Source organism: Strix uralensis, chromosome 28 (genome assembly GCF_047716275.1).
Source record: "Strix uralensis isolate ZFMK-TIS-50842 chromosome 28, bStrUra1, whole genome shotgun sequence".
Lineage (NCBI taxonomy): Eukaryota > Metazoa > Chordata > Aves > Strigiformes > Strigidae > Strix > Strix uralensis.
Window position 1 is genome coordinate 5,814,401 of NC_133999.1, and position 526,919 is coordinate 6,341,319.

At 55.5% G+C, this 526,919-nt stretch overlaps 39 protein-coding genes and 4 long non-coding RNA genes across 94 annotated transcripts in view; 19 read left to right on the forward strand and 24 right to left on the reverse strand.

Annotated features, from left to right (window-relative positions):
• Positions 1 to 7,785: 7,785 nt before the first annotated feature.
• Positions 7,786 to 52,480, reverse strand: GFPT1 (glutamine--fructose-6-phosphate transaminase 1). Of its 4 annotated transcripts, none has more exons than XM_074852365.1 (20): positions 43,313 to 43,394; positions 42,114 to 42,221; positions 41,591 to 41,698; positions 40,076 to 40,201; positions 39,395 to 39,453; positions 35,489 to 35,623; positions 34,391 to 34,452; positions 33,558 to 33,637; positions 32,601 to 32,654; positions 29,818 to 29,923; positions 28,396 to 28,559; positions 27,720 to 27,815; positions 27,308 to 27,405; positions 26,081 to 26,201; positions 24,370 to 24,527; positions 21,621 to 21,735; positions 21,189 to 21,316; positions 20,266 to 20,433; positions 19,774 to 19,935; positions 7,786 to 8,192 (listed from the first exon to the last, which is right to left on the reverse strand). In XM_074852365.1, the coding sequence occupies exons 1-20, from the start codon at positions 43,389 to 43,391 to the stop codon at positions 8,163 to 8,165; spliced, it is 2,157 nt and encodes a 718-aa protein (XP_074708466.1). In that variant the 5' UTR covers positions 43,392 to 43,394; the 3' UTR covers positions 7,786 to 8,162. The 4 variants fall into 4 exon arrangements, with proteins under 4 accessions (XP_074708466.1, XP_074708468.1, XP_074708465.1 ...); XM_074852367.1 differs by lacking the exons at positions 7,786 to 8,192; positions 43,313 to 43,394 and adding exons at positions 14,961 to 19,173; positions 52,405 to 52,480; XM_074852364.1 differs by lacking the exon at positions 7,786 to 8,192 and adding an exon at positions 14,961 to 19,173.
• A 3,348-nt stretch (positions 52,481 to 55,828) lies between these two features.
• Positions 55,829 to 158,247, reverse strand: LOC141935671 (NFU1 iron-sulfur cluster scaffold homolog, mitochondrial). 17 transcript variants are annotated; one of them, XM_074852117.1, is made up of 21 exons: positions 157,406 to 158,081; positions 131,685 to 131,803; positions 129,516 to 129,624; positions 127,173 to 127,315; positions 121,743 to 121,864; positions 120,181 to 120,262; positions 118,076 to 118,208; positions 116,718 to 116,821; positions 115,634 to 115,713; positions 114,004 to 114,158; positions 113,610 to 113,893; positions 112,608 to 112,823; positions 109,473 to 109,702; positions 108,682 to 108,839; positions 108,171 to 108,287; positions 65,610 to 65,745; positions 62,963 to 63,029; positions 61,983 to 62,097; positions 60,765 to 60,828; positions 58,350 to 58,524; positions 55,829 to 57,599 (listed from the first exon to the last, which is right to left on the reverse strand). In XM_074852117.1, exons 1-21 carry the CDS (start codon positions 157,566 to 157,568, stop codon positions 57,552 to 57,554), a joined length of 2,820 nt encoding a protein of 939 aa, XP_074708218.1. In that variant the 5' UTR covers positions 157,569 to 158,081; the 3' UTR covers positions 55,829 to 57,551. The 17 variants fall into 17 exon arrangements, with proteins under 17 accessions (XP_074708218.1, XP_074708221.1, XP_074708225.1 ...); XM_074852128.1 differs by lacking the exons at positions 55,829 to 57,599; positions 58,350 to 58,524; positions 60,765 to 60,828; ... (1 more) ...; positions 62,963 to 63,029; positions 65,610 to 65,745 and adding exons at positions 85,690 to 87,874; positions 89,109 to 89,213; positions 92,605 to 92,715; ... (1 more) ...; positions 95,273 to 95,374; positions 106,278 to 106,373 and having other exon boundaries at positions 113,610 to 113,887; positions 157,406 to 158,241; XM_074852116.1 differs by lacking the exons at positions 55,829 to 57,599; positions 58,350 to 58,524; positions 60,765 to 60,828; ... (1 more) ...; positions 62,963 to 63,029; positions 65,610 to 65,745 and adding exons at positions 85,690 to 87,874; positions 89,109 to 89,213; positions 92,605 to 92,715; ... (1 more) ...; positions 95,273 to 95,374; positions 106,278 to 106,373 and having other exon boundaries at positions 157,406 to 158,238.
• An 8,372-nt stretch (positions 158,248 to 166,619) lies between these two features.
• Positions 166,620 to 177,983, forward strand: ANXA4 (annexin A4). 2 transcript variants are annotated; one of them, XM_074852219.1, is made up of 14 exons: positions 166,620 to 166,830; positions 166,916 to 167,011; positions 170,877 to 170,933; positions 171,871 to 171,946; positions 172,357 to 172,451; positions 172,723 to 172,836; positions 173,007 to 173,097; positions 173,763 to 173,842; positions 174,245 to 174,301; positions 174,732 to 174,825; positions 175,328 to 175,423; positions 175,876 to 175,934; positions 176,227 to 176,349; positions 176,617 to 177,983. In XM_074852219.1, exons 3-14 carry the CDS (start codon positions 170,931 to 170,933, stop codon positions 176,674 to 176,676), a joined length of 948 nt encoding a protein of 315 aa, XP_074708320.1. In that variant the 5' UTR covers positions 166,620 to 166,830; positions 166,916 to 167,011; positions 170,877 to 170,930; the 3' UTR covers positions 176,677 to 177,983. The 2 variants fall into 2 exon arrangements, with proteins under 2 accessions (XP_074708320.1, XP_074708319.1); XM_074852218.1 differs by lacking the exons at positions 166,620 to 166,830; positions 166,916 to 167,011 and adding an exon at positions 167,198 to 167,531.
• Positions 177,984 to 179,201: 1,218 nt separating this feature from the next.
• Positions 179,202 to 199,439, forward strand: GMCL1 (germ cell-less 1, spermatogenesis associated). Its single transcript, XM_074852284.1, has 14 exons — positions 179,202 to 179,492; positions 179,972 to 180,095; positions 182,892 to 182,988; positions 183,754 to 183,851; positions 184,330 to 184,442; positions 185,143 to 185,208; positions 185,383 to 185,467; positions 185,699 to 185,789; positions 186,313 to 186,453; positions 190,820 to 190,889; positions 195,542 to 195,617; positions 196,481 to 196,626; positions 196,826 to 196,913; positions 198,053 to 199,439. Exons 1-14 carry the CDS (start codon positions 179,317 to 179,319, stop codon positions 198,179 to 198,181), a joined length of 1,500 nt encoding a protein of 499 aa, XP_074708385.1. The 5' UTR covers positions 179,202 to 179,316; the 3' UTR covers positions 198,182 to 199,439.
• Positions 199,440 to 200,241: 802 nt separating this feature from the next.
• On the reverse strand, positions 200,242 to 238,404 carry LOC141935765 (hexokinase-2). Of its 3 annotated transcripts, none has more exons than XM_074852281.1 (18): positions 238,275 to 238,404; positions 222,999 to 223,161; positions 215,829 to 215,977; positions 215,313 to 215,432; positions 213,315 to 213,410; positions 213,048 to 213,147; positions 212,619 to 212,802; positions 211,861 to 212,016; positions 211,467 to 211,700; positions 210,950 to 211,254; positions 209,775 to 209,923; positions 208,399 to 208,518; positions 207,963 to 208,058; positions 207,354 to 207,453; positions 207,022 to 207,205; positions 206,588 to 206,743; positions 205,601 to 205,834; positions 200,242 to 204,738 (listed from the first exon to the last, which is right to left on the reverse strand). In XM_074852281.1, the coding sequence occupies exons 1-18, from the start codon at positions 238,323 to 238,325 to the stop codon at positions 204,594 to 204,596; spliced, it is 2,742 nt and encodes a 913-aa protein (XP_074708382.1). In that variant the 5' UTR covers positions 238,326 to 238,404; the 3' UTR covers positions 200,242 to 204,593. The 3 variants fall into 3 exon arrangements, with proteins under 3 accessions (XP_074708382.1, XP_074708383.1, XP_074708381.1); XM_074852282.1 differs by lacking the exon at positions 238,275 to 238,404 and adding an exon at positions 233,647 to 233,840; XM_074852280.1 differs by lacking the exon at positions 238,275 to 238,404 and adding an exon at positions 232,086 to 232,265.
• On the forward strand, positions 232,177 to 234,283 carry LOC141935778 (uncharacterized). The gene is made up of 2 exons (XR_012626621.1): positions 232,177 to 232,315; positions 233,668 to 234,283. It is a non-coding gene; the product is annotated as an uncharacterized LOC141935778 (long non-coding RNA).
• A 6,195-nt stretch (positions 238,405 to 244,599) lies between the features above and the next one.
• FIGLA (folliculogenesis specific bHLH transcription factor) lies at positions 244,600 to 246,919 on the forward strand. 2 transcript variants are annotated; one of them, XM_074852015.1, is made up of 4 exons: positions 244,600 to 244,839; positions 245,740 to 245,892; positions 246,158 to 246,310; positions 246,573 to 246,919. In XM_074852015.1, exons 1-4 carry the CDS (start codon positions 244,615 to 244,617, stop codon positions 246,591 to 246,593), a joined length of 552 nt encoding a protein of 183 aa, XP_074708116.1. In that variant the 5' UTR covers positions 244,600 to 244,614; the 3' UTR covers positions 246,594 to 246,919. The 2 variants fall into 2 exon arrangements, with proteins under 2 accessions (XP_074708116.1, XP_074708117.1); XM_074852016.1 differs by having other exon boundaries at positions 246,161 to 246,310.
• Positions 246,920 to 247,701: 782 nt separating this feature from the next.
• ADD2 (adducin 2) lies at positions 247,702 to 258,038 on the forward strand. 2 transcript variants are annotated; one of them, XM_074852013.1, is made up of 15 exons: positions 247,702 to 247,818; positions 248,507 to 248,690; positions 249,425 to 249,563; positions 250,007 to 250,158; positions 250,734 to 250,814; positions 250,910 to 251,059; positions 251,143 to 251,286; positions 251,390 to 251,488; positions 252,055 to 252,231; positions 252,349 to 252,606; positions 252,838 to 252,957; positions 253,077 to 253,166; positions 253,291 to 253,447; positions 253,540 to 253,671; positions 254,623 to 258,038. In XM_074852013.1, exons 2-15 carry the CDS (start codon positions 248,508 to 248,510, stop codon positions 254,922 to 254,924), a joined length of 2,184 nt encoding a protein of 727 aa, XP_074708114.1. In that variant the 5' UTR covers positions 247,702 to 247,818; position 248,507; the 3' UTR covers positions 254,925 to 258,038. The 2 variants fall into 2 exon arrangements, with proteins under 2 accessions (XP_074708114.1, XP_074708113.1); XM_074852012.1 differs by lacking the exon at positions 247,702 to 247,818 and having other exon boundaries at positions 248,556 to 249,563.
• Positions 258,039 to 258,297: 259 nt separating this feature from the next.
• Positions 258,298 to 260,943, forward strand: SNRNP27 (small nuclear ribonucleoprotein U4/U6.U5 subunit 27). Its single transcript, XM_074852262.1, has 6 exons — positions 258,298 to 258,381; positions 258,961 to 259,081; positions 259,237 to 259,349; positions 259,498 to 259,577; positions 259,698 to 259,762; positions 260,390 to 260,943. The coding sequence occupies exons 1-6, from the start codon at positions 258,345 to 258,347 to the stop codon at positions 260,442 to 260,444; spliced, it is 471 nt and encodes a 156-aa protein (XP_074708363.1). The 5' UTR covers positions 258,298 to 258,344; the 3' UTR covers positions 260,445 to 260,943.
• A 902-nt stretch (positions 260,944 to 261,845) lies between these two features.
• MXD1 (MAX dimerization protein 1) lies at positions 261,846 to 274,999 on the forward strand. Of its 2 annotated transcripts, XR_012626623.1 has the most exons (7): positions 261,886 to 262,008; positions 262,097 to 262,193; positions 266,950 to 266,979; positions 269,481 to 269,595; positions 271,099 to 271,258; positions 271,345 to 272,807; positions 272,891 to 274,999. XR_012626623.1 is itself a non-coding variant. In XM_074852318.1 (6 exons), the coding sequence occupies exons 1-6, from the start codon at positions 261,936 to 261,938 to the stop codon at positions 271,512 to 271,514; spliced, it is 645 nt and encodes a 214-aa protein (XP_074708419.1). In that variant the 5' UTR covers positions 261,846 to 261,935; the 3' UTR covers positions 271,515 to 274,999. The 2 variants fall into 2 exon arrangements, 1 of the variants encoding a protein (XP_074708419.1); XM_074852318.1 differs by having other exon boundaries at positions 261,846 to 262,008; positions 271,345 to 274,999.
• Positions 275,000 to 279,464: 4,465 nt separating this feature from the next.
• MRPS24 (mitochondrial ribosomal protein S24) lies at positions 279,465 to 282,329 on the reverse strand. Its single transcript, XM_074852087.1, has 4 exons — positions 282,273 to 282,329; positions 280,913 to 280,981; positions 280,725 to 280,836; positions 279,465 to 279,817 (listed from the first exon to the last, which is right to left on the reverse strand). The coding sequence occupies exons 1-4, from the start codon at positions 282,303 to 282,305 to the stop codon at positions 279,534 to 279,536; spliced, it is 498 nt and encodes a 165-aa protein (XP_074708188.1). The 5' UTR covers positions 282,306 to 282,329; the 3' UTR covers positions 279,465 to 279,533.
• Positions 282,330 to 290,344: 8,015 nt separating this feature from the next.
• Positions 290,345 to 295,024, forward strand: SFTPB (surfactant protein B). Its single transcript, XM_074852384.1, has 8 exons — positions 290,345 to 290,411; positions 290,934 to 291,058; positions 291,833 to 291,901; positions 291,991 to 292,116; positions 293,072 to 293,170; positions 293,370 to 293,690; positions 294,755 to 294,862; positions 294,947 to 295,024. Exons 1-8 carry the CDS (start codon positions 290,345 to 290,347, stop codon positions 294,980 to 294,982), a joined length of 951 nt encoding a protein of 316 aa, XP_074708485.1. The 3' UTR covers positions 294,983 to 295,024.
• Positions 295,025 to 295,230: 206 nt separating this feature from the next.
• USP39 (ubiquitin specific peptidase 39) lies at positions 295,231 to 301,361 on the reverse strand. Its single transcript, XM_074852227.1, has 12 exons — positions 301,019 to 301,361; positions 300,639 to 300,708; positions 300,429 to 300,523; positions 299,952 to 300,088; positions 299,712 to 299,864; positions 299,395 to 299,620; positions 299,229 to 299,306; positions 299,072 to 299,139; positions 298,657 to 298,988; positions 297,269 to 297,404; positions 295,548 to 295,634; positions 295,231 to 295,431 (listed from the first exon to the last, which is right to left on the reverse strand). The coding sequence occupies exons 1-12, from the start codon at positions 301,359 to 301,361 to the stop codon at positions 295,384 to 295,386; spliced, it is 1,773 nt and encodes a 590-aa protein (XP_074708328.1). The 3' UTR covers positions 295,231 to 295,383.
• A 116-nt stretch (positions 301,362 to 301,477) lies between these two features.
• Positions 301,478 to 303,142, forward strand: C28H2orf68 (chromosome 28 C2orf68 homolog). The gene is made up of 4 exons (XM_074852228.1): positions 301,478 to 301,669; positions 301,784 to 301,899; positions 302,521 to 302,639; positions 302,897 to 303,142. The coding sequence occupies exons 1-4, from the start codon at positions 301,575 to 301,577 to the stop codon at positions 303,017 to 303,019; spliced, it is 453 nt and encodes a 150-aa protein (XP_074708329.1). The 5' UTR covers positions 301,478 to 301,574; the 3' UTR covers positions 303,020 to 303,142.
• Positions 303,143 to 303,501: 359 nt separating this feature from the next.
• VAMP5 (vesicle associated membrane protein 5) lies at positions 303,502 to 307,904 on the reverse strand. Its single transcript, XM_074852270.1, has 3 exons — positions 307,816 to 307,904; positions 306,006 to 306,137; positions 303,502 to 304,364 (listed from the first exon to the last, which is right to left on the reverse strand). Exons 1-3 carry the CDS (start codon positions 307,816 to 307,818, stop codon positions 304,119 to 304,121), a joined length of 381 nt encoding a protein of 126 aa, XP_074708371.1. The 5' UTR covers positions 307,819 to 307,904; the 3' UTR covers positions 303,502 to 304,118.
• Positions 307,905 to 308,616: 712 nt separating this feature from the next.
• On the reverse strand, positions 308,617 to 313,072 carry VAMP8 (vesicle associated membrane protein 8). 3 transcript variants are annotated; one of them, XM_074852029.1, is made up of 3 exons: positions 313,004 to 313,072; positions 310,593 to 310,856; positions 308,617 to 308,834 (listed from the first exon to the last, which is right to left on the reverse strand). In XM_074852029.1, exons 2-3 carry the CDS (start codon positions 310,794 to 310,796, stop codon positions 308,691 to 308,693), a joined length of 348 nt encoding a protein of 115 aa, XP_074708130.1. In that variant the 5' UTR covers positions 310,797 to 310,856; positions 313,004 to 313,072; the 3' UTR covers positions 308,617 to 308,690. The 3 variants fall into 3 exon arrangements, with proteins under 3 accessions (XP_074708130.1, XP_074708129.1, XP_074708128.1); XM_074852028.1 differs by lacking the exon at positions 313,004 to 313,072 and adding an exon at positions 311,955 to 311,997 and having other exon boundaries at positions 310,593 to 310,853; XM_074852027.1 differs by lacking the exon at positions 313,004 to 313,072 and adding an exon at positions 311,955 to 311,988.
• On the forward strand, positions 312,234 to 319,339 carry GGCX (gamma-glutamyl carboxylase). Of its 3 annotated transcripts, none has more exons than XM_074852025.1 (15): positions 312,234 to 312,261; positions 312,336 to 312,552; positions 313,189 to 313,347; positions 314,134 to 314,299; positions 315,038 to 315,116; positions 315,224 to 315,330; positions 315,415 to 315,578; positions 316,262 to 316,521; positions 317,585 to 317,716; positions 317,803 to 317,954; positions 318,040 to 318,209; positions 318,319 to 318,449; positions 318,522 to 318,669; positions 318,759 to 318,954; positions 319,030 to 319,339. In XM_074852025.1, exons 1-15 carry the CDS (start codon positions 312,244 to 312,246, stop codon positions 319,184 to 319,186), a joined length of 2,256 nt encoding a protein of 751 aa, XP_074708126.1. In that variant the 5' UTR covers positions 312,234 to 312,243; the 3' UTR covers positions 319,187 to 319,339. The 3 variants fall into 3 exon arrangements, 2 of the variants coding, with proteins under 2 accessions (XP_074708126.1, XP_074708125.1); XR_012626596.1 differs by having other exon boundaries at positions 312,241 to 312,265; positions 312,337 to 312,552; positions 318,319 to 318,445; positions 319,030 to 319,048; XM_074852024.1 differs by having other exon boundaries at positions 312,241 to 312,265; positions 312,337 to 312,552.
• A 311-nt stretch (positions 319,340 to 319,650) lies between these two features.
• MAT2A (methionine adenosyltransferase 2A) lies at positions 319,651 to 324,598 on the reverse strand. Its single transcript, XM_074852026.1, has 9 exons — positions 324,420 to 324,598; positions 322,488 to 322,565; positions 322,283 to 322,405; positions 322,085 to 322,197; positions 321,863 to 322,006; positions 321,531 to 321,749; positions 321,263 to 321,445; positions 321,043 to 321,176; positions 319,651 to 320,637 (listed from the first exon to the last, which is right to left on the reverse strand). The coding sequence occupies exons 1-9, from the start codon at positions 324,508 to 324,510 to the stop codon at positions 320,535 to 320,537; spliced, it is 1,188 nt and encodes a 395-aa protein (XP_074708127.1). The 5' UTR covers positions 324,511 to 324,598; the 3' UTR covers positions 319,651 to 320,534.
• A 1,953-nt stretch (positions 324,599 to 326,551) lies between these two features.
• On the reverse strand, positions 326,552 to 331,627 carry LOC141935826 (histone H2A.V). Of its 2 annotated transcripts, none has more exons than XM_074852421.1 (5): positions 331,514 to 331,627; positions 327,970 to 328,047; positions 327,421 to 327,534; positions 327,194 to 327,323; positions 326,552 to 326,938 (listed from the first exon to the last, which is right to left on the reverse strand). In XM_074852421.1, the coding sequence occupies exons 1-5, from the start codon at positions 331,583 to 331,585 to the stop codon at positions 326,877 to 326,879; spliced, it is 456 nt and encodes a 151-aa protein (XP_074708522.1). In that variant the 5' UTR covers positions 331,586 to 331,627; the 3' UTR covers positions 326,552 to 326,876. The 2 variants fall into 2 exon arrangements, with proteins under 2 accessions (XP_074708522.1, XP_074708521.1); XM_074852420.1 differs by having other exon boundaries at positions 331,433 to 331,600.
• Positions 331,628 to 333,992: 2,365 nt separating this feature from the next.
• Positions 333,993 to 339,361, reverse strand: PURB (purine rich element binding protein B). Its single transcript, XM_074852419.1, has one exon. It carries the CDS (start codon positions 339,355 to 339,357, stop codon positions 338,326 to 338,328), a length of 1,032 nt encoding a protein of 343 aa, XP_074708520.1. The 5' UTR covers positions 339,358 to 339,361; the 3' UTR covers positions 333,993 to 338,325.
• Positions 339,362 to 341,090: 1,729 nt separating this feature from the next.
• On the reverse strand, positions 341,091 to 342,847 carry COX5B (cytochrome c oxidase subunit 5B). Its single transcript, XM_074852319.1, has 4 exons — positions 342,699 to 342,847; positions 342,514 to 342,587; positions 341,477 to 341,576; positions 341,091 to 341,391 (listed from the first exon to the last, which is right to left on the reverse strand). Exons 1-4 carry the CDS (start codon positions 342,790 to 342,792, stop codon positions 341,279 to 341,281), a joined length of 381 nt encoding a protein of 126 aa, XP_074708420.1. The 5' UTR covers positions 342,793 to 342,847; the 3' UTR covers positions 341,091 to 341,278.
• A 791-nt stretch (positions 342,848 to 343,638) lies between these two features.
• Positions 343,639 to 347,549, forward strand: KCNIP3 (potassium voltage-gated channel interacting protein 3). 5 transcript variants are annotated; one of them, XM_074852316.1, is made up of 8 exons: positions 343,639 to 344,304; positions 345,649 to 345,773; positions 345,882 to 345,951; positions 346,080 to 346,150; positions 346,623 to 346,730; positions 346,896 to 347,000; positions 347,125 to 347,187; positions 347,380 to 347,549. In XM_074852316.1, exons 1-8 carry the CDS (start codon positions 344,202 to 344,204, stop codon positions 347,425 to 347,427), a joined length of 693 nt encoding a protein of 230 aa, XP_074708417.1. In that variant the 5' UTR covers positions 343,639 to 344,201; the 3' UTR covers positions 347,428 to 347,549. The 5 variants fall into 5 exon arrangements, with proteins under 5 accessions (XP_074708417.1, XP_074708413.1, XP_074708416.1 ...); XM_074852312.1 differs by having other exon boundaries at positions 345,649 to 345,951; XM_074852315.1 differs by having other exon boundaries at positions 347,125 to 347,512.
• Positions 345,342 to 348,329, reverse strand: LOC141935785 (uncharacterized). The gene is made up of 2 exons (XR_012626624.1): positions 347,538 to 348,329; positions 345,342 to 346,693 (listed from the first exon to the last, which is right to left on the reverse strand). It is a non-coding gene; the product is annotated as an uncharacterized LOC141935785 (long non-coding RNA).
• Positions 348,330 to 348,517: 188 nt separating this feature from the next.
• LOC141935781 (oxaloacetate tautomerase Fahd2a, mitochondrial-like) lies at positions 348,518 to 351,824 on the forward strand. 2 transcript variants are annotated; one of them, XM_074852310.1, is made up of 8 exons: positions 348,518 to 348,616; positions 350,193 to 350,381; positions 350,461 to 350,677; positions 350,786 to 350,845; positions 350,928 to 351,087; positions 351,282 to 351,390; positions 351,473 to 351,560; positions 351,679 to 351,824. In XM_074852310.1, the coding sequence occupies exons 2-8, from the start codon at positions 350,200 to 350,202 to the stop codon at positions 351,739 to 351,741; spliced, it is 879 nt and encodes a 292-aa protein (XP_074708411.1). In that variant the 5' UTR covers positions 348,518 to 348,616; positions 350,193 to 350,199; the 3' UTR covers positions 351,742 to 351,824. The 2 variants fall into 2 exon arrangements, with proteins under 2 accessions (XP_074708411.1, XP_074708412.1); XM_074852311.1 differs by lacking the exon at positions 348,518 to 348,616 and adding an exon at positions 348,888 to 349,791.
• On the reverse strand, positions 351,677 to 361,946 carry LOC141935780 (glycerol-3-phosphate acyltransferase 2, mitochondrial-like). The gene is made up of 20 exons (XM_074852309.1): positions 361,940 to 361,946; positions 360,582 to 360,695; positions 360,323 to 360,396; positions 359,036 to 359,146; positions 358,429 to 358,557; positions 356,047 to 356,146; positions 355,828 to 355,964; positions 355,604 to 355,703; positions 355,268 to 355,474; positions 355,045 to 355,155; positions 354,266 to 354,351; positions 354,056 to 354,174; positions 353,780 to 353,850; positions 353,416 to 353,680; positions 353,187 to 353,335; positions 352,691 to 353,068; positions 352,491 to 352,611; positions 352,245 to 352,295; positions 352,063 to 352,118; positions 351,677 to 351,975 (listed from the first exon to the last, which is right to left on the reverse strand). The coding sequence occupies exons 2-20, from the start codon at positions 360,693 to 360,695 to the stop codon at positions 351,859 to 351,861; spliced, it is 2,496 nt and encodes an 831-aa protein (XP_074708410.1). The 5' UTR covers positions 361,940 to 361,946; the 3' UTR covers positions 351,677 to 351,858.
• Positions 361,947 to 368,037: 6,091 nt separating this feature from the next.
• Positions 368,038 to 369,443, reverse strand: ADRA2B (adrenoceptor alpha 2B). The gene has a single exon (XM_074852094.1). It carries the CDS (start codon positions 369,308 to 369,310, stop codon positions 368,171 to 368,173), a length of 1,140 nt encoding a protein of 379 aa, XP_074708195.1. The 5' UTR covers positions 369,311 to 369,443; the 3' UTR covers positions 368,038 to 368,170.
• Positions 369,444 to 371,056: 1,613 nt separating this feature from the next.
• ELMOD3 (ELMO domain containing 3) lies at positions 371,057 to 379,351 on the reverse strand. Of its 3 annotated transcripts, none has more exons than XM_074852291.1 (11): positions 379,161 to 379,351; positions 378,502 to 378,605; positions 378,130 to 378,199; positions 376,846 to 376,908; positions 376,401 to 376,492; positions 376,046 to 376,169; positions 375,138 to 375,260; positions 373,561 to 373,691; positions 372,861 to 372,937; positions 372,635 to 372,762; positions 371,057 to 371,913 (listed from the first exon to the last, which is right to left on the reverse strand). In XM_074852291.1, exons 1-11 carry the CDS (start codon positions 379,231 to 379,233, stop codon positions 371,723 to 371,725), a joined length of 1,176 nt encoding a protein of 391 aa, XP_074708392.1. In that variant the 5' UTR covers positions 379,234 to 379,351; the 3' UTR covers positions 371,057 to 371,722. The 3 variants fall into 3 exon arrangements, with proteins under 3 accessions (XP_074708392.1, XP_074708393.1, XP_074708394.1); XM_074852292.1 differs by lacking the exon at positions 379,161 to 379,351 and adding an exon at positions 378,850 to 379,115 and having other exon boundaries at positions 378,502 to 378,579; XM_074852293.1 differs by lacking the exon at positions 379,161 to 379,351 and adding an exon at positions 378,850 to 378,889.
• A 373-nt stretch (positions 379,352 to 379,724) lies between these two features.
• On the forward strand, positions 379,725 to 387,565 carry RETSAT (retinol saturase). Its single transcript, XM_074852283.1, has 11 exons — positions 379,725 to 379,934; positions 380,306 to 380,488; positions 381,113 to 381,354; positions 381,949 to 382,147; positions 382,779 to 382,976; positions 383,069 to 383,188; positions 384,250 to 384,388; positions 384,564 to 384,673; positions 385,319 to 385,485; positions 385,813 to 385,972; positions 386,415 to 387,565. The coding sequence occupies exons 1-11, from the start codon at positions 379,772 to 379,774 to the stop codon at positions 386,558 to 386,560; spliced, it is 1,827 nt and encodes a 608-aa protein (XP_074708384.1). The 5' UTR covers positions 379,725 to 379,771; the 3' UTR covers positions 386,561 to 387,565.
• A 68-nt stretch (positions 387,566 to 387,633) lies between these two features.
• LOC141935777 (caspase-7-like) lies at positions 387,634 to 391,992 on the forward strand. Its single transcript, XM_074852307.1, has 4 exons — positions 387,634 to 388,857; positions 389,004 to 389,176; positions 391,500 to 391,629; positions 391,745 to 391,992. The coding sequence occupies exons 1-4, from the start codon at positions 388,656 to 388,658 to the stop codon at positions 391,990 to 391,992; spliced, it is 753 nt and encodes a 250-aa protein (XP_074708408.1). The 5' UTR covers positions 387,634 to 388,655.
• On the reverse strand, positions 389,850 to 392,056 carry LOC141935779 (uncharacterized). The gene is made up of 2 exons (XR_012626622.1): positions 391,933 to 392,056; positions 389,850 to 390,445 (listed from the first exon to the last, which is right to left on the reverse strand). It is a non-coding gene; the product is annotated as an uncharacterized LOC141935779 (long non-coding RNA).
• A 6,353-nt stretch (positions 392,057 to 398,409) lies between these two features.
• Positions 398,410 to 402,341, reverse strand: TGOLN2 (trans-golgi network protein 2). Its single transcript, XM_074852290.1, has 4 exons — positions 402,221 to 402,341; positions 400,496 to 401,724; positions 399,700 to 399,783; positions 398,410 to 398,786 (listed from the first exon to the last, which is right to left on the reverse strand). Exons 1-4 carry the CDS (start codon positions 402,276 to 402,278, stop codon positions 398,781 to 398,783), a joined length of 1,377 nt encoding a protein of 458 aa, XP_074708391.1. The 5' UTR covers positions 402,279 to 402,341; the 3' UTR covers positions 398,410 to 398,780.
• A 1,367-nt stretch (positions 402,342 to 403,708) lies between these two features.
• Positions 403,709 to 405,519, forward strand: LOC141935716 (uncharacterized). The gene is made up of 2 exons (XR_012626614.1): positions 403,709 to 403,802; positions 404,510 to 405,519. It is a non-coding gene; the product is annotated as an uncharacterized LOC141935716 (long non-coding RNA).
• Positions 405,520 to 410,820: 5,301 nt separating this feature from the next.
• TCF7L1 (transcription factor 7 like 1) lies at positions 410,821 to 431,533 on the reverse strand. Its single transcript, XM_074852047.1, has 12 exons — positions 431,261 to 431,533; positions 431,120 to 431,180; positions 430,111 to 430,241; positions 416,288 to 416,371; positions 415,364 to 415,496; positions 414,749 to 414,851; positions 414,386 to 414,469; positions 413,799 to 413,942; positions 413,552 to 413,711; positions 412,908 to 413,015; positions 412,050 to 412,110; positions 410,821 to 411,976 (listed from the first exon to the last, which is right to left on the reverse strand). The coding sequence occupies exons 1-12, from the start codon at positions 431,462 to 431,464 to the stop codon at positions 411,516 to 411,518; spliced, it is 1,734 nt and encodes a 577-aa protein (XP_074708148.1). The 5' UTR covers positions 431,465 to 431,533; the 3' UTR covers positions 410,821 to 411,515.
• Positions 431,534 to 437,401: 5,868 nt separating this feature from the next.
• On the forward strand, positions 437,402 to 453,855 carry DBNL (drebrin like). 4 transcript variants are annotated; one of them, XM_074852285.1, is made up of 14 exons: positions 437,402 to 437,522; positions 438,426 to 438,481; positions 441,121 to 441,233; positions 441,757 to 441,831; positions 442,306 to 442,452; positions 444,285 to 444,362; positions 444,934 to 445,085; positions 446,196 to 446,250; positions 447,067 to 447,141; positions 447,250 to 447,352; positions 448,484 to 448,633; positions 450,078 to 450,181; positions 451,564 to 451,666; positions 452,650 to 453,855. In XM_074852285.1, the coding sequence occupies exons 1-14, from the start codon at positions 437,440 to 437,442 to the stop codon at positions 452,787 to 452,789; spliced, it is 1,434 nt and encodes a 477-aa protein (XP_074708386.1). In that variant the 5' UTR covers positions 437,402 to 437,439; the 3' UTR covers positions 452,790 to 453,855. The 4 variants fall into 4 exon arrangements, with proteins under 4 accessions (XP_074708386.1, XP_074708389.1, XP_074708390.1 ...); XM_074852288.1 differs by lacking the exons at positions 437,402 to 437,522; positions 438,426 to 438,481 and adding an exon at positions 438,503 to 440,412; XM_074852289.1 differs by lacking the exons at positions 437,402 to 437,522; positions 438,426 to 438,481 and adding an exon at positions 438,503 to 439,249.
• Positions 453,856 to 454,830: 975 nt separating this feature from the next.
• Positions 454,831 to 459,799, reverse strand: CAPG (capping actin protein, gelsolin like). Of its 2 annotated transcripts, none has more exons than XM_074852294.1 (10): positions 459,734 to 459,799; positions 458,762 to 458,814; positions 458,517 to 458,689; positions 458,283 to 458,437; positions 457,466 to 457,633; positions 456,705 to 456,854; positions 456,516 to 456,608; positions 456,035 to 456,167; positions 455,870 to 455,958; positions 454,831 to 455,777 (listed from the first exon to the last, which is right to left on the reverse strand). In XM_074852294.1, the coding sequence occupies exons 2-10, from the start codon at positions 458,782 to 458,784 to the stop codon at positions 455,712 to 455,714; spliced, it is 1,050 nt and encodes a 349-aa protein (XP_074708395.1). In that variant the 5' UTR covers positions 458,785 to 458,814; positions 459,734 to 459,799; the 3' UTR covers positions 454,831 to 455,711. The 2 variants fall into 2 exon arrangements, with proteins under 2 accessions (XP_074708395.1, XP_074708396.1); XM_074852295.1 differs by having other exon boundaries at positions 459,704 to 459,769.
• A 3,317-nt stretch (positions 459,800 to 463,116) lies between these two features.
• Positions 463,117 to 471,168, forward strand: AEBP1 (AE binding protein 1). Its single transcript, XM_074852165.1, has 21 exons — positions 463,117 to 463,361; positions 463,480 to 463,884; positions 464,134 to 464,205; positions 464,835 to 464,906; positions 465,043 to 465,129; positions 465,348 to 465,446; positions 465,618 to 465,707; positions 466,250 to 466,327; positions 466,409 to 466,483; positions 466,572 to 466,681; positions 466,776 to 466,915; positions 467,019 to 467,103; positions 467,198 to 467,342; positions 467,449 to 467,537; positions 467,654 to 467,777; positions 468,749 to 468,945; positions 469,033 to 469,212; positions 469,284 to 469,626; positions 469,734 to 469,873; positions 469,958 to 470,057; positions 470,135 to 471,168. The coding sequence occupies exons 1-21, from the start codon at positions 463,127 to 463,129 to the stop codon at positions 470,689 to 470,691; spliced, it is 3,423 nt and encodes a 1,140-aa protein (XP_074708266.1). The 5' UTR covers positions 463,117 to 463,126; the 3' UTR covers positions 470,692 to 471,168.
• Positions 471,158 to 479,161, reverse strand: POLD2 (DNA polymerase delta 2, accessory subunit). 2 transcript variants are annotated; one of them, XM_074852167.1, is made up of 11 exons: positions 479,062 to 479,161; positions 478,039 to 478,302; positions 475,338 to 475,459; positions 473,770 to 473,893; positions 473,578 to 473,692; positions 473,142 to 473,340; positions 472,564 to 472,644; positions 472,020 to 472,177; positions 471,776 to 471,903; positions 471,577 to 471,678; positions 471,158 to 471,470 (listed from the first exon to the last, which is right to left on the reverse strand). In XM_074852167.1, exons 2-11 carry the CDS (start codon positions 478,256 to 478,258, stop codon positions 471,313 to 471,315), a joined length of 1,407 nt encoding a protein of 468 aa, XP_074708268.1. In that variant the 5' UTR covers positions 478,259 to 478,302; positions 479,062 to 479,161; the 3' UTR covers positions 471,158 to 471,312. The 2 variants fall into 2 exon arrangements, with proteins under 2 accessions (XP_074708268.1, XP_074708269.1); XM_074852168.1 differs by lacking the exon at positions 479,062 to 479,161 and adding an exon at positions 478,920 to 479,018.
• A 597-nt stretch (positions 479,162 to 479,758) lies between these two features.
• GNLY (granulysin) lies at positions 479,759 to 482,121 on the forward strand. 2 transcript variants are annotated; one of them, XM_074852304.1, is made up of 5 exons: positions 479,759 to 479,912; positions 480,625 to 480,749; positions 480,849 to 480,989; positions 481,083 to 481,255; positions 482,022 to 482,121. In XM_074852304.1, exons 1-4 carry the CDS (start codon positions 479,873 to 479,875, stop codon positions 481,248 to 481,250), a joined length of 474 nt encoding a protein of 157 aa, XP_074708405.1. In that variant the 5' UTR covers positions 479,759 to 479,872; the 3' UTR covers positions 481,251 to 481,255; positions 482,022 to 482,121. The 2 variants fall into 2 exon arrangements, with proteins under 2 accessions (XP_074708405.1, XP_074708404.1); XM_074852303.1 differs by having other exon boundaries at positions 481,083 to 481,244.
• Positions 482,122 to 482,366: 245 nt separating this feature from the next.
• MYL7 (myosin light chain 7) lies at positions 482,367 to 491,832 on the reverse strand. The gene is given in 7 exon segments (XM_074852305.1): positions 482,367 to 482,468; positions 482,847 to 482,914; positions 483,006 to 483,062; positions 483,133 to 483,236; positions 483,691 to 483,762; positions 484,508 to 484,575; positions 491,794 to 491,832. Coding segments are annotated over 7 exon segments (510 nt in total).
• GCK (glucokinase) lies at positions 487,086 to 491,698 on the reverse strand. The gene is made up of 9 exons (XM_074852306.1): positions 490,950 to 491,698; positions 490,663 to 490,817; positions 490,303 to 490,422; positions 490,117 to 490,212; positions 489,778 to 489,877; positions 488,481 to 488,664; positions 488,040 to 488,195; positions 487,339 to 487,572; positions 487,086 to 487,230 (listed from the first exon to the last, which is right to left on the reverse strand). Exons 1-9 carry the CDS (start codon positions 491,131 to 491,133, stop codon positions 487,086 to 487,088), a joined length of 1,374 nt encoding a protein of 457 aa, XP_074708407.1. The 5' UTR covers positions 491,134 to 491,698.
• On the forward strand, positions 488,666 to 504,235 carry YKT6 (YKT6 v-SNARE homolog). 5 transcript variants are annotated; one of them, XM_074852301.1, is made up of 8 exons: positions 488,666 to 488,685; positions 497,019 to 497,133; positions 500,514 to 500,596; positions 501,440 to 501,540; positions 502,066 to 502,170; positions 502,339 to 502,404; positions 503,333 to 503,434; positions 503,831 to 504,235. In XM_074852301.1, exons 2-8 carry the CDS (start codon positions 497,030 to 497,032, stop codon positions 503,864 to 503,866), a joined length of 597 nt encoding a protein of 198 aa, XP_074708402.1. In that variant the 5' UTR covers positions 488,666 to 488,685; positions 497,019 to 497,029; the 3' UTR covers positions 503,867 to 504,235. The 5 variants fall into 5 exon arrangements, with proteins under 5 accessions (XP_074708402.1, XP_074708400.1, XP_074708401.1 ...); XM_074852299.1 differs by lacking the exon at positions 488,666 to 488,685 and adding an exon at positions 495,978 to 496,191; XM_074852300.1 differs by lacking the exon at positions 488,666 to 488,685 and adding an exon at positions 496,045 to 496,177 and having other exon boundaries at positions 497,016 to 497,133.
• Positions 504,236 to 506,438: 2,203 nt separating this feature from the next.
• Positions 506,439 to 523,756, reverse strand: LOC141935811 (calcium/calmodulin-dependent protein kinase type II subunit beta). 5 transcript variants are annotated; one of them, XM_074852380.1, is made up of 19 exons: positions 523,693 to 523,756; positions 523,281 to 523,335; positions 523,131 to 523,196; positions 521,061 to 521,133; positions 520,512 to 520,614; positions 520,352 to 520,435; positions 519,224 to 519,318; positions 518,882 to 519,004; positions 518,704 to 518,787; positions 518,226 to 518,268; positions 517,601 to 517,675; positions 515,747 to 515,784; positions 515,575 to 515,646; positions 514,402 to 514,446; positions 514,033 to 514,081; positions 509,710 to 509,785; positions 508,904 to 508,998; positions 507,632 to 507,866; positions 506,439 to 506,697 (listed from the first exon to the last, which is right to left on the reverse strand). In XM_074852380.1, the coding sequence occupies exons 4-18, from the start codon at positions 521,085 to 521,087 to the stop codon at positions 507,634 to 507,636; spliced, it is 1,242 nt and encodes a 413-aa protein (XP_074708481.1). In that variant the 5' UTR covers positions 521,088 to 521,133; positions 523,131 to 523,196; positions 523,281 to 523,335; positions 523,693 to 523,756; the 3' UTR covers positions 506,439 to 506,697; positions 507,632 to 507,633. The 5 variants fall into 5 exon arrangements, with proteins under 5 accessions (XP_074708481.1, XP_074708483.1, XP_074708482.1 ...); XM_074852382.1 differs by lacking the exon at positions 517,601 to 517,675 and having other exon boundaries at positions 515,747 to 515,787; XM_074852381.1 differs by lacking the exon at positions 514,402 to 514,446.
• A 2,642-nt stretch (positions 523,757 to 526,398) lies between these two features.
• Positions 526,399 to 526,919, reverse strand: part of LOC141935732 (calcium/calmodulin-dependent protein kinase type II subunit beta-like) — a 14,129-nt gene continuing 13,608 nt past the window's right edge. Inside the window, exon 13 of the mRNA XM_074852226.1 lies at positions 526,399 to 526,471. Coding sequence (XP_074708327.1) covers positions 526,399 to 526,471 — 73 coding nt within the window. The remainder of the gene's footprint in view (positions 526,472 to 526,919) is intronic.

Sequence of the window (526,919 nt, forward strand, 5' to 3'; positions counted from 1 at the left end):
CCCTATCTTGCCGTTGCTATGACCTGTGTAGGCAAACCTTGAACTGTTTTAAAGAAAAGCTGGGAAAAATCCTCCGGGGAAGTGAGATTTTTTTTGACTCATCTTGGCTCTGCAGTGCCAGAGTTCAGATAACATTAAAATTTCTGTACATTGCAAATGCTCCAGACTGGCTGAGGAGAATGCTGGGTTTGTTTTCCAGGTTTTATTTAAGAGAGGGCTCACAAGCATCCTGATGGGCTGCGATATTATCGTTTTCAAATGAAAATCTGAAATCAGTGTTCCTTTTCTTGCACTCAGCTGCTTGCATCCTGGTTTGGCCCCGATGTTCAAATGTTTACCCAGGCCGTTGGCATGGGGTGGGGACCAGAGCTGTGGGGCAGACCTGGGGTTGCCTAGAGCAGGGTCAGGGATCAAGCTGTGCGTTGGCAAAGGGGTATTTCTTGGGGACAGCCAAGGGGCAGCGGCTGCTGGTTTGGGAAGAGCCTCTGCTGCTAATGGAGCCTCATTCCAGGTTTGCCTCTGCTCCTGGGAACCCACAGCAAATCCTGCCTGCGCTCAGAGGAGCTGCTGGGTGTGTTCCACAAGGTGCATTTAATAAAGAGATTGTATTTCTGGACGGTTCCTTCACCATCCGTGGCTGTGCATAGTGCCTCACCCTCCCCATTCAGAATGGCATAGCAGGCTCTCTGGTAACTACAGCAACAGCAGATGTGGAAAAAATACTAGGAAGGGATCGAAGGTATTTTTAGCTGTCTCTAATGCAGTTCAGCAGCAGGGAGCCAAGGGAGCCAGCATGAGGTATATGGGCAGCATTTCCATTGACTCCCAGAAAGAGCCCACAGGGCAGAACTTGGGAATTTCTATTTTGATGTGATACAGTGTGAATTTGATGGTAGTTACTTTTTTTTAGGGTAAGACCAGTGTCTTTCTGTGTGTGTGTATGTGATACGCTCTTGGCTTAAAGTAATAGCGATTACAGATGCCTATTTCACAGGCTGTCATGGAAACTGGAGAGATTTGCAGTTGCTAAAAATGTATTGAAATGACTGTAGTAGCATCAGACAGTTTTTTGTTTGTTTTTTTAACAGTCCAGCTCAGAAGGTCAAATTCTGAAGTCATTCTCACTTGTCTGCCTCTGACTCTGTTCCTGTCTGGGTAGGGATGTGGATGGCTTGGTCCAGACTCCTCCCCCAACCTGCTTGAGATAATCTGGTGAAAATAATTGGCTCAGAGTGGCTTGCAAAATAAAATAAGTATTGGGTTTTTATGTTAGAGAATAATGTGGAGGTAAATAACCTGTCAAGGATGAAAGAGGTAGCTGTTGGCAGAGCTGTTACTTTCATCTAAGGTGCTTAGACTCCTATGACAATAGTCTGTCCTCAAAATATGACAGCAAACTATTGTTTTCTCCTTTTCAGTTGCAGGAGATCTAATAAGCTGCTTTTTTAGGAGACTGAGTCATTTGCATCGACCCAAATAATGCAGTGAGTTAGAAATACAGTTTTAATTCTTGACCATGACACTGGGTGAACTGAGAGTACACATGGCTTTGTCAGTCTTCAGAGGCAACAAAACCAGACTAAGACCTCGGTAATTTTGTTCCCAGTCCCTCCGGCTTTTCAGAGCAATAGGGCTCCCCTGGCCGAGGTCTGTGACGTTATGAAATCGGGTTCCTGTGCGGTTTCTTGCTGTGTGTACAAACCAGTCTGGAGGCATGGCCACAGCAAGAGGAACCATTTCTATCCAGCGAGTGGTGATGCCACCCCGTTCCCGGCAGCAGCGACAGGTGTGAGCCCAAGGGACAGCCCTGCTTGGGTAGGAGCATCCCCTGGGCTTGGGAAAAGCCAGATTTGGGGCATATAGGGAGGAAGCTCCTGAAGCAGAACTGTTGGTGGCACTTGTTGCTTCAGAAATAAAATTGGAGCTCAGGTGACTGGAATAACAGGTTACAACGAAAGCCTTCTTTTTTTTTTTTAATAGTTAAAACCTGGCCATTTGCTACCGCACAAGCTGTTTCCAGCTGGTGCACACATTCCTTCGGCCTTTACGGTTAATGACTTGAATCAGGCGCTGCACGTGTACACTCAAGAGGTTTGTGCTTCTGCCCCCAGGGCTGGTGCTGGCTTTGTGCAAGAGCCTGGGCATCCCTCGTGGTGCCCGTGTCCTTCAGCCTTGCAGTAGGACCTGGAGCCAGCCCCTATAGCTCCATCTCGGTTAAGACTGGCATGACTGGGTAGTTTTGGGGGCTTTTTGAAAAAGAAACCCATGATTAGTTCCTGTTAACGGATTGCTGGTTCTTTAAATATCCAAACATTCTCTATAGCAGGCAGGGGAAAGTTTAGGTAATGCTGCAAATACGGAGGTAACTCTATCTACTTATCTGAGGCCAAACTGGCAAGGTTTTAAAGAGTGCCCATTATAAATGGAAGACATCAGAGATAGTGACTAAGAAAGCCCTGCTCTGGCTGCTAATCGTGACTGGATGCTATCAGTACCTCATCCCGTCTTGTTTCCATACAAAGGCCAAGCAGACAAAGGAGTTCCCTGTGTGGGGCTGTTCTGTCTGACATGTGGGAACAAATGAAAGGCAAATGTTAAAGGGGAGTGAGGGCTTGGGTTTTCTTCCCAAAGCCAAAAGCTTTTCAGACATTCCTGAGAAGAATCTTGGAAATGGGAGGACCAGCATCAGTAATTGTATCCTATGATCTGAAGGATCAAACCATGAAAACTCCCCAAACTTCTTATTAGTCTGGGACACAGTGTGAAGTGATGGTACAGACTTATCTTCATGCACTAATGGATCTCATGGAGTCTCATTTCACTGGGCACCATTGCAGCCACGGGTGTGATGTTTCCACCACAGCAGCATGCGGAGCTTTGCAGAGGGGCTGGTTGTCTTCCAGGTAGCACTGATGTATATTTGTGAGGTTGGTACAGTAGGACTTGGGCCAAGACTAGCACTCCAGGATTTAGGCCTTGATCTATAGGATGCCTTAGAAGGGAATTTGGCTCCTCTTGCAAAACAACTTTTGATTTTTCTCTTGGCAAGACCTTCCCTTTGTCTCCAGATATATTGATCTCATGCCTGTTCCAGCTGTGACTCCATAGCCATGCTTAGAGCCTTCCAAGCCTGGCCTTCAGTAACAAACTTCCTCATAAACCAGAAGGGCCTCATGTGTCACGTATACCAGACAGCTGAGAGAAGCATGTGCGTGAATGCCAGAGAAATGCCACGTTTGTGCTGTCCATCTTCTACAAAGGAGCTGCTGCGAGCCGGCTGTAAGTAGCAACAGAGCAGTTTTGTGTCCAGTGTTTCTCTCCTGTTCTTGCAGCAATGGGTGGCTCTTCACCTCCAGAGTGAGAGGGGGGTTTTTTTGTGCTGTTTAGACAGTCAAAAAGCGCCAGGGAAATGCAGAGGGGCTCTACCCAGCCTGCGCTGTCACCCCGCTGGGAGATGTATTTGCAGATCCCCCCCACCCGCCGTGGTGCAGCGGAACACGACCTCCTCACACACGGTCCTGTAGCCTGTGGTCTTAGGGCTAAGTCCCCGCAGGGGCTGGGTGGCATCAATCAGAGGGGTCCTGCAGCATCGGCTGTGCCTTTTTCTAGCACGGATTTTCCTGTTTGCTGAGTTTGTTCATGCCCATGGCTAGAGTGGGCAGAGTTACGTGACTCCTGACTGGAGGGAGTTTGTCCCATGCCAGCACAGGTGCATGCATTGCAGTGAGCTGGAGAAGAGAAGGGACTTGGTGTCTGGAGAAGGCTGCTGATGCTGTAAGTGCTGGGGCATCCTGCCCCTCGCTGGTCTGTAGGGATTTTTGCCTGAATAAGGGTTGTAGGATTTGGCCTTTGCTTTATACCTCTTCAAAATGATTTCTTACTGAAACAATTTGGCCGAAACAGACACCAGCTGAGGCCAAGTGCTGGACCACCCAGGCCACCGGCCTAATCCACTGTGGCACATTTTTACATTCCCACAACATAAAATTAAATAAATAAGAAACAGACCAGAATGTGAGAAACAAAAAAGAAGGCACAAACTGCTGGAAACCCGTCAGAGAATCCATTGATTCAGTAGGATAAACACAGCTCTTGATCAGGACGGTAGGTAGGGATCCCATTAGCTTAGGGGATTTTTTAATACTTCGGTGTTAGCAGGCGAAGGTCATGAGGACACAATAATCTAGATTCAAAGAAAAAACTGTACCGTTGCAAACACTGACAGCTCTGAGCGCCAGCAGCAGCAGAACTCTTGAGAGTGGTGGTGGGGGCAAATCAGTTTAAACAAATGACCGTGTAGGATTGCCAAGGAGGAAGCAAAACTTCCCGGTGGCTCCAAAGGTCGGTGGTGAGCTGGGGCCACGCTCCCGGAGCAGAGCCCGCGTGGGAGACAGGGCACGAGGGCACGACGCGGAGCTGCAAAACCCACCGGTGATGACCGCTGATATTTTGTAGGGTAGAGTTGTCTGCACAGGGGCAGGAGTTTTTTCATGGAAATCTTTACTTGTCTGCGTTTACTGCAGTATTTAGGGGGGAGGGGAATGCTGATGAAAAGCCCAAGGGAAATGTTTTCATTTCCCTAAAAAGTAATTCAGATCCGGGCTTTAACAAGCAAGCTTTATTTATTTTATTTGTTTAAAAACAACAGCAACAAATTATTTATCTGAAAAATAATATTTACTGAAAACTGTGGTGTGGCTAAAAATGAAAAATCTTTTTTCCCCCCTTTTTTTTCTCTTTTTACTAGAGGCCTTTTTAAGATTGAATGTATTTTTTAAACTGACAAATGTTACCGTAGGCTCTAATGCACATGTCTAAAACATGTTGGACTAGGCAGAGCCAAGTAATTTTCATACAGCCTTATGGATCCCTTCTCTAGAATACTCATCTGATGGGTGCTCGTGGCTAGAGGCTGTGGGATAGTTTCTCTGAGTGGTTCCCCCCCACCAGTTAGGCCAGTGTCAACTGGGGACAGCTGGGTGTCGTGTCATGGCGTGCTCCTCCTGCAAGGGAGACAGAACATTGCTGCCACCGCGAGTGGTCCTGGCCCTTGGACAGAAACTGCACCAGAGAGCACTAAACAGGTCGTGTCTTTCACACTTGATATGCTGCTGCTGTTTAATCCTTTCCCCTCCTCTTCCCATGCATTTCCTGTCCAAAAATTCCTGACTTCTTTCTTCCTCCCTTTCTACTGTTGCTAAAATATGATTTATTCACAGCTAACTCCACTGGGGAGACACTTAGGCAGGACTCGTTTGCAATGGTGATGTGTGTCTGCCTGTGTGCAGCCAGCCTGGTGATAAATCACTTCACTGCAAGCTCAGGATGGTGGTTTGGTTTTTTTGGTTTTTATCCCCTCTGCCTCCCTTTCTGTAGAAGAGAAGACATGAAAGAGATGAGCTGTGCTGAAAGCCATTTCCACACTCCCCCCCTTCCTCTGAAGGGTTTGCAGCTGGGGGGTGGGACACTCTGTGTGCTGGCGAGGTACAAATGCTGCAGTTTGCTAATGCATAAATACTGCAGGATTTCACAGTCGCTTCCCATGCTCCAGGGAAGACAGGAACATATTCAGGCTGCTGGAGGAATCTAGAGGATGTTTAGGCCATGAAAGAGGGGGGGATGTTGTCTCAAGTAGCAATTTCTTGCTCAGCTGCAGAGGTTTGCAGCAGGAGTGGATCTGCTGGTTACGCTGTTCGGCCGCACACAAACCCGAGCGGGAGGGACTCCGGCAGCCTTGGGACATGCTTCTGCACCGCTGCTGCTTCAGGTTCATGGGGAAGCATCAAGGATTTTTCCACCTTTGCTTTGTCAGTCTAATTCAGGCTGGTACAGTCTGGAAACATTTTTGCTCTATATTAATTTTTTTAAATGCATTTCAATCAAAGGAGCAGATTTGTGCTGGATTTGAGCGCCTTGTGCAACGGTGACCGATGCAAGTGTGCAGAGTGCAGTTTATTTAGGCCTGTGTGCGAGGCATTTGAAAACAGTGCAAGGAGGAAAGGACAAATTTACTTTCACACGCACGCAACTGTCCTTTATTATCCTAAAATGTGGTTCTGGCAAACAGCAGCCACGTTCTTTTTCAGATGGCAGGAAAAGTGAGGATTTTCCAGGGCTGACGTGGAACACTGCCCACGCAGGAGCACACTGTCCTGGTCTAGGAGTAAGCGTGTGATTTGAGGGTGGGATTAGGTGGCATGGTGACCCCAGATTTAAAGGCACAAGATCTCTTCCAGTCCTGCATCCCCCCCGGCATAGCCTGATCCAAAGCTTGTGGAAGCAACTGGAAATATTTCCCCCTGACTGCAGTGTCTTACATCAGACCCTCAGCATCTGCTGCTGTTGGGTGCCTGTACAAATTGGTGTTATGACTCAGGCAGAAAACTCATCTACTGTCTTCAGCAGATTTACCTCTGCAATGCCGCTGTAATTAATATTTCCTCCTGTTTGCAATAGGCTGCTCTCTGCCAGAAGAATGAGCTTTTGTCTGCATGTCTTTTAATTTAATCATGTGCCCTTGTTCTGGAGGCACAACTGCCTGTGCAGCTTCCTAGCCTTAGAGCGGCCTCCCAGGACTGAAAGGGGCTACAGGAAAGGGGGGAGGGACTCTTGATCAGGGGGGTAGGGATAGGACGAGGGGTAACGGGTTTAAACTGGAAGAGGGGAGACTTAGATCAGATCTAAAGAAGAAATTCTTCCCTGTGAGGGTGGGGAGGCCCTGGCACAGGTTGCCCAGAGAAGCTGTGGCTGCCCCCTCCCTGGAAGGGTTCAGGGCCAGGCTGGACGGGGCTTTGGGCAACCTGGGCTAGTGGAAGGTGTCCCTGCCCGTGGCAGGGGGGTTGGGACTAGATGGTTTTCAAGGTCCCTTCCAACCCAAACCAGTCTGTGATTCGATGATCTCACCAACACCTCCTTCACTTCCTCGCCGAGATCTGTGTTATCAAAGCACTTTGCGTAAGAGTATCGGTGCTGTACGGCACCCGTGTGGACACTGCACGTGCAAAGTGCTGGTAACTGTCACAGCCAAATAGTTTGGGTGAATCCTGGTTGTTTCTGGGGTAATAACTGCCAAATAATGATGATCTCTGATCTGTCACCAGGGACCAAGTGGGATCTGGGGTTATTCTGGCTGGCTTGGTGCTTGATACCTTTGGGAGTTTGTAACCTGCTGGGTTTACAGCAATGGAGCTTCATGCTGCTGCAATTCAGACCCATCGCCTCTTCCTTGCTGTGTCCTCAGCCTGTCTGGGACATGGTCACTGTAAGCAATGGTCCCCCCCGGGCCAAGAGGCGTTTCTCAACATCCCAGCCCCACGGTGTTAACACCAAGCCACCGCTCCTCTGCATCTTGTACCATTTTTGTAGTTTTCTAATCTAATCATATGGAAGGTGATGGGTTTTCTCCCCTCCCAGCAGCCTGCCATAGACATTTCAGCAGATTTTTGGATTGGGTGGTTTTTTTTGGCTAGCTGTTCTTGTCTGCATGGGACTGGTGTGTTAAACATTTGAAGCAACGTGCAGGACTGTCCAGCCAGGTTCTTGTGACACAAGCATCACAAGGACCAAAGGTCCAGGCTTCAGGAGCTGTCTGTATGACACATCCTCACCACGCTAGCACGCAGGCTAGAAACTCAAGTCAAAGCAACGCAGGCTTGAGCCATCCAACTGTCATTGAGCAGGGAAAGAAGGGGGTGCAGGGGGATGTCATAAACTTGGCTTTGTCTCTTGGGCTGCAGAAGCAAAGACAAAGTGGCATCTGTAAAGCAGAATGCTCTGCTTTTGACATTTGCTTTAAAAATCAAGACATCTTTGGTGACTTTTATTGTTTAAAACCTAAAAACAAGGCAAGAACTTCAGTGCAAAATGCAACCAGCAAGTAATCTGTGACTGTCACTTATCTAGGGGGGGGTTTTCTAGGCCTTCCTCAGTGCAAAACACTCCAATCTGGGGCTGCCAGCCTGCGCCGCGCAGAGCAGCCAGGACCTGGCCGATGCTCGTTGCTGCCTCAGAGGGCCCTCGGGTGTGGGCAGAGAAGGTGACAGCCCAGGGATGTGGTTTTGGCTGCCTGCAGCTCACCCCTCTCACTCCTCCTCCTCCTCGAGGCTCTTGGACCGCTGCACGGGAGGCGAGTTGCTCACGCAGCGGCGAAGCGGCGCTGGTGTTCAGTCTCTGGCGGCGGCAATGCGGTCCACCTGCAAAAAGGACAGGCAGCCATAAAAAGAACAGCCCTTTGAGCAGGGAGGTGCGGTAACGGCACCCAGAAACGGGGGCACCGCCGCCGTTCAGCCCTGTCAGCTGCAGGAAAAGTAGAGTGGGGTTTGAAAAACCCCAGAGATAAGGATATCTGCTTGCTGCGGTGTTAATTCTGGGCTTAAACAAAGAAGGACTTTGTGCGTGCAGGATAACAATCCAGCCTAGATGGGATTACTCACTGTAACTGAGATACTACAGGAAAAACTGGGCACGTTGGGGGGGTTAATCCTTGCTCTCGAGGGACCTGTGATGTAGTGTAGCTCTGCTTCTCTTTCTTGCCTATCTGTGGAGGCCAACGCCACCGCCGCTGGCACCGCACTGGGAGTCTGCATTAAATAGCTGTGCAGCCCTAGGGGGGAGTCGGGTGTTTGGGAACCAGAGATTATAGTTGGGACACTGAGGTACAGTTACTGTTGAAACATGCTGGGCAAACTGGAAACTGGGTCATTCGCTGCAAATCCAGCACTGAAACTGGTCTGGTCTTGGCTGCTGTTTGTGAAACAGCCTCACGCTTGGGCCTCTGGTAAAGCTGTGGCTCTGCAGGGACCAAGACTCTGGGGCAAGAACTCCCCAACTCATTTGGGGGAAGGCAGGTACCCGCAGTGTAATTAGCAGTGGCTAATTACTACAGGCTCTGTGCCAGGTCGGGCGCTGCTTTGAAACTGCCCGTGGGTCACGCAGGACCCCTCGCTGTGGGCTTTTCTACCTGTTTCCATTCTGGGAAGCAGCATCCACATAGGCTACGTGGTCTTAGGAGCAGCTGTAGTTCTTCCTTTATTTTTTCCAGCCATAGAATAATGGCAGATATTTCCCTTTGGAACAGGACTTTATATAGTGCTTTCCATAGTCACTGAAGCAAGCAGAAAATGTCAAATACTGCAGTGTTCCCAGGCTGGTGAGCTGTTGTCCCAGCTGAACATTTCCCTGCTTGTTCCTACTGATGAGAAAAGTGTTTCTTAGCTGATGTTTCCACAGTGTCAAAGCCCAGGTCTTGCTGCAGTTCTTCTTTTTTTTTTTTTTGTGGTTGTGGGTTTGTTTTTTTTTTTTTTCCTATGCTAACAGCAACCACCCACATTACTCAAGAACAGTTTTTCTCAGAGCTGTGACCAGTGTACCTCCAGTTATCCACAGCCCCCTGGCTGCCGGCCTGCTACAAACCAGCTGGTGCTTTAAATTGAAGACAGCTACAAATAAGTGACTTGTTTTATTGCTTTTCCATGTAGGCATTGGCCACCATACCACTTAGACACGTTGTAACCCAAGTGGGAGGGGTAAAGTGTTGAGGTACAGAAAGCTTCTTAGAGAGAGGTGACAGATTTTAAGCTGCAACAGGTTTAGGAGCAGGTTTGAGCTCTTGCTTTGTCTCGCCAGCTCACCAGGAGCCGTGCTGTCCTTTCAGTGGCACCTTACACTGCACAAAGTGGCATCTAGTGACTGAACAATAACCTTCAAATCTAGATTAGGAAGGGACAGATGTCCTTTTTGGGATCCAGCCGTGCCTGGAGGAGAGACAATTTCCCCCAGGCCTCTGTCTCCTTCCCCTTTCAGGGAGGGTAACTGTCCTGAAGCTTTATCCATTCCTGCCCCCTCCCAGCTAGGCTAGCAAAGCCTGGGACGGAGCTTGGGACTATCAGAAGCCCTTGTTCCTGGCTGGCAGCACCTGGAGGGTCATGAGGGGCAGATGGCTTCAGTCCCTGCTGCTCCCTACCCCAACTCCTGCATCAATACAGACCTGCAGCAAAAATTCCTCCCTAACCTCAGCCACTCCGCTCGCCAGCAGGTGCCTTTCTGGGTTAGCTCACGTTGGTCTCTAGACCACTTGCCCCCTGCCTTACTTGGATGTGGTCCTGCAGGGTCAGTCCTCGGCAATTAATTCACCCTACGTTTTAAGCCCTGTCGGGAGCCCTTCCTGAAGGCCGTCTGCCAGTTATGCCAAGGGAGATGACGTGACTGTTCTGTGGGCTCAGGTCTGACCTATGGAGAGGAGGGGGATGAGGACTGCTGATCTCCTTTAGCAACATGATCAGCATTCACTGGGACACAGAAACCTGTGACTCCTCGTGGTGTGGTTCTGTGGGAGTTTTTCCTGTCTGTGTAATTCCCAGCTTTGTGCAACTGTGAAATCCTCCCTAAATTCCACCTGGCGATGACTGGCAGCACAGGCTTGATGTTACGTTACCACGGAGGTCGTCCTCTGAACACAAACATTCTGTCGTGGCATGGGGCACGTGTGTCTTGAGTTTTCTCAAGGTGGCCCAGTTGGGGCTGTTTGGATAGAAGAGAATTCCAATTTTCAGCAGTGTTTCTGGCTGGGCTTGGAAAAGCACATCTTGCTGACGATGGGAGATGCTGCAGAAAATGCGAGAAGGAATGTGAGTCTCTACCACAGTTTACAGCAGAGTGGTCCGGCCAGTGACCACAGGGGCCATTCTGTCTGTCCTGGGAGTGCTCTTGCACTGGTCTCCCACTGGAGGTTTTGTAGCTCACGCGGGGTTTTCCCAGTGTGGGCGTGCCAGTGGCCATACGCTGATGGCCCTGAAGGGTTCCTTTGGTTATGAAACCAACCTCAGGCACATCCTTAGGGTTTGCCAACGCGACACGAGTCATCCTGTGCAGGCCGGCAGCATCTCGCCCAGTATTGGGTGCTAGAAAGCACCTGCTTGTGGAAGGCTTGTTCAGGTGGCAGCTGGCATCAGAAGGGAGGAGAGGCAGCGTCGCCTTCCTGGCAGTGACCCACTGGTGCCTGTGGTGCCACCAAAGTGAAGAGGCTGCTGGAGCATCCCACCCCCGCAGCGCTCGCGGGTCCCGCACCGTTGGGGATGCAGAGAGCTGGCGGGGCAGAGCTGGTGTGTCCCCCCGCAGCCTGCTCCAGCCGGGGGGCTCCCGCGCATCCCCTGCCCCCAGGCACACGCTTGTCCAGCACAGGTTAATTCTGGGCAGAGGTGGAACTGAGAGGAACAGAGAGGTTTTAGCTGCATCCCATGCAGGTTTGCTGATTGTTCCTCTTAGCAGGAGCCGCAGCGTCACTTCGGTACAGCCGAGGTGCGGGGTTTGCCTGGGCAGGGTCATTTTCTCCTTAATAAGGTCTTTGGGCGCCCTCCTACCTCTCGGAAGGAGCTGGCCAGGCCCCCTGTGCTGCCACTCGGCCTGCGCATGGTCCCAACGCATCTCCCGATGCTGGGGAGCCCTTGGGAGCCTAATTGGCTCTTTGCTCGGGGCTGCGGTGGGATTGTGAGCGTCTCCAGCGTGTCTGGGCTCACCGCCGCTCGCAGGATCCTGCGTTAAAGAACTGCTGCTGCTCGCTGTCCAGACACAGGCGAGCAGCTTGTTTGTTTAAACTTGTTTCCATAGGAATTTGTAAGGACCATGGGAACATATTTTATTTGACCTAAACAATAAAGAATGAGACTGAGGAGAGGGGAATGAGTCCCGTCACATCTGATTTGTGGGTCTGATTTTTCTCTTAGCTGGGTAACCTCTTCAGCACTGAATGGACCATCTTGGCAAGTCAGCTTGCTTGGTTCTTCTCCTTTGTTTTTTCAAATGCCTGCAACGTATTCCAATCAGCTGATAAATGCATAGAAATAGGTCAGAAATAGCCTCTTTTTGAGCACACAGGCCAGCTCTTGGGTCAGGCTTGCAGTAGTTCAGAAACTCTGTTTTCGTGTCTGAGCTGGCACTGAAGAAGTTCAAGTGCAGGATGTGCCTTGGATGGCAGGGAGTGAGCTCGGCTGTCTCTGCACTCCCTCCCTCTGCGTTTGTGCCCCTAAAGCAGGACCTAAGGATTTGCCTTATCACTGTTTGGGAAAGGACAGTGACAGTCTCCTGTCTGATAACTGAAATGCGTAAGGCAGCGCAGAGCAATCTGGGGTGCTGTTAGTCCTCTGACGGGAAGGTTGGGGTGGCCTCGGGGACAGCGTGGGCAGAGATTGCACATGGGCTTGTAGCAGAGATGGGAGATGAAGCCGCGCTGCTGCAGCGTGTTGCTTGTTGGACCTTCCAAGCTGTAGGAGCTGGAGATGTGGCGACCCACAGAGATGTAATAGCAGCAAAGAGATGCTGGAAGAGCAGCCCAGCAAAGAGGGTGTGTGGGCAATGGGGAAGGAGCTACTCAGCAGTGGAACTGGCCACCGAGATGAATGGCCATCCCCTTACAGCGTTTTTTACTGTCTCCCAAGAAATCCTGCCAGCTGTCACTAAGCAAAGGCCCTTAAATCCTGCTCGTTAGTGCTCTGAACACCCCGGCGGTGCTGCTCTGGCACCGCACAGTGCAAAACCACCAGGAGATACAAGCTCAATGGGCCGGGCTGTCCTCTCAGTAACACTGTGCTGCCCTGAAGGCTTTGCGTGTGCAAAGGAGGAGTAGTTCATTCGCTTCGTTTATCTTCACACCTCCACCATGAGTGTGGCTGGCTGCTTTCTGAGGGGCAAAAAAACAGAAAATTGCTGTTACCCCTTTCTGAGGTCGCTCTTCTCAAAGCGAGAAGGGCCGCCTATGAACACCAGCCGGCCCTGGGCAGCAGATTGAGCCAGTGTGCAAGAACGGCTCCACCACTACTCAGTGTCGTGGTGAAACAGCACCCTGGGAACAGGGAGGCAATTTTCCAGGTAAAACATCCCCTCCTTGTTCTGCCTGTGTCCAGCTGCCTACCGCTTTCTTTCCAAACTTGTTCATGTCCAAAATGGGTCTGGGGCAAGAATTGCCCATAGCACATCCTATGGACTGCTGCTTCCTCATCGAGCATCTTACAGCGACCTGAGAACTGGCTTTTGTTGCAGGGGCGGGTGGCATTTCCCTGATCCCAGGCATTCCATGGGTGTTTTCTGTGCAAGCAGTTATTGTACAGGGCTACAGGTGAGCTCCGCAGCAGTGCAAAACAGTTTGCCAGAGAGCACGAGGAGAATAAGGTGATGAATGAACACCGTTTCCAGGCTCTTGGCTATGCACGGGACTCCTGCAAGCAAGGGTGAGCGCTGCTTTATAGCAGAAAAGGTAAATATAGGTAAAGAAACTTGCATGAATGCGTCCAGCCAGCAGCTTGACGCTCAGCCCTGCAGCTGTGCTGAAGGTCCAGGCCCTGTGGAAGCGTGCGCAGGGTAAATGGCAGGAAGCAGGTTGCTCTAGAGGGGCCTAGGAGCAGTTTGGAGCAGGCAATCTATTCTAATTTATTCAGACCAAATGCTTACCCCCTTCTGTAAATCTCACTTAGCTTCTGGGAGCTTATTTCCCTTCAAATGCCATATTGTAGGAGATGAACTCTACGTGGGACTGAGGAGTTCTGTGCAAAGAGCTGCAGGTCCTTTGCGCCTTGTCTTGCTGCTTTTAGCCCCATCAGGAGTTAAGGAAACGGCTTTCTCGCAGCCAGAGCTCAGGACTGACTTGCTCAGGACCCTGGATGTGTCCCTTTGCATTTGTCTTCTCACTGCCATTTTTATTAGCTTAAATTAAATGTGCTGTATAATGTGTGTGCTCAGATGGCCCAGATGGAGAAACGAGGAGTTTCTCCTGGCAGTGTCTTGTAGTTACCCATTACGATACAACTCCCTTGCTCTTTGGAGTACAGTACTTGGAACGCATTAGAGAAGGGGGGTGCAGAGTCCCCTGCGCGGTGACTGGAAGCGCAGGAGCCCTGTGACAGCAGCTGCCCAGAACCTCAGCTCTGCTGGGCGGGTCAGGCCGAGAAATGAGGCTGAGGGTGGTGCAGCCCTGGGGTCACTTTGGGAAGATCCTCCCCGGCTCCTTTAGGGTCCTGCACAGATGTGACCTACCGCTACGACAATGAAAGCCTCGAGCTCTGAGCTGTTGGACCCGGTTTTGTGTACGACTGTCACACACACTAGACCTGCCGTTGATTTTTGCAGCTCAGAGCAAGCAAAAGCGGACAGCCTCGCTCCCAACGTCTGCGTAGGCACCGACTTTTATTGTGATACTAAGGACGTACGTGCGCTGTTTCAAGACAATAAGCCCTAAAAAGCAGCCTTGTGACCTTTTATACTGGTACTTGTATAAGAAAGGTATTTGTGAGAAGAGCAAGTCCAAGCTGCTCATGTTATCCAGGAAATTAAATGATCGCATTTGATGTTCTTCCCCTGGAGAGGTGAAGGTCCCTGAGGAAATTAATCCATGAATGGCTCTGACTGGAGGAGCGGTGGAATTTCAGACAGTTTTTTTGTCATTGTGGACTTCGCCTACAAAGGCATTTTTTAGGTATGAACAATCTCTAAGCCCCCAGCTATTGTCTTACAAGAATGTGCACTTAATTGTACTCTCTCAGCATCTGTGTCATAGTCCTGCACTGCTGGGTTTGCAAAGAGCCTGTCTGCACGTTACCCAAATACGTTTCTTTCTTGAAAAAGAAACCCCAAGTAATATTTGCTAAGCGTGGGTCACGTATGGGCTGTGCTGACCACGATTTGTCTCACCCGGTGCTAGAAAAGTGGCAGTTAAATGAGAATTAAGGTACAGAAGGTGATACCGACTGTTCTGCCTTAGGGGGATTTTATGGGATTTCTTCTTGGTTAGTGGCAAAATCCTGGTTAGGAAGGGGCAGCTGAAATACATTCTGTACTCAGACATGAAAAAAAGCCTGGCCGGTTAGGAGAGAGGGGAGTTAAGCCCTGTGGTTTTCTGCTTTGTACATACTGCCCTTAACTTTCACAGGGGTTACCTATTCTTAAAGGGATTTAACTAAAGACCAGTAATTCCATTTGTTTAATGTAGGGCACTTGATTTTATTCAAAGGGTGAGATACAAAAAAGTAAGCAAAAAGACAAAACCCAAATTGTAAAACACTACAGACAAAAGAAAGACATCTTCTGCGTACAGCACACAACAGGAAACAAGATACAGACTGGTCCCCACAAACCAAGCCAGCTGGATATGTACAGGCAGAGGCAAACAGATCTAGAAGGGAAGAAGTGGTGGCGTTTGCCACTTCCGATGTCTATTTACATAAACTGAATTGAAGGCAAATAGTTTTCTTTCCTTTTATTCAAACCAAATACTTCTTTGTTTCTTCTTCTTCCTGTTTCTGATGCAGAGGAGGGTCTCCACGCTTTGAGACAAGTTTGGTACATTCAGGTAGGATCTAAAATTAGCCACAGCTAAACACCGACGTGCTACTTCAAGCGCTGAATTTCAATCCCTCCCTCCACCCGACACGCTGCTGCCAGGCACCTGCTTGTGGTGCCAAGGACTGTCAGTGAGGGCTGGAGAGGAGAAAAGCCTCATTTTGCACTGAAGTGTTGGTCTTCCTTATGCCTTTAGATATTTCAATCTGCAGTTTAACCAAACCTGGTGTGTCTAGGCTAGTCTTAAGGCTCCTAACCGAGCATGATTATGCGTTGTGTCATGTCCACGAGCTCCCTCCCACTCGACTGGGAAATGGGCTGCGTGAAGCTTTCAGCTCTTCCAGGACGGAGGGGTTGAACCCTCACAAATAGGGGTGTGGGACATCGTTACCCCCAAGTCAGTACGACCACGCCGAAGAGGAGATGGCGTTTGCCATGTCATGGGGGCACCCTACGGGGCCAGGGCCACCCTGATACGGGCTTGGGCTCTTTATAAGGATATGCACGCAGATGGTACTTACTCCTCTGACAAATTCAGGGAAGAACTGGAGCCTTTCCTCAGTAGAGCCAGGGGGGGAAACCTTTCTGACAGAAGCATATTCCATGTACAACTTAATCTGCTATTGTGTGTGTAGTGGTGTGGAATTTGTCTGAGATCTGTTGGGCAGAAACAACATGTGCTGAGCCTGAAGTTCTCTGGTAGTTAAAAAATCCTAAGACCTATGGGCATGTGCTTCCCTTTAAGCCTCTTTAGACAGGTAAATCAAAATAAATTCTGACAAAACTACGCAGTAATAGGCAGCTGCTATTCCAAATGACAAAGGCCTTTATCTGTATTTACCTGTGGCTCAATTTTAGTGACAGGGCTACTGAATTTTTAAACACCTCAATTAGGAAGGAGGGAATTTTACTGGCTCAGTAAGCAAAACATTCATTCTGGAGAGCAGAAGACTGACTGGCTGTTAATAAATATCACAAGACATTCTAAAAGTTTTCTAAGGAAAAGAGAAACGTCATCTGTTCATCAAAATGCAACACATCTAGACAAAATGAGGTAAGGAAAGCTAAGGAGAGTCCTTTATACATTCTCACTTCACACAGGCATGGCAATTAACAACAACGAGATGCTTAACAGATTCCCTACCATGCTCATCAGAGAAATTCTTCATAGCAAGTGTGCTCCACAGCATTCTTTGATATTGAGCATTACAACATCCGACAGCCTAAGCTGCAAGCAGCAACTACACCTCTGTTTTGGCAGGCAGAGTTTTATACACTTCAGGCAGTTTGCTGGCAACTGGCAGAATGCAGGGGGTGAAAACTACCTTTGCTTCTGACAATGAAGAATCTGTCGTTTTAATGCCTTAAATTACACACAAGGATTTGTCTATCACAGCAGAAAACCAAATAGCTCAGCGATATCTGTACAGTTACACCCGACATCAGAGCGTCAGACTTACATTTCTAACTTAGACTCCTGTTCTTTGGTCCTCTTTGTATACAACTTACTTTCATAAATATTTAACAGCCTGCATTATCGGACTTTGACTGAATAGCAACTTGTACTTTAACAGGGATGTCTACCATCCAGTTTGGTAGGAGACTTGGTAAGCTAGCGGACAATCACCTGTAGGAGGGTAGATAAAAGCAATGCTTGCTGCTTTTCTTCTGGGCAGACTAGGAGAAAAAGGTCTCAAAATAATTCTCTTGCAGGGTTCTTTCCCATGAGACCCCGCGCTAACGAGAACACAGGGTGTGATACTGCAAGTCCTTGGGTCATTGTGCTTGGGGGGGGGGGATCCAGGGGGGAAACCTGCCCTGGTTCCACCCCTCCACGGGAGAGGTTTGCACAGTTTCTCTTCTCTTAGGGAAGCTGAGTGGGAGGAGGAGGAAGAGGAACTGTCCTCAAGCTGTCAGCACTGAACACGTGGTGTTTTTCCTTAAGGACGAGTATCACCAGCAAATGAAGCAGGGAAGTCTACTGGTCATGTTTAGGCAGAGGCACAGAACTGGCAGGAGTCAGTGCCTCCTAAGAAATGCTGTCTAAATAAAATGCAGTATTTACTACTTTGTTCTTAAACAGACACTGGCAGCACAGTGAGTTCATGTATTAATAAACACACATACATTGGTTTTGAGAAGCTGTTTCCAGGCACGCAGCATTTCATTCTCATAATAAAACTAAGCCTTGAGCTGATACTGAACTGAAGTTAAATAGTTGCTGCGGTTTTATCTAAAGGAGAATTGCTACAGAGTCTCTGGAAACGCCTCGGTCTGAGCTTGTACGAGAGCCTGGATTCCTGCTACTTCGCAACAGCCATCCCGTGCGAGGAGAACTCGCTTTTAAAGGGTGGTGGCCAGTCCCCAAGTGCTGCACTTGTTAGAGCAGCTCCTGGGGGGCAGTGAGCGGGCTGGGACAGCCCCCAGCACTCGGCAAGCATTGCTCTACGCCTTGCAGCGCGTTTTTCTTTTTACGGTGCGTGTGTAAAGCTACTTCAAAACCCACCGAGCTGGTAGGAAACCGACCTTCTTGCATTAGGAACTATGTGGCTATCTGCCCTTTAATGACTGAAAAAGTCAGTGTTAAGTCTTGAAGGCGTGTTTTCTGAGTCGTTTCTGATTCTCTGCATGCTTGTTATAAAACCATTTACCAAGGTATATATTTCTGTCTTGTCCATCGAGCCTCTTTTATCCCCTCCAATTTTAAACCAGCTGAATTTGACACAAGTCACATACGAACTGCTCCTAAATAAACCCAAACCCATGCTTTCATTAAGGGACTCCGGCTAACGTCGTAAGCCTCAGAAAGGGACCTTTTGTGCCGTTTCTCTGCCAGAGAGACACAAGGTAGAAACTTCTACGCATTCAGACTAGTAAGTGACCTGCAGCAGCATAAAGCTGGTTCCCTGGGATGTGTTTATAGTGCCACAGTGCTCAGTTCAAAGGGAAAAATCCTCAACACAGGAAGACTTCTACTTGTGTAAAGAACCAAAGAGCAGCAGTAACAAAGCCCCAGCATGAACTGAGCACTGCTCCTATCCCTCTCTTCCCCGCCTTTGGTAAGCACCCCTCCCACGTCAGCCACTGCTTCCCTTCACGCTCGAAGGCGTGAATTCCCCTCTCTTGGTGGGCACGACAGGCCTGTGCTGGTGTGTCAGCACGTTGTGGCCCACCGAATCTACCAGATTGTCACTTGCTAGGTATTTGGTATAGAAAAAAACCCTTCTGAAGCAACATTATTTTCTTAGCACGTTTACCACGTGCCTAAAATTTAGGAGGTTGTGACAGGTCAGTTTAATTCCCTTTTGTACACGAGGCAGAAATTTACCCCAAACGCTTGTTTACAGTTTCATTCACTGTTAAAGTATCTGCACAAGCATGACCAGTAACAGCTCTTGTTCCAGTTGTATATCCTGGTATCCTGCTTCACTGCCTGAGAGCACGCCAGGTAATTCATTCAATGGTTTCTCATTAGCAATTGGAATGAGCCACACTGGGTAAGAAACAATGACATTATCTGAAAGTAAAGTGGAGGGCCCCTTACCTAGAAGACTCAGTAATCTTTAAAGAAAACCATTTAACATCTTTCATGGAAGGCTACTGTTCAAAAAACCCCAAAGCTATCGACATAGCATGTGGAATCAGTTTGACAATCACTAATGTAATGGAATTACGGTGATCTTATACACAAACAATGATTTACCAAAATAAGATTTACCTAGGGGACTTTAAAATCAAGTTATTTTGGTACCAAAAAAAGTCTTTCATTTAATTCCCCTTTGCCCCTATGATTCAGATGATCTTTCACTCTACAGTTACGGACTTGGCCAGATTTCTTGGAAAATCAACCTGCAGAGAGGGAGGAGAAAGAACACGCTTGTGAGTATTTACACACTTTGTTTGTGTATAACTTTGTAACGTGTGGAACGTTTGTTCTGTGTTTAAACTGAAAACGACTGAACATATTTTTTGTGTTAATCGGCGCAGAAAACGTCCATAAACCTCAATAGTTATGACTCCTCTGTCAAGAACTAAGGAGTCAGACCCTTTAGTCTGTGTTGTTACAGTGCTCAAACGATAAAAGGTCGAGGCCAGTGTCTGTATTAAGATCAAACACCTAGCACAAACAGACTCTGTCAGACACCCTTCTGTGGATTGTTACCTCCTTTTAGCTCCTACCAGCCCTCCACAAACTGAACGCTCGTACTAGAAAACAGACACGTGTCCAAACCCAAACTGCACAAGACCGGGCCAGGTGTGCTAGCCTGCCTTCCAGTTTTGTTCACGACAAGCTTCTGTAATTGCCAGGTCTACCATTTAACGGGGTCGTTCTAGTAGCTCAAGCAATTAGACAGACAAACCCCACAGACTGCCACCAGCACCCCACGCATCTGTTCCAGGTCCGCAGACAGCAAAGGCGAGCGCAAAGGGAAGGAATGTTCTACTTACATCGTATCCTCGGAGAACCGCAAGGTGGAAAGCCAGAAGCTGAAGGGGAATAACGCTCAGGATCCCCTGCAGACAGTCCACGGAATGGGGAACCTTGATTGTTCTTTTATTGTTCTTAATTGTCTCGATGTCTTCCTTATCACAAATCACAACAGGTCGCCCCTGCAAGAAAGGGAAATGTTGAAGACAAACGGGTCTGGAAGGTTCTTCTCTCACTTCTGTTCAGAGCACCAGTGGCAAGACCTTTTTACTTAGTTCAGAACAAAACAGTTTAGCATCCCACGAGCATCCCTGTAGCACAGTTTAAGGGGTAAACAAACCACACCAGGCTTCTGCAGCCTGCTGCAAAAACTGCACTCGAAGCGCCCAGAATATCTACTGAATTCACATTTTAGGCAGTGACACGAAAGCAAATAGTTTGGGTGCCCTGTAAACTGCTTGTACATTAAAAGCAACATTTCCGACGCACTGTAAACTTCTACAGGTACTTACCTGCCGTGCAATGACCTGCTGGAGAGCGTTCTGGCACTTGGCATACGTGTGGTCTCTCATGATGATCATGATAACGGGCATGAGTTTGTCCACCAGCGCGAGAGGGCCGTGCTTCAGCTCACCTGCCAGTATCCCCTCAGAGTGCATGTAGGTAATTTCTTTAATTTTCTAGATAGGGGGGGAAAAAAAAAAAATCATTCATAAAGCTTTGGGCAAACTTGTAATTTTTTTTTTTAACCACCTCTCTGGCTTCTTCCACTGTCTTTGTAACTTTGTAAAAGCGCGTTCTGGCTCTCCTCAGATCCAGTATGTAGAAAGCCAGCCTGAAAACCGAGACCAAAGCAGTGCACGAGGGCTGAGCTGCCCGCAGACCATCCCCGCTTTAGAGTTGTCACGCCAAGCCCAGCGCAGGCCTCGTGGCCTGGCAGCAGCCAACACATCTGTCATCGTGGTCTTGAACTGGGCAGGCAAACGCCAAGAGGATGCGTTTGTATGGCAGCGGGTGACAGCACTCAGAACGACAGGGATTTCCTCGAATGTAAGAACTGCAACATATGGTTTTTAGAACGTACACACTCAGTTTTGGATGCTGAGCACTCCTGGAAAGGCCACCCCAACAGTTCAAAGAACTGATTTGACTGGGGTGCCCAGTCTGTCACAGTAAAGCATTCCCAGTGAGAATGCAGAAAATACACCCACCCTTTCAACCCCTGTGGCCTGTGGCTGTGACTCGGGTACCTGCAAGCAGCAGCCTGAGCAGCGTTACCGTGACTTTTCACTATCGGACCCAGTACATCAGCCAACACGCCACAGCTGGTACCTGCGTCTAAACCAACTTGTAGCCACGTGTCACTTCCTGTGTGGAAATCTGAAATCCACGGTGAAGTGTGTTTGAACCATCTTTAAATAAAGAAATCTCTTACCAAAGCTCCCTCAAGGCATGTGGCATAATGGTAGCCACGTCCCATGATGAGAACAGACTTCTGATGGTAGAGCTCGGTGGCTAGCTTCTGGATCTCATCATCCATACTCAGCACTTCTTTAATTAAGTCTAGAAGGAAAGAGAAGAATTCAAGTTGTCTGTGCTCCTATGCCTGTGCCCCTCAAACAACAAATACCCTTCACACTTCATACACACAGATAACAGTGACGTGTAAAAAGTGGACTCAGTGTTTTAACAGTCCAATTTAGTAGTCTGAAGACATTAGAACACGGTTGTGAAAGTTAATGCTGACAGCCACGTTGCATCTATCTGATCCCCTCAGTATTTCAAAGCAAAGTTCAGGCGTTGCTGAAGTTCATCTGTGCTACTGAGTTTCACTGGGTGAGGTGCAGTAAATGCAGCAGTTTCCTACCTGGCAGTCCCTTTAGCCCACGCATGATTTCCTTGCGCCTTTCCTGCATGGAAATTCTGTCATCACACATCATCAGAGCAAACATCACCAAAGAGACAAACTGGCTGGTGTAGGCCTAATAAGGAGGGGGAGAGAGAGGGAAAACACATCATTACAAAAGTAACCAAACAGTTGTCACCTACTGTGTAAAATCCTTAGACTAGCTGTTGACTTTATTTTTAACATGGTACCAAACAGCAGCTTTCATTCCAACTAACTAGCAAAAATGAACGTGGAATTGAGATTGAGACTGAGATTGAGAGCAGCCCCAAGGAGAAGGGCTTAGGGGTGTTAGTGGATGCAAAACTGACTGTGAGCCAGCAACGTGTGCTCGCAGCCCAGAAAGCCACCCGAGTGCTGGGCTGCACCCAGAGCAGTGTGGGCAGCAGGTCGAGGGAGGGGATTCTCCCCCTCTGCTCCGCTCTCATCAGACCCCCCTGCAGTGCTGGGTCCAGCTCTGGGGGCACCAACAGCAGAAGGACACGGACCTGCTCGAGCGGGGCCAGAGGAGACCACGGAGATGCTCGGGGGGCTGGAGCATCCCCCTGTGAGGACAGGCTGAGAGAGTTGGGGGGGTTCAGCTGGAGAAGAGAAGGCTCCGGGGAGACCTTAGAGCGGCCTCCCAGGGCTTAAAGGGGCTACAGAAAAGGGGGGAGGGACTCTTGATCAGGGGGGTAGGGATAGGATGAGGGGTAACGGGTTTAAACTGGAAGAGGGGGGATTTAGATCAGACCTAAAGAAGAGATTCTCTGTGAGGGTGGGGAGGCCCTGGCACAGGTTGCCCAGAGAAGCTGTGGCTGCCCCCTCCCTGGAAGGGTTCAAGGCCAGGTTGGACGGGGCTTTGGGCAACCTGGGCTAGTGGAAGGTGTCCCTGCCTGTGGCAGGGGGGTGGGACTGGATGGTGTTTAAGATCCCTTCCAACCCAAACCAGTCTGTGATTTGATGAAATTCACAGGGCAAATCTCATTTGACCAAACCTCAAATGGAGGTGTGCATTGACACAATCTCCTTATACTGCAAGAGATTAAGATACAACGAGCAAAACAGAGTATTGTCTGGTGATTATTAAATCGTATTTTGTGAGCATACCTGTGTCCTTCTTTACTACAAGTAAATGCTGAAAACACTGAAGACAGGCAGCCCCACTGACTGGAGATGTCCAGTGGAAGCCCACCACTGACATCTGGCCATCACAACAGGACAGCTAGCTGAAATTTTTTTGGACCGCATTCAAGGAACACAAAGGCAGCTGCAAAGGTAAGTGATTTGCCACCCCGCTTCTTTAAGAACAGATTCTGAACTCTTCACCTTGGTAAGGTTCCATATTTGTCTAAAAGACCATAGTGGCTGGTGTCACTGACTTTGGGGAAAAATCATCTGCACAGACAAGTGAAATTAGTGCTCAAGCTGAGGCAATTCTTTTCACAAAAACATTTGAGGCACAGTATCAAACAGCTATTGCAAAGCCTAGCCTCTGAATTCCTTATAAGACAAATGTTATGAAATGTTCTGTGGTGCCAACCTGGGATTGAAAGTGCTTAGAAATAAGATTAAGGTTCGTAGTATTTCTGTCCCTTCCTAAACAGTGATCAAACAACCTTTCATGTTGCTGTACTGGAGAAGATTTAAATAGCTCTGAAGGAATCTAGAAAAGCTTCAGTTACGCTGACTAACAGAGTTTGATATGGAATGTGATCTACTTTGTTTTGGTGCAGTTGAAGGTTAGAGAAGTAAACAGCACCAGTCACGCTAACAATGCCTGGGGTTGTTTATAGTGTGTTCCCAAAATTAAGTTCTGGACAACCTTAGGGCAGAACTTTTTCAAGTTTGTATTTCATATACGCACAACTTTGGTAACTCCCCACATCACCAGAGAGAAAATGCCATTTTCAGTTATCTCCAACATAATAATGTTGGCTATGTGAAAACAACCCAGGGACAAACAACTCGTTCAAGAGTTTCTTGTAAGAGACTCACGAATTTTCCATGATCAAATTCCCCAATGAACTATTAAACTCGAATGTGGTTTTTGGCTGAATTTATGTAACAGATTGACATCATCTCGCCTCTAAATATAACTAAATCAAAGCAGATTTCACCATGCAGAAGCACTTCATCAAAATGAAATGCAGCGAAGCAAGTTGTTTTATACTGTATCATGCATGGCCAGATGCATCAACCACAGAATAATTCTGTTAGGTGGACATTAATACAGGTTTTCTCTAAAAGCCCATTCCCTCATTTGCCAAAAGTATAGTTCTAATATCACACTTTCTTTAGCAAAGCAGCACCATTAAGGGCAGTTACATGTGGTCAAAGTTTTCATAATCTTGTCTTTTAATTTCCTTTTTCATCTTTAGACCTTAAACTGAGTCTGCACCTCAAGACAAATGATGGCAGAGAGGAGGGAATTCTTGCCTTTTAGGGAATTCTTTCCTCTGAGACCCTTTTGTTTTCAATGTTTAATATTGCTTCCTTATAATATTTCAGTTACAAGAAAAAAAAAGAAGCCCTTTGCAAGATAGAAGAAAAAGAAAATAAAGAGTCTTGCTGGGCACATGGTCGTTAACGACACAATCATCAACAGCAACCTTTAAAAATGGAACCAGAAGCATTTGGAAGAGGACCAATGCTACAGCCAGCACCTTCAGGAGGAGTTTCAGTAACAATAATAATAATGATCAGTGAGGTCTGAAAGCTTGTGACTCACCTTGGTACTGGCAACGCCGATCTCTGGTCCGGCATTGATGTGGACTCCACAGTCCGTCTCTCGCGATATGGAGCTGCCGACCGTGTTAGTTATGCCGACGGTTAAGGCTCCTCTCTCCTTGCAGTACCGGAGACCCATCAGCGTATCTGCTGTCTCACCTGAAAAGACAAGTATTGACAGTGCCATGGTCAGTGTCGGTCACTGCTGGCACTGCAGACAGAAAATTGCAGCGACTTCCCAAACAGAATCTGAAAGGTTTGCATTTGCCTGCGAGTCAAAGGAGTTCGAGGTTATTTCAGACCCAGCACACTGTGTTTTAAGCCTAAAAAGAGAACAGTGAAATCTAGAAAAACACAAAACCTCACAACAGTAGTTGGGGTAAGAAAAAGTTGGTATTCTCCTATGGTTAAAAAAAAGAGGCAGTTCAAGTATATCTTCTTTAACAAAACCAATTTTCTTCTTTTTCCTGGTTAATAAAAATTCACCTGGGGCAGGGTGGGGTGGGGGGAAGACAAGTATTAGGGATCACTGGACATAACCCCGCTGGGGCTGCAGTGGCACTAAGTTACAGCCTTCTGAGCCCCCCCCACCTTCCTGCCACTGAAACTCGGGGCACTGTTGGGCTGCTGGCACTTACCAACAACACAAGAGCTTGCAAAATCTGTCACCAAAGAGGTTACGTCTAAGACTAATTATCCCCGTTCAAAATTGTAAACACAAGCTGGCTTAGGTGGGACTTCATGTGTTGATTCAAAAACTTGAGATATAAAGGAAGCAGAAAAAGCTGGTTTAAATGAACATGATGGGTGGGGGCAACTGGGGTTATCTGAGTTCAGTATTTGGTTTTCTATTGCCCAGTGACCAAGCTCAGGTTCCAGGCAAATCTTTGTTCGTTGCCACATCCAACACTTCAGGGGAAAGGTGCATCCCCTGGTGTGCCCTCAATCGTGTGCCCTGGTAGGGGGGACAGTGCAGCATCTGCACATGTATTCAAAAAACCCAGGGAAAACCTGAATGTCAGCCCCCTGCAAAGAGCGGATATTCTGAGTTACTTGATCCTGAGAAGAAAAAATTGCTACCAGAAGGATATTTTAACCTATGGAGAAAAAGTAACAACTAGTTTTAGTATCAAAGCCAAAGATCAGTTATGGAAATCTGCAATAGTAAATACAACTAAGAGGAAAAAAAAAAATGTAGTTTTGTATTGCAGCTGTCCTTGAAAATATTTTGAATGCGACACACATCCCTATTTTGTTTTTTAATGCTTAAGTGTGTCTTTTCTCTCATATTCCACTCCCAGGTTGTTGTATTTTTTGATACTTGTGTGTAGTCATTTCTTTTATGGATCCAAGCCACCGTATAGCTCAGTATCTGGTAGTGCTTTCACTAGAGAACTAAAACTATTCAGAAGAAACTATCAAGTTGCCATTACCCAGAGCTCAGTAGCACTTCCTTAGACAGATGGAATATTTCCTCACAGAGAAAGGAAACAAAACTACTGTTACCGTATGCAAGACTCAGCCAAACCAAATCCTGCCCCAGCAGGCAGATGGACAGAAACCACTCTATTTCTCCCCCATCTCTAGTACATGTGTGCCAATTCCTTCTCTCACACGTACCACGTGCAAGAATCAGGCCCTGCTGCCTTTTCCCTCCCAAGCTAACATTTACAGGAAAGAGGGGAGTGGGAGGTGGCAAAACGAGACCATACCTGACTGGCTGAGGAAAAAGCAAACATCATCTCTGAAGACAGGGGTGTTTCTGTCCAAGAAGTCACTGGCAAGTTCAACCATAACGGGTAATTCGGTCAGTTCTTCCAGAACCTGACGGGTCTGGTAAAAGGAGATGTCAGAAAGTTACATATTACATCGTGTTTAAAAAAAACAAGTGTTTGGAGTACAAAAAAGCCTTCTAGTTGCCACACACTGGAAAATATTACTATCAAAATACTGTGTGAAAATTAGTCCTGGGTTGTATTTTAATTACTCAGTATACCCACACTCGAGTCGCACAACGCCCCTGCGAAAAGCGACCCTGCTTTTGGCACCACGAAAAGCCTGAGGCCAACTCCTCCCTCACACGTGGATTATTCTTAAGTCAGTCTCGCTTATTATATAATACTACGTATATATTATATAATACAGGGTGTCCTTCTGTCAGACTGTAACTTGGACTACTGAAGAACTCAAAAACCACCACCTGTATCCAGGCCAAGCCAGTGACTCGTTTTGGCTAGTCGAAGGATTACTGTTAACATTATCTTAAAGAGCTAGCCAAGATGAACAAAAATTTTCTTTACTGGTCCTTGTAAATCAGCGAACATAGCTGCGTTCTGCAGCACTTCTGAGAGAAGCTAGAGGATTCCTCTGCGAAGCTGCAGAGTGCTTTTAGTTGCAACATTACGGGCTGCCAAGCTACAATCTAAAAAGGCTTCATCTACAGCCATCGTGTTTTAACCAGTGATTAGGCCAGGCCTTGACAAAACAAACCCACACGCTGGCTGTAGGCACAGCCAGTACCTCTGTAAGGTACGAAGTGGAGCCTCTTCGCTCCGAGCAGGCACCGCTGTCTGCGTAAAGAGCAGAGGAGGAAATCCTGTCTGGCTCACGGCAGCCCCTACCTTGCTGCAGCACTTGCATTCTGCTCTCGCATTGTCTCTTCTCCCGCCAAATGTCTTTTATGGCAGAGCAGGTTTTGTTTTTTAAAGCCTTCCATAGCAATGAAAGTCACAGGCAACGTTTTCAGAAATTTTCGAGTTCTCAGCTTTTATTTCCTACTGCTGTTGGCGGTGAAAGTGTGGTTGTACGCAGCTTTCAAAAGCTTCATTCATCAGCGGGCACTTGCTCAGTCTTAACCTGCATCAATCCTTAACCTGCTCGACACAGGCGATCCTGTGCCCGCTGTTCAGTTCTACAGCTCACAGAGACTGAGCACTTACCGCAACGCCAGCGTGGTAACTTGTCCCACAGGCAATAAGGATCAACCGACGACACCTCTGAATCTCCTTAATGTGATCCTTCAACCCACCGAGATTGACTGTGAACGAGATTCCGAGAGAAAAATTAGGGTGGCCACGTAGCAGAAATTCTCAGGATTAGTGGTGCTAACACACAGCACGTTACAATCTCCATCAACCGCTTTACTTTTTGAGATTTTTTTTTTTTTTTTTTTTTGGCAATCTCACCACCAGCGCATGTAATTCTGGAAGCGCTCCCTGCGAGACACACACATCGTCTTACACCAGCGTGGTTTAATCTCCCATGTCATCACCTACTTCCTCCTCTATAACTGCTGTGAATAACTGCTAGATACTGAGCTGTCAAAAATAAAGGAGGCTTAATCTCAATTACCAGTGTAGTCATCAAAGTTGACCCTTCCTCTCATCGTATTAACGACAGATTCTGGCTGTTCAAAAATTTCCTTCTGCATAAACGAGCTGAAGTTACCTATAAAAGAAAGAAACAAACAAACCAAATGAGAACATTTTAAATTACCTCCTGGTAATTTACATTTTTCCTGTGTATACAGGGAAGAGCTTGGACCAGAGTCACTAACAGACAAAAGTTATTAAGCTGATGATACTTTTTTTTCTGCCAAAGCATCAGCTCATCATGAAAGCTAGATTCAAATTACTAAAATGTGTCAAAGGAGGGTCAGATCTGGAACAGCAAACCTGCTAGGGATCAATCTTGGAACAAAAGGATGCCTCCCAGCAGGAGGCAGAATCCTCAGCCCCAGAGTTCTCCTCATGATGGTGTTAGCAGCCAGAGGGCAAGTCCCAGCAGATGTAAGGACAACTTTTTTCACCATGAGGGTAGTAGAGCACTGGAACAGGTGCTCAGACAGGCTGTGGGATTTCTGTCCTTGGAGACACTCCAGGCTCGACTGATCAAGGCCCTTTAACACTCTTGGCCCTGCTTTTAACACAGGGATTCGACCAGTGACCTCCAGAGGTCTTTTTCAACCTTATTCTATGACTCCAGGAGGACCCGTACACCTACACAGGTGACATCCAGAAGATTTTACCCTTCATGATTTGCTGAAGTTCCATCTGCAGGGTCTGGACGGCGCGTCCGGGGTGATCGCCTGCTGTGCGTTTAATCCGGTGGATGGAAAGACGACCGTCGACCACAGCTGCTACATCATCATCTTCAAGGAAAATCACTCTGTTGGTATGCTCAATGACAGCACTATAAAAGCATACACCATTTGCCATAAGACATTATTCTTCAGAGAAAGATGAGGGCTACAGCCCTATTTATAATCCAACATACAGCTTTTGATTCAAGAAAGTTACTCATTTCAATGGAATTTCTTTTAAAATAAGAGGAGTACTGTAAAGTACATTTCCACACTGCCAATATAACTGGATTTTTTCCACCTACCTCATTATTAATTTCAGTGCCTGCTTTAAGAAGAAACTATGAATTCCTCAGACAAAGCAGGGAGTGCAGCAGTGTGATCTAACCGTTCGAAGCTAGAGAGTGGAAGTCAGGAAGACAGTGATCTGCCCCAGCACACCGCGTGCTCAACTACAGGTGCAGATTCCCTTCTTGGTTCTCCCAGTGATGGGCCATTGTCCCTCCCTGCATCTCATTTTCCCCATCTGGGAACTGGGGACAGCTTGGCCACCTGTTAAAGTACTTTGAGATCTGCTTAGGAGCACTCCAAGAATTAAGCACTATTGAATATTGAATACCTTCCCTGCCCACCATTTACTTGGGGAATGTCAATATTGGAATTACCAGTAGGGTTTAAAATTTCTGGCCAGGTTTTAGTCTGTACTCTCTCTTAGTTGAACAGTAACCTGTACTGAAATCAGGTCCCTACTTTAGTAGCTTTTGTTCTGAAAAACTCTCTAAAATCAAAACACATCAGGGTATCCTTAGACTCCCCAAAATGCTCTGATTAGAAGAGCTGCAGAAGTCAACCACAGCAGTATTTTTACATTTCTGGAACAAGCATTCAGCTCCCTAATACAGAGAAAACCAAAAGCTCTGGTAAATATGCTGCTGTTAAGTTAGTGTTTCCTCCCTCCACTGGGATTCAAATAAGCCACCTTTGATGATAAAGGAATTGCAGAAGTGCTGAGATCCCTGGAGAATCAACACAATTCTCCTGATAATTAGCATCTATCCTGTTAATTTAGGTCAGTACTCTCTCAGGTTTCCTATCACTCACCTCAGAAATCTTATCAGCAGATGTGCTTCAAGAAGGGTAACACCACTATTCCAAAGCGAGCGTTCATTTAACAGAAACTCTCTTCTAATCCACCTCCATCTCTCTCAGGGCCACGTATGGTAACTCGTTAATGTTGGTAAGGTAATGGCCACGTACACATACCTCACTTTATTCAGAAAGAAACCCCAGCCCCCCCATCTCTCATTCAAGGCCTCAGCTTTAAACAGCGTGTTTTTATACATGCTAAATGATACTGGAAAACATTACCTAGCATCAGAAGCAAAGTAGTACTCCACAGCTTTCTCCTCCACAGGGAAAAGGCAGGTGGTACTGTCAACACGGGACAGGTTGCAACTTCCCTTCTTGTCTTTACCTAGAAGACACGAGGATCAGGTACGGCACCCGCTGGCGAACGCGGAGCGCGGCGGCAGTGTCAGACTCACCCCGAGGTCCCCAGGCACCGTACCAACATGAAGCACTATTTTCATCACTGTGAGTGGTCACAGTAAATTTAACAGCCACAATGGAAGAGGGCAGTGTACCAGCACTCGTATTATTGTGCCCTTTCTCAGTTTGCTTGCAAGGTTTTTATGGGCTTTCGAATTAAGTCTGCAAGTGTAATGTTAGTCCAGAGTTTTCAGTTTAGGGGAAAATGCCAGTAAAAATTCAAGTTAAAGTTTATGTGTGGCTCCACTAGGAGAAGAGAATTCAAGCTGCTTTATAAGCAGTCACTTCTACCAACATCTGCCTGGTTGAATCTGACCTTTTTATCATTTTAAGTTTCTCCTGTGCTCCCATTTCACTAACTTTCCCGAGGCTTTCGGAAATCAAGCAGGACTGCTCTTTCTTTGTCAGTTATTCTCAGCACTGGGGAAATTCTTTCAGAGCTGCCACCTGTGCAACCACACTGCTCCACTGAGCACTGGCAGATGCAACCCAAACCTGTTTTTGTCTGGCTGAGCTAGTTCAGGCACAGATCAGGAAATCCATGATTAAGTACTCGGCCTTGTTCCTGAGCTACCACGTACAACCACCTCACTCTGATCCAAAAACTGTACAGCTGGGAAGCTGCTGCGAGTCGTATGCTATTGCCAGGGAAGTCTCTAGGTGTACCGAAGGGTGTAGGGCTAAGAGTCAGCTTCTGAAAAACCTGTGCTAAGCCTTTGAAAAGGTTCAGTGTTTCACCAGGGACCCTTTCTGAAGTGTTCTGGCAATTCCCAATACTCTCCAATCCTCCGCCTCCTCTTTCACTGCAGAAAATACTTCTCAGTCGCGAGGCTCATCAGGAATGCAGATGAGGACCAAAACACCTACTGCTCAGCACTGACCTCAAACAAAATTATTTGCCAGTCATTGTGCACGGTATGGTAAGGGGGTGGATTAATCAGCTTATCTAGCAAAATGTGACTACTGCTGAAGAACAACAATGCTGAAGTTACTCTATTATAATATTTATTCCATAAGCTCTGATGTTGTGTTTCGCCTACTCAGTGATGTAAGTAGAGCTCATGATGTTTAGATTTATACTTCTGTAAATGAAAATGTAAAGAAAAAATACTGCTTTCATGTTGATACTCAATAAGAAGGTTCCACTCAGCCAACAATTTAGAGCCCTCCAGTTATTAAGTCAGTAAATGAGGAAAACAACTGCTTTGTTGTCGCGTTGAGACAGGACAGACTGATTTGTTGTTGAGAAAGGACAGAGCAAAGGTGTTAGCGGCCGTTCTCCAACAGAACCACCCACACTTGATCAAAACATGCAAATTTTGTTTCTCAAAATAGAACATTTCCCTGCATTGACTTTATTATGTTGCATTGCTTTCCTGGATGTGGTTAAAAAGTTACAGTGAGTATTACCAGCCAATTGTGGTTGTTATGTTATCTATGGATTTGTCCATAGATGGTCCATTTATCTACAAATAACCTGGACTGTTGCTCTACAGCACCTACCTGCTGTTTACTAGAATTTAGAAGCAACACAGAAGTAATCTTTTAATCTTTTCCCTTCTAAATCAAAGAATGGAAAGAGACATCACAAAGAATTAACACAAGTATAGTAAAAAAATGGGCAGGGGGGTCAATTTTTCAGAAAAGCCTTAGTGCCTCTGAAAGCTGAGGGCTTTTGGTTCTTAAAGCCCCTGGGAATTAAGGTTAACCTGACTTCAGAATTTTACTCTAAACACTTTACACTGACTTAGGAGAGATATGTTTGGTAATAAGAAACAAAACCTCGCCTCATGTTTGGATTCAGGTAAACCAGCTCCTGAGAGAGAACAAACGTAGTTCACCTTTCAACAGACTGAGGTTTGTTTCTCCTCCAGCAAAAGAGCAGCGAGTTCACCCACAGAGTGTCAGTGCCTGAGGCCATTGTCTGCTGAGGGTGGAATCTCATTTATTTACAGAGCCAAGAATCAGATCCTTTCCTCTTACAGAAAAGCACTCTCCTGCTTCAGATTGGAACTTAGTTCATCACATCACATACGATGGGTTAGCCTTTAAAAGAATTACTTGACATGAATTAAAAACGGTTCACCCTGATAAAGGCACCAAGGGCAGCAAGTTCCAGCCTCAAGTCAACCTCGCTGCTGCAAGGCAGGTTCACACTACGATCAGGAAGGACGTAGCTCTTTGTCAGTCTGAGCTCTTGAAGGAGTTCTGGAGAACGCTTGCACGAGGTTTATTAGCAGCCTCCTAACAGGGTCTCAGTCTATTGTTTTGTGGTGGTTTTTTAAGGTAATTTACTATTTCCTTCTGTAATAGGAGCTGCAGGGAGCACGCAGCGCAACCTGCACTAAGTCATCAATCTTGCACATCTGCTGAGCATTGTCAGAATATTTGAAATGGGATGGGTGGATTCTCCTCTGTGTCGCTCATGGTGTTTCTGATCAAGAAGGAATTCTCATTATCCCACTTGTTTCACTACACTACACAGAAAGCAATAACCACATATTAAAGAGACAATGCATATTTGTCTCATTTATTGATTCCTTTCCTAAGGAACTGGAGGATTTGTCTGAAATTTCAAGTATTAGATTTTCTCCGGTAGGCACCTTCCTCCATTTTTATGGATATTCCATCAAAAGAATGATCCATAGATTGTACAGCTGAAAGGGTAATTGGGAAAAAAAAAACAACAAACAAACAGCAAACTTCAGATGATCAGTGAAAAAAATTATTACATACATACATTAAGGATTACTGCTAATTATCCAACATCAACCAAGGGTAAGCACAGACAAAGCTTACTGGGACTGGTTCTTCACGTTACGTGGCAGAAGCTCTGGTTAGCAACACCGTTAGGAAGTAGCAAGACCCAGGGTGACAGGGAGTCCCTTTGATCACTGCAGGGCTTAGAGACCTAGGCCAGTGCCCAGGGACCACAGGGGTTCACACCCCTCTGACAACAGTTAATTATGGGATAATTCTTAGGCACTTTTCATTTTCAAGGGCACAACTATGTGTCTACACATAGTGGTAAAACACACGTGTGAGAGAAAGATGGACAGACAACATAGATTGCCACATGCACGGTAACAGAATTGTACTTTTTAAAAATTGGGGGGAGGGGGGGGGAGGTGATAGTGAAAAGCCTTCAATAGAGTCATTTTTCTTCTTGAAAGCAACAAAGTCCACAAATGTCAACATGCCACGGATCAGATATAAACTTCAGTAAAATATAAACTTAAGTATCTAAGTTTCACTATATTATTAACTTTACTATACTGAACTATTCTATTTTATTCTATTCTACCACATTAAGATGTGTTTTCCTTGCAACCACTGGACATTTAAAGCTTTGATTATAAAACTACAGACTAACTGGAGGTATACGGTGGTTAAAAACTTACTTTAAAAAAAAAAAAATCTCTTTTTTTAATGGTTTATAAATGAAAGTTTAAAAGTGCAATATGCATCCCAAAGCAGGCAACCGTGAAACTCTACGCTTGTACGTTGGTCCGAGCGTGACCGGAACGCGGCTCCTCTGGGGAGGGGGGTCTCGCACTCACCCGTCCGGTAGAGTATCGGGATGTGGTCGGTGGAGAGCTTGTGCTCGCTGCGCACTCCGATGAGCAGGGGGCTGCCTCGCCTGCAAGGAGACAGAGTCACAGCCCTCAGCGCCCCAAGATTCATCACCCTGACATCCGACCCTGTGTTATTCTTCAGCACAGCAACTGAATTGAACTGAAAAACAGCGAGCTGCTGCCAGATCAGTTGTTGGTGCTGCAAACACCGGAGGCCACAAGACAGAGAGAAAGAATCTCTGAATAAACACAACACAAGGACACGAAGAATCTATCTCAAGTTTAGCCAAAACTCTGAGAGAGTAACTGTGATCCCACGGACACTTGAACCAGAAACACACTGGCTGTTGCTGTGTATATCAAACAGCTACAGCACTGGAATTCAACACCTGTGTGAGGCACGTGAATGGTTAAACCAGCCCGACTGATGTTTAAAAGTGGAGCAGAAAACCTGAACACCGGGCTGGCCCAGCAGCAAGTCAAACGGAGGACTTGGCCGAATGCTGCCACAGTGGTAAACACAAAGGAAAAGATAAAACTGCCTCCTTTCACATCTCGCAACCAGAGTCTACAAAAAAAAAAAAGCCATTCCAGACCAGTTGTGATACAGGTGGTCGCTAGCAAATTTTCCAAACATTTTTAGGAATTTTCTGTTACAATAAATGGAAAACAAGAGAAAGGAAATGAAAAAACAGCCACCACCCTCACCCCAGCAGATACAGCATGATGAGAACAACCTTTACTCCACTGCGTTCTAACCTGGGGGGACAGAAAAAATAAGGTACGACAAGAAGATTCCTTCCCACAGCAATACTTACCTGGTACCGACAGCCTGACCAGGATAATGAACACTTTTGAACACAAGGGCGAAAGCACCTTCCTGGAACAAGAGAAATAAAAAACTGCTTAACCCTTCACTCGAGGCCTGGGCCACCACCGCAGGGGTCCCAGCACAGAAGCTGCACCCGTGTTTCTGCGAACGAGAGATCCCGCACAAGCGGCTTCGCAGCCGTCTCCAGCACCACCAGAAGCTGCAGGCACCTCATTCTGGAAGGACGTCCCTCCCCTGAGCCCAGGTGGCTCCTCCTCAACCATTTAATGAGTCTTCTGGACTCCCAGACAGACTCTGCCCTCGGACAGCGCTGGCTCCCCGTGCAAGCGCTCCTGTGTTAGCCCAGAGTGCCGCGAGGGAGCTGACAAAGGCCAAGATCTGGTAAAAGAAGCGCCAGAACTTTGGGGCGTTTGCTCAGGTGTGGCGTCACCGAACGTACAGGTGAGCCACTGCCATCTGCCAGCAAAAGGTGCTCTAGGTCTGTTGCTATCACAGCTCCTGCTGGGCAAATCACTGAAAAAAACGTGTCCTGAGCAAGGGGCTCTGGGGCGGGAGGGAATTGTGGATGGATCCTGCTCCTGGGCACAGCTGGGCGCCGCGGAGCTGTGGGCTGTGTGCTGAGTTCCCGCAAGGGGTCAGCAGCTCTTCCACACGGTTGCAGGCAACGTCTGAAGCACAGACTTATTTTCTCCCTGCCCCAGGCCAGCTCCCACTCCCTGCCTGCTCACCAGCATCGGGGACTGGCTGCCTCCAGATGCTGTTGTGCCCCCAAACGTAGACATTTTTCACATGAGTATTGAGTAATGTTAAAGAAAAATGATTGTACAGAATCACAGAATCATCTCGGTTGGAAAAGACCTTGAAGATCACCCAGTCCAACCATCAACCTCACACTGATTGTTCCCAAATGTACTTCTGAGATGAACTGTTAGAAGTAGGAAAGACAAAACCCCTCCTAACACGTGTCACAGAACGTCCTGTGGCACAGCCTGGGCAATGCAGGAGCACAGTTGTTATTTTTTTGTGTGTCTGTGTGTCTGTCCTGGTGTGTGTCCCCCCGTCCCCGCCCCGCTCCCGGCATTACCAGCTGCTGGATGACTCTCTCCACCAGCGTGGTGAAGCTGATGTCGTCGCTGTCCCGGTTGTCGTACATGTACTTGACCAGTTTGGCGATGCTCTCCGTGTCCGTCTCCGACTCGAAGTCGTAGCCCTTGCTCTCCTGCAGCGACAGCGTCCCATGGGGAACCGGCCCCTGCCTGCCCTTCCCACCTTGCTTTTCCTTTCTTCCTTCCTTCTCTCTTTTCTTCTCTCTCTGCTTTTCCTTCCCTTTCCCTCCTCCCTTTCCCATTCTTTTGTTCCTGCATTTCCTTTTCCTTCCTTTCTCCAGCCTTTTTTCTTCTCTCCTACCTCTCCTTTTTCCCTTTTCTTTCATTCCTCCCCTTCCTTTTTTCTCCTTTTCCTTCCCTCTTTTTCTTTTCTTTGCTCCTGCCTTCCTCCCCACCTTTCCTTTTCCTTCCCTTTTTCCTTCCTGCCTTTTCTTATTTTCATCCTTCCATGCTGCATTTCTTCCTTTTTCTTCCTCTCCTTTCTTCCATCCTTCCTGTTCTATCCTTCTTGCCTTCCTTTTTCCTTCTTTCCCCTCCTCTTCCTTCCCTCATTTTCCTTTCATCCTTCTTTCCTGCCTTCCCTCTTCCTTTTTATTCTCTTCCCTCCTTCCTTTCCTTTTCTCTCCCTACATTTCCTCTTCCTTCCTTCTTCCCTCCTGCCTTTCCCCCTTATTTCCTGCCTTTCCCCTCTTCTGCTTTTCTTCTTCCCTGCCTTTCCCTGCCTTTTCTTTTCCTTCTCTCCTGCACTTCTTCCTTTCCTTTTTCCCTTTTCTCCTGCCATTTCCTCTTTCCTGCTTTTACTTTTTTACTGTCTTCTTTCCTGCCTTTCCTGTTTCTATCCTTCCTTTCCTCTTCCTTCATTCATACTTTCCCTTTCATCCTCCTTTCCTGCCTTTTCCTCTTCTTTTCTTCCTTTCCTTTTTTCCTGCCTTCCCTTTTTTGCTTTCCCCTTTCCTCCTTCCCTCCTGCATGTTGTCTTCCTTCCTTTTTTCCTTCCCTTTTTTGCTCTTCCTTTCTTTCCTGCCTTAGTCCTTCCTTCTTCTCTTTTCTTCTCTCCTGACTTTCCCTTTTCGCCTTCTTTCCTTTTCTCCTGCTTTCCTTTTTCTTTCCCTCCTCCCTGCCTTCTTTCCTGGCCTCCCTTTTCCCTCACCCATCCTTCTTCCTTTCCTCCTTAATTTTCTCCTTCTCTTCCTGCATTTCCTCCCTTTTCCTTTCTCTTTTTTTCCCCTTCTTTTTTTCTTCCTTCCTTCCTCCTTCCCTCCCTTCCTTCCTTCCCTTGGACTCCTTTTCCTTCCTCCCACTTCCTTTCCATTCTTTTCCTTTTCTTGCCCCCCATTTCCTCCCTACCTTTCCTTTCCCATTTTCCTTCCCCTTTCCTTCATTTCCTTCCCCTCCTTTTCATTTCCTTTCCTTTCATCCCTCCTTCCCTTTTCCTTCCATCTCTCTCCTCCATCTGGATGTGCTTCCTTCCTTTTCCCTCTTCTCCTTCTCCTTCCCTCCTGCCTCCCCACTCCCTTAGTGCGCGAGGGGAAGTACCAGAGTGAGTGTGAGCGTCCAGGAGAGCGAGGATCAGAGTGGGGGTGTGAGTGCGAGTGGAAGGGTGAGCACGAAGCGGGGGAGTGAGCGTGCATGGGAGCGTGCACACGATAGTGCACAAGGGAGGGGGTGAGCGTGTGAGGGCGACAGTGATGTGAGTGGGGACTGAGTGTGCACAGAGAGGGTGAGAGTGAGTGCGAGTGGAGTGGGGAGCGTGTGTAAGATGGAGAGTGTGAGAATGTGCAAGTGGCAAATTGAGGGTTCAGTGCAAGAACGTGAGTGTGAGTGAGGAAGTCAGTTTAAGCGTGAGTGAGGGTGGGTGTTTGAGTGCAAATGTGGAGTGAGTGTGTGTGCGAGTGCTCCCCTGAGTGTGAGCTGGGGTGTGCACCTGACTACAAAATGGGGGAACGAGTGTGAGTGCAGGAGTGAGTGGGGAACGGCGGTGCAAGGGGTGGGGTGAGTGGGGGTGAGTGCAGGAGTGAAACACGTGGGGGAGCGTGAGTGGGAGAATGAGTGAGAATACAAGGAGCAGAGTGTGAGTGGGGAAATGAGCTGGGGGAAGGAGGTGGGAGTGTGGAGGTGAATGTGAGTGGGGAAGTGTGGGAGTGAGAGTAAAGGAGTGTGAGAATGAGCAGGGCACTGAGGAGGGGTGTGTGTGAGGGAGAATATGAGAGGGGTGAGTGTGAGACAGTGTGAGTAGGGGCGTGTGAGGAATAAGGGGCGGTATGTGAGTGAGAGTGGGGGGAGTGTGTGAGTGGGAGAGTGTGAATAGGATGAGAGAGTAGGAATGGGGGAGTGAGGAGTGGAGGGTGAGTGTGAGTGGGGGAATGAGAAGTGAGTGTGAAGTGAGAGAGGCATGAGTCTGGGGGTGTGTGTAAGTGGGAGAGTGAACATGAGAATGAGTAGTGGAATGAGGGCAAGTCTAAGTGGGGGAGGAGTGGGAGTGAGTGTGCGAATGAGTGGGGGAATGAGGAAGTTGAGTGTGAGTGGTGGAGTGAGTGGAGGAGCGTGGGTAGAAGGGTAAGTGGGGGAGTGAGTACAAGAATATGAATGGGGTGAGAGTGAGTGGGGAGTGTAAGAGGAGTGTGAGATGAGTGGGGGGAGAGAGTGTGAGTGGATTAAGTGGAGTGTGGGGAAATGGGGTAGTGAGTGAGAGCATGAGGAGTGTTAGTGGGGTGGTGGGAGGGTGAGTGTGAGTGGAGGAGGGTGAGTGTGAGGGAGAAGGTTTGCGGGGGTGTGAGTAGTGAATCGAGTGTGAGAATGAGTGGGGGAATAGGGTAGTGAGTAGGGGAGTAGGAGTGGAATGGTGAATTAGAGTGGGAGAGAGTGTGAGGGAGAAGTATGGGGGATTGAGGAGGAGTGTAAGTGGGAGGGTGAGTGTGAGTGGGGGAATGAGCAGAGGTGTGCAGCGAGGAGAGTCAGGGGAGTGTGTGCGAGTGGGAGAGTTTGTTACAGAGTGAGTGTGAACATGAGTCAGGGAGTGGGTGAGTGGGAGTGGAGGAGAGTGCTGAATGTGAGTGTGAGAATGTGAGTGGGGGAATGGGGCAGTGAGTGGGGGTGTGAGTGAAGGAGGGTGAGCGGAGTGTGTGTGAAATGGGAGAGTGAGTGTGAGTGGGGGGTGAGAGTAAAGGAGTGAGTGCGAATATGAGTGGGGGAATGGGAGAGTGAGGAGGAGGGAGAGTGGGAGAGCGAGGAAGAGTGTGAATGGATGAGTGTGAGGGGGAGGGAGTGGAAAGAGAAGGGTGTGAGTGGGGGAATGTGAACAGAGTGAGTGTGACATGACAGGAATCAGGAGTGGGAGTGAGAGTGGGGGTGGGAGGAAGGGAGGGAGTTTAAGTGTGCGAGTGCAAGGGGGAAGCATGAGCGGGAGAATTAAGAGTGGAGGAGTGTGAATGGAGGAGAGTGAGTGTGAGGGATTGGGGAGAGCGTAAGCTGAGGTGTGTGAGTAGGGTAGTGAGTGTGAATGCGAGAATACAAGTGGGGGAATGTGGGGAGTGTGAGTGAGGGAGTGAGGAGGAATGTGAGTGGGAGGGGGAGTGTGAGTGACTGGGGGAGTTTGACTGAGGTAGGGGGAGAATGGGGGGGATGTAAGTGTGAGAATGTACTCACAGAGTAGGGGAGTCAGTGTGAGAGTGTATGTGGAGGAGTGTGAGTGTAAATATGAGTGGGAGAGTGTAAAAATATGAGTGGGGGAACATGAATGGGGAAGAGTGAAGGGGAGTGGGGGAGTGTAGGAGGGGGAATGTGAGTGTGAGAATACAAGTGGGGAGCAAGCGGGGAAGTGTGTGAGAGCACAAGTGAGTGGGCGAGTGAGTGAGTGTCACACACACGGGGTGGGGGTCACTCACCAGGAACTTGCGCAGGTCTTTGTAGTTGGTGATGATGCCGTTGTGGATGACGATGAACTCTGGAGGCAGAGGAAAGGCCCCGCTCAGCCCCAGCCCCTGGCCAGGCAGCGGCGCCCGCTGGGTGGGAAAGCCCACGCTGGGTGGGACGGAGGGAAGAGCTTCACCTCCCGGTGTGACCCCGCCTTGCTCTGCCCCGGCCAGCAGCACTGGTGGTGGCAGGAGATGACAAGGGTCTGGTGGGCTCGGGGCTCCCGGGATCCTGCCCCTCCCCGGTACCCACCACGGACCGAGCCGCACGCTGCTGCAGCACAGAGCACAGCAACCCCCTTCCGTACGGCGGGGATGATATAAAAACAGGAATATATAGGAAAAAAGAATACAAAATTCCATTCCAAAGTATAGCCACGAAAATTCTTATCACCCGATTGCATTCTGTGTCACCTCCTCCCTGCACCGTGCCCAGGCACCCACCGAACCCCTGGGCACCAACCCCAATTCCTCCCGAGATCATTCACTGCTGCGAACAGACCCCGCGGCCAGAAATCGAATCTAAACCCCTCTGGCTTCGCAGGAACTGGGCTCAGCATCACGGCCTGCAACAACCCCACTGTCCCGGGCCCATCGCCTCCCCGGGGGCCAGCAAGCGTTTCCAGAGGCGGCTCCTCGAGCGCACACACTTACCGTTGTTTTTGTCCGAGCGCTGCGGGTGGCTGTTGATGGGACTGGGCTCGCCGTGGGTAGCCCAGCGCGTGTGGGCGATTCCAAGGTGCACATCAAACTCGATGTCGAGGTCCATGTCCTGTTGCTCTGCAGCAGAAGTAGAAGAAGTTTTTAGTTCTGAGGGGCTGTCCCTACCCCAAAGGCAACGTGGGAGTCTCAACCAGGCCTCCGGGGTCCACAGGACAGCAACGCTGACAGGGAAACAATCGGCAAATCCAACACAACGTCGAGAGTGTTTTCAGGGGATTCAGCGTGCAGATGCACTCAGGCAACCCCCCTGCACTCCTCACCCCACCAACAGGAAAATCAACTTTTAAGAAAGAATCCACCTCAATTTTATCTCTCAGGGATGCACCTTGTCATCCTGTCGCCTGCCATACTCTGTCAGCTGTGACCGAACCAGCCCCTTTCCTGGTTACATACCACTATGTATGGTTATAGATGGGTAATCATCACTAAACTTGTCTCCAGAAAGCATTCCATTAGCATTAATATTTCTTTGGAAAAAAAATACTCCTTTTGTTCCACACATGTCTCCACAATCTCTTTAAAACTGTATATCCTGCAATTGTCTTGATCAGGCAAACATTTCTTTGGAAATATTTTGTATATCTTCTACTTCAGTGATACACATACCACCTCGCCTGGCCTTTCTGGTTCCTGGTTTTCTCTACCCTAAGATTAGATCTACTTCTCTTCCTTTTGGATAAACAGCACTCCGCTCCGTGAGGTTCACTCTAGCATGGGTTAGAAAAGGGTAAGTTACAACAACCCAGCAGCTCTTGAACGCAAACTCGAGATCTTGACTCCTCTGAAAAGCACCTTCCCGCTCTCACACAGCTCACCTGTATTCACATCCCAAAACTGTGAGAGTCTTTGCGCTGTGCAGAGATTTAATGAACTTAATGCTTAAATCAAGGGAACATAAAGAGGCAGAAACAGATGCAGAAGACCCCACTCATCAATTTGACAGTTGCACACATCCATGAGTGCTTTCTGGAAGCCCACTGCTCAGATGCCTACTGGGATGGACACTTTAGCTGGGACAAGTATTACGTATCAAAATATACATTCAACTGGTGAAGTTATCAGAGAATTTCTCTTTTTGACTCAAGCTCTAGGTCTCTGATAATTATCTCCCAGTAATTCTCCTTTCCCCAGTTTAAGGAGTTTTCCATTTGGGGGTTTTTTTTGGTCTGTTTTCTAAAATGTATTTCAGGTTCTATTTTCCTTTAACAGGATGTGATTCATTTGCCTTGAGAAATCAGGACTTCTCTGTAACTTCATGACAACGTCCACAGGATCACTGGGTTCTTCACAGCACACCTGTGACTGTTTACATTTCTGGCACTTTATATACAAGTTATTGGGAAATACAGCGTTTCTGGGGAAAGCAGGTGATATTCAAAACAGAGATGAGACGAGAGGACATTTCAAGGAAAGAGAGCAGGCAAAGAACGAAAGGGCAATACACACTGTGAACCTCTTCGTCCAGAGCCTTCACTTTCCCCTTCTGTTTGATAAGCTGGATTTTGCAGGCGTTAGCTTCCCAGTCTTTGTCGTTTCCGCCATCAAATCCCACACCTAAGCACCACCATGGAATATAAAAAAAAGAGTGTGAAGTGCAGAAAGTATATTACAGTATTTTATGTAAGCAAATACTGCCAATTTTTTTTTTTTTTTTACAGTGCCCTTTCTTCCCACAGCTGACCCTCCAAATAAAGGCAAAAAACCCCTTAGAAGTGAGTTTTCCCTTTGTCACCTTGCAGGTATTTTTAAAGCCTTAGATAACAGGCCTCGAGAATGTTTATAGAAATCTGTATATTGAAAATTAATCCAAACCTCTGACCACATGCTCACAGGCACATCACATCCAATTTGTGCTCCAGCTTTCTTCTAAAGCAGAAGACAGTAGAAACCATTCACAAACATACCACAAAAAATCATCATTTACAAGCCAAAATTCAAAAAAGAACCACACTTGCTCGGAGATGGCTACCTGCAGAATCATAGCCCCTGTACTCCAGCCGCTGGAGCCCTTTGATAAGGGTCTCCAGGATCTCCCGTCTTGTCCGGGGAACATGGTAGTTCAGGTAAGCAAAGATGCCTGTATGGGGGAAAAGAGCATAATCTTACCACAAAATCACAGCTGAGGAAACTCTGTACGTGCCATCTGCTTAGTGTGCACTAAGTTAAACTCAAACAAGAACTCCTGCAGGAAGGTACCGCCGCGTTCGCAGCTCTTCCTTCCCCCACCGTTGCCAACACGTGTAAGAGATCAAAACTAACCACCGAACGCCAGCATCCTTCTCAAGACACTGAGAGAGACTAAACAGGACAAGCCTGGGCACGATGGGAGGAAGAATTTCCATGTGAGCTGTCAGGAGACAATGCAGGGGACAGGAAACTAATCACTCCAGATGAAAAATTCGGGGTTCACTAACACTGAGCTTTGCATGCTGAAGAACCATCTTCAAAAGGAATTCTTCCTTGAATAGCTCTAAGTTCCTCCCACAGACCAAGAGAAAAAATATTTAACTCATGCAAACTAACACCCTCAAACTAATGGAGCTATTTTTCCTGTAGGTTTCAAAGAAAGATAAATTGTTGCTTCTATTTTTAAGCAGTGATGGGGACACACAAATTCCTAGATCTCTAATGCCAACTATGGCTCCATTTCAGAAAGATTTCCTTTGGTGCCATCATAAAGCAGTAGCACGAGAAGACATCTATTGGATGCTAGAAATATCTGTACTTGAAATCTACCATTTCACCCTAACATTTTAAAGGAGAAAAATATCTGCATGGAATAGAAGCAAGCCAGGATTCACACAAATATCTGTATTTTAAGGTTTGTAATTTGAGAAACTTTGTTGAAACCTCTTGAGAAGAGCAGAGTTCAGTCGTGCAAAAACAAAGTCCTTTTAAAGGCATCCCAAATCTTTGATTTCTTCCTGACAGAACTGCCATACAGCCCGCCTCACAGTTCCCAAACTTTTATTCATGTGGAAAATTTTACTCCCAAGATGATTTTTGGAACATATATCTTTATGTTTACCCACAGATTATTTTAAAGGACATTTGAAAACCTGCATTTTTAAACTGTTTGTGTTTTAGAATTAAATAATTCAAAGCCTTTTGATGTGTTAATTTATTTTATAAGTAGAAATATGGGCTACTCAGAGTTGATGAACGCACCGAACACCACACAGCAAAGCGCCGAAACATTTCCAAGGGACTTTTTAGCCTGAGCAGGGCCAAGGGCATACGCAGCCATGTACCATTCTGATGCTCTCCCATTCCTTCTCCCTTTTCCATGGACTTCAGCTACAAGGTCTCAGTTTGTCATAAGCTTCACCCTCCCATTCCCAGAGCACGAGCATTAGAAATTACAGCTCCCTGCAGTTCTGCTGCAAAAAGAATGTCTCCATGTCTCGCTTATTTTCTTCCATATTGTTAGAAAAAATTAGATGCACATTCTGTCGTTCCTTTCTTAAACCACCTAGTCAGATGAAAAAAAAAAAAAAAAAGCAGCTTTACACTTGGTTTCTTTAGCTTCTACCTTCATCTTCCCAAAACCCAAAGCCTTTTCTGATAACCACTTGCAAGACTATCAGGACCAAGTTTACACAAATTTGCAGTTTCACTTCCATTGCTCCTGACACCCCAAAGCAATCACACACACAGGCCTGCTGCTGCCATCTCCTGATGGCATTTGTTCAACTTGAATGTTGGTTCCATTAACTACACGGACAGGGTGAGGTCCTCCTCCACAACCCTCGGAGTTCACAGCGAAAAGCCCAACAGATAAAACACAGCAGCAGTTAACAAGCTCTGCTGGATTTCAAAAGCTGCCTCTGAAGGATACTTCCCGCATGCTCTCAATCTCCAAACCTTCCTCCCCACCCTTCTGGCAAAAAAAGTGTTTTCCAATTTGAGATACTTAGTTCACTCTGGTTCTAAAAATTGCATTCTCCAGGCAAACAGCAACCTCCCTGTTTACAAGCGAACTGACTCCAAATAGCTGTCATCCAGGCTGAAGGACGGCAGGTTTCAGGTATATCCTGGAAGCATAAATTTCTTTAAATGACTTCCAGGTCTTACAACAGGAGTACAAAGCAGACTGCTTTACTAGCAGACAGCTGGAAAAGCCCCTCTCTCCATATTCACCAGAAACCTCCCAGACGCCCCGTGCAGCGGTAGCATTCCACATAAAAATAACAAGTGTGTGCCATAAAGCAGAGAAAACAAGCACACGAGATGTCTTTAAAAAGGCAGGCTGGGTTCCAGCAGTTCCTGACATTCCCCTTTACCCCAAAGCCACCTACCATGGCATCCAAAGCTACTTCAGAAGGCATAATTATAACCAGCACGAGTAATTACGGAAACATGAACGCTGCTTAGATTCTTCCAAATGAGCTAACTCATTTCAGAGTTGAAACCTCTCTCCGTGTTTATGCAGCTTGGAAGCACACGCTAAGGGGCCCACTCCCACCCAAAGCCTTATACCTCTTTTTGGTGGAGCCGGGCAGCTCTGCCGTTAGCCAGGCCCATCAAAGAGCTCTCCCAGAAGCATCTCTGCGTCCCCCTCGGTGCATCTCGGCTATCTTGCTCCAGCATAACTAGTCCCACTCGGGCACACAGCTACCCAGTAAATTATTCCACCACACCAAAGGCCACTCGAGTGGGAGATGCTCTTTTGAGCGAACAGGGACTGATGAGAAGCGTTAAGGTGCTCTGGAGGCTGGCCACAGCGAGACAGCTCCTGGAAGCCCTTTCCAGTGATCAGCAGCAGCGCGAGAGGCACAAGAGCCTCATTGACGGGAGCACAGAGGAGGCCTTCTCCTCTGGCAGGGCATCGCGCGGAGCGACGGCGGTGAAAACGGAGCAGGGGGTGAAGCTGGCACGCAGAGGGTGAAACAGAGCACTGTAAGGTCTGGGGAAGGGCCTGCGTGCAAAAGGTACGATACGTACGGGCCAAGGGGGGAGAAGAAAAGAGGACTGTAGGAAAGGCAGAGGGGAAGCAGCGTGGAGCAGGGCAGCAAGCTTACAGCGCTCCCCCGTGCCCCAGGGGCAGCGTAACGCTGTCAGGCACGCAGCTACAAAACCCCCAACTTGTTCCCAGGCCGTGACGTTGCATTTTAAGAGGGTATTTTCCATCGAAGCAGACTGGGAGGCCCAAGGCAGGCAGTCACCTCATGGTCCTGCAGAAAGCCCAGAGCGCGCATCCCCTCCCGAACACCTCCCCAACACATCGGTAACGACACAACGGGCACAGCCGGAGGGTGGGGGGGACACCAAGGAAACACCACAGCCTCCTCCTGCTCAAGGCCCGGTGAAGATCACTTTGCACAGCACTTTCCTCACAGACGCCTGGTGCCCCAGCAAGGCCACTAAAATGAAGTCCTCCACGTGACAAAAAGTCTAACTCAATAGATGGGCACAATTATCTAGGCAGAAACTTGGTTTCCTTTCATAAAACGTAAATGTGAATTGATCATTTTAGTCTCCATCCTGCTTCTGGACAAGGATTGCAACTTATTCTGAACCAAAAAAATGGCTTAAAATCAGAACTATGTCCATCTAGGCAGGGCTGACTCTGGACATCTTTGTTAAATCTGAACCCAAATCAGACAGTGGCTTGGAAAGTTATTTTCCCTGCACATTTTAACAACTTCAGTCACACCTGAACTGAACAAAAACAAAAAAAACAACCACCCAAAACCTGTTTCCTTGTCACAGATCACGACTGCTAGCAGTGTACAACAAAATGCCATGTACTGAATGGGCACAAAGGGGAAATCAACTCCCTCCAGGAAGGGATGGCTCATCTGGAATGAGACTGAAAAACAGCAGTGCTTATTTCTACTTGTACTGTAAACAAACAGAAAACATCTATCTAGAAAGGAGCCAACTTGGCATTTGTCTCAGGCATTGAAAAAAAAAACCCTACTAATTACAGAACAATTATATTAAGATTATTCATGAGGACTGCAAAAAAAGACCTGAACCTAAGACTAAGCACAAAAAAACCCCCAACACCCAACAGACCAACCCAAGGAATTCAGTGCTTCTTATCAGAAAACACAGAGACTGAAAACCAGCCAACTAAAAGAAATGCAAATACAGTATTGATGCTGCAAAATATGCGGACATACTCTTCAAAAAAGACGACCATGTAAACATTAGGAGATTCAGTTTTGATTCAGTTCAGCTTCTAGATCTTGACAGGAAAAAGAGCTGGAGTGATAACGGAGATGTCACTATGAAAATAAAATTCTAAGAACTCACCTGTAATCAACACATTTTACAGATGAGAAGGCAAGTTTTAAAATTCACCTTAAACAGGAAAAAGTGAAATAAAAATAAATAGAATAATATGTAAAAATGATGCATAATTAAAGTAAAAAATGGGACAATAAGGCTGCTGAAAATGAACATTTGTCTTCCTAAATGCATGACTTACTAACCTGCAAGCTAAAATCAAATATTTGAAGGCTTATCACCCATTTATGACACTTGATCACAATGAATTATGTGTAAATAACAGTTTCATTTACTAGAAGTATTTTCAAATGCATTTCATTTTCCCCTTTTCGAACATCCCATAATGAAGTGATTCTTCATAGCTGAAGAAAGTTTCAATCCACATTTAGAAAACAACATTTTCTCTACCCTAACTATTGGATTATTCAGGGATATATGAGCAATCACATCTTGTAATCACTTCCATTTTTAAGTACCATTCCACTGCCCTCGACAGAAATGCCAAAATGAGGAAAAAAAAAAAAGACCCAAAGCATTAAATGCTTGTCATGCTTCACTATCTAAGTGTATTTTTGAAAAATGTTTATTTCTCCTAGCAGCCACCAAAAGGGGCTCTGCAGATAAAATTCTGCTCTGGAGTTAGTTAGACCTCAATCCTTCAGTCCTGTCTGTGTAAATGTACAGCGGAACGCGGTGGTGCTGAGTCAAAGGACACTCAGGTGATACTTAGGTCCCAGCATGACGCAAAGCCCTGGCCGCTCAAGAAAAGAGCCTCTTTTTACTCAAAAGCTAAACAAAGCATCACTTCATCCAGCTACAAAACACAGCCTTCTCTGAGGTGGAACGCGGCAGATGTGGGATGGCGCACAGCAACTCCACCTTGCAGTTGAGACTATAAAAGACCTTTCTTCCACTCACCCGTCACAGACATGTTTTTCTCCAAATCACAATGCCTTGTTAGAGCCTTGTTCTCTCCCTCCCTGTGCTTATATTCAAATCAATCTACACGATTCAAAAGATGAAAAGATATCAACTGCGCAGATCTTTACAGCGGCTGGAAGGCTTCCGTGAGCAGCGCTCTGTCACAAAGCGCCAATTTTTCTGTCAAAGTGACAATTCATTTAAATCACAACAGTCAATGGAAACATGTTGGTTTTGATGAAATTCCAACGCAAATCTAGCAAGTTTCCATCAGGGTCCCATCTGGCGCACCACCAGCTTATCCCCCTTGCCAGCCTAGATGCCAGGTGCTGAAAATGTAGAAATCCAAGCAGAACGTTCCTGAAACCAACGCACCGTGAATTTCGGGTCCCTAGCAGACCTGAAAAGAGGAGTTTCAGTTTCAGCTCAACCTACGTATTTAGACCCCATCCAACACAAGCGTTTTTCAGTAATAATGCCACATCTGCCCTCCGTAAGTCACGCTCCAGAACAACCCAGAAAGAGGAAGTATTACAGAAAACCAGGATATCTGAATGACATTTAATTATGCTACCTTGACAAGCCTGGAGTTGGCATTATTTGAGGTGAAATACACGCTAGTGAAAGCAAAAAAAAAAAACCCTGTGAACTTCATTCTAGTCCAGCACTGTTTATAATTGTGAATTCCAGCTAAAATAAGACAGCAGCAAGCATACTATAGGAATTTATATTTGACAGGCTCTGAAAACACAACACCCCTGTCTGGAATACACTAATATACTTCAGGACTTGACACTAATATACTTCAGGATTAGAACAGTAGTCACACTTTACAACAGAATAAAACATTTCAACTAGTAACTTGACACAGAACTTTGCACATACGGACTGAAAAGACTTGTTCAAAGCACGTCAGCTTATCATACAATTCTGGAATCACACCGAGACCCGCTGTAGTGAGAAGTCCTGTATGTATTTCTCTTAAGAGAAATATCTCGAACAATATATTTTAGAACATAAAGCATTTCCTTTCTTGTAGGTTTGTCTTAAAAACCTTACCTGGTGAACCACCAGTCAGCTGCTGTGAAACAACTCTCTCTTAGAACCAATTTTTAATATTCAAGCACAAAACCTAGGCTTTCTTAATGACAGCTACGTAAAGAATTCCTGATAAACAGCTGACAGATTTCAACAGAATAGCATTTTCACCAAATGGACCCTTATTACTTCTACTGCTGATAGTCACTGAAATACTTTTCCCCAGAACTTCATTTTCCTGTGACCTTTTCGGTGCTCATGTTCCTTTATTTCATGGGAAGTTCACAGGCAAATGAAATGAATCACCACTCCCAGGTAAGAATAAATGATCTTCTGCAGTGTCTTGAATACGTGAAGTTACTCAGGAATAGCTTCTCCTAATCCTTTCCTATGGAAGTACAAAAGCCTTCAGGCTAGGTTTACTGTCGGATTTACAAAGTCCTTTACACCATACCGTCTGCTGTTAAAACCATTTCAACAGATGATGTTATCAGAACATCCACTTGGCAATTCCAAAGAATCCTTTATCCCGGTGACGATTATTAGGCCTCAAGTCTTCAACAAATGAGATGCAGGCTACTAAATATCACATACATAATCTACATTACAGACTCAGAAAAGCGATAAAAATATTTTTCTTCAAACTACAGCAGGGGAGACACTAGGCAGTAACAGCAAGTTGTAACACAGATACTCATCATAGCATGGAGCAAAGTTGCAGGACTGATGCTCAAAACCTGCTGGAGTGAGCTCCTATTATTTGCTTTGGGGTCCTATTATTCGCTGCCTGGCGGTTTGGTAAAACGCTGTGCCAACCCCTGTGTACCGAAACAACGCTAATTCTGCACAGTTTGAATGAGTGTAAGGTCAGAAACAAGCAGACTATCGTTATTACGTCTGCTAGCTGTGTATGGGAGAGTTTACATTCAACTCATCAAGTCCACGCTGGGAAAAAAGCAAAGCAGAAAAACATCCACTCAGTTTGTCCACTGGATGCTTCTTTTACCACCGCCCATGGAGCAAACAACCAGCGCACAGTTCGAAGGACTCGTTCTGGGCAAGAGCCACTACTCTGCACGTCACAGAAGGCCTACACCTAGGTGTACAAATGGCATTTCGGCAGGTGGGAGGGCAGTCCCCACTGATGTATGTGCAGCCCTGACACTTGAAACTTGAGTTTCTCTTAAGCCTGTTTTTATCTTCAATAATCACTAGTAATATAAGACCTAAATTCTACAATCCCTTTTGTTGTTAAAAACAGTCATGGCATAGGACAGGTTTACTTATTTACAGAACAGTCTATCAAGCCTGGCTACCTTGAAAAACCTGTTTTCCAAACTATTTCATAGATGCCATTGAACTGGTTTGGTGCATTCACACCAAAGCACACCAAGTTATACCTGGCTAGGTCTTCAAACTGCGAGTTTGTAATACACACCAACAACAAAACCTATTTTTCACTAACGCTATTAAGAACAAAAACCCAGCACATCTACACCGTAGGCCTGTCATTTAGGCTAGGCATCAAGGACCTGAATTTGGGGGCTACTTTCCTTTACCCATCAGGCAGTATAAGCACATCAGACCACAGGACTGCGTAAGGTTACATGCGCGTAAACCACTACATGAGATAACAATTATGACCTTTTTTTAAAAAAAACTCATCCTAATAACTACCACTGTATCTGAGATGAATTGGATAAAAATCTGAACGTGGACCATCAGATACTGTGGCAAGATAAAGCAACGTATATCCTGACCTACAATTCTGTTACAGAAACATTGTCTTGAGGGTTTGTACAAGCAACCAGGCCTGCACAGCATCGCTACGCTGCGTAACATGGCTACTCAGACCTTGTAGAGACCACAGCATGAGAAATCAGAGCCCTCTACTCCAAGATGTAGACACTGTCCCTTCAGTTAGGAGACACAATTAAGTCTTTTCGTGTAAGCACTCAGGAGCACCTACAAGACAGCTCTGCCCGTTTATGACACTTGCAGGACTATCCAAGAGGGCAACGCCTCCGTTTGTTCACCTTGTTCCTTTGCTGGAGTCTACTGCTGCTGCACGGAGAAAAGCCCAAAGGGCCACCGCAGCTGACAGTTCCTAACAGGAGCCGAGACCCCCGTCGGTTCTGCCTGGCGCTCACCAGCCGGACCGCCAGCGGCAGCAGCAGAGGAGACCGTATTCCTTAGTTTCTGCCAACTGCGCTTAACCACAAGTCATAAGAGTTCATGTGGTAGCACCCTCAGACTCCAAACAGTTCTCCTCCTGTTCCCTACAAAAACCTTCACTGTCTTCAGCCACGCACTTCCTGCATTCAGAAGCTCCTCAACTTCCAAGGCTTATTTTCCCGTATTAACGTGCTGAGTTAATGCTCTCCTCTTCTTGTTTTTCACTAGAGGATATACCTCTGCCTCCCAGAAAAGACTCAACAACAGAGCCAATAATCCTTAACGCTCTTCTCACTGTTTCCCAGAATGTTTCAATATCCAAGAACTCTGCTTGTATCAAAAAGGGAAGAAACACATTAAATTTTGAATGTAACTAAGTAACTACCAACAGCACTTCCAAGGCTTATCACGGTTGAAAAGACAAAGAGCAGAATGTTAATATTGCACATTTCAAAGCCTGGACCTCAAATAAGGCAAGCACAAGGCAAAAAACCATCCCTATTCTTGCAGCAAGCTATTTATAATAATGTAATTACCCCTTCTATTCTTAGCTTTGCTCCACTTTGAACTTTTAACACAAATTAACATAGTGTTAAACGTAAGCTATGAATTTCTGATTGCCTCTTTGTGGCACTCCACAGACTTGACAGTTTGAAGGTGATACCGCTTCAATCTCACAAAAACAATGAAAGAAATGTCAACTTGCATATTGAGTTATAAAAACCATTATCTTGCTTAAAACACTGTTTGAATTTTGCACATAAAAAGACAGAAATAAAAATTTAAAAAGAAGGAAGTGTGGAAAGAGAAATAAGAAGAGCCAACAGCTCACTGTTGCATAAATTTCCATGGAAAAACATGAAGGTGATGTGATTGAAAGAGGAAAAGAAAGGATAAATTTTATTCCTGTGTCTAAGAGATGAGGTAGAGCAATTGTACTAATACAGCAAACGGGAGGGGAAGTACCTCGGTGACTGGAGAACAACCCTCGGTGGCCTGTGCTCGGCACAGGGTGCGGGTACGAACAGCCCGAGGTGAGCTGGCGCATGACCCTGCCACGGACACTTCTAAACCCATTTACCTGTCTGCCTCACACCTACGTTGAGTAAACTTGAAGCAACGCACGAGTATCCACATCAGAAGTTGTAACGCCTAAAAAATAACAACACAAGCACCACTATTCACCTAAAAGTGGGAGTGGTTATTCTGTGACCACCAGAGCCACGTTTAGAAACGCTACCGGTGAAACATGTACCCCACTCCTACACTGTACATGTTACCGACGGTCACCGGGGCTTCGGTTCCTCAGTCACTCCGTTGCTTTCGAGAACTACAACCGGTAACCCTCCCGCCACAGCCCGGGAGCGTCCCCACCCTCAGCACCACCCGCCGAACCGAAACCCACCACCATCACCCTGACAGCTTCAGCACCGAGGAAACCGTGTATTTTTAGTACTGTCGTGTCTCAGGCAGACGGAGGGCGCTGGCCTTTTGTACGCTCTGGCCGCATTTGCACATAATTTCGGGAGAATTTGCCCTTTCGAGTTATTAATACGCGGCAAGACGCCTCCCGCGGAGAAACGTACGCGGACCGCGGACAAGATGACATTTTCAGATAACGGAGACGGGGCCCCTTCTCGCTGTAACCGAAGCAACGCAGAAGCGACCGGCCCCCTTTTTTCCGCCCAAACTGCCGGGGATGTCCCGGGGCCGCGCTGTTCCGCCGCGGCACCGGCCGGCCTAGCGCGGCTCCTCCGGCGGAGGGCGGGGGGAGCAGGGCAGGACCCAGCCCACGCCGCCCGGGCGCCCGCTCCCGCGGGATGCGCTGCCTGCCCGCCCCTCCGCGCTGCTCCGCGGGGCCGCTCCACCCTGCCCTGCCCCGTCCTTACCGCACATGGTGCGCCCCGGTCCGCGGCCGCGCTGCCTCTGCGCGCCGGGGCCGCGCCGCCCGCCCGCCCGCCCGCCCCCCGCGGCGGGGCCCAGGGCGCAGGCGCGCCGCCCGCGCCGCCATTGGTCGCTACCCCTAGGCCCCGCCCCCCCGGCCCCGCCCCCGGGACGTGGCAGCGGGACAAGCCCGCGGCGGCGGACAAAGGGCTCCCGGCCCCGGGGCACCGGGCGCTGCCCGCCGCAACGAGCGCCGCGCCTGGGCCTGCGGGGACGGGGCCTCCTCCCCCGGGCGGCTTTCCGGCTCCGCGCACAGCCCGCGCCCTGCGGCGGCGGGACCCCCCTCTCCCCCCCGTACCACAGCGCGAACGGGCGGTGAGCCCCGGCCCTTGAGCAGCGCGGGGGGAGCACGAGTCGCCAACACCCCAGGGCCTTCCCGAGCTCGGTGGTGAACGAGCAGCACCCTCAGAGTCCGGTACCCCCACGACACGACGCTACACATCCCCCCCCCCCCAACTCCACGTGGCCTTTCTTCTCGTTTTCGACTGGAACTGCCCCAGAACTGCACCTTTAGAAGCGAGATAAACCATTAAGATGAATCTGCAAAGCCAACTGGGCCGGGCAGGGCTGACGGAGGAGCTGTATACTTGTTCATGCAGCTGGCTGGCCTAGTTAGCTGTCCAGAGCTACCCCCATCAAATCCTCCTTGAGTAACTTACTAACAGCCTAAGGCTACAAAAAGACAGCAACCCCTTCCTGAGAAAAACGCTGTTCACTTAATCCTGACACTGAAAACTCAATAAAGATTTCCTTAAAAAGCCCAGATACAACCAACACATTAGTGTACATTAAAAAAAAAAAAAAAAGGGGGATAGCAGTAGGTTTTGAACTTGCTGCTGGAAGAACCCAGCTGAACACAAACAGCAGGAGGTCACCGGTCTAAGAAACATTAAAAGTTCGCAGCCAGCGCAGACGGCCACCTCTGCTTTTGGTGAGGACATCACAGGAACAGCCCAAGGTGGTTAGTCCCAGTCCTTAGGCCTGGCTTGTGCAGAGCAGCAATTCCAACCAAGCTGCTTGATGCTTCATTTCCCCTTTGCCAGTCGTGAAGCTGGAGCAGGGCTGACTTCAAACTCTGATTTTTGTTTTTTCACTTCCACATCTTTAATTAGGAAGCTGAATGCCTTGTGGCAGTGGAAGTTGATTTCCCAGATGAGAAGGGAACTCCTAATCCGCTGTAATAGTGCAAATCTGAAAGGGGATCACCAGAAATACACACAATACACGCTGGCACAGAGCTCTCCTCGCTCTGGCCACCGTTCAAACTCTCTGTTACTGATCTACCAGGCACACCCCAGTCATCTGCTGCTTCACCTCTACACTGGGGGTTTCTTTGCTGCCCTGCAGGAGCTCCCAGTTCGTGACTTCTTACCACTCACGGAATTTCTTGAAGTATTCATTCATTACAAACCTAAAATAATCTATAGCGTTGCCTGAAGACAAATCGAAAGGACCCTACTTAGAACGAGGGATGCCCAGACCTGAAGGAGCACGGACAGGCCTTACAAGCACTCCCAAAATACGTAGTTATGTCAGATTCACAGCAAATACCAGACTTTACAACTTAAACTTGTAGCGTGCTTGATGTTATAAATAGGAATCCTCAAACTGAGGCCAACTCATCCATCAATCATGTAGTAATCTGGAGCAGATTCCTCAGATTTTTACACATACTGAAATTTAGCTCCATGTGTTTAGTCTCAAAGTGGCTATTTAAATTTTTCCCCATAAAAGCCAGTATTTACCCCCTATGTAACCTGTTCCTTCATTCCGAGGTTTGCTGTATGTACAGTACACAGTTTTACTGCCATATATAGTTCACGCGGACGTAGATGTACAACTTACAACCAAATGGAGAAATGTGAAAACAGCCTCCCAAGCTGGCTCTCACAGGTGAGCCTTTCATAAAATTAACAGGAAGGGGTCACAGTTGGGAAAAAAAAATGCCCACTTCCTTCTCCTCTACGCTCAACATAGTTCACTTGAAATAGAAGTTCTGGCTAAAGTCCTGAATTTTAGACAGACTGCAAACTATCACCTCCTGGAAAAGAGTAAGTTTTGTGATCCCTGACAGAACGCATTTTGAATATTAACATCAGGTAACATGAGCCATTTCTTCCTGCTGCTAAGCTGAAAGTACCTGCTCCAAAAATGCTGTGCCTGTGGATTGCTTCACGCCGTACGCTCCAGCGTTATCAGCAGCCTGCCTTCTAGACAAACAGGCTAATTCCTCCTAGAAGCGTGGAATGAGTCACATCCTGACAAAAAGCACACGTCCACCTGTGAACAGTTTTAAGATGAGAGTTTGAAGAGCTATAATCAACTTTGCCTGTGAAAGAGTGCAAGAACAGTGCTCAGGAAACACGAATGGATTTTGTGTGTTTTCTCTCTCTGATGGGTGAAAACAAAAAAGGCTGAATGGCAGACTGTAATTTTGCACTTATCTATGGCACAGCAAAAATACCAAAGTACTTTTTTTCTTTAAAAAATACCAGAATAATTTCAAGCAGTCATTACTATTTTAAACATAACCACTGCAATTTATAGAAACACTCTGGAGTCAAAAATCCCCCCTGCTGACCTGAGCGTTAGGGTAGAGCTCAGCTTCCCAGCCCCCAGCCGAGGAGCTCTCTTCAGAACAAGAGCTGCGGGCCCCTCGCACCACACACGGGAGTGCCGCCGAGGACGCTGCCCCCGCGTGAGCTCCGAAGCTAAACCTCGAGCAGTCGTTACTACATTGCCCTCCTTGCCTCAGTGTTCGTGAACGTGGGTGAGAGCAGGAGACAGGATACCTCTCACTAACAGGGATCCCTTCCATGAACGAAGCTGTTCCAGACAGAGCCTGGAAGGGTCACACAAACTCCTAATGATTTGGGCGGATGATTTTACCACACTGGGTCATCACAGTATTAGAGTTTACGGTTATTGTTAATGCTGTCAATACAGCTGGGGTTTGTTTTGTTCCCCAAGTGAGAATTAGCACGTAACCACCTCCCTCTGCTTTCGTTTATCCAGAGTTGGAAAGCCCCCCACTGCTTTATGCCGTAGAAATGCAACCACTGCCCTGAAGAGCTTACTTTGTAGTGGGACTCAACAGATAAAAGCTGGGATGTGAGCGTTATGCACTTCTCTCTCCACAACGGAGCTTGAGGAACTTAGGACACACAGGGGACAGGCCAGACATGGAACCTCTTCAGTCACAAGATGCTTAATCTTCGCCCTCAGTACATGCAGGCTTAACTTGGTCCTATTTGTACAAGTCAAAACCCCATTAAAAACAAGACTGGAAATACCAAGACAGCAGCAGAACTGGATCCCTACTGTACCTGGAAGAAATTAGTACTGCTTAACTGAAGAATAAAGACCACATTTTTGAGAGATACATTTTATTTAACATGCGAAACAGCTACTTTGCTGTTTAAGTTTTGGCTTGTATAGTGCCTTAAATTGACAAATTAGGCCTAAAAAGCTCTACTTCTGAGAAACCAAAAACATTAGTCACCATTCTATGGTTTGCTGACAAAGAAGGACATGGTGGTAACATTTGCACAAGCTCTCTTTTGGATAGTCTGAGCCTACCTCGAGGGGAATTTTGTCATCAATGTACTTGTAAGATCAGGCACTACATACTCATAATAGGGTAAAGAAAACATGGTAATTTCAAACCAATTTCCAAATCCTGAGTGGGTTATTTAAATGACTGTAGGTTATTAATCTCCATGAAAGCTGAAGAAATATTTTGCTAAAATATTTATTTTCAGATTTCTAACAAGTAATATGAAGTTTATGCTGACCATATGCTGATCTGTATGCTATATAAAACTGACTTAATTGATCCTGTTCAGGGACTCAGTGGAATTACACTGGCCAGGAGTGAAAGAGGGGAACATACCGGAGGCTGTCAAATCCTTGCACACAGGGAACCTGACTATAACCATAAGCCAAATAATGACCACAAACACAGCTCGACTGTGGCAGCACAAAGAAGCAGCAGTATTTCCATTAGCAAAGCCATCTGCTAAAGCTAGGCACCAGGAAGAAATTAAGTCCTACACACACAAGTAAACAGAAGTACTTGCAAAGCCTGATTTACGTATTTCAATTTCAGAACAATAAATATTTCTCTTCCCATAGTCTCTAAAACTGGAACGTGTGTTCTGCTCTGCCACGTCTTCCCTCGCTCAGCCAGGGCAGCCACGTTACACATACACTACACTCTGGCTCTGCAGAAGGAACAAACAGGATATGGTATAAAGTAAACACATTCATTTTCTTTGCTATCCTACAAATGTAATTTGTGCCCTTAAGCACTGCACATTCATCTTGATGTTGGAGTATTATGTTGAGAAATAATCTTTTGCAAGTTTAAACAGACCACGAATGGTGGCTGAACAATTTTACTTCTAAATAAGCCAATTAGTCTCTCTACTTACTAAAGCTGATAAGGATCATCTTCTTCTAAGATTTATTTTAAAAGATATGATTTTTATAACAAACAACTCAGATTTCTTTTTCTTTCTGTTGCTATTGTTTGCACAGTGGTAGTGAGCAAGTAGGTAACTTTCCAGAAGTGATGGCAATCAAAACAAACAGTTGAAGTTCGGGTTATTTTTCACACAAAAAATTGATATGAATTAAAACCTTTTTAACCAGACTTGATAAAATGAACATTCCTGAACTTCCCAGTTGTAGAGCACGGGCAGATAGTCCTGCAAGCCCCATAAGTAGGTTTGGGAGAATAAACATTTAATATTTCTATTGCACAAAAAACAATCAAGGAACTTTACTTCTGCCTTCTCTTCTTTTCGGTCTTGAATTTTTTGTATGAAAGAACAATGGAAACACATCACCGTTTTTAAAGCCCACCATTTCTTTCTTAAGACACAGTACAAAGTAGAGCAAAAGAATTCTTTTTCGAATGCAGGGCATTTAATAAATTAGTCGACAAACTGCTTAAACTGATGATACATTTTCACAGATATAAGTGCAACTGTTCTTCTGAAAAGAAAGGCAAATTTGGTTGTTCCTCAGCACAAAGACAGTTTACGTACGCCAAGAGGTAAATACTTGTTTGGCCATAGATGATGTCGGCTCAAGTAGAATTTGCTTCTTTCTCCATATCATCATCGTCATCAACAACCTGAAATCAAATCCAGAAGTAGCTGAGGTGAACAGTTTAAACTCTGAGTCCCATAGGATTGCACAGAGAATTTATTACACTAAATCCTTGCCAGACCCAAGGAGAACAGCAGTTATTCCATACCACTGAATGACAATGGTCACACGAAGAAGGTAAGAAAAACTTGCAACGTAGCTGAAATAATAGGAGCTGGTCAAGTTATTACAAAGGCCACTAGAACAATCACTACAGCATATCAGACTTTTAACGAGAAAGTAAAAGAATCTGCATTTTAGGGGAGAAAAACTTGTCCCTTATTATCACACAAAGTCACCAAAGCACAAAGGTAACAATCACTGGCAAACACAGAGTGTCCAGTCCTGGGCTCCTCAGTAGAAGAGGGTCATGGGCTTACTGGAGAGTGTCCAGCGAGGGATCCCCTCCCTCAGCCTGCTGGCAGAACTGCCCTGAACGCAGCCCGGGACATCGTCAGGCACCTTGGCCGTAAAGGCTCAGCCCGGCACGCGCCAGGACGCCAGGTCCCCTCCTGCGCAGCTGCTTCCAGCCAGGCAGCGCCCAACGCACTTTGGTACGTGGGGTTGTGCAGGACTTTGCAGAGCTCTGTATCATTTGCTTCTGTACAGCTTCTGACTTGCAAAAACTGCATCTATACATCCTGTACTTTTGCTTAAATTGCCAACCTCTCCAGGCTGGAAAGGGACAAAGCCCTTCTTCTCCATTGAAAACAGCCAATCTCTCTCACCAACCCACCTGTTCCACGCCTTCCACTTCAGGGATGTAGAACTGCAGCATGTTCTGTATCCCGTTCTTCAGGGTGATGATGGAACTGGGACAGCTGGTGCACGAACCCTGCAACTTCAGCTGCACAATCCCATCCTCAAAGCCTTTATAAATAACATCACCACCGTCTTCTTGCACTGTCGGCCTGATGGAACACAATACTCAATTAAAAGCAAATCTGGCTGAAATATGTTGCCTTCCAGATATCTTGAGTAAAGCTAGATTTAATACACACAAAGGACTGTCAAGATATAGTAACTAAAGCCCTCTTCCTCTACAACCACCTGGTTCATATTTCCAACAACTCATACTTTGCTGGACTCTCTCACATTGACAGCTACTGTTTTTCTGTAGGACGTTAAGTAAAACAGATTTGCAATGAACGCAGCAGCACACGAAGGAATCATTGAAATTCTTGGGGTGAGCACCTTAGAGTGAAGCCTGACAGCCTGTAGACACACCGGTTGGCTTTGAGGCCCTCTCCACATGGAACAGCGATTGCCTCAGTTAGGTGCCAATAGGCGTGTGCCCACCATACGATGCCTGTGCATCTGCTACCTGCCTAGGGACAGCGATAACAAGTCCTTAAGTGCTTCCATAAATAAATACGCAGTTCACCATAGTTTACACAGGAGAGAGAAAAGCTCCAGCTATAAAAGCTTAATCCTGCTAATGGGTGAAGAAACCACCATTTGATAAGATCACATCCCAGTACTACTAGCATTTCTGCAGCCTGGTCTCCTTTTGCAAGCAACAAATGCCCAGCATTGTAACTGTATCCCCATAGCAACATTTTTCCAGACCAAGCTAAAACCACCAAGTTACTCTAACAGAAGCTCTTTATACTGATTTCCAAAATAACTCTTTTGAGAACCACACTCCTAAGAAAATAATCTATGAATCTAACATATTTATTAACAACTCACCATAGCAAATTATCTCCATTACAGAAAGCCAAAGAACATAACTAAAAATTCCATTTTTCTTACTTGAAATTAACTTTTTTAACACACTACAGGACATTTCATATGTACATTCCCTCCATCCTGCACCTTCTGACAACTTATTGCATGTATTTTTGATCGACTAAACAATAAATGCTCTGTATGTACCACTGGTTTATATATAGCTTCTGTAAACTATCCTGCTATAAAATGAAGACACACTACTACTAATATTCTCATCAACAGCTTCTTGGTCCACCAAGGGGTACAGGGGGAAGGAAAAGAAAAGAAAGGAAAAGGTGGGCAAAACCAGAAATTTGGGCAGAAATTCTGTGACTGCTATGAAAGGCCACTGGGAAACCAAGGACTAACATACCAGGGGGAGCTTAAATGGCCACACAGCCAGCAAGAGCAGGGCCTCCCAAATGTGGCTTTCTGTCACAGCTTCATACAACCGTAACTTGAGTTACACGTTTTTAATGTTTAGTACATATGCTTGGGAAAAATGTTCCAGCTTATTTCTGCTTTTCTCCCTCTTTCCTTTCAGGAAAATTAACAAGTACCATGTGTCAGCTGTGAGATAACCAAAACAGTATTTTTATATATCACTTTTAAAACGCAGCATCTAAAAAGAAATTAAATAAAAAAGCCCAAGTTCATCATAACTTCTGGAAAAATTCAACTGAATTCCATTATTTTGACCCACATACAAGCTTCTGGTTCCTGTAATTTGTGAGCTGGGGAAGATGTCGCTATCAGATACCACAGCTTCAGAAGCACATCAGACATTTTCCCCTGCATTTAAAATGTCAAGTTGCTTATTCCTTTCAGTTCACTTCTGGAAGGCAACTAATGAGCATAAAAATGTACTTCAGGTAAACAACATGATCCATAGCCACTCTTGAGACTTCATTAGTTACCACCAGTTTCTAAATTCAAGCTGTGTTAAAATACCAATAAAATCGCAACAGAATGCAAGGACAACATCCACTGAAGCCCAGACAGCGAGGGAAACCCACTAGGACATTTTCCTTCAGAGTACGATACAAGAGTACAGTTAAGACAGAGGTTAATACAACGGAGGAAAAAAAAAGTTACTGTAAAAGCAAAGATTGCGTTGCTTTCACCATTTCAAAATAGCCAGGTTAAACCCAATGGACCTGCTTAAATGCATTATGGAGGGTAAGGCTATACACCGTTCTAAAATCACTCAGCAATAACGACTGTTCAGCACATAGTTTGCTTAAACAGGAAAATGAGATAGAAAGTTTTCAATCAGAGGAAACAGCACTCTCAACTCTAGCCAGACTTGCACTTTAAACCCCCACACGTGATATGAACCATGAAATCACACATACCCAAAGACAAATGCACTGTTCCCTAAATAAATCCAAACCCCAAGACTAACTCGTTCCACCTAGCAGTAATGTTCCCAGTTTACCTTATTCTTGTATCCAGCAGTTCTTTAATCATCAGCACAACTTCATCATCTTCTTCTGATGCAGCTTGGGAAAAGAAAAATGTGCAAATCAGAACTTGGAGAGAATTCCGCTATGATTACTAACACCATATATCCATAACAGCAGAATGAAACACCATAAAAGCGTTGCCGAGATGGCTGAAACCAAAAAGCAGAGGTCTTAATTCTGTATCTTTTTCTGCATTATCCTTATTTACATCCCAGGCTTTCATTGACAACAACCAGTATTCATTCTCAACTGGCAAAGGCCTTAACAGACAACAGCAGCGCCATCTTTTAGAGGGAGCAACAACTAACATTCAGTGAGGGTGCATGGGTTAAGGCAGGGTCCTCAGAAGGAAAGTTTTCGCAACCTAAAAAATTCAGCAGGAGAAGAATTATGAACGTGCCTGGGTTTAGCAGCTCTGGATGCAATTTTAAGCTCAGTGTTACTCTCACGGAAGCATTTTCAAAGACAACTTTTTCAAATAAAATAAAGTCTATGTTAATATTAAAATTAAATCCAGATGTAAGAGAGCAGGGAGAAATTCAATAATCATAATCTTCCTTAAAACACTGGAAAAATGGTTTAAGTCAGTAAGTTGCAAATGAGAAAATAAAAGGCAAAATACTGCCCTTGAGTTAAATTGTAAGTTAGTCTCAGTTACTTTCTATTACAGTTTGGAAAAGACTTCTTGCTATTTCTTGTTCATTTAAGACCATAAACCTATCATTAAGACACACACATTAAGCCTGGGCATTCTTTTTTGATTTAAGGAGGGAAATAAAAACCCTTTGTAGGTGCCCATACAAAAAGGATATGCAGCAACACCCCACAGCTTTCCAAACACAGCCTCAGCACTTCCAAAAACATTTCACACACACAAAGTGTAACAGATCACGGTCCACTCTGCCAAGACACATAGTTCAGCACAGCTCTGGTGAAGATACAGCCCTCCTACCACAGCAGAGGAGAGCCAGGCTTTACGTTCACAGGTAAGCAACTCCTTTAGACAGCGCAGCATTGCTTCCGCTAGAGCATACACATCCTGCAAATTCCCTCCTGTGTTCGTTTTAGCAGTTTTCATTTTAAATTCTCTTGCACGCTTTTCTGAGAGAAAGAGGAGGCTCTTCTGGATGTCACAAAAACTTAAACCCAAAGGCAGATACTGGCCACTTCCCCTGAAGAGTTTGGTTTACCTGTATCTGTCCTAGGTGCCTCATCAGTAACTACAGGTAAGCCAGAGGCAAAGAAATCCATTATAGTTGCATAAATATCTGGTTTCAGTAAGTTCCAATCCAGGTCTTCACTTTCCTATGCGAATCAGAAGGAAAAAAACATAATAAAAACCAGAGTATCTGCCTCCTAATAATAAGTTACGCAGAGATTCTTTTTATGTTAAAAAATACCACAACGGGCTCTCACGCTGGATGCATGAATTTGATTTCATAGTTTTGTCAAGTCCAGCTTTGCCAAAAAAGTTTAGTAAGACTCAATGTATAATAGTCAACAGAAAGGTTTCCTTGTTTGCAAGCCAAATGCTATTAAAATCTTAGCTTAAAAAGAGGTGAAGAAGAAAAGACTCCTAAATACATTGACACATATTTTTACCAACTGTTTCACAGACTCAAGATTGTTTGGTTCCATTTAATTTTAAGCCAAATTACCATTCACTGAATTGCCCTGTGCTCTTCACACAGTAAGACTATAACTGCACGGTTACCACGCGACACCTTATCTCTGCTGACAGGAGCTGTACACCTTGGGCAAACAGCACGCTGCCTGCGAGGCGCTGCGCCCCAGCCGCGCAGTCATCTCCTTTGGAAGGAGGAGGAAGAGGAGGAGGAACCTCTGGAGGCTATTGAGTCCCGCATCCCACCCGACACGGAGCCAGCGGCCAAGCTGACCAACAGGGCCTCGTCCAGCCCAGCGTCGACTGTTTCCAAGATCAAAGAATCTACAGTTTCACTGGGCAACCTATTCTTTCTAGTGCTTATCCACACACTTTTTTTTTTTTTTCTTTATATTAAAGGCATTTTCCTTGATGCCACTTGTGACCATTGCCTCTGGTACTTTCACTGTGCACGTCCGAGTCTGACTGGATCTCCCCTATGGACCATCTGTTAGACAGCTGAATTCCAGCACGGCTTTTAGTACATCTGAATCGCTGTCTGCTTACCTTGGTGATCGTGATGAAGTCTGGCCCAAAGAAAATACTTTTAACTCCTTCAATTTTGAATAACTGTCTGTTAGGAAAAAAAAAAAAAAAAACAAACCAACAAAAAAATGCACACACATTTCAGGCAAACTCCTAAAGATTTATTTAATCTGTTACAGAAAAACAGTTCTAGAATACACTTCCAGACAAAAATAAGCACCAAAACCAGAACCTTTAGAAGAAACTCAGAGTTACTTCACCTACATTTTACTAAGAGCCAGGAGATCCTGCTGTGAAGCAGTGTACATAGTAAAACTGAACACTTCTTACACGACTTTTCCACAAGATGTGTGAAAGAGTTTCTCTCCAGTTCTTCTTTGGAGGCAAAATTATATTCTGTATATAAAAAGGTATTTGTTCAGCATCAAAACCAGTGGGTACCTATTGTTTCAAGTAGGAGTAGTACAAATACAAGGGATGTTCCTTAGATCAAAGCAAGTTATTTAAAGTAATTGAGCTCAATAAAAACAGTCTTCAATTCTGTTGCCATTAAATAAAAGGATCAGTGCCAAGCAGTCCACAAGGCTTTAACACACTGACTCACTTTGTGAGCAATCTTCAAATTTTTCATGTGCCATACAAATGACTAAAAATATTGAAGATCTAGTAAAGGCTCAGGATTCATACTAAACTGCTTGAGATGGCCCACACAGCACCCAACAACCAGGTGGTAAATTAGCACACATCCAAAGCAACACAAGAACTTAGACGGCAGGAAAAAGCATATTTCCAACAGTATTTTAAGTATAAAAAGCAGAATGAGAATGTAAGACCAGTTTCCACAAATGGTTAAATAAGACCCAACAAGTTCATCTACAGAATAAATAACGCTACTCCCGAAGAGTAAAAAAATAAAATAAAAAAAAAATCATTAAAAGTAGGTAGCACCCAGAGTTAAATACAGCATAAGACTGTAAGCGTGTTTTTATGATTAAGAAAAAAAAAATTATCCTGAAATACTGGAAAATGTCAAAAATACAATGAATGAAGGAACTGGAAGCCTTATCACAAAGGTATGCATGATGAAAAATGACAGAAGAGATTTCACAATACCCATTTGAAAGAATTTCTACACATGAAACAGTTCTACGGGTATCAGGCTTTTATATCACTAAACCAACTGGATTTTAAAGTTACTTAAATTATGCAAGTGCACCAAACCATCCTAGATCAATTAAATAATTCTCTCCCCCTCTCCCTCCCCTTCAGGAAGCTTTTATTACTTCTATACTGGAAAATTAATATTCTCTTTTAAAATAAATGAGTATTCCATTTAGAAGAACCATAATCTGGGGTTTAACAATATATGAGACATTTTTTTCCATTAACCTGCACAAGACGCATAATCAAGCTGTTTTGCCACAGTACACACTCACATCTTCTTCGATGAAAACGTCTATTTGCAGATATTTGACAACAAAAAGCCACTTTCTGACAGTTGATTGCATTCTGCAACCTGATGCACTTTGGCATAATCAGATCCTACAGCTTCAGCGTTCCACTAACACGTTTTGATATCCTCAAAAACCTTTCACATTGGATTTATTACTTTAAGTCACAAAGCTTTGCGTGTAAAGATCCTGTTTGCTCTCAAACAACTCTGCAAGAGACCTTTGGAAACGTCAGCGCTGCTTGTTTGATAACCCTACAATTCCTGGAGAGAATGTCACATGAGACAACTCCTGCTTTTGCACAGAATTTTTCCAACATGCACAAAGATGACCTCAGCCGGGATCTCCGGAGGTAACCTATTGCAGCATTTCTGCATCTCACCCTCAAACTGAAACCCTTCCACCCAAGTAACAGATAAAGTTTCTTTTCAGTACCTAATGTGAAAGCAACGACAAACATGCAAAAAAGGATTCTTCTAAAGATTCCCAGAGAGGCTTGTGATGGTGCTCCAAACCCCTTCTATACAAGATGGCACAAATCGATTATCTGCTCAGCAATTCTCACTCCAGATTATGCATTTTGGTATTGAGAACTGCAACTCCCAAGACCTGTTACAGATCTGGCCTGAAAGAATGGACCCAAACTGACTTTCCTTTGACCAAAACATTCTAAGCCTTTTGTGAAAGAAAAATCTGTCGGCTTTGAAGTTCCGGTTAGCACCAACAGCTGCCAAAGCAGGCAAGCTACTACATTTAATTCGTGGTATGTGGGGACTATTTACTTCCTTATGCCATCTATTTCCCAATTCTGCAGAGCTGCATGATTTCCAAGTAACTACTTCAATTAAGAGTGTTCTGATGGGAATGATTTTGTGAAATCAGGGCCAGAGGTCTCACCAGTGATGCAGCAACTGTTCAAGAATACTGATTTATAATACTACTCAATCCAGTTGCATAAACTAGGCCTTGACACATTCTGCTACGATACAGCCATGGGGAGTACAGACACACAGAAAGACTACTTTAGTAATGACAATCTTCCCAGCTTTAGTTACACACACAAGTAAAGCAGCATTAAAAACTTAAATCCAACCAAGCTATGCCTGAGTTACAAGGAGGAGCACACAGAACGATCAGAAGCTGTGCTTAAAAACATCAGTTGTAGACAGGCAGCCCATATTGGTCCCCCAAACAAATGATGATGTGTTTAAAAATACCTTGCTAAAGGTGAGCAAAATGCTGCAGCTGGTGTGGAAAACTCCATGGTCCTTGACTCCAGCACTTCCTTGCCTGGAATAAACTTCAAACTATTTGGATTTGGTGTGTCCTGAGTTTGAATAAACATGCCTCTTACTGGAAATTTAAAAAAAAAAAAGGAAAAGAAGAACAATAATGTAAGCAAACGTAAGTAGCTTAAATGAAAGTCAAAGATCCTGACTACTTAGCAAGCCAAGACCAGGGCGATCACTGTGCCACAGCAAACAGCAGCCCATGCAGCAACGGTACTTCGAAACCACAATGCAACGGGTTCCATGGAAGCCTCCAGACTGACATGAAGAGTGATAAACACAGGCATGTTATCCCACAGGGAACAAGATGATAAATGGAACCTCGTCTTTGCTTCTTTTGCTAACTTTTATTTACTAAAAAGCATCCTACTGCAACAGCATCAAACTCCTCACTTTCTACATGAGGCCGAGAGATGCAACCTTCATTTCTCTGTTGTGTTTAGGGGTTTTTTTATTTTACGATCTTCAAACGCCGTTTAGTCCATCTTCCAGCATTATCACTTCCTGTTCAAAGCATTATCAGAATTACTAACCTTCTCTTGAAGATACACATGGTTTATGGGGTTTGGTTTTTATCTCATGGACTGGGCAGCCTGCCACATGAGGAAAGGCCAAGAGAACTGGGTTTGTTCAGCCTTGGGAAGAGAAGGCTCCGGGGAGACCTTATCACCACGTTCCAGTGTTTAAAGGGTGGTCACAAAGAAGATGGAGACTCCCTTTTTGCAAGCAGTCACGTGGAAAAGACAAGGGGTAACAGGCACAAGTTACTCCTGGGGAGATTCCAACTGGACACAGAAGGAAAATTTTTCTCAATGGGAACAATCAGCCACTGGGATAATCTCCCCAGGGAAGTGGTGGATTCCCCAACATTGGGCACTTTTAAGATACAGCTGGACAGGGGACTGGCCTCCTTGTCTAGACCAGGCTCTTGCCAGAAAGGTTGGCCCAGATGATCCCCGAGGCCCCTTCCGACTTGGTATTCGATGATTCTATGAATCATTTTTCAGGATTATAAAAAAAGAAAAACAAGTGTAACAGCAGTTACAGTGAACCACACCCTGCTTAAAATATTTTCCACAGAGGGAAAAATTACTGTAAGCTATTGCTTATCTTCCAGAAACTGAACTGACCAAACAATTCAAAATAAAATTATTTACGGTTCACTGGTAAAGATGTTTCAAAGATAAATTTTCACTTAAGTTCCTTTTGCAGTGTCTTTCTTTCACTAGAATAGTGTAAAAAAACCTGATCTGGACTAAAATTTCGTATTCTACATTTAATGGTGTACATTTAATAGTGTATTTTCTTGCAGACATGTCCACGCAGCATATGCCTGATGTCTCACTGAAGCTGAACAACAGTGAGGGAACAGTTTCCCATGTTCTAATTTTTTTTCTAGTTCTTCTTCTTTCTAACTCTCCCTGTACATCAAATAACACAATGATATACAAAAATTCAGGAAAGAAAAAATGCGTTTTAAAAGCAAAAACCTCTAGGAACTAATATTTATAAATAAATTATACTTGAGAAACAAGCTCACATAACTTCAAAAAATATGCAATAGAGGGATTTAAAGCAGCAAGAGGAGGTGACATTTTCATTTTCATAAACTGCCATTTTGCCCGTGACTCCCTAGTATTAGATGACAAATCACACTATTTATAAATTGCCAAATTGTTACTGCATGTGTGTCGTGGTGACAACCCCTTTGACTTGAACATACACAATGGCAAAGTAGGCACAGACTACAGGGGTTTTTGGTTCTTTTTTTTTTTAAAAGGAAAAAAGACTTAGGACAGAAATACTTAGTTTTAACATAAAAAGAATAATTCTGATAAAGCAAGCAACTAGTCAGCTTTATCCATGGGGATGGAAGAACTCGTCTTCCAGCTCCAGCCAGCATTCAAAATCACACCCAGTGTAACCGTCTAGTTTACAAATAACCAACACCGGGGGATTGGGCTGGCGTGAGCCGAGTACACTCAGCCTGTTTTTCTGAAAGCAATGGGTCACTAACAGCTACCCGACATTGTTCATCTAGCACCTCTAATACCCTAAAACACAACTGGCTCCATCAGCTCTCAGAAAAGTTGTCCATGTGGGTTAGCCTTTGTATTTTAAAAGGGTCTTCTGCAGTTGAAGATCTGCCTTCCTAAAACCAGGTTTTTCAGTCATTAATCAGCCTGCAGAGTTCTTTCCATAGCTGTGAATAACTTGCTTGGAAGTTATTATTCAGTAGTTGGTACTGGCTGTATTTACATCAAATATCTACACGATTTCTTCCAACCCTCTATGGAACGCTGCGTATAGCTGCTTATTATTCTGTTCTGCATCTGCTCAAGGTAAGAGGAAGATCCCAAACAGAGGCCGACTTTAGTAGGACACCTGCAGAAGCAGGTAATACTAAGTCTACTCGTCAGAGTCTGCCTGTTGATTAGAACTGAAATGGAAAAAATGGTGTTGGACCAGATGAGATTGGACTTCTCTGAAACCAGAAGTAAAAAGAAACTTCTGCCTGAGCAGACTCACCTAAGTAAGATTTCCTTTTATGACTAATTCCATGCAATGGCACCTGCAGAATTTTTCTATCTTAAGACTCTGCTGCAGCATTGGAGAGCAGTAGCTAAATCCCTCAGGCAGGTGCAAAAGCAAAATGCTTTTCTGTGGTGCAAGTTTCACATTTTTTTTTTGTTTTTTTTTCCTTTTCTCAGCATTACAGCCTCCTAAAAAAAATGGTAGGTACAACGAACTAAATCTTAAACATTGCTTTTCCAGGGTAACACCAAGCTGCAGATAATATTAATGGAGAATGCCATTAATGCACCATACATGGATGCATGTTCAAGAGGGGGAAAATTAAACAAAAAAAAAATTGCAGCTCTAAGAATGAAAGGCTCTGCAATTTCATCTGGCAGAGCTCAGCAGCTGGAGCAGGACAGAAGGCAACACAAAGTCTTTCACAAGGGATACATTTACACCGAGATCGAAATTAAATTAAGAAGTGCAGCAAAGCCCAAATAATATTTTACACTAACAGAGCCCCCTGTAAGTCTTGGCAGCTAAATGATACAGGAAAAAAATGTATAATCAAGCACGTAGTGAGCCATCCACATCATCTCCCTGGTGTCCAAATGCACTATCGCTTCACTAAAAACCACCTAGGAAATGTTATCACACTCAGATTTCAGGAAGAAGAGCAGGCTTTCATTATTACCACAATACATAAAAACTCTCAACACACTCATCTAATCATTTTTAACTAGTATTTACCTGCATTATGCCATACTGCAGATGGAAGAAATGGTTTCTTTTGCACAAGTTGGTGGAAAGACTGTTGAGTTGTCAAGTTACGATCTTTTAACATCGTGCGACAGAACCTAGAGAAAAATCATTTCACTAACAATTTCCAAATTACAAGTTTGCACTCCAAGAGTATTTCACATGTTTCTAGCAACCCCAGAACTCAGCAAGACACACACCTGCCTTAAACCTCTCAGGTACTGTAGCAAGCTCACAGCCTAGATCACAAAACATACCTTACTTTTTCCCCTTTTCAGTGTTCCCTCTCATTTCATAACAAAACAGACATAACTCTCCAATTTTAGTCACCTAAAAAATTAATCTACACTCCTTTACAGTTGCTACAAACAGGTAAACCACCCTACTTACTTACAACAAAAGAGGATAAATCACCCTAAGGGAGCTTTTCGTCTTCCTTTTGACAGTAGTGAGCACCTGGAAATCTAGCTTGGACTAAGTACCTAATTTTCAGAAGACAACAGACAGTTGAGATGAATCCAACCCCAAGCACCTGAGGCCAAATCAAGGCCAGAATTGACTCCTGTATTCTGTGGGTTTAGCTGGTCAAACATAAGACTCCCCTATATGACTCTTAGAAAATAAAAGACAGGCTAAAAAGGTAATGCAATGGCTACTCTTACACAAGCAATTCTTGTAAGAAAAAAATACCAGGACAACGTTTAGATAAAACATAAAAATTCTGTTAGCTCCATGTACCAAGCCATACCTCACCCCTGTCCATCTCTATGTATTTCTTCCCTTTGGGCAATAAAGAAATTCAGTATGTTCCCGTACAAGTACTGTTCCAGAATTAAACCAGAGCAGTTACAGAGGCCCTGCTCCATCCTGGCCACATAAACTCGCACTAGCACTCAAAATAAGGGTGGTGTCAGCTGCTCAGCTGAAGCTAAAAGAGGGGAGAGCAGAAGGGAAAAAGCAAACAAAACATTAAGAGAAAAAGCAAGGCAGAGCGATGGACTCACAGGCCTATCTTTCAAGAGCGTAAACGCACAACTGATTTCTGTGACCGTATGCACGGCCAACAGCAACCTGGTATTTCAGAGCAAAGTGAAAATCAGAAAATGAAACCAAAACCCACCTCATGTCACAGATAAGTATTACGTACAGAGCATTAATTATTATCTGGTTTCTCTCCTCATCAGGTACTGAGAGGGGAGAGCAGGTAAACTAAATAAATTACATCTGCAGGAGCTGTTATTAAGAGAGGAGGCTGATTCCCTCTGGGGTCATAAATGAGCACACAAGCACTACACCTAGGCCCAGATTCCTCACACGTGGGACAGGAGAAAAGCTCACTCTCATGAAATGGACCTCCCAGCTGCGAGAGAGGGAGACATGAACACAGAAAAGGTCTAAAATCATGTTATTTTCTTACTTTTGTGGTCATGGTAACAAGTAGACCACAGAGGGATGTGTGAGGAAGCTCCCCCAATAAAAAAGTTCTTTCTCCCTTTAGTTTTGGGGAATACAGTCCACAAGGTAGGAGGTGAGCCACACCGTCCTTTGAATTTCCCCTTATTGCATTAGCAACTTGGGGGGGGGGGGGGGGGAGGAATTTCCCCTTATTGTTTGGACCCAAGTATAAATATGTGGGGCAGGTAACTGCCCCTCTCTGCATGATCCTGTGCACATGGGGGGCAGGGGGAATTACTCCTCGTTGCACGGTCCTGAGCATATGTTGGGGAAATTCCCCCTCATTACTCACACCTATGTGCGTGGGGGGGTGAACAGTCCCTCAAGGGAAGGCCCTCAGCACCTGCGTGTGGGGGGAAATTACCGCCTCGCTGTTGTAACGGGGCTGGGGGAAGAAACAGCCTCTCGCTGCCCGCCTGTAGCGAGGAGAAGGAAGAAATAACTTCACCCTCGTTCAGCCCGCTGCAGCGGGGAAGGAAAAGGGAAAGAGCGAGGAGAGTCTGGCGCAGCCCGGGAGGTCGCGGTGCCGCTCGTTGCGACGCGGCCGCCCCCCTCCAGCCGCGCAGGGAAGGGGCGAGAGGGAACCCCTCCGGGGAAAAAGCCGGGCTCCCTCCTCCGGGCCGGGGCCGCCAGGAGCTAAGGGAGCCCAGCCGTCACCTACCGGCCGCCCAGCCCCGCAGCCGCGCTGAGCCACCGCGCAGCCGCCATCTTGGCGCTCCTCAGGGCCGCGGCCGCCCCGCCCCGTTCCCGCCCCGCCCGAGGCGCGGCGGCGGCCCCTGGCGGCGCTTGGCGGGAACGGAGCGGAGGAGGCCCGGCCGCCCAGGGGATGGCTAGAAATTGCTAAAAATATAATATAGAAATAAAACCAAAGCAACACCCCCAAACACAGGGAACACTTTATTTTTTTTTAAACAGCTACTTTCCTCTTACCTTCCCAGTCCCTGGGAGGAGCAGCCTCGGTTACCACACACAGCGCTTAAACCAGACCCTCCAGACCAGTTCACCAGAGACCAGTAACACACAAAAAACTCCCCCCTGACAAGTCTCACAAGCCATCAAGAAATTGCAAATTTAGCTCAGTAACCTTCCAGAGATTGGGGGGTGCAGATAAAGCTAGAGGTGACGGGGTGGTTTTGATCAAAATATATTGGAGAGGGAAGCTCTCGATTTTGCAGATGGCAGCTGCCACCATTCAGGGCTGTTGCAGGAGGAACAAGAGGAGGAAGAGTCTCCCTGGGGAGGAAGGAGACACACTTGCAATTTCAGCAAGATGAAGAGGTTCCAGTTCATGTCTGGGCCATGGTTGCCTGCCCCCCTCAGTATGATTATAGTCCTGATGATTTTGGACCAGAAAGTCACTTACATTAGGCTGATCACACCTGCTTATTCTCCTACAGTTAACTAACACAACCTAAAAATCCAACAAAGTTCTTTAAACAAACTTTCAGCCCTGCAGTTCAGTCATTCCTTGCTAGATGCACTCTGCCTTGGCACGCAGCTGCGCTCACAGAATCACAGAATCATCTGGGTTGGAAAAGCCCTTGAAGCTCCTCCAGTCCAACCATGAACCTCACCCTGACCGTTCCCAACTCCACCAGATCCCTCAGCGCTGGCTCAACCCGACTCTTCAACCCCTCCAGGGATGGGGACTCCCCCCCTGCCCTGGGCAGCCCATTCCAACGCCCAACAGCCCCTTCTGCAAAGAAATCCTTCCTAAGAGCCAGTCTGACCCTGCCCTGGCGCAGCTTGAGGCCATTCCCTCTTGGCCTGGCGCTGGTTCCTTGGCTCAAGAGACTCCTCCCCCCTCTCTGCACCCTCCTTTCAGGGAGTTGGAGGGGGCCAGGAGGTCTCCCCTCAGCCTCCTCTTCTCCAGACTAAACCCCCCCAGTTCCCTCAGCCGCTCCCCATCAGACCTGTGCTCCAGACCCTGCACCAGCTCCGTTGCCCTTCTCTGGACACGCTCGAGCCATTCAAGGGCCTTTTTGTAGTGAGGGGCCCAAAACTGAACCCACTCATCGAGGGGCGGCCTCACCAGTGCTGAGTCCAGGGGTCAGATCCCTTCCCTGTCCCTGCTGGCCACGCTAGTGCTGATACAAGCCAGGATGCCATTGGCCTTCTTGGCCACCTGGGCACACTGCTGGCTCCTGTTCAGCCGGCTGTCAATCACCTCCCCAGGTCCCTCTCTGACTGGCAGCTCTCCAGCCACTCCTCCCCAGGCCTGTAGCGCTGCTGGGGGTTGTTGTGGCCCAAGGGCAGCACCCGGCCTTTGGCCTTAGTGAAACTCCCCCAGTTGGCCTCAGCCCATCGCTCCAGCCTGGCCAGGTCTCTCTGCAGAGCTTCCCTACCCTCGACCAGATCAACACTCCCACCCAACTCGGTGTCGTCTGCAAACTGACTGAGGGTGCACTCGATCCCCTTGTCTAGATCATCAATAAAGATGTTAAACAGGAGTGGCCCCAAAACCGAGCCCTGGGGGACACTACTCGTGACTGGCCACCAACTGGATTTAACTCCATTCACCACAACTCTTTGGGTCCGGCCATCCAGCCAGTTTTTTATCCAGCGAAGAAAGCACGTTTTCCCCGAGCTTTGTGCCAAAACCCATTCTGGGTTACCCCCATGTTTCCTCCCAACACATGTGCATGGCAGCGAGCGGTCACGGACCATTTCGCTTGCAGATGGTGGATCCTCTTCGGGGATGGGTTCATCCTGCACTTCTTCTCTTGCAGCAGCAGCTCCCGGGTTTGCAAGGAAGGCTCAATAGCTCTGCGCTGTCTTGTAGCACCGCCCTAGACATGAAGGTTTCTCTCCAGTAAACGGGAGTATCCACTGCTTAAAGCAGTGAGATCAGTTCGACTTTCCAACTGCCAGATAAAATAGTAGGGACAGACAGAGGTCAGTACCTCAGGAGGAAAAACTCATTAAAATCCAGATTCTTTATATCCAGCAAAAATATTTTGCATAGGGAGGGGAGAAGGAATGCACAGCAGAGAAGATGTATTGTAATCAGATACAGTTTTAATAAAATGTACATAAGTTTACAACTCGAACATTTCTTCATGATTACCAGAAACACAGATGATCACACCCGGAGTGCAAAACTTGACTCCATCAAATCTGCAAGTCAGAGGTACTTCCAAGACCGCCAAGAATCACCTTATTAAGAGTGCGGTGCAAACGAAACACTGCTCTTAGGACATGAGTCACAGATTGTTTGTCACAGTTAGCGGAGACCATGGATGTCTCCAGCTCCGGCTTCCCGCTCCGTGCAGAAACAAGGGGAGTTTTTCACTGCCGGGGACTCGATGTGAAGTGATGCTCTGCCAGCTGCATCCTACATCAGAGCTCCCGGCCATGAACAAGCCCCGACCCTCCCCACCCCTGCAAGCAAGTTCTCCCTTTGGAGGGGAGGGATCGGGGAACAGGGGATCATCATTATCCCTCTAACTTCACAGGGGAGTATTTCTAGGTGAGTGTGAGGGTATTTACCCTACCTACAATGGGAACTACAGGCCGTGGCTTATTTTTAGAAACACTAACACAGCTGATCAGGTTTCAGGAATGTGTTTCAGAACTGGAACAAGATTTCACTGTCAAGATACTACTGTAAAAATGCTTTGGAGTCTTTCCATGTACTGAAAGGCCTTGATTTAACACCATGAGGAAAAAAAAACAAACAACCGCAAAAATTCAACTCCCCAACACAAGAGTCTTTGGTGGAAGCTGAGTTAAAGTAACCGATTACCACTTTGGAGTGATTAAGAGTTCAGCAATTAAAGAGATCTCGCTCAGTCTTGCTTTAAGTCCCACTGAAGACACGCTTCAGGCGCTGTGTGTCACGACTGCTTACGTGGGTTTGCTGTTAACGTCGCCCGTGTGCTCCATGCATAGTGTGCATTACAGATTGAGTGGGCGCTGGCTTCAGGAGACTAAGGCTGTAAACTGAACACCACGTCTGACTAGTGCTGAGCTGGCTGGAAGGGAGAGGAGATACGGGGAAAATCCCAAAAATACTGCAGCAGGCTGCGGAACGCACAGGTTACCACCACGGCAGCTGGTCCCGTGACACGCGCTGTATAAACGTCATGGCAGTGAGGCACAGAGAGCCAAGCAACTGCTTTTTTTTTTTTTTTTTTAATGCAGAAACTGATTAATCACTTTGAAGAGAGACTTTAAGTGCATTCAAGCTGAAGTTGGCAATGGGTAAGAACCAGTCCCTTTCGCAGCACGAATCTAAGATTGTCGCAGGACTGCGGCGATAACTGCGGCCCTCTTGCTGGGCATGAGGACCCAGGGCAGTTAACAGGATTTACTACAGCTTTAAAAAAAGATGAAACCAGTGGTTCTGTTCAGAAAACTGACTTCAAAAAGCTGCATTGAGGCCGTACCGGTCTTATTTCACTAAGATCACTGGTTGTGTAGGAAAGAAAACAATTAGCATTATTGTTCCACATTCATTAAAAACAGTAAGCTTCAGAGACTATGGAAATGAAATTCCACTTACAATCAATCACGCTGAAGCTGCAGTACTGGCAGTGCAGGATTAGGAGGAACACAAGCTGGAAATGCAAAGGATATCAGACTAACAGGCATTGAAATACAGTTTTCTGACCATAACCAAAAGTCCCATTACTTTATAGGTCACATGCAGAGATACAAACAAGCTGCCTCAACCCCCCAAAAGAGATTTAAAACCATTTAAGCACTGGATGTATGCTGGCAGGATCATTAGCTTCTGGGGCACCCTTAGCTTGCTCTTTGTGTAAAGTGCTTGAAGAACATAAAAGCTGCCAAAATGCTAGCTGGAAATTCAGCCTGACCCGACCTGAATCAGGGCTGTAAACAAGCCCCCACAGCTCGCTGTGCCTCGGTGCATTTTCCCTTTCTCCCTTGGCTGGCAGTGCAGGACAGCAAGGTCTGAACCACAGGCAGCTCATCTCCACCTCGCCGACGCGAACACGCACGCGAGGGGCTCCGGTCCGAGCGTGAAGGGGAACAGGCTAATGCTTCACCAGCATCAGCTCAGTGAGACCTGGATGTGGCGTTGAAGGAAGTTTCACAGAATTACCCAAAAGCAATTTTTCAAGTAAAAATGAAGGAAAGGAAGGAGAACCTGAATCCAGTTAGCAGAGGTAACACCTTGAACATACATCTTATTTATACGCACTCGCTCGCTCCAGCAAAGCACCTCCCTGTCCCACAGATTCATCCCAGCGCTGCCAAGGCCTGACCTCCCTTTCCAGCAGCTTCCCGAGCGAATTTAACAGCTCGAGGCCAAATTCAGCCTCCTGGCTGCACGCACGGCCGTGACACAGGCTGCGTGCTGAAGCAAATCTGGGCCCTCGACGCTCAGTCTCCTTGGTATCCCTTGAATTCACAGTTTGCTGTCACAGTCATTCTTGGCATCTCTCACTGATCCAATCCAACAACAACTGATTTAGGGGGGGGTATATATTTAAAACAAAACCAACAACCGCCTTTTGGGTATATATTTAAACAGAAAACGACAACAATAAGCAACAGCCTCAGTTTTGCTGAAGAAACATCTCAAGGGAAATCCAGAAATTTCTTTACAGTACTTCTGTTTTCAAGAGGTGACAGAGGACAGAAAAAAACCTAAACCACCAGTATGCACCAATATTACTTAACTCCAAGCGTAGCAGAACAGGGCAGAAGGTTTCCAGCTCCACACAACACGACCTGACCTGGGCTTGGCAAGTCACTATTTGCCAGCAGCTGGGCTGTGCAAGCCAACATAACCTCCCTGCTTTCAAGTATTGTCCATCCCCACCCCAGGGCTTTGAGACCTCAACCCAAGCTTCTCCCTTCCAGGCAATCCCCACGCCGAGCACGTCCAGCAGAACATTTGGCTCATCTGTTGCAAGTGGAGATATTTTGGAGGGAAACTGAATTCAGGGAGGGGAAAGGAAACCCGGAGCAGGCAGTGACTCCTATTTGCAGATGCTTCGCTAGTCAGCTCCTGGCATTCAGGGTTTTTCCATCCATCCTCCCCTTACGCTGCTGGCCCTAAAGTCAGCAGCGAGCCAGCCCCGGACCGGGCAATGTTCTGCTGGGTTTGAGCAGCTTTCACATGCATCTTTAATAAGCCTGTTGCATTCCTTTAACACTTATTATTTGGACATTGGACAAAGCTACGTACCGCAGGTGGTCTCGGGTTTTTTTCCCCCCACAAAACTAGACTGACATCTATTTGCAGCCGCAGAAGCTCTCCCAGGTGCAATCCCAGTGACTTAGGAGGAGCTACGGCTGATCCTCCCCTCTCATGAGTGACAGCACTCGCAGTACTTTCTCTCTGAGTACAAACACATCAGAAAGCAGGCAGAGCAGGCACCTGCTCCACATATGGCCAGTCCTGATCTCAGCAACCTACCCATTGCTCCAAGTCCCCTGCAAACGCACAAAGATCTCAAAGCCACTTGTGGGAAACCCCCAAACACAAAATATGTCCTTTACCCTCAGCACCATGCTCCAGCTCACATGATAATGAACAAACTCCCTTTGGAAATGGCCACCACAAGGCTCTTCAGAGACTTGGCCAGACGCTACTGGAGTCAATGGGGATTTTTTCCATAGATGTCAAGTCCTTAAAACCACCAAATTTTTTTCTTGGGAGACATTCTGCAGCAACACCTGTTAGGAGGAAGGATTACTGCACCACAAAGATTCGTCAGCGACTTTGAGCCTGAAGAGTTCCTATAACTGGATATTTTGAAAGCCAGTCCACGCTTACAAATAGCCTTTACGGGCCAAAAACAGCAGATCCAAGACAACTTATGCAACCAGGCATTTTGCAAAATAAAGACGGGAGGTTTCACTCTTACCTCTGTCTTATATTACTGAAAAGAGAGGGGAGCAAAGCCTGCTTTGTTTCTGCCCAGCTGCCAGCCCAGGCGATTTTTCCTCCAAACACTATCTTGGGATTCACCACATCAATGACTGAACAAACAACAAGATGCTCTTTTTCCTGCGGGAATATGGTAGAAAGCACAGTATTTTGGAAGTAGAGCAAACGTTACCAAAGGAGTGTGAATGCATTTTGTTTAGGTTCATCCTTGATCTACAGGAAAACAAAAAAGGCAGAATTTACAAATATAAAGTCACTATACTATAGACAGTATAAATCAGTCTCACCGGATTGCAGCCAATGCTGAATTACACCAAAAGAGGTATTTATAGATCAGGACATCTATCGAGTTGTTTGCATAATAATTTTTTTCGTAAGGCTTATTTTTAATACTGTAAAAATGCGCGGCTCTCTCCTTCACAACACCATAAGCAAATTTCTGGGTCCTACACTTTGGCATAAACCAGACAGGAAATACATATGTAAAACTAAAGCTTTGCCTGATCATTCCATTTTCCAAACAACAGCAATAGTAACAGCCTGACAGATTGCTTTGCTGAAGTTCGTGCATCTGAGAGTTTAGAAGACGAGGGACTGAAGGCACTGTGAGTCCTTCCACCAACTCCTCCGGGCTCTGGCACAGGCCCCCGGGCAGAAGCACTTCCCCATGTTACCTGTCACAGCGAGCAAAGCGATGCTGCCCGTGCGATGGCACGGCTCTCGCTCGGTGTGCGCGTCACCCACCAACGCAGACGACGATCGCAGGAGCCACGGCTGCCACGTTTGCCATTGCAGCAGGAACGTACGACCCTGCTCTCTTCCACAAGCCCCCACCGACACGAAAGAAGGCGCAGTAACCCTTTAACCTGGGAAATCTCTTTCCAGAGCACTAGCAAGTCCCGCTTGACTTACTCTGTAATTAAGAAACCTTTTCATTCGTCTTATAATGCATTTCCCTAGCCAGGACCAGAAAATACGGAATATTACTGGTTTGGAAAAGCATCTAAAAAATAAATGGGGGGAAAGACAGTGAGAGCAGGGAGGTAAGAAGCAACTGAAAAGGATATGAAGATCCTGAGAGCCAGGCATTCAGACTAACTAACATAACTTAAAATGGTTCAACTATATATCACTGCAAATAGAGTTCTGACCAAAAAATAATAATTATTTTTTATATATATATATTGCTATGTCATTCATTTCAACTAAGAGGTTCAAGGTCCTGTGAGAGGTGGTCCTACGAGAAGCACACCTCCCAGCTCACAGCAGATTAAGGCTTTTGCTTTCCTGCTTTGGAAGGAAAGGGTGCTGAAGCAAACGGATCCCCGCCGGAGAGCTCTGTAGTCCTGGAAGACAGAGGGGCAACAGAGACAGATCCTGCTATCGCCTGTCTGTTGGTCTGAGAAACCACTTTGTAAGCAGCTATGGGCTTGACTTCGAGACCCTGCCCATCTTCTGGACTGTAGTGACGGGAATATTTTGACAAGGATTGTGGACGGAAAGGCTTGTTAACCACGGAGCCCAGCACGCCTTCCTGGGGCAGCGCGGGTCCTCCTTGGTTCCTCTCACCAGCAATGCCACCCTGCTCCTGCAGCACACCTTTCGAAGGGGGGTTGTCCTGGGTCTCCACGGCTCTTACAGAAGAGGGATGAAGATTGCTTGGCTGTGTAAACCCAGCAGAGGAATACTGAGATCTCGCCGAGGCCGTGGACCCACGCATCGCCGAATCCATGCTTGGGAACAGCTGGTTAGCTCTGTGTTGGACATCACCTCCTTGACTTAAGAAAATGGACGGTGCGAACAGTTCCTTAGACATACTGTGCGAAGTCAACTCTTCCATGCTTTTCTTTTTAGTGAAAGGGGCTCTCAGAAATACATCTGCTTCTTCTGGATGTCTAAGAGCCACATTACCCTTGGAGATAAAAGGAGCTTTGGTAAAGACATCCACCTCATCAGGCACTTTTCTCGAGCTTCGAAAAGGAGCCGTGGCAAAAACATCCGGTTCGTTAAAAACCTCCCCGGTGTGCGACTGGAAGGCAGGGAACAGCATCTCCCCTGCTCTAGTCTGGGAAGACTGGGAGTGGGGATCTTCTTTGGAGGCCTCATGTCTTTCCCTGGGCGCAGACTGCAGGAACCCTGTGCACAGCTTGCAGGTATCCTCCTCCTCTTCCGAATCCATCAGTAAAGGCCTGGACCCGCTGCAATCCAAAATATCTCCTTCATGGTCTGTCCCCTCTCCTTCGCTGCTGTAGAAGGAGCTGTTGCTTGAAGGACCATCTCTTGTTAAATAGTCTGACTCCGAGTTGGGCTGCATTTTCACTTCCATTATCTCAGACTGACCCTTATACAAAGCAAGTCCATCACTGCCAGAAGGTCCTTTACAGAGTTCAAGAGCTACAACAGGGAATAGGGCCGGATCCCTCTGCAGACCTAAAAATGCAAGGGAAGAGTGTTACTGAACAAGCTCCATCTCTTTAGTCATAAACATGAATGAAGGATACTTCTTACACAAGAAATGTCATGCCGTTCAGATTTAAACCACCATCACACATGGAAAATGGGAAGGAGAGGGAGGGCAAGTAAAAGAAAATAAAAAACACCAGGGAAGGTATTTACAACACACAAACTGACACACAACTCGGCACTGCCTCACAGCTCGGGGACACCACAAGTACCAGTTTTCAGAAAGAGATGGAAGATGTTTGACACACAAATGGGCACACCCAGCACTCTCTCAGCGCCATTCCACCAGGTTTCCTCTGCCCCCCGTGACGACGACCACCATCAGAGGTTTTTCACTTTGTGACACTGCTGCCCGGAGTGAAGCTCCAGCAAACAGACAAGTTTTGTCATTTCATTCTGTGCTGTTACTTATTGACTCCCTACAAGCAGATCTGTAGCTCGGCACAGCCTCTATTTCTGTAAGCCATCCCACGGATACGTGGAATTACAGTCAGGCATGTAAAATACACAGGGATGTCCTACAATCTGCTAAAATAACATACACATTTCAACGAATGAAGGTCAGCCTACAGCTTTTAAAGAATCCTGGTAACTACAGCAGCATTATTTTAAACCACTGCAAGACACATGATTTTCAACACTCCATACCATGACTTCAAATCAAGTATCTAACATAACTATAACCATCTGGCTTGCTTCTGTGGTAGTGTACACGACCTTGTGGGGAGAGGCCCGCTGTTCTGCTCTTCTCCAGCTACAAGAGCCCAAGAGGGGGTTGGTTTTGCCTTATGACTCACACAGACAGAACAGAAGATATCTTACCTTCAAAGAACTATTGGCAGGTTAGGAGTATGTCATTGGACTCATGTTAGCAAGAGGATAGGAAAAAGGCACATGAAAACTAAGCAGTATGAATTGAAGGAACAACGAGGAGGGTAAGGAGGTTGTTTGGTATCCACTGACCAATGGACAAGGTACTAACCAACCCACCCTGCTGTGACAAGATAGCATCACTGCCCAGGTTAATACTCTGCCCGGGTTAATCGTTCACATTTGCACACCCATCGCAGCCCTGAGGCAGTGTTTCTTGATCAAGTCTGTAGACGTATGCAAGTTAACCCGTTCTTAGTCACTGCTCACCATTAAAGACACAGTAGTCAGTCATTAGGCATCAAAATCGGTGTTTATTAGGAAACTATTCACTTAGATACATTACACTGCTAAATAAAGACAGTGTAGATATGTGAACATTTTATAAGTTACGCTACAAAAATACTATCTATCTTTCCTGAAGCCTATGCTGTCAGCCATGGTTTAACCTTAGAGATGGTTTAACCAGATTACAGGAACGGTACGTCTACGGTGTTGTTTTCTTCCAAGAGGCGGGTTATATATTTACCAGGTATTATTGTGAGATTTCGAGAATACAGGCTGGAGCAGAGCAAGACCGGTTGCCACGTCATGCAAATGCCTCTGAATTACCCACTCCTCACTGGAGTATAGCGTACAGGAAAACAAGGAAAGGAAAAAGGCTTTTATCAGGGTGAACATTATGCCAATGCAAACCAGCGACCCGCTTTTCACAAGAACAGCACAACAAGTCATTTGATCAGAATTTTCTTTTTAAAGAGTTAGTAGGTGTCTACGTTCATGTAAGCGATGACCCTGAGGACAGAGTAAGAGAAGGTTGACAGGATGTAAGTCCGTTTGCTTAGGACAGGAGCAGCATGTGTCTCTGAACTTGGAAGGACTATTTTTGGAAAAACTACTTTTTCCAGTGCTTTCTCGCTCTCTCTGCCCATCATAAGTGAGAAGGGCACTGAATGCTTGGAAGCAGTTTTCTCCCTTGCTAAGGCCAGTACAGGAGTTGTGAATTACTCTGGGAGGAAAAAATGAAGCGATAATTAGGTAGGAGCTTGTTCCAGCCTTCAGTTCGGAGCTGGTTTCAGGCAAAGCTGCTAGGCAGTAAGAGCAAGAAGGGAAGGGCCCTGACAATTTGAAAACAACAAAAATAGGCACAGCAATAGTAAAATGCAGTTACCTGAGAAGTTTGGGGATTTACTGACAAGAGAGAAGCACCATCTACACTCCCACGTTCTATTTTTCTGACGTTGAAGGAGGAAGACCTGGCTTCCAGACACCATCCCACAGGAACCAATCTCTTTCCTTCCCACGTTTCTTGGGTTCCCCCAGTTTGTTTCCTTTGGTAGAAAGCAAAGGGACAGTCCCAGAAGGAGCTATGGCAGCATCACCACAAGGAAGACAACATCATGCCAGCTTTTTACTTTAGCCAACATCTGGGTGCGTGTCTAACTAGCCAATGGCTTAGACGTCTCAGAGTTGTTAATCACCTGTGTTAAAAAAGGTCTGAGCTACGCTTAGACACTGAAATGTGCCACTGAACCAAAAAAACCCAAACCCCTTTGTGTAAAGGTCAGGTTAGAGCTAACGAGACAAGGTCAGTGCCTTGGCATGAGCAGCCATAGCTACGGGCTTTGCAGAGAAATGTTCCAGAGGCGCGTGCTGCGTAACTTTTAGGACGATAGAGAATTTAAGTCAGCCAGTGCCGATGGATGCTTGGGCAGGTCTGAGAGCAGAGACCAGCAAGACTGAAGCGCTCGAGGGACAGTTTCACATGAAAAGGCAGGGTAGTTTTGTTCTGTGTTACAGTAAAGGAGAGAAAGGGTCACTCCACGAGCTGGTAACAGCGTGAGGGTAAAGGACAAATCTCCTGAAACTAAGACAGTGCCTTTTTGTTGGAAGCCCTGCCCCTTCTCTGGGACGACTCGGCTCTCAGTCACACCCAGGGCGCACTATGCAAGAGGCCTGAAAAGATACAGGCAGATGATCTGCTTGAATCAACACACAAAGCAGCCACAACCCCTCGTGGAAGAAGAGAGGCCTCTTTTCCAGAGGCAGCATTTCCTAACATCTGCCTGTGCCAAGATGGACCCTGTCAATGGGCAGCTGCCTCTTTCGTCCCCTCCTCCTCCGGACCGCAGAGATCTGTGTGTTACTTCATGGGGAAGCATTCCCTTGTGTTTTCAATTAATGTTCAGGTTTTGACGCATGCACGCTCTTAACAGCTGCAAGCTTTACAGCATAAAATCTTGCCAGAAGCTTGAGTTTATAGATAAGGTTTCTCCCTACCCACGTACAACATTCATGTGTAATTTTTTATTCCAGGATCAGCTATACACACTAAATAACCAATTCCTAAACTATACCCTGGCTCCCTTTCTGCAGGAAGAACCTCAGTAATAAAACCCCTTATCACGTGGTACCCCAGGAATACCCCCTGCGTGTATTCAGATAGCAACCTGAAGAAAAGACCATTTACTCCTGAGTTACAGCACTGACACATGGAGCTCCCCCATCTTTTAAAGAAAAGGTGCATTGAAGTGGCACAGGACTGAAATAACAGACAGGAAAGCTATAAAAGATTTATTCTCCCTATTACAGGGGGCTGCGAGGAGGCAGAGCAGTCACCAAGATGATGATCTCATCGCTGGGGCAGAGCCCAAAACAAGGAAGTCAGGAGAGACAAAGGCGTTTCTAGAGTCTAAAGCTACTCTTCCACTAAATAACTCTCCTGATTTCATCCAGCCAAAGTCAGGAAGGTCTCAAGATATGGTAACGTGTAGCTAAAAATCAACATACTAGTATGCAAGATTACTGGCTTGACATTTTAAAAGGGTCAAAAGACTTCTTATTCCTTTGATCTTGAAACGGTGGAGTTTCTCCTTGTATTCCGATTCCTAGAAGCAATGTCGTTCAGTAACAACACAGAACTACCCCCTCAGAGCGCTTTCAGTGAGGGGATATCAACCAGAACACCAAAGGTCAGCATCACTGTTACGATGTCACTGGACAATCTGGACAGCACAATTATGCATTTCTGCACAGCGGCAGATCTGGGAACAAATCCGGGGTTCTTCAGTTCCTGATAAGGAATTTAACATTCCAGTTTTGGCACACTCGTACAGTCATTCGCACCATGCAAAGTGAGACAGGACCCACGTTACATGCACTGACCTCACACGCCATATTCCAGCAGTTCATGAACAAGACTGACCACCCGGAGCCTAACGGCATCACTTGGTTTTCCCCTCATTTGTACCGTGCACAAGCCAAGGGTTATGTATGCAAGTCATTTTTAAGATGCAGTCTGTGACCGTTAAAAAAAAAAAAAAACGAAGGCGAATTTCTAGGGGTTAAACTCCCTCCCGTGCAGGGCAGGAGCACAAGTCTCACACATCAGCACTGTCCCTAAAACAACCCCAGGCAAGCAACCCACCCTTCCTCCCCAGGAACAACAGATCTGAAGCTGCGCTGGAGTCTGCGCTCTTGTGCGTAGGCACGGCCGTCCCCAGAGCACAGCTTCTTTTTCTCAGTTACAGAAAAAGACTACACAGGAACAAAAAAGATAAATACAAAAACCACCTTCCCCCCCCCCCCCCCCCCAAGTCTATGTTTCCTGCTGGAGTGATGCAGTTTTCATGTGCAGTGCCCACACACCTCAGCAAAGAAATCCGGGGAACTCATCTCACCCGACTACTGGTAACCAAGTTGACCGATAAGGCTCATTCATCAACGCCCTCCCCCGCAGCAGTCATGCTTCCCCCACATCCATGCCAGCTACTCCCCAATTCCGACTGATTCCCATGTTCCTGAACTAGAAAAATGTATTGGCTAAAAAGAAAATAACTTACTCCACACAGACACGCACACGCTTCAGATGTCACTGCAGCACAGTATGTGCCTGATGACATTTTCTGTAGTCAGAGGCCCACATGCTCCACGTTTTATGTTTGCTTGGATACCCCAACACCTGCTGAACTCTGTTTTTGGTCTGACTCGCATCTGATCTTTCAGTGTAATAACAAATTTTTTTGAAAAAAACAATTTTTTAACACGGTGCGTTTGGAAAGTCACTGGAGGCAATATCCTGTGAGCTTTCATGCTGAAGAATGCCATCATCATTTACTTACAAGAAGCCCCCTCTAAAAATAATTTTGCTCTACCCAGAGATTCACACAAGCACCATTCCCTGGTGATAAACGGGCTGTTAAGAGGATTCAGGTCTGCCACAAAGCCAACAGTGCCCCGATTCTTCCACCCATCTCTCAGGCTTCTCCAGCAGGTTGCACAGCACCTTCACTCTTGGGCCAAGTCCCAAGGAAGCCCATGAAGACTTGGACAGCCAGAAATCAGGAAGCTGCAGCACCTTCTGGGTTTGGGACAGATGCTCCCAATACAGTGAATGTTGTCAGATACAACATGAACTTGCCGATAGCTGAATTGTGGGTGCGACACTCGTGCTCATCCATTAAAACTGGGGAGATTCCCAAAAGCAGGGGCAGTTCAAAACCCAAGACCCCTCAGAGTAAGCGAGACCCAACTCTTCCTCTGTACATCTTCCACCCCAAAACCAGAGTTTGCTTCTAGAGCACAACCTTAACTCAAAAGGAAATTGCTGTAGGTTTGTATGACGTTATGTAACAACACCTGACCCTACGACCCTTAAAAAGGGACAGAAACATCTCCCATGGCTTCAAACCAGGCTCCAACCACAGCTATAGGAGAGAATCATTCTTAGGGGATTTTGGGAATGCTGGGTACCAAACGTCTCCCATGCAGACACGGGATGAAAGTTCAATTTGTTCCTTCACAGCAGCAGCTTTCACACAAACTCCGACTTTTGAGCAGCATACCAACACTAACCCAACACCTGCAGGACAGTCACCTTTTCTGGAGTGCTTAAAATGAATCCCAAATATCCACTCATTTCATCTCTTGCATTTTCCATTCATTCTGTGAATAAGTAGTGAGTATTTTCCGAAGGAGGTCTAGATAATAGACATCTCTAAAAATGTACGCTTCCATTGCATCGCATTTCCCACCCAGATCCATGAATAGCTACTTGAAAAAGCAATAAAATAAACATTCACATCTGCTTATTTAATAGCATTATTAACATCCCAGTGCATTTATAATTTTTTCCAGAACCCTTGAACAAGCGCCATTAGATTTAAAATCTTAAACATTCTTTAAAAGTACTTTAATTCACAGAAATCTTTGTTTCTAATATACAGTAGATGGTTACTTTTTAAAATCCATTCTCTTTTCATATAATCTCAGTATCTGACTATACAATAACTTTCTATCTATAGCGTCTTCATGTTTTCCAGTCCAGCTTGCCTGTGCTTTAGGAATATAAAACAAAAAAATAATAAAGTTCTATCCACAATTTTACTAAGGTCATTTCCATAGTTCTCATGTAAAGCTTCTCTTGGAAAGTGCAGTATACACATGTAATGATACAACACACTTAAGCAATACTTTTATTATTAAGTGTAGGTTTTAAAAGAAGAGTAATGTAGAGCAGACACAATCGATGGTAGTTCTATTTACAGAATTTGTTAAACTAAGTGTTGGGGTGGGGGAATAGCGGAGAGACTGGAGATAGGAAAGGAGTAGTCACGAACTTTGATTTCTTTCCTTCTTAGTGAGGGCAGTACATACATATTTCAGTCGTTCATACTTTCGCACATGGGAAACTGCACTTTTACTAATACAGCTACATACACATACACAAGGTTAGCAGTAAGCTATTAATTATTCCACTACAGAGGAAGAGTCCTTCTGTTCAGAAAGAGCTTTCAAATACAAGATAGAAATTCCGGACTTCATGACCATAAGCCAATGAAAACAAGTTTAGCGTATCCAGCTAGTTGACAAACTAAGCATGTGAAGGGAAAAAGAAAAGGTAAAAACCCATCAAGTTGTAGCAGCACTTATTTCAAACCATCTGAATCAAGTGCATGCTTGTTCCACAAAGACTGAAGAGTGGCATAAAGTCCACAGTAATCTTTGTCTACTGAAACGAATGGTTCCATACTTAACTGGTTTGCACTATATGCAGTTACAAGAGAAAACGGGGAACCCAGAACAGATACCAGATGCTTGACTAAAACCAGGATTAAAAATAGACAAACAACCGTAGGACAATTTGTTTCATACACAATTTACAGTAGGTTGGGGGGATTTTCTTTTTTTCCAGTCAAACACAGAAAAGAAGTCACAGAAAATACATCTGCTGCTGCCACAATGCCCTTTTCATCCCAAAAAGGTGAACAAAACGCTAGTCACAGCCATACTCACATGTATTTGGTTCAAAAACTTGTTATATTTCACTTAGGGTCATTTCTGCAGCTTTAACAATCGGTTTTGTTTTTTTCTTTTTTTTTCTTTTTTTTGTGTTTTTTTTTTTTTTTTTTTCCCCTTCCCCAAGGAAGCGCAGTTCATTCACAAGCAGGATTGTTAAACAGCAAACCATTAGCTGGGGGCAGTCCGGAAAACTCTCTTCATATGCACCATCACCAGAGGTACTAGGCAAGACTACTTCAGAGGAATTCGGTGCTTTCTCCTCCTCTGAAGCATAAACTGGCAATTTAGAAACATCAGCTCTCCTAACCTGTATTCTGCAGGAGAGGGACGTCCCTACCGATTTCACCTGTCCCCTTCCTCCTGCCCATTCATCAGAAAACAGGAACAAAACAAAAACCAAACCCAAAAACACAAACGCAAAGATTGAAACACAGTTGTTCACGCACTACTCTAAGGAGAAAGGAGTCTGTTGTACGCAGGGATCATACATCAGCTACAATGATCTAATTCATTTACAGTTAGGCTTTCCATGGTGCTATGTGTTCATCTCAGCAGGGCGGCTAAGGACAGTGCTCCCTTGAGACACAGGCTATTAGAGACAGGTGCAGAAGGAACCACAACAGGTTTTTACCAGCTTTAGAGAGGACTACCTGGAGAACTGAGACAGAATCTTTCCCAGGGCATGGGAAGACAGGGAGAAAGGTGGATGACTGTCTCCTGTAGGCAGATTTGTTTTTCTTTCAATTAAGGAGCCAAAAAAAAAAAAAAAAAAAGCCCAAAAGAACCACAACTGAAGGTAACTCTTCTGGAAATGAAAACGGAGGATTAGGTACGTTACAGAAACTGCGTCTGCTACTGTGTCACTGCTACAGGTCTATGAGCTGATCCACCAGCAGTAAAGACCTGGCTATGTTGGGAAGACTGGACTCAGAGCTTCCACTGTTGTTTCTAGAATGCCCACCTGAAAGTGTGAGAGATAGGAATTCAGTATTGAACAGGACACACACACACGACAGTTTCAGATGTTCAAGAGCAAGCAAGAAAGAAAAAAGTCAAAGCAAAACAGAAAATTTGCTCAAGCTCTTCGCATTACTCACATCACAATAGTAACAGCATTCCCCTGCTTGCTTGTCCACCCTCTCCCCCCCCCGCCCCCAGCCTAGCTCACTGGATGGAAAAACATCACGGCAGCCAATAAATCTCTACAAACCATTTTTTTTTCCCAAGGTTTACACCCAAGCAGCAGAATTCTGTCTTTACTAAAGGATCTATAAAGCAATTACAAGAACTCCCACAGCCTATAGAAAGGATTGTTCAGAGTTTTAAATCTTGAAATTAGTTGCTGTTTTAAGAGCATCTTTGAGTTGCCAGCTACTTTAAGGAGAGCTGAGCTTTCTATAACTGGTACTTTGATACTGAAGGAAAGATGCTCCTCTTTATTCAAGGTAGCCTATCTTGGCCCAATTTTAGTAGAAATCTCTGACTTTCAGCAGGAGCAGAGTTTCTATGTCCAAGAAATTTTTCTAATGAGTGTCAGTCTTTGAAAGCTAGCATCAGATGCAGAGGAGGCGTACAGCACATTCCTGCTGTGAACAAAAATGGGAGTTAGGGAAGTAAAAAAAGTTCTACGATCCAAATAAAAAAAAACCCGGAGGGAAAAAAAAAAAAAAAAGGGGGAGCCCTGGAGTATGTCTTTAAACCTATGCTAGCATATTGACAGCTGTAATCAAAACTTTTCAGCAGTGTGACTGCAGAGAGAAGAGCTATTTGACTGACCAGACTGCAAAACGCTGCCTACTTCTGCCCCTACAAGAGCTACAGAATTATTTCTCTTAAGGAAACAGTGCTGCTTCTTATACTTAACCTGGCATAAGGCTGAAACTGTTTGCAAAGATCACAGTAATGGGATCTAGGTGACAGGAATGCTGCAAACCGAGCAGCTTTCCAGTCTCTGTCCCAAGGACTCTGACTGCTCAAAGCTCTTCAAAGGAGGTGGGTACTGTCTACCAAGCTTCTCATATTCAGTTCCCACAAGCACCTTTGAAAGACATCAGTCAGAAGTGAAAAAAAACTCACTTTCAGCAGGAGTTTCAGAGTTATAACGGATTATCATCCTACTTCACATGGGCTGCAGCACCACTGCCCCAGAACTTTTCCTTTTTTCCTTCCCTTTTTCACCCCGAATCCTGGCTTACCTTGTGAATTTTTGGATATCAACACTGGAATTGGGTCAAATTCATCTTCTGTCACTTTTTCAGAGCCCTCAGGAGCATCAAAGCCTGATATCAGGTTAGTATCTTCTGCAGCATAAAGGAGAAACAGAGGTAAAGAAGCAAAGATAGCAGAGAAGGCTGGTTAGAATTGCTAAAAAGTGTTAGAACATCTTTACGTTTTCACAGACAGGGTTTAGAAGCAGCAGTTTCATTTAAAGGTGAAATAAAGTTGGTAAGTCTTTGGTAAAGAAGGTAAGAAGTAAGAGAGCCAATTAAATATAAAAGTAGAGAGGAAAAACACAAAACAAAACGCAAGGCAAGTCATGAGAACCAAAATAAAACTTGGCCAATCTGAAGGCTTAACAATTGACACAGTTCAAAGCTGTGGTAAAGGCCTGGGGCTTAAGCTCCCAAGGACTGAAGGTATTCTTTGTCATCATCCAGTGGCTGTCAGATATTAGTACAGTTTGAGAGCACAGTCTGGCTCTCTGGTTACCAGCTCTCATGCACAGGGAGAAGAAAAGGGCTGGGAAAAAACAGACAGAAGAAATTCCAGTCATCTACGTGAGGCAAAACCCCTGAGCTTTCACCTACAGTGGTAAAACAAGAAGTGCAATATGAAGTCAGACTTCCAAGGAGTTTAAAATGCCTGAAGACGTAACTAGATACAGAGAGAGATTTTTTAAAAGCCCCTAAAGCTGTTCTGGCACGTAATTCCATTGATTTCAAACCACGTCAGCTGCAGTTAGACACTTGGTGGGAGGCACTTTCAACAATCTCCACAGTAGACAAGACATTTATCTGCCTTATCAGGCAATTACATACCTTTAGGGACTTCTGCACTCTCGCTGTGCATCACTACTTGTTACTTCAGACACCTAAAATACCTTCCAAAATCTGGTCCTCAATTACTACATGAAATATTTCTGAAACCTAGCAAGGACATGTACAAGTCAACGGTTTCCAAGGAACAAGAAAATTCCTGTTTGACTCCTATCAAGAATAAAAGCTCTCTACCTAAAGCTGACACAGATGCTGACAAGGTTTTGGGTGAGATTATGCAAGAAACCACTTGTGGAAATACACTGTCCTCTGGAGGATCAGACTCAGAAAAAAACCCCACAAATTTTGTAGAAGACTAGCCTGTAAAGTGTCAAAACCACAAAGATGTTTCATCTCAACGGAAAGTCTCATCTTGTCATCACTCTGTCTCTGGAGTTATTTATTTGTGGCTCTTCTCAACCTACCTGGGAGCCTTTGCAAGCATCCTATTTCCACTTCACCTCATTTATTCACCTCACAACTGCTCACAGCTCTGGCGTTTGCTGTACAAGAAGCTACTGAAGGAGCACTGCTCAATTATGGACTATCCTTCCTAAGGAGAGGGGAAGGCTGGCAAGTGTTCAGGCAAAACTCCTTCAAAAGTGTTTGAGCTCACCCCAGTGACTATATATCACCGTAAGTAGAAAAATTCTCCCCTCTCGCATATATGCAGGTTGGTGCTGTATTCAGCAAACACAAATTAAGGAATCCTGAGAGGCCAGAAAACAGCCTAGTAAAGGACAAAGGGAAGGGTGCTACGGTGTGGTTGGAGCATCAGTCCATGCCCAGGCCGTGGCTGCTTTGTCAGGGCCTCCTGGTCACAGTGCTGCAGCTCCACAAGCTGATGATGCCCACAGACAGCAGCATCTGCCCCACAGGTGCTTTGCACCTCCAAAGCCAGGATTGGATAAACAAAGCAAACAAAACCCAAAGATCTGAGACAGATGTACAGTTAATGACCCCACCCACAGCTATAAAAGCAGGGTTAGAGAAGAAGCCACAAACAAGTTTTGGAAGATTTTAATATTTTGCCCCCACCCTGCTAATAGAAGTCTCGCTTTCCTTGTCAAATGTGAGCCCCTCTCATCCCAGAGGGAACAGCAGGGCAGCCTGGGAGAAGTCATGCAGGAGTCTGTTAATTCATTTTCTCATTAAGTCACACCAACAATGTTTTGGCTTTGCTATGTTCCAGACATGGAGTAATAACTGCTCGACATACATTTCAAGCCATTTACTCAAAATAAAGTGGCATGGAAGTGTATTATAGCAATGAGCAATTAGAACAACGGCTTGTTTAAACCCAAAAGCTGTATGAAAAGCACAAACTCATTTTGAAGTGCCATCAAGTGTAAAAATTGATTACAGACTGTTTTTACAGCGATTCCTCTGAGGACAGATCATTTTCTGTTGCTATAGGGATACTCAGCAAACGAGCTAAGCAAAACTCATCGTCAAGGGGCACCCAGTAGTTAGCATTTGTGCTCTGGGCCTCTCTTTTCAAGGCAATAAATAGCACGGAAGTCCTGGTCTTCCCCTCCCACCCGCGTGGATGTGTTACTACCCAATATTCACTACAAGCTTGGTTTATGTGAGAGTCATTCACTAACATCTGGCACTTCCCCCAGGGACACGTGCGCTGCTCACGACTGCTTTACCCCGAAACAGGGATGTGCCAGAACAGAGCAGGAAAAGTTCACCATGCAATTTGCACTTCAGCTCTTCAAACTATTCCACTGCCACTGCTCCAGCCACACTGCATGGAGAGGGCCCAGATTTCAGCTTGATGCTCTGCAGGTTGGAAAAAAAAAAAAAAGCCATCTGAGCCAGGACCCAGCTTCCCAGGCTCCTCTACTCCCGCTTGTTAGTGGAAAGAGAACAGAACTCTGATCACTGCACAGCATTTCCACAATTCCACTCAAATACTGAGGTACTGCAAGGGCTGATCTGCAGCTCTTCAGAGCACACGGGGTCTGCTTCTCCTTAGCTCTGCTTTTTCGTGTTACTATGAAACTATTCCATTTTTCAGTTGGATACTGCCCTTAGATTTTCATTCATATTTGCTGTGGCACTGCAGTTTGACTCAAGAACCTTCTCATGACAACCTCTGAACAGGAAAACATTCTCTAGATCTGGAAAAGCTCACTCGCATGCCTCTGACACTAACAAACCAAAAAAACAATTCTTTTTGTTTCAAAAACCTGGCACATCAGTACAGATGATTATCAGGCTCCCTTCCAGAATTAATAATGCAGCAGAAAAGCAGGTCTTAAATCCCATGTGCAAAAAGCAAAACCAGAGTGCATTCACTTACAAACCTGAAGGAAGGCTGCATACAAAAGCCTACTGTATCCCTTCTGCTCTATCCTTGTTTCGTGGAAGATGTCACCTGTCTTGACAAATCTTGTCTTTACAAGTCAAACTGAACACTTTTATCTCTATTTTCCCCTTAGTACTTCAATGTACATTCCAAGTTACACCAGCTTGGGAAGAAAACAAAACCATGGCTTTGGGAGAAAAAGAAAAAAAACCAACCAAACCACCACCACAACAGGGGTCAGAGCATCTGCTGGTGTACACCGGTATCAGCTTCTCTTCACAAAAGCTAAAGACCGCGTCCCAGGCCCGATGAGGTGTTAGGGACAAGGGGACAGTTTACCTTTGTGAGGCTGAGCTGCGAAAGCTACGGGAGCAAACTCGTCCAAGAGGTCAGCAGCAGGGTTAGAAAGCAGAGAACAGTCAAGCAGAGAGTCTTCCCCAGTGAGAGAGTCTGAATCCAGGTTAGCATCCAGAGGCCGCAAGGTAGCAGTAAACAGGACACAAACACTGTTAAACTCATATTCTCACATTCCTGTTCCCGCCCGCTTAGCGTACAAACAGAGGCTTGATGCAAAGCAGCACAAAAGCCCCTATTTTCTGTGATGGAAAACATTTCTTACTGCTCTGCAGTGAGGGCAGAGGGATTTCCAACACCTTTAGCAACATAACACATCCTATGGAGCTAAATACCCTCTAAAGCTGAGTATACAACAATGAAATTCCACCCAAGTGACAGGTTAAAGGAGGGGGAGCAAAGGGGAGCATGAGGAGGGAAAGAATTGCAAGGACACTCTGGCAAAACCGAGTGCACTGGCTATTTCACAAGAGAGCTCTGAAAAGATGTCGAGTCCATCTGCTGCGAAAGTGCCCAGATCAAGGCCTTCACAGTAAGAAAGGGCCGTGAATTCCTTACTACCACACCCCAGTGGAACAGACAAAAACCAGTGACTGCTCCAGACTGCAAAAGCACTTCATCAGAGCAATACTCTGACACCTACAGATCCGTAACAGTGGGCTGAAGGAACACTGTGCCCATCTTCACGAGGAGACAAGTAACATTGACCTCCCAGGAACCACACAGCATCCGCTTACAACACACGCAAGCAAGCCCAGTTCACATTGGTGGGAAAAGCAGCCGAGTTGCTTGTGTGCAAGCAGCTGGTGCTTTCCGACTGAACACAGCCCACAGCGGTACTCTGCACCCCTGCCCCCCAGCACCCTCCTGCCTCACCAACCTGTTCTGTTGGAGGCAACCGACTCGGTCTGTGACACAAGGCGTTGGGGCAAGGGAGCCTCGAGGCCCGGTATGAGACTCTCAACAGCTACATCAGGTTTTCCTTTCCAAATGTGCAAAATACCAGAGCAGAGAAGAAGCCAGAGGTTAGTTTGCAAGACACAGCATAAATAGGAACTAAGGCAGCAGTTGTCTGAATCCTTTAGTCACCCTTTAACACGTGTCAGCTATGCTGGCAGCAACAGGAGGCTGAAGTTAGACCAATATTAATTTAATCACGAGGGAAGACTGTAACACATTAGCGTTTGTTTGGTTTGAAGTTTTTTTTATGTTGCTTTTTTAATTTATTTTAATTTGTGCAAGCCCAATTTCAAACATCCAGAGGGTGGGACGAGAGGTTAATAATCCCTGCCCTGCAGCTAAGCAGCAGGCCTGGGGCTGGGCAAACAGCTACAAGCTTTTGCAAGATCCTTTTTCAGCAAAAGGAAAACACTGACCTTTAAGGAGTCCCCTTGCATTACAAGTAACAGATCATTAAAATACCTACTGTGGAACCCTTAGCATATCCCCAGTTAAGCTCGTAAAAACCCAAGACATGGGATTTTCTTTTCCACTTTGAGTGCCCAGTGGAGCAAAGATTGCAGACCCTACACAGACGTGAAAAGTTTTGGAACTCAACGTCTTATTGATAACACCAGTCCCCAGTATCATCTAATGTTGATGTCCGTTATGTGCATACAAAAGGAGATGTTACAAAGGCTGGATATAAAGATTTGTTTTTATAGAAACCATAAAAGGGAGGGGGAGACACAGAAGATAACTACCACAGTCACACCAGCCGGGTATTAATGCTTGTCTGTGTCTCTTCCTCAAGGACCAGCATCAAGGTAATGACCAAGAAGTTAAACTGAAGAACAAGGATGCACTGAAATGCCAGGACCCAAAATGGTCTGACTGGTCAACCTAGAAGAGATTAATGAATATTTCTGTTTGTGGACCAGCGTGTGTGTCTGATTTGCAGGATCATTACTGCAAGTATTCAGACAACTGCCAGAAACTGCAAAAGGGAGAAAAAGTCTTACTATTAAGGTGACTCATTTCCTAACTTGCTATTCAAAGCTACACGGTTGCAACCAGCTAGCCAGGGGACCCTGGCTGGGACCCAAAACCACAAAAGCAGCTGATTGCAACTAACTACAGCCTGCAATTATTAGTCTTTAGTACATTTGGCAAGTAGATCAAAACACAATTCTGCAACGCTCTGAAATCTTTATACTGCCTGGAGCCTGTTGCATCTGGGCTCATGGAGCCTAGCACGTTTATCCCCCATAATGACCCAGGTCAAAGGCAATTCTGTCCTCCTCATCCTGCTGAGGGTGGATGGAGACACAGACAGGCTCAGTGCCTGGGCCATGGTCCACAAAGTCCTGAACAGAAGTGCAGGAATTTTTTTGCATCTTTTCCTTCAGTCAATTAACTTTCTTCTATGAAGACCAGAAGAACACACAAGGCACAACCACGCCGTGTTATTGTGCCAAATCAGTAAGCCTAGATTTTAAATGCAAATACCAAGTCTTCGCTGTTCAGATGCTAGTCTCATGGAGAAGAGGCAGATCTGTCTCAGCATAATCCATTATCTTCCTATTACACTGCGTTTCACCAACATCAGCGGCTGTTCTGAGCGCCCAGTGGGGGTAAACACGCAGAGTTATCATGCGGGACAAGACATGCCACGTAAGACAGAGGGGAGGAGGCACCCTGAGTTTATTTTTACCATTCACAGCGTCTGACGTGCTACCGAAGGGGTCAGCGAGAGGCAGGATATCAGGGAGCAGAAGCGCAGTCTCAGGAGATTTGAGTCCCTCAATCAGTTTTTCTGGGTTAAGCGGGAAAAGGAGGAAGGCAGGCAACAGAGAAAAAAAAAAAAAGCAAAAAAAATACAAGACAACATTAATCAGGTGCTCAGTTCAGTGGCTCACAGTCCAGTGTGACAGCCTCAGAAGAGCATCTGCACGGTTTTGTGTGCAAATAACACTGTCACTTAGAGATACTAGAGGGCAGCTATTCACCAGCTGGCCACGGTCAATTAAGACAACCGAGGACATTCGCACCCACCGCGTGTTGCTCTCCCTAAGGAGCCACTGTAAAACAGCAAGCGGTTCTTTCACTCCTAGTCAAAGCACAAAAGCTTAACATGACCCACTGAAAATCAAATTTAAAAAACCAAAACAATACAAAACAAAAAAAAAAAAAACAACCCACCCTGCAATTCTTCCTCTCTCACCTTCCCCTCATGCTGGGGAGGTCTTTGTTAGTCTTTGTATGAAGAAATGGAAGAAATGATCAGAAGCTCGCGATGCTGGAGCTAGGTATACAACTCCTATTAATTTGCTCAAGAATGGAATACTTACAGCCCTTAAGAGCTTAAGCAAAACTAGAAATCATTGAGACACTGCAGTGCCAGACATCAGAACTTCCCCTTGGGTTAAACAGCTGTCTAGTTACCAATTATTTCAAATATCAGGTTTTAAATCAGACATGTCATTCTCAGCAGTACAATTCCAGTGGTTCCCATTATCCTTCACACAAAGAAATTTAAATAGCCAGGGCAAAAAGTTAATCTCAATTATTAATCTGGTGGATGAGTGATTTCACAATCATACTAACCAGGTTTTCAATAATGAGCTTAATTATTTAGCTTTCACAAGGATTTCTCCACAGAACAAGATGAAGAACAACATTTTCCGGATTTGCTAGAAGTAATCACCTTCAGTAGAACAGCACTGATGAATTTGCTCCGCACTGACAAATTGGGCCATTTCAACTTGTTGGAATGACTGCGTTTATAATCTAGCACTAGAATGAGCTGTGGCCCTGCCACAGCTATACCTTTACAACATTTTTATATCTGTGGTTTATGTTTTGCGTTCAAAGGCTGCTGTTATTATTTATTATCCAAAGAAAACATGCTCGTAACTGCACAAGAGCACAGACTCTGCAATACTGCTGTATAAAAGACTTACCATGCTGAGAAAGCCAAAGAAAAGCTTAACGTGCACTGTTACATACGTGGTGATAATATCGATCTTTTTTATTGCCCTATATAAATAATAAAATAGCCTAGTGGCTTTGGAACTACTTATTCAAAGCAGGACAAATTCTACTCCCTTGTGAAAAACTTCACAAGCTAACACATTAAAGCAACCAGGAGGGCAAGGAAACCTAAAAAGCAACCCAAGAGGCAGCTGTTCCACCATTAAAAGCTTGAAGAAGGTCAACTGAAAGGAAAAACCTGATGGGAACAGCAGCTTTGAATGGACTTGAAACCTTCCCACCTCTAAGGAATACTCAGTTTTAAAGGTCAGTTTTGCCAAATAAAATGCACCCCAGCTGCAGAGGTATCACCCTTGGCTTCTCAGCTGCACTAAGAGGGGATTTCTCCTTGGATGAATGAAGGGGCTGGGAGCAGGGGCCTGGCAACAAGAAGAGGTGTGGACGCTATAAAAAAGGGGGCGAAGGAGGATGGAATTGATTACAGCGTGTTGGGAAAATGTAACACAACACAGGAGAGAGACCTGGGGACAAGATGACAGGGAACATGCTCAATTCCTTCTCCCAGAAGGGAAGCAGTAAGGTAACAGGTATCCACCCAGAATACAGCTAATTTATTAATCCAGATAGCAAGGCACAGGACACAATTGTGGGAGAAATCGTGGATTGTCTCAGAGCCAGGCAGTTTCAGACTGGGTTTGGCTTCTACTTTGAGATGAAGTTTGTAAGCTATGAAGTGACATGTACGTACACGGTGAATGTACCCACATTTTAGAGATTCAGGCCCAAGATTCTCCTTTCAAAGCAGGCTCCTACAGAAGGCCTGTCTGCCAATGCCCAGCTCTTCTCACCACACTTGCACCAACCTGTATCTTCAAAGTTGTATCTACAGTCATCATTCCTTTTACAGTCCCATTTCCAAGTGTCTTGCTCCTTGAAGTCTCCCTCCTTCAACCTTACCTTTCCAAACAGTTTCCTCCTTTTCCATTACTGCAGATTTTCCATTTAACACAGTGGAACTGCCTCTCGGTCAGGTACCAGGAAGTTGCCTATTGAGCTCAGCCACGCTTTTTAAACACAAAAATTATGAGAATAAACACGGTGTTCTTCTCCCTACATGTTAGTTTTCTCTCCTGGCACCTGAGCTCAACTGGCTTACGCAAAGCTTTAGACACTGTTTTTTGTCAGCGGTTCTTTGTCTTATTTTGTTACTTGTCTCATGAGATCTCCTTTCTGGTTCCCTTCATTCTTGGTGCTGCTCTGCCAGTGCTGCTACAGGTAGCCACTGTATCTCTTAGGGCATGATTAAAAGGAACTTTATCCCTTTTGAGTGAGGCTGAGAAGTTCAACAGAAGGTGTCAGGAAGAATGGGAAAGGAGATATGAAAAGTAACAAAAATCAGATGCCTCATTCTACTTTGAGGCTTGGCAGTTCATTTCCCTGGTGTTTTGTGCTGCATCTTGTACTAACCTGTAGGAATAAGAGATAAAGGAACAGCAGGCGCTTTAAAGTGGTGGGAAATTCACATTCAACTAGGAGCAAAGGAAAAGTTAGTGAAGGCCCGGCACAATCCATGGTTCTGCATTAGTTAGCAGGAATATCTCCTCTACAAGAGTTAGCTTTGTTCTCTTTAGCACGCCACACTTACTAAAAATGCATGTTGCTAAAGGATGTTTTTCTGAATCTCCATCAGGCATTCAAGTCCAAGAACACTGCATGCCTTTGCAGTGGCAAATAAACCCAGCTCTTAAGCCTCTGCTTCACCAGAGCTCCGATGATCAAAGCAGTAACTCAAGGAGGGTATCTTCTGTGCTCTAGACTGTTTCTCTGCGCATGAACATCAGGCAGCTGCAGTTTAAATATATGCAGGCCTAGAAAGAAAAAACTGGCTCTCTCATGATACTGAAATGCACTTGGGTGCTGCTACCGAGGGAATTCTCTAGCAGAAGTTTCGTTTTCATTTCCAAGAGAAAAGCTGCTTCACCTGCAAGCAAAGCCATGGCTGAGATGGTGAGAAGCCAGCAATGTTAAGTAATTTGAATGAATAAGAAATACAACAGTGCAAGAGGAGGAAGAACTGGGATTACTAGCCTTGTTTTTGTTACCTGTACAAGACTAACAGTTCCAAGTCACACGTATACGAAGTAATCATCAGTTGCAGAACAGACTCCACCAATGCAGCATGTATCTGCCATTGGCAGAAAGAAATGAAGGCTACAGCCTCGGGTATGGACTTCTCCAGAACACCCTCTCCCATCTGCCATCCCCTTAGCAAAGATCTACTGGAAGAAAACCAAGAGAGATGTTTTGCCACTACAGTACCAGTTTCTTGTGACTGGGCACACAATCACAAGCTGCATTTTAGAAGTGGTCGTGATGTCAAAGATCAGTTATGCAGCAAACAGCAACGGAACAAGAAATCAATAAATAGAAACTTCTTCTATGCTGCAGTTTCAGGGCCCACTGCAACTAATCTTGTGCATGTATAGAGCTCAGACTGGAGTGTGACAGCACAAAACATTCTGTATCAATCACCATGCAGTTAAATTCAGGATTCTACAGTATCACAGGTCCTTCTGCCTCAGATCCAACACATATCCAGATTATTTATATGTAGACATATGAACAAGCGCGAGGATAAACAAGGTTAAGAAAGTGTGACCCAATAAAAAGATATTTTATATCACACAACTCCTGAAGGGCTCTCAGGAAGGGCTTTTATCAAACTCCAGCTGGGAAATGTGTGCTTTACTCCATAACTGTGCTCCCACATGAGGTTGCCTCTTGGAGGCATCCTCTTCCCCAGACAGCCTACCGAAAATCTGCCAGATGCTTTCCAGGTCACAGGGAAAACAAGCTTGATTCAGGTGCAGGATTGATCTGACCATTGGTATTTCATTTTCTGTTGGATTTTCTACTTTGCCCATTTTCAGTCCTGACAGGATGGCAGCAGTTTGCTACGGCTTTGCATCAGCTAGTAAGGATGCTGGCTGAGTAGCAAGATTCATTAGCAAGTCTTAAGAAGGTGTCTAAGCTTAAAAGCATGCAGAGGGGATTAAAACGTGTCCTATCAACCCTTTCCAGAGCTCAGGCCCACTCACATTCTTCCTAAATTGACAGTTCCTCACAATAAGAAATTACTGATTGTTTCCTATCACAGCCAGAGTAAGCAGAACACATTGCAGAAAATGCAAAGTAAGAGCCTACAGCTAACAGCTCTCAGAGGCATCCCCAAATGGCAGATGTTGGTAGCTTCAGAGACTGGAAAACCAAATCACTTCCTCTGGGAATGAAAGCAAGAGCCTTTCCTCTGATTTGCACCGAAGTGGAAGTAATGCCATTTAGCATCAGCAGACTTAACTATGGATTTATATCATGGGACAAGAAAGCAAGTTCAAACCCCATGCATAGGTTGAGAAGCACAGCTTTGGACAATCCAGTGAGAAAATTTTGACCTTTTTCTTCAGGTCCCTTCTTTTCTAACACATGCACAAATCTGATTTTTGAGATTCACAATTAGTCAATTTGCACAGACTTTGCATCTGCAACATCACCACTGCCAAAGACTGTAAGTTGGCATGCTGCATTTATACTTGGCAAAATACCCGCTAAGCGACAAAGTATGTGCAGAAAGCTTTTTAAGAAGGACTAGAGTTAAGAAAAAAAAAAATATAAATCAAGAGACCAGGGAGGCAAACGGGTTTTTAGTTAGAGCAGGCTATTAGAAAGAATAAAGATTCCTCAGAAAATTGCAAGTTAAACAGGGAACAGAGGGCAAAAATCTGTCATAAGTTGGTAACACCCCGAACAATCAAGATGCAACATCTCAAAGCCAAAGTCGTCCACCAGCCAGGCACTGCACACAGTAAGAACGTTACTCACTCATGTACCACGGAGGAATAGCAAAAAGAAAGATAACTCAATAGAGCACACAGCAGAGATCTTTTCTTCGGATGTCAACTGAGAAAGAAAGACAAGGTTGTAAAAATCCTGTCAAGGCAACTGTGCTGCGAGCGGGAGGGCAAATTACCAAGGTAGGTCTAGATTAGTCACTCAGGAAGATTCCTGCCTATTGATTAATCAAGAATTAAAGATCAAAGGAAGCCCTGCACATCATTCAGCAACAGAGGACTAATCAAGGGAAGACACTAGACTTTCATTTTCCTAATGGAGTTTCTGTGAAGTGGAGCTGTTTCTTATATAGCACAAATAGAAAGAGAAGATAGAAAAAAGCAATTGGCATGCTTTAAATACACACGCATAGGACTTTGTAAACACCACAGAGAATAGTAGGACAACATTTAACAGTGGCTCCTTAAAAGATCAAAATCAAACAATGTTAGTTTCACTTTCAGGATCTCAAATATTTGTAAAATAATACCCCTTTGGATCAAACTCAAAAACCCAGACAGAAGCAACACTAGATACTATTTACACTCATGTAGTTGGGATTCCAGTGGTCCATTGGCTTTGGTGTCTCCAAACCATCAAAACACCATATTGTACTCTCAGTGAATAATAGAGCAATTAATTCATCAAGTTACTAGATGAGTAGTTCCCCTTTTGCATTTTCCCCACTCAAGATGTAAACTCAAATCATTAGTACACATCAATACGCATTTGTGCACATCTGCAATTACTTTACCTCAATGTGTCATCTTGGTACAAATACAAGTTCTCATTAGAAATAAGAGTTTTTCTTTTACAGTTGTTATAAACACCCTGACATAGGTGGGCATACAGTTATCTTCTCAGAATTTATGGGCCTGGGGTAGAGAGAGTTATGCTGATTAAAAACATTTTATCAAGTATTTTGTGCCGAAAAATAAGAGCCCTCCTACATTAGTAATAGTGGCCCCATTAAAGCAGCTGAACTTGTGTGTTTTGACAAGGATGTCAGTGGTTTGAGTCCCAGCTCATGTTTCCAGGTGCTAGAAACTGCCAGCTTCAGCAATCTGATCTGAACGCTTCACAATTTGTTCCCATTTCCAGTCCTTCAAACGTTGCAACAGCCTGCGACTCACCTCAGCTCCCAACGCTGCTTCAGCACCCTGCAGAGGCTGCTGGGAAACCCAGCTCCTGATGGCCACACGTCAGAACACAATGAGAAAAAGCCAGTTCTGCTTAAAACTCTTATTTTTGAAGCCAATTGTGTTTTGAGCAGGAATGGTTATCGGGGCCACACATTTTTGATAGCTAGCTCGAGAAATAGGCCAGGGGCGTGGACACGTTTTGTTTTGAAATTGCACCGCAAGGTATCTACTTCCTCAGCCCTGATAAGCACCCTCCCAGGCTAATATAAAAACACACAAGTCTGTGAGTATTTGAAGGAAATAAAAAGGCAAAAAGTCATCCTTAAAGCGCTATTTAAATGCTTTGGAGAATTTCAACATGACAATGACTCTTTAATAAGCAATGCCGTTTGCCTTTTCATCAAAAATGAGAACCCGGCGTGTGCCCAGATGGCACAGGCGTGCTTTCTTGGCCTGGGTTTCCTTCCCCAGCTATGTCTGCATGTTTACTTAGCTGTGCAGGACATGGAATCTCTCTTATCTCTGTTATGGGCAAGACAATGTTGAAGAGGCCGCTTGGTGTTGCTGTTCTTCACACAAATAACTAACACTAAAGAGACACTTGTCTCCCAGCTGCAGCCAAGATGCTGAATTACTGCAGGGAGTAAATGGTTGTGTAAATTCGCAAAGAATGATCCATTCTCTTTTGAAAGGGGGTAAAAAAGATTGACTCATTGTGCAAAGACAGTATTGTACTTGGTACTGATGCAGAGAGGCCGCCAGTACCCCCACCCTGCACACACACACGGACACGCGGTACGATCCGCGGAGGGGGGAGTTTGTCCTCCGTCCAGTCACAGGGAGGAGCAGAACTGCTGCTTCTCAGCTCTCACACCTCAGTGCTGCTGCTCCACAACTCCTTGCTTGCTCTGCTGCCAAGGACCCACACCCACCACCTCATCTCTCTCCTCTTCTGCAGAGAGGGGAGAATAAGCCAGGCCTGCTGAAAGCACCGGGTACCTGGGAAAGAACATTTATCTGCAACTGGAGCAAGGAGGAGACACCTCCCTCCCATCCCAAACCAACCCACCCTCAAACAATTGGAAAAAAAATATTTTTAGCATATCTTAGAGGGCATTTCACTGAGTTTACCCTTCACTTACTCAAAAGCTTGTTTATCTGAGCAGATGTTTCTAAAGAAGATACGTCCAAAACCCTTCCTGACCCTAACGGATGTCTGAAGAGTGCAGGTAACTGTGTCAAGGTGGCACCAGGCATTTCCATTTCAGCAGTGAACAAGGAACATGGGCTAAAGCAGATGTATTCACATGCTCTGGGTCAAACCTCTCATTAAATACTTCTGCAAAGCAGGTTTAAAAACCCTAAACTCGGGACTATTCACAGAACAGAGCCTCAATGACAAAGGGAAAGATCTATCTTGAAGCTTCATAACTACAGTTTAATTTCAGGTCTCCAGAATACATTGTGCAAAATTTAACCTCCCATGCTCGCCCAAGCTAAATTCATACTGGTAGACATTAAGTAGCCACACAGAGCAGAAAAATTAACATTCTGATCAAATACTCCATTATGATTAATCAGCAGTGAAGCCTGCAATAATAAGCTTATTAAGAAGAACTTGGCTCACTTTCCTGCACATGCACAAGGAAAAATGTTTTCAGCATGAATATTTAATTCTCCCTTATTTTAACAGATGTTTTGTCATATTTTTACGTCCCTCTTGCCAGCTCCTCTCACTAGTTACAATTTCATTAAGAATTGCAGCCATTACACATTGGAGAAGGAGGAATATACTGAAAGCCATTCTACTTCCACTTGATTATTGTCCAGAGCTGCCTTCTATATGGTGCTACGTTACCTCTTCTCTAGAAGCAATTACTGAGCAGCTTGTTACCCACAACAAATGACAACCAACCTCCTCTAAGATATCACACACCTCCAGCGCCGTGACCCACACAAACAGGGTAGGCTGCCAGAACCTGCAGTCCGAGGTTTGTCTTTACTGTACACATTTAACTGACGACACAGAACCAGAAGCGTGATCTCGCTAAACCCACAAGCGAGCCGTCACACTTAAAGCCACATCTCCTGGCTTGTAGCTCCACGGCAGTGCGCTCCTCCATCTGAACAGATTTAGGCTGTCTGGGGATGCACCCTATGGCGATTTGTTAAGCATCATCTACTTATTTCTCAGGAATCTGCGATAGAAAGGCGCATCTGTCCTTCTGAGCATATAGAGGAAAGGTGGAAAAGCCCAAGGAGGTCTCTGGCCAACGTTCAAGTGATGCCACCTGCACCCTCAGGTGCCAAAGGCAGCAAGTTTGTGGCTAAAGCAAAAAAAAAAAGCAGCTGAGCTCTCAGGCAGACCCCCAGCTGTCACAGGTTTAGAGCACAGAAAGTCGACAAAACTGGCTCTGTATGACAAATAGTGAAAATACCAAATCAAAGCCTCACTTATGCCTGTACTGAAAGCCTTCCTGAACAACACTGCTCTTGTAACCAAGGGGTAAAGGCTGACGCTTTTACTTCTCAAAGGGCTATGCATGCTCCCAGTCTGTAAAAAGACCAACGTAAAATGTTTTCAAAGCAATGAGATTCACTATCAAGGTTCTTCTCAGAAATAAAAATATTCCAAGCAGAAAGCAAATATTTAGCAAGCATTCAAACAAATTCAGCTGCTTCTGCACAAAACTAAGGCAGCTTGGAGATGTGCAACTGGAGATGCTGACGTGTTAAGAGACTGAAGTCAATCCCAGCTCTGCTGACCCAAGGGGCACACCTAAAAACGCCTTTCCCATCCAAGTCAGCACATCCCTCTCGTCCAAGACCTCTCTGCTTGCTGTGGGGATGTTTCTGCACAGGTAATGCAGACAGAAGAACAAAGATGACTCTGTTCTGCATGATAGACACATAGATTGAAAACCTGAGTCCAAACCCAGGATTTTTATCTTTTCTGTTGAATTTACAAGCACAGACAAGCCCTCTCAGTTTTCAAAGCTAAGAATAAGTCTGTAGCTCTGGTCCTTAAAAACATTAATGAACTCTTGGCCTGAAGTTTTATGGTAAAAAAACCCCAAACATCAGAAATGTCTTTGCAGGAACCTGCAGGAAGCCAACAAAGCCAGGTCTCCTGCATGTCCTTGCCCCCCACTTTGCCCCCACAGAAGGAGATCCACTGAACTCAACAGGAGCAGACACATGCAGGGACATAGATTAGCAAAAGAAGGTTTAGCACCTGCCTGCAAAGATACACAGCCCATCAGGGACAGATTTGTGGGACAAGCAACCAGGCCCCACAAAACTGCAGGCAACTGCTGCTCTGATTATTTGCACCCAAGGGCAGGGCTGAAAGGCAATTTCTCTGCAGTGGTTTCTACTATAAAGTATTTCAGAGCTCCTGTAGCTAAGGCTGCAACTGCTGCTTCGTATGGTTGTGCTATATCAAAATGCAATAGGCAATCAGGAAAACAATCACCTCTGTGTGCAACTGCACGCGTTGAGCACGCTGGCGGAGAATTAAATAGTAGTCTGGGCTGCCAGACTTCAAGTCAGGAAAGCCAATGCTTCCAGTAGGATTTGGGGGGCGAAGAAAAACAGGCAGTCATCTGCCTTCTGTAGGTTCTTTTCAAACTATAGCTGGGCAGGTCAGCTCCTGGCAAGCGCTCACACTAGGGGAGAAAGCCTGTAAGTTCTGCTTCTTTTCTCAAACTGCAGCATTTATGAGTAAAATCCCTTCTGAACCAAAACACATTTCTCATGCTCTTTGAGCATCAACCAGAAGGAAGCAAGTTCCACAGTTATGGAAAAAAAATTGATTTTTTTTTTTTTTCCCCCCTGAATTGCTTAACTTTCCACAGAGATGCCAAATTTACAAGCACGTAATTTTGAAGCTTGGGTCTTCTACTGTCAAGCCACCAGTGATCCACAGCTTGAGCTAAGGACAAGGGTAAGAGCTGTAACAAGCACTTGTCCTCCGGAGCTAGCTGACAAGGAACCCGTCACACACATTCACCAGAGGGCTCAGAGAAACTCCAAGATAAAAAACATTCCCATATTCCAAATCCCACTGATTTGCAAATAAGCTCCTAAGCAATTACATAATCTTGTGCTAAAAAGTGTTGGCTGCTGCAGTCAGAAATGTGCACACAGGAAAGACTTTTAAGTAGTACTGCAAAGTAAATGGAAATAGCTACCAACTGCACTAGAAAATTTTGCCAATTCAGAAAAGGTTACATCTTAACTTGCGCTGCACACGAAGCAGGAATTTGCAATAGACCTTGGAAGCCAAGACTCTTACGGGAAAGAAAGATTAACAATAATAAAAAATAGTTTCAAAGTTGGAGACCAACTTGAAAATGGCTTAGATCAGAACAGGTAATTACCTAGTGATTATTTTTGGCTTTGAATACTGAACCGTTAAAGACACCAACACTGCCGGCATTAGAAACAATGGGATAACCGTAGGGTATGCCATGAAAAGGAAGGGCTCTTGTGCTCAGCACCGCTCCCACCACCACCCAGTGGCAGAAAGCACTACACATCGTTACTACCACCGAGCTCAGCAGTCTGTCAGCACTCAGCACCACTGACTGAGGCCCAGGATTTCAGGTGTGCCTAGAAACAGAACCAGAAGATCAGGAATACAAAACAAACAAGAAGAATCTGCCCCCCCTCCATAAAGTCAGTTCCGGTTACCTGGCGTGTCGGATAACGGGAGAGGAATGAAAGGATCAGGCACAGTCAGAAGAGGAGGGCTAGTGTCCAAACTCAGAATGTCTTTCGTTTTTTCAGCTGGTAACCAGGAAGAGAAAAGGCAGAGTGAAACAGAGAAGAAGAGAGAAAAGCAGAAAGCATCAAACAAAACCTCAGCACAGGCACAGCTCAATATTACAGAGTCCAAGCTACAGCCTGACAAGAACAACACACACACAGAGAACAAGTTTATATTGCTAGTGAAAAGAAGAAAAAAACAAAACAAAAAACCACTATTACCACATAGCTCTCCAACACAATTTAACCCACAGATCTCAAAACATTCCTTGAAAAGGAAGTACTATTATCTCATTTTACAGTGGCACAAAAGGTGAAATGCCTTAACAAAGGACACGCAGCAGGCCAGCCCCCGTGTTGGGCCTCTTTGTCTGAAATAAAAGATAAAGCATCTTGCATCAGACAGGCTTAGACAGACTTGTATCTATGAGGAAAGAAAAAGAAAAGGGCTAGAAGTGCCCAGCCCAGTGCCAGCACCAAGAGAATTTCCAAGACACCTTCCTATGCCAAACCGCAGGACAGGAGAGTCCAGGGGCACATTTTAAAGACAACTACTATACAAAATGAACATGCTACAGCAGCCAGAAAGCCCAGAACATGCAGATCCTTCTCAAGCTTTGCAGAAGGTACATTACAGCTGAATCTGGAGCTGCTGCTACTCAACAGCACTCCACAAAGGCTGATGGAACATTGTAAACCGTTCACAGGGCACTGAACGGCTGAACAAACTCAGAAAGCAACCCCCTAGAGCACTCTCGTGTCGTGGACTTCAACTCCTTAATTCTCAGGTAAGAGCCAACAATACCAAGCTCAGTTATAAGCTCCTCTAAATCTCCTTTTATAAATAGAAATAAGCATAAATGGATTTGTCACTTCTTGCCCCACAAAGGATTCTTCGGTCTCTTCCCAGGACTCCTCTCACCAAGGGTTGGTGCACTTCTGTGGGGAAGCATCAAACGGTTGCATTTGTCACCCGTAACAATGACTGCCCAAGATGGGGGAGAGGATTACTCGCATTTAGGGCTCCTGGAAGCAGTTTTCCAACACAGCACTTGGCAGGTCTCTGCTGTATTCAGCATGGTGCTGAAGAACCAGAAACAAGCAGCAGCACTCACCAAGTTTTTTTGGCATAGAACGGGCTGCTCACGGCAAAACCTTGGTACTCAAGTACCAAAGGAGACACCAGACAAGGTCACACACGCAGAGGCCTCTGCAGAAAAGCTCCTTCAACCAGCCAAGGACTCCTGGCCTCTGGACCCAGACAGAGCAGCCAGTGAAAGACTTCTTACCTTCACCATTTAACATGTAAATTATGAGACTAACTGTGCCTTCCTCTGAGGGTTCTCCCTGCTCACCCCTGTCTCTGCTGTTCTCCTCATTCTGTGGCAGAGACATTATTATCCCTGCTCCTCTCCTTCATACAGCCTAACAGCTGCAAGCAAGGAATATCCTCCAGCATGTCTGACCGATGTCTGAGTCCAATTCCCTCATTGCACACTACATATTTTACTTCTAATTTTGAGCTGCATGGAACTTCAGCATGTGAAGAAGTTTTCTTGTGATTTTAAGGGTCTCACCAAAAGCCTCAGCTCTGCCTGTACACCTCCTGCCTCTGTAACCCAACTGTGGCAGGGACATGGGCCTTTCCTACCTTCCCTTCTTTACAGGGGTGCCAACTCCATCCTATAGTTCTTAGTGCCAAGGCCCAGCTCAATTTATACCAGTTTTACCCTCCTTTCAAAGAGGCCTTGACAAAGAGTTGCCATTTTTCTGCAGTGCTGCCCAGGGCATTGCCCTGTAGGACATTCACAAACTTACCTGATCCAGCAGTGAAGGAAGAGCCACCAAATGCATCTGCCTGGGTTGCAGATGAAGCTGGCTGGAAACCTGGAATCAAGTTCTCTGTGGAACTGCCCATCTTTTCTGGAGCTTTCCCTGAAATGCCAGACACAGATTTAGGGGGAAAACATCCATTCTGAAGGTAAGTTGCTTACCTAGATTTTTAGGACACTATTTCAGTATGTGACTTAACCCTGTTCTCGCAAATCATAACTTGCAGATAAAGCAAAGTTTAAACTGTAGCTTCTACAACCAACTGATCAAGGCTACTTTAAAAGCAGTTAATACCTCTGAGGATCATGCTTATTGCAATTGCTCAGCAAAGAGGACAGGGACTGAGATGGGAAATTGGAAGGATTTAGCTCATACAGGCACAGAGAACCATGATAATATGGGAGCACCCCAGCAACATCTGACCAGAAGCACCATACTTCCATGCCATCTTCTGCTTTGAGAGCAGGCTGGTCTTAAACCACCTCCATAAACCTACCATCACTTAGCTTTGCAAAGTCCTTGTTCAGCAGCTCCTCAGCTGTGAGTTTGGAGAAGTTATCATCATCAAACGGATTCCACGTGGAGACATCGGGCGGGTTATAGACATTCTGCTGTGAGGTCCTTGGGGAACCCGAGGGTGTGGTGGAAGCAGATCTGGATGTGATCATCCCAACCAAACAACAGTCATTAATAACCTATCTGAAATCCTCTGGCCAGCACTACGAGCTGGTCAAAGCTACTGCATTATAATTACTTCCTACTTAAAACACTCAGCACAAATTATTGTATTTGCATGCCCGGAAAGCTGGGACCAGTTAGCCTTATCTATGCACAATCTGGTTGAGCATCCTGGTGTCAGGGATTAAAACAAGCATTATAAACATCCTGTTTGAAACAATTTTCTGCAATGCCCACGTGGAGGCTTCCTGCCTGTAGACACTATAAAAGTGAGCTAGCAAGTACTCCTGGGGAAGCACTGATGCTAAGCAGCAAGCGTGAAACACGCACCAGGGCTGAAATGATGCTGGCTTTTGTAATCCAGAGGAAGGCCTCATTTGCTCGGCTTTTGGGGAGCACGGAAGAACTCAGGAGGACTTCTGCCCCTGGGGAATTTTTTCAGCAACCTTCTGCCAAGCCCTAAACTATGGTCTTGGGAAGGCAAAGGCTTATTTAGACCTCAGAGTTTGCTGCCTACATTCATCTCAGCACTTCGCCTAGGAAATCTCTGAAGAGCCCCATCAATCCCCTCCCTCCATACCCTCAGACACCAAGTGACCAGCCACCTACTTGGACTTGTTGAGACTGGCTTCAGCAGCAGCTGCCTGCAGGAGCTGCGTAGACTTGCTGGCTGGAACCCCAAAAACTGCACTGTGGGTCACGTCACTCAGAATCCTCCTGTGTCCTGCACGCTGCGTCTTGGGGGAGGACGGAGGGGTGAGAGAGCCCAGCTTCTGTCCTTGCACTGCTGGGGGGGGTGTGGTTTGAGGTTTTTGCTGTTGCCTCATTTGTGCCTGCATCTAGGAGAGAAAGTTAAATGGTATGTCCTTGTTCATGAACAACAGCCACGATGACAAAACCAGCTCAATGCTGGAGGATCTGACCTTCAGGTCATGAATTAGGGACAGTCTGGAGGGGAAAAAGCAAAAACAAAAGAATTGGGAGCAGGGGGGAATTCACTGATCTATAGTATTTCAGGATAACTACAATTGTACAAGCAGAGACTTTCTCCCCTTTCTATGGTGCAGCTCTGGACACAAAACCTCTATTAGCACATGTCATTAAAGGCTAGCTGGTCTCAGAAACTTGCTCATGGGTAAAGAGGCTGAGATCCAGGGCAGAGGTAAAAAAAGAAATCAGATCACAGTATGCAGGACTCTCGTCACAGGGACACGAGGAGTGGGGTAAGGTAAAGAGCAGTGCTCCTTCCAGTAGATAACGTGTGACTGGGGTCAAACCCCTAATGGAGTACGGGTCTTCCGCAGAAATCTTGTGCAAGAAGCTTTCTTAGCTTTCTCTTACGTTAAAAAAGAGAAAAGCAAGGATCACAGGAGCAACATTTGCCATTAGAATCTGCAGGAGGAAAACAGCACGATTGGTTTAGGTGTAAGCCAAGATAGCGCAGCTACAAACCCTTTGGAAACTTCAAGGGCTTTCCTCAAACTGATCTCATGTTTCCATTACCTCAGTCTTGCATTAAACTCACAAACCCATAAATATTTGAAATACTGTTTTGTAGCGATAAACAACAGTGTCACTTCCGATTATCTGTTTTTTTCAAAATCTGTTTGTCAGTGAGATATTATGGCTGGATTTAAAGCAGGAAAAATAGAATGCAAAGAGCAGAAAGCTGTGCATGTCACCTCCACTGCCTGGGCACTAGCCCCCTGTTCCCCACCCTGGATCATCCCAGGCCATTTTCAACCAGGGAAGACAGATGAAAAACTTGGAAAGACCTAAGAGAGGGCAATGAGAAAAAGAGTTACCTCCCCAGTGTGGTGCTTAACTCCAGTGGGGCAAGGCAAACAAGTGGTTAGCTGTCTCGTTCTTCATCTGGCATTTTCAGGCAGACTAATTCGCTGCGGCTGAGAAGCAAACTGACCTGACTGCTTCTGATGCGCCCACCTTACATCTCGCTATATAGGTCACTGCAGAAAGTACATTTGGTGCTGAGAAATAAAAGGGCAGTGCTGAAATCGCCACAGAAATGAATGCAGAGCTTATTAAGCTGAAGTCTCGCCATGTGAAAAGGTTTTGATGGGTCCTGGCTTGGTACCTTCTGCTCAGAGACTCTGCTCTGCAGAGACCACGTCTCACTATCATTTTTTAAATGAGCCGACCGCTGCTTTTCCCCTCCTGCAGGAGTGGAGAAGTGTCCAGATGCGCCCATTCTGATCAACCATCCAGGGGGATAAGGCTAATTTTCAATCTAGCTGATTTAATAAAATTAAGACTGGTTTTGCGCTAGTGAATCACAGCAAAGCTCTTTAGAGATGCACTTCAATGCATTTCAGGCATTTCTCCTCGAAAAGGAACTGGGTAATAATGGCCTCATCCAAAACCTGTCCGCATGTACTGAAAATCTCCCACCGATTTCAAACTGACTTGCCCCAGGTCATTGAGCAAAACAATAACAAGACCAGGAACACGACAGCTCCAAGCTTGTCACCCACCCTAACAACCAGCTTCATGCTGAAAATTAATATAAAACCGAAGGGGATGAATAGGACAGAGCCTTGAGACACATCAGAGTAAAACAAACAATACTTCCCCAGCATTGCTCAGGTCACTGGCTTATGGAGTCTATTAGTCAAATTAATTCCTGATGTCACTTCAAAGGAAGCACTCTCAAGAGATGAATTAGGTCCTGAATAACTGGCAACTCAGGAACAAGCAAACACAAACTGACCCTTAGTTTGGACTCAAACATTGTGCACCTGAAGGGGTTTGTTATCAGATACTGTTTGCTTTGCATATGTGCAACCTGGTACAGCAAAGTAACAGGCAGCTTCCTCCTGCACGTGCTTTCTTTCCAACACACAACTAGAGTTAGGGACACCCCTTTGCACTCCCAAAACCAAGCAAGAGGGGATGGGATTGCGCAGGAATAAAAGCAAAAGGCACAGCTTCCTCCCATATGTACTGCAGAGACACTTTGGCAACGGGGATCCTGCCCTCTGGCACAGCTCCCCTGCCTTGAACACTGCGGACAGCTGGCTACTTCCCTGTTGCAGACAGCCACATTTTCCATTAAGTAAAGAGCATTTATTTTGGACACACATTCAGATGATTAGTAAAGTGGATGATTTATTTATTTATGTATTTTTAGATACAGTACTTTGAAAAGTCTCCTCTCCATAGTATTAAAGAAAAAAAGTTACCCCAATGCCAGAAACAACTGGGAAGGCTGCTTGCACCTTCCTCTGCATCAGAGCCCTGAACACGAGATAGAAGTTTTCCAAACAAGCAGCAACAGTTCTGTTGCCTGGTGCCCAACCTGATGCATTAAGCACAAAGAATTTTAAAAAGAGTTTATGACATGTCTTCTAAGGCAACGTGACAGGGGAGGGATAGAGAGAAGCTGCATTAAGCAGCTACTTATATCTTCCTGTCTGCTTTCTACTCATCGCCTACTCATCTTCCTCCTATGGACCCAGAGCACAACTCCAGAGCCCAGCATCCCGTTGGGAAGAGCAGTCCAAACAACTGCACGTGTCTCTGACGCAGCGAGTTTAGTGCTGACCTCTGCGACTCAGTAATAACTCACCAGGGGCCAGCAGGTCCTAGAGCCCCAACTACCTGGGTTCCGTGGGTCTGAAAAACCAGTCGCTGTGCTGGGGTGTTCCCGGCGTACAGGGCCAGGCAGGAGAGCACGTGCCAGCGCTCCAGACCCCGCTGCCCCGCTCCTTCCCGCACGGCTCTTACCACTTGTTCCTGCGGCTGCGCCGGCTGGGCCGCGCTCGGCTGGGCCTGGGGCTGCGGCGGTGCTGGGGCTTGCTGCTTTTGCTGGACTGCTGCTACTGCTGTCTTCTGCTGCATCGCTGCCTGCTGGGCCATCATCTGCTGCTGCTGTTGCTGCTGCTGGTAATAGTTCTGCATCAGCTGCTGCTGTGCTGGCGCTCCTTGCTGCATCACTGGGAACTGGGAAACAACCCGTTGTTGAGCTGCTTGCTGGGAACTGGGGTACCACCACCAGAACTCAGGGCCAGCCACGGGAACAGTTACAGCCACTGCAAGCAGCAAAGGAGTAAATGGCTGCGATGGCTTGGAGACCATCTGCAAAAGACTGCTGGAAAACGGCCTCCTGGTCTAACGTTAAATCCGTCTGGTGTTACACCTGCCCGCACGGAGCTCCTGTCTTTCTCCATTTTTATTAATTCTAAACCTTTCCCCAGGATAGGAAGATTTACTGTCCCTTTGCTTCCACTATTAAATATGTTTTAGCAGAGATCTGTGCTGCTAGAAACACCTCAGTTTAGCACACAAGTCTGTCATCTAGACACACCCCGTCTAACACATCATGTGTTCACAGGCCTCCTTATCACTGCAGTCTACCACAAAACCAGACCTGAATCTTACCGTTGAAAAGGCACCCAGGCTTCTCGTGTCACAAAGAGCAGAAGGGAAACTGTGCCCCTCTGCTCATCAGCTGAGCATTCACCTCAAGACCCTGAAACACTTGGAGCTGTAAAATCTTAACCAGCACTGCTTATTTTGTTTGTACATGACAAAACTATCTCAAGGCTTTCCACGTTGACAGCCTTGCATAGCAAAAAACCTTGCTAGAGAACTGGAGACGCATTGGAAAATGCCTAAAAACTGTACCTATGCCCCAAAAAAGCAGGAGTCTTGCCATAAACACAAAGATACAGCCTTGCAGTCCTCTAGCACAGGAAGCCTGCAACAAACATGAGCACGCACACCTACCTGCTGAGCCTGCATCATCTGCTGCTGCTGGTAATACGCAGCCTGTTGCTGCTGCTGCTGCTGTTGTTGCAGAAGCTGCTGCTTCAAGAAAAGCTGCTGTTGATGCTGAGGTGTGGCTTGTGGCTGAGTAGAAGGGACCTGGGGCTGCGCCTGCGAGGCCTGCTGCGGAGCCGGCGCCTGCTTGGCTTGCGGCTGTGCCGGAGTCTGTGGAGGTGCTGCTTTTTGCTGGGGGACGCTTGCAGGGAGCGAAGGCTGACCACTGCCCAGGGCAGCAGGTCCTGCAACTGGTAGAAAGAAAAAAAGAAAAAAAAAAAAAAACCACAACAGATCCATTAGATCAACACGCACCACAGGCCGGCGGCAGGAAGGCACCGCACAGGGAACGTCGTCTCACCTTGCGGCTGAATGGCTGCTTGAGCCGTGGGTCTCTTCCTCGGCGTCAGGGCTGGCTGAATGGGTAAAATTCCAGGGTTGGGCTGTGTCTGTCCTGCTTTCGGTCTCTGGCGGGGTGCTATGGAAGTTTCTGTTGTAGGGATGGGATCTGTCAGCCTGCAAAATAAGGTAAGGAATAAAAGGAAGAGCAGTAAGAGCACAGCCTTTGTAAACCCGATAGTGGGTGCATGGAACACACTGCAGGGGTTTAAAAACTGATCCCCACTTCAGCAGTACGTGACTGATAAAGGTGAAACACTTGTGGGCATCCAGACACCCACACCGACTCCTTCCAGAAAACTGCAAGCACAGTAAAACTTAATGGATGCACTCACAACAATTAATCCAAGGACTGTAATTTTGCTAATTGTGGCATCATCTTCTGTTGGACAGCTGGAACTTGTCAAAATCATTCAACTCATTCAAATATTTCCTACGACATATTGTTTAAATCCACTTAGAGTTCTGAATGAGCAGATGAAGGACATAAATTAGCTGAAGAGCAGCTGGTACCTTTGGGCAGAGTTGTCTAAACTGTCATCTTTAGAAGTACCTTAACTTTAGTACATCTACCCCAGAATCAGGTGATTGGACCTCTCCTGATCTCTGCTCAATATTTACTAAGCTCCAAAAATGCATAGCAACAGAGCCAAGCAGCCAGACACCACCCTGCCCTTCTGTGGATGCATTTGCTTGTTAGATATCATGTTGTTCTACTAATGTGAGAGTAACTGCATTCAATTATAAAAACAAACAAAGCAGACTCCTGGGATTGACAGACAGAAGACGACACCCTATTTTAAAGTCTGAAGAAAACTGCTGGGTTTGGAGTGCCCACTGCTGTACTGCTCACGTTGCAGTGAAATAAGGTACAAGGTTTGTCCAACAGAATTTACAAGTCTCCATTACAGTATCAGAAGCAGAGCAAGCAGCAGCAGGAGAGGAGAAAAACCACAGCAGTACAGTGGTGTCCCCACTAATTGGGCTCTTCAGACGGAGACTGCTTGGGCTTTCATGTCCCCCCAGAAGAAATTATAGGACTCTTGCAGAAATCACAGCAATTTCATACAGTAATTACTGCGTCAGGTTATCATCTGCCGAGGGTCAAACTCAAACAGCGAGTCCCCGATGCGGTTTCTCAGCAGACTCGTGTTCTTTGGGCCAATTCCAGGCCCACTGCAGCCCAGCTGCAGTCTCTCTCCTGACTTTGCTCCCAGGTACTGTGGGTTCTGCCTCCGGATGGATGACACACTAGATTCATCTAAGTGCACGAACTTCAAGTGCTGCTGTCAAGCAATGTCTTCAGCACAAAAAGCCTGGCTGTTGAGTCATGCTGAGCACCGCCCAAGTCCCACCCCCACCCCCCCCAAGCAGAAAAACTTCCCCAAATATCTGCATTTTCTGCCTTTCAGATCAATGAGATCGATGGTTATTTATGTCATTGAAGCAGAAGCCTCAGGACTGCAGTGTCTTGTCTCCACGTGTAAATGGAAGCCCAGGAGGAAGCACCTAAATATACCAAGCATCCTTCCTAACAAACAGCAGAAAGACAACAGACAATAGAGGGCTGAGCATAATGCAGATGTGGTTACCTGGCCTTTGGTTGACTCTTCTTTGCAGCAGCTTCACTTGCTTTAACCGGGTCTGGGAGTTTAGCGGGGATTGGAGAATTCTGCAGATCCCAAAACCAACAAATTTTGTATTTTGAGGGCAGAAGACAGAGTCAGAACTAATTCGCAAAAGCATCGCAGTGAAACGGGGAAATTGGGGGATCCCCAAAACAATTATGCGTCATGCTGGACACAGGACAAACCCCTCAATATTAATGTCACGAGAAGACAGTAGTTTGGGAGAGTCTTCACAAGGGAAAAATACAGTTCAGCTTTTTGACCATTTGCTACACGTGGGATCTGAACACAAAGCTCCACAGCACAACTGGGGTATTTTTAAAAGACAACCTGGGACAACAGCAGCAATACATATTAATACTGCTGTAAAAAAAATACAGGCATAATAGTACTAAAACCATGTCTTATTCATAAAGACCATAAAAAACCACCTGAACATGGGGGAAAAAATAGGTTTCTTCTTACCTGGAAACAATAAAATAAAATGTCATGTCACAGATGTCTGTAACACCATAAAAAAAAATACTTGTCAACTATTTTTCAGCTGAAGTCTATAAAGATACACTAAGAAGGGGCAGATGGTTGTGTAAGGCCTGACGGAGTTCAAACGCAGTCCCAGCCAGACGGCAGACACAAAACTGCTATGTTTAAAACCCACTGCAGCACAAATTACACACGCTATGATGAATGTGCCGGGAGATCAAATTGGTTTCACAAGCATGGCCTAATTTTTCATGTCCACATGCACAAGATCTCTTGGTTGGCCTCACATGGCAACTGGGTGAGGAGGTAAGGCAGGGACAAACAGAAATAAAAGACATATGAAACAAGACCATGATTCTTGTCCCCACCTCCCAAAAAAACCCAACCCAAACAGTGATAGTTACAAAAAAAACGGGGGGGGGGGGGGGGGGGGGAAAGACAGACCCTCCTAATTACAGACTGAGAAACAACCAACAGAATACAGCAGAATGCTCAATATTCAGCAATTGCCACCCCCAGTCTCCTCCCACAAAGCTCTACATCAGTCCACTCCTTTGCCACTCACCTGGACGTTCTGGACTGGGCATTCCTTCTTTGCCAATTTGAATGCAAAGTAGGAAACCTGATAAATATCAGGTCTCTTATCAGGGTCTGGCTCAAGCATATACCCTTTAAAAGACAGAGATGCTAATATCAGAGCAATAGCACAGACAGATTGACATGAGCCATTTGTGGCAGTGTATCAGAAGATATAGGGAGGAAATTTTTTATGAGGGTGGTAAAACACTGGCACAGGTTGCCCAGAGAGGTGGTAGATGCCCCATCCCTGGAAACACTCAAGGTCAGGTCAGACAGGGCTCTGAGCAACCTGGTCTAGCTGAAGATGTCCCTGCTCATGGCAGGGGGGTTGGACTAGATGAGCTTTAAAGGTCCCTTCCAACCCAAACCATTCTAGGATTCCACATTTGCTATAACCAGATGCTAACAGGGTGCCATGCCTCTTTCAAAGCACCCGGTCGGTGGCCAGCAGGGCTGAGCTGATCATCTGGGTCAGCTGAGAGAGGGGCAAGACAGCCACTCACGATGGACTAGGGCATATTTTCCAGGGCAGCTATGAAAATTTGTAGCTGCTATTGAAGGCTCGAGGGCCAGGAGGGGGAAATGCAGCCTGCTTGGTCAGGGGACAGCATTGGTTTTGACTTTGCATTTCCAAGTGAACCCACAGGAAAAGAGCTTGATCCAACCCCGGTGTGCCAGTGGGGCAGGAACACAGGCCAGCCACATATATCGCTGCACATATACAACCACATAAGCAAAAAAAAAAATACCAGGCTGCTCTGCAAACACATCCAACTCTGTGTTAGTCAAGATTGTGGCTAGGAAAAAAAAAAAATCCAATGCTGTGCTGAAAACAAGAGAGCTGCCCCAGCTTTGCCAAGAGTAGTGCATTGTACCCTTAATTACACATTCACTCTAGTCAGTGGGTTATTTATAAATCATTTCAGTTCTGTTTCTCAATTCACAGAAGATGAATTCTTATCGCTCGTCTAAAGTCACTGTGGTTCTTTTCAGTTCCTTATCCAAATAGATTTATTACTGGAGAAATACGTTTCTGCATAAATAGGCTTATTGTGCAAGTTTCTGTAGGACTCTTAAACCAAATGGTTGTCTGTTTCCCTGCCTTTCCACAGAGTTCACTACAGCCTAGCCAAATAGAAATCTCTTTGTCACAACTGTCTTTCAAAGAGTGATCTCCTAAGCTACTACAAGATCACTTTAACTACCCCTGTGTGCAAGCAAGTCTCTTAAAAGAAGAGAAACACCAACAGTTTTACTGTAGGAACAGGGAACGTAAGGACAAAACACTTCTGCTGGGTTTTTTTAGTTCTGTGGAAGTAGATTACGCCACTGTCAGACACTCACGGATGAGGCAGTGCATGTCTTGCGAGTGTCGAGAATTATCTGGAATGGTGAAATTGCCATCACAGATTGCCACCTGACTCTCCCCAAACGGCAAGGTGAAGTAACACAGCTTGTACAGTAAACAGCCAAGGGCCTAAAGAGAGAGAACAGAGCAAAGGATTCAACAAACTGAGGAAAAGCAGGGAACGGTACAATTCAAATACCACTGTAGATAACAGGGAAAGTGCTCTAGCTTGCTCTACGATACGGGTCCCGCATGACATCAGGCCTGCATTTAATGTCCTTGGGATTGACTTGAAAACCAGCACAGTTACATGGGAAGATAAATACATGAAGAGCTTTCCCTTGTAGGCTGAAGTACTGTCACCTGGGGGACTGTGCCAGTATCATCACACACCCCCCACAGCTCCACATACCACTACACGTCGAGTGACCCTTCATGTCATTAAACAGGCAAAGCCTGTTTCCACCACATACCGGGAGGAAAAAGCAAAGTAATAGCAAAAATAAATGGTAACCATCATCCTTAATACATTTATTCTGGCAAAGAAAAATCTAAACTGTTTCCAAGCTTAAGTTCAAACAACCTTTCAATCGTTATAAATATGTACCAGGGAGAGATATACAGATAAGTCTGCAGGCTGCTAGGTTATATCACCCTTCCATCTATTTCTGTGCTGCTTTTGACAGCAAAAAACACCACCTATTTCAAAAGAAAATACAAGTTTTGCACAAAGGGCTAATTATGAAACACTCCCACCATCTCAGAGGGGAGAGGGGGAGACATTTCCTAATCCTAAGCAAGTCATCATCAGCTTCTCTTTTGTCATAGGATTTCACAATTCAGTCGCACTCTAGTTTAAAATAACCTCGATAAGATTTAAGGAAGGGGAGGTTTCCAGCTGGACAAACACTGCAACAGGCCTTGAAGCCAAGGTCCCACTGTGCACACCACCACAGGCTCGTTTGGAAACGCTCAGCTGGTCACTACAACAAAATTCCTTCCATGCCAGGAAGAGGAGAGCCTTTGGGTCTCTGCCCTTCCACATTATCACAGGAAGGAGTGCAAATCCTAAGTTCTCTGGCTGCCTTGGAGGCCCTGACAATCTTTTCGTGCTGTTACAGCTGTGACCTTCCCTCTCCAGGTCTCTAACACCCAGGCGAGTGAGCTGGTGCTGGTACAAGGCCTACAAACATCCTGCTGAACTCAGCAGAGAAAGAGCCCCACAGGAGCTGCTGCTTTCCCCACTCCGAGCCGAGCTCAGAGAGGACAGAGGACTCTTCCCAGCAGATGTCACGCCAGCAATTTTCCCTCTTGTATATGCAGATGCAGAGCTATTGAGAACACATTAGAACTCTCCTTATGCTGCTTCTGCCTTCTTCCTAGCTCAGGGCTCCACAAACCAAACAAACATGCTCTGAATTAGCATTTTAAACGCATCCCATTTGCTAAATTGCCACTACACTACAAACAGCACAGACTTTTTTTCATCTCCATCCCAAGTAAAGGGAAGCCTTCCATCCTTGATCAGGTTAGCCAGTAATGGATTACACTACAGTTGCATTTTGCTCTCAACATGAAAAGCATGGCAAGACTGCACTGGTCATTAGAAACAGCAGTGCAAAAGCTTGGTCTTTGGCCAGGTTTGACAACCCGGACCTGTGTTACACTGTCCAGGATAAGCATACCATTGCTCCTGGGGAAGGTCTGTTTTCTCAGTTTTCTACTAAATTCTGACCAGTAACTTTCATTTCACATCCTTACAACCCAATCCAGGCACAAGAAGTCACAATACTCTGAATTTTCTGTTTTAACTCTTAAGATACGAAACCAGGTTTGTGCTGTTCAACCCTGGAATTCCATACATCTCTAAATTAAAACCACATGGGAGGTAACATGTGAAGAAGCACGCATGTTTTATCCATAAACCACCCTGCTCAGCAGTAACTCATCAGAAACATCAAGCAGAGGAACTCTTTATTCAGAAACTGTCCAGCCTCTTAAGGAAACTAGGTTAGCCCCAGCCAGAAAGTTACCCTCTCATTACAGTAATGAAAGCAAGCTGCAGTCTGGCTCTACGATGTTAAGTGGTTTTTATACGTACCCATATGTCTGCTTTTGTAGTAATAAGTTTGCCACTATAGAGGTTGACCATTTCTGGTGCTCTGTAGGATAACGTAGTGTACCTGTAGCAGAAAGATCTATCAGTGAGTTCAAAATGGGCATCAGATGCATTTTCACCATGTCACCTTTCCAAATTATTAAAAATTCACTCCTTCCCTATTCATTTTGGGGGAAGGGATACTAAAGAAGATCATCTATTGAAAAAAATCTTTTAACAGCAGCATCTGCTACGTACCTCTAACAATAAAATACTAACCACTGCAAACTGCCCTGTGAAACCAAAGCAGGAACCAAGATCTTTTCTAAACCAAGCAATTTACTCACAAAACAGTACGGTCATTTTAAGAACTAGAAGAGAAATATTCAAGGATTCAGAGTAACAAGGTCAGTAGTCAGATGTCCTCTGCAATGTCCTCACTGCTGGGGCTTCGGCCAACTGTATTACAAAGATTGTAACCAGATACGCGGCTCCTAATAGACAGACTTCCATACCAGGACTCCTGCTCAGAGTCATTGTAAACAAGGGAAAGGTTATTTCATATCTCAAACTATAGCTAGAATCTGCCTCATTTTAACAAATCACTACAAATAGAATAGCTGGAAACTGCGCCACAGTTTAAGAGACTCTTACGATAAGATTTCCTATCAGTAGGTCTATAATTTCTGCCACGGCACCTTGCATGCTATTTATCTTGATCACAAGAAAGCATTGCTAAAGGCAAAGTTTTTGTAGGCTTGTTAATAAGTGTACAAGTAGGGCATTCCAAAGGGACCGCAAAGCCAGACTAGGAGCGCTCTAAAAACTTCAGTCAAACAAGTCTAGGAAATCCATGCAGGTGTAACTGAATCCTAACAAAAAGAAGGCATTTGCACACATTTCTGACATGCTGTTTTCTAGCCAGAATACTATATTAACAGAACTGTAAAGTTTGCAGCAGTGATGTTAAAACCAAAGCAAGACCAAGAAGCTGGAGTCTGCTCCATTCCTGGTCTAGGTCCTACCAAACTGCCAGTTAAGTTCCCTTTTTAAAAGCATCAAGCTGCACCTAGTTGCCACCACTATAGCTGGCTGTGCATGGGGTGAGAGAAGGAGCCAGATTAAACACCTCAAGGTCCTTAGATTTTCTGCGAAGAGCTGAGGAGTTAGGCCATACATTCCCTTAGTCACTGCAAGGATTTATGACGAGTTGCTCGTGGAGGACAGGGATTTTGTCATCTGCTGTACTGCAGTCCAAAGAAGCCAAGAGAGATGAAGGACAGAGATAGACTGACCCCATAGATAACAGAACATGTCACTACCTCGTCAAGGTGGGCACCTTCTCTGCATTAGCACACTCAGTCTTTCAGGTCTAAAGCAATTACATCAAGCTCAATTTATTGTTTCACCTTCCCCCAGGCACTTATTTACCTGCAGCAGACACTTCTATGCAGCAGCAGCCAATCTGCTGCCACGGGACTGAGTAAAATTTAGTCCCCAGTAGAAGAAAATATTACCTTCCAAGCACAAACTATGTGCAAGTTGAAAAGGAAAAGCACACTTACTTTTTGATCTCCTCCTCTACCGCGTTCACCCCTTCTGTTTGAGGGTTCTGGAATTTGTTAGTAGCACTTCCGAAGTCACACAGGACATAGTGGCCACGATCGTGGAGCAGGATGTTCTCAACCTATGAGCATCACAGAGAAATACAGAATCACTCAGACAAAAAAAACATTAGTTTTCTTTCCATGAGCCAGGGTTTTTAGTGCCTGAAGACATATCAGACATGTCTGACATGAAAGCATAACATGACAGCAAAGAAAATACGCATCAAATCTGTGTCACATCTTCTAAAATAGAAGTCAAATCGTGGAAGCATAGTTGTAACACTGCCTTCCATCCTGCCACCTCTCCTTTTTCCTTTTGCAAGCACATCACCTTGCCTCTACTAAGACTGCTATGTGCTTCAGGACAGGAACTGTGTCTCAGCGTCTTTCGTGTTCAAGTTCCCTGAGCTACTGACCCACAGTCTGGCATCTGAACTTGAGCCAGCTAATACAAGATGTCCACAGCTTTATAAAGGGCTATACCCCCTCGCTGTCTAGAGGGGCAGAGAGGAGACAAATGAATGAAAGCACACACACTTCTATCCTTTATGAAACTGTAATACATCTCCAGTTCTTTGCCTGCATTTCACCTGTCACTTAGGGTCTCATTCAAAACAAGCTTCAGCTTATGCTCACACTTTAGTTGCTTGTTACCAGGAAGTGTTGGGTACCCTGTAATCCCTCAACAGTGGTTGTATCAGCAGAGGTTCCTCCAGGCTGCCGAGAAGATGAGCCCTTTCTTTCAAGTATTTGGTAATTTGAATCACACAACTGAAACAAATGCTGAAACTAACACCTGGGATAGCTAAAAAAATAAAAATCAGCAGTCACTGCCTTTCCCTAAATACTGACACTTAATCATGCATTAACAAAAATCTAGCTTGCATCCACTTAAGCAAGCTGTCTAAATGTTTCAACACTGACATAAGATGTGGACAAACCTGGGTTCAGTTCTTTGCTTTGGCAGAGCATCCCTGTATTCCAGTTCCTCATCTGTACAGTGGCATTAACAGCATGTTCTCTCAAGGGAACACACACAATTTTTAACATATTTATCTTCAATCAATGTCAAATGCTCAGATATAACAAGATAAAACATACTGCTCATATATTTCCAAAAAATCACCACATAAGTGCTCGCTAACAAAATCTTTTGGAAGTAGACTTCCCCATCAAGGATGATCTTTACAAGAAGGAAAGAAAAAGAAGTAGTCAGCATTTTAAGCATCAGAAAATGCAGCCAAATTAGAGCAGCTGAGGAGGGAAACGCTGGCTTGAAACCAAGGGTTAAACACCACCCCTTCCCCCCTCTGCTATCCATCTGCTTTGAATAAAGCATTGCACACAGATGTTCTCCCTAGCAGATCAACACTGACAGCATTATTCCCTATTCCCTGCAAATATTCAAACATTTCCAGAAGAATCCTTCCACTTTATCTGGCTGAGAAGTCTGACATGACTGCTCACTGAAACATCCTGCAAGTTTTATTAAATATCAGCACTGGACTATCCAGCAACCAGGCTTGTTCAGTAACTTTCAGAAAGAAAGAAAAAAACCACACAGCGAAACAAAGTATTTAAATTACTGCTACTGACTGTCAGGAGAGAAAAAAACTGTCTTTTAAAAATAGTATGGAGGTGCCTTCTTCCAGTCAAACACTCAGCTGCAATCCACTTTTCAGCATTGCTGAGTACCCACAACTCTGGCTGCAGTCTCTGACATGCCCAACACTTAAAAATCAGATTTAGACCCCAAACAGGAATCTTTAAGGGAATCTATGAGTTGCTGTAAGTTCTGTTAGTTATGGAATGTAGCTAGCTTCTGTCTTTACCCTCTGAAGCAAATGCCTTTCTTTGCTAAAACCAGAAGTAAAGCCGCAAAAACACGGCACAGGCACACACTGGCAAGGGATAAGGAATGAGGCTTTAACCAGCAAAGTCACCACACGTTATCCTCTCGTGAGAGCCATGGCTTCTAAGGCCAGTATTTCTAAGTTCAGGCAGCAATTTGGGAGGGATGCACGACCAAGGTACACTTCCTGACTGCTTTCCAGCACCTTCAGGTCTCTCTAGAGATGTTTCAACTTCCCTTCCTCCCCTGGCACCATTCACTATTTACTTCTGAAAGTTTGTTTAGTATTTCATAGCAAAGAAATGAATGCAACATGACAGCTAAGACCACTAACTGATTTTGGCACAGGCATATTCTTAACACGGTCGATACAAGGGTTTACCATTAGAGGACTGAACAATTTTACATATCACACACTGAACACAGATTTGTCCAAACAAATTCCAGGCAAAGGCTTGTTGTCGGCATCAGGGCAAGGCTTGGCATTACAAAGAAGCACGATGGAAGAAGGCACAGAGATAACAACAGCACAGCGTGACTATCTTATCACGCCACAGAGAAGCGCAACACAGTGAGGACTCCTGCTAAAAAGAAAGCAGAAGAAACTAAATCCTTAACATGAGAGCACAACCTTCTGGTTATTTCAGAAAGTAGAGAAAGGAAAGGAGAAAAATGTTTTGATCAACAGAATCCTCTGGGTTGACTGACAGTATTTTGCTGTATCCTGCTGTGTGTCTGCTACAAAAAAATGCAGCCGCTCATGTGCAAACTAGTCATCTAGTCCTGGAACCAGATGGGTTCAGACTAGCAGAAGCATCACAGGTAGAAACGGGAGACCTCTCAGTGCACAAAGCTCCGAGCTGTAGAAATCAAACTTGGCTCTAAGCTGGTGCTTTGAACAACACACGTTATAGGACATGAGACTGGAAAGACAAGGTTAACTGTAAAGCAAGTTACGCAGACAACTGCCACTAGGTATAGGGTAGTTGTGTAAATGATTATCAGCAGCCCTGGATAGATTTTCCCCTCCCTCCACCTCACTAAACCCTACTCCTCTGGGGTCTGACAGTTACAGTTTCTCTGCATAAAGTCCAACTTAGAAGCAGAGACTTCACAGCCAGGGTGATATAACCGATAGCCATAAGAAGATTTGGCCTCTTGTTCTTCACTGTTAAAAAGCCTAACCTAAAGAGCTAGGAAGTGTTCTTACTCCAGAGAGGAGGACAAAAACTAAGTTTTTAGGGAATGCCCTGCAGCAGCAATGGCCTTTGAACCCTGAGGGTGAGGAAAATATCTGCAAGAACAAGCAAAGGTAACCACACAAGGCAAGCCCACTGCCAGTAGGCTTACACCGCCTCTGTAGGTCAGGGGTCCTGACCAGCACAGAGGCAGCACATGAGGAGCTTCCTAATTTTTAGGAAAAAGCAGCATCGATATACGCCTGTCTTTGTGGCAGTCAATCAGAGCACGTGAAATTAAACATCGCACCCTGTACAACACATCAGGCAGCTGTAAGAGCACAGGGACAGACACAGCACCTGAGAGTTAATCATCAGATTGGGAAGGCAAACCGTAATAAACAAACACAGGGATGACATAGTATCTTTTTTGTGGCCTTTATTCCCACTGAGATGTCCACTTTTGCCTACAGGCACGCTGCTTAAAGGTGCTGTTGTCTCCAGCTGTTGGTCACTTCCCACCAGTTGGAGACTGTGCCAACAGGAGGTTGCTCTTGCTTCTGGCAAAGCCTGTTGGGTTAATTCAAAAAAAAAAAAAAAAATCACAGCCACAGGCCGCTGAAACCAATCCAGCTGCGTTTGTCTGAAAGGGCTTAAAGACAATTCACACGATCCCTTCTGCTGGCAGAGCTCTCTGGGCAGGAACCTCCAGCATCAGAGCAACTTCAAAGTGCTGGAAGGCAAAAAAAGCCTCCAGTCCCCATGCAGCTGCCTGCAAAGTCAACATCTGCCCACTCTTCAGCAGGGTTATGTTCACCCCAACAAAACACCTACCCGATGGATGCCTTTCCTTACACTCAGAACTTGTACAAAACTTCTCTGGCCCTTAATCTCTCTGGAATTGCAGCTCCCCTTTGGCATTATTAAATTTGAACTCAAAGTCAAAACATACCCAAATTATTCATTCTGTGTTAGTACTCAGATCCCCAGTTGTGACTGGAGCTCCAGAGGTCATCACCACAGAAACAATACAACAGTCAACTGAGAAACATGTCTCAAAGCAGAGAAGAGCCAACTCTGACCTTGGGCACAGCTTACCAACCAAGAGCCAGGCCTTGCAAACACTTTACTGATCTACACATGCAGCAGTGGGCTGGACATCAGACCATAACAGTCCATTTCAACTGCAACTCGGTGTAGAAGTAACGCTCCAGATCAACTCCCTAATCCATCACAGATGTCCCAGATTTTATTCACATGCCACACAATGAGTTTGTTCTTTATTAAAAAACCCCATGGATTCGCCAAAAAGGTAACAGCAGGGGTTAATATCAACTGGAGAGGTTCCTGTTCCTAAGCCTCATCCTCTCATCCCAATTTTCCTTGCCTATACACACTCCTGCGAGATGCCCGCAGACCTTACCAGCTTTAAATCCAGGCCTCAAATTTATAAGACTCCACCCATTTCACTCTAGAAAAAACAGACATCAGACTCGTTTCATATATTCAAAGCGACCGAGCAGTGGGGTCACAATCATTTGAAACATGCTAAAGCATACCAATCCCTGAGGATTTGTTTCCCCTGCGCTCTCGTTGGCACACGTGGCATCTTCTGCCCCTATAACATAATGGCCAGCGACACAAAACAAACATCTGTTGCGGGCTCTGAAAACAGAACCTGACCCACAAAGCACATCTGAATTTCAAATGTACACAGGAGCCTCCTTCTTGGCTGAATAGATTATTCAGGCATTTTACAAGCTAGTTGAGAGGAAGGGGAAGATCTTTTTGTTTGTTTGTTTGATTATAGGCATGGGATTTTTCAAAAGCTCTCCCCGCTGGCCTAGCTCTGCTCCCAGCTAAGCACACAGAGTTTTACAATGCACTTTCATGGTCAGCAGAGAGTTAGAGGCCAGTTTCAAAAGCTTCTAACAACTCCCGCCCCAAGGCCAACATCTCTGGCAGGATTCTTTTAATGTGGGTCCAGGAACCAAATTTACAGCATGCTTTTTGTGAACTACCTTATAAAATCAATAATGTTTCAGGTGGTAGAAAGTCACTGTGAATAATTCATCAGACACATTCTGGCACATCTCCTGTGCAAAACAGAATTATTCACAAACATTTGTGTTTTTTAAGTAGATCTATAGATGGTAAACATATGGTAAGCAGCAATGAGAGGCTCATTTCTTTTTTTATCTTCCAATAGAGAGAGGTATTTATGCCCACTTTTCCTCATTACTAACAACAGAAACACAGTACCGGTATTCAAAGCCCGTCTGCCACGGCGTAGGCAGCAAACAGACACATTAAGGAGGACGCACGCTCCCTGCTGTATTACTGGAGTCCACAACTCACCTTCAAATCCCTGTGGATTATTGGCGTTTTACACTGATGCAACCTGGCTACGGCTTCGCAGGTGTCACAGAAGATCTGCAGGACCTCATTCTCCGTGAACCCTGTCTGCAGGCGTTGGTTCATGAGGTTCACCACTTGACCTCCTGAGGAGAAAAACATGAAGAATCAGAGCAGATATGCAAAATGAGGCCTGGCTTGGCCTAAACTCCCATCTTACCAGACCTAATTTGTCTCAGTCTGCTCCCCTTCAAACTGTGGCTGTACAGTCAGCACACAAGAAGTCCACAAGTTCAAATTCAAAATTCACACCAAGCCTTCCCCAGAAGCTTTTTGTAATCTGCTTACTCATCTTGTTTCATTCTCATTTCCTCGCCTAAATCCCAGGGGGTTTCGCATATCCGCCAGCAGGCATTACATCTCATCTTGTCTTTGAACAATGCTTCAAGAGCAGCACGTTAACTTCTAAGGCCCACGTTCACCTGGCTGTGTTAACACTCAAATCTAACTCTGACTAAGCCACATCTTTTTCTTTCTTCTTCAAAAGAAGACTAGAGGAATAAAAGGCTGAATTTGGGGCACCCACAGTCCACAAAATAGTTTGCCACATGTAAGCAAGAGGAGGGGAAAAGGGAGACACGCAGAAAGCCCATACACTACTAAGTGGCTTGGCTAAATTCACAGATTGGCAAAAAAAAATTAAAAGTCCCTCTGTAGCAAGGGGAACTCCAGACAAACAAAAGCAAGTTTTCATGAATGATTCCTGAATTTGCCTCAACTTTGAGGTTTTGTTGCTGTCAAGGCCTTTCCAAAACAACCCACACTGAGGTTCTTCCCCCCCTCAAAACACCCTATATACACAGAAAAAACTCCTTTCCAAACCTTTGGCAAAGCAAAACTGTATCATTTCATATCACAAGTGCTGGAAAACTTTATTTTCATGGCACAAAAGAAAAGCTCAGCTTAATAAATAATGCAGCTGTGAACATTTTGCACTGAAAGCGAGCGCGGTTCTGCACACAAAGACACACTGATTTGGTTTGGAAACTGTTCGACACAAAAGGAAAGTAACAAGGGAAAATCCAACACGTAACAGCAATTCCCGTGCTTCAGTCTGAATGTTGGAGACAGACAGGTGTGTGCTGAGCATCTGGCAAAAGCAAGCCACGTGAGAAATACCACCTTGCAGCTCTCCTCCTTTCAGATGGAAGGAAGCACCTTAGAAAGATGGATTTTACTTCACCAGCCCAAAATTTGGCACAGAGGGGAGGCTAATGCAGCTGGAGGGAGTGCATTCTGGATTGCTATGGTTTGCACTTCCCTACACAGTGGGGTCTGCAACATGGAGCTGAGTATGGATTGACTAGCACTGCCAGGCCTATTTCTTACAACGCTCCTTGTGATCTTTAGGTTTAAGCTTACAGAGAGCTTACATAACGATTCCTTCAGCAAAAGTACACTTAAGGTTCTTCCTCTTACCAGCAAACAAACAGAATGCAAGTTCGTCAAGATTCCTGCATCAAAACAAAGCAGCAAAGCCAGCACAGCAGAACAGAAAGCTGTACTGTACATGTTTAAAGGTATTTTAGCATCTAGTTGCTCTTGCTACAACGCACCTGGCTTCAGTTAAAGGCCAAACACCCCCCAAGAATACCTTTCTCCATCAGCTGCCACCATCCAAAACAGCCACAGACTTCTGAAGTCACCTGGCCAAAACAATCTTTTTGCTTAACACTATTCCTGTGAGAGGCATTTGTGCACAGCACATGCGTCATCTTCCAAACACCACATCCTTGCCACAAAAGATCAAAGCTTTGGGACAGCTGGAAAAGACTGGAAGAGCCTGTCTGGCTAGAGACAGCCAAATAAAAAGGTCAGAGGTAAAATGAATACTTTTCAGCTTCACATTATCCATTTCATGCTTCTTCCAGAACAATCCTAAGTTAGGCTGAAGTGGAAAAAGCTTGCAATATGACATAAAGTGAAGAAGAATTTCATTCCACAGCCTGGCAGCTTTAGAAGAGCCACTTCTTGTGTGGACCAGCCTAGGGAAAACAGCAATATATATTTAAGGATTCTTCTTCACAACAGAAAGGATCTAGGACCACCATGGGCATGGGCAAAGGTGGTACCAGTCCCATTAACAGGGTCAACATAGCCTCACGTATCATCTACTTCTCCACTTAGTTTTGGCTGTGCTTTGTTCAGAACAGTTCCTTGGTAGCCAAGGAAGGGCCAGGCCTAGAAATTAGTTGTTTTTTTCAAGGACAGATGTTGTGCAAGTTTCCTGTAAGCACTGAAAAGAGACAAATCTACCAATGAACAGTACATTGAGCCCACACTCACCTCGACAGAAGTCCATTAGTATCAGCACTTCCCACACATCGCCACTGCTTACGGAGTTTATACTGGAATCGATGTATCCGACAATGTTCTTGTGGCCAGACAGGTCCCGCTGTAAGATAAAGTCAAAGCATAAACCAGCCGTATAGAGTGAGCAACATTCTCATCTGGTGGTTCTACAGTGCAAAGCCTTCCTAGCTCTTTTCCTGTCTAGGCACAAGCTTCTGTCACTTTTGGATTAATCGTCACGCAAAACTTGAACAAACCTTAGGTCTGTCTCTACCTTCCAGAAGGATTTGAGACAAACAGCAGAGAAACAGCCAACCTGTTGAACTAACCTGCCCAGGGATCAGTCCAGATTTCTGCATGTTTCCTTAGATGGCCCAGGCCAAGCTACCTGGAGCTGCTCCTCCTTTACCGAGAGAAGAGAACAAGGCAGATGTTTTGTGGTGGCCATGCACAGTACATGTTGTGCTTACTTTTCTCATCTCCTTCCACTCTTCTGCTGGCAAACGGTATCTCAAATCTTTGCATGCTCAAAAACCCCACTAAGGTAATAAAGCAAATTTTCACCTTGCTTTTAGAAGTACCTTATTTTAAGTAACTCGATGGATTAAAGCACAAGTTCTCATATCAATGACTTATCTGCGATGCATGCTAAACCTGCAGGGAAAGTAATTTTTTGGGACTGCCAGCTTCACACACACGCCCAGGTGCAATAGCCAGTCCAGTTCAACGTTCAGCCTCACCAGTAAAAGAAATCGAGATTCTGCTAGTCACATTCTGTTGTAATGCTGCAGTTAGTGCAGTTAAGTTTAAAATACTTCTTTATTGCACAAAAGCTAGGAGATAAGAAAATATGGCCTTTTAGTGATGTACTGGTTCTTCAGGGCAAAAGATAAGACTCGGGGCTTATGATAAGACTTAGTACAGGAGCAAGCGGACCTGTCAAGTGAGGATACTCCTTGCCCTCACTTTCCAGGTTAGCCACACATTTCAGAGAGGCACCAAAGACATGGAGACAATGGAGAGCACCAGCAAGTAAGATCCAAGTAAACAAGCTTTGTGAGCACAGCTAAAACCTTTGATGTAAGATCTAATCTCAACTTTTCCCATGTAGCATTAGCTACGGTGATGACAAAGCATGCCCACAAGCTTCACTGCACTATCACACAAACTCCAGAAGTTAACTTTAAAGTTATTAACCTCATTAAAAGCTACTTCAAAAAACACACCCAGCACTGCTACAGGTAAGAGCCTCTGATATGAAGATCATCTACTCCAAACTTGTATCTCATGTTGTAAATTAGCAGGATAAGGATTTTACTATTTCCTTCCCCACCTCGCAGTTGCCCTAAATGTTCATCAATACCTTTAATGCAACTTCAAAAGTGGCACTTTCTAGGCTTACCAGGTTCCAAACAAGACTAATCAAATTCATTTGGATCACCTCAATGTTTTGTTGTTTAGAGACATTAAGTTTAAAACAGCTATTAAAAATAGCCATCCTATCATGTAACTCGTTATCTAATAATTTAGAGAAGTATCCCAGTGCTTATTATATAAACACTTCCCTATTTCAAAACTTCAGGCAGTAATGCCCCACAAATACTGGTTTTACTCTACCAACCTCACCAATACAAAGACAGCCTTCATCCCAATACAAAAGATTAGAAGCTGGTGATACAAATTCATCTCAGGATGGAGGTCTTCCATTCATTAACTGATTTGAATTCAGTTAGATCACAATCATTAGCCTTTTCTGATGGAGTCTAAAAGGCTTAATTAAGACTTTAGCCCTGAAGATAGTTAGACTTTGAAGTCTAACACCCCCAACGATGCTCACCTCTTCAGCTCTTCCCTTTCCCATTAAGTCATGGGGTTGACATAGGAGTGTTTTCCTCCCCTCATTTTCCTGAGGTTCCCTCTGCTTTTCCACAGCTCCCCTGTTTTTCTTGTCCACTGAAGCTATTTACATTTTAAATAATTCAGCACGAGGTTTTTCACATAGTCACATAACTCCAGGAGTCAGGTCTTTGCAAAAGACAGCTTTGCTAAGAAAGCCCACAGTTGGCGACGTGATGCTACACAGATCACAGGCAGAAGGGGATCAGGCTCCCGCACTATTCCACTCCCAATACAAAGGGGCCCCAACACAAAGTGGTGACTTACCATGATTTGGATTTCTCTTTTGCAGACTTGCAAGTCATACTCGTTATTGACGTACATCCGCTTCAGGGCACATTTCATCCCATTGTTAGTCCTCACAAGAAACACTATCGCAAATCCACCTGCAGAAGACACAAAATCACCCTATTCATTTACCAAGAAACCTCTTGGTCCTTGCTTCCAACCCTGTCCCTGCCTCCATCTGCCTTCAGAGTACAGTCAGAAGAGGGAGGGCACTCAGCAGCTACCAACAGAGCCACGGTGGGAGCGTCCCTTACACGTGTTCAGCTCCAGAGCTTCCAACTCTGCCTAGACAGTTATTTCTGGGAACTAAAAGGAATCCAAGGGGGCAAATCTTCAATTAACAGAAGCTAAGTTAACATTAACATCTCCATAAAAACAAGAAATGACACCAGTTACTTGTCCTGCCAGACAGTCCTTCATTGCTCCATTAATTTCCATTATGAAGAAGAAAGCTGAAGTATAAACAGCAACGTCGCCTTGGACAGAAATTAGAGCTACAGCTCATCCACTGAATTACAACTAAAGGCCTGAACTTAAAAGGCTTCCCAACTTTTGAAGCATCTAAGTTACATTACAAAGCTGATTTTTGCAAGAAGCAGAAGAAACCCATCTCCCACATGTGGTTTGATGTTAGTACTTTTAAAAAGGACACAAGAACAAGGAAAATAAAACCAAACCACAATTCATTTTGTGGTCATTGCTATTAGCAAGGTCAGGACTCCCAGGACATACTTGACTTGTGTAGGATGAAAGCCTTTCATCTCTCTTAGCAATGCATCAAAATAGATGGGTTTTACATTTGTAGTCCTGGACAGAAATAGGAAGCTGATTGAGGATGGAGGTATATAGACATCAAAGTTTCACACCTGGTTCCCAGAGATCAGAATGAATCCGAATAAAGAGTCCACGGATCCAAGTAGCCAAGAAGTGCTGCACAATGGTAAAAAGGGAAGTATGACAACACTGTCGATGCCACAACCTAACAGCACTTCATTTGCTCTCTCTTACCTTCCATTACCGCACATACTTCTTTTATGCTTAAGGACTGCTAAAGAATCAGCTCGATAGTAAATTATGATTTGGGGCTGCCGTAGCCTTCAGAAGTCCCACGATGCCAAGAGCTGTAGTTACACGCTGTAAAAAGCTACTCACATCCCAGAGAATTCTCATTTTAAAAGTTTGAGCCCTTTGGTGAATCCCAATCTTTACAAGCTGCCAGAAACCATCAGATCAACAACACGTATATGACATGTTTGTACATAATTATTACTAATGGCTATTTAGCACTTACATGAGTTCCTCCCCATCATGTAAAATGTGACAAGCAAGAAAGCCACATTTGGGTAAAATTTAGTGTTAAAATAGGTTGCATTTGACAACTCCAGTCTTGCAACAACTGGTGCTTACAAGCTGTTAACAAATCGAACACCACAGCCAAAAGGCCCACTGAAGCTTTTACTAAAACTGGGATTTATTTTCACTGAGATTGAAAAAGAGCAAGTGATCAGACAACGCTGCTGTGTTCAAAGTATAACCCTCCCCATTTGTTATCAAACAGCTTTTATAGCACCCATTACAGCCCATCTTCCAAAACAACCACAGAAGTTACACATGCAAATAACATGCCTGTCAGCACCAGAGCTGTTAAACAAAAATCTCTCTTAGCATGCAAAAACCTTACTTTTACACATCATAGTCTGCCACAGAAACTAGACCAGGTTTTCCACGGAAGCCCCACTGACTTTCAGGAGCAGAACTAAGCGGTAGCAGCCTCGGAGCAGTTGCAGAAAGATGCAACAGAAAGAAGAGGAAGAAAAAAACGGAAAAAGGTGTCAAGACTTCAATTAAAGGTCTTAAAACCTATAACCAGGCTGCAAAATGGATATTCAAATGCAGAAAAATGGGACATGGCCCTGGGATACAGCAGGCCATACAGATGCTGTTCGTTCCTGACAGAAGATTTTAAAACCCTTGTAGTTCTGAAGGGCCTCATTCCTTCATAATGCTCAAATTCAGAAACAAAAATAACCCTTATGCTGCTTCAAGTTGAGGATCTCAGGTTACAAGTCATTTCTAAGGACTCCTAAACCCACAGCGGTAGCCTTATTGTTCTACCCTAGCCACATTCGTCTCATTTCTGGAGAACAAATCTGCACATCCCACTTAGCCCAAAGGATGTCTATGTTGAAAAAAGCAAGACAGCGCTCTACCGATTTTTCTCCCCCCCTCTTATAACCCACAATGGAGCCAGAAAGAAACAAGGGACCTATAACCAGCACAATTTCCCCAATTCCTTAACACATTATGCTCTTTTAAATCATTGGGAGAGATCAGGTTTGGACTTTTTTTTTTTTCTGTGCAGTACTTCCATGGACCACAGATAAAATCTAGAGAAAACATTAAACAAAAAAAGTTTTTCTTTTTTTTTTATTGCAGAGTCTCAGTCATCATCAAAACTTTTGGTGAATCACAATTTTTTTTTTTTTTTAATTTTCCCCAAATGACAAAGTCAGAAGTTGTCCATCAGAAGCCTCCCCTCCTCTCCAGGGGTTCAGCTTCCTTCCCACAGCTCCTCCCGCCAGGCCTGGAGGCCAGCAGGATACCCTATCTCTGTTTACAGTGCTATGCTCAGCAGAAAGAAACACGAGCTGAGCAGCAAAAATAGATCAATTAAACTTTAAAAAAAAAAAAAAAGAAGCAGATCCACTAAATTCAAGGACCTCCTCCTTCTAAATATTTGCTTCAGCTGAAGTGGGACTGGTACCTCTTCACACCAACTGCTAACTGTCTCATTAGCAAAGTTTTGGGCAAGGTACCTTTCCTCTGGTCTGGACCTGGTGCTAATTAGCTAAGTCACTCCTTGAGCACCCTTGCTAGAATATGTACATCATGCTGGTTTGCTTACAAGCAACCAGGGTCAACTGGCAAAGAAAACTACAGTCTATGCAACGGATAACATAGCTAAACCATCCTGAGGGCTCAAAGGAAAGAGAAATTTAGAATCTAAGAAAAAAATAAATAAAAATTAAGTTAATGCTTTCTGATAGAGGACTGCAACATGAACACATAGGGACCTGACAGAAATATGGCCCGAAGCATCTTCCAAATGGAGCAGCGAGACACAAATACGTCAGGTGGAGCCGCATCCAAGAGGAATCCTGCAACATTTGCAGAGGTGTCACAGTGCTTACACACAGAGGAAAATTACATCCTCATGTCCTTCTCTCCCTTACCTTTAACCCCTGCAAACTTCAGCTGACGACACCACACATGGAAGCTGTGCAAAACCATTAACTTACTTTGTCTGCAAATACACCTACCAATTTGGGTACTTTATTATTAAACTCCCACTGACTGCAGATTAAAGCATGACAATTTTGCTACTAGTAAAAGCAGCATGCTTCTCTCCAGAGAAAACAAGTATTGATTTAATCAGGGTACATACAGCAATTTTTACACAGCAATCTAGAGTAAGCGACTTTGTCATCAGAGAAGCAAAATTTGATGATCCACATCCATTCGAGTGAGGATGCAAAGTCTTACCTTCTAAACAACTCTACGTCATGTGGTCTGATTGCCTCAGTTAAAACAGACCACAAATGTTCCTTCCAAACTACCCTTGGCTGAGCCCAGGTTTTGACTGTATCCAGGATTTAGTCCAGAAAGGCACAACATAATCAAGAATATCTAACTTGCCTCAGGTAGCCATTTCACATTCAAATCAGAAAAGGTGTGAAAAATACCACCCTAATTTGAATTTCTCTGCATTTATTATACCTTCCACTGCTAATTGGCTTCAGCACTCCCAGTTCTGCATGCAGAGAGCAGGACTGCAAACTCTCAGTAAAACAGCAGGAGGAGGGAAGTGGAAAGGGATAAAGAGCACAAAGAACAGCAGCTTCTTGCCACACTCCTCATACATAAATAGCTCTAGAAATACAAGATCAAAAACCATTAGCAGGATATAGGGGTCAATTTTAAGAATACCAAGAACCTAAACCTGAAAATTGGCTTCCAGAGGAAGCAGCAGGTGCAGAGACAGGGCAGGGAAAAATCAGGCCACCGGCTTTCATGCATCGCACACGTATCTGCAGAAACGGGGCTTGATCCCATTCCATGTGCCAGAGCAAATCAGAGCTACAACAGGAATCCTGCTCCTTGCAGGAGCTGTAGGTCTTTCCAGGCTGAGGTCAAAATCTGCTTATAGGTTTCTCGTGCAACAACTGCTGTATGCCTGAAAGTCTGGAAATGGCAGGGATGCCTTTAGTGGTCTGTACCTGGACCTAGAGATATTTCCTTTTAAGTCCCTCGTGCACAAGAGATGATTTTGGAGCTTTGGTCTATCCTTCACCTCCCAAGTCCCTCGCACATTTATTACTGACTGCTCATGAACTGCCCATCCTGCTAAAGAAAATGGCACTTGCCTGAAACTGTTGCATTGCAAAAAACATTAACAATACCACCACATCATGGTCTGAAGGTTAGGGGTTCAGGTGCAGAAGTAGGCTACCAGCTAATACACTTGAAGCATTCTGAAGCACTTGAAACCTTTCTCTTGGCAACTGTGGCCAATACTTCAGATTCATGCTAAAAGAGCAGTTTCAGAAGGACCTGTACTCCCACAGCTACCTCAAAAGCAGCAACTTTGTTGGTAAGCAGCAGACAGAAAATACAGTTCACATTTTTCAGCAAATTATGACAGAGAAGAGGGGAAGGAGGACCCAATAGATGACTGAAATTTTCACTTGGCAGCATCTGACAGCCCAGAACACTGTTCAGCACAGCCCAGGAAGGGACCAAACTATCAAGCACCAGGACTGCAGCCAACACTGCTTAACGGAGACCTTCTAATGGATTTAAGTTTTCTTTCACCTACCATGCAACATTACACAGTAGAAGAGGGGCCCAGCCACAGAACCCGATGGGTGTCTTCTCCAGGTTGCAGCAGTAAGGTCGGGTGCTGCCCAGCTCTCGCTGTCTGCCTGGTCATCGATGCCCTGAACAAGCAGGATTTGCTTAGACAAGTCACCCAGCACTCATCTGAACTCTGATGGTTTTTCACAGCATCATGCTGAAATTAATATACTTATTTTAGCTTTTAACTATCTTGCTAACAGCTGCTCCCCACTGGTTAGCCCCTCCTCCTTGCACACTACATATCTACAACATTACCACCTCGTCAGCCTCAAGGACTACTTTCAGCCTCCAGAGCCTGGAACCACAACCAATTTCTCCCTCCTTATCCCAGTCCAACCCCCAATTTTGCTAGATCTGGGCAAAGTTGAAAGGAAATAGATCAAAGACAAATTGACACGCAATTATTATGAAGCACTGCCAGATGCACATTACAGAACCATTTACCTCTATTTTCAGTGAACGGCAAGCAAGACAACCCTTCCAACGGCCAGAAATTGCCAGCTCTAGTGCACTATGTCAGCTCCAATACAATAGACAGACACGCCAGGATTTGGGTGACTCCAAGCCAGCCAAGGTCAGCTCAAGAGCCTGCGCTGCCTCAAGTGAAGTTAGATAGCTGTGCCACAAGTGACCAGGGAGGGCGGGTCACACACAAGGCAGAGTTTAGTAATCCAGGCACTAGGAACATCCTCATGTCTTTGCCAGTAGAACCTTTTTTCCAGTACACGTATGGAAAGCTAAAGGCAAGATACCAGTCCAGGCTTCAGATTCAATAGAGCAAATAAATCCAGAGACTTTGCAAGCACCAGAAGGGAGAGAAGCAAGAACTAGTCCTGAGAGTCAGCTTAGAGGACACTTCTCCCTTGCATTCATAAACAAGAGCCTGTGATTTAAAGTTCTGAAGAAAATTCAACTCTTTCTACGCAAGCCAGCAGAAGCTAAAACACCGCTCTCATTCAAAGACATAAAGTGTTATTTATATGCTCATCCTTAAGACATATTAGCACTGTTGAACAGGTAAGAACGCAGTCAGTACTGCGATCACCATCAGCTTCGAGCCAGCAACAGCCATATGTCTCTTGGGAAACATCACTGTCTTTTGCACTTAGGCCTGCATCTACCTCTACAACAGCATGGGAACACGGTTATCTTGCTACACGCTTCTGACCTGACTTGTTCTTGCTAACTGGTTTTAGGATAAGCTGGGAAAAAAAAGAAAAAAAAAAAGGAAGTTCCAATTATCTCCAGTCAATACAGACGCCAGAGCAATTTTCCATGCAGGTTTGTGTCAGTGAGCTGGCCAGTTTCCAGCACTGGTACTTATATTTTCAGCCCTTCTGTAATTTCAGCAGGATGCAGAACTCTTCAGAGCCAGGCAAGCACTTCTGAACTAGGTAAAACCAGCCACACAAAGCTGCACGTGATCCCCCTCTTAGCTCCTCTCAAGGTAAGAAGATAGTGCTCTGCTGCATTTAAGTGACTCACGTGTACTGCAAGCCTGGAATCCTCTTGCAACCAGTAAGTCAGAGGCAGCCAGCACTGCCAATCTGCAAACACACACAGGATGCTGCTTCCAAGAAAGCTGCACTAACTAACATTATAGTGAGAAAGTTTACAGAGAAATAGGTTGCTCCTTCTGTCACCTCTTTGTGATAAGCTCTTCCAGAGCTCCCTTTCACTGGTGAACGTATAAATTAGCAAAATTCAGTACATGCTGCTACAGCAGAACACCGACACCCTGCCCTCGATGGACACAACTGCCCTCCTGCACAGCCCAGGTATTCCGGAGCAACAGAGCCACCTTGTCCTGCTGGGATGGGGAAACCATCAGAAACGGCTTGTCCTGAGAACCCCCTTCCTACCAACATGATTACTGGACCTTCCCACACAATCACTTATTCAGCTGTTTGAGCTGCATTTAAGTTCTGCTCCAGATCTTCGACCACACCTTATCAGACACCTATTTAAACAGCAGAGAAGAAAACAAGGTGTTACTGCAGGCAGGTTTTGTGCCTGCCAGACAACAGGTCCCCACAAAAATCCTGTTTTGTTCATGCAGAGCCAAAATAAAGCAAATTCAACCATAGCCAGACAGTGCTTGAAGCACAACTCAACAGACCACTTCACCTGAGTTAATCATAGGCCAGAACAGGACTGGCTGGACTCTGCCCTCTACACACAAAGTAAAGCAGGTTAGATTTCACAGGATCTGCAGGACCAAAGGCCTTTTCACAAGCCATTAGTGTTCCCAAAACACACTGCCTTTTCTGTGTTACCCTGCTATGCTGATCCACCACCCTCTGCAAGCAGCAGCAGGTACACTAACAACATAGAAATAGCTTCATCCAAACACAATTAGGCAGAACACCTCCTTTGAAAATCCATGCTGAAAGTACCTCCCAGAGACGTTAAGTGCCATCTGCACAGGAGCAAAGGAGACCTGTAGCATGATGATCTCCCAGCTGCGTGTTTGAGCTCTGCAATAACAGCTACAAAAACATCTCCACCGCATGGATGTGTCTTCCTTCTGCAAGCGTTTTCCAAGTTTTGTCTTAGATGACATCTCTCATTTTTTTTCCCCAAGGCCATGCTGGATAACCCAAAAGCAGCTAGGTTTGAGCAGGAGGAATCACTCCTCTTTTCAGTTAAATTAGTCAAATTATTGGGCTTGAAAGAGCCAACTATCAAATCATTAATTCAAATCATTAATTCCCACTTAAAAAAAAATAAACCACTGCTTCATTTTGGATTTTCTCCATCACCCTTCTACAAACAAACAATATCTAGATTACCATAGTTCCTGATAAACGTTCTGGATGCCACTAAAAACTTTATTGTTCAAGGGTGAAATTCTTTTCTGAGCTGGACAAACAACGCATGTGGTTTTCCACTGAATTGTTTCCAGCTTTCAGTACTTTAGCTCTATCTCATCCACCTCAAAGCTCTGCATGCCAGACAGCCCACCGTGCTTTAGCACCGAGGCTGAGGGGACAGCCAAGTGCTTTTCAGATGTCCCCAACAACTACCCTAGGAATATTTAGCCTCCAGGGACAGCCAGCAAGGCGTTTTAAGCTCTGGTTGTGCTAGCAGGCACTTAATTTTAAGTGCTTTGCTGAACCAGGCACAAAGCCACTCCTCATTTGCACAATCCAAATACTTACCCATTCTTATCCATCAATAATTATGTCATGTTTGCCTTACCTCACAAGTCAGAAGAACTTCCTTAGCATTTACTTTCCTAAGTACAAGGGGCAGGCTCACTCAATTTTTTTTAATTACCCCCAAGTCAGGATGCAGTGATTCAGTTAGAGGAAAATCACATCAACTCCCTTGCACAGGGTGTTTGCAGCTCACTATACCCACAGCTTTACTAAAAAATAGTTCCCAGTGCTTATTTTTCCCAAAGTCATAGCCACAACCAGCTGACACACAGACACTGCACATTACCCATCACTGGACATCACCACTTGGCAACACCAGAACCATTTTCTCTCTGCTGCTGTACTGAGAAAGCCATCCTGCACCCCGACACCTCTCTCCAGCTGGCATAACATACGGTCATTTAACAAAAAAAAGTTTTTCCCTAGCTGTGTATACTTCCAACCCAAACTATTCTAAGATTCTATGATATGATTCTTGATTATAAAGCACCAAAGTATCAGGACATCTTTTCCAGGAACAGAGATGGCTTCAGCAAACCTCAACTTTGGAGTCACTTACGCTTCAGCACAAAGAAAAAAGGCCAAGGAAAACACTTTGGGCAGAGTTGAGCAATACAATCATCTGTAATTATTTTAGACAATGGCCAAGTTCAGCTAACGTTAACATCAAGGTCTGCAAGCACATCAGGGAAAAGCACTCAGATGTGCCAGTGCTTCTCTCCTACAGCTCTTAGTGCCAGTTTTCAACAAAGGTGAAAGACTGTTCTCCCCACCTATAACCAAGGATGAAGATGGACAAGTGACTCATCTGTAGGACAGGGAAAAAACACCAAGGTGCCCTGGGGATTCCCTCCTCAGACCTCACTGGAGCTGCTGACCTGCAGAAACCTTCAGAAAAACTTCCTGTTACTGCTAGAAGGCGTTACTGTGTATCACAACGTGAGTGGTGCTGTCAAGAGGAGACTCGCCCAGCAGCTCCTATAAAAAGCACCACGCTCAGTCCCAAGAACACAGCAATAACGGGGAGGAAAGCAAAGGGCAACAGTCCCTGACTGATCCTGTCTCACGTGTGATGATCTTGTATTACCCTCCACACAGACAAATAATTACTGGTTAATTTTTATATGGGCTTTTTACTTTAATTATAGCTCCACTAGTCAACTATGATGGGTACTAGGATTAATACTGACAAAAATAGAACTATAATCTGCACTAATATATTCTGTCTGCTATCTTCTATTTTACTACTCCCTTGCCCAGCAGGAGGGTATTACTGCAGTATACTTGCTAAGAAACGTATGATTTCAAATCCCATTTTCCCTTTTGATGCAACTTCTCCATCACTTCTGAGCTCTTTGTTTCCAGGGCAGCATATTTCACTCCAAAATAAGTTTTCTGTTCCAATATTACCCCTTTTTACTACCAAACGTGCCCACAAACGGGGATCAGTATTGTGAAGTGTTCTGCTTTGACACATAACAAGGAATTGGAACAGTCAGGATCACTACATGTTGTTTTTTCTGCTTTATGAAGCATCTACAACACTTTTAAAGCTACGACAGAGATGTCAGCATTAACACCTTTAAAGAAAAATAAAAACAAATCTTGAGGGAGTTGTTGTAAAGCTGTTTGAGATTTAATTAAGAAGCCACAGTAATGAGGCAGACTTTGCATTAGGGCTGTAACATCCAAGATCACAGCTATATCAAAGACAACACTGGTACAATCTGTGATTGACTGAGTTCAACCTGGAACATCATCTCTGCTCCTGCTTCCTTGAGATGGAGATTGTCAGAAACGCAATCAATTTGCAAATAAATCCTCTGTTCTATAAGTCTTAAAAACGATGCTACTAGTGTAGGAAAACCTGCGATTAACAAAAAAGGCAAAAAATTAAGCACCTGATCAAAGAACACGTGGGTCAGTGGGACAACATACTACTCACAGCAGCAGTACGAAGCAAAGGCCCTGCCTACACAGCTCGTCCCTGAGCTCTGCTTTGCAGACATGAGCTCTGCAGGCTGTCTCCAGAAAGGAAATTTGTGCTGGAAGGGCACCGTCAGGTGTCCAACAAGGGAAAGTCCAGAAAAGACCCCTCAAACCACAGCATCTCATAGTAAGAGCCAGTAGCAAGTCATCCTAACAGGATGGGACTGAAGGTTCACCCAGAAACCCCTCTTATTACATTCTGGATATGGCACAACATACTTCCAATAGGAAGAAACATTTTTAGAGGTTGCCCATTATTGCCAGGTATCAAAGAGCCCTAACTGTCGCCAGGAATCCAGTCTTAAAAGTGAACATAAGATCTCTTACTCACAAGCTTGCTTTGGTCTGGTGAAAGATTAATCACTGATACAGTCGAACAGCATTTCCTACATCCTCTGCTTTTTTGGAAGGCAGTAGGAGGTAGTCTGCTACTCTAAAGCCTGCAGGCAAAGGGGCACTTCAGTTTTCCCTGAGCGAAGACACCCGAGTGGCTGCAGTTAAACAGATAACTGCAGGATCACTAGCATGGCCTCTGGTATTTTCTTCCTTTTTCATGGTCATCTCCACACAAGCAGCATCCCAAAAGGTGAGCCTTTGGGGCCTTCAAACTTCTCTGTCTCTCTCTCCCCAGTGGTTTTATAGCTTTATAACTAACATACAAAAACTGCATAAAAAAAATAAAAGACAATTTTATTCTTGCCTCAGTGGAGTTGAAAGGAGGAAGGTTCGAGGATGACAAGATTAGCAGACAGAGGGAGGCTTTCTCCAGCCTCATTTCACCCTCTCCAAATTTCAAGAGGTAAGCGACGCAGGACTGTCTCGCTGAGAAAGCGTGGCCCTGTGTCACCGCATCACTGCCACAGGATTTCACCTGACTCAGCCTCTCGCTTACAGGCAAGACTGACAATGCCCACAGTCACTCCTGACACGTCTGTCTAACCTGTTCTTTAACTATTCTACTCACACATTCTCCGCATGCTCTTGAGTGGTTTATTCCTGGGGTGTTGTTATCCCTACCGTCAGGAAGTCTCGCCAAACTCTTCATTGACTTGATTTCAACCCCAGATTCTTACCCTGCACGCCACAGACATCAACAAGCTACTGCCAGTCTTTTCTCCACAGCCTCCTGCACAGCTGGAGCTCTGCTATCCAGAGTGTCTTTTCCAGATCACCTAACACAAAAAGACTAAAAAGACTTGAAACAGTGGTGGTTGTACTAATGCTCTCCTTTGTGTTTGTATTTTGCTGTTTTATTACTACATGTTGGAGCCTTCATCATGACACACAGGGTTTGGGATTTAATTAATGCCTATGACTCACTCTCCCACCCAATTCCATAATCCTCTGGTTACATTAGGGTATTTACATGTTATTTTATATCCATATAAGCAAAGATTATTGACCCACAAGTTGCATGCACAGAAAACACAGAGCCTATCCTAGGGGCACAGGCTTGCATCATGTCTCAGGAGTACATGGACATAATTGATGTTTGTTTCCCACGATCCAGGCTACAAAATTAGGATTTTCTTTACCTAGGCTAAGCTGTGTCAACAGCTTGCAAGCCCAAGCACAGGGTAGCGACAGCGTGTGCTCAGCCACAGCAGAACAGGCTCATACCCAGAACCCACAGCTCTAAGTGCCACCTTCAGAAAGTCATTCAAGTTGCAGTGAGAAGAGAGGTGAAACGCAGGACACGCCGCACAGACCAGGCAGTAGTCTCTGCAGAACCAGGAAGGCCTGAATATGGATCTCCTGATTTTACTACACCCAAGTTCCTCTAACTCCAACCAGCGCACGTTTGTGTGGGTACATGTGTGTTACAAACCAGAGTCCAGTTCTGAGCAAGAATAAAACAAAACCCCTTATCCCCTGCCAACAGACTCTCCAGCTGAGAAAAGCAGATAATAATGCTAAACTAAACAGGTCCACTCTCAGCTGAGGTTTTCTACCTCAAAGGAAATAACAAGCTTTACTTAGTTGTTTTTTGTTTTATTTTATTTAAGTCACTTGATTTATGCTAAAGCATAACAGTGCCAAGTTTAAGGGACTACTTCAGTCTAAAAGGCCTGCCCCAGCATCTCCTAGAGCAGTATTTGGAGCAAGCTCTTAAGGTGAACTTTACATATCAGGAATACAGACCACTGGCCTCTGCAGGGTAGAAAGTAGGGTCTCTGTAGAGTGCTGCAGGGCTTCTTCAGCTACAAGGGCTCTAAAACACAGAGATACAAGTCCTTATAGTCTGTGCAGGCCTAATAGCTATGAAGCAAATGAGACCACAGAAAACAAAGTACCACGCTTCCTTTCATGCACAGGAGCAGTCCCTGGGAAGCTCCATGCTCACTTTCAAGAGGAAAGACAGAGTTCTCAGTGTCTTATCTCACCATATTCACCTGTACAGAGTTAGACACCATTAAAATAAAACAAAAAAAATCAGTGTAGATTCTGGTTGGTTTACTGAGCTTTCAGTTGTGGGTTAGTCTGTTCCTTTGAGCTGCTTCCATTGCCCCTAAACAGCACTTTAAAAGGCTCCACACTGGAGTGGAGATAGAACTGCTCTGGGAAACTTATCAAATCAGATCTTGAAACATCAACCGCCAATTAAATAGTCTGAACATTTAAGAGTTATCTTGAGGGCAAAGAAAAAAAGCAAACCACTAACAGCTGAAAGAGCTTCATATGTGTAAGTAGCAACGGTCAAAATCACTCAAATTTCATCCACGTTCTGACCATTTTAAGTGGCTGTAGGAGCGAATCAGAGCATCAGAGCTGCAGGGAAAGTAAGGAGCGCCTAGATAAAGCATAAAGGACACCTAGTATTTCAAAACAAGAAACCTGAAACAGGCACAAATATCAAGAGAATCAGCTGAAACCTGCATCTCCCCAGATGAAATACTAAGCAAATGGAAAATTAGCTAAGCAGGTATGTTTGCAAGAAGATTAGGGCTTTAATAGTGATCATACTCAACAGAAGATCGTAACAGTGACACAACTGTAAGAAGTCAAGAGAGCTCCGAGTTAAGCTGAACTTACAGGAAATGCAGCTTCTCATTTTATAAATATTTTTAGTGATACTTTAACTAAAGAAACTATACAAGCAACAGGGACACAGGTTGCATGTCAAGCTACCCAAGGATGGCATCCACCTGGCATAGGACCAACTCATGAAGAATATTCAAACTTTGCTGGGCAGCAGTCCCATAAAATCACCAACCCACCTTCAGAACAAGCACGTACACAACTCGCTTCCTCCTAGCAAAGGCTGGGGCTTCACAGGTTTGGTCCTACTGCCAGAGGAAAGAGGTGTTGGGAAATCAAGGTAGATTCTGTGTTCACCTGGTTCATATTCATATCAACACCAGTTCTGAGCAGAGCAGGTCATAAACTCACAGTCAGTCATCTGTTTCACACAGCCCATGGCAGAGAGAATGACACACACAGCCCTACAGCTCCAGAGATCTTAAGGTTTAGGTGTGAGGCTCTGCACTCTTCCACCAACGATAACTGCAAGAAATTATCCACGCCACTCATATCTGAGCTGGAAAGAATTTGGTCTACACAAAGTAAATTTGCACATATGAGCAATACAGTCTCCATGTTCTATTGGCTTAAAAGAAGAGGAGCTTCCACTGCTGGCCGGCAACAATCTGTTAGGCAGCTTCATGCTGAGCAAGTTCGCTGGGCACAGAAAGCCCAGCACTCTGTCAGCTTTGTGCTGGATACAAAATGCAACTGCTGCACAACTGATTTAGTGGGATGGGGGGGGGGGAAGGGGAAAAAATATCTCCAGAGTCACGCACATCCATTAGACAACACACACCATCAAGGCAAAGCCTTGCATCCGATACTGCAGAAAAGCCCAAGGTGTGCAGGCAAAGCCCAGCTCTTTAGAAACTCCTCTCACTACCAACTCAAGAAAGCAGGAGTTCTCATGGCTCCAGCTGTAGCACTGCTTAAGCTCTAGTCTTTAAATACTACTAGACAAACTTTAATAGAACATCTAGCATATCTAACAGAGCACAGGACTTCTCCCCAGGTAAAACAAAGGCTCAAGCTTATGTAGAGCTTGTGGTTCGGATTCTCAGCAAGAGTAAAGCAGGGACATAGTTAGCCCCATACAGATTTACCACAGCTGAGAATCCTAATGTGATTATCCAATATTACCAACGTAATTATAGGGCCCTCGCTTAGTGTCATTGCTGCAATATCTAGGCCATGACAAGACAGATTTAGATTTACAGGCTCCACCCTCTTCTGGGGGCTTTTTAAATAGGCAGAACGTCATACTTAATGTTAGTGTGGCAGTCACAGCCACGAGTGCCTAAATTGTGCAAAATAATACAACCAGAAATGTCATCCAACACAGAACAGCAGCATGGTCTTTAGCTCTCCTAATTTTAGGAGTGTAAGACTGGTTGGCTAGCGATTGTTGCATTTTTGGGGGGTAAACATTTAGGTTATTACCCATGACACAACTGCAAACAGCCACAAAATATTCTATAGTCACAAGCATTTTCACTGCATTGATGACATGGAAAAAAACTTAACTGCCTCTTCCTCACTTCTCTGGGGTTTATTTTGATTTCATTTAAAGCTTAAGCTTCATTTGTTTGCATTTTTCAGGACTCTGTCTCATTACAGATCTTTAAGAGCCACTCCTCTCCCCTAGATGATACCCCTTCAACTCCCAGCCAGTTCCACAGAGAAAGTCAAAAAGGAAGTTGTAATTCATAACAGAGCAGAGAAAGGAGGGGAGGGAAAAAAAGGGGAGGGGGAAGGAAATTAATCTCCGCCATGCAACAGCATATTAGAAGCCTAAAATAATCAGTGGGCAGATTCATCCTGTGCATTAACTCTGCATTCCCTTTTCAAAAGCTCTAGTCCAAGGGCAGCAATAGTTTGTCACACTACCCATTCTCCAAGAACACAGTCGGAACACAGCCCGGACACCTTAATTTAGGGGTATTAAAGTCTCACAGTATTTGTGACAGCAATTTCATAACAAATAGCACTAAAGGCTATGGAACTGTACTGGCCTTCACAGCAGGAAGCACGTTTAGATGTTCACGTGGGTAGATTTGCTAAGCACGTGCCCCGCTTTACAGTCTTGTGCATCCACTCAATTCCTCCCTGACAGGCAGACTTGGAAACCCAAAGCTGATGGAGCACTGTTTTATTACTATGCAGCAAGACACACTGCCTCCAAGTAGATTACTTGGCAAAGCAGACTCAGTCCCTCTCTGTTGTGACAATTTTAGTCCTTGAACTTCCACTGTAAGACTGGAAAAAAAAAAAAAAAAATTAATGGGTTATGAATAACTCACAGCTTTAAAAAAAAAAAAAATCATTTGTTTAGTTATCAGTCAGCCCTCTAAAAAGCACATTTTTGCTGCTATTATTCCAAGCAGCTGCTAATAGCATCTGAGACCTTGTTCATCTCCAAGTGAAATTAGTAATGGCATAAACATGCTGCAGAGCACGACTGGTTTTGAGTGAACATGACTGGAACTGCAAAGCCAGCAAGAAGCTGCAGCAATTGCATTCAGCTGAAAAGCTTCATTGGAAAGGCAAGGAAGCAGTGAATCACGTCGACAGGAGAGGAGAGAAAAAACAAAACTAGTTGAGCAGAAAGCAGGTTGGAGCTGGAGGTACAGAGGAAGGAGAAAGCAAGACTAAGCTGGTCAGGGCTGGGACTGGTTTTTAACTGGACTCGCTTGCAAGGGCCAGCCAGAGTGGGTTTACCAGAGACCTTAAGTGCTATGGTAACAGCAAACTCCATTTGGGAAGCAATTATGCAAGGATCTAAAGAGAGCTCATGGCAACAGACAAGTTAGACATTTAGGAATTTTGATTACTATGGTAGCACTCTGACATCCCTACTGAGCAAAGCAGGATGAAAACCACAAGAGAAACCCTAATACATACATTCTAGGAAAAGCTCAAGCTTACAGTTAACAGGATACTGTAAGAGCTTCACAACAGGGCATGGAGGTTTGTCTCAAACAAGTTTCTTCTGCTTAAACCCAGGAATCCAGATTTCAACCTTTTCAGATCTCCCATATAACTACAGGTATACTCTTGAGCCACAGAAGTACCATCTCACTAAGTAACAGGAAAATACAACTTAAGGACTACATAATATTCCTCTAGAAGAGTATATGCTAATTGAACCCTGAAGACAGCAATGAACTTTTCAACTCCTCGGTACACGTCAAGCATGGAGAGAGGTATCTACTATCCCACCAGGCAGCTCTCAGGGAATTCAAACCACAGTCAGGAGCACACAGTATCCATCATTCTGCACAGGGAAAAAATTTTTTAAAATATTTTTTAAAATCATTTTAAAAATTTTTAAAATGACCCCTACATGAAGCAGGGTTTTGAGTTTTTCCACATATACACAAGTGAGGAAGGAGAGAGATATGAACAGGCATATGCCTGTCTGTTCATTTGTCAGATGTCCAGAAACAGGAAAGGGTTGCAGGGGTCCAGAACCTGCAGTCTTGTGACTGTTACTCACAAGCCCCGTAATTACTAGGGGTTTAATTCATCAGCTCAAATGAACTTACATAATTGCCTGAGAATCCCAACTTAAATATATACACATTTCTAGCCTGGTCAGTAGCAGAAAAAGCTTCAAAGGTACAACACAAGTGCTTCTTATGTTGTTAAGTTTAAAATAAAAGCAAAAGGTAGAAAACCACCATCTGTCCCACTCCAAAAATAGCATCATTTTAATTTTAAAAAAAAACCCAATACATGTTTAATCCTGTCACATGTTCTGTTGAACACTGTGTGAGCAAGGTTGAGTTTGTGTGTTTCCTGTGGTCTCTGAGTAACATCAGATCTTTAGAAGATACTGTGTGTTAATTATCATGTCATGATCAGCTGTAAGATTACAGTGCTTGCACCTAGTGATGTGTCTTTCTGAGTACGTCCCCTAAGGCGGCAGCACACGAGCGTATTTTGGTACCAAACGCAACTGCTGAGTCTCAGCAGGCACAGACAAGGGCAGCCAAGCATCTCCCAGGAGTATGGACAGTCTTTGTTCTGCTCGTGCATTATGTGACACAGGGCTCTAGTCCACGATAAAAGTTCCTCGATACTATGGTGACATGAATATTAATGACACTGTGGTTAAAACACCAGACAAGGAGTTACATTTGCATTTAATACAAGGCTTCGTCACTGCTTTCCTACATAGCCCTTATCAAATCGCTGCATCTTCATGGGCTTCAGTTTCTCATTTGTAAAATAATTTGATGAGCCTTTCTTCGACCATGCATTGTCTACTTTGCAGTGAGGGGAAGGAAAACAACCTCACACAGAGCCACAAGTTGTACGCACACAAGGGTCTTTATGTTTGCTGAAGAGCGGAGACAGCAAAACAGATCAAACTACAGCTGGTAATCAGGTACAGAACAGAAGGGTAAACTCATACTCACCTATCTAAGTACACCTTCTAACTCAAAAGCAACAGGTTAAGGCCAAAGGAGTGACTCTGACTTTCAGCAGAATTTTTCTTGACAAAAATGCACTCAAGGCACCCCAGGACAGAGTCTGACCCAAGTCTGTACTGCCCCTTCCCTTTCTCTCCGCCGTACTGTCCCTCCTCCATCCTTTGCCACCCCACAATCCACACATCAGTGCTCCGCGATGCATTTTATTTCCTTACAAACATAACCAATTAAAAAGAACATAAGAACCAGCAGGATCTCACCAGTTGACAATTGGGGCTGGCTTCTTGTGTCAGCTTACGCTCACTGACTTGTGAAAGGGCTGTAATGAACATGCAGCCGAAGAGCTGAAGTCATAGCACGCTCAACTTCGCGAGCAGCGCTTGCTGAAATTCCCAGGGAATATTCAATTCAGTGCACCTCAGCTAGCGTCCACACCACCTGCTCCCCAACACGGTCACGAGCATCCTGCTGACCCTACCTGCACTGCAAGGGGAAGGAAATAAGGCACAAAGACGCTGGAGGAGTTTAGCGGATATCTCTCAAGCATCTAAGTTGCCTAAGGGGACATTTGAAGAACTCCAGTCAAAGCAACAGGGATTATATCAAGAGAGAACCTTTCCATCCCAGCCACTGAGCCGCCCCTGCTTGTCTCCTGCCCTCACCCCAACTCTCTTCCCGAAGAGACATGGCACTGCCTCTTCGCTCCAGCCAATGTCTCCTGCCTACTTGTGCTGAACCCCAGAGGGCTGGTTATTCCTTGTTATTCATCTACTCTCTACACACCACGCAGGGGCCTGCCTAGAGAGGTGCTACAGTATCTGGGTAGAAGAGGCAGGTGTGCCAGTGCGTGACTGTATGCACGCACACAAGTACTTTTACAGACCCTTCTCCTAACTTAAAATGATATTTTCTTTAAGAATTTCACCCTATCTTTCATGCCACCAATCATTTGCATATCCCCTGGCATTAGACACTTCTTGCCAAAGGTCACAAAGAGAGTTATTAGACCAGAGCCCAAGGGTCAACAGCAGCCACAAATATCTTCATGTGAACACACCGCAGTCATAAGGCAAGGATTTCCTATCGATCCAGCTCACTCCTCCGAAACAGCAGCTAAACGCTGGGGAGAAGGTCTTTATTTCTGAAATACTTCAAGCCAGAAGCAATTAATCCTTCAGAGGCTCATGACAGGTAACTAAAGTATCTCTGACTTAGCAGATAGGTCGCACAGAGAAGGCACATAAAGCAATGGGTCTGCACTTCTGTGCTCCTCTCGCATTAGCACTGATTATTTGTATTCATTTTAAGTATTTAAAAACACTTTAAAGTCTGAGTTTTATATTTGTCACTCCCACAATATCTGAATAGCTTCCACCTACAACCCAGGAGAGCAGTGAAGTCACAAAAAACAGGTATACCACACCAAACCAAGGGTTCCTCTTGCTTGCGATGGTGCTTCGAACAGAAAGTGATGTTCAGGGAAAGCCCGCACCAAGCCGGCCACATCGTGCTCCTCAAGGAGCATTCCGCATTTAAGAGACAAGTTCTGAGCTTATTTTACTGCTGCCACCAGAGCTGTGCAGCAAAAGCACGTCAACCTTGCAAGCATCATTTAGCTTACAGAAATAAAGTAATAACAGCTGTGCATTTAGACAGCTTCAGAAGACCATGCATTTTGCTATCACACCCTTGAGAACAGCACGCCAGATTGCTTTTTAAGTTCACACAGGCACATTTTGGGGTCACCTCCCTGTTGCAGCCACCAACCAGGAAGTAAAACCAGCATGTTCCTAACAGCGAATGAAGATCAGGATCTACCTGTCCTCCTGACAGCACCAGTTAGCTTCCAGCTCAACTGTGGGGTGGATGTACACGCAAGCAAAGTCTCTGCTCGGGGAATTCAGCTGCTGATGGCTTTTTTTATTTTTAATCTATGAGATCACCCATCACTGGTACGTAATTTGTTTCTGCAAAATCATGAAGCAAACCAGATGCTATGAGCATCTTGTTCCAAAAAAGTCTTTAATCCAATCCTGTGACACATGGCCCGGGGTCCTGATGTCAGCATGGGTTCTGCCACAGAGCAAGCGTAAATTTATGCCCAGATCACATGTGTGCCAAGAGCACGCCCATTTAAAACACATAGAGGCAGCATTTGAGAGAAAACACAGACTGCAATTAAAGCACTTAATCTGGAAGGCCAGAGATCAGTTCCTGACTTGGCCACACATACTCTGCATTGCTTCACCTTCATATCTCAGTATATTATTTCCCAGCAGCCCTAAAAGAAACGGAAGGACATTTTCATGGACTGTGCCAGGGCTCAGATACTCTGGCAACAGGGTAGTGAGAGCTCCTCACATTAGAGGAGCTGCAGCAGCTGCTCTCTGCTTTCATTCTACTGCATCATACTGTAGGCAGCTAACAATAACCTTCATTTCATTGAGTGGCAATTCCTGGACCTCCTACAAAAGGAGAAAAGGAAAGTTTCCATAACGATAAAAAGCCACAAATGAGAGAGAATTACCTTGCAACTGTGTTTCACTTAAGCCTTTCCAAATCTTTTCCTTGTGCTTGTAAATCACTGTCAGTATTGTTCGTACATTGAAAAAAGTACAGCAGCCAGTATCTGATTTAGGAAAGTATGTTTCCAGCACGATACCGCCACAAGGACATCCTGTAACTCCCTCCCCATCCAAGAAAGAAGGCATCATTTCCTGGGAAACTTACTTATTCAGTTACCTCTCGTTACCAAGAGAACTCCTCCATAAACTGAGGTTGCTTATGGCATGTTTCTCCTCAGAGACTTGCTGTCTCCTTCCACACGTGAAACGCAAGTAAACACTTACTTAGTACAAATGAAGGCAAATCGGTTGCGACTTTCCAGAAGAGCAGCAGCGAGTCCTGCAGCTGGCAAGCTGCTGTTCCAACAGGCACAGCCTCAGCCTGTCCAAATCACTATTGCCACTGAAAAAAAGTCACCTTCAAAGGAAGCAGCTTCCAGTCTTAAGGCAAGTGTGCCGCACCTAGTCAGTTCTGACCCCTTATTAGCCATGATTAATGCAGGTGGGTGAGCTTGGAAGGCAGCAAGTGCTAAACCCAGAGTGGATTCCAGCCTGTCTTCAGCACATTTATAACTTACCACCTGCTCTCTTCAACTGCTGACAAGCTCCTGTACAAAGGGGAGAAGGCCCATGACACAATAGAAACATAATGGCAGTACATGTTCTTCTTGGATCCAAAATGTCATTGCTGGTGTCACAACCAGAGGTTAGTAACCTGTTCATATATAATTCCTAGAACACGTCGGCAAGACCCGAGTTGGATAGTTAAACCCTGTGTTTTTCCCAGCCAGAATCCCAAAACTAAGCTTTTTATACTAAGTAACTGACAACTTCATAAGGCTGTTGCAGGACTGTTTGCATTAGAAACTGTTTTGTTTTAACATGGAAGCTCTTTCCTGGGAAGACAACTGCAGAAAACTCGTCCTCCTGTGAGCGCACGGGGCTAACACCACCATTACATATGCTTCTAGCTAATGTAGCTGTTACGTAAGAAACCAGCCACCCCTGGTACAATCCCTGACCTGTTCTCTGACACATCGCGTAAAGCTTACAAGTGAGGCTGATGATGTGAGTCTCTGGGCTATACAACTTCTTACACAGTTAAATCCACTAACACCTTCTTCTCCTTCCTGATTACAGCTAGGGACATGGCGCATACTCTGCCCCAGCAAAATCCGTGCTGCTAAAAGCACCAAAGCACTTGGGATACCTTGACATTTACCAAATAACTCACTTGGGATTCTTCACCAGTTTGCCTGGCTTGTACACTCAAAAAAAAAACCAGACTATGAAAACACAGAGGAGCCAGTATCCTGCCTAGCAGTGCAGAGTGCAGTGTACATGCCCTGCCTCACAAGGTACACAGGAAAAGCAATGACGAAAATTAAAAAAAAAAAAAAAAAAAAAAAAAAAATCACGTCCCATTCCAAGAGGAGAAATAGTTTAATTCCTAATCCAAATGTCACTAGTCAGCTGATCAGCAGCTGGCACTTGGCAGAACCTAGAAGGCAATAACTAACAAAATACACTTCAAAGTGATGTCTTGAACCCAACCACACTAGAATTGGGTTGAGGATCAAATTTACCTCAGATAGGGTTTGTTTTAAAGTGAGGTTATTTCAGAAGAAGCTCACGTGTACTCTTAGCGACTTCAGGTTACGGTGCTGCATGCTCCAGGGAAAGGAAGCGCTGAGGGCAAGCCAGGCAGGGGTCAGCAGAAGTCCTCTACCATTAGCCCAACCACACATTAGGCAGCTCAGGGGACCACCTGCCCCCACCGGGCACAGGTTGCACGTTCACAGCCTTACCAAGCCTGCAGGTCCGCTAAAGAAAATCACAATGAAACATTCCCACAATGTCCATCTTTCCAAAACAGAGTAAAAAAATATAGCTGGCAAGTTTAAGCTGATTTTGCATTGGTTTATAATGACTACCATTAAATGCTTTGAAATACACATTAACTAGCAGCACACACACAGGCATATATCTAAAAAAATTTCAGTGAAATATCTGACAGTTAAACCTGAATACCCTAACCTACACATTTTAAGGGGAAAAGACTGCAAGTAGCACCTTCAGAAAAATACTGCTAATTGAAAAAGTAATTCTTCACAGACCTGAGGAAACACAGCCTGTATCTTTTGCTAGAAGTAGACCAAGACAAACAAACAGCCACCCCATTCAGCACTCTCTTACCATACTGCAAATACAGAGAGTAACACAAAACAGCCCCTGAAACCTGGACACTGGAGCAATCCCCACCTTGTTTGTTTTAGCACAGAGAAGTACATGTGGCTTGTGGTGCTTCGCCACACATGCACATTTCACAAACTCCTTAGCAAATTTCTCATTTCTGGCAACATCCTTATAAATATTTCTGCTGCTCTGGTCCTCATCAGAGAAACACCGTCCTCCCTACAGCTCCAGTGGGGGCTTTTGGGGTGGTTTGTTGGTTTGGGGTTTTTTTCCCCCCCCTCTACACACAGGCAGAAACAAAAAGCAGCAACCAATCTGATCACACTGTTTAGGTTTCTTTTCATAAACAAAACAGTAAGATAGTAGTAGCCTGACTCACCCACACACTCAAATGCCTGCCGGGCATTCACCTCAGCTCTGTGAAACACCAGTCACCTCAAAGTCAGCAACAACCCCCCTCAGCCCAGACTGGATGATGCCACTGGCTTTAGCCCCGGCCTTGCAGAACTCCAAGGCCAGCAGTGCTGACCTCCCACAGCAGTTAATCCTCATGCAAACTTTGAGGGGAATTTTTCAAGAGATTTTTCATGCTATTATATGGATTAGAGCAATACGACTACAAAGACTCAACTAAGAATCACCTATTGCAATATACTCTTTGTAAAAAAAATACTGATTCACCGGTATTATAACACCACAAACAACCACTGAAATTCCTTCTATATTACTCCCATCTACTTCCTTCCAAAAGGAAAGAATGTTCCTCCCCGCCCAGGAAAGCAAGTATCCAGACACAACTATTTTTAAGGGGGTGGGGGGTGTACCCAACCACAGCGGATATTTTGGGGGATCTACGCAAGAGACTGCGAGCACGTGGAGACATCTGCCATCTGGCACACTGCACAGAGCCTGCGTTAAGGACTCCCATCCCGGGCCAGGGAGCAGTCATCTTCAGCAGGGTTGCTCAGCAGAATTGAGGGTGACCAGTCACAGCTTTGACAGATAAGAGGTAAATCCCAACACTTTAATGCCAAAAGTTCTGGTTCAACCAGTTTCTCAGGCTTGCAACTCAAGTCTCCCCCACACCATCCATCATCATTTCAGAGACTCTTTCTTTTAAGCCGCTTTCACATCTATTTTCTAGGCTTCACATGCTGCACCAAAACACAGGCCTCCTCTCCCTTCTAAAGCAACGGGGATGAGAGATGTTTCTTTCCCAGACAGGATACTCCTCCTACAAAGTGCTTCCCAAGGGACTTTTCCTTTTAGCAGAAACAGCCAAGAATTCACAAGTTGCCTTTTCAACACTGCTGAACCACCAAAATTCACTGCAGATACAAAGAAGTTCTCCAGCTGAAGATTCAGATGTCAGTAGTGCAGGGACCAGGTTGCCAGAGAGCTGCCCAGGTCTCCAGCTGAGTCAGTGAAAAAATGCTGTTCACCAGCATTTGGGGAGCGCACGCAGCTACACCAAAAGGCCATAAGCACGCGAAGCTGCAACACTTCTGACCCACGCTGACTCCCCAGATGACCTACCTTTCCTATAAAGTAAATCACATTTTCACCCCTCTGTTCCCATCAAAAGGCAACAACCTGCAAACCTACAAGCCACCCTACAAGCTCTTGTCCTTGAAGACTTCACTCCCCACACAGCAGGATTTTGGGAATGCCCGCACCAGGAGTCTAACTGTGAGGAAAACACCTGCGTAGCACATTTCACCCAAAGAACTTCCTTTGCCTTAGAGCGTGGGCAGGAAGAGAACGTAGCACCTATTTCACAGGCCTGCTGCACCTCGCCTGGCCTGGGCGTGCAGATCTCAGCCTTGTAGCCAACCCTAGGCCACGCTCCATCCCAGAGGCCAGCCAAGAAACCAGGAGTCACAGGGAAAAGCCCTCCCAAGCAGCAGCTCCTCCAGGACAGCGAGGGACGGAGGGAGGACACTTCTCCGGCGCAATCTGTGCCACCACCTTGCACCCTTGGTGGCTGTAGCCTCAGCCTGCCGAGCGGGAGAGCGCCCAGTGACACACAGCCTCGCTTCCTGGTGCTGTCAGCACCGGGGCAGAACCTGCCAACAGATTATTCATCAGCAAAAAAAGCCTCTGTTTTCCCACGTTACCAGGATGAGGCCAGGCTGCGTTAAAAAAAAAAAAAAAAAGACTGTGACAGCTTCTCAGGTTTAGCTCCTACAGTTCCTAAGCTCTGAGGGCCAAAAGGGCCTTGGAAATATCAGCCAAGGCAAACCTATACTGCAAATTTCGAGTCAGAAAAAAAAAACCCATTCTAGTTACTAATTGAAGGACTGGTTTGGGGGCTCCACTCAGCTCAGCATGCAGCAGAACATATCGGAAACCATATCTGAAAGATGGTCACAGATCTATTTTCTTGTACACTGTGGTGACTTTTTACAAACCTGAACACACAGCGTACACAGAGTCCCTTTTCCATTTTAGGGTTCTTCCTGTAAAAGCCAACACAGGTCCTCCCACTCAGCTCTCACACAGCAGCTACCCTCTCCTTCGCAATTACAAGATCAAAACAAAATACTGTTTTGACTGAAATTGCAAAGGAGGAGATGGACCAGGAGCAGGTCTAAGGAGGCCAACATCTCTCTGAAGGTCGAGGCTAAGGTTACCAGAGCCATTCATAAGGTTCCTTATAGCCCAAACAAATGAAATGTAAAATGATAGTTAAAGCAGTACTGCTGGTTACAATTAAAAAAATACCACCAGCAGCTTGCTGCACTGCAAGGACTGTACACGTAAAGAGTTTTATAATCCCTACTGTTCCTTTTTAGTTCTTTGTTTTGAAAAAAAATGCAACTGGGATTACTGCTTCCCCTGCAGAAACCCCACACAAACAGAAATCCCTCATCCCAGATTACAGCTACCTCTACTCAGCCTATCAATGTGCATGACATATCTATAAGGAATTCACTCCAGTGTTATTCCTCTTTGCTTAAGGTAGGAGAGGAGGCAACCAGCTGAAGAAAGTTAAGAGTGAAGGCCACTGCTTTTTATTTACAGCAACTTGTTCTGCATCAAAACATTCGACAATTTTGGGTTTGTTTTTTTTTGTTAACAAACTCCCAGTTTAGGGAAATGGGAAACAATTAACTTCTGAAATACCCTCAGTTTCTGAAGCATTTTTAAAAAAAAAAAAAAAAAAAAAAACACAAACCAAATCCAACAAACCCACACTGGGTTTACCCATGGGAAGACCTGAAATGTCAGCTTGCAGATGCCACTGGGTTGCAAGTCTGTCAAGGACAATGAAATATTAGGGGGAGCGAGGGATAGAGGGGGAGGCGGAGTGCATGCGAAAGGCCAAAGCCTCCCCTTCCAGCTTTGTGAGGGAAAAGGGGGAGGGAAAGAAGCAAAGGCAGGGCGCTCTGCAAAAGGCACGGGGGTCTTACCTTCCGCCAGCACCTCGTCCACCGTCACCTGGTGCCGGCCGATGCTGAACACCCTCCCGATGTACCCGCTGCCCGGGCCACCGCTGCCGCCGCCGCCGCCGCTGGCGCCCGATCCAGGGCCAGAGCCACCCTGCTCCCGACGCGAGTCGAAAAACTTCTTCATTTCTCAGGAGGCAGCAGCTGCCTGGTTATGGGGGCGATGCTATTTTTAAGGTCCTAAGCCCCCTCCTTGTTCCTCCCGCAGCCCGGCCGAGGCCGGCGAGGGGGGACCCGGGGCCGCTCGCCTTGTGGGGCCAAGCAGAGCAGGCGCGCTGTCCTCCGGGGGAGTCACACCTGCAAAACCACAGGGGGGGATAGCGGGAGGGGAAAGGCGGTTATCCCCGCAGCACGGCCCGGGCCACCGCAGCCCCCTCAGGGGAGCTCTGACTGACAGGGCCCCTGACAGGGCCCCCCGCCCGGTACCTCTCCGCGGGCGGGGGGTGCCTCCATGCACCCCGCAGCGGCGCCCAGGGCCGGCCTGCCGCAGCCCCACCGGCTGCCCGCGGCGGGTCACGGCGGGGGCCGCCTGCCGGCAGGGCCCGGGGCCCGCATCGCTGCCTGGCGGAGCTCCCGGCGGCCACCGAGCCCGTCAGGGACCGACCCCGCCGCCGCCCCCCGCCGGCCCCATCCGACCAGGAAATGGGCTGTCACAGGAAGTCCCGGCTGCCGGCGGGAGCACCGCCCCCGCGCCTCCGCCAGCCCGGAGGGCTCGACCGGGCCCCGCCGCCCCAGGATGCCCCCACGACCACCGGCGGCAGAGCCACCCGGGAGCGCGGCCGTCACCCCCCGCCCCACAGCGCGGCGGAGGGGCGAGTGCCCTTTGGCGTGGGGCGGGGGAGGTGGAATGGCGGCAGCGGCCCCGCCGCGCGGCACCCTGGGAGTGGTAGTTCCGGCTCACCGAGCGGCGACGGGGACTACCACTCCCAGCAAGCACCGCGGCACAGCCAGGGCGGGGGGAGGGGGGGGGGGAAGAGGAGGGGGCGCGGGGTGGGCGGTGTTTTGGCGGGGCCGTGAGGGGGCTGTGGAGGGAGAGAGACCCCGGTGCGGCGGCTGTGGAGAACGACCCCAGTGCGGCGGCTTCTCCGCTGCTTGGCCGGCGGGGATGGGACCTCAGCGGCCCCAGGGAGAGCGGAGGGTGCCCCGGAGCCATTCCTTGCCCCCACCAGGAGAGATGAGCGCAGAAATCCTGTCAGCGAGGAGCCACGGCCCGTACCTGGTGACAGCTCTTCACATTGGTTTTCGAAGCAGGGCACTTAAATTTGATGTTTTCGTGTCATAATAATAAAAGCCCCCTACTGTGGCATCTTGGACTTGACCTGAAGTACAAGGCCTGTCTTCAACCAGGCCCTGCTAGCGCCTGGTTCAAGAGCCTTAAATAAAACTAGAAATAAACTAGATATCCCCAGCCCTCAAAACTCCTTGAATGCTTTAAACCTAGCAGTTGGTTTTGTAAAGCCTGCACCTCCGATTTACTATTAAATTGCATCTTTCTCCTCCCCACTCCAGTACCTCAGCTTGCAGCAAGATGCTCACAAGCAGCAATGTGACTCATCCAAAGAGCCCAAAGCCCTTGAGTCAAGCTTCAGAGAAATTTAGTTTAGCTTGAATGTTGTGAAATTTCCTTTAAATGCACTTTGGGTTCTTTTCTGCTTTTTTTCTCAGAAATCCGGAGATTTTTCCAGCCTAGGGCATCCACAGTAGCTGGCTCCTCTTCTTTCCACATGCATTAACGGGGAAGGCCAGAGCTAGGATTTCAAAGAGCAGAAATATTAAAATGGGAAAAAATTGGTTTTCCCCGCCTGTGACGCAGAATACAGAGCCCCTAGAACCACGTGGCTGACCGAGGGATGCCTCCATGACAGCACCGCTCTCCTTCCTCCCCTCTGACTGGAGCAGAAGAGGAAACCAGAGCACACTCACATTTTCCCGATGACTATTATTTCCTGTATTATGGTAATAACTACAGCCATCCTGCTGACAAGCTCCTGTCCCAAGTGGATAGGCTGGGCAGGCCCTGGTTACTGTGGGATGGCAAAAATGTTTACCCTTTGCACAGCCCTTTTTCTTTTTCCTGCATCGCTTTTGGATATGGGCTTCCAGCAATGCCACTGAGACTAGATCAGCATGTTGTAAACAAACCTAATTGTTTTTTCCACCCGGCGTCTGAAGACTTTTAAGATGCATGGAGCTCTCAAAATAGGCAAGTAAAATTGCTGGTGGTAATATTTAGCATGTTGGATGCACAGATGTAAAAGCGTGTCGCTGTACAGTTGCTCTTGTGCTGAGCCGCTGTGCCTCTCCATTACGGTTAGTGCTACACCTCTTCATCATCCTCCTTCCCAGCAGTTCTTGTAGGTAAGGGTCTACAAGTCCCCCCTGCAGACCTCAAAGTCCTCCTTGACCACCGTCATTCATCTGTAGTTTGTAGGGTGCTGCGGGGTGGCTCCTACCTGCACCTCCTTTCCAAGTGTCACACACAAGACCCCCTAAATGCACACAGCTGGAACTGCAATCATTTCAGCCAGTCAACTTACACAAGAGTGAAAGCAGTCCTTTTTCATTAACAGGCTTTAATCTTCATTAACAGGCTTTAATCTTCAATAAACCTTTCTCAGCCGTGATATGATGAGTTGCCAGTGGTCAGTATGGAAGATTCACTTGCCCTTCAGATTAAATATGAAGCCTCAGTTGCTTCTATCCATTTTTTATTTCTTTCTTTAATTACTCCCACCTGTGAAGCACCCCCAGGCATCTATTAAGACTGAGGTAAAATACCCAGTGCAAAAAGAGTCTAATAATCAGTGATTTCTGGGGACTCTGCAGAACTGAACAATTTCCAAGGAAATTGGGCATCTCTGTACAGTACAGGGAAATGACTCATTTCCAACTAAAGGAGATAAAGCCTACTGCCATGCAGAGAGCTTGCAGATGCACTGCTGAACATCCTAACTGAGGATGCAGGCACTGAGAAGCACTTTTTTTTAAGTGTACCTGGGAGTGCTGAGGTATAACACAATGTCAGACCCATGTACAATATGGGGCCCTGATGTTCTGGCCGCAGGCACCCAAACTCTGTCGGTGACCATTTTGGGGAGCAAAAGCACAGCAAAAGCCAATCCTCAGTTGCAGATGCTGATGATATTCTTTATTCCAGAAGGCACGAGGCTCGGCTGCACTGCTGCAATCCCAGTGACCTTCAGAGGGATCAGAGAGAACTGAGCCTGAAAGCTTTAAGTGAAAAAGCTAATCAGTGATTGCCAGCAGAGACGTGGTCTAGTACTTCTCTTGTGTTAGCCTGGAGCAGCTCCAGGGTGCTCACAGATTTGTCCCACTGCAGAAAAAAACCTCAGTCTGACTAATACGGTCAATCCTAAACACCAAATTTTAGCTGTTAAAATCCCATGATGCTGGTTTTAAAATATTCGAGTCCTGATGATGGGGTCAGCAGAGCTGTTTGCCTGCATATTGTCTCCCTGATCCCTGGTTCCCCTGTACTGCTAAGAAAATGCATTCAAATCCCCAGGAAGAAGCACATTAATACAGCTGCATCCCTCTTGATCAAACTTTCCAGACAGCTCAGCGTTTTCTAAATAAAAACATACATTTGGAAAGGTTTCATGCAAGCAACCTAAAAGCAAGGGCACACTGGCCTCTTCTGGACATTTCGAGAAGTGGCACCAAGGTAGAAAAGAAGCTGCACAGATTTCTGTGTTTGGTTATACCTAACTACCGAGGGGCGACAAAGTAACATACTTCCCTGTATTCAGTCCATAATAATTAACTCTTCTCATCCAATTCTTTTTATCTTGATGAGGACGCCCCCTTAACCACACACCTTTGCTGCAAAAATTTCTAACAAACTTCTCACCAGCTAAAGAGTAGTAGAGCCACTATTCTATCCATCTCTCTTTCTGCCCAGGATGTTCTGGAACCCAAGAATTTCTTTTAAGTACATATCAGTAGCCCATAAACACTATGACCAGAAAAGCCATTGCTTTTCTTTACCACCCCCAAGAAAAGCACACTGTCATGTAGCTGGGAATTTGACTAGCTTTAGAGTTCTATAGAGGAGCAAAAATACTCCAGAACTCATATCTGTACTTTACCTGCTTAAAAACTAAAAGTTTTTACCTCTTACATGCTCCTGTTTGCCCTTGTAAGATATAGTGACTAGCTCCAACAAGAGCTACGCTTCCTGCAGCTAGAAGCCAACATCTTCCATCAGTAGTAATGGCACTCATGGCCTATATATATATATTTATAGCAGGCACAGAAGGAAATAATTGAGTTGATTGAGATCTGTAGGCTGATGCATGTTTGATGCAATACTACGCATAGCCCGGAGTGATACTGCGTAGCTCATAGGATTGACCACCAAGTCCAAAAGAGCCGTGTTTCTCAAGGAGCATGACTTTGCACTAGAAATATATGCTGTTGTTGAAAGCAGGTATCATTGCATGAGGAGAAATTTGCAGATCAGGTTCTCACTGAGAAGGGATTTACCAACTGTTTTTCAAGTGCCAGGGTCCTGAGTGCACCCTCAGGCTTTAATTGCCCCAAACAGTCTCACCTGGGTCTCTCCCCAGCACCCTTTGCTCATCGGCCAGCACCTCCATTTAAGCGCAGGATCAGGAGACTTTCTCCCTCTTTCAGGCAGTTGTAGAGCAGTTTTGGCTGTGGTTTTGTCTTTTGACTTTGCTGGGTAAGCTCTGGGCTTGTGTTATGCAGTTTCTTAGTGTTTCTACCTTGTTTCCTGGGGAGACTAGAGACTTGCTTCCTTACTTTGCCTCATCATCGCTGGGTGGCCGATGAAGCTGGTTACCACCGTCTTTACACGTGGTAGGACTGAGTCCTGTTTGCAGGCTCACCTGCAGTGCTGTCAGCATCCTTTGCTCCTTGCTTGCTTTTTCTTGTGGAGCAGCCCTGCTCTTGTTGCTTTTTAGCACTAGATATGTCATGTTAGGATACTTAACGTGTTTTCCCCACTCCAAGCACTGCATCAGCCAGGGAGTTTCTATCCTATTTCCATGAAGGAATGAACACATGTGTGCCTTGGAAGTCCCCCTTAGCTGGGCAGTCACAGCTCTATTTCCACCCCCTAGAGCTGGGTTATAGCCAAATTACAGAGCAGCTAAGATAAAGCTATATAAAGGCAGATATTAATTAAGAAAAAAATGAAAGCTACTCATTTCCTCTTCAGAACTATATGTATGCTAATTGAAGTAAACATTCATTAAGCCCATTAAATGAAATTTAGGTCTGATAATGCATTTAAGGCTGCTGGAAGCGATGGTGTAGCATTTCATAGCCTGCAGCTTTGGGGGAGGAAGGTTTAGGTTGTACCACAAATAATACAGAGCTTCCACAGGGGCATCAGGAGTTTTCCTGACTGAATGTCTCTCCGCGGAGCTGGCAAATGCCCTAAAGTGTGGGGATTAAATGGTATCAATTAGTTTTGATAGTGGGGGGTTGAGACAATTATTATATCTGTACAAACTGTAACGTGAATGCAATTATAGTGGTCTAGCCCAGATTTTACAAGGAGAGAGACTTTGCAATGACAAAGAAGAGTGTTGGTGGCTTGAACCCTCTCTTGTCCTTAATGTAAATAGGCTCTACCCCGACAAGCAGTGTAATTCTGATTGCACTGCACCCACACGAGGTGATGTTTTCCCAGCAAGTGATGCGAATGGGCTTATCAAGGCCAGGCAACCCTGGAGCATGTGAAGACTCCTCTGCATCTTCTGCCACAGTCTGTGCCTTGAGCTCTGCTGGGGATGCTGAAGCAGACCCGTTTCACCAGTTCAGTTTGAACCATGGAAGGTGAGACAACACAACTAGGATCAAGAGCAAGCGACAACTTGTATGACTGCAAAGGGCTCTTTAGAAGGTAGAAGTGTCACCCCACAAGTGCCTAACCATCTTCACAACCCCACTATCGAGGTGCTTGCTGACTCCAGTCCCCCTCTGGATGAAGCTGTCAAACAGCCAATGGCCCAGGACTGGTTGTCTTCCATGCTGTTAAAATTAAAAAAAAAAAAAAGCTTTAGTTAAAAGAAAACAGTAGACTGGGCTCGTGGCCAAGTGCAGCCTTAAGTTCCTCTGTAAGAGAAAAGCAGAGTGTGTGGGTATTTCTGAGACAGCGTCAACACAACATATGCTGCGGGATAGCAGCGTGGAAAGCACTGGGTGCAGTAGCACCTAAGACACTGTTATAGTTATCACTGTTATAAATTGTAATAGCATCCAGGATCTCTTCTTTATCTGCAAGGAAGTCTTAAAAATCTTGTAATTGAAGCACACTTGAAATGGGGAGTTTGACTCCTGGCTTTTTCATACAGCTGCTCATTGCTGTCTCGCCTTATAGTTTATTTTCTAAGCTGTGTAGACCATCACATCTAAGTGGTATCTTGTTTTAAAGGCACTTCAGGTTACAGGGATTTTCTCAAATCAGTTCCGCTCCCCTGTTCCTTCTTGGCTTTGTGACATGTAGGTTGATGTAATCAACCCAGGTCTATCCAGAGAGCCCTTGACTTGCGTAGCAGTACTGGTGTGCTGTGCTCAGGGCTTTGTGAAATCCTGTCTGAATTGCCTAGAGGTGGAGTGCTGCACATTCCCCTGGTAATACTGACTCTGTAGAAACAGGGTTTCTATGGTTATGGCAAGCAATGAAAGCTAAGAACACTTTCATTTCTTACATGAATTGGAACATTTCGGTCTGCCCACCTCAAATAAGCACTGCTTACATATTTCTGGGAGGGTGTTTGTCACCTTCCTTCTTATCTTTGTGTTAAAAGGGCTTTGCTCAAATAATAGAATAGGATCTTCGGGCTGTGTCTTCTTAGGGTCTTCCCCAAAACACCACTGTTTCTACACCAAAGCTACCTCTGACTTGTGGAAATGGAGGTTTCGTCTTACACAGTGCTGAACTGGAGCTAAGGAGACATCCTTGCTTTAAGTCTCAAAAGTACCCCTACATCTCTGCAGCGAGTCCTGAAATCTGCAGTTAACTTCGTGATTAATCTGATATTAATTGGCAGAATGAGAATTCTTTACCCTCTTACAAGCACGTGAAAATTGGTGCGTTAGAAAAGCAAGTGCTGGTTTTCAGCCTCCACCCTAACCTCGGCTACCCGCTGCTATGGAGACAGTCGTCTAACCGAGCTCCAGCATCACAACATAGCTCCGGCAGCACTTGCACAACAGCTAAATAACCCCATTTTCAAGGGTTGCCAATTGCAAGCTGCTAGTGCTCAGGTATAAAAATGAGCATTCCCTTATAAACTTCCTCAAAACACCTGCACAATCCCCAAAGGCCCAAATTCTGGTCCCCACTTAAATCTGTGGGAGACTGGCTAAAGACTTCGTTAGTGCCAGGACTTGGACCTCTGTGAATGAAGTGAGGCTGTTTCTCTAAAGCTAAAGGTACCTGTTAATCAAATGACACACTGAAAATCTCTTCTTCCAGCACCAGGCTCCTCTATCCTTTCAGGTGTAAATTTAAAAGGCCAGGTCCTTAGGGCAAAAACACAAATGCTGCCATTTTCCAAGAGGTTCAGCTATGTTCTCATTGTGGGACCTAGAATAAATACCTCCTGCTTAACAAGCTGGCTGCTTGAGCTCTATTTATTTACTTAAAGCACACTGCCCTGTCTTGCTGTGACCTTTAATTTTTATTATGTCTTTGTAGAGATGGGAAAACAGCAGGATGGAGAGGGAATACAGAACAGGTATGCAACCGAGTAAAGCCTGGGGATTTGGAGAGCTTTTTAACATGGGATTTTAAAATAATTGATGGGACAAACAGGAAATATCAGTGAAAAGAAAGGCAATGCACTGTGTTACGACACTGATAGGAACTGTGGGCTTGTCCGTTAACTGTCCCTCTTCTGATGCGAGGACAGCAAAGCTATGCTAGACAGTGCTTCAGGCTGGCGATATTTAAGGACAGCCATAGCCCTTCCATCCTTTAAGAGATGGCGACAACATGCTGAAAGCTGAGCAGACCCTAGGCAAAGGGCTCCTGGAGAGACAAAGCTCTGTCTCCTGAACCTTATATAGGAAATTTCTCCTACAGTAACAACCCCTCGCCTTCCTGAAGGGGGCAGCTCCTGTAGCAAGGTACAACAGGGTGCAGACAACCATTGCCCTAAATCCCCTGACCTTCCATCCACCTTCCAGAGGAGGTCAGATAACTCTCAGCATGATCAGAAACCTTTGTACTTTATTTTTTTTTCCTTTCTGGTCCAAATAATCGTGATTGTCTGAATCGGATAGCTACAGAGCCAACATCCATAACCAGCCAAGATTATAGGGAACTCAGCCGCGTGTTGGGTCAGGATCCGGCTTCTGAATGGACTACACTTACATGACTAATTCCATGACTAATTCTGGGTGGCTAAAAACATCTACACAAACACTTTGCATCTTCAAATATTCCTCTCTACTTGGAGCCTTTCCCAGGGGGAAAGAAAAGGTTAAATTATGCAAATCATGAATGGCAGGATTGGTGCAATATTTAAAGGGTAAATTACTTCCAAATAAGATTAATAACTTGTGGTCTTAAATAATTACTGTTGCATATACCATTGACTGCAGTGTCGGAGCCGTCCAGTCCTCGGGGTTGAAGAGGCTGGAAAGCAAAGAGAAGAATGAAGCTTTTGAAAATACATAGGCTAAAAAAAATCACAGGCAACATGAGATGGAGAAACACAGCAGTTCTCCTGCTGGTGGATTAAAATGAGCGGGTATGGGCCCAGAGCAGGAGACAGCTGACGTGAGAGGAAGGGATGAGAATGGGAACTTTAACAGATGTAGGAAAGAGAAGAGTTTCTCCGTAGTGACTGTTGATAATATGTACTAGTCCCACACTCAATCCTGGTCAGGGTAAAGTGCCAGATTTTGCAAGGAAAGAGACTCTGCAATGGAAAAGGAGAGTGCTCGTGGCTTTGAACCCTGTTCTTCTGTTACCCTCTGTTCAATGTCCCCCTGCCTCAGCAGGGAGTGAGTAGATGCTGCCTGGCTGGCCTCTCTGGGGTTGTTTTTGGGACACTGAGCTGCAGCGGGAGCTGTAATAAGCCAGCTGCACAGACATGCTCACTGGAGCACAGCCTGCATTCATCCGAGCTGCTAAATTTAGGTCTCTTCCAGCAAAAGAGCATGTGCAGAGAGGCACAGGGATGAGATATAACTGTCATATGAGCTGGAAAAGAGAACCTGAGAGGGTTGACTTACCCATTATAATAACTGTACTTTTGGCATCAGAGGAGACCAAGGTCCCTGAGGATAAACACAGTGAAGACACGATACGTATTACTGGAAGGTTGCTTTCCCTCTGTCAGCGTCATGATCTTGCCTAAGGCTGACCCTGGCAGTGTCACATCGGGGTAAAACTAAAGTCCCTTTGCCTGAAGTGTTTTGTCTTGAGGGCAGTGGGGGCAAAAATCTTTATGAAAATAATTGCTTTTACAGAAATCACAGCTGATTGTGATGCAGAGTTCCTAGATGAGGGGGAACGATACTGAAGACCTGGAGAGGTGCTGTGGGAGCAAAGGAGGCACGATACAGGTAAGAAATCCCCACAAACACCACAGGGGGAGGAACAGGACTTCAAGGCTGTTGCTGCCTGTGTGCTCCACGCTGTCGTCCCCCTCGCTCCCCCCTTGGGTATGCCCTTTTACACCACAGCATAAAGTGAGGAATCAGATGCTGGCTGTTCGCTCGGCTGCGGTCAGAGACCCCCCTCAGTTCCCAGAGAATTTTACAGGCAACACAGGGGAGGGTGGAAGCCATCCGAGCCTGCCAGGCCACCTTCACTTGCAAGGGCTGCCGGTGTAACCCCAAATGTGCATTTCCTAAATGTGCGTGAGGCTCCCTGGGGAATCTCTCCCTGCTCTGGATTACAACCAACTGTTTACGGAAGGGCCAAGGAGGGGAGCAGGGCTGGATTGCCTTCCTGTCAGGCGTGCAAGAAAAGCTGCTTTGCGCCGCCGAGTCCCACCCCGCTCCAGGGCGGGGACTTTGCCATCCAAGGCAAGCTGAGCAAAGATCTCCCCATCCCTGCCAAGGCACCCGCTTGGGACAGCAGGTGAGTGCCAAATGGACTGGGGGGTCCCCTTTGGCATGGGGAAGGGGTTGCGTGGGTAGAGGTGCCTGGGAAGATGCCAAATGCCGTCCCCGCTTGTCAGAGAGCGGGGGCTGGTGGTGCGGCTGTGACCGAGTGGGACAGCCCTTGGCTGGGCGGATGCCCCGTTGGGGCCACGATGTCAAGGCATTAGGGCAGCCCTGGAGGGCACAGGCCTGGGGTGAGGAAGGACGGGAAGGTGGGTTGTGGGAAGGAGGAAGATGGCTGCCTCTTCCCAGGCACAAGGAGTGCAGGTTTGGCTTCCTATTTCTGCCGTGCCCCGTGGCCAAGCTGGCACGTCCTGCCCGCTGGATGCTGGGGTGTGGAGGGCATGGCCGAGGCCTGGGGAAGCGGCTTTGGGTGGGTGCACAGCCTGAAGCGAGGAGTACAAGGCTCTGCTAACTCAGTATTATATTTTTATTCCTTTTGAGGGCAGTGGCCAGGCAAAGGTCATAGTGTGGGAGGTGCTGGGGTGTTTCAGCTGGCTCAGGGCTTGCCAGCAGAAGGGAGATCCTGTCCTGAGCTGCAAATTGGGCTGGGATCAGAGTCAGTCGCCCTGCTACAAGCCCCAGACCTACCCCCTGGGGCACTCTGCCTCCCTGAAGCACATCCAGCTGCGGAGGGAGCAGGCTCTATCCTGGAAACAGCTGGCGGTGGCAGAGCCATGGAAAAGCTGATCTGGCGCAGGGTGTGGGTTTGTGTTCGAGTAAACGTGCACGGAATGAAAGAACTAGTCAAACAAGTCCCATGTTTGCCTTGCAAGGGGACGGGTCGCAAAGCGGTGGTTTTCCATTCCAGATCCTAAGTGTAGGACTGGCAACATGTCTATGAGCTCAAACTTGGGTGGAAAAAGAAAAAAAAAAAACAAAACAACCCGGGGTTTATATCCTGTTAAGCTGTTGGGAGCTTTGCTTGCTGGGAGCTGTGTGCTCTGTGCACAGTCAGGAAAACTTGATTCAGAGCAAGCCTCGATTTGAATTGGCCAGCACACACGATAGTTTCAGCTGTTTTCTGATAAATGAAGTTTATTCTGGATTCAGCTTTTGGAGGACATTGATGTGGACTTATAACTGCCTGATTAGCTGATAAAGCCTGGCAGGAACAGGTCATCCATGGAAAAAATTTGAATAATGAGAGGGATGCCTCGTACACCTGCACTCTGTCATCTGTCCACAGTGTTTTGAGCCTGTCCTAAGCCAGGTTTACTGTACCAGCTAGCTCAGGCCTTTATTCGGGGATGAAGCAAATAACATCAGGACAGTGATCAGCCAGGGCACCTAGCACTTGCTAGCTGACTCTTTGCGTGCATAGTTAAACTCTTCAAAACATGGAGTTAAGAGTTGTTCCCATCCTGAAGCTGTTTTTCCCTCTTTGAGCTGCAGGCCAGGAATTGTGTCAAGCTGCAGAGCGCTGGCAAACCTGACTGAGCAATTCCTTTCTCTCTCTACTAGCAAAGGGGGTGGCTGGAAGAGTTTGATTCATCTAATTTCCCAGCCTGAGCAGTTCATGGAGACACCTTCACCTGTGAAAGGGTTACAGAGGCAGGGACCGTTGCTGAAGAACCTGGTTGAACTCCCAAGTGCTTCCACCTGTAACTTCAGTGGCTCGTTTCTTGTGGCACCACACACAGAAATATACTGGGAACAAAAGAGCGTTTGCAGATGGCGCAGTGGGGTTAGCACTGCTGTCTTCTGCAGTGCTCTACTCTTTATATTCCCAGTGACGTTTAAGCTGGATGAAGAAATCGGAATCTTACAGTCAATATCCAATGTGACATTTCTGTTGTAATTTGATATTGCAGGAGCTTTTGCCCTGAATCCAGTACACGCATCCTTTCCTCATGTTTTGGTTTCTCTCTGCCAGCTCACTTGCACTCAGAATTCTTCTGCCTCCCACCCACTTTTCCTTCTTTATTGACCTTTCTTTTGCCCTCTAATTGACTTGCTAGACCAGCCTGTCTAATATTCCAACTGAACGATAATACTGCATCAGAAAAACATCTGTGAAGTTCAAAGCCATTATTTAATGTCTGGCTAAAGCAAGTAAAGTTGGCTCGATATTTCTGTAAAACATTAGAGAGAAGCAAAGATGACTTTTCTGAGGTCTAGGTCATAATTTGGCCACTGAAATCTATAATCAAATGAAAGAAAGCAAACACTAATAATTTTCTATATGTTGCCTGATTTCACGGGGTATAATAAGGCACAGATGACCTGCAGAGCACTCGGGAGTGCCTGTGCGTAACACACCTATGGCAAATGTCACACTGAGACTTAACTTGCCTGAACAGCACCCTCTGATAGTATTCCAGATTTGTAAGAGTCATGTGAAGCATGAGCAAAGACACTCCTGTTCTTGCACAACTGTCTGGGCTCATTGATAGCAGCTATTAAGCCCCACGAACAGCATAAGGAGAGATGTTGTCAGCCGCTGGCATCACTGCTTCTACTTAAGGGCTTTAATGCTTGAACCTCAGTTCATGCTGTGTTGAACTTGAGTTGCAGGGAAGTGAACCTTTTCCTAGTACCTGACATCTTGTCAACTGACCAGGGACACGGGAAAATACTTTGGGTATGTTCATGTATAGGTTCTACGCATGAAAATAGAATTATGAGCAGAAAAAATAACACTGGGGAGACGGCAAATAAGCTATATTTTTTTCTCCTGAGGGCTTTAACAGTCGGTTAAAACTGCAAGGAATTACACATTGTACCAAACTGAGGAGATGTGGAACACAGCAGATTATAAGTAAGAGGGAGAATAAGTCTCCTGTCCCAGTCCTCAAGTGAGGTTATCGTTTGCATGCTCATCTGCACCTTGTTGTTGTCTCTGCCTCCCAGGGAGTATCTGTGAAGGCTGTTAGGACTGTGCAGGCGCCCTCACCCTAATCCACCCTCAGGGTCTCACCTGGCAGGGTCAAAGCTGTGTGTTTTGAAGGGCATGGGAATCAAGTCTACTTTCTTTGCTCCCAGGACAACACAGTCTGCCTCTCCTTGTAGCCTCAGCCAGGCTGTCACACTACTAGAAAAGAAATTTCTTAAATTACTAGTGCTATCCATCTGCTTGTGCACCACATCCCTCTTTCAGACAGGCCCTGTGCTGTTGCAAGCAGCCTCTGTTTGTTCGGTGCAAAGCAGGACTGGAAACTCAGGGATGCTGCTACGGGCGTTCAGTAGGGCTGTTCAAGTGTGGCTTTTAGTCCTCAGAGAAATTCGATGGTTACTTAACCAGCCTCATTAACTGGTAAGGGTAGGTATATTCTATTAATTATTTGCAAGACAACTAACACTCCCTCTTTTTTTATTACAGTTGTCTAACTGCCTGGGTACCCAGACAATAACAGATTGACCCAATACGAGAGTGATGGTGAGTGTGTGTGTTTTCTGTACCACGCTGTGCCAAGCCTTTGCTCTGATCAGATAAACGAGGGGCGTGTAGCTCAGATAAGGACACAGCAGGAAGAACACTGTCACTGTCTGTCCCTTTGTGGGGGGTGAGTTTATCACTTCTCTCTGCTTCCTCGTGCTAGAGGAGAATGACCCACACATACAGGCTTTTCCATTTTGGGAGTTATCTGATCAGATATTAGTTCAAAGAGCATGGATTTCTCCAGATAAACTTCCTGGGCATTTTATTCTTTCCAGGTTCAACCTGCAAGGTAGCCATCTATGTGGTAGTTGTCCCTATGCCCGTTTCAGAAAGTCTCACCTACACAAATGTTAAGCAGTGTTTTTGCTGATGATTTTGATGGAACAGGGAGAGCTTTGTAAGAGAGAGTGTAGTCCCACAGAAATGGCACTGGACAGGAGGCAGGAGAAACTTGTTTGTGAACCACCATTCTGAGTAAAACACTGCACTTCCTGGTGCATTATTTTACAAAATGATGGTCCTTGACTGCTCTTAGAGAAGTCAGGAACAGGGCTTTGATGGGAACAGCTCCTTCTGTGATTTACATGGAAAACTGCTGGGAAGAAGCCCCAGCTGGACTGAACTGAGATGTCAGGCTGCTTGCCATTATTAATTGGAAACCGGATACTCCATGGGCAGCTATATGAAGATATTTTCTCCTTTTAGTTGTGTCCCTGTGGTTTACTTCTTATGTGGCTGGGAAGTCCCTCTAGAACAGTTTCTCTTTAGTATAGGATGGAAGCCTGGTATAAAATCACTCCTGTTTGGTGGGTGGACTTTACTTGCTGTCACGGTGTTTGCATCTTCTGAATTCTCTTTTTTTTGTAATTCAACTCTACCGTATGTATGTATCGCTTTGAGTCTGCCTTTCATAACTCCTCTCCTGTGGGTTTAGGCAACAATCAAGGGGGTCTCAAGTTTCAGTGCTGAGCAAGAAGCACAGGCACTAAGGAAGGCTATGAAAGGATTTGGTAAGTTGATCTCCCTCCACCGTTAAACCCTCTTTTTTCCCCCCCGAGCACTGGGAATGTTTTGTCTGGTGGTTTGTTAGAGGGGAAGTCTGGCCCTTCACATTGCCCCACTGCCCTGTGAGGGCACTGAAAGGAATCAAGCGACTTGATCAGGCTGAGACTTGAACGCAACTGGAAATCCAAGTCTTGGCCACAAAAACATCCTCTTGTCTCGTCTGTCCTGCGGTGTGGCACTGCCATGCCGCCGGCTGGGTCGAGGCACTTCTGTACGTTGATCTAGTCCCCAGTGCTGTTGAGAACCAGGTTGTGTAAGGAACAGAAGATGGCTAATGGCACAACCTGGACAAGACCAGAGCAGGCTTCTGGTTCTTGTGCAAGCAGCCTGACTGGTTTCCACTGGTTTCTTCCAGGCACAGATGAAGATGCCATCATTGAGATCTTGACCAAACTAAACGTTTCCCAACGTCAGCAAGTTCTGATCACCTATAAAAGCAGTATTGGCAGGGTAGGTGGTCTTCAGAGATTAGTGACTGTGGCTTTAACTGGGAGATGCAGACTTTTTGGGTTATGGGTGAAATGTGAACAACATCCTAGTCTCCACCACAGTAAGGTTAGCACAAGCTTCCCCTGGCCAAGTTTATTTTGGTCTTGTTCACTTCAGAGCAACGGTTCATCCAAGGAGGGCTGAAGCATGAAGAAGAGTGGGGAATGAGTTCGTTCTGGTCTCAAAGGCTGTATCTTCTGTCAACTCCTTTCCTCCTCTCTGTGTCTTCTAGGATTTGATTGATGACTTGAAGTCTGAGCTGAGTGGGAATTTTGAAAGGGTGATCGTTGGTATGATGACTCCTACCACCATGTACGACGTGCATGAGCTGAGGAGGGCTATGAAGGTTCTGAAATCTTCCTTTTATGTCGCTTAAGTTCTTGTCTATTTAGTATGATATGGCATAATTATACATTTAATTCATTATTATTAACTTACATATAATTAAAAAAATCCTAGTTGCACATCAAAACAGTTGTCATTATAATCTTGGATCTTGTCTTTGCAATTCCCTAGGGTGCAGGAACAGATGAAGGTTGCCTGATTGAAATTCTGGCTTCTCGCACAAACGAAGAGATTCGGCGCATTAATGAGAACTACAAATGTCGTACGTAGTGCAAACTGCAAGCCATTATCATACTGTCTGAAAAGTCACTTGTGTGTATGCTTGGCCATGTGAAGAGGGGGTCTGTTAGCCTTTAAATGTGGCAAATCAGCCAATACAACTATTGCCATTTGTCCAGAGAGAACCTCAGGGGAGCAGCTGAGGGAACTGGGGGGGTTTAGTCTGGAGAAGAGGAGGCCGAGGGGAGACCTCATGGCCCTCTACAACTCCTTGAAAGGAGGGTGCAGAGAGGGGGGATGAGTCTCTTGAGCCAAGGAACCAGCGACAGGACCAGAGGAAATGGCCTCAGGTTGTGCCAGGGGAAGTTTATGTTGGATATTAGGAAAAATTTCTTCATTAAAAGGGTTGTCAGGCCCTGGAACAGGCTGCCCGGGGAGGTGGTTGAGTCACCATCCCTGGAGGTATTTGAGAGACGTGTAGATGTGGCACTAAGGGACGTGGTTTAGTGGTGGGCTTGGCAGTGCTGGGATAACAGCTGGACTTGATGATCTTAAAGGTCCTTTCCAACCTAAATGATTTTATGATATTTAGAGCCCTGAGCAGAGTTATATATTTACCTAGCTTATGACTGGCAAATGTTGTGGACAAACACTGTCCAGGTGGTGGACCTGTTCCTAACAGATGTCATGTGTTTGTGCTCTTGCTAGAATATGGCTGTACCCTTGAGGAGGACATTGTCTCTGACACATCTTCCATGTTTCGAAGAGTCCTTGTTTCCCTCGCGACGGTAAGTTCAGGTTAAGGGAAATGGGGGTGAATCTTCTCATTGCCAACGGACACGCCTCTCACTTCAGTGATGAGGTGTTTCAGGATGGCTTTTATTTCACTTATCTTGCATTTCACCTTGCCTGCATTTCACACCCAGCTTCTGCAGGGAGAGGAGTCCGACTCTGGGTATGCTTTAATGCCCTGTGCTCTTTTTAAAATGGCCCAGGTAAAGTGGATTGCTGCTCATTTCAAAAGGAAGTACAAATCACATCTGAGCCATATTTTGCTGTATTTGTAAGCTACTATTCAATTTTAAGGATCCCATTATGCATCTCCAGTAACTTGTTTGAATGGGGAATTTGCAGGACTTGCTTCCATTAGTTGCTCTGGCGAAATGAGTTTCATCCTTGTATCTCCACAGGGTAATAGAGATGAGGGAACGTATGTGGATGCTGCCCTGGCTCAACAAGATGCTCAGGTGTGTAGCAATTTGCTTCCTTGCACGAACTGTCTGTTCTTGTACATGTGATGCATGATGGATTTTTCCAGACCTCATTTTTTTTGACGGTAGAACAGGAAGCCTGAAGCTATGCTAGACAGCAGCTCCCTAGGTGGAGACCTGGGCTCTATTCTCAGTTTTGACCCTTAGAGAAGCCTCTTCACTGTTCCGACTCAGCTGGTGAAATGGGGATAACGGTTCTAGCCTCCTTTGCAACTCTGGTGAGAGGTCTCTAGACAGGCTGGGTATTTGGGAGGGGGGATGACGTTTCATTTGAAGGTTGCTGTGCTTAGGTAGTATTTGTTGGGTAATATCTGTGATATGAAGCACCAAGAAAGTAAAAATCTCATGTTATGTACACCTTGTCTTCTCAATTAACCTTACTTTGTCCATTCATGATGTCTTCAAGTGCCTGTATGAAGCTGGGGAGAAGAAATGGGGAACAGATGAGGTACAATTTATGGCCATCCTCTGTACACGGAACAGATCCCACCTACTAAGAGGTAGGACCCTCTGTAGTGTCCTGGATTTTTTGCCTTGTCTGAGGACAATACTTTTGTACTTGTTCATTAGCTGATTGTGAACTCTTCTGGAGACAGCAGGTATCCTAAAACCCAGTCATATTCAATTCTTTAAGACCATTTTATTCCCTCCTGAGACAAAAAGGGACTTGAGAAAAACATCAGTACAACTTGCTCCAGCCTGTAAATTGGAGCTAATGAAGTGTGACTCCCATTGGGGCAGAGCTAAGCATTTAACTGCCATCATTAACTAGCAGTTCTTGAAAATGCTAGCAGCAGTGGCAGGCCAATTAGCAAGACAGTTGATAATTAAAATGAATGATTTCTGTGGGACAGCCCTGATTTAGCTTACAATGTCACAGTAGTGGTACAATGTTCATACAGAGTATGAGGAGTTTGATCTTGCAAAGTGATCCTTGGTGGTTTACACGCTATGCCCTGAAGCATCTCACTCGCTCTTTTTATCACTGACTCTTCCTCCTAGTTTTTGATGCATACAGAGGGATTGCTAATAAGGACATAACAGACAGCATTAAATCTGAGATGTCGGGAGACCTCGAAGATGCTTTGTTAGCTGTGGGTGAGTTCCCTGCTTTTAAACTTCATCTCCAAAGTAATTCGATAATTAGAGATATTGTATCTTGCCCTGGCTGGCTGTTTGCGTAGCTTCAGGAGGCAGATACTGTTTGTCTTTTTTGCAAGCCACAGTGCTTTTATCTTTGCAGATATAGTCAGAGGTGAGAAAGCTCAGTGCTTGATGATATCATTTGCTTTCCCAAGTGATGCTTTGGTAGCTGACATTTGCTGTCAGGAAGCATTAAAGCCTTAAAGAAAATATTACTGTGCACTGGGCATGGAGACATCCATTTACAGCAGGTCACTGACTGTGGATGTCTGCATTGTACTTGCTGTTTCTTGGCCCTGAATTGCATCTTTACAGAATAAACACCTTCACTGAGAAAGTGCTGTAAAGGTTGGGAAGACCTTCAGTTTTTATTGACCTTAATTCTCTTGTTATTGTCTCCCTTACAGTAAAGTGCATGCGAAATAAACCTGCATATTTTGCTGAAAGATTGTATAAATCCATGAAGGTAAAGAGCTTTTTTTCCCCTTGCCCTTCCATGCTCAAGTCAGTAGCATTAGATAAACTCTGCTGCTAAATGCGGGTGGAAAAAATAAGTTTGAGCTTTTATATGGACCCCTTTTCCCTCAGGAAGCTCAGAGCAATATGCTTCCTTGGCAGCAAGCTGCTAGTGGATCACTCCATTAATGCAAAAATGCTCTAATTAGGAACAGATCCCACAGAAAACCAAGGGATAAAACCTTTGTCTGTCACTGATCTGTCACGCTTCGTAGCTGTAGATGGTTGTTTTTTTTCTTTAGGGCTTGGGAACAGATGACAACACGCTGATCCGGGTTATGGTGTCCCGCTCTGAAATAGATATGCTGGATATCAGGAGGGAATTCCTGACCATGTATGGGAAATCGCTCCACTCCTTCATTAAGGTAAGCTTTTCAGTGTTAGAAACAAAGACCTGTCTTTGCTAAGCAGCTCAAAGGAGAGAGGTCCCCACCTGACACCTACTGGCTATTTTAGAAGAGGTGGAATTAAGGAGACTTTACATTTAGGTACTGAAAATGTTCCTGAAAGTTTTTAGTTCTTAAATTGTCGAAGAGGGTACAAACCCTACCACAAATCGTATGTGCTGGAAAGAATCCAGCCTTGTATGGAGCTGTAAAACTAATTGTGTTCCTTTTTTCTTTTCTCTCTAGGGAGACTGCTCAGGAGACTACAGGAAAGTCCTGCTCAGACTCTGTGGTGGGGAGGATTAAAGGACGCCTGGTGTACTGCCTGGGTGATGGGAAGCAGCTAATCATAAGGATTTCTTGCTTTATTTTTCCCAAATATCTTATTAATTGCAATGAGTATTGACTTAGTTAATGCTCTGGTTAGATAATGGCTGTTCCGGTTGAACCTCTTGATACGCTTATGCTTGGAATACCCATTTGGGCTAGCAAAGCCCATCTTAAACAGAATGCTGTAACCAAATATATAAAAGCTAAATTATTTCCTGACAAGCTGTCCCTTTGCTGTTGCGTTCAGCAGCAAAACTTACCAACTGAAGCAAACTTGGCTGTACAGGGAAAAATTAACCTCGTCAATACAGGGAGAGCGCAGAATGCAGGCTTGCTTCAGGTTTTGCAAGATAATTAAAACACAATCATCCCAAATACAAACACGTTTAGATCTTAACTTGCCCTCTGTTAGTGTGGAGCATTAACAGCCTTGCTGCACTTTATGTATATGTTGCCTGTAGATATGTAGGTAGGGAGGATGTCACTGGTGACATCAGAAAAAACTCTTGCTGCCCTGGTTACGGGGCAGCCCCGTACTGTTGGTCTGCCTTCCTTGGCTCGTGGGAGTATAAATCACCAGGGTTATATCACAAACCCTTCCTCTGGATAAAGTGATGTCATTAGAACGGTGCCTTTTAAGGAATGACCTGTCCCCATCTCATCAGCACTACGTGATGCCTTAGGCTGGGATGCCCTGTATCGGGGTAGCTCACTGCATCTCACTCTCTAACACTACTGTTAGAGGGCCCAGTTCTTGTGCCTCTGCCTGACTTGGGCTTCCAACCTCTGGAAGAGACTTTTCCCCCAAACACTACACAACTGCCTGTTAAGATGAGCGTTTTCACTACAAAAATGCGGTTAAAATGTCATTCTTGGTTGGCTTAGCAGTTTAATTTTTTTTAGCTGTTGGTATATAATCCTGAAGGCATCAGGCTGAGGTTAGAATTTGAAGGCACAAGTACTGATATGGTCTAACCCAATTCTGTCTCTCATTTTATTCTAAATAAGGCTACTGTTGGCTTGAATAGGAGATACTTCTGTGGCCTCAAATAAAATACTTTTCTTTCTTGCTCTCTGTGCTGTAATTGGAGATACATTCCTTGTTTTGGTGGGAGAGGAGGGAGAGCTCTTTCTAGTTCAAGTGAAGCCTTCTGCTCAGTGAAAGAAAAATTGTCTTGCCCGGTACAACAGACTAACAGATGCACCCAGGCTTGGTTTTGTGTTTAAATGACTCGTGTTATGTTGCTGACTTTTTACAAATGAATAAACAATTCACTTCTGTACATTCTGCCATGATGGTGTATTCTGGGAGAGGTAGTGGTGAAAGAACTGTGTCCTTGTTTTTTCAGCATCTTCCGTGCTCCACAGGTGTGTTTTCTCCTAAGCGTGGACCAGCTCAGTGGGGAGAGGCTGCAGGGAGAGGTCTTTCAGCTCCTCAGCTGAGTGGGGTGCCCATGGTCCACTCGGGTGCAATACCACTGTGGGGGGGAGACATCTCCTGCTCCTTAGAAAGAGGCAAATCTCTTGTCCCATCTCTGTCTGCCCAGCACATGGGGATGCTGTAAATCCCCCTCCAGCAGCACTTTGAGAAATGGTTTATAAAATCCCATGTCCATGCTGTGTCTGGGGGAACTGCGGGGGGGGGGGGGGGCAACACACACAGATTTGGGGGTGCAGCCGTGCACCCCCCAGCTCCTGCAGTTGCATTGCTGCTGCTGCTCCCACTCAGTAACCTGGACCTTGTTCTGGGATGGAGAGTTCCTCTTGGTCATCCACTGCCAAGCAAGAATCATCGAATCACAGACTGGTTTGGGTTGGAAGGGACCTTAAAGCCCATCCAGTCCCACCCCCTGCCACGGGCAGGGACACCTTCCACTAGCCCAGGTTGCCCAAAGCCCCGTCCAACCTGGCCTTGAACCCTTCCAGGGAGGTGGCAGCCACAGCTTCTTTGGGCAACCTGTGCCAGGGCCTCCCCACCCTCACAGGGAAGAATTTCTTCCTTAGATCTCATCTAAATCTCCCCTCTGTCAGTTTAAACCCGTTACCCCTCGTCCTATCCCTACCCCCCTGATCAAGAGTCCCTCCCCCCTTTCCTGTAGCCCCTTTAAGCCCTGGGAGGCCACTCTAAGGTCTCCCCGGAGCCTTCTCTTCTCCAGCTGAACCCCCCCAACTCTCTCAGCCTGTCCTCACAGGGGGGTGCTCCAGCCCCCCGAGCATCTTCGTGGCCTCCTCTGGCCCCGCTCGAGCAGGTCCGTGTCCTTCTGCTGTTGGTGCCCCCAGAGCTGGACCCAGCACTGCAGGGGGGTCTGACGAGCGCTGAGTAGGGGGGAGAATCCCCTCCCTCATCAAGAGCTGCCCTGGGTTCCGCCAGCGTTTTTTTCCGCAGCACTGCGGGACCCCCCCAGGGCCCCCCCGGCGGCCACGTGGAGCCGTGCGGAGCCCCGCCGCCGGCGCATGCGCAGAGCGTTGCGCCTCCCCCCGCGCACGCGCAGAGCCGCGCGGGCAATGGCCGCCGCCGGCCGTTGTTGAGGCGCTGCCGTTGCCCGGCGGTGCCGTCCCCGCTCCGTCCCCGCTCCGCTCCGGGCGGCCTCATGAGGAGGCGACGGCGGAGCGGCGATGGGCTCGCTGAGCAGCCGGGTGCTGAGGCGGCGGGTGGGCCTCCCGCGCGGCGACGGGGCGGACGGGGGCGGCCGGGGCGGCAAGAGGAAGCGCGGCGGGGCCGACGGGCCCGGTGACAGCGACAGCGACGGCGAGGCCGAGCGGGAGGAGCGGCTGCTCAACACCCCCCGCAGGTCCGCGCTGCGCGGCCGGCTGGGAGCGGGGGGGTGGTCGCCGCCTCAGGGGGGGCCGTGGGTCTGTCCGGTGGCGGGAAGGGGCCGCAGGGCGGTCGCTGTGGGCCTGGGGCCGTGAGGCAAGAGGGAGGGGCCGTGTGGGGCTGCGGGGCCTGGCAAGGGCGGGGGGGGTCTGGGGGCAGCCGAGGACAGAGCCCGGCCTCCAGGGGCTTGTTGTGCAGGAAGGAGGGGAGGGGGCGATGGAGGGCAGAGGGTTTTGGGGTGGGGTTGGTGGGGCGCTTGGGGGGCGGTTAGTGCCTTGTGTGCCTTGGAAAGGGCCCAGCAGCGGCTGCAGTAAACGAGAGAGCGGGAGTGAGCGGGGAGGGGGTGGTCAGTCCCTCATGGGCAGGAAAAAAGCCCTGTCGAGTAGTTTATATTTAGTGTTGCTGCCGTAACAGAAAAAGTTGAAGGAGTGTGTCTCTGTTTGCCTTTTTGTATAGGAAAAAATTGAAAAGCACTTCTAAGTATATTTATCAGACTCTGTTTTTGAATGGGGAGAACAGTGATATCAAAATCTGTGCTCTGGGAGAGGAGTGGAACTTGCACAAGATCTATTTGTGTCAGGTAAGCGACTTCTTACTGGCAATAGAAGCTGTATTTTTAATAAAGGAATATCTGGTAAATGTTAAGTGTGACTTGAGTTTGTTGGGTTTTTTTTTCCTTATATTTCAGACTTACCACTCTTTCTGTGGATGCAGACAGTTAAAAAACTTGTGATGTGCTTTTGGTAGTACTGTTAGGAAGCGTAGCTGTAGCTTCGTGTTTGAAAAGTTTCTTCAGTTCTGTCTCTTGCTGTTTAATTTTTTTAATCTCATCTTAACCTTGGCACATCCTTTGTGAAAACAGTCCTAAAAATTGTCTTTTGATGTCCTGGGAACGTGTTCTTGTTTGGTAAACGAATGGCTGAGAGTCTCCTGCGATGTTAATATTATTGCAGAGCAAAGACAGCGCTTCCGGAGTGGGTTTGTAAAGCACGGCTCAATTTTAGTGTTCATTGGGGCTCGGGTATAGGAACCTGAAGTGAAATTGCTGGAGTTGAGTCTCTGTATTTGTTACGCAGCCTTCATCGCTGGGTGAAGGCTTTCTTGCTGGTGCATGAGGAAGGTATGCGCAGAAACTCTAAAAAGGAATAAATCTTAGTGTGCACCTGCAAAAACGATGCTGTTTCTACAAGCCATTTTATTTTGGGCTTGTATTAAGGTGAAGTTCTTTGTGTTACTTCTTGTGTTTTGGTAGTGAAGAGGTACTGTTATCTTTACTGTCTGTCCTCTTTATTACTTTTCCTGTGACAGAAACGGGGAGAAACCATGGCTTTGTCTTGAAATATGTAATTCAGTTGTGCCGTTAACTTTAAAGTCGGAGTCTAACCTTGGAAGCAATTTATTTGAAGTGAGAAGAGAAAGCAACGTCAGGTACTATACCTGAAAAGGTGTGAGCTTCTTTGTCAGCTGTAGCCAAACGCAACGCGGGTTTGTGTTAGGAGGTGAAGATGTCACTGAGGTGCTCAGCAGGCTGAATGCAGTTTCTCTGGTGTAACAAGTGATGGTAGAAGCGAGTTCTTGCTTATTTATTTTTTTGTGGTTGTTACGTTAATGCCATGACTCCAGTGCAGGTACAGCAGTTACTTTAGTTGGCCACAACGAGGGAAATTCTCATTGCTTTCTTTTAGGAAAACACCTTTTATTTAACATGCGTTACAACCTTTTAAAGAGCATAAAATGAGGGCAGGAAAGTAATTTGTGTATAGCCAAAAACTGACCAGTGGCAGCCGTCTCTTGGTAGAGCAGGGGGTGTGTTTGGCCAGGGAGGACAGCTGGCAGACACAGCTGGAATTGTCTGCTCACTGCTGACTCTGTAACAAAGGGAGGATGTAAGTGGGTTGGACAGTCAGACTTAGGTTGTGCAGCATAAACAGGGTGGGCACATTCTGGTTCGTCCTTAGACTGTCGTTGGTGATGGTGTTTTTAATCGCTGTGATTCTGTTGTTGCTACGTCTCAAGTTCATGAATCTGCTCCTTAAAACTTAGTGTGGGTTGATGACTAAAATTGAATATTAAATCACAAAACAGACTTTGGAAATTGCGATTTTTGTTCTGTAGAGGCCTTGTACAAGTGATGTTCTTGTGAGATGAAATTTTGTGGTCAAGTTAACCGTTCTCGTAAGTGGGGTTTCTGTTTCAATTCATGCTCTCGTTGGCATTATGTTACTATAGGGGAAATACGTTGGGAGGTTAAACACAACTCCCTCTGTAAATTACTCTTAATGAAATCATGGCTCCTCCTCTGCCTCCTTGAGCAGCTTGTCTCAGTCTGAATGGCTCTGTTTCCCTAGTCTCTCAAGTTTCTGCATTTAGTTTGATGAATGACAGTAAGGTGCCGCTCTACCTGTTAAGGGCAGATCTGAGAAATGGAGGATTTCCTTTTTCTGATGCTGAAATAATAAATTCTCGTGAAATTGAGTTGATCTACGTGGCAAAGCTCAGGTAGCCTCACGAGGATTGGTAAGCTGAATAAGGCTCTGGTTTTGAGAGTTGTATGTCATCATAGTTAGGGGATATGCCGAAGGTATGGAAATATTTACATAATCAGATAAAAATCAAAATTGGATTTTGTGTCGTTTGCTGCCCTGAGTTGAAATGCTGAGTTAAGAGGTCAGGGAATATGGTGCTGTACAAATAGACTTTATTTTTTTGATCTCTCAGGTAAACTTCAGTGAGTGATAGCATCTCATAATGGGCACATCTGCTGCTGAGAAGGAAAATCATGAATCCTAGTAGAGCAGTGTATTTCACTTCATTTGGATGGAAACCTATCAAATTCTAGTTTTATATGCCTTACACTTTATAATAAAAGGTATATTTACATAAATGGTGTATGTGTATGTGTTCTTGGTATGAGACTACAACCTTGTACATTAATTTGTATGTCTTGCATGCTGCTTTTTTTTTTTCCTCCCCATACCCAAACTGGCATTCCCTAACACCCGCAGGATTTGTTGTCTGCCTGTAGCTTTAAGGACTTAGTTCTTGGACTAATTATATATCCATTGGTAGTGTGGTTTGTAGGAAAAAAGAGCTTATGTGTTTTCTCTGGCCCTGTAAAGCTCTTTACTTACTATGATTACAGACACATAGTCCAAATTTTCTGTACACGCTTTCACTTTCAGAAACAAAGCAAATACAATTAGCCCTTTCTCCAGTATGTCAGAATGTTTTAGCTTGTGAAAAGTTCCCTTAATACATTTTGTTCTGCATAAAGGTAAATATTAACAATTTTTCGTTCCACGTGCTGCTTTGAACAGTTTTAATTTGAATGAAATCTCTTACTCGAGTTCTTTTTCTCTCGTCTTCCCTCATATAGTCGGGCTACTTTTCCAGTATGTTCAGTGGATCTTGGAAAGAGTCTAGCATGAACATCATAGAGTTGGAGATTCCTGACCAAAATATTGATATAGAAGGTAAGTGGGAACCTTTTATTTTAATATAAATTCTCGAGGTAGAGGTTAAGTTGAACCTGACAAAAAAACCTGAAAATACTAAATTTTTTTAAGAATAATTTTCAAACTAGTAAATAAGAAACTTGAGAGAATGTTCTGTGCTCATTCAGTTTTGAGCTCAGCTCAGGTCAGCAGTAGAACTGAATTCATTTTGGTACCTCTGAGGTGGGAAGCGCAGCTGAAAAGCAGCCGCTTGTCTTGTTTCGGCATCGGGGGCTCCTGAGATCGGTGTCTGCAGCTCTTGTGGGGACCCGAGTGCTGGAGTGTGAATCAAGTCTTTGTCTGGTCTGAAAAGCTACCGAGTGGAGCGCTCGCAGGGGACCTGTGTGAGCTGACAGAGGGTGTTGCTGTGGTTCCAAGCACCACGGAGTGAGGAAGTAGCGTTTTCAGAAGAATTAAAGAAACTTGTAATATCTCAACGTTATGCTACTGATCAATTGCAGGGAAGAATCCTGAGGCTTAACTTCTTTTTATCTAGTTTGACTGCTCTCCTCGTTGCTCCATGGTGTGACTTGGAGGCTGTTTAAGATGAATATTTTGCTTAAACAGTGAAAAGGATGTATTTTGTTGGTTAATGCCGTGTTTTGTGTTGTCTGTTTATGTGTGTACGTGGGCAAATACGATTGTAGAGAATGTGTGCGCCCAAGAGGTTTGGTTATATTTAAGGATTCATTTAGTTATCCATGCTCAATGTCCCATCTTTTTTAACACTTACACTCTTTTCAGCTCTACAGGTGGCTTTTGGCTCACTGTATAGAGATGATGTGTTAATAAAACCCAGTCGAGTAGTTGCACTTTTAGCAGCAGCCTGCATGCTGCAGCTTGTAAGTAAGAGACATGCAATATTTTTATGTTTCTTTTCAGCTAAAGGTAACAGTTCATAATATGCTCACATGCTTGTACTGTTTCCCCCAGAGAAATGAATCATCTTTTCAGATTACGTGGGGAAAAAACCCAAACATGTTGCAGTGGTTTTATTTAAAAATGCTATGAGTAAGATTCAGTCGTGTGCTGCTTTGAGAGTCATATCTAGAAGTAGATTAAAATATGTTCTAACAGATCATTTGTTCTACCCTGAAGGTATTCATTAAGCTTTTCTTTCACGTGATAGATTCTTAAGAAAAATCTATTTTTCTGAAGAATGTTGGTTTAAATTTTCTGCATGTCATAGCATAGGTCACTAGCGCGTGTGACTTTGGTAATTTTTCAGGCATGAAAATTTGTATAAACTGCACAATCTTTGACATTTCCTGTTGGGAAAATAAAACTTTGAATATTTGTGGGTTTTTTTCCTCCCCACAGGATGGCTTAATCCAGCAATGTGGTGAAACAATGAAGGAAACCATTAATGCAAAAACTGTGTGTGGTTATTATAATTCAGCGGGGACATACGGGTTAGACTCCGTGAAGAAAAAGTAAGAATTACTTTCTCCAAGCTGCTTTGTACGCTGCTAATTAAAAGTGTGAATTTACACACAGTAAAATAATACCCAAGTTAATTTATTTTTTTTTAAAGCTATCTGACTTGGTCTCTGTTTGTCCTATTTAGTTTTGAGTTTGTACTATAATCAATTACTTTTAAAATTGGTGTAGATTATGGTAGAATGGTTGTCCCGTGCTGTGAATTAATTAATTACTAAAGTGTATTAATAAAGACAATATCTTTGGTCTTCAGTGTGACGATGAAATAATACTTGTGATCGTTGACTGTTTTATCGCAAAGCTGCTTTAATATTCTGAATCTAAGCTTAACTTTATCTTAATTAGGAGGGATAATTACACATTTGGGATCAGAATGCTGAGGTTAGTGCTCACTGCGTCCTTCTGCTGTGAATTGGTGTGTTCTCACAGCTTTTTGTGACATGAATAGTACTTTGAATTTAGCTTTCACCGTACCCTGAGAGAAACTAAATGCTACTTTATAAGAGTTTCAGAAAACTTTGGAAAATTTTCATGGTTTTGAAATAACTTTTTCATATTTTTATGCATTCATGTCTCGGGTTAAAGCAGTATTTCAAAATCATGTGGTACACAACCAGACTTTGTGAGCCTGAGCAGGAATGTTGGCATATGTAAGAAAAAAATGAAGGTACTAATTCCTTGCTTTTAATCTAGGTGCCTTGAATGGCTCTTGAATAACCTGATGACTCACCAGAGTGTTGAACTCTTCAAAGAACTCAGGTATTCAGGCTTCAGTTAACTTTGAGTGATGAAGTACAGTTTCTCCCAAAGTGTATAGCTCACCACAAATAACTTTCTAGGCTACTGGCAGTTGCTTGTTACCTAGCTTGCTTTCTTGTCTATACTGTCTCATAAAACTGTGATTTTTTTTTTTTTTAATTTTTTTTTTTTCAGCATAAACCTCATGAAACAGCTGATCAGCTCTTCTAACCTATTTGTAATGCAAGTGGAAATGGATGTGTACACTGCTCTCAAAAAGGTACTTAGCAAAGGGGCTGGCTGGGGCTTCATGAAGTTGAACTCCTGAGGAATAGCTGATTTGCAATGCAATGAAAATTTCAGCCTTTTTAGTATTTAATTAAAGTATTTAATAGAGCACCAGAGTCTTTGTAGGAATGAATACATTATGAAGATGTTCTTTTTAATAATGCAAGTATTACTTGTTTGAAAACTTCTTCAATTAACTCCCTGGTTTGTTTATTTTACCTAGTGGATGTTCCTTCAGCTAGTGCCTTCCTGGAATGGGTCTTTGAAACAACTCCTCACTGAAGCTGATGCCTGGTTTGCCAAGCGTAGGAAAGGTAGGATTAATTGGCATGGCCTTGGATTGGGGAGGACGCGGGTTAGAAGTAAAATACGATAGTCTTCCTCCACTTCCAAACTTTCTCCTGTTTTCTCTGGGAAGGCTTCCCTCTGCCAACAGTCCCCGGCATCAGGTTCTCAACACCGATCGCTTTTTTCACTGTTTTGTCCACGTGTTTTCAAGTGAGCACATAGCTTTGTCACTGTTTTGTCCACATGTTTTCAAGTGAGCAGACATGGTCGCTGGTTTTGCTTTGTTGCTTTTGCTATTGTTCAGTTAGGATAAGCTTTTGTTGCCTTCTCACTAGAAGGCACTAGTGGATTTCAAAAGAGGAAAAGTTTGGGCTAACATTTCTGCTGAAAGGATTTGAATACAAGTAGTTTCTTAATTTTAGCTGCAAAACCTGATTTGCCTGCCATAACAACTTTCTCTGATCAATAAGTTAAAACAATCTCAAATATAAATAGGATCGAGAAAATATTTAGGAAAACAAATTGTAATGCAGGTGCCGTGTCTTGCAGATTTTGAGGATGACATTGCATTCCTGGAATCGGAACAGGGGAACGCGTTCCTGTCGGTGTTCACACACTTGAGGTTACAGTACATCATCAGTGACTTGGCATCAGCCAGAATTATTGAGAGAGATTCCCTAATACCCTCAGGTGAGTGAGCACTCAGCTGATCCAGTTCCGTGTGCCTTTCCTAGCCTGTCCTGCTCGAGATAATTGGAAGATCCAGGTGCATTTACTGGTCTTGGCACTCACGTGTTTCTCTCCAATGTCTAAATTGTGGCTGAAGATTCAGCAGAAGTTGAATATTAAATTTACATGCATAAAAGCCTTAAAAGACACACACAAGTGTATTTTGATAAACTGACTGATCAGCTCTGTAATCAGTGCATACTACATTATCAGTGTTTAAATAACCCCAGAGTCCCAGACATGACAAAAAAATTTTGAGAGAGTTCACGGGACTCAACTATTTTCTAGCCATTATCTTTCTAAAAAAAGCTGGCTTTTGATAGGAGTTGGAATAATACCTGAAAACGAAAACCAAAAGCACAAGATGCTGTGAACTCTTCTCCCATCTTCAAAGACAAGTGTTATTTACTAACAGATATTTAGGATGAATTGGAGGAGATGGGATATTCAAGTATTCTGCTCTTGTCCTTTTATTTGCATTTTGACTTGTATAAAATACATCCTCGTTCTAGGTCCTGGTGCTTTTTGAAGCCCATAGAGTGAAATGCCATTTAATGTTGTTATAGATTACTGCTATTAATATTACATTATCACTGGAAAATAAGAAGCCCTGTTCTCATCTCGCTGCTGAAGTCTGAGTTCACAGATAGGCTTTGTTCTTTTCTTGAAAGCTCTGTAAACTGCCTGCTGATAGAGGAGTAAGATTGGAAAAGAGTTACCAAGTTGGGCTCTCACTTGAAAATGTTTCTCCACCATCATTCATATCTTTTATCACGTGAAACACCTGCTCCTCTTTCTTTTTAATTTGTTTTGCTTTCTTTTGGTCCCTCTTTTCTGCCCCCCTCCCCCCGAGTTAGTTGTGCTCCTTCTAACAGTGTTGGCACTTACGATTCTGGCTCCTGGTGTCCTTGATCCACGTTTCACTGTTCAGTGTTCCCTCATTAGAGTTGAATCTTAGCATTCAATTTTGCATCTTAACTCTGACAGGTTTTTTTCCTAGCTCTCATGTACCCACCTTTGATATTTTTTTTTATATCTGTCCACACTATAACTATCCAATCATCTGTGGCTGTGATGTCTATTTATAGGTGTAATTGCCAAATGTCAATTAAGACTGCTTTTATTGAGCTGTTTATCACTCTTATTTGTAACTTCTTGACATCTGTGGGTTTTGTCATCTGTCCATACTTGTAGCCTTGGATGTCGCTTTGGACTCTTGCCATACATAAATATTTAACCTGTTCTTGAGTTACACTCCTGTCTTCCTGTAAAATTAAAACCATTTTTTTCATCTCATATTGGCTTTTTCCTTCTTGCTGCCATAGATGTCAACACAGTGATGGTATAATGCCAAACCAGACTTGTCGGGATATTTCTTTTGAAGCCTGCTAGCCTGATCAAATTGTTAGATGCTTCTAAAACACTTTCCTTGCCATTGAGATGATGTAGTGAGCATCACTTTACTCAGTTTATCTGTCTTGTACTGTTGTGTCCTGTCTCTGCCAGAAGTAATGTTTTAGTTGCTGTGTGAATAACCTTGAGTTACCTTTTTCTCATGCTTTGAGATGTTCAAAGAGCGCAGCTATCGGAAGCTGAATTATGACTCTCTGTGACAGGGGGGACCTGTGGGGAGGGGGTAGGGTCCTTTCCTCGCTATTAATCTGCCAGTCCCTCGAGTGAAAGTGGACAATTACTACTGCTTAAATGTACTGGCTTTCCCTTCTCCCGGTTCTGGTTTAAATTAGAACCTTAATAGATGGAGAAGAGACTGTCTTCTGCACTAGTTCTGACGAAGTAAAATACGAAGGAACTCGGTTATCCTGTGCTCAAATGTCTATTTAAAAGTGTTCTTCGAACAGCAGGTGGAGGCAGTGCGTGACAGAGCTCCCAGCCGAGGTGCACTTTGGGTGAATGGTCTGGTCGTTATGTCCAGTAGATGGGGCAGTTCTTGATCTCAAGGAAGTGATAACGTTTTATATTATGCATAAAAATCCCAGAAGAACAGATCTGATCTTTGATATGTGATATTTTATATGCTTAAGTCATGTGTAAAGTAAATACAATCCGTCCTACTTAAGACTGATACTGGTACAGATCATAATGAAAGTGCAAAGGCATCTTCGTTCTGTAATAAAAAAATAAGATAACTTGCATGAATGACCCTTTGGCTCCTTAATTTAATGATGACACAGGAGAACTGTGGATTATTTCCTTGTCAAGTGGCTTTGTCAGCATGTGAATGAGATGTTGCAAACCAGAAATTTGCCAGTACTACACTTGATTTCCTTATCTTAATGTTGCTGTTGTTACCACTTACCAGAACTGTCTTCTCTCAAGTGTTCTTCAGTGGATAAATCTTGTGTCTGTACTTGAACCCAGAAGCCTTCTATCTATTTATGTCAGAGGAAGAATGTTTCTTAAATTGTTACAAGATTAATTGTGACTTTGAGGCTGGTTTGCTTGTGCTTATTGAAAAAGAATGGTCGTTTTTGCATAGCTCACAAGGTATTAGAGAGCAAAATGTTTACTCTTTCGTAGTTAAACAGTTCACAAGCTGTGATAAATGCTGAAATAGGCCTGATGGCTTTGTAGTCGTACAGTGGGAAAGGTAGCGTGATGACAGCGAGTGTGTGGTTAGTGCAGGAAGAGTATCTGATGTTTACACTCTACCACTAATGATTAATTAAAAAAAAAAACTTGAATTCCAAGAGAACTGGGAGAGCAGGTAGAGAAGAGCATAATTGGAGACCTCCGTGTGTGTAATGAAGTGCTGGTAGAGTTTAATACTTGATAGCCCCTGTCATCTGTTGATACCAGTTTGTAGCCAAAAACGGTGTTAGGACGAGGAACTTTTGCTCGTCATGTAAAAGGAGGCTTAGATAAATATTGGTGGTGCACTTTCACACAGGTTATTGGCTGCCAACCTCCGGTATTTGAGGTGATTGCATCGTACCTGAGAGAGTCTACAAGCGTGGAAATTGCTGGGTAGTTTGTATTGTGGTGTAAACCTTTTAGATTATTCTAGATTAAATTGTTCTCAAGGAGGTAAAGAAGGAAATCATGTTGCATAGTTGAAAGAAAAGGTATAATTGTGGGGGGATTTTTTTTTATACCCTGTATGTGTGTAGGACCTGCAGGAGAAAACTGAAATAGTGTATTAGGAGCTCACAACAGAGAGGCTGTTCTTGTTTGCAGAGAAAAGATGTACGAGAAATATGCAGTGTCCGTAAGCGAAGTGTTTGTTGTTCAACTACAGTCGAAATGTCACGTATGAAATAGATACATGCATATACAGAACTAGAGAAGATGCTCTATCTCCTGATTTATGTTTTTTTTCCTTCCATTCTCTGTTCCGTATCTGTGTAGTTTTCCTTAAATCATTTTTATACTTTCTGTTGTACTTTGGTTAATTCCCATTTTGGTTCTATCACAGTCTGAATCTTAACTCTAGAGTTAGTGGAGCAAGGGCTGGTTTTAATTTTTGCATCTGGGACTTCTAAGACGATCTCAGCACTCTGATCTCACTTCTCCCTTCTATCATCTTCATCAACTACCTGTTTTGTTTTTGCGGTAACAGTGGTTCTCGCTGTTCCTACCGTCCCAGGCCGTTCCCCCACAGAGTTTGTTCTCATCCATGACCTTGCATACGTGCCCCTGTTCGTTATCTTGACTAAGAACAACTTATATACTGTGCTTTTAGGTGCCTCTGATCCCTTTTGCGTAGCTGACTTGCAAGCTATTAGTTTTTGTTCTGTTTTATCTCTTGGTTGCATCTGTTAAATTAATACAGCCGATAAAATCTTCATGGTGTTCTCAGAGGAAGAAATGATTTATGTTTATTCCTGGTAGGGGACAATTTCCGTGTATTTTTACCATATCCATGATAAGTCACTGTTTTCTGTATCCTTTGATTCTGTTTTCTTCTTGTTTAACTCATGTAGAATTCTTTTGGGGATTCAGAAAACAACATCTTCTCCCAAGAGCTTGTTAACAAGCTGCTTGGCTTAACAAAACTTTGTGTGCCGAGGAAAATGCGTTGAGTTGCATCACTTCTGGCAATTGTGAATGCTTGATAAGATGAATATAGTACTGAGTTATTTAGTGTTAGTTGTTGATGTTTATCTGTACCGCTGCTTCTGTAGTGGAGGCCTGGAGATGAATAACACAAGTGCATTATCAGGTGGTGGGTTTGCATAGGCCTTCCAGTTAATAAGTGTGACCTTATTATTTCAATGTAATTTTATTTCTATATTTCAAATGTTTATGAACATCCCCATTCCCAGCTCCAAAGACAACACCAAGCTTATTTATTTTTTTTTAATTTTAGAATGGCTGTCCTCTGTTTACAAACAGCAGTGGTTTGCCATGCTCAGAGCAGAACAAGACAATGATATTGGGTAGGTATATTACAGGCTTTCCTTTTATTTCTTTTTTTAACTAGAAACCTTCCTCATATAAATTCTGTCGTGATTAACTTTTGGAGTTTACATTAAGAAGAGCCGGGGGGGGAAAGTAACTTCAGTGGTTTTAAACTCTGTTCTCTGTGGAGCCGTCTGTTCCCTTGGGCTGGCTTATCTCCTGTCCTTTAAACAGTAGAACTCTAGAAAACTTGTATAATGCAGCCGGAGGTAGGTGCTGGGGAGGGATGTTCTGTACTTTCTTTTATGTTGGTTAATGCTTCTCACTGGTACTTTGCCTTGAATGTGTTGAGGCTGTGAAAGAGTAACTTATCAGCCTTCCATTAAGGACGACTTTAGGAACAGTACTGCAGATGGAGAAGAAGCCTTTTCTGTCCTGCTTCCTTCCTCCCTGGGCTCGGTGGGCAAGAGGTGGTTGTGTGATGTAACTGTATTGGTGTAGAAGGCAATTTGTCATTTTTTGTTTATGCAGGGATAACTCCGCACTAACCTTTGTTCCTGCCTCTCCCATCCTAGCCTCCCAGGCAGCGAGCGAGGGCCCAGCACCCAGCAGGGCTTGGCATCCCGTGACCCGTTTGCCTCATTTCCTTCTAATTTCACAGCCTTTCCCCCACCCAGTGTTTATGTTTGATAGTTCTCCTCTGCCAGCACCTCCAGCTTTTCCCAGGCAGTGCATCCTTCTCCACTGCTAAGACCCCCTCCTCTCTAATCCTCCTATCTTATAGCCTATCTCTTCTCCTTCCTAGACCACGTGCTGCACTGTGCTGGCGTTGCACTGCTGTTGAGGAAATTCCATGACAACTACCACGTTTCTGTGCCCTTTCAAAGACCTGCATGTAGCTGTACTTCGTGTAACACCCTGACTGGTGTCTGCGTGTGATGTGTAGTTGGGTTTCTTGAGCCTGTGCCTAACAGGGGTTGTTAGTGGTGGTGGCTTGGGCAGCGAGGCATGTTTTCATGTATGTTAGATGTATGCATGATCACCAGCTGTCTCCCTTCCTTCTGCTTGCTTTTTGCCATGTTGCATTGAGCCAGGTCCCTTAATCTCTTTGTAAATACCTAAACTATGGCAAAATGCAAGTGCAGGAGTTGTTCCTGCCTTTGTCTTCTCTCCTAGTTCTTGGTGTGCTTTGTGGAGAATAAATGTCAGATCAGGAAGCTGCAAAATGTTTGTTACCTTTCAAAAACCAATAAACCAACTTCTTTATTTTCTTCCATCAGTCCTGTTAGCCCAGCATTTGCCGTTCAGAAGATGAGCATGTTCAATTGCAATGGTAGGCTTCACTTATTAATTGCAATCTGAAAAGCATAAGAACCACTGTCCTGATTTGAACCAAAGGCCGTGCAGGCTGTGGCAGCGTTCAGCGGGAGAGTTACAAATCTCCCACCTTCCTTTAAAGTGAAGAGTGAGTGTTCTCTTGATGGACTTCTCCGGCAGTGAGTAGTTAAGGATTTTCCAGCTGGAGGTTTTAGCTCCATCGTTACTGAATAACCAACCACCAATAGACCAAATATGTTCAGTTCTGTTTTGAAACAGCTTATGCTTTAGCCCCAACACCCCGTGGCAGTGGCTTCTATGGCTTAATTGTGTTTTATATAGGAACTACTTCCTTAATTACTTTCTTTTGATGGTATCATGTAATAGTGTAAAAAATTGCCCAAACTCTGATTTTTGGTCTTAAGAATAGCCAAGATTCTCAAGAAGTGGTTCTTTTTGCCAATAGCAGTGCTTTAGAAGATGGTAGAGGTAACGTATGTAATTGTGAATCTCACCATTTCAGCTCCTAAAGATTAATGTCAGGTGGTCATTTGTTTCTCATACTATTGTTTTCTTGGGAAAACTTCTCTTGTAACGCTGTTGTTGATGTATCCAACAGTAGGCGATCGTACAGTGGGAGTTACCTTCTAGCTCCTATGGGAATCACAGTTAATATGAAAGGGAGTATTACCATAGTCATCAAAATTCTGACACAACCTAAGACCATGCATTTGCTTATTTTTTATGTCTTTTGGCAGTTCACTGTAATACAGTGAAAATACTTTAATTGTCAGCCATCAGATGTACATGCTTCTGGAAAAGTAAGCTCTCTTACAAGCTGAAGGTGGTGGGGATCATACCAGCTTTAAAATGAGCAGCTTTCATGTTCAACTGCAGTGCTGATGATTTCAGTGGCTCTTGGAAAGAGCAGAGTATTTTTCCACGTTTTTCTTGCTTGTCTAGTTTTCTCTTTTGCAGTATGGGATTTTTTTTTTTAAGACAGCTAAAACCAAAGATCTCAGGCAGAAGAAGTTTTACTTAAGAGTAGACATCTGTCCAAATCTCTTATTCTGGCAGTCATCGCCAAGGTCTTTCATTAATGGCAATGGTAAGAAATGGGTGAAATATAGTGTTTCTTCTCAATATGTCTTAACTTCTGACTTTAGTAATTTACAGACTTAATGCTTCAAGGTGGCATCCAGGTTACTGTTTGTTTAATAGCCAATAATGGACTAATTGTCTTTGCACATGCTGTTCTCTGGAGTTGTGTGGGAGGGAGATGGTGGGGGGTGCGCACGCGTGTGTGCGTGGGGTGCTTCCCTGTAGTTACGTGCTGCAGTGTCACTCGTCCATAGTACGCAGTCTCCGGGGAGATAAATGTTATCTGAAGCCCTGAGATCACTTCTCTGTCTTCTACTGGCAAGCTGTAGTGCCACCCTGCAGGGAGATGCCTCTGGTTCATAACTTATGTCTTAGAAGGGAAGACGTGCAACTGTTCCTTTCCATTAAAGCAAATATTTTTGGACATTTGACCAACCTGTAGCTGAAAGAATTAAGATTTTATAAGACCATCCTTTTATCCGGATCTGCTGCCCTTCCTCTCACACTTATCAGTACATTAACACATTTTTTGTCCCTTAGAGATAAGGATGTAAAGTTTAAGCTGAACAAAATGTGAAGTCTGACTGCCAGTGAGCTGTAGTAAGGCTCTATTTTCATATCCCACCTGGTGCACAGCATAATTACACCTGCTTATTCTAAGACTGCCAACGTGGAAATTACATTCCTTTGAAATGTGTGATGTGGTTTGCTCTTTTGATAACTTTAGAGAGGAGAAGAAAATGTTTCTCTTCTGCTTTATGTAGTTTGCATTTAAAAGGACCAAACATTTTATTCATTCTTCAGAATTTGAGAATTTTTTAGTGTAATACTGGAGTTTGTGACTTTGAACTGTAGCTGCTCAAGGTTTACTTGTGCTCAAGTGGATCACTTTTTTTTTTAATTAAACATTTGTTCAGTGGCAGATGCAAGACAGATCTTTTTGAGTCCATGACTGAAATAATTTCTACTCTAATAGTCTCTTTGGCAGTGTTTAAGAATGAAATAGAATAACTTGACTGTTCACTAAGCATATGGTAGACCAGTGTAAGTGGTTAAAGCCAAAAGTTTTGCATCTTCTGAGGCTGCTTGAGGATTTGAGAGGGGGGAATACTAATGTCTGTCTGAACATTATGTACTAATGTTTGTGAAATTTGTCACTAATTAAACAGAAATAAATCTTTTATCACCATTACTGAATTTAGGTCAGCTACATAACCAGTTCAACTAGAAGATGTGGGAAAAGTACACGGGAGGTTCTTGGATGGATTTGGTTAGCATGATTAGCTTATTTGCTTAACTTATTCATAAAATACTTCATCTTACAGGATTGGTTTTTATAGAAATGGGGCAAAAAGACCACAGACTTTGTTCATAAAAGCTGTAGCCGCAAGTTCTTGTGGTGTGTGTGCACAGTAGGAAGAGAACAACTGCTGTGTTTTTTCTTGCTTACGTAGCTTGAAATACATTGTTTGGTGTTGCAGGTTTAGAACTGGGGGGTTGTTGCCTTTCGTTGTGTTTTATAATACTCACTTTAAGCATTTGTCCTCAGTGTAACTTGAAGACTTTCTGGCACTGGTTGCTTGTTTGATTAATGATGTAATCGTGTCTAAAGTTATGCGAGTAACATACCTCTGGAAAACTGGGACTGATCTTACTTGTGCTGGCTCTGCAAGGTTTTTCTACGTGTTGAAGCGCCAGTGGAAACTGTTGGGTGAAACAAGTTCATGTTGGTATAGGATGACAGAAGCAGGAGGCTTGTGGCACTTCACGATCTCTGCTGGTAAACTTTTTTTAGACAAGTTGCACAACCAGCCACTTGAGAAACCTTTCACAATGACTCTGTGGGTGCTTCTTCGTAGTGCTGCTCTTCTGCAGAGTCCTGCCGCTGTTCCTTAGCAGTAGCACTCATTTGTGTTTGTGCCTAGTAAGTCGGACTACTGCATTTAGAAAGGACTTTGGTTTTTTTAGGAGGACTGGAGAATGTATTTCATTGCAACAGCTATTATTTTCTTATCTGGAAAGATCCTGTTGTATAAGTCCTGCTGAACTGAGGTGTCACAACCTGGTTTATGTTGCAGTTTCATAGAGCAGTTGGATGTTCATGGGACAGTTTGGGTTGGAGGGGATCCTGGGAGGTCATCTAGTCTAACCTCTGCTCAGAGAAGGGTCAGTTGTGTGGTCAGACCAGTTTACTCAGGTCTGTTCATCTTTCCCACGTTAATGTACCATACAAAGCTGTTTAAGTGTCTTTAAAGATGTACTTTTTTTGTAGGCCTCAAGAAATAAATAAAGAGGAACTGGAAGGAAACAGCATGAGGTGTGGTCGAAAACTTGCAAAGGATGGTGATGTAAGTATGGCATGTGGCTAAGTCTGACATGTCTCAGACATGTTAGGTATTTTCAAAACATGTAGGTCTTAATTGTCAAACTGCATCAAAAAGAGGTAATGGAGATGGTACGTTAAAGAAATTATTTTGTTCTCCCCAGAAGGATGGAAGTGCTTGCTGTCTTTGCGATGAATAAGGGATTAGTGTTTTAATTGTGCTCTTGTGCTGCAAGCAAGCCCATTTTTGGAAAAACTTCTAGTGTGTGAAAGGAGGGAATGTAGCCATGACCTGTCATTTGAGACTTGTAAAATACACGCAGTTAAAATACAGCTCTGATCACTGGTGTCTTTTTCTTTTTAACTGGAAAAGGAAGCTTTCTAGATAAAATGTGTAATAGTGACAGCCAGAACCCCTGTGTATTCCACATACCTGTATGTGTCTTTAGGTAACAGGTCTTGTGAAAAAACAGTAAATGTGAATTTTTTTCCCCCTGAAGTCACTTAACCTAAGGATGTTGTACTCCAGGGAGTGCTTTGGGCATGAATGGGACCTGTAGTTAAGTGCTACTCGGGAATACAGCATCGGTTACCAGAATGCAAAAGGATTTTAGTTCCACTTGTGTTAAATGTAGTTTTGTTTGGAAGGCAGCTGATACGGAGCTTGTCTCGTGCAGTCATCTGTCAGCAGGGGTTGGCCACTAAAGCAAGTGGTTGCCTACCAAGATGTCTTATGTTTCAGACAGGTGTTGGGAAGGATCCTTGAATCCACCATCCATCTCTGTAGTCAAGAATTCCATTCCCGAGTTCGATTTGTTGGCACTTATCTTTCGTGTTGTAGCCACTACTCAGACTGGTTTGTTTGGTTTTTTCACTTATGTTCTTCAGTACTGCTGGCGGTGGACCGGGTTCAACTTTGGCTTTGACCTTCTTGTTACTTACACCAATCGTTACATCATTTTCAAACGGAATACGTTGAATCAGCCGTGCAGTGGATCAGTCAGTCTGCAGCCTCGGAGGAACATAGCCTTCAGGTAAACACTAACCAAGAAGGCAGACCCTGTGGTGTATGCTAAAATGTTCACTGTAACTGTCTTTCCATCTGTGCTTGCATTAAATTTTGTTGCCACCAAATTATTTACATTTGAAAATGTTATTCTTGGGAGAAACTCTTTGTGCTGGAAAAACTAAGTTATGGGAGACTAAGTAGTTTAACTGTTGTTATATCCCTAGGTTACGTCTGGCCTCCTTTGACAGCAGTGGGAAAATTATTTGCAGTCGAACGACAGGATATCAGATCCTGACCCTTGAGAAGGACCAGGTATGTTTGTGGATTTTTGAGCAGTTGAACTTGAATTGTGGAGTCCAAGGCATGAAAAAAATGCTGAGAGGTCAACAGTGCTTTTGAAGAGGAGCTGTTCTTGTTGTCATTGCTTATGTGGAATTTCAAGCGTTCCTTTTATAGGTAGTGGAAGATTAAGCTAATTTGTGAAGTGTAACTAGGGTAGGATAGTGTGGATCTCATTAGTGTTGATAATAGTGAAAATAGTTCCCGTGGTGCTGCTGAAGCTGTTCGTGTAGCAGTCTGCTGGACGACTGCTTGCTTCCCCAAACTCCCAACCCTGGTGAGATTACCTGTCTGAATAATATGGCCAACAGCCTCCTGCTTATTTAGAGCCAGATTTGGAGTTTGTTTGAAGACTCTCTTGTATTGTAAGCTGAAGTGTTAAAAGCATGTCTGCATATTGTTCGAGGGTGGTATTTATTAGTCTATTAAAAAAATAAGTAAAAGCCTGAGAGAGGAGTGTATTAAAAAAATAAATAAAAGCCTGAGAGAGGAGTGTTGTTTTCTTAAGAGAATGTGCCCATTTCCACCCATCTGTGACAGCAGAATTTAGTAAGGAATGTGACTTGATCATCAAGTTTCTTAAATCCTAATCAGCAGTGATATGTAGATGGTGAGTACATAGAAAACTTCCTTGTAAATGCCCTCCTTACTCTTAGGATAAAGTTTCACTTTTGCTACCCCAAAACCAGTTCCTAGAGTAAAAGCAAAACATTCCTACCAACAAACTGTAATTTGCTTTGAGGCGTAGGCTGTTACGGATTGCCTGGTTGATTAAATCTCCTGAAACTGATAGTGGCAGAAAAGTCTCCCAGCACAAATGAAGGTCAACTCTGCTCAGGCTTTTCTTACGGTTCTGTTATCTTTGATGCAGAAGGGTTGGCAGCACCGGGTCAAAGGCTTGTGAGCATTCTGAGAGTGTCTTATCTGTGTTAATATTATAAAACATCTGCGTAAGGTGAAGGTGAATCTTGGTTTTTTTATCTTCTGCTTTTTAGTACATAATAATTAAAATGTATGGAATGGCTGTTAGTATCAGTCTCGGGTGCTTTTAGCTGTACTTCCCTCTGATGGCATCGCTTCCTCTGCAAGCGTCCGCTGTGTTTGCTTTGCAGGAGCAGGTGGTGATGAATTTGGACAGTAGATTCCTGATCTTCCCACTCTATATCTGCTGTAACTTCTTGTACACATCGCCAGAGAAGAAGGCTGAAAGTGAGGCACTGCTGGATAATTTGGAAAGCTGAGACCTCTTCCATGGGATACAGCAGCACTTCTGGAACTCCGTATGCCTGCTTTAACTTAAATGCCCTGCTGACGCACAGAGCTTTGACAACAAAAGGCCTTACACTGTAGCAAATATATATGGCCTTAGTATACTCCTATGCATCTCTGAAGAGAAGATCAGAAATTATATAGGCCAAAACTAGTTATCCCATATTTTTTTATTTCTGTTCTGCATCTTCAGACAGTAGCCATTCCGTCTTTTGAGAAATGTTACTTTTTTTTTTTTTTCCCCTGGGCGAAAACTGAGCCAAATTTGAAATAGGGAATTTGTGTGAACAACATCTTACAAGCTTACCTGTCATATTTTGAGCACACATTGTAGGACGTGTGAATTTTTTTAGTGTGTGTTTTGGTTTGGTTTTTTTTTTTTTTTTTAACTGATCTGTAAATACCAGATCAATAGTGTGCTTTCTTTTGTGGTCCTTTTCCCCCAGGGCCAAATAAATCTGTGTAAATTTTGCCTGTCAACTTCTGTTAGTTATTTAACTGTACAGACTTTCAAACCTGCTTGGTTCTAAGCCTTTATTGCATCTCATATACATACATTTCTTTCTTGTTCTTGGGCTTTTTTTAACGTTGCAGCAAATATTTATCTTTTTTTAGCATGTGAATTTTGCTATAAGGATGCTCACAAGTGAATTATTTTTTTTCCACATACTGAAAATGCTCTCATGTACTCGCCATCATTTGAGTCTGTTACACAGCAGCAGCTTTCAGCTAGGATTCTACTGAATGCTTACTCTACTCACATGAACCAAATACCAGTTTTTAAACATTGTTTTTTTGTGACTTGTTTTAACTGTTACATTGGGAATATATCCCCTATTAGCTCAGGAACTTGTGACCTTTGAGTGCCTTTTGAGTTGTATGTGTTAACACAAACTTCACATCAGTTAAGCAAGGTCACAGGATCCAAAGTAAGAGCTGGGAACAACAGATTCCTTTTCAGTTGGTTTGACGAATGAGTCAAGCGTTAAGAGGTTCACCATACTTGTTCTTTGTATGTGTTGGGTTTTATGTTTGTCTATTGCAATTTTGAATTCTTACAGCAGGATTTTTGGATTCAAAGTGGGAATTTTGCCTCTTTAGTAGCCTATTTTTTTAATGTTGTCAGAAAAGTATAAAACCATTTGTACTTTATAACAAGGATAAAAATATGTTAGGCAAGATGGAAAGATGTGGCAAGTTGTCAATAAATGATTTCAAGTGGAATACTCACCAGTCTCTACCCTTTTCTGCCATGAATAGCTTTTGCTATCAGATTCAGCCCGTGGACATGCCTCTGTAATCTTGCGTTGTGTCATACCTCTTTGGAAGCAGAAAGCAGAAGCATTTTGAGGTGTTCATCTGCTACATCATCAAACTTGGTGTTTAGATACTTAAGTAAGCAGGTTTTCTTTTTTTAACTTAGAAGTACCAAGACTTTAAAACTGTCATAAATTAAGTGGAAAGAAAAGTGGGCTGCTTGGTAAGGGCAGAAGAGAACACAAACATCAAAACCTGGGGTTTCTGTAATGCCAGGGCTGAGGTCTAAGCTTTGGTGGTGGGTTGAGCTGCCACAGGGCTCCTGCTTTGTGCTGAGGGCTTAGCACTGCCCACTGAGGTCCAGATCCTGCTCTGCCCTTGCACCCCTCTGGTTCCCAGGGCTGCCCCTGCTCACCCAGGACACCTGCACTGTGGTGAGGATGTGGGATGAGGAGAAAGAGCTGACAGGAGCCTCAGCTTGATGATTTTTTTTTTTCCAGACATTAAGGGCTCCTTCCTTTGATCTCTGGGTGTCCTGGTCCTACCTGTGCCCTCCCTCACCCTCCTGCTTGTGCAGGGACTGTCAGTGCAATGAAACAAATCCCTTCCCAGCTTTGGTCCTTCTTCCCAGTGGACAGGATCAGGGATTTGGGATGGGGCAGTGGTGCAGGTGCCCTTCCTGAGGGATTGCTAAGGAGTGGCTCAGCGCAGGGGGCAGGAGTGAGGGGAGCACAGAAACCCAAACACATCACAACTTACCCCAGAAAATGGGTGGTTGGTTGTTTTTTTTTTTTTTTTCTCTCTTTTATTTGTCACTGACTAGGAGCAGCAATCGTGGCAAAGGGGAGATGAGAAGTACAACACCACACTCGGGAAAAACGGTATGAAAAGTACAAAAATAAGGAAGCCTATATATAATATAATTGCAGTCAATTACTAAAAATAAATATTGTAAACACGAAATAACAACATCAGGTGAATCTACAATCACTCATTTCTGCTAGCAGCTGAACAGTCTTTGGCTTTATTTAACTCCCCCTGCCCCACACGGAGCCAACACCCACATTAAGATGCATTTTCTTTGCCTCAGACCAGAAAGACTCCAGACTTGTGAGGGGTGTCACAAGGTAAAGAATTTGACTCCCTCTTACTCCAGATTACCTTGTGACCAGGAATTGCCTCTTTTGCCTTCAGTGACTGCTCTTCTACCAGAGCAAGCAAAATGATCTGTCAAAAGCAGGTATTTTCCTCTCTTTATCTGCTGGGAGATTGTGCTGAGGTGGGGACCAAGGCACCCCCCATTCTAGTTGATTTTTGTTGCTGTCTTGTACCTCATCACTGGTTGTATGGGGCCCTGTGGTTTTTGTCACTGTTACACCTGTCCCCGCTCCCTCCCGTGCACTTGACCTTTTCACCCTCTTATCTCTGTCAGATAGCCTGGGCACGCTTGGATTGCCTGATAAGAGACAGTGCAGCACACAGGCACCAAGTTCTCTCGGATCAAACGACCTCTGAGCTGCGTCCAGGCCAGAGATGCGTGTGTCTCAGGTACTCCTCCTACACTTTGGGGGGCTGGATATGATTCTTCTCCCTACGCGGCCTTTGAGTCCAAGAAGGGAAGAGGCAAATTCCTCTTGCAAGGCTCAATAATCTGCTGCTTGTGTGTGTATATATTTTGAAAAAAGCAGTAACAATAAAACCCTGTCTAAAGTACCAACAAGGAGAGAACTGCCAGGGAGCAGCTGACACAGTGAAGACCCTGTTCTGCTGCCGGCAGGGCCAGAGAAGGTGCCAGCACAACACCAGGAGTGCAAAGAAAATGCATCCTAAGGGGAACAAGCAAGCAAAACAAAAGCCATCCTAAATCCACAGAGCAGCGCTTCTTACTCGAGGAAAGAGCCAGACTGGGCAACTCCAGTTGATCAGTCTGTCCATCTCTCCCTACATAGAATTATTTGATCTTCCCTTCATATCAATAGTTACAATTTAATCTTCCCTTCTTCATTTTTAAAGACATTCACATAACATCCCATGGCAACATTTTGGTGTGAGGTTACAGTCCTGCTGAAGTTCCAATCAGACTGTACAGCAAACATCTCTGGTGCTCATCCCCTTTTGAGACAAAAAGGAGCACCTTTTATTAAAAACCTTTCTTACAGCCAGGGCCAAGGGCATATCTGTGGTTAACACAGGTGTCTTGTAACGCTTCAAGTATTGCTTTTTACCTGGGAACATTTCAGACCCTGCTTTATTCGGAGTCAAAGGGGAAGCAAAAGCTTTCAAGCATTACGGGAGCCTCGTGGATATCCGGGTGGGTATCCATCTGTCCAAGCCCAGCCAAAAATCCTCCCTGACCTCACAGAAAGTTTAGATCTGTACCCTCAAGCACGTGGCTCCCTCCATTTGTCAGCCCCGCAGAGCTGCGGCTACCGCTCCCCCCAGACCAGATACTGCAGGACAGACCGAAAGCAGCTGTAGCTCCAGGTAACTTGTCCTGCCTTTACTTCCTCTCTTCCAGGAGAAGAGAAAGTGCTCAGCAATTCACCACCACCCTGTGGGCTCAGGGCTAATCCTTCCTGTTGCTGTAAAGCTACAGCCCATCCTTTGCTGCAAGGGGAGCAAGGTTACCCTGCTCCGCCTGTCCTTGCTAACCAGGTACTTAACTACCCACGTTTTCTTCTCACCCTTTCAGTCGCCCTCGCCAACAATTTGCTGAACTGGAGCCTGAATCGGCTACAAGAGCAGGGCTGCCCCATAGTCCATATCTTTCCCACTCTCCCCCCACCCCCCCAAACTACAGTTGTATAAAATTTAGCTCACTGATGAAAACACTACATATTTCAAAAGGGGTACAGCTGGATAAGAGTTTAAAAATACAGCCACTAATGCAACCTTCTGCACTGTGCAGCAGGTAAAAACATTTCTCTTTTCAATTTTTCAGTAGGCAAAAGGCTGGTCTTCTCAGGAAAGAATCACACACAACTGCTTGGTACCGTATTAGAGGATTTCTGTATCATCTTTCAGAAATTTATTTAACATCTTCTAAAACTTCCACTAAACTTTGTTTCTTACATCATTTCTATACACAGTCAGATTTTGTTATAATTGTCTTGAGGCTTATAAAAAAATAAGCATTTAAAATGCCCAAAGTGTAATTTTGCTTTAAAATTGTGCTACTGAACTTGACCCCCAACATAGAAGAGATACTTTTGGTAATGAGGTTACCCCAAGCAGTATAAAAATATACATAAAAATAGACAAAAACTCTATCCTCCAAATTGAAGGTCTCTTTGTGGGAATTATTAATTCTTTTTTTTTTTTTTGTACATCACTGGAATTTCATTATCTTCTGCTAAATATTTACAGAAACACACCCACCCCCACCTGTATGCCTCTGCTCGCTCAGGCAGAGAACTGCAGCATTTAGTTCATCCGTAGGCAAAAATTAATCACTGCTTTTCACCATGGCACACAAAGTGATGCTACGGGCACGCACGTCCCTGGGAACGCTCGCAGACAGCCCTGAGGATGCCGAATGGAAAGGAGGTGACGCCAATTATTGCTGCTAACTTCACCCAACGAGTTGAGATTGCCTTCGCCGGCGCCTCGCCGTGAGCCCGCGCGCGCCCGGGCCGAGAGTTTGTTGGGCCGGGACAGGGGCGTGAGGGATCCGGGGTCACCTCACCACGCGCTGCAAGAGGAAGCGATGGGACCTTGCAGAGCGAAGCAGGCTGGGGAGGGCACGGGGGACAAAATAAAACCTCTCCTTAGGTTAAATCCAGCCTAATCCTGACAGCTTCACTGCAGTGCCCCACTGCTCCCCGTGCATCGTGTCCCCGGCTTTCGGGTTTCCCTTTTGTTCTGGTGATAAATTCAGAATGCCCAAACCTCTCGTACACCTGTCCTCAGGAATTTGGGTCTCTTTCTCCAGTCTACCCCAAGAAAATTTTAAATTAAAAAAACAACACAAGAAAAAAAAAAATAAGTACTCTGTACTGTTCTTAAATGACATTAAAAGGTGAAGTCAAAACTAAGCAATATAACCCCCCCCCGAGACTATGTACATAAAAAGACGTAAGATCTCTTGAAACATAAATATACAGTGTATAAATCCAGGTGTCACCTAAAAGGCTGAGACGCAAAACTATTTCACAGACAAAAAGCAAACCAAACTCACCGCGCCAAGTGTAGACACACAACCACGACGTTTGGGGGGGGGGGGGTGGTATTTGCAGGCAAAGGACCGACCCCTCTGGGTGGTGGTTCCTTGTATCCGCACATGCACCAGGGAAGGGTGCCAGTGGTTTCCAGGGGGTGTAACACAACTGTACGTAGCACACCACGTTCCTACACTCTACTTGGGGTGCGGGTGAGAGGTCGGGAAATGGGATTTGACCCTGAGTCCCCAATTATTTCCAGGCACGTGCTCTGCTGGAGCAGTCAAAGGGCGCCTCTAACGTGGCTCCAGCAGGTTCTTTAATATTGCTCACCAACAGAGATACTTGGTATCTCTCAGTGCAGACTCTGAACACCCCGGTTGAGATTCTGCACCCTGTGCTTTAAGAGTTACCATGACTTTCATGGAAATAATACAGCCTTGATCAGGGTAAAAGACTAATGGAGGTCTTTAGCCCAATCTTAAAGAGGTTTGCTTTCTACAGCACGGACACGCTACAACTCACATACATAAATAGATACCAGTTACTGTAAAGTGACAATGCAGTGTCTTAATTATTCTAGCATTATCCTTTCTGCTGTTAGGGAAGATGTGAGAGCGGTTAGGAGATGTGGGGCGGAGAGCTGGTGTTTGACGGAGGCTGCAAGAGGAACAGGTCCAGCTCTAACTGGAAATGTAGGTAGACAGCCAAAAGACACTTTTAGCTTTACTTGATACGCGGTTTTATGGCATGCAATAAAACTCCTAAGACAACACTTTATACAAAGCACACAGCATCTCCAGTCCCACTGGTGGTATCTCAAGAGAACAAGTAAAGCTAAGAGTCTGCTTGCAAGGGGAGGCCACGTATGTGTGTGTGTGTGTGTACGGAGGGAGGGAGGGAGGGAGGGACCGGGTGGGGAAACGTCCTGTTTTGCTGAAACCAAGCTCTTCGGCAAACCTCCTTCCTTCTACCGCTGGCCAGCCTCCCGGATCCGGCAGGCCACCGCCGTGATGAGCGCTGCGCCCTTGCCGCTGCCGTCTTCCGACTGGAGGAAGGTCACTTCGCACTTCGGAGACAACTGCTTCACTGTTTCGTGCATGATGGTGGAGAAGCTGTAGGGCACAGGAAGGAAGAGCTGCTGGTTTAACTCGCCTGGGGCTGAAGGTGCCAGTCCCACAAGGAACAAACCACACCTATCATCGTAGCTGCCTTCAGCAGAGCCTCAAACAGTGCTACAGAGACAGGAGAAAGGTGGAAGGAGAGAGACCTGCCAGGTAGGAGGCACTGGAAAGCACAAGCCTCCACAGTCAGCACAACATATCCGTGCTCTCCCTCCACTCAGGACTAAATCTGGCCCCTTCTCCACTCCCACCAAGCCCTGAGAGCACTAATGCACCTTCACAGCTCTGACCAGCCTCCCCTGGGGGGATCTTCAGAGCCCTCCCCTCACCCATGGGCTCCTAAGCCCCATTCAAGCTCAGCCTAGTGCCTTTAGTTCCTGTCTCAGCAACACTGTCCCAAGAGAGCACCAGCCTTCAGCTCAGGCATAGTCACGTTTTCGTTGGCCAGAGGCCTTCTTGGTCCAGGTCATGGACCGACTTCTTGGTTTAGACCTGCCTCGTCCCCATGACTTTGTCTGATGATCTGGACTCCTGGTTGAACCTGGTCACTATCTCTGGGCCAACCTGGCCTCAGGTGCTGTGGGACTGGCTCCTGGCTGGTGCGTGGTCCCTGCTGTGTGATCTGTCTTGGCATCCCAACCTTTAGGGAGCAGCTGGTTTTTGCTCTGCCTTGAGAGTTTAGATCTGTGAGCTACTGGCAGCCCTTGAGACCCTGAAACACCTCCTCTCCTCTCCAACCACCCCCTGAAACTTTCCACACTGGCTCTTACTTAGCACCCAATCTGCCCAAGACAGGCAAATGCACCAGCACGAGCCCCCCTGGAGAACAACCGCACACCACGGAGCAACTCACTGAGGGTGCAGCTTGTAGAGCGTCCCATCCACGCCGACCGTGACCTTGAGGAAGTCCAGCCCGCGGTTCTCCCGGATCTTGTCCACCACAGCTGCCATGCCGGCCCCGCAGAGCTGAGCTGCCCGCCGCGCCACCACCGCGCACACCTCCTTCACGATGATGCTGTCGTCGCACGTGGACTCCAGGCCGAGATGCTGGAGGATGGAGCGGACTTGGAGTAGGGCCAGGCAGTCACTGGGGAGGACACGAGGGCCAGGCAGCATTAGGAGAAAGAGCAACTTGGATGTGTGATTTCCCCTTTCTTAACTGGATCCTGCAGAGCCCAGGGACTCGTGGCTTGGGTGACACGGACTGGAGGGACTCTACAGCTCCCCTCTAACCTCAGCGTCCAGACCTGGGTGTGGCTCTGAGGTCACATCCTAATCCATGAGGCTTCTTCAGGACAAAGCCATTGACTTGGAGCATGACAGCTATTTAACCTGTGCTCCCTCTCTATCTAGGCAGAGGGTAAAGAGGGATTTGTGTTCCCACCCCCAGACAGTTTCCTTGTCGCTCAACACTTGCCTATTATCACTTTTAGACTGGCTCTTAGGAAGGATTTCTTTGCAGAAGGGGTTGTTGGGCGTTGGAATGGGCTGCCCAGGGCAGGGGGGGAGTCCCCATCCCTGGAGGGGTTGAAGAGTCGGGTTGAGCCAGCGCTGAGGGATCTGGTGGAGTTGGGAACGGTCAGGGTGAGGTTCATGGTGGGGCTGGAGGAGCTTCAAGGGCTTTTCCAACCCAGATGATTCTGTGAACACTGGCACTGTCAGAACCACGTGGATTTGGCTGACTTATCTGCATTGCACCACCCTACATCATCCTGGCTCCAGACTGAGTGCTTGGGACTGATCCTACAAGCCCTGGGAACGCTTTCCCCAAACTACATCTCTGGTCTGATCTGCAGCTGTAAGGCCAGAGTTGGTGCCCACCCCGCCTGTCGGACCTCACCTTTCTATCTGGGACAGGAACTTGGTCTCAAAGATCCCTCTGGTCTTCAGCCTCTCCGAGATCCGTCCCCGGAAGAGCAGCCCTCGCTTGGTGAAATCCATCAGGATGTTTCGGACAATCTCCCCCAGGTACATCCCGCTGATCATCTTCTCAAACCTGGGAAGGAGAGGGCAAGGCTGGACATCAGGACAAGAAGGGACACAGGGTCTGGAACGGGATCCCAGCTCTGCCAGATGCCTTTGACCCCTGGCCTGACACCCTGGAGCAAGTCCAGCAGCATGGTCCCCACCCCGCAGGCAGGGGACAAGGGGCACATCAGTGCGTTGCAAAGCCAGACTCTACCCTGCTCATCATCCCCTGACGCTCCACCAAGAGGCTGGTGGGGCAGCACTGAACTGTTCATCAGGGGCCAGCCCCCCAGAGCCACCACGCACCTTTGCTTCCCAGGGTTGAGAGACAGCTCATCCACTGCCAAGTCAAACTCTGTCCGAATGTCATCCAAGCACCCGTTGTCACCAAACGCCCCCCACTCCATGTTGACGCACATCCTGCCCTCCTCCCCTTCCACCAGCTCCACGTTCCTCATCTCCTCCATGTAACAGGCGTTGCTGCCTGTGCCTGCAGAGAGAGAAGCATCTTTCAACGGGCTTCTCAGAGAAACTGGGCGCCTACCCAAGAGAAAAGCCCTCGGACACCTCCTGCACCCCACGGGGGCAGGTTTGGAACCGCAGGCAGAGGAACTCCATGAGAAAGTTTCAGTCCTCACCAACTATCAGCCCAACTTCGCAATAGGGATCTTCGTACCCACAGGTCATCATGGTGCCAACTGTGTCATTTACCACCGCAACCACGTCCAGGTCGAATTCCTGCAGAGGAATAGGATCGTGTGGGTTATTCCTGGAGGACACAGCTTGCTACATCTGCTCCCACCACTGGGAAAGGACCTGTCTGCTGACCGTGGGAGTCCTCCAGGCATGCACAGACTTCCTGCAGCCCCACGTGTCTGCAGGTGGATGCTCAAACCTCAGAACACCTCCAGCTAGACAACTGCAGAGGAGCTGGCATGCTGGGACAGCCCTGCCAGGAACAGCTCCCAGGGTGGGAGCTTTGGGTGGTCTGCGTGAGGAAACGAGCGTGGTGTCTCCCTAACTCACGGCGAGACAAGTCTGCTCCAGCCCTGGCCAGAAGCCAACTTTTAGCTCCGGGGTCAGAAAATCCAACCTCTAGTGATGACTAAGAGCGGCTGTTAAAATTCAGACACTCATTAGCCCTGCGCTCAGCCCATTAATTTGCTTTACAGGCCAATTAAAGATGGAAAAGACAGCTGGGATGTGGGAGCAAGCAGCCAGCTTCTCACAGCTACATGGACACTGACCTCTCTCCTGTGAATTGCCTCCTTCAGCAGGTTCACCACATCTTCTCCTTCACAGCCGGTTGCCTTGAAACCTTTTGTCCACTTCAGGAGAATCCCCTGTTGTGGAAATAGCCCACGGTGAATCACCCAGGCGGCTGGGCAGGAGGGACAGCCACCCCACACCCACCAGCCCTCGGCAGGCACTGCCCGGCACGTGGAGGTCAGATCCTCAGGCATGGAGGATGCCTCAACTGGGTGGTCTCCAGAGCTCAAGGGATCTGAATTTGCTTTGAGGCAGCAAAGGGCCTTTTCAGAAACACCGGCAGCTCTGAGCTCCTGCCTCCCCCCTCTCTTGGGTCTCTATCTGACCCGCCACGTGGTCACTGATGCTGGTACGTAGAGTTTCCAGCCAGCCCTGGGTACCGGACACGTGTGGTACCAGGTGGGTTGGGGTTACCTCATCCAGGTTGGTTTGCTGGCAAGGGAAGGAGAATGTGAATCCGAGTGGGAGCGATACGCCCTTCATTCCCATGTATTCCAGGAAGTCGGAGATGCAGTGGACAATGTGGTCAAAGAGCTGTGAGTGCGCAAAGCCAAAAGAAGAAGTTACCATCACAGCAAGGAACTCAGCTGGATGCCAGCCTGCCTGACCCGCTGGAGATGTTGATCCATTCCCAAGCCAACAGGGCTTTGAACAGACCAGGATGCTGCTCAGCTGCGCTATGTGAGGTGAGCAAGTCCAAAACAGCTCCTCTTTCATCCTCTTCCCCACCAACAATGTGGTCACAGAATCCCAGAACCATTCAGGCTGGAAAAGCCCCTCGGGGTCATCGAGTCCAACCCTCAGCCCGACTCTACAAAGTTCTCCCCTACCCCACATCCCCCCACAGCTCATCCAAACGGCCCTTAAACACCCCCAGGGGTGGGGACTCCACCCCCTCCCTGGGCAGCCTATTCCACTCTCTGACCACTCTGGCAGGGAAACATTTTTCCCTCCTGTCCAGCCTGACCCTCCCCTGTTGCAGTTTAAAGCCGTTCCCTCTCGTTCTGTCACTAATTCCCTGGGAGCAGAGACCAGCACCAACCTCTCCACAACGTCCTTTCAGGGAGCTGCAGAGAGTGATGAGGTCTCCCCTCCCCTTCTCCTCCTCACACTGAACAGTCCCAGCTCCTTCAATGGCTCCTCACAGGATTTATTCTCCAGGCCCTTCCCCAGCCTCGTTGCCCTCCTCTGCCCTCGCTCCAGCCCCTCGAGATCTCTCTCGTATCGAGGTGCCCAGTGGTCGTATCACTGTGATCCTTGCAGGTCCCATACTGCACCCAGGAGGGATGGAGGAGCTAGTGGGGAGGTGACCAGCTTCCCAGGGGTGACACGGGGATCCGGTCCCTCTGCAAGGTATCCCCAGAGTCCGCCTGTAGAAATACTCCCAGTCCCCGAGCACTGCCTGGAGTGGTTTGCAAAACTCTTTCCATCTGCAAATAAGACTCTGGAGACGTCGCTTACTGCTTGTGTTGTGGTTTCTCCATCTGGGAAATGGGGATGATGCTTATCTGCCCTTGTGGAGTGTGTGGGATTCGGGGAGGTTCAGCGATCTCTGAGAATAACACAATTTCTAACCTAAAAACCAGCCTCAAGCTTCCTAAAGCACATTTCAAACTCCAGAGCCTTGCTCTAAAGGCAGGAGAGCACCAGCCTCCTCCACTCCTGGTTTTGCATGCTGAAAAGCACAGCAAGGCAAAACCAGCTCCCGTGGTCACCACTAACACCTGCCACTTCTGCTGCCACCCCAGCGAAGACGCCTCAGTTTTCCAGCTCCAGCTGCCCATCCTCACCTCCTCTCCCGTCCCCTGCATGATCTCCACCGGGATGGAGTAGATCTTGTTGTGCATCTCGACACCGCGCCTCATCCCATTCCTCACACGCACCAGCAGCACACGGAAATTGGTACCTCCCAGGTCCAGGGCAAGGAAATCTCCTTTTTCTGAAACCCAAGACAGAATCGTTAAGAGAGAGATCCCGACAAGGGGCATCCTGAACGTGGCACAAAGCTGATCCGAATCTGCCCTCTTCCTGCGAGAGGACCAGGAACCAAGATGTGGCTGGGAATGGAGAACAGCAGGCGCAGGCAGGAAGGTGATGGAGACATTTGATCCAGACTCAGGGAGGTCACAGGGCTTTGAGCCAAGGGGCAGGGGCACGCCCAAGCCACCAACAGAACTGGGAGCACAACCCAGGACAATGGTGGTGAGAAACCTGCGGCAGCAAAAACCACAGTGAAAGCCAGGCTTTGTGTTAAGTCAAGTGCAGAACGTCCTGGAGGCTCAGCTGCTTTTCCCAGTATCATACTGGAGGTTAAAAAGCTTTGTGCCACTCCCACCACAAAGAGGCAACTGGCCGTGGCAAAGGCCCCAGCCCTTCCCTAAGTGGTGCAGGTGTCAGGAGCAGGGACGGTGGCTCTTTGCCCCGTGCAGGACACACGTGGGCTTATCACAGAATCAATCCCAGAACCATCTGGGTTCGAAAAGCCCTTGAAGCTCCTCCAGTCCAACCATGAACCTCACCCTGACCGTTCCCAACTCCACCAGATCCCTCAGCGCTGGCTCAACCCGACTCTTCAACCCCTCCAGGGATGGGGACTCCCCCCCTGCCCTGGGCAGCCCATTCCAACGCCCAACAACCCCTTCTGCAAAGAAATCCTTCCTAAGAGCCAGTCTGACCCTGCCCTGGCGCAGCTTGAGGCCATTCCCTCTTGGCCTGCCGCTGGTTCCTTGGCTCAAGAGACTCATCCCCCCTCTCTGCACCCTCCTTTCAGGGAGTTGGAGGGGGCCAGGAGGTCTCCCCTCAGCCTCCTCTTCTCCAGACTAAACCCCCCCAGTTCCCTCAGCCGCTCCCCATCAGACCTGTGCTCCAGACCCTGCACCAGCTCCGTTGCCCTTCTCTGGACACGCTCGAGCCATTCAATGGCCTTTTTGGAGTGAGGGGACCAAAAACACACATGGTACATCACCTGTCCCATCTGGAGTTGAGCACACGTAGGTGGGCAGCATTTTCACCGTTGCCTCTGCGTGCGTCTCCTTGCCCAGGCCGTTCTCCATCTCTATCCTCATCCTTTGCTTCACCTCCAGGAGCTGCTCGTGGCTCAGCTTGAGGGCCTCCAGAATCTTCTGCCGTGCCTTGTGCTGGGCGGCCAGTCTGTAGGCCACTGCTGTCACCATGGCTGCCCCTTTGCCGCTTCCATCTTCTGACCTCGTGAAACGGATCTCGCAGTCCGGCAGCAGCTTTCGCACCGTCTTATGGAGGCGCCGGGCAAAGCTACGGAGGAAGAAAGAGGACTTGAGTCTGCCACCACAGGTGATGGGACCCTCCGGGGTTGTAAATGACTGGGGCACCTTTGGGATCCAAACAGAGGGGCCCAGGGGAATATTTGGAGACGCTCTGCTTGTGCCAAGCTTTGCTGCTGGCAGGAACAGATTTGTGCTCTCACCCTCTCTTCCCCCCAGCCTTGCCTATCCTCATGGACTCACTGAGGATGCTTCTTGTAGACGGAGCCATCCACGCCGACCGTGGAGCGCAGCCGCTCCACCCCCTTGTTCTCCTTGATGCGTCGCAGCACGGCTGCCAGGGTGGCCCCGCACAGGTTGGCCGAGCGAGTGGAGACGATCTGGCAGATGCGGAGGGTGGCCACACAGTCTTCATGAGATGGCTCCAGGCCCAACTTGGTGAGGATCTCATGGGCTTTCTGCAGACCTTCTTTCTCCCTGCACATCAAAGAACAAAAAAGGATTCATGCCCGGAAATCCAACTTTTGCCATCTGAAGTGTCCTGGTTTGCTCAGTCCTGTGATGGGTCCTGTTCTCCCTCAGCACAGATGTCAGGAGATGGGCTGGGACCCCAGGAAACCGTCCTGATCCTACTTACTTCTCAATAGCAGAGACGTATCTGGTCTCAAAGTGGCCGGTAGTGAGCAGATCTGGTGTGAGATTTCCTCCAAACAAGAGCCCTTCCTTGGCCATCTTCACCAGGATGAGTCTGACCAGCTCTCCCATGTACATCCCGCTGATCATCTTCTCGAACCTGCCGACAGGGGAAGCACAAGATGTGTTTGGCTGCGCGTGCTCTGAGGTGGCCACCGGTTGACCTTAAAAACACTTGGCAGCCTTCCAGGCCCAAATGCAATCTAGGTAATCTCTTTCCAGAGTAGTTTATCCCATCACTGACAAAATAAAGCCATGTTGACATAACCATCATTCTGCAAGGAGAACTTATGGCTACCTGAAGGGGATCTGTTAGCTTGCTGAGGCACCCCCCACCAAATCCCACCCATTCTGCCAGAAGCCATCTGGGGAATGGGAGGTCTGTAGGACTTGGATGTGGACATTAGGTGGTGATGTTTGCCCTGGCTGGCAGAAAACTTCACTGGCCACGGAAAGAAACAGAAATCAACCCCTTCAAGTGAAAGGTTCAAGAGGGAAGCGGGAGTTGAGTGGTTCAGTTGGGTGTATCAACCCAAATTTGTGATACAGCCCCTATGTACGTTGGTGCAGCTGGCACGGTGGAGGACACGGTGACCTAGTTAACTAGAACGACCTCTTCAGTCCCACTAACGCCAGCACAATGGGAGGACGGACAATGCAGAGCAAACCCCGAGCCTGAGCCAAAGCCAAGAATCTGCTTACAATTGTTTGCCAGGGTTGAGCGAGCCCATGTCTATCTCTTGGTCGAACTCCGTCCGGATGTCGTTGAGCACGCCGTCGTCGCCGAAGGCCCCCCACTCCATGTTGATGCACATCCGACCTTCGTCCCCTTCCACCAGGTCAATGTGCCTCATCTCCTCCATGTAACAGGCGTTGGTGCCAGTACCTGAACCAAGCGTGGGGACACGGTGAGAGAGGATGCTGCCTCTCCCTTATTCCCCACAATTAGCAACAGTGAAATGCACCATAGAAAGTGAAGATGGAAAAAAACAAACACTGGACAACGCTGGTTTTCTAACGTCACTATCCCCTTTCTTTTTCACCCAAAAGACCCTGAAACCTGCAAGAAACATCTCCTTCTGGAGTTCATGGAGAGATGGACCCCAATTCTCCCCCCCTGCTGCAGCTCACCAACAATGAGGCCAACTTCACAGTTATGATCATCGTAGCCACAGGTCATCATGGTCCCAACGGTGTCGTTCACCACGGCCACAATGTCAATGTCAAAGTCCTGAGATGGTGGAGAGGAGAGAGATTGAGTCAACGTGGCCAAAACAAACCAAAACATCTCTGCTGTCACGGGGGAGCCAAGGTACGGGGTCTTAAGTATCCTGTCCCAGGGAACCGTGTGCCCTGTCCCACCACCCAAGGAGGTGACAGACCTGCCCAAGCTCTTACCCCTCTTTTCTTGATGGACTTGCGCAGCATCGACACCACGTCTTTCCCCTCCACGCTGCTGCATTTGAATCCCTTCGTCCATGTAACGAGGATGCTCTACGGAGAAACAGCAAGAAGGAATGCTTGGAGGACAGACCCACCAAGCCACGTATCTCAAGGGCTCCCCGGTGCAAGGCGAGGGCTGGAAGGACACACAGGCAAGTCCCTCCCTGTTATCAGCTTGTGGTATCACCAATGATTTCCGCATCTCTGCGCAGATAAAGTTTATGGCTGCGAAACAGCACACAAATCGCTCGTTGCTCCTGCCGGCAGGAGAGACCGTGATTCCCGTGACTGGGTTTTATGGAGCCCCGGAGCAAAACCTGTTCCCAAGTGCATGGAGAGCTCCTTGACCCACCCCTGCGGGATGGGGGGGTCTCACTGTCCCCTGCGGCCGGAGGCACCAGCTGGGTCCCCACCCAGGGCAACCACCAGTCACCTGACGGAGGCTGAGCTGAGCCTTGGGGGAAGGCAAAGGACTCAATTCCATCTGAAATCCCCAGCCCCAGAGCTCCGGATGCCTTCGCGAGGCAAACACCCGCCCTGCCTTACAGATGGGGAAGCTGAGGCAGAGAGAGAAGCAAACCGGTCGAGGTCACTGGGGACAGACACTTCCTCTCCCAGCTACATTTTTTTGTGGGTTTTTTTTTTTTTGCAGCCCCCACTTCTACCACGAGGAAAGCGTTAATCTTCTTCCTCATTACTTTTGCCAAATCGCTCAGGCACAAGAGCACGACTTGCCCCATCCCTGGTACAAAATGTCGTTGCCGCCGCGTTCCCGCCTAGGGAGGACGTGCTGGATTGCCAGCGCGCCATGGAGCCGCCCTCCTTTCCAATCCTGCCTGCGAAGCTGGGTGAGATAAGGGCAAGGAAAGCACCAGCCCCCCCCCTTGCCCCCCCACCACGATCAAGAGCCCGGCAGAGGCCGTGGGTGGCAGGAGAGGGGCCACGTGCCTCGGCCAGGCTCTGCTCGCCGAGGTGTTTAGTCTCCCAGCGAGGTCACCAGCTCCCAGCGGAGAGCCAGCGTGGCTGAGCGGAGCTGACAGCCATCGATTCCAGCTTGCCCAGGGCACGGCGAGCAGCCGGGGTGGGTGACCCCCCCTCCCCGCGCCGGCTGCATGACGGGGGATGTGATGCTCGGCACGTCTGGGCTGCCTTTGGCTGCGGGCGGCTGGAGCTGCTCTCCCCGCCGCAGCTGCTCTCCTTGAGCTCTGGCTGCAGAGGGGGAAAAGCCGCTTTCCAGGGAGGCGTCTGTGCAGAGCAGAGCAGCCAGCACGTTCCACATCACCTCCCGGACCCCTGCAAGCCCGAGGATGTATCCTGTGCTCCCATCAGCACCAAGACCTCACACACTACCCAAACCCAACGAGCCTAATTAAAAGCACAAGTTAAATCACAGAATCCCAGAACCGTCAGGGTTGGAAAAGCCCTTGAAGCTCCTCCAGCCCCACCATGAACCTCACCCTGACCGTTCCCAACTCCACCAGATCCCTCAGCGCTGGCTCAACCCGACTCTTCAACCCCTCCAGGGATGGGGACTCCCCCCCTGCCCTGGGCAGCCCATTCCAACGCCCAACAGCCCCTTCTGCAAAGAAATCCTTCCTAAGAGCCAGTCTGACCCTGCCCTGGCGCAGCTTGAGGCCATTCCCTCTTGGCCTGCCGCTGGTTCCTTGGCTCAAGAGACTCCTCCCCCCTCTCTGCACCCTCCTTTCAGGGAGTTGGAGAGGGCCAGGAGGTCTCCCCTCAGCCTCCTCTTCTCCAGACTAAACCCCCCCAGTTCCCTCAGCCGCTCCCCATCAGACCTGTGCTCCAGACCCTGCACCAGCTCCGTTGCCCTTCTCTGGACACGCTCAGGTAATTGGTGCAGGTCAGCTATTGTTCCCAGCAAGATCTCACCCCCATCCCGCTGCATCCCAGGCTCAGCCACAACCCTGGTGAGGAGGTGAGACCTTCACTCACCTCATCCAGCTTGGTCTGGTGACACGGGAAGGAAAAGGTGAACCCAAGGGGGAGCTTCTTGTCTTTGATTTTCAGCTTCTCCATGAAGTTGGCCAAGCACTCAGCGATGTGGTCAAAGAGCTGAAAAAAAAAAGGCAAAGAGGAGTGAGCCCTCGTCTGGCTGCCCCAACGGAGATGATGCTCCAGAGCAGCACCTGCATCCCTGCCTACCAGAGGGACCAGTGGCCTGTCACCCATGTCACACATCCGTGGTCCTCACCTGTCACCGTGCTTGGTGCCAGGAATTAATAGCTCCAGGCAAAGGAAGGCAAGGATCTACCCGGATCCTGCTGGGCAGGGCAGCAATAGGATGCTGCTCCAACCCCATTCCACAGCTCAGGGTGTTGGGGTGACACCCGCCCTCCCTTCAGGCAGGAGAGCTGCCCCAAGCTGGATGGGTCCCCCATGGGGAGAAGCCCTGCGGTTGTGGGGCTTCCCCGGAGAGCAGGGATGGGGGGAGAAAGGGGTTGAACCCACCTGCACCCCACTGCCTCGCATGAGCTCCTCGGGGATGGCATAGATCTGATTCTCCATTTCGACCTTCTGCAGGCCGTTGTCGGACACCTTCACTCTCAGCACGCGGAAATTGGTGCCACCGAGATCCAGCGCCAGGAAATCTCCGTCCTCTGCGGGAGCCCAGACAAGAACAACCCTTTAACTCAGGGGGTCCCTCCTGGCAGCATCAGTGCCTGCACCAGGCAGTCCAGGAGCAGGAGAGGAAGTAACCAGCCCACGTATGAGGGTAAGGTATGATTTTTTTAATATTTTATCTTTTTTTTTTTTCTATTTTATCAGAGCTGCGGCTGTATTCCCTGCCCCTCCTCTGCACGCCTGGCACCCCATAGCTGATGGGGGATCAAAGCCCCATCTTTGAGACATATCCTGATGCCCTGGGTGTGCAGAGGCGGTGGCTGTGCTAGGAGCGCGTCTGCTGGCCCAAGGACAGATCCCACTGGCCCCATTCAGAGACGAGCCTGTGCCCAAATCGACGGCACTCCCAGAGAAGAAGAGTTCCAGCCTCATGCTCCATGAGGAAGAAGGCGGCAGAGCCGTTTCTGACCCTATTTGATACAGGATGCTGGTGAAAGCTCCTAAATCTCCAGCCCAGGAGGTTAAAACCCTGCTAGCCAGCTGTCGAAACACCGGAGTTTGACTAAACGTTTGATATATGGAAAAAAAAAAAAAAACCCTCATGTTCAGGCTTGGCTGCTGCAGTCCAGGACAACCTCCCCTGCCCTGCTCCAGGAATCCCGCGCACTCCTGGCATGTGGTTTCTCGCCGAAGGCAAGATTGAAAGGTGTAAGCAGGAAACCAGTGAGGAAAAAAAAATCCAAAAGAGCTTCCAGGGACTCGTTGCTGCCTTCCCCAGGCAGACGTGAGAAGCAGAGTTTCTCCGTTGGTGTTGGCCGAGAGGAGACCCGGGTCCTGCTGCCTCCAAGACCCAAGGGCTAAGCTTGGTTTCACCTCCTGTTTGTTTTTATTGTATGAGGCACCAAGGCAGCTCGCTGAATTTCGGACCAGCTGAGACCTGGGATGCGGGAAAAGCGCCAAGCTGGCTGTTTTAAATACCTAGCAGTGTGGGGAGAGGGATGGGGGAAAGCCCTCTATCAGCACAGTTTGATTTCTGAATGCATTAAATGTGCTGTGCTGGCTCCCCCGGGCAGATTACAGCGCCCAGGGGCCGCATTGTGCCCGCCGATGCTTTTACAAAGGGGCTACAGTTGAAACAAAAAGTGTGGTTTATTAGTATTCAAATGACACCAGGCCAGCCAGCATCTCCAGTGACTCCAGCTGAAAAGGCAGCTCGCCGTCCAAGCCTGCGGGGCGTCCATCTGTCCTGGCGTCTTTCCTGGGGCTGACCCTCGGAGGACTCGGGGCGAGGGAACTGGGGACGGTGACAGACTGGCAGCCCGGGCTGAGAGCAGCTTTATAAAGTCCCTCTGTGGCTGAAAAGCTCTATTAAAACCTCGTGCTCTGAGGAAACGAGATGAGGAATAAGAGGGGTTCAGAGGTCTTGAGCAGCGTTCCACAGCCTTGCAGCTCGGGATGGAAAATTTGGGGAGCGCTGGGGGGTCTGTGCATCACCCCCAGGGGGGTCTGTGTATCACCCCAGAGGGGTCAGTGTATCACCCCAGAGGGATCTGTGCATTACCCCCGGGGGGGTCTGTGTATCACCCCAGGGGGGTCTGTGCATCACCCCAGGGGGGTCTGTGCATCACCCCAAGGGGGGTCTGTGCCTCACCCCAGGGGTGATGCAGGGCAGGTCGGGCCCCGGCTCTGGGTGGTACCAGCCCATGCCAAGCCCCCCTGCGCAGGCTGCGATGCTCCAGCTGCACTCCTGTTAAGGTCACACCCCAAAACCAACCACCCATCGGAACAAGGCAGCTCCACCATTATTTTAACAAATGCTGAAGTTCAGCCGAGTCCCTGCACAGGCTCTGGCCAACCCTCACGTCATCTCTGGAGCTACACACACACCCCCTGCAAGAGCCGTTAACCCAGAACCACGGAGCACTTCAAACCTGGAGCCCACCAACGCTTTGCAACTCATCCCTCCTCAAATAGCACCCTCGGCATAGCTCTGAGTGAGGCAGCGTAGCCAAGAGATGTCCAATTCAGCGCTTACAGGCTCAGAGAACAGCGCGGGAGCTGGCGGAGCACCAGAGTGCCCGAGCTCATGCGTTGGGGCAGTCAAAGCCTGGAACATTCATTTCTCCTCCTCGCCTCACGCCCGCGTTGACCCTTCGCAGGGATGAGGTTTAAACCAGTTTGGCAGCTCGTTTTGCACACTGTCTGCCAGCCACAGGGCATGCCTTGGCCAGGTCTCTTTACACGGATGCTGAACATGCACCAGGAAAACCCTCAGCGAAGCTCCTCGCTGTCCTGATGTCACCAGTAAACCCACCATGGGGATTCAGCCTCAGCTAGGGATGGGCAGAGCTGGACACGGTGCCTGGGTGGGCACCGCTGGCATCGTGTCCTGCCCCAAACACGGGTCAAGCCATACTCCTGCTTCCCTTGTTGTTGGCACAATGCCATTCTGCTTGCTAGCAGAGCATGAAAAATACCTCAGGGGGCTGATAAATACGCCAGGGCTAAGGATGCTGGAGCCAAGAGGGTCACAGGTTTCTCTGCTCTTTGGAGATAACGTGGGGAACCCAGGAGGAACAGACATCCCCAAAAAAGAAAAGGCCAAGGAGCCGGGGACAGGGCTGTCCTCCCATCCTGCCCAGCCCTCCCCACGCCCGGTGTTCCGCCTAAACCACCCCTGTGAGGGTTTCCCTTGACCTGCTGCCCACCGACCCAGCACAAAGCAGCAGCAGGACCCAACCTAACAACCAAAAATCCCCCTTATGAGCTGCTCAACGGCCACGGGAGAGGTACAAGTGGTTTTAGTGGCGACTGCTGAAGTCAAGGGGTAGATTCCCAGGTGATCAGCTTTGCAGGAGCAAAAAGGCAGCATAATCTCTCTTGAAAAATTCCCAGGCTGAAGCACTCTGGTTGCATGCTGGGCTCCACTGGCCGATACCATGTCTGGGTCCTCCCTCTGATTAGGGCTCCCTCGTTATGTGATAAGATAGAGGCTGCAACGCTGAGCTCACAAACCACAGCAAGGGCAAACACAGAGCTCTGATTGAAGGGACTGCCTGCTCTCAGCAAACCACCTAAGGGTGAGTGTTTAGTGCTTTTAAAAATGCCTGTGCTCGCTGGAAGAAAGCACAGGGCAAAGCTCTGCCATCCTTAGAAATACAGCCGGGACCAGGGGGCCGGAGCATCGTGTGCAGGATCATGCCCCAGCATCTCAGAGGTCAGTCACCCCACACCTCCCACCTCAGGACTCAAGGCTTCCAACCAACTACAATCCCATTTTGTAGGAATCCTCGGTCAAATCGGCTTAATAAAAAATAAGAGGAAGAGAAAGAGCTGGAGCAGGTCGAGGCTCTTGCCCCCCAGGGAGACGCAGAAGGTGGAGGCACAGACCCCAGCGTTTCCCACTGCCACCCCCGTCTGCGGACGCCCCTGCCAGCCCTACCCTGCCTCCTTTCAGCCAGCTGAGAGGCTCCAAGCTGAAGGAATATATATAAAAGCCGCGATGCTCACATCAGTATCTCCACCGAATTAGCGCTGGAGAGCAGCAAAGGGGCTTATGATGTATCGGGCATGAAATACTGGGTTTGCAGCAACAAAAGATCCGGGATTAACCTGGTGACCTGTTTTGGACAGAATCGGGTCCAGCAAAGAGCAATTCACCCTGAGCACAGCGAGAGTTCCCTGGCAGCAATTCCCCAACACGATTCCTTGCTGGGCAGTGCGGTAAAGCACTGGGCAAGGGTGTGAATGAAGCATTTTCTTTAAAGCCTTTCAAGACCACAGGCCATGGAAGCTGGTTTTCTTGGAGAAACGGCTGGTTATTGGCAGGAACTGAGCCCACGGGCCAAGGGAAGGGTGTTGCAAAGAACCATCCTTTGAATTTCCAGGGATTTGATCACCAAAGTCCTGCAGCAGCATCCCGAAAACCCCAGGCCGTGGGTATCAGCTGCTGGGGCTTAACGGAGGATGCACCAGAAGATCCTTGTGTCAACATCAGCACGGAGGAGGAAATGCAGTAACGCCAGCAAAGCCTGGAAAACCAGGAAAGGAGCAGGGAGAAAGGTGGTGATTGCACAAAGCGAGGAGAGCCCTTGTTCAGAGTCACTGGGGCGCCAAGGAAAAGCTTATCTGGGGTCTGGTTCCCCCCCCCAGCCTGCAGTGGGACGCCCACCCCCTCGCTGCAGGCGCAGCCCAGCGGCGTTTTGGTGGGTGCTGGGGCCAGGCAAAGCAAGAAAAGTTGCTTTTAGGAGAGATCCCATATCAGAAGCAGAAATCCCTTATCTTATCACGCTGCCTTAGGAACAGCGAAGCCACCAAGAGCCAAAGCCACGCGGCACAGAGGAGGGTGGAGCGGTTGGGAGCCGGGTCTGGGTTTTGACTTCAACCCGCAGATGTGACCTTGTATTTCTCTAAGCGCCTCTCATCCGCCTGGATCCCAGGGAGCTGCCGGCTGCGCATTAAACAGGGCATAATCCGAAAGCAGAGACAACTCGTGCTATAGCAAGGAGGGGCAGGAAGGGCAGGGATGCTTTGCAGGAGGAAGGTGTGGAGCCCCTGCAGCTGGCGCAGCACGTGGATACGGTGCGGCCACAAGCAGGGCCGGAGCAGAGGGATAACGTGTCTTTCGGGTGGGAGGCAGCTGCTGACACCCAGGATGGGTGGGAGCAGGACTTCGTGCCCAGCTGAAGTCAGACTTTGCCCAGAAATTTAAAAAAAACAAACGTGGAAGAAGAAAGGACGCACCCCTGGACGTTGAGCTCTTCCTGAGCTGCTGTCACAGCATCTCAACACGAAGTGACGTGCCCGGGGAGCTGGCAGTGAGCCCCACCACAGGCTGGCCTCGGCTCACCCCCGCAGCCCCAATGTGCCACTTTCCAGCCACCGCCTCCAAAACCCAGAGCAGAGACACCGATGCCGCTCACAGCCTGGATCCAGCTGGAGCCATACAGGGAATCCCAGCTCTTGGCTTCCCAGGACTTGCTCGAAAACCTCCCGCTTTCCAGTCCCTGGGCGGCTGCAGCCCCGTGACTGCCCCAACATCCCTTTTGCATAACATTTTCCATGCTGCTGTGCTCCTTCTCCCCCCGCTCTGAGCTTGCTTTGGGTGAGAAATGCCAGCTGGGACACTGGAGAAGCTACAGACCGGGAGGATACGGTGAAGGAAGCCAAGGCTCGGTCTTGTAAGGGCAAGGAGAGGGATTACACCTTCTCCCCAACATGGGTCAGGGTGCTGAGAGCTCTGCTCCTGCCTCTCGGGAGCTCTGACACACGCTCCGCCAGCACCCAGCACCTTCGGCTGCAATAGTTCCCATGCCCAGGGGCGGCATTCTGGCTATCCCTGTAATTAAAAATATTCTTAAACATTTAAATAGATTGAAATCTCGATCCCGGGGCAGGCAGCCAGGTCCAGCTTTTGGTGTACGTGCACTGGGGGGGGCGAGCAGGGGTGCAGCAGGCAGGATGGCTCTGGGTGCTTCAGCACTTAAAGGGGGCTTATAAGAAAGATGGGGACCGACTTTTTAGCAGGGCCTGTAGCAGTAGGACAAGGGGTAATGGTTTTAAACTAAAATAGAGTAGACTCAGACTACGAAGGAAGAAATTTTTCAGTGGTGAGACACTGGCACAGGTTGCTCAGAGCGGTGATAGATGCCCCATCCCTGGAAACATTCGAGCCCAGGTTGGACGGCTCTGAGCAACCTGATCTAGCTGATGATGTCCCTGCTCATGGCAGAGGGACTAGATGTCATTTAAAGGTCCCTGTGATGCCTGTGACTCCCCAGGGACTTGTCCCCTCAGACCTCACCAAAATGTTACCAGCAAACACCCACCCAAAGCTGGCCAGTGATGCAGAACTTCAGCTCATCACCTCGGTCCTTGCCTCAAGAGACCGGACAGCAGCCATGGGGTGGGGTTTTTTGGCTGTTTGAGCAGGACTCCCTCTCGGGTACCCCCTGTTTAACACCATCATTCAACCAGCAGGCTCACACTGGCTTGGTGTGCTTCTCGGGAGAGGAAACTCCAGTCTACCCAGTGGCTGCCCACTGAGGCCAGGTCACTTGAGATTCCAGGCACAGCATCTGCTGGGACCCGCTCCCCTCCAGAAGTCAGGTTTGAAAATACAACAGTGGCAGAAACAGATGGGGATGGGGAGGGAAGGGCAGACAAGTCCTTCCATCAGCTCCCTTCCCCTTTATCCACCTTTCCTGCTGGCTATCTCTGCCACCGAGGTTTTGCAGGGACCCTCATGAAGGTGCCGACGCTGGAGCCACCCCAACTCTGAGCAACTCCAGCCAGTGGGACCGACCAGCCCAGGGAGTTTCCCTGGAGCTGCTGCCAGCCCAGATGTGGAGCCAGGGGCAGGTCCAGCTGCTGGGGGCTCTGCCTCCCTCCCTGCCCTTCAGCAGCCAGGTCCGCTCCACCAGCTTTGAGCACAGGGACACTCAGCAGGTCCTGGGTGCATCTGCACCCCGCTGCGTGCTGGCGGGCAAGGGGCGATGCCGCAGGGACCATCACAAAGCTCCTTCCCAAAACATCAAGCTAGGAGAAGGAGGCACAAGGACGTTTCCCGTATGGATGCTTGAGGAAGCAGATTTTTGGGTTGAGAGAAGCAAGTCAGAGCCTGAAACGGGGATGTGACGGGGATACGTCTGGCCGGAGCAGGCAGAAAGGCTGCATTGTGAGCAGCCGAGACTGGAGAGCCCCCTTCTCCTCCCATGGCCCTCATGGCATTCAGACAGTGGCTGGCACCGCTGCCCGCTTCAGCGCTAATGAAATTTGATGAGCCGGACCCGTGACTGTCTCCGTCCTGCCAGGAAGGGCACGCGAGAGCTGGTTCCCACCCTCCCTTCCACCAGCGGGAACTGGGAGCCCCTCCAGTCGCAGCACAGAGAGGGGAACAAGACCTGTCCCCACACAGAAGCAGGATGAAGCCGCAAGGACCAGGAGTGAAGGTGGCCATGGGTGCCACCCCCGTTTTGGTAGTGCCATGAGGATGCGTGGCCCCAGCCCTCCCCACCTACCGAGACCTCCCCACCACACTCTCCCGTCTCACGGTACCTGTCCCATCCGGGGTGGATCTCACGAAGGTGGGCAGCATCTTCACCGAGGCAGTGGGGTTGGTGTCTGCTCCCAGCCCCTTCTCCATCTCCTTCCTGAAACGCTGGGACACCTCCTGGAGGGTCTCCTCGGAGAGCCGCATGTGGTAGAGGTACTTGTCGATCTGAAAGGTTGACATAAGGCCAAAAAGTCAGCGGGAGGGTTGGGGAGATGGGCACAACCCCCGTGACACGTTCAGGACAGCGTTCAGCCCCCTTCATGTCTCCTGGGGCTAATGCAAGAAGCAGGAGCAGGTCGTGACCCACCCCAAAGGGCAGGACAGGGCTGTGCCAGCACGTTACCAACACGGCAGCGCCAGCAGTGCCGCAACAGCCTGTCCCCAGGCACGCTGATAACCCCCACCGCCGTTCCACCTCTTACGGAGCATCCGGGGCCGCTTTCCAAGGAGCTCATCAAATGCCACCCCCTGCCCTCCTCAGCATCATCCCCTTGCCCGGACGGTTCCCAGCTTGGGAACGCTGAACCCTGAGGAGTTCCTGACACTCCGCAGCATCTTCTCCACTCATTCACCTACGGGCACCCAAACAGGTTGCGACAGCAGTAGGACCTAAACTCGACAACCTTCCCGGCCTGGGCTGTGAGTCAGGAGGTCGGTGCCGGAGGTTTTCCAGCTGCAGAGCCCTTCCTACGCCAAGGCGGCAACGTGCCTCGACCTTGACCCCCAGGGCCTCTTCCTACACGAAGGATGCTCGGCAGGAATCCACTGCCCATTCATTTCTTCCCTGCTGAGATCACCCCTACAAAGGTTACGGTGCCAAGAGCTACTCAACCCCCTTGAGCAAACAACGCTGGTGTGACACAAGTGGGTGCTGTGGCCAGAAAGGAAAGAAGTCCACCCCCCTGCTCCTGGCAACCATTTATACCCTTCTGCTGAGGCTATGAAGATGCTCAGCTCCTTCTACACGTGGCATCAAAGCATCTCCCCAGGAAAGGCAGGGAAAAACTCCTCCCCGACCCATCCATTAGCACCGTGCATGTCTCTGCAGCCTGGCCGGAGCAGGGAAGGGAAACGGAGAGGTGGACAGACTGCCAGCTCCCAAACTATGCCCTGTTTCAATTAACTTCACTTAAAATTAATTAAAGGGCAGCTGCAAGCCCTGCGAAGTCAAGAGGAAAACTCCACCCAGTTAGCTCACCTGTCTGTAGGCACGTAACATAAGGTCATCAGAAATCAAGCATGAATTTTTTTTTTATAGGGCTACGCTATAGGAAATGGGCATTTTGTGGGCGAGTAATAGCCATCCGCCCCAGCGTGACCTCGCTCACGGATGCAGCCGCTCGGACCCTGGGCTGAACAAAACAGCTCTGCTGTGGTTTTGGCTGGTGCGTTTCAGGCTGGGGATGCTCCGGCGTATCCTTCCCTCCACCCCCACACCAGCTCTGCTGGAAACTTGGAAGCCAAGTCCCCAGTTGCTCTGCTTGTGAGGGCTGGAGGGTGGAGGGAAGCCCGGGCGAGCACCCTCCGTGAGAGACACTTTATTCCCTGGCAGCGGCATCCTCAGCGGTGTGATGGGTGAAACCTCCTCCCGATTCCTCTTGGTGCTTTCATAGAATCATAGAATAGAATCACAGATTCACTCAGGTTGGAAAAGCCCCTCGGGATCATCAAGTCCAACCCTCAGCCCGACTCTACAAAGTTCTCCCCTACCCCACATCCCCCCACAGCTCATCCAAACGGCCCTTAAACACCCCCAGGGGTGGGGACTCCACCCCCTCCCTGGGCAGCCTATTCCACTCTCTGACCACTCTGGCGGGGAAACATTTTTCCCTCCTGTCCAGTCTGAACCTCCCCTGTTGCAGCTTGAAGCCGTTCCCTCTTGTTCTGTCACTAATCACCTGTTTCCCATTAATTGGGAGTGGAGAGTGAGCGCCCGCCAGCTGGGCGACCAGGCAAGCGTGAGGAAAAGATAAGGATAAGGATGAGGATAAGGAAAACTGGAGGTTTCCTGGTGCCGGCTGTTTACCCACCCCAGCAGCAGGAAGTCTAACACTCCCCTCCTTCCCCTCCTATTTGCTTTCGCTTGCTGAAAATTGCCACCCACGTACCCAGGCTCCAGTTACGGGCGCAGGGAAGGTGGCTGCTGCCCCAGCTCACCTCCACCCTCTCCCTCCTCTTCCAGCTTCAAGAGGGGTCCGGAGCCCACCTCCACCCCAGCCCCAGGGTAGGAAACGTCCCGTTTTGCTGCCCCGAGGGTTATCAGTCAGTGCCACCAGCCAGGACAGACAGCCCAACCCCATTTCTTAGCTGTGTGCCAGGAAGGTAGTGTTATCCTGGCGGGCAGGGACCTTTCACAACCTCCTCAGGAGCCACCTTGGCACGGAGAGGACCTCAGCCAGACTCCTTCTCCTCTCCAGCAGCACCTGACCTGGGGTGTTGGTGATAATTAGAGACAAACCTGGCCGAGACTGGGTGCTCTGCCTCCCAGCAGCCTCTCACCCCTGAGACCTTCCTCCGCTGGACTTCTCTGGCAGCCTACGGTGGTCAAGGGGGCCTGGTGAGACCACAGTGAGTGGGGACGGGGTCCCAACAAGGTATCCCCATCCCAGTGCTGGGGTACCACACCAGTAGGGATCAGAGCAGAGCTTCACCACTGCATGAACCGCATGCTGCTGGTGTTTCTCTCCTGTCCACCACCCTGACTTTGTTTGCTTTTCCTCCTAGACTGGCACGATGAAGACCTCGTCCCAGAGCAGGTGGGTGCTCTGGAAGCTGGGATGCACAAGAAGCCATCGCTGTTTGCGCCTTGACTCCCGCCCGAGGCACGGGGCAGTGAAGACACTGCCTGCACAACCCACCAGCCCCCAAAATCCCAGCACGGGGAAACAACGTGGAGGTTTCATCTCCTTTCTCCAGGACAGGCCCTGCTCAGCATGTTCCCCATGTCCTCCAGGCTCCGCTGCACCAGGAATAATCATCAGCATGAGAAACAGGGTGACCTTCTTCTAATCTCCAAAGCCCTTTAAAACCTGGATCATCTTCTCCTACAGACATAGACGTCGTCCCACTTGGCAGCTAAGGCAGGTCAGGGCGTCCTGCAGACGGGCTCCAGGGCAGCAGCAGCTCAGCTCCCTCCCAAGCGAGACCACCTTGGCGTGCACTTGACCCCCACCAAGGAAGGGCCAAGACTTCCCAGCCCCACAGCCCGGTTCGTTACTCCAATTAAGCCCCCTGCGCCCAAGCACACCTTGAATTGTAGCAAAGATTGGGTAAGACAGGGGAATTAGTCTGCAGCACCAAAGCACGAATATCTTTCAAGACAAACAACCTTCTCGGTTGTTTAACCTTTTTCTTAAGATCATTGCCAATTCTAAATAAATAAAGTCACTAGGTTAGGATCCGGAACGGGGCAATATAATTTCTGGAAAGCTTCCATCATAAATAATAGTGTTTCCCTGAGGAAATCTAAATAAACTGAATGGAGGAGGCACAGATTTAAGCTAGGAAGTGCTGGTGTGCTCCCAGCCCAGGACAGTCGCACACAGGGCAGGACACTTTGTTAAAGAACCGGATCATTGGAGCCACTGAGAACATAACAAGTTTGATGCAATTTTTTTGAAGGAAAACCAAGCAAATCCCCACCTCCTAGCTCAGGGCTGTCTCCAACTGCTCTGCTAATTTCTACTGAGTGCTGGGGAAGTGCCCGGCATCGCCCTTCTCAGCTGCAAGGCCACCGCTGGGCAAGGCCCATCCGCCCCAAGGCTGAAGAAACCTCAAGTTGCCCAATTTTTGCCACCAGCTGGAAGCTGGGTGACCTGTGCCATGCTGAGCCCAGCTTAAAGTACCCCAAAAGCCAGGTTTTTCTTTGCAATGATGGTAATAACTCATGGCTCTAGTACCAGCACCACAGCTAGATGTTCTTTTGCCTGAAGACATCTCTTAATGCTCCCATCGAGGTAGACCCTAAGGGGTCAGTGCTACAAACATATTAGCCTGCAAATAACTTCATTCCAATTCAGCGTCACCATCCACGGCGAAAAAAATTAATTCCTTGGCTTGTATGTTTGCAGGAAGGTCCCATCAACGCAGCTACTTGCAAGAGTGGAAAAACCCTCCCCGCCAGCTCTCCCCTGTATCGCTGAGCCCCTCGGCGGGGGGATGCACGGGCGGTGCTACGAGAGGCTCGAGAGGTCTGAAGCAGAGAGGATGAAGGATGCTCTTCCCCTGGCTCGCTGGGGACGTGGGCCAGGATTGCTGTCGGTGATGGAAATTACAGCGTGACAGCGGCTTCCGGCGAAGCGCAACCGTTTCCTGCCCAGCAAATGACAGCGGGGAAGGGGAAGGACTCGGGGCAGTTTATTCTCGTGCAATAAGGTCTCGGCCACATCTTTCCCATTAACCATCCCAAGCTCTGGGAAGGGGAAGCTGCACGTCTTTAGTTTTAGTTTTGCTCCGGATCTCTCTCCAAAGCCACGTGTCTGATGAGAACCAGACTGGGAGTGAATGTTTCCAGCCCCCCAGTATCTCCCCACTGTGGTTTTCAGCTGGATGTGCCTAATTACAGCAGCGTTTTGGGAAAAAGCGTAACATTGGGGAAGGTTAGCTGGCTTCTGGGCTGGATTCTTTTCCTTTTCGGCAACAGAAAGTCAAATATTTGTGTACAAGAACAACAGAGAGATGTTCAAATTTGGGGAAGGTTTAAGCACTCCTAACCCACAAGTGTGTAGTCAATCCTCCCTCCAGGGTAGCCTCTGCCTGAAATTATTTTTTCTTTAAATTACTTCCCTCCCTCTCCCGGTTTTTAACTTCAAACATGCTGCTGTTTTAAAAATCACTGAAGTTTTTCAGAATACCAACCCTCTCCCTGCTTCTTTCAGAGGGGGATGATGCTGTGCGAGCACCCAGCAGCTGCCAGGGCGAGCCCGCAGCCGTGCCCGGATCAGGCAGCGACAGATCCGGGGAAACCGAAGCAGAGGGAGCGGCAGCAGTTACCGAGGTCGCAGGGTGAAGCCGGGAAAACATCCAGCACCGAGAGTGTTTTATTTCCTGGCTCGGGACCGTGACCTGGCACGCACTTTGCAACTTTTACTATCGGATCGGGGATGGGCACCACAGCAGGGGACAGACCCCGGGCCGCGTCCTCAGCACCCGGAAAACCAGCGCTCCCCGTCCCCGTGTCGCCGTGCCGTTACCCAGCGTGGGCTGAGTCAGCGTGGGGAACCGGCTCGTCCCCTTCCCCAACCTCCCCGCCTTCGGTGACACAGGACTGATGCTGGGCTGCACCCACCCTCCTCCAGCCCTGACCCCGGCAGCACCCACGTCCTTGGCTGCTATTGAGGGCTCCGCGCTGAATTAAACCCCACGTGCCCTCCCCGCCACAGCCAAGCCTCTGATGACACACGCCCGGAGTCATCCTGAACCCGAGTGAGTCAGATGGTTTCCTGCTCGGCCGGTTCCTCCCCATCCTCGCCCCCCCCTGGGACGGCAGCTGAACCCCACGCCGGAGGTGGAGCCAGGCACCCATTGCAAAAAAATCACGCTGCAGAGCATCAGCGGAGGCCGGGGACCCGTCCTCGGGTGACCCCAGCGCTCCGTGGCCCCACAAAAAGCCCAATTCAACCGGGAAAACCTTCTGGTTTCCAGCTCAGGAGTCGGAGACGTCAAACTGCTCCCAGTTCCCACCAGCCCTGAGCAGCCCCAGCCGGACTTCGAGACGCCTCCCTGCCCACGCGTCCTCCTCCTCCTCTCCCGTTTTAAACCCTGAAGGTCTCTGGGGCAGATATTAGAGGCAGCACCACCCCCCTCGGATGAGCAGAAAGCCTCGCTGGCGCCGAGACCCCCCCTCGGATGCTGGGAGCATCCCCCCACGGTCGGGGAAACTGAGGCTGCGCCAGGCTCCCCACGGCAGCTCTGATGAGAAGCCGAGGAGCGAGGCGATACGAGATGGTTCCCCGAAGATGCCAAGGATGGGAGAAGCTGTCCTGCCGCTGACCTTGGCGGGCTTAAGAGAAGCTGTTAAGTTAGTTTCCAGGAATTTGCAATCAGGTGTCCCTCCCACAGCCACAGCGGAGCCTGTGAGAGGCAGCCGGGAGGAACCAGCTAGATAAAACTAATCCCCGTAGCAAAGGAAAAATAAAATAAAAAAAAAAAACAGAGGAAAACCTGCCCCTGCCTGGGAACCACCACAAATATAGGAAAATTAACTCCATCACTAGTTTTTCCTCCTTTCAAAGGAGTGATGGGGAAGAAGAGCTGCCAGCCCGGTTATTTAGCTCGTTCGCCTCCCCCCTCCTCCCGTCGCATGACGAGGCTGAGGTTCGGGGACCAGGAAACCCAGCGTGAGCCGGCACATCCGAAGGGAACGTGGTTCATCCGCGGCAAACTTTCAAGCCAGGATCTCAAAGGACGCTGCTGAGGTTAATTAAAGTTTGCACAATCCCTTGGGGGTTAGATAAGTTAGTAGTGCAACCCACTTTCCAGCTGGGCAAAGCAAAGGGCAGGAGGAGTTTGGGGATGTACGTGACAGCCCCCCAGATGAGCAGCAGAGCAGGTAAAGCTGCTCCGTGTCAAGAACGGGGAGAAAAATCCTATTTTCGGGGCCCTTTTCAAGGCCCTCATGTGGACACAAACCAGAGCTGTGGGAAAGAGCACTTTCTTCCCACGGCAGAGCCCCTTTTCTGCCTGATCCAAAGCAAAAAAGGCGCATGACTCGAACACACTCCAGGCCACCGTCCTAAAACCCAAATATAGCCTCAAATTCTGGGTAAAGTCTTTGGGTTTGACAAAAAAATAAATCACAGCTTTCCAAGAATTTCAGCCCTTACATCTCCCAGTGCTGGGGACTTCACCCCACTCTTTGCCTGGGAATATTTATAAGCCAGGAATAATTTTTGCATTCATGGTGGAAGCATCCAGCTCGGGAACGCGGCTGCTTCCCCCCTTCTCCCCCTTCCCCCGCAGCGAAGCCGAGCTCCGTGCTGCGCCAACACCAGCTTTGCCTTACCCGGAGCATTCACAAGCATTTGTTTAAAAATAACCCACAGAAATCCAGTGGTGGAGACGGCTGTTTGGGGCCGGGAGGGCAGAGCCATCTCCCACCCGGAGCCCCGGCCGATGGTTCCTGGATATTTTTCCCCCCCACACATATCTCAGCAAGCTTTTTCGTTTGGGCTTCGGAGCCGGGAGGAGAACGGAGCCGGTTCCCGGGGCTTTGCACACCCTTTTCCCGGTGGGTAATGAAGTTGGATACCTTAAACCCAAACCTGCCCTCTCCATTATTTCCAGCTCCCGATAAGGAGCTGGGAGCCCGAGAGGCAGAAGCCGGGCCGAGCCGCTGGCCTATTTCTGCCGTCGGGTTACACAACCCCTTTCCGTGGATTTGGCTGTTGCACAACCCCAGGACACTCGCGAGCGGAGGGAGAAGCTGAGCCCGTATTTCCTTACAGATCACCTTGCATTGGGAAGATATTTCTATGCACTTTGTTTGGGGTTTTTGTTGGGTTTTTTTTTTTCAATGTTCTCTCTTGTTTTACTTCCTATTTAATGCAGGCGAAGGGCCAACGTGGCAAGTTTTGTTTCTCTGTCAGCGTCCCCAGCGTTATCCGATGGAGCGAGCCGGGGCTCACTGCAGCCGTGCATTTTGCATTTTTTTTTTTTTTTTTGCAAATCCCGACCACCCACACCCGGGCACTGTAACCCCAGGAATAGGAACCGCTGCACGACCTCAGGACTCGGAGCCAAAACCCTCTCTGACATATCCTTAGATGCCCCAAACGCTGGCGGAGGGCTGAGGGAAGAGCCTGAGCCTTCACACCCAGTCTCCCAGCCAGTATTTTTTTTCTAGGAATCATTTATTTCACACTGTTTAGAGCCCAAGCGCTGTCCTGGCCAAACAAAGGCCGGCTGCTTTCCACCAGCCACAGGAGAGCAGAGACACTTGCATTTTTCAAGTGCCTGAACTCATGAATTACTGGTGACAAACCCTCCGTGCATCCCAACGGGACGCTTCGACTTGCATTTGCGGTCCAGGAACAGGCTCTGGTCGTTCAGGACCCGTAAATTAAGGGAGGGGGAAGGCAAGAAGATGTTTTCCGTCGCAGTCAGTGCAGGAGACCGGCGTGGGGGGACAGTCTGGGGAGGGGCAGAGCCTGGGGAAGGGGAGCCCGAGGTGCTGCATTTGCCTCCCAGCTCGGAGCCACCCCCCCGGGCCTCCCCCGCCGTGCCCCGGGCTGACCGGGAGCGGAGGGCTCGGCCTCGCTCCCCGCAGGGGCCTCGGCTCGTCGCCCCGGGGAGGTTGGAGGGGTGGGGGGGGGGGGGGAAGGGGGTGTCCCGCCTCCGGGGGATGCTCCGCGCCCGCGGATGCTCCGCGCGGGCGGCAGGAAGCGGCGACACGTGCTGCGCGGGGCGGCCGGGCCGCGGCGGGGGTCCCGCGGGGGGGGTGGGGGCGGCCGGGGAGGGGAGCGGAGACACACACACACACACACACACACACACACACACGCAGCCCCTTCCTCCTCCTCCTCCTCCTCCTCCTCCTCCTGCTCCGCGCCGCCGGCCCGCGGGGGGCGCCCGGCCACGCGGGGTCCCGCAGCCGCCCGCCGCGGCACGTACCGCACGGCGGCCCCGGCGGAGCAGCGCACGGGCCCGCGGGGCGACAACGGCGCCTCCCGCCCGCCCCCTCCCCTGCCCGCCGCCTTCCCCCATTGCCCCTTTTTTCCTGGGGTTTTCTTTTCCTCTTTTCTCCTTTTGCTTTTTTCTTTTTTTTTTTTTTTACTTTTTCCCCTCTCCTTTTTTCTTTTCTTTCTTTTTTCCTTTTTTCCTATTTTTCTTTTTTCTCCTTTTTCCTTTTTCCTTTTTCCCCCCTTTTTCCTTTTTTCTTTTTTCCCCTCTTTTTCCTTTTTACTTTTTTCCTTCTTTCTCCTTTTTACTTTTTTTCCCTTTTCCCCCCCTTTTCCTTTTTCCTTTTCCTTTCTCCCCTCTCCTTTTCCCCCTCCTTTTTTTTTTCTTCCTTCCCCCCCCCCTCCCCATTTCTCCTCGCCGGCCCCTTTGTCCCGCGCATCTCCCCCCCTTCCCCCGGCGCCCCCCCCCACCTTCTGCGCCTGGTCATGGTTGAGCTCGGTGAAGAAGTAGGCGAGCAGATGGGAGGCGATCATCTCTGCGCGGAGGGGTGCGGAGGGGTGCGGAGCGGAGCGGAGCGGAGGCGGCCCCGGAGCAGCGCGCGCCGCGGTACTCGCCCGCGACAATGTGGCTCATTGAGGAGGTTCCCCTGCCCACGAGTGACGCGGCGCCGCGGCGTCTTCTGATTGGCTGAGCCGCGAGGGTGTGTGCGGGGCGGTGCGGGGCGCGCGCCGCTAGGGGGCGCCCGAGGGAGGGGGCAATGGGGGGGGTACTGGGGTGAACTGGGGTGGGGTGGTGGGCGGTGGGGGGGTGAACAGGATCTCGGGTGGGCGCTGGGGGCGGTAAGGGAGATGAGTGTGGGTGAACTGGGGAGGCTGGGGGTGCACTGGGAGGGTACTGGGGGGTACTGGGGTGAACTGAGATGGGGTGGGGGGGTGAAGAGTATCTCGGGTGGGCGCTGGGAGGGTAAGGGAGATGAGTGTGGGTGAACTGGGGAGGCTGGGGGTTCACTGGGGGGTATGTGCACTGGGGGGGTACTGGGGTGAACTGGGGTGGGGTGGGGGGGATGAACAGGATCTCGGGTGGGAACTGTGAGGTGCGGGGGAGATGAGTGTGGGTGAACTGGGGGGGCTGGGGGTGCACTGGGGCGGTACTGGGGTGAACTGGTGTGTGGTACTGGGCGGTGGGGGGGGTAAACTGGATCTCGGGTGGGCACTGGGGGGGTAAGGGAGATGAATGTGGGTGAACTGGGGGGGCTGGGGGTGCACTGGGGGGTGCATGCACTGGGGGTGAATGGGGGTACTGGGGTGAACTGGTGTGGGGTGCTGGGTGGGGGGGTGAACTGGATCTCAGGTGGGCGCTGGGGGGGTGCAAGGGAGATGAGTGTGGGTGAACTGGGGGGGGGGCACATGAACTGGGAGGGGGTGTGCGTGGGGAAGTGCACAGGGAGGGGGGATAGCACGGTCTGGGGGGTGCACGGTGGGGGATGCGCCGGGGGGCGACCCAGCAGCGTGCGCGTGCATGCGCACACGCGTGTGCGTCGCCCCGTGTCCGTACCCGCGCGTGTCCCCACCGGTGCGCGCACCCGCCATCCCACGCGCGTTTAACATGCGCATCCGTGGGCATCCGTCCGTGGGCACCCGTCAGCCCGCAGCCCGTGGCCGTCCCGCGCGGGCGCACCGCTCCCCGCGCCCCGGGAAGGGCTGACGCGGGGTGCTGGGGGCACCCGCGAGCTTTGGGAAGCCTCTGCCTCCGCCATCCCTCCTTCCTCCATCCCGGCTCCCTTCTCCTGCCTCCGTCTGGGAATTCAGGGGCCGAAGCCGGGCAAAGCCAGGCCTTGCAAGGAGCCCTACGAGGGCCGTGGCACGTCCTAGGCCGGCCTGGGCCTCCAGACCAGCTCCTGCTGCCCCGATCCGGGCTCCCAGAAGAGCCGGTCTCAGCAGCCCTGGGGCAGGAGTTACCCAACCCGTCTGCCTGCTCCCCGCCACGCTTTCCCAACCAGTTCTGAGCAGCTCAAACTCTTCCCGGCTTTACCTTGTAATATTTCTTTCTAAGGGGTCATTTACATCAGTTTTCCAAGGAATTGAAACTCCATTTCAAAGGAGAGGAGAAGAAGCAACAAAAAGAGAGGGAGAGAAACGGAGCCGAGACAACCCCGCTGCCAGACGCCTTTTCCTGGGTGATCCAGTCCTGCCGGACCCTGCCCGTCCAGCCCGAGTTTGGCCAGGCTTTCGGTTAAAGCCCCGTATCGGGAGCTGATGCTTTTTAATCTTTTTCAGTACGCCTGCCTTTCAATTCACCCTCTCATCCAGCTTTTTTTTTTTTTTTTTGCTAAATACCCAAATTCTCAGCGGTTAAGATGAAATTAAAGCAGCGTTTAGCCTAAAAATAGCCGGGCACATCTGTTCACCTTCCCCATCTGCTGCCTGCCCGGGTGGAGATGAAGGAAGCAACTGTATGTGCAAAATGAGGGGTCTGTCTTGTCCTTCTGTCCCGCTCGGGAGCTCAGTTCACCTCTGAAAAATCAGTTTATTCAGGGACTCATATTGCCCAAGACTCAATTTATTTGCTGGGTGACACCCGAGCCCAGAAACGGCAGGAGGAGCAGATCTCTAAATAGCGCTTGCTTTTAAAGTGATTTTTTTTTTATTAAAAATGAGTTTTTTCCTGACACGTTTTGTAATTCCTTTCACGTAATAAACCTCAAAATCTAAATCTTTTCAAGCTGTCCCTCCCAGCTGCTTCGTATGGGCTTGTAATAATCTATCGGCATTTAATGCCGCGTTCCTTAGCAAAAGGAAATGGGCTGATTGCAGGGATTGAAGTTACAACCAGCTCTAATTTCTCTAATGCGATTCTTTAAAGACGAATGACTGTGGTAATGACAACGTCGGGCCTTGAAAGGAAGGGCCGTGCCCAGCGGCCGGAGCAGGGATGGGACATCCCAGAGTCCTGGGACCGGCTCCGCATGCAAGCGGGGCCAACCTGCCCCATGGCACAGGGCAGAGCCCCCCAGACCGCTGCTGCCCCAGGGGTTTGGGGACCCCCAAGAGCTGCGGACCGGGCGAGGGTAATATCCCCTTTTTATACTGGGGATTGGGGTGGGGAGAGAGGAATTGGGAACCAGACCCGGCGCATCCGATTTTTTGAGGCCGCTGCGCGGCCCGGAGCAGCCGGGATGATCCCGGAGCTGGAGCCGCTCCAGGAGAGGCGTTAATTCATCTTAGATCACCTGCCCCGTGAGTCATCGCTCCATCGGTGCTCTACATAATTTCCAACAACGTTTCATTTGACACACACACACACACACACACATCCCAAACGAACCCATCGGCAGAAGAATGACACCGGTGACCATTTATTTACTTTGCCTGGTCACCCAACGCACCGGAAACCTTGAACTTGGCCAGACCCAGCCCTTGCACGGGGCTGGGAATAGAAAACCGGTTCGAGAACTTTTCTTTCTTCGGCAGCCGTGGGATGGAGCGCGTGACCTTGGGGCTGAGCTGGGTGAAACAGCCTTTCCCCAGCTCTGCAGCGAGGGATGAGGTTCGCCCATCCCAAACCACCCCACCAAGAAGGAGAGGGGAGGATTGTGCCCTGTCTGGGCTGGGGGGAATCTGTCTGTCCATCCGTCCTACTGCTGTTCCTCTGAGGATGCTCGTAACCCTGCGGTTGACTTTCAACCTATCCTAAAATGTCCAGCTGCATCCCAAAAAAACATCCTCCCCCAAGCAGCCAGCCCTCCCCAAAAGAGCCGGAGGGATTCCCCATGGGTCGGGTGGGGACTGGGAAATGGGGTGCCCCTGGGCTGGGCCACCCCGAGCTTCTGCAGCCTTGCCTCCCCACCCCAACAGCCGGGCTAATCTCCGTTATACAGATGGAAAAGGGCAGATTAAATTAGATTAGATGTAGCTGCCTAATTTTAGCTTCCTCACGTGTCACAGGTGCCCTGCTCTGGCTCTTACCTTGCTCTCCTCAAGCCCTTCGCCCCCTCAAAGTCACGGGGCCACCAGCCAGGACAGGAGGAAATCAAACAGGGTTTGGCCAGAAAGTGGTACCCAGCGGCCAGTACGAGCCTGTGATGGGCAAGTGGGCACTGGAGGTCACTGGGCCCCAAGAGGGGACTGGTGGTGATGGCCACCCTCCACTGCTGATGGCCATCCTCCACTGCTGATGGCCACCTTCCAGTGCTGATGGCCACCTTCCACTGCTGATGGCCACCCTTCACTGCTGATGGCCACCTTCCACTGCTGATGGCCATCTTCCACTGCTGATGGCCATCCTCCACTACTGATGGCCACCTTCCACTGCTGATGGCCACCTTCCACTGCTGATGGCCACCCTCCACTGGTGGTGGCCATCCCCCACTGGTAGTGGCCACCCTCCACTGCTGATGGCCACCCTCAACTGCTGATGGTCATCCTCAACCTTGGGAGCGTCTCCATCCCTGCACAGACTCCCCTGTCCAGGAGGATTCTCATAGTGGGATTCTCAAACTGGGCCAGTCCAGTTTCCCCCATCCACCCCAAGCTTCTGCCACCGCCTGTCCCTCTGCCTCCTGCTGAATTACTGCAACGTGAGGTTGACATTTGCTTTCTGCTGCCTGCCCTGACCTCTCTCGTCGCGGTGCCAGCCCTAAGCTCTTGCCTTGTCCAGCTGCCGAGGATCCTGCCAGCTCTGTCAAACATTTCCTGATCCAAGGGGACATTGGATCCCCCATGGGACCAGCCCAGAGTGCCCCAGGATTGGCCCTGCGATGCAGCAGGGAGAGACATCTGAACCCTTTGCCTGTCCGTGAGCTGCAGCGTCCCCAAAGTCTCAGCAAGGTCCCCAAACCCCAGAGGGGGTGTCAGAGCTGGCAGGAGCATGGTGCCCCCAAAAGTTGGCATGGCCAAACTTAGGGACAGCTGGGGTGTCCCAGGGCTGGCAAAGGCTGTGCTGGGCACTGTGCAAGCCTGGCACATCTTTGAGGTCAAAAGTCCCCGCCAGGACACGGGACCTTGAGTCACACTGCCCTGGGATGAATAACTCCTGCATGTGGCACTTTCTCAATCGCAGCGGAAAGAGGAGATTTCTCCAGCGTCCCCCAGGCGCTTTCCTGGCACTGGCAGAGCTGGGTCACCGCCACGTCCCACAGCGTGGGGCAATCGCACGTCCCCAGTGCCACCGAACTGGGGCTGGGGCACGAGCGGGGCAAGCGGCAGCAGGCAGGCTGCTGGGGGAGCAGGCAGCAGCAGGCAGGAGGATGCTGGGTGCCAAGGGCTTTTCCCTCGCCTCCTCATGGCATCCCCTGGGCTTTCTCCCAGAGCTCTGGGTGTGAGCAACCCTGGGGGATTTGCGTCCCGCGCTAAACGTGTGGATGTCATTTCTGTTTCTGATCCAAGGAGTTTGGATGCTCAAAGGATCCCCTGGTTTTTGACCTGCCATCCCCCGAGATGCCCCTGTGCCACGGCCGTGTCCAGCCCAGGCTCAGTGCAGCTGCCAGAAGCTGGGAGCAGGTGGGAAGTCTCCGGCTGCACCGGGATACCAGGGGGAAGGGTCATGGAGGCAGCAGCCGGAGGTGAAGCAGCAAGTCACAGGCTCAGGGGGAGCCCAGGGACTGAGCTGGGGTCAAATCCCAAACGCAAACCACTCCCAGGACCTCCACATGCTCCGATTCCTGCAAAATCCATCCCACCCAGCACTGACGATCGGAGGAAATAAGCCAAAACTCAGTGCCAAGGAAGACCCTGGTGCACGGCTACAGCAGGATCCCACCTTTAGCCCAGCCGGGCTCGTAGGAAAACCATCGCGTGGGCAGGGACCAGCATCCACATCACCGCGGCAAAGCCACATGCGGGTGGATGCACCTCCCGCCCCATCCCCGGTGTGTGGGTGAGGTGCTGGCAGAGCCGCCGAGGGAGCCAGGAACTGGGCAGCCTCTTCAAAACCGGAGCACGAGGTGGGACCCCCAGCCCACAGCCGAGGGGCTCCCGCTTCTCCCAGCCTTTCCCACTGCTCGGGTGAAATGGGGAGAGGTTGGGAATGAAAAACACTGCTTTTTTTTGTGCGTTTTCAAGTGAAGATGATTTTGAAACAGCAAACAGCTGCCGAGACACAGGGGAAAAGCTGCTTTTCCAGGGAAAATTCCTAAATGCTGCTGGTGGAGAAACTGCTGGGCAGTCTCATACCAAGTGCATCCTGCCAAGTGCTGCTGCTGCTCCCTTGGCCGCTTCTGGGGTGAGAAAAGTGTTCTCTAACCCCATCCCGCAGCCTGGCCGGCTCTTCCCAGGGTGCAGGAGCAGAGCTGGGCTCTCCCTAGACCCTTGTTCACCCACAAGCAGCATCTTGCATCTCTCCCTGCAGGGAGGACCATGTCTCAAAGCCCCCGCTCACATACTTTTCCTTCAATTCACTCCACCGGGCAGAAAAATATTACATCCTGTCTTGCTTTGACATCACCCTGCCTGGCTGGGGGCCAGAGGTTTGGGAAACAGCTCTCCTACACCCTTCTATGAATTATTTCACCAGCACCCATCCCACGATCCAGTTACTCCCCTTTCAACGAGTGGCAGCCGGGTGAATTGGCCTTGCATCACCAGGGCCATCACCGCTCCTTAGCCAGGTACAAAGAGCAAAAAAGCCCCAAAATCCCAAATCCAGGGAGAAAATCCCCTTACCTGGGTGAAGTCCTGGCCGTCCATCCCGTCTGCCGCATGCTCAGACGTCATCCTTGGAGTATCCAAGAACGGTTTGCTGGGACTGGAACCTTGTGCCCCACAGTGAGCTGGGACCGGGAGAGCTTTATCATCTCTGATCCCTGCGGAGGAAGGTCCTGCACGTCAGCCCTGAAGTCATTGGCTGGGCACTGCGGGGATAAATAGGGGATTTTAGCAGCACCGGTGTAATCCTGGAGCTGTGGGATGACCCCGACGGAGCTGCCGGGGATGTGGTGCTTTGCGCATGGTGCTGGGGGGTTTGGGCTCCTCCTGTCCCGCACCGCAGACACCCCCCCGCAGCGTGTCCCTCCGTGCCGTACCCCCTTTGCGTGGCAATAAATCATGGACCAGCCCATGGGCGACCCCCGTGATGCCCCATCCCCACGGAGGGGTGACTCGCTGGCCCAATTTCTGCGTAGTTTTACTCATGAATCCTTTCCTCTTTCTCCTGGGGAGGGAAAATAAAATGATGGAAATTAATGCTGGGGTGGGATGGAGGTGTTTGCGGGGGGGGCGTTTGCAGGGGCTGGAAGCTCCAAGCTGTGCTGGGTCTGCGTGGCCTCAATCCTGGTGACACCCCTGGAGACCAGGGATCTTGCGTGTGTGCATGTTGCGTGTGTGTGTGTGCACGTGGGGCAGGGACATGTGGCTCTTACCCAGCAAAGTGCTTTAATCGGGATCTGAGGGCATCTGGCACAATGGCTCCTCCACTGCAGAGCTCTGAGGGCCCTGAAGAACCCCAAAAAACCCAGATGGGGGGGGGGGGAAAGGAGGGGGGAAGAGCTGCTGCAGTGGCCTGGCAGCCTCCCCACCCCCGTGGCCCCGTGGCTCCGTCCCTACGTGACCGTGGGCATGCGAGTCCCCTCTCCCCACTGCAGGGAAGGAACTGCCAAAGAGGTTTAAGGTTGATGCAATTATTAATTCTATCAAATGGAGATTATCCGGCTTGGAGGGCTGGGCAGCACTGGCAGTCTGCGCTGGGGTGGTTATCCAGGACGGGCAAAGCAGAAACTGCTGTTGGGGAGGAGGGGGACGGGGCTGCAGCCCCAGGTTTCCCTGTCGCAGGCAGCTGGGCTGTGATGGGGGCTCGAGAGAAGGGGCAAGGCACATTCCTGGGGGAAGCAGGCTCCCCACCTGGGCTCAGACACCACCTGGATGTGCTGAAGGTTAAACTCAGCCCTAAATCTTAGCCCAGCCTCTAAGCTCAGCACCTTTGCAAGGTGGTACACTGGTTGGGGAGAGTGGGGCAGAGCTGAGTCCCATCCCTGGCCCCATCCCCATCCCTGTCCCATCCCCATCCCCATCCTGGTCCCTGTGCCAGTCCCATCCTTGCCTTCATCCCTATCCCCATCCCCATCCCCATCCCTGTCCCATCCCCATCCCCATCCCCATCCCTGTCCCATCCCCATCCCCATCCTGGTCCCTGTCCCAATCCCATCCTTGCCTTCATCCCCATCCCCATCCCCATCCTCATCCCCGTCCTCATCCCCAGGCCCATCCTCGTCCCCATCCCCATCCCGGTCCCTGTCCCAATCCCATCCTTGCCTTCATCCCCATCCCCATCCCCATCCTCATCCCTGTCCTCATCCCCAGGCCCATCCTCGTCCCCATCCCCATCCCGGTCCCTGTCCCAGTCCCATCCTTGCCTTCATCCCCATCCCCATCCTGGTCCCTGTCCCTATCCTGTCCCCATCTCATCCCCATCCCCAGGGCACGTGGCTGACGGTGACAGCCCAGGACTAATCCAGACCCCGGGACGGCTGCCGGGGGCCGGTGGCAGCCACAACCCCGACCCCACCGCGCTCCCAGCCGTGCCAGAGCCGCTCCCCCCAGCAGCCACCTGCCCCGTGCCAGGGGGGGCGGTTTGGCAATGCCTTCAGCTGACGGAAACTTCTTTTATTTCCAGAAATTCCTCTGCACTTGGACGGGGAAAACTCTGGCTGCTCCAGACTGGGATCCTCCCTCCGCCGGCCGCCGGCTTTTACAAAAAGGCTTCTTCAAGCCGGGAAGGACAGAGCCGCCTTTGTTCCGTCCCCGCTCCTATTGCTGCCGGCATGGAGGAAACGTCACCGAGCCCTTGGCGCCGGCAGCTTTACAATCCACCTCCTGGCACGTCCACTCTGGGAATCTCCAGGAAAGGGAAATAAAATGACCTGCGAGCGTTGGGTGATGGAAGATGTGCCAGGGAGCGCGTGGGGCTGGGGAGCTGGGGGGCTGGGGGGCCAGGGGCATTGTTGGGTGTCCCAGCAGCTATTTGTTTCCCCTCTGCCAGTTCCAGCAGGGCTTTAATTATTATTTTTGTTTAAACAAGTCGGGATCGTTTCATCTCCTGCCGTAATAAAGGGTCGGGTCCATGGGAGCCGAGCGGTGCTGAGCCGTTCCCACCCCGCTCACGTCGTCCCGGCCGAAATCCCCGTCACGGCGGGCGCCAGACCTGGCCGATAAACCCTGTTATTGTCCCTCCTGCCTCATGTATAATTAATCCAGCACATGGCAGGGGTGAGATTTGCCCTTTCCCAGCATGGGACCCCCCCCCCGGGGACCTTGATGGGTGGCCAGGGACCATCCCCACCTCCCCAGCATGATGGCACCTCCTGCTTGTCATTAAGCCTCTTGATAAAGAGGCGATGGAGGAGCGGGGTGCGGGCAGGACGGCGATGCCCCCCAGCCCCCCCGGCATTGCGCCGGGAACCTGCCTGCCCACAACTCCCACGACGTCAACACCACGGCTGGGTGCGAACGCAGCCTCCGGACTTTCCCTTGCAAACACACCTTCAAATTTCTGGCTTGAAGAGCCAGGCAAGCCGGGAAACTTTGGCCAAGACGGAGCTCTCTGCCTCCTGCCAGAGCACGGTGATATTTTGCTAAGATAAGGCTTTCGGGAGACACAGATACCGATATCACCGGCAGCGTTGGTGGCAGCAGGAGAGATGATTTTATGGCTTTAACGGCAGGACAAAAGCTTTTAAAGAGGCCTCACTGGCCGTTTCGCACACCGACAGCTGCGAGCCCCGTCCTCGGGGGTACCCACTGGAAGTGGGATGGGTGGTCCCGACGCCAAGCCAGGCTTAACCCCCAAGCGAGCTCAGGGACTAGGATCTACCAACTCAACGGCAGCCTGGTGAGGAATCCCGGCTGCAAACGATACCACGAATTCCTGGGTGCAGCTGCCCCGGGAGAGCAGGTGTCTCAGGACACGCTTGACATCAAGAGGAGGAGGAAGGAGAGGTGGAAACACCAGCCGCAGCTCCCGCGTCCTTTGCCGAGGCTGGAGGTGGTGCCACCACTCACTAAAGCACCTCAAAGCGTTTTATTAAGGCGCTCCCCACCCGTGGCCAGGATTCGGCCGCCAGCAGCCCATCGTGAGCGCTCATGGGCAGCACGGAGTTGGCACAAGGCCGGCGGCTCCAGCGGGGCCCGGCCGCTTCTGAGACGTTTGAGGCCGTGCCAAGAAAGTTTGGGCTTAATCTCATGTCAACAGCTGCCCCGTGCCAGGATCCGGCCACGCCACAGCCCTGGCACCAACCCTCTTTCCTGACCTTCCCAGCACCGACCCCGCTGCAGTAATTAGAAACCACCGGGTAATTTTTTCAGTCTTATGATAATGTCAGATCCTGCCGGAGCATCGGCGTTGCCCACGGCCGGGTTGGGGCAAAGCTGATGGGATGGAGCTGCCCAGCTTTGGGGAGCTGCCGGTGCCGCGGCTTTGGGACTCAAGCCCGGCTCTTGTTCCGGCCACGCTCCAAGCAGGGAAAATCAAAGGGATAAGTGGGCACGTTTGAGCCTGAAGGGTTGGGAAACAGCCTCGGCCCGAAGCGTTCCCGATGGGCAAACCACCCCTGGGCTGCCAGGCTGCTGTTTTCTGGGAATTCAGCCCTGGATGCTTCCCAAGCTCCCATCCCTGCCAGGAGCTGCGTGAGGATGCTTGGCCTGGAGCAAAGCAGGCTGTGACCCTGGGGAGGGGGGAAATTGGGGTGAATCCCCCAAAACTCAAAGATCCTGGGGGTGCCCTAAGCCCAGGTTGGGGCGATCCGTGGCATTACCTGAAGCCGCTGGAGAGGCTTCGCTGGTGGAGGAGCTCTGCCTTTCCCCCTCCAGCCTTTCACTGCTGCTCTCTTTATCCGGGAAATTACAGGCCTGTCAGCTTGAATTTTTTTTTTTTTTTAAGGGTTGGACTAGCTGATCTTCAAGGTCTTTTCCAACCTAGATGATTCTGTGATTCTCCACGCCGGCTCTGTGAGGCTGTTGCTGTTTTCAGGGGGTTGTGTCCGGCCCCACGCGTTGTGCATCGGGCCAGCAGAAGCAGAAAATGGGGGGGGGGGAAAGAAAATAAAACTGCTGCCTGGCTTTGCAGCGTTCTCACCTGCTGCAGATGTTTCCCTGCTCTTGATGTGAGCAGGGGCTGATAAGTCTGAGCCCCAATAACCCCGACCCCTAATAACTGTGACCCCTGATAACCATGGTCCCTAATAACTGTAATCCCTAAAAAACATGGTTCCTAATAACCGTGACCCCTAATAACTGTGACCCTTAATAATGTGATCCCTAAAAAATATGATCCCTAATAATTGTGACCCCTAATAAGCCCAACCCCTAATAGTTGTGACCCCTAATAACCATGATCCCTAGTAACTGACCCCTAAAAAACATGGTCCCTAGTAACTGTGACCCCTAAAAACCATGATCCCTAAAAAAACTTCATCCCCAATAACTGTGACCCCTAGTAACTGTGACCCCTAAAAAAACATGACCCCTGAAAACCACGATCCCTAATAACTGTGACCCCTAAAGAACATGGTCCCTAATAAACATGACCCCTAAAACCCACGGTCCCTAGGAACTGTGACCCCCAATAACCCTGACCCTTAATAATTTTGCCCCCAGCTCTGCTCACTTCCCATCAGGGCAAATCCCATTTGCACCAGAAACCCCCAAGCGCCTCCGTCACCCACCCTGGCGGTGCCTCCCCCCACTTCCCATTTTTCCCTCAATTTTTAATCCAAAATCATTCAAACCAGGACAATTTTCCCAGCTATAAAACAAGTGGGAAGGAGCAAACCCCAGCTGCTGGGAGGCAGGAGCCCTAATTCCCCCTCGGATGCTTCCACCTTCAAATAAAAGTGAGAGGGCACGCACTAACCTTTTTCTGGGGGTGACTTTAAACCCACCTGTCCTCGGATTAATTTGTAAGATCTGCTCCCCCCCTCCCTCTCCGACCAGGGCAGTAATAATGTGATTATCCAGATCCGGCTGCGGGATAGGGAAGCTCATTATGGAGCATTAAAGAGGGGAAAACTGGGTTTTCCAAGGTTCTAATAAAAGCTCGTTTTCCTCCCAGGTGTCTCCAAGACTCATTTTGGGGCTCATTTGGGGGTTTCTTTGCAATTTGCTCCTCCAGTCCTGGTCTCCCTTCAGGGAAGGAGCAAAACATCAGGACCCCGGTGCAGCCCGGGGATGGTTTTCAGCCCCCCCAGGTGCTTTCAGGTTCAGGGAAACTGAGGCACAGTGGCCACAGCCCCACACAGGGGAACACATCCATCCCCCCCACACCCCGTGGGGCACCTGCTCCACACCAACAGCCCCCAAACCCCCCCAGGAAAAGCAGGGCGAGCCCCTAAACCCCCCCCCCCAAGGAAAATCAGGCCGCTTTTCTCCCCAAAAGCACCGCAGCGGAGGATGGGCAGCATTTCAGGAGGGGGAAAACCATCCCGGGGACGGGACTGGAATAAGGTTCCCCCCCCCCGCCAGGCGAATAACTCGGGGTGACAAGGTGGCCACCAGCCTCACTTTTGGTGGCCAGAAGGGGAATTTTCCCCTTTTTCCAGCAGGCCTGAGGTTTCCAGCATTGCAGGGACTAACACTGCCATCTACCGAAACAGCCCTCACCGTTATTAATCCACTCATATTTTTATTTTCCCCACCCAGAAAATCTTCCCACATTTTCAGGCGCACATGAACCCTCCCAAACAAACCCCTGCGGGGCCCTGCCAGCTGCCCATCCCCAGGGCGTCAGGCCTTGTCCCCAAGGGCCCACCCTGAGCTCCTGGGGATGTTTTTGGGTCCCTTTTCAGGTCAAAGCTTTGTAGCCACCGGCTCTGGGGACTCAACTGCTGAGTGGGGAAACTGAGGCACAGCCCCAGCCCCTTCCCATCCCCGCACCCGCCCCGCTCGTTAGGCCGGGCTGGGCCCCACCTGCAGCTCGTTGAGCTCCCAGGGTATTTAAGGGCCTTTTTAAAAGCGTTTTCTCTCTTTTTAGGCAGCAGGGTGAGGTTGGGGTGCAGGATTTATCCCTTCCTTAGGTATGGGGGATGCCAGCAGAGCTGGGGGGCAGCCGGCAGGGGTCCTGATGCCCACCCCAGCCCCTGAGGTGCTGGAGAGGGTGCTGAGTCAGCAGTACGGACCCCTGCCCCGCGCCGCCGCCATCGCCCGCCTGCGCAAGCAGCCGGCCGGGGGCTACCAGCCAGCCGGCGACCTGGCGGACGTGCTGGAACGACGGCAGGCGGCCAACGCCAAGGAGCGCCAGAGGGTGAGGGGACCCCCCAAAACTGATCCACACCTCCCCCCCCCCACCCCCCCCCAAAAAAAAACCCAAGCAAATCCTAGCGAGCTGCAAGAAATGTCCCATCGTGGTGGCACCCAGGGCCACCCCAGGGCTGCTCTAGTCAGGGGACACGCACCACCATCACCCTGAAGTTGCTTGGCAGCAGGTTATGGGGAGGGGGGTGCCTGTGCGTCTGCCTTTGGAAGGCCTGGTTTAATCCTGGGAGACCTGATTTAATTCTAGGAGGGCCTGGTTTAATCCTAGGGTGCCCAGTTTAATTCTAGGAGGGCCTGGTTTAATCCTCGGAGAGCCCAGTTTAAATCTAGGAGGGCCTGGTTTAATTCTCGGAGAGCCCAGTTTAATCCTAGGGCACCCAGTTTAATTCTAGAAGGGCCTGGTTTAATCCTAGGGTGCCCAGTTTAATTCTAGGAGGGCCTAGTTTAATCCTAGGGCACCCAGTTTAATTCTAGGAGGGCCTGGTTTAATCCTCGGAGAGCCCAGTTTAATTCTAGGAGGCCCTGGTTTAATCCTAGGGCACCCAGTTTAATTCTAGGAGGGCCTGGTTTAATCCTAGGGCACCCAGTTTAATTCTAGAAGGGCCTGGTTTAATCCTAGGGTGCCCAGTTTAATTCTAGGAGGGCCTAGTTTAATCCTAGGGCACCCAGTTTAATTCTAGGAGGGCCTAGTTTAATCCTAGGGCACCCAGTTTAATTCTAGAAGGGCCTGGTTTAATCCTAGGGCACCCAGTTTAACTCTAGGAGGCCCTGATTTAATCCTAGGGCGCCCAGTTTAACTCTAGGAGGCCCTGGTTTAATCCTCGGAGACCCCAGTTTCGTCCTAGGGTCACCCCAGCTGGGTATAACTCAATTTATTTCCTCCTGGCAGATCAAAAACCTGAACAGCGGCTTCTCGACGCTGAAGACCATCGTGCCCTTCATCCCCCGCGACCGCAAACCCAGCAAAGTCGACACCCTGAAAGCTGCCGCCGAGTACATCCGCCTGCTGCGCCTTGTGCTGGAAGAAACGGGGGGCTTCAAGGTATGGGGGGGGCAGGGGGTCTTGCCCCAAAATAGACCCCCCCCCTCTAACGTGGGTGGGGTTTGGGGGGCCTGGGAGGGATTTTCTTGCTTGACATTTTTTCAGGTTGCAATTAATTTAAAAATGGAAAATAAATTGACAACTTCTTCCTCCAGGGTGGGGAGGGTTTCTCAGAGCAGAAGGATGGGGGGGGGACACACAGACCCTCAATTTCAGTGTATTTTTTAGTTCCCCTTTGCATTTTTCTCCCTCATTTTCCCACCAGCAGGACACTGATGCTGAGCAGGAGCTGGGTGACAGCGGGGGGGTCCCCTCAGGGGGGGCCCCCAGGACCTGGCCTGGCAGTGCCCCCCCCTGCCTGTGGCATCCCCCCACCCTGCCCTCCTGCCCCGGGCCGCTGCAGGAGTTTGGGGGGCCGGTGAGTTGGGGGGGGGGGGGGGGGTGTCAGCCCTGGGTGGGGACGGTGGGGTTGGGCACACCCTGGGGGGGGCGGGGGGGCACCCCAGGGGTGAGGGGGGCACCCATGGGCCTTGCAGGGAGCTCCCACCCGTGTGCTCGGGGGTTTGGAAGCCTCTGGTTTATCCTGACATAAACGGGGGTTGATTCAAATCAGCTTTTACCCCCTTAAATTATTCCAAAGGAGCAAAAAATCTTTTTTTTTTCTTTTTTCCTTTTTGAAGGTTTTTCCGGCCAATCCGTAACAAAACGGGGGGTGTCCTGCAGAGACTCGCGGGGGACCCCGTGCGAGGGCCAAGTTTGATGCTCAAGCACTAATTTTTGGGGCTGCGGCTCCTGTCGTGGGGCCGGATCCAGCCCCACATCCCACTAAACCCAGTACCTCAACCTGCCCCGAACTGGGCGGGGGGGGAGCATCCATCACCCCTAAAACGCGGTGGGGAGGCTGGAGCTGTAATTAATTGCTGTATGAAAACGTAATTAGCAATTAGCAGTGCTGCTCCTTCCCCCGCCAGGTAAGGGCTGGTTTAATATAATTCCTAATAAAATGGGATTTTGGGGGTGTCTGCGATGCTTGTGTGTGTTTCCCCCTCCCTGTTTATTTGAGTTTCCCGGGGGGGGGGGGGGGGGTCCGTGGGTTCCCACCCCCCTCCCGTGGGGCGGGGCGGGGGGAGGCGGCGGGGCCACGCGTGGCGTGTCGGCAGAGGGAGCTGGACCTGCGCGGGGGGTGGGGGGGGGGGGGCGGAGGGGGGGGGGGCGGCCCTTTGTCAGGATGCTCTGAGGAGGAGGAGGTGGGTGATGGCAGCATCCTCCCGGCCGCAGCATCCCCCTCCCTCGGGGAGGGTTTGGGGGGCTGGGGGGGGGGGGAGCAGCTGGGTGACACCCCCCCACCCCCTTTTTCCTTCTTTAATCTCGCCCCCCAAGCTGGCTGCATGCAGATATGGGGGGGGGGGGGGGGGGGCGGCATCTCATCCCATCCCATCCCCCCCCCCAAGGCCTTTATCCTCTGAGGGCGGTGGGTACCCGACCCCCCCCACCCCATAAATCCACATCCACGGGGGGGTGCAATGCTGCAGGCCCCCCCCCACACCCCCCAATTCATCTCTTTTTTTTTTTTTTTTTTTTTTTTTTAAAATATCCTCATCCGCCATCCCTGCGGCTGCCGCAGCGGCGTTGGGTGCGGCGAGGGCGGAGGCGGCCAGGGATGCTTGTGGCGGGGGGGGGGGGGGGGCGGGATGCAACCTGGGGGTGTCCCCCCCCCACCCCAGCACCGAGTGATGGCGGGGGGACCCTTAGACACCCCTTTGCTCTCCCTTCTCCTTCTTGGGGGGAAAATCCACGGGGATGCTCAGGACCTCACCGCCGCCTGACGCTCGCCCTCTGGTGTGGGCCGGGGGCTGCCGTGGGACACGCCCCCCCCCCCCCCCGAATTTTACCCTGGAAAAGGCCCCCCACTTTCTTCTGAGCCAGGTCAGTCCCTGAGCAGCAAAACTGGGGGGACATGGGGAGCTCTGGGGGGTGGTGGGGGGGGAGATGCTCTGCTTTTACATTGGTGAAAGCACCGAGTGATGGGGGGGGGGGGGGGGGCTCTGTTTGGGGGTGCCCCTTGGGATTTGGGGGAGCAGCTCAGGTTTGGGCAACTGGCTCTTCCTCGTGTGCACCCCCTCATATTTTTGGGGGTGCGAGCGATGCCCTGTATTTGGGGGGAGCAGCCCCCCCAAAACACCTCATTGATGACACCCTCAGCTGGTGGGGGGGGTCCGCGGGGGCTGCAATTGGCCCCCGAAACACGCGGCAGCACCGCGGCGTCAACCCCTCGATGGCGTTTGGCCCCGTTTTGGGGCCGCCCCAGGGCGGGTGTCACCGGTGCTGCTCCCATCAGTGCACTGAGCTGCCCGTTCTCAGCCGCTGCTTCCCCCCCCCGGGGGGGGGGGTAACTGAGCCTGGGCGGTGCAGGCAGCGGGGACACCCCCCCCCCCCCCCCCGAGTGTCTCCTGCTGCCAACTCATCACACCGATGGGCAGGGCGGGGGCCGGCCGCGGCTTATCTCCGGGGCGCAGCTGGGGGATATTTTCGGTGGCTTCTTCGCAATCTGTATTTGTGGAGGGGATGGGGGTGACGGGGACTGACACCGTCCGTCCGTCCGTCCCGCCGGCAGGATGAGCACGGCCGCCAGCCCGGAGCCCCTGCCCTCGCCCCCCGCCCCTGCGCCCCGGTATCTGGAGGGTTTGGCCGAGGATGACCCCGAGTACCTGCGGGCGCGGAACATGGCGGCCGACCTGCGCCAGGACTTCAACATGATGGAGCAGAAGAAACGGGTCACCATGATCCTCCAGAGCCCGGTGAGGGACCCCAAACCCCAACTCCTGTCCCCAAACCCCATCTCCTGTCCCCACCCCACCTCCTGTCCCCACCCCATCCCTCCCATCCCAAAGCAAATGCCCCCACGTGTTGGCTCGGGGCATGTCCCCACCTGGCTGGTGGTGCCACTGTCACCACCGTGCCACCAAGCTGGTGATGTCACTGCCACCAAGCCTGTGGTGGTGCTGTCATTAAGTTGCCAGTGCCACCGCTGTCACCATGCCACCAAGCCAGTGGTGTCACTGACACCAAGCTGGCGATACTGCCATCACTGTGCCACCAAGTTGGTGGTGCCACCATTACCATGTCACTAAGCCGGTGGTGCCACCATCACTGTGTCACCAAGCCGGTGGTGTCCCTGACACCAAGCTGGTGGTGCCACCATCACTGTGTCACCAAGCCAGCGGTGTCACTGACACCAAGCCCATGGTGCCACCATCACCACGTCACCAAGCCCGTGATGCCACCATCACCGTGTCACCAAGTTGCTGGTGCCACTTCCACCAAGCTGGTGGTGCCACCATCACCGTGTCACCAAGCCGGTGGTGTCCCTGACACCAAGCCCATGGTGCCACCATCACCATGTCACCAAGCTGCTGGTGCCACTTCCACCAAGCTGGTGGTGCCCCCACCCCGGTGCCACCGGATGGTCCCTGCTCGGTCACCATGTCCCTGTCCCGGGGGAGGTGACACTGGTGGGGCCGGGATGCCGCAGTCTTTCAGGGAGGAGCTGGAGAGCCTCATCCAGGAGCAGATGAAGAAGGGGAACAACTCGTCCCACGTCTGGGCCCTGCGGCAGATCGCTGACTTCATGGCCACCACGTCCCCCGCTGTCCTCCCCACCTCCCCTATGGGTACGGCCACACCTGCCAAGGGCTTTCTGGGGGGAAAATGGAACAATTTGGTGAAATTTTTGAGGGTTTTTCTTAATTTATGGGGTTGTAGGTGATAAAAGATCTGGTAGGGCTCCATCTTTCCTTTCATTTCTAGTAGAGGAGGTGGGAAAGGGCAAGGGGGTAGGGAGGGATTGGGACCTCAGGGACAGAAGGGGGGTCACTCTGCTGCCCCCAACCAGTCACCCCTGAAACCTGGGGGTCCCCAAAACCTTGGGGGCCCCTGAAACCTTTGGGACCATCAAACCTTAGGGGCCACCAAACCTTTGAGATGACCAAACCCAGCTCCACAACCCTCTGCTCCCCCGTCCCTGCAAAACCCCCAGGGTTGGGGAGCGGGGGGGAGTTAACCCTGCCCCCCCTCCCCATCTCCCGCTCACCATGAGGGGGTGGCACGTCCCCAGGGCTGGCAGCTGTCACCCCCATCAATGACCTGCACGGCCCCGAGGCGCCGGCACTGGCCAAGGGGGAGCGGTTGATGCGCTGCAAGGTGGGCAGCATCCACCGCCTGCTCGACCTCTACGGCTGGGCCCAGCTGGGACACGCCGCCGTCACCGTGAGCACCCCGACACCGTGGGGGGGGGTCGGGGGGGGGGGTGTTCCCTTCGGGAGGGGGGTACTTTTGGGCTTTGGGATTGTTTGGGGGGTTTGGGACGGGTGGGTGTTATGGGCGTTTTGGAGTAGGGTGCAGGGGTTGGGAGTTTTGGGGGGTTTTTTCGGGGGGGGGGTGTTGAGGGAAATTTTTGGGTGTCTTATATTTTGGGGGGGCTTTGGGGAGTGTTTGGGGGGGTTGGTTTTCTTGGGAGGGGTTTTGAGGGGTTTGGGTGGGTGAGGTTTACAGGGTTTGGGGGTGGGTTTTGGGGGGGTTGAGTGGGTTGGTGGTTTTGGGGGGGGCAGGGGTTTGGGGGTTTTTTTGGGGGGGTTGGGGGGTTCTTTGGGGGAGTTGGTTTTTATATGTGGGTTGGGATCTGTTGGGGGAGTTGATTTTTTGGGGGAGGGGGGAGTTTGGGATGATTTTGGGCAGCTGAGGATTTTTGGGGGGTTTTGGTGGAAGGGTTAGGTTTGGGGGTGGGGGGGTTGTTGTTTATTTTTTAATTTTTTTATACCCACATGGGCTTTTTCCTGGCGCAGCTGCGGGTGAGCAAGGAGCAGGAGCATTTCTTGGTGGCCCCGCAGGGGCTGGCATGCAGCGAGGTGACAGCCGCCAGCCTGGTGAGTGCGCCTGTCCCTGTCATCCCCCCCACCACAAACCCTCCTGGGGTGGGGGGGCACCAGCCACCTCTGAGCCCCCAAATCTCCACCCCCAGATCAAGGTGAACGTGCTGGGGGCCGTGGTGGAGCAGGGCAGCACCAGCTTCGCCCCCGACGCCCGCAGCTTCAGCCTCCACGCCGCCATCTACGCCGCCCGCCCCGACACCCGCTGCATCATCCGCTTGCACACGCCGGCCACCGCCGCAGTAAGATATTGGGGGGGGGGGACAAATGGGATTTTTTAGGGGGGACGGGGAGGGGTTTTGTCACCCTGCCTGCTCCGCCGCAGGTGTCGGCCATGCGCTGCGGCGTGCTGCCCATCTCCCGCGCCGCGCTGCTGCTGGGGGACGTCGCCTACTTCGACTTCCGCGGGGAGGTGGAGGACGAAGCCGATCGGGTCGAGCTCCAAAAATCCCTCGGTCCCACCTGCAAGGTGAGGGGACACTGAGTGGGGGGGGGATGAGGGCCACCCCGCTGTCCCCGTCCCCTCCTCCTTGCCCCGCTGACGTCTCCCCTCCCCGTGCTCGGTGCTGCAGATCCTGGTGCTGCGCAACCACGGGGTGCTGGCGCTGGGTGACACCGCCGAGGAGGCCTTTTACAGCATCTTCCATCTGCAGGCGGCCTGCGAGATCCAGGTGAGCGCCCGGCCCGTGCCGGGGCGTGTGCTGAGCTGTGCGTGGTCTCAGCTGCCAGGGTGATGCCCCTGGGAATGTGCACCGAGCTGTGCACGGGCTCAGCTGCCAGCACCGTGCCCCAGGAGCTTGCGCTGAGCTGTGCTGGGTCTCTGAAGGCAGCGGGTTGCTCTGAGACCGTGCACTGAGCTGTGCCAGGTCTCTGCAGCCAGCACTGTGCCCTGGGACCATGCACTGAGCTGTGCCGGTCTCTGCAGCCAGCGCTGTGCCCTGGCACCATGCACTGAGCTGTGCCAGGTCTCTGTCACCAGCGCTGTGCCCTGGCTCCATGCACTGAGCTGTGCCAGGTCTCTGCCACCAGCGCTGTGCCCTGGCTCCATGCACTGAGCTGTGTACAGTCTCTGCAGCCAGCGCTGTGCCCTGGGACCATGCACTGAGCTGTGCCAGGTCTCTGCCACCAGCACAGTGCCCAGGATGGGACAGACCAGCGCAGCCGCGGGGCCCGCGGGCAGGTCTGGGGCCATCCCCCTCCGGCTGCATCAGCTGCTTCTCCCCGGGCTCGGCCGTAGGTGTCGGCGCTGGCGAGCGCGGGCGGCGCGGAGAACCTGATCGTGCTGGAGCGCGCCAAGCACCGGCCCCACGAGGTGGGCTCCGTGCGCTGGGCCGGCAGCACCTTCGGGCCCATGCAGAAGAGCCGCTTGGGCGAGCACGAATTCGAAGCCCTGATGAGGATGCTGGACAACCTGGTGAGCACCAGCCAGTGCCAAAAAGCATCAAGCTCCCCCGAAACGCACAAAAATATCTTTTTTTTTTTTTTTTTTATCCCTGTATTATTCACAACCGAGCGCTCTCTGCCTTTCCAGGGTTACCGCACGGGCTACACCTACCGCTACCCCTTCGTGCAGGAGAAGAGCAAGCCCAAAAGTGACGTGCTGATCCCCGCCACGGTGACGGCCTTCGTCTTCGAGGAGGAGGCCGCCCCCGTGCCCGCGCTGCGGCAGCACGCCCAGAAGCAACAGAAGGAGAAGACGCGGTGGCTCAACACCCCCAACACCTACATGAGGGTCAACGTGGCCGAGGAGCAGCAGGGCAGCGCCGGCAGCCAGAAAACTAAGACGACGGTGCGGGGCTGCCACGACGTCCCGGGGAGGGGGGGTTGGTTAATTTGGGACGGGGGCTGGCTTGGGGAATGGCACCAGCCCCCCGACCCTATATTTATTTTAAAATCCCACCTCCCCAGCCCTGAGGGCCGAGCACCACAGGTTTTATCGGGGTCTCCCCTCTATGCAACATGCATTTATTGGGGTCTCCTCTCTTCACTGATGTGTATTTATCGGGGTTTCCACACGCAGTGGCTGAAAGCAGACGAGGTGGAAAAAGGCAGCAGCGGGACCCCCATCCGAATCGAGAACCCCAACCAGTTTGTGCCCCTCTACACGGACCCGCAGGAGGTGCTGGAGATGAGGAACAAGGTACAGTCCCCGTCTTGGAAGTCCCCGATGGGTTTTGGGACGCGGGTGCAGGGGTCTCGGCAGACCCTGGGGCAAGGGGGAGGCTTTTTCCCTCTCCTCACTCTGCATCTCGCCCGCAGATCCGGGAGCAAAACCGCCAGGACGTGAAGTCGGCCGGGCCCCAGTCACAGCTGCTGGCCAGCGTGATCGCCGAGACCAGCCGCAGCCCCGTGCGTCCCCCCGTGTCCCCAGCCCCACGTCCCCTCCCCGGAGCACCCAGCCCCTTCCCTGCCTCCTCGGCATCCCACCAGTTGGAGGTGGGGAGGTGACACCGCTCCGGGGGGGCTCTTTCAGTCCACAGAGAGCCATTTGGGGGATGCAGAGGCCAAAGAGGCGTCCCAGGAGGAGGCACCCCCCGAACCGGAGCCCCCGAACCCCTTCAGCCAGCTCACGGACCAGGAGCTGGAGGAGTACAAGCAGGAGGTGGAGAGGAAAAAGCTGGGGCTGCAGGGTAGGAGGGGTACAGGGGAGCCCTGATCCCAAATCCCCCTCGGGGCCCGGCACCCAGCGGACCCCGGGGCCAGCGCATCTCTCCACCGGCAGGCGAGAAGGACAGCGCTGCAGAGGAGAGCCAGGCTCCCCCCGCTGAAAAATCCCCCCCCGCCTCCCCGCTGCAGAGCCCGGCCGCGGTGCCGGCAGAGAGCCCGGCCCCGACGCCTGCGGAGCCCTCGGAGGGTGAGTGGGGCCGGCGAGCGCCCGGGCTCGCCCAGCGAGCGGAGAGGAGGAGCTGGGGTGTCCAGTGAGCAACCAAAATGAGGGGGATGAGGGTGGCTGTAGCCAGACCACGCCAAAACGCAGATAAATGTCACCCTCCCGCATCCCTTTGCCTTTCCCTCGGGGGGTCCCCGCTTCGGTGGGGGCGAGCACCGACGGGGATTCACATCGCAAAGGCACCACTTGCCTTGAACGTCACAGCAGGAGGACGTGAGCGTCCACCAGTGGCTTTGCGGGGTGGCAGGGGACACCTCAGTCCCCCTCCGAACGCGTCGACGGGTGCGACGTTCCCGTTATTTTACGCTCCCTACAAACCGCAGCGGGTCTCGGGGCGCGGGAGAGGCTTCTCGCTTTCTCATCGTGTCTCTGGTGTCTGTCTGTCTGTCTCTCCACAAACGTCTTCCTTTCTCTTTCCTCCACGTGTGGCTTTCACCCAAGGAGTTACCTCTGACTCTGAATACTTGTCACCGTAGTAAGTACGGAGAGGCCGTCCTTGAGCCTCGCTAGCTCGGGGTGACCTTGCTCTCCGCGGCCCGTTTCAGACGCGCTCCTTTGGGGAGCGACACCCCGCTCAGGGTTTTGCAGAAGGAAATGCCTTGGGTTGCCTTGTTTTGGGTTTTTTTTGCTGCCTGCTTTATTTCCAGCGGCGAGGCCAGGACGGAGCCAGCCGCCTTCCCTGCCTGCCTCTTCCCAGCTCTCCATCCCACCGTCGCTTGTCCCGCGGGGAGGGGGGGGAAGAGTCAGGAAAGCAGCGCCTGCAGCGGGAGGGGATTTGGTCCCAGCGCTCTCCGTCCGTGGGAGCCAAATCCTGCTCCTGCCCAGGTTCAACCGGCGAGTTGGGGGAAATTTAAACCTCCACAGCGCCGGTCACCGCTGCCCCAAGCCTCACCTCTCCTCTTTCCCCTCCCCAAGGTGACAAGAAGGCGGACGGCGGCCAAGCGCCGGCCGATTCCGCCACCGAGAAGGAGCCGCCGGCGGTGGTAAACGGGAAGGACGAGGAGCAAAGCACCGAGGAAAACCTGGGCAAAACGGGGAGCCGGACAACCGCCCCCGCCGACGCCAACCAGGATGCCCCCAAGGAGAAGGAGACGGTGACCAGCAGCCCCGTCTCCCCCGAAGGTTCACCCTCCAAATCACCCTCGAAGAAGAAGAAGAAATTCCGGACCCCGTCTTTCCTGAAAAAAGGCAAAAAGAAGGAAAAGATCGAATCTTGAGTCTCCTCCGAGGCCTCCCGCCGCAGCGGCGGCCGGGAACCTCTCTGGACGGAGGCGCTGAGGCGGAGGGACGGCTCCTGCGTCGTGCGTCTGGCCGAGGCGCAGCCGAAAACCCCGGAGGCGAGTTGTTTTCTGGGTACTCCTGGCACGAGGCACCTCGTCCCCTGTCACCCGCTTTTGGAGGCGGTCACTGAGCTTACGAAAGATTGTGGCCCCTGTTTGCCGCTTGGGGAAATACCCGCTGCGATCTCCCTCCTCCCACGAGCTCTCCCTTCTCCCTCCTGGGCACCAGCCCCTTCCCACGCGTGGGCTGAGGGTTGTTTTTTTTTTCCCCACCCGCCGCTTGCAGAGCCCTCGTGAAATGTGGGGCGCAGCCCAAATCCGCTTGGTTTGAGGAAGAAAAGGGTGTTTTGTTGTTATTTTTTTTTCACCTTCTGTTTCAAGCTCCGCTGGAATGGCTTTGGCTTCACCCCTGGGGCAAAATTGTTGGCCACGTCGCCAGGGGAATCAGCTCAAGCCGAACGTGGAGGGATTGCTCTCCCCGAAGGAGAGGCCGAGGCAGTGGGCCTGGGAGCCTTTCCTTCCAGGATCGTAATCTTCCTCTCCCCGGGACGGAAAGCCACTTTCAGTCCCCTTCTCCTGGTGCCACCGTCTCACGTATTCACCGTACGAGGATTTCACACCGCCGGGAAAGCCCCCGCGACACTGCACGAACTGCACCTGAGAAGGGAGAAGAAAAGAGCCTCCGGGAAGTGTCTGTGTTATTTAAAACTGAGCAAAACTTCACTCACTAAGTGCTACTTTGGGATGAACACACGCTGCTGATTCACTTCAGTCAGAGGCACTGCCAACACCGCCACCCCCAACCCCACCACCACTTCCCGGCGACGCCGGCACCCGCGCCCGCCGCTGTGCCAGGTCTCTGCTCGCACCGACCCCGGGCTCAGCGAGCGCCCGTGCACGCAGCCAAGGCCAGATCGTTGCTTTTCCCCAGCTCTGGACTCCCGAGCACAAGATAAAATCCTCCTCCTTGGCGTTCCCGTCCCACCCAGCCTCGCCTCCCCGCCTCCAGCGCTCCGTACGGCGACACGACCCATTGTTACAACCTCCCAGCCGTGCCCAAAGGGAAGAAGAAAACCAGCGACGCCCACTTGCCCCGCAGCTGCTCCAACGCTGGTATTTAGGGGACAAAACCACCAGGATCGGCCCCCATCCTCCTGCAAACCACAGGGGTTTGCCATCTTCTGGGGGTGCTCACCCCAAGCCTGCCTGCACGGGCAGCTGCCTGCGTGGGCAACGCTGCTGTGGGGAAAGGGCTTCCCTGACAGAGCCCAAGCGCCCACCGGGTCCTGTCTGCCAGGGGCTTGGGCTGCAGCAAGGAGCCCCAGAACCCCCCCTCCGAGGGCACTGGGTTTCCTCACCCCAATATGATTTTCCCACGTGCCACCACTACATTTTCAAAGCCTGCTCGCTGCTGCGAGGCAGCTCTTGGTTTTTGTTTTCCCCACCAGAAGAGCAGAAAGCCCGTGGGCCAGGCAGCAATTTTGGGGGCGAAGACATGGGGCGGAGCGGGGCGCAGGCAGGGAGCAGTCAAAGGGAGGAGGTTTGTAAACACAGGTTGGTTTTCTTTGCAGAGCTGCGATATGGGGTGTGTCAGGCAAATTCTGAATTGAAAAGTCAAACGTGAGAAGCTTTTAAAAATTACAAAAATACACACCTAGCAGGTACGTTGCCGGAGCCCCAGAGCCGACCTGAGCCCAGTATTTGGGGAGAGCATTTGCCCTGTCTAAGGTCCACCCCAAGCTCCAGTGCTGGGTTAGAGCCACAGCCGCCCCATCATGCTCCTGCAAGGACCAGGGTGAGAGTGGGGGGCGAGGGGAGACCCTCAGCTCCTAAACTCACCACCCGTGACGGAGGGCGGCAACAGCAGCCCGGTGCTTGTGCCTATACTCATTGTCTCTTCAGCAGACAGCCTTTGAGCCACAAACCACAGCTCTGAACCGTTTCCCGTGGGGTGTTGTTTACTGCCACTGATTTTAAGGCTGCTTGAGGCCATTTTTGCCATCTAGCCTGTCCCCCTGCATGACCCAGGCCAGAAAAGCCCCCGCAGGGACAGCTGCGTTGCATCCCCCAGCCGGCACGGTCGCTCCCGGGGCGATTACCTGAATTACAACACTGCCGCACAGCCCAGCGCTGGAGCAGCCGGTGCCGCCGCAGGGAGGCTGCAGCCCCTTTTCCTCCAAGGGTCTGTCCCCAGGGGTTTTGTGACCCCTTTTCTCCAAGGGCTGGGGGTTTTTCAGAGGAGACAGGGATTTGTTTCCCCCCTCGGTGGAAGTCTGGGGCGCATCAGTCATCTCATGCAGCGTAGGGAAGGGAAAGATACCGGTGCCTTCAGCAGGGAGGAAGGCTCAAATGGCCGCCGCCGCGATGTGGGTCCTCAGCGCTTAGCTAGAAGAAAACAGATACAGGATCACCCCTCCGGATAACTTTTCCCTTCTCCCCTGCCAGCGTTTTGCCCGCTGCTTGCAGGCAGGCCCCTGGCTCGCTGCTTTTTCTCTCCCCTCTTTTTGGCAAGGCTGCCTGGACCCAAGCACCCCAGTCTGGGCTCTGGGTGTGGGTTTTCTGCAGCGGGGAGGTGGGGATGTATCCCTGGCTGCCGGCTGCGAGGCATATCGTTAGTCCAGTGTCCCAAGAGGTGTTGATCACGGCCCACAGGCCTTGTGCTCATCGCCCTCCATATCTGCACCCTCAACTGAAAGGAAGAGAGGCCGGATTTCCATCTTTGGCCACAGCTACACCGACACGCCGCAGGAAAAGGAGGGCGATGCCAGGGTTTCAACTGGATTCACACCTGTGTTGCTGCCTGGGGCTGGCAGACACCCCGGGCCCAGCCCGGAGGGCCCCGGTGAGGGTGCGGTTGCTGAACACCCACTGAAATGAAGCTGAGAAGAGGCTGCCTGCCCCCGGGTCTGCCGCCGCGGCCTGGAGGGGAGCAGGGGCGGGAGCGGGGCATCCACCTGCCTGCGGGCTGGCGAGGGCAACCGCCGGTGTCTGACAATCGTCGCTGGAAAGCGCTGTGTAACGCCTGTCTGTAAATAAACCCCGTGTTTGGCACCCGCCAGCGCTGTGGAGCTTGGGGCAGGGCGGGGGCTGAGGGGGTGTCATGGCCGCCCCGGGGGCCTGGGCCGGGACAGCACGGCCTCGCTGCCGGGGTGGGGGATCACGGCCTCGCCGAGGCTTCGGGCCCGCAGGCCCCGGCTCTGGATGCGGAGGGGAGGCCGCCCCGCAGCCGTGGGGACCCTCCCGGACCGTGTTCGCTGCGGAACCGAAAGGCGGCGGCGCCGGTTCCGGCGGGAGCGGGAAGGGGGACGGACCGGAAGTGCGCGGAGCGCGGCCGGAAGTGCGGGCTGAGGGGCGGCCATGGGCCGCAGCCGCTCCCGGTCGCCGCCGCGGCGCGGTGAGGGGGAATGGGGAGTGGGAGCGGGGCGGGGGGACTCAGGGAGAGGCTCCGGGGAGGATCCGGCGGGAGGAAGGAAGGATCCGGGCCCTTGGGGGGAAGGTGGAGGAGCCAGGCCCGGGGCGGGGAGCCCAGGCCCGCGGCCCAGGGGTAGGGGAGGGCCCTGGGGCTTCACCCAGCTCTTGGGCGAGGGGGTAAAACTCCTCCAGGGCGGTAAAACCCCTCTGTTCTTCGCTCTGGGGAGAGCAGAGGCTCCCTTCCTCCACCTCCTCCTCCTCCTCCCGCACACTGAATCCCGTCCCCCTCCACGCACCTCAGCCTTTCGGGGACCGACCTGCCGACAGGTTGGTCACCCCACTCCTGGGTGAAGGGCTTTTCCTGCCGCTCTTCCCACTTCTGGGGGTGCTGGTGGGGGTCTCTGAGCCCAGCCATGGAGGGATCGGTGGGAGGGGGTTGTTACAGAGTCTCTGCTTGGAAGCTGTCGCAGCGTCGGTGAGATTTTCTCTGAAAATCGGGCAGTGAAAGGGGAGAGATGTGAGGATGCAGAAACTAAGCCGAGCGCTGCCTTTCTCCGAGCAGAGCGCAGGCGTTCACGGTCCACCTCGCGGGAGAGGGAGAGGAGGCGAAGAGAGCGATCGCGGTCCCGGGACAGGGACAGGAGGAGGAGCCGTTCTCGCTCCCCGCACAGGAGACGGTCCAGGTGAGGGGCAGAAACACCAACACCGGGGTGGGGACGAGCTGGAGAGCCCGGCCAAGGGCAGCGAGGGGCTGGTGGGAACTTGTGAACGCTGTAAAACCGTCTGTGGTAACGGCACAGCCGGGGAGCTGCAAACACCCCTGCGTTTGCAACATCAGGTCACCGAGACGGCACCGATCCAGCTCCTCCTCCCCGCCGCGGCTGAAGGAGCGGCGGGATGAAGAGAAGAAGGAGGTAAAGGACTCCAAAGGCAAAGAGCGTCAGATCACAGGTGAGGGGATGGATTTTCCTCCTTAAATACATCCTGGGTTCCCCATTCGGGTTGGGACCAGCCCAGGGGACATGCGGGTGCTTGATTAAAGTGTTTTTGGTGAACCCCAGTGGCTGTGTTTTTTGAACTCATTTATTTCCCTCTGCAGAGGAGGATTTGCAGGGCAAGACAGAAGAGGAAATTGAGATGATGAAAACGATGGGGTTTGCCTCTTTCGACACAACAAAAGTGAGTGTGGGTCGGCTTGGTGGAGCCCACAGCTGCCTCCGATGGGCTTGGTGGTGTCACTGTGCCCTTTTTGGGGGTAACACGCTCAGTTTTGTGACCTTTTTTCTTAATGTCTTTCAGGGGAAGAAGGTGGACGGTGCCGCAAATGCGTACGCCATCAACGTGTCCCAGAAGAGGAAGTACAGGTTTGTGCCCAGCCTTTTTTTTTTTGGGAGGAAAGAGAATTTCTTTGATGAGGTAACGCAGCGCGGAGGAAACTCTGCGGCCGTACAGCGAAGCTGCTGTCTCTCAGTGCGTGCAGCGGGGGCGATCTGGCTTCTCGGGCCTTCAGAAAAAAGCAAAGTTTGCTGGTTTATTGTCAAACAGAGGTAAGAGGCCTCTGGTTTCTCCTGGAAGTGGTGAAAGCACAGAGATGAGCGGCGAAAGAGCACGTTGCCTGCGGGCAGGACGGGCCAGGTGTGGCCTGAGCGGAGTTGGAGCAGCGGGCCTGCTTAAGCAACACTGCCTGTTTCTTACCAAAAAAAACCAACCACTCAGTTTATCAATTCTGCTCCCTTTTTGATGGAAACTGGAGCGTGCAGCTGGGCTGTGCTGCCGGGCTTTGGCTTTTAGCTGGCCAGAGCCGAGCCCAAACGAGCCACCTCCTCGCTGGGAGGTTCCCTGCCCTCGTTTGTGCGAATCTGCGGGGAATTCGATTCCCCGCGGCCGCTGAGCGCGTTCACAGGATATTTTTGGGGTGGATTTCTTAGAGGTGGGAGCCCCACAGGGGTGTTGTCCCTGCGCTGATGCCAGTTCCTCCCCTCCGGCCGCAGGCAGTACATGAACAGAAAAGGAGGATTCAACAGACCCCTGGATTTCATCGCTTGACGCTGGGCTCGCTCGGGGGAGAACCACCCGCCGAGAAGGACGTCGCTCCCTGGCGCGGGCGGCTCAGAGACCGGATTTCAGAGGAATTTGGGGTTATTCCCAACAAATCCCGCCGCGCTCGCCCTGCCCCGCAGCCAGAGCGGGTACGAGTCACCGTTTCCCGGAGTCTTTGGTTTTGTTGTTTGTTTGGGGTTTTTTTTTTACAATATCCCTCGTGGTTTATTCCTCACCGGGATTTCGTTGTATTTTTCCTGTTGCTGTTTTTTGACACACCCTGTTCCCCGTTACAATAAAACCCTGTATATATTTTTCCTTTTATTTTTGTAATTCAGGAATAAAACGTGGACGAGGAGGCTGCTGGAAACCTCCATCCGGTTGTTTCCCCGAGCCATTGCAGTTGCATGTCCTGGGGACTTTATGCCCCAAAACGTTTTAGTTCCTGTGTCGCACAAATACATATAAATTTATACAAATAAATTAAAACACTGTTGCTGCAGCAGCACCCGTTTGGGGCCTTCTATTGCAGAAAACCGCTTTTTTTTTGCTTATTTTTCAGCGGCCCAGCTGGGTGTTTTCAGACAGTGGGGTGATCCACTTGCTTCTTGGCTTTCGTCTTTTGCTAATTAATGTCTTTTGCTAATTAATTAACACCTGGCTTGCCCCAGGCGCGGGGAGAGGCTGAGGGAAGTCCTGGGGTCAAAATGGAGGTGTGGGGAGCAGGGGAGTGGTCGGAGGGGGCTGGTGCTTCACCCCCCCAGTTATCAGTTTGGGGAGGAAGCGGTGCTGGGGGTGGGGCCCCCACTTGTCACCCGCACTCTTGGGGGGACACCTGCCCCCCCCCCCGGGGGGGCTGTGGGATATGGGGTGCTGTGCTGGGGGGCTCCCAGTTTGGGGGGGGGCCTTTGGGTGCTCCCTGCCCTGGCTGGGAGGTCCCTGCTTTGGGGAATGGGGGAGCCCCGGTGCTCCCTGCCCTGGCTGGGGGGGTCCTTCCCCGGGGGGGTCCCCGTGCCCCCCGCCCCGCCGGGCTCACGTTGCCGGCTGGCGCCCATGCCCCGCCCCCTCCCCGCTTCCCGCCCCGCCATTGGCTATCCGGGCAGGAAGTGAGTCAGGGCGCGGGGCGAGGCGGTTGGGAAGGGCCAGGCTGGCCCGCTGGGTGGGCGGGGCGCTGCGGGAGGCCGGACCAATGGTGGGAGGGCGTGGCGCTTTCTGCCAATGACAGCGAGCGCGGGGCGCGGCCTCGGGCACGGCCCCCTCCCCCCCTCCTTCCCCTGCCCAGTGCTGGGCGGGGCCTCCCTCGCCCTTCCTCCAATAGGCATCTGCGGCGGGGGGGGCGTCACCCAATGAGCGGCGGCGAGGGGCGGGGCCGCGCGCGGGGCCTGGCGGAGCGGCCGGCTGAGGCGGACAGACGGCGTCGCCGCCCCCCTCCCCGCCGCTGCCGCCGCTCCCGGCCCGGCCCGGCCCGGCCCGGCCCGGCCCTCCCAGCGCGGTGAGATGGCGGCCTGCGGCGGCCTCAACATCCAGATGCTGCTGGAGGCGGCCGAGTACCTGGAGCGGCGGGAGCGAGGTACCGGTTTCCCCCCTCGGCCCGGCCCGGTTCTCCCCCCTCAGCCGGGCCCGGCGGTGACGGGTGGCCCGCGGTTGTGTCTCCGCAGAAGCCGAGCACGGCTACGCCTCGCTGCTGCCCGGCGGTAAGGACGGAGAGGCCCTGCGGCGCCGCGCCAAGGCCAGGAAGAGCAGCGGCGGCAGCAGGTAACGGCCGGTACCGGGCGGGGGGACGGGGCGCGGGGGCGGGCTTTGCCCGGGACCCCGCACCCCCAGCTGGGGAGGGATCGCGGACCGACGGGCGCCCCCGAGGCCTGGCGGGGCTGGGCCCGGCAGTTGCGGGGTGCTCGGGTCTGTCAGGGTCCTGCCCGGCAGGACCGGGCGGGCTCCTGTCACCGGGCGACCGGGCTCCGGTAAGGTCCCGCTGTCACAGGGCGTGTGGCCGGGCTCGGGGGGGGACCCTCCTGTCACCGGCTGCTTGGGGTGTGGTAAGGCCCTGCTGTCACAGGGCGCCTGGCAGGGTGGGGGGGACCCTCCTGTCACGGGGGGTGCTCAGGCTCCGGTAAGATCCCGCTGTCACAGAGTGTGTGACCAGGCCGGGGGGGACCCTCCTGTCACCGGGTGCCCAGATCTGGTAAGGTCCTGCCGGCACAGGGCACCTGGCAGGGCGGGGGGGACCCTCCTCCTGTCACCGGGTGCCCAGATCCGGTAAGGTCCTGCTGTCACAGGGCACCTGACAGGGGCTGGGGACCCTCCTCCTGTCACCGGGTGCCCAGATCCGGTAAGGTCCTGCCGGCGCAGGGTGCCTGGCAGGGGCTGGGGGGGACCCTCCTGTCACCAGGTGCCAGAGCTGTGCCACAATCCTGCTGTCACAGCCCTCCCGCCAGCCCCGTGGTCCTCCAGCCCCGCCTCCCCTTTCCCCTTCACGCCTCCATCCAGAGATTCCCATCGGCATCGACACGCACCCACCGCGCTGGGCCGGTGTCTTTCCGAAACATCCTGGCAAGACGTGAGGAGAAACCTCCCATCTTGGGCAAACTTGGGTACGAGACGTGCAATCGTCTGACGTGGCGGATGGGTTTGCTGAGGGGAATGTGGAAGTTGGGCTTTTGATTTCGGGCGTGCGCCGCCAAAGCTCGAGAAGTGAAACCACTCTCAGTCCGTGAGGATTCTCCGTAAAGAAAGCAAGATTTTTCTAATACGCTTTTGGCCGAGCGCAGGGTTTTGTTTGACGCTTCGATTAAATCACCTAGTGCTGCTTTCCTTTGAAAAAAGGAAATTCCTTAATTATCCTCCCTGAAATCCATCCAGAGCCCCGACGCAGGTTATTCCTCGCCGATGTTAAACACGCAGCCCGTTCTCAGGAATGCTAAAACACCTTTTTTTTCCCAAGTTGAAGCCGGCTCCAAGCAGCTGCGTTGTTTTGCAGGAGCAAGTCCCACCAGCCTGGGGTTTGTTGGTTGTTTTTTTTTTTTTTCAGGGAGTATTTAATGATGCCTCCCAGGCCCGTGGATTCATCACTTAACGCTCCCAAGTCTTGTTTTATTTGCTCGCTCTTCTGTTTTTGTACAACAGAAACTGCCACCGCGGAGCCGGCGCTTGTGTCACGGTGGGAGTTGCCGTGCTGAATTCTTTCTTTCCAACACCCGTCGCGGTTTATTCGGTCGCTTTAATAATGTTAAAATCACTTGGGGCATTGTCGAGGTGAAATTATCAGCTGCCTTTCGGGAGCGCTGGCTCGGGAGTGCTGCCGCCGTGCCAGGACACGCACATCCAGCCCCTCGAAACGCCTGCGAGGGAAACTTCGTCGGGCAGAGTGAACCCTGAGCAGGTTCATCCCGACACGTCACTGGCGGCCGGTCGCTTCCTTTCTCGCTGCCCTATTTTAGGCTGTTTGCCCAGGGAGGAGCAAGGCAGCGATGTCACCAGATATGTCACTTTTTTCCTGGTTGGGAGCAAACTCATCCGTGTGACGCAGTGACAGCTGACCTTTGATAGCTGCGTAACGACAAACACTGCCCGGAATGCCTCGTGTGTTTTGTTTGTACCCTGGCTCCTGGTGTCTCCCCAAGCTGGGGCGTTTCTGTCTCCCCCCCACACGGGGGTTTCGGGGCTGTCGGGCTCCCGTTACGGGAGCAGAAGGCAGGTGAGGTCTTGGTCTCGTCTCAGGCAGACTCTGAGTGAATTCCTCGGTGTTTGTCGCTCCTGCACACGCTCTGAATTTCCTTTTTGGAAGATTTAGAGCTTGCTCTTCACTCAAGGCGAATCACGGCAGCAGAACAAAGGTCTGTGTTGTGTTAAAGAGAGAACGGGTAGCTGCAGCACGTGCCGTTACCTTTTTTGTTACGGTCTGCAGGAGAGAAGACCAGGTTTCGAAGGCAACGCTGGTGATGTGGGGCTGACGGGTGAGGTTTTGGTTAGCAGGAGGTGCCATCAGCGACTCGCTGGGCGTGGGGGTGCTTAGAAAGGGGTCTGGGGGCACACGGCGAGGAGGTCTGCAGCCCTGGGGGGAGCTGCCATCCCCTCTGGTCCCTGCTCCTCTTTTATTTTATGCAAAATTAAAAATCCGTCATCTAAGAAACCTATTTTTAAATATTAGCAGTTGTGGATGCAAACACAAGAAACCCCATACGAAAGGATTCTGAAACAAAGGCGCAGAAGAGGGTGTGAATTTGTTATTAATAAAAGCGTAGGGGTCTCTGTCGGTACCGACGCTCGAGAAGCGTTTGGCTTATTTATGACCAAGGGAAGAGCTCAGGCTCGCTGCATTCTGTCGCCTCGCATGAGGTTTGCAAGCGCTGTGGCAAGGGGGTTGGTGTAAAACACAGGATTTTTATCCAGAAAAAAGTTTAATGGAGAGATCCCACAGGAGCCAAAGAGCTGAGTCCTTCCTGGCTGTTTGCAGACGCTCTGCTGAGGAGAACTCGCCGTTCCCCTGCGTGTCAGGGTGATGCCTGTCCGTTTAAGTGAGAAGCATCTCCACTGGGATCACGCGTGTTTGGACTCTCTGTGATTGCCTGCGAGCAGGACACTGGCCTTTGGGAGCGGATTGCGTCAAGCAGCACCACTGGAAAGCAAAAAAAAAAAAAAAAAGGAGAAAGGCTGAGATGAATCTCGTTAGAAAGCTGGGAGGGCTGTGGTGGCTTCCCGAGCCGTGGTGATCCGGCATAAAACGCTGCTGGCAAAGCAAAGACGATCCCTGTGAGCGGCTTCAACTGGTGTGTCTGTGGCATCTCTTGTTTTTCTTCCAGCATCAAGGGCCTGGGGGGAACCAGCACTCCCAGAGCTGATGAGGGCTTCCAGGTAGGCGTCCTTATCCGAACAGCCTGTGGGTTTTCCACATCTTTTAAGTTTTCAGGCGCATAACGTTTTTCCTAAATTAGAGTAGATGGCCTCTTGAGCTTTTAAGGAGAGCGGGCAGGGAAGTGGCTCTTCCCTAAGCCTCGGCCCTGGTGCCTGGGTTTGTTGGAGAGAAAATAAGTAGCAGCTTGGGTTTTCTGCCTTTTCTTAGCTTTGTCAAAATTAGGAGCTTCAGGGGAATTCTTCGATGGACTTAACGCCCACCTGGGTTTCAACTTCACATTTGGCGTCTCCTGTTCGGAGGTGTTAACCCGTTGTTGGACACGGGGAATCTTTACACGTCGTCTTCCTGGCAGCTCACCTCAGTTTTACCAAGAGATGACTGGCTGAGCAGCGGAGACAGACACAAACGTCGGATGACAGTGAGACTTTGGGGGCTCCCAGTTGCTGTTTCGCGTGGCCGGTGTGTCCTGAGCTGGTCTGGGGCTCCTGGCACGAGACGCGACTGCTCGGACACCGCACGGCCTGCAAAAAGCAGCGTGTCTTCCCCAAAGGTGGCACCGAGCACCCGAGCTGTCGGCCCTTGTCTCTTTGCTTTACATGCCAAGAATCCCAGAATCACTCAGGCTGGAAAAGCCCCTCAGGATCATCGAGTCCAACCCTCAGCCCGACTCTACAAAGTTCTCCCCTACCCCACATCCCCCCACAGCTCATCCAAACGGCCCTTAAACACCCCCAGGGGTGGGGACTCCACCCCCTCCCTGGGCAGCCTATTCCACTCTCTGACCACTCTGGCGGGGAAACATTTTCCCTCCTGTCCAGTCTGACCCTCCCCTGTTGCAGTTTAAAGCCGTTCCCTCTCGTTCTGTCACTAATTCCCTGGGAGCAGAGACCAGCACCAACCTCTCCACAACGTCCTTTCAGGGAGCTGCAGAGAGTGATGAGGTCTCCCCTCCCCTTCTCCTCCTCACACTGAACAGTCCCAGCTCCTTCAGTCGCTCCTCACAGGATTTATTCTCCAGGCCCTTCCCCACCTCGTTGCCCTCCTCTGCCCTCGCTCCAGCCCCTCGAGATCTCTCTCGGATTAAGGTGCCCAAAACTGGACACAATACAATACAGATGTTCCTCTTGCTTTCTTTGCTCTTCTTTAAAAAGCTGCTTTAAAAAAAAAAAGTGCTCTAGGACACCTGTGCTGTCCGAAAACCTGCTTCCTCTCTGATAGCGGCTCGGTTGCAGGTTTGTGTGCAGATGGAGCAACTTCCCTGCCCGGAGATGAGCTCTTCTGCCCCGAGCGTGTGGCAGCTCTCGGGGCTGCCGCTTCCCCTTCTCCACCACGAACCTCGAGAGCCTTCGCTTTTGGATGGCGTGCGCTGCCTTGCGTCACGGCACTGATACAGCTGCTTAATCCTACTCCTAGTGCTAAAATTTGAGCCTCTCCACGTTCAAATCCCGTCTTACGGTTTTACTGGCCCTTTTATTGCCGTTTATCTGGCAATTTCTCCATTGCACCAGATCATCTGTGTCCCTTCCGCTGTTTTCACCATCCCCGGGGTACTGAGCAGCCCCCAAGGTTTGCAGCTTTTCCAGAGAGCGTTTCCTAAGGCTGCGTGTTAATCCTAATTGTACAGACAGAGGAGTTAATAACTCATTCTTTCTTTTTCAGGTCGACGCACAACGAGATGGAAAAGAACCGGTGAGTGTTGGAGGTTCGGTAGGAGCTGGGTTTGGGTGAATCGCTGCTTTTCCAGGGGTTGGGAACGGGGCTCGGGGAGCTGTTGAGATGGGGAGCAGGGGAGGAGGGACAGGACGGCTGGATAAGGGGGTCACCGAGGCGGTTCCTGATGTTGCTCGTACTTGAAGCAGTCCCTGTCCTTGGCCACCGGAGCAGCTGTGCAGTAAGGAGATGGGAATCCTTCATCCTCCCTTCATCCCACCTCTCAGCTTGCTAGGGAGAAGGATTTCCAACCCTTTCCCAGCTCCCGGGGGCAATCCCGTGCCGGTGGGGTGACCGTCATCCTCTGCTCACCCACAGTCAGGGCGTAGGTACCCAACCGGAGCTGTGCCTCCACGTAAGTGTGATTATTTGCCACAGACCAGTGCGGTCTTTGTCGTCCGGCTGAACGACGACTTTGTGTCCTTGGTCGGCTCCTCTTTTTTTCTCAGCATGGCTTGGACGTGGCTCAAATCTTGCCGTGCCCTGCTGCCAGCGCAGGACTGGTGTGAACTTGGTTGGTTTGTGCCTTCAGAGGCAGAACTGCCTGTGTCGCAAGTGACATGGGTTAGAAGAGGCCAGGGACGTTTATTCCTTGTTTAAAAAAAACGAGAAAATTAGCATTTGATTACTTCAGGCTCGCCTTGTTCAGAGCAGAGCCGTGTCGAAAGCCCGCTGCTGAAGTTGCACAAGCGAGGGCACTAAGTGCTTTGTCTTTTCCGCCCCTTCGAGCGGGGCGGCTGGAGAAATGAGCTGCTCTCTGGACAGGGGTTACGCGCCCCTTCTTCCTCCGCTCCTCGTTAGGGGTACCCTAACCCCGTCCTCCAGCAGTCGAGCCGGTGAATCTTGGCCTCCTCCCCGCCACGAGGAGCAGCTTGGCTTGATCCGGGGAGGGAGAGCGGCGGGAGGATGGGTGTCTCACAAGGCCGAGCGCAACGATGGGCTTGGAAGGGCCTTTTCCCAGGAAACGAATCCTTTGAGGGTTATTTTCTTTTATTATTCAGTGGGATTTCTGGGGGTTTTTAAGCGCGGCAGCAGTTTCGGCCAGGTGAAGCACGGCAGAAACACACTTTTACGGACGCTGCGCCTCTAACTTCGCAGCGGAAACCCCACGTTTGACTCCGGCGTTGGCGTTGTGTAATCCACAAAGTTGCTCAGCGCTGACCAAGCGGGGCAGGTTGCTGCTGCGCTCCCCCCCCACACCCCCGTGTAACTTCTGCTAGGCAGGGCGAGCTGGGGTTTTTCCATTCGTTTTGCTGGTGTGAACAGCCAACGTGATAAGGGTTTGGGGTTTTTTTTTTAGCAAAGGTAGCTGAGGATTTTCAGTTTTGCTGCCGCAGCGCTTGCGGAGCGCGGCTGGGCTGGCTCCTTATCTGCAGATCGCACAGGTAAATCACTTGTAAGCCAGCACGGCACGGTCGGACAGGTCTGCACTGCTCCGGGCAGCTCTTCCTCCCCCTGCTCAGGTAAATAATCTTTGCAAAGGCTCATCTTTGAGCCCGTCGGTGTTTGGGATTTACCCGAAGACTAAAGACCACGTGTTTTGTTTGCACTGTAATTCAGAAGGTACTTTGTGTAGGCAAATGCCTGTTTACTCCTAGCGTGCGCAAAACAAGATAGGCAGGTACTTGCAAAATCCCAATTTGCAGCTGCCTGTGTCGATCGGGTATTTCAAAGGCGGGTGTTGCAACGGGTGCCCAAGAATGTGACCTAAATCTTGGGGTTGGAGTGTTGAACGTGAAGTAAACCGGCCCATGCTGGGAGCATCTTGGTTATCGACAGAGAGAGGGATTTCCTCCAGCAGCCAGAGTTTCCCGCAGCAGCGGGGTGCAAGCGGTAGAGCGTTAGCTTACGTGTTAGTGCAGACAAAATCTGGGTGTTATAGAGGGAGGGAGGGTTCCTGACAGGCTCCTGTGCTGAGGTGGCTGAGGAGCGTGGTGCTGCTCGGGGCCGGTGTTCCCTTGGGATCCTGGTTTTGTTTTGACCGGAGCTGCACGTGCCGAGTTGATGGATCCAAAACTGGCCCGTTCCTGCTAAAAATGGGGAAAGGAAGCGCTTCCGAGGGCCGCGCGGGGTTTACAGCTGCGTGGTGTCGGCTCGGGTGGCTTCAGCTGTCAGTGGAGCAAGGTGGTGGCTGAACAGCATCCCTGCAGTGAAGCTTTTTGGGAGGAGGAAGACCAAAAGCGGATATCCTCACCCAAAAAAATGAGGTTTTTGGCAACTCCTCACCAGCAAGCATCCCAACAGCCCGAAAGGTGCTGGCAGGGTGTTGCAGGTGGGGTTGGCTGAAGTCAGAGTCGGGTTTTTCAGTGAGGCCCTTTCCTCTGGCTGCAGTTTTCTCCCAGTGCATGGAGGCGGAGGGTGGGAAGGCGTCTGGTTGGGCTTAGCTTCCAACCACCCCGATCATCCGCGCTCGCAGAGGTGAGACACCGTTTGGGAAGTGGGTACGTGAGCGCTCAGCGTGTTGTGTGATCTCCCGACAGGCGTGCCCACCTGCGCTTGTGCTTGGAGAAGCTGAAGGGGCTGGTGCCGCTCGGACCCGAGGCCAGCAGACACACCACCCTGAGTTTACTAACGAAAGCTAAATTGCACATCAAGGTGAGCGTGGGCTCGTTCGGTGGGGGAGACGCAAGAAATCGGGCTGCGTCCCTGTTGGGTGGGTGCTGAGCTCGGCTGCCAGTAAAAGCTGCTGGTCAGAGAGGGACCTGGGGGTGTTGGTTCTAACTGGCTGAACAGGAGCCAGCAGTGTGCCCAGGTGGCCAGGAAGGCCAATGGCATCCTGGCTTGTATCAGCACTAGCGTGGCCAGCAGGGACAGGGAAGGGATCTGACCCCTGTGCTCGGCACTGGTGAGGCCGCCCCTCGATGAGTGGGTTCAGTTTTGGGCCCCTCACTCCAAAAAGGCCCTTGAATGACTCGAGCGTGTCCAGAGAAGGGCAACGGAGCTGGTGCAGGGTCTGGAGCACAGGTCTGATGGGGAGCGGCTGAGGGAACTGGGGGGGTTTAGTCTGGAGAAGAGGAGGCTGAGGGGAGAGCTCCTGGCCCTCTGCAACTCCCTGAAAGGAGGGTGCAGAGAGGGGGGGAGGAGTCTCTTGAGCCAAGGACCCAATGGCAGGCCAAGAGGGAATGGCCTCAAGCTGCGCCAGGGCAGGGTCAGACTGGCTCTTAGGAAGGATTTCTTTGCAGAAGGGGCTGTTGGGCGTTGGAATGGGCTGCCCAGGGCAGGGGGGGAGTCCCCATCCCTGGAGGGGTTGAAGAGTCGGGTTGAGCCAGCGCTGAGGGATCTGGTGGAGTTGGGAACGGTCAGGGTGAGGTTCATGGTGGGGCTGGAGGAGCTTCAAGGGCTTTTCCAACCCAGATGGTTCTGTGGTTCAAGAGCAGCACAGGGCGCGGGGGCTTCGGGGCGTCTGGATCCTCGCGCGGGATGAAGGTAACGGCCGGGTTGTTTTGGAAATACTGACGAGGGTAACGCTGCCACGGGCCAGCAGTGCCCTTCTCGCCGTTGGCGCAGCGAGGCCGTTGCGATTCTCCTTATCAAGGGGCTGAATTCCCACATTGTACCCCACACCCAGGGGCCTTAGGGATGAGACTGGCTGCAGGATTGGAGCGCAGCTGTTTTTCCCCTTTCTTTTCTAGAGTGTTTCCTACTTCACTCTTTACCCTTTAGACTTGGGCTCGACAGGGCTCACCTCGCTGGGTGCATTTAGAGCTCCACGAGCTGAGAGATAATTGGGGGAGTGCTGGCACCGGGCTGCATTCAACTCTCCAGTTATCAAAGACTCTGAAAATATATAAATAGGATGGGGCCGGCTCTGGCCTCGCTGCGCTTGTAAATTGTTTGGAGGCACTTTATGTGCTTTCTCCAGCGGCTTCAGGCCAGCTCCAGACCTTTCCATCCCTGGGCCAGACGCTGCACCCTGCTTCGACGTCTGTTGGCTCGCAGGAGGATGAAAGTTGCATCTGTGTGACTCGTGTCCTGCGCGTGTTGAGGCCGGGGAGCCCCTCGGTAGCCGACAGCGGTTGCGTTTAGACGACTCGGGTGGCGAAAGCGATGTTTTACGTGCGGCTGGGAAGCTCAGGGCCCCTTCTCTCTCCTCTGCAGAAGCTTGAAGACTACGACAGGAAAGCCGTACACCAAATAGACCAGCTGCAGCGGGAGCAGCGGCACCTGAAAAGGCAGCTGGAGAAGCTGGGGATAGAGAGGATAAGGATGGACAGTATCGGATCCACTGTTTCTTCGGAGCGTTCCGACTCGGATAGAGGTGAGACCCCGCGCTCGGGGCAGAGCGGGGCCGGCTGGCGAGAGGTCTGGCCGGCCGCGCTGTAACACAAACCATTCCTCTTGCAGAAGAGATCGACGTGGACGTGGAGAGCACGGACGACCTTCCCGCGGACCTCGACTGGAGCAGCAGCAGCCCGAGCGACTCGGACGAAAGAGGGAGCCTGCAGAGCGTCTGTAGCGACGAGGGCTACTCCAGCTCCGGCGTGAAGAGGTTGAAGTTGCCTCTCAGTCTATAAGAAGCAACTCCCGTCGCTGTTTCACCCGTCGCTCTTTCCCTTTTGGATCTCGTTAGGTAGCACACCGGATCGTCCCGCCACTCTCTTTGCACGTCAAAAAAAAAATCTTCACCTACCGCCGACCGAAATGAAGCTGAGCTTTGCCGAAGCCCCAGAACACCCCGTTAGGTCTGCGGGTGACGAGCTGCTCCCCGCAGCGCACCTCTGCTCGCAGCCGCCGGCTTCTCTGCCCACCTGGAAACTCCTCCTCGCCAGACCCTCCATTCCAGCCACGTTTGGAAGCGCCTGAGAATATCGCAGCGGTGACAGCAACCTCAAAAAAAAAAAAAAATAAATCCCTGGGTTTTTTGCCTTGCTGGCACTGCCCGGTGTTCCGGATCTGCTCCGCATTTGGGTGACGTCACGTACCCGATAATTGGCGGCAGGGCCCAAATGTTGAGTTTTTGGGTGAGGGTCCGAAGGCGGAGCCGGACTTTTGTGTAGTTTAAATCCAGGAGAGAGCGGAGACAAGTCGGCGACGGGCACACGGAGCGTTTTGGCGTCTTGGGTGGGCGCAGAGGTGGCAGCACCAGCCGCCGGAGCGCTCCTCTCCTCCGACTCTAAATATTCAGGGTAGCAGCGCAGCCATAAACGCCCAGCCCGGCCCTGCCCTCTCCCCACAGCCTTACTCGCACGGGGAACGCCGCTCGGGGGGGCTGCGGGGCTCCACAGTCATCGCCCCCCCTCTCGCAGAGCCTCGGGTCAGACGCCTTCAGTCTGGGAAATTTTCTGTCCTACCTAAAAGCGAACGGTCCCCGTCCCGTGCGACTCCCACCTCCCGCCTCGCGGCCGCGAGCCCTCCTGGAATTTCCTTTTCACGCTTCTTGTCTCGGGGACAATTTTTTTTCTACCTCGGAGAGATGAACAAAGATTATCTCCATCCTTTTAGCACAAAAAAACAAAGATGATGCCTCATCTGTTTTCCAGAAGCGATGCCTGGCCCCGTTCGAATCCGTCGTGCGACAGTTTAGCAATAACCCGCCGGGGAGGGGGAGCGGCGCAGCCTCCGGCCGTCAGCGCCTGAGGGGACCCCACCGAGACCCCGCCGGGCTTCAGCGGCACCTCCGAAGCACTTCTTGGGCCAGCGGGGATCGTGTTGGGCGCTTGGGGGCGGCGGGGGGGCTCGTGGAGGATTTTGGTTGCCACCTTTGGGAGACAAACCCAAACATGCCAAGAAAGGGCCAGAGCCCTTCCCACCGCCCCGACGGCGGGGGGGTCCCGACCTGAGAGCACACGGAGATGTACAGAAAACACGTGAGCTATAAATAGTATTTATTCATTTTTCTATGAAACCGATGTACTGGAGATAACGTTCTTACAACTTTCTGCTTTTATAGATATTCTGGAAACTTTGATACACAGAGGTCTGCTAACGGAGATGTTTCTTCTCCCCGTGAGCCGGGCAAAGGTCTTTTCTGCCCCCTCAAACCTCTCACTCAATCCCCATCGCTCAATCCCCCACCCCAACCCTCTCACCCCGGCACCCGGCGAGGCCCCAGCACCCACCGAGGAGCCACTTTTCTCCCCAAGGGCTTTTCTTAGCGCTGGGCGACAAAACCGGGCGTCCCCGCGCGCCCGCGGGCTGTACAAATCCCTCCCAGACAGGCGCTCGCCGAGACTTCGCCACCGCAGAGCGCGAGCGAATGAACAATTCAGTGTCTTTTTTTTCTTCTGGGTTTATTTATTTTTTTTTTTAACATCCTAAATCTATTTTTTGGATCGTTTGAAGTCTTTTGAGAAGCACGAGGATGGGAGACGGGGCCAGCGAATTACTGAAATCTCCGAAGTCTCAGCTCTTTTTGCACGTGCTGGGTTTTAAAAGAGAGAACAGCAAAACCACGAGGGATTTTTTTTTTTTTTTTTTTTTTTTTTTTTGGTAAAGCAGCCAGAATTTTTCAACATCCAGCAGATTTGCACTGACCCACAGCTCGGAAGCCTTTAGCATCGGTACGCCCCGGCAGCCAGCCTTCGGCGCGCGAGCTCAAAACCCCTACGCTTTAAAAAAGAAGGGAAAAAAAAAAAAAAAAAGGCAAAAAGATGAAAAGCACAGAGAAAAAAAAAGTGGAATATCAGCACTTTGAGGCTGGCGGCTCTGGTAGGTGTTTGCCAAGAGCCCTCCCTCGCCTTCTTCCAGGAACCGCCTCGGGAATCCCACCGGAGCCTCGGCTCTTGCTGCCTTTGAGCGGGGAAGGGTGACGTGGGGCGTCGGGAAAAGCCTCATCGGGAGCTTAAAGAGTTGATTTTTGGTTGTTATTTAGCTAGACCAAGTCTTAAGGGTTCGATTCGGCGTAAATTATTTTATTCAGTGTCGTGCCTTTTTGAGTTACTTCTGTTGGTGAAACGCCACGTGGGGGTTGCTTTTGGTTTTTTTCCCACCCCCCCCCCCCACCCCTCTTTTTGTTTCTGTCCCAAATTAATAATTCTTGGACTTTGCACTGTTGGGATGTCTCCAGCCTGAGGGGGGCAAAGAGAAACGGGAACCCTCCAAAATGATGCACTAACCTGGACCGAGGCTGGAAACGCGGCGGTTGACTCCTGGCCGGCGGCCGGGACCGTCTGCGGCCGCTTTCGGGCTCTCCGGGTCCCCCCTTAAACGTCGCCCGGCGGCTGTGCCAGCCTGTTCCTGGAATTCACTGATCCACCAGCATTCCTAAGAAATAAGCTGCAGGAAGGACATTTTTGTAGATTGTGATTAAAAAAAAAAAAAAAAAAAAAAAAAAAGGGGGGGGGGCGGGAGGAGCCGCTCACGCCCCTCGCGTTTACGACGGAGCGTCGCCCAGACGGGTGTGAATCAAAACGACGCTTTTTGGGGTTTTTTTTCTTTTTTCCACCGTCTTGGCGGGGGGGGGGGGGGGGAGACAGGGCCTGTGGGCAGGCGGAGAACGGGGCGCTGCCGGGAACGGGGCTTTATCCAACCCCCCGCCCTGGCGCTTTGCTCCCCGACTCGCCCCCCCCCGCGTCGCGATGGGTTCACGGCCTCGCTCTGCCCAAAAGCCACGAGGTTTGGTTCATCCTTTTAATTTCTCCGGCGTAGCAGCACGTGAGCGTCCGAAACACCCGAGCCAGAACCCTCTGGGCGTTTTCTGGGGGGTTTTTTTGACACGTTTTACTTGCTTTTTTCCATTTATTTTTTTTTTTTCCCTCTCGTTTCTTCTTTTTGCTTCCCGAGAGCGAACCCGCTCCGGCGTCGGCTTTATTTTGGGCAGTCGAGAGCCGGGGAGCAGCAGATGGGAAAATATAAATTGTGTTTCCAGCCGTTCAGTTCCTGCTGTAAATACCACGTCGTCATTCTGAATCCTGTGTCAAGACCATCTAATGGTGCTTTTTATTACGGTTAGCACACGCATTTTTAGGAAGTACATGTTTTAGAAGATCTTTGCTGTGTATATGGATACTTCTGTATTGTTCAACTGTTAGAAAATAAATTATTTCATTATGAAAGAGAAGCGTGTGCCGGCCGCTGCCTCAGGGAGCGAGCGGGAGGCTCCCGGGGACGTCACCCGGAGGGGAGGTGGCGGCGGGGGGGACCCCCGGGAAGGCAGAGCCCAGCGGCGCAGGCACCCTATTGGTGTCGATTTTATTTAATAAAATTAAGTTTTATTTATCCGTCCCACCCGTCCCCATCCCACTGCCTGAGCCCTGATTTCAGCACCCGCCGGGGCAGAGCTGCGCTGCCAGGAAGGGTCCGACATGTGTGTCCCCCCCCCAACCTGCGGTGGGGTTTTGCCCCACGGCTGAGGGTCCCTGGGCAGATCCTGCTCTGGGTTTGGGTGCTGGATTTTTCTGCAGGTGCTTAAAGAAGGTGGAGCCCCCATGGTGAGATTGTGCTGGGGGTGTTGGGGTTTTTTTTTCCTTTTTTTTTCCTCTGGGTGGGGGCTAGAGGGGGTTGCAGGGAGTAGCTCAGATGTTTGAGATGTTTTTGGGGGGGTGCGAGGGCGGGCATCCAAGCTGTGGCTGGGGGGGGCCCAGGGGGTGGGATGTGCCCTGGGGGTGGAGCCTCCTCTGAGAGGGGACCTTCCTGGGGGTGCAGGGGGGTCTGGGGGGGCCCTTGTGCCTGGGGCTCCCAAGTGTGGGTAGGAACAAGGCGGGGGGGGTCGGGTCCTTGTTAGTGGGGAGCCCCTTAGCACTGAGGAGAACTCCCTGCTGCTGGGGACTGGCCTCCTGGGCGGGGGGGCCCTTCTTGCTGGGACCCCCCCAGTCCTAGGCAGGAGCAAGGCAAGGCTTAGAAGAACTGCTGAGAGGGGGGGGGTCGGGGTACAGCCCTGGGCCCCCCCGTGCTCTGCAGCTCACGCAGGGGTCTCGCTCCAGGCCTCTGGCAGGGGGAGAGTCTTCAGCAGGGAGGTGGGGGGGGGGGTTGTCAGCTCTTCTGGTCCCCCCCCCCCCAAGCCCAGTCTGGTCCCCAAAGCTCCTTGTGAAACTTGGGGTGCCTTGGGGTGTTTTTTCTTCCTTTTCTTCTCCCCGTTTCTCTTGGTGGCCGCTGCTCTCCCGCATCTGCCCTGGCTGAGGACCTGGCTTTGTCCTTGCCTGTGGGCTCCTCTCCGGGGCTTTGTTAATCCAGAGCTGCCAATAAAGTGAGTCCTAACTGGCACTGGGCTCGGGAGAGGCTTTGTCTCTGCTCACCCTGATGTTCAGCTGAGTGTTCTTAAGCCTGGTTTTACACTCCACACTAGCGTAGGAGAGCGTAAAGCAGCGAGGATCCAGCAGCCTTTGGCTCAGCGCTTGCTCAGGGAACAAAGGCTCAGCTCTGAGTCTTGCTGGGCCGGGTTTATTCCCGCAGCCTCGACCTGTGCTGCTCTCACGCTCAGCGAAACGCTGAGTGAGCCAGTGCCCAGGGTCAGACAATGGGTCAGACACTAGGCTGGGCTTAGGCTGGGGCTGGTGGCAATTGCCCTGGGTAGCAGAGGCTGCGTGTCCGGCTTAACTGGTGTCCTTTGCCCTGGCACAGCTGCCTTCAGCGAGGGGAAAAACTGCTGCAAACCAGAGGGCAGGTGGGAATCTTTTCCTTGCTGCTGTTGCTGAGTTTCCCCCCCCCCACCCCCCCCCCCCCAAGCAGCCTGTCTTAACCCGTGTGCCAAGGGCTGGCCCGTGTCAGGGAGAGCCTCAGGGATGGGCAACAGCAGCGGCTCTGCCTTGCCTGGGCGGGCAGAAATGTGAGGGCAGGGGAGAGGCAGCGCTGGGGGAAAGGCACTGCTGGGGGGCTGTGTTGTTTAAGCACCCCCCCCCCCCCGCTCAAGTTTTGATTCTCTCCACACCTGGAGCCTCCAGCAGCTGGCTGGAGAAGCACTGCCAGCATTTTATCACCTTCACAGTAAAATATTTTCTTGTAATTCAGAGTCTGGTGCTTCACCCCATGTCCTCTGCCCCTCGTCCCCTCTTGGGGTGGGGGGTGGAGAGCAGAGCAAAACAGCACCAGCTTTCCACACCACGCCCCCCCCCCCCCCATGCTGTCAGTCCCTCCATCCCCCTGTGCTGTCCCCATCTGCCACATCCCGGGGGGTGCAGGGGAGGGGAGGGGGGGGCTGAGCCCCTCGAGGCTTTCGGTCACCGCTGCGATGCTGCTGAAGGGGCTGGGCGGTGGCACCGTCGCTCTCTGAAGAACCACAGACTTGTTTAGGTTGGGAAAGACCCTTCGGCCCATCGAGTCCAACAGACCCAGCTCTCAGCCCTCACCCAGGGCCCTCGCACGCCACCTGCGCTCAGTGTCACCGCGCAGGGAGAGCTGCCGGCGAGCAGGACGCGGGCGTTTGTCTTATGTGACACATGTACATTGCTCCTACGTTGCCTGGGAAGAGCTGCTCCCCTTCGGGCATTTTTTGTGTGTTTTTTTCCCTCAGGAAAGCCCAGCTGCCCCACAGCCCCCTCAGCAGCCAAGAGACACGTGAAATCCAGCCCCATCGAGGAGTTTTACAGCCCCAAATTACCACCCCTGTCTGCAGGATGGACCAGAGACGTGCCTGAGACAGCAGAGTGGTGCAGGGGACAGTAGCCCCCGTGCCCAGTATTATAGCCACAAGCCATCACCTGTCGCTGTCGGTGCACTGGGAGCACCTCAGCCCCACACACCACCCATCTTGGGGGTGCAGGGGGGATGAGGAGGATGGCAGAGCGCTCCGGCCGGGCATGGGAGGAAAAGTCCCCAGGTGGCCAAGAAGACCAGTGGCATCCTGGCTTGTACCAGCCCTGGCGTGGCCAGCAGGGACAGGGAAGGGATCTGACCCCTGTGCTCGGCACTGGTGAGGCCGCCCCTCGATGAGTGGGTTCAGTTTTGGGCCCCTCACTCCAAAAAGGCCCTTGAATGACTCGAGCGTGTCCAGAGAAGGGCACTGGCACCAGCCGGTGTCAGGGGAGTGCGCAGGAAGGGGATGGGAGTTTGGGCCCCCACCTCGGAAGACCCTCGGGTTCCCCTCCCCACCTCTATCATTAAGCTCCTGGCAGCATTAAACAACGGCCAGCCCCAAGGGAGGGGAGCGCTTTGCCTGCCCTGGAGTGAATGTTTTGCCCTGGGAAGTTTCCATCGGCTTTGGTTCGTTCCCTGAACACGGGCTTAATGCTCATCAACAGCCCGGTGCTGGTGTTGATCCCGGGGAAGGGAGAAAATCCCTCAGAGGTTATTGATGCTCCAATTCAAACTGCCCGGGGCTGCGCGGAGGAGGTGAGGTGAGATAAATTCAGGTGAGACGCCTCATGTGCTGTGAGGTCCAGTAATGCTGGTAATGCACTCTTCACAGATTCCAGATCCATCGGGGTTGGAAAAGCCCTTGAAGCTCCTCCAGCCCCACCATGAACCTCACCCTGACCGTTCCCAACCCCACCAGATCCCTCAGCGCTGGCTCAACCCGACTCTTCAACCCCTCCAGGGATGGGGACTCCCCCCCTGCCCTGGGCAGCCCATTCCAACGCCCAACAGCCCCTTCTGCAAAGAAATCCTTCCTAAGAGCCAGTCTGACCCTGCCCTGGCGCAGCTTGAGGCCATTCCCTCTTGGCCTGGCGCTGGGTCCTTGGCTCAAGAGACTCCTCCCCCCTCTCTGCACCCTCCTTTCAAAGGATCTGGGGGTTCTCATTGACAAGCAGCTGACCATGAGCCAGCAGTGTGCCCAGGTGGCCAAGAAAGCCAACGGCCTCCTGGCTTGTATCAGCACTAGTGTGACCAGCAGAAGCAGGGAGGTGACAGTGCCCCTGTGCTCTGCACTGGTGAGGCCACACCTGGAGGGTTGTGTCCAGTTTTGGGCACCTCAATCCCAGAGAGATCTCGAGGGGCTGGAGCGAGGGCAGAGGAGGGCAACGAGGTGGGGAAGGGCCTGGAGAATAAATCCTGTGAGGAGCGATGGAAGGAGCTGGGGCTGTTCAGTGTGAGGAGGAGAAGGGGAGGGGAGACCTCATCACTCTCTGCAGCTCCCTGAAAGGACGTTGTGGAGAGGTTGGTGCTGGTCTCTGCTCCCAGGGAATTAGTGACAGAACAAGAGGGAACGGCTTGAAACTGCAACAGGGGAGGGTCAGACTGGACAGGAGGGAAAAATGTTTCCCCGCCAGAGTGGTCAGAGAGTGGAATAGGCTGCCCAGGGAGGGGGTGGAGTCCCCACCCCTGGGGGTGTTTAAGGGCCGTTTGGATGAGCTGTGGGGGGATGTGGGGTAGGGGAGAACTTTGTAGAGTCGGGCTGAGGGTTGGACTCGATGATCCCGAGGGGCTTTTCCAGCCTGAAGGATTCTGGGATTCTGAGAATCGGGGAGCGAGCGGCTTCGCGGTGCTCCGTTTCCCTCCGGGCACAAACCACGACAGCGGGACACAGGGGCACGGTGGGGACAAGGACACGTGGGACACACAGGGACGGGGACATTCAGGCCACAGGGGCGTTGTGAAAGCAGCACCCCACAGCGCAGGGACGCCCCAAAAACCCCTCCAAGACCCACAGGCAGGGCGAGGTGGGCACAAACCCCCCGCTTTATTCCCCCGGCACTAGCCCAGGGCGGCCCCGCCGCGCACTAGAGGTACTTGTAGACGACCCTGGTGGGCACCGTCTGCAGCTCCAGGCGCACGGGACACTTGTAGAAGTGGCTGAGGAGGGTCTCGGTGTAGCCCACCAGGAAGTGGAGTTTGGCGGGGGCCAGGCCCCGCACCAGCACGGCGCAGATCACCAGCAGGTTGGCGCGACGCTTCAGCACGGCCTCGTCCGCCAGGATGCCGGGGAAGGTGCCTCTGAGGAAGCGGCGCAGGAAAGCGTCTTCCACCGCCCGCTCCGCCGCGCCCGGCTCCCCGAACAGGTTCCCTGCGGGCACCGAGAGGGGTGGCACCAGCCCCACGGCCAGCGGGGACCCACCACGCCCCTCCCTGGCCCTGTGTGCCCCACGTGGCCCCATCCCCGCGATGCCCCGCGGCCCGTCCCCACCGTGTCCTCGTGCCTCACGTGGCCTCATCCCTGTGTGCCCCATCCCCGCGACGTCCCCGTGCCCCACATGTCCCTGTCCCCACGGTGCCCACGTGCCCCACGTGTCGCCATCCCCATGATGCCCTGTGGCCTGTCCCCACACTGTCCTCGTGCCCCACACGTCCCCGTCCCTGTGTGCCCCATCCCCACACTGCCCCTGTGCCCCACATCCCTGTCCCCACGCTGTCCCTGTGCCCTACATGCTCCCACCCACACCATGCCCACGTGCCCCACATGTCCCCATCCCCGTGACACCCCGTGGCCCATCCCCACACTGTCCTCGTGCCCCACACGTCCCCGTCCCTGTGTGCCCCATCCCCACACTGCCCCTGTGCCCCACATGTCCCTGTCCCCACACTGCCCCTGTGCCCCACATCCCTGTCCCCACGCTGTCCCTGTGCCCTACATGCTCCCACCCACACCATGCCCACGTGCCCCACATGTCCCCATCCCCGTGACACCCCGTGGCCCGTCCCCACACTGTCCTCGTGCCCCACATGTCCCCCTCCCTGCGCGCCCCACCCCTGCCGTGCCCACGTGCCCCACACATCCCTGCCTCCACTAAACCCGGGTGCCCCACACGTCTCTGCCCCCCCCAACCCCCCCCAGCCCCTCCCCGTGATGCCCTCACACCCCGTACGTCCCCATCCCCACATCCCCCGTCCCCACGGGTGCCCCCCACCCCCCCATCCCCACCACCCCATCCGGGCGCCCCCCCCGGCCCCAGGGGGGGTGTGGGGTGACCCACCGGTGTGCAGGGACAGCCAGCCCTTGCGGTGGGCGATGTAGTGGGGGGGATGCGCCTTCTCGTAGGACACCGGCTTGTCCCCTTTGCCCACGCGCACTCGCGCCGCCCGCGCCTGTGGGGACGGTGGCGTCAGGGCTGGGGGGGACCCCGCGGGGGAAGGGGGGCAGAGGGGCACCCCCAGGGCTTACCTTGAGGCAGGCGGGGGTGGTGTGGAGGTGCCGGGTGGCCTCGGGGACAGGGCGGAGGCAGGGCACCGCCTGGGGAGGGGACAGGGGTGAGGGGCTGCGGGTACCCCACGGCAGCTGGGGGGGCTGGCCCTGCCCGGTCCCCTGTGCCCCCACCCTGTGTCCCCAGGACACCCCATGCCTGGACACCCCCCCCATGGTGTCCCTGTAACCTCCTGCAACCGGTGACCCCCCATCCCTGGTGTCCCCCACACCCTCTGTCCCCCATCCCTGGTGTCCCCTATACCCGATGTCCCCAGTGTCCCCCACATCCAGTGTCCCCAATGTCCCCAGTGTCCCCCATACCAGGCATCCCCTATATGCCCCTGGTGCCCCCCATACCCAGTGTCCCCACACCCAGTGTCCCCAGTGACCCCCACAACCAGTGTCCCCAGTGACCCCCATACCCAGTGTCCCCACACCCAGTGTCCCCCACACCCAGTGTCCCCAGTGACCCCCACAACCAGTGTCCCCAGTGTCCCCCACAACCAGTGTCCCCAGTGACCCCCATACCCAGTGTCCCCACACCCAGTGTCCCCCATACCCAGTGTCCCCAGTGACCCCCACAACCAGTGTCCCCAGTGTCCCCCACACCCAGTGTCCCCAGTGACCCCCATACCCAGTGTCCCCACACCCAGTGTCCCCAGTGTCCCCCACACCCAGTGTCCCCAGTGACCCCCACAACCAGTGTCCCCAGTGACCCCCATACCCAGTGTCCCCCACACCCAGTTCCCCAGTGTCCCCACACCCAGTGTCCCCAGTGTCCCCCACACCCAGTGTCCCCAGTGTCCCCCACAACCAGTGTCCCCAGTGTCCCCACACCCAGTGTCCCCAGTGTCCCCCACACCCAGTGTCCCCAGTGACCCCCACAACCAGTGTCCCCAGTGACCCCCATACCCAGTGTCCCCCACACCCAGTTCCCCAGTGTCCCCACACCCAGTGTCCCCAGTGTCCCCCACAACCAGTGTCCCCAGTGACCCCCATACCCAGTGTCTCCCACACCCAGTTCCCCAGTGTCCCCCACACCCAGTGTCCCCAGTGTCCCCCATACCCAGTGTCCCCCACACCCAGTGTCCCCAGTGTCCCCACACCCAGTGTCCCCAGTGTCCCCCACACCCAGTGTCCCCAGTGACCCCCATACCCACTGTCCCCCACACCCAGTGTCCCCAGTGTCCCCCACCCAGTGTCCCGTCCCCCGCCGTGTCCCCAGAGCCCCCCACGCCCACCCTCCCCTCAGCCCACCCCCCCCGATGCCTGGAGCCCCTGGTGCCCCCCACACCCGCTGTCCCCCCGCCGTGTCCCCCCGTCCCGTCCCGTCCCTCACCCGCAGCACCCGGGCAGCCGCGGGCGCCGCCATCTTGGCACGGGCGGGGGGGGCAGCGCCCCCTGGCGGCGGGAGGCCGCGGGGGAGGAATGGGGGTACTGGGGTACTGGGGGTACTGGGGTTAATGGGGGTACTGGGGAAACTGGGGGTACTGGGGTACTAGGGGGTACTGGGGAAACTGGGGGTACTGGGGAAACTGGGGGGCACTGGGGGGTACTGGGGGTACTGGGGAAACTGGGGAGTACTGGGGGTACTGGGGGTACTGGGGGTGATGGGGGACACTGGGGGGATACTGGAGGGTACTGGACATTACTGGGGGGGTACTGGAGGTGCTGACACATACTGGGTGTACTGGGGTAATTGGGGCGCTGAAGGGACTGGGGAGGAGTGGGAGTGTTGGGGTAGCGGGGTACTGGGAGATACTGGGTGTAATGGGAACACTGGGGGCACTTGGGAGAAATGAGGGCAGGGGGTTACTGGAGGCACTGGGGCGGTTGGGGGGTGGGGAGGGGGCCGGGGGGGGCCGGGGGGTGCCGGGGGTCACTGGGGAGTTGGGGGAGCTCCCCCTGGCCCCCCCCACTGCTGCAGGGGAAGGGGGGCCCCGGGGTGACGGAGGTTTGTGGCTTCACGGGGGGGGGAAGGGAACAGGAAGGGGGGGGCAGGGCTGGGGGCAGGGACAGGGCCCCCCCCGTGTCCCCCCCCTTCCCCGTGGCTTTGGGGTTTGCGGTGGCCCCAGGCCGTGCCGGGAACAGGGCGGGTGGCACAGCCCCTCCCGTCCCCCCACGAGCTCCCCTTGTCCCCCCCCAGTCCCCCCCTTATCTTCCCCAGCCCCCCAGGTCCCCCCAGGTCCCCCCCAGTCTGCCCCCCTTGTCCCCTCACATCCCCCCAGCTCCCACCTTGTCCCAGTTCCCCCAGTACCCTCATGTCCTCCTGCTCTCTCCTTGTCCCCCCCCCCCATGTCCTCCAGGTCCCCATGGTGTCCCCTTGTCTCCCGCCCATCCCCAAAGTCCCCCCAGGTCCCCACAGTGTCCCCTTGTCCCCCCCCAGGTCCCCAAAGTCCCCGAGTTCCCTCCTCCCTCTGCTTTTGTCCCCCCATGTCCCCCACCGGTCCCTCTGTGTCCCCTTCCAATGTCCCCCCACTGTCCCCTCAGTGTCCCCCAGGTCTCTCCTTGTCCCCTCCCAATGTCCCTCAGTGTCCCCATGGTCCCCTCATGTCCCCCAGGTCTCCCCCAGGTCTCTCCTTGTCCCCTCCCAATGTCCCCTCAGTGTCCCCATGGTCCCCTCATGTCCCCCCAGGTCTCCCCCAGGTCTCTCCTTGTCCCTCCCAATGTCCCCTCAGTCTCCCCATGGTCCCCTCTTGTCCCCCCCAATGTCCCCCCATGTCCCCCACCGGTCCCTCTGTGTCCCCTTCCAATGTCCCCCCACTGTCCCCCAGGTCTCCCCCAGGTCTCTCCTTGTCCCCTGCCAATGTCCCTCAGTGTCCCCATGGTCCCCTCATGTCCCCCAGGTCTCTCCTTGTCCCTCCCAATGTCCCTCAGTGTCCCCATGGTCCCCTCATGTCCCCCAGGTCTCCCCCAGGTCTCTCCTTGTCCCCTCCCAATGTCCCTCAGTGTCCCCATGGTCCCCTCATGTCCCCCAGGTCTCCCCCAGGTCTCTCCTTGTCCCCTCCCAATGTCCCTCAGTGTCCCCATGGTCCCCTCATGTCCCCCAGGTCTCCCCCAGGTCTCTCCTTGTCCCCTCCCAATGTCCCTCAGTGTCCCCATGGTCCCCTCATGTCCCCTCAGTGTCCCCCAGGTCTCTCCCTGTCCCCTCCCAATGTCCCCTCAGTGTCCCCATGGTCCCCTCATGTCCCCCCAGGTCTCCCCCAGGTCTCTCCTTGTCCCTCCCAATGTCCCCTCAGTCTCCCCATGGTCCCCTCTTGTCCCCCCCAATGTCCCCCCATGTCCCCCACCGGTCCCTCTGTGTCCCCTTCCAATGTCCCCCCACTGTCCCCCAGGTCTCCCCCAGGTCTCTCCTTGTCCCCTGCCAATGTCCCTCAGTGTCCCCATGGTCCCCTCATGTCCCCCAGGTCTCTCCTTGTCCCTCCCAATGTCCCTCAGTGTCCCCATGGTCCCCTCATGTCCCCCCAGGTCTCCCCCAGGTCTCTTCTTGTCCCCTCCCAATGTCCCTCAGTGTCCCCATGGTCCCCTCATGTCCCCTCAGTGTCCCCCAGGTCTCTCCCTGTCCCCTCCCAATGTCCCCTCAGTGTCCCCATGGTCCCCTCATGTCCCCCCAGGTCTCCCCCAGGTCTCTCCTTGTCCCTCCCAGTGTCCCCTCAGTCTCCCCATGGTCCCCTCTTGTCCCCCCCAATGTCCCCCCAGTGTTCCCCAGGTCCCCATGGCTTCCTCTTGTCCCCTCCATGTTCCCCAGGTCCCCAAGGACTCCCCCAGCACACCCTGTGTCCCCCCCCCCAGCCCCCCATGTGCCCCCCATCCCCCCCCCAGGGCACTCGCAGCCCCCAGCAGACGTGACTGGGGGCCACCATTCCCGGATGCTCGGGGGCCCCCAGCCCCCCCTTCCAGCGCTGTGGCCGCCGTGGTTTTGTGGGGGGCCCTTCCTGCCGTCACCCTGGCTGCCACCCCATCCTGCGGGGACATAAATGACCCCTGGGGCTCGGGGATGGGCAACCATGGCCTTGGTGCTGCTGGCCCTGCTTGCTGGTGTCACTGGTGGGGACCTCCATGAGGATGGGAGGGGACATGGCGGGGAGGGGGACATGGGGGACAGAGGGGGGACAGAGGGGACATGGAGGGATGGGGACATGGGGACATGGGGCTATAGGGGACAGGGATGGGGACATGGGGGACATGGGGGACAGAGGGGACATGGAGGGATGGGGACATGGGGACATGGGGGACATGGAGGGGACAGAGGGGACATGGAGGGATGGGGACATGGGGACATGGGGGACATGGGGGGACAGAGGGGACATGGAGGGATGGGGACATGGGGACATGGGGAAGGGGGGCAGGAGGATGGGGGACATGGAGGGTCGGGGACAAAGAGGGGATGACAACATGGGGGGGGACAGGGACATGAGGATGTGGGGGACATGGGGACCAGGGCGATGGGGACATGGGGGGGATGGGGACGTGGGGGTACGGGAGGGTGAGGGGCAGTGGGGGGTGAGGGGCATGGAGGGGTTGGGGACATGGGGGGGACGAGGACAAGAGGGGACATGGGGTCAGGGGAGGGGACGCGGGGACATGTCCCCTGACATGGCACTGCCCAGGCCTGCTGCTGGCGGGGGCCGAGGGGCCCCCCCTGGACACCCTGTCAGTGGCGGGGGGGGGGGCCCTGGCAGGGTCCCCCGGAGCACCAGCACCCCCCCGAGACTGAGGATGGGCTGCAGCTGAGTGACAATGACATCATGGTGAGGGGACACGGGGGTGAGGGGACAGGGGGGGTGAGGGGACACGGGGAGGTGAGGGGACACGGGGGGTGAGGGGACACAAGGGGGTGAGGGGACACGGGGGGGGTGAGGGGACACAAGGAGGTGAGGGGACACAGGGAGGTGAGGGGACACGGGGGGGGTGAGGGGACACAAGGGGGTGAGGGGACACAAGGGGGTGAGGGGACACGGGGGGGTGAGGGGACACAAGGGGGTGAGGGGACACAAGGGGGTGAGGGGACACGGGGGGGGTGAGGGGACACAAGGAGGTGAGGGGACACAAGGGGGTGAGGGGACACGGGGGGGTGAGGGGACACAAGGAGGTGAGGGGACACAAGGGGGTGAGGGGACACGGGGGGGTGAGGGGACACAAGGGGGTGAGGGGACACGGGGGGGTGAGGGGGGACAAGGGGGTGAGGGGACACAAGGGGGTGAGGGGACACGGGGGGGTGAGGGGACACAAGGAGGTGAGGGGACACAAGGGGGTGAGGGGACACGGGGGGGTGAGGGGACACAAGGGGGTGAGGGGACACAAGGGGGTGAGGGGACACGGGGGGGTGAGGGGACAGGGGGGGTGAGGGGACACAAGGAGGTGAGGGGACACAAGGAGGTGAGGGGACACGGGGGGGTGAGGGGACACAAGGGGGTGAGGGGACACAAGGGGGTGAGGGGACACGGGGGGGGTGAGGGGACACAAGGGGGTGAGGGGACACAAGGGGGTGAGGGGACACGGGGGGGGTGAGGGGACACAAGGAGGTGAGGGGACACGGGGGGGTGAGGGGACACGGGGGGGGTGAGGGGACACAAGGAGGTGAGGGGACACAAGGAGGTGAGGGGACACAAGGGGGTGAGGGGACACGGGGGGGTGAGGGGACACAAGGAGGTGAGGGGACACAAGGAGGTGAGGGGACACAAGGGGGTGAGGGGACACGGGGGGGTGAGGGGACATGGGGGTGGACGGGGCACCCGTGGGGGATTGGGCAGGTACTGGGGGGGGCACCCATGGGGGACTGGAGGGGGCGGGGGGCACCAAGAAAGGGACTGTTGGGACACTGGTGGGGGGTACTGGGGACACTGGGGCCACTGGGCTGGCAGCGGGCGCTGAGGGGTGGGTGCACAGGGCGGGGGGGGGCAGCCGCCCTCCGGCCCCGTGGTCTGTGCCCTCTGCAAGTGGGTGGTGTCGGCGCTCAGGGACGTCGCGGTCAACCCCAAGGACAAGGTGAGACGGGGCGGGGGGGGACACACGCACACGTGGTGCCCTCGTGCAAAACCCTCGTGCGAGGCGATGCCCCCCTCCACCATGCAACGCCCTCGTGCGATGCCTTGTGCAAGGCAACCCCCCCCCCCCTCCGTGATGCCCCTGTGCCAGGCGATGCCCCCCCCACACCGTGCAACGCCCTCGTGCAACGCCCTCGTGCAATGCCTTGCGCAAGGCGACCCCCCACACACACATGATGCCCCTGTGCAATGCCCTTGTGCAAGATGATGCCCCCCTGGCCCGTGCAATGCCCCCGTGCAAGGTGATGCCCGTCTTGTCGTGCCCCTCATGCGATGACCCTCGTGCAAGACACCACCCCTTGTGCAAGGCTCTTGTGCAATGCCCCCTTGCAAGAGGATGCCCCTCCCCGCCCCCCCCTCCGTGTGCTGACACGGTGCAAAGCCCCCGTGTGAGGTGATGCCCTTTGTGCAACACCCTTGTGCAAGGTGATCCCCCTCCCTGTGCAACACCCCTCGTGCAAATTCCTCAGGCAAGGTGCTAACGCCCGTGTAGTGCCCCTTGTGCAACATCCCTGTGCAAGCTGATCCCCCCCCTTGTGCAATGCCCTTCATGAAAGGTGTTACCCCCTGTGCAATGCCCCTTGTGCAAATTCCTTGTGCAAGATGCTACCCCCCCATGCAACGCTCCTCGTGCAACACCCTTGTGCAAGCTGATCCCCCTTGTGCAATGCCCCTTGTGCAAGGTGCTATCCCCGTGCAACGCTCCCTGTGCAAATTCCTTGTGCAAGGTTCTACCCCCCCCTGCAATGCCCCTCGTGCAACACCCTTGTGCAAGCTGATCCCCCTCGTGCAATGCCCCTCGTGCAAGGTGCTATCCCCATGCAATGCTTCTTGTGCAAATTCCTTGTGCAAGATGCTTCCCCCCCATGTAATGCCCTCGTGCAACACCCTTGTGCAAGCTGATCCCCCTTGTGCAATGCCCCTCATGCAAGGTGCTATCCCCGTGCAATGCTCCTCGTGCAACGCCCTTGTGCAAGATGCCCCCCCCATGCAATGCCCCTCGTGCAACACCCTTGTGCAAGCTGATCCCCACCTTGTGCAATGCCCCTCATGCAAGGTGCTACGCCCTGTGCAACGCCCCTTGTGCAAATTCCTTGTGCAAGGTTCTACTCCCCCAAGCAATGCTCCTTGTGCAACGCCCTTGTGCAAGCTGGTCCCCCTCATGCAAAGTGCTAACCCCCGTGCAATGCCCCTCATGCAACACCCTTGTGCAAGCTGATCCCCCTCGTGCAATGCCCCTCGTGCAAGGTGCTATCCCCATGCAATGTCCCTCGTGCAACACCCTTGTGCAAGCTGATCCCCCTCGTGCAACGCCCTCGTGCAAGGCGCTACCCCCATGCAATGCCCCTCGTGCAACGCCCTCGTGCAAGGCCTTTGGACGAGGCGCTGCCCCCCGTGCGACGCCCCCCGTGCGAAGCCCCCGTGCACGGCGATGCCCCCCGCCGTGTCCCCCGCCGTGGCGGGTGCTGACGTGTCCCCCAGGCGGGGGTGGCCCGTGTCACCCACCGCGTGTGCAGGCGGCTGGTGGTGGGGGCCCGGCTGTGCCGCCGCCTGCTGCACCGCGCCCTGGGCACCATCGAGGAGGCCCTGAAGCGGCACCAGACCCCCACCCACCTCTGCACCCACCTGCACTGGTGCCCCCCCCCGCCCTGAGGCAGGTGAGCCCCTTCCTGACCCCCCCACCCCTCCCGGGCGTCCCGGCCGCGCCCGGCCCAGGAGGGCTCTCAGGGGAGGGTGGGGACGTGGGGACACGGCGCCTCAAAGCCCTGACGGGAAGGGGAGGGGGGCGGAGGGGGGGAGGCGCACCCATGGGTGCTGCTGGGGGGGGGAGGGGGCATGGGAATGGAGGGGGGGGACATGGGGGGAGTGGAACATGGGGGTGTGGGGACAGGGGGGGTGGGGACATGGGGATATGAAGGGATGTGGGGGATGTGGGGGGACATGGGGACAAGGGGGTGACATGGGGGTGTGGGGACATGGGATATGGGGGGACATGGGGGTGTGGGGACATGGGACTTGGGGACATGGGGGGACATGGAGGTATGGGGGGACATGGGGACAAGGGGGTGACATGGGGGTGTGGGGACATGGGGACTTGGGGGGGACATGGGGGTGTGGGGACTTGGAGACATGGGGGGGACATGGGGGTGTGGGGGGACATGGGGACATGGGGGGACATGGGGGTGTGGGGACATGGGACATGGGGGGACACGGGGACAAGGGGGTGACATGGGGTGTGGGGACATGGGACATGGGGACATGGGGTGTGGGGACATGGGACATGGGGACATGGGGGGACATGGAGGTATGGGGGGACATGGGGACAAGGGGTGACATGGGGTGTGGGGACATGGGGGGGACATGGGGGTGTGGGGGGACATGGGGACATGGGGGGGACATGGGGGTGTGGGGACATGGGACATGGGGGGACATGGGGACAAGGGGGTGACATGGGGTGTGGGGACATGGGACTTGGGGACACGGGGGGACATGGAGGTATGGGGGGACACGGGACAAGGGGGTGACATGGGGGTGTGGGGACATGGGACTTGGGGGGACATGGAGGTATGGGGGGACACGGGGACAAGGGGGTGACATGGGGGTGTGGGGGGACATGGGGACAAGGGGGTGTGGGGACATGGCGATATGGAAGGACGTGGGGGTACGGGGATGTGGGGGGATGTGGGGGACAAAGGGGAACGCGAGCATGGGGGTGTGGGGACATGGGGACATGGGGGTGTGGGGACATGGGGGGACATGGGGGTGTGGGGACATGGGAGACTTGGGGGCTTGGGGACATGGGACATGAGGGTGTGGAGGGGTGGGGGGACGTGGTCACATGGCAATGTGGGGACATGGGGGTCTGGGACACGGGGACATGGGGATGTGAGGGGACATGGGACATGGGGGTGTGGACACATGGGGACAGGGACACGGGGACACGGTGCCCGCGGGTGCCCCGTCTCTCCACCGCCACCTCTTCCCCCTCCAGGCGCCAGCCGGCTCCAAGGACACCTGATGTCACCAATGTCCCCCTACGCTGTCCCCCCCATGCCACAGGCCCCCCCATCCCTCCAGGCTCAATAAAGGCTTTGTCACCGCAGCAGTGACACTGCGTCTGTCCCCCGCCACCGTGGCCACCGGGGTGTGATGGGGACACGGGGACCCCGATGGGGGACACGACCATGAGGGACACGGGCGCATGGGGACAGCAGCAAGGCCATGGGGTGAGGGACGGGGGTGGCAGCCCCCAAGTGTCCCCGTGGCGGGTGCGCACGTGTCCCCACGGCGCTGGCACCGTCCCAGCGGCCACCTCCCGCCGGGGCTATAAGAGGCCGCGGGGTTCGGCCCTGCCAGCGCCACCATGGCACTGCCACTGTCACCGTCACCCGTGCTGGCACTGCTCCTCACCCTGCTCTGTGCCACCCCAGGTAGGGGCCCCCCCCACACCCACCCCTGGGCTGGGTGCGCCCCCCCAAGCTGGGTGCCCCCCCCCCAGGCTGGGTGCAACCCCCCAAAACTGAGTGTACCCCCAGATTTGGGTCCCCCTCCCTACAGTGGGTGCCCCCCCCAAAGGTGGATGCCCCCCCGCTAGAGCTGGGTGCACCCCCAGAGCTGGGTGCACCCTCCCCATGGGCCCTATGGGGGGGGGGGGGGGGAGTCCCCAGGGGTGGGGTGGGGGAGGACCCACATTGGGGGTGAAGGGCCCGGACAGTTGGGTCCCCTCTTGAGGATGGGGGGGGGGTGGCTTGGGTGGGGGTGTCCCAGACACCTGGGTCCCCTCTTGGGGTGGGGTGGGACACTGGGGGGGGCATTGGGGGGGGTCCCGGACACCTGGGTCCCTCCGTGAGGGCTGGGGGTGGGATGGGGCACCCTGGGGTGGGGGGGGCTGACGCCTGGGTCCCCCGGGAGTCGGGGGGGCGCTGGGTGCTGGGTGCTGACAGTGGCCGCAGGGCTGGGGGTGCCGGGGGGGCGCTGCGGGGTCCCCCCCTCCGCCTGGTGCCGGAGCTGGGAGACGGCGCTGCGCTGCGGGGCCCTGGGGCACTGCGCCCGCCAGGCCTGGGCGCCCCCCGCCACGGTGAGAGCCCCTCGGCCCCGAACCCGCCGTGTCCCCAGAACCCCCGCATGTCCCCAGGCCCCCCCCTTTGTCCCCATTCACCCCTGCGGCCCCCATGGCCCCATACCTATGCCCCACGGCCCGTATCTCCATGTCCCCATGTCCCCAAGTCCCCATGTCCCCCATGTGCCCATGTCCCCCATGTCCCCATGTCCCCCATGTCCCCATGTCCCCCATGTTCCCATGTCCCCATATCCCCATGTGCCCATGTCCCCATGTCCCCATATCCCCATGTCCCCATGTCCGCCATGTCCCCATGTGCCCATGTCCCCAATGTCACCATGTCCACCATGTCCCCATATCCCCATGTCCCCCATGTCCCCCATGTTCCCATGTCCCCATATCCCCATGTGCCCATGTGCCCATGTCCCCATTCCCCCATGTCCCCATGTCCCCCATGTCCCCATGCTCCCCATGTCCCCCATTCCCCATGTCCCCATGTCCCCATGTCCCCATGTCCCCATATCCCCATGTCCCCATATCCCCATGTCCCCCATGTCCCCCATGTCCCCATGCTCCCCATGTCCCCCATTCCCCATGTCCCCATGTCCCCACTCCCCCATGTCCTCATGCCACACATCTGTATGTCCCCACGTCCCTTGTCCCCACACCCCATGTCCCCACACCGTATGTCCCCATGCCCCCAACTTTTCCCCACATCCTACACCTCATGACCCCATGTCCCCACCCCACACGTGTCCCCATGTCCCATGTCCCCCATGCCACCTCTCGCAGGACATGTGTTCCGACTGCCAGCAGATCGTCACCCTCCTCACCCGCATGGCCAACGAGTCAGCCACCAAGGTGCCCGTGGGGACGGGGTGGGCACGGGGTGACCACCATGGGTGCCACCATGGGTGCCAGCGCGGGTGCCATGGTGGCTGTGGGTGCAGGTGGCCGTGGAGGGCTTCCTGCGGCGGGAGTGCGCGGCGCTGCCGGTGCCCACCATGGTGTCACCCTGCCAGAACCTGGTGCACCAGTACTTCAGCCTCCTCCTCGAGGACCTCGAGGGGCGCCTCGTGAGTGGGCACCCATGGGTGCTGCGCTGGATGCATGGGGGTGGCGTGCGGGGGGGGATTGGGGACACCACGCCAGCTGGGGAGATTGCGGGGTGCTGGGGGGGGGGGTTGGGGACACTGTGACATCTGGGGACACCTCAGGGTGCTGGGGGACACCACGCCATGTGGGGACACCTCAGGGTGCTGGGGGGTTTGGGGACACCATGCTATTGGGGGACACCCCAGGGGTGCTGGGGGGCGGTTTGGGGACACTGTGACATCTGGGGACACCTCAGGGTGCTGGGGGACACCACGCCATCCGGGGACACCTCAGGATGCTGGGGGGGTTTGGGGTCACTGTGACATCTGGGGACACCTCAGGGTGCTGGGGGACACCACGCCATCCAGGGACACCTCAGGATGCTGGGGGGGTTGGGGGACACTGTGACATCTGGGGACACCTCAGGGTGCTGGGGGGGTTGGGGACACTGTGACATCTGGGGACACCTCAGGGGTGCTGGGGGACACCACACCATCCGGGGACACCTCAGGATGCTGGGGGGTTTGGGGTCACTGTGACATCTGGGGACACCTCAGGGTGCTGGGGGGGCCTGGGGATTGGGGACATCATGCCAGCTGGGGACACTGTGCCAGCCGGGGACATCTTGGGGCGCTGGGGAGGGGGGGTTTGGGGACAGCCTGCTGGTTGCAGACACCTCAGGGTGCTGGGGGGGCGTGGGGACAATGGCCAGGGACATCTTGGGGTGCTGGAGGTCACCGTGCCATCTGGGGACACCTTGGGGTGCCGAGGGGGTTGGGGACCTCAGGGTGTTGGGGGCGCTGGGGACACCTTAGGGTTGCTGGGGGCCACTGTCCATCTGGGGACACCTGGGGGTGCTTGGGGACATCGTGACACCCAGGTCACCTCGGGGTGCCCTTATGCTGGGTGCCCCCACCCTGTCCCCCCCCCCGCCAGAAGCCCTCGGCCATCTGTGCCCACCTGACGCTGTGCCCGGGCGAGCCCGGGGGGGCCCCGGCCGTGCCCCCCCTTGGGGCACTCAGCACCCGCCTGCAGGTACGGGACCTTGGGGACATCGGCACGGGCACGGGCGTCTCCGTGGGTGGCTCTGTGGGCACAACCCCCGGCATAAATTCGGGAATCGAGGGGCACCTCCACGGGTGTGCGCAGAGCTGAGCACCCAAAGGGTCCCTCTGTGGGTACAAGCAAAGCCGCAGCCCCACCATTAGTCTCCAGAGTGAACGCCCATCCCCAGGTCGCCGCCGGCGAGGCCCTGCCCGTGCCGCTGCCCTTGTGCTGGCTGTGTCGCACCTTCCTGACCCGCGCCGAGGCCGCTGTCCCCAAGGAGAAGGTGGCGGCGGCGGCGGCGGGGCTGTGCCGGGTGCTGCCGGCCGTGGTGGCGGGCGCGTGCCAGTGCCCTGGCGCAGCGGTACGCGGTGCTGGCGCTGGAGGGGGGCGCTGGGCCGCCTGGGCCCCCCGCCTGCTCTGTCACCTGCTCCTCGCCTGTCGCCCCGAGGACGGTGACGCGCCGCTGTCACCTCCCCAGAGGCCCCTTGGGGACACCGAGGGCACCGAGGTGAGCGGGGTGAGGGGGTGGCACTACAGGGTGAGACTGAGGCGGGGGGGGGGGGGTGTCACGGTCCCCAGGGATGTGTCAGGGCACCCAAGAGTGTCACAGCCCCGAGGGGTCGTGCTCCAGGGTGTCACAGCCCTGAAGGGACGTTGCGGGTGACACCAAAGGGTGTCACAGCCCCCGGGGACATGCTGGAGCCCCAAAGGGTGTCACAGCCCTGAAGAGACATTGTGGTGACACTAAAGAGTGTCACAGCCCCCAGGGACACGTGCTGGGGCGTTACAGCCCTAAAGGGACATTGTGGTGACACCAAAGGGTGTCACAGCCACAAGGGACACATGCTGGGGTGTCACAGCCCCAGGGGGACATGCCAGGGACCCAAAGGGTGTCACAGGCTTGGGGGACACATGCTGGGGTGTCACAAGGCCAAAGGACACATGCTGGGGTGTCACAGCCCCAAGGGACACATCCTGGGGCCCCAAAGGGTGTCACAGCCCCCAGGGACACGTGCTGGGGTGTCACAGCCCTAAAGGGACATTGCGGTGACACCAAAGGGTGTCACAGCCCCAAGGGACGCATGCCAGGGTGTCACAGCCCATGGGGGACATGCCAGGGACCCAAAGGGTGTCACGGGCTCAGGGGACACATGCTGGGGTGTCACAGCCCCCAGGGGGACATGTCCTGGGGACCCAAAGGGTGTCACAGCCCCCAGGGACATGTCCTGGGGTGTCACAGCCCCAAGGGACACCCTCCAGGGTGTCACAGCCCCAGGAGTGCCACATCCCTGAGGGGATGCCACGACACCCAGGGACAGAGCGAGGTCCCCAAAAAGTGTCACAGCACCAGAGAATGCGCCAGGGTCCCCAGAAGTGTCACAGCCCCTGGAGGGACACACTCAAGGGTGTGACCAGGTACAGGACCCCCCAAGGTGGGGGGGCACTGAGAGTGCCATGGCCCCACGGGACACACCGAGGACATCACAGCCGTGGGGAGGGGGTTCCTGGGGGTGTCCCCCTCCTGAGGGGGTACCAGGGGACCTCCCTGACACCCGTGTCCCCACCCTGCAGGCCCTGGGACCAGGCCACCCCCTCCCCGCGCTGTCCCCAAACCTGGGACCCTGTGCCCTGGGCCCGACCTACTGGTGCTCCAGCCCCGAGGCCGCCCGCCGCTGCCAGGTGAGTTGGGGACAAGGTGGGGACAAAAGGGACAAGGTGGGGGGGGCTGGCACCCACCGTCACCCCTCCCTGGCTCTCCCACAGGCCCTGCAGCACTGCCAGGAGCACGTCTGGGCATAGGGGGGGGCAGGAGGAGCTCCCCCCCCCCCCAGCCACATCCCGCACCCCCAGCCCCCAAATAAAGCTTGGATGCTGCCCTGCCTCAGTTTCCTCAATTTTTTGGGGTGTTTCAGGGTGGGGGGGGGTGTGACGGGGTGTGAGGAGCGGAGGTGCATTTTTCTCAGAAAACAGGCAGGTTTTGGCACCTCCCAGAAGCTGTGAAAACCACGTCCCCCACCCTGTACCCAAAGAGAAGCGACAGCGGAAAATGGTTACAAAAATACAGGGGGTGGCCTTTAATTGGGGGGCAGGGGGGGCTGGGGGTGGCCCTGGAGGGGCTGTGGGTGCCCCAGGGGGGGTCGTGGGTGCCCCGGGGGGGGCTGTGGGTGTCCCCGTGGGGGGTGTGGGTGTCCCCAAGGGGCTCAGGCGCCTTGTTGGTTCGTCTCGTCTTCCTCGCGCCGCTTCCAGATCTGCGGCAGAGCAGGGAAAGGGGGGGGGGGGAGTGGTCAGGGGGGGACAAAGGGACATTTTGGGGGGTGACAAATGTCCTCCAGGACCCCCCCTCGCTGTCACCGAAGCCCCTCACCTGGATGTAGGCCTCTGAGAGGGTGATCATCTGCGGCAAGATGTCGGTGACCTGCAGGTCCTGCAGCTCGTACCACTTCCCGGTGCCCTGCGAGGGGACAGAGGGGATGGCGGGGGGGGGACACCCCCTTGTCACCCCTGAGGGGCTGAGGGACGGCAGCCCCAGGCCAGAGCTGGCCCCCGGCTGGCCCCCGGGAGCATCGCGCCAGCGGGTGTGGGGCTGGGCTGCGACGGGAGGGGCTCGAGGGTGCACACGGGGTGTGGTCGTTAGCGCTCGTTAATGGTGGCGCTCGTTAACGAGAAACGGGGCCTGCACAGGCCGGAACATGAACACAACAGAATCAGTGTTAGTATGGTTGGATAAAGTATGAGTAGGAGTACAAGTAAAAGTAAAGTAAAAGTAAAGTAAAAGTAAAGTAAAAGTATAGGTAAAGTACGGGTAAAGTAAAGTGGAAGTCAAGTGGAAGTCAAGTGGAAGTCAAGTGGAAGTCAAGTGGAAGTCAAGTCTAAGTCTAAGTCAAGTCTAAGTCTAAGTCAAGTCTAAGTCTAAGTCTAAGTCAAGTCTAAGTCTAAGTCTAAGTCAAGTCTAAGTCAAGTCTAAGTCAAGTCTAAGTCAAGTCTAAGTCAAGTCTAAGTCAAGTCTAAGTCAAGTCTAAGTAAAAGTAAAAGTAAAGTAAAGTATAAGTAAGTAAGTATAAGTAAAGTCTAAGTAAGTATAGGTAAAGTAAAGTATAGGTTAGGTAAAGTATAGGTTAGGTAAAGTCTAAGTCAAGTCTAAGTCAAGTCTAAGTCAAGTCTAAGTCAAGTCTAAGTCAAGTCTAAGTCAAGTCTAAGTCTAAGTCAAGTCAAGTCAAGTCAAGTCAAGTCAAGTCAAGTCAAGTCAAGTCTAAGTCAAGTCTAAGTAAAAGTAAAGTATAAGTAAGTAAGTCTAGGTAAAGTAAAGTCTAGGTAAAGTAAAGTCTAGGTAAAGTAAAGTCTAGGTAAAGTAAAGTCTAGGTAAAGTCTAAGTAAAGTCTAAGTCAAGTCTAAAGTCTAAGTAAAGTCTAAGTAAAGTCTAAGTAAAAGTAAAGTCTAAGTAAAGTGTAAAGTATAAATATAAGTATAAATATACATATAAGTAAAGTATAAGTAAGTATAAGTATAAACCTGTGTGTAAGTAAAGCACAAACCCAAGCCCAAAGCCCCAGTGCCGGTACCTCCAAGCGCCAGCACCGACCCCCTCGGTTCTCCCCCGAGCCCTGGCCAGGCTCTGGGGGAATCCACCAGGAGGATGAAACCAGACGTTTCCACTCAAAACAAAGGTGCTGGTTATTCTGGGTGGCTGATTTTTGGTCCCTAAGGCCGGACCCGCTCACAGCGCCTTTGGGTGCCTCAGCTACGGGTGGACGCCCCGCGTAGGATTTCCCACTCGCCGGGACAGGCTCAACAAACCCTCGCTGCACCCGGGGCTGCCCAGCGCCTGCGGGGCTGGATGGTGGGAACGGGTGCGAGCGGGGATGGATCTGCCTTAATTCCCTCTCTCCCAGTGGTGATTTGATGCAGCCCCTGTATTTCCCTATTTAAGTGCGTGATTCCACCTTTCCTTACTGCGTCTTTTCTGTATGACTGTTACATTATTCCGTTATCCCCAGTAAAACACACCTCCTCTTGTCACCCCGGTGTCCGAGTTTAATTAACACCCTTAATCAGCAAAACACCCCCCCAGGGACAAGCGACACTCACGTGGTGCAGCACGTGGATGCGGTAGGAGCCCTCCGAGGGTTTCCCGTCGTGCACGATGTTGGCGATGAGGTCGTAGGTGGTGTTGGCGTGCGCCGCCTGCACCTCCTCTGACAGGTATTCCCGCAGGTCCACGTTCCTGGGGGACACCCCGGAGCACCCCACACCCCTCAGCTGGGTGTCGCCGGCACCCAAACCCCAGAGGAACCCCTACACCACCCACAGACCTCCCCAGATGCTTCCAACCCCCCTTTAGATGCTCCCAAACCCCCTTCAGATGCTCCCAAACCCCCTTCAGATGCTCCCAAACCCTCCCCAGATGCTGCCAAACCCCTCCTAGATGCTCCCAAACTCCCTCCAGATGCTTCCAAAACCCCCCAGATGCTCCAAACCTCCCCCAGATGCTCCCAAACCTCCCCCAGATGCTCCCAACTCTCCCCAGATGCTTCCAAACTCCTCCTAGATGTTCCCAAACCTCCTTTAGATGCTTCCAAACCTGCTCCAGATGATTTCAAACCCCTCCTAGATGCTCCCAACTCCCCCAGTTGCTCCCAAACACCTCCTAGATGCTTCCAACCCCCCCAGATGCTCCCAACCTCCCCCAGATGCTTCCAAACCCCCTCCAGATGTTTCCAAAACCCTCCTAGATGCTTCCAACCCCCCCAGATGCTCCAAGCTCCCCCAGATGCTTCCAAAACCCCCTCCAGATGCTCCCAAATCCCCTCCAGATGCTTCCAACTCTCCCCAGATGCTTCCCAACTCTCCCCAGATGCTTCCCAACTCTCCCCAGATGCTTCCCAACTCCTCCTAGATGCTTCCCAAACCTCCTTTAGATGCTCCCAACTCTCCCCAGATGCTTCCAAACCCCTCCCCAGATGCTTCCAAACCCCTCCCTAGATGCTCCCAAACTCCCTCCAGATGCTTCCAAACCCCCTTTAGATGCTCCCAACCCCCCCCAGATGCTCCAAACCTCCCCCAGATGCTCCCAACCCCCCTCAGATGCTCCTAAACCCCCTCCAGATGCTTCCAAACCCTCCCCAGATGCTTCCAAACCCCTCCCCAGATGCTTCCAAACCCCCTTTAGATGCTCCCAACCCCCCCCAGATGCTCCAAACCTCCCCCAGATGCTCCCAACCCCCCTCAGATGCTCCTAAACCCCCTCCAGATGCTTCCAAACCCTCCCCAGATGCTTCCAAACTCCTCCTAGATGTTCCCAAACCTCCTTTAGATGCTTCCAAACCTATTCCAGATGATTCCAAACCCCTCCAGATGTTTCCAACCCCCCTCCAGATGTTTCCAGACCCCCTCCAGATGCTTCCAGACTCACAACGGGGTGCAGGGAAAGGGAGAGAGAAACCCCAAGTGCCCACCCAGGGGTCTTCACCACTCACGTGATGGGGAAGTTGACGATGGTGGGGTTCTTCTCGACAAAGAAGTTGTTCTTGGTGAAGCGCTTGATGCAGAAGATGAGGTAGGGAGGCAGCTTGGTGAGCTGGAAGCGCTTGAGAAAGTTCTCCTTGTAGGTTTTGTACTCCTTCTCGGTGGCCCCGTTGAATTTGGCCAAGATGCTGAAAAGGGGGACCTGGGGGATGATGAGCTGCTCCTTCTCGTCCTTGTAGAGCGGGGCGGTGGGAAGGTCCAACGTCAGGTACATGAAGGTGGATTCCACCATCATCTCCTGGTACTCGGTGTTCTGCAGGAGCTGCGCCTTCTCCTCGGCTGGCTGCGGGACACGGGGCTCAGTTGGGGGCTTGTAGACCCCCACGGGGGCAAGAACCACCCCCCTTTGCCCTTCCATGTACTCACCAGATCCGGGTGAGGCAGTTTTTTGGTGAAGATGCGCATAGAGCCCTGGAAAACGTCGGTGACAATGGCTGCAGGGACAGAGAGACGTTGGTGGGGGACCAGGGGTGACAAGAGGGTGCCCCAAGGGAATAAGGAGCCTTCATCACCCTCCACTCACTCTTCTTCTTCTTCTTCGTGCCGCCCAGGGCTGAGTGTAGCGCGTTCAGGAACCAGGAGAGAAAGTCCACCCCGTCCCCTACAAACCAGAGAGTAAATCAGAACTGGGGCGGGGGGCTGGATCCAGAGTGTCCCCCCCGCCACCACCATCCCACCCTGCTCCTCACCTTGCTTGGTGATCTGGAAGTTCTTCTTGCTGCAGAGGACCACGGCCTGCAGCATCTCGTGGGGCGAAACGTGAGCTTTGAAGTTCCGGGGGTTCCAAAGTTTCCGCATCAGCTCCCCAAAACGCTGCACCAGCAGGAACATGATGTCCCCGGGCGGGCGCTGGATGCTCTTGTAGTTCTCCTCCTCCAAAAAATAATTCCTCAGCGGCGGCACGTTGGATAAAGCCTGTGGGAGAGAAGCCGGGAAGCATCCCCGCCAGCCTCGGGGTGGGATTTCACCCCAGAAATGAAGCCTGGAGCCCCCTACCCGGTGATACCTGGAGGACGGCGTTGGCATAATCGTTGGCTTTGATGTTGTTGAGCCCCACGATGCCGGGCAGGTACGTGGTGCCATCGTAGGCACGGGAGAGCTTGGCCTGCTTGTCCAAGTTGGTGATCTGCTGCGCGGTGAAGGTGGGCTTCAGCACGTACTGCGGGAGAGAAACGGCGTCAGAAAAAGAAGGGGGGCACACAAAGCTGAACCCCCCTCCCAGGGCAGCTCAGCCCTCCTGCCGCACCGTGATGTCCTCCAGCGAGGAGTCGATGATCTCGTAGTTGTCGGGGAGGCAGTAAAACTTGAGCGTGTGGAGGTTGAGGAAGACGTGGTGGCTGAACTGGACGCTGTGGATGTAGGCGTGAGACTTCAGCCCGCGGCCTGTGGGGGAGAGGGGGGGTGTCAGGGTGGAGGGGCACGGGAGGGGCTCGAGAGGGAGGTGGTGGGGTTGGGGGGAGCCTCAAGTCCTCAGAGAGGAGAGAGGGAGGTGGAGATGGACTGAAGTGATTCCCCATCCGCATCTGGAGGCTGCTTCTGCCCACCCCGAGCGTCCCCGTGCCTCCCCCCGGGCAATATCTGGCCCCTGGGGATCCCTGTGCCCCCCTCAGCAGCACCCCAGCCCCTGGGTGTCCCCCATGTCCACCCCCCCCAGCAACACCCTGGCCCCCGGGTGTCCCCACCATGTCCCCCCAGCAGCACCCCGCTCCCCAGGGCGACTCACCCTGGAAGTACTTCCCGCAGACGAGGCAGGCGTAGACGTTGATGTGGGACAGCGAGATGGAGCAGAGCTTCTCGAAATCGAAATCCAGGACGCTCCTGGGATTGGGGCAGAGCTGCAGGTGGGCTAGGGGGGACCCCCAGGGACAGCGGGGACCCCCAGGAGGGGGAGGAGCCCCCAGGGGATGCCCCAACCTGTCCCCCCCCCACTCACTTGTTGATGGTGTCCAAGTAGGGGCAGTGCCGGCTGCGCTGGTCCTCGGGGTCAAAGCGGCCATAGCGCACTGCGGGGCGAGGGGCTCGTTAGCAAAGGGGGTCGCGGGTCTCATTAGTGCCAGGACGACCCCTCGCACCAGCCGTGAAGGAAATGGCCCCCTCCCCGTTAAGCCCCACCCGGGGATGAGTCTCGGTTCCCCCCCCGGGTGCCTCTTCTCCTCCCCAGAACTGAGCCCGGGACCCCCAGGATCAGCCCCGGTGCCCCCCCCGCACCCCTGGACCCCCTCGTGTGTCCCCCTCCACAGACACCCCCGGTGCCCCCCCCGCAACACCCCGGACCCCCCCGTGTGTCCCCCTCCAGACACCCCCGGTCCCCACCGGTGGGCTCGGGCTCAGGATCGGAGTCGCCATCAGGCTCACGCTCACGCTTGACCCGCACCGGGCCGGTGGGGATGGCGGAGCCCCCCCAGGAGCCGGTCCCCGCCTCCCGCTTGATCCGGGCGGGATCAACCGGCAGCGGCAGGGCCAGGCCCGGCTCCACCGCCTCCCGCCTCCCGCGGTCCCGCTCCGCCTCCCGCCGCCCCCGGGACCGCTCCGCATCCCCCTCCCGGCGGCTCCGCGACGAGCCCCGTGAGGAGGAGGAGGAGGAAGAGGAGCCGCCGCCGCCCGGGCCCCGCGGGGCCGCCCTGGCCTCCCGCTCCCGCTTCCCGCGGCTCGACATCCCGCCCCTGCGCATGCGCGGGGGGGGCGGTGTCTAGGACCGCGCGGCGCCGGGGCCGCGCATGCGCAGCCGCGCGGGCGCAGCCGCGCCCGCGCGTCTGCGCATGCGCGGTCCCGGCAACCGGCGGGGCTTTTAAAGGGACCGCGTCCCGTTACCGGTGGCCCGGTGCCGCCCGCGGTCTCCCGTGCTCTAGGCCGGCTCCGGTGGCGGCTGATGGAGGCGACCGCGGGCTGGCGCTGCCGCCCGGGTGGGCGACTCGATATGAGCCACGGTTTCGTGCGGCACATCCGCCGCAACCAGATCGCCAGGTACCGGCCTTAGGCCAGCGCGGCCCCGGGACCCGCTGTGACACTTCTGGTGTGTGTCTTCCCCCCCCCCGCGCTCCCGGTAACCTCCCCGGTCCCCCCCCCCCCGGTACACAGGGACGCCTACGAGCGGGCGGTCCGGCAGGCGCGGGGGCGGGCGCGGGGCCGGCTCACCCCGACCCCCCCCCGGCCCCGCCGCCCCGACCAGCAGGTGTATCGACCCCGGCGGCCCGGTGAGTGGGGGGCACCCATGGGTGGGGGAAGAACACCCCTGGGTGAGCTGGGGGGCACCCAAGAAGGGGGATAAATGGGGGGAGACCTCAGGGTGGGCTGGGACAAGAGGGGGCACCCAGGGGTGGGGGGAGTGTCACGAGGCACCCCTGGGTGGGCCTGGGCAGGGGAGGGGCACCCAAGGGTGGGGGGGAGGTGGGGGAGCACCCCAGGGTGGGCTGGGACATGGGGGGTACCCAAGGGAGACACAGGGATGGAGGACACCCACGCATGGGCTGGGCATGGGGGGGGGGCATCCAAGATGGTCATGGGGATGGGGGGCACCCAAAGGTGGGAGGGAGTAGGGGAAGCACCCCAGGGTGGGCTGGGACATGGGGGGCACCGAAGGGAGACACAGAGATGGGGAGCACCCATGGGTGGGCTGGGCATGGGGGGGGCACCCAAGGGAGTGATGGGGATGGGGGGCACCCAAGAGATGGTTTGGGGGGGGGGGGGGGCACCCAAGGGTGGACCAGGGAATGGGGTGGTGTGCAAGGGGGTGATGGGGTGGGGGGCACCTAAGGGTGGGCTGGGGCATGGGGAGGGGGGGCGCTGGCTGCTCCCTGAGGGCGTAGGTACCACAGGGGGTCCCGGGGGAGATGCCAGCCCGGATCCCCCCCCCGCCGACACCCGCGGGCCCCGACTCTTCTGCCTGGAGTATGAGGGGGACGACGGCCACGTCACCTCTGTCATCGTGCACCAGGTGGGGACCCTGGCGTCCGGACCCCGCACACCCCCAGGGGAGTGGCTGGGCAGGGTCCTGGGGGCACCCATGGGTGCGGGGTTGGGGGGGGCAGGAGGAGCAAGGAGGGGGGATGCTGTGTGCAGGGGGGTCGGGGCACCCATGGATGTGGGTGGGGGACATGGGGTGCCCTGGATGCAGGTGGGTGCTGGGTGGGTGGGTGTGGGTGCTGCTGTGGGGCGCTGCCATGGAGCGCAGCGGGTGACAGGGTGCTGCAGGGGGACAGCGCGGAGGAGGTGACACGGCGGGTGTGCGCCCGGAGCCCGCTGGAGCCAGCCCTGCGCTGGGCCCTCTGCCAGCGGGTGCAGGACGAGCTCAGCAAGCGCCGAGGGACGGGGTGACGCTGCCAACACCCCCCGAGGGACACTGCCACCCCCCAGGGGTTACTGCCACCCCCTGGGGACGCTGCCAGGCCCGGGATGGGTGACAGCCGCTACCTGGTGTCAGTAAAGGTGCTGCGAGGCTCCGGTGTCTGGCTCCGCTTGGGGAAACTGAGGCACGGGGAGACACCCAGGTGGCTGGGCTGGGCGGGGGGAGGGCATTTGGGGACCCCAATGTGTCACCGTGTCACATCGCCGCTGTCATCGCCATCAGCATCCCCTGTCATGGGTGCCAGGGTGCCCCCTGTGCAGGTGCCAATGGGTGCCCCCCATCTTGTCCCCTCCCCAGGTGCCATCATGTCCCCAGGGTCCCCTCCATCTCAGTGGCATGGCCACAGCACCCTCCTGTCCTTCCCCCACCCTGTGCTGGTGGCACCTGGGGACAAAACCGGGTGTCCTCAGGGCAGATCCCACCCTTTGTTATTGTAGGGTCTCCTCAGAGGTGGGTTGTGCTGGTTTATTGTGGCAGGGTCTCCCCAAATCCGGTCCCTTTGTTATTGTAGGGTCTCCCAGGAGCAAGGCGGGGTGGTTTGTTATTGTAGGGTCTCCTCAAAGCAGGTCCTGGTGCTGATTTATTGTAGGGTCTGGCACGTTTGTTATTGTAGGGTCTCCCCAAAGATCATCCCATTGGTTTGTTGCTGTAGGGTCTCCCCGAAGATCATCCCGTTGGTTTGTTATTTTAGGGTCTCCCCAAAGATCATCCCATTGGTTTGTTGCTGTAGGGTCTCCCCAAAGATCACCCCATTGGTTTGTTGTTGTAGGGTCTCCCCAAAGATCACCCCATTGGTTTGTTGCTGTAGGGTCTCCCCAAAGATCACCCCGTTGGTTTGTTATTGTAGGGTCTCCCTCTAGATCATCCCGTTGGTTTGTTATTGTAGGGTCTCCCCAAAGATCATCCCATTGGTTTGTTGCTGTAGGGTCTCCCCAAAGATCACCCCGTTGGTTTGTTGTAGGGTCTCCCCGAAGCAGATCTTGTGGTTGTTTCCCGTAGGGTCTCCCCGGGGATCATCCTGCTGCTCGGTTATTGTCGGGTCTCCTCAAAGCTGCTCCCGCTGGTTTGTTATTGTAGGGTCTCCCCAAGTCCTGGCAGGCTCCCCGTGGCACCAGGGGGGGTACCGAGGGGGACAGGGACGGTGACAGTGATGATGGCAGGGGGTGGCCGCGGCAGCCCTAGCGCCAGGGCGAGGGCGAGGAAGAGGAGGAGGAGGAAGAGGGTGACGAGGCCGATGGCCACCAGGCGCCAGCGCCGGTGTCCCCTGTGCTGCTGCTGCGCCACCGCCTGCGTGCTGCGGACGAAGCTTTCACCCTGTGGGGACAGCGTGGGGGGGGACACACCTATAGGGTACCCCCCCGGGCCATATAGGGCTGTAGTGTCCGGGGGGCCCTATAGTGCCATACAGCCCCCCGCTTCCCCCCCGACACTATAGTGTCCCCGTGTGTGTCCCCCCCCCGGCTGTATGTCCCTATAGCATTCCCCCCCCTCCCCCCGATTCCTCCCCCCAGGACCATATGTCCCTACAGTGTCCCCCCCACGAGCGGTCCCCCCGTCCCTGAGGCTGCAGGTCCCTATAGTGTCCGTCCCCCCCCACCCGGGGACCACACCCCCACCAGTGTTTGTGTCCCCCAGGGCTCTATGTCCCTATAGTGTCCCCCCGGCCATGTTCCTTCCCCCGGGACTGTATGTCCCTATAGCGTGTCCCCCCCAGGGGCTCTATGTCCCTATAGCGTGTCCCCCCCAGGGCTCTATGTCCCTATAGTGTGTCCCCCCCAGGGGCCATATGTCCCTATAGTGTGTCCCCCCCAGGGGCTCTATGTCCCTATAGTGTGTCCCCCCCAGGGGCCATATGTCCCTATAGTGTGTCCCCCACCAGGGGCCATATGTCCCTATAGTGTGTTCCCCCATGGCTCTATGTCCCTATAGCATGTCCCCCCCAGGCGCTATATGTCCCTATAGTGTTCCTCAGGGCTCTATGCCCCTATAGCATGTCCCCCCAGTGCTAGATGTCCCTATAGTGTGTCCCCCCCGAGGCTTTATGTCCCTATAGCGTGTCCCCCCCAGGGGCTCTATGTCCCTATAGTGTGTCCCCCCCAGGGCTAGATGTCCCTATAGTGTGTCCCCCCAGCGCTCTATACCCCTATAGTGTGTCCCCCCCAGGAGTTATATGTCCCTATAGTGTCCTCCAGGGCTCTATGCCCCTCTAGTGTGTGTCCCCCCAGGGCTATATGTCCCTATAGTGTGTCCCCCCCAGGGCTTTATGTCCCTACACTTTGTCCCCCCCAGGGGTTATATGTCCCTATAGTGTGTCCCCCCCAGGGCTGCATGTCCCTATAGTGTGTCCCCCCCAGGGGCCATATGTCCCTATAGTGTGTCCCCCCCAGGGCTTTATGTCCCTATAGCGTGTCCCCCCCAGGGGCTCTATGTCCCTATAGTGTGTCCCCCCCAGGGCTAGATGTCCCTATAGTGTGTCCCCCCAGCGCTCTATACCCCTATAGTGTGTCCCCCCCAGGAGTTATATGTCCCTATAGTGTCCTCCAGGGCTCTATGCCCCTCTAGTGTGTGTCCCCCCAGGGCTATATGTCCCTATAGTGTGTCCCCCCCAGGGCTTTATGTCCCTACACTTTGTCCCCCCCAGGGGTTATATGTCCCTATAGTGTGTCTCCTCCAGGGCTGCATGTCCCTATAGTGTGTCCCCCCCAGGGGCCATATGTCCCTATAGTGTGTCCCCCCCAGGGCTCTATGTCCCTATACTTTGTCCCCCCCAGGGGCTCTATGTCCCTATAGTGTCCCCCAGGGCTCTATGTCCCTATAGTGTCCCCCAGGGCTCTATGTCTCTCTAGTGTCCCTCCCCCAGGGCTCTATGTCCCTATAGCATGTCCCCCCAGGCTCTCTATGTCCCTATAGTGCCCCCCCGGCTGTATGTCCCTATAGGTGCGGGTGGGTGCCCACCATGGCGCGCAGCTCCTGGGCGCGGCTGTCGAGGTCGCTGAGGCGCCCGTCCCGCTCCAGCGCCCGGGCGAAATTCTGCTTCATCAGCTCCGTCACCTCCTCGGCCTCGCGCTGGCACCGCGCCAGCCCCGCCTGGGGACAGGGAGGGGGGGGACACGTGGGGACACTGGGACCCCGGGGACGGGGAAGTGTGGGGATGGGGGGTGGGGGGACTGTGGGTGCTGCAGGGAAGGGGCATGTGGGGACAAGGGCACCACAGGGAAGGGACACACTGGGGACAACAGAGGGACAATGGGGCCATAGGGACCACGGGGACAAGGACACCACAGGGAAGGGACACTATAGGGACAAAAAGGGGACAATGGGGACAACAGGGGGACCATGGGGACAATGGGGACAAGGACTTCATAGGGAAGGGGCAGCATGGGGACAATGGGGACTGCGGGGACATAAAAGACCATGGGGACAGAGGGGACATAGGGACAAGGACACCACAGGGAAGGGGTACTACAGGGCAGGGGGACATAGAGGGACAATGGGGCCATAGGGACCATGGGGACAAGGACACCACAGGGAAGGGGCACTATGGGCACAATAAGGAGGACAATGGGGCATATGGGGACATAGAGGGACAATGGGACCACGGGGACAAGGACACCACAGGGAAGGGACACTATAGGGACAAAAAGGGGACAATGGGGCCATAGGGACCATGGGGACAAGGACACCACAGGGAAGGGGCACTATGGGCACAATAAGGAGGACAATGGGGCATATGGGGACATAGAGGGACAATGGGACCACGGGGACAAGGACACCACAGGGAAGGGACACTATAGGGACAAAAAGGGGACAATGGGGCCATAGGGACCATGGGGACAAGGACACCACAGGGAAGGGGCACTATGGGGACAATAAGGGGGACAATGGGGCATATGGGGACTATGGGGACATAGAGGGACCATGGGGACAATAGGGGGACAATGGGACCACGGGGACAAGGACACCACAGGGAAAGGGCACAATAAGGGGACAACGAGGCCATAGGGACCATGGGAACATAGAGGGACAATGGGGCCAGTAAGGGGACCCTGGGGACGTGGGGACCCTGGGGACAAGGGCACCCCAGGGAAGGGGCACTATGGGGACAATAGGGGGACTAAGGGGCCATGGGGACAACAGAGAGACAATGGGGACAAGAGTACCCCAGGAAATGGGCACCATGGGGCCATATGGGACTATGGGGACCTACCTGGGGACAATGGGGCCAGAGGGGACTGTGGGGACATAAGGGACCATGGGGACAGAGGGGACACAGGGACAAGGGCACCACAGGGAAGGGGCACATGGGGACACTGTCACCGTGAGGAGGTGGCACATGGGGACCACCGGGACAGGAGACATGGGGGACTTGGGGACACGGGGACAGGGCATGGGGACACCCAAGGGTGGGGCACACGGGGACCGTGCGGTCAGGGCCCAGGCGGGGACACGGGGTGTGGTGGGGACAGGGGACATGGAGGGGGGGTGGGACACGCGGGGACCCGGGGGACGGGGCACCGGGGGGGGGGGGCGGGACGGGGGACGGGGACAACGACACGCGGGGACACGGAAAGTCCCACCCGGGCCACCCCCAACCCCCGGCTGGGGCCGCGTCCCTCCCGCCGGGGACATCGGGACCGGGGGGTCGCCGAGCCCAGGGTGGGGGGTCCCGTGTCTCCCGCCCCGCCCCGCCCCGGTCCCGGTCCCGGTCCGCGCCGCCCCCCGGCGAAGCGAAAGCGAAAGCGGCGGCGGAGCCCCCGGCGCTCACCATGGTCCCGCGGGGCGGTGCCGGTGCCGGGCCGGTGCCTGGGGCGGTGCCGGTACCGGAGTGTCCGGTACCGGAGTGTCCGGCCCCGGGCCCCAGCGGCCGCCCCCGGCGGGAGGGACCGGGACCGCCCTCCCCCCCCCCCCCCCCCCCCGCCGCCTCACCCGGGTGTCCCCGGGGCCACTAACCGGGCCCGGGTGTGTCCCCTCCCCGGGCCCCCCCCCGGCCCTGCAGCCCCCTTGGGGTGGGTGTCCCCAGGCCCCCCCGACCCTGCAGACCCCCAGATGTGGGGGGGGTGTGTCCCCCGAGACCCCCATGTCCCCAAACCCCCCAGACGTGGCTCCCCTGGGCCCTCCCCAGTCCCCATAAACCCCCCCAAGATCCCCAGGGATCCCCATGTCCCCCCCCCCCCCCCATCAAAGGGTCCCCCAGGACCCCCATGTCCCCACAGCCCTGTAGATGTGGGTCCCCCAAGACCCCCCAGCTGGGCCCCCCAAGCCCCCCCCATCCCCCAGATGTGGCTCCACCCAGGTCCCCACAGATGTGGGTCCCCCCGGGACCCCCATGTCCCCAAAACCCCCCAGACATGGGTCTCTTGGGGACCCCCGTGTCCCCCCCCCTCCCATACCTGGGGACCCCCATGTCCCCCCCGCCCCAGGGTGGCAGCGCCACCACACTGCGCCCTTTGTCCCCCGGCACCAGCCGCCCGCCTGGCACCGCTCCCCGCCCCCACGCCACCGCCTGTCCCCACGCGTGTCCCCACGCGTGTCCCCCCCCCGCGGCGCGCACACGCTCAGCCCCACACAGCTCGTCATCCCTCTATTCCCCGGGTCCCCGCGGGGGGGGGGTCCCCGCGGGTGGGGACACAGGGGGGGGCTCTAGGTGGGGATGGTGCCGGTGGCCAGGAGGATGATGAGGATGAGGATGATGGCGCCCACGAGGCCGAGGATGATGAGCAGCTTCACGTTCTTCCACCAGTACCGACGGGCCACCCTCTGCGACGTCGTCTTGAAGTGCTCCGACTGCGGGGACACCCACTGCCACCCTGGGGACAACTCTGACACCCTTGGGACCCCTCACTGCCACCCCAGGGACACCCGCCGTGACCCCAGTGACAGCCCCTGCCACCCTGGGGACACCCCCTGCCACCCTGGGGACAACTCTGACACCCTGGGGACCCCTCACTGCCACCCCAGGGACAGCCCCTGCCACCCTGGGGACCCCCACTGCCACCCTGGGGACAACTCTGACACCCTGGGGACTCCCCTTTGCCACCCCAGGGACACCCGCTGTGACCCCAGTGACAGCCCCTGCCACCCTGGGGACAGCCCTGCCACTCTGTGACCCCCCCACTGCCACCCTGGGGACCCTCTGCTGTCACCTTAGGGACACCCCACTACGACCTTATGCATGTTCCTCTGCCACCCTTGGGGACAGCTCTGCCACCCTTGGGGACACCCAGCTGCCACCCCAGGGACACTAAGAGCCACTCTGGGGACACCCCTTGCCACCCCAGAGACAGCCCTGCCGCCCTGGGGACCCCCGTTACCATCCTGGGGACAACTCTGCCACCTTTGGGGACATCCACTGCCACCCTTGGGGACCCCCTGCTGCCCCAGAGCCCCCTTGGGGACCCCGTTCTCCCTCGGGGACCCCGTGTCCCCCCCGGGGTCCCAGCACCAGCCTGAGGACCTGGTGCCACCCCAGGGGACCTGATGCCCCCAGTCCTGGACCCCCCCTGGGGACACTGTGCCCACACTGGGATCTGGTGTCACCTTGGGGACACGGTGCCACCCAGGGAGACCCTGTAGCCACCCTGAGGACCTTGTGCCCAAATAGGGACCAGGTGCCACCTTGGGGACCCCGTGCCACCTGGGGTGACGTTGCACCCAACCAGGGACTCTGCACCCACCTGGGGATGTGGTGCCACCCACGGGACCCTGCACCCACTTTGGGACCTTGCACCCACCCTGGGCCCTGGTGCCACCCTGGTGACCCTGTGCCCACCCTGGGGACACTGTGCCACCTCAGGAGCCCTGCACCCATCTTGAGGACCTTGTGCCCACCTTGGGGACCCTGCGGACAGCTTGGGGACACTGAGCCACCCTGAGGACCCTGTGCTCAACTCGGGGACCTTGTGTCACCTCAGGAGCCTTGTGCCCACCTTGGGGACCCTGTGCCCAACTCGAGGACCTTGTGTCACCTTGGGGACTCTGTGTCCACCTTCACGACCCTGTGCCCACCTCGGGGACCTTGTGCCACCTTGGGGACTCTGTGTCCACCTCGGGGACCCTGTGCTCAACTCGGGGACCTTGTGCCCAACTCGAGGACCTTGTGTCACCTTGGGGACTCTGTGTCCACCTTCACGACCCTGTGTCCACCTTGGGGACCTTGTGCCACCTCAGGAGCCTTGTGCCCAACTTGGGGACCCTGTGTCCACCTTGGGGACCCTGTGTCACCTCAGGAGCCCTGTGCCCACCTTGGGGACCCTGTGCTCAACTCAGGGACCTTGTGCCACCTTGGGGACTCTGTGTCCACCTTGGGGACCCTGTGCCCAACTTGGGGACCTTGTGTCACCTCAGGAGCCTTGTGCCCACCTTGGGGACCTTGTGTCACCTTGGGGACTCTGTGTCCACCTCAGGGACCCTGTGCCCAACTCGAGGACCTTGTGTCACCTCGGGGACCCTGTGCCCACCTTGGGGACCTTGTGCCACCTCAGGAGCCCTTATGCCCAACGTGGGGACCCTGTGCCCCCCCCCGGTGTCCCCCCCCGCCCTCACGGTGGCCTCCAGGTCCTGGCTCTTGCTGTGGAGCTGCTCCAGGTTCTCGCCCCGCGCCAGGATCCGCTCCACGTTCTGGCTCATGATGGTTTTGACGCCCTCGACCTCCCGCTGCAGCGCCCGCACGCGCCCGCTGCCCTCCTCGGTGCCCTCCTCGCCGCCGGTGACGCTGCCGGTGACGCTGCCGGTGACACTGCCCGCCATGCTGCCGGTGACGCTGCCGGTGACGCTGCCTGCGATGCCGCCCGTCTCGCTGCCCGCCTGCTACCACGGGGCAGGTGTCAGGGTGGGCACCCCATAGGGACCCACCACCCACCTACACCCTGGCACCCCCCAAGCACCCCCCTATGGACCCTGGGCACCCCCCGAGCACCCCATAGGCACCCCCCGAGCACCCCACACACCCCATACACCCCTCCTGAGCACCCCAGACACACCCCAGGCACCCCAAAGGCAACCCCCGAGCACCCACCAAGCCTCTCATGGGCACCCTGGGCACCCCCCAGCACCCTATATGCACCCTGAGCACCCTCTATGGACCCTGGGCGCCCCCCGAGCACCCCATAGGCACCCCCTGAGCGCCCCACAGGCACCCCAGACACCCCATATACCCCTCCTGAGCACCCCAGGCACCCCAAAGGTAACCCCCAAGCACCCTATAGGCACCCTAGGCACCCATATAGGCACCCCATATCCACCCAAGCACCTGCCCGGAGCCCCATCACCACTTCCCCAAGCGCCCAGACCCCCCATGGGCACCCTGAGCACCCCCCAGATGCCCTATAGGCACCCCATAGGCACCCCAGACCCCCCATGGGCACCCCCAAACACCCTATAGACACCCCATATGCACCCCAGACCCCTCATGGGCACCCTGGGCACCCCCCAAACATCCCATAAGCACTGCAGACCCCCCATGGGCACCCCCAAACGCCCTATAGGCACCTCATATGCACCCCAGACCCCCCATGGGCACCCTAAGCACCCCCCAAACTCCCTATAGGCGCCCCACAGGCACCCCAAACCCCCCATGGGCACCTCCAAACGCCCTATGGGCACCCCATAGGCACCGCAGACCCCCCATGGGCACCCCCAAACTCCCTATAGGCGCCCCATAGGCACCGCAGACCCCCCATGGGCACCCCCAAACTCCCTATAGGCGCCCCATAGGCACCGCAGACCCCCCATGGGCACCCCCAAACGCCCTATGGGCACCCCAGACCCCCCATCGGCACCCTGGGCACCCTACGGGTATCCCATAGGCACCCCGGGCACTGCCCCAAGCACCCCATGGGCCCCCGGGGCACCCCACAGACACCCCCAGCCCCGCCCCAGGCGCCCCCCGCGCCCCCCCGGTCCCACCATGGCCGGCCCCGCTCCGCTCCGCTCCCGCCGCGGCCCCTCACCCCGCCCTGACCCCGCCCGGGGCTTCCGGGAGCGGCGGCACCGGGAGGGGGCGGGGTCAGGGGTCGCGGCGGAGCCCGGGGGGGGCGCGGGGGGTGACGGCGGGGTCAGGGGTCGCGGCGGGGTCAGGGGTGACGGGGTCAGGGGGCGGTGGGGGCTGGGGGGGAGGCCCGGGGGGGGGGGGGGTGTGAGGAGCCGCTGGCGGCCCCGCCCCCGGGACGCGGCGCCAAGGGGCGGGGCCGGAGCGATGGCGGCGGCGGCGGCGGCGGGTACGGAGCGGGGCGGGGGGCGCGGGGGGAGCCCGGTGACCCCTGACCTCTGACCCCCCGCCCCGCTGCAGGCCCGGCGCGACGGAGGCGGCCGGAGCGGGGGGAGGCGGCGGAGCGACCTTCGGGTCCCCCCCCGCCTCCCGCCAAGGCCCCCGGTACCGGCCCCGGCCTGGCCCGGCGCCTCCTGGGCTTCGAGCCGCGGGACCTGACGCGGTGGCACCGCTTCGTCCGGCTGCTGCACCGGCCCAGCGACCCCGCCGCGCTCGGGGCCTTCCGGGGGGCCTTCGGTGAGGGGCCGGGGGCGACCCGGGGGGCCGGGGAGGGACTTGGGGGTCCGGGAGAGGACTTGGGGGTCCGGGGAGGGGTCCGGGGGAGGGACCCGGGGGTCCAGGGGGTGGCCCAGGCGTCCGGGGGGCGGGAGAGGGACCGGGGGGGGAACCCGGGGGTCCGGGGAGGGGCCTGGGCGTCCAGGGGGGTGCCTGAGGGTCCGGGGGGGGGAACCCGGGGGTCTGGGGGGGGACCCGGGGGTCCGGAGAGGGGCCCGGGGGGGAACCCAGGGGTCCGGGGAGGGGCCTGGGCGTCCAGGGGGGTACCCGAGGGTCCGGGGGGGGACACCCGGCGGTCCGGGGGGTTGCCCAGGCGTCCGTGGGGGGACTCGGGGGTCCGGGGAGGGGCCCGGCTGTTCAGGGTGGGTCCGGGGGGACACCCGAGGGTCCAGGGGGGGTCCAGGGGGGGTACCCGGGGGTCCGGGGGGCTGCCCAGGAGCCCGGGCCTGGACACGTCACCACCAGAGCAAAGGTTCAGGCAGAGGTTTGGTGGCGGATGGGGGAGGCGGGGGGTCAGTGTCCGCTCGGTCACCTGGGTCCCCCCCGAGGCCGGGCCGGGGCCGGGGGTGGCCGGTGACCTCCCGCCCGCCGCCGCAGGGCTGCTGATGGCGCTGGACGTGCCGCAGGAGCGGGGCCTGGGGCAGCTGGACCAGCGGTTCCTGGACGGGCTGGAGGTGTGTCGGTTCCCGCTGCTGCCCTTCCTGCGGCCGCTGCCCCTCGACTGGATGTACCTGCTCTACACCGTCATGTTCCTGGGTACGGGGCCGGGGGGGACAGGGATGGGAACCGGGCGGTGGCACGGGGACAGAAATGGGGGTGGGCATGGGGACTGGGATGAGGGACTGGGACAGTGACAGGCGCTGGGATGGGTGAAGGGACAGGGATGGGCACTGGGATGAGCAGTGGGACAGAGGTGGGCGCTGGGTTGAGCAGTGGGATGAGCAGTGGGACAGGGATGGGCACTGGGATGGGTACTGGGACAGAGGTGGGTGCTGGGATGAGCACTGGGATGAGCAGAGGGACAGGGACTGGGATGGGCACTGGGACTGGGATGGGTGCTGGGATGGGCGCTGGGATGAGCAGAGGGACAGGGACTGGGATGAGCACTGGGATGAGCACTGGGATGAGCACTGGGACGGGGATGGGTGCTGGGATGAGCACTGGGATGAGCAGAGGGACAGGGACTGGGATGGGCACCGGGACTGGGACAAGCACTGGGGTGAGCATGGGGCCAGGGAGCAGGAGAGGAGCTGGAGAAGGGTGGGGACAGGTAGTGGGTGGCACCGGGACAGGGACAGGCTCCGGGATGGGTGTGGGGACAGATGCCATGATGGGAAAGCGGGACGGGCACCAAGATGGGCACTGGGACAGGGGACATGTCCCTGTGATGGCCATGGGGACCAGGGGGAGCTGGGATGGGCGTGGGGACAGGGTGGGGACGGGCACCATGACAACTGCGGCACTGGGACGGGTACCAGGAGGGGAAGGCTGGGGACAGGAGCGGGGACAGGAGCGGGGACAGGAGGGCTGCGGTGCCCGCAGGGGCGCTGGGCATCATGGTGGGGTGCTGCTACCGCCTGAGCTGCGCCGCCTTCCTGGGGCCGTACTGGTACCTGCTGCTGCTGGACAAGACCTCCTGGAACAACCACTCCTACCTCTACGGGCTCCTGGGCTTCCAGCTGGCGCTGCTGGGTGCCGACCGCTACGGGTGGGCACCCCTGCACCCCCCGGGGGGTCACCGGGGGTCACTGGGGTCCCCCAGGGCACGGGGGGTCACTGGGGATCCCGGGTTTCGTGGGCGCCAGGGTGCTGCAGGTCAGCGTGGTGGTGGGTCACCCGTGGGGTGACACAGTCCTTGATGTCCCCCGTGGTGACAAGCCCTGGGGTCCCTCATGGCACTGGTGTTCCCCATGGAGTGACACAGTCCTTGATGTCCCCCATGGTGACAGGCCCTGGTGTTCCTCATGGAGTGACACAGTCCTTGATGTCCCTTGTAGTGACAAGCCCTGGTGTCCCCCATGGAGTGACATGGTCCTTGATGTCCTCCGTGGTGACAAGCCCTGGGGTCCCTCATGGCACTGGGTCCCCCATGGGGTGACATAAGGACCCACAACTGCATTGGGGTCCCTGTGGCTCTGTGTCCCCAGGGGGTGACACAGGTCCTGGTGTCCCCTGTAGCACCAAGGTCCCCTGGCTGTGGGTCCCCAGGGGTTGACAGAAGCCACCAGGGTCCCCATGGGGTGACACAGACCCCAGTGTCCCTATGGCACCGCGGGTCCCTGGGGGGTGCCATGAACCCCAAGATGGCACAGCATCCCCAAGGGGTGTCCCCCATGGCACTGGGGTTCCCATGGGGCGGTGACACGTGTCCTCCACAGCACCAGCAATGGGGTGACAGTGACCTGGTCACCCCCTTTCTCCGGGGGTCCCCCCCGTGTCCCCGCAGGTCCCTGGATGGGCTCCTCCGTCCCCAGAAGAGGAACACCCACGTGCCGCTGTGGAACTACACCCTGCTGCGCGCTCAGGTGGGCGCCTGGACATCGGGGTCCCCCGTCCCCCACCCCGGACACCTGGGTCCCCTTCCGAGACCACCCCTCACCCCTTCACACCCCCCCCCCCCCCCCCCCACCAGATCTTCATCGTTTACTTCATCGCGGGGCTGAAGAAGCTGGACGCCGACTGGGTGGGCGGTTACTCCATGGGCTCCCTCGCCCGCCACTGGCTCTTCGCGCCCTTCAAGTGAGGATGAGGAGGGTGACAGGGCAGGGGGGTGACGGGGTCGCGGTGAGGATGAGGAGGGTGACAGCCCCCCCCCGCCCGCAGGCTGGTGCTGTCGGAGGAGATGACCAGCCTGCTGGTGGTGCACGGGGGGGGGCTGGTGCTCGACCTCTCCGCCGGCTTCCTCCTCTTCTTCGACGCCACCCGGCCCCTCGCCCTCATCTTCGTCACCTACTTCCACTGCATGAACTCCCAGCTCTTCAGCATCGGTGAGGCACCGGGGAGGGGGCGCACACAGCACCCCTTCTCACCCCCACCCCCCCCCAGAGCACCCCCAGCCCTGGGGGGTACCCCCCAAAGCACCCCCGGCCAGGGTAGGGGCACTCAGACACCCCCTAAAACACTCAGAGCCTGAGCAGGGACACCCTCCGACCCCCCCCAAGAGCACCCCCAGCCCTGGGTACCCCCCAGAGCACCCCCAGCCAGGGTAGGGGCACCCAGACACCCCCCAAAACACCCCGAGCCTGGGCAGGGGCACCCTCCGACCCCCCCAGAGTGCCCCCAGCCAGGGCAGGGGCACCCAGACACCCCCCCAAAGCACCCCCAGCCCTGGGTAGGGGCACCCAGACACCCCCCAAAACACCCCGAGCCTGGGCAGGGGCACCCTCTGACCCCCCCAGAGCACCCCCAGCCTGGGCAGGGGCACCCAGACACCCCGCAAAACAGCCCCAGCCCTGGGTACCCCCCAGAGCACCCCCAGCCAGGGTAGGGGCACCAAGACACCCCCTAAAACACCCCGAGCCTGGGCAGGGGCACCCTCCAGCCCACCCCCCCCCCCCCCCCCAAGCACCCCCAGCCAGGCCAGGGGCACCCAGGCACACGCCCCCCCAGCCCTTGGGGACCCCGGTGTGCAGTCGGGGGGGGTCCCTAAGGGGTGCCCCCCCCTCCCCAGGCATGTTCCCCTACACCATGCTGGCCAGCAGCGGGCTCTTCTGCCACCCGAGCTGGCCCCGGCGCCTCTGCGCCCGCTGCCCGCCCTGGGTGCGGAGGGTGCTGCCCAGCACCCAGCCCCCCCGGCCCAGCCCCGACTGCCACTACGGGGGGCGGGGGGCACGGGGGGGCCTTCGGCCTCGCCAGCATCTGGCTGCCGCCTTCACCCTCCTCTACGTGCTGGAGCAGCTCTTCCTGCCCTACTCCCACTTCATCACCCAGGTGGGGGCAAAGAGGGGGGGGCAGAAGGGCACTACTGGGGGTGAGGGGGCATTTGGGGGCACATGGGGTATTTGGGGGGACATGGGGGTTATTTCTGGGGATAAGGGGCATTTCTGGGGACATGGAGCTTATTTTTGGGAACATGGGAGGCATTTTTGGGGACATGAAGGTTATTTTGGGGGACATGAGTATTTTTTAGGACACGGAGGTATTTTGGGGGATGTGGGGGGTATTTTTGGGGACATGGGGGTTATTTTGGGGGACCCGGGCAATTTTGGGGGACAGGTTATTTCTGGGGACATTGGGCTTATTTTGGGGGATGCGGGAGGCATTTTGGGGGACATGGGGGTTATTTTGGGGGACATGAGTATTTTTGAGGACGTGGGGGTTATTTTGGGGGACATGGGGTGTATTTTTGGCAACACGGGGGTTATTTTGGGGGACATGAGTATCTTTGGGAACGTGGGAGGCATTTTTTGGGACGTGGTATTTTTGGAGATGTGGGAGGCATTTTTGGGGACGTGGAGGTTATTTTGGGGGAACATGGGGATTTTTTAGGACACGGAGGTATTTTGGGGGATGTGGGGGGTATTTTTGGGGGCATGGGGGTTATTTTTGGGGACGTATTTTTGGAGATGTGGGAGGCATTTTTGGGGACACGGGGGGCACAGAGGGGGTTGAAAGGACACTTGGAGCTGGGGGATGCTGGACGGGGGTATAGTGATGAAGGGGGGCTGCTGGGGGACACAGGGGCAGTGCTGGGGGGGCGGCATGGTGACACACGGGAGGGTGGGTAAGGGGGAACTTTTGGGGGCACAGGGATGAGAGGGGTGGGGGGACTTGGGCACATGGGGACAGCTTGGGGGGGACACACATGGGGGGGGTGGTCACTGCTGGGGGGGGGTCACAGGGGTGAGGACAGGGTGGGGCACTGCCATGGGAGGAGGCTCACCCAGGGGGTGAAGGAGGGGCGATACAGGGATCCCCTATCCCCTCCTTGTCACTGTGAGCTGGGGACACTGCTGTCCCCTGGTGTGTGTGTGTGTGTGTGTGTGTCCCCCAGGGCTACAACAACTGGACCAACGGCCTCTACGGTTACTCCTGGGACATGATGGTTCACTCCCGCTTCCACCAACACGTCAAGATCACCTACCGCGACGGGCTCACCGGGGAGGTGGGCTACCTCAAACCGGGGGTGAGCGGGGGGACCCCAGGGCAGGGGGGGGTACGGGGGGGGGTGTCCCATCACCGACTCATCCAGGGGAACCCCCCCCCGCGCAGGTGTTCACGCAGAGCCGGCGCTGGAAGGACCACGCGGACATGCTGAAGCAATACTCGACCTGCCTGAGCCGCCTCCTGCCCCGCTACAACGTCTCCGAGCCCCAAATCTACTTCGACGTCTGGGTCTCCATCAACGACCGCTTCCAGCAGAGGTTTGGGTGGGGGGGGATGGATGACACCCACACAATTTGGGGGGACGGCAGGGGACGTGGGGGTGCTGACAGCCCGTCCCCGCAGGCTGGTGGACCCGCGGGTGGACCTGGTGCGGGCGCCGTGGTCCCCGTGGAGCCCCACGCCCTGGGTGCTGCCGCTGCTGCTGGAGCTGTCGCCCTGGCGCCAGCGGCTGCAGGAGCTCGAGAGCCAACTGGACGGACACACCGACGCCGTCTTCATCGCCGACTTCCCCGGTACGGAGCTCCCCTGGCTTTGGGGAGGCGGAGGAGAGGGGCACAAACACCCACACACCCTGGGTGAGGGAGGGGCTGCACCTCCCTTTTTATTTTTTTTCCCCTCCAGGCCTGCACCTGGAGAACTTTGTCAGCGAGGACTTGGGTAACACCAGCCTGCGGGTGCTGCGGGGAGAGGTGCTGGTGGAGCTGGTGGAGCAGCACCGCAACCATTCCCTGCGGGAGGGCGAGGGGATGCAGGTGAGGGCTTGGGGAGGGGGGAACTTTGGGGGGCCCCCCCCAGTGCTGACACGCCCCCCCCCCACATCCCAGCTGCCGGCGGGGCAGTACCACAAGGTGCACACGGTATCGGCGGAACCATCCTGCTACATGTACCTCTACGTCAACACCACGGCGCTGGCGCTCGAGAAGAACCTGACGCGGCTGCAGGAGCTGCGGGAGCGGGTGCGCAACGGCACCGGTGAGCGCGGGGGTCGGGGTAGCTCAGGGATTTCCCCCCCTCCACCACACGCTATAACCCACAGCTCGTCCCTTTCTGGCCCCCCGCAGAGAAGGAGCCGCTGCCCCCCGAGCTGCGGCCCATCCTGGGGGAGCCGCTGGCAGCGGGGGCCGTGGCCGACCCGGTGGTGACGGCGTTTCTGCGCCGGGAGCGGCGGCTGGAGGAGCAGAGCCGGCGGCGGGAGGCCGGCCTGGCCCAGCGCCTCCACCGCTTCCTCCGCAAGAAATTCTACCTCTTCCGGCGCAGGTAAGCCCCAAAAATCACCATTATACCCCCCTCTTCATCTTCCCTCCGCCGTTACTGACCCCCCCCTCCTCGCAGCGCCCTGATGACCGCCATCTCCCTCCGCAACCTGGCGCTGGGCCGCCCGCCCCTGCAGCAGCTGGCCCAGGAGGTGGCCTTCGCCAACTGGCGCGGTGAGGAAGAGGAGGCTCAGCCCGAGGGCAGCGCCACGAGGCAGGAGAGCCCCGAGCTCTGAGCACCCTAAATAAACTCTCTGCACACACCCCCCCCATCAGGTTTCCCACCGCAGGTAGTTTGAACCCAGCACTTTTATTGAGATTTCTTTGTAGTTTTCTTTTTTTGGAATTGGTGAAATCGAAACAAATGTAATAAAACCTCCAGAAAAATATCGAGGAAAAAAAAGTTTAAAAAAAAAAAAAAAAAAAAAAGAGAAAGCCCCCCACCATCACCCCCACCCCACCAAGGCACTTCTGGGGGCCCCGGCCCCCCCGGGACGGGCAGGTAAACAAGCCGGCTTCTCTGTACCACACCGGCCAAATGCGCCGCGCTCCCAGGGCCGGGCAGCCCCAGCGCTTGCCTGCCCCTCTCCCCCTCCGTAAAATAAACCCGATTTCCCCCTTTTTCACCCCGATTCGGAGGCCAGCACGGCCTCCTCAGGGTGGGGGAAAGGCGGCTGGAGGGGGGTGAAGGTGCTGGGCAGGGGGGCTTTCGGGAAAATCAAGAGCTGCCGTCTGAGCCCGGGGGCTTCTCTGTACTCACGCCCCGCGCCTCAGCACACAATAAATACACCACTAGAAAAAAACGTTCAAGTATGAAGGGCCAAATCCCTCCCCTTTTCCCCCCCAAAAATATATATATAAAGCTCGGCCGAGCCCCTCCCCTCAGCGCCGAGCTGCGGGTGGGAAGTGGGGGGGGTTGTGCAGTTGTGGAGTCACTTCAGCTTTCTTATAAAGAAAAAAAAAAAAAAAAAAAAGAACCATAAAACGTTTTCCTCCGGTACCAAACCCGCACAGGGGATCTGGGAGGGGGGAAGGGGGGGAGGTTTTAACACCATCCCCCCCCTCCTCACCCGCCCCCCCCCCCTCCCCCAAAATGTGCATCCTCCAAGAAAAGAGAGGTTTAAAATCTGGGTTAAGAACAAAACCAGCACCAGCGAGGTCCCGGTGGGAAAGGGGGGAGCTAAAAATCTCTGTTCCCCCCCTGCCCCGCAGCAGGACAGTGAGAGTGGAGGTCTGGGGGGTGGGGGGGGGGGAAGCGCTCGGGGCTTTTTGGCCATCTCTGAGCTCAGACGTCACGCGAGATTTTGTTTAAAAAGAAGCCGGAGGGATCGGCGGCTGCGGGGGGGGGGGGACACTGGAGGGGCTCGGGGGGGGAGGCACGAGGCCACGCGTGGTCCCCACGCAACCGAAACGATGGCGAGAGAGAGAGAAAGAGAGAGAGAAAAAGGGGGGGGGGGGGGGGGGACATGGGACCAGGAGAGCCTGGGGGGGCCAAGGAGCTCTTTCCCCCAGAGCCCGCGAGCTTCTCTGTAGCCTACGCCCGCAGGAGTGGGGGGAAAAAGCCTAACAAGGCTTTTTTTTTTTTCAGTATTTTAGCTTTTTGGGAACTTCCCAAGGGAAACTGTCCCTACCAAAGTGGCCATAGGCTGCGGTCCTCTGATAGAGGGGCTTCTTCAGATCCAGATCCCTGGAATATACAAGTCCTCAACTCAGTAAAGGGGACGCGGCCGCGCGCTCGCCCCTTCCCTGCCTGGCCGGGGGGTCTGCGGCGTCGCCTCTGTCTCCTCCTCCTCCCCATCCCCGGGGGGGCGGTTGGAGCTTCCCCGGCTGTTTCCTTCCCCACCCCCAAAATACTCCCGCGAAGCCGGAGAAGCTCCAAGCGCTCGGCTCTCGGCGGATACTTACCCCCGTCCGCGCCCGAAAGCGCTTTTAATCTTCCGGCATAAGCGACTCTCCGCGCCGGTTCCAGTCGCACCAGGCGGTGACCACGGCTGCTCCGAGGAGGGGACCCCCACACGCTGCCACCGCCCCCGGTGTCCCCCCACTTCCCTCTCCCAGCGGCGCGTGTCCCCCCCTCTCCGACGCCCGTTACCTGACGATCACCCCGGGGCGGAGGTCGAAATTCTTCTTGACGATCTCCAGCAGCTCCCGCTCGCTCTTCTGGGAGGTGCCGTAGTGGAAGATGGAGATGGACAAGGGGTGGGACACCCCGATGGCGTAGGAGACCTATGGGGGGCGGGGGGGGCACAGATGAAGCCTAAAGAGCCCCCCCCAAGGACGCACAGGGAGGGGAGAGACCCGCCTGCACCCACCTGCACCAGCACCCTGCGGCACAGCCCGGCCTTGATCAGGGATTTGGCCACCCAGCGCGCGGCGTAGGCGGCCGAGCGATCCACCTTGGTGTAATCCTTCCCCGAAAAGGCGCCGCCGCCGTGGGCCCCCCAGCCCCCGTAGGTGTCCACGATGATCTTGCGGCCGGTCAGACCGGCGTCACCCTGTCAGGGACAACACCATCACCACCGTGCCACCACCACCAGCGCCGTGCCGGCACAGCTTCACCGGGAAGGCCGCTCGCCGTACCTGGGGGCCACCGATGACGAAGCGGCCGCTGGGCTGGAGGTGGTAAATGGTGTCGTCGTCCAGGTACTTGGCCGGCACCACCGCCTTGATCACCTTCTCCTTCAGCGCGTCCCGCATCTCGTCCAGGCACACCTCCTCGTCGTGCTGCACCGAGATGACGATGGTGTGCACCCGGATGGGGATGACGGCGCCGCGGTCCTGCATGTACTGCACCGTCACCTGCCAGGAGGGAACGGGGACACGGTCAGGGGACGAGGCGGGAGGTTTGGGGACTCAGGAGACCGCACCCGAGGTGCCTCAGGGCTCCCAGTGAGGGGCGTCGGGGCCCTCACCTGCGTCTTGGAGTCGGGGCGCAGCCAGGGCAGGGTGCCGTTACGCCGCAGCTCGGCCAGCTTGGCGTTCAGCTTGTGGGCCAGGACGATGGTGAGGGGCATGCACTCCTCCGTCTCGTCCGTGGCGTAGCCGAACATCAGACCCTGCGGCAGAGGGAGGGGGGGATGAAGCCACGACTCCTCCGGCCGAACGGCGGCGGCTCACGCGGCACAGCACCTCACCTGGTCCCCGGCGCCGATATCCTCCTCGCTGCGGTCCAGATGGACGCCCTGGGCGATGTCGGGCGACTGCTGCTCCAGGGCCACCAGCACGTTGCACGTCTTGTAGTCGAAGCCTGGGGCAGAGGGGAGGTTGCAGTGAGCCCGGCGCGCCGAACCCCACACCAGCAGCGAGCCGGTGACCCCCTCCCCGGCACCTACCTTTGGAGGAGTCGTCGTAACCGATGTGCTTGATGGTGTCCCGGACCACCTTCTGGTAGTCGACGGCCGCGCGGGAGGTGATCTCCCCCGCCAGCAGGATCATCCCCGTCTTCGCCACCGTTTCTGAAGGGAAAGAGAAAGACGTCAGCACCGGCGTCACCCACCCAGCGCTGGCGTCACCCCGTGTCCCCTGGGAGTGACTCACCGCAGGCCACCTTGGCATCGGGGTCCTGCTTCAGATGGGCATCCAGGACGGCGTCGCTGATCTGGTCGCAGATTTTATCTGGGGTGGGGAGAGGGGAAGGGAACAACACAGAGAGCGGGAGGCTGTCACGGCCGCACGGCCCAGCCCTTCCTTCCTGAGCCGCTGCCCCTTGGCACAGCCGGCTCCACGCTAAGCTGGGAACGGGAGCCGTGGCCGAGCACAAACCTCCCCTTAAGCCAGCAGCCTCCCGTGGCGCACACAGCCCTCGCCTTGTCCCCACGCCGGGTTATTAGCCTGGAATTTCAGGCATTTACCAGTTAAGCTCCAGTTACAGTCAGGTCAGAGCTTGAGCTCAGCCACCTACGGCATCGCCGAAGGGGACTGGCACCCCCTTTCTCCAGCCCCAGCTTTCCAAATCCGGAGCGTGCCAGCGTCCTGGCAGCTCTGTCCCCGGCTGCGGGGCGGGGGGATGGATGCCCGGTGCCGACAGCCGCCCCGGAGCGCACCCAGCCAGCTCCCACCGGATACCCAGGAACCGGGATGTTTTATTCTGGGAGAGGGAGAGCCCCCTCCTGCTCCCAGAGCTCCCCAAGGGCCGCTCAGGGCTCAGCAGCGAATAAGCAACTTCCCTCGGACCACGGACGTCCTTGGCGGCGACCTTTCGGGCCGGATTTGGGAAGAGGATGAGGCAGCGCTTTGCTGGGGTGAGGGGAGGCAACTCCCCGCCCGCTCTCGGGGTGAAAGAGCAAGGAAAAGGACCTTAAACCCGCACACGGTTGCTAAACTCCTTTTTTCCTTGTGGCAGCGCGTGATCTCGGGTACGGGGAGCCCTTCCAGCGAGGCGGGGCGGGGTGGGGCGCCCCAAAGGTACCCCCAGACTGGCCGCGGGGCTTTGCTTACGCCATGGGTGCTGGCAGCCGAGCCGGAGCTACCTACGCTGCGGGGCGATGGGAAACCACATCTGCAGGGTGCTGGGCGGGCGCCGGGGAGCGGCCAGGCAGCGGGTGCTGGCAGCTGCCCTCGGGCAGAGGGAGGCAGCTGCCTGCGCAGCTTTCCAGTCATGTGCCCAAACCCGGCGAGCACAAAGGCAGGGAGGGAGCCCGGCACGCCATGGCACCGAGCTCGCTGGGGGGGTCCTAAAACAGCCCCCGGGGGGGGTCCTGATCCTCCAGGTGCAGGGGGGGGGGCATCTAGGGAGCCCTGAGCAGCCCCAGGGTGGGCGGGGAGGGTCGTCCATCACCACCCGGGCAGCTTGAGGGGGGAGCGGCTGGGGACCCCCATGGGGGGGAGGAGGGGGGTCTGAGGGCGGAGCCTGCCCCAGAAAGGTGGGGGGGTGGGGGTGCCCCCCTTTGCCAGGTCCCAGCAGCCGCGCTGCGACCCGGCATCCCCCGGAGGCGGGGGGAGCCCCGCGGCGCTCGGACCGCCACGCTGCGGGGGGTTCCACGGGGCACCCGGGGACACTCCGGGGGAGGTGGGGGGACACACACCAGGTCCCGCCGCCCTCCAGCAGCGGCTTAGTCACGGCTGAGTCACGGCGGCCCCCGGTCCCCTCTGCCGTTGCGTCAGCCGGTAAGACACCCCCCCCTCCCCATCCCGCCACCCCCGGTGCGTGTCGTGCCGTGTCTCGCGTGTCGTGTCGTCGCGTGTGTGTGTCCGTGTCCCCCCGCCCCACGCGGGAAGCACGTGCGCGTTGGGCCCCGCAATGCGGCGCGCGCCGCCCCGCACTGCGCGCGCGCCCGGTGGCGTCATCACACACACACCACCCCCCACCCCCCAACCTGTCCGCCAAGACACCCCCCCCCCCCTTTCTTCCTCCTCGCCGGGCGCGCCCCCTCCCCTTCTCCTCCTCCTTCTCCCTCCGCCCGCCCTAAGGCGGCCGCGCACCGCCGGGCCGCGCCTGCGCGCTCGTCGCCCCCCCGCCGCCACCCGCACCTGGGTGCCCTTCGCCAACGGACTCGGAGGTGAAGAGGAAGGTGCCCTCCTCGATGAACACCTCATGGAAGCCGTTGAGTTGCCCGTTCATGGCGATGGCGGAGGAGGAGGAGCAGGAGCAGGAGCGCGAGAAGACAGCAGAACAGCGACGCGACCGCGGCAGACTGAGCGCGGCGCCCGCCGCCCCACCTCTATTTATACCCTCCTCGCTCCGCCTCGCCGTCTCTCTCCGCCAATAGCTGACGCCGAAAGCGCCGCGGGGGCGGGGCGACGGAACCACTGCCGGGCGGTGGGGGACGCCCGTTACGTAACGCCGGGAGCGGCCCCTCCCGCTGCGGCGGCCCCGCGCTCCCCGCAGCCATCCGGGCATCGAGCGGCACCGGAACACCGGCCACGTCGTCTGCCGTCCCCACGCCCGGCGCGGCGCGGCGGGCGGGAACCAGCGTCCCCCGGCGCTCCCCTCCCCCGGCGCGGCCCTATGGAGCCTCCCGTGCGGGCCGGCGGCGCGGGGCGGCGCGCGCATGCGCCTTGTAGCGGCGGGAGCGCGCATGCGCGGTGCGTCCCCCGCGGGCGGCGAGGACGGCCCCTCCCCGCCGCCGCCATCTTGCGGCTTGAGCGGCCCCGCCATTGTGAGGCCCTTGGCCCCCCGCCGCCCCCCCCCCCTCCCCCGGCTCCCCGCGTCCCGCCGCCCTCCCCGGGCCGCCCGTCTGCTCCTCACCCCCACCCACCCCACCTGCCCCACCTCGACACCTCCCGCCACCATCTTGGGGCAAGAGCGGCGGCACCACCACGGCCAAGGCGGCGCAGGCCAGGCCCGGCCCCACCGGCTCGTAGCGGGTCCCTGGGGCTGCCCGAGGCGCCGGAGCCCGGCGGGACGGGGCTGAGGCCACATCAGGGGGGTGGTCAGCACCCAGGGCCAGTGGCCATCAGGGCCTCTTGGGTGCCTGATGCAACCGGCCACTGGTATTGCCAGTGCTGGAGCCTTCCCAGCTCCCTCCTCCCGCGGCACCTGCCCGGCTGCCGGCCAGGCCCAGCCCCGCCCTGGGGTCAGGCGCCAGCACCTGGAGCCCCAGGACCTGGCAGCTGGCGCCGGCATCTCCCCAGGGCACAGGGTGTGCCAGGACAGGGCTCCCTGGCAGCCCAGCTGGGCCACAGCCAGGGGCAGGCTGGGGAAGGAGCCACGTGGCCAGGACAGGTGGACACCTGGGACACACGTGCCCAGGGCAGACAGACACCTGGGACTCATCCCCAGGTTGGGTGGACACCCAGGACAGACAGACACCCAGGACAGACAGACACCCAGGACAGACAGACACCCAGGACTCACAGTCCCAGGCTGGGTGGATACCCAGGACAGATGGACACCTGGGACTCATCCCTAGGTTGGGTGGACACCCAGGACAGACGGACACCTGGGACCCACACCCTCAGGCTGGGTGGATGCCCAGGACAGACGGACACCTGAGACTCATCCCTAGGTTGGGTGGACACCCAGGACAGACTCCTGGGACCCACACACATGCAGGACAGACACACACCTCAGACTCACATCCCCAGGCTGGGTGGACACCCAGGACAGACGGGCACCCAGGACAGACAGACACCTGGGACTCATCCCCAGGCTGGGTGGACGCCCAGGACAGACAGACACCCAGGACCCACATCCCCACGTTGGGTGGACACCCAGGACAGACGGACACCCGGGACCCACCCACCCAGGACAGACACTGGCCCCAATGGCCACGTGCCACCCCTATGCCCAGAGCAGACAGACCCCTGAGACCCACCTGCCCAGGACAGGCGGACACTCAGGACAGACAGACACCCAGCACCCTGCTGCCCAGGACAGACAGACACCCCTGCCCTGCCCCGGAGCCAGCAGGGGCGGGGCCCGGGACACCCCGGCCATGTGGGGCTGGGGGGGGGGGGGCGGAGCCCTGGGGAGGCCCCTCCCCTCCCTATTTGCATACAGGCAGGGCAGCGTGGCTCAGGGTATAATTAGGGGGCGGGGACAAATTTGCATGTGATGGCGGTCGGGGGAGGCCTGGCTATCACCTCCCCCTACACTTAACCCCCAGGGAGCCCCAAACCCCCCCGGCGCCTTCCCCCCTATGCCAACACCACAGCAAAAGTGCGCTTTTTTTTTTTTTTTGTAAAAAATGGTTTATCCGTTCCATTTTTGTATAAAACCCAGGGGAGCAGCCGAGCCCCTCGACCACCACCCCAGCTGCTGCCACCTGACAAGGTACAACTTTGTGTCAAACTTTGAATCTAAAGCCCAGACCAATGTTTTCTCCTCTCTACAGTCAGTTGTCTATGCTCTTCCTTTGAACTATTCCTTAAAAAAAAAATTCCACGTATCCCCAAGATTTCTTCTGTCCCAGGTACAGTACGACGACGGGAGGGAGTGGGCCTTTTTTTTTTTTTTCTTTTTTTTTTTTTTTTTCTTTTTCCTCTCTACGCTGTTTTTTGTTGTCCCTTCTTTCCGATCAGAGACTTGTGGATGTGGGGGATGACACCTGTGGAGAGAGGAGGAGGATTCCCGTCAGATACTCGCAGACTTCCCCCAAAAAAGCTCCAGAAAATCCTCAATTCCCAGCGGACGCTCGCTGCGTCCCCCCCGCTGGATCCAGGGAAGCAGCGAGCCTCTGGTATTTATCACAAATTCCTGTGTGTTTTCCCATGTTTTTTTTTCTCCCCCCCCCCCCTCTTCTCACTAAAATTCCCAGTTAGGGGCAGGAGGGAGGAAAGGGGACAGCGAGGACGACACCCACCTCCGCCAGCGATGGTGGCTTTGATCAGGGAATCCAACTCTTCATCACCACGGATCGCCAGCTGCAAGTGACGGGGAGTGATCCGCTTGACTTTGAGATCCTTCGAAGCGTTGCCCGCCAGCTCCAGCACCTGCCGAGAAATCGGGGAAGACGCTCGGGATCCCGAGGGAAACGATTATTTCGTTTTATTTTTTTTTTAACGGAGGAAGGCAAGCGCAGGGACCTACCTCGGCGGTGAGGTACTCGAGGATGGCGGCGCTGTAGACAGCGGCGGTGGCACCCACTCGCCCGTGGCTGGTGGTGCGAGTCTTCAAGTGTCTGTGGATCCGACCCACAGGGAACTGGAGTGGGAGTAACCTCGTTAACACATTTGCATAATTACACTGTACGCTGCTAATTTTGGCTCAAGTGATTTCCCACCCCGCATGTCTACGGAGCTCCTGTAACGAGGAGAGCTTTAACGAGGGACACGCGACTTCACAGCAGATCCTCCCCCACACACGTTTCCATGGGATTTCACAATAATTATCCCAATTAATCCTCACACCCTCTCCGGAGGAGAGACAGATCCCGCCTGAGTCAGGACACGGCAGCAAACAGCCCCTGCGAGCCCAGCGGCCCCCATCATAACGACAACACAAATGACAAAACACCAAGTATTCAACCCCCAAAAAAAGAGGGTTTGGGGCAACCTGCCTGCCAGAAGTGGAAGTTTTACTCAGAAATTCACATTTTATGATGAGATGGGGGAACCAGCGGGCACCGTTGCGCCTTACCTGCAGCCCAGCTCTCTGTGAGCGCGACACCGCCTTCGCCTTGGCCTTCCCGCTGTCCTTCCCCGCCTTACCACCAGCCTGTGAGAGAGAAACACGCCCATTAATTAACCTTAATTAATCCGGAGAGACCTGCTGCACTGTAATCCAGAGGCAAACACACTCTCTGCCACCGCAGGAAACTTGTGGCCTCGCAAACGACTCCAAACGAGGTGAATTCGAGGGGACATGGAGGGTTTGAGGGATGCGGCAGCTGCTTTATCACCCCGCGTGTCTCTCATTTCCCACTATTCCCATTATTTTCCAGAAAACACCAAACAGGGGGAAAACAGCCCAAAGAACCCTTTTTTTTTTTTTTCCCCCCCAGCAGCCGCTGTGAGAACAGTCAGATTTCAGACTCCTTTTCTCTGAAGGCAGGATGCTGTTTCTGTACGTAGGAATTTGCAGCCCAGGCCTGCAGGATTCAAGGATTCAATTCCCTTCCTGGTCCGGAGTGGAAAAATCATCAGGGAGCTCCAGAAATCACGGATTTAATAAAAATCGTGTAGCAGAGGGCAGGTGGAACCCCAAAGCGCAAGAGTTTGGAAGCCACACTGAGAAATGAGGAAGAATGGAATGTGGGTTTGCCAGGTTCTCTCACATCTGCCTTAAGGAAATGGGTCGATTCAAGGGATATGGAAAGAAAGAGTGACATGACTAATCGCTAACGAGAGTTCTAATGAAGTGAGAGCAGCTGGCAACCCAGCAGGGCAGTCAGACAGAGCCTGCACCCTGCACGTTAAAGACCACCTTATCTACCCAAAATCTGGTCTGTTTAAGAAACAACAGCAACTATAACCCCCAAAATTAAGTCTCCCAGCCCACAATGAGCAGAGAAGCCCCCGTACAGCCACTGCAGGGAGCCCCAAAACACGCTGGAGGGCTGTAATCCCCGGTTTTACACCACGGATTGACCCAACAATCTCCATCCCCTTCTAAAAAAGGAGGAATTACAGCTGGCTGCGAGGGAGCTGAAAGCTGTCACCAGCCCTTCCCGCTCATTTAGGAGAAACCACAGGATCCAGCAATCCCCAGGAGAACGAGGTGATGCTAATTGAGCACGTTAATCCTTAAAATAAGACACCGGCTTAACACGGGGCTGTCCAAGATCCACGTCCTGTCCCAGCAGGGTGGGAGTTATCACCATGCGCTTACCTCACCTGGGGAGCGCCGGCCCAGTGTAAACTCAAACAGTAAAAAAAAAATAAAATTTAAAAAAAAAAAAGTCACAAGGGGGAAATATTTAATCCAGAGTCAATAAAACAAGTGGAGCGGCACTGGGTGAGGTCGGCAGGAGAGCTGGGCCGGTGTCCTGCGGCACTGAGCAGGGTGGGTTCCTCGCCAGGGAGATCCGGCCGCGGGAACGCTGGCACCCGGCAAACCCGCGCGGCGTTTTGGCAACCGACGCCAGGGCAGGAGTGTCTTGTCTTTAGAAGAGGTTGGCTCTGGTTTGTTAGGAGAGCGGCTGAGGGAGACGTGTCCAGAAACGCTTTGAAGTGCTCACTCGACGCTGCCTTTGCTGCGGTGAAGCATCAGGAGTTACTTTTATCAGTAGAAAACATCACTCAGTAAAACTTAAAAAAAAAAAAATCAAGAAGGGGGATTTGTGGATTTTCCTTGCTCTAGAAATAAAAGAGAGCTCTGGGAAAAGCCCTGGCTGTTCACACCGAGGGCTTTTATCAGCCAGCTGTGAACTTTCCCACTTCTCCATCAAGTCTTCCAGCCAGCAGCTGCCCATCTGATGCTTCTTTACACGATATTTGACTAAAAAGAGGAAAGAAAAAGTCTCACAGCGGAAGTCCTGACGTTTGTCTCCATCTTCACCAGCGCCTAAACCCTCTGCGGGGTTCGCAGAGGAAACGCTACAGCAGTTTCCCACCGTTGACCCAGCACCAGCTCGCTGCAGAAGCTGATCCCCCTCCCGAGCACGGTCCCGGCAGAGGAACGAGGGCTCCTCGATGAGCATCACGTTCACAGCGCAGAGGTTTCCTTCTCTCCCTCGGGACGCGGCGCTCGCAGAGGCTCGGTCGGGTCGGCGACAGCAGCGATTCGCTTCTTCATCCGGAGGGGACCGCGCTGAGGGGCGCAGACACGAGCGGCTCCTTCCCTTCTCCCCGCAGAAGTCACTCGCTGGAAGCATGTTCCCACATCAAAACCTCCCTGCCTTGAACACGCTGGGTCTCCCACAGCAGGCAAACGACTTTTTTTTGTTTTGTTTTCCTCCTTCTTGTTGCTTCAAACAGGACTAAAGTACTTCAAAAAGCAACTTTTTATCTATTGTCACGTTACAAGATCTCCTCCAGAGCAAGTTTTCCGAGGGTTACATAATCTCGTTTCCATCTTAACCCTCTCGGTTCCTCCCGTTTCCATGTTAACCCTCTGCCACAAGTTATCCTTGAGTGCAAGTTTTCTGCTGCGTTGCATAATCTCGTTTCCGCGTTAACCCTCTGCGATCGGGGCCCTTATCTCCCGCTCGGGAACCTCCTCGTATCCTAAACGACAGTTACAGACCCCGCAACCGTGACTTCCAGGCCACGCAAGTGAGGCACCGGGGAGGATTAAACCCCAGCCTTCCCCTCCCCACGGAAGCAGATTTTTCCTTGGGAAGCCACCAGCGAGCTCTGCCGAGAGCACACAGAGATGTCGGTTAGAGTCTAAACCATGGAAACCAAACGTTGCCTGGGGCAGGGGCTACCTGGGGCAGGCGGCCGCTTGACAGGCGCCCTCCAGGCCACTCGCTCCTCACTCGAAGAGTTTTATGCCCCTGACAGTCACTTCCTTATTCCACGATCAACTTTTAAAATATATAAGAGCGGAAAGTAGCTGTAAAAGAAGCAGTTTCCCTCCAAAACCGTAACCGATGGCAGTCACGGCGTCTCCCAGCCTCCCCGGGGAAGCTTTGACAGCACAAGGGAGTCGCCGGCTCTGCCGCTCGCTTCACCCCGGCCCGATCGGCGGGGCCGGGCTTTCGGGAACCGGCACAAACCCTCTCCCGAAGGGCCTCGCCACGAGAAGCTTCGGTTACACAACGGCGGCGGCCCCGGAGAGCGCGGGGCGGGGGGGGAAGCGGTTTTCCGCGCACTTCCAGGCGCCTCGTCAACGGGAGGCTGCCGGGGGGAGCCCCCCGGGAAGGGCAGGGAGCGGCGCCGTGCCCAAGGTCACGGATCGGTGACAGAACCCGGCAGAGGAGCCGCCCGTTACCCCCCCGGCGTCTCGCGCGACCCCGGGCGCGGCTCCCCGCTGACAGCGGCGGCTCCAGCCCCCACCGGGCGGCCCTGTCACCCCCGGGCCTGCGGCCAGCCGCCCCGGCCCGGCGGGAAAGCGGCGTCTCCCGGCCTCAGCCTCCCACCGGCGCCGGTCCCGGAGCCACCCCCGCACCCCCAGAAGAGCCGGACCGAGCCCGGCCGCCGCCGCCCCCACCCCTCACCATGGTGCCGCCGCTGCCGCCTGAGCTCTGGCCCTGAGTCCGCGCCGAAGCTGCCTCAGGAGCCGTCAGACAATAACCCACCCGAAAACGAGAGAGCACGGCCTGCCACGGCGACAACGAACCAATAACGACGCCCCATCCTAGTTTGAACATCCGACCGCCACCAATCCCGACGCCGCTTCTTGCTCCCTCGCTGGCCCCGCCCCGCGGCCCGTTTAACGGCTGTTTTTCCTTTGCACACGGCACGCAGGGGTGAGGGCGGGGGGCGTGCCCGGCGGCTCCGAGTCGGTGGGCGATGCAGCGGAGTGACGTGACCGCCTACCAATAGAAAAAGCTGACATACCGTGGGAGGCGGGGCTGGGAAGACAGACAGCTCGCGGAGCCAATGGGAGGAGAGATGCCTTTCCCGCCCATTCTCTCCCCCCGCCCCCCCGTGTTGTTTGTTTGCGCGGAGCGGGGGAGGGGGAGGATGCGGCGCTGAGGGGAGCGGGGCGGCGCGGAGCGGAGGGGGGGGCTCCCTCGGTGCTGCCGCCGGTACCGGCCGTCCCCAGGCTCCGCGCTGCGGGCACGGCCTCCGTTAGGCGGGTCCCGCCGCGCCTGCCCGGTCGTGGGCCGAGGTTCCCCGCAGGCCGCCGGGGCTCGGCTCCTGACAGGGCCCGGCTGTCCCAGGGGCCCGCGGCCTCTGTAGGGCCGCTCCGGGCACAGCCCGGGTATCGCTGCCCGCCCGCTCCCGGTCTGGCCCCGGCCCTGTCATCACCCCCACGGCCGACTGAAAGGCTCAGGCCTGAGACGCAGCCTAGAAAGACTTAAACTTCTGTTAGAAACCGTTGCGCTTGGCCCAGCCAGGCTGGTGCCTGTGCCAGCCCAGTGCCTGGAGGAGGCAGCTGCCGGCGTGGGCAGCACCGAGCTGAGGGGAATCCCTTTCAGGTGGCGCGGAGGCCCGGTGGTGGTTCAGGCAAGCGGTGCTTTTGAGTCCTTCCCTGTGTGTTTTTCAGGAAATAACTGAAATAAAGGCTGGTCCTGTCCTGTAGGATAAGAAGGGCAGCAGCAGTGAGGTAACATGGGCTGTGGCTCTGTCAGCCCCGGGGTGGGGATTTGGGCTGGGGCACAGGGGGATGTTGAGAGGAAAAAGGGTCGATTGCTGGTAACAGCAGGAATAAAATATGGCCAAAAAAACCCCCAAAACGTCCTAGTCCAGACTGTCATGGGGAGCAGGGTTGGTGTTGCGTGAGGGAAGAGCGTGTCACGGGAAACAAAAACTCACGGTGAGCCCGTTCCAGCGTCAAATCAAACCTGATTTACGTGCTAAGTTTAATTTTATAAGAGACGGGATTTTAGAGAGTGAGGGTTGATGGTGAGCGGGAGCAGCTTCGGGAGCTTAACGCAGGCCCTTGCGCAGCGGAGCCCTCGCCTCAGGATGGTGGAAGGAGCTCTGGAGCCTGCCCTGCCCCTTGGCTCTGCCCAGTGAGGAGACGAGAGAGAGCAGGTAGGGGAGCGCTGGGCCAGGGAGGAGGAGGAGGGAGACGAGGAAGGCACCTTTGCCACTGTCACTGTCCCACCCCGGGTGTCGCTGGCCTCACGCCCCACCCCTCCAGCACTGAGCGGGGTGTGGGGGGCACTCGCCGCAGCTGCCACGGGAGGGACTCAAGGGGGGCTGCGGGCAAGGAGCCCCCCCCAACCCCGCAGCTGCTCCCCGGAGGGAATGCTGCCTGCACCTGCCCCGCAGGCAGCAACTGCCATAGCCGGGGCGCCCCAGCTGTCCCCAGCGATCCCCCCACAACCCCCCGCGGCTCCGGAGCAGCTGCCCACCCCGGCATCCAGGGGACGTGCGGGACGGTGTCCCCGGGGACGCCGCCAGCTGCTCCCTGAGGGGCCGGGGACCCCAGTTCGTGGGGACCCAGCCCCCCCCCCCCCTCCCCCCGGGGCTGGGGTCAGGCCTGTGGCGCCGGGGACAGGCGGCGGCGGGGCTGCGGTGCCGCGGCGGGCGGCAGCGGCTCATGCGCAGGCGGTTCCCGCTCGTGTCCTCAGATGAGCCCGTGCCCGCAGGGAGCCGCAGAGCTAAATGCGGCGTGGGCTGCGGCGCCTGCGTCACCGCGTGCCGGCCAGGCGCGGGCTGGCTGCCGTGGTGGGGGCGCGGCACGGGACCCCCGACACCCTGCCCGGCGTGGGCCCGGCACGCCACGCCGCCGCGTGTGCACGGCGCAACACCCCGCCTCGCGCACGCGCCTCGCCGGGCCTGTCTGTGCACGCCTGTGTGAGCCGTGACACACGCAACACGCATGTGCCGTGCCCAACCCTCCTCCCTCCCCTTGCACCCCAACATCCCCCCCCCCCAGCTCCCCGCGGTGCCCCCCTGGTGACAGAGCACTGCTTGGGGACAAGGTGGCCCCCTCTGTGCTGTCCCAACCCCCCTGCTGGAGCCCTGAGGGTCCCCAAGACACCCCCCAACCCCACAGGACCACCCCATCCCCTACGGAGACGGTGGCACTGGGGAGACCCCCCTGAGGGACAGTCGGGGACCCCGCGATCCCCCCCCCAAAGGAGCGAGACGGGGTCGGGCTGGGTTTTTCATTCACTTTTCCGCATACTTTTTATTTGTTACAAACATACAATTCTTTAAATATAGACTTGTAAAACTCCATTTGCAAAAATCTGCTACGGTAAGGAGTGCTCGCTAGCATGAGGAGTTCGTCACGTCGGGCGTCGTCTTTGCTAGTGGTAAAATCCAGGACCTGCCTTCGGCAACCGCCGGCCGCTCCCCGGCGTCTCCCGAAGCCGCCCCGCCGGCCGCAGAGGAAGGGAGAGGGGGGGGACGAGACCCCCCCCCGGGCGCCGGCAGCCCCACGCTGGGCCGCCTAAAGTGCATGGTTTGCTTTATTTTTTGTTTTTCTTTCATTAAAAAAATAAGAGGAATAAAACTTTCTTCTTTCGTCATCAAGGTACTTCGGGGTGAACGTTTTGGTCTCTCAGCAGATATTGGCCGAAGCCACTTCCCGGCTCTCTCCCGCGCCGATGTTTTCCCTCCGCACCCGCTCTCCGTGTGGCTGCTGAAACCCCCGGGGCCTCCCGGGCAACCCCAAACCGCCACAGAGACGCCGACGGTTGCCACCGCGGCCAGTGCCGTGCCCCTCACCGGCCGCTCCGCTCCCTCCCGGGGCCCGGACCGAGGATCCGCCGCCGCCGACGCACCCAACGCCCGCCTGGCGCGGGCGCCGCTGGCTCCACCGGCTCCGTGAGGAAGAGGAGGGCGACGGCGCCTACGGCCGAGCCTCGCCCCACCGGGAACACCCCTGCCAGCGCCCGCCGAGCCGCCCCCCGGGAACGCGGCGAGCGCGGCGGCGAATATCTGCTGAGAGATTCCTTGTGCATCAGCTCAAGTACCGTCATCACTCGCTCACGCTTCTTTTTTTTTTTTTTTTCCTATTTTTTCCTTTTTTTTAAATTTTTTTCTTTTTTAAAAGAGAAGCCGGCGAGGGGTTTTGCTTTTTTTTTTTTTTTTTGCTTTTTTTGCTTTTTTTTTTTTTTGCTTTTTTTTTTTTTTTTTTTTTTTTAATCACCAACAAGAGAAACCGCCGCTCTCCCCGGCACGGCAGCCCTGGGGACCAGTCACCTGCCCCCGCGTCGTCCTCCGCCGGCAGCGAGGGACCACGAGGGGATTCTCGTGCCCGTGACCCCAAAACAGCTGGAAACAAGGCAGGATAATTCTGATTTTCTTCCATATTTTTCTCTTTGGGGGGGGGGGGCGGGGCGGAAAAATTAGAGCGGTTTTAACTTTTAACGGAGCCACCGACGGCTCCCGGCTCTCAGCCCGGACGTTTTGGGTATTTACATCGATTTTGGGGCGCTATACAAGATTTACAATATTTTTGTACAGCGACAGTCGTGCTCTCAAACCGTCCCTTCTGGGGCAACAGAAATCTGGAAGCTCCATGAATTTGGGATTTTTTTTTTCCCCCCCGCCCTTTCCGGTTAAAAACCAAACAAAAAAAAAAAAAAAAAAGCAATTTGCCCGTTTTCTACAGAATCCAAACCAAAAAAACCAAAAACCTCCCAACCAAATCTCATATATATACACACGCACGCAGAGATGTGTATATACATATATATAGAGAGAAGGGAACAGCCAAACCCTCCGCCCTGCCGCGCGCGCCGACGAGTCCCCCGCGCCCCGGCCGCTGTTTCCGCCGCCGGCGTAACCGTCGTCCCGCTTTCCTCGGGGAACTTTTCGGGGGGGGGGGGTGGGGGGGGCTCCCCGCCGGCTCCCCCGCTCTCGGCACCCCCAGCCTGCCGTCCGCAGGCCAAACCAACTGGAAAAAAAGCAAAACAACCCAAATCTCACCCAAAAACCCACCCACCCCCCCCCCCTCCTCGCAGAAACCACCCGAGTCCTCGCTCACACCCGAGGCTTGGCCGCCCACCTCTCCGAATCGCTCTCGCCGGCCGCCGGCAGGTTAAAAAAACTTTTTTTTCGGATTTTTATCATAATTTTTTGATGCTTTTTTTTTTTTTTTCCTTCCCCCGACGCGCTCTGCTCTTCTCACCCGTTTGCTGGAAGGTCAAATGGAGCTGCGGAAGGTTTCTGTACATAGATACATCGCTTCTGGTTGCCCGAGCGAACGCCATCTGCGGCACTGCGGCCTGTTTTTATGTTTTGGTTTTAGTTTTTTTTTTTTTTGGCGTTATTTGCCTTTTTTTTTTTTTTTTTCCTCTTCCACATACTTCCTTGGCGGCTACTGAGAGCCGAGCCGGGCCGGCGGCGACCCCGCCGCTACCCCGGAGTAGAAAGGTAAGGCTAAATTACCGCAATTCAGCCAAAAAAAAAAAAAAAAGAAAAGAATATATATATATTTTTTTATGTATATATATATATCATCCTCTTCAAAAATAAAAGGAGAGGTACCGCCTGCGTCTTTGCAGCCGAACGCCGGCAAGTCCATCGCCGCGGAGCCGGGCGGGGCGGCTGAGCGGCAGCCGCCCTCTCCCCCCCCTTCCGGAACCTTCCGCGGCGTTTTAATCGTTTTCTCCGCGGCAAAGAACCGAAGGCGAGCGAACACAAAACCAGACCGATGGGTGAATACAGCAGGACGTCACTGGAAAGAGCTGCCTTAGGGTACAAAATACAGTACGGACGCGGTTCGGACATCGAGATAAAAGACTATTGCTCCCGTGTGAGTGAGGAAACCCAGTCCTTTGCGACGGAGAAGAATTAAAAACGGGATGAACGGAAGAAATTCGCCTTAAAAATCCCTTTAAAAAGAGCTACGGAGGCAGGGAAGGGCGGGATGGGGTTCTGGAGGACGGACGGACGGATGGACAGACGACGTCCCCCGGGGCTCCGCTGGGTTTCGGGGCGAGGAAGGGGACGGAGTTGGCGTCCCCCCGCCCCGCCGCCGCCTCCCGCCGTGCGAAGACGAGTCGCTGCCGGCCGTTCCTCGCTGCCCAATAAATACGGAGCGAGCGGAGACGCTGGGATCCACGACAATAAATTAAGAAGGCAGCTGAGATCGGAGGGCGGGCGTGCGCAGGCTCCCAAAAAATAGCGGGAAAAAAATTAATTAAAAGAGTCCTAAAACTGGAGAAACCGTCGGAGAAGAAGACCTGAAACTTTGGAATGAAGAGCGATGAACCCCATTCAGTTCAGAGTTCCTGGGATAACGTGGCTAAAAAATACCTTTCTGGAAAGGGCAGGATTGAGTTGATTTAGCTAAAAAAAAAAAAAAAAAAAGCATTTGAGAGTGGAAAAATCCATTTAATACGAGAGGTGGTGGCTGGAGGGACCCCACGGGCTCCGGCGCGGCCGGCCGAGGCGGCAGAGCCAGCGCCTGCTGGTACGGCCAGGTGGTAAAAACAACCAAAAAAAAAAAAATAAAAAGAGGAAAAAACCCCCAAAATACCCCAAAAACCCCAACACGAAGGCCCCAGCTGCCAGAGTGTGGAGTCCCGCCAGTGCTACCGAGCCACCGCCGCCGGCGTGAGGTACTGAGGAAAGGCGGCGAGTTGGTTTTGCTGAAGAAAAACTAAAATCCGGGTGAAGAGGAGAAAGGGGCCGATTTTAGCGCCCGCGGGTCCCGGCGAAACGGTAAAACGGGAAGGAAACGTGGCCGGGGCCTTCCCGGGCCGGAGAGAAGGGGAAGATCTTTGCGTCCCGTCGAGCTTTTTCCTTGTGCTTTGTGCCTCTCTCCGTGACCCCCCCCTGCGCTCAGAGGGACGAGGTGAAGGGGGGGGGGGGGGGGGGAGGAATCGTAATAAATCATCAAACCGAGAAAGTCTTCCTTAATTTTCAGGAACCTGCCAGCTTCGCGCTAGCTCGGGGGCGGGTTCCAGTTCGGGCGCCTGGAGTTTAGCAGTTTGCATCCCAAAAAAAAAAAAACCCAAAAAGGAAAAAAAAAATATCTGGGGAGGGGAAAAAAAAAAAAAAAAAGAAAAAGGAAAATAAAGGGAAAAAGAAGAGAGAACGGACGTTGGTCCAGATAACGCGGCCCCCCCTCGCCCCGGCTCTCGCTTCCCAACGCTCCCGCTCGCTCGAGGCTTTTGGGGATGGCGGGGGGGGGCACCACGGGAGAGGAGCGAGGATCCGGGCGGCGGCTCCCCCTGACCCCCCCCAGCCCGCCCCCCCCCAAAAAAAAAAACCAAACCAAAACCAAAGCAGCGAGTCCTCGGGGCTGCGGGGAGGAGGGCGGCCGGGTCCCCCCGCGGCGGGGGGGGGACGGTGGCGGCTCCGGAGGAGGGAGGGACGCGGTCGGTGTCTCCGGCGGCGGGGGGTGGGGGGGAAGGGTTTTGGGGACCCCTTCGCCCCCATCGCGGGGGGGGGGGGGATCGGGGTGGGCCCGGGAGGGGTGGATTGGGGGAAATGGGGGGGGGCGGCCGGCGGCGGGGCTCAGGCCAGGGGCGGCTCAGTCGTCGTCCACGTCGTCGCCGTCGGAGTCGTCGCCGGCGCCGCTGCCGCTGCCGGGGCCCGGCGGTCCGGCGCGTCGGTCGTAGAGCTTGTCCCGCTGCCGCTCCTGGATGTCGCGCATCTCCTCGGCGTAGCGACAGAAGGCGCTGCCGAACTTGGCCCAGGCCTTGTAGGGGACGGTGATGGCGTTGCGGTAGGACGGCTTCACCTCGCTCACCCGCAGGAACACGCCGTACTTGTTGCAGCCCACGTCGAAGAAGAAGCGCTTGGAGTCCACGGTGATGGAGGTGCCCTCGGGCAGCTCCCCGTAGAGCCCCCCGCCGCCCGGCCCCCCGCCCCCGGGGCCGCCCAGCTCGTCCTCCTCGCCCCCGTAGTCGTCGATCAGCTTGGCCAGGGCGTCGCGGAACTCGATCAGGCCCTGGGCCGGCAGCGCGATGGTCTGGCCGCTCTGCAGCCCGGGGGGGCCGCCCGGGAACCCCCCCGGGCCACCGGGGCCGCGGTTGACGGTCTGGCGGATGCGGAGGAAGCGCCCGCGCTGGTTCTCCTTCAGGTCCAGGTAGTACTTGCGGTTCTCCCGCACCAGGAACTCGCTCTTGAGGGCGCGGCGGGGGCCGGGACCGGCGCCGTCCTCGCCGGGGGGGCCGGCGGCCTGGGCCAGCTGCTCGGGGCTGGAGGGCCCCAGCTGGGCGTAGTGCTCGATGAAGTCGCCCAGGTAGTCGCGGAACTCGGCGGCCACCGCCATGGAGAGCGTGAGGCGGCTCTTGGAGCCGCCCGCCCCCACCTCGGCGATCTTGAGGAAGCGGCCCTTGGCGTTCTGCTTCACGTCCAGGTAGAAGCGCTTGTTCTGGATGTCCAGCCGCTTCGAGGCCAGCTCCTGCGTCTCCTGCTCCGGGCCCGCGCCGCCGCCGCCGCCGCCGGACCCGCCGCCGGACCCGGACCCGCCTCCGCCGCCTCCGCCGCGGGCGGTCGCGAACCCTCCGCTGCCGCTGCCGCTGCCGCCGCGCTCGCTGCCGCTGTCCCCGTCCGCCATCTTGTCCGCCCGCCCGCCCCGCGCCGGCCCTTCCGCGCGCGCCGCCCCGCTTCCGGCGCGCGGCCCCGCGCCCCGCCCCGCCCCTCTGCGACAGGGGTGACGTCACCGCCGCACTCCGCCGCGCGCACCGCCCCCCCCTCCCGGTCCGCGTCACGTGGGGCGGAGAAGGCCCCGCCCACCGCGTCCCCGTGCGCCCTTTGCGCCGCCGGAGCCCCGCCCCCTCGGGGATAGGCCCCGCCCCCTCCGCGCGCGCCCTGCCCATCAGCGCAGCGCTCTGACGTCACCGGCGGCCCCGCCGCTCACGGCTGTCAATCAGGGCCGCCCGCCGTCCCTATTGGCCGTGCGCGACGGGGGGGGACGGACCCGCCCCCCCTCCGGCCGGGTAGCGGGATGTGTGACATCACGCACGACCAGCGTGACGTCACTGATGTCGTCAGCAACACGGGGGCCACGCTGGAGAGCCGGCAGCCGCCGGGCCCTCCCTGGAGCCCTCGGGGAAGCTGCGGGGACCCCCTGGGGTCTCCTGAGGCCTCCAGGGACCCTCAGGGACCTCCCGAGGCCTGAAGGCACCTCCCGGCCCCCCCGGGCCCCCCCGAGCCCCGCGGGGCAGCGGCTGCCGGGGCAGGGGCAGCTCCCACTGTCTCCAGCAGCAGCAGCTGGGACCCGCGGGCAGGGTCCCGGCAGCAGGAGGAAGGCTCCTGCCCCACGGAATAGGGTCACCTGGAAGCCTCCGAGCCGAGCAGGGGGCCCAGCCAGCCCTGGGCCACCGTCATCCGGAGAGGTTTGGCCACCACGGGGAGGGGGGGTGGGCACCAACGGTGCTGCCGGGGCCACCTGGAGAACATCAAAAGCTCTGGGGACAGAGGGGACTGTCCCCATCGGTGGGACCAAGGAGGTCCCACGGGTGAACGGTCGGTGGTGGAGCTGGCGCCGGCAGGTTCTGTGACCACAAAGAGCTTTTTTTGGGGGCCAGTGGCTGCTCGGGAGGGGCGGGAGCCACCGGAGAACAACCGGGCACCGGCTCAGCCCCACCTCGACCCCTAGAAGGTGCTGGAGACCATCTCCAGGGGACGGGGGTGACCGCGGGGACATTGCGCCTGCCCGACCACCTGCTGGGGTGACATGGCGTCAGGGGACACCCTGCGCCCCAGGGGGGGCTCTGACACCGGGGTGGGCACCGTGGGGCGAGGCCACCTGGGAGGACTGTGTCCAGCTGTGCCCCCCCCCACCGTACGGACAGACAGACAGACAGCCCGCCCACCCCAGGATGTAGAGCTGGGGGTGGGGTACAGCCCAGACCCACGTTTGAGGGGACACCTTGTGTGGAGGGGGGGGGCTGTGATCCAACTTGGGGTCTGGGGGGGACACCCAGCCCCCCCCTCAGTGGGTGAGGGCATATTTTGGGGAGGGGGGGTCCCCCAGGCTCCCAAGCAGTTACTTTGCAGTTTCCCAACCAGGGGGAGACCGAGACCCCCCCACCCCATTCCCAGCACTCCCCCCACCCCCCCCCTCAGGGGAACAGTGAAGGTGGGGTCCCCCCACCCCAAATACTGCTCCAAGGTCATGAACACTTCCCACCCCCCGTGTCTCCTCCCCACTCATGACAGCAACAGCTTTAAATTCACCCCCCACAGCCAGTCCCCCCACCCTGCTGCACCCATGGGGGCTGCCCCCCCGCCTCCGCCGCACCCATGGGTGCTGCCCCCCCCTCCCCAGCGCAGACAGAGTCCGGGTTTCCACACACACAAACTCTTTATGGGGGGGGGGCACACACAGTGGGGCGAGGCGGGGGTGGCTCAGCTCGGCCCAGAAGATGCCCAGTGGGTGCTGGGGGGTGTCGGTGTGACCCACGGGACCCCCAATGGGTGCTGGGGGTGGGGGGGGGGTGTCAGTGCAGCCTCCCCCCCACCCCATTGGGGCCTCAGTGGGGCAGCTCGTGGGGGATCAGCTTGTAGTAGGTGCCGCAGGAGGGGCAGCGCTGGGCCTCCCCCTGGTGCAGCCAGAACCAGATGACGCAGCTGTTGTCCTCTTCGCCTGGGGAGGGGGGAGGAGGAAGAGGAGGGTGGGACAGACAGACGGACAGAGGGGAGGCAGGGAGGAGGGTTTGGGGGCCACTTACAGACGCAGCCCACGATGCGCTTGTTGGTGATGGAGGGGACGAGGTTGGGCTCCTCCTTGGTCCCCGCGTAGCGCTTGGGCCGGAACATGCTGTAGGGGTCCTGAGGGGGGGGGGGGCAGAGAAAAGAGGGGTTCGTTACTAATTCATTATTAATTTGAGTTGATGATTTTTGGTGATTTTGATGAGGAATGATCAATTAAATGGAGTCTCACAGAAATATCAGTTTTTATAAAAGATAGTGGTGTAATTTTATAGAGATGTCGGATTGAACGTCCCCACCCGACCAGTCACGCTGCGGGACGAGGCGCCAGCGTTGGACCGAGCGCTCGGGACGGTTTTAAAACGTGTGTTTTAAAATTTGTGTGGGAAAAGGGCCTCGAAGCGTGTTAAAAATCCCAATGTGAGCCCAAAATCCTGGAGTCAAGGGTCTGTCCTTTAGGTCAGTCGTCCGTGGTGGTGGCAAAAACAGCCCCCTGACTCTTTTCAGGACTCAAGGGCGGATGATGGGAGAGAGGTGGGAATAAGAAAATGATTTATGGGAATTATTATGATATTTATGGATGTGAATTTGATTAATGTGCTGCCTCCTGTGTGACCAGCGTGTTACACGAGTCGGTGAGGGACTGCCGGGCCCCCAGAGTGTGTACACGCTGGGGGGATGGGGACACCCTGGGGGGGACACCGTGGGGGGAAAAGGGACACCCTGCAGGGAAAGGGGACACCCTGAGGCGGAAAGGGGACGCTCTGGGGGGAAAGGGGACACCCTGGGGGGAAAGGGGACACCCTGGGGGGAAAGGGGACACCCTGGGGGGAAAGGGGACACGCCCGGCCATCCCTAAAGCTGCTTATCCACATCTCACGGTGTCGCCAAGTCCTTTTATCCCGTTTTGGTGACAGTTCGGCGGGACGGCACCTCCGGACGCTGCCCTCACCCCTCCCCAAGGACACCCTGTCCCTGAGACCCCCCCCCAGGACACCAACCTCCCCCCAACCCCCTCCCGGGTGGCTCCGCCCCCCCCCCGCCGCCCCGCACTCACCAGGCCCTTGTTCATGGCCTCCAGCACTTTCCGCTCCAGCCCCGTCGCCTGCTCCTCATCCGTGGCGAGGCCACCTGCGGGGCACCGCCGTCACACCGGGAGGTCGCGCCCCGCTCCCCACCTGCCGCCGCGCCGCCTCCCCCCGCCCCTTCCCGGTCCCCTCCCGGTTCCCCCCACCGGCTCACCGGGGGCGGCGAGGCAGCGGGCGGGCGCGGCGCGGGAGGCGGCGGCGGGCAGCAGCCGCAGGGCCGCGCTCACCCGCAGTAACCTTGAGGCCATGGCGGCGGCGGCGGCGGCAAACGGCGCTTCCGGTGGCGGCGGCGGAAGCGGAAGTGACGACGCGGCGGGGGGGGGGGGGGGGGGGGCCGCGCGCGCGCCGCTGAGCCACGCCCCTTGGGGGCGGTGGGCGAGTCTCGCCACGCCCCTCAGCCCAAAACCACGCCCCCTGGCGCGGAAGCCCCGCCCCTGGCAGCGTGGCCCCGCCCCCCTGTGCGGCCCCCAGGGGTCACTGGGAGCTGGGAGGGTGATGGGGGGTGGCCGATGGGGACACCCTGAGGGGGCAGGGACACCCTGGGGGGGAAAGGGGACACCCTGGGGGATGGGGACACCCTGGGGGGGCAGGGACACCATGGGGGGGCAGGGGACACTCTGGGGGGATGGGGACACCCTGGGGGGGACACCCTGGGGGGAAGGGGGACGGTGTCCCCAGAGCCATGGGGATGGGACATCCCCAGGGGGATGACGACAGATGGCCCCAGGGCTGTGGGGCCAGGACACCCCCAGGGGGACAGGGACAATGTCCCCGGGGCCATGGGGCCAGGACACCCCCAGGGGGACAGGGACAGATGTCCCCAGGGCTGTGGGGCCAGGACACCCCCAGGGGGACACGGACATGTCCCTGAGGCCCACGCGGACACGACACCCCTGAGGACAGAGGCCCTTGGGGCCTGGGGGACGAGGCCACCCCAGGACACTGGGGACAGACATCCCCGGGATGACGGGGACAGACAGCCCAGAGGGACAGGGGACAGCCCCCCACGCCCTTCCTGCCTCAGTTTCCCCCCGCGGGGGGGTCCCCGGGGACCCCTTCCCTCAGCCGCGCTCAGCTGCTTACTCATGGCCATCGATCCGCGCCGCTCGTTACCGTCCCGGCGCTAATTGCCGCTGATTGAACACCCCCCCAAGGGGCAGCGGGGCGGGGGGGGGCATTACCGCCCGTCTCCTCCCGAGGGGGGGCCCAAAACTAGATTTAATTTTAATTTTTTTTTTACCCGTGCTAGTTTGGGACACCCCCCCCCCCCCCCCCCATTTTTGCACGCTGCGGTGAAGGGAGCACCTATGGGTGCTGCGAGGGGCACCGCCAGGCTCCTTTGTCTGGTGGGGGGGGGATAGAAAAAAAAACCAAACAAAAAAAAGAGAAAATATGGAAAAATCCCAGCAATAGTGGGGCTGGAGGGGGGGCCGTGGGCGAGTGCCAAGGGGGGAGGGCAGGAGGGAGGGCGCAGGCCGGCCCGCGCACCCGCCCCAGCGCTCGCCGGGACAGCACCCGCCTGCCGACACCCTCACCCCCACCCCGGGGTGCCCCGCTTTTTTTTTTTTTTTTTTTTTTTTTGGGGGGGGGGGTGGGGGTGAGGGGAAACATCCCCCGACACTGGTTCCACCCCCCCCACCCCAGCACCGCACCAGCCATGGGCATCCAGGGCATGGAGCTGTGCGCCGTGGCCGTGGTCATCCTCCTCTTCATCGCCGTCCTCAAGCAGTTCGGCATCCTGGAGCCCATCTCCGTGGAAGGTAACCCCGCGTGTGCCCCCCCCCCTTAATTAAATTTAATTAATTTAATTTATTTTCAGCCCCCCACCACATCTCGGAGTGTCCCCCCCTGGGTTAAAGGACCTGTTGGGCCCATAAATGGTCCCCGTGGGGTAAAACCTGCTTTTTTTGGGGGGGGGCACACTGCCTGGGGGAGGGTTTGGGGGTGAAGCCCGAGGGTTTGGGGGTGCGGGGGGAGCCGGCTGCCCCCCCCCCCCCCCGCCCCCCGCACTTGCCGCGTCATGGCCCAGCCTTGCTCTGACCTTCCCCGAGGGGCTGGGCCGGCTCCGGCCCCCCCCGAAACACCCCGCCGAGGGGATGCTGGGGACCCCCAACTCCACATCGACCCCCAGAGCCCTCCTGAGGGGGGGTGCTGGGGGCCTCCACGCCCCTGTTAACCCCGGAGACAGGATGACGGGGACCCCCCAGCCCGCAGTGACCCCCAAACCTTCCCGAGGTGGGATGTCGGGGGCCTCTGAGCCGGCGTTAACCCCCAAACCCCTCCTGAGGTGGGATGCTGGGGGCCTGCGAGCCCACACTGACCCCCCAGATCCCTCTGAGGTGGGATATCGGGGGTCTCCAAGCCCACATCGACCCCCAAAACCCCCTGGAGATGGGACTCTGGAGACCCCCAAGTCCTGCACTGACCCCAAAACCCCCCTGCAATGGGACACCAGGACCTCGAATCCCCCACCGACCCAAACCCCCCCCAAGATGCGACACTGGGGACCCCCAATCCCCCACCGACCCCCCAAAATCCCCCTGAGACGGGTCGCTGGGGCCCCCCAATCCCACCCCCATTGGGGGTGCCCCTTCACACCCTGGAAAACCCGGCTTGGTGGGAGACAGGGGGGTCACCCCCCCCCCAGCAGCACCCAGGGGACCCCGGGGTTTTCCGGGGTGTCCCTACCGATGCGGCACGGCGGAGCCTCTTCCCAACCCTGGCCCGTTTTTTCCCAGCCCGAAGTTCCCGATATCCCCGTCTCGGCGCTGAACGGGTCCGCAGGGGCTTCCCAAGCTGGAATTATTAATGAGCCATCATTTATTAATTACCTTCCGCCAGGCCGGGTGCGGGCGGGAGGCAGCATTAGCGGGGTCAGGGTGAGAGGCAGCTCCGGGATGCTCCGCGTCCCGGTGGCGGGTAACGGCTTCGGCGGCTCCTGGGGAAACCCTCGGGGTCGGGCGGCTTCTCCCTCACCCGGAGCTCCCCGGTTTTCCTCCTCGGGGGGTGAGATTTGGGTTGGAGCCAGGTGGGAAACAGCCCGGGATGAGGCGGAGAAGCTGCCGGACCCACGGTGGGGGGTCTTTGCCGGCGTCTCCCGGCAGACAGCGGCGACGTCGAGGTGGAGCTCTCGGCCGTCCGGCACCAACCCGAGGGGCTGGAGCAGCTGCTGGCGCAGACCAAGTTCACCAAAAAGGAGCTGCAATCGCTCTACCGCGGCTTCAAGAACGTGAGTGTCGGGGGGACCCGGCCCCCCCCCCCCCCACCGCCAGGGCCGGGGCGGGGGGGTGGGTTTTGGTGGTGCCAGGGTTCACCGGGCGCCCGCTCTCCTCCCCAGGAGTGTCCCAGCGGCCTCGTGGACGAGGAGACCTTCAAGCTCATCTACTCGCAGTTCTTCCCCCAAGGCGGTGAGTCGGGGAGACCCCCAAAACCGGTGGGGGGGGGGGGGGGCTGCCTCTGGAGAAAAGCACCAACTCCCGCTCCCCCGTGTGCCGCGGCGGGGGCTTCACCGTCTCTCCTCTTCCTCCCCTCGCAGACGCCAGCACCTACGCGCACTTCTTGTTCGACGCCTTCGACGCCGACCGCAACGGGGCTCTCTGCTTCCAGGTGAGCGGCCCGGTGGCGCTCCCGCGCCCGGTTTCTCGTTGCCGGCGCCGCGCTCCTCGAGCCGGCTGTGAGCGTGCCCGGCGGCGTGATTCATCAGATCTTCCTCCTCGCTCGCGTGCGGTCGGAGATAAAAGCTCGGCGCAGCGGCCACGGCCAAAATCTCCTCGATGGCGGGAGCCTGTGCCGGGAGAGTTCCAGGCACTGCGGCAGGGGTGGCTGGTAGAGGTGGCGGGGGGGGGCACCGGTGCCGGTTTTACCGTCGCGATTAAAAATAGCTACGAGCGAGAATAGAAACGGGATCGATAGGAAAATAATCCCCCGGGGGCATCCCGAGATCGATGGCGGCACCGCGGCACCATTGGAGGGGGGCGAACGGCCGAGCCGGGGGAGGACAAGGGTCTGTCCCCGGGGTCTGGGTGAGCTGACGGTGCCCGTGGGACGTCCCCGCTCACGGGCGCGGTTCCGCCGGCAGGATTTTGTCATCGGCCTCTCCGTCTTGCTGCGGGGGACGGTGCACCAGAAGCTGAAGTGGGCTTTCAACCTCTACGATATTAATAAAGACGGCTACATCACCAAGGAGGTGACACCAGGGGGGACAGGGACAGGACTGGAGGGGGCTGGGCAGGGGGGGAGCATCGTGGGGGACACCCAGAGGGATGGGGACGGTGGAAATGGGTGCTGGGGGACAAGGGTGTCCTCGTTCAGAGGGTTCTTGTCACCCTGACCCACCTCTGTCCCCTCCTAGGAAATGCTGGAGATCATGAAGTCCATCTACGACATGATGGGGCGCTGCACCCACCCCACCCTGAGGGACAGCGCGCCCGCCGAGCACGTGGAGCTGTTCTTCCAGGTGAGACCGTCCCCCTTCGTCCCCTCCCGGCGGCCACCAAACCCTGCCACGGGTCACAGGCCGGGGCTGTCACCACCACTGGGGACAGGGACGTCCCTGCTGAGCCCCTGCTGTTCCCTTGCAGAAGATGGACAGGAACGGCGACGGCGTGGTGACCTTTGAGGAGTTCCTGGAGACGTGCCAGAAGGTACTTTGCCATTGGCACCATCCTCCTCCTCACTGCCAGGCCTCCGGCTCCGAGACATAACCCCGTTCCTTGTCCTGTCCCAAAATGACGTGCTGGGGGGGGTTGGGAGAGATGGGGGACAGCTCTGGTCACCCCGGGGTCGACGGGAGGAGGGGGACCGTGGGCTCTGACCTCTCCCTCCCCCCCATCCAGGACAAGGACATCATGAGCTCCATGCAGATCTTCGAGAACGCGATCTAGACCCCGGGACCGCCCGCTCGGCCCTGCCAGTGCCTCCCTGAGCGGCCGAGGGGAACTTTTTTCTACTATTTCAGACAAAACAAGAGGTTAAAAGAAAGAAAATAATCCACCTGGCTCCCGGCACTCCAGTTCCAAGGGACGAGAAGAGACACGGACGACTTTGCCAGCTCGTCTGCCTGAGCCCTCCCTGACACGGCACCTGGCGATGCCGCCCCGACAGCCGGACCCTTCTGGGGGGCAGAGCCCCCCCCTCAAAGAGGATCCCTCTGCCCTGGGTGGCGCAGGAGACCTGGCGGCAGCCCCAAGACGTGAGGCGTCAGGGAGGGGACCCTCGGGGAGGGGGTTTCTGTGACACGACAGCTCCCGAAGGCCGACCGAAAGCACACGAGCCTCCTCTCCCCGCCCGCGCAGCGCTGAGGGGGACCCACAGCGAGGAGAGAAGCCGCTCCCCACCTTCCAGCGGTACAAGGAGAGAGGGTTTATTTTCTAAATAAAACAAATGGCTATGATTTAGGGATGGAACATGCCACCTGGGGAGCCAAGGGGGAGCATTGGCCGCACACAGCCTTGGGGGGGGCCGGGGAGGGTGACCCCGACCCCTGAGGGAGCGGCAGCAGAGGCAGCTTCACCCACCAGAGTGGCGGGACGCGGCCGGGAGGGTTATTTGGGTTATTTCTGCTTTTTTTTCCCCTCACAAACGGGCCAGCGAGGCCAGGCTGCGCCTCAGCCAGGCCATGCCTCAGCCAGGCCCCTGCCCCGGCCCCCTCCTCCGCAGCCGCCTGTTGCTTGCTCACTCACTGCGTGTTTCCATGAAATAAAGGTGAGAAACACCCGCCTCGGCCCGGCTCGCTCCCGCCAAGGGGCTCTGCCGGCCCCGGCCTCGGCGCCGTCATGGCGGCGCTGTCATGGCGGCGGGGCACTGTCATGGCGGGCGCCGCCCGTCTCCTAGCAACGCCGCTGCCCCGCCCCTCCGGCGGGCGGGAGGCGTGGCTGGGAGCCGCCGGCTCTCATTGGCGGAGCGGCCGGCGCGGCCCCTCTTTCCCCGCTCTCGCATTGGTCAGCCCGAGGAGGGGGGCGGGGACTCGACGCGGGGACCTTCACGCTGGGGGCGCGGGGTCAGCGCGTGCCGGGAGGGGAGTGACGCGGCACGTGACGCAGGAGGCACCGCGGGTCCCTTCACGTGACGCAGGTGGCACCGGGGGGCCCTTGTGCCGCTCCCCGGGTCCGGGGGGTCCTCGGGACCGGGGGGATCCCGCGGGTCTGGGGTTGTGCGGGATCGGGGGGACCCCGGGATCAGCTGAGCTGGTGCCGGGGCGGGGGGGGCGGGTCCTGGGATCGGAGCAGTGTGGGATGGGGGGGTCCCCGGGGGTCGGGGGGATCCCCGGGAGCGGGACTGTGTGGGATGGGGGGCGAATCCCCCAGGACCATGGGAGGGAATCCTGCGGGGGTCCCCCTTGTGCAGGGGCGGGGGGATCCCACAGGGTGTGGGATCAGGAGGGGGGTTCCCCCAGGACTGGGGCTGTGCAGGATCGGGGGGGGACCCCCGGGATCGGGGCTGTGTGGGGTCAGGTGATCTGATCTGCTTCCCCCCATCTGCTGTGGGGGGGATCCCGTCTCCCCCCGGATCCGTCCCATGCTGGGACCATTCCCTGCCCTGGGGGGGGTTTGCTGCCACACTGGGGATCTGCTCTGTGCTGGGGAGGGATCCGCTGTCCCCAGCCGTCCCTTACTGGGGCCTGAGCCCCTCACCCCTCCCAATCTGTCCCACGCCAGGATCTGCCCCCCCACCCCCCCGAGAATTGACTCAGTCTCCACCAAGGATCCTGGTGTCGGGATCTCCCCTCCCTCCAGGATCCCTCCTGCGCTGGGATCTGCCCCCTCCCCATGCAGGATGCAGCCCCTCCTCACCCTGCTGCAGGGTGTCAGCCCCCAGGGACCCCCCCTGTGCCAGAGGGATCCAGCCACAGGGGTGGAGAGTGTCTGCAAGAGAAGGGTCTGGGGGTTCTCATTGACAAGCAGCTGACCATGAGCCAGCAGTGTGCCCGGGTGGCCAAGAAAGCCAACGGCCTCCTGGCTTGTATCAGCACTAGTGTGACCAGCAGAAGCAGGGAGGTGACAGTCCCCCTGTGCTCTGCACTGGTGAGGCCACACCTGGAGGGTTGTGTCCAGTTTTGGGCACCTCAATCCCAGAGAGATCTCGAGGGGCTGGAGCGAGGGCAGAGGAGGGCAACGAGGTGGGGAAGGGCCTGGAGAATAAATCCTGTGAGGAGCGACTGAAGGAGCTGGGACTGTTCAGTGTGAGGAGGAGAAGGCTGAGGGGAGACCTCATCACTCTACAGCTCCCTGAAAGGACGTTGTGGAGAGGTTGGTGCTGGTCTCTGCTCCCAGGGAATTAGTGACAGAACAAGAGGGAACGGCTTTAAACTGCAACAGGGGAGGGTCAGACTGGACAGGAGGGAAAAATGTTTCCCCGCCAGAGTGGTCAGAGAGTGGAATAGGCTGCCCAGGGAGGGGGTGGAGTCCCCACCCCTGGGGGTGTTTAAGGGCCGTTTGGATGAGCTGTGGGGGGATGTGGGGTAGGGGAGAACTTTGTAGAGTCGGGCTGAGGGTTGGACTCGATGATCCCGAGGGGCTTTTCCCGCCTGAAGGATTCTGGGATTCTGTGATCCAGCCCCACCCAAGGAGGGTCCCCAACACCCTGGGGCGGGGGGCACAGATCCACTCCAGGCAGGATCCCGAGGATCTGACCCCCCCTGTACCCGCAGGTGCCGGATGCGCTTGCTGGGGGCCATGCGGCTGGTGCGGTTCCGGGGGGCCGGGGGGGCCGAGCCCCGTCTGGGGCTGGAAGCGGCCGGGGGCAGCGTGGTGGACCTGAGCGCGGCCGAGCCGGCGCTGCCCCGCTCCATGCGCGCCTTCCTGGAGAGCGGCCCCAGCGGCCTGGCCGCCGCCCAGAGGTGGGTGCCCACCGCCCCGGCGTCACCCGCGTGTCCCCGCCGGATCGGGCCCTGGCGCTGAGCCCCGCCGGCCTCGCAGGGCGCTGGAGTCGGGCCGGCACCGGGTGCCGCGGGGGACGGTGCAGCTCCTGGCGCCCATCGGGGACCCCGAGAAGGTGATTTGTGTGGGGCTCAACTACCGCGACCACTGCCTGGAGCAGGACCTCAGGAGCCCCCAGGAGCCCATCATCTTCAGCAAGTTCCCCAGCGCCATCATCGGGCCCTTCGATGACATCATACACCCCGAGGAGAGCAGCGTGAGTACCCCTGGGCCCCCCCACCCCACCACCCTGTGCCCCCCTCCATGGCGTGCAGCCCCTCCAAGCCCCCCCAGCACCCCATTTTGTGTCCCCCCCCCGCTCCAGGAGGTAGACTGGGAGGTGGAGCTGGCCGCTGTCATCGGGAAGAAGGGGCGGCACATTGAGGTAACCCCCCCCTAGCCCCCTCCTCCTCCATGTGTTCCCCCCTCCCTTTAGTTAAACGGGTCCCCATTGTCACCCCCCCAAGGAATCATCAGCGCTGGACCACGTCGTGGGGTTCACGGTGGCCAACGACGTCAGCGCCCGGGACTGGCAGAGGAGGAATGGGAGGCAGTGGCTGCTGTCAAAAACCTTCGACACCTTCTGTCCCCTGGGGCCAGCTCTTGTCACCAAGGAGGCCGTGGCAGGTGGGGACAGGACACAGCGGGGAAGGGGACAGGACGGGGACTCTTTCCCAGTTAACAGAGGAGGCACCAAGCATCAAATTTGCCCCAAAACAACTGTTTTTCCTAAAGGGGGGGGTTCACAGTGGCAGGCGGCCCCCAGCGCTGTCCCTGTGTCCCCCCCCCTCCAGTGTGACACGTCCCCTCTGTCCCCACAGACGTCCACAACCTGAGGATCCGCTGCAGCGTCAACGGGCGGCTGATGCAGGACAGCAGCACCAACCAGCTCATCTTCCCCCTGCCCAAACTCATCGCCTGGGTCTCCCAGTAAGCACAGGGGGGGGACAGTGAGGTGCTGGGGATCAGGGGGGGCCACAGCTGACACCTCCCATTGTGTCCCCCCCACCAGATTTGTCACACTGGTCCCCGGGGACATCTTGCTGACAGGAACGCCCGCTGGTGTGGGGCTCTTTCGGAAGCCGCCCGTGTTTCTTAAGGTGAGGGAAAGAGGCGGGGGGGGGCTCAAAATAGGGCTGGGGTGGCAGAACAGGGACATAAACCCCAGGGAGGGGGGACACAAGGTGAGTGTGGGGCTGCCACCATCTCCCCTCGCAGAGAGGAGACGAGGTGCAGTGCGAGATCGAGGAGCTGGGCACCATCTGCAACAAGGTGGTGTGAAGACGGAGAGGCCAAATCTCGCCCCGATTCAGCCGCCTTCCCCCCCCCTTCGGCGTTCAATAAAGCCCCGAGCCAGGCGGGTACCTGCTCCCAGGTTTATCGGCACGACGGCGGCCGCTAGGGCTGGGTGAACTGCTGGATGAAGGCTTCCAGCTTCCCCCGGCTCACGCTGGAGTGGAAAGGCTGGGCGAGGTGGAGCAGGGGGCCGGCGGGGGTCTGCACCTCCTCCAGCACCTGGGGAGGAAGAGGAGGATCACCCAGGGGAGGAGGGGGGCAGCTCGAGGTCTAGGGGGGGTGATGGCAGAGCCCGGCCGTGCTTACCCCCATCTCCTTGAAGGTCTGCAGAGAGCTGAGGGCCAGGCTCCTGTTCGGGTACTCTGGAGGGAGAAAAATCCTTCAGGGAGAACCCGCATCCCACCCTCCGGGCACCCACAGCCCCGTTTTATGGGGGTGCTGCCCCCAAAGCAGGAGGGAGGCTCCGTCCGTCCCCCGGCCCAACTCACCGACACCGTCCTCGGCCAGGAATTGCAGCAGCGCCTCCATGTAGGCGGCCTCTGGGGTTGGGGGGAGAAAAAGGGGGGTTAAATCCCACCACCCCCAGTTCCTGGGGGGACACAGCCCCTCTCTTGTCTCAGCGTAGAGCCAGGGCTGCAAGGGAGCTTTGGCTGTGCCTCAGTTTCCCCAAAAGCCAAGCCAAGGGGGGGCTGGTGTGGTTGGAGAAGCAATTGTCCACCCCGGGGGGGTCCTACCAGACTGGGGCCAGCTGGGTCGGTCCAGGAAAGCCACGGCTCTGGCGTAAGTCCTCAGCACGGGGCTCAGGAGCCGGCAGAGGAAGAGGAGGAAGCCGGGCGAGCCCTGGGGCTCGCTGAGCTGGAGGGGGGAGGCCAGACTTTGGTGAAACGCCCGTCACAGAGGCAGCCGGGGTGCACCGGGGGGGCGCCCCGAGTACCTTGAAGCAGCGCTTGGGGACGTCGCTCTCGCTGTCGCTGTCGCTGAAGTCCATCCCGGCCCGGGGCCGGTCCTTGCCCCAGGGCTGCGGGGCCAAGTCGCAGACCCAGTGCTTGCTCTCCGGCTGCGGGGACAAAGCCGGGTGCCACAGCACCTTTGATGCCACCCTGCCAGCACCCTGTCCCCCCACAGGGACCCCCCCGTGCTCCCTTGTCCCCTTCCCAGCCAGGAGCGGAGGGCGCAGTGAGAGCTGAGCCACCCATCCCCAGCATAGCGAAGGGGGTCCTGGGGGGGCACCCACCTCCTCAACCTCCAGCACCCCACACAGGAGGAGCTTGTCCACGATGTCCTGGCTCCGGTAGTTGAGGGGCTGGCAGGGCTGGGAGAGAGGAGAAAAAAGGGGCTGGCAGGCAGCAGGACTCCCCGCAGCCACACAGGCAGCGGTGACAGGCCACTTCCACGCGATGGCAGTGCCACCCCACGCCACCAGCCCCTACCTGGAGCCCCAGAAGGTTTAGGGGCAGCAGCTGGAGCAGCTCCAGGGTCTTGCGGTGCAGCTCGTCCTGGCTGAGCACGATGCTGGAGAGGCCGACGGTCGCTCCCAGGAAGGGCAGCATCTCCACCAGCAAGGCACGGATGGCGCAGGCTGCCGGGAAAACGGCGTCACCAATCTCCCCGGCGTCACCAATCCCTGGTGTCCCCGATCCCCCACGCCTCGCTCCTCACCTCCCACTGCCTCGCTGGCGAAGACGGGCAGGATGGCAGCGCTGTGGTGGCCCAGCTCGCTCAGGGCCTCCGCTGAGACCTCGGGGACCACGAAGATGTCACCGATGGGGGAGAGGTGGTAGAAGGTGAGATGGGCTCTGAGCAGGATGAGGCTGTGCTGCACCAGGGTGCGGAGCTGCCCCGAGAAGGCCACGTCATGCTGGCCCAGCAGGATCTCCTCCAGCAGCCAGGCAAAATCCTGCATCAGCCGGGAGAGGAAGACGCCCTGGAGGAAGAGGAGGATGAGCTGGCTCCCCTACATGGGGGGGCAGCTCGGGAAAGCTCGCTCTAAAGGCAGAGAAAGCTGGAAAGCTCCTTGTCTCACCTCCCGGTGCTTGTGCAGCAGCAGCACGGACGTGATCGCCACAGCCGTGACGGCGGAGCAGGAGACGCCGTCTGCGAGGGAGGGAGAAGCAGTGGTCGGCCGTCGGGGGATGAGCCCCCCGCCCCAAGCCCGAGGGCGAGAGAAGGCAGCAGTGGTGGCATCCCAAGGGATGTCACCCAGCAGATGCCAGGGAGGGCTTCCCCCCCGCCCGCAGCCCTGCGTGGACAGACAGACGGCTGGAGGCCAGACTCCTGCCTCCCCCCGCAGACCCCTCACCGCTCAGGCAGTGCAGGCCCAGCTTGGTCACCAGTATTTCCTCTTCTGCCTCCAAACCGGCGGCCGTTGCAGGGCCAGGACTCCAAATTGCTGCTTTCTTGCTGTCCAGCTGGCTGGGACTGGAGGAAACGGGGCGAGAGGGGTGAGAACGTGGGGCTGGGAGCAGACGTTGGAGGTGAGATGCTGCCCCAAGGCTCGGCTCCTCCTTACCACGTGCCGAGGATGGTGGGCAACAGCAGCTCCTCCAGCGGCTTCCCCGGGCGGCTCTGCCTGACGAGGTTTTTGGCTGCAAACTCCTTAGATTGAGGACAAACGGGCCTGTTGATGCTCACAGCCCTCAGCACCAACAAGCTGACTTGATCCCTTGGGTCCCCAGGGCCCCAGCAGTCCCCAGCTTCCCCTAGAGATGGGTTCACCGGATCCCCTGGAGAACCCCAGACCCCCTTCAGCCACCCCAAACCCCACCGTCCAACCCCCAGAGCACAGGTCTGATGGGGAGCGGCTGAGGGAACTGGGGGGGTTTAGTCTGGAGAAGAGGAGGCTGAGGGGAGACCTCATGGCCCCCTGCAACTCCCTGAAAGGAGGGTGCAGAGAGGGGGGAGGAGTCTCTTGAGCCAAGGACCCAGCGGCAGGCCAAGAGGGAATGGCCTCAAGCTGCGCCAGGGCAGGGTCAGACTGGCTCTTAGGAAGGATTTCTTTGCAGAAGGGGCTGTTGGGCGTTGGAATGGGCTGCCCAGGGCAGGGGGGGAGTCCCCATCCCTGGAGGGGTTGAAGAGTCGGGTTGAGCCAGCGCTGAGGGATCTGGTGGAGTTGGGAACGGTCAGGGGGAGGTTCATGGTGGGGCTGGAGGAGCTTCAAGGGCTTTTCCAACCCAGATGGTTCTGGGGTTCTGTGTGAGGTTTGCACAGCCACCAACATCACAGCAACAAACCCTCCAGAGCCCTTATGGACCCAGACAGGAGCCCCAGGTGCAAACCCCGCTGCCGTACCTGTAAGGAGAAGGGCTGGGCGAAGTCCACCCGGACGCAGCCAAAGTTTCGGCGCACGGCCCGACACGCTGCCCAGAGGCAGGCGCCGAGGCCGAGGGGCCGAGCCCCGTGCTGGGAAAAGAGGGGAGAGCAAAGCATTAACGGGGCGATGGAGGCGAGCGCTGCTCCCCAGGGACACACCCGGTGATTTGGGTGCTGCACCCGCATCGACAAGCCCTCTCACCGCTCCTTCCCGGGGCGAAGCGCCCGGGGCGATGTCGTAGGCGATGCCCACGGGGACCAGGAGGACGTCGGGGACGGCGCCGTCCCGCACGGCTCGGTACACCAGGGCCAGCCACTCCCGGGCAGGGGCAGAGAGGTGCAGGGTGATGGGGGGCTCTTCCAGGAAGATGAGCAGAGGCTGTTGGCTCCTCAGCACCTCCTCGATGTACTGGTGGGGGGAGACGGGGTGAGGCTGGGGGGCACTGGCAGCACCCCTGGGACGCACGGGAGCTTCGCTGGGTGCTTTTGGAGCTCGGGGGGATGTTTCATCCCTCCCAGCACCCCAGGCTGGACTTACCACGGCCAGGACAGCCCCCGGGAGCCCTTCATCCTGGTTGCTCGGTGTCTGTCCCATCCCCGAGGGCAGGAAAATCCCTCCCAGGCGGCTGAGCAGGGCTCTGAGGGGAAAGAGGAGCCACCTAGCACAGGGCCATCGCCCACCTCAGCTTTGCACGTGTAATTCCCTCCTCCCTGGGTGATGACCCACGTGCTGAGCTCGAGCAGGCGCCTGCCGTGCCTTACCGGAGGCGGGAGCTGCAGGCCTGGCCGCCCACTGCCACCCTGGGCACCCCCAGCCCCTGGGAGAAGAGGACGAAGGACAGGAGCAACCCATCCAGCGGGGATTTGTGCGTCGAGAGGAAAACCAGCGGCACGTCAGGCTGGAAGGAAAGCCAGGGCTCAGCACCCAGCGCGCCGGCAGCGAGGCGCGGGGCCGAGAGCGGCTTTCGCTGCGCTCCCTACCGTCTTGGCGGCCCTCAGCACCATCTTCAGCTGCCCTCGGTGGAGCTGCACGTTGAGGAAGAGGCGGTTCAGGAGCTTGAGCAGAGCCCAGTTGCACAGCCTGCAGGGAAACAAGCAAGTGAGCAACCCCGCGGGGGGGCGTGGCTGCCCCCAAACCACCCCAGAGACCTCACCCAGGCCACCCTGCCCTGCCTCAGTTTCCCCAGCCAGGGTGCTGCATGAGACAGCTTGACTCAAAGAAAAAAAAAAAAAATCTCACTTCTCAGCTCCCGTAAGGCAAATAAACAGTTTTATTATAAATTAAGTTAAAACCTTAAAGGCTGGATGTGACAAGACCACCCCCTTGTCCCTCCAGCAACAAAAGCTGAAGTCAATTACCCCTCCATCTCCCCGTCCTCCCGCACGCTGCTTACGGGAAGGAGCCGAGCGCTTTTATCCCCCGGGGAATTTCTTCCCTTTAAATACTTCAGACTGCTCAGAGGGTTCTTTTATTACAGCTCAATCAGACAAGCAATTAGGCTACAATGCAACCTCTAATTGCCAATTTCTCAATGACAAGAGGAAAAAAAAGAAAAGAGGGGGGGGAGAGAGAGAGAGAGAGAGAGAAAGGAAAAGTTCCCTTTTGCTTTGCTTTACTTTCCATAGCCCCAGTGGTTGTTTTTTTTCCTCCCTTCCTTCCCCACTCCAGTGTCAGATTCCAGCTCACTGGAAGGAACTGGGGGAAACGTCCCCAGAGAGCTGCGTGGGACCCCAAGGGCTGCCTGCCCTGCCGCTGTCAGCCTGGGCTCTCGGCACGTGCGTCCCCCAAAGGATCCCTGCGCCTCCCCCAAAGGATCCCTGCGTGTCCCCCAAAGGCTCCCTGTGCCTCTCCCAAAGGCTCCCTGCGCCTCCCCCAAAGGATCCCTGTGTGTCCCCCAAAAGATCCCTGTGCATCCCCCAAAGGATCCCTGTGCCTCTCCCAAAGGATCCCTGTGCGTCCCCCAAAGGATCCCTGCGCCTCCCCCAAAGGATCCCTGCGCCTCCCCCAAAGGATCCCTGCGTGTCCCCCAAAGGATCCCCGCGCCTCTCCCAAAGGATCCCTGCGCCTCCCCCAAAGGATCCCTGCGCCTCCCCCAAAGGATCCCTGCGTGTCCCCCAAAGGATCCCCGCGCCTCCCCCAAAGGATCCCTGCGCCTCCCCCAAAGGATCCCTGCGCCTCTCCCAAAGGATCCCCGCGCCTCTCCCAAAGGATCCCTGCGCCTCCCCCAAAGGATCCCTGCGTCTCTCCCAAAGGATCCCTGCGTGTCCCCCAAAGGATCCCTGCGTGTCCCCCAAAGGATCCCTGCGCCTCTCCCAAAGGATCCCTGCGCCTCCCCCAAAGGATCCCTGCGCCTCTCCCAAAGGATCCCCGCGCCTCTCCCAAAGGATCCCTGCGCCTCTCCCAAAGGATCCCTGCGCCTCCCCCAAAGGATCCCTGTGTGTCCCCCAAAGGCTCCCTGCGCCTCCCCCAAAGGATCCCTGTGTGTCCCCCAAAAGATCCCTGTGCATCCCCCAAAGGATCCCTGTGCCTCTCCCAAAGGATCCCTGTGCGTCCCCCAAAGGATCCCTGCGTGTCCCCCAAAGGATCCCTGTGCATCCCCCAAAGGATCCCTGTGCCTCTCCCAAAGGATCCCTGTGCGTCCCCCAAAGGATCCCTGCGCCTCTCCCAAAGGATCCCTGCGTCTCTCCCAAAGGATCCCTGCGTGTCCCCCAAAGGATCCCTGCGCCTCTCCCAAAGGATCCCTGCGCCTCTCCCAAAGGATCCCTGCGCCTCCCCCAAAGGATCCCTGTGTGTCCCCCAAAGGCTCCCTGCGCCTCCCCCAAAGGATCCCTGTGTGTCCCCCAAAAGATCCCTGTGCATCCCCCAAAGGATCCCTGTGCCTCTCCCAAAGGATCCCTGTGCGTCCCCCAAAGGATCCCTGCGTGTCCCCCAAAGGATCCCTGCGTGTCCCCCAAAGGATCCCTGTGCCTCTCCCAAAGGATCCCTGTGCGTCCCCCAAAGGATCCCTGTGCGTCCCCCAAAGGATCCCTGCGTGTCCCCCAAAGGATCCCTGCGCCTCCCCCAAAGGCTCCCTGCGCCTCCCCCAAAAGATCCCTGTGCGTCCCCCAAAAGATCCCTGCGCCTCCCCCAAAGGATCCCTGCGCCTCCCCCAAAGGATCCCTCGCAGGCACGAGGCACCCAGCCGCCACTCAAAGCCCATCTGAAGGGGCTTAATACACAAATTAAGAGCACGGAAGACCTGGAGTGAAGGAGAGGGACTGGGAATGCCCCAGACAGGAGCTGGGATCCCTCCAGGAGAAGGCGGGAGATGCCCGTGAAGGGGGATCCACACCCACAACCCTCCCCAGAGTAGGGGTGCAGACCTCAGCAGGAGAAGGGAGAGCGGGGCCTGGATTTCAGCCAGGATCTTGAGTGTTTCCTCCTTCCATCGCCGGTGGGATTCGCTGTCCCCGCTCGAGCCACGGGACCGGCCGGTAGCGACATCCTGAACCCTGCGGAGAGGGGATGGAGAGGAGGTGGGAAGCAGGAGGCAGAGCGAGGGGTTAAAAAGCATTCTCCTAATTACAGTAATTACAGTGTACTGGCTGCCAGCCTCCTGCTGCGTAATTAGCCATGACAACGAGTTAAGTGACAGTTGCCTGACAAGGCCAGTCACCCCATTGGGACAGAGACCGGGAGAGCCTCGGCGGCATCCCAGGGCAGAGCCCAGAGAGCTGGTTCCCCACCAAACTGGGGTACGGGCTCCTTTTGAGGGTGCTGAGCACAGGGGGAGCAGCTGCAAAGCCCCTTCCTCGGGGTGAGATTTTGGGAAGGGCGCAGCAGCGGGGAGGAGCTGGCACATCTCCTTCCACCGGGAGCAGAGAAGCGACCGAACGGGATCCCACGGGGTTGGGGGACGATGCTGCAGGACCCGGGTCCTGCCAGGGGTGAAGGTGACCCCGGAGAGCCCCTCTGGCTGCTCCCACTTACCTCTTGCTGCAGCAGATCCTCGCCGGCAGGTCTCTGGGGGTGTCAGCAGGAACTTTCCAGCCCCAGACAGCAAGGAAACCACAGACCCTTCGGACGAGCCAGCCCCGGTACCTGGGCAGGGAGACAGACAGCGATGCTCCGGCCGTTAGAGGCTTTTCCAGGGTGTTCAGCCTCCCTCAAACCAGCTGTTTGCAAGAATTTTGAGATTTTTCTCCCCATTTTACAGCTGGGAAAACAGAGGCACCAGCAGAGCGATGCTCCCAGCCACCCTGGTCCTTGCAGCATCGCTCCTCACACAGGAGGGAAACCTGCCATTGCTAAAAACACGCAGGGGACGCTCCAAGTCGGGGCCTTTTCCAAACCCACCCCCAAATCAGAGCTCGGCAGCACCCGAAGGGGACGGGAGGGCGGTTTGAGATACCAAAGGGCTGCAGGAAGGAGGACACGGGAACTTCAGACCCTCATCTTTCCACTCGTGATCTCAGCCACCCCATCACCGGGCTCTTTTGAGCCACCCCGCCACTCCCGCGTCGCTGCGAGCGCAGATGAATTATTCAAAGAGTTTGAAAGCTGGAGCTGGGATGTTTCAAGCTGAATAGAGGATAATGACCCGATTTGGAAAAATACAGCACAAAATTGCTGAACCACCAGGGACTGCTCTGAAAGGGGAGAGGAACCGACGGAGTCCAGCACCTCGGGAACGAAAAAATATGTCAGAGATTTGGCAAGGAAACAGCTGCTGGGGTCCAAGGAGGAAGAGGCTGGTTGACACCAGCCAGAGGTCCAGAGTTGGAGCCCCTGGGGAGGAGGAAGAGGAGGGGGGGTGGGGAAGAGGCCACTTCCCCCCTCCCCAGGGGCCAGGCTCGCTCCAAGCGCTGCCAAAGAGAACGAAAACACCCCCCAGCCCCCTGCCAAGTTCTTCCCAACAGCACCAAGAGACCAAGTTTCGTTTGAAAAAAAGAAACGACCCCAAACCCTCAACTCTGTGGATGAGTTCTCCCCCCAGCCTGTGCGGGACGGCAGCCAGGGGACAGAGCGAGCCCTCTCCTCCCCGCTGGTATTAACACGCCGCGCTCGGAGAGGCGGCTTCCAGCCTTTCAAAATATAATTAACATCCCTCCTTTTTGGATTAATTAGGGTGCGGATGACCGAGAGGCATCCCCACGCTCCTGTGCGGCAGGGGAAGGGATTTCCAGGGGGATTTGGACAAACCCTCGGGGGGGGGAAATAAAAAAAAATAAGCGGTTTGCCCAGCGTTCCCCGGCACAGAGCTGACCCGGTCCTCACCGCGTGTCCTCCTCCGTCACCCGGGCGGCGTCGCGGAAGCCCAGAGAGGGGAGCTGCTGGGGGTAGAACCCCCCCTGGAAGGGAAACGCGGGGTCAGCTCTCCGGCAGCAGCAGCTCTGCCTCCGGAAGGCGACAGCACGCACGGGTGGGGGGGTTTTGTCCCCACGCCAGCCCCCCACCCTCTCCCCAGGGCTTGTCCTCTCCACCCGCATCCCACGATCCCAAATCTTCTCCCCGGCCCCCGGCGCCACGCTCGTACCCAGCTCTTCGGGGTGCAGGTCTGGCAGCAGCGCCCTGAGAGCGGACGGTACTTGCCCAGAAAAGGGATGAAAATTTCCAATTTCTGCCCCGAATCGCTGACCCAGGTTTTCATCTGAGGAGGGAAAGACAGACAGCAGGGAGGGAGGGATGGCACAAATCCTGCCCGCCCTAGGAACACCAAATGTCGGGGAATTCTCCCCAAAACACACTTGTGCTGTCGTAAGAAGTCCCGTTACTGGGGAGAAATAAAGCAACTTGGTCTGGGGTTGACGGGGCAGCCGCAAGGGGGGACTCGAGCTGGTTTCCCCACTGAGGGGGGGCCAAGGAGTCACCCCCGTTCCTCCGCCACCGCTGGAGCGTGGGGACCCGGACCCAGCGGGCTCAGCACCACGGGGGAGCTCGGCCAGCTGGGATGAGCCCTTGGAGACGCGTCCAGCGCCGGCCCGCGGAGCTCAGCTGGGGAGACGCGGGCAAGAGGGGGGTCAGCGAGAGCTGGGGGGGGGGGGGGGCGCACGGGGAGACCCCAGACCCTTCGTCCCCATCCCGCCTGCAGCGAGCCCCCTCCACCCCCAGCACCAGAGCCGTGGGGCAACGGGGCGCTGCAGGATGGGACCCGCAGGGTGCTGGGGGGGAGGCGCCGAGCCCCCTCTCCTCACTTTGCAGGGAAGCGACCGGGCTCCTCGGCGGGGAAATGGATGGTTTATAGCCCAAAAAGAGAGGGAAAAACAACAAAAAACCAGAAAAAACCCCAAAACCAACCCAGCAACCAACGCGCCAAACCCCTCGGGAACAGAATTTATCCTCCGTAATGGAGCTCCGGGGCTGCTACAATCGACTTTTCCCTCCCACACCCTCCTCCCCCCCCAGCACCGACACCGATCTGTACCCAAAAACCCTGCAACCTGCCCCAAAACGCTGCGATCGCGGCCCCCCCGCCAGCCTCAGCCCCCCCAAATCGCGCTGGGGGGGGTACCCAGCACTGCCCACCGGTGCTCGTACGACACCCCCCCCCCCCCAAGGTATCGGGGGCTTTTAAATCCCATCTCCCCCCTCCCTTTGCTGTGGGGTGGGTTGAAGGAATTTTATTCCCCCCCCCCCCAAAAAAAAAAAAAGAGAGGAGGGAGGAAAACAAAAATAATTTGTTTTTAAACCGTTGCCGGGGGGTGTAAAGAAAAGTGAGGTTGGAGGGAAGGAAACCCCAGCGAAGTGTGGGACCCCCCCGGAAACCCCCCAAGTGTGAAACTGCACTGGATTTACCGGCGCGTGCTCGGGGGGGGTGGGTGGGTGGGTGTGTCACCCCCCCCCTCGTTTGGGGATCAGTGTCCCCTCGGTCCCCGTCCCGAGGGAGCCACGTACCTTGGGGACAGGCTGTCACGGGTGGGGAGATGGTGCTGGCAGCCCTCGGGGGGGGTCGGGGGGGGGGGGACACCCCCAAAGCAGGGAGAGAAGAGGCACTGGGGGTGCTCGAGGGTCCTGGAGAAAGAACAGAAATAGGCAGAAAGTCTGAATTTGGAAGGTTTCAGTGGCTCGGAGGGGGCTGCTGGGAGGGGACACCCCTGTGGGCCCCACATGTCCTGTAAGGCTTTGGGGGGGGGGATCACACCCCCCACACACCCCATAGGGTCTGGGGGGGTATAACACACCCCAGAGAGGCCCCACATGCCCTATAGGGTCGGGGGGGGGGGTATAACACACCCCAGAGAGGCCCCACATGCCCTATAGGGTCTGGGGGGGGGTATAACACACCCCAGAGAGGCCCCACATGCCCTATAGGGTCGGGGGGGGGGTATAACACACCCCATAGAGGCCCCACATGCCCTATAGGGGTTGGGGGGGGTATAACACACCCCAGAGAGGCCCCACATGCCCTATAGGGTCTGGGGGAGGGGGTTAATATGCCCCACACCCCCTATAGAGCCGGGGAGGGGGAAACACCCCACATGGACCCCACAGACCCTACAGGGCCTGGAGTGGGGGTGTAACACGCCCCACACCCGCTCTAGAGCCTTGGGGGGGGCACGCACACACACACACACACACACACACACACACCCCACAGGCCCCACAGACCCCACAGACCCTGGGGGGGGAGCAGCCCCCCAGCCCCCCGGCGGCCCCCCCGGCCCCGGCCCCGCTCTCACCCTCCGCAGGCCCGGCCGCTCCGTCCCGCCCCGCCCCCGCTGCAGCCCGGCCCTGAGGGGCGGCCCGGCCCGGCCCCTGCCCCCCCCCGGGCCTCTGCCCCCCCTGGGGACGTGACCCCCACCCTGTCACCCCCTCGGTGCCCATCCCCGCCACCCCTGGGGACACAGCCCCAGCCCCTTCCCAGGTCCCCAGCACCCCCATGGACATCAGCCCCAGCTCCATCATGGGGTCTCAGACCCATTTCCAACCTTGCCACCCCCAAGGACATCAACCCAGACCCACCACGAGGTCCCAGCCCCTTCTCAGGTCCCCAACATCCTCATGGACATCAGCTCCATCCCAGGTCCCCATCACCCTTGGGGACATCAGCCCCAAACCCCGTCAGGGGGTCCCAGCCCCTTCCCAAGTCCCCATCACCCCCATGGACATCATCTTCAGCCCCTTCCCAGGTCCCCAACACCCCCAAGGACATCAGACCCAGCTCCATCCCAGGTCCCCATCACCCTTGGGGACATCAACCCCAAACCCCGTCATGGGGGCCCAAGCCCTTCCCAAGTCCCCAACACCCTTGGGGACATCAGCCCCAGCCCCAAACCCCATCACAGGGGCCCAAGCCCTTCCCAAGTCCCCAACACCCTTGGGGACATCAGCCCCAGCCCCAAACCCCATCACAGGGGCCCAAGCCCTTCCCAAGTCCCCAACACCCCCGAGGACATCAGCCCCAGCTCCATCCTAGGTCCCCATCACCCTTGGGGACATCAGCCCCAAACCCCATCACGGGGTCCCAGCCCCTTCCCAAGTCCCCAACATCCTCATGGACATCATCTCCAGACCCTTCCCAGGTCCCCATCACCCTTGGGGACATCAGCCCCAAACCCCATCATGGGGTCCCAGCCCCTTCCCAGGTCCCCAACACCCCCAAGGACATCAGCCCCAGCCCCACCACGAGGTCCCAGCCCCTTCCCAGGTCCCCAACATCCTCATGGACATCAGCTCCATCCCAGGTCCCCATCACCCTTGGGGACATCAGCCCCAAACCCCATCGTGGGGTCCCAGCCCCTTCCCAGGTCCCCACCACCTCTGGGGACATCAACCCCAGCCCAAGTCCCCCACCACCCCCAGAGCCATCAGCCCCCCCATCCCTGTCACCCCCAGGGCCACCACCCCAGACCTCAAAAACCTCCAGGAAACATCAGGGAACCGGGTGAGCCCAAATGGGCTGAATCTGCCTGAAAACACCCCAAAAAAGGCAACATTTTTCACCTGCCTGCTGGTGCTCTCACCCCCCCGGGGGGGCTGAAGCTGCAAATCTGCCTTTAAGTGCAGCTGAGAGCTTTTATGGCTTAATCGTCCTCTGGCGGGGAAATAATAAGGGAAAAAAAAAAATAAAAAGGCAAGAAAAAAGGGGGAAAAAACCAGACAAGAGAAAAGAAAAAAAAAGTCAAGAAAAAAGGAAAAACATAAGAAAAAAAAAGAAAAAACCTTATTTACTGGGAAGGGAAGAGGAGGAGGGAGAGCGGGGCGGGGGCTGGGTGATACCCGCGGGCTTTGGGGGGCTTTTGGGGGGCAAAACCCGGCAGGGGGAGGAGTTTTGGCCCGACCCCCCCTCCCTGAGCGCGTCCGCCCCAAACCGCCCCGCTCACACTTTTTCTGCCTTTTTCTCACTTTTTTTTCCCCCCCTGGCGTTTCCCGGCTTTCGGGGGACCCCCCCCAACACCAAAACCTCCCCGCGCCCCATCGCCGAGACCCCTCGAACCGTCGCCGCGGCGGGAAGATTTCAGGCGACGCAACTTATTTTTTATTTTAAATTTTTAAATCTTTTACGCCCGGCCGCGCCCCCCCCCCCCGCCGCGGTGGCCGTATCGTCCCCCCCCGGCTTTTCTCTCGCTGCCACTAAACCCAAACCCAAATAAAAACCTTCCGCCGCCGTTCCCAGCTCCCTCATTTTAAACATTTCGATGAAAACCCACATTTTTTTTTCTCCCATGAAGAAATTATTTCCTCCCGCCAGCTTCGCGCCTGACCTTCCCCTGCTGGTGAAAGCGGCCAAATTTTGTCAAAACGCTAAAAATAAACTAAAAGGTGGCGGGAGGGGTTAACCCAGGCGCCAGCACTGAGGGGTTTTTCGCGTCTAACACATTATTGTGATATTCCATCCTCTAATTAACCAGCACTAATTATACGGGAGGCTGAGTCCTGGCACGAACTCATCACACCCCACAGCGCCCCCCCCGCCGGCCTTCCCCGCACCAGTTTACGGCAGCGCCTTCCCACTGGTCCCAGTTTGGCTCGGGAGCAGCCCCTGGGGGAGGGTGTCAGCAATTAATAATTCTGTTTAATTAACCTCCCCCTCCAGCGCTAACGAGGGGACGAGCGTTATTCCGGCGCCGATAACGGGGGGTCAGCGGCACGCGGGGGGGTCAGCGCTGCCCCCCGCGCCGGGGGAGGGGGGATAAACCCCCCCCCGACACGTTTTAACCCGTTTTTCAGCAAAAAAAAAAAAGCTCAATTTGAGCTGCTTGAATTTCTGTGGCCCTTTTTTTTTTTTTTTGCAGCAAACCTGCTTCTGCTGAATATACGGGGGGGGGGAATTAAGGAATCACCATGGCAACCTGTGGGCGGTTTTGGGGGAATTAGTGGGGAGGGGGAGGAGGGGGGAGGGGGCAGAGGCGGCAGCGCTGGGGGGACGGGGTGGGCAGGGTGGGGGGGACAGGCTGTTGGGGACAGGCTGGTGCCGTGGGGACCCAGCCCCACAGAACTGTCCCCAGCCCCACAGGGCCATGCTTAGATCCCCATGGGACCATGCTCAGCCCCATAGGACCATGTGCAGCCCCATAAGGCCATGCCCAGCCCCACAGGATCATGCTTAGGCCCCCATAGGACAATGCTCAGACCCACAGGACCATGCCCAGCCCCACAGGACCATGCCCAGCCCCACAGAACCATGCTTAGATCCCCCCAGCCCCATGCCCAGCCCCACAGGATCATGCCCAGCCCCACAGAACCATGCCCAGCCCCACAGAACCATGCTTAGATCCCTCCAGCCCCATGCCCAGCCCCACAGAACCATGCTTAGATCCCCCCAGCCCCATGCCCAGCCCCACAGGATCATGCCCAGCCCCACAGAACCATGCCCAGCCCCACAGAACCATGCTTAGATCCCCCCAGCCCCATGCCCAGCCCCACAGGATCATGCCCAGCCCCATATGACCATGCCCAGCCCCACAGAACCATGCTTAGATCCCCCCAGCCCCATGCCCAGCCCCACAGGATCATGCCCAGCCCCATATGACCATGCCCAGCCCCACAGAACCATGCTTAGATCCCCCCAGCCCCATGCCCAGCCCCACAGAACCATGCCCAGCCCCACAGGACCATGTCCAGCCCCATAGGATCCTGCCCAGCCCCACAGAACCATGCTTAGATCCCCACAGGACCATGCCCAGCCCCACAGTCCCATACCCAGCCCCATAGGATCATGCCCAGCCCCACAGTCCCATGCCCAGCCCCACAGAACCATGCCCAGCCCCACAGCCCCATGCCCAGCCCCACAGGACCATGCCCAGCCCCACAGTCCCATACCCAGCCCCATAGGATCATGCCCAGCCCCACAGTCCCATGCCCAGCCCCACAGGACCATGCCCAGCCCCACAGAACCATGCCCAGTCCACGAGACCATGCTGAGACCCCCAGCCCCATGCCCAGCCCCACAGGACCCCACAGCCAGCCCCACATCTCCCCCAGCACGAGGCGGGGCGCGAAGCGGGCGGTGTGGGCACAGCCGTGGGGCAGAGGGAGCTGGGGCGGGATGTGGAGTCAGAGGCCGGGAGCGGGTCCAGCCGCCTCGGGGCCGGGCTGGCGGGGGCCCAGCGGCTCGGCGTGCGCAGCCCCACGGCCCCAGCCCCGTTCGCACGCCCTGTCCCACCCCGAGCAGCCTCCCAGCGCGCTGGGACGGGCCAACGGCCGCCGGCCGTGCGGGGCTCGTGGGGGGGGAGGAGAGCGGCCGCGCTGGGAACGGGCGTCCGAAGGGTCAGCTGGGTTCGGGGTGGGGGGGGTCAAGTCCCACAGTGGGGCGGGAGATGGGGCGGCTCTGCCACTGCGGAGGAGAGCTGTCCCTAGTCACATCCCCCAGCCGTGGGGGGCACCGGGGTGCTGGTACCCAGTGTGAGGCGTGATGTACTGGTGGGGGGCAGCACGCACTGGTGTGGGTCACTGTATACTGGTGCGGGTCATTGTATACTGGTGTGGGTCACTGTGCACTGGTGTGGGTCACTGTATACTGGTGTGGGTCACTGTGCACTGGTGTGGGTCACCGTATACTGGTGTGGGTCACTGTATACTGGTGTGGGTCACCATATACTGGTGTGGGTCACTGCATGCTGGTGTGGGTCATTGTATGCTGGTGTGGGTCACCGTATACTGGTGTGGGTCATCATATGCCAGTGAGGGTCATCATGCACCATCATGAGTCACAATGCACCAGTATGGGTCACGATGGACCAGTGGGGGTCGCGATACCCCGGTGTGGGTCACGATACCCTGGTGTGGGTTGCGATACCCTGGTGAGGGTTGTGATACCCTGCTGTGGGTCACGATACCCTCTGTGGGTCACAATACCCTGCTGTGGGTCGTGATACCCTCTGTGGGTCGCGATACACCGTCACAAACCACGATACACCAGTGTGGGGCACGATGCTCCACCGTGACCCACAGTTACACCCACATGATACCATGATGTGGGTCACGATCTGCTGATGTGGGTCACAACACCCCAATGTGGGTCACAACCCACAAACCCTGCCCTGTGGCCCCCAACATGCATCATCCCCCCCGCCCCGGGGTGGGCAGCACAACCCTATACGAGACACCCGCGAGTCCCCTATATCAGCCACCCGCGAATCCCCACCCGAGCGGGGTCCCCCGACACCAGGCTCTGTCCCCATCCCCCTTTGGGTTGAACGTCCTCGGGGCCGGCAGCTGCAAAGATTTATTCTTTGGGGTTTTTTGACTTTTTTTTTTTTTTTTTAAATTATTATTATTTATCCCTTCCCGGGCGCTGCCATAAATAACCGCCCCCTCCCAGACATCGTGTTCCCGCTCCGCCGGCACATTCCTCCCAGCCGCGCTGCCGGCTGTCACGGGCCACGGCTCTTGTCCCCAACAGTCCCCAGGGATTGAGGCGGGGGGGGGGGACACACGCACAACACCCCCCCCACGTCTGCCCCTTGACAAAAAGTGACATTTTTTCTTATTACAAAATATCTTTTATTGTTAAAAGGCCACCTTAGGCGGGGGAAGGGGGGGGGGCGCTGTTGAGGTGCCACCAGGCTTGGGGACAGGCGTTGTGGCGCGGTGGCACGTGCCCCCCCTCCCCCCCAAACCCAAGGGATGCGCTGGCAGGAGGAGGAGGAGGGCGGGAGGGAGGGAGGGCGCGGGCAGAGCCCCTCACCAGGGCGTCGGGGCGCGGCGGCGGCAGAGGAGGCGCCGGAAGGCCTTGCGGAAGTCCTGGTTGAAGACGGTGTAGATGACGGGGTTGAGGGAGCTGTTGCAGTAACCGACCCAGAAGAAGAACTGGAAGACGCCGTCGGGGACCTTGCAGCGGCGGGGACAGAGCGCGCCCAGGCTGTAGAGGAAGAAGAAGGGGAACCAGCAGAGGACGAAGACGCCGATGACCACGGCCAAGACGAAGGTGAAACGTTTCTCCCGGTTGAGCTGAGTCTTCCTCCTCCACGGGTTCAACGCCGGCGGCCGACGGGCCAACACCACCTGTCCCGTCCCCGTGGCCAAAGTGTCCCTGGGGCGTCCCCCGGGCTGCGGGGACGGCCCCGCCGCGGCGCTGGGGGGCGCCGGGGGCTCCTCGGGGCTCAGCAGCGAGGTCCTGTCCGCTGGCGGGCGGGTGCCCGGGGGCTCCGTGGCGGCTCGGGGGGGGACGTTCGGTGCCGCGGGCGGTTTGGCGGCGGCGGGGCGGGAGCGGTGGCGGCGTTTGGCGATCAGGTAGATGCGCAGGTAGACGAGGATCATGATGAGACACGGGGCGAAGAAGGAGCCGACGCTGGAGGAGAGGACGTACCAGGCCTCCTCGTTGAGTTTGCACTGCGGCCGCCCCGCCGCCGCCGCCTTCTTCTCCCCCTTGTAGACCAGGGGCGGGAGGGAGATGACGGCGGCGATGGTCCAGACGATGAAGATGCTGCACTTGATGCGCCGCGGCGTCCGCTTGGCGTTGTACTCGATGGCGCGACTGACCGACCAGTACCGGTCCAGGCTGATGGCGCAGAGGTGGACGATGGACGAGGTGCAGAAGAGCACGTCCAAGGCCAGGTAGATCTCGCACCACGTCTTCTCGAAGTACCAGTAGCCCAGGAGCTCGTTGGCCAAGGAGAAGGGGATGATCAAGGTGGCCACCAAGATGTCGGCGGCCGCCAGCGACACCAAGAAGAGGTTCTGGGGCGCCCGCAGCGAGCGGCTGCTCAGCACCGCCAGGATCACCAGCGCGTTGCCCGTGATGGTGAAGAGCACCAGGAAGGTGATGGCGGCGGCGATGGCGGCGGTGGCTTGGACCGAGTAACCCCCCGCGGGCCCCTCCATGGCCCCGCCGGCCGCGGGGTCCGGCCGCCGGCGCTCAGCGGGGCCCCCCCGGGGTGCGTGAGGCCGCGGGGTGCTGGGGGACACCGGTGCCCCTTGCCATGCTGCCTGCTGGCTGCCTGCCCTGCCTGCTGGTGCCCTGTCCTGCCCGCGGTGCCTGCTGCTGCCTGACCCTGCGCGGTGCTGCCTGCACCCCTGCCCTGTGCTGCCTGTCCCTGTGAGGTGCTGCCTGTCCCTGTGCGGTGCTGCCTGTCCCTGCCCTGTGCTGCCTGTCCCTGTGAGGTGCTGCCTGTCCCTGTGCGGTGCTGCCTGTCCCTGCCCTGTGCTGCCCGCACCCCTGCCCTGCCTGCACCCCTGCTGTCCCTGCCCACACCTGTAGCGCTGCCTTCCCTGCCTGCCCCGCAGCCGTGCCCGCTCCCGAGCCCCCTTGCCCTGCCCGCAGCCCCTCACGCTGCCTGCCCTGCCCTGCCCGCACCCTGCCCTGCCTGCATCCCGCCGCCCCAGCCCTCCCCCGCGCTGCCCGCACCCCACCTCGCGCCCCCGCTGCCGGTGTCCCGCGCCCGTCCCTGCCTGCTGCTGCCGGTACCGGTGCCGCCGGGCTCTGCGCTGCCGGGCGCCGCCTCCGCGGGGTTTTAAGCGGACTCGGACGCGGAGGGAGGGGGGGGAACACGCTGAGCCACCGCCCCCGGGGCGGAACCGGGCGGCACCGGGGGGACACGGGGCCGCCGGCGGGGCCGGGCTCCGCTCCGGGCTTCGCACCTTCCCCCGCGACCCCCCGGGCATCCGCGGCCCTTTCCTGGCACCCACATCCCTCCCTGAGCCCCCCCAGCCCCCTCCCTGACACCCACATCCCCCCCCAGCACTCCCACCCCTCACTGGTACCTGTATCCCCCCCCCAGCACCCACATCCCCCCCCCCAGCACCCACCTCCTCTTCCAGGCCCCAGGGACTCCCCCTCTCCCCACATCCCCCCCAAAAATCACCCCCAAGCTGTTTTTCCTCCAAGCCCGGCTGCTTCTCCCACACCCCCAAATGATTTTCGCAGTAATTCAGGATTAAGAGAGAAAAAAAACAGCACCGGGCTCCTTTTTGCCCATTTATTGATATTTTTTCAGCCGGGGGCGGCACCTTCCGGCCCCGTCTGCGGCGGGTAACGGCCCCAGGCGGCCGTCAGGGCTGCTCAGCACCACCAGCTCCTCACTTCTCTCGTTCAAACACACCTTTTAGCTCCAGATTTGGGCCTTTTGGGTTTTTTTTGTTGTTGTTTTGTTCCCCTCATTTCAGGGCTGAAGACGTTTTTTCGGAGCATTTCCAAGCCCCCGCTGACGCTCACGTCAGGCCCGCGGCCGCCGTCACCGCTCTCAGCTTGTCCCCGGGGCTGCAATTTGGGTTTTGTAAAGGGGGAAACTGAGGCACGGAGGGCTGGGAGAGGAGGGAGCGTGTTCAGAAACGGCCCCTCGGCCTCCGAAAACCCGCAAGCAAAACTCTTGCCTCCTCCTCGACAAGGTTTTCCCAAAACCAAGCCGAAGCGGAGGCTGGGAGGGATTTTTCTTCCCCTCCCCGCGGTGCTCTGGGCGCTCAGGACAGAGTCTGACCCTGGTTTCTCTCCCCCAGAGCAGCTTTTCTGCTGCTGAACCCCAAATTTCGGTGCCAGGCAGAGCCCACTTCGCCCTCCCCCAGCAGAAACCCCCTCCCCTCGCCCCAGAAGCAATCCCAAGTCCAAAAGTCTCCATTACGCCAAGAAAAACGTATTTTTCCTCCTTTTATTCACTTATTTAGGTGCTGACACACCCAGGGAAGTTCAGGGGGGCTCCCCAAACCCTGGGGACGAGCTGCCCCCACCACGCCAGCAAGGGGGCTGCGCTCGTGCTCTTACCCCACCGACAACGTGAAATTAAGGTGCCGCAGCCCAAATCGGGGGGTTTAAACCCTCCCAGGTGCTGCCAGAGCCACGACTGGATTCAGGAGTCCTGTCACCGCGCTGCCTGGAGCGTCCCTGAGCTTTCCTCTTGGGGGTAAAGACAGATGGGAGCGTGAATTTGAGACAGACAGACGGACTCTCCCAGCCCGCAGGCTGGTGGCTCATAAAATCCACCCGCTCTGCCACGTTTTCCTGCTTTTCTTTGGGAGATTTCTGCCTGGAGAGGGTCAAATCCTGCTGCGCCGAGTGATGCCGACAGCGCAGCCAGGACGCTTACGGGGTGAGAGGGGGAAGAACCAGAACACCCTTTCTGGGGTTTGGGGGCAAAAAATTCTACCCTCTGTGGCATCCCAGGTTCCCGACCGCCCTCAGCTCAGTCCCAGGCCCTTCTCAGGGCAGCGGCCACCCCGCAGGGCTCCGCGTCGCCCACCTCGACCTGCAGGGCCCTTCCCGAGCCCCCCGAAGCGACGGGGCCGAGCTCCCCGCGGCGCCTCTCAGACCAGTCGGGCTTCTCCTTCCAGCTCAACCTGCAGGTCGCAAACGCCCGTGAAGTCGATCTCCTCGCCGAGGGAGGCGGAGGGAGAGGACGGTTGCTGAAGGCCGTCAGCCGCGGGGCTTCGGTTCACGTAGGCCTCCAGGGATTTCAGGAGCCGCTTCGGTTTCTTCTTGGCGGATAATTCCAGCTCTGGGGAGGTCGGAGGGACACGCGTGAGGACGTGGCGGGGTCAGGGACGCAGCGTGCAGGTTTTGACCCGTATCTTATTTCTGGTGTCCCCGCGGGAAAGGGCACGATTAGGTTTTGCTCCGGATGAGAGAGCACAAAAAGCTCCTCGCCAAAACCCCCAGAGCTCAGCATCAGCCTGAGCTCCCCCCCACCAGGATCCCCCCCAGGAGCGCGGATCAAAGCTGAGCCTGACCACGACAGCTGGACCCGGTTTGAAGAGGGAGCCATTAGCACGGCGCACCCGGGCGGCTCTGCTGACATCAGGCTCCTCCGGAGTAAATAACCCCGCTGGTTCATTTAGTGCTCGCCACGGAAAGCTGAACGTCGGCGACCGCGCTTCCACCCCGCGCCGCAAACAGGGCTTACGCAACCGACGGGAGCGAGCCCGGGGAGCCAGAAACGTCCCCGTTTGTCACCCACCTCGAGCCACCACGACACGGCAGCCCTCTGAACTTCCGTGGCTGCTCGTCTTTGAGATGCAAAAAGCGGGGGGGGGGGGAAAAACACCCCACGGGGCACTCAGGTTGTTGAAAAAACTCGGTGTGAAGATGAAATGATGAACGGTTGGGGCTTTCTGGGCATTACACCCCTTGGGGTTGGGCTCAGCAGGACACGAACGTTCTGGGAAGGCACCGGGTTTGTCCTTGGCTGGAAAAGGAGGGGAAAGCGCGGGGAGACGAACCCTTGAGGAGGAAGCTGGAGTCGGCGACGGTCTTGCGCTGCCATTTCCAGACGCGGTAGAGCTGCAGGAAGGCCGCCGCGTACAGGTCGTTCAGCACGGCGATGACCTGCTGCCTGCGGTTGCACTCCCTGCAACGGGCACCACGATCAGCGACAGATGTTGTTTGAGACCCCAAAACCAGCCCTAAAGCCTGGCTTAACCAAGCTGTCAGTGCCCCGGACCTCACCTGGAGAGACATTCCTCCCTCAGGGCCTGGATGACGATGCGGGTGATGTTCACGGACATGATGCAGAAGGGGAAATTCTGCAAGAAAATGAGCGTTATGGCAGCTCGGCTGGAAAAAGCCTCTTCTCCGGCACGTGGAGGTGCCCAGACAACACCTCCAGCGCTTTTACGCCGCATCTGCGTGGCCCCAAACCCGTGGGATGGCGGCTGCAGGCAACAGACCCGTGCAGCAGGATAATAAGACTAAAGATACGGGCTTAGATGGATGCTGTGGGTCAAGCTGAGCTTATATTCAGGCTTAAACCCAATCATAACCCAGACTAAAATGCCAAGTTTAAGCAGACAGGCTCCACTCACCCCCGTTTTCACACCCTGCTGCTCTTCACCCACTTCTCCAGCCCTTTTAACCCGCACGAGTTCAGCCCCAAGCCAGGATCCCGGGAGCAAATCTCTGATCTCCACCAGGACACTAAAAATTTTATTTCCAGAATAAAGCCAACACCTAGAGCTTGGCTTCAGCCTCCGGTCAGAGCTCCTCAGCTCTTCAGGGATCACCTTCCTCCCCTTACCAGCGTGAGGGGGTTAAACAGCAAAAAAACCAGCCAAAACCCCCACGTTTTTGTGCTTCCCCGTCCCTGAGCGTTAGAAATCAACGGGTAGGTGCCGCCGCAGGGAGGGAGCGAAGGAGGCGAAGGACGTGCCTGGGTTTCGTGCTGGGAGAGCTTGAAAATTTCTTGCGCCAGAGGCAGCGTCTGCACGTCCATGACGAAGTAGAGCAGCTGCATCAAGCCCAGCATCCCCGTCCCGCGCAGGTCAGTGCCGGGATCCACACCTGGAAGGGTGGGACAGCCCGCGGTCGCTCTCTGGTCCCCTCCCCGCTTCCACCAGCTCTTTATACCCCCAGGAGCACAGGGGTTGCCTTCAGGAATGGCACCCTGAGGGAAAGCTGTCAGGGAACGTCCCTCAGCCCTCGGGGTCCCACCCAGTGCCCATTCAGTGCCTTCTCCAGGAATCAGCACCTTCACGCTCTACCCACCCCAGGGCACATTGGGCTGGTGAACTCACGCTTAAACCCAGTTGTGTACGAGACAGGGTGGAGAATCCAGAGCCGTTCCCCTCCTGGTTTGGGTTTTAGGCCTCATTAAAACCCGGCTTATTTAACTTGTGAGTCAACCAGCCCGAAAGCTCCTGCGAGGCCGCGTGCGGCAGCTTTAATCACGCTGTTTTTCTTACACAGCCGAGGCTGAAAGCAACCTGTGACACAACCTTAGTGACAGAGCCCTGACCTGCGCTTCGTTAATAAACCAGCCCTCCGGAGACGGCTCATTAGCTGCAGAGATCACTTGCTAATGAAGAGCATTAATGGCTCAGGCAAAGCAGACGCCAACTATTTCTTATTACGCCCGCGCCGGCTGGACACGGGCAAGCGTGGCAGCGGGTGCTGGTGTTGTGTGGCCAACCAGTCCGGATGTTGTACTGGTTGTGACAGCTGGCTGGGGCAGCGACAGAGCTGCTACGAAACCAGGGCTTGGCATCGGGGCCAGTTTTGTTTCATCTCTTTATCAATGATGAGGATGAGGGGATTGAGCGGACCCGCTGGGTGGGAGCGTCGGCCTGAGGCTGCCCCTCGATGAGTGGGTTCAGTTTTGGGCCCCTCACTCCAAAAAGGCCATTGAATGACTCGAGCGTGGCCAGAGAAGGGCAACGGAGCTGGTGCAGGGTCTGGAGCACAGGTCTGATGGGGAGCGGCTGAGGGAACTGGGGGGGTTTAGTGTGGAGAAGAGGAGGCTGAGGGGAGACCTCCTGGCCCTCTGCAACTCCCTGAAAGGAGGGTGCAGAGAGGGGGGAGGAGTCTCTTGAGCCAAGGAACCAGCGCCAGGACAAGAGGGAATGGCCTCAAGCTGCGCCAGGGGAGGTTTATGTTGGATATTAGGAAAAATTTCTTCATTAAAAGGGTTGTCAGGCCCTGGAACAGGCTGCCCGGGGAGGTGGTTGAGTTGCCATCCCTGGAGGTATTTGAGAGACGTGTAGATGTGGCACTAAGGGACGTGGTTCAGTGGTGGGCTTGGCAGTGCTGGGATAACAGCTGGACTTGATGAACTTAAAGATCTTTTCCAACCTCAGTGATTCTATGAAACAGCAGCAGGGATGGCGGCTGCATCGAGAGGGAATGAGCAGCAAACCCTTTCTGCTGCCTCTGGATCCTGAGGAGGGAATGGGACCAGCGTGATTTCTCTCGGCAAAGGTTCCCTCCCTGAGATCTCTCCCTCTGCCCTACCTTGGAAGCCGAGCTCTTCCCAGTGCGCCCCGTAGCGCGGGCAGCCCAACCTGGAGCGGGTTAGCTTCTTATAAATGGTCTGCAGGATTCTCATGTGCACTCTCTCGTTATCATCCAAACCACCTGGCAGAGAGAAAACACCCCTCAGCAGCCAAAAAACGCCCCTCAGCAGCCAAAAAACGCCCCTCAGCAGCCAAAAAACGTCCCTCAGCAGCCAAAAAACGCCCCACTGGCTTCGAGCGCTGGCGCAGAGATGTGGTGGGGAAAGAAACCACCATCAGCTGCAGGGTAAAGCCAGAGACCAGCTGGAAGTGAAATCTGGCAGCTGAGAGCAGCTTATGGTGACAAGGAGAATGTCCCAGCTGTGTTTATCCTGCTGGAGGGGAGACAGGAAGGAGAGGAAAATATATTGGAGGTGCAAACCCACAAATGATACGACTGCGTGCTGTATGAGCGCGGGGGTGATGAGTAATTTGGGCATCGTGTAAAGCTTTGCTGGCCAAAGCAGCACTGCCCGGGGAACCACGGGCAAACGCAACCCACAGAGGAGGAGTTTCCAGGTGCTCAGCACGTGCAATCCACACCCGACACAGCCCACGCCGAGGTACCACCGGCTCACAAAAGGAGGAGCGGGAAGGGCTGTAGAGCGGCGGAGCAGCTCCCCGGTGCCGCGTCACGGGGTCGAGAGATCCGTCGATCCCCCCGCGGAAGGGAGCGTGTCCCCAGCAGGAGAGCAAAGGGGATGGAAAACGCACCCTTTGGGACAAGCAGCTGCCACAGAGTAAGCGGGTAGAGACCCCGCTACACCCCTGAGCCCCCCTCGAGTTGCTTCCCACGAAGCTCTCGGGATGAAGGTGACGCTGGCCGGGCCGGGGAGCGGCTGGTGTGGGGACAGAGGGGACACTCACACTGTGCCATGGCCAGGGCCAGCTCCCGCTCTCCCTGCAGCTGCGGCTGGAGCCGGGGAGGACCGAAGAGGAAGCGAAGCAGAGCAGCCAGGCCTTGCCTGCGCACCGTCGCCCGGACCTTCTTCTGCGGAGGAGAAAACACACGAAGAAACGATCGGGGCCGGTCCCTCGGGGAATTGAGCAGGAGGAAAAACCCGCGGGTGAGCCGGGAGGGATGGGATCAGGCAAAGAACCGAGCCGAGGGAAGGTGGAAGGGAAAGAGGGGAGCGCTGTGCTTCTCCCGCCACGCTCCCCTCTCCTACTTACTAAAACTACCCCCCCGAGAGAGGGCGAGAGCGCGGGGCCCTGCCCGTACCCTGCACTCGGAGAGGTCGGCTGTCTGGAAGTACTGCAGCGCTTCGTTGAAGGAGATCAGGGGGGCGGCACTGGCCGACGTCCCCCCCAGCCCTGTAAGGAGGCAGAGAACGGGGTTACCCACCCCCCCAACATAAGCCCTGCCCTCCGCTCCAGCTTCCCGGCACCAAAACGAGCTCCCACCTCACGCCAAGCAGCCGCTGTGGCACAGGGAGCTCGGTCCCAGCTGCCGGCACGGCAGGAGGGGGAACACGGGGAGCTGGGGAAGGCAGCGGGTCTCCCACCCCGCCCCAGACCTTCAGTCCTTTCCCCAGCTCTCTCCCACCCCCAAATAATGCCCCCCCGCTGCACACCCGCCTGCTCCTGCCCTCTGGGACCCACATCCCTTCCCCTGTCCAGACCTTTTCTGTCCAAACAACCTCCCTTATCCCCAGCACCAGCTGTACCTGACTGGATCTCTTCCACAGCCTCCCATTCCTCCTGGGCTCGCCGCAGCTCCTCGCTGATCTCTGCCGAAGGAAAGGCACGCTGGAGGTTAGAGGTGGCGGGGAGATCCAAGGGGGTGTTTGCTCCCTTCCCTCAGCACTGCTCAGGACATCTCGGGGCAAGATTTCCCCTTCTTTGGGGAGAAACCCCAACCAGAGTCCCCCGAGACGCTGAGAGGTTTCTCCTTGGCAAATCTGGGGCAAAGCAGGGTGAAAGCTTTGCCAAGCCAGAGCCCGATTTGTCAGTGAGCCCAGTGCCGGGTTGTTTGGGCTCCTTTGAGCTCCCCAGGCGATTCACAGAATCCCAGAATCATCTCGGTTGGAAAGAACCTTGAAGCTCCTCCAGTCCAACCATGAACCTCCCACTGACCGTTCCCAACTCCACCAGATCCCTCAGCGCTGGCTCAACCCGACTCTTCAACCCCTCCAGGGATGGGGACTCCCCCCCTGCCCTGGGCAGCCCATTCCAACGCCCAACAGCCCCTTCTGCAAAGAAATCCTTCCTAAGAGCCAGTCTGACCCTGCCCTGGCGCAGCTTGAGGCCATTCCCTCTTGGCCTGCCGCTGGGTCCTTGGCTCAAGAGACTCATCCCCCCTCTCTGCACCCTCCTTTCAGGGAGTTGCAGAGGGCCAGGAGGTCTCCCCTCAGCCTCCTCTTCTCCACACTAAACCCCCCCAGTTCCCTCAGCCGCTCCCCATCAGACCTGTGCTCCAGACCCTGCACCAGCTCCGTTGCCCTTCTCTGGACACGCTCGAGTCATTCAAGGGCCTTTTTGGGGTGAGGGGCCCAAAACTGAACCCACTCATCGAGGGGCGGCCTCACCAGTGCCGAGCACAGGGGTCAGATCCCTTCCCTGTCCCTGCTGGCCACGCCAGGGCTGATACAAGCCAGGATGCCATTGGCCTTCTTGGCCACCTGGGCACACTGCTGGCTCCTGTTCAGCCAGCTGTCCATCCCCCCCAGGTCCCTCTCTGACTGGCAGCTCTCCAGCCACTCCTCCCCAAGCCTGTAGCGCTGCTGGGGGTTGTTGTGGCCCAAGGGCAGCACCCGGCATTTGGCCTTATTGAAACTCCCCCAGTTGGGCTCAGCCCATCGCTCCAGCCTGCCCAGGTCTCTCTGCAGACCCTCCCCACCCTCGAGCCGATCAACACTCCCACCCAACTGGGTGTCATCTGCAAACTGACTGAGGTGGTTTCCCCCCCCCCAAAACAGGACCCACACAAGGGAAGCAGAGGAAAAGCTCACCAGCACACACGGGCTGCCCCGCTCCCTGCACGAGCGCCTGCAGGAGACCGTTTTGCCTCAGAGCTGAGATCTAAGCAGGGACAGAGACACAACCATCACCCACCAGAACAGACCCGGAAAACCAACCGCTCCCCACAACCCTGAGCTCCTCCCGCAGGGAACCCCCCCCGCCCTCTGCTCACGGGCCGAGGGCTGCACCCGATGGCTGGAAGGGTGTGAAAGCGGCTCAGAGCCCTCTGGGGACGTTTTTGTTCTGTTACCAGCTCAGGTAACGCCCCGAAAGATCATTTTCTGCGGACATAAATGGAGAAATAAAGCGATAGCGTGGGGGGGGGTCTGACAGCGAGGGGCAGGGCTCAGGCTGACACGCACGGGGAAGGACTTGCCGGGCGGGGGGAACCGCTGCCGCTCCTCAGGCTGCTCCGAGGCCCCGGTGCCGCCGCTCATGCCCTGCGGGGAAGAAGGCGGCCGCTCCCCTTGGCGGGAGCCGCCACGGAGCCTCAGGTGGCGCGGCCGGGTGGCCCTAGGGGGTGGCAGCCCCCCAAGGACCCCTCAGGGGCTCCCCGGAGGCCTCAGGCCTCTCCTGCGGCCTGGTCCCCCCCTGCCGGCCCCGGGGCGCCCCTTCCCGCGGCCCCCGCCCGCGGCCGCCCCCCGGTCCCGGCCATCGCCCCCCGGGGCCGCGCTGCCCTTTGACCCGCCGCCCTCTGACCCCGCGCCCACCGGAAGCGGCGGCGCCCCCCGGCCCCGCAGTGCGCAGGCGCGGCCGCGCTGCATGCCGGGAGCTGTACTCGGCCCCCCCCCCGGCACTGCAGCTCCCGGCAGGCGCCGCGCGGGGCGGCCGACGGCGGCGCAGGAGGGTCACACCGCGGGGAAAGCGGCCGCCGCCGGGCCGGGCCGGAGCGGGGCTGGGCTGGGCTGGGCTGGGCCGCCGGGGCCGGGCTGTAGGGACCAGTGTCACCTCCCAGTGCCCGCCAGCACCGCCCAGTGCCCGGTACCGGCTCCCAGTGTCACCTCCCAGTGCCCGCCATCACCTCCCAGTGCCTGGTGCCAGCTCCCAGTTCCCAGCGTCAGCTCCCAGTGCTCGGTACCACCTCCCAGTGCCATCTCCCAGTGCCAGCTCCCAGTTCCCAGTGCTCGGTACCAGTTTCCAGTGCCCGGTACCAGTTCCCAGTGTCAGCTCCCAGTTCCCAGTGTCAGCTCCCAGTGCCCCACGTCGGCTCCCAGTGCTCGGTACCATCTCCCAGTGCCATCTCCCAGTGCCCGGTGCCAGCTCCCAGTGCCAGCTCCCAGTTCCCAGTGCTCGGTACCAGCTTCCAGTGCCCGGTACCAGCTCCCAGTGTCAGCTCCCAGTTCCCAGTGCCATCTCCCAGTGCCCGGTGCCAGCTCCCAGTTCCCAGCGTCAGCTCCCAGTGCTCAGTGCCATCTCCCAGTGTCAGCTCCCAGTTCCCAGTGCCATCTCCCAGTGACCGGTGCCAGCCCCCAGCCTCCCCCTCTCCCGGCCCCCCCGCGCCGTGCCGGTGCCCGGTGCCAGCTCCCGGCCCCCCCCCGCCCCTTCCGGGCCGTGCCGGTACCGCCTGCCGGTTCCCCGCGGGGCGGAGCGGGGCTGCCCGTCGAGCCGCGCCGGCAGACGGGCGCAAGCGCTATGTGGCCGTACGCGCTGCTCTTCCTCCTCCTCCTCCTCCTCCTCCTCGTGCGGCTCCTGCGGGGCGCAGGCGGCGGCCCCAACCCCTTCGCCGCCGATGCCCGGCGCCCGCCCGCCCCGCTCGTCACCGACAAGGCTGCCCGCAGGACGGTCGTCAAGACAGGTACGGGGCTGCCCCCCCCCGCCGCTCGCCGGCAGCTTGGACCCCCCCGGTGGGACCCCCCCGTCCCTGCGCTCCGCCGCGGGGGCATCACCCCCCCGGGTGTCAGCATTAACCCCCCCCAAGGGCGGCATCACCCCCCCGGCACAGCGTCACTCACTGGGGTGGCATCTCCCCCCCCCGCCCCAGCATCCCCCCCTGGGGCAGCGTGACCCCCCCAGAGTGGCATCGAGGCGACACGTCCCCGGGGCACAGCATCGCTCACCAGGGTGTGATCCCCCCCAGCGAGGTTTCGGGGGTCACCCCCCAGGTACCGTCGGGGGGTGCCACATCCCACCCCGAGGATGTCGCACCCCCCGCTCTCCCCCCTCCAGTTTTCTCTGCAGATAAAGTCCCCGAGGGGCTCGATGCCATCGTGGTGGGCAGCGGCATCGGGGGGCTGGCGGCCGCCGCGCTACTGGCCAAGGCGGGCAAGCGGGTGCTGGTGCTGGAGCAGCACGGGAAGCTGGGGGGCTGCTGCCACACCTTCACCGAGAAGGGCTTCGAGTTTGACACCGGTAGGTGCCCCGCCGGCGTTTGGGGTCCCAAATTCACCCCTGGCTCAAGGCAGGGCGGGGGACTGGGCGGGGGGAGTTAAGGGGGGGTGATGCCTGGGGTGGGAATCGCACCCAAAACACCAGGGGAGACCCAGGGTGGGTGTCCCCAGCGCCCGCCCCGGGTTATACAAGCGCTCTCCCTCCCCCCAGAATCCTCCTGCTGAAGGTGCCCTGTTGCTGGAACATCAAAACCCTAAAAAATTCCCCATAATCCAGCTCAGATCTTATAAATTTCCCCGTCCAGGGGATGTCACCTCGCGCACATCTCCCTCAGCCACCTCCTTTCAGCAAGACAAAGTCCAGCTCTGCACGAGCTGCACGGGATTAATTATTTACAGCGACGCAGACAGGAAAAATATCAATATGTCATGAAATTCCTCAAAACTGCTTAAAAACGTGACAGCGAGCGCTCGGTTTTCCCTTTGACCTGAAGTGGGAGGCGGGTGTTGCCCTTTCCCCTCCGTAGGGAGCTGCTGGGGTGGGAGGTGGAGAGATCAGAGTGTCCTGTACGTCCCAGGGGGATGCGATGGGGTGTAAAAAAATAAGAAAAAGGAGAAAAAAAAAAACCAAAAATACATTTTTCAGGTATCCACTACGTGGGGCAGATGGGGGAGAATTCCATCATGCGCTTCATGGTGGAGCAGCTGACGGAGGGGCAGCTGGAGTGGGCTCGGCTGCCGGCTGCCTACGACGCCGTGGTCCTGGGGGCGCCCGGCCGCGGCAGGACGTACCGCATCTACTCGGGGAAGAAAGAATATTTCCGAGCCTTGAAGGAGCAGTTTCCCGGGGAAGGGGCCGCTATCGACGAGTTCGAGCGGCTGGTGAAGGTAGAGGGAGGGGATGGGGGGATTTTTTTGGCTCTGGTGCCCCTCTGCGGGGTCAAGGAAGGAGGGAAAATTCCCACCCCCACCCCGACACCCACTGGGCAACTGCACAATAATGGTGTTGCACAACCCAGCCCTAAAAGCATTGGGAAACAGCAAAAATCGCCCTTTTCTTCCTCAAAAACCCAGCGTCGGCACCCAGAGTTTTAACCCAGCTCCCTGAGGATACTCATGGTCCCACCAGATGTGCTGGGACCCCCCATGAGCCCCGACACCCCCCTCTAAGCGCCGTGGGATGATGCTCCAGGACCTCCCGGCCGTCGGGGGGATCGCAATCATCGTCAGAACGGCGCTAAATTAACGTTAATTGTGCTTTGAAACCACCGCAAAGGCTGGGAGCCTCCGCCGCGGGGGAGCTTTTGGGTGGGGGGGCAGGTGCTCCTGGGATGCAGCGCTTAAGAGATGCTGCGTCCCCTCCGCCAGCCAAGCTGTAAATTTAAGGGGAAAAAGCCGCTTTTGAGCATCTTTCGAGCCCGCCGCAGGGTTGGGGGCAGCTCCCCGGCGTGGGGTGCTCAGCACCAGGCTCCTCTCCCGCAGAGCACCAGCGGAGGGACGACGTGGTTGATTGTCTTGAAGATGCTCCCGCGGGCTCTGGCCACGCTGCTGGCTCGCTCGGGGCTGCTGTGGCTCAGCCCCTTCTGCCGGCTGGCGCCGCGCAGCCTCAAGGAGGTGGTGGACGGTCTCACCGCCAACCGCGAGCTCCGGGCCGTCTTCAGCTACCTCTTCCCCACCTACGGTAGGTAGCCAGGAGGCTCCGAGGCACCGAGGAGGTGAAGTTAAACCCTTTAGAAGCTAAAAAAACCCCCGAGAAAAGCCGTTTTAATTTGCTCTTGTAAGGGCGATGGCTGTGGCGGTTTGTGGGTGAGGGGTGCTGCGTGCGTGGATGCTGTGCCAGCAGCCTTGTCCCCACGCCGGCGGCTGGGTGTCCCCATGTCCCCATTTCTCACTGTCACCTCTTTCCCCCCGCATCCTTCAGCCTCACGGCGCGGCAGCATCACTCCTCTTACGCAAGGGAACACGCGCCCACCCTTAACCTCTTGCTGGCACCCACCACCCCGGACTTGCCGTAACCCTTTTGCCTTGAGCCTTCCCCTTCCCATCCTCCCGTCTGCCCCGGGGGTTCGCTCACGGGCCCCCAATGACTCAGCGGGCACAGCCCGATTTCCAAAGAGCCACCGGCTTCGCCACGGGGCCACCCACGTCTGATGCCCTCCCTGCTCCTCTGGGTGCCGATGACCCATCGTTTCTCACCCACATCCATCCTTACAGCACTGCGTCCAGCCGAGGACAGGGCGTTCCTCATCCTAAAAACTTCAGGATAAGCCACAAACCCACGATTCGGCACCTTACGCTCCCCCTTTTTTCAGGCGTGGTCCCCTCCAAGGCCAGTTTCTCCATGCACAGCATCCTCGTGAACCACTTCCTCTGTGGCGCGTGGTACCCTAAAGGTGGGGCCGGGGAAATCGCCTTCCACACCATTCCCGTTATCCGGAAAACCGGAGGCAACGTGCTGGGAAAGGCGCCGGTGCAGCGGATCCTGCTGGACCCCCAGGGCAAAGCCTGCGGTGAGTCCTGGCACGGGTGCACGTGGCTTCTTCCCGATGCAGCGTTGCTGTTAACCGGAGCTGTTCCTCCCCTCCTCGCCTTTCCCTTCCAGGTGTAAGTGTCAAGAAAGGCCAAGATTTGGTGAACATCTTCGCTCCCATCATCATTTCGGATGCCGGGATCTTCAACACCTACGAACGGCTCCTGCCGGCGGAGGCGCGGGCGTTGCCTGGTAAAACACGGCAGTGTTGGGTTTCGTTGGGGTTACAGCATTAATCCCCCTCCAAGCCACATCAAAAAGCAGCTTCTTTATAATTATTTCTTAGACATCAGCAAAACCCTGTCCTTCGTGTTCAAAACACCATCCCTGGCCATACATTTCTTTGCAGGGTTTTTAATCAAGTCTAAATTAATTTGCCAAAACTGGCCGTACAGTTGGCAAAGCCCTGGCTTGCTGCTCGTTTTCCCTAAAAACCACAGCGTAGTACCCCGAAACGTGTGAAATTTGGTGAAACGTCCACTTAAAGTTGGGTTTAGTGCTGCCTCAAAATCTTCTTGCTGCTTTGGAAGGGGCACAGTTGGGTGGGAAGGGGCACGGTTGGGTGGGAAGGGGCACGGTTGGGTGGGTAGGGGCACGGTTGGGTGGGAAGGGGCACGGTTGGGTGGGAAGAGGCACGGTTGGGTGGGAAGAGGCATGACTGGGTGGGAATGGCCACGGTTGGGTGGGAAGAGGCACGGTTGGGTGGGAAGGGACACGGGTGGGAAGGGACACGGTTGGGTGGGAAGGGGCACGGTTGTGTGGGAACAGGCACAGTTGTGTGGGAAGAGGCACGGTTGGGTGGGAAGGGGCACGGTTGTGTGGGAACGGGCACAGTTGGGTGGGAAGAGGCACGGTTGGGTGGGAAGGGGCACGGTTGGGTGGGAAGGGGCACGGTTGGGTGGGAAGGGGCACGGTTGGGTGGAAGCTTTCTGGGCAAACATGGTCTAAACCATTCAACATTTGCAAAGCAGCAGCGCATCTGAATCCGAGAAGGTCATTAAATACAGCAAAAGCTCAAGCCAAGGGTACCCTAAACCACCCCCCCTAGGAAGTCACAGCACCGTTGCCTGAGTTTGCAGGAGTTGCCGTCCCACCCCTTGAGCACACACGGGATGTTTCGAGATAAACCAGTTTTACAAGCCAGCACGGGAGCAGCGTAGATACGAGGAGGGCTGCTTCTAGGAGAAACCGCTTCTCCATAGCTGAGGATCCCAGAAAATACTTATTTTCTCCTTCTTCCCTCCATATTACAGAGATCCAGTCTCAGCTTCGCATGGTGACACATGGGGAAGGGGGTTTCACCGTCTTCGTAGGTCTGAACGGCTCGAGGGAAGAGCTGGGGCTGGAGCCCACCAACTACTTCATGTACCCAGGAAATGACCTGGATGAAATGTAGGTTTGGCTTCACCTTAGATGTGCTTCATTAAGCATAAGGAGACAAATTCCTGGGTGGTGACTCGGAAAATGCTCTTGGCAGATCCTCACTGCATGGGGATTCAACCATAACAAGCGTTCAGGGAAAGGTTGGCAACCAAAACCCACCTCAAACCTCTGCATCTCTCCGCAGAATGAATCGCTACCTGGCTTCTTCCAGAGAAGAAGCTGCCAAGAACATCCCTCTCCTGTTTGTCACCTGCCCATCATCCAAGGACCCCACCTGGGAAATGAGGCACCCAGGTAAAGGCTGAAGCCCAACCACAAACGCTTTGCTTGAAGACTTGTCGGTTTTGGTCCAGCCGGGACCGCGGCGACGCGCTGAATAACGACAAACTCACGCCAGTTTGTTGAAGGGGGAGCACTGACAAGAGCAAACGCCGCCGTCTGCCAGCTCCCAATTTATTCCCACTTGTTTACGTTGGTTTGTTTTTACCTCTACGTCCTACTGACCTTCAGGTTTTATCTGTTCACTGCTCACACGCTCACCACCCATCCTGCAGGCGCCGTTCCAACCTGCTGTTCCTGACGCTCGCAACACGCTGTTCCGTGATTTTGCCCCAGTTATCCAAAATCATTCTTCTAGCCTCAAGGCCAGTTTACGTTTTGCTAACTACCAGTTCTTAATTCCCACAAAAAAACTCTTGCAGGGGTTTCATTCATTCGATGACTGCAACTGAGGAGTTTCTCCTAAAATAGTCCTGGGCAAAGCTGCTGAGCGAGTTGCTCATGGGAAGTGGTCTTCAAGAGAACTGGATGAAGGATACGGGCCCACAGAGACCTGGGGACATCCCAGGTGTTGCCAGGGGGAGGGTTGGGTTTGTGACAGTGAAACGGTGGCGTCAGGGTGAGCACCGGAACAACCACCCCAACCTTGTCCTACTGCAGGTAAATCCACGCTGGCCATCGTGAGCTTCGCCAAATACGAGTGGTTTGAGGAGTGGAAGGACAAGCAGGTCAATAAGCGGGGAGATGATTACGAGGAGTTGAAGAAGACCTTTGTGGACGCCATCATGCAGGCTGTCTTCAAGCTCTACCCCCGCATTGAGGACAGGGTGAGGAAACCCGGCGTTCCTGGGTCCTCCAGCTCCGCTCCTGGGTCCCATCTACTCAGCCCCATCCTGCACACGTAGGAGCTGGGTCTGGGCCTGCTGGGCAGCGTGGCACCAACCCACCGCTGCTGCCTCCTGACCACGCGCAAGGGGGGATGATGGTCCTCTAGGACCATCCTGGGACCAAACTTGGCCCGATCCACCACCCAAGGGTCTGCAAGGAAACCTGTCCCAGCCTGTACCCCACAAAAACAGCTTCCTGGAGCGTGAGACGCCCCACACCATCATGCCTACCCCCTGCAGACCACACTGTCCCCTCATCCCCTGCAGATCGAGTACATCTCCGGTGGGACACCCGTCACCAACCAGCACTACATCGCTAGCCCCAAGGGGGAGATGTACGGCATAGACCACAACATCCCCCGCCTGCAAGCTGAAGCCATCGCCACCGTGAGGGCGCAGACGCCCGTCCCCAACCTCTACTTGACAGGTACCACGGCCACCTTCCGGACACCACGTTCTCAGATGAGGACACCTCTGGGGAAGCAGGATATGGGGTGGTGGTGGAGAAAAACCGTCAATGAAATAAGGGGACAAGCTGCTGTTGTGCCGTGGGGTGATGCAGGAGCGGCTGGAGCGTGTCTGAGTGGAGGAGGAGGGAAGGGCCGTGCCTCCTCTAGCTCCTGGACCTTGTCTCCCTGCCCAGCGCTGATTTATTTTAGCTGGACAGGATGAGGCCCTTTCCCTGCTGGGGAGAAGGAAGGGGTCAAACGGGGAGAGGTTTTGTGGGTTCAAACCCAAGCGGCAGCTGGAAGGTGGGGAGGGCGGATGATGGATTGGGATGGCTGATGGTCAGTTGGGGATGGGGAGCACGGGCTGCCCGCAGGCCCCCACCACGGTCGCTGTCACTGCTGCCTCCTGCTCTCTTCCAGGGCAGGATTTGTGCCTGGGCGGCTTCATGGGAGCCCTGCAAGGAGCCTTCATCTGCGCCAGCGCCATCCTCAAGCGCAACCTCTACGTCGACGTGGCACGGCTGAAAAAGCGCACACAGGCCACCAATTCCAAGAAGAAGGACTAACCCCTCCCGCCCCACCAGCCAGGGCCTCCCGCCAGCACCTTATTTTCTGCTGTAAATCAGCCGTAGCACAAACACAAAGCCGAAGGCCCAGGAAGACGTTGTTCCCGTTCCCAGCCAGCTTGTTTTGGACCTCACCCACCTAGAGCTCACCTCTTCCCCCACAACGTCCGCCGCTAGCGGGTAAACGCCAGCGCTGATCCCTGGCCACCCTTTGAAGGGCAAAACCCTTCTCCTGGTGTAGGGAAGAGGGTCTCCAAGAGCTGCCATGTGCAGCAGTGGCCAGGAAAGAAGCCAAGGCAACCCCAAAATCCAGAAGACAAAACCCAACAGCCTCTACCAGCGACACTCGTGATCCCCACCAGTGTCCGAGAGCCACCCGCACCGTTGGAAGAGCATCAACCTTCACCTGCACCTCCCAGACCCACTGGGTCAAGGGCAGCGAGCCCCCGGGGGCTGCTTTCACCCCTTTCAGACGGCAGCTTTGGCACAAAGTTGGGCTCCTAAAGCTCCACGTGGGACTCGGCAGCCCCGCGGGTTGCGGAGGCAGCGGCACCTCCCCGAGTCGGGGCTGTGCTTGTCCAGGCAGCGCTGGGCATGGCACCAGCTGGATGGGCACCAGCTGCCTTTAAGCACGGGGAAATCACACCAACCCAAGCCCGGGAGAGGATTCTGCCAGGAATAGAAGGATTTAAGCCAGGTTTAAAGCTATTTAAGAGCAACGGTGCTTGCTAGCTGTATAGGGCTTTCAAAGTCATGCCGTGTTGCAGCAGAGTAGCAGGAGCGTGATGCAGCCCCTCAGCCCCACGATGCAGCCGGTGTTTCGGTGCTGCTCTACCCCTCATCGCCCAGAGACGTGCGGTGGTGCAAACACCCACCCCTTTAGCGATAAAAAAAAAATGTCTAGCCTTTCTGTCTGCTGGGAGAAGCTTGGGAACGTGATCAAAGGTCTCTCCAAATGGGAAGGGAAGCACGTGAGACCAGAAATAAATAAAGTAATAAGAAGCATCTTGTGATTTGCGTCTCGTGATGTGGGATCAGCAGGGCTGGGGTTAGGGTGGTGTGAGAGCAGCTTTTTGACACTCCAGGTCAGCAAATTTGGGAAGGGAAGGAGAGAGGGGATGCTGTTGAGACTAGTTCTTGTGAGCACATCGCTCGGGGCTCGTCCTGCACCAGCACAGACTGATTTTGGGGAGAAATAATTGCAGAAGTGTCACAAGTGGGCACCCCAAGTTAGGCAATGAGCAACACTGGTAGAAAAGCCCTGCTAGGAGCTTGCGGGGGAAGCTGGGTGGGGCTGTTTTCCCCACAGCCAGCAATGGGGAGCAGGAATTCACAGATCCCAGATCCATTGGGGTTGGAAAAGCCCTTGAAGCTCCTCCAGCCCCACCATGAACCTCACCCTGACCGTTCCCAACTCCACCAGATCCCTCAGCGCTGGGTCAACCCGACTCTTCAACCCCTCCAGGGATGGGGACTCCCCCCCTGCCCTGGGCAGCCCATTCCAACGCCCAACAGCCCCTTCTGCAAAGAAATCCTTCCTAAGAGCCAGTCTGACCCTGCCCTGGCGCAGCTTGAGGCCATTCCCTCTTCTCCTGGCGCTGGGTCCTTGGCTCAAGAGGGGAAACCAAGACTCGCACAGGTGAGAAAGGCAGGGAGGAATTACCTGGTTGCTCTTGTTTCCCACAAAACGGGCGTTTCCATTCTTCTGCGACCCCCTGTGATCCCCTTGGAGAGAAAAAAATCCTCTTCCTTCTTCCTCCCCACATATGCTCCATGAACTGTGGGCTGTAAGGCGCCAGCCCAGGCCTCTGGCAGCCAGCGATGCTCCTTGAACCCAGGGGCGAGCCATGGCCCTCTCTTACCCCCGTGACTCATGCCCAGATGCCACCTCGCTCCCTTGGCAGGTGACAGGGCGCTGCTCCTGCCTTGCCCTTGAAAATCAGCCACGCCGCTGCCGAGTCAGCCAGCGGAGCAGGATACACTCTCCTGGACCTCCCGGAGGAGCACGTGGGGCTCCCCACGAGACAAGCCTGAGCTCCCCAACAGCGCGGTGGGGGTTTGGAGACCACCTACTCATCCGAGGGGACAGCCCAGCATGTCCCAGCCAAGGCAAAGCCGGGCTCTTGTCATCGTCAATACCAATTTCTGCAGCAGCGACGGTGATGTGGTGTTTGGGACCCGGAAAGGAGCCAAGAGAGAAGCAGAGAAGCTTTCCAGGATACTCTCACGGCTCAACTACAAGGTGAAGCTGATGCATAACAAGACAGCCAAGGAGATAGAAGACCTTTACCAGCAAGGTACGCGTCCCCCTGCCAGCCCCTCAGCCCCCTCCTCATTTTCCCCCAAGCCCAGCTATGCCCCATTTCCCACCCCTCGGCCCAAGTACCCTCCGTTACGCCCCGAGCCGATGCTCGAAGGCGTCGCTTTGGCCGTGTCGTTGCAGAGCGCTGCCGCGAGCACGGGGAGTACTTTGTGAGCATCATCTCCAGCCACGGAGAGGAGGGGGTCATATTCGGTTGCGACGCGGGGCCGGTTAAACTGACCCGGATTTTCCAGATTTTATCCTCAGAGAAGTGCCCAGTGCTCACCAAAATACCCAAAATCTTCTTTATCCAGGTAATGCAGCTGCTGGATGATAATTTGATCCCTTTTGCTAAGTTTGTGCAGAATTAGACCGGCACAAGCACGAGGCTTAAGGATGCTGCCTGTATAAACCTGTTTTAACTGTGGATAATGGCACATCCATGTGAGAGCTTGGTCCCTTCTTCACTCCCCAGCTTCCCACCACCCCCCTCCATCCCTCTTTTTTCCTGCTTTCACTGATTTTGAAGTCTCCTTGCTCACTGCACACACTCCTCTCCCGGCTCTCACCCCCCACATCCCTCTTTGGGAAGCACCCTCGGTCTTTTCCCAGTGTCTCCAGACAGGAGCGTTTCTCCCGGTGGTTTCCACCCTCTGGACTACCTGGGCTAAAACCAAATTGTTTGCCGTGATACGTGGCACTGCTGGGATCAAATAGTCCTCCCAGACACCACCAGGATACAGATGAACCAGTAAAAGCTGCCTTCAAATCCCATCACCACGACATTTGGGCAGAGCAACCTCCCGGGGTAGGGTCAGGAGCCCAGCTGTGAACTGGTGATGTAGCAAGGAAAAAAAATAAAGCCCACAGCTGGTTCCCAAGCAGCGGAGCAGGGGGGAGCGTGAACATGCCCTTGCAGGAAAGGGGCCCTGGAAGTACGCTTTGACGCTGATCTGACAGGGATTAGATCACTGAACAAACAAGTAATCCAGCAGCTGGACGGAGACCAGCAGATAGCGTGAGCTCTGCAAACATTATGCAAACGTACAGAAATCTTTTCACCTGAAAGCAAGTCTAAATCACTCACGGCATTTGTTTCCTTCCAGCAAAAGGCTGTGCAGGGAGTGGTGACAGCCAGGGATGTCCCCCAGACAAGCCAACAAAGTCTGGCCTGGGCACCGACATCAGCGGGCGAAGCTTGTGCTTGTGCTGATGAAAAATGTCCTTGTAGAGCGAATGCTGCAGGGCTGAGGGTGCCCAGAGCCCGGGCTGCTTCCCCTGGGCCTCACCACGGCCCCCAGCTCCCTGCAGGCTCCGTCCACCTCCCGGGGCTGTTCAGTGCCAGGGGGCTGTGGCCTGTTTGCAGGGGCCACGTCCCGAGCGAGGATCTAACCGCTGGCGTTTGGGGTGCGCTCCCCTTTCCCCTAACGCGGGGAGAGGGCGCCGCTGGCGTTCGGTCTGGTGCCAGCCAACACGTCCCAGCAGAGGTGACTCCACGTAGGGGTGAAACGTGTGCTCAGAGCAGCCTCAGCACCACTAGTCCCTCTCCAGCACCTTCCCAACACCAGCCCAGTACGCTGTCCCTGCGAGAACAAAATGTTAAGTAGAATGTCTGTGGTCAGCACTGGTGAGGCCGCCCCTCGATGAGTGGGTTCAGTTTTGGGCCCCTCACTCCAAAAAGGCCATTGAATGACTCGAGCGTGGCCAGAGAAGGGCAACGGAGCTGGTGCAGGGTCTGAGCACAGGTCTGATGGGGAGCGGCTGAGGGACCTGGGGGGGTTTAGTCTGGAGAAGAGGAGGCTGAGGGGAGACCTCATGGCCCCCTGCAACTCCCTGAAAGGAGGGTGCAGAGAGGGGGGAGGAGTCTCCTGACCCAAGGAACCAGCACCAGGACAAGAGGGAATGGCCTCAAGCTGCGCCAGGGCAGGGTCAGACTGGCTCTTAGGAAGGATTTCTTTGCAGAAGGGGCTGTTGGGCGTTGGAATGGGCTGCCCAGGGCAGGGGGGGAGTCCCCATCCCTGGAGGGGTTGAAGAGTCGGGTTGACCCAGCGCTGAGGGATCTGGTGGAGTTGGGAACGGTCAGGGTGAGGTTCATGGTGGGGCTGGAGGAGCTTCAAGGGCTTTTCCAACCCAGATGGTTCTGGGAGTCCATAACAAAGGACCGTGCACAAACTGGGCTGCCCACAGGCTGCACTCTGAGGGGATTCTCTGCCAGCACTTTCCCAGTGGACTCTTGCGTTTCCAGGCGTATTTCTGGGTTCGCACACGCAGCACCACATTTAGTGGGGAGGGGTAAATGCAAAGAGAAGGGCAATCAGCCTCAGGAGAAACGCGTAGGGAAGAGGAGGGAGCCCCATCTCGAGGCTCGTCACGAGAGACTCGTCAAAGCTGAGCTGCAATGGATGACAAGGGAAGAGGATGGTCAGCAATGAGATGGGGATGGTGATGGGAGAGGAGGAACCATGTGGGGTTGTAGGACTTGGGGAACGGGCACTGGGAGGGGCTCTACATCACGGGAGGGGTTGCAGGTCCACAGAGAGCCCCCAAAGACCCCAGAGGCTTTGGGCTTGCCCTGGAGACAGGCAAAAGGGAGAGAGCAGAGCAGGGGGAAGCTGACAAGAGCCGTTCTGCCTGCAGGCTTGCCGCGGGCAAGAATTCGACCAGGGGGTGGTTGTGGAGTGTGACAGCGGGGAGCCCGAGCCAGACTGCGAGCCCGGCTACCTCTCCATCCCCCCCCAAACTGTCGTGATGTTTGCCTGCAGTCCAGGTAAGGGGGAGCCCCTGACACACCAACACCAGCCAAAAACGTTTCCTTTTAGAGACATTGCCATCACAAGGCCACGGCACAGCCAACATCGCTCTTCTTCCTTCACGCCCTGCAGGCTACGTGGCCTTCCTCAACACCTTGGGATCCATGTTCCTCCAGGCCCTGCTCAAGGTCCTGGAGGGTGAGGAACGTCACCTGGCCCTCAACCGCCTCATGACCCGCATTAACTGGGAGGTGGCCTTTCGCTGCCAGGCCAGGGGCGCCTACGAGGGATGCAAGGAGATGCCCTGCTTCGTCACCAACCTGGTGCAGGAGGTCTTCCCCTTCTCAGCACCCATCGCCGAGGAAGCAGACGGCGTTTGAGAGCTGCTGGCTCTGCGGAAAAGCCCAAGGGGTGAAGAGCAGCAGCTTGGTTGTGAGAAGTCCCCTGCCACACGTGGAGAAAAAAAAGACAAGTTACAAGAAAACAAACAGAAAACCCCTCTGGAAAGGTGACCAGCTCAAGCTGGGATGTGCTGGAGCTACCGGGGGGAGGTTTTAAAAAACCAAGTGCAGCTGGGGCAGATCTGCAGAGCAGAAACATCTGATTTAAGCTCACGATGGTGCAGCGACGCCTGAACGCCCTGGAGCAGCACCCCCACGCCACGGCTGCCCGCAGCTCTGGGGGGGGACGTAAACCTGCTTCTCCCCCTCATCTTCCTGGACAAAAGAGCCCCAACCTTGCAAACGCAACCGCACCCGTGGGGTTTTTTTTAATTTAAACAAACCTTCACAGGCCACAGACTTTTGTTTTACAGAGGCAAAGCTGGTGTGTTTACTTGGCTGGTGCCCTACCCATAACGAAAATACTGCTGTAAACATCACCTCATGTCCAAGCTGCTTGTTCATGAGGCTGTTTAAGAATTCAAAGCTGAAAAAAAAAAAAAAATTAAAAAAAATAGGGCGATTAGCAGGATGGTGGGTTAACTTGGGACCTGGAGTAGAGGTCAGGGAGTGGATGTGGGAGCATTTGCTCAAGGTAACTCTGAGTTCACAACTGGTAACTGGGTCTTTGTGAACTTCCTTCTTACATGAGCAAGGGGAAAGGGGAGAAGCTCCAGCTGGGAATGGAGCGGAAGGGGTGGATGGGCTGGGACACCCTGAGGATCTGATGTATTTGCTCCAGGTTCTCTCCTCCCCTTGTCTCTCTGGTACCAACAACCACAAAATAAAAAAGCCCGAAGGGCTCCTGCGCTGCATGCAGGGACATCCCTGGTCTGTGAGACAGGGGATGGGCCCTCAGGCAGCCACAGGAGGAGGGAGGGGCTGCAGGGGCAAAAGCCTCCACCAAAACGTGCCGAGTTTCACCCTGTGCTCACACATTAAGCTCAAGCATTAAACCTGCACCGCCTCCACCCCAAGGGCCTCTTGGATAAACTCTGGCCCTATCGGTATTTCTCGGCCTAGCCCCAAGCAATTCAGCTTGGTAAGCAGAGCCCAACCCAGCTGGCAGATAATTTTGGTTTCATTTAGCATTTTTTCCACTCCTGGACTTTGAGGCACAGGTAGGCGTGTGGTGCAGCCACCCCAACACAACCCACGCTCGGTGCTCACCACGTCACAGAATCCCAGAATCCTTCAGGCTGGAAAAGCCCCTCGGGATCATCGAGTCCAACCCTCAGCCCGACTCTACAAAGTTCTCCCCTACCCCACATCCCCCCACAGCTCATCCAAACGGCCCTTAAACACCCCCAGGGGTGGGGACTCCACCCCCTCCCTGGGCAGCCTATTCCACTCTCTGACCACTCTGGCGGGGAAACATTTTCCCTCCTGTCCAGTCTGACCCTCCCCTGTTGCAGTTTAAAGCCGTTCCCTCTTGTTCTGTCACTAATTCCCTGGGAGCAGAGACCAGCACCAACCTCTCCACAACGTCCTTTCAGGGAGCTGCAGAGAGTGATGAGGTCTCCCCTCCCCTTCTCCTCCTCACACTGAACAGTCCCAGCTCCTTCAGTCGCTCCTCACAGGATTTATTCTCCAGGCCCTTCCCCACCTCGTTGCCCTCCTCTGCATGTCCTGGCACTCGCGATGGGACACTCCTGCCGCTGCCTCTCTCCCTCAGGGACCTGCAGGGTTGTTCCTTCCCCGCTACATTCACTCTACCTGTAGGAATAAAAGAGTTTGGAGACCTCTACAAGCACTCTCAGACCAGGGTGGAAGCAGGCGAGCGGTTCAGAGAGCTCTTGGAGCACAATTCAGTAATTCCTGTTTCTTTGGGGACACGCAGAGCGGCGCTTTGATCTCCTCGTAAGAAGACTTGGATGAGCACTCCATCGACCACCCCGGTGCAGATGAATGGAGAATTTTCATTTTAATCCCCCATTTCCAGTCTTTTTTCCTCCCCCAAGCTTTCAGCAATGCTGTCAACAGGAAAACAAGCAGCCCTCCCTTTTTCCTAGCCCGTCCTCTGCGCTCACTGCCAGGCAGCTGGTGTCCAGCCAAGCTGGAGCAGAGTGTAGGAGAGCGGATTTTCTCCTTTTAGGGAAAAACTGGGGGAAAGGAGAAAGTTTCTTTCATTTACTGCAGGAAGCAGGAGTAAACACTACCCAGAAGCGCCCTCATCATCTGCTGTTGATGATGGCACCTCCTCTTCCCCTTTCCAGGGCTGGTGGGGCGGCAGCATCCCCAGCTCTCGCCCTGGGGGCACAGAAGTGGCACCACTGGGCTCCTGCTTTTCCAGTCTCCCCCAGTAGAGGAGACAGGCTGCGCTGGGATCCGAGCTGCGTCCTCCTCAGAGCTCCCTGTGGGGGAAAGAAGAAATACAACAGGACAGATGCACGACTGAGCTCTGTTAAAAGCAGTTTAAACTCTTATTTGAAGGTCAGGGCGGCAATAACCCCGCTCACCACCACGGCTCCGGTCAAGAGGATCGTGAAGCAGACTGGAAACTTTTCAAATCCGCTCTGGGCTGAAACCTGTCTGGGCTCCTTCCGGCTGCAGGGTGAGTTGGTCACACGAGGGCCAAGCCTGCGTGTGCAAACGGAGCACACAAAGCTTTGAACACAAATCGCTCAGCTCAGGGAGCTGCTGCTTTTGGTAATTTTTTTTTTTTTTTTTCGCACAAAGAGGAACTAACCTGTGTAATAAAACATATATGGTATTTGTTATTCAAATCTCAAGGGGAAAAAGAAGTTGTAGTCAGGACATCCACCTCCCCCCCCCCCCCCCGCCAACCCCCGCCCCGGGCACCGTTGCCTTCGGGGTGGGGGCAGCTGAACTCCTCCCGCTGCTGGCTCCGGCTGGGAGGGGGCTTGTTCCCCACCCGCCCGACCCGAGCACCCAGCTGCCCCGGGGGGGGGGTTGGGGCTGGGGCAGGGGGCAGCGAGCGGCCCTAGTGAGGCTCCGTAATGCCAAATTAGCGTTTAGGCTTCTGCTCAGAGACAGGCGGCAGTCAACTGTCTGGAGGGGGCTCTGGGCTGAGCCCCCCCCTTCCAACCCGCTCGTACTGTTAAACAGTTTTGTAATTCTCTTATGTAAATAAGATATATGCGTATAGTTTCTATTGTTAAAATCAGTTGTAAGTGGGAGCTAAAATGGCCCCCATCGTCAGGCCACTACAACAACACCTGTGCTGAGTCACCCTCCCTTCTGAGAAAAGCCCGCGAAAACCGGCGAAAAGCCCGCGAAAACCGGCGAAAAGCCCGCGAAAACCGGCGAAAAGCCCGCGAAAACCGGCGAAAAGCCCGCGAAAACCGGCGAAAAGCCCGCGAAACTTGTTTACAACTCGGCAGCCCCCTCAGGGTCCGCCCATGATGAATATGGATGACGCTACACTATAAAGGGACTCAGTTGTCCTGTAAGGTGTGTGTGCTGGTGGAGCAGAGTCCCAGCACACCCAGCGCCGCGTGCTAATAAAATTTTATTAATCGCTAAAAATTGAGAAGTGGTTATTTCCCACTAAATTACAATTAACCAATAACAACCTGCACTGTTGTTGCCAGGTTTCAAAAGAGACCATGCAAAAGAGGTGAAAACTCAATGCTTTTTTTTTTTTTTAATCCATTTATTGACTTCACCACACAGAAAAAAAAAAAAAAGTACAAAGAAATATAAAAGTTCTGTTCCTTCAAAGCGAGTTGCATTTCAATGCAGCAGAAAACAAACCACTTGCTGATTCAAACCGGCAAGGCAGCTGGCCTCAAAGTACTAACATTTGGCAAAGCACCTCCGTACCGACAGACGCCCTCCATTCCACGCACAAGCTGTGTCCAAAGGGAGAAGGTTCCGTGCACCCTGACCCGTCTGAAACACGGTGCATAAATTTAAATACCATAAAAGTCAATAAACCGGGAGTCACTCCCGGAGGTTTCACACAGCTCGGACCGTGGCCGTTGCCAGAACCGCCCTCGGGAACTGCTGGGGAGGAGATTTAGGGGGGAGCCCCCCCGATTTAGCCTGGCGTGAGCGAGGCAAACCCTGCGCTTCCCAGGCACCGGGTGTTTCTCTTTTGCCAGAGCCACGCCGGGGAAAGCGGCAAACCAACAGCTCTGCCAAGACGTGAGGTACGTCCTCGTTAACCTGACGAGCTCGTGCTGGGCCCAACCTGAGGATTGATGTCTGAGGTACAACAGTCCTGCTCGCCAGAGGACTCATCCCTGCGGCTAACGGCTGGGAACCAGCGGGGGGATTTCCAACACAACTCGGAACCACAGAGGATCGATCGAGAAGCATTTGTAAAAGCTCGTGGAATAGAAAAGCAAGCAGACAGTGGAGAAAAACCTTTCTAAATTATTTTTCAATTTAAAAAAAACCAAAAAACGACAAAGCAGGAAAAACCAGCGCACGCACTCTCAAAAGCACATGGTACTGCACATGGTGGAATATGTTTTTTCCCCCCCTCCCGCTGTCATTAGACAAAAGCCACCACCTCCCACCCCGCATCCTGTCTGACAGCGAGCCTCAGCCTTATCCTACGGGATCTCTGAAACAGTGGAGTCTTGTTGCAGGAGTTCCCACCCTCTTCAGAAGGCACATTTCCCCCCAAGGGTTCTGTTCCCAGACTTGTTTTCCTTTTTCTTCCCTCCACCTCACACTCCCGTTCTCCAAAATAGCTTCTGCAAGTGCTTTTAGCATCAGAAAAGTTTATTACAGAAACCTTGAAAGCTATTTAAAGCCGAGAGGGACTTTCTCCTGCTCTTTGTGCTTGCTAACAGCCAGCAAAAAGAAAAAAAAAAAAGAAAAGAGGATTTTTCTTTTAGGAGAGGGTCGAGCCCCTTCTCCCCTCTTACATGGGGAATGAACCACTAGGGGAAAAAAAAAAAAAAATACAGCTGTAGCTTTCATGTCCAGACAAGGAAAGGTCTTTGCCCTTGTCAAACGGGGCTATCTTTAGCAACCACAGGGCAGTTACCAATTGTTCACAACCTCGGGAAGGACGGAAAAGGTTGGCCTCATCCCACAAGTGGCTTTCGCAGCCAGCTGGAGGGAAGTTAACCCCAGCGGGGTCCTGCCGGTGCGGTCCCTCGGCAAGCGCACGGAGAGGGCGACGCACACGAGCCTCGGGCGCGGATGGGGACCCGTGTGAAGAGCTCTACGTGCTTCATACCATTTCTGCCCATATTGGAAAAAACAAACAACCAAACAAACAAAAAAGCAGGAGCCAGGCAGGCACTTCATGCCCTCTTCAGAAACATCCCATCTCAAACAAATCTTTGGAGTAGAACTACAAAAATAAAAACAACCTCGCAGCTCTAACTTGTGAATCAACATGTTTTGCAGCCTTAAATATAACCAGGACGTCCCGGGCCCGACTTTCAGTGCTCCACAGTAATACCCACGCGACCAGCTCGGCGACAAGCAGCCGGTTACGTGTTACATTCACAAAACTCCTTCACGTCGGGGCTGCCAGAGCCGCGGCGGAGCGGGAAGAGGTCGTGCCGGCGATGCCACAAGCCCTTCCGCACGCCGGTCACCTGCTCAGGAGGCAGGAGACGCCCCGTGGTGACTCAGGCAGAAAAGACGGCGCCCGCGCCGCGGGCTACAATGGTTTCCCGAGGCCAGAAGCACCGGGCAGGCGTTGCTTGTGCGACCCAGGGGTCGAGCAGCCCCCCCTCGCCGCTGGAGCGGGCAAGAGCCGCCACCGAGCGCTCAGCTGCTCATCTCCAACCGACAGAGGCTCACGCAGCGGAGCCCAGCGCTCCAGGGCCTCAATACTGCATTGCTGAGGGACAGCGTTGAAGAACTACAAGTTTCATTCATCCCAAACGCTTCAGGCTTCCGTTTTACACGTAACTACGTTTCACGTGGGGGGAGGAAAGCAATCTTCCAAGGCAAAGTCTGCTACAACTACACCACGGCAATTTGGCACGAAGCTTTCTAAGCCCAACCCGCCCTCCTTCACAGCATCACAGCACCTTTAGTGCAAACATCTGAACTCGGGGCATTGCGAGGGAAAAGACCCGTGCGGAGCACAAGATGCAGGTGAGGAAGTTTAAGCTACAACCCAAGGGCCAAAGACTGCTCCGGCATTTCCAAAGATGTGCCCGAAAGAGAGAATCTAGATGATCAACTCTGACATGGTCTCTGTCACAGAGAGGAAGAATCAAATCAAATCCGAGTCCTTGGCAGATCGTTTCCAAACTAGTGCAATCAGTCACGCTCTGAACTTTAGCATCCAAATACAATGGACAGAAGAGGAGAACGTCTGTGTCTCAAGCAAAGACTGTGCTGGTTACAAAGGCAGCTCTATGACTCTGGAAGGGGAAGAGTCAGATGGCTCATTTCGCAGGCAGATTTTTCCCCCCCCCCCCCCCAAGAGGAGACGTCAGTACAGTAGATGGCAGATTCCATTTCATTTGGACACAAAAGTTCCGTCAAGTGCCGGGGACTGGCTTTTCCTGGGTCACAGGCCAGAAGCCAGACGCCCCAGCGGAAAACGAGTTCATCTTCAGACAGCTGGGAAAGGAGAAATGCGTTTTGAGGAAGCGAGAGGTTTAACGTTACCAAGTGCAGGTGCAAACGTAAAAGCATTTCCCCTTCTTCCTGTTGTCTGAAATCTGAACGCAGCAGCACAGCTACGACTCAGAGCGCTACAGCAGGGGAGTCAGCGGGTGTCCCAGTGTTCCTGCGTTTTCATTGCTGGCCATCATTATCCCACTGAATATCCGAGGAGGAATCTAGATCTGGAAAGGCAAAAAGAAAGGTTTAAACAATTTGAAAGCTCAGCATTGCTTTTCTACTCTGACAAAACATCAGGGTTGGAGCGGACCGAGTGTCTCTGATGAGCTTTCAACTCAAACCCGAGCTCTTTCTAACTGCCTGGCTGCTTTACTGCGCCTCAGGGACAAGTTGGGGAATTCCTGGCAAGGGAAACAAATTCTTGAAATATTGGTGAGACTAAATAGGGAAGCTCAAGCAGGCAAATTGTTTCCGTGGCACTCAGATGGGTTCCCCAGCCAGGCATGGCTGCAATGTGGGGAGGGAGAGAGCGGAGCTTCCACTCCCAACAGCCCCCTGCACCTCTGCAGAGCCGAGACCGAGCGGGGTAACGCTGCCCTGAGTTCTACATGCAAAACCCCAACGGTGTTTGAAAACGGCCGTTGTTGGTCCCCCAAATGCTGACAGCCGCCTGAGAGACCAAGTTTCAGACTTTTTTTTTAAATTTTCTTCGCTTGTCTCCTCATCTTCCCATCGCAGAAAATAACTACAGACACATCTGACTTCAAGGACAGAAGGTGAAAAAAAAGTTTCAAAGGGAAGAAGAAAGGTCAAAGCCCACCCTTCTCCCGCTAAAAACTTCTTTGAAAAAGTCATTTGAGTCAGTGACAAACTATTCTTAAGCACACCTGAGCTCAGGACTCACCAAATTCTGCCCTGTGTTAGCTCTGCCGTTATTTCTTAACCTTACTGCTTCCATTTTCTGGCAAAACCCTGTTTCTAAACCACAAACGGGGGTTTTTGCTAAAAAAATCTGCCAAGAACCAAGTAGTGGCTTTGTGACCATTTCCAATGTGAAAGGCCGATATATCACAACATAAACCAGGCACCACAACCCTCCCCCAGCCCGCCCAGCTCCCGGGGTGAGGCAGATCTTACCTTTTGATCCAGTCTCTGATAATCGCCAGATTTGGGCCGTCGACCGCTTTTGGATCGTTTCCCTTCCAGAGCAAAAGCAATGATCTTCGGAGAGAGAAGCGGGGACAACGTCAGTGGGACAGTAGCGACCAAATAAGCTTTTTCTGACTTCAAACACAGGCGTGTTCTAATGGGCCCAAGACCAGCTACACTTACCTCCTTCTAGTGAGCATATTTAATGTGAAAAAGCACTCAAAACAAATAAACGTCAATATATAAACCTAGCTAAGACTGAAAGCAGGCGATAGTGAGGTTTGCCTAACGTGCAGAAAACGGTTAAGAATTTGTTCTCTTTCTCCTACCTCAAAAATAGCTTTATAAGAGGAAAAAAACCCCAGCAAAAGACAGTTATGTCATTTGAGCTGCATCTCCCCGTGCAAGACTATTTCAGGACAAGTCTCCGTCAGTCTGCTATAGAAAACTCACTGCCAGCGAGAAAACACAGGGAGACTTCACAGATCTTTTTCTTTTCACCTCTCTCAGCTGGAAATAAACACCAGAGCTGAGGCCACCTGATTTCCACCCCTTTCCTTGTTACAACACCCTCTCTGCTCCTCCCAAAGCTGTTGGGACCAAGGCTCAGATTAACATTAACCACGTCGTGCAGCGAGCGGGGGGTACCGGGGAGAAACAAAAGTCAGGGTGAGGAGAAAGGTCTTCAGCCCAGCAGGTCTTAGTCTGCAGCGGTGAGAGGAAAGGCACTTCCTAAACCCCAGGGGAGAAGTGGAGAGCCCCGGGGAGGAGCACAGCCACTCACCTTGCGTTTGTTGTGATACGCAACGTATAAGGCAGCAACGATAATGGCCGTGGTCACCAGGTAGGCGAAGAAGTGGCTGCTCTCTGACTGGTCCCTGGGGGAAGAAGGAACACTCTTCTCTTTCTCCTTATTAGAGGAGGAGGCGTCGCTGCCAGCTTCAGCCCCATCCTCTTCCTCTCTGCGGCTGTCTTCAGTGTTTGCAAAGCCGTCACCCTCTGTAGCAGAAGAGGTTTGACTACCCTGGTTCTTGGCCTGGTTAGCACTGTCACTGCCCTGGTTGTTGCCCTGGGTCTCGGTGTTGCTGTCCCGGTTGTTGCCCTGGTTCTCAGTGTTGCTGCTGCCCCCCTCATTGCCCTGGTTGTTGTTGCTGCCACTGTCCCCACCATTGCTCTGGACATTGTTGCCACCATTGTCCACGTTGTTGCCATTGTCTCCATTGTTGCTCGGGTTGTTGTTGCTGCCACCAGCACCACTGTTGCTCTGGGCGTTGTTGCCCAGGTTGTTGCTGCCGCCACCACCACTGGTGTTGCTCTGAGTGTTGTTGCCCGGGGTGTTGTTGCCATCACTGCCTCCGCTGCTGCTCTGGGCGTTGTTGCCGCTGTCCCCATTCTGGTTGCTGCTGCCTCCACCGTTACCCTGGCCCTGGTTGTTGCTATTTTGGTTGTTGCTGCTGCCTCCACCGTTACCCTGGCCCTGGTTGTTGCCATTTTGGTTGTTGCTGCTGTCCTGGTTGTTGTCCTGCTGCTGATCGTGGTTCCCGTCATTGCCACCTTGGTTGCTGTCCTTGTTTTCCTTGTTCTTGTCGTCGGTGCCCTGGTTCGCGTCGGTGCCCTGGTTACTGGGATTGCTGTTCTGGCCGTTGGCCTGGCTACTGGTGCCGCTGCCTGATTTGTTGGTGCTGTCTTTCTCACTCTGACCAGCGCCTTGGCCACCACCACTCTCCCCGTTGCTGCCCTGGCCACCGGTCTGCTGCTCCGTGCTGCTACCCTGGCCAGACACACCCGTGTTCTTCTGGTTTTTATCCATCCCCGTTCCATTACTCGTGTTCAACTGGGTGTTTTGCTCGCTGGGTGTACCCGATCCAGAGCGCTGCTCTTCATTCTTTTTGGACTCATCCTGGTGCCCATCCCCTTGGGGGTCCTGGCTGTTACCTGCTCCTTGCTGTGGGGATCCCCCAGTACCTGCTGAAGTTTGGCTGGAGTCTGTTTTCTCTGACTCCTGGTCAGCAGCTGTCAGCAAACACAGAGGTCAGAGTCACCGCCGGGCCCTGCAGCCGGTGTGAGCAGCGGACCCGCCTGGCTCAGCCAGCTCCCCGGCCCACGCAGCCCCGCCGCTGCCCAAAGCGGAAGGAAACTCCCTGTACGGAGTTTCCCCGATGGGAGGCGGGAGCCAAAGGGGTGACAAACCCGGCGGCAGGGAGCCCGCGAGGGACCCCCCAGCGCCGCCGCGGGGCTCCCACCACACGCAGAAAGGGCCCAACGGCTGAAGAGCCCCCGCAAACCAAGCGCCCGTGTCAGACCCACCCCGGCCCCAGGGCAAACGCTGCTCTGTCTTCGCTACTCCCCCTCCCGGCCGCTGCCGAGGACCCAAACCCACCCGCTCCCCTTCAGCCATTCCACCCCGGCGCCCCCCGGCCGCGGCCCGCCCCGCCGGTTCCGCCCAGCACCCCAGCCCCGGGTCCCCCCCTCATCCCCTCGCCCCGGGCACCCCCGGCCGCCCTCTCACCCCCGAGTCGGGCGGTGGCGCAGAGCGCTAAAAGCAGCAGGAGCAGCCGCAGCGGCATGGCTGCCCGAAAGCAACGGCCTCGCCGCCACCACCGGCCCGCCCGCTTCCGCTTCCGGTAAGATGGGGCTACTTCCGGTACCAGATCTCGCGAGAGCGGGGGCGCGGCGGGCGGGAGCGACACCGGGCGCGCGCAAAGGGGCGGGGCTTAGGGCATGGGGGCGGGGCTTGAAGAGAGCTGGGGGCACGGGGCTTGTGGGCAGGGGCGGGGTTACGGGTGTAGGGGCGGGGCCTGTGGGGATTGGGGCGGGGCTTGTGGAGACTCAGAGTGAGGCTGAGCGTGGGTTCCGTCGAACTGGGCGGGGCTTATGCAAATCAAGGGCCTCAGCGAAACCGCTCCCTCTCTGGGGTAAAAGCAGCGTTTTGAGGTAAAACCTGCCATTTTTGGCTCTGTTTCCAGGCCTTGAGAAATCAGTGCTGGCACGGTGTGAGCAGCAGCCCAAAACGGGGTCACTGAGCCGTGCTGGCCTGACCCTGCGCCTGCCGCCATCTTACAGCGGAGGAAATGGGCCGTGAGGGGGGCAACTAGCAACAAATGTGGGCTAATTGCCCTTCCTTTGGCTCAGAACTGCTTCCTGAAAGTGCTCCTGGGGACAGTGGGCGCGCTGGGGGTGCATGGCCAGGCCAACAGCTCTGATAAACTTATTTTTCTTTCTGGCCAGGCTAGATGCATCCAGTGCGATCACAGCTCTTCCCACCAGCAGCAGAACATCAGCTTTTGTCTCTGCGTGGGCACTGAGGGCTATTTTCTCTTTTCCTCTGTAGAAAGCCAACGGCCTCCTGGCTTGTATCAGCACTAGTGTGACCAGCAGAAGCAGGGAGGTGACAGTCCCCCTGTGCTCTGCACTGGTGAGGCCACACCTGGAGGGTTGTGTCCAGTTTTGGGCACCTCAATCCCAGAGAGATCTCGAGGGGCTGGAGCGAGGGCAGAGGAGGGCAACGAGGTGGGGAAGGGCCTGGAGAATAAATCCTGTGAGGAGCGACTGAAGGAGCTGGGACTGTTCAGTGTGAGGAGGAGAAGGGGAGGGGAGACCTCATCACTCTCTGCAGCTCCCTGAAAGGACGTTGTGGAGAGGTTGGTGCTGGTCTCTGCTCCCAGGGAATTAGTGACAGAACGAGAGGGAACGGCTTTAAACTGCAACAGGGGAGGGTCAGACTGGACAGGAGGAAAAATGTTTCCCCGCCAGAGTGGTCAGAGAGTGGAATAGGCTGCCCAGGGAGGGGGTGGAGTCCCCACCCCTGGGGGTGTTTAAGGGCCGTTTGGATGAGCTGTGGGGGGATGTGGGGTAGGGGAGAACTTTGTAGAGTCGGGCTGAGGGTTGGACTCGATGATCCCGAGGGGCTTTTCCAGCCTGAAGGATTATGGGATTCTGTGATATTTTATTGACGGCTGTTACGTCTCCCTTCTCCAGGCAGAATGTCCATCATCTCCTGTAGGTTGTGTTCTTGCTCTCTTCTGGGCTTTCTCCAGGCACTCCATACCTCGAAGGATACTGCCCAAAACTGGGCATAATCCTCCAGTTTGGTAAGCAGAACAAACATAAAGATTTCATCATATTTTACTGATAATCCTACCCATCTCCAACCTTCTGCTCCACTGCCTGGAATACAAACCACCCTGTATTTGATGCAGATAAAATCAAAATATAGAAAGATCCCCACATTTGCCTGTCATCCTTCTAACATGGTCTGGGCAGCTACAGGGGTCTGGAGCCCGCAGCCGAGCTCCTCAGGTGGGTTTGATGTCCTCAGGTCCATGAACTGCGACCCTACCGCAGCGAGTGAAGGTGGCCGTGGCACCGGCTGTCCTTGAGCTGTGGCTGATGTCATCTGCTGTGTCCAAAAGTTGTCCCCACCTGCTGTCCTAGAGTTTCTCAGAGGCTTTGCCTCCTGCTGTATTCCTTTTCCAGCAGATGTCTGCTGAGCTGTGGCTTTTGGGGGATGCTGGTAAAACAAAGAGCTCCAGGGGTCCTTCCTGCGTCTTCCTTGTGTTCGTTACTGCTGCCCAGTGACCTTGCACAGGTCTGGCTCCCTCTGTTTAGGGACAACATGCGGATACATCATTCTTTAAAAAGTTTTGTCTGCTTTTTCCCTGCCTGTCCTTCCCAAACCAGCTAGACTTTTGATACCCGTTTCTCAGACGCATGAATTGTGCCATCAAGTCTCTGTAATTTGGCTTAAGAGTAACAATCCCAATCTGTCCTCCCTGTCATCTCATTTCTTTACTTTTAGATCAATGGATTTGCCTTCATCTCCACCCAGGATTAACTTCCTTGGTGCTCAACCACTCCAGACCATGCATGCTTCCCACTATTGCTTGGTGTCACCGGCGCTGTCCCATCCATGTCGTGGCACCCTGCAGTGCTGAGCGCTGAAGGACAAGCAGCGAAGCCTCACGTGGCTCCAGAAGGAATCGCAGTAACATCACGAATTCGTTAGCTGCTCCCGTCAGCCTGCTTGATGCTAAAACACAGAAAAATATCACATCATGCAACATGCAAACCAAATAAGTCCTGCACAGCGATAATAGTTTGGGAAATAATCCTGACTTGGCTCAGAGCATGATGGATTATGTGGTTGATTTTTCTTCTTTTTTTTTTTTTTTCCCAATCCTCTATTCAATTCAATACATTCCAATAATCCTAGCAGCTCGGTTCTGCCCGTGCCTGCCTTTCTAAGGAGACAGAAGAACAGTTGGCCCAATGCTTTTGCTGAGATTTAAAACAGACAAGCGAGGCTATTTCTCATGCCCAGCCAGTTCGGCTTTCACTCACACCCCTGGAAGTCAAGAGTAACTGAACGGAGGCCAAGTTCCTCTGGATTTACAACAATGCATCTGGGAACAGAATTCTGCCCAAAATACCAAGTACGAGGCTGACATCAGCTCAGCGCCTGGTGGCTCACACCAGGCTCGTTTTCCTTCAACAGTTTTCTTGGCTAAAATGTGATAAACAGGACCAGCGACCTTACCTAACCTCTGTGTGGCTGCACCCTCCCGGCGCAGCCCGAGGAACGGGAAGCTGCCATCAACGTGGACAACAAGGAAGTTGCTTCTGGCTCCAGCGCGATTACGCAGACGTAGAGTGGTCGGAGGAGAAGGAGGAGGATTGAGGATTATTATCTCTGCTGCAAAGCAGAAGGAGGAAATTCTCTTTTGGTCCCACCCAGCTGCTTCCCAACGTGATGGCAGCTGCTGGTCCTTTATCGCCTGAAAAAAAAAACTCCTTTACATTCAAACATAAGCGAGGTTTTGGTTGGTTTTCTAGACTGGTTCTGTCTTTTCTCATAAATCCTTGCGGGTTGTCATGTTTTGGGGATGACTCTTTCTGAGAATAGCCACGATGGCCAAGAACAGGCCGGACACACAAATCTGGCCTTTAATTTAACACCGACCGGGGCGTTTCAGCGTGGTGTCCCAAGGCCTGGTGGCAACCCCGTGCTTGGAGATAATAAAGTCCTCACCTTGTCAGAAGCGTCTACATCCCCCATCCCGTCCTTTTCCCCCGAGGGCTAATCTGGTCAGGATAAAGGATCAAAAGGAGAAACAATTAGCAAATGGAAGAATTTAATGATGCTAATTAAAATGTATTAAGTGTAGCCACTGCCTCTGCACCAGCTGCTTTGGCAGGAGCCTGGAGTCCGTGGAGCGCCAGCCTTACCCCGGTGCGGAGCAGGGAAACAGGACATCTGGTGTGCCCTCCCCCCAGCCCCTCGCAAAAAAGCAGGTTCGAGGAAACCTTCGTTTCATTTGCTGCTGCTCGCAGGGTTCGTGGCGGAGCCCCTAATTAGCTCCATCTCTGCAGGAGACCCCTGGGACCTCATTAGGCATTTCAATTAGTGAATAGCCAGAGCTGCGGAGGGAGAGGGGGCTGGGGGCCGTTTGATCAAGATGGCTGCAATTAAGCAAGCGGACGGAGGTGACAGAAGTAACCCCGCTTCCAAAAAAAGAGTGGGGAAAGCACCAAGCTGGCTCCCAGATGCTACCCACACACCAGAGCAAGCTCTCCCAGAAGTTTGCTCTTGACAAGCTCTTAACGAGACGTTTGCCAGCTCCTGGCAATAAAAACCCCATGATAGCTGCAGAGAGTTTAGGGCTGGGCTCGTCACAAAAATGGCACCCTTTAATTGAGGTTTTAAACCTTTTCTTACTGTTTATCATGTACTCACAGGCGTGTCCTCGCCTCTCCCCGTGGTGTTCCTGGTGCTGCCTGTCTGCCGCGACGCAGCCCAGCCCCCGGCCACCGCCAGCACGGCTCTGCAGGCATCGCTCACCTGGAGTATTCCCAGCCAGGAGACATCAGGCACTTCTTGAACTTCGTTTCAGTCTGGGACTGGGCTGCAATGATGGCGAATGTCTTATTTCCCAAGGACGCAGCCGCCCGTTCCCAATTCCAGGTTCATGGTTGGACTGGATGATCTTCAAGGTCTTCTCCAACCGAGATGATTCTGGGATTCTGTGGTTCAGCATCACCCAGCTGCGCCCAGCTCTCCTGCCCGGCCGTGCCTCCTGCTGCTTCTCAGAATCCCAGAATCCTTCAGGCTGGAAAAGCCCCTCGGGATCATCGAGTCCAACCCTCAGCCCGACTCTACAAAGTTCTCCCCTACCCCACATCCCCCCACAGCTCATCCAAACAGCCCTTAAACACCCCCAGGGGTGGGGACTCCACCCCCTCCCTGGGCAGCCTATTCCACTCTCTGACCACTCTGGCGGGGAAACATTTTTCCCTCCTGTCCAGCCTGACCCTCCCCTGTTGCAGTTTAAAGCCGTTCCCTCTCGTTCTGTCACTAATTCCCTGGGAGCAGAGACCAGCACCAACCTCTCCACAACGTCCTTTCAGGGAGCTGTAGAGAGTGATGAGGTCTCCCCTCCCCTTCTCCTCCTCACACTGAACAGCCCCAGCTCCTTCAGTCGCTCCTCACAGGATTTATTCTCCAGGCCCTTCCCCACCTCGTTGCCCTCCTCTGCCCTCGCTCCAGCCCCTCGAGATCTCTCTGGGATTGAGGTGCCCAAAACTGGACACAACCCTCCAGGTGTGGCCTCACCAGTGCAGAGCACAGGGGGACTGTCACCTCCCTGCTTCTGCTGGTCACACTAGTGCTGATACAAGCCAGGAGGCCGTTGGCTTTCTTGGCCACCTGGGCACACTGCTGGCTCATGGTCAGCTGCTTGTCAATGAGAACCCCCAGACCCGTCTCTCCCAGACAGCTCCAGCCACCCCTCCCCAAGCCTGTAGCCATGCAGGGGGTTGTTGTGACCCAAGTGCAGGACCTGGCACTTGCCCTTGTTGAAGCTCATCCCGTTGACGTTGGCCACCGATCCAACCTATCCAGGTCTCTCTGTAGACCCTCCCTGTCCTCGTGCAGATCAACACGCCCGCTTCACTCGGTGTCATCTGTGAACTCACTGATGATACTCATTCTCGGCACTTTCTACGTGGAACCGCGCTGTTGGAGATGACGGCAAACCCCAACAAGCAGGTCCAGCTCGCCCCACCTCTGCACAGCCGTGGCTTAGCCCCACGCACGTTCACACTGTCTTGACCTGCGCAGGCAAAGGGCAACATCTGCCACAGCTGGGAGAGCAACGGGGACCCGTCCCAGCTGTTCCGTGCCTTTCAGCTAAGGCAGAATCCGGCTGTCCCACCTCCCCCTGCTCTTTACGCCATTCTATCCCTTCCTTCTGCTGCTGATTCCCCGCGGGACACCATTTCATTCCCTCCCTGACCTTTTTTCCCCTTCGCTGGATGTGGTTGGGATGTACCCTATGAAAAGCAAGGCGTCTACAAAGCAGGAGCAGGGAGCGTGCACTGGCAGATGCCTCATTGTCTCAGAGGGCCAAAGGAAAAATCAGGAATCTTTGGCTGCAAAATTGGGGTTTTGTTGCAAGTTTGAAAAGTGAATTCTTGTAACTGCTAGAGAGCTCCCCGGGCCCTCCACACACGTCTCTGCTCTGCGCCCTGGGCTGCCTGGCTCGATTTCAGCTCCCAGGTCTGAGGGTAAGTTAAGCCTCATGAGAAATGTAGTCTAAAACTTGTCCAAAAAAGAGGAGAGGGGCTACGAGACCTCCTTACCACAACAGCCCGAACTGAAACACACTGGACGTTTTTTCTGCGACAAAGAGAAACCCCAGAATTTTCCTGATCTTGAAGCACCTCCCCGAGGACAAAGAAAGCCCTGCTAAGGAATCAGATAACCCGTCCGAAGGCAACATTTTCATCTGGCCGTGTCACTGCGAGCGTGAAGGATATAGAGACTCCACCATCAGCCTGGTTCAACTAAGATAGCTTGCGTGTTCATCTGAGACCAGAGCCCCACAGAACCGGTCTTGCCCTCTGCTCCAGGAGGAGCGAAGCCAAGAGGGCTTTGGTGGCCAGTTGCTTCTCTTCTAGCAGGGGATAATCCAAGCCTATCTCAGTTTAGGAGCACTGCGAAAGCATCGGAACAGATGTTCCTTTTCTGTATGGGAAAATGCCGAGTAAAACAAAGAAATATTCTCCTGCTGAAGTCCAACATCTGTTTGAAGCTGTCTGGCTCCGGTTCAGACTTTAATTCTTGTGACAGGTCTCTTCATGCCTTTAATTTCCCATGAAATCTAATTCAAGACGTTGTTTGTCTGCAGCCTGCTCCCGGTGTTGGGGAGAGCGAGGCTGCATGTGATCCAGACGTTCCTCACAGAAAACCAGTTTCTTGGAACAGCCTTTCTAAAAAAAGCTACGTTTTGCCTCTTTTCAGATGACGGCCACGCACGTTTTCGGCGACACTCTAATCCTCTCAGCCCTGGATCTCGCACAACTGCGCGACACGCTATCAGGATGCCATCAATTAGAGCATCGTGGCTGGTCCTCTTGGGTGCTGTTGCGGAGGAATCATGCCCTATCCCAGCCTTTACAAATTTGTTCTTTGAAAGCCAGAACTTTAAACAATTTTGTGTGTGGAACAGAAACACCTACCAAGTTCAGGGCTGTCTTGGGTGCGACAGTGAATAAAGATGCTCCAGGCACTTTCTCGTGAAGCTCAGAGGCTTTGGTGGTGGCCACCGAGAAGCTGGGTCTGCTGCAGGCTCCTCTTGCTGCTTGAGGCTCTCGACTAGCCAGGACCACTTAGAGCCATGATTTTGGGAGCCACCACCCAGCTGGGATGCTCTGAGCTCTGGATTTAAGCTGCTCCTTCCAGTCCAGAAGCTGATCCTCAGCTGGGTGGGAGAAGCTCTGCTCCCGCTGGAAGTACCGTCACTGTTTGTAGAAGTCACCTGGAGCTCTCACAAGGTTACGGGAGCCAACGTTTGCCCCAAATGTGCCCCTGGTGCTCACGCAAGGGCTCGAGGCTGCGCTCGTGTCTGCACCCACAGCTGGGGGCATCGCTCGGCGGCACTTCTTTGGTAGTTCTGCCCAGCTCCAATGTGGACATCCTCGAATCCAGGTGTCATCTGCTGGGGTTACAGACGCCGGCGTCATCCCGTGGCAGGCACTCGACTCACACAACATCTGGTGAACGCGGACGCCGTCTTCCTTAAGGACAAGACACCAAGATGGTCCCTTTTCCCCTCCTCCCACGGGTGGACATCTGCTGCTGCTCCAGTTTGCTCAAATACTTCCCCAGTGGCTTCTCACACCAGCTCGGCACTGGAAAGGAAAAGAGAAATGTCACAACAGGAGGCAAAGGTGTCATTTATTCCACCAAATGAGCAAAAGCACCCACCAAACTGAGAGCCAGAGGGCCAGCAGTCGTGGGAAGGGCTCCGTCCATCACTGGTAGTGATGGTTGGGACGTTGCCCACCGCCACGGGCTGGGAGCCCGAGGGCACTGTGGTCCCCGCAGTGCAGCATGGGTGCAGGTAGAGAGGAGCCAGGCTGGGTCCTGGGAAATGAAATCGGCCAAGAAATTCAGAAAGGGGAATGAAATGGGACTAGAAACACCACAAATCACCTTTGGGCAGGCGCAGCTCCGAATTAAATCTGCAACAGAAAACAGATTTGTGACTTTCAACGGGAAAACTTCGCGATAGGTGTTTTTCCTGTTAAATATAGAAGGAGATGGAAGAGTCTCGATTAGCTTGAACTGACCCAAAACTCCAGAGTGGTTGAAAACCCATGGGCTGACCCTGGGCTGCTTTGTGCAGGTGCTTTTTCATCCTAATCTGTTTTTTCATTCCTGGTTTGGAAGAAGCAGGCCCAGGACATCCTGCAGTTCCTGGCCGTGAGATACACACCCGTGACTCACACTCCTCGGCTTTTTGAGGCACCCCCTGAACTGCTTTACCTGCTCCCCCGCATCCTCCTGCCTGTATCTCTCCAGCAAACCGCCCGCTGCATCACAGCCTGGTGATGGACACCCCAAAATCCCGCTGTGCCTGTTGATGGAGGTGTCTGGGTGATGCTCTCAGGCTGGGGCCGTGCCTGGCCCCGTGCCCCGCTCTGGGGCCGGACCAGAGCCCCATCCCGAGATGCTTCCCGGGGGCAAAGCGACGCTCGAGCGCTGGCGGGGGAAGGTGGCGACGGGCACGGAGCGAGCGCTTCCCCCACTGACCACGCTCACGCAGCAAGTTGCAGCTGTAGTTTTATTTCTTTTTGTGAAAAATAACAGGGTTTCCAGGGGAAAAACCCCCACCCAGGGCTCAGCCCTGGATCCTGCCCACCCCAGCACGACCGCGGGAAGGAGCAGGGCCGACGGTGCAGCATCCTCAGGGCAGGATCCGGCTCCTTGCCGGGACGGAGCGAGGGCAATCCCTGTGGCTGGGAGCAGAGCCGCAGGACGGGAGGACTTGGGAGCATCTGGAGGCACCGGGTCGGTAGCCAACGTTTCTGCTCTTGCCTCCGGGACGGAGCACTGACCCCAGCTCAACGCCCACCACGCTCGGTGCCGGCATGCCCGTGCGTGGGAGCGCCGGGCCATCGGCAGCGCTGGGCCCTGTGGCAGCGCCGGGTGCTCGGCCCACAGCCACGGTCAGCTCGCAGGAGATTTCCATCGTCGGCAGCTTGTGGAGGGTTTATTTTCCTTTTTTTTTTTTTTTTTCCTTTTTTTCCTTTTTTTTAATAAAAACGGTCTTTAGGTCAACTGCTGGCAGCAGCTCTGAGCAGAAAGCCCCTTCCTCCAGAGTCTGCTTAAAAAAGAGTTCAGAAAGGGTCAAATATTGACCAATAATGGTTTTGGCTGCATTTGAATCTTGATTGTGGCTTCTGCAATGTACAGCAGGGCGGGGACGGACGGGACGGGACGAGGTGGGGGACGAGTTTTTCCCTTAGTCAGCAGGTTTGGTGACCAGGGAAAGGGGCTGCGTTTGCAGCACGGCCAGGGCAGCCTGCGGGGAGGGGATGGCGGCCGCGAAGGACGGAGGCGAGGCCAGGAGAGCCGTGGAGGGCACCGAGGTGAAGGGGATGGGTCTGGAGAGGAGCGAGGGCGGGCTGCCGAGGCTGGAGGAGGAGGAGGAAGAGGAGGAAGAAGAAGAAGAAGCAGCTTTGCCCGAGAGGAAGGCGGCCGAATGCACGGCGAGCTGAGCCCTGGCCTCCGGTTTGGTGGTGAGCGAGAGGGGCTGAGCCTGTTCCGAGTGGGTGGCGGCCGGCGCGGCCGGGGATGCCAGGGCGGCCGATGGCGTGGCGGGCGAATCCAGCATGCTGCCGTGGGAGGACGCGGGGCTGTCGCAGGGTTTCTCGGCCGGCAGGTACTGCACGCACGGCTTCTTGCTCTTGGATGCCAGGGAGCCTGGGAACAACGGAGGATGGTGTGAGCGGCTGGAAGCTGGAGGAGGGAGGAGGCTGGCGGGGGGGATACTCACTCTCCGTGTCGTGGCTTTGCTGCTGGGCCAGCTTCTCTCGCTTTCTCTTCTTTTTCTTGCCCTGGAAAATATTATCAAGTCCTTATCACAGAATCCTTCAGGCTGGAAAAGCCCCTCGGGATCATCGAGTCCAACCCTCAGCCCGACTCTACAAAGTTCTCCCCTACCCCACATCCCCCCACAGCTCATCCAAACGGCCCTTAAACACCCCCAGGGGTGGGGACTCCACCCCCTCCCTGGGCAGCCTATTCCACTCTCTGACCACTCTGGCGGGGAAACATTTTTCCTCCTGTCCAGTCTGAACCTCCCCTGTTGCAGTTTCAAGCCGTTCCCTCTCGTTCTGTCACTAATTCCCTGGGAGCAGAGACCAGCACCAACCTCTCCACAACGTCCTTTCAGGGAGCTGCAGAGAGTGATGAGGTCTCCCCTCCCCTTCTCCTCCTCACACTGAACAGCCCCAGCTCCTTCAGTCGCTCCTCACAGGATTTATTCTCCAGGCCCTTCCCCACCTCGTTGCCCTCCTCTGCCCTCGCTCCAGCCCCTCGAGATCTCTCTCGGATTGAGGTGCTTATGTGACTTTCTGCCACCAGAAAGCCCTTGGGGGCTGTTTGACAGATGAGAAATGGTGCTGATGGTGCCCCAGAGCAGCTCACGGGGCTGCAGGAGCCACTGATGGGGCAGAGCATCCCCAGGGACTCAGCGCCATCACCCCCAGCACCCCTAACACCGACAGCACAGCCAGCACCCTCCCACCAGCCAAACCCCTGGGAGAGGAGCCATCCGGGAACCCGGCACAGGAGGGGAGGCCTCCTCCCGGCCGCTCCCCGCCGCCGCAGGGCTCGGGGGGGCCACACTTACGTAGTTGTCCCGCGCCGACCACGTCGGGTAGAGCTGCGAGTGCAGCTGCCGCTCTTTCCGCGCGAGCTCGTAGTACTTCGCCTGCTCCTCCCGCGACAGCGAGTGCCACTGCAGGGGGAGAAGAGACCACGCTGGAAACTCCAGAGCCACGCTGGAAACCTCAGAGCCACACTGCCAGTCCCAAAGCCACGCTGCAAACCCCAAAGCCATGTTGGAAACTTCAAAGCCAGGCTGGAAACCTCAAATCCACACTGGAAACCTCAAAGCCACGTTTGAAAACCTCAAAGCCAGGCTGGAAACCTCAAAGACACACTTGGAAACCCCAAAGCCAGGCTGCAAATCCCAAAGACACACTTGGAAACCTCAAAGCCACGCTGGAAACCCCAAAGCCACGCTGGAAAGCCCAAAGCCACGCTGCTGGTCCCAAGGACACACTGTCCTGGGGCTGCAGAGCTCCTAGCCCACCCCATCCCCTTCCCACCCAGGTCCCCACCATCTCCCTGGGACCTCCAGGGCTGGTGATGCCCCAGGCCAAGGGGCCAAACCATGGGGAGAGGTGGCGTAAAGGGGGCTGAAAGCCATTTTAAGGTCACAAATGGGGCAGCACGTGGGTGTGAAGCTGATGCCAAGGGAAGTGTCCGTACCCGTCTGCCCAGGATCTGGTTGATGGCAGCACTCTCCTTCAGCGTGCACTCGGCCACCACCTTGGCCCTCATCTCCTTCATGTACAACATGAAGGCGTTGAGAGGCTTCTTGATGTGGGGTTTCTTCTCCTCCTCCTTCTTGACAGTGACGGGGGATTTCCTGCAACGAGCGGGACGGCGGGTCAGGACCTGCCCTGCGCCACACAGGGCACCCAGGGGATGAGCTCCTGTCCCGCCCCCCACTCACGAGTTGCCTCCGGGGCTGATGCTGGGCTGGGTGGGTTCCTGCTTCACGATGGGCGAGACGATGGTTGGGTGTGGGATGCCCGAGGGGTGCAGCCCGTGGGTGGGTGGCGGGACCATGTGTGGGGAGAAACGGCTGGACATCAAACTGCAGCGGAAGAAGTGAGAGGGGAGGGCTCATCAGCTCCCCAGGGGCACCAACAGCCCCCAGTTTCCACCCCAAACCCTCCTGAGAACCTCCTGGGTTAAGAGACCACCAGTCTTACTCCAGCTGGGGGTCTGGTTTTACACTGGATCCTGCCCCAGCTTGTGCAGGATGGTAACATGGACCCAACTTAAGCGATGCCCTGAGTCCACGGGACGTCACTTTTCCCCCACCCATGGGGACCACCCAGCACCCTCCTGGGGCTATTTTTGACTGAGGAGGCCATCGCAACCTCCTGGGTTGTGCCCATGCAGGTCTCCCCAGGAGCACCCACTGCTGACGCTGCTGCGGGGCCGAGTCCCGCATCGTCCTCAGGGAAGTGGTCAAAAACCCACTGCCAGCTCCGGGACACCCGGGAATGGTCCCTTGTCCCTGCCGAGACCCACCTGGACATGGAGGCGTTCATGGCGAGGGCGGGGTAGGGGTGCCGAAAGCCGCCGGGAGGGATGGAGTACACGGGCTGGCCTTGCCTGCAAACGCACAATCTTTAGTAGAAAAAATATCCCTCCCCAGTTCATGGGGGCCCTTGGACTGGTCTCTGGCTGATCTCTAGCCTGATGATTCCCAAAATTTCCAGCAGTGGGGAGCTCGTCCCTTCCCAACCCCCCCGGGAGCTCTTGGCATCCCACTGAGCTTGCAGGGGAAAAGTGGGTAAAGTGGGAAGAGGAAGAGGGTCTCGGGGGGACGGGGGGCTCACAGGACACGGAGGTGGGTGTGAGCCCCCAGCCCAGGGTCAAGCCCATCCTTACTGCGGCACGAGCCAGCCCAGCGGGTGCGGGATCTGGCCCACGGCTCCTGGCGACAGCGGGTAGTAGGGGGGCAGCTCGGACGGGTGCGGCGGCCGCGGGATTCCTGCCGGGGGGGGGGGGTGGAAGTGGTGTTAAACACGGACATGGCGGCCTCTGAAGCACCCTGTTGGCCTCCAAGCACCTTGTCTGCCTCCCATCTTCATCCGAGTACCCTCCCTTTGAGCACCCCGTCTTCCTTCAAGCACCTCACTTCCCTCTGAGCACCTATTTCCCTCCCAGCACCCCATTTCCCTCCCAGCACCCCATCTCCCTCCCAGCACCCATCTGCACACCTGGAGCACAGGGAGAGGATGCTGAGAGAACCATAATGGAGACTGGGGGGATCCCCACGCACCCCAACCAAACCTGCCACCAGGCAAGGACCCATCCCCGGCCACCGGCTCCGTCCCCTTCCCACCCCCCAGGGACCGGCCTTTGAAAACCACCTGGGAAGCAGCGGGACCATCCGGCAGAGAGGACCCTGTTCCCAGCACGGCCCCGATACTGTCACGGTCCCTTTGCTCACCCAAACGTGTCCCATCTCGGCCGATGTCATCCCCCCCACCTCGTGCTCACCCGTCTTTGGGTCGATCTCTGGTGAGAGGTGGCCGGGTGGCGAGCCCGGCGAGAAGTGGTCGTTGCTGTAGGTGATGAGCGGCGTCAGCGGGTGCATGTGATGGGCGTGTTGCACCACCGGGACCTTGTTGGACTGTGGGGCAGCGAGGGAAGAGCATGTGGGAGAGCGAAACAACAGCCACCCCCCCCTAAAGAACCCCCTCATGGGCATCGTAGCAACTATCTTGCCCAGGTGGCCAAGAAAGCCAACGGCCTCCTGGCTTGTATCAGCACTAGTGTGACCAGCAGAAGCAGGGAGGTGACAGTCCCCCTGTGCTCTGCACTGGTGAGGCCACACCTGGAGGGTTGTGTCCAGTTTTGGGCACCTCAATCCCAGAGAGATCTCAAGGGGCTGGAGCGAGGGCAGAGGAGGGCAACGAGGTGGGGAAGGGCCTGGAGAATAAATCCTGTGAGGAGCGACTGAAGGAGCTGGGGCTGTTCAGTGTGAGGAGGAGAAGGGGAGGGGAGACCTCATCACTCTCTGCAGCTCCCTGAAAGGACGTTGTGGAGAGGTTGGTGCTGGTCTCTGCTCCCAGGGAATTAGTGACAGAACAAGAGGGAACGGCTTTAAACTGCAACAGGGGAGGGTCAGACTGGACAGGAGGGAAAAATGTTTCCCCGCCAGAGTGGTCAGAGAGTGGAATAGGCTGCCCAGGGAGGGGGTGGAGTCCCCACCCCTGGGGGTGTTTAAGGGCCGTTTGGATGAGCTGTGGGGGGATGTGGGGTAGGGGAGAACTTTGTAGAGTCGGGCTGAGGGTTGGACTCGATGATCCCGAGGGGCTTTTCCAGCCTGAAGGATTCTGGGATTCTGAACATCATGGGGGGGCCAAAGTGGGGTTTTCCCCTGGGCAACCCCTCCCCGTGGTGGGATTCAGCTGCTCTTACCAAGTGTGCGGGCGAGGGCGAGCGGCTGTCCTTCAGCGTGGCACCAGCGGGCACGTCCAGCAGCGGCCACTTCATCTGCAGGTACTGCAGGAGAGCTGGGCTGATGCCCTCCGCCAGCCCTGAAACACCCCCCAGCCCCAAAACACCCCCCAGCCCCAAAACACCCCCCCAGCCCTGGCTGCACACTCAGCCGGGGACACCCCAACCCATGGAGGACACCCTGGGCTGGTGGCAAAGGGGTTTTGGGGGCACATGGGGCTGTTTTCAGCCCTGTGCACCCCTATGGGCCCCATAAAAGGTTCCAAGCCCCAAATCCTAAATCCCAAATGATGCAAATCCCAAACCTCTGCCCCAAATGTTGCTAACCCCCCCAATCCCAAACCCCATATCTCTACCCCAAATGGTGCTGTCTTGCCAGGAAGCCCCAAGCCCCCACATCCCCTCCCCGCAATTCCCCACCCGCCTGCACCGATACCAGCTCATCCTACCCCAAAAAAGAGACTTTTTGGGACACAGCATCACACAAGCCTGGGGGGCTCAGCCCCAGGATGGTCTTTGTGCTGGGGGGTGCCCTCCCTGTCCCCAGTCGCGGGGGCACTGGCACCAACCCCAAATTGCCGGGGTGCAAGAAACCATCCCCGTATCGCAAGGAGGGGCGGGGGAAGGCAAATATGGGGCTTTTGGGGTTTTTTTTTCCCCTCTCCCTGGGTTAAACCTTGCTGCGACACAAGGGTTTGTCTCCCTGGCACTGGACGTAAGCAGCCCCCGAAAGAAAGGTGCTTTGTGTTGTGTTTTTCGGCGGAGGGGGGCCGGAGGCATTTCCCGGCAGACGGCGGGAGGGAGGCGCGTCCCGCGAGATGCCGGGGCTGGGGAATGTGGCCTGGACGGGCCGCAGCTGCGTGCAGGAATTTCCCCGCCGTACAAACCTTCCTGATCCGAAGCAGCTGGAAGGAAAACCCAGCGAGGAGCTGTGGGGAGCGTTAACTCTTCCACGGCTGGACAGACGCATCCTCGCCTGCATTGCCTCCTGCAGCCCCCCCAAATGTCCTGTATCCCCCCCCCACATCGCCTCCTGCTTTCCCCCAGTCTCCAGCATCCCTTCCAGCATCTCCAGTACCCCCCTGCATTCCCTCCTGCACCCCCCATCCCCTCCTGCATCTCCAGCACACCCCCGGCATCATTCTGCATCTCCTGCATCTCCACCTGCACCTCCAGTATCCCCCATCTACCTCCAGTATCCCTCCTACACCTCCAGTATCCCACACTCCATCTCCAGTATCCTCCCCCCATCCCCAGTACCCTCCCTCCATCTCCAGTACCCTCCCCCCATCTCCAGTATCCTCCCTCCATCCCCAGTATCCTCCCATCTCCAGTATCCTCCCCCCATCTCCAGTATCCTCCCCCCATCTCCAGTATCCTCCCTCCATCCCCAGTATCCTCCCCCCATCTCCAGTATCCCACACTCCATCTCCAGTATCCTCCCCCCATCCCCAGTATCCTCCCCCCATCTCCAGTATCCTCCCTCCATCCCCACTATCCCCCCCCATCCCCAGTATCCTCCCTCCATTTCCAGTATCCCCCTTAAATCTCCAGTATCCCCTCCTGCACCTCCAGTACACCCCCCCATCCCCAGTATCGTCCCTCTACTCCAGTACCACCATCTCTCCACCCCCAGTACACCCCCCCTCCATCTCCAGCACTTCTCCCAGCATCCCCCCAGCACCCCCCATCCCAGCCAGCACCCGCACACACCCCACACCTCTGTGCAAGCCACAAACCCCCCAACACATCCCAGCAAAGACACGCCGCCGCGTACTGGGACGCGCTGGGAGCCACGGGGACAATCCCGCTGCCAAACTGGGGCCACCCCACGCCCATGGCACCACCGCAAAGGCGCCGCAGGGAACCCCCCCGCCCGCAGCGTGGTCCCAACGAGGAGGATTTCCCACGGCCCGGCCGTTCCCGCAGCTGCTGGCGCAGGGGATCCTCCCCAAAACCTGCTTCACCGCCTCAGATTTTAGAGATTTTTGGGGAGATTTTTGGCACTGCCAGATCCACGGGTGCCGGGGACCCGTAAGCAGCCGCAGCCCTCGGCTGCTCCTCGGAAGGCCGGTCGCGGAGGAGGCAGGGAGCCAGGGCGCCGCGCGCTCGGAGCACGCTTGGTATGCGAGCGGCCCCGTGACCCGCGCGGGCTCGCGCCGTGACCTGCCGCGCACCCTGCGCCCCCCGCTACAGGAGGAGCCGCTTTCCTGAAGCTCTGGGCTTTGATGCGTCCTCCAAATCTGGGTGATCAAAGCTGCCGGGCTGCGGCGGGGAAGCCCCGGGCTCTGGCTGCCGTACAACTCCGGGCTGCTTCCAAGGAGCCGAGCGCTGCTGCTGCCGCTGCCCCACGTGCCACCGAAATGCAGCGTCGCATGGATGGGGAGAGGGCTTGGGCGAGAGATGCTCCCGGGGTGGGCTGTGGCAGCATCCGCGTCTGGGGGGGGACGCCTCAGGTGCCCCAACATCCCCGTGGCCATGCCAGGGTGACATACAAGGTGCCCAAATGTCCCCGTGGCTATGCCAGGATGACAAGGTGTCCCAACATCCTCGTGGCCATGCCGGTGTGAGGTACAAGGTGCCCCAACGTCCCCGTGGCCGTGCCAGGATGAGGTACAAGGTGCCCCAACGTCCACGTGGCTGTGCCAGGATGAGGTACAAGGTGCCCCAACTTCTCCGTGGCCATGCCAGTGTGAGGTACAAGGTGCCCCAACGTCCACGTGGCTGTGCCAGGATGAGGTACAAGGTGCCCCAACTTCTCCGTGGCCGTGCCGGGATGAGGTACAAGGTGCCCCAACTTCTCCGTGGCCGTGCCGGGATGAGGTACAAGGTACCCCAACATTCCCATGGCCGTGCCAGGGTGATGCAGGGGATGCCCCAACGTCCCCATGGCTGCACTGGGACAATGAACAACGTGCTCCAACATCCCCACAGCCATCCCACGGTGACACGTTATGGTGCCCTTGAGCATCCCCACAGCTGTACTGGGGCCACGCACGAGATGTCCCAACATCTCCATGACGGTGCATGCAACGCCCTGGGCATCCCCACGGCTGCGCTTGGGTGACACGAGATGTCCCGACACCCCCATGACTACACCCAGGGTGACATGAGGTGCCCAGAGCATCCCTGCAGCCACACCAGGGTGCCACACGGGACACCCCAAGATCCCCACGGCTGGGCCAGTCCAAGACACGAGATGCCCCGAGCATCCCCGCAGCCCCGCTGGGACGACGCGCGTGGTCGCCCGGCAGCCCCAGGGCCGTGCCGGGGTGAGGCAGGAGATGCCCCCCGCGTCCCCGACGGGCGCCTTCGGCTCCGCCTCAGCGTCCCCTGCCCGCTGCCCCCATCACAAAGGGGGCTTTCTCGTCTATTCTGTAAGCGGAGAAGCCGCTGGGGGACGGCGGCTGGGGAAAGGCCGGGTATATAAAAGGCTGCTTCTCATTTTGAAGCCGTTTCAGGAGGCCGGGGAGGGGAGAGGAAGGGGGGGGACCCTTTCAAAATATACAAAGAGGGGGGGAGCTGGCGAACGGTTCAGTGGTAATGTGGAAAAATGAAGGGCCCCCCCCCTCCCGCCTTCCCCTTGGCCCCTGCCTGGACACAGCTCCCACTGTACCACCACGTGCGGGAACCGCGCGCGAGCGGCAGATTGGAGCTATTTAAAAAAAAAAAAGAAGAAAATAGTTGAAAATCGGTCACATTCCAGAGAGATTAGAGCAAGTTCTGGTTCCTCGTTACCAGCCACCCCACAATTAAAAGCAGGGAGTTAACCCCTTCCCTGCCAGAGCTGTAGGACCACAATGAAGTCTCCTGTCTGTCTGTCTGTCCCCTCCCCGGGGAGGGGGGAGCCCCCACCAGCGGCCACCCCGTGGCCCCAGCGGCCGGAGGAAGGGGTGGTGGTGGCGGCGTGCCGGGAGCCAGCGTGCCGAGGGGGGGGGTCGTGCCGCACGGCAGCGGCGGCAGCATTTCGCCTCCGCGCTCGGGGAGGAGGCGCAAACGCCGTGGGATCCCCTAATGCCCAATTAGGGGCTTTAATGAGCGGATTTCCTCTTCTCTCCTGCGCGCGCGATCCCAGCCGAGACATTTTCCCTGGGAAGGGGGAAAAGCGCTGCTGGAAGAGGCCTGGCCGGCAGCAGGGCTGGCGCTGTGTGTCCCAGCATCGCGGGGCCTGGCATTACGTGTCCCATTGTTGCATGTCGTGGTGTGGCACGTCCCAGCGTTGTGTGTCCGGGCATCGCGTGTCCCAGGATTGCATGTCCCGGTGTTGCATGTCCCAGCGTCGCGTGTCTCGGCATCTCATGGCCCCGGATTGCACATCCTGGCGTCTCACGTTCCAGGATTGCACATCCTGGCATCGTGTGTCATGGTGTTGTGTGTCTTGGTGTTGTGTGTCGTGGTGTTGCATATCCCAGCGTTGTGTGTCTTGGTGTTGTGTGTCACGGTGTTGCATATCCCAGCGTTGTGTGTCTTGGTGTTGTGTGTCGCAGTGTTGCATATCCCAGCGTTGTGTGTCTTGGTGTTGTGTGTCGTGGTGTTGCACACCCCAGCGCTGCGTATCCCGGCGTTGTGTGTCTTGACGTCACATGTCAAAGCATCTCAAGTCCTGCTGTTCCACTGGCATCACGCGTCCCGGTGTTGCATGTCCTGGCATTGCATCTCCCGTTGTGTATCCCGGTGTTGCTCATCCCGGTGTCCCATCTCCAGGCACCACCCGTCCTCCCGACATTGCACATCCCAGCGTTGTGCATCCCAACGTTGCACATCCTGACGTTGCGCATCCCAACATCCCGACATTGCGCCTCCCAACGTTGCACACCCCAACACCCCAACGTTGCACACCCCAACATCCCAACGTTGTGCATCCCAACGTTGCGCATCCCAACATCCCAACGTTGCACATCCCAATGTTGCACATCCCAATGTTGCGCATCCCAACACTGCACATCCCAACATCGCGCCTCCCAACGTTGCACACCCCAACATCCCACCATTGCGCATCCCAACGTTGCACACCCCAACATCCCAACATGGCACACCCCAATGTTGAGCATCCCAACGTTGTGCATCCCAACATCCCAACATTGCGCATCCCAATATCCCAATGTGGCACACCCCAACGTTGAGCATCCCAACGTTGCACACCCCAACACCCCAACATTGAGCATCCCAACGTTGCGCATCCCAACATCCCAACGTTGAGCATCCCAACATCCCAACGTGGCACACCCCAACGTTGCACATCCCAACGTCGCACACCCCAACATCCCAACGTTGCGCATCCCAACATTGAGCATCCCAACGTTGAGCATCCCAACATCCCAACGTGGCACACCCCAACGTTGCACACCCCAACACCCCAACGTTGCACACCCCAACATCCCAACGTTGCACATCCCAACGTTGCACACCCCAACGTTGCACACCCCAACGTTGCACACCCCAACATTGAGCATCCCAACATCCCAACGTTGCACACCCCAACATCCCAATGTTGCACATCCCAACGTTGCACACCCCAACGTTGCACACCCCAACGTTGCACACCCCAACGTTGAGCATCCCAACATCCCAACGTTGCACATCCCAACATCCCAACGTGGCACACCCCAACGTTGCACACCCCATCGTCCCGCCGTTGCGCGTCCCACCGAGGTGGTGCAGGCTCACAGCAGGCTCCTCTCCGCTGGGCCTGGCGCCCACCAGCCTCTCATTTTAGGAGAGAAAAGGTCCGTTTGGGACCCGAGTTGCCATTTTCCTGGGTAAAACCCCACCCACGGGCGCCGCAGGGGGAAAAGCCTCCGCGCTGGCTTTTCCCTTTGCCTGCGCGTGCTCCAGCCCGGAGCCGACCCCGCAGGAACCACCGGCCGCGGAGAACATCCAGGCAATGCCGGCACCTGGCCGCTTCACCCCCATCCCCAACCCCCCCGGGGCGAGCTGGAGAGCAGCTGGGGAAGCATCTCGCTGGCACATCCCCCGCGTCCGTCCCTCCCGCCCCACCTCCATCCCCGGGAGCCGCCGGGGGGACGGTGACCCCAAATCCCGCATCCCCGTGCCATCGCCTTTTCCAGGCGGAATTCCCGGGGCTTTGCAAAGCCTCTGGGCTTGGCGAGCCTGAACACGGCCCCGCCGCAGCCCCCGCCGACCCCCCCAGCCCTCCTCGCTCCCAGCCTGTTTACACAGCTGCGGGATAACTGACAGCTCGCCCTTCCCCCTCCCGCCTCCGCTCCGGCCCTTTTTCCCCAAAATACATCCCAAAACCTTGCAGGGGGAGAAGGGAAAGGCCAAGCATGAGGCGGAAAATTGAGTTTTGTGGGATGATTAATGGAGCCCCCAAAAATCTTTGTCTGGGGGTTGGATGCTCCAGTCCCGTCGCATCCCAAGATCCTGGCGCTGAGCAGCATCCCTGTCTCGTTTGGGCTAAAACCAGCCAAATTTTGCTTCTGACAGCTCAGGGGGTCAAAGAGAGATGCGATATTTGAAAGAAATGGGTTTTCTAGGCTTGACACGTCGTCTGGTTTGATAAAACTCTGAGTCTGGGAGCAAAAAAAGCTGGAAATCCCCCAAATCTTCCCCAGCGGGAGGTGCCTGGGGCTGCAAACCTGGGGATGCTGTGGGGGAGGTTTTGGTGTAAAGTGGGATGTGGGAGGGGGGCTGCAGGTGGTGAGCCCCAAAGTGGGGGGGGAAGGGGGGAGAAAGGGGGGGGAAAAGGGGGGGAAAAGGGGGGGAAGAGGGGGGAAGAGGGGGGAAGAGGGGGGAAGAGGGGGGAAGAGGGGGGAAGAGGGGGGAAGAGGGGGGAAGAGGGGGGAAGAGGGGGGAAGAGGGGGGAAGAGGGGGGTAAAAGGGGGGGAAGGGGGGAAAGGGGGGAAAGGGGGGAAAGGGGGGGAGAGGGGGGGAGAGGGGGGGAGAGGGGGGGAGAGGGGGGGAAAGGGGAGGGAAACGGGGAGAAAGGGGGAAATGGGGGAAAGAGGGGGGAAGGGGAGGGAAAGGGAGAGGAAAAGGAGGGGAAAAGGGCAAGAAAGGGGGGAAATGGGGGAAAAAGAGGGGGGAAGGGGGAGGAAGAGGGCAAAAAGCTCCTTCCGGAAGGCAGCCACGGGCCGTGGAAAGCGCGGGGGCAAGTCCAGGAGCCGCGGGGACTTTTGTCCCCTTGGAGCTGGAAGTGACGGCAGGGAAGGGGCCGGAGAGCCACGGGCAGGGGGGACCCAGCTTCTCGCCTTCCTGTGCCGGGTGTCGGGTGTCCCTGGCGCTCCAATAAATCACCTTCGTGTCAAAGAAAAGGGGGGGGGAACTGAAGAGCATCCCAGCCCCGCATCCCCGCGCGGGAGCCGCCGCGTTCCGCTTCCCTGGGGATAATTAGGGAGGGAGAAATCCCAATTACAGCTGGGATTTACAGCCCCAGAAACAAGCCGTAAATCCTCCCCCCCCACCACCCTCCCCCGCCTCGCTCCCCTCCGAGCTGCTTCCCAGCCAAATAATCTCCTCCAGATGTTGGCCACAAATGCTGGGCTGGCGGTTTCCAGCGGGGACGAGACCTTTTGGGGGGTCTCCTACGTCCCCGCATCCCACCAAGGAGAACCCCAAAAATTCCTGGTGGGGTTATTTCTTTTCCCCTTGGGGCTTTTTAAAGGGCTGCAAAGGGGCAATACGGGGTGGGGGGGGGGTGATGCTGCGTCTCGGGTGGTCCCCACAGCTCGCGTTGTCCCCCCCTGGCATTTCTAGGGTGACCCAGCTCAGGCAAAGGCCATCCCAGGTGGGGACACCGATTTGGGGGTGCAACGGGCGCAGCACTGGGTGTTTAAAACCCCCGGATGAAGGATGCTTGACCATTCCCGTGATGCAACCCAAACCCATCAGCACGCGGACCCCGGCACAAACCGGGTGGGAAATGGAGACAACACCGGGACGGGAAACCAGAAAGAGTGGCTGGGAGCTGAAAAATAAGCCCCAAAAAACCCCATTTGGGATGAGCTCAGAGAGGTGGCGCTTAAAGCCGACCTCATCTCGAGCCACAGATCCCCGCGTTGCTGCACCAGGGGCGCCGGCTGGCATCTGCTGAACAGCTTGGCCCCGGCTGTGGCACCCCGAACAGCTTGGCCTCACCCATGGGCGCCCCGAGCATCCCTCACCATGGGCACCCCGCGCATCCCTCACTATGGGCTCCCTGCGCATCCCTCACCATGGGCGCCCCACGCATCCCTCACCCATGGGTACCCCGAGCATCCCTCACCCATGGGTACCCCGAGCATCCCTCACCCATGGGTGCCCCGAGCATCCCTCACCATGGGCGCCCCGAGCATCCCTCACCCATGGGCACCCCACGCATCCCTCACCCATGGGTACCCCGAGCATCCCTCACCCATGGGTGCCCTGAGCATCCCTCACCCATGGGTACCCCGAGCATCCCTCACCCATGGGTGCCCCGAGCATCCCTCACCCATGGGTACCCCGAGCATCCCTCACCATGGGCGCCCCGCGCATCCCTCACCATGGGTGCCCTGAGCATCCCTCACCCATGGGCGCCCCGAGCATCCCTCGTGCGTGCACCCAGCCACGGAGCAAGACAAGATCGGCGCAAGCCGGGACCCCCGACAGCCAGCGGTTCCCTCCCCGCTCCCCAAACCTGGCGGCAACAAGTTTTCCGCGCTGCCCCGAGGCTTTTGTCTGCAGCTTTCAGCTCCCGTCCATCACGCTCAATGGCTCCATTCATCCCGCATTCAGGCGGCGGCTGCATCCGCGCCGGGGGAATCCCAGCGGGTGCAAAGGGCTCATCCCCGCCCCGGCAAAAAAAAAAAAATCCCACCGGCTCCGAAGCCCCCCCAGAGCATCCCTGGGGATACGACACGCCCTGTCCAGTCAGGGAAGGGGTTTTTAAGGGACTTTCGCACGTGTTAAATGTTTAAGATCCCATCCAAGGTGTGGGGATGATGGAAAAAGTCACTCGAAGCTACACTGATGTGGAAATTTGGGGTGAAGAGGGTCCTGTCACTGCACCACCGGACACAAACCCCATGATTTTGGGGGCTGACACCTCTGGAGATGCATCTCTGCATCCCGCCGGGTGACATCGCGCCCAGGCTCGGAGGAGCACTGAGGGGGTCCTGTACCCCCCGGCAGCACCCACGGGACACCGGCTCAGCCGGCGTCAGAGCCCGCTGACCTCCCCTGCCCCCTGCCCCGGCTCCGGGCGGGATTCCCACGGCTCAGGGATTCCCGGGGTGCACGCACGGGGTCACATCGCTGCCAAAAACCACCCCAAAAAAGAAGCAAGCCGTGAAGCCACACACCACCATCACCCCTTCCTCCTCCTCCTCCTCCTCCTCGGAGTACTTTCACCCAGCCCATCACACCCCAAACCACCCCCTCTCCCCCCAAAACACCCTCAAACCCCAATACGAGCACGGAGAGACGGGACACGGCGCAAGCTCAACCCCCCCCCCGCCTTTAACCCTCCTCTTCCTCCGGCCGGGATGCGCCGGGCGCTTCTCTCCGGGTTCCTCTTTCCCCCGCTCCCGCCAGCGACTTCAAGGAAGAAAAACTAATGAAAAGCAGCTGCTCAGAATACCAGAAAGATGATGAATGCGCGTTAAGTCCCCTTAACAAAACCAGGTCTTATGAGAGTCGCCCCGAGCACTTACTTCATTGCTTTAATTTGGGAATCGTGTTGGAAAAGGGAGGGAGGAGGGAGAAGTTGGGGGGGGTTAGTGGAAACCTCCTGTAGGTCTCATTTAGCCCAAAAAAAAAAAAAAAAAAATCCAGGGTAATTAGCCGAATAGCATAATTAAGGAGGAGACATAAAGGGCCCATTGTGTGCAAAGGCTCAACAGGCAGGAGCACCTCGGAGCGGGGAAACTGAGGCACGGGAAGGGTTCGCTGCCGGGAGGGATGTGCTCGGCCCGGCAGCTGCACGGGGCGACGTGAAGAAACCAAAAAGTGCGAAAAACCCTTTTTTTTTTTTTTTTTCCCTTAATATTTTCCAGGTGGAGAAGGAAGCCTGCGCTGCTAGGGGGGGGAAATCCCAACTAAACCAGCAAATCCCAAGGAGGTGCCCGGAGCTCGGCTGGGGAAGGACGAACCACGGCGGTTAGAGGATGCCGAGCGCTGAGCGAGCCCCCGCAGCCGAAAAAAGTCCCCCCCCCATCCCAACACCTCCATCCCACATCCCAAGGAGCGTGCGCCAAAACCCTCCCCGCTCAGCCAGAGCTGCCGCCGGAGCCTCCGGCAAGACCCGCCCGGTTTTCGGAGCAACCCTCTTTCTTGCCAAAAATCTGTATTTTAATCATTTTTCTTGGCAGCCGCGTGTTTAAGAGGATATATTTTCTTTTGCAGACAGATATGCCTCTGTATTGCAGCCCGCGTGGGGATCGCGAGCTCATCTCAGGAACGGGGGAAAAAAAGCCGAAACAAGTCCAGGTTATGGTTTTTTTTTTTTTTTCTCATTTATTTTGGGACCGCAACCCGCCAATGTGCATTAATTACAGCGGCGTGGCATCGCTGCGTGGCGCGGGGAGCTGTTTGGGTGCCTCGGCTGAATTTCCACGCCTGAGGAAGGTTTGGGTTTATTTAAATACTCACCTCCAGACTTGAATTCCTGGGGTTAAACTGGGTTTTTTTTGGGGGGGGGGGGAAATAATGACAACCCCTGCAAGGTTTTTTTTATCCGCCAACGCGTGGTCTCGCCTTCGCCTCCCCGGCGGTGCTGTGCCTGGTTTGGGGATGCTGAGCGGCTGATTTCCCTCCCTCCCCCTCCCTGAGCTGGGGAGCGGAGGAGGATCCTGGGGTGCAATTTTGCCCCGATACGGATCCAATTTTGCCCCGATACGGATCCAGCTTTTTCTGAGCTTGGGATAAAAGGCGCCGGCTCCAAATGATCCCGACGGGATGGATCCAGCGTGGCAGCAACACGGGTTTGATTCCATCCAGCTCGTGGTGCTGGTGTGTGCCCAGAGCTTTTCCTTTCCGTCCCACCTTGGGTATCTTCATGTTTTGGGGAATCGCAGCTCCGATGATCCCAGGGAGCCAAACCCAGCCTGAGGGGTCCCCAATTCCCGTTCTTGGTGCAACTGTGAGGAAAGCCAGGCTAAAACACTGCTCTGAGCAGCAATGCCACCCTCACGCCCTGCCAAATTCCTCCCCTGGCTTCGAGGAGCCAGAAAAAATACCACCCCGGCCAGGAATCGCCAGAAAAATGATACTAAAGGGGACACCCCAAATTTCAGGGTCCCGTTTGGAAACAACACGGGCGATATCGGAGCAAAGTGAATTCATAAAGGGCACGAGCACCCTGTCGCTTCGGTGCCCCTCGGCTTTGCACGGGGATGGAGGCGGTTCGCCTGCTTTGGGGCGTGCGAAGGCCTCACGTTTCCAGATTTTTAAATGTTTTCCAGATTTCTAAATATTTTGGAGCGGAGGTGCGAGAACACCGGCTTGCCTGCCTGTTACTCCAAAAAAAAATCCTCCAGTGGTTCCACCGCTGCTGGACATCCACGGACACGTCCATCCCCAGCGTCCTTTGCCCACCCAGCTGCCTCCTCAGAGCATCTCCCAGGCACAGAAATTATTTGGGTTTTGGGGGTTTTTTCCCCCCAGATCTTCCTTTTTCACGCGGCAGAGTCACACAGTTCAGTCGGCAGCGCCCCGGCTGCACGACGGCGAGGATGCCACAGCCACCGGGATGGCCGGGTCCTGCGGATCAGCTCGTTTCCCCCCGATGGATGGGGGGGAAAAAAAAGGAGACAGGAAAAAAAAAAAGCTCCCAGGGCTGCTCGGTGGCCTCCTGCCTCCTACCACCTCTGCGCTTCACGTGTTGGGTCTTGCCTCGAAGCCTCCCGGGATGAAGGCGGGCGGCGGATTTGTCGGTGCAGGGCTCGGTGCCCTCAGGTGATGCTGGGCCCGGCCGGACCCGCTCCGGGATCGCTGGCGTGATGCTGTCCCAGGATCCAGGGGATCCCTGTGCCGCCGCTCCGGTGGGAGCTCGTGGAAAGTGGGGGGGGGGTTTGCTGACCGGCGCAGAGCTCAGACGCTTTCATTGCACGAGTGGAATACGGCGAGGTCTCACCCTGCCCCGGGCGGCGCAGCAAAACTCGGCTCCGAGAGCCCTCGCGTTCGCATCGAGACACGATGTGCACCCGCAAAATCCTCCCAGCACCCCACGTTTGCCCCCACCGCGATGCCCCTCGCTTGCTCGGCGCCCCCGGCTCAGCTCTGCACAGAAACACCCCAATCCAGCAGGATTCGGCCCCAATCCGGGGTTTTCCCATCCCCACTCATCCCTCCAGCCCTTCTCCAAGCTCAACATCAGCCCCGGGTCCAAAACCAGGATGCAACATCAGCTCCTTTCCCAGCCCCTCTTAATTAATCCCCCATTCTGGGATTCATTAAATCATCATTAGTGGCTGTTTTCTACCAATCCCAACCCCAGTCCCTTTTAATTATTCCTTATTCCTCGCCGGTATTTGGGATTGTGGCCAGTTGTGCATCATCTCCAAAATGTAGTAATACCAAAAGTGACAAATTGGGAATATAACCTTTATCCAGCACCCGGCTGCCGGCCAAACACGGGGATATTTATGTAATCCAGCAGCCGGCCGGGGCCCCCCGCCCTCCCCGGGCTGGGATTCGCGCTCGACAACCATTCAAACCAGTTGCTTCAATAAAGCAAAACCTCCAAAATATAGAAAACTCTCCCCGCGACGCCGCTAGAACGCAGGATCCCGGCCGGTGAGCCCGCACCGGGGATTTTAAGCCATTTTAGTTGAGGCAACTTTTGCCATCCTATATATATTCCATATGGTAACACGGCTTCCTATAGAGCCCGGGGAAATAACGGGCTTAAAGCCATCAGGTGTCACCACCGCGGCTCTGGAGAGAGAAAAAACACCCAGAAAAACGGAGAAATAACCCCCAGAAAAACGGGAAAAAAACACCCAGAAAACGGAGGAATAACACCCAGAAAAACGGAGAAATAACCCCCAGAAAACGGAGAAATAACCCCCAGAAAAACGGAGAAATAACCCCCAGAAAACGGAAAAAAAACGCCCAGAAAAACGGAAAAAAAACGCCCAGAAAAACGGAAAAAAAACGCCCAGAAAACGGAGAAATAACCCCAAAAAATAACCCCAAAAAAACCCGCGCGTGGCGCGACGCTCCAGCCCGGGATGCGGCGGGTCCCACGGCCGGGCACCGCATCCCTGCCGAGGGGGGGGGGGGGGGACACAACCCCCCCAGGACGCCCCCAGGGGTACCGGGAGGGGAAACTGAGGCAGGTACGGGTGCGTACGGCGCAGGTTGTGTTTATAACACCAGTTTGCATTTCTGGCCCAGGTTGGTGTTTGGGGGGGTTTGGGTGCAGACCGGACGCTGGTGAGGTTGGGGGGGTCAATCCCGCTGTCCTTGGCGCCCCCCCCGCCCCCTCCATCTACCGCTCACTCAATTTGCTTAATCAGTTTTCTCGCCGCCAGGGAGGGACAGACAATGTCAGCCCATTAAGAGCTTTAAAAAGTCGAAGGGAGCCCTTTTAAATGAGAAAAGCGGCGCAGTCAGGGTCAGGTTTCGGGGCCGGTGCCCGGAGTGAGACCCCCCCAAACCTCCCAACCCCCCCCCGGGGTGCATCCCCCTTGGAAGGGGCAAAGTGAACCAAAAATAAGGGGAATAAACCCAATTTCTTCCTTTTTTTTTTTTTTTTAGCACCAGGCAGTTGCTTTCCTTCGGGACGGGGTTTGGCCCAAACCGAAGTGGGGTCTGAGCATCCCCAAAAAGGGGTCTCGGGGGGGGGGCCGGGGGTCACTTACGGTGCGGGCGCCGCCGGGGGAGAGGGCTCCGTTGGCGAGGTAGGGGCTGCCCAGCTCGGGGAGCATCAGGAAGGGGTAACCGGGGTACGGGGGGCCCTTAAAAAACCCCCCATCTTGCTGTCGTCTGACCACTGGGGAGAGAAGAAAGGGGGGGTCAGGAGACGGTGGGGAGGGGGGGGATACACCCACGGAGAGGGGGGGGTGTGTTCCCATGGGTAGGACCCTCTGGGGGTGCCCAAGTCCCTTGGGGGGGGTCCTCGGTTCTTCTGGGGCGTCCCAACTGCTGGGAGGGGGGGGGGGGGGGCGGTCCCCGCGGGAGGGGGGTCCCAGCGGCCGTTCCTCCGGGGGGGTGTCCCGGTTGCAGAGGCGTGGGGGGGGTGGGGGTGTCATGGGTCTGACCCCCCCACTTGTGGGGGGCGAGGGTAGCTCCCTCTGGGGGTGCCCAAGTCCCTGGTTCTTCTGGGGGAGGGTCCCGGCTGCGGGGGGGGGCGCGGTCGCCGCGGGAGGGGGGTCCCGGTTGCAGGGGGGGGAGGGGGCTGGGCTGGCAGAAGGGGGGGTCCTGGGACTGGTCGCCCCCCGGGAGGGGGATCCTGGCTGCATGGGGGGTCCCGAGGGGCGGTTCCTCCGAAGCGGAGCGGGGGGGGGGGGGGTCCCGGTGCTGGTCAGTCCCGGAAAGGCCCCAGCTGCGGCGGGGGGTCCCGAGCCCGGTTCCTCCGGGGAGGGGGAGGGGGGGGTGGGCACTGGTCCATCCATGGGGAAGCGCCCGGGGGCCGGTTACCGAGCGGGGGGGCGGGACCTGGGGCCGGTAGGGGCCAGACTCACCGCGGGGGGGAGGTCGGGACCGGTTCCTCCGTGGGGGGAGGACACGGGGGGGGGGTCCCGCCCGCAGCCGGGGGCGGAAACAAAGAAGTTGCGAAGTGTCGGATGGTCCCGAGGGGATGCGGCGGGGACCGGGAGCGGGGAGGGGACCGGGAGGGGGGGGGACCGGGAGCGGGAGCGGAGCCGGTACCTTCTGCCAAATAGTCCCGCGGCTTCTGGAAACTTTCCCGGGGCTGCGGGGGCCGCTCCGCCTGCGGGGAGAGGGCGGTGAGCGGGGCCGGGCGGGGGTCGCCTCCCCCCCCGCCACCCCTCCGCCACCCCCCGGGCTCACCTCGGAGTCGGAGCCGGTGCCGGTGCCGGTGCCGGTGCCGCGGTTCTCGGTCTCGCTGACCAGGGAGGACTTGAGCTCGTCCAGGTCCCCGTGGGCCGAGCCGCGCCCCGCGCCCTTGTCCTGCTCCTCGCCCTCGTCCTGGAAGGCGATGAGCTCGTCGGGGGCCCCCAGGTCGTCCCCCCCCGCCGGTTCCAGCTGCGGCATGGTGGGGGTCCGGCCCCGCCGCCCGCTCCGGCACCGCCGGGCCCCCGCCGCCGCCGCCGCCGCCGCCCGGGAGGGTCGGGAATGCGCGGGGCGGCGGGGGGAGGAGGAGCCCGGCTGCAAACCGACACCGCGGGGCAGGGCAGGGCGCTCGCACCGCCCCACCGCCCGCCACCGGCTCCGCCGACCGGCCCGGCCCGGCCCCGCTCCGAGCGGATCGAGCCCCTGCCCACGGGGCGACAACCGACGGCGTGTCCCCGCCACGTCCCGGCGCGTCCGGGGCCCCCATCCCACCCACGGTCTCCCCATCCCATCTGTGTTCCCCCCATCCCGTCCAGGGTCTCCCCATCCCATCCAGGGTCCCCCCATCCTGCCCAGGTCCCCCCATCCCGTCCAGGGTCTCCCTGTCCCATCCGGGTCCCCCCATCCCATCCAGGGTCCCCCCCCATCCTGCCCAGGTCCCCCCATCCTGTCCAGGGTCTCCCTGTCCCATCCTGGTCCCCCCATCCCGTCCAGGGTCCCCTCATCCCACCCATGGTCTCCCCATCCCATTCAGGGTCTCCCCATCCCATCTGTGATCCCCCCACCCCACCCCACCCCATCCCATCCCAGGGTCCCCATCCCACCCACAGTCTCCCCAGCCCATCCAGGGTCTCCCCAGCCCATCTGTGTTCCCTCCATCCTGCCCAGGGTCCCCCCATTTCATCCAGGGTTCCTCTACCCCACCCAGGGTGCCCCATCTGAGGTTCTCCCAACCCACCCAGGGTGCCCCTCCTATCTGGGTGTCTCCAACCTATCTGGGCCCCCCCCATCCCATCCAGGACACCCCATCCCATCTGGGTACCCCCATCCTGCTTAAGTTCTCCCTTCCCTGCCCATTCAGGTGCCCCCACCCTATCTGGGTGCCACAGTCCCACCCAAGGTGCCCCCACCCTACCAGGGTGTCCCTGTCCTGCTGGGGTGCCCTTATCCCATTTGGGTGCCTCCGTGTAGCAGGAGAACCCCCATCCCACCCAGGGTGACCCTGTCCCTCCAGGGTGGCCCTGTCCCTCCAGGGTGGCCCTGTCCCACTGAGGTGGCCCCATCCTACCCGTGCCCCCCACCATACCTGCCCCCAGTCTGCCCAGGTGGCCCCATCCCACCAGGGTCTGCCCGTCACCCACACCAGCGGGATGCTCAGAGAGGGGTCCCCATCCCACCCCACACCAGGAGCAGGGTGCCAGGGTCCCACCACGGTGCCCGTGCAGCTCTGAGCCAACCTGGAGGACAGACCCACTGGAAAACCCTTTTCCCCTCTTTTTTCTTGCAGGGTGGGCTCCTTCCCCTGTGGCGGGGACACACGGGTGGGACGGGTGCTCACCCTGCTGCCCATCACCCAAGAGGCTGCCGGGATGGCACCAAATGGGGCTTCATCCAGCATCTCCGAGCAATTGGCTTCATCCCACCCCATCACCCACAGCCTGACCGCAAACCCCACTCTTGGGCTGGACTTGCCACCTCCCCGTTTCACCAGACACCGGGGACAGACCCTGAATCTTTGGTCCCTGGGGGCCACAAGCCTCTCCCCACCCCTCCCCGCCAGGCTGGGAGCCCCTCACTCCGCTCCACAAAGGTTCTTCAGTTGCTTTGCCTGAAATACTTCATGAAAAGGCTTTTGTAACATCTAAATAACTGGTGACCCCGGTCCCCCCTGCCCAAGTTTCTCAAGGAGCAGCTGCAGGGTATCGTGCTGGCCGGCCCTTCCCAGCTCCCAGTCCTCCAGATGTTTTATTACCCTGCTTTTAATTAACGTTTCCATCCATGTGCTGAATGGGGAGGTCCCATCTGCCCCTTCCCGGGCAGCTCCTTGTTCTGTGTTTAGGGGTAGATGAGGCGGGGAGAGCCCTCCCGTGTGGGGTCGGATGTGTCCGGGGGGGCTGCACAAACCCCAGGCTGATAAAAAATATAAATAATCACTTAAAGCGTTATTATCCCCGACTTTCTCCTGGCTGGAAGATAAATAATGTGCAGCACGAATCCACGAAGAAGCGAGATGGTGGCTGGTTCCTGGTGTGGGACATGTGGAGGGTGACTGTTCCACACAGCCCAACACTCGCCAGGTGACCCCCAGCTTTGCAGGACCCCAAATAAAAACACAGGAGCTGGCAGCACTGCGGTTTTGGGTCTTTCCCAATGTTTTTTGAATGTCCTACATACCCAGGAGAGCCTCTACGATGGGTTTGAAGGTTGCCATCAGAAAGCAACTGGTGCTCTGGAAGCAAAGCCTCATTGCGAGTCATTTCCCAAGATGTTTCAGAGACAGTCCCTCCCCACGGGAACATCCTGGCTGGGCAGGTGGGACGGGAGGTCCATGAGATGAAGGTGATGGTGGGACAGGAGGTCCATGAGATGAAGATGATGGTGGGACGGGAGGTCCATGAGATGAAGATGATGGTGGGACGGGAGGTCCATGAGATGAAGATGATGGTGGGACGGGAGGTCCATGAGATTAAAGTGATGGTAGGATGGGAGGTCCATGAGATGAAAATGATGGTGGGATGGGAGGTCCATGAGATGAAGATGATGGTGGGATGGGAGGTCCATGAGATTAAAGTGATGGTAGGATGGGAGGTCCATGAGATGAAAATGATGGTGGGATGGGAGGTCCATGAGATGAAGATCATGGTGGGATGGGAGGTCCATGAGATGAAGATGATGGTGGGATGGGAGGTGCATGAGATGAAGATCATGGTGGGACGGGAAGTCCATGAGATGAAGGTGATGGTGGGATGGGAGGTGCCTGAGAGCAGGGGATGATGGTGGGATGGGAGGTCCATGAGAGAAGATGATAGTGGGATGGGAGGTCCATGACATGAAGATGATGCTGGGACAGGAGGTCCATGAGGTGAAGATGATGGTGGGATGGGAGGTGCCTGAGAGGAGGGGATGATGGTGGGACAGGAGGTCCGTGAGATAAAGATGATGGTGGGACCAGACATCCATGAGATGAAGGAGATGGTGGCGAGATGGGAGATCCATGAGGCAGAGAGAGAAGACGATGACAGGATGGGAGGTGCATGAGATGGAGGAGACGATGGCAGGGCCGGGCCCTTCAAAACCATCTCACGCAATGTTTTGCCGCTGCGCGGCCCAGACTAAGAAGCAATTACGGGCGCTGACGTGTGCCCTTAGGTCAGATCCCATCGCCCGGCCTTTGCCCCGGCACGTCCTGGTGTTAAAAGCTGCTGGATCCCGTCAGCGGTGTCCCGAGGGTGCTGGGAGGCTGGGGATGGAGAAGGGAGCGGAGGTGGGGAGACCCCCGGGTGGTTCGTGGGAAAAAGGAGTCTCTGGAGTAGGGGACAGCGGGGGACAGCGGGGGACAGCGGGGAGGAGCCGGGGGGGGATCGCTGCCACAGATGGAATGGTCGGAAATGAGTCTGGTCAGCGAGGTGCTGCAGCTGGGGGGTGTCAGGTGGGACCATCGGACACCCCAGGACCTTCAGCCACCCCCAGGGGCCTCGGCTGCTCCAGGACCTTGGGCAACCCAGGACCCTCAGCCACCCCACGGCCCTTGGTAGCCCCAGGACCCTCAGCCACCCCATGGCCCTTGGTAGCCCCAGGACCTACAGTCACCCCAGGAATCTCAGCCACCCCATGGCCCTTGGTAGCCCCAGGATCCTCAGCCACCCCATGGCCCTTGGTAGCCCCAGGACCCTCAGCCACCCCATGGCCCTTGGTAGCCCCAGGACCTACAGTCACGCCAGGAATCTCAGCCACCCCATGGCCCTTGGTAGCCCCAGGACCCTCAGCTACCCCAGGGCTCTTGGTAGCCCCAGGATCCTCAGCCACCCCACAGCCCTTGGTAGCCCCAGGACCCTCAGCTACCCCAGGGCTCTCCTACAGTCACCCCAGGACCCGCAGCCACCCTGAGACCCTTGGCCACCCTGGGACCCTTGGACATCCCAGGGCCCTCAGACACCCTGGGACCTTCAGCCACCCCAGGGCCCTTGGTAGCCCCAGAACCTACAGTCACCCTTGGCCACCCCATCCCACCTCCACGCCCCCCCCCTCCCCGCCCAGACTCCCTTTTCCCCTGGTAGCTGGCGACACGGGGGGGACACCCCCCCTCCACCCCCTCCCCAGTCAAAGCCCCCAACGAGGCAAATCCCAGCACAACACCGGCCCTGGGGACAAACGGGGGGGGGGTGTCCCTCCCGGGGAGGCCGGTGGCGGCTCACAGGTGGTTTTTTTCCCCCCGTTACACCCCAAAGGTGGCGGGACGGGGATGAAAAGCGGATTGATTTTTGGAGGAGACACCCCAAAAATCCCCTGAGCACCCCACTGCCCGCCCGGGCGGCACAGGGCTGCGGGCAGAGGCTGGCGGCTGGCTCGGGGCTGGGCTCCGGGGGAGGGGGGGTGGGTTTCTTTTGGGGGGGGGGCGGGGTTGGCCCTGGGGCAGGGTCGGGGTGGAGGGGGACGAGCTGCAAATGGCCCATTAGCACATGCTGGGGGCATCCAGCCCTGCCTGGTGGGGAGCATCTTCACACCCCCCCACCCCCCCCCAGCGAGGTCAGGCACCCCCCTGGCCCCCCGTCCCCCCCCCCCGGGGCACCTCTTGACCCCCCAACTCCAACCCCCCGGGGATTTTTTGGCACAGCTCGGGGGACCAGCTCTCCCCATCTCGTCCCCTCCCTTCCCAAATTTAAGGCGAGGTGGCATGGACGGGGGGTGGGACCCCCCCCCCGGGTGGGACCCCCTCCCCCCGGGCTGCTGGAGGGGGGCATCGGCCTCGAAACCTCCGTGCGTGGGGTCCTTATCCCCCCTACCCCCCCCCGATAATTACAGCTGAGGACATCCCCCCCCCAGCAACTGCGGGGCGGGGGTGGGGGGACGGTCATCCCCACGGGGGGGCTTTTTTTTAGCTCAACAGCAGAAAAAGGGCAATTTTGGTCCTGCCTGAACCCCCCTGTCGTTCCCACAGCGCCTAATTTTTGGGGTGACTCTTCGTGGGGGGGGGGAAGGGGAAGGAGAGGGACCCTCCCATACCCAGCAGGGGAAAATCTGCAAAAATATTCCTCTTTCTGAGCCCAAAACTCAGGCGTTTCCCCCCCCAAAAAAACCAGAATTTTGATGATTTGGGGTAAAATCGAGGCACATTTGCACCCCAAAAAGCTCCGGGTTGGGAAATGGGGGAAATCCACGGAAATCCAGATTTTCTCCACCCAGAGGCGAGGGGGGCGGGGCTGCACTGGGGGGGGGCTGCGTTAGACCCCCTGGAATTTTGGGGGGGGGGGGGCGCCCACATGGGCCGTCGGGGGGTGTTGTCTGGGTGTCTCGGGGGCGGGGCGTTGTGGTTGAGGGGCGGAGCAACGCAAGGGGGCGTGGCTTAGCGACAAGGGACGTGGTTTAGCGGCACAGAGTGGTTTAGCGGGAAGGGGGCGTGGCTTAGCGACAAGGGGGTGTGGTTATCGGCAATGGGGCGTGGCTTAGAGGCAATGGGAGTGACTTGGTGGCAATGGGGCGTGGCTTGGCGGCAAGGGGGCGTGACGAGGCGATAAAGGGGCGGGGCGTAGCGGCCCTGGGGCGGGGCAGGTCGTGAGGCGGCCCCGGTAGTGCGGGAGGGGCGGGCCCGGGGCGGTCGGTGAGGCGGGGAGTGGGTCCGAGGCGTGCCCGGGGCGGTCGGTAAGGCGGGGGGCGGGCCCGAGGCCGTGCCGGGGCGGTCGGTGGGGCGGTGGGTGGGCCCGGGGCGGTCCCAGGGCGGTCGGTGGGGCGGTGGGTGGGCCCGGGGCGGTCCCGGGGCGGTCGGTGAGGCGCGGGGTGGGCCCGGGGCGGTCCCGAGGCGGTCGGTGAGGCGGGGAGTGGGCCTGGGGCGGTCCCGGGGCGGTCGGTGAGGCGGGGGGCGGTCCCGGGGCGGTCGATGAGGCGGGGGGCGGTCCCGGGGCGGGCCGGGCGGCGGTGGCGGCGGCGCGGCGCGGGGCGGGCCGGGAGCGGGCGCTGCCATGGCGCTGAACCTCAGCAAGAACGGGCGGGCGCTGCAGGAGGCCTACGGGCGGGTGGTGGCGGCGGGGAGCCCCACCGACTGGTGAGGGGCGGGGGGGCGGTGGGAGAGAGGGGGGGGAATAGGCCATGGGGGTGGGGGAGGGCCTGCGAGGGAAGGTTGGGGGGTGCCGGGGGGCTGGGGGGGCTGGGGGGGTGTTGGGGGGGTATATAGGGGGGTATCGGGGGGTCTGGGGTGGGAGTCTGGGGGGTGCAGGGGGGATCTGAGGGGGTGGGGTGGGGATGGGGGGGGTGAGAAGCGAAACCGGGATGTGTGGGGGTGTCTGGGGTGGGGTTGGGGGTGTGTGTGGGGTGTATAGGGGGACATTTAGGGCTGGGTGGGGGTGTGGGGTGGAAGGGATCAATCAGAGGGTGTGGGGGTGTCTGGGGGGGATGTGGGGTGTAGAGGAGGGATCAGAGGTGTGGGGGTGTCTGGAGTGGAGGTGTGGGGTGTGTAGGGGAAGTGGGGGGGGTGGGAGATGTAGAGATCAGGGCGTGGGGGTGTCTGTGGGGTATATAGGGGGGATCAGGGGTGTGGGGTGTCTGGGGGGTGGGTGTGGGGTGTATAGGAGGGGATCAGGGGTGTGGGGTGGGTGTGGGGTGTCTGGGGGGATCAGGGGTGTGGGGTGGGTGTGGGGTGGGTGTGGGGTGTCTGGGGGGATCAGGGGTGTGGGGTGGGTGTGGGGTGGGTGTGGGGTGTCTGGGGGGATCAGGGGTGTATAGGGGGGATCAGGAAGTCTCTGGGGTGGGGGGTGGGGGGCCCTATGGGGCTGTGTGTGTCGGGGGTATCAGGGGCGTGTGCACACCCTGGATGGGCACCATGAGCACGGGGGAGTTTTTGGGGTGCGCTGCAGAGGGTCTGGAGGAGTTGCTGCAGGAGAGGAGATGCTGACCGGGTGTGAGGTTTGGGGCAAGCTGGATAAAACCTTCACTTCTGGCTTTATTTTAGGGCTCTGTTCACCTATGAAGGCAACAGCAATGACCTGCGAGTGGCCGGCTGCGGAGGTGAGCGTGTTAGGGACCGTCCCCCCCTCTCCTGGCGCCGCCAGCCGCGTCTGGGGCCGTTTGCAGGGCTCAGCTCACGAGGTCCGGCTGGCTTTTGTCACTCGGTGTTTCTGGTGGCATCCAGCCTCCGCCTGCAACAGCTCCAGTGGTGGGAGACGGTGCTGGCTCCCTCGCCCTCAGTAAAGGGGGATTTATTTTTTTTTTTAATCCCTGAGCCTGTTCCGGCCCCTCGGTGCTGGCGGGGGGTGGCCTCAGGGGTGGAACGAGGGTGAGAGCACGTGCTGGGGTGTTTGGTGCAGTTTCTGAGTACGGAAAATAGAGAAGAGTCTCGGTGGCAGGTGAGAGAGGCGCATGCGTGGCTCTGCCTTCCTTATTGTTTTCCTCTTTTCCAAAGGATCCAAAGTTCAGGTCCTTGTACCTCTTTGCAGTCCTGAAGTATTTTAGATCCCAGCTGGCCGGACACAAGATGCAGGACCACGAAGCACTTCAAAGCCGGGTTTCTCAGGCTGGTGATTCCAGCTTGCTGCTGCTAAAGTGCTTCTTCTTTCTTTGGTTCCCCATTTCATGGGACTTTTTTCTTTTTTATCTGGCTGCCGATTCCCACACAACTGCTTCTCGATGCAAAGCTAAAGCTGTTAGAAAGCAACGCATCCAGGCAGGTTTCTCCGCTCTCTCGATTTGCATCCTCCAGCGCTCGGCTGCGTTTTCTCGCCGGCTGCCTTTCTCATTTGCAAGTGTTTCTCGCAACGCACGGAGCTCGGCGGTCAGGTGAGGTGTTTCTGGGCAGCTTTGCAGGGTCCAACGAAGTCTGTGTTGTGGGTGCTTTGGTGCTGGGGCCTTTTGTCCAGCAAAAAGCTCTGCCTGAGCTGCAGACGAGGGCTGCGGGGAGCCTCGGGGAGGCTGCAGAGGATGTGACCCCCTGAGCACCGGATCTGCGCTAGAGCGGACTGTCAGTGGGGCCGAGATGTGGATTTGCTGCTTTCCAAGAGTTAGGGTTGTGTGGAAGAGAGATCTGAATTGAGGGCTGTCACAGGTGTTAGCTCCTTGCTGAGTTTTTGCTGTAAATTATAAGTGCCCGTGTGGTTTTTATGCTGGACCCCGCTTAGTTAGGCGCAGCGTAACTGCCGCTCCCTGTTAGCGGAGCCCCGACCTCTCCGCAGAGCTCTGCTCCTCCCAGCACTTCCCTTTGTGTCCTTCCATACCCACCACCGCCGGGTTAAACATTGACCCGGCACACACGCAGTCCCGGGGCCCGCCCAGCGCCCAGCGAGGGCTCCTGTCAGCCGACTGGCTTCAGACTTCCAGCCTTAAACTTTTCTGTCAGGCTTAGAAACCACCGTGCCAAATTTAGAGCCGAAGCATAAATATTTAATAGTGGAGAAGAAAACGATCTCGGGTCCTGCTGCAGTGCAGAGCAAAACAGACTCGGCTGTGCAGTTGCTGCCGGTGTTTGATGGTGAGCAGGAGCTTGTTTTCTGCTTTTCAGGGGTCAGACAAACCAAAGTAGGAGGAATCGTGGTCTGTGGGAATTCTTTTGAAATGAGAGCGCATGTATTTGCGTTTTTCCTCCTTTTCTGGTAGTTTTTTGGCATACGCTTCTAGCGGGAGCGATGCTGCGGTTCGTGGGGCAACACAGCACTTCCCATCGCTCGCCTGTCTTGCACAGCCCCTCTGCTGAGCCCTGCACAAGTTTTTTTCCTCTGTGCAGAGGTGGGCTCTCCTCCTTCAACCCCGAGCTCGTAGCTGAGAGCTGCCCCTGCAAAGACCTGCCTGGAGGGGCCCCGTGGGTTTAAGAGCAGCAAGGAAAGCGTGAGCAGGAGTTTCCTCCTACGGTCGGTGAGCGTGACCTTACCCTGCACCAGCCTCTCGGTTTCTTCCTACTTCCCGTTTGACGAAGCAGGGCTTGTCGCAGCCGCTGACGGACTTAGAAGGTGGGATTCTTGTACCAGCCCTGGCGTGGCCAGCAGGGACAGGGAAGGGATCTGACCCCTGTGCTCGGCACTGGTGAGGCCGCACCTCGATGAGTGGGTTCAGTTTTGGGCCCCTCACTCCAAAAAGGCCATTGAATGACTCGAGCGTGTCCAGAGAAGGGCAACGGAGCTGGTGCAGGGTCTGGAGCACAGGTCTGATGGGGAGCGGCTGAGGGACCTGGGGGGGTTTAGTGTGGAGAAGAGGAGGCTGAGGGGAGACCTCCTGGCCCTCTGCAACTCCCTGAAAGGAGGGTGCAGAGAGGGGGGAGGAGTCTCTTGAGCCAAGGAACCAGTGGCAGGCCAAGAGGGAATGGCCTCAAGCTGCGCCAGGGCAGGGTCAGACTGGCTCTTAGGAAGGATTTCTTTGCAGAAGGGGTTGTTGGGCGTTGGAATGGGCTGCCCAGGGCAGGGGGGGAGTCCCCATCCCTGGAGGGGTTGAAGAGTCGGGTTGAGCCAGCGCTGAGGGATCTGGTGGAGTTGGGAACGGTCAGTGCTGGGTTAACGGTTGGGCTGGAGGAGCTTCAAGGGCTTTTCCAACCCGGAGGATTCTGTGAATCATTAAAAAAGAGAGATTTTCATCTATTTCTTAACACTCTGCAGGCTTGGCTGTTCCCACCACATGTGTGTGATCTGCTTGTCTTACACCCTCTCCTTTCTCTCCTGGGGCAGATGGTGGCCTGGAGGAGATGGTGGAGGAGCTCAACAGCGGGAAGGTGATGTATGCCTTCTGCAGGGTGAAGGATCCCAACTCCGGCCTGCCCAAATACGTCCTCGTCAACTGGGTGAGTGGGGACAGGCCTCTCTCTTTCCTAGGAGGGACCTGGTGGAGATAAACCCCTGTTTCTCCCATCAATCCTCTCTTGAACCGTAGTTGCCGAACGCTCGGCAGCCAGCACGTTGAATCCCCTCCCTCAAGCTGCAGTACCGAGGACGTTCCGCGCCCACTGCTGTGGGTGCGTAGTCCAAACCCCACGGGCTCAGGCAAACGGAGGTTGGGAGGATTCTTGCATCTCTTTGGCCACGTAGCTCGCTCGGCTGGCGGCAGCACTGCTGATCAGTGGCTCTGAACCCATCTAGGGTGGGTTGGATGAAGTCCTTGAGGATGAGCAGGAGCCTGAGCCCTCGTGGTGTGGCCGTGGTCCCCGGGCAGGCGGCTCCCCATGTCCCTCTGAGCAGTGCTTGCTGCAGAGCTGACTCTTCTTCCACGCAGTAACCCCTGGTGAAGCCCCGGTCAAGGTGCTGCTGCCATAAAACCAGCCTGGGATGGGTCTTTGATAAGCAGGTGCCTGTGGTTTCTCTTTGCAGACTGGTGAAGGCGTGAACGACGTGAGAAAAGGAGCCTGCGCCAACCACGTCAGCACTGTAGCAAACTTCCTAAAGGTCTGGTCCTCTTTTAGTTGTGTCCTCCCCGGATTGGGGGGGCTCTGGGTTAGGGTACCCACATCCTGCGTGGCTCACGCTGCTCTTTGGGGTGGCACAGAGGCGCCTGTTTGCAGGCAGGACTGTGGGCAGGAGAGGTTGGGCAGCGCTGCCCCGGCACTCGATACTCCCTGCGCTGTAGGATAGCCCGGGCGTGCGTTTCAGAGGCTGATTAGCAACACAAACCTCTTGCAGTCAAAAATAGCTGTGGAGACTGCAGAGGAGGTGAAACAAGCCTCATTCTCCCCCAAGGAACATTTGCTTTCCCAGCGTTGTGTTATCTTAGAGTGGCCACTCACCTCTCTTCCTCACCTGAGCCCTTTCCTTCCCTCGGGAGCTCTGGGAGCACAGATAGGACCTATCAGAGCAGCGTGGCGGGTTTAGTGGCTTCTAGAGCTGCTGTCTCACTCCTGTGCTGGCTTTCTCCCTGCTCAGGGGGCTCATGTCACCATCAACGCTCGTGCGGAGGAGGACGTGGAGCCTGAACTCATCATGGAGAAGGTTGCCAAGGCCTCTGGGGCCAACTACAACTTCCACAAGGAGAGCAGCAAGTTCCAGGACGCGGGCCCTCAAGCTCCCGTGGTGAGTTGACTCCGTTGGGGTTTTCTGGTCCCTCTGGGCTCGCAGCTGGGCAGGGGCAGAGTCGGGGACCGCTGTCACCCTGTGGTGAAAGGGGTTCCCCGTGTTTTGACCGATGATTTTTCCCAGGGCTGGTTCCTCTCTCACATTGCAGAGTGAATCGGGGCACGAGCGGGTGGTGGCAGAGTTGAGATGTCCTTGCAGCAAACAGAAAGCCTGAGCTCTCCTCTCCTTAGCCCCAACCATTTTATTAAGTAGTAGCGATTCCCCCCCAGTTCTATTCAGGTTTTTAGAGACACAAAAGCTCCAGCTTTTCAAATCTGCAGATTATCTGTGGGGTCTGGGGCTTCTGCAAGAGCAGCCAAGGGACTGGGAACAAGATGTGTTGATGCAGCAGCGTTTTGACCTGCTTGCAAACAAAAACTGAGCTTCCCCCACTGCTGCGAAGTGTTGAGGCCGGAGCTCTCAGCAACTTCCTTTCTGTCTGCATGGAAATGTTCTGTAGGAAGGTTTTTTTAACACCGCCCCCCCCCCCAGCAATGAGGTTTCTCAGCTGTACAAAGAAACAGCTCAGCTGCATGTGCTCTCTGACTGAATCACTTGACTCTGCTCTGAGATGGGGGTCAAAAGCAAACCTGAGCTGTGCAAGGCCCTTGCTCTCCCCCCGGCCCTGCTTTGGTGTGGCAGTGCCATGTCCCCATGTGCCCTGGTCACTTCTTTGCTGCTGCTCCAGCCTGGGCTCTGCAGGGCTTTAGCGACTCGATCTTTGCTTGAGGCAAGAGCAAAACCATATTGAAAGTCCCCAGTTTTGGCAACGCACATCGCTGGGCTGCAGCCAGCCCTTCTTTAAAGTCTGGGGCAAAGCATCGGGTTATAGTAACTTCTAAAAAGTCACAGACTGTGCTGAACATGGGACCATGCTGGTTTTGCTCTTATATTCTATCACAAAGTGTCTATTTTTTCTTCTTCATGCTAAATGAAGCCAGCAGTGTGCCCAGGTGACCAAGCAGGCCAATGGCATCCTGGCTGTACCAGCCCTGGCGTGGCCAGCAGGGACAGGGAAGGGATCTGACCCCTGGGCTCGGCACTGGTGAGGCCGCCCCTCGATGAGTGGGTTCAGTTTTGGGCCCCTCACTCCAAAAAGGCCCTTGAATGACTCGAGCGTGTCCAGAGAAGGGCAACGGAGCTGGTGCAGGGTCTGGAGCACAGGTCTGATGGGGAGCGGCTGAGGGAACTGGGGGGGTTTAGTGTGGAGAAGAGGAGGCTGAGGGGAGACCTCATGGCCCTCTGCAACTCCCTGAAAGGAGGGTGCAGAGAGGGGGGATGAGTCTCTTGAGCCAAGGAACCAGCGGCAGGCCAAGAGGGAATGGCCTCAAGCTGCGCCAGGGCAGGGTCAGACTGGCTCTTAGGAAGGATTTCTTTGCAGAAGGGGCTGTTGGGCGTTGGAATGGGCTGCCCAGGGCAGGGGGGGAGTCCCCATCCCTGGAGGGGTTGAAGAGTCGGGTTGAGCCAGCGCTGAGGGATCTGGTGGAGTTGGGAACGGTCAGGGTGAGGTTCATGGTGGGGCTGGAGGAGCTTCAAGGGCTTTTCCAACTGAGAGGATTCTGAGATTCTGTAAATATCTTCTGTTGACCCTTTCAACCCAGCCTGCTGGCCCTTGGCCACGTGGGGCTGGGTGCCCTCTGCCAGGGGAAGGCAAAGAGGGTCCGGCCAGTCCCGTAGCAGCAGGAGAAAGCTGTCAGAAAGCCACGAGGACACATTTCTGCAGAGAAATCCAAAAATTGTGATTGCTCAATGACTACTGCTCACACGTGCCACCTTCTGCCTCCCCCCAGGGCTCTGTCTACCAGAAGACGAATGCAATGTCTGAAATCAAGAGAGTCAATAAAGATAATTTCTGGGCCAAAGCTGAGGTGAGTGCGGCCGCTTCTCTTCTGCAGCCAGGCACGAGGAGGATGAGGCATTTGGATGTAGCTGGAGATTTCTCTCCGTCTGCCTCCTCCCTCTCCAACCTGGGCTCTCCTGCCCGGAGTCAGGGATCCAGACCTCAAGCAGCGTGGAGCTGGGCTGGCTGCAGGGTGCGAGGAGAGGAGGAAATTGGTCTTGAAGAGGAAGATGCTTTTTATGTCATCTTAATTCAGCTCAGGGCTGCTGGGGCAGGCGCAGGGGGAGAGGGCTGGGCTCCGGGGGGCTGTCAAACACCATTTGGGTGAGGGGGCGGGTTTTTGACCTTTGTGAAGGCAGCTCTCGGGCAGCACAAGTCTGCTCTCTATTTCCTTCCCACTCAGGTTGCTTTACACCGGGGTTTTACCGTGGTTTAGCAATAGCGCGTGAAACTTCAGGCTGCGGAAGCGTCACGGGCGCCGTGAGCCCTGGGAGCTGCCAGGAGACCTGCCGTGCTGCACAGCGCGGCGTGCGGAGAGCTGGGGGGTTTCTCAGAGCTGGCAGGATTAAACCCACGACTTGTTGCACGTCTCCCATTAGAAAGATGAAGAAAACCGCCGGCTGGAGGAGAAGAGGAGAGCGGAGGAGGAGCGGCAGCGGCTAGAGAGGGAGCGTCGGGAGCGGGAGCTGCAGGAAGCCGCCGGACGAGAACAGAGATATAAAGCGAGATCCAACGAAATCGAAGCCCAGAAGTGAGTCCCTGCCACGGGCAAGTGTTTGTAACGATGCCCAGAGCCCGTCCCGCTCTCCGGGATCTCGGCTTTGCTCTCGGTGGTGCCATGTGTCCTTGTCATCACCTCTTCCCGAGCTGCTGTCCCCGCTCCAGCCCCTGCGCTGCCAGCGGAGCGTTGTTCCTCGGGGAGCAGCGGATCGTGTCCGTGTGTTCCCTGCTGCTGCCATCGCTGCAATTCCAGGAAACCCCCTTGAAGGCAGCAAATGTGGAGGGGATCTGCCTCGGCTTGCGCTGGGGCAGGCTCAGCCCAGCCGCCCCCGTGACACGCTGCCCTCGGGCACCACGATCCGTGGGACCGATGCTCCTGATAGCCCCCCGCTCCTGCCAGCAAGTGAATGAGCTGGGTTTGCCTTCGCTCACCTTCCCGGAGCAGTGGTGGAGGTTTGGCCCAGCTGATCTGGGCTCCTCCAGCTGCGTGTCCCCCCCCCAGCAAGCCCCTGGGTTGGAGAGAGCATCTTCTCCCTGGCTTGGCTGCTTGTCCACCATCATCCGTGGGTCTCCCTGCCTGTGGATCCCGCCCCAGCAGCAAGCACCTTGCAGGATGCTTCTGAAACATGTCGCTGAACCCTGTGGCCACCATTCCTGGGGTGCTGCAGGTCCAGACTGGCTGGTGGAGGGCTCTGAGCCCTGCAGAGAGGAGGCGGTGTGTGCAGTGACCTGCATTGTGCTGATTTCCTTCCTCTCCGAGCCTGGCGTGACCCCTGTTAGGTGGTGGAACTCGCTTCTGCCTGCAGCAGTGGGCACTGCCTTCCTGTTTCGAGCGCAGATGGGGAAGTCTGCCCGGCGCCTCTGTGCCGGATGCTCTTGTCCATCCCTTAAAGGAAGAGGTTTCCCCAGTTTGGTCCTATTTGAAGCAGCTCCTGGTGCTCTGCCCCTCTCTCCTTGCTCCCTGCACAGCTCCTGGGGGTGGCCTGTGGCTCCTCATCTGACCCCAGAGGTGAGAGGGCATGTCCTTCCTCTGGTCTTCCTCATGTAGCTGCAGTAGGGTGAGGTCCTAGAGCAGCCCTGTGCAGAGCAAACCACTTGTCCTACCTGTTCTTTAATCCCGATTTGTCATTTGTCACTACAGAAGACTCCAGCAGCAGCAGGAGGCAGAGAACAGGGACAAGGAGCAGCAGCAATGGGTGAGCTTCAGCGGCGTCCCCTGTGGCGAGGTTTCGTCACGCATCCCCCGTGACGGACAGGACAGGGTGCCGTGGTGCAGAGCAGGCTGCGGGCAGAGGCAGGAGGGTGATGGAGGAGCACCCCAGGCATCCCCGGGCATCCCTGGGGTGGCAGGTGGGGGACGTGGAAAGACCCACGGACACGCTCTGGCAGTAGAGGTGCCACGGGCTGGTCCTCCACATCTCTTGCTCCATCCTCGATTTTGTTGGATCTCACTTTATATCTCTTTATAGTCTCTTTAATGAAGTAACAAGTGCCAGGCCAAGAGGGAATGGCCTCAAGCTGCGCCAGGGCAGGGTCAGACTGGCTCTTAGGAAGGATTTCTTTGCAGAAGGGGCTGTTGGGCGTTGGAATGGGCTGCCCAGGGCAGGGGGGGAGTCCCCATCCCTGGAGGGGTTGAAGAGTCGGGTTGAGCCAGCGCTGAGGGATCTGGTGGAGTTGGGAACGGTCAGGGTGAGGTTCATGGTGGGGCTGGAGGAGCTTCAAGGGCTTTTCCAACCCAGATGGTTCTGGGATTCTTCTCACTGGCTGCACACTCCTGATGGCCGGTCCAGCACAGCCCCTGGGGAAAGCAGAGTTTAACTCTTCCCAGGGCAGAGCCTGGGGACACTGGAGGAAACCAAAACCTTATCCTCAGCCCAGCAAACCTCCGTCTCCCTCCCAGATCCAGGGAGTTTCCTCCCCATTCACCCTCCATCGCCGTGTTCCCATTTCGCTGGTCCTGGGGGCTGGATGGGGAAGGAGGGGGCTGTAGCAGACACTCTCTTGTGCTGCAGAAGGAGCAAGCGGAGGAGTACGAGGCCAGGCAGCGGAAGGGCTTCAAGAGGAGCGAATCGGTGGAGAAAGCCCAGGTACGCTGCCGGGAGCCCGAGCGCTTCGCTGTTGGGGCTGCGCTGGGTCGGCTCCCCACCTCCTGCTGCTCCCTGGCTCAAGGCCGTGGTGCCTCTTCTCCTTCTCAGGAGGCCGCGTCGCTGATAGCGCAGAGGGCGGTGAACCCCCGCGACATCTTCAAGCAGAGGGAGAAGTCGGCGCCGGCGGACGCGGTGACGCCTTCGCAGCCAGGTACGGCGCGGGGCGCCGTGGGTCAGGCAGCTTAAATTTCATTTTAAAAACTAAATATATTAATGCCAGAAAGGGACCGCTGTCACAATCTATCCTGACTGCTATAAATTCCACCCCATTTTTGTCACTGGCTGAACCAAACCAGAGTGTGTCCCTTTAGAAGAGACTGATCTGATCTGTCAGATAGAAACCAGGAAGCTGTGAAAACCAAAGCTGAAACCAGCTGAGGAAGTCGCTGAGAACACGTGATATCCCTGGGTGAATTGTCTCCTCCTCAGTCAGCTCAACCTCCTTGAAAGTACCTTGAATTAATTTGAAATAAGCACTTTTATTTTGTGAAATGAGCCCAAATGTGCTTTCTTGGATAGGCAAGCCATCGGGGCGGGGACACACACACACACACAGGGGGACAGGATGAAATGCCACGGTGTGAAAAAGTCTTTCTTGCTGTTTAAAAATAGGGGGGAGGCTGATTTCTGAGGGTGAGAAATCCCTCAGGATTTCCCTCATTTGTGTTCATATTTGATGTTTTTTCAATGGAGGAAAGGAAAACAAATGCGCTGGCACCGATAAAACCCACGGGCTAAGGATGGGCTGGCAAGTCCTGGTGCTTATTCACTGCTGTGCCGTGGGGCTTGCCTCCACAGTCTGCTTTTGTTTGCGTTCAGAGGCAGAGATGGGGGAGATAACAGCAAAGAGTTACCTCCTGCCAAAGGGAAGTACTGGGGTTTGAACCGTACCCCTCCCAGTTGCTGCTCAGAATGTCTGTGAAACTCAGGGTGCTCCAAAAATCACCGTGGAGAGCCCCGAGAGCAGGGCCTGGGTGGGGGTGTCCTCCAGCTACTCTTCCTCCTGAAAATTCAGTTTTGTCTTTTTTTTTTTTTTTTTTTTTTCATGGCTGCAGCGACTGCTGTAACCAGCAGACAAACTTGTTTTCCCCAACCAGGATTAAAGCTGGAAAATCCTGCTTAGGAGGATAAGGAGCAGTGGGGCTCCTAAGGCGAAAAGCACCCGACAACACCCTTCGGTGACTAACTCCTGGGATTCCTGGGGAGTCACCGGGCTGTCGCCGTGCGGCTGGGTGTCTCGATGCCTGCCTGGCTCCTGCAGCACGTTTAATTCCTTTTCTAGGCAAACTTCGCAGCCCTTTCCTGCAGAAGGAGGTGAACTCTGTGCCGAGTCCTGCCTCTCCTGTCTCTCCTGCCCGGGATGCTCCCCCAGCCTCCTTCGCCCCCTCCTCTGCTTGGGGGACGCCTCCAGCCTCTCCGGTACCCGCAGCAGGTGCGTGGCTTTGCTTCCTCGCCCAACCAAAGCTTTTTACCTCGCCTTTCCAAACAGGATCCTCAAAAATGGGCACGTTGAGGCCAGGCTCTGAGTTTCTGTTTTGTTTTCCCGTGCCTCGGCAGAGCGTGAGCGGATCTTTAGGCCAGAAACCCACAGGCTTTGTCTGCAGCCCGAGGGGATGGCAAGGGCTGAGTGCGGTGCTGAGGCTGGGGAAGGAGGAGAGTTATTGCTGCCTGGTGCAAAGGTCCCTTCCTTCCCTTCTCAGGCTTAGCAGGAGGTTCAGCAGCCGCGGGGATGAGGCCATCTCCTGGCTGGAAGGCTGAAACTCAGCTACAGGCACCCCTAGAGCCCCTCTCCAGACCTCCTGCTGCACTCAGACCTTTCCAAAATGCCTTTGAGACCCAGCAAAGAAGACATTCTACCCCCACGCAGTGGTTTCCCTCTGGGCAGCAGCCAGCTCTAGCAGTTAGACGGGGCATTTTCACCATCCCAGTAAAGCCCAGAGAGGGTCTGTGCGTGTTGTCAGTGCAGCGATGCGAGGGCTGGCAGTGCCCGTCCGCCCAGGCCTCGCTGCCCTCGTCGTGGGCAAGTCAGGGAGGGGCAGCCGGGCCACAAAGAGCTTTTTCTGCTTGTGGTAAGATGCCCCGGCCCCTTTGGAGTGGTTTGGGTGGGAAGAGCAAGTCTGGAGGAGGGCTGGTTGTATCCAGAAGGTTTCCCCAGGTGCTGTGGGTGGCACAGAGGTGTTGCCTTGTCCTTGAAGGGCTGTGTGGTGTCACCAAGCTGCTCCCTGCCCCGGCCCGAGGCTGCGCTGGAGCTTTGCTTCAGGAAGGTGGGAGCTGGGAAACAACCTCCAAGCTGCCATTTCTTTGTTTCCCAAATAAGTCCAAATTTACCTGGTTAAAAAACAAACCCTTTGAGTGATTGGGTTCAGCAATCAGCCAGAAACAGATTTGCTTTGATGGAGCAAAACCAGCCGTTGTTTCAGAGCAGCTTGTTACACTTTTGCACCGTCCACCCCAGTGACTGGGGGCCAGGAGGGCCGAGGTGGGGGCCAGGAGGGCCGAGCTGCGGGCCAGGAGGGCCGAGCTCCGGTGGCCCCAGGCTGCAGTCACCACTAGATGCTGCTCTTGGCCAGAGTCTCTGCGCCAACCCTTCCCCACTCACCACCAGATGCAGCTCGGAAGCTTATTCCTTTCCCCGTCGGAGATCCTGGATTTCTCCCTTGTCCTTTTTATCGCTCCCTAGACCCCTGCTCGCCCCGTGCCTGGGTCTGTGTTGCGGGACCCATCCCCTCTTGCAGGACAGGAGACCCGGGGGACGTTCAGCTCGTAGCAGAAGTTTGGTGACACTTCAGCCTTGGAGCAGGAGTTGGATGAATGAGGGGACAGGGAGAGATTTTGGTGATGGATATCGTGAAGATAATCCTGTGTTTCTTTTGCAGGACGAGACTCTGGGTACAATTCTGTCCCGGCTTCCCACGGGGAAGAGGCAAATCTGTACGAAGAGCCACCGGACCCCTCGGCCATCTATGAAGAACCCCCTCAGGTTGGTGCAGGGGGGAGGATAGAGGGTCCCAGAGGGGCACCCGAGAGCTGGCCGGGATCCTCGTGCGAGAGCGCGGCTTTGTCTCATCTTTTAGGATGAGTCTAGAACGCTTTTACGAGCGTCTCTGAGTACAAACACGCTGGTGCTCAGAGCGTGGCTGCCTGGGCTAAAATCAGTAGGAAAGTGAGAAACCCCCGAGCTCGGGCCGCATCCACCCGGCGAGGGGCTGCTGCTGCGTCCCTCCCCAGCGCTGACGGCGGGAGGGGCTGGTGCTGAGCCCCCCTCACCCATCCCGCACCCCGGGGTGCCCCGGCGGGTGTCCCTGCCCGTCCCTGGAGCCCCGCGGGGGAGCACGGGGAGACCCTTTCACCAGCCTCTTCGCCAAAGCGTTTTCTCCTCCTTCTTCTGCTTCTTTGCACGTCCAAACCCAGCGAAGCTGACAAAGCCCAGCTATTCTCAGCGTGCTCCCTCAGATTCTCCAGCGTCTAATAGCGGGGTTGTGTCATGCCGCAGTGTTTCCCTTGGAGATGTGGTGGCCGTTTGGTTTCCTCTCCTCTATTCATCTGTCTTGTCCCCCCCCCCCAGCTCACAAAAACTTAAGTATTTCAAACATACTTAATTTTCTGCTTCTCAAATTTGTCTGGAAGTACCCGGTTGGTTCAAAAGGAGTGGGAGATGGGCTGAGCCACTGCCTCAGCCTTTCTCTATGAAAGAAAAGTAAAAAGCAGCCAGCTCAGCTCTCAAAATAGCAATTAGAGAAATACTTGGAAAACTGGAGTTGGAGCTTGTCCAGCTTCAACAGGCCTCGACGTGGGGGTGATGAACCGCTGTCTGCAGCGGAGATCCTGAGGGATTGGCTTCCAGAAGTTGTCTGCTGCTGGTCTCTGGTGTTTGTGGTTGTGGTGCTGGCTGCTGGGCTGGAGGCACGGCAGGATCGGTGCCGGTTTGTGAGTCCAACCGGGGCTCTGGCCGCCTTCGCTCCGCGGTGCGAGGCTGGTTCATACGCTCATCTCCTTTATCTCCTGGCAGACACACGTGGCGCGACCTTCCCAGAGCTTTTATTCCGGGGGGAGCATCTGGGACCTGCTGCCCACAGTTCTCTGAGGCTTGGCGGGCGGCTGAGCTAAACCTCTGGGTGTTGCCCGGTGTCATAGTCCCCCTTCCCACTGGTTTCTCCTGCAGTTCCTGGGGTGCAACACCCCCCGATCCACCCGGGAAACCGAGCGGGGCTGCGAGAAGCAGAGCGGGGCGATGTGCACCCCGTGTGTTGGGGTGCTGAGACCCCGGGCCGCAGACCCTCGCTGTGGCTAACGAAGCACGAGCTGCCTGTCGCAGCATCGTTTGTGCTGGTAACAACTTTTCTGCCTCTTTTCTTCCTGAAGGATCAAGTTGATGCCAAATATGACTACGCGGTCGAGTACCAGCAGCCACCGGACCTGACGGGGAAGGGGCTGTGTGCCCGGGCGCTCTACGACTACCAGGCTGGTAAGAGCTGCAGAACTCTGGGGTTCCCTCTGAACCGGGCAGGGTTTGCTGGGCCCAGTCTGGCCCCAGAGAGCTGGACTGGAGGCATCATCACCCCTGTCATGGTTTAAACCTGGCCGGCAGCCAAACGCCACCCAGCCGCTCGCTCGCCCTCCCCTGCCTGGAGGATGGGGGTAAAAATTGGAGGGATCAACACGTAGGTTGAGATAAAAACAGTTTAATAATTGAAATAGAATAAAACAATAATAGGAAGTACAAAGGGGTAAGGCACAAAGCTCATCAGTCCGCGGACTGATACGCAGCCCGTTCCCGGAGAGTGATCCCGAAGTACCACCATCCTGCAGGCGCAATCCTGGAAGTGAGAGAGACCCCCCCTCCTTCCCGACTGCCCCTCCTTTATATCCGGAGCGTGATTTACACCACACGGAACATTCCACGGGCTAATTTGGGGCTGGACTTCCGGCCGTGCCCCCTCCCGGCTTCTCGTACGCCTCGTACAGGCAGGGCATGGGGAGCTGGAGGGTCCTTGATCTCTCAGCAACAGCTCCAGCCATCCGTGTGTTATCAGCATTCTCATTCCAAATCCCACGTGAATCCAAACCACAGCACTATTCTGGCTATTAAGGAGAAAAATTAACTCTATCCCAGCCAAACCCGGGACAACCCCTCACGCCGGGCAGGCCCACAGCAGGGTGCTAAATAAAGTGTCTCCCACCCAGATTGGAGCTGAAAAAGCAAGTGAAGGAAGCCGTTAGCTTCTCTTTTTCCCTTAATACCTGTTTCTTGCTCTCCTCCCTGTCCTCCCTCCGTTGTCTTCCCAGGGGCTGATTGTGTCACAAGCTTTAAGCAAAGGGGTGGCCGTGGGAGGGGGTTAAAACCAACCCGACCCCCCCCCCCCGCCTGCCTCAGCCTACGGCTGAGGCAGGCGGGGGGGGGGGGTCGGGTTGGTTTTAACCCCCTCCCTCGCTCTTGTTTTGTTCCAGCTGATGACACTGAGATCTCGTTCGATCCGGAGAACATCATCACCAACATCGAGATGATCGATGAAGGCTGGTGGCGTGGCTACGGGCCCGATGGCCACTTCGGCATGTTCCCGGCTAATTACGTGGAACTGATAGAGTAAGGGGGCTGGTGGGGGCCACAGGGACCAGAGCCGCTCCGTCCCTCCGGGAGCACTTGGCTCCAGCCTGATTCTTCCAAACGATGTGTGGCTTTTAGTTCTTTTTTTTTTTTTTTTTTCCTCCAAGTGAAGTGCCATTGCCCTGCTCCCTCAGCAGCAGGGCTGACCCAGGCGCTGCTCTCCTCCGCCCTCTCCCGTCCCCCGTAGCTGGCCCTCGGTCGGGGTGAAGGGTCCGATCCCATCCTGAGCCCCTGGAGTGCTGATCCTCCCCCTCCTCCCTCTGGTTTGGGGTGTGAATTCTCTTTCAGGGCTGAAGGAGGGGACAACAAACCCCTTACTGGGCATTTTCAGGGAACAAGTTGCCTCTCCCCCCACGCTCCCTCCGACCCCGTGGGCTCAGAATCAGTGTGGCCACCATGGAGAAACCCCTTTTCCCCATTTCAGCTCGCTGACAAAGCTCACCGGGTTGATTTTAGCATCTCACCGGGGTCTAACGTCACCTGGAGAGCCGAAACCTGGCTCTGCAGCGTTGCCACCCCCCCCTCCCCGAGCATCCCAGAGCTCACCACCCACCGGGGCTGCCATGAGTGTCCCTGTGTTTTCCTCCCGGCTGTCCCCACCGGAAGGCTTTTCTCTTCCTTCCCTCTCCCTAAACCATGCTTCGGGGGTTGGAATCATGTGTGAGCAAGCTCCCCTGCGGAGGAGATCCAACGGGGCCAAAGTGGGTGGTTTGGTTGGGTTTTTTTTTAGCAAAACTTGTGAGCGTGGGATCCCGCCCCTCCTCCATCAACCCCAAATTCACTGTGAACAAGGAAGAGCCCAGCCCAGCTGCCACCTTCCCCCCCCCTTGTTGAGTTTTTTTCCCTCGGTGTTGCTTTAGAAGTAGCAGGAGGACGGGGTTTGGGGGGGCCGGGGGGTCCCGGCTCACCCACCCCTCCCGTGGGCACTGGGGGACGCGGTGGCTCTGAGCGTGTCCCCCCGGGGTCCTGTGGGCTCCTTCCCCACCGCTCGCTCCTCCCGTGCTGCCCCCGTCCCTCCCAGCAACAATAAAAGGGCTCTTCTTTGGTGATGGATGCAGCAGGATCCGGCCGTGCGGTCCCGGGCAGAAATTGGGGTGAAATTCTGGTGGTTTGGGGTGGGGCAGAGCTCACGCGTTCCTAATGTCAGCACTAACGAGAAATCTTTTAATAAGGCCGAGCGGCGCGTGGGACTCGCATGGTTTCACAACGGATCATCGTGACCAGGCTTGTGCTCCAGAGAGGGGAGCGAAGGCAGGGATAATTGGATAAGTAATTAGCCCCAGCGCTAATTATTTGAGTCCAATGAGGGAGGGAGGTTTGGTGAGAAAAGCAGCTGGAGGCAGCGGCTGGCAGAAAGGAGCAGGCAGGGATGGGGGTCCCGGGGTCTGGATGGCCCTGGGGGTGTAGAGGGGCTTTAGGGGTGTTTTTGGGGTCACTGTGGGTTTGGGGACACTGAGGACATTGGGGTGCAGGGACCCCCGATAGCAGGGGGGTGGGGACATCAGGGACATGTGGACATGGAGGCTGCAGGGACACTGGGACGAGGGGACCCTGGGGATGCAGGGACACGGGATTTGGAGACAGGAGGGACCTGGGGACGTGGGTGATTTGGGGACACCGGGGATGTGGGGCCACTGGGGACCCAGGGCTGGCAGCCACAGGGTGCCACAGGCCATCTCCCGCCTTTCCCAACCGTGTCAGGGTCAGATGTTCACGCAAGGACAAGGAATCCCCGGTCACCTTGGCACCCATGGGTGCTGCCAGCCCCTGGGGACATCATCGGGCCATGGGCATCACCCCATGGGGCAGAGACCTGGCGCACTCGTGGCACAGGTGGCCCCACAGGATGCTGTGTGAGGTGACACCATGCCGGGGGGGCTGGGGACATCTTCCTGCCACCGCCACGGCCCCCGTGCTGCCACAGCCCTGCCCTGTCTGCGTCCCCTCCTGTCCCCAGCCCTGCCCACGTCCCCCCTCCCCGTCCCCAGGGCTGCCACCGCACCCAGAGCAGCGAGACACGGGGCTTGGCACCGTCCCTTTATTCACCAGGGCCTGGGCACGGGATGGGGGGGACGCGTGGGCACGGGGGTGGTGATGGCGTGAGCAGGAGGGTGGTGACAGCGTGGAGGTGGCAGAGGCGCAGCAGCAGGGAGGGTGGGGAGGTGGCACTGGCACGCAGTGATTGTGGGCATGGCACGGCCTTGGGGGTGGCACCGGGGTGGGAAGGACGTGGGCAGGGGGTGGGCAAAGGCAGGGAGGTGGCGTGGGGATGGGGATGGGGACGGCACTGGTGTGGGGACACAGAATCCCAGAACCATCGGGGTTGGAAAAGCCCTTGAAGCTCCTCCAGCCCCACCATGAACCTCCCACTGACCGTTCCCAACTCCACCAGATCCCTCAGCACTGGCTCAACCCGACTCTTCAACCCCTCCAGGGATGGGGACTCCCCCCCTGCCCTGGGCAGCCCATTCCAACGCCCAACAGCCCCTTCTGCAAAGAAGTCCTTCCTAAGAGCCAGTCTGACCCTGCCCTGGCGCAGCTTGAGGCCATTCCCTCTTGGCCTGCCGCTGGGTCCTTGGCTCAAGAGACTCCTCCCCCCTCTCTGCACCCTCCTTTCAGGGAGTTGCAGAGGGCCAGGAGGTCTCCCCTCAGCCTCCTCTTCTCCAGACTAAACCCCCCCAGTTCCCTCAGCCGCTCCCTGTAAGGGATGGGGATGACATGGGCATGGTGGGGTCCAAGGCACAGGGGTGACACAGGGATGGGGATGAGGTGGGCACGGGGGTGGCACAGGGTGGGGGTGACACAGGCTCGGGGACAGCTGAGCAGGGCGCAGGAGTCGGCAGGGAGCTGGCAGAGCTGGCACAAGCCCGGTGACGCCCTGGGCCAGGCGCTGGCACCCGCTCCCTCACTTCCAGCTGGCGAAGAACTGCTTGAAGAGGGGCGTCTCGCGGCCCTGGGGCAGGATTTCCACCTGCCGGGACAAGGACAGGGAGGGGACGGGGACCGGGACAGGGTGACGTCACCCACGGCAGCCCCCAGGCACCCCTCGCTGCCTGCACCCACCTGTGTCTGGGGCGAGTGGCCCATGCGGGCGATGACCTCCTCGGCCACTTTCAGGGCCGCCTGGCGCTCCTGCTCGTTGGCCTTGCGCCCTGCGAACGGGGACGTCAGAGTCACACTGGGGGTGGCCCCTGTCCCCGTGTTCCCCCCGTCCCTGTCCCCAGGCACCTTTCCAGACGTAGACCTTCCCGCCGGCGCCGTTGTCCAGCACGAAGCAGTCGTCGGGGCAGAGCAGGCTCTGGCTGAAGGGGCTGCTCGTGGCCACCTGGCTCAGGTCCATGCGCCCTGTCGCGTCCGACACCTGCCCATGGACGGGACATCACTGCAGGGCCACCCTGGGGTCCCTTGGCCATGCCCAGCTCCATGTGGCTTTCCTAAGGCCACCACAGTGTCCCCTGGCCATGTCCAGCCCCATATTCCTCTGAGGGCCACCATAGTGTCCCCAGCCATGCCCACCTCCATGTGGCTTTCCTAGGGCCACCATAGTGTCCCCAGCCATGCCCACCTCCATGTGGCTTTCCTAGGGCCACCATGGTGTCCCCATGCCCAACCCTGGAACCACCCTGGTGTCCCCCAGCCATGCCCAGCCCCGTGACCACCATGGTGACATCAGCCCTGGGGCCACTGTGGTGTCCTGAGGTGTCCTTGCCTTGTAGAGCACGGCTGCCCCCGCGTTCCTCTGATCGGCCATGACGTCCTCCTCGGGGCTGCCCTCCTGCAAGGGCGGCTTGGGGCCCAGCACCTGCCGGGTGAAGAGAGAGGGGGTGTCACAGAGCCACCCCCAGGGACACTCGGGTCCCCCTCTCCTCCCCGAGGGGACATCAGGGCCCCGCCACACCTGGAGCATCTCAGGTGGCTCCTCGCCATCCACCACAATCTCCAGGCCAGCCTTGCCGCCCCGCTCGCCGTCCCGGATGGCCGCGGCCAGTTCCTGTGCCCTGTTGCGCTCCAGCACGTTGCACCTGGCCCCACACCAGACGAAGAGGGTCTGGGGACAGGGAGAGGGACAGCGGTGACAGAAGCCACCCCATGGTGGCCACCAACTCACGTCACCCAGGCTGAGGATGAAGCAGTCGCTGGGGTTGAAGCTGGCCCAGGGAGATGCCCCGACGGGCAAAGGGACACCCCAACAGATGGACAGACAGACACCCAGATGGGCAAATGCTGCCCCAATGGACAGACAGACCCGCAGAAGGACAGACAGACACCTCTATGGACAGGGGGATCCCCCAACTGATTGATGAACACCCCAAGAGACAGACACACAGGACAGACAGACACGTCTATGGATGGACAGCTGACCAAGTGGATGGACACTGGAAGGACAGACAGACAACCCAGCAGACTGATGCTCAGAAGGACAGACAGACATCCCAGCAGACAGACACCCCAACAGATGGACACCCAGAAGGACAAACAGCCCGTACGGATGGACAGACGCCCCGATGAAGAGGGACACCCCGATGAGCTGATGGCCCCCCCAGAGGACAGATGGACACCCCAAAGGACACGTTGGGCCTCGCCCCACACCAGGCGAGAAGGCTCTGGGGGACAGGGAGAGGGACAGTGGGGACAGGGCCACCCAGCGCCCCCGCCCACCTGGCCCAGGTCGAGGATGAAGCAGTCGCCGGTGTTGAAGCTGGCCCAGCTCGGCTCCCGCTCGCTCGCCCGGATGTTCTTCTTGCCCTTCACCTGGTAGAGTTTGCGCACGGGGCCGGTGCCGGCTCCGGGGTGGGTGGACTTGAACGCTGAGTCTACGCCACCCTCCTGCCGGCACAGGGGTGCTGAGCGCTCAGTGGGGTGCCCAGCACCCACTGGGGATACTGAGCACCCACCAGGGAGGCCAAGCACTCAGCAGAGATACTGAGCACCTGGAGGAGATGCTGAGAACGTGGTAGAGGTGTTGGGCACCCAGCAAGGGTGGTCAGCACCCATCTGGGATGCTCAGCACCCATCGAGGATGCTGAGCACCCATCAGGGAGGCTGAACACCCACCAGGGAAGCTGAGCACCCATCGAGGATGCTGAGCACCCACCAGGGAAGCTGAGCACCCATCGAGGATGCTGAGCACCCATCAGGGAGGCTGAACACCCACCAGGGAAGCTGAGCACCCATCGAGGATGCTGAGCACCCACCAGGGAAGCTGAGCACCCATCGAGGATGCTGAGCACCCATCAGGGAGGCTGAGCACCCACCAGGGAAGCTGAGCACCCATCGAGGATGCTGAGCACCCATCAGGGAGGCTGAGCACCCACCAGGGAGTCTGAGCACCTACTGGAGATGCCCAGCACCCAGAGGGGGTCCCACATACTCAGTGGGGAATAAGTGGGGTGCTGAGAGCTCAGCGGTGACGCTGAGCACCCATCTGGGACGCTGAGTGCCGGGGGCACCCATCCAGGCTGCCCAGCACCCGTACCTGGTAGGTGACGCCGCGGGGGAAATACTCCATGAAGACGTCAGACTCGTTGCCCTGCACCTCGCGGTGGGTGACGGGGCGCTCGCCCAGCAGCGCGTTCAGCTGGGTGGCCAGGAGGGCGCAGGCGCCCTGCTCATCCCGCGAGGAATCCCGGCCTGCGGCGGCAGCCAGCGCTGACCCCCCAGTCCCACCACCACCCCCCCAAACCCCCCACACCCCCTCTCCGGGGCTCACCCATCCAGAGGTGGAGGTGGGCTCGCTCCTCCGGCCCGTTGTGCAGCACCAGGTAAGCGTCCCCCGAGAAGAAGACGCCCCACGTCGCCTTGGGGACCTCCACCGGCCGCAGCTTCTCCACCCGCCAGATGTGCAGCCCCGGGAGGGCGGCGGTGGGGCCGAAGGGGGAACCGCTGTGGGGTGAGGGGCGGCGTGAGCTGGGGGGTGAGGGGTGGGGGGGAGGTGGGGGGGGGTGGGGGTGGTACCTTTTGGGGAGAGCGGTGTACATGGCGTTGGGGAGGCGGTGACGGGGGTGGAGCTGTGGATGGAGGGACACCATGAGATGGACGGAACAAGGGTGGAGAGCTGGGAGGTCAGGGACACCCCGACAGGGAGAGGGGTGCCCTGTGGACACCCAGAAGGACAGATGGACACCCCAACAGGGAGATGGATGCCCCAATGGACAGATGGACACCCAGAAGGACAGACAGACATCCAGAAGGACAGACAGACACCGCAACAGGAAAATGGACACCTCAATGGACAGACGGACACCCAGAAGGACAGATGGACATCCAGATGGACAGACGGACACCCCGACAGGAAGATGGACACCCCAATGGACAGATGGACACCCAGAAGGACAGATGGACATCCAGAAGGACAGACAGATGCCCCGACAGGAAAATGGACACCTCAGTGGACAGACGGACACCCAGAAGGACAGATGGACACCTCAATGGACAGACGGACACCCCTACATACAGAAGGACACCCCACGGATAGGTGGACACCCCCACGGACAGACGGACACCCCAATAAATGGCCACCCAGGCAGACAGACAGACATCCCAACGGACAGGCACCCCCATGGCCAGATGCACCCCGACGTCCAGCTGGACACTCGGAAGGACAGATGGACACCCCCGCAGACAGACAGGCACCCCGGTGCATATAGGTAGACACCTGGAAGGACAGACGGACGCCGCGGCAGACAGACAGACAGACAGACACCCCCGTGGGTGGGAAGCCCCCAGGACAGACAGATGCCCACCCCCAGAGGCACATAGTCCCATGACGGACAGATGGACACCTCGAAGGACACGCGGATGGACAGACACCCTGACAGGCAGCCCCCCACACGCCCCCCCCCCCCCCCCCGCTGGACAGACAGATGGACAGACGGACAGACAGACACCCTGACGGACAGACGGAGACCCCGAGGAACAGACAGACACCCTGACAGCCCCTCGCTCGGCCGCGGCAGGACAGACGGACGGACGCCCCAACCGCCGTGAGACACCCGGAAGGCGGCGGCAGTGACTCAGGGGCAGGAAAGGGTGGGGACACGGGGGGGGGGGCCTGGCCTCACGTGGGCCCCCCCCCGGGGGAGCACATGGCCTGGAGTGGGGCCCCTTACACTAGGGAGGGGGGATGGGGGGCACCGAGCCCTGGGACCCCCACCCTGCTGGGAACACCCACCCCGCTGGGACCCCCCCACTGCTGGGACCCCCACCCTCCTGGACACCCCCCCGCTGGGACCCCCACCTTGCTGGGACACCTCCCCCCACTTCTGGAACCCTCCCACCCTCCTGGGCCCCCCCCACCCTGCTGGGACCCCAACCCCACTGCTATCCCCACCCTCCTGGGCCCCCCCCCCCCCCCCCCCACTGGAACACCCCCTACCCCACCCTGTTGGGACCCCCCCACCCTGATGAGACCCTGCCCCATCCTCTTGGGACCCCCCACCCTGCTGGGACCCAGTGTCACCCAGAGGCCCAAGTGCCACCCATGAGCCACCCCCCTGCGCCGAGGTGGGGGTCACAGACCTCTGCCCTGTCAGGGGCTGGGACGGGGCTGGGGGGGGCTGTACTGGGAAGGGGAGGGGTGTCTGTACTGGGTTTGGGGGACTGTACTGGGAGAGCTGTACTGGTGGGGCTGAACTGGAAGCGGTATACTGGGAGCTGTAGTGGTGGGGTCATACTGGGAGGGGGTTTTACTGGGAGGGGGCTATACTGGGTGGGGGATTGTACTGGGTAGTCTGTACAGGCGGCTGCACTGGGGGGGGTATACTGGGAGCTGTACTGGTGGGGCTGCACTGGGGGGGGTGTACTGAGCTGTGCTGGTGAGGCTGTACTGGGACTAGGGGGGGCTGTACTGGGTGGGTGGGGTATACTGGGACCTGCACTGGTGGGGCTGCGCTGGGAGGGGTTTGTACTGGGGGGCTGTACTGGGGGGGCCGTAACGGGTTGGGGAGGCTGTACTGGGAGCGGAGTTGGAAGGGGCAGGGGGGAGGTGGGGGGGCACTACTGGGGGCTGCATGTGTGGAGGGTGGGGGCTGCAGCAGAGACTCACTGGGAGGCACTGGGAGCTGCACTGGGAGGCACTGGGAGGCGCATGGCGGGGCCTCCCCCCCACCCCAGCAGGCCCCAGCCGCAGCATTGCTGGGAAGTGACTCACGGCCGGGGGGGGCCACGCGTGTGACGAGTGCGGGCGGCCTGAGCCCGCCACGTGGCCCCACCGGCCACCGCGCGGCCTGGGGAGCCTGCGGGGCCGGGGCGGGTGGGGGGCACCCGCCGCACCCCGGGCAGCACCCTGGGGTGGGGCTGCGCACCCCATCCTGCCCCCCCCCCCCCGCTTCCCCGGGAGCTGGGTGGGTGGGGGGCGTCAGGGAGGTCACACGTGTGCCAGGCGTGTGCTGCGTCCCACGTGTGGTGTCTGCTTGGGGCAGCGTGTTCGGCGTCACGGGAATCCCCACGCGTGTGCAGTGCGAGTTCCGTGTGCGGTGCATGTAGCGTGTGCCGTGTTGCTGTGTGTGCAGGGGCTCATGTGCAGTGCGTGTCGTGTGTGCAGGGACCCGTGCGCGTGCATGTCGCATGCGCAGTGTGTGTCACGTCTGCAGTGTGTGTTGCGTGTGCAGGGACTCGTGTGCAGTGCGTGTTCCGTGTGCAGTGCATGTTCCGTGTGCAGGGCCTTGTCTGTGTGTGTGCACAGTGCGTGTCGCGTGTGCAGTGTGTGTCACGTCTGCAGTGCGTGTTGTGTGTGCAGGGACTCGTGTGCAGTGCGTGTTCCGTGTGCAGCACGTCACATGTGCAGGGTCTCATGTGCAGTGCATGTTCCGTGTGTAGTGCATGTCACATGTATGTGCAGGCCCTCGTACACGTGTGTGCACAGTGCGTGTCACATGTGCAGGGCCTCGTGTGCAGTGCATGTGCCATGTGCAGTGTGTGTTGCGTGTGCAGGGTCTTGTGTGCAGTGTGTCGCGTGTGCAGTGCGTGTTCCGTGTGTAGGGCATGTTCTGTGTGCAGGGCCTTGTGTGCGTGTGTGCACAGTGCGTGTCACGTGTGCAGTGCGTGTCGTGTGTGCAGGGACTTGTGTAGTGTTCCATGTGCAGTGCATGTGCAGGGTCATGTGTGCAGTGCGTGTCGCGTGTGCAGGGACTCATGTGCAGTGCATGTTGCATGTGCAGTGCGTGTGCTGTGTGCAGTGCATGTTGCGTGTGCAGTGTGTGTCACATGTGCAGGGACCCGTGTGCAGTGTGTGTCGCGTGTGCAGCGTGTCCATGTGCTGCTCTGAGCACTGGCGGGTTCCCACACGCCGGGTGTGCCCTCACATGTGCAGTGTGCACGTCCAGTGCTGCGCGTGTGCAGGGCGGAGGCGTTTGTGCGCAGCGTGTGTGTGTGTGTGTGTGTGAGCACACGCAGTGTCCGTGTGTCCGTACCAGGCTGCAGTGTGTGAGCGTGGCCCGTCCGCACCCTGGGCCTCGTGCACGCGCAGTGCTGGTGCACCACGTGCCTGGGGGGGGTGCGCGAAGGGGCGCGGTGTCTGCACGTGCAGTGCCGGTGCCGGGCCAGTGCACTGCACGGACGCTGCCCGCGTGCTGCCAGTGTTGGTGCCCGTGCAGTGCCAGTGCCAGCGCAGGGCCTGTGCACTCCTGGTGCCCTGCAGTGCTGGCACCATCCCAGTCGTCTGCTGGTGCAGTGCGGGTCCCTGTGCAGTGCTGGTGCAGTGCCAGTGCACATGCTGGTGCAGTGCTGGTCACCATGCAGTGTGGGTCCCTGTGCAGTGCCACTGCAGTGCTGGTGCAGTGTCAGTCCCATGCAGTGCCAGTGCTCATCCCTGTGCAGTGCTGGTGCACATGCTGGTGCAGTGCGGGTCCCCGTGCAGTGCTGGTGCAGTGATGGTCACTCTGCAGTGCTGTGCAGTGCCGGTGCCAGTGCAGTGCAGGTCCCTGTGCAGTGCCACTGCAGTGCTGGTGCAGTGTCAGTCTTGTGCAGTGCTGGTGCCCTGATGGTGCAGTGCCAGTGCTGGTGCCAGTGCAGTGCCGGTCCCTGTGCAGTGCTGGTGCCAGTGCTGGTGCAGTGCCCTGCAGTGCCGGTGCTGGTCCCGGTCCCCTTCGGTCCCGTTCAGTCCCGTTCAGTCCCGTTCAGCCCCGTTCGGTCCCGTCCGGTCCCATTCAGCCCCGTTCGGTGCCGGTGCTGGTCCCGGTCCCGTTCAGCCCCGTTCAGCCGGTGCCGAGCGGGTCCCGCGCTGCGCCGCTGCCTCTCGGTGCCGCCCCCGGCTCCTGCGCCCGCCCCCACCGCGCCCGCCCGGGCTCTCCGGGGCCGGGGCCGGTAGCGGCGGTCGCGGCGATGGTGCCGGCGGGGCCGCCCCGCTCCTGCCTCCTGCTGGCGGCCGCGCTGCTGCCGCTGCTGCCGCCCGGGGCCGCCCCGGGCCCCGCCGCGCCGCCCGCGCTCACCGACGCCGAGATCGAGGCGTTTCTGCGGGGCTTCCTCGGGCCCGGCGAGGGCGACGGGGATGGCGACGGCGACGGCACCGAGCTCGGCTTCGGCACCGACCTGGGCACCGCCACGGCCACCGCCACCGGTGAGCGAGCGGCACCGGGCACCGGACGGGGCGGGGGGTGCCCAGGAGGTTCGGGGGGACCCCCCAGCCCGGCCCGGGCCGCCCCTCACCCCGCGTCCCGTCCCCCCCCCCTCCCCAGGCTCCCCGGGGCGGTTGACGGAGCCCGAGAAACCCAAGAAAGGGAAGAAGGAAAAACCTCCGAAACCCACCAAGAAGCCCAAGGAGAGACCCCGGGGCTCCAAGAAGGACAAGGACAAGGACAGGGACAAGGACAGGGACAGGGGCAAGGACAAGCCCCCCAAGAAGCCCAAGGAGAAGCCCCCGAAAGGCTCCGAAAAACCCCCCAAAGGCTCCAAAAAGCCCAAGGAGAAGCCGCCCAAGGCCACCAAGAAACCCTCTGGCAAGAAGCCACCGGAGCCACCGACCACCCCCCCGCAGCCCCCCACCACCCCACAGCCCCCGCGGGGCGAGGATGAGGCGGGGACCCCCCGGTTCCAGGAGCAGCCTTCGCCCTACGAGGAGGAGGAGGATGGAGGTGGCCGGGGTGAGTCTTGGGGGGCCCCATCTCGCCGCCAGCCGGGTTGGGGTGGGGGGTCGGTGCACCACGATGTCACCCCGTGTCCCACTCGGTGCCCCGGTGGCACCCGGTGGCTGGCTGGGCTTTGTCCCCCTGAGGTCACCCCCTCCGCCCCCACCAGCCTTCCTCCCCGAGGAAGGGGGGGGACGGTGGGGGTGCCGGGCTGGGGGGGCCATGGGACATCGCCAGCCCCTCGCTCTGTGTCCCTGTCCCCAGGGGAGTTGGAGGAGCCACCGAGCGAGCCCTGGGAGCTGGGCCGGGAGGACTGGCACCCCGAGCCCGAGCCTGGTGAGTGCCCTGTCCCCAGGGCCACCTCCCTGTGCCCCAGGGCCACATCCCTGCTCCATGGTGCCACCCCCCTGCACCCCAGGGCCACCTCCCTATTCCCAAGTGCCACCCCCCTGCACTCCAGTGCCACCTCCCTGCACCCCAGTGCCACCTCCCTGTGCCCCAGGGCCACCTCCCTGCTCCATGGTGCCACCCCCCTGCACCCTAGGGCCACCTCCCTGTGCCCCAGTGCCACCTCCCTGAGTCCCAGTGTCACCTCCCTGCACCCCAGGACCACCTCCCTGTGCCTCAATGCCACCTCCCTGCTCCGTGGTGTCACCCCCCTGTGCCCCAGGACCAGCTCCCTGTGCCCCAATGCCACCCCCCTGCACCCCAGTACCACCTCCCTGCACCCTAGGGCCACCTCCCGGTGCCCCAGTGCCACCTCCCTGAGTCCCAGTGTCACCTCCCTGCACCCCAGTGCCACCCCCCTGCACTCCAGTGCCACCTCCTTGCACGCTAGGGCCACCTCCCTGTGCCCCAATGCCACTTCCCTGCACCCCAGTGCCACCTCCCCATTCCCAAGTGCCACCTCCCTGCTCCCCGGGGCCACCCCCTGTGCCCCTTCCCCACGTGCCCCCTCCCCGCAGAGGTCCCCGAGGAGCCGGAGCCACCGACGCTGGACTACAACGAGCAGCTGGAGCGGGAGGACTACGAGGACTGTACGGTGCTGGGGCACGGGCAGGGGGGAGCACTGGGGTCCCCCAGCCTGCAGGGAGGGAAGGAGGGAGGGGGCATCTCCCCCCCCACCAACCTTGCACCCCCAAAGTCAGGGCCACCCCCTCTTTGTGTCCCCAGTCGAGTACATCCGGCGGCAGCAGAAACCCCGCAAACCCCCCAGAAGGAAGAAACCCGAGAGAGTCTGGCCCCAGCCCGAGGAGCCACGTAAGTGGGGTGACGGGGGGGGGGGGGTGGTGTGTGCGGTGGGGTGGGGTGGGGGGGACAGTCCCCAGCCTTGGGGACCCAGGGGAGCATCATTTTGGGGCAGCCTGGAGCTGGGGTGGGCACGGGGACAGCGTAAGGGGTGCAGGGGACCCCGTAGGGATATGGGGGTACCCCCATCCCCCCCCCCATTCCCTCCCGGCCCTTTTCGCCCTCCCCAGCGAAGCCAGAGGAGCCGCCCCCCCCGCCGCCCCCCCCGTCCGTCCCGGTGACCGAAGGGGACTACGAGGAGGGCTTCGAGCGACCCGACTACGATGACCGTGAGTGACGAGCCAGGGTGGGGGGGCCGGGGCACCCCAGGGCCCCCATCCCTGTGGGGCTCTGCCTGGCCCTGCGGGTAGCGATCTCCCCCCCGGGTGGTGGCACCGCCCCCCCGCCCTCCCCCGGCCCTAAAGGGGTGTCCCGGCCCCCTCCCCCTTTGCACCCCGCAGTGGTGTACGGGCTGCCCCCCCCCCCGAAGCCCAGGAAACACCCGGACAAGGGCGACGAGATGGAGACGGACGAGGAGAAACTCAAACCCTGTGAGAGATGGGCAGGGGCTGGGTGCTGGGGGGGTGGCACGTCCCTGGGGTGGGTGGCACATCCTCATGGTGGGTGGCATGTCCCTGGGGTGGGTGACACATCCCTAGGGTGGGTGGTATGTCCCTGGGGTGGGTGACACATCCCCAGGGTGGGTGGCATGTCCTCATGGTAAGTGGCATGTCCCCAGGGTGGGTGGTATATCCCTGGGTTGGTGGCACATCCTCGTGCGTGGCATGTCCCCAGGGTGGGTGGCACATCCCTAGGGAGGGTGGCATGTCCCTGGGGTGGGTGGTATGTCCCTGGGTGGGTGCCACATCCTCATGGTGGGTGACATGTCCCCAGGGTGGGTGGCATGTCTCTGAGGTGGTGGCACATCCCCAGGGTGGGTGGCACATCCCTATGGTGGCTGGCATGTCCCTGGGGTGGGTGGCATGTCCCCAGGGTGGGTGGCACATCCCCAGAGTGGGTGGTATGTCCTTGGGGTGGGTGGCATGTCCCCAGGGTGGGTGGCACGTCCCCAACAGCTGGTCTCCCACCCCAGGGAAGCCCAAGAAAGGTGGCAGCAGCAAGGAGGAGGAGGAGGACCCGTGGGCAGAGGAGAAGGGCCGGGACCGTAAAGGTGGGTGCCAGCCCCCCCCTCCGCAGCCCCTTGTCCCCAGCCCCCCAGGCTCTGCCCCCCCTTCATGTGCCCCTTTTCCAGGAAAACCCAAAAAACCAGGGGGGAAGAAGTGGGAGCCGGACGAGGACGAATGGGCCCCCCCGGAGGAGAAGATAAGTGAGTGTCCCCGTTCCCAGGAGGGGAAGTGGGCGCCCCGCTGGGTGGGGGGGATGCCCATCACTCCCCCCCCCTCCATTGTCCCCAGGATGTCCCCCCATCGGCCTGGAGTCCCACCGCATCGAGGACGACCAGCTCCTGGCCTCCTCCATGCTGCGCCACGGGCTGGGCGCCCAGCGCGGGCGCCTCAACATGCAGGTGAGGGGCTCCCCCCCAAACCCGCCCCAACCCCCTCTGCTGCCAGAACCCACCCCCCCCAAACAAAACGTCCCCGTCGCTGTCCCCACCCCAGGCAGGCACCAACGAGGACGATTTCTTTGACGGAGCTTGGTGTGCCGAGGACGACAGCCGGGCGCACTGGATCGAGGTGGACACCCGCCGCACCACCAAGTTCACCGGCGTCGTCACCCAGGGCCGCGACTCCCAGATCCAGTACGGGGCCGGGGACGAGGAGGGAGGGGGACAGATCTGGGGACATGGGGTGGGGGAGCGGCTCGGGGATCCCCCTTCCCAACCTGTCCCCTTCCTCCCGCAGCGAGGACTTTGTCACCAGCTTCTACGTGGGCTTCAGCAACGACAGCCAGAACTGGGTGATGTACACCAACGGCTACGAGGAGATGGTAGGGGACCCCAAAGCAGGCTGGTTGGGGGGGACGGGGACAATAGGGACCCTCTCCCCCACCCCCTCCAGCTGCATCTCGTCCCCCCTGGCAGATGTTTTATGGCAACGTGGACAAGGACACGCCGGTGCTGACCGAGTTCCCCGAGCCCATGGTGGCCCGTTACATCCGCATCTACCCCCAGACGTGGAACGGCAGCCTCTGCCTGCGCCTTGAGGTGCTCGGCTGCCCCCTCTCCAGTAAGAGCCACCTCAAAGCAGCAGCTGGAGGGGGGTGGTGGTTATGGGGGGGGGGTGGTGGCATCTCTCCAGCCCCCCACCACCGTGTCCCCTGTCCCCTCCGCAGCCGTCAGCAGCTACTACGCCCAGCAGAACGAGGTGACCTCCACCGACAACCTGGACTTCCGCCACCACACCTACAAGGACATGAGGCAGGTGAGCAGCTCCGTGGGGTGGGATCCTCCGTGGGGGGGTGGGATCCTCTGGGGGGGGTGGGCTCGGCCACCCCGAGCACTGCCCCCCCAGCACCTGCCCCCCCACCCGCCCCGCAGCTGATGAAGGTGGTGAACGAGGAATGTCCCACCATCACCCGCATCTACAACATCGGCAAGAGCTCGCGGGGGCTGAAGATCTACGCCATGGAGATCTCTGACAACCCGGGCGAGCACGAGACGGGTGAGGAGGGGAAGGTGGGGGGGACCTGGCTGGGGTCCCCTGGCGCAGGCAGGGGTGCGGGCAGCACACAGATGACACCAAGTGAAGCGGGCGTGTTGATCTGCACGAGGACAGGGAGGGTCTACAGAGAGACCTGGATAGGTTGGATCGGTGGCCAACGTCAACGGGATGAGCTTCAACGAGGCCAAGTGCCAGGTCCTGCACTTGGGCCACAACAACCCCCTGCATGGCTACAGGCTTGGGGAGGGGTGGCTGGAGCTGTCTGGGAGAGACGGGTCTGGGGGTTCTCATGGACAAACAGCTGACCATGAGCCAGCAGTGTGCCCAGGTGGCCAAGAAAGCCAACGGCCTCCTGGCTTGTATCAGCACTAGTGTGACCAGCAGAAGCAGGGAGGTGACAGTCCCCCTGTGCTCTGCACTGGTGAGGCCACACCTGGAGGGTTGTGTCCAGTTTTGGGCACCTCAATCCCAGAGAGATCTCGAGGGGCTGGAGCGAGGGCAGAGGAGGACAACGAGGTGGGGAAGGGCCTGGAGAATAAATCCTGTGAGGAGCGACTGAAGGAGCTGGGGCTGTTCAGTGTGAGGAGGAGAAGGGGAGGGGAGACCTCATCACTCTCTGCAGCTCCCTGAAAGGACGTTGTGGAGAGGTTGGTGCTGGTCTCTGCTCCCAGGGAATTAGTGACAGAACAAGAGGGAACGGCTTGAAACTGCAACAGGGGAGGGTCAGACTGGACAGGAGGAAAAATGTTTCCCCGCCAGAGTGGTCAGAGAGTGGAATAGGCTGCCCAGGGAGGGGGTGGAGTCCCCACCCCTGGGGGTGTTTAAGGGCCGTTTGGATGAGCTGTGGGGGGATGTGGGGTAGGGGAGAACTTTGTAGAGTCGGGCTGAGGGTTGGACTCGATGATCCCGAGGGGCTTTTCCAGCCTGAAGGATTCTGGGATTCTATGATCCTGCCTGTACTCTGCCCGCAGGCGAGCCCGAGTTCAGGTACACGGCGGGGCTGCACGGGAACGAGGTGCTGGGCCGGGAGCTGCTGCTCCTGCTGATGCAGTTCCTGTGCAAGGAGTACCAGGACGGCAACCCCCGGGTGCGGAGCCTGGTGACCGAAACCCGCATCCACCTCGTGCCCTCCCTCAACCCCGACGGCTACGAGCTGGCCCGCGAGGCGGTAAGGGGACAGCGGGGCAGGGGACGCGAGGGCAGGGCTGGGGGGACGCAGCCCCCGGGCTCACTGCTGCCCCACGGCTGCCCGCAGGGCTCCGAGCTGGGCAACTGGGCGCTGGGCCACTGGACGGAGGAGGGCTATGACCTCTTTGAGAACTTCCCTGACTTGGCTTCGGCGCTGTGGGCAGCCGAGGAGAGGAAACTGGTGCCCCACAAGTTCCCCAACCACCACATCCCCATCCCGGAGCACTATCTGGCCGAGGATGCCACGGTGAGCCATGGCCCGGCGGCGGGGCGGCGAGGGGGAGGCGGTGCCTCACGCTGCCCTGCCCGCCTTGGCAGGTGGCGGTGGAGACGCAGGCCGTGATGGCATGGATGGACAAGAACCCCTTCGTGCTGGGAGCCAACCTGCAGGGCGGGGAGAAGCTGGTGTCCTACCCCTTCGACACAGCCCGGCCCGTCAGCGAGACGCCGGCGGCTGCCCCTCGCCCGCTGGATGACTACGAGGACGACAACCCCGAGCTGCAGGAGACGCCCGACCACGCCATTTTCCGTTGGCTCGCCATCTCCTACGCCTCGGCCCACCTCACCATGACCGAGACCTTCCGCGGGGGCTGCCACACGCAGGACATGACCAACGCCATGGGCATCGTGCAGGGGGCCAAGTGGCACCCACGGGCTGGCAGTAAGTGGGTGCCACACCGTATCGGCGTCGGCTTGCCTGCCCCACGCTCCCTCGGTGGGACGGCGCGAGCGAGCGGCTGGGTGGGCGCTCAGTTGTTTGTCTTGCAGGCATGAATGACTTCAGCTACCTGCACACCAACTGCCTGGAGCTCTCCATCTACCTGGGCTGCGACAAGTTCCCCCACGAGAGTGAGCTGCAGCAGGAGTGGGAGAACAACAAGGAGTCACTGCTCACCTTCATGGAGCAGGTTGGTGCTGGGACGCGCCGGGCAGGGAGCGGGCAGCTGCCCCCGCCCGCCCCATGCGGCTCCCTCCTCCCTTTCCTCGCGTAGGTCCATCGGGGCATCAAGGGCTTAGTGACGGACCAGCAGGGAGAACCCATCGCCAACGCCACCATCGTTGTGGGGGGCATCAACCACAACATCAAGACAGGTAGGGTGCAAGGGAGGGTGCTGGGCAGGGTGCTGGCAGCACCCCCCCGCCTCCCTCACACCCCTCGCTGCCCACAGCCAGCGGCGGGGACTACTGGCGCATCCTGAACCCGGGCGAGTACCGCGTCTCGGCTCGGGCTGAGGGCTACAACCCCAGCGTCAAAACCTGCAGCGTCTTCTACGACATCGGGGCCACCCAGTGCAACTTCGTCCTGTCGCGTTCCAACTGGAAACGCATCCGGGAGATCATGGCCATGAACGGGAACCGGCCCATCCGCCGCATCGTGCCCGGCCGCCCCATGACGCCCCGCGAACGCCTGCGCCTGCGGATGCGCCTGCGGCACCGCCTGCGGCTGCGGCAGCAGATGAGGCTGCGGCGTCTCAACGCCACCACGGCCACCAGCGGCCCCACGGCCCCGCCGCCCACCACGGCCCTGCCCTCGCCCTTCAGCAGCACTGCCTACGCGCCCTGGAGCCAAGAGCCACCCACAGCCGGCACCTGGGAGATGGAAACCGAAACCGAAACGGAGGTGGTCACCGAGCTGGTGACCGAGACGGAGGCTTGGGAGCTGGGCACGGGGACGGCGCAGCCCTTCACCACGGCCGAGACCTACACCGTGAACTTTGGTGACTAGGAGATGCTCGTCCCCTCGCTCCTGCCTCGAGCCAAGGCCGGACGCTCGCGGCCGGTTTGGTTTCACCTGCCGCAGGCTCCGGCATCCGCTTCTAAAAATCTTTCTTTGAGCCCCGGGCAGCCCGTTCCGGGTGGGCTCCGGCTCCTCACCCGTGCTGCTTCCTAGGACTGCAGGGCACGCCACACCGATGCTCGCCCCGAAGGCCGGGCGGCCGCGGAGCGTCCCCCTTGCCGGGCTCCAGAGCCAGGCAGGAAAGGACGTTCTGCCCCGTCCCTCGGGGCTGGGCAGCGCCAGTTCTTGCCTGGCAGGGGAGGGGGCGAAGCAGGACCCAGCCCTCGCCCCGTCCCCGTCTCCCGGCACAGCGGGGTGAGCAGGGGTGGTCCCGCTCTCCAGGGCAGGGCCCGCACGGAGGCAGGCGCAGCCCCTGTCCCCTCTGCACAGTTTTTTGTTACACAAATAAATCAAGTTATATTGGTACGAGCATCTCTTCTCTCCCGTGCCCCCTGGCAGCTCCATGCCAGCTCTCCCGGGAGGACAACCGGGAATTACACAAAGGTGGTGGGTGCCAGGACCCTCCAGGGGGCTAGGGGGGTTTATCAAGTCTGCGCCCTGCCTGCTCAGTCAGTGCCCGACCTCCATGTCCCCGTCATCATCCTCGGCCCCAAAGCCAGAGAAGCTGATGGGCTGGCAGCTGAGGTCGCGCAGGTTGACGAGGCAGGCGGTCTGTGTGGCGCTGAAGGCCGGCACCGTCACCAGCAGGACCCGCTGCCCATCCTGCCCTGCAAAGACAACTGGGAGTCAGGCGGGTGGAGCCCCCGGCCGGCACCCCGGCGTGGGATCCCAGCCCCAAGTGAGGATTGGGGGGTGCTGCAGGCTGGGGCTCACCTTGGATCAGCTTGGACTGGAAGCGGGGAGCGTTGCCACAGAAGTAGACGTGAGGGCAGTCAGTGAGGATGAACGGGTCCGATTTGTAAAAGGGGTAGCAGCCTGGGAGGGAACGAAATTAGGAGGGGAACCTACACCTGCACCCCTTCAGAGGGCAAATGGCCCCCAGCCCTCGGTGGCCACCCAGCCCTCGCCTCACCCAGGGTGTCCGGGGCTGTGGGGCTGATGTGTCCCGCCAGCAGCGTCCACTCCAGGATCTCCAGGTAGTCGTCCATGCTGCTGTATTTAAAGATGTCGCTGACGTTTTGCCCCGACGTCCCCAAAAACCTACAACATTTTGGGGGAAAGGAGGAGACATTCAGATGGCTGTACTTGCCGTGGCTTGCCCCACACCCCCACGCCAACAGCTGTCACAGAGCTGGTGGCACACGAGGTTTTTTTACCTGACGCCGTCCACGTCGGCCTGGTAGGGGTTGGTGACCAGGCGGAGCGTGGAGTAGGCGCTGGCGAGGGGCAGCATGCAGTGATGCAGCGGCTGCTGGGGCAGCGTGTAGTTGGTGGGGTCAAACTCACCGGGCATCACATCCACAGGCACGGAGGTCTGTGGGCAGAGCGGGGATTAGCAGGGACGGCCACACCACCCCCCTTCCAAGGGGCTCACAGCAAAGCCCCGGCCGGAGCTCACAGCCGGCTCTGCCTCGCTCCCCGATTTGGCTCCTGCCACTTCCCCGCAGGAAGCCCCGCTTGGCTTCCCCACAGAGACCAGATGCCGGGAGAAGGATCTGGAGCTGGGCAGCTGCCTGCTGCCTTCCCGTACGGCACCATATGCGCTGCTCAGAGGGAAGCTGGGGGCCGGGGAAGGGGCGTTTGCCACCCCGCACGCCCAGGCTGCTGGCAGAGCGTTGCTTCCCTGGTTCAGGAGCCAGGCTCCCTCCCCCAGAAGGTACCCAATTCCCCCGCCAACCCTATCCCGCTCCAAACACTTACGCAAAGCTGCAGCAGGATCTCATCCAGCATCTTTACAGCCTCCACGCTTGCAGCCTGCGTCTTCTTGGTCAAGTACTTTGCCTGGATCAGCAGGTAGACAGTGAGGGAACAACCCTGTGCCCCCTCTGATCTCTCTGTGGGACACCCCAGGCCAGCCCAGGCCCCAGCAAGTACAGTCACAGAATCCCAGAGACATCTGGGTTGGAAAAGCCCTTGAAGCTCCTCCAGCCCCACCATGAACCTCACCCTGACCGTTCCCAACTCCACCAGATCCCTCAGCGCTGGCTCAACCCGACTCTTCAACCCCTCCAGGGATGGGGACTCCCCCCCTGCCCTGGGCAGCCCATTCCAACGCCCAACAGCCCCTTCTGCAAAGAAATCCTTCCTAAGAGCCAGTCTGACCCTGCCCTGGCGCAGCTTGAGGCCATTCCCTCTTGGCCTGCCGCTGGCTCCTTGGCTCAAGAGACTCCTCCCCCCTCTCTGCACCCTCCTTTCAGGGAGTTGCAGAGGGCCAGGAGGTCTCCCCTCAGCCTCCTCTTCTCCAGACTAAAAGGTCAAGGCTGAAGACCCCGCCGTACCTTGTTGATGGTGTCCCGGCTCTGCGTGTTCTGGCTCAGCAGGTTCCCCGCCAGGATGACCCGGGAGATCTGCGCGGCGCAGCTCTGCTCGCCCTCGGCGCCCAGCTGCCCCGTCACCACGTCCACCAGCAGCTGCGTGCTCAGCAGGGACTCGCCACTCCCGCTGCCCAGCCCCAGCCCCGACACCAGCAGCACAAACCTGGGCAGAGAGGTTTGGGCAGCATGCTGTGCTCCCTGCCTGCACCGACCCCTGCCTGTGCCGCGACAACCAAGGGGCTTCAGAGAGCCAGGGGTGGGGGGCACGAGCACCCGTCCGCGATCCCTCATGACGTGAGGCGCTTACTGCACCGGGGACATGGGGAAAATGGTCCCCAGGGCTTGGGGATATGGTGGGGGGCGCAGTGCCAGGCCCGCTCCTGGCACTGCGGAGACTCACCGGTCTGAGCTGGGCCCTTTCCAGGGCAGCGCCCGGGGCAGGTCAGCGAAGCAGTGATCCTCCACCAGGAACTTGCCGTCGTCCTGCTCGGAGCCGTACACGGCAAAGATGGTTCCTAGGGCAGAGGGCGGGCGGTCAGCCCCCGGCCAGGGCCTGCGAGGCAGTTCCCACCAAGGAGCCATCGTCCTTTACCTGTCACCAGCCTCTGCACCTCGACGGCTCCTTCCAGCTTGATCCGCTGCAGCTCATCCTCCAGGATCAGCTCGTCGGAGGGGTGGATGTACTTGGGCAGGGGCGGCTGAGGCACCAGGTTGTGCTGAGGGGGGGGACAGAGCAGGCTGTGACGGCCTCAGCAAGGCTGAGCTGCCCCAAAGGGCCCTTTCCCCACCCCCCAGCCAAACCCCGCTTGTGGAAACCACAGTGTGGGCACATGACTCAGTCACTCAAGTGTTCAATCACTTGGCACTGGTGAGGCCGCCCCTCAACGAGTGGGTTCAGTTTGGGCCCCTCACTCCAAAAAGGCCATTGAATGACTCGAGCGTGGCCAGAGAAGGGCAACGGAGCTGGTGCAGGGTCTGGAGCACAGGTCTGATGGGGAGCGGCTGAGGGAACTGGGGGGGTTTAGTCTGGAGAAGAGGAGGCTGAGGGGAGACCTCCTGGCCCTCTACAACTCCCTGAAAGGAGGGTGCAGAGAGGGGGGAGGAGTCTCTTGAGCCAAGGACCCAGCGGCAGGCCAAGAGGGAATGGCCTCAAGCTGCGCCAGGGCAGGGTCAGACTGGCTCTTAGGAAGGATTTCTTTGCAGAAGGGGCTGTTGGGCGTTGGAATGGGCTGCCCAGGGCAGGGGGGGAGTCCCCATCCCTGGAGGGGTTGAAGAGTCGGGTTGAGCCAGCGCTGAGGGATCTGGTGGAGTTGGGAACGGTCAGGGTGAGGTTCATGGTGGGGCTGGAGGAGCTTCAAGGGCTTTTCCAACCCAGATGACTCTGATTCTGTGACTCACAACAGCCACCAGCGTGGGCCCCCACCGCCAGCCTGGCCAAAGCCCCCACTGGTGCTTTGAAGGTGGCACTTTGGAGGCCCCGGCAGCTCTCGGTGCTGCTCGCCAGCTGCTCGCCACCCGGCCGAGCTGGTTTCGCTTAACGCTTCCCCGCAGCGCCGCGGTGAAGCGAACACAACGCGGCTCCCCAGCCAAGGAGGAAGCGGCTCAGCCAGGCGGCAGGAGACGGCGCTCTGGCTCGCCTCGGGAAACGTGTTTGCAATCACCGCCCGGGCAAGCGCTCCGCTGCCTTTGAACCCTGCCTGGCAGGCACGGTGCTAACCTCATGCCGTGACGAGCAGGCTCCAAACTTCCCAATGGGCTCCCCGGGAGCCAGCTGGGAGCAGATGGGCCCCCGGCACCGCACGGGGACTGTGGGACTTCCCTGGTTGCCCCCCTTATCCTCCTCCCCTGCAGCAAGGAAAGGGGGTGCCAACCCCGCCGGATCCAAACCCTCCGAGGGCAGGAAAAGCAACAGCAAGCGGGCGCACACGTGATGCCCGCTGGCACAGAGGGTGTCACCAAGAGTGACGGTGTCTAGGGACAGGGTAGGCACAGAGGTTATCCACCAGCTCCCCAGGTCAAAGCCCTGGCAGTTCCCATTTGCACAGCACGAGGGAAGCGATGGGGAAGCCGGCCGAGGTCCTGATGTGTGTTGGCACATCCCCCAGAGCCGTGTGGAGGAGGTGGGGGGGGCCCCCCAGGAGGGAATGTCCTGGTTGTTACCTCCTCGCTGATCTCCTGCAGGATGGAGGGCTGCAGCTGCATCGCCTTGAAGAGCGTCCCCACCACGCAGCACTTCTCACCCGCCTGCAGCTCGCAGAGCTTCCTCAGCACCACGCCGTCCCCTGCAGAGAGAAACGGGGCTCGGCCAGCCTCGGGGATGGCTGCGGGGGCAAGCAAGGCTCAAGGCTGGCCAGGACCGCCTCAAAGGGCCTGAACATCGAGGCCAGCAAGAGGTGGGGGGGAATGCTGCGAAGCCTCTCATTTTTCCTCGAGGCATGGAGCCGAATCCACATGTGTAGGCCAGATGGGGCCACAGAGCATACCAGAGAGCCAGCGCTGCCTGCAGGCATTTCCTCTGTGTTGAGGGGGGGAAAGCTGGGTCACACTGGGGTCTGAGGGACCCGCAGCTTCCAGCTACCACCCAGGACAGCGTGCAGAGCTCCTGCTGGGCCCACAGGTCCAGCTCTTCCTGCGAAGGGAGGGTGCACAGGTCCAGGATTGTCCCCCCTGCCTGGGCACGGAGCCAGTACTCTTGCCCTTGGGCACGAGGGGTTGGTGTTCCCACTCCCCATCCAGGAGATGAACCAAACATCCCACTCAGATGGCAGACTGTTCACCACCCCCAAGTCTGACCTCTGCCAGGGCCAGATCCCCCCTCCAGGATCCCTGCTGGAAGCCAGGACCCCCATCGTAGCCGGGCATTTGGGAAGATCCCGGCATGAAAACAAGCTGCTGGGGAGCAGCAGGGTTTCCTCTGCCTGAAAGGCACAAACAGGCCTCTGGGCTTTATGGGGGATCCACAAGTGGATACGGGCCAGGGCAACCAACACGTGCCTCGGGAGGTGCAAAGAGCATCGCAGCCCCAGTGCTTCATCTGCAGACACCAAAACCCCATCTCCCTCACCACAAGCGGAGCCCAAGACTTCTCACCTCACCCATGAGGGCCCAGAGATGCTTCAGCCCCACCGTTTACGTGTCTGTAGGACTTTTATTTCCTCCTGCTTAAATGAACCAGTGAAGCCCATCCATCCCAAGCCTCAAGCCCTGGAGGGGGGAGCACTGGCTGCCAGGCTGGGCTGGCGCTGCAAGAGCTGCTGGGCTCCTCTCCCAGAACAACACCGCCAAAGCTCGCTGCCGTGCCTCTGTCAGGTCGCCCCTTCTGGCTGCAGGCAGCGGGGTGATGTTTTCCCCCCTCAAACTCTCCCTTTGTTAATCACGCGCCTGCTGAACGTGACTCCTGTCTGGTGGAAAGCACCCCACTGCGATCACAGGCACCCCGGCCTCAGCGGAGCTGGAAACACAGGTTCATCAGGCCCAGGAATGCAAACACTCGGAGTCAGAAAAAACAATCCAGTTTTAGTTTCTTATTCTTGGCTCTAACACCCCAAAATGTGTGTGTTTAGGGGAAGGGGGGCTGCTTTCTCCAGAGTTTGCCTGCAGGCGCTTCTCGCTGTGAGACAAACCCCCAGAAATCTCATCCCATCACATGACTCCGGGAAGTGGAGCTTTACAAAACCACTGGTTCCCGTCACCGTCGGCAAAATCCAGGGTTATGGTGCAGGGCGGCCGGCCAAGGAATGACATCCGCCGTGGAACCAGCACAGCCCGGCACAGGCTTTGCTTCCCCTCAGCTCTGCGCAGCCCACGGGGCCAAGGAGAGAAAGAAAAACAAGTGGCCAGCCCGAAAACCTCCATAGAAGGGCAAAGCCGAAAGCTCGGCCGGCCCAAGAGGGTGAAATCTGATAACCGGGGAGCCACACGCTGCGCCGAGGCCTGCCAGAAAGCTCAGCCACCACGCTCTGGCAGCAGCGAGGCGGTTGCTTCATCCAGCGCTGCCGTTACGCCTTCAGATGGAAACTCTCTGGTGTGAGAATCCCACCCGCTAACCGCTAACGCAGCCCCGCCGGGCCAGGAAACAGCCCCCCCGGCCCCCGCTTCCTGGTCAGGGCCCCCACCAGCCCCTCACCCTGACAAACCTCGTGCTCCCGACAGCGAGCGGAAGCTTTGGCCTGGCCTGGTGAGCACAAAAAGAAAAAAAGGTTTTTTTCTGCACAGCTGATGTTTAAAGGTGGTTTTAGAAATCCCAGAATCATCTCGGTTGGAAAGGACCTTGAAGCTCCTCCAGTTCAACCGCTAACCCAGCACTGACCGTTCCCAACTCCACCAGATCCCTCAGCGCTGGCTCAACCCGACTCTTCAACCCCTCCAGGGATGGGGACTCCCCCCCTGCCCTGGGCAGCCCATTCCAACGCCCAACAACCCCTTCTGCAAAGAAATCCTTCCTAAGAGCCAGTCTGACCCTGCCCTGGCGCAGCTTGAGGCCATTCCCTCTTGGCCTGCCGCTGGCTCCTTGGCTCAAGAGACTCCTCCCCCCTCTCTGCACCCTCCTTTCAGGGAGTTGCAGAGGGCCAGGAGGTCTCCCCTCAGCCTCCTCTTCTCCAGACTAAACCCCCCCAGTTCCCTCAGGAATGTTGAAATGTTGAACAGATGCTCCTTGGCTGGGTCAGACACTGTCCAGCAGAGAAGTCACCCCCCAAAAATCACCTGTGGGTTATCTGACCCCTTAAGGTGTGCGTAAGCTTAGGAACCGATGGCCAGCACGCGCTGGAAAATCTCTGAAAAGCTTCCAGCGGGCACCGTGTGGCTTTGCCATCCTTCCTCAAAAAGTTGGGGGGGGCTGTTACTCCCCAAACCGACTCACCCCACTTCTGTCGCGCCCGCTCCTCCAGGAGGGGCCGCATCTGGATGAGGCGCGCGGCGTAGATGTGGGCGTACTGGCGGCTGAAGCTGCGCTGGCCCAGGCGGAAGGGCTGCGAGCAGTCGGCGTAGCCTGAGACCGGCACCCGGGCGAAGGTGGAGGCCTGGGTGGAGGGGGGGGCCAGCAAACCCTGCGCCGTGGGGGCCGCCTGCTCCGAAAACATGGTGGGCGCCCGGCTGGAGCAGCGGGGCCGGACGCGGGGTGATTCTAAAAGCAAATGGGAAAATTAAGGGTCCCTGTAAATTAAGGCTGGCACGCCCCGGCCGGCACTGTCACCCCAAATCCCTCCCTGGAGGCAGCCCCCACCCCCAAACTGACCCACTCACCCCCCAAAACACAAACGAGGGGGTCTGACCCCCCCGAATACTGCACCCTCCCAGCACTCCCCCTCCCTTCCCTCTCCAAAACTCATGTTGGTGCCAGGAAAAGCCCAGGACCAGCCCCCCCACCCCCCCCAATCACCCCCTGGCACCAGGACACCCAAAGGCCCCCCCAGAATACACCTTGGCCACTGGATCTCCCCGGGACCCCCCCCCCAACACCCTCTGGCACCAGGGGCCCTGCACAGAGCTCTGGACACCCCCTGGCACCAGCCCCCCCCGCCCCTCCCCAGGACACCCCCTAAACACACCCCCTGGCACAAAGACCCCCCTCCGGGCACCGGGACCCCCCAAAACATCTCCTAGCACCAGGACCCCCCCCCACCCCCAAAACACCCTGGCCCAGGACCCCCCCCGGCAGCAGGTCCCTACAGGGACACCCCCAGCCCCCCCTCGGGACACCAGTACCCCCCCCCCATAAAGGAGGGTCCCCCCGGGACCCACCGAGAAGGCCAAAGGGTCCCCCCGGAAGCCCCCCTGGGCCAGGGATCCCCAAAAGGCAACAGCAGCCCCCCGGGCCCCGGCAGGAGGGTCCCTCAGTGCCCCCCCCCACGTTGTCGGCCCCCCCCGGGCGCAGGTCACGTACGGGGTCAGAGGTCAGAGGTCGGGGGGGCCGCCAGCCCGGCACCACGGACCCGCCATGGGGGGGGGGGCGGAAAAGGCGCGAACGCCGCCGAGCCCGGAAGTGGCGGGGTGGTGGGGCGGAAGTGACGTCAAGGCGGCGGGTCGCCATGGCAACCGCTGATGGCGGCGGCGGCGCCGCGAGGCCGTTACTGTGGAAACGGGGGAGGAAACCGCGGAGGGACGGCGGGGACCGGGACCCACCGGGAGCCCACAGAACCCGGGAGGGGATGGGGCGGACACCGGGAGCGACCCCCGCGGGGAGAACACTGGGCCCGGGAGGGGCCGGGGGGCGCCCCCGGGACCCCACATTGCTCGTGGGGAGACTGGGGACACCGGGACGGGCCCCCCGGGGCTCCACAGAGCCCAGGAGGGGACGGGGGGACCCCGGGGCGGCCCCCCACCCCCCCACCCCATCCTCTGGGGGGCTCCTGGGCCGCCCCTCGTGGGGTCCCCACACACCCCCCGAAACGGGCCACCGGCAGCACCCCCACGGCCGGCGGCTCACGGGGGCTCGGGGGGGGGATCTTTGGGGGGGCTCCGGGGCTCGAGCCAGCCCTCCCCCGTCTCCCCTTCCTGCCGCGGGGCGGAGGTGTGAGGGAGGAAGGGGGTTGGCGGCCGGCGCAGCTCCATTTTTAGGGGTTTTTGGGTTTCGGCGGCGCTGAGTGGCGCGGCCGTCCCCACAGCCCGCTCGCGGGGCTATAAAAGCCATCAGGGTGGGACGTGCTGGTTGTCACCCGCTGTCACCCGCTGTCACCCGCTCGAGTGGGCTCGCCATGGCTGCCGCCTTCCTCTTGGTGCTGGTGGCAGTGGGAGGTAACGGGGGTCCCTCGTGTTTTGGGGGAGGAGGAGGCGGCAGGGGGATGGGCGCCCTGGGATGGAGGGGAGGGGGACACATGGGAGGGACGTGGGGACAGAGGGGATGGGGTCTGTGTGGGGACCTGGGGATGGCAGGGACAGGGTCTTCATGGGGATGTGTCCCCAGGGATGGGGGGGACATGGGGACACACAGGAGGGATGGTGGGGACAAAGTCTGTGTGGGGACCTGGGGAGGATGGGACGGGGTCCTTGTGGGGACGGACACCTCAGGGTGGCAGGGACAGGGTACGTGTGGGGACCTGGGGATGGTGGGGACAGGGTCCTTGTGGGGACAGGCACCTGGGTATGTGTGGGGACCTGGGGGTGGTGGGGGCAGGGGGACACGGGGACGGGCAGGGGGGATGGCAGGGACGGGTCTTCATGGGGACGTGTCCCCAGGGATGGGGGAGACGAGGGGACATGGGGACATGCAGGAGGAATGGTGGGGACAAAGTCTGTGTGGGGACCTGGGGAGGATGGGGACGGGGTCCTTGTGGGGACAGACACCTCGGGGTGGCAGGGACAGGGTACGTGTGGGGACCTGGGGATGGTGGGGACAGGGGGACACGGGGATGAACTCTGTGTGGGGCCGGGAGCTGGGGACACGCAGGGACCTCGGTGACGGGGACACGCTCCCGCGGCCGCACTCACCGTCCCCTCCCCTGCCCAGCGGCACAGGCCACGGTCCCCGAGCCCTGCCAGGGTGGCCCCACATCCTGGTGCCAGGACACGGCCACCGCCACCCGGTGCCGCAGGGAGCAGTACTGCCGCCAGCTCTGGGACAGCCTGGGCCCGGTGAGCCCCAGCCCCTCGACGCCAGCCCCCCCCCTGCGCTGGGGCCATGCTGGGGGGCCCAGCCCGGCGCTGAGGGTCCGTGTTGTCCCCCCCCCGCAGTGGCACGTGGCCGGAGGAGACATGGCCGAAGGGAACGTGGCTGAAGGGGACGCGGCAGCGCCGGGCAAGGGGAAGAAGTGCAGCTTGTGCACCAAAATCCTGCAGCAGATCAAGGCGATGGCGGGCGAGGACCCCGATGAGGTGAGGGGGTGCCTGGGGGTCTCGGGGCAGGGGGCCGGGGGCCGGTGCCCCACGGGCAGCCCCGCTGACGCTGCCGGGGCTGGTTCTTGGCAGGCGGCGGTGGAGGCGGCGCTGGGCAAGGCCTGCCGGGCCCTGGGCAAGCGCCTGAGCCGCCTCTGCAAGGAGCTGGTGAAGAAATACCGGGAGCAGCTGAGCGAGGCGCTGCAGAACGGCGACGGGCCCCGGGACACCTGCGCGGCCATCGGCTTCTGCAAGGTCTGAGCCCGGTCAGCACCCCCAGCCCCCCTGCACCCCCCGCCCTGCACCCCCCATCCCGCACCCCCCACATCACACACCCCCCCGTCCTGCACCCCCATCCCACACCCCCCATCCTGCACCCCCCGTCCTGCACCCCCATCCCACACCCCCCATCCTGCACCCCCCGTTCTGCACCCCCCGTCCCGCACCCCCCGTTCTGCACCCCACATCCTGCACCCCCCATCCCACACCCCCCCCATCCCACACCCCCATCCTGCACCCCCCCATCCTGCAACCCACATCCTGCACCCCCCACCCTGCACCCCACATCCTGCACCCCCCACCCTGCACCCCCCATCCTGCACCCCACATCTTGATCCCACACCCCATCTCCCTCACCCTGCATCCTCCATCCTGCACCCCACATCCCTCACCCCACAATCTGATCCCGCACCCTGCACCCCCCATCCTGCACCCCACACCCCCCATCCTGATCCTGCACCCCATATCCCACATCCTGATCCTTCACCCTGCACCCCACATCCCACACCCCATATCTTGTTCCCGCACCCCATATCCCGCACCCCTCACCCCACGCCTGCCCTGGGGATGGGAGGGCACCTGGGGGTCCTGTGCCTCCCCTGCACATCTGTGGGGTGGGGGTGAGACAGGGGACCCCAAAATACACCCTGGAGAAGTGGGGGAAGGTCAAAGTTGCCACTTTCGCTGGCACCTGGGTTGGGGTGACGGGGTGACAGTGACCCCCAACTCACCGCTCCTTCCTTGTCTCCACAGGGCTGAGCCCCAAGTGCCACCCCCTGAACCCCAACGCCCCTCCCAGCCCCGCCGGCCCCCCCAGATCCCCCTCCCCCCACAATAAAACATCTCGCTCTGAGCCTCCCCATCTCCCGGGGGTCCCCCGAGAGCCCCTGCTTTGGCGGGGGGGGCCTGTCCCTTGTGTTGGGGACCCACCAGCTCCACGGGGACACCAGGAGCTGTGGGGGGGTGCAAAGCCCAGGCGGAAGGGAGGGAGGCTGTGGACAGACAGACGGACGAGATCCCCCCTGTTTGGTGGTTTATTTGGCCGGAGCAGGCGGGGGGGGGGGCGGGGGGGGGGGAACGGGACCCCCCGCTGTCCCCTCAGTCCTCCTTCTCATCCCCGTGGGTGACGATGTAGCACAGGGACTTGTAGTCGATGTCCCCCGAGATGTCGACAGGCATCACTGCCAACAGCTGCTCCACCTGCGTGGGGGGACACACACCCCCGGGGGGGCTGGGACGGGTCCCTGCGGGGGGGGTGTCACCTTGGGGGGGCACACGGGGACCTTGGGGGACAAGATCCAGGTTGGGGATGGCGGGGGACATGTGGCAATCTGGAGGACAGGGTCCCTGTGGGGCACGTGGGATCGCGGGGGGGGGGCGGTTCAGGATCACGGGGACGGGCACACGGGGACCTTGGGGACAGGGGTTTTGGGGGACACACGGCAATCTGGGAGGGGGGGCTGGGCCGGGTGTCCTGGACACCCCCTTCCCCCGAGGGTCCTGTTGGCCCCCCCGCGGGGACAGGATGGGTGCGGGGGACCGTGACGGTGACAGTGACAGCCGGGGCAGCGGCCTCACCTCCTCCAGGGAGAACTTCTCCACCTGGGTCAGGAGGAGCCGCATAAACCTGCAGGACGAGGGACCGGCTGAGCGCGGGGTCGGCTCCTGTCCCCATCCCGGGGGACACAGGATCCGGCCGGGTGTCCCCAGGCTCCCCACCGTCCCCCCCCCCCTCACTCGTCCTTGTTGACAAGAGCCTGGAGGCGTTGAGGATGGACTCCTCGGGGCCGGTGCCTGGGGGGGGGGTGTTGGGTGGGGTTCGGGGGTGTCCGGGGTGTCAGGGGGGACACCCGGGGTCACTCACCGTTCAGCTTCTCCCCGAAGAGCGTCAGGAAGAGGGTGAAGTTCATGGGCCCCTTCCCCTCCTCCAGCATCTCCTCCAGCTCCTCTCGCTCACGGTTGTTTTCCCTGGGCGGGGGGGGGACACACACGGTGACAAGGCCACATGGCAGCGGGCACAGGGGACAGCGTGGCTGGGGAAGGGGACATGCTGGAGTGCTGGGACATGTCCCTCGGGAGATAAAACACACCCGGGTGGCCCTGGCTGTCACTGTCCCCTCACATGGCGCCATCGCTTCCCCCTTCCTTGACACCACATCTGTCCCCACGCTTGGCGCTGGCCCTGTCACCCGCTTGGCACCGTCACTGTCCCAACTCTTGGTGCTGGTGCTGCCCCGTGCTGGCCATCACCAGCGCTGTCCCCAGCTTGGCACTGTCACTGTCCCCAACGTGGCATCACCAACTGTCCCCTGTTTGGCATCGTTTCCCCACTTGGCACTGGCACTGTCCCCCCTCGCTGGCTCTGTCACCGGCCCAACTCAGTGCCACCGCTGTCCCCGTCCCGTCCCCACGTGGCGCCCGCTGACCCAGCTGCACGTAGGTGTCCTTCAGGTCCTCCTCGGTGATGATCCCATCCCGGTTCTGGTCGATGCAGAGCAGGTGGGGGGGGAATCACAGGATCCCAGATCCATTGGGGTTGGAAAAGCCCTTGAAGCTCCTCCAGCCCCACCATGAACCTCACCCTGACCGTTCCCAACTCCACCAGATCCCTCAGCGCTGGCTCAACCCGACTCTTCAACCCCTCCAGGGATGGGGACTCCCCCCCTGCCCTGGGCAGCCCATTCCAACGCCCAACAGCCCCTTCTGCAAAGAAATCCTTCCTAAGAGCCAGTCTGACCCTGCCCTGGCGCAGCTTGAGGCCATTCCCTCTTGTCCTGGCGCTGGTTCCTTGGCTCAAGAGACTCACCCCCCTCTCTGCACCCTCCTTTCAGGGAGTTGCAGAGGGCCAGGAGGTCTCCCCTCAGCCTCCTCTTCTCCACACTAAACCCCCCCAGGTCCCTCAGCCGCTCCCCATCAGACCTGTGCTCCAGACCCTGCACCAGCTCCGTTGCCCTTCTCTGGCCACGCTCGAGTCATTCAATGGCCTTTTTGGAGTGAGGGGCCCAAAACTGAACCCACTCATCGAGGGGCGGCCTCACCAGTGCCGAGCACAGGGGTCAGATCCCTTCCCTGTCCCTGCTGGCCACGCTATTTCCGATACAAGCCAGGATGCCATTGGCCTGCTTGGCCACCTGGGCACACTGCTGGCTCCTGTTGAGCCAGCTGGCAACCAACCCCCCCAGGTCCCTCACAGGACGTCGGGGGGGGGCTGAGCTGTGGGACCCCCCCAGCTCCCCCCGCCCACTACCTCCTTGAACTCCTGGATCTGCGCCTGCTCGAACATGGAGAAGACCTTGGAGGAGCCACACTGGCCCCACCTGGCCACTGCCCTGCCACGTGTGCCTGCCCCCCCGGCCTGCGGGAGCCAACCGGGGCGAGGGGGAGCCTTGGTTCAGCCTCAGCCAATCAGAGCGCAGGGAATCCCTTGTGTTTGGCCCTGGCCAATCAGAACAGAGAGAATCCTCCTAGCTGAGGGCTGCCACCAATCAGAGCTCAAGGTGTCTTTTGGGTGACAACCAATCAGAACACAGGGAATCCAGCTGGCTGAGGCCTGCGGCCAATCAGAGCACAAGGAATCTATTTTTGGCCACGGCCAATGAGCACAGGAAACGCTGTTGCTGCTGTTGGCCGCAGCCAATCAGAACACAGGGAATCCTGCTGGCTGCAGCCAATCAGAGCACAGCCCTCCCCCATCCCAGACAGCCAATCAGAGCCAAGGGATCCCCTTCCCCTCCTCCAATGAGCTGGGGGGGTCCCGGCGCTGCCGGGTGTCACCCACAGGGCCGGGGGCTTCAGGGGCGTCACCGCTGGGGTGGCCCCGTCCCTCGGGGTGACCCAGACCCCAGGGCTACCCCTCCCCCTCCCCACCCCCAATGCGGCCCAGCCCCCACCACCCTGGGGTCACCCTGCACTTCGGGGTGACCCCAAAACCCCACGGTAGCCCCAGACCCCCAGGGTGACCCCACACCCTGTGGTGGCCCCAGATGCCCAAGGGTGTCCCCAGACCCCCAAGATGGACCATACCATGGGGTGACCCCACACCCCCAGGGTGGCCCCGGCCTGACTCCAACAGCCTGAGTAGGTCCCAGACCCTGGGGCGCCCCAAGACCCCCAAAGGGACCCCAACACCTTCGGGTGCCCCAGGAGGACACCAACTCCCTGGGGTGCTCCCACACACCCAGAGGGACCCCAACACCCTGGGGTGCCCCAGACCCTCAGAGGGACCCCAACACCCTCCTCCAGACCCTCCAGGGGACTCAACATCTTGGGGTGCCCCAGACCCTCAGAGGGACCCCAACACCCCAGGGTACCACCAGACTCTCAGAGGGACCCAACACCCTACGGTGCCCAGACCCTCAGAGGGACCCCAACACCTTCCCTCAGATGCTCCAGGGGACTCCAGTATCTTTGGGTGCCCCCCACATGCTGTATGTGCCCCAGGAGGACTCCAACACCTTGGGGTGCCCCCAGACCCCCAGAGAGACCCCACACACCCTGGGGTGCCCCCAGACCAAGGGGACCCCAACACAATGGGGTGCCCCAGACCCCCAGGGTGTCCCCCAACATCCTCCAGTGCCACCAGACCCCCAGAGGATCCCAACACCCTGGGGTGACCCCAGACCCTCCAGGGAACCCCAACACCCTGGGGTGTAGCAGGAGGACCCTGAGGTGCCCCAGATCCCCGCAGGGACACTGACACCCTGGGGTGCCCCAAACCTTTAGGGGGATCCAAATCCCTGGGGTGCCCCCACACCCCCAAGAGGGACCCCAACACCCAGGGACACCCCAGACCCCCCGAGGGATCCCAACACTCAGGGGTGCCCCCATCCTGGTGCCTTGGGGGGGGTCCCCAGCCACACTCACCATCCCCACCGCAGCCCTGGGCTGGGGGTCCCCAGGGCGCCCCAGCTTTTACCCCCCCGCCCGTTATCACCCCGAGCTAAACTGGGCGGCGGATGTGAGCAGGTGTTCGGGCCAAACTTGGTGCTGGTGCCAACACCCCCGGGTTGTGCCAGACACAAGCCAGGCCGGGCCCCCCCGGGTGTCACCAGAGTGGGGGGGACACACTATTTTTGGCTGCTTGGGAAGGGGGCCGAGCTGTGGCATTCCGGAACATGAAACAGCCCCCCGGGGGGTTCATCTATGTGCCCCCCTGTGTGGGGTGGGCTGGGACCCGCTGGGTTTTGGGGTGCTGCGGGTGGTGGGAGCAGGATTTAGCCCTTGGTGGGGGTTCGTGCTCCCTTTTGGGGGGGTCAGCGCTGGGAGGGGGAGGCTGGTGTCCCCATTGCAGGGACGAGGCTGGAGGGTTTCCCCAAAAATTGGTGCCCTGCCACATCTGGTACCGCTCCGGTGTACCCCAGTCGGTCTCTGCACCCCCAGGCTCACCAGTGGGGGCTGTCCTGGCCCCCCCCTTCTCCCCTGACCCCCAAGTACGTCCCAGGCAGCTCCTTATCTCTCAGCCAACCCCCCAGGGGGGGTCTAACCCCCAGCGAAGGGGCTGCGGGGCCGCACAGAAGCCCCCACTCCCTGCAGCTGGGTGAGGATGCAGGGGCTGGGGAGGCCCAGGAAGACCCTTGGCTGCCCCACATGTGTGGGGCAGCCCCATATGGGGGGGTGGAGACGAGGAGCTCTCGCTCAAGCGGCCCCAGAGGAGAAGTCCACGCAAACCCCGTTTATTGGGGAGCCAGGAGCCGCCTCTGCCGGCGGCAAATCCCTTCCCGCGTCCGTCTCTGCTCCTCGCAGAGCTCCTCACGGGACCACCGTCCTCCCACACCCCCCCCGCCTTCATCCTCCTCATCCTCCCCCCCGAGTCCTCTCTCACTGCCCCATCATGCAGGCCATTTTGCAGGCGACGGCCGAGATGAGCGCGGCCCCGCGCCCGCTGCCTTCCTCCGACTGGATGAAGGTGATGTCGCAGCCGGGCGTCAGCTGCCGAACCGTGGCGTGGAAGCGATCCTTGAAGCTGCCAGGGGGGGGGGAAAACCCCAAAAAAACAGGGTCAAGGCTTGGGGGGATGCAGGAGGAAGAGGAAGGGGGTGGTGGCGGGTGGAAGGCTCCCAGGGATCCTCACCTGGGATGGAGCTTGTAGACGGAGCCGTCCACCCCCACGGTGATTTTGAGGGTCTCCTGGCTCCGGCTTTCCCGCATGCGGTTGATGACACCGGCCAGCCCGGCCGAGCACATCTGGGCGGCGCGAGTGGAGACGCTCTCGCAGACCATCCGCACGATGTCACAGTCCGTCCCCGAGGGCAGCAGCTCAAAAGCCGTCAGGATGTTGTAGATCTGCTTGCGGTCGTCGGAGTCACTGGGATGGGGAGAAAGGGGTGCGTCAGCCAGGGGATGGGGGGACACGGGGACACCGTGGGGGACAGTTGTAGAGGGCTGGTGTGGGGTGACGGAACGGGGGACCCCGATATGGGACAGTCGGAGCAGGCTGGTGTGGGGTGATGGGACAAGGGACCCCAATATGGGACAGTCAGAGCAGGCTGGTCTGGGGGGATGGGACAAGGGACCCCAATATGGGACAGTCAGAGCAGGCTGGTGTGGGGTGATGGGACAAGGGACCCTGATGTAGGACACCCTGGTGTGGGGTGACAGGACAAGGGACCCCCATATGGGACAGAACAGGCTGGCGTGGGGTGACAGAACAGACACCCCAATGTGCCTGCACCGCTGTGGGGTCACAAGATGGAAGACCCCAGTGCGGAGCAGCACAGGGGGATGGTTTGGGGGTGCCGGCCACCCCCCCCCAAGGCCCCGCCAGCCCCGTACCTCTCGATCTGTGACATGAAGCGGGTCTCGAAGGTCCCGCGGGTCTTGAGCTTCTCGGAGGCCTCCCCGTTGAAGAGCAGGTTCTCGTCCACCAGCTTCAGCAGCACCAGCCGGACGATCTCCCCCATGTACTTCCCCCCGATGATCTTCTCGTAGCTGGGGGGGGACACACACAGGCGAGGGGACGGCCATCAGGGCCAGGACCTGGGGCGGGGGGGGCCACGTCCCGCAGCACCCCCTCTTTCCTTCCCCCCTCCCTTGCCGGATGCGTCCCTGCGCAGGCCCCCCCCGCTTTGGGAGTACCTGTGATGAGTTGCTCCAGCCTCAGCTGAGCCCAGCGTGGCGCGGGTGGGCAGGGGGAAGGAGAAGGGTGGGTGGAGGGGACGCAGCTGGGGACAGGGGGGGGACACCCAGAGGAACTGGCTCTGTCCTATTCCTTACAGTTGCTGACCGGGGTTAAGTGAGGTCTCGTCCACCACGCGGTCGTACTCCAGGAGGAACTCGTCCAGCTCCCCCGAGGCGCCGAAGGCCCCCCACTCCGTGTTGACGCACATCCGCCCCTCGTCGCCCTCCACCAGCTCCACGTTCTGCATCTCCTCCATGTAGCAGGCGTTGCAGCCCGTCCCTGCCAGCGGGAACCAGTGAGGTGATGGGACAAGGGACCCCGATATGGGACAGTCAGAGCAGGCTGGTGTGGGGGGATGGGACAAGGGACCCTGATATGGGACAGTCAGAGCAGGCTGGTCTGGGGTGACGGGACAAGGGACCCTGATATGGGACAGTCAGAGCGGGCTGGTGTGGGGCGATGGGACAAGGGACCCCGATATGGGACAGTCAGAGCAGGCCGGTGTGGGGTGACGGGACAAGGGACCCTGATATGGGACAGTCAGAGCGGGCTGGTGTGGGGGGATGGGACAAGGGACCCTGATATGGGACAGTCAGAGCAGGCTGGTCTGGGGTGACGGGACAAGGGACGTTGACCCGCTGACATCCGCGTCCCTCCTGTCCTCAACAGCTCCGGGGGGTGGGGGGCAGCCGGTGCCGCAGCCTGGGGAGGGGGGGGCTGTGCTGGGAGCTGCACCCCCCCACCCTGACGCGGACGGGGAAGCTCAGCCCTGCTGCTCCCCCCTGCTCCTGCCCCGCAGCCCTGGCTGGGGTCCCTGGGGGTCCCCGGGGCTGTGGCCGTCGGGGCCGCGCGGCCGCCGCAGGAGCAGATAAACAGCCGCGCGGTGTTTACCCAGGCCCGGGGGCCGCAGGCGGCCGCTGTGCAGAGCCCAGATGGCCGCGTGGTTGATGGCACTAAAGATAGCGTGGGGCTGGGGGGTGGCGGGGGGCTGCTTCCCTGCGAGGGGGGGGGACACAGAGGAGCCTGCGGGCTTCAAACCCATCCCCACCTCCTGGGCTCCCCAGCACGGCCAGCGCTGGCCACCCTCAGTGGGTCCCCACCCAAACTGATGCCACCAGCAGCCTGGAGAGAGGATGTCCCTTGGGTGACCAGACCCGTTACGGTGACCACCCCCTTTCCACCCCAAAGGTGCCCCCACCACTGTGCCGGGCAACCAGGCAATGCCATCCAGTGGCCCAACCTCAGGAGGCCTCAGCAGGGTACCGCTGCCACCCCCCCCATGTCCTCAGAGTGTCCCCCCAAAAAGGACAAGCCCCTGCTCGCAGCAGGGGAGTGTGAGTGGGGCCGTGGGAATGGTGTCCCCCCCCTCGCCTGTGGCGTGTCCCATCTTACCCACAATCATCCCAACCTCGCACCGGTGATCTTCGTAGTAGCAGGAGATCATCGTGGCCACCGTGTCGTTCACCATCGCCACCACGTCCATCTCGAAGTCCTGGGGAGGGGAGAGGGACCGTCGGGGTCTCACCAGGGGTCCGGGCTGTGCTGCAGCAAGTGGGGCTGGGGCTGGGGGGGGGTCCCCGAGGATGAGGATGCAGGGATGCGTCACGCACAGGTGTGGAATGACCCTTCCCAGGGACACGCCGGGCTCCAGTGGCCCCGTCGCGGGGACAGCTGGGGGGGCCAGGTTCCCCCCCCACCGCGGTACTGGCACGAACCGTACGATCGTCTCACCCCTCGCCGTTTGATGGCGTCTCTCAGCAGCCCAACCACGTTGTTCCCTTCCGCGCCGGAGGCTTTGAAGCCCTTGGTCCAATTCAGGAGGATGCCCTGCAGCGAGGGGAAGACCGAAATGGGGCTGTGGGTGTAGCTGGGTCATGGGGACCCTCAGGTCCTCGTCCTGCCCAGCCACCCCCTCACCTTGTCGATGTCCTCGTGCCGCACGGGGAAGGAGAAGGTGAAGCCCAGGGGCAGCTTTTTGTGCTTCATCTGGTGCTTGTCCAGGAAATCGGAGATGCACTCGGAGATGTAGTCGAAGAGCTGGAAGAGAGGAGGTCCAGGCTTTGCTGGGGGCTGTCCCCATCCTCCCACTGCCCGCAGCCGGCCACTGTCCCCACCGAGGGTCCCCCGAGCGTGGCCACCTGCCCGCCACCCCTGGCTTCTGCCAGCTGGAGGGATGAGGGACGTACCCACCAGCGTTCCCACCAAAGCGTGGCACTGCCTGCCCCTGCCTGGTGACAGGGACCGTGCAGGAGGGGACAGGATGTGAGCCCAGCTCACCATCTCGGCCGTCCCCGTCATGGCATCCTCCGGGATGGAGTACATCTGGTGCTTCGTCTTCACCTTCCACTGCCCTTCCTCCCCCTCGCCCACTTTCACCAACATCACGCGGAAATTGGTGCCACCGAGGTCCAGCGACAGGAAATCTCCAACCTCTGCAAAGCCAGGGAGGGGGGACACAAGGGGACGGGCTCAGGGAGGGGTCTTGGCCTCCCACACCAAGTCCGGGGAAAAGGTGACATGGCAAGGGAGCAGGAGTGACCCTGCCCAGCCTGGCAGCGCCGTACCTGAGCCCTCAGGTGTGGAGCGGACGTAGGTGGGCAGCATTTTGACAGAGGCTTCCTCGTGCGTCTCCAGCTTTAGTCCTCGGTCCATCTCTTTTTGCATCCTGTACATCACCTTCTTCAGGTCCTCTTCCTTCAGCCGAAACTCCGACAGGATCCGCTCCACCTGTGGTGGGACGGGCGGCATCAGCTCAGGACAGGGGCTACGGGCCGTGGGTGGCCTGAACCGCAATAAATAATCCAAATTTTCCTTCCCCTGGCCCTGGTTTTCCCCATCAGTGCACAGACACCTCGAAACCCCTCATCCCATCTCTCTGCTCTCCAGAGCTGGTGACGTGCTGGTGACTCCGCAGGACCAGCACGAGCTGCTGCTGGCCCCAAACTCTCTCCCGGTGCTGCCTGCGAGAATCCACACTCGGCACAGGAGTCCCCACGCTGTCGCTTTCAGCTCGTTGCTTTTTCACAAGCTCAGCCCGTTGCATCAAAGCCGTCGCCATTCCAGCAGGGCTTGGACCTGGGACATCCCATCCTGACAAATCCCAGGGTCTCTCCCAGCAAGGAGTGCTCCCAGCGATGCCATTTAGGGGCTTGGCAGTTCCCACCGAGGAGGTGGGACCCCTCCGTGGCTGCGATGAGGATGCCGGCATCTTCCTCGGTCCCCCGCGAGCCGGCAGCATCCCTCTCACAGAATCCCAGAATCCTTCAGGCTGGAAAAGCCCCTCGGGATCATCGAGTCCAACCCTCAGCCCGACTCTACAAAGTTCTCCCCTACCCCACATCCCCCCACAGCTCATCCAAACGGCCCTTAAACACCCCCAGGGGTGGGGACTCCACCCCCTCCCTGGGCAGCCTATTCCACTCTCTGACCACTCTGGCGGGGAAACATTTTTCCTCCTGTCCAGTCTGAACCTCCCCTGTTGCAGTTTAAAGCCGTTCCCTCTCGTTCTGTCACTAATTCCCTGGGAGCAGAGACCAGCACCAACCTCTCCACAACGTCCTTTCAGGGAGCTGCAGAGAGTGATGAGGTCTCCCCTCCCCTTCTCCTCCTCACACTGAACAGCCCCAGCTCCTTCAGTCGCTCCTCACAGGATTTATTCTCCCTTCATCCCCCATTTTCCACCCATCAAACTTGGCGCGAACAGAGGGCCGAGGGCAGGCAGGCGGGTGGGCAGCCAGAACCACGGGCAGGATAGAAAAAGTATTATCGGGAAATGCTCCCTTGCCTCGCTACCAGGGAGAATCGCAGGGCCCACTCGAGGAAAGCGCCTGGCAGGCAGGACCTGTGTTTACCCTTTACGTAGCAACCCCGGGCTCCGCCGCCGGCGCAGCCTCCATTAGCCACGGCACGTAATCGGGGGCAGGCAGCCCCGGGCTGTCAGATGGAGCTGGGGGGAGAGCGAGCGCTCGCTGCTCGGCCAGATGTAGCCGGCAGCATTAGAGGGCTCATTAGTCACCGGGATCCGGGCAAGCTTAAAACACTCCTGCTTGCACTTTCACCGGCAGACGGATGTTTTCCTCGAGGCTGCTGCAGTTTCCCGATGGGTTTCAGGGTGGGGGGCTCTGTAAAAGCCTTTGGGATGTGATTCAGAGCGTCCTGGCGTTGGGAGGGCACCCGCTGCCTCGGCCTGACCCCCCCAGTGCATCCATCCTGCTAAACCACCCGGCCCTGAGCGCTGGCCGTCAGCCTCCAGCCACGCCCCGAGCGGGGGCTCACCCCAAATATCTCCTTGTCCCAAAAGCTCCTGCCCCTCAGAGCCCTCGTGCCTGGGCGGCCTCAGCCACCACCCACAGCCTGAGGGGGATCCTGGCACCCCGGCACCTCTCCAGCCACCCTCCCCAGCCCACCCGGGTGCCAACGCCCGGGGGCTCTGTTAACACCGAGCCCCCGAGGTGCCATTAAGCCACGGCTGCACCACGGGGGACACCGCCGTGCCGGGGGACATCGCTGTGCCGCTGGCCACCCCAGAAAGGGGCCAGGGCAGCCCAAGGCAGCACCGTGGCGAGGTTTGCTGTGACCCTGAGGGGGTTCAGCCTGGACAGGCTTGGAAAAATCCTGCCTGGAAAAGCACAGGGCTGGATTTGACCATCTTGCTGGAGCCGGCGGCTGAAGGCATTCGGCGCTCCATGATGCGGAAGCCATCCTGCGGCTCCGCTCAGCACACGAACGCCAAATTTCCCGTGGCTCAAGGGTCCCCAGCCCTGGGGCTGGCACCCAAGGATGACAGCAGGGGGGCTGAGTTTTATTTCTCCAACTGTTTTTCCATCTCAGGTGCCACATGCCCCAACTCATCCCTTCTCTCGCCTCCAAAATGACAGGTTTGGCTCTTCCTTGGTGGGATTCGGCTCTTCCCACGCGACCCAAACCGGCTCTCGGCTTCCCAAGGAAACTGTTTGCTCTGACGCATCTTGCAAATGGGACAAAACTGGAAACCACGCAGCTGGATCCTGCGGTGGCTGGTGATGTCTGACTCTACCAGCCACGCGCTCCTGCCCCCAGCACGTGCCGTGTCCCTTCAGTGTCCCCCTGGATGTCCCAGGCTGGAGTGGGAAAGCGTCTTGCTGTCCTTGCCCGTGGCCCTGTGAGCTCAATCCATCCAGGAGAAGAGACGGGAGCGGCGGCTCCCAGCCGGCGTTTGGCCGGGGATGAGCCGGGTGCCATCCTCCTGGGTTCCTCGGTGGCCGACCAGCCGAAGGAGGTGATGGGCCCCATCTCATCCCGGGGATGGCAGCCGCTTGGCTGGCAGCAAGATGCCAAGGGCGATGCCCAGACGGTGGGAGCACCCCAGCCCGGCAGCGTGGTCCCACAGACGCTCCCGGCTCTGTCCCGAGTCCTCGCTGGTGTGGGCACGGGGGCATGGCCTGTGCCGGGCCGAGACCCAGCGCACCAAAATGCAGAGCCCTGGCTGACGGCGCTGGGTCCCCTCCCTGGAGGGCGCTTTGGGGTGATCTCAGGGACAGGGACCCCCCTGGGGACGTTGGGGCTGACTCCAGGCTGCCTGGCTTTGCCCCTCGGAGCCAGTGTCCTCCCGGCCAGCTGTCCTTCCCTCCCGGCTACCTCTGTCCCCAGCATGGACCTGGCCTGGCAGGAGATGCCCGCAGCACCCGGCTGGGGGGGCCGGCAGCCCAGGGAGGATCCGCACCACTCCCCGCACCTGCCATGTCCCCCCACCCCGTCTCCCCGCCAGCCCCCCGCCTGCCCCAGGATCGCCCCGGCAGCGGCCTCACCTTCTCCTTCCTGCCGCTCTCCATCCTGGCTCGGTGATCCAGCATGGGGGCAGCCGTCGGGGCGGGGTGGGCTGCGGGCCGAGCCGTCCCCCCCCAAACCCCCGGGCACCCCGCCGCGGTGCCTGGCCCGGGGAGCGAGCCCCCTTCCCCGTCCTGGCAGTCGTCCGGTCGGCGCTGGGCTGCTCCGTCCCTCGCTCCGCCGGGGGATGCTCCACTTTCGCCGCTTTATCTCATCCGACGCCCAGCAGCGGCCGCCTCCTCTCCAGCACCCGCTGAGGGGGGGGGTCCCGATCTTCCCCCCCCCCGGCCTCTGGACCCTCAAGCAGAGGGGCAGGGAGAGGGGCCCGGTGCCCCGGTGGGCTCAGCCCTCTCACCCCGCATCTCGGGGCCGCCTTCACGCCGGGGGGACGCGGGTCACGCTCTCCCCACTCGCTTCTTTTCACCGGTAAATTTATTTACCGGCGCGCCAGATGGGTTCTCAGCGCGGCGAGGGGTCACGAGTCCACACCGGTGGGTTTCTACAACCAGCGGGGAAGTCCCGGCGTGACGGCGAGGCTTGGCCGGGACCCCTCCCCACCCGGGGCTGCTGGCCCCGTCATGCAAAGCACCACGCCCCGGGCCACCCGTGTCCCCGCTCCAGTTGTCATATCAACGCCTCGATGTCCTGGCGGCAGTGGCAAGCACTCCACCGGACGGCTTAGCAACCCGGCATGCTCCCATGGAGACCGCGCCGGGCCGGAGGAGCCGGTGGCTCGATGACAAAGGTTACGGCCACCCCGGCGAGGGGCCGAGGGTGACTGGGAAGTGCTCTGTGCCCCCAGGATGGGAAAAGCTCCGGGGATGCCAGGATTGACGCCGGGTGCCGCGGCGGACTGAGGACAGCTGCCGGATTTGGGGGACGGGGACATGGCGATCCCCCCTTACCCCCAGATTGGTGCTGTCAGCCAAGTGTTGGGGGGTACCTGGGGGGTCCCAATGGGCAGGAGGATGCTCCCGGCCACCGGTGGACCCCAAAACCTCCCGGTGTTGGTCCGTGGCAGCATCCCCTCAGACCCGGAGCTGGGGAGGGAGAAGGAAGGGTGCCCGGGAAGCCTGGATGGGTGCTGAGGGGGGAATGGCACCCCCACGGGGGAAGGAGGGGTCTCTGGGGAGGGCAGAGGGTTTGGGGGTGTCACGGCAGGGCCTGGGGGGGGGGGGGCAGTGTCACCCCACAGTGTCTCATCCCCACCCTGCCCATGGCCCCGCGCTGTGGGGGCACCCAGGGGGCAGGGGAAGGCTGAGGCACCCCTGCCCCAGCCACAGGTGCCCACCCCGTGGGGGGAGCTGGCTCTAGAGAGGGGTCCTCACCCCACAGAGGGGTCCCAAACTCTTGGGGGGTGCATCCGCACCCCATCAGTGGGCCCCCGCCCTATGGGGAAGGGGACAGCCCCACAGAGGGGTCCCCAACCCACAGAGGGGTCCCCCCCGCGGGCAGGACAGCCCCACAGAGGGGTCCTCATCCCACAGGCGGGTCCCCGAAGCCACGGGGACAGGCCAGCCCCACAGAGGGGCCCGCCCCGGGCTGTGGGAGATGCCAGTCCCCCAGAGGGACCTCCGCCTCGTGGAGGGTCCCCACGCATGGGGGGAAGCCACCCCACTGACGGTCCCCCCGGGCAGAGGCCACCCCCCCGACGGGGCCCACGGGACCCCCCACAGACGGCCCCATCCCCGTCGGCCCCGCGCAAAGGACGCCGGGATAGAGCGCCCCCCGCCGGAGGTCCTGCGGGAGAAGCCCCGCCCCATCACACCAGGACGGCGCTGATTGGCCGTCCAGCTCGGAGGCGGGGCGAGAGCGAGAAACACGCGCTTATTGGTCAAGAGGCCTAGGGGGCGGGGCTTACCAGGCGCATGCGCAGTGCCGCCAAGGCCCCGTGGCAGTGCCCCGGGCCGGTGTCACTTCCGGTCGCCGCGGTTCTGCTTCCGGGTTGGGCTCATTCCCCCGTCGGCCGCCGCCTCCTCACAGCCGGGTCCGGAGCCACCGGTACCGCGGGTCGGGCCGGGCAGGGGGGTTGGACCGGGAGGGGCTGCTCTAGCCACGGGGGGGCGAAGATTGGGACGCTGAGCTGGGTTTTACCGGGTGGGGACTGGGCTATACTGGCGCGGGGGTCGGGGCTGGGCCAGCTGGGGGGGCGGGATGGGTTAACTGGGTTATACTGGGGTGGGGGCTGGGTTAACTGGGTTATACTGGGGCTGAGGGACTGGGTTATGCTGGAGGGGAGGGGGCTGGGTTGTACTGGGGGCGAAGGCTGGGTTGTACTGGAGCGGACTGGGTTGTATTGGGGGCGAGGGCTGGGTTAGCTGGGTTGTACTGGAGGGGACTGGGTTGTACTGGGGGCGAGGGCTGGGTTAGCTGGGTTGTACTGGAGGGGACTGGGTTGTACTGGGGGCGAGGGCTGGGTTAGCTGGGTTGTACTGGAGGGGACTGGGTTGTACTGGGGGCGAGGGCTGGGTTAGCTGGGTTGTACTGGGGCTTGGGTTATACTGGGGGGGTCTGGGCTAGTTGAGGCCAGGGTGGGGGCTCATTGCTGGGGCCATCCTGGCTGAGGGGGTCGGGCTGGCTGGGCCGGGGGAGGCGAGGGGCGGGGGGTCAGGGCGGGCTCTGGGGGTGTCGGGCAGGTGGGTGAGCGCAGGGTGCCTGGGGCTGGTCTTAAAGGATGGAGGAAGGGTTTGGGTGAGGCAGGGGTGGGAGGAGGGGTCCTGGGGGGGCTCAGCTGTGCAGGGGGGGCCACCGGCCACCTGGACTCTGAGCCTGGTGGCAGCTTGGCCCCCACCTCACCTCCTGCTTCTCCTTCCTCTGCCCAACAGCAGAAGACGCCACGATGAGGCTCTACAGCCTAAGTGTCCTTTATAAAGGCGACCCCAAAGTGCATTTACTGAAAGCTGCTTATGACGTGTCCACCTTCAACTTCTTCCAGAGATCCAGGTGGGTGCCTGGAGTGCCAGATGCCCTGAGGGAGGCTGGGGGGGGAAGGAAATCTCCCCTGTGTGCTGCAGGGCTGACACGTGGCTCGGGCACGACCTTGGGGAGAGGGAGCAGAAGCTTTTGGAGGGTTTTCTGCTCCTGTGTCACCAGGGATGTGGTGGCAGCAGTAACAGGCTTCTCCTAAGGGATGAACCCCCCAGAGATGCTCCCTGCACGCGCGGTTCAGTGCTGCAAGATCCACTTTGAGCGATCTTTCAGCCTCAGGAACAGGGCAAAACCTCGCTTCCCCTGAGAGCCGATGCCAGGGCCAGCCCCGGGAGGTCAGGTTTGACTTGGTAAATCATCCGCTGTAGCCAAGCGATAAAATGTGGGTGCAGGGAAACACCCCGAGTGCTCGGGTCAGCCGCTTCCCCTCCAGCGAGCGCCTAAACCACCAGTCATGGCGGCTCCTGGGGTGTGAGAGGTGGGTGGGAGGAGACTTGTCTTTGTGTCAGACTGACAGAGCTCGCCTGACACCTCCGCTATCTCTTTATTTACGTCTTTGGTCTAATCTTAAACTTTTCCAAGCCCACAAACCTCTGCTCGGGTTATTGTAACGGCCTCAGGTGAGCTAGTTCAGCCCTCAACGCCGACCCGGCTCCAGGGTGTGCAGCTCCGTGCACGCAGAGAGATCACAGAGCTCTCTCAGCAGCTTGCAGCTGAGGGGAGCTCCCAAAAGCCTCTAAAAACTGTAAAATAAAGCAGGTGCCTATTGCAAAACAGCTCGTTTCCCAGCCTCCAGCTCCAGATGATAAAAGCTTTAGGAAATACCAATAGGACTTGAATTTTCCATCCCCCATCCCTGCCAAGATTTTATGGAGCCTCGAGCACGTTTGGTTCTAAAATTCCAGTGATAAAGGGAAAACGCTAAAGTAAGATTGTCTTCAAAAATACTTTCTTAGCCAAATATGTGAGAGGGATAAAGGAGCTGTGCCAGTGCTGCCAACGCACGCGCTCGAAGATGGATTGTGGCGGGTGAAGTAATCTCTGAAAAGCCCAAATTGCTTCGTAGTTGCAGCTCTGGGTTTTCCAGCTCCTGAGAAAATTCCCTGTGTGGTTTTGCCATCGTCTATGGCCGAAAGAGCCGCTTCCCAGGCAGCAGGCTGTTTCTCTGCTTAAAAAAAGCTTTTTGGGAACAGCGATGCTGTTTGTGGAGTGTGAGGGGGTGTCTGTGCTCATTAGTCTCGCAGCTTTTTCTCTGGTGGTTAATCATTTGCTGAGCTGTTTCTTCTGTCGTGCTCAGAGGGGCTGCTGGTGCCTAGGTGTGGTTTAAGGTGCGATTCACTTAAGTTTGGGTTAAAAACGCTGCGTGTGCATTTTTTGAGGCTGCGGAGTTACCAAAGAGTTGGGTTTGGGCATAAATCTGGGATAAATGCAGTTGTGGTTCCTGGGAGCTGGGAAAACCTGTTGGGCAGGGGGATGGGGATGGGCTGGCTGTGCCAGCGCGGGGTGTGTGCTGTCCAACCTCTGCCGAATAATTTCACAGAATCACAGAATCATCTCGGTTGGAAAGGACCTTGAAGCCCCTCCAGTCCAACCGTTAACCCAGCACTGACCGTTCCCAACTCCACCAGATCCCTCAGCGCTGGCTCAACCCGACTCTTCAACCCCTCCAGGGATGGGGACTCCCCCCCTGCCCTGGGCAGGCCATTCCAACGCCCAACAGCCCCTTCTGCAAAGAAATCCTTCCTAAGAGCCAGTCTGACCCTGCCCTGGCGCAGCTTGAGGCCATTCCCTCTTGTCCTGGTGCTGGTTCCTTGGCTCAAGAGACTCCTCCCCCCTCTCTGCACCCTCCTTTCAGGGAGTTGCAGAGGGCCAGGAGGTCTCCCCTCAGCCTCCTCTTCTCCACACTAAACCCCCCCAGTTCCCTCAGCCGCTCCCCATCAGACCTGTGCTCCAGACCCTGCACCAGCTCCGTTGCCCTTCTCTGGACACGCTCGAGTCATTCAATGGCCTTTTTGGAGTGAGGGGCCCAAAACTGAACCCACTCATCGAGGGGCGGCCTCACCAGTGCCGAGCACAGGGGTCAGATCCCTTCCCTGTCCCTGCTGGCCACGCTAGTGCTGATACAAGCCAGGATACCATTGGCCTTCTTGGCCACCTGGGCACACTGCTGGCTCATGTTCAGCCGGCTGGCAACCAACCCCCCCAGGTCCCTCTGTGACTGGCAGCTTTGGGAGGGTCAGAGCGGGTGAGGTCTTTGGTGGCTGATTCCTCCTGGAATACTGTGCAGTTGTGATGGCTGCGGCCGCCAGCAGATCCCCAGAGCAGGAGGAACGTGCTGATCCTCTGTTTCTGCTGAAGCTGGATGTTAAGAAATCTTTGGGCCGGTCTTTTCTCTGCAGCGCCTGGAAACCCGACGGGTCAGAGTCTCGGTGGAGCCGGCGTCCGATCGCGTGGTGTCCGGGCTGGGAGAAATGCAAAAAAACCCCTAAGGAATATGTAAAGTGTGAGAGGCACATCCCTGCTCTGGAGTTGCTTCCAGCCCTGGAAGGCAGCGAGGAAACCGCGGTCTTTGATGTCCGTTGATGTTTAGTTGGTGCCGCATCACGTGAAGCTCCTAAGTGGGAGCTGTTGGTGTTGAGGGGGGCTTGAGCAAACTGTATTCTGAGCTCTGAGGTTTCCCCTCCTGGGACTTTCCAGCTCAAGTGGGGAATTTGTCGCCTCAAGTTCATTAATCCTGGTGTACACTGGGAACACGTTTGTTTTGCACTTGCTCGTGATTTTTGGCTTCTTTTACTGTGGGGTGAAGAGGAGGGTTTACGCAAGAAGCCTGTTTGGCAGGACTCGAGTCTGGGCTCAGGAATGTTTTCCAGACTTAGAGCGAGTCTGGTTTAAGGATGTTCATTAATCTTGACTCAAAGTGTAGGTAGCTGAGGTGTGTTTGCAGGTTGCTGGTGCCTTGTGTGGGATTCGGGTCAGGGCCCCAAGTATGGGATCAAAGCTCAGGTGGGAGAAGGGGCCTGAGCTGGGCAGATGCGTGGCTCAACGGTGTTTTATTTTCTGCTGAAAGGCAAGTTCAGCCCGTGGACACGAGTCCCTTGCCGCAGCCGGGGGGATGTGGGTGCTCCCCTGGGCCTGGCGAAGCTGGAGGTGTTTGAGTGGTGGCTGCAGGGTCCAGCCTCTTCCCTGAGGAAAACCCACAGCTCAGCCACATCCCCACGACCCAAACGTGGTGGGGGGGTTGTGGGGAAGGGTTTCAGTGCACCCAAAACGCCAAGGACCTGTGGGACAGCTCATCACCCCCAGGGCCACCACATCACCCCCAGGGCCACCACACCAGCACCCCACAGCTCTCGGGTCCCCTCGCCGACTCAAGCACCGACGCTTTGTGTTCGCAGCGTGCAGGAATTCATGACCTTCACGAGCCAGCTGATCGTGGAGCGCTCGGAGCTGGGCAGCAGAGCCTCCGTCAAGGAGCAAGGTGAGAGGATAACCCAGGGTCAGCACGTGCAGCCTCACGTGCTTCATTCCTTGTCCATTTATGATAAAAAACAAGACCTTGAAACAGCGCCCGGGCGAGCACTGAAGGCGTGAGGTGGCTGAGCCGGGCGAGAGCCCAGCCCGCCCTGTTAGAGAGGTTACGGGCAGAGCAGGCTTTATAACTCTCCTTCGAGCTTTATAACTCTCCTCGCCACCCCGGGACGCTCGGAGCTGCCGGGCTGCACGGCCACCACCCCTCAGCTGTCCTGATTTGTCCCATCCGCGGCCCGCATGGCAGCTGTGGCCCCCCGAGGGGCGGCTGTGCTGGCTCAGCCTCCTTCCCCCCTCCCTTGAGCTCTGCTGTGTGAGTCTGGGCTCCACGCCCCGATCTCTGGCCTCGTCACCAGCCTCCCCGCCCAGCTCCACGTGCCTCTGGAACCCCGAGACGCACAGGGCGCGGTCTGGAGTTGGCCGCTGCGGCCTCTTTAATGACACTCCAGGCTTGTGACAAGTTGGTATTTATTAAAATCAGGCTGAGCGCTTCCCCCTCGGGTTTTTGTTTAACTCTGGCAGTACCTGCTGCCCTGGAAAGTTAGCGTCGTGTCCCGCGCCACGTGGCCAGGCTGCGGTAACCTGCTCAAGTAGAATTTGGGGCTGATTTTGATCCTCCCTCGAGCCCTTCCTGCCCTCCTGATGAAATCATGCGAAACGCAGTCGCTGGATAAAACCTTCCCGTGCGATTCGTGGGTTGTGGAAGAGCTGCTGGGGCCGGGTGGGAGGCGGTGGGTGCTGGGGGAGGCTCTGGACCTTCCCGCTGCCTCTCTGATGTGAATTCTCCGCCCAGAGTACCTCTGCCACGTGTACGTGCGGAACGACGGGCTGGCTGGAGTGGTGATCGCAGATAACGAGTATCCGCAGCGGGTTTGCTTCACCTTGCTGGACAAGGTGAGCGCGCGGGCCGGGAGCTCCTCCACACCTCGTGCTGCGACGAGGAAACGACCCTCCTGCTCGTTAGCTGGGGTACACTGGTGCTGAGCTGAGCAGGATCCGGCCAGTCCAAAGACTTCCAAGCCGTGCAGTGGCTCGGCTTTGCCCGCTTAGGACTTAGTCCCAGCTCTGCTCTGCTGCCAGCCCAGGCGCTGGCCTGGCAGACACCCCCCGTCCTCCCTGTCTGCCGTGGGGTTTATGTGGGAAAACCGAGTGTGGCCGCGCTCCCGGCGTCGCCAAAAACTTGTGGTGTGTCTGAGCGCCCTGGCAGGGCGCAGGGCTTCGGGGACAGTCAGGGACAGCCAGCCCTACTAGAGTGGGCACCACTCTTGGTCGTTCACCAAGGAAGTTGGTTTCTGTCTTTTCCCTCAGTTTGTTCAAAAGCGGACAAGGAGGAGGAGAAAAATCTTTTTTTTAAGGAGAAAATCCCTTCTGCCAGCCACAGCCCCACAGGCAGTAACCGCCCGCTTCCTTGTGTCACAGGTGCTGGATGAATTCTCCAGGCAGGTCAGCAAAATAGACTGGCCTTCGGGCTCCCCAGAGACAATCAGCTACGCGGCCTTGGACGGGTACCTCAGTAAATACCAGGTATGGCCCCCCCGGGTGCTGCGGGGAGGCCGGAAAACGCTCCCCATGGCCCCCAGCATGGGGGGTGGAAGTGCGGGTGATGCCCCGGTGTGTGCCGGGCCACCGGTGCTGCGGGGCTGCTGATGTCCCTGCGGCGACGGTGCTGACACCGTGTTGTTTCTCTCCCAGAACCCCCGTGATGCCGACCCCATGACCAGAGTGCAGGCGGAGCTGGACGAGACCAAAATCATCCTGGTGAGGGGGATGCTCGGGCTGCAACAACTGCTCGGGGCTGGGCTGCAGCGTGGCCCCGAGGCGATGGGGCTGTCCCACCTTCTCCATTCCCCACGGACCTTCCTGGTGCTGCGGGAGCTTCCCCTTCCTCCGGGCTGGCCCAGTGCTACTGGGTTCAGTTTGGGCCCCTCACTCCAAAAAGGCCATTGAATGACTCGAGCGTGTCCAGAGAAGGGCAACGGAGCTGGTGCAGGGTCTGGAGCACAGGTCTGATGGGGAGCGGCTGAGGGAACTGGGGGGGTTTAGTCTGGAGAAGAGGAGGCTGAGGGGAGACCTCCTGGCCCCCTGCAACTCCCTGAAAGGAGGGTGCAGAGAGGGGGGAGGGGTCTCTTGAGCCAAGGAGCCAGCGGCAGGCCAAGAGGGAATGGCCTCAAGCTGCGCCAGGGCAGGGTCAGACTGGCTCTTAGGAAGGATTTCTTTGCAGAAGGGGCTGTTGGGCGTTGGAATGGGCTGCCCAGGGCAGGGGGGGAGTCCCCATCCCTGGAGGGGTTGAAGAGTCGGGTTGAGCCAGCGCTGAGGGATCTGGTGGAGTTGGGAACGGTCAGGGTGAGGTTCATGGTGGGGCTGGAGGAGCTTCAAGGGCTTTTCCAACCCAGATGGTTCTGTGGGCACTGACCCCCTTCACTTCCCCCTCAAGCCATGGTCCCTTCCCTGTGTAGTGTCACATCCTCGTTTGTCTTCTGCTCCAGATGACCTGCATGTGCTGCCTCCTGCACCGGGGGCTCTTTTCCCGGTCACTGTGACCTTCCCATCTTTACCGGGGCTGGGCTTGCTCCCTGGGTGGCCATGGGACGCGGTGGCACCTCCATCTTCTGCTCGGGGCTGGGGAGGGGGCGGGGAGGGCCCAGGGTGCCAGCACGGTGGGTCAGCGCTGGTTTTTTTTTGGCAGCACAACACCATGGAGTCGCTGCTGGAGCGAGGGGAGAAGCTGGATGACTTGGTCTCCAAATCGGAGGTGCTCGGGGCGCAGTCCAAAGCCTTCTACAAAACTGTGAGTGCAGCTTCTCATCCCGGGGCGGGGGTCACCCCCTCCCTGAGGAGCCTGGGGCTGGGGAGGGGCAGAACACACCCCCAGGGCAGAGGATGTGGGTGCTGGGCAAGGATCACCCGCTGCTGGCACAGCCGCTTCGGGCCTGGAGGGAGCTCGGGTGCCCCAAGCCGGGCTGTGGCGCTCCCCAGCCCCTCGCTCGGGCCATTCGTTGCCCTGTGGCTGGTGGAGGGTGTTGCAAATCCTGGCTGCGGTGGTTCCTGGCACGGGGTGGGAGCTGAGAGGGTCAGATCTGTGCCGGGAGCCTTCGTGGCAAGCCGGGAGGGTTGTGCAGGCGCCCTGGGCCCCCCTCGGGGAGCTGCAGTGAGCCTTACTGCTGGTTTTTTCTTCTCTTCCCAGGCCCGAAAGCAGAATTCCTGCTGTGAAATCATGTGACGCGAAGCCCGGGGTCTCCTGCTCCGGACCACCAGGCCTTCACCCCCCTTCGGCCCTCGACCGTGCCCAGGACAGAAAGAAGCAGCCCAGGGGGGGTTCCCGGGCCTGGGCTGCGCTGCGGGGCCCGGGGCTGGGCGGCCTCGGCGCTGTGGGCTTCTGTGATTTGATTTTCATCTCGAGGGGGGGCCCACGCTGGCCTCGAGCCAGCACCTGTGGGGTGGGGGGAGCACCGGAGACCCCCTGCCCTCATTTTTCCCGAGGGTGGTTTGGACCACGGGCCGCCCGGCCGCGTGCCCCCCCTCCGCCTTTGCACCCGTTAACACTAGCCAGCGCCTCGGTGTCCCGGGGGGGGGGCGGGAGAGAGGAGCTGGGGGGAGCTGGGGGGGGGCTTTTATGTATTTGTGTCCTAAGAGTGAGCCTGGGGGGGTGGGGAGGGGTGGGGGGAAGGGAAGAAGAGGCGCTTTCTCTGCTGGGGGGTTGTCGCCGGTGAACTGGATGCTGTGGCCCCTGTCCCCCCCCCCTGGGGAAGGGGGTTTCTTTGCTTCTGGGGGGCGATGTGGGAAGGAGCCAAGCTGGGGTGGGAAGGGGGGGGGGGGGGGGGCCTTGGGCAGCCCACAGCCCCCCCTGATCCCCTGAGTGCCCCCCATTGTGCTGTGTGGGGCTGTGGAAACCACCCCCAGTGCTCCGGTCCCTGTGGGGAGGGGGGTGGCCGGGGTGGGGGGTTCCCTGCAGCTTGGAGAACCCCCCCCGCCCCTCCCCTGCTCCTGGCTGGCTGGGGGGGTGCCCAGCAGCCCCCGCTGCCTCCTCTTCCTCCTTGGGAAGGGCAAAAACTTTCGCTTGAGGCTGTAACAGTGGTTGGTGTCTTCTCTGTGCCCCCGGCCACAGGGATAAAGTCTTTGGCAGTTGTAGCCCGGCTCTGACTCTCTTTGTGGCTTCCTGGGGGGGGAATTGGGCCAGCGCTGGGACTGGGCACCCCCACGGGCACCCGGGTGGGTGCAGATTCACTCAACCGCCTCCCTCCAGTTACTTTTTTTTTTTTTTTGGTCAGTTGTTTTTCCTCATAATTTATTTGCAGTTTTCCCGAGACAAAAACGAAATCAGAGTCATCTTTTACACTTACAAGGCTCAGAAAGAAAAGACGAAGGGGTTGGGGGGTGGGGGGGGGGAAATATGCCGGGGGTGTGGGGTGGGGGGGTGGGACGGAAAAAGAATGAGAGAAAAGGGGAGGAGAAGAGAAAAATTTGGCAACGATCCACCAGCATTCGTGGGACAGTAACAGCTCAGCTCAGCTCCTCGACATACAGCGTTAGCGCCCGAGGTTTGCTCCCGCGCAAAGGGCATGCAGAAAGAAAAAGATAATAATTTAAAAAAAAAAAAATATCCCCCGGCCCTCCCGCCCCACACACCCCGCCCCCCCCTTACACACCCCCCCCCCAGCCAAAAACAGCCCCCAGCAACACACGGCGCCTCCGGACGTGGAGATGGACGAAGGGAAACCCCGGGGAAAAAAAACGCGTGGCCGAGCCGGAGAGCGCCCGGAGTGGGGTGATGCCTCCCCCGGGGAAGAGGAGTCGGGGGCAGACGGGGTCCCCCTGAGCGCTGGCCGGGGGTGCAGGAGGGGAGCGAACGCCCTCGGCCGGAGCCGGGAGCGCTGGCCGGTGACCCTGGGGGGGGGGAGCGGTTGGGGGGGTCCCCCGGCGGAGCAGCCTGTGCCCCCTAAGAGACCCGTTCTCTTAGTCTAAAGTGCTTTCGATGCTGCGTCAGTGCTGGCTGGATCGCCCCGATCCCCCCACCCTGATCCCCACCGCCTGGGCTGCAGCCCCCCCTGCCCCTCCCCGGCCAACCTGCCCCCCCCCGCCCCCCCATGGCACCCACATCCCCGCCCCCCCCCAACCCCAGCACCCCTGCCAAAACCCGCCAGCACCCAGAGCTGGCACCCAGCCCCCCGCCTGCCCGGGGAGGGGGAAACGAGGTGCTGGGTGTCCCCGTCTTTGTCACCGGGATGGGGGCACGGGGGTGTCCGCTGAGGGACCCCCCCGTAAAGGCACCCACCGTACCCCCCCCCCCCTTCCCTGCCCCAGCAGCGCCCGGGATCAGCCTGGGTCCCCTGCGGGCATCGCTCCAGGGCCAACTCCAGACTTTTTTTGGGGGGGGGGGGTTGTCGTTCCCCGCTTACCCCCCCTCATCGTCCCCCCCCCACCGTTTACCACCCGGCAGCCCCCCAAGCCCGCAGCACCCCCGTGGCCGGGGATCCCCGTGGGAATTCAAAAATAAAGAGCTCTCTCTATGTACAGGGACCGGGGAGGGAAAAGAGCGAAAGCGGAGTCCAAAGAACAACATCCACCACCAGCAACAGCGAAACGCCACAAGCACAGCCGGGGAGGGGGGGGCTGGGACCCCCCCCGCCACCACCACCCCCCCCTGCCAGCCGGGAGACACCCCTACCCCCCCCCAGGTGGAGATGGGCAGAGAGGGGGGGGGTCTGGCCGCGGGGGCATCCCCCCCAGCCTCCCCTGCCTGTGGCCGAGCGGCTGGGTTGGTTTTTGGGTGCGTGTTTGGTTGGGGTTTGTGGTTTGTTTTTTTTTTTTTTCCCTTTTTTTTTTTTCCACTTTTTTGTTGTTGTTGTCATTGTTTTGGCTTTTTTTTTTTTTTTTTTTTTTTTGTCTTTTTGTTTTCTGCAAACACAGGCACTGGAGGGGGGGAGGAGCAGGGGCCGGGGCGGAGGGGGGACAGGCATGCGGACGCGTGCTTCGGGGCCGCAGCTCCGGCTGCCGGCTCGGCTCCCATCGCCGTCTCCGTCGGGCTTGGAACCAGGACAGCCACCGCCAGCTCTGCGGGGATGGGGGACCCCCCGCTGCCGGTAAGCCAGAACCGGGGCACCCCAGTAGAATCACAGAATCACAGAATCCCAAAATCACTCAGGTTGGAAAAGCCCCTCGGGATCATCGAGTCCAACCCTCAGCCCGACTCTACAAAGTTCTCCCCTACCCCACATCCCCCCACAGCTCATCCAAACGGCCCTTAAACACCCCCAGGGGTGGGGACTCCACCCCCTCCCTGGGCAGCCTATTCCACTCTCTGACCACTCTGGCGGGGAAACATTTTTCCTCCTGTCCAGTCTGAACCTCCCCTGTTGCAGTTTAAAGCCGTTCCCTCTTGTTCTGTCACTAATTCCCTGGGAGCAGAGACCAGCACCAACCTCTCCACAACGTCCTTTCAGGGAGCTGCAGAGAGTGATGAGGTCTCCCCTCCCCTTCTCCTCCTCACACTGAACAGCCCCAGCTCCTTCAGTCGCTCCTCACAGGATTTATTCTCCAGGCCCTTCCCCAGCTCGTTGCCCTCCTCTGCCCTCGCTCCAGCCCCTCGAGATCTCTCTGGGATTGAGGTGCCCAAAACTGGACACAACCCTCCAGGTGTGGCCTCACCAGTGCAGAGCACAGGGGGACTGTCACCTCCCTGCTTCTGCTGGTCACACTAGTGCTGATACAAGCCAGGAGGCCGTTGGCTTTCTTGGCCACCTGGGCACACTGCTGGCTCATGGTCAGCTGTTTGTCAACGAGAACCCCCAGACCCGTCTCTCCCAGACAGCTCCAGCCACCCCTCCCCAAGCCTGTAGCCATGCAGGGGGTTGTTGTGGCCCATGGGCAGGACCTGGCACTTGCCCTTGCTGAAGCTCATCCTGTTGATGTTGGCCACCGATCCAACCTATCCAGGTCTCTCAATAACACCCCCCCGCTCCCTCAAACCCCAATCCCCGGCGCTCACCTTCACTGGAGCGGGGCGACGGGGGCCCCCGAGCCGTGGAAGTGGACGTTCTGCCACTTGCCATCGCGGCGGTGCCAGACGCGGGTCTCCTCGGACTGGCTGGTGCGGGGCCGGCCCTGGGCGTCGATGTACTGGGTGAGGCGGATGTAGGCGATGCAGGCAGCGTCCTCGCCGATGACGTGCACGTGGGGGTTCAGGATGGTCGTGTGGATCGGCTTGTTGTTCTTGGAGAGCACTGCGGGGGGGTCCGGGGGGGGTGGCTGTGAGCGGGCAGGGGAACGGGCAGCGGGGCGGGCAGGGGAGGTGGGTGGATGGCCAGGGGACGGGCAGATAGAATGAGCGCGCAGCCAGGTTGCATGGGCAGGATGGATAAAGGCAGGAGGAACAGGCAGGCGCTGTGTGCAGGCAGGATGGGCAGGTAGGGAGGGATAGAGGCAGAGGGGGTAGATGGATGGGCAGGTAGACAGGACAGGCAGGCAACAGATGGGCAGGATGGACAGACAGATAGAATGTGCAGGCAGGCAGGGTGGCCAGGCAGGATGGATGGGCAGGCAGGGAGGGAGACAGGCAGGGAGGGGTGGATGGACAGGCAGGACAGGCAGGCAGCAGGCAGGGTGGGTGGGTGGATGGCCAGGCAGGCAGACAGGATGGCCAGGCAGGCAGGATGGGTAGATGGGCAAGGAGGGTGCAGGCAGGACGGACAAGCAGGCAGAGGTGGGTGGACGGACACACAGACAGGACAGACAGGCGGGCAGAAGAGAAGCGGATGGGGAACAGGCAGGAGAAGCAGGGCAGCAGGCAGAGGATGGGCAGGGTAACAGGAAGGATAGGCAGGGGATGGGCAGGATGGATGGATGGAGGGACCAAGCAGGGGACGGACAGGGGACAGACAGGCAGGAGCTGGGAAGTTTGGATGGAGACATGTACAGGCAGGAGAAGGGCAGGGGATGGACACGCTTGCCTGGCAGGCAGGTGGGGGGCAGACAGGGACGGGTAAGGCAAACAGGCAGGGGACTGCCAGGCAGGCGGGGGGCAGGGCTGCGGGACAGGCAAGACAACGACCAGACAGGTGGGCAAGGACAGGCAGGCAGGACAGAGGGGCAGGCAGGGGGACGGGGAGGACAGGAGGATGGACAGCTAAGCAGGCAGCCAGGAGACAGGCAGAGAGACAGACAGACTGGATGGGGAGGGACTGGGCAGGCAGGGGACAGGGAGAGGACACGCACGCTGGGCTGGGCACAGGCAGGGTGCAGGCAGGGTGCAGGCACTCACAGTTCTCGAAGTAGAAGCGGTGGAAGTCCATGCCCTCCACCAGGTTGCCCAGGGCCTCGGGCTCGAAGGAGGTGAGCCCCGGGTCGCAGATCTTCCTGCAAGGCAGCGGGTGAGCAGCAGCCCTGCCCCACCCTGCCTGGCCCTGACCAGCCCACAGGATCCCAGATCCATCGGGCTTGGAAAAGCCCTTGAAGCTCCTCCAGCCCCACCATGAACCTCACCCTGACCGTTCCCAACTCCACCAGATCCCTCAGCGCTGGCTCAACCCGACTCTTCAACCCCTCCAGGGATGGGGACTCCCCCCCTGCCCTGGGCAGCCCATTCCAACGCCCAACAGCCCCTTCTGCAAAGAAATCCTTCCTAAGAGCCAGTCTGACCCTGCCCTGGCGCAGCTTGAGGCCATTCCCTCTTGTCCTGGCGCTGGTTCCTTGGCTCAAGAGACTCCTCCCCCCTCTCTGCACCCTCCTTTCAGGGAGTTGGAGAGGGCCATGAGGTCTCCCCTCAGCCTCCTCTTCTCCAGACTAAACCCCCCCAGTTCCCTCAGCCGCTCCCCATCAGACCTGTGCTCCAGACCCTGCACCAGCTCCGTTGCCCTTCTCTGGACACGCTCGAGTCATTCAATGGCCTTTTTGGAGTGAGGGGCCCAAAACTGAACCCACTCATCGAGGGGCGGCCTCACCAGTGCTGAGTCCAGGGGTCAGATCCCTTCCCTGTCCCTGCTGGCCACGCCAGGGCTGGTACAAGCCAGGATGCCCCTCCTGGCCCCACCCGGCCCCGCCCGGCCCCACCCGCGGGTCCCCACTCACGCGTAGGCCTCAAAGTCCCCGTTGTTGACGGCCTCGATGAGCTGCTCCGTGATCTTGATGATCTCCTGCTTGCGGGCTGGGGGGGGACACAGCCGGTGTCAGTGTCATGGCCCCAGCCCCATCCCCGCGCTGGGGGTCCCTGGGGGGGGGACGGACAGGGGGGGGACGGTGGAGATGGGGGAGTGGGGGAAGAGGGACGGACAGAGGCTGTGGGATGGTGGATGCGCTGTTGGGGGGGACGTGGGGACGTGGAGAAGGGACATGTGGGGGGGGGGCATGGGGACAGACACAGGGACTATGGGGACAGACACAGGGACATGGGGACAGACACACGGACCATGGGGACAGACAGACCATGGGGACAGACAGGACATGGGGACAGACACAGGGACTATGGGGACAGACACAGGGACTATGGGGACAGACAGACCACGGGGACAGACAGACCATGGGGACAGACACACGGACCATGGGCAGACACACGGACCATGGGGACAGACAGACCATGGGGACAGACACAGGGACATGGGGACACACAGACCATGGGGACAGACAGGACATGGGGACAGACAGACCACGGGGACAGACACAGGGACCATGGGGACAGACACAGGGACTATGGGGACAGACACAGGGACATGGGGACAGACAGACCATGGGGACAGACAGACCATGGGGACAGACACAGGGACATGGGGACAGACACAGGGACATGGGGACAGACGGACCATGGGCAGACACAGGGAGCTCTGCGCGCCCCGGCCCCCACAGCTCTGCCACACCAGTAGCAGCATCCCCCTGGCCCAGGGGTCCTGTGGCCTCCCAGCACGTCCCAGTGCTGCCCAGTGCCATCCCAGTGCCCTCCCAGCATGCTCAGGCATCCCAGTGCCCTTCCAGTGCCAGCCCAGCGTGTCCCAGTGCTTCTCAGTGCACCCCAGTGTTACCCCTGCACATCCCAGTATATCCTAGCGCCATTCCAGTGCATCCCAATACATCCAGTTCCATACCAGTACCTCCCAGTGCCATCCCACTGTGTCTCAGTGCCATTCCAGTGCATCCCAGTACCATCCCAGTGTAATACAAGAGATCCCAGTTCCATGCAAGTGCATCACAACACATCCCAGTGCGATCCTATTGCATCCCAGTGCGTGCCAGTGCATCCCAGTGCCGCTCTAGTGCACTCCAATACATCCCAGTGCATTCCAATATGCCCCAGTTCCATCCCAGTGCAATCCTACTGCTTTCCAGTGACACCCCAGTAAATTCCAGTGCCATTCCACTGCATTCCAATATGCCCCAGTGCAATCCTACTGCTTCCCAGTGACACCCCAGTACATTCCAGTGCCGTTCCAGTGCATTCCACTACACCCCAGTTACATCCCAGAGGGCTCCAGTACCATTCCAGGGCATCCCGATACATCCCAGTTTACACCAGTACATGTCAGGGCCATCCCAGTGCATTTCAGTGCAACCCAGTGTCAGTCTATTGTGTCCCAGTGCCTTTCCAGCACATTCCAGTTCACCCAGTTCCATCCCAATGCATCCCAGTGTCATGCTGTTGAATTCCAGTGTGTCCCAGTGCACCTCAGTGCAATCCCAGTGTGTTCCAGTACCATTCCAGTGCAGCCCACTCCACTATATCCCAGTGGCTCATGTCATCCTGACGACACCCCAGTGCATCCCAGTGCCACTCCAGTGCATTTCAGTACAGACCAGTTTCATCCCAGTACATCCCAGTACTGTTCCAGAGCATAGCATTACGCTCCAGTTTGCCCCAGTGCATCCCAGTGCCAATCTATGGAGTCCCAGCACCATTCTAGTGTGTTCCAGTACATCCCAGTTCCATCCAGTGCATCCCACTGCCATTCCAGTGCATCTCAGTTCATCCTGGTACCATCCCACTGTATCCCAGTGCACCCCAGTGCCACCCCAGTGCCATCCCAGTCCATTCCTGTGTCACCCTAATGTGCTCCAGTGCCATTCTGAGCAGCTCAGTGCCACTCCACTATATCCCAGTGTGTCCCAGTGCATCCCAGTGCCACCCCTGTGCCAATCCCAGTGCACCCCAGTGTTCCCCAGTGCATTCCAACACAGCCCACTTCCATCCCAGTATGTCCTAGTGCATCCCAGTGCATCATTCCAGTGCATTCCAACACAGTCCAGTTCTATCCCAGTGTGTCCCAGTACCACTCCAGAGCATACTGTTACACTCCAGTTTGTCCCAGTTTATCCCAATGACATCCTACTGCATCTCAGTGCCAACCATCTACTGTGTCCCAGTGCCATTCCAGTGCATCCCAGTACAGCCCCGTACAGCCCAGTTCTATCCAGTGCACCTCAGTTAATCTTGGTACCATCCCACTGTGTCCCAGCATCATTCCAGTGCATCCCAGTGCCATCCCAGTCCATCCCAGTGCAATGCAGTGCATCTCAATGCATCCCAGTGCCATCCCACTACATCCCAGTGCAGCCCAGTGCCACCCCAGTACATGCTGGTGCATCCCAGTACCATCTCAATGGATCCCAGTGCCATCCCAGTCCGTCCCAGTACCATTCCACTACATCCCAGTGCATCCCAATGCCACCCCAGTGCATGCTGGTGCATCCCAGTGCCATCCCAGTCCGTCCCAGTGCCATTCCACTACATCCCAGTGCAGCCCAGTGCCACCCCAGTGCATGCTGGTGCATCCCAGTACCATCTCAATGGATCCCAGTGCCATCCCAGTCCATCTCAGTGCACCCAATGTATCCTGGTGCCATTCCAGCACCATCCCAGTGCATCCCAGCTCCATCCCAGTACACCCCAATGCATCCTGGGGCCATCCCAGTGCACTGCAGCTCCATCCCAGTGCATTCCAGCACCCTCCCAGTGCATCCCAGTGTCATCTCAGCGCATCCCAATGCATCCTGGGACCAGCCCAGCGCATCCCAGTGCTGTCAAATCGCATCCCAGTGCCAGCCCAGTGCACATCCTAGTGCCACCCTAGCTCCATCCCAGTGCATTCCAGCACCATTCCAGTATATCCCAGCACCCTCCCAGTGCATCCCAGTGCCATCCCAGTGAACCCCAAGGCATCCTGGTGCCCTCCCAGTGCCATCCCAGTGCCATCAAATCTTATCCCAGTGCCATCTCAGTGCATCCCAGTGCACTCCAGTGCATCCTGGTGCCAGCCCAGTGCATCCCAGCTCCATCCCAGTGCCATCAAATCACATCCCAGTGCACTCCAGTGCATCCTGGTGCCAGCCCAGTGCATCCCAGCTCCATCCTAGTGCCATCAAATCACATCCCAGCGCATCTCAACTCCATCCCAGTACATCCCAGCACCCTCCTAGTGCATCCCAGTGCTGTCCCAATGCACCCCAATGCATCCTGGTGCCATTCCAGTGCATTCCAGCACCCTCCCAGTGCATCCCAGTGCCATCAAATCGCATCCCAGTGCACTCCAGTGCACCCTGGTGCCAGCCCAGTGCATCCCAGTGCATCCTGGTGCCAGCCCAGTGCCATCAAATCACATCCCAGTGCCATCACAGTGCATCCCAGTGCACTCCAGTGCATCCTGGTGCCAGCCCAATGCATCCCAGCTCCATTCCAGTGCCATCAAATCACATCCCAGTGTACTCCAGTGCATCCTGGTGCCAGCCCAGTGCCAGCCCAGTGTATCCTGGCTCCATCCCAGTGCCAACAAATCACATCCCAGTGCCATCACAGTGCATCCCAGCTCCATCCCAGTGCCATCAAATCACATCCCAGTGCCACCTCAGTGCATCCCAGTGCACTCCAGTGCATCCTGGTGCCAGCCCAGTGCATCCTGGCTCCATCCCAGTGCCAACAAATCACATCCCAGTGCCAGCCCAGTGCATCCCAGTGCATCCTGGCTCCATCCCAGTCCCTCAAATCACATCCCAGTGCCATCACAGTGCATCCCAGTGCACTCCAGTGCATCCTGGTGCCAGCCCAGTGCCAGCCCAGTGCATCCTGGCTCCATCCCAGTGCCAACAAATCACATTCCAGTGCCAGCCCAGTGCATCCCAGTGCATCCTGGTGCCAGCCCAGTGCCAGCCCAGCGCACCCCAGTGCATCCTGGCTCCATCCCAGTGCCATCAAATCACATCCCAGTGCACTCCAGTGCATCCTGGTGCCAGCCCAGTGCATCCCGGCTCCATCCCAGTGCCATCAAATCACATCCCAGTGCCATCCCAGTGCATCCCAGTGCACTCCAGTGCATCCTGGTGCCAGCCCAGTGCCAGCCCAGTGCATCCCAGCACCCTCCCAGTGCATCCCAGTGCCAGCCCCGCCCCGCCGCCGCCCCACGGCCCCGTCACCTTTTGTGTCCTCGTCCTCGATGGTGGTGTTGGTGCTGTCGGACGACTCCTGCCAGCGGGACGGCGGCGGTGCGGGGGGAGAGAACAGACAGAGAAGGGTCAGAGTCGGGCCCGGCGGGGTGGGGGGGGGGTGAGCCGGGCTGGGGCTCGGCAGGACCCCGGCGATGCTGGATGTCACTGGGGGGGGGGGGAGCCCCCACCGTCACCCCGTGCGCGTTCCTCATCCGCTCCAGCGCCACGTCAGCCCCCCCCCGCCCCGCGCCATGGCTGATGCTGGGGGGAGGATGGAGGCGGAAAGCGGGGCCCCAAACGACCCCGGGGGGGTTAACGAACGCGGGCGAGGCGCGAAGGGAAGAGAGGCAGCAATACCTTTATGCCGTCCGCGGGGTTATGAATTACGGTAGTTTGAGGCTCCTACGGGAGAAGGGAGAGAGACAGAGGCGGGGGGGCGGGGGGGGGAGGAAGCGAGAGCCCGGGGGGGGACAACGGAGTGGGGGGACGACGGAGCGAGCAGCACGCGGACGGGGGCGAAGAGAGACCCAGACCGGATTCGGGGAGGGGCAGAGGGAGGGGGGAGAGAAGCAGAGAGTCATTAGTCCAGCGAAAGCCAAATGGTTTAATTCACAGAAAGACAGAGGAAGGGGGGGGGGAGAAAGGGGGGAGAGAATTGGGGGCGAGGGCGGGGGGAGAGAGACGCAGCAGGACCCTGTGGATGGCCAAGGAGGAGCCGGCCGGGTCGTGGAGGGCACCCCTGTGCCCGGATCCTGCACTCACGGTACCAGCTGGGCACCCCCGTGCCCCGATCCTGCACCCATGGGGTCATGGTGAGCACCCCCATGCCTGGATCCTGCACCCACGGGGTCACGGTGAGCACCCCCGTGTCCTGATCCTGCACCCACGGGGTCACGGTGAGCACCCCCGTGTCCTGATCCTGCACCCATGGGGTCACGGTGAGCACCCCCGTGCCTGGGTCCTGCACTCACCGTACCAGCTGGACACCCCCGTGCCCCGATCCTGCACCCGCGGGGTCACGGTGAGCACCCCCGTGCCCGGACCCTGCACCCACCTTGCTGTCCGCATGGCCAGAGCACCCCCGGATCCTGCACCCCCTGGGCCAGCCGGGCACCCCCATGCCCCGATCCTGCACTTACCATCAAGGTCACGGCCAGCACCCCCGTCCCCGGGCCTGCGTCCTGCACCCACCTCATCGTCCGTGCGTTGGGGCGCCCCCATACCCTGCACCCACCTCGCCATCCATGTCGCGGGGGGGGCACCCCCGTGCCCGCATCCTGCGCCCCCTTCGCCGTCCGCATTGCAGGGGCATCTCCCCGTGCCCGCGCCCTGCACCCCCTCTCCGTTCCCATCCCCGTGACGCTGCCCCCCCCCCGCCCCCCCACACCCCCAGCGACACCAGGGACAGCCGGACAGACAGACGAGGCGGGGGGGGGGGGGGGGGGGTGTGCATGGCGATGGATGGGATGGGCTGGTGGGATGGATCCGGCCCGGGGGGGGGTGCAGGGGGGTGCGGGGGGGGGCACCTACCAGCGCGGCGGGCGGGAGCGTCCCCTTGGGGCTGGTGACGCCGGCGCTGCCTTTGGTGCTGTTGGTCTGAGGCTGGGGGGGGGGAGAGAGGGGAGGGCTCAGCGGCATTGGGGGGGGGCGTCCCCCCCACAGCCCCCCCCGTGGCCACCCCACAGCCCCCCCCCGTCCTCACCTTCACGCCGTCCGCCTTCTTGTTCAGTAAGCTCTTAGCTGCTGCGGGGGTGGGGGGGGGGAAGAGCGTCAGTGGCTGTCCCCCCCCTTTGGGGACAAGGGACACTGTGTGTGTCCCACACCCTGACCCCCCTCCCCCGGCCCCCCCACCCTGATGCCCCTCCCGGGTGCCAGCAGCACCCACCACCCCGGTGTCGGGTTGTCCCCATCCTGGGGGTGTCCCCATCCCGAGGGGGGTGTGTGTCCCCATCCTGGGGGGAGTGTCCCCAACCTGTGGGGGGGTGTCCCCATCCTGGGGGACACACACATGAGCTTGGGGGGGGGTCCCCATCCTGATGGCCCCCGCAGGGGGGGGGCAGGGCTGGCTTACCTTGGAGAAATGCAGAGAGGAAAGCGAGAGAGAGAGGAGGGTGGGAAGGAGAGAGAGAAACGGGGAGGAAAAGGAGGAAAAAGGGAAAAACATAAAAAAACAAACATAAAAAAGATGAGTTGAGTCCGGGGGGGGGGGGCGGCCCCCTGTGCCCCCCCCCAGTGTCACCCTGGAGGGGGACAAGGACGGGGGGCGGTGGGGAGCATCTGTCACTGCTATCGCGATCTCTGGCCAGTGGGGGTCGGCGGGGGGGGACATGGGGGGACACACAAGTGGCCTGGGGGGGGGGCAGGGTGTCACCTTGAGCATCCTCATCGGTCGTCCAAGCTCAGGGACCCCCCTCACCAGCATCGGGGGGTGGGGCGGGGGGGCTGTGCGGTGACAAGTTCGGTGACAGCAGGGTGGCACGGAGCAGCACCCAATCGGGGGGGGGCGGGGGGGGGGCAGGGAGAGGGGGGGGAGAGGGGACACCCCTGCCCCCCCCCGGCAGACCCATGTCCCCACAGGGGTCCCTGGCGGGGTGTCCCCAAGGGTCCCGGTCCCTCCTCCGAAAGCAGGCGGGCGCTGAGAGGTGGGGGTTTAAACCACAGCCGAATTGGGGGGGGGGGCTGGGGGGGGGGAACCCCAGCCCGGGGAGGGGGGGGGGGGCAGCTGTAGCCCTTGGGATGGGGGGGACACGGTTTAAGACCCGCCAAGTGTTTCGCGGCACCACAAACACCGGCTGCAGCTCTCAGGAAGCCGTGCGGGGGGGGCGGGGGGGGGTGTCACATGCCGGGGGGGCACATGCCTGGGATGGGGGGGGGGGGGGCGTGCAGGTTGGGAGACACAGGGGGGGACACGGGGGGGGCACATGAGGCATGCGGCCGCTTTGCCCCCCCTTCATACACCGGTGTGCCCCCCCTGTGTGTGTGGGGGGAGGGCAGTGCTGTGGGGTGGGAGCAATGGGGGGGGGGGCACCCTAAAATTAAATATCCCCCCCCCGCCCCCAGCTCCCCATTGCTGACCCAGGCGGGGGTCCCCGGGGTTCCCTTGGGGGTGCCACCACAGTGTGTCCCCCCCGCCAGGGACTGGAGCAGGTCACAAGCACCCAAGCAGCCCCCCCTGGAATGGGGGGGGGTGGGGGGGTCAAGCATCGCAGGGTGGGGGGCACAGAGACCCCCCCCGGGGCCAGCCGGGGGTTTACAGCGGGGGGGGAAGGGGGGGACAGTGGCATCTCTCAGTCCCCGTGGGGAGGGGGAGAGGCTGCGGGGGGGGGTGCAGGGGTGGGGTGCGGGGGGGGGCGGTGCGGGGGGGCCATGCATGCGCTCCGATTTCCGAGGAGGGCACCCGAAACCCGTTGGGGGTGGGGGGGGAGAGGAAGAGGATGGTTGGGGTGGGACATGGGGACAAAGGATCTGGGGCAGGGGACACACAGAAACCAAGCGGGGCTGGGGGGTCGGGGCGGGGGGGGGGGGGGCCGGGGGGGCCCTTTGCGGACGCGTCTACCTTGTTCCACCAGCCCCAGGGGGGCCCCGGCGGCGGCCGCCGACATGGTCGGAGGAGCGGTGGTCTGTCTGCCCACTGCGGGCAGGAGACGGGCAGGAGAGAGAGAGAGAGAGGAGAGAAAGGGAGCAGAGCTCCTGTTAGGAGGGGGGGGGCATGTGGGGGCGGGGGGGGGCTGCAGCCGGGACCCCCACCTTCCCACCCCCCCCACCCGCCCAACAAGAAGTCCTGGGGTGCCCATCACCCCGGCCTCAGGCCTGGGGCGGGGGGCGGCGCTGGTGCTGCTCCATCATTTCCCCCCCCCCTTACCCCAACTCCGTGTCCCCCCGCCCCCCACCAGCCACCGGAGTGGAGGGGGGGGACACGGGGACCGGGCACTACCTGCTGCTGTGTGCGTGGGGCGGGGGGGGGGCTGGATCCTGCCCCCCCCCTTGGCTAACGCACGCCCCCGTCCTCGCTGACAGGGAAAAAATGGGGAGGGGGGTTGGAGGGGGGGGGGGGGGGTGGGGAAAAAGAGAGAAAGACAGCGACAGAGAGAGGGGGGAGGGGGGCACCGGCCTCGGCGGGGGCTGCGGGTTGGGGGGCTGCGGCCCCCGGCCCCCCCTGGCCAGCGGGAGCCCCCCCTTACCTGAGAAGTTCCTGGTGGCCAACATGGTGGTGAGGATGGCGCCCTGCAAGGGAGGGAGGGGGCAGGATGAGGCCCTGGGCTGGGTGGGATGGGGGGGGGGGGTGTGGAGGGGGGGGCAGGATTGGACCCTGCTGTGCTGGGTGCCACGGGGAGGGGATGGTGGCCCATGGCAAAGCACTGGCTGTGGCCAGGATGGGACCATATGGCCCCGGGGAGGGGCAGGGTGGTGCTGTGCCCCCCTGAGGAGGGGCAGGATTGGTGCTGTGCCCCCCCAGGGTAGGAGCAGGATGGTGCTGTGCGCCCCCGGGGAGGGGCAGGATGGTGTTGTGTCCCCCTGGGGAGGGGTAGGATTGGTGCTGTGACCCCCCAGGGAGGGGCAGGGTGGTGCTGTGCCCCCCCAGGGAAGGGCAGGGTGGTGCTGTGCCCCCCCCCCAGGGAAGGGCAGGGTGGTGCTGTGCAGGGTGGGGGAACCCCTCACCTTGAGCTTCCTCCGGGCGTTGAACTTTTTCAGACACTCTACCGTCTCCTGCCTGTGCATCATGGAGGCCACGGTGGAGCGTTGCTGCGGGGGACAGGGGGGGTCAGTGCAAGGCGCCGGCAGCGCCCCCCGGGCTGGGGGGGGGGACACTGGGAGGGGGGGGGGACACAGCACTTACGCAGACCCACGGGTGCTTGAGGGCTTCGTGGGCTGTGATGCGCTTGGCAGGGTTGATGGTCAGCATCTGGTTGATGAGGTTTTTCGCTTCGGGGGTGACCGTGTCCCACTCGGGCGAAGGGAACTGGGAGAGGGGGGGGGACACGGCAACGGAGGGGGGTGACGGCTGGGAAGGGGCAGCCCCACAGCGCCTGTGTCCCTCCACCCCCCCACCGGAGCTGTGGCCCAACGCCATCCCCCCGGCTTTGCCTGGTGGTGATTAGTTGTAGTGTTCCTCAGTAGGTTCCAGAGTTAACGGGCCGGCCGGCCACAGCGCAGGGGGTGCCTGGCACCAGGGACTTACGTCGTAGGCACCGGCCTTGATCTGTTGGTAGAGTTTGTGCTGGTCCTCGTCCCAGAACGGCGGGTAGCCCACCAGCAGGATGTACAGGATGACGCCTGGGCGAGGGCGAGCGGGGTCAGGGCCGGGGGAACGGGGACCCCCGGCCTCCCCTGCAGCCCCGCCCAGGGACAGGCGTGTCCCCGAGGTGGCCTGGCCCCGCGCCAGCCCCCCAGTGCTGCCAGGACGGCACCGTCCCCCATGGTGGCCACGTGGCACGGCCGGGGCACGTGGCCCGGGGTGGCCCCGGGAGGGGGACTGGGATGGGACCAGGACAGGGACGGGGAGAGGAGCAGAGATCCAGCACAGAACTGGGGTGGGGATCAGGGGAGACTGGGATGGGAATGGGATGGGGGCGGGAAGGGAGTGGGATGGGACGAGGGTGGAGATCGGGGTGGGATCGGGCAGGGGTTGGGCAGGGGTTGGGTTGGATCAGGCAGGGATCGGGCAGGGGTTGGGCAGGGATCGGGCAGAGACTGGGCAGGGGTCAGGCAGGGGTCAGGCAGGGATTGGGCAGAGATTGGGCAGGGGTCAGGCAGGGGTCGGGGAGGGGTTGGGCAGGGATCAGGCAGAGATCAGGCAGAGATTGGGCAGGGGTCAGGCAGGGATCAGGCAGGGGTTGGGCAGGGATCGGGCAGGGATTGGGCAGGGATCAGGCAGGGATTGGGCAGGGATTGGGCAGGGATCAGGCAGGGATCAGGCAGGGATCAGGCAGGGGTTGGGCAGGGGTCGGGCAGGGGTCAGGCAGGGGTCGGGCAGGGATCAGGCAGGGATCGGGCAGGGGTCGGGCAGGGGTCGGGCAGGGATCAGGCAGGGGTCGGGCAGGGGTCGGGCAGGGATCGGGCAGGGGTCAGGCAGGGATCAGGCAGGGGTCAGGCAGGGGTCGGGCAGGGATCGGGCAGGGGTCGGGCAGGGGTCGGGCGTGGATCGGGCAGGGGTCAGGCAGGGGTCGGGCAGGGATCAGGCAGGGATCGGGCAGGGGTCGGGCAGGGGTCGGGCAGGGATCAGGCAGGGATCGGGCAGGGATCGGGCAGGGGTCAGGCAGGGATCAGGCAGGGGTCGGGCAGGGATTGGGCAGGGGTCGGCTCTTACCGCACGCCCAGATGTCCACGGGTTTGCCGTAGGCCTCTTTGCGCAGCACTTCGGGCGAGAGGTAGCCGGGCGTGCCGGCGAAACCTGCGGGGGGAGCGGGGCTGAGCCGCAGTGGGCGGCCGGCGGGGGGCACGGGGGGGGGCACGGGGGGGGCACTCACCGAACCAGGCCTGCTGATCCCCTTGCACCTCGATGGCGAGGCCGAAGTCCGCCAGCTTCACCGCCGCCCCTTTGCACTTGCTGGCCAGGAGCAGGTTCTCCGGCTGCGGGCGCGGGGTGAAGGGGGGGGGTGGAAGGGGGGGGGGCAGCAGAGGGGGGGCTTTGCAGCCGCCATCGAGGGGGTCCTGCCCGTCTGCCAGCCCCGCGCCCCCCCCCAACCCCACACATCCCCATCCCCATCTCCCACCCGGCTCATGTGTCCGTCCCCCCCCCCCCCCCCGCACCCCAAAGGGGGGATCTGGGGGCGATGCGGGGGGGTCGCAGTGAACACAGAGTGTGCTGTGACTGGGGGGGGGTCACACGCAGCCCCAGGCAGGGGAAATGGCAGCTGGGGGGTACGCCGAGCTGAGGGGACCCCCCCAGCCCCAGGGGGAGCTCAATCCCCCACCTTGGGGAGCCACTGAGCCAGCCCCCCCCCCAAGCTGTGGGGACCCCAAGACCGGGGTGGGGGGGGGGGGGGAAGCACCCTATGGGGGGGACACACACTCACCTTGAGGTCCCTGTGGACGACCCCCATCTGGTGACAGTGGAGGACGGCCTCCAGGATCTGCTGGATGCAGTGGCTGCGTGCAAACGTCGGGGGGGGGGGGTCAGGGGCACGCCGCGCCCCCCCCACACCACCTCCCACACCCCCTTGCTCAGGGGCACCCAGGATTTGTGCCCCCACCCCCCCTAAAACCATCCCCCCACGCCGCTGTGCCCTGGGGGGGACCCTACAAAACCAAGCAGTGATCTTGTATTGGGGGGGGGGTGCTGAGCTTGGCACCCCCCCACGCCCCTGCCTGAGGTGGGGGGGTCACCCCTGGGGGGGGGGCACTGCCTGGAGGGTGCCCATCAGGGGTGCTGCTGACCCATGGGGGTCACCCACATGGTGCTGCTGTGCCCCCCCCCCGCCACGGGACCCCCCCCCCTGCGCCCCCCCAGCCCTGCTGCTGCCCGGACACTGGGGTCCCCCAGACAGGACTCACAGGGCGGGGGAATGGGGGGGGCGGGGGGGGGCGGATGGAGACGAGACAAGAAAGAAAGAGGGAAGGAGCGGGGAATGAGAGGCTGAAATGGGGGTGAAGTGGGGGGGGGGGCCCCCGCGTGGCTGGGGGTGCTGGGGCATGGCGGGGGGGGGGGGGGGGGCAACCTCCCTGCAAAGGGAGGGGTCAAAAAATGGGGGAGGGGGGCAGAAAAAGGAGGGAGGAGAGAGCCCCAAAGTGGGGTCCCGGCGAGGGGAGCGGGGGGGCCGGGAAGCGGGATGCTCCGGCGGGTGGGGGCAGCACGGGGGGCACGGCCCCCCCGGCCCCCCCCGTTATACTGACCTGCGGCTCCCTCTGCACAGGGGCAAAGTGATGGGTGGGAGAAACGCGTGCTAATAGCTCATGGACACAGTGACTGCAAAACAAAACGGGGGGCGGGGGGCGGGGGGCGGGGGGGGAAAGGGGGGGGGGAGGATGGAGGAACAGGGGGTGGGAGGGGGCAGGGTGGGGGCAGGAGGGGGAAAAGGGGGTGGGAAGGGGGGCAGGATGGAGAGGAATGGGATGGGGGGGCAGTAGGGGGGGCAAGGGGTGGGGGGGGCAGGATGAGGGGTGGGGGGGATAAAGGGGGTGGGAAGGGGGTAGGATGGAGAGGAATGGGATGGGGGGGCAGTAGGGGGGGCAGGGGGTGGGAGGGGGGCAGGAGGGGGAAAAGGGGGTGGGAAGGGGGGCAGGATGGAGAGGAATGGGATGGGGGGGCAGTAGGGGGGGGCAAGGGAGGGGGGCAGGAGGGGGTAAAGGGGGTGGGAGGGGGGGCAGGATGGAGAGGAATGGGATGAGAGGTGGGGGGCAGGATGGGGGGGGCAGGAGAGGGGTGATGGGAGGATCCAGGGCAGGGTGGGGGGCAGGTGGGGGGCGTGGGGGGCAGGTGGAGCATCAGGAGGCAAAACACAGGGAAGGGGGTGCCGGGGCGAGGGGGGGGGCAGCGAGCGGTGGGACAGACGGACACACGGACGGACACACGGACACGCACAGAGCCCGAGCGACGCGTGATGGGAGACAGGAGGGACGGGGGGGGGATGGAGGGGGGGGACGGACGGAGCGGGGGGGTGGGGGGGGGGACGGGGGGGGGGGACGGGACGGGGGGACGGGGAGGGGGCGGAGATGGGGGGAACGAGAGAGGGGAAGAAACAATGTTGTGAAAGCCCAGAGACCACGGGGACGGGCACACGGCGGGCACACAGGGCGCTGGGGGCTCAGGACCAGCACGGGGGGGGGGGCCCTGGGGGCCCCCCACCCGCTTCCCCCCCCCCCCAGCACATGTCATGACAGCGCCAGGCCTCAGCGGCAGAGGGGAAGAGCATGGGGGGGGGGGGGGGATGGGGGGGGGCCCCACCAAGCACCTGGCAGCAGGATGGAGCCGGTGGGGGGGGGGGGGTACAGTAATGGGGGGGGGCACCCCCCGCACCCACTGGGTGCCCCCCTGCCTGCCTTGCTGGAGCTGCCCCATCCCTGCAGCCCCCCCCAGGGAGGGGCATTGGGGTGTCCAGCGGGGTTTTGGGGGGGAGGGGGGGGTTTGGGGGGGCGCGGGGGCTCACCTGGCATCGGCCTCGCTGTAGTACTCCCGCGCCACGATGTCCTCGAAGAGCTCCCCGCCGGTCACCCTGCAACGCAGCCGGGGCCACCGCGTCACCCCGCGTCCCCCGACCCCCCGGGACACCCCAACCCCCCCCCCCGGCCACACTCACAGGTCGAAGACGAGGTAATGGAACCCCTCCTCTGAGATGCTGTCGTGGAGCCGCACTGCGGGGACAGGACGGGGACGGGGACGGGCTCAGCCCCGCGGTCCCCGGCAGCTGCCACGTGTGGCACACGCGTGGCCGTGTCACACGCGTGGCCGTGTCACACGCGGCCCTCGCACCTGCGCCCTGCAGCAACCAGGGGGGCACCCAGCAGCACCCCAAGGGTAGGACCCCACCTGTCCCCCCCCTCAGCACACCCCCGCGGTGGCCCCCGGCACAGCCCGGCGATGGTCCCCAGGGGTGAGACCCCACATGTCCCCAGATGCGCCCCCAGAGTCCCCCAGGGTGGGGCTCCCAGCGTGGCCCCCCCACGCCCCGTTGGTGGCCCCAGCCTGTCCCCGGGTGGCCGCGGGCTCACCGATGTTGGAGTGCTTCAGCAGCCGGCAGATGCGGGCCTCCCGCTCCAGCTTCTGGTGGTCTGGGGGGACACGGGTCAACCGGGGAACCCCCCCGCGGCCCCCCCCAGCCCCCCCCGGCCCCCCCCGCAGGGTCACCCACCCCCCGCCCCAGCCCCGGCCAGAGGAGCCCAGAGGTGCCCACGCGTGGGTGCGTGTGGCTGCGGGTGTGCGGCTACACCCGGGTGTGTGCGGGTGTGTCGGGGTGTGCGCACGTGCGGGTGTGCAAGCGTGGGCAGGCTTGAACGCGTGTGCACGTGCGTGTGTGGGGCTGCGCCGGTTGTGCGTGGGGGGTGTGTGTGTGCGGCTGTGTGGTTGTGCGTGTATGGACGGGTGTGCAAGGATGTGTGGCTGTAGGTGTGTGTGCGGTTGTGCACGTGTGTGGTTGTGTTTACATGTGTGGTTGTAGATGGAGGGGGTAGATTGTGTAGTTGTGCACCCGTGCGCAGGTGTGCCCCTCTCTGCGGGTGTGCCCGTGGTGCGCGGGGGTACCTCTGTGTGCAGCTGTCCGTACGGACGCGTGTACCTGTGTGCAGCTGGACATCCATGCGGGTGTGTCAGGGTGTGCAGCTGCACGCGTGTGTGCGAGTGTAACTGTGTGCGTGTGTGAGAGTGTAACTGCGTGTGCGTGGCTGTACCTGTGTGTGTGCGCGGCTGTACCTGCATGTGTGTGCGAGCGTACCTGTGTGTGTGTGCGAGTGTAACTCTGTGTGTGTGTGAGAGTGTAACTACATGTGTGCGGCTGTACCTGTGTGTGTGTGCGAGTGTAACTGTGTGTGTGTGTGAGAGTGTAACTACATGTGTGCGGCTGTACCTGTGTGTGTGCGCGAGTGTAACTGTGTGTGTGCGTGAGAGTGTAACTGCGTGTGTGCGGCTGTACCTGTGTGTGTGCGCGGCTGTACCTGTGTGTGTGCGAGCGTACCTGTGTGTGTGCGACTGTACCTGTGTGTGCATGAGTGCACCTGTGTGTGTGTGCAGCTGTACCTGTGTGTGTGTATGAGTGTACCTGTGTGTGTGCGCGACTGTACCTGTGTGTGTGTGCGAGTGTACCTCTGTGTGTGCGCGTGCGGCTGTACCTGCGTGTGTACGCGAGTGTACCTGTTGTGTGCGACTGTACCTGGGTGTGTATGAGTGTACCTGTGTGTGTATGAGTGTACCTCTGTGTGTGTATGAGTGTACCTGTGTGTGTATGAGTGTACCTCTGTGTGTGTGTGTGCGACTGTACCTGTGTGTGTGTGCGGCTGTACCTCTGTGTGTGCGTGCGAGTGTATCTCTGTGTGTGCAAGTGTACCTCTCTGTGTGTGCATGAGTGCACCTGTGTGTGTGTACGAGTGTACCTGTGTGTGTGCGACTGTACCTGTGTTTGCGTGTGCAACTGTACCTGTGTGTGCGTGAGTGCACCTGTGTGTGTGTGCGACCGTACCTCTGTGTGTGTGTACGAGTGCATCTGTGTGTGTGTGTGAGTGTACCTGTGTGTGCGTGTGCGACTGTATCTGTGTGTGAGTGTACCTGTGTGTGCACAAGTGTACCTGTGTGTGTGTGCACGAGTGCACCTGTGTGTGTGTGCGACTGTATCTGTGTGTGTGTACGAGTGTACCTGTGTGTGTGCGGCTGTACCTGCATGCGTGCACAAGTGTATCTGTGTGGCTGTACCTCTGTGTGTGTGTGCGCGAGAGTGTATCTCTGTGTGTGTGTGCGACTGTACCTGTGTGTGAGTGTACCTGTGTGTGCACAAGTGTACCTCTGTGTGTGTGCACGAGTGCACCTGTGTGTGTGTGCGACTGTACCTGTGTGTGTGTGTGCGGCTGTACCTGTGTGTGTGTGTGCGGCTGTACCTGCATGTGTGCGCGAGTGTATCTGTGTGTGTGTGCGGCTGTACCTGTGTGTGTGCGTGCGAGTGTATCTGTGTGTGTGCAAGTGTACCTCTGTGTGTGTGCATGAGTGTACCTGCGTGTGTGTGTGCGGCTGTCCCTGTGTGTGCATCTGACTGTCCCTGTGTGTGGCCGTACATGTGTGCACACGGGGACACGTCTGCCACCGTACAAGTGCGGCTGTACCTGTGTCTGCGTGTGTACCAGGGCGTGTGACTGTCCATGTGTGCAGCTGTCCCCGCGTGTGACTGTCCCCGCACACACAGGTCCCTGCCCAGCCCTGCTGTGCCCCGCTGCTGCCCGGGGGGGTCGGGCAGGGCCAGGCAGGGCGGGGGCGGGGAGGGCACCCGGACACACGGACAGGGGTGTGCGCCTGCTCACACCCCCCCGCACACGTGTGCGTGTGTACACACACGTGTATAACCACGACCACACCCCTCCCCCACCCTGCCTGCACATACGTGTGCACACACCCCCCCCATGCTGTGCACACGTGTGCACACCCCCCTGTGTCCAGTGCGCACAGACACAACCTGCACACGTGTGTGTGCGCACACACACCCCCCCACGCTGTGCTCACACACACACACAGCCGTGGCCACGCACACGCGTGTGCACACACCCAGAGTACACCCCCACGTGCTCAGTGCAGTCGTACGCTGCCTGCTCACGCGTGTGCACACACAACTACACCCACACACGCTGTGCACACACACGTCCCGCGCCTGCACACGCTACTCAGGTGTGCACACACACACCCCCACAGGGTGCTGAGGTGTGCACACACCCCGTGACACGCTACAGGCGCACGCACACGCCCTGCTCACACGTGTGCACACACATACACTCCCCACGCGTGCAGTGCACACACCTGCGTACACATCGCACACACACACTGCTGACATGTGTGCACACACCCTCACGAACCCACTGACACAACACACACACACACACACACACTCTGCCTGCTCACACCTGTGCGCACACCCCCACGCACATGGAGCACACACACACCTGGGCGTGCACACACTTGTGCATGCCCCACTGCTCACGTGTGTGTGCACCCCCCCCCCACACACACACACTGCGCACACCTGCATGTGCACACACCCCCCATGCACACACACTGCACACACGCGTGTGCACACACAGAGCTCACACATGTGCACACACACCCCCAAGCACACACACACTGCTCACACCTGTGTGCACACACACACACATACACACACACTGCACACACGTGTGTACACACACATCCATGCACACACACACTGCTCACACCTGTGCGCACACACACACCCGTGCACACACACACT

What these genes read in the sequence shown, in the direction of transcription:
- SFTPB (XM_074852384.1), top strand. Translation starts at nt 290,345, where the DNA reads ATGGCACTGCCACTGTCACCGTCACCCGTGCTGGCACTGCTCCTCACC. An exon ending in CCTGCTCTGTGCCACCCCAG is followed by an intron (nt 290,412 to 290,933) that starts GTAGGGGCCCCC and finishes CAGTGGCCGCAG; the next exon opens with GGCTGGGGGTGCCGGGGGGG. An exon ending in CACTCAGCACCCGCCTGCAG is followed by an intron (nt 293,171 to 293,369) that starts GTACGGGACCTT and finishes GCCCATCCCCAG; the next exon opens with GTCGCCGCCGGCGAGGCCCT.
- USP39 (XM_074852227.1), bottom strand. Translation starts at nt 301,361, where the DNA reads ATGTCGAGCCGCGGGAAGCGGGAGCGGGAGGCCAGGGCGGCCCCGCGG. An exon ending in CTTCCAGATCACCAAGCAAG is followed by an intron (nt 299,307 to 299,394) that starts GTGAGGAGCAGG and finishes TCTGGTTTGTAG; the next exon opens with GGGACGGGGTGGACTTTCTC. An exon ending in CACGAAGAAGAAGAAGAAGA is followed by an intron (nt 299,140 to 299,228) that starts GTGAGTGGAGGG and finishes CTGTCCCTGCAG; the next exon opens with CCATTGTCACCGACGTTTTC.
- GMCL1 (XM_074852284.1), top strand. Translation starts at nt 179,317, where the DNA reads ATGGGCTCGCTGAGCAGCCGGGTGCTGAGGCGGCGGGTGGGCCTCCCG. An exon ending in CTGCTCAACACCCCCCGCAG is followed by an intron (nt 179,493 to 179,971) that starts GTCCGCGCTGCG and finishes CTTTTTGTATAG; the next exon opens with GAAAAAATTGAAAAGCACTT. An exon ending in TGTACACTGCTCTCAAAAAG is followed by an intron (nt 185,468 to 185,698) that starts GTACTTAGCAAA and finishes TATTTTACCTAG; the next exon opens with TGGATGTTCCTTCAGCTAGT.
- TCF7L1 (XM_074852047.1), bottom strand. Translation starts at nt 431,464, where the DNA reads ATGCCGCAGCTGGAACCGGCGGGGGGGGACGACCTGGGGGCCCCCGAC. An exon ending in ACCAGATCCTGGGCAGACGG is followed by an intron (nt 413,016 to 413,551) that starts GTACGGACACTT and finishes CTCCCCCTGCAG; the next exon opens with TGGCACTCGCTGTCGCGGGA. An exon ending in GCAAAGCCACGACACGGAGA is followed by an intron (nt 411,977 to 412,049) that starts GTGAGTATCCCC and finishes CGTTGTTCCCAG; the next exon opens with GCTCCCTGGCATCCAAGAGC.
- LOC141935671 (XM_074852111.1), bottom strand. Translation starts at nt 157,568, where the DNA reads ATGAAGAAGTTTTTCGACTCGCGTCGGGAGCAGGGTGGCTCTGGCCCT. An exon ending in GGACGAGGTGCTGGCGGAAG is followed by an intron (nt 131,804 to 157,405) that starts GTAAGACCCCCG and finishes TGTCTTCTGCAG; the next exon opens with GTGGATTTGCGATAGTGTTT. An exon ending in GTAGAGGAGGAGATCAAAAA is followed by an intron (nt 120,263 to 121,742) that starts GTAAGTGTGCTT and finishes TTTCTGCTACAG; the next exon opens with GTACACTACGTTATCCTACA.
- VAMP8 (XM_074852027.1), bottom strand. An exon ending in GCCAGGACCTGGAGGCCACC is followed by an intron (nt 308,835 to 310,592) that starts GTGAGGGCGGGG and finishes GTGTCCCCGCAG; the next exon opens with TCGGAGCACTTCAAGACGAC.
- MRPS24 (XM_074852087.1), bottom strand. Translation starts at nt 282,305, where the DNA reads ATGGCGGCGCCCGCGGCTGCCCGGGTGCTGCGG. An exon ending in CCACCCCCGCCTGCCTCAAG is followed by an intron (nt 280,837 to 280,912) that starts GTAAGCCCTGGG and finishes CCGTCCCCACAG; the next exon opens with GCGCGGGCGGCGCGAGTGCG. An exon ending in CTGGCTGTCCCTGCACACCG is followed by an intron (nt 279,818 to 280,724) that starts GTGGGTCACCCC and finishes CGGTGCCCGCAG; the next exon opens with GGAACCTGTTCGGGGAGCCG.
- DBNL (XM_074852285.1), top strand. Translation starts at nt 437,440, where the DNA reads ATGGCGCTGAACCTCAGCAAGAACGGGCGGGCGCTGCAGGAGGCCTAC. An exon ending in GCGAGTGGCCGGCTGCGGAG is followed by an intron (nt 438,482 to 441,120) that starts GTGAGCGTGTTA and finishes CTCCTGGGGCAG; the next exon opens with ATGGTGGCCTGGAGGAGATG. An exon ending in CTGTAGCAAACTTCCTAAAG is followed by an intron (nt 441,832 to 442,305) that starts GTCTGGTCCTCT and finishes CTCCCTGCTCAG; the next exon opens with GGGGCTCATGTCACCATCAA.
- LOC141935780 (XM_074852309.1), bottom strand. Translation starts at nt 360,695, where the DNA reads ATGAAAACCTGGGTCAGCGATTCGGGGCAGAAATTGGAAATTTTCATC. An exon ending in GTGACGGAGGAGGACACGCG is followed by an intron (nt 359,147 to 360,322) that starts GTGAGGACCGGG and finishes CTCCCTGCCCAG; the next exon opens with GTACCGGGGCTGGCTCGTCC. An exon ending in CCCAGCCCTTCTCCTTACAG is followed by an intron (nt 354,352 to 355,044) that starts GTACGGCAGCGG and finishes CCTCAATCTAAG; the next exon opens with GAGTTTGCAGCCAAAAACCT.
- SNRNP27 (XM_074852262.1), top strand. Translation starts at nt 258,345, where the DNA reads ATGGGCCGCAGCCGCTCCCGGTCGCCGCCGCGGCGCG. An exon ending in CAAAGAGCGTCAGATCACAG is followed by an intron (nt 259,350 to 259,497) that starts GTGAGGGGATGG and finishes TTCCCTCTGCAG; the next exon opens with AGGAGGATTTGCAGGGCAAG. An exon ending in TCCCAGAAGAGGAAGTACAG is followed by an intron (nt 259,763 to 260,389) that starts GTTTGTGCCCAG and finishes CTCCGGCCGCAG; the next exon opens with GCAGTACATGAACAGAAAAG.
- GCK (XM_074852306.1), bottom strand. Translation starts at nt 491,133, where the DNA reads ATGCCGCCCGTCCCACCACAGGTGGAGCGGATCCTGTCGGAGTTTCGG. An exon ending in GGCACGAGGACATCGACAAG is followed by an intron (nt 490,213 to 490,302) that starts GTGAGGGGGTGG and finishes CCCTCGCTGCAG; the next exon opens with GGCATCCTCCTGAATTGGAC. An exon ending in ACGCCATCAAACGGCGAGGG is followed by an intron (nt 489,878 to 490,116) that starts GTGAGACGATCG and finishes TCCCCTCCCCAG; the next exon opens with GACTTCGAGATGGACGTGGT.
- GGCX (XM_074852024.1), top strand. Translation starts at nt 312,244, where the DNA reads ATGGCGGCGGCGGCGGCGGCGG. An exon ending in CTCCCAGCTCTTCAGCATCG is followed by an intron (nt 315,579 to 316,261) that starts GTGAGGCACCGG and finishes CCCCCTCCCCAG; the next exon opens with GCATGTTCCCCTACACCATG. An exon ending in TGGGCTACCTCAAACCGGGG is followed by an intron (nt 317,717 to 317,802) that starts GTGAGCGGGGGG and finishes CCCCCCGCGCAG; the next exon opens with GTGTTCACGCAGAGCCGGCG.
- TGOLN2 (XM_074852290.1), bottom strand. Translation starts at nt 402,278, where the DNA reads ATGCCGCTGCGGCTGCTCCTGCTGCTTTTAGCGCTCTGCGCCACCGCC. An exon ending in CGCCACCGCCCGACTCGGGG is followed by an intron (nt 401,725 to 402,220) that starts GTGAGAGGGCGG and finishes GTTTGCTGACAG; the next exon opens with CTGCTGACCAGGAGTCAGAG. An exon ending in CGTATCACAACAAACGCAAG is followed by an intron (nt 399,784 to 400,495) that starts GTGAGTGGCTGT and finishes CTCTCTCCGAAG; the next exon opens with ATCATTGCTTTTGCTCTGGA.
- ANXA4 (XM_074852219.1), top strand. An exon ending in TCCTTGTTTCCCTCGCGACG is followed by an intron (nt 173,843 to 174,244) that starts GTAAGTTCAGGT and finishes GTATCTCCACAG; the next exon opens with GGTAATAGAGATGAGGGAAC. An exon ending in CGCTCCACTCCTTCATTAAG is followed by an intron (nt 176,350 to 176,616) that starts GTAAGCTTTTCA and finishes TTTTCTCTCTAG; the next exon opens with GGAGACTGCTCAGGAGACTA.
- LOC141935826 (XM_074852420.1), bottom strand. Translation starts at nt 331,585, where the DNA reads ATGTTCAAACTAGGATGGGGCGTCGTTATTGGTTCGTTGTCGCCGTGG. An exon ending in CACAGAGAGCTGGGCTGCAG is followed by an intron (nt 327,535 to 327,969) that starts GTAAGGCGCAAC and finishes CTCCCACTCCAG; the next exon opens with TTCCCTGTGGGTCGGATCCA. An exon ending in TCGAGTACCTCACCGCCGAG is followed by an intron (nt 327,324 to 327,420) that starts GTAGGTCCCTGC and finishes ATTTCTCGGCAG; the next exon opens with GTGCTGGAGCTGGCGGGCAA.
- GFPT1 (XM_074852364.1), bottom strand. Translation starts at nt 43,391, where the DNA reads ATGGCTGCGTATGCCCTTGGCCCTGCTCAGGCTAAAAAGTCCCTTGGA. An exon ending in CCCGATACTCTACCGGACGG is followed by an intron (nt 32,655 to 33,557) that starts GTGAGTGCGAGA and finishes TTACCCTTTCAG; the next exon opens with CTGTACAATCTATGGATCAT. An exon ending in CTTTTTCCTCAGCCAGTCAG is followed by an intron (nt 24,528 to 26,080) that starts GTATGGTCTCGT and finishes TTGTCTTTTCAG; the next exon opens with GTGAGACAGCAGATACGCTG.
- ELMOD3 (XM_074852291.1), bottom strand. Translation starts at nt 379,233, where the DNA reads ATGGCACTGGGAGGTGGTACCGAGCACTGGGAGCTGACGCTGGGAACT. An exon ending in CTGGCACCAGGCACTGGGAG is followed by an intron (nt 378,606 to 379,160) that starts GTGATGGCGGGC and finishes GCTCCCGCCAAG; the next exon opens with GGGAGCGGCCGCCTTCTTCC. An exon ending in TCTCCCAGCACGAAACCCAG is followed by an intron (nt 372,938 to 373,560) that starts GCACGTCCTTCG and finishes ATTTTCTTGCAG; the next exon opens with AATTTCCCCTTCTGCATCAT.
- ADD2 (XM_074852012.1), top strand. Translation starts at nt 249,014, where the DNA reads ATGTCACTAAGCCGGTGGTGCCACCATCACTGTGTCACCAAGCCGGTG. An exon ending in AGGTGACAGCCGCCAGCCTG is followed by an intron (nt 250,815 to 250,909) that starts GTGAGTGCGCCT and finishes CTCCACCCCCAG; the next exon opens with ATCAAGGTGAACGTGCTGGG. An exon ending in AGGCGGCCTGCGAGATCCAG is followed by an intron (nt 251,489 to 252,054) that starts GTGAGCGCCCGG and finishes GCTCGGCCGTAG; the next exon opens with GTGTCGGCGCTGGCGAGCGC.
- PURB (XM_074852419.1), bottom strand. Translation starts at nt 339,357, where the DNA reads ATGGCGGACGGGGACAGCGGCAGCGAGCGCGGCGGCAGCGGCAGCGGC.
- LOC141935811 (XM_074852380.1), bottom strand. Translation starts at nt 521,087, where the DNA reads ATGGGGGTCGTCCACAGGGACCTCAAG. An exon ending in ACGCCCGGAGGAAGCTCAAG is followed by an intron (nt 518,269 to 518,703) that starts GTGAGGGGTTCC and finishes CCTCCCTTGCAG; the next exon opens with GGCGCCATCCTCACCACCAT. An exon ending in GGCCACCAGGAACTTCTCAG is followed by an intron (nt 517,676 to 518,225) that starts GTAAGGGGGGGC and finishes TCCTGCCCGCAG; the next exon opens with TGGGCAGACAGACCACCGCT.
- C28H2orf68 (XM_074852228.1), top strand. Translation starts at nt 301,575, where the DNA reads ATGGAGGCGACCGCGGGCTGGCGCTGCCGCCCGGGTGGGCGACTCGAT. An exon ending in CGCCGCAACCAGATCGCCAG is followed by an intron (nt 301,670 to 301,783) that starts GTACCGGCCTTA and finishes CCCGGTACACAG; the next exon opens with GGACGCCTACGAGCGGGCGG. An exon ending in GTATCGACCCCGGCGGCCCG is followed by an intron (nt 301,900 to 302,520) that starts GTGAGTGGGGGG and finishes TAGGTACCACAG; the next exon opens with GGGGTCCCGGGGGAGATGCC.
- LOC141935765 (XM_074852280.1), bottom strand. Translation starts at nt 232,148, where the DNA reads ATGATCGCCTCCCATCTGCTCGCCTACTTCTTCACCGAGCTCAACCAT. An exon ending in ATCCACCCCGGATGGGACAG is followed by an intron (nt 215,978 to 222,998) that starts GTACCGTGAGAC and finishes GGGCTCCCGCAG; the next exon opens with AGGACGGAGATTTCCTGGCG. An exon ending in TGCGAGGCAGTGGGGTGCAG is followed by an intron (nt 215,433 to 215,828) that starts GTGGGTTCAACC and finishes TTTTTTTTTCAG; the next exon opens with CTCTTTGACCACATCGCTGA.
- MXD1 (XM_074852318.1), top strand. Translation starts at nt 261,936, where the DNA reads ATGGCGGCCTGCGGCGGCCTCAACATCCAGATGCTGCTGGAGGCGGCC. An exon ending in AAGAGCAGCGGCGGCAGCAG is followed by an intron (nt 262,194 to 266,949) that starts GTAACGGCCGGT and finishes TTTCTTTTTCAG; the next exon opens with GTCGACGCACAACGAGATGG. An exon ending in AAGCTAAATTGCACATCAAG is followed by an intron (nt 269,596 to 271,098) that starts GTGAGCGTGGGC and finishes TCTCCTCTGCAG; the next exon opens with AAGCTTGAAGACTACGACAG.
- RETSAT (XM_074852283.1), top strand. Translation starts at nt 379,772, where the DNA reads ATGTGGCCGTACGCGCTGCTCTTCCTCCTCCTCCTCCTCCTCCTCCTC. An exon ending in CCCCCAGGGCAAAGCCTGCG is followed by an intron (nt 382,977 to 383,068) that starts GTGAGTCCTGGC and finishes TTTCCCTTCCAG; the next exon opens with GTGTAAGTGTCAAGAAAGGC. An exon ending in CCCCAACCTCTACTTGACAG is followed by an intron (nt 385,973 to 386,414) that starts GTACCACGGCCA and finishes GCTCTCTTCCAG; the next exon opens with GGCAGGATTTGTGCCTGGGC.
- CAPG (XM_074852294.1), bottom strand. Translation starts at nt 458,784, where the DNA reads ATGTACACCGCTCTCCCCAAAAG. An exon ending in CCACCTCCACCTCTGGATGG is followed by an intron (nt 458,438 to 458,516) that starts GTGAGCCCCGGA and finishes CTGCCGCCGCAG; the next exon opens with GCCGGGATTCCTCGCGGGAT. An exon ending in CCCGCGGCGTCACCTACCAG is followed by an intron (nt 457,634 to 458,282) that starts GTACGGGTGCTG and finishes CTGTGCCGGCAG; the next exon opens with GAGGGTGGCGTAGACTCAGC.
- KCNIP3 (XM_074852312.1), top strand. Translation starts at nt 344,202, where the DNA reads ATGGGCATCCAGGGCATGGAGCTGTGCGCCGTGGCCGTGGTCATCCTC. An exon ending in GGAGCCCATCTCCGTGGAAG is followed by an intron (nt 344,305 to 345,648) that starts GTAACCCCGCGT and finishes GTCTCCCGGCAG; the next exon opens with ACAGCGGCGACGTCGAGGTG. An exon ending in ACGGGGCTCTCTGCTTCCAG is followed by an intron (nt 346,151 to 346,622) that starts GTGAGCGGCCCG and finishes TTCCGCCGGCAG; the next exon opens with GATTTTGTCATCGGCCTCTC.
- LOC141935781 (XM_074852310.1), top strand. Translation starts at nt 350,200, where the DNA reads ATGCGCTTGCTGGGGGCCATGCGGCTGGTGCGGTTCCGGGGGGCCGGG. An exon ending in GGCCTGGCCGCCGCCCAGAG is followed by an intron (nt 350,382 to 350,460) that starts GTGGGTGCCCAC and finishes CCGGCCTCGCAG; the next exon opens with GGCGCTGGAGTCGGGCCGGC. An exon ending in CACCAAGGAGGCCGTGGCAG is followed by an intron (nt 351,088 to 351,281) that starts GTGGGGACAGGA and finishes CTGTCCCCACAG; the next exon opens with ACGTCCACAACCTGAGGATC.
- GNLY (XM_074852304.1), top strand. Translation starts at nt 479,873, where the DNA reads ATGGCTGCCGCCTTCCTCTTGGTGCTGGTGGCAGTGGGAG. An exon ending in GGTGCTGGTGGCAGTGGGAG is followed by an intron (nt 479,913 to 480,624) that starts GTAACGGGGGTC and finishes TCCCCTGCCCAG; the next exon opens with CGGCACAGGCCACGGTCCCC. An exon ending in CGGGCGAGGACCCCGATGAG is followed by an intron (nt 480,990 to 481,082) that starts GTGAGGGGGTGC and finishes GGTTCTTGGCAG; the next exon opens with GCGGCGGTGGAGGCGGCGCT.
- COX5B (XM_074852319.1), bottom strand. Translation starts at nt 342,792, where the DNA reads ATGGCCTCAAGGTTACTGCGGGTGAGCGCGGCCCTGCGGCTGCTGCCC. An exon ending in CCGCTGCCTCGCCGCCCCCG is followed by an intron (nt 342,588 to 342,698) that starts GTGAGCCGGTGG and finishes GGTGCCCCGCAG; the next exon opens with GTGGCCTCGCCACGGATGAG. An exon ending in GCGCATCGTGGGCTGCGTCT is followed by an intron (nt 341,392 to 341,476) that starts GTAAGTGGCCCC and finishes CCCCCTCCCCAG; the next exon opens with GCGAAGAGGACAACAGCTGC.
- LOC141935777 (XM_074852307.1), top strand. Translation starts at nt 388,656, where the DNA reads ATGTCCCAGCCAAGGCAAAGCCGGGCTCTTGTCATCGTCAATACCAAT. An exon ending in AGAAGACCTTTACCAGCAAG is followed by an intron (nt 388,858 to 389,003) that starts GTACGCGTCCCC and finishes GTGTCGTTGCAG; the next exon opens with AGCGCTGCCGCGAGCACGGG. An exon ending in GATGTTTGCCTGCAGTCCAG is followed by an intron (nt 391,630 to 391,744) that starts GTAAGGGGGAGC and finishes CACGCCCTGCAG; the next exon opens with GCTACGTGGCCTTCCTCAAC.
- MAT2A (XM_074852026.1), bottom strand. Translation starts at nt 324,510, where the DNA reads ATGAACGGGCAACTCAACGGCTTCCATGAGGTGTTCATCGAGGAGGGC. An exon ending in CGTTGGCGAAGGGCACCCAG is followed by an intron (nt 322,566 to 324,419) that starts GTGCGGGTGGCG and finishes TCCCCACCCCAG; the next exon opens with ATAAAATCTGCGACCAGATC. An exon ending in TCGTCATCGGTGGCCCCCAG is followed by an intron (nt 321,446 to 321,530) that starts GTACGGCGAGCG and finishes TGTCCCTGACAG; the next exon opens with GGTGACGCCGGTCTGACCGG.
- AEBP1 (XM_074852165.1), top strand. Translation starts at nt 463,127, where the DNA reads ATGGTGCCGGCGGGGCCGCCCCGCTCCTGCCTCCTGCTGGCGGCCGCG. An exon ending in CGAGGAGAAACTCAAACCCT is followed by an intron (nt 465,708 to 466,249) that starts GTGAGAGATGGG and finishes CTCCCACCCCAG; the next exon opens with GGAAGCCCAAGAAAGGTGGC. An exon ending in GAAGGGCCGGGACCGTAAAG is followed by an intron (nt 466,328 to 466,408) that starts GTGGGTGCCAGC and finishes CCCCTTTTCCAG; the next exon opens with GAAAACCCAAAAAACCAGGG.
- ADRA2B (XM_074852094.1), bottom strand. Translation starts at nt 369,310, where the DNA reads ATGGAGGGGCCCGCGGGGGGTTACTCGGTCCAAGCCACCGCCGCCATC.
- VAMP5 (XM_074852270.1), bottom strand. An exon ending in CCCAGGAGCTGCGCGCCATG is followed by an intron (nt 304,365 to 306,005) that starts GTGGGCACCCAC and finishes CTGTCCCCACAG; the next exon opens with GGTGAAAGCTTCGTCCGCAG.
- FIGLA (XM_074852015.1), top strand. Translation starts at nt 244,615, where the DNA reads ATGGGGGATGCCAGCAGAGCTGGGGGGCAGCCGGCAGGGGTCCTGATG. An exon ending in ACGCCAAGGAGCGCCAGAGG is followed by an intron (nt 244,840 to 245,739) that starts GTGAGGGGACCC and finishes TCCTCCTGGCAG; the next exon opens with ATCAAAAACCTGAACAGCGG. An exon ending in TGCAGGAGTTTGGGGGGCCG is followed by an intron (nt 246,311 to 246,572) that starts GTGAGTTGGGGG and finishes TCCTTTTTGAAG; the next exon opens with GTTTTTCCGGCCAATCCGTA.
- YKT6 (XM_074852299.1), top strand. Translation starts at nt 496,059, where the DNA reads ATGCGCAGTGCCGCCAAGGCCCCGTGGCAGTGCCCCGGGCCGGTGTCA. An exon ending in AACTTCTTCCAGAGATCCAG is followed by an intron (nt 497,134 to 500,513) that starts GTGGGTGCCTGG and finishes TTGTGTTCGCAG; the next exon opens with CGTGCAGGAATTCATGACCT. An exon ending in CCAAAGCCTTCTACAAAACT is followed by an intron (nt 503,435 to 503,830) that starts GTGAGTGCAGCT and finishes TTCTCTTCCCAG; the next exon opens with GCCCGAAAGCAGAATTCCTG.
- POLD2 (XM_074852167.1), bottom strand. Translation starts at nt 478,258, where the DNA reads ATGTTTTCGGAGCAGGCGGCCCCCACGGCGCAGGGTTTGCTGGCCCCC. An exon ending in GCGGGCGCGACAGAAGTGGG is followed by an intron (nt 475,460 to 478,038) that starts GTGAGTCGGTTT and finishes TTCTCTCTGCAG; the next exon opens with GGGACGGCGTGGTGCTGAGG. An exon ending in GCCGACGTGGACGGCGTCAG is followed by an intron (nt 471,904 to 472,019) that starts GTAAAAAAACCT and finishes AAAATGTTGTAG; the next exon opens with GTTTTTGGGGACGTCGGGGC.